The sequence below is a fragment of the Piliocolobus tephrosceles genome, chromosome 13 (assembly GCF_002776525.5).
Source record: "Piliocolobus tephrosceles isolate RC106 chromosome 13, ASM277652v3, whole genome shotgun sequence".
Lineage (NCBI taxonomy): Eukaryota > Metazoa > Chordata > Mammalia > Primates > Cercopithecidae > Piliocolobus > Piliocolobus tephrosceles.
The window spans coordinates 61,744,160-62,229,398 of record NC_045446.1 but is presented as its reverse complement, the minus strand read 5'-3'; the positions used below and the strand labels follow the sequence as shown (position 1 = coordinate 62,229,398).

General features: G+C 45.9%; 16 protein-coding genes, 1 long non-coding RNA gene, 3 other non-coding genes and 2 pseudogenes across 62 annotated transcripts; 10 read left to right on the top strand and 12 right to left on the bottom strand.

Annotated features, from left to right (window-relative positions):
• Nucleotides 1–5,913: 5,913 nt before the first annotated feature.
• On the bottom strand, nucleotides 5,914–28,343 carry LOC111540897 (folate receptor gamma). Of its 3 annotated transcripts, none has more exons than XM_023209541.2 (5): nucleotides 28,144–28,343; nucleotides 9,696–9,869; nucleotides 6,652–6,840; nucleotides 6,319–6,454; nucleotides 5,914–6,213 (listed from the first exon to the last, which is right to left on the bottom strand). In XM_023209541.2, exons 2-5 carry the CDS (start codon nucleotides 9,855–9,857, stop codon nucleotides 5,969–5,971), a joined length of 732 nt encoding a protein of 243 aa, XP_023065309.1. In that variant the 5' UTR covers nucleotides 9,858–9,869; nucleotides 28,144–28,343; the 3' UTR covers nucleotides 5,914–5,968. The 3 variants fall into 3 exon arrangements, with proteins under 3 accessions (XP_023065309.1, XP_023065307.1, XP_023065308.1); XM_023209539.2 differs by lacking the exon at nucleotides 28,144–28,343 and adding an exon at nucleotides 10,048–10,209; XM_023209540.1 differs by lacking the exon at nucleotides 28,144–28,343 and adding an exon at nucleotides 10,048–10,176 and having other exon boundaries at nucleotides 9,696–9,863.
• Nucleotides 28,344–40,303: 11,960 nt separating this feature from the next.
• Nucleotides 40,304–43,509, top strand: ANAPC15 (anaphase promoting complex subunit 15). 3 transcript variants are annotated; one of them, XM_023209562.2, is made up of 6 exons: nucleotides 40,304–40,433; nucleotides 41,588–41,642; nucleotides 41,798–41,927; nucleotides 42,483–42,542; nucleotides 42,861–42,998; nucleotides 43,158–43,509. In XM_023209562.2, the coding sequence occupies exons 3-6, from the start codon at nucleotides 41,808–41,810 to the stop codon at nucleotides 43,203–43,205; spliced, it is 366 nt and encodes a 121-aa protein (XP_023065330.1). In that variant the 5' UTR covers nucleotides 40,304–40,433; nucleotides 41,588–41,642; nucleotides 41,798–41,807; the 3' UTR covers nucleotides 43,206–43,509. The 3 variants fall into 3 exon arrangements, with proteins under 3 accessions (XP_023065330.1, XP_023065329.1, XP_023065331.1); XM_023209561.2 differs by having other exon boundaries at nucleotides 43,146–43,509; XM_023209563.2 differs by lacking the exon at nucleotides 41,588–41,642 and having other exon boundaries at nucleotides 40,316–40,433.
• A 667-nt stretch (nucleotides 43,510–44,176) lies between these two features.
• On the bottom strand, nucleotides 44,177–47,176 carry LOC111540905 (transmembrane O-methyltransferase). Its single transcript, XM_023209567.1, has 3 exons — nucleotides 46,903–47,176; nucleotides 44,992–45,188; nucleotides 44,177–44,497 (listed from the first exon to the last, which is right to left on the bottom strand). The coding sequence occupies exons 1-3, from the start codon at nucleotides 47,159–47,161 to the stop codon at nucleotides 44,177–44,179; spliced, it is 777 nt and encodes a 258-aa protein (XP_023065335.1). The 5' UTR covers nucleotides 47,162–47,176.
• A 1,760-nt stretch (nucleotides 47,177–48,936) lies between these two features.
• On the bottom strand, nucleotides 48,937–49,034 carry LOC111541021 (annotated as a pseudogene).
• A 692-nt stretch (nucleotides 49,035–49,726) lies between these two features.
• Nucleotides 49,727–68,220, top strand: LAMTOR1 (late endosomal/lysosomal adaptor, MAPK and MTOR activator 1). 3 transcript variants are annotated; one of them, XM_023209564.1, is made up of 5 exons: nucleotides 49,727–49,930; nucleotides 54,164–54,309; nucleotides 54,562–54,639; nucleotides 55,004–55,130; nucleotides 55,505–56,129. In XM_023209564.1, the coding sequence occupies exons 1-5, from the start codon at nucleotides 49,889–49,891 to the stop codon at nucleotides 55,595–55,597; spliced, it is 486 nt and encodes a 161-aa protein (XP_023065332.1). In that variant the 5' UTR covers nucleotides 49,727–49,888; the 3' UTR covers nucleotides 55,598–56,129. The 3 variants fall into 3 exon arrangements, with proteins under 3 accessions (XP_023065332.1, XP_023065333.1, XP_023065334.1); XM_023209565.1 differs by lacking the exon at nucleotides 55,505–56,129 and adding an exon at nucleotides 67,259–68,220 and having other exon boundaries at nucleotides 49,737–49,930; XM_023209566.1 differs by lacking the exon at nucleotides 55,505–56,129 and adding an exon at nucleotides 58,383–58,626 and having other exon boundaries at nucleotides 49,737–49,930.
• On the bottom strand, nucleotides 57,328–72,753 carry LOC111540901 (leucine-rich repeat-containing protein 51). 2 transcript variants are annotated; one of them, XM_023209559.3, is made up of 6 exons: nucleotides 72,636–72,753; nucleotides 64,831–65,019; nucleotides 64,057–64,194; nucleotides 59,143–59,348; nucleotides 58,064–58,212; nucleotides 57,328–57,781 (listed from the first exon to the last, which is right to left on the bottom strand). In XM_023209559.3, exons 3-6 carry the CDS (start codon nucleotides 64,136–64,138, stop codon nucleotides 57,640–57,642), a joined length of 579 nt encoding a protein of 192 aa, XP_023065327.1. In that variant the 5' UTR covers nucleotides 64,139–64,194; nucleotides 64,831–65,019; nucleotides 72,636–72,753; the 3' UTR covers nucleotides 57,328–57,639. The 2 variants fall into 2 exon arrangements, with proteins under 2 accessions (XP_023065327.1, XP_031792528.1); XM_031936668.1 differs by having other exon boundaries at nucleotides 64,057–65,019.
• Nucleotides 72,754–72,827: 74 nt separating this feature from the next.
• Nucleotides 72,828–154,423, top strand: NUMA1 (nuclear mitotic apparatus protein 1). 8 transcript variants are annotated; one of them, XM_023209543.2, is made up of 27 exons: nucleotides 72,828–73,076; nucleotides 84,356–84,419; nucleotides 119,525–119,598; nucleotides 127,380–127,465; nucleotides 132,593–132,672; nucleotides 133,798–133,880; nucleotides 134,524–134,604; nucleotides 135,950–136,037; nucleotides 137,621–137,744; nucleotides 138,257–138,414; nucleotides 138,714–138,831; nucleotides 138,931–139,048; nucleotides 139,404–139,544; nucleotides 141,188–141,310; nucleotides 141,458–144,823; nucleotides 145,277–145,318; nucleotides 146,849–146,917; nucleotides 148,317–148,436; nucleotides 148,519–148,737; nucleotides 148,857–149,014; nucleotides 150,303–150,549; nucleotides 151,072–151,300; nucleotides 151,959–152,095; nucleotides 152,501–152,677; nucleotides 152,965–153,081; nucleotides 153,184–153,405; nucleotides 153,750–154,423. In XM_023209543.2, exons 3-27 carry the CDS (start codon nucleotides 119,557–119,559, stop codon nucleotides 153,759–153,761), a joined length of 6,357 nt encoding a protein of 2,118 aa, XP_023065311.1. In that variant the 5' UTR covers nucleotides 72,828–73,076; nucleotides 84,356–84,419; nucleotides 119,525–119,556; the 3' UTR covers nucleotides 153,762–154,423. The 8 variants fall into 8 exon arrangements, with proteins under 8 accessions (XP_023065311.1, XP_023065317.1, XP_023065313.1 ...); XM_023209549.2 differs by lacking the exon at nucleotides 145,277–145,318 and adding an exon at nucleotides 91,490–91,587; XM_023209545.3 differs by having other exon boundaries at nucleotides 73,060–73,210.
• LOC111540990 lies at nucleotides 107,261–107,357 on the top strand (annotated as a pseudogene).
• On the bottom strand, nucleotides 136,578–141,575 carry LOC116418992. The gene is made up of 3 exons (XR_004229247.1): nucleotides 141,369–141,575; nucleotides 138,228–139,669; nucleotides 136,578–136,968 (listed from the first exon to the last, which is right to left on the bottom strand). It is a non-coding gene; the product is annotated as an uncharacterized LOC116418992 (long non-coding RNA).
• Nucleotides 149,526–159,340, bottom strand: IL18BP (interleukin 18 binding protein). Of its 5 annotated transcripts, none has more exons than XM_023209554.1 (7): nucleotides 158,272–159,340; nucleotides 157,641–157,686; nucleotides 157,306–157,390; nucleotides 156,718–156,924; nucleotides 155,950–156,073; nucleotides 155,725–155,872; nucleotides 154,726–155,493 (listed from the first exon to the last, which is right to left on the bottom strand). In XM_023209554.1, exons 3-7 carry the CDS (start codon nucleotides 157,331–157,333, stop codon nucleotides 155,368–155,370), a joined length of 633 nt encoding a protein of 210 aa, XP_023065322.1. In that variant the 5' UTR covers nucleotides 157,334–157,390; nucleotides 157,641–157,686; nucleotides 158,272–159,340; the 3' UTR covers nucleotides 154,726–155,367. The 5 variants fall into 5 exon arrangements, 4 of the variants coding, with proteins under 4 accessions (XP_023065322.1, XP_023065324.1, XP_023065321.1 ...); XM_023209556.1 differs by having other exon boundaries at nucleotides 156,718–156,866; XR_004229246.1 differs by adding an exon at nucleotides 149,526–150,681 and having other exon boundaries at nucleotides 154,861–155,493; nucleotides 157,306–159,340.
• A 344-nt stretch (nucleotides 159,341–159,684) lies between these two features.
• Nucleotides 159,685–225,962, bottom strand: RNF121 (ring finger protein 121). Of its 2 annotated transcripts, none has more exons than XM_023209551.2 (9): nucleotides 225,818–225,962; nucleotides 196,524–196,561; nucleotides 192,921–193,062; nucleotides 174,402–174,556; nucleotides 170,261–170,368; nucleotides 166,214–166,334; nucleotides 162,363–162,496; nucleotides 161,661–161,762; nucleotides 159,685–161,112 (listed from the first exon to the last, which is right to left on the bottom strand). In XM_023209551.2, exons 1-9 carry the CDS (start codon nucleotides 225,878–225,880, stop codon nucleotides 160,992–160,994), a joined length of 984 nt encoding a protein of 327 aa, XP_023065319.1. In that variant the 5' UTR covers nucleotides 225,881–225,962; the 3' UTR covers nucleotides 159,685–160,991. The 2 variants fall into 2 exon arrangements, with proteins under 2 accessions (XP_023065319.1, XP_023065320.1); XM_023209552.1 differs by lacking the exon at nucleotides 225,818–225,962 and adding an exon at nucleotides 199,675–199,695.
• A 327-nt stretch (nucleotides 225,963–226,289) lies between these two features.
• Nucleotides 226,290–255,063, top strand: LOC116418402 (short transient receptor potential channel 2). 7 transcript variants are annotated; one of them, XM_031933856.1, is made up of 11 exons: nucleotides 226,290–226,578; nucleotides 228,849–229,024; nucleotides 231,236–231,401; nucleotides 235,427–235,568; nucleotides 236,667–236,822; nucleotides 238,189–238,367; nucleotides 247,405–247,487; nucleotides 247,731–247,903; nucleotides 248,698–248,770; nucleotides 252,408–252,523; nucleotides 253,088–255,063. In XM_031933856.1, the coding sequence occupies exons 3-11, from the start codon at nucleotides 231,357–231,359 to the stop codon at nucleotides 253,318–253,320; spliced, it is 1,200 nt and encodes a 399-aa protein (XP_031789716.1). In that variant the 5' UTR covers nucleotides 226,290–226,578; nucleotides 228,849–229,024; nucleotides 231,236–231,356; the 3' UTR covers nucleotides 253,321–255,063. The 7 variants fall into 7 exon arrangements, with proteins under 7 accessions (XP_031789716.1, XP_031789717.1, XP_031789720.1 ...); XM_031933857.1 differs by lacking the exon at nucleotides 228,849–229,024 and having other exon boundaries at nucleotides 226,290–226,495; XM_031933860.1 differs by lacking the exon at nucleotides 228,849–229,024 and having other exon boundaries at nucleotides 238,189–238,292.
• On the top strand, nucleotides 253,514–275,999 carry LOC111540906 (short transient receptor potential channel 2-like). Its single transcript, XM_031933827.1, is given in 15 exon segments — nucleotides 253,514–253,615; nucleotides 255,190–255,930; nucleotides 258,712–258,924; nucleotides 259,864–260,028; nucleotides 261,512–261,686; nucleotides 265,261–265,424; nucleotides 265,426–265,462; nucleotides 265,860–266,022; nucleotides 267,888–267,980; nucleotides 272,451–272,515; nucleotides 272,518–272,635; nucleotides 273,182–273,310; nucleotides 273,407–273,485; nucleotides 274,253–274,382; nucleotides 275,608–275,999. Coding segments are annotated over 15 exon segments (2,766 nt in total).
• A 943-nt stretch (nucleotides 276,000–276,942) lies between these two features.
• ART5 (ADP-ribosyltransferase 5) lies at nucleotides 276,943–280,680 on the bottom strand. Of its 3 annotated transcripts, XM_023209141.1 has the most exons (5): nucleotides 280,553–280,680; nucleotides 280,183–280,241; nucleotides 278,018–278,747; nucleotides 277,394–277,426; nucleotides 276,943–277,186 (listed from the first exon to the last, which is right to left on the bottom strand). In XM_023209141.1, the coding sequence occupies exons 2-5, from the start codon at nucleotides 280,237–280,239 to the stop codon at nucleotides 277,131–277,133; spliced, it is 876 nt and encodes a 291-aa protein (XP_023064909.1). In that variant the 5' UTR covers nucleotides 280,240–280,241; nucleotides 280,553–280,680; the 3' UTR covers nucleotides 276,943–277,130. The 3 variants fall into 3 exon arrangements, with proteins under 3 accessions (XP_023064909.1, XP_023064908.1, XP_023064910.1); XM_023209140.2 differs by lacking the exon at nucleotides 280,553–280,680 and having other exon boundaries at nucleotides 280,183–280,351; XM_023209142.1 differs by lacking the exons at nucleotides 276,943–277,186; nucleotides 280,553–280,680 and adding an exon at nucleotides 277,209–277,302 and having other exon boundaries at nucleotides 277,390–277,426; nucleotides 278,222–278,747; nucleotides 280,183–280,262.
• An 8,400-nt stretch (nucleotides 280,681–289,080) lies between these two features.
• ART1 (ADP-ribosyltransferase 1) lies at nucleotides 289,081–294,275 on the top strand. Its single transcript, XM_023209157.1, has 4 exons — nucleotides 289,081–289,195; nucleotides 289,494–290,274; nucleotides 291,270–291,311; nucleotides 293,955–294,275. The coding sequence occupies exons 1-4, from the start codon at nucleotides 289,133–289,135 to the stop codon at nucleotides 294,050–294,052; spliced, it is 984 nt and encodes a 327-aa protein (XP_023064925.1). The 5' UTR covers nucleotides 289,081–289,132; the 3' UTR covers nucleotides 294,053–294,275.
• Nucleotides 294,276–295,456: 1,181 nt separating this feature from the next.
• Nucleotides 295,457–303,079, bottom strand: CHRNA10 (cholinergic receptor nicotinic alpha 10 subunit). Of its 2 annotated transcripts, none has more exons than XM_023209571.1 (5): nucleotides 301,111–303,079; nucleotides 299,611–299,818; nucleotides 299,087–299,241; nucleotides 297,101–297,633; nucleotides 295,457–296,432 (listed from the first exon to the last, which is right to left on the bottom strand). In XM_023209571.1, exons 4-5 carry the CDS (start codon nucleotides 297,375–297,377, stop codon nucleotides 295,975–295,977), a joined length of 735 nt encoding a protein of 244 aa, XP_023065339.1. In that variant the 5' UTR covers nucleotides 297,378–297,633; nucleotides 299,087–299,241; nucleotides 299,611–299,818; nucleotides 301,111–303,079; the 3' UTR covers nucleotides 295,457–295,974. The 2 variants fall into 2 exon arrangements, with proteins under 2 accessions (XP_023065339.1, XP_023065337.1); XM_023209569.1 differs by having other exon boundaries at nucleotides 299,673–299,818.
• Nucleotides 303,080–311,128: 8,049 nt separating this feature from the next.
• On the bottom strand, nucleotides 311,129–435,462 carry NUP98 (nucleoporin 98 and 96 precursor). Of its 8 annotated transcripts, none has more exons than XM_023209572.2 (33): nucleotides 435,053–435,462; nucleotides 417,616–417,719; nucleotides 415,354–415,455; nucleotides 415,071–415,247; nucleotides 412,091–412,230; nucleotides 409,843–409,950; nucleotides 407,978–408,158; nucleotides 404,494–404,657; nucleotides 402,848–402,985; nucleotides 400,493–400,631; nucleotides 393,829–393,921; nucleotides 384,395–384,535; nucleotides 376,809–376,942; nucleotides 373,024–373,211; nucleotides 365,199–365,315; nucleotides 361,999–362,297; nucleotides 358,824–358,937; nucleotides 357,542–357,680; nucleotides 353,988–354,165; nucleotides 352,677–352,841; nucleotides 346,077–346,259; nucleotides 344,847–345,003; nucleotides 341,473–341,902; nucleotides 339,030–339,259; nucleotides 337,500–337,766; nucleotides 333,891–334,048; nucleotides 331,723–331,866; nucleotides 329,689–329,831; nucleotides 323,271–323,492; nucleotides 320,219–320,460; nucleotides 315,976–316,130; nucleotides 312,621–312,732; nucleotides 311,129–312,493 (listed from the first exon to the last, which is right to left on the bottom strand). In XM_023209572.2, exons 2-33 carry the CDS (start codon nucleotides 417,689–417,691, stop codon nucleotides 312,276–312,278), a joined length of 5,454 nt encoding a protein of 1,817 aa, XP_023065340.1. In that variant the 5' UTR covers nucleotides 417,692–417,719; nucleotides 435,053–435,462; the 3' UTR covers nucleotides 311,129–312,275. The 8 variants fall into 8 exon arrangements, with proteins under 8 accessions (XP_023065340.1, XP_023065341.1, XP_023065343.1 ...); XM_023209573.3 differs by having other exon boundaries at nucleotides 435,017–435,218; XM_023209575.1 differs by having other exon boundaries at nucleotides 434,627–435,053.
• LOC111541019 lies at nucleotides 330,390–330,492 on the top strand. The gene has a single exon (XR_002731150.1). It is a non-coding gene; the product is annotated as a small nucleolar RNA U13 (small nucleolar RNA).
• Nucleotides 355,245–355,347, bottom strand: LOC111540994. Its single transcript, XR_002731128.1, has one exon. It is a non-coding gene; the product is annotated as a U6 spliceosomal RNA (small nuclear RNA).
• LOC111540997 lies at nucleotides 416,988–417,046 on the top strand. Its single transcript, XR_002731131.1, has one exon. It is a non-coding gene; the product is annotated as a U7 small nuclear RNA (small nuclear RNA).
• On the top strand, nucleotides 435,397–463,074 carry PGAP2 (post-GPI attachment to proteins 2). 8 transcript variants are annotated; one of them, XM_023209585.1, is made up of 8 exons: nucleotides 435,397–435,662; nucleotides 444,185–444,203; nucleotides 447,147–447,321; nucleotides 453,008–453,190; nucleotides 460,601–460,853; nucleotides 460,988–461,094; nucleotides 461,736–461,844; nucleotides 462,044–463,074. In XM_023209585.1, the coding sequence occupies exons 1-8, from the start codon at nucleotides 435,521–435,523 to the stop codon at nucleotides 462,172–462,174; spliced, it is 1,119 nt and encodes a 372-aa protein (XP_023065353.1). In that variant the 5' UTR covers nucleotides 435,397–435,520; the 3' UTR covers nucleotides 462,175–463,074. The 8 variants fall into 8 exon arrangements, with proteins under 8 accessions (XP_023065353.1, XP_023065354.1, XP_023065355.1 ...); XM_023209586.1 differs by lacking the exon at nucleotides 453,008–453,190; XM_023209587.2 differs by lacking the exon at nucleotides 453,008–453,190 and having other exon boundaries at nucleotides 460,988–461,082; nucleotides 462,044–463,062.
• Nucleotides 463,075–463,686: 612 nt separating this feature from the next.
• RHOG (ras homolog family member G) lies at nucleotides 463,687–477,658 on the bottom strand. Its single transcript, XM_023209588.1, has 2 exons — nucleotides 477,511–477,658; nucleotides 463,687–464,914 (listed from the first exon to the last, which is right to left on the bottom strand). The coding sequence occupies exon 2, from the start codon at nucleotides 464,844–464,846 to the stop codon at nucleotides 464,271–464,273; it is 576 nt and encodes a 191-aa protein (XP_023065356.1). The 5' UTR covers nucleotides 464,847–464,914; nucleotides 477,511–477,658; the 3' UTR covers nucleotides 463,687–464,270.
• Between the last annotated feature and the right edge of the window lie 7,581 nt (nucleotides 477,659–485,239).

Below are 485,239 nucleotides of genomic sequence, written 5' to 3'. Positions count from 1 at the left end.
ATTTTTTTTTTTTTTTTTTTTTTTTTTTTTTTTTTTTTTGTGAGATGGAGTCTCACTCTGTCACCCAGGCTGGAGTGCAGTGGTGTGATCTCGGTTCACTGCAATCTCTGCCTAGCGGGTTCTCCTGCCTCAGCCTCCCAAGTAGCTGGGATTACAGGTGCCTGCCACCACACCCAGCTAATTTTTTGTATTTTTCAGTAGAAATGGGGCCATGTTGGCCAGGCTGGTCACAAACTCCTGACCTCAGGTGACCCACCTGCTTCGGCCTCCCAGAGTGTTGAGATTACAGGTGTGAGCCGCCCGCCCAGCCTTCAACAGCATCTTGAAAGGAATTTCTGTTTGGTAGAAAGCCAACTAAACAGATCATTGATAGGATCAGTAGTTTTATTTCTTGTAATCATTTAACTTGTTTGGAAATTCTTTCTATATGAGTTTCTGTTCTTCTTTTTGTTTTTGTTTTGCTTTGTTTTTGAGACAGAGTCTTGCTCTATCAGTTTGGAATGCAATTGCATGATCTAGGCTAACTGCAACTTATGCCTCCCAGGCCCAAGTGATCCTCTCGCCTCGGCTTCCCAAATAGCTGGGATTACAGGCATGTGCCACCATGCCTCGTTAATTTTTGTAGTTTTTGTAGAGATAGGGTTTCACCTTGTTGCTCAGGTGGGCCTGAGCTCAAGCGATCCTCTGGCCCCAGCCTCCCAAAGTGCTGGGATTACAGGTATGAGCCACTGTGCCCAGCCCTATATGAGTTTCTACTTCACCTGAAGTGTCAATGTAAGTGCAATAGGTGTTATGGGCCACTGCACAGACTTTTCCTTGTTTGACTAAAAGAAAATCTGAAGCAATTAAATACTTGAGCCAGGTAATTCAATTTGTTGGGCTGTAATTCTTTGTGCAGTGTCTCCAGCTACCTGTCCAATAGTGGCAGATAGGTTTGAATATGCTGGTCAGGTTTTGAATTAGACTCCTTCAGTTTTGAATTATTAAGGTTATCTGAGACGCCTGACTGTGTTTAGAGCTCTCATAATACCACTTAAAAATGGTCTCCCATGGGAGGATTCCTTGACTCCAGGAATTTGAGACCAGCTTGGGGAACATGGTGAACCCCATCTCTATAAAAAATTAAAAAATAAAAATAAAGAAATTAGCAGGGTGTGGTGGTACATGCCTATAGTCCCAGTTACTTGAGAGGCAGAGGTGGGAGGATGGTTGAGCCCAGGAGGTCGAGGCTGCAGTGAGCCATGATCATGCCACTCCACTCCACTCCCCATGACAAAGTGAGACTCTGTCTCAAAAAAAAAAAACCCCTCCCATTGCTTCTGAGAGGTCCTGAACCCTACTGTGAACCCTACTGTGCATGCAAATAAACTAATTTAGGCATGTCAAATGTTCTGTCAAAAGTTCTCCATTTTAGCGTATAAATCTTTATATTGTTCCAAGTTAGCTTTTTTCCAGGATCCAAAATATCCACAAGACTTTTTCTTATAATTCCGAAATATGTATGTTCCTGATGGTAGCTGGTACTGTCTCCTTAGAATGTAGGTTCCCCAGAAGAGCATAAGACATTCCTTTGTGTGCCACTAGAGGGCAAGCATCCTCACCAAATCTGATAGGCCAGATGAGTCAGGCTGAACTGCCCCCAACCTCCCCAACTAGAAACCTGGGGCCAAAAAAGATGGCTCTTGCAGGGTCTGGATGGAGGGAATCAGGGTGAAAAAATGAAGTCCTCGAGATCTCAATTCAAAAGTGGGAGATCTTAGATCAGGGAGAGCTTACCCACCTTCCTCCCAAAGCTGACAGGGAAACAACGGAGCTGTCAATGGCTCAGCCTGGCACCAGTGCATTCACTCACGCTGGGGGGAACCTGGGCTGCTCCATGGATCCTACTCTTGTCTTCAGTTATGCTGGCTTACAATCACAAGATCTGTACATTTGGAAGGGAGAGCTTTATTTCTTTGGTTGGGTTGCAACCTACAAGCTAGGAATTGAAGTGAGGGTAGGACAGGGGTTTTACACTAAATGAGTTCGCTAAACATACATATTTAATAAGTTTTAAGATGATTTATGAATATTCATGAGAGTTGCACACATGTGTACCAAAAAACATGTTAAATATGTCCCATATTCTCTTCCGGGTGGAGACATTAAAATGCAGTCGAATTAGGCTCTATATGTCAAAAGGTGAAACACAGGACCCGAAGAACTTTGTGTGCTGCCTCTGTAAACCAGCCAGAACTGGTCCATGGTGGAGAGTCATTGATCAGCCAGGAATGTTTTGTAAGTTGATCAGCTGTCATGTCAAAATCGGGAAAGGGAAAGGAGTCTGGCAGTTGGTTGAAGTTGAAATCAGTGAAGGAGTCTCCTGTTCTTGGTTTTCCAGGGCTGGTTTCTATTTAGGTCTTGGGAAAGAAGCCTGGTAACGGTTCATGAGGAAACAGGTATACTGAGGTGTGAGTGACTTATCATCACGGCCAGAAAACTTAGATTTTAAAGTTTTTCCGGGGTCTCTTTGGCCAAGAGGTGTCCATTCAGTTGTTTGGAGGGCTGAGGATTGTATTTGTATTTCTCAGAGGGTTGGGTCCTCTGAAGACCCCAGCAGGTAGAGGCCTCTGGAACCCTCAGGCCTCTTTCCTTCTTTATACCCAGTGCTGATTGGAGAAGGGCAGGCAGGTGTCTAGGAACACCTGAACATGGGAGCTCCTCTAGATGGAGCTCCTGCCCTCTCATCCTGTGCCCCTGGCCTGGGGGCTGATCATGAACTGAACTTCATGCCCCCTCCACTGCAGGAGTGAGGCCTGCTCCCTGAGCCAGGCCCCCGGGCCATGAAGGCTTCAGAATAATACCAGCGAATGGAAGGTTGGGTTGGAGGTCAAGTTCAGTTCCTCTGGTAAGTCCTTACCATTTGTGGAGTCTCAGAGCCCTGCTCCAAAGGATGAAGTGATGTTCCTATCTGGAGTCTGGGTGCTAGGGCCAGCAGGGAGGGACAGTCAGGCAGTCAGCTTGGACCAGTCCAGACAGTATCTGCCTCAGCTGGATGTTTAATACCACAAGGTTAACCATTGGCATTCCTTCTAACCCCAACCCAAAGGTTGCCCTAGGACCAGGCAGATAACAGGAAGGTGTTTGACTCACAGAGGTGGAGACTCTGGGCTTCAGGAAGCAGGAGAGGGGCCTCAGACTGGGGAGGAGAGAACCCTGAGTTCTTTCTTGAGTGCCAGCCTATCACACATGCAAGCTCACATCACTCATCTTCCCAGCTGCAGAAACTACTGATCTCAGTCTGATTCTAAGTCTGACTTCTTGCACCTAGCAGTTGCAGGAGAGAAGCTTTGTGAGGGGCCCACAGGGCACCGTCCTAAGGAATGCAGATCCAGTGTTTCTTCTTTGGCCTTAACTGCTGCCCACTCCCCTCATAACTTCTATCTCAGCCACCCTGGAATTCTGCTTGCACTTCTATTACCTCTAAGCCTTTGCACTTGCTGAGACCTGTTCATGGAATGCCATTCCCCGTGCTGTTTTGTGCTTGGCAAACATTATTCCTTTGGAAGCCTTCCCTGACCTCTTTGGGCTTCAGCAGAACAACACCACACTCTGTGCTTCCCTCTGTGAAAGCCTCATCTCCTTGTTCTAAGAGTCACTGGTACTCAGAACTGTCTGTCCCCGCCAGACCTTGCAAGGAGCTCAGTTCCCTTCCTGTCAGCTGAGACCAGCATGGGCCAGTGACAGGATGCTCAGAAGGACTTGTTGACTGACAGAATGGATGCAGCAATTCCTTAACTTACTGAGCACATTCTCAGTGCCAGGCACTGACCCAGACCCTGGGGATGTAGCTTAAAATGACATAGACAAAACCCTGCTTTCAGGAGAGTATGTTTTGTTAGGGAAAAGGCAGACAACAAACACAGTAGACAAAAATCTGCACGAGGACACAGAATAATGTGATGAGAAATCAGCTGAGTGGGTTTGTTAGGTTGAGTGGTAAGAAGTCATTTTCGGGGGGAATTGTAGGTTGTGATCTAAGTGGCCACAAAGTGCTAGGCTGCAGAGGATTAAAGAACGTTTCAGGCATGCAGAGAAAGAGTTGCTGGAGTAAAGACCCCCAACATGAGAAGTGTGACTGGAGCTCATTTGTGGGGGTAGTGTGGGAGAGATTTGGCTTGAGGGCTCAGAGGAGGAGCACGGTCTTCTGTGCTATTTTGAAGAAGTTTGGTTTTTACAGTTGATATCACTGAAAAGTATTGAAGGGTTGGTGAAAGGGCTGTAACATAGTAAGACATGTTTAGCTTTTGTTTTACCTTTTTAAAAAAAGGTCCATCAGGTACATGTCGGTGGAAGTGTGCTGATGAATAGAGTATCTCTAGTTCTCCAGTCTCTCCTTACAACATATTTACTAGTTACAAAGGGGAAAGTGTAGTGGAGAAATGTGGCAGACACAATCTCAACCAAAAGATCAAAGTTAATGTCACCAGGAATAGGCAAACCCCTCACCACGTGCCTCCCGTTATGATGCACGGGATAACCATGTAGGGTATTCGTGCCCAAAATGCATAACCTCAATGAATCATGAGGAAACAGACAAACCCAAATGGAGGAGTATTCTACCAAATAACTGGCCTGTGGCTTTCAGCAATGTCAAGATCATAAAAGAACCCCATTCCTTCCAATGCCTGTCAGTAGGAGACTGAAATCAGTGTGATGTACACACAGAATGGATTATTACCCAGTAATTTAACATCTCAGTAGGTCAACAAGGAAAGATCTCAGAACAATGGCAGATGAAAACTGCACTGAGCTGCCCTTTCCCCACCTGTAAGATGAGTAGAAAATCAGTTTGATGGCATAGTGGGTTGACAGGGTTGTAGAGAAACAGGCAGTCTCTCTCTCTCTCTCTCTTTTTTTTTTTTTTTTTTTTTGAAACAGGTTCTTGCCCTGTCGTCTGGGCTGGAGTGCAGTGGCATGATCATAGCTTACTGTAACCTCAACCTGCTGAGGCTCAAGCGATTCTCTCACCTCAGCCTCCCTAGTAGTTGGGACTACAGGTGTACACCACCATGCGCAGCTGATTTTTTTTAGCTTTTTTGTGGAACTGGCGTTTCACCATGTTGCCCAGGCTGATCTTGAACTCCTGGGTTCAAGATTCTCCTGCCTCAGCATCTCAAAGTGCTGAGATCACAGGCATGAGCCCTCACACCCAGTGGAGAAAGAGGCACTCTCATACTTTGCTGGTGGGGGAGCCACATTGATACAACCTCCATAAAGTTGTAACTCTCAAAATTATATGTACTCTTGACCCAATAATCTTTTCTGGAATTTAAATGTAACATTCCACTAAGTAAAAGATTGTTAATTGCAACATTAGTAGTCATTGTTTTTTAAAAAAGCAGGTCAGGCACAGTGACTCATGCCTGTAATCCCAGCACTCTGAAAGGCCAAGGAGGGAGTATTGTCTGGGCCCAGGAGTTCAAGACCAGCCTAGGCAACACAGCAAGATTCCTGTCTCAAATAAGTAAAGAAATAAACAGATAGAAACAAGGCAAATGTTCATCACTGAGATCCTCCTCCCCACCAATATCTCCATCCAGCCTGTATCTAGTGAGAGAAGGGAAAAGAAACTCTCTTCCCAACTTGAATCCCAATAACTCATCAGCTAACTCTGACCTTCTTCCCTCCATCTGTGTCTTTCTCCATGTGTAGTGCAGGTGGGATGAGCTTGGCGTGAGGGGGAAGCCAGTGCAGGGATAAGAGACCCAGACTAAGGGATCAGATAACTGGATTCTAGCTCAACCTCCACACCCTGCTTCCCAGTGAACATCAGGCTAGTTCCAGCCCGATTTGGGGCCTGTCAGTGGAAAAGATGAAGCAATGTGTCCCTCCAACCCTCTCGTCCCCAGATTACAAGACACAAGACGCATGTGGATTTGTCTAGTAGAATAGATTGTCGGAAGAACCCCAGAGGACCCTTCTCGGATCAGGAACCAATAATCCCATGGGACGGGGCCCCAGCATTCATGGTCGCAGCATAGAACTTGGCCACCTCCTCATTGGCGTTGCCCTGGGCTGAGTCAAACCACATCTGGATGCAGCGGCCGCTCCCTCCACTGTAGTTACTGACCTTGAAGGAGTGACTCCAGAGGCCTTCACAAAGGGCGGCTGGAGTGGGGAAGTAGGACTCAAAGGTGCGGCAGAGGGCCCCGGCCGGACACTCATTAATCCCTGAGGGAGGAGAACATAAGACCCTGAGCTTCTGGGCCAGACTGCACCCCTCCCAACCCTAAAGCCCCACTCCCACTCCTCATCTCATCTCCTCCCGGCCCTCACCTGAGGTCCAATTCCAGCCTTTGTGCCAGTTGCTTTTGCAGGTGTAGGAGGTGCGACAGTCCTCCCACCAGTGCTCACAGTCCTCTTTGCACAGGGGCACATTCAGGATGCGCTCTTTGCGCCAGCTCTGGTTGACCTGAGTGGGGAGGAGACGGAACGCTCCTGTCAGCCACGTATCTCAGCAGCTTTATCCTCAAAGGGGACCAGAGCTGTGGGAGGGAGCAGTGCATCCACCACCCTCAGACCCGAATTCCTGGACCAAGCCCTCCCTGCAAGTGGCTGGCAGGCTCTGCTCTCTGCTGAGGTTCATATTTGTGGGAATGGCATGCATACCTGCCAGATCCAGGGCCCCAGGTTGGGTGAGCACTCATAGAGACAGGCATCCTGGATAAAGTGGCGCTTGCAGGCGGGCTGCATCTTGCCGCAGTGGTCCCAGTTAAAGTTGTACAGGCGGGAGATGTCCTTGTGCAGCTCCTGGCTGGTGTTGGCTGTGCAGCAGGCATTCTTCTTCCAGGGACTGCACTGGGTGGGGAAGACACAGGACTAAATCTCTCCCCACCACAGCCGTCTCCTCCATATTCTGGCTCCTCTGCCCCAGGTAAGTCATCCAGAGGAACACTTCCTGGGGAGGGCCCTTGAAGAGGGCCCTTGAGGAGCTCCCACCTGGGGACAGAGGCAGTTACAGTATTGGTGCTTTTCCCTCTATTTATTCATTTATTTATTTATTCGAGACAGGATCTTGCTCTGTTGACCAGGCTGGAGTGCAGTGGTGTGATCATAGCTCACTGCAGCCTCAACATCCTGGGCTCAAATAATCCTCCCACCTCAGCCTCCCGATGAGCTGGGATTCAGGCACATGCTACTATGTCTGGCTAATATAAAATATTTTTGTAGAGGTGGGGTGTCACCATGTTGCCTAGGCTGGTCTCAAACTCCTTGGCTCATGTCAGCTTCCAAAAATACTAAGAGTATAGGCGTGAGCCACCATGCCTACTTAATTTTGGCTTTTAAGAGAGGGTAATACAGGGGATATAGGAGATGAGGTGGAGCCACTGTCTGGAAGAGTAATTATTAGTAGTACAGCTCTTAATGGTTTAAAAAGTTATTTCATGTTATTAAAGTAACTTTTTTTGAGACAGAGTTTCGCTCTTGTTGCCCAGGCTGGAATGCAGTGGCATGATCTTGGCTCATTGCAACTTCCACCTCCCGGGTCAAGCAATTTTCCTGCCTCAGCCTCCCAAGTAGCTGGGATTACAGGCACGCACCACCATGCCCAGCTAATTTTGTATTTTTAGTAGAGATGGGGTCTCACCATGTTTGCCAGGTTGGTCTCGAACTCCTGATCTCAGGTGATCCACCCGCTTTGGCCTCCCAAAGTGCTGGGATTACAGGCATGAGCCACTGCATCAGGTCTATTTCATGTTATTCAGCTTATTTATATTATTCATTTTGCATCCAGCCAATATTAACTGAGTGCTTATTATACATCAGGCACTGAACTAGGTCCTAGGAACACCACAGTGAAGAAAACCAGTAACATCTCTACCCTCAGGGAGGGTTTGGTTTTAGTGGGTGGGTGGGCTGTATATAGAAGGGAGACAAAGAACACTCAGGCATAGAACACCGTAGATGCAAAGTCCCCAAGGCTTTTGCGCTTTTTCCTCTCAACAACCCAGTATGAATCCTTACCCCCATTTTTACAGAGTTTAAGTAAGTTACACCCACGGTAAATAGTGAAGTTAAGATTTAAGGAGGCGGGCAGATCACCTGAGGTTAGGAGTTTGAGACCAGCCTGACCAACATAGAGAAGCCCTGTCTCTACTAAAAATACCCAAAAAATTAGCTGGGCACAGTAGCAGTCACCTGTAATTCCAGCTACTCAGGAGGCAGAGGCAGGAAAATCACTTGAACCCAGGAGGCAGAGGTTGCAGTGAGCCGAGATCATGCCATTGCACTCCAGCCTGGGCAACAAAAGTGAAACTCCATCTCAAAAAAAAAAAAAAAATGTTTTTTAACTGAGGACAGGGAGGAGAAGAACCTGGCCCAGGTTGTGTGGTGGATGGAGGTCAAGGGGCTGGTCTGACTCTCCCAGGGTCTGGAGGTCCAGGTGGGGAGACTCTAGAGAGATCCTGAGAGTGGTGGGGAATGAAGGAGCTATAGCCTGCACGTGGGTCTGAACGTAGATTTGACTAAATGTGGAAAAGGCAATCCTAGAAAGGTAAACACAAGGCAGGTTAAGATAAGCAGAAATGGTGGAGGTTTCTCTTTGGAAATCACTCTAGGTCAGGACTCAGAAAACCTGAGAAATCATGAATCAATTGCTTAAATTTTCTGGGATGAACCCTCGCACCTAAGGTCAAGTGATGGCAGAGGCGTGACAGGTCTAAGCACCCAGGAGAAACAGTAAGGAAATTCTTGGGAGTCGAGCCAGATCTACCCATCTCCCACACCCTGGCCCACGCCCAGTGCCAGCTGACACAGAACATGCTTTCCCGCCGGCCTGACTTCACACTTGCTTTTCCTTGGATGTCCCAACTCCTGGTCTTCCTGCAAGACCCTTGCACATCGTGGGTCTTGGAGTCTGGCAGAGATGGGTCTTCCTTGTCAGGGTCAAGGGTTGCTGCCTCCAAAAGAGTTACTGAGTGCAATGAGAAGAACTCCCTTGCTATAGTAGGGGCTCAACAAATATCATCACTCTCATATAGCTCATGGTCCTGAGAATGATAGTCATCTGTCTCTCTCAAAGGTCTACATCCACACCATTTCCTGGCAAGGAGGATGTGCTCTAGAATGTTCTGAAAAGCAAATGAAGTGGTGGGCACAGAGTTTCTGTTTCAGTTTTGGTGGATGAAAGAGGTCAGGAGATGGATGGTGGTGACGGTTGCCCAACCACATGAGCATACTTAATACCACTGAACCATACAGTTAAAAATGGCTCAAATGGAAAATGTATGTTATGTATTTGGCTTTTTTTTTTAACCCCAATTTAAAAATAAGCAAATGGAATGTTGGGAATGACTCGGATGTCATGGGGCTTCCAGACTGTCCTCTCTTCGCTTTAACCCACAGATTGTGTCCCTGCCACAGTCTCTCCCTGCGCACATTCCCAGCCCTCTGGGAATGTGAACCCTTGTAGGGAGCAGGCCAGGAGACCAGAATAATGAAATATAGGCACTCTCCCAAGCCTGGAGTTCAAATTGGAGCTCATATTCCCCGAGCTGCCTCAGTAGCCTCACCTGTGGCATGGGGGCCCCGGCCGCCCCTCCCCTTCCTTGTCGGCAGCGGCACCCTGGGTTCTGACGACACTGGACCTGCCATTGCTCACGCTGTCACCCTCTGACCTGTGTGCATGCTGTCCTCCACCAGGCTGCCCTCACCTGGCCATACAGTTCATCCTCGGGACTGGGCTGTGCCTTGTGGTGCTTGGCGTTCATGCAGACATTGAGCAGGTCCGTCCTGGCCCGCGCACTCCTGGGCTGGGCACTCCCCGCAGCGGTCACCAAAGCCAGAAGCAGCAGCTGCATCATCTGCCAGGCCATGTCCGTCTATTCCTGCCAGAGAGCCACAGTCAGAGGTGGACAAGGCCTGAGGGAGGGGTAGCAGCCACGAGAGTGTGTACTGTCCCCTTCCCAGGCCCAGATCTCTGCCCTCCCCACCCTGCATCCCCCACAGGGCAGCTGAGCCACGACATGCAGGATGTGTAGAGGTGAGAGGGAGCCCTTCCCTGACCTGGAGGCAGGACCCTCCTCCTGCTTCCCACCAACAGCACTCTAGGTCCAGGCTCTGGCACCAGCTTGCTCTGTGATCATTTAGGGAGCCACCGCCCTTATGGACTTCCCCTCTTGGATTTCTCCAGTGTTTTATGCAATTCCTCTCAAATTTGCACAAGGAGGAACCACAGGTGGTGGCCTGCTGATGCAGGAGTGAGACTCTAGACAGCCTCAGGCTTCTGCTTCCTCAGCCCGTCCTCTTACCCCAGGGCAGCTGAGGTTTAGATGCCCAGGGAAGCTGAGATGGGGACAGCAAAGGCCATGGAGCTGTCAGCTATCGTTCATGGTCCCAGAGCAGATGCTGTGGGAGGCAAGGGGATGGGGGCAATCGCACCTCACCACTCACCCCTCCTGGGTCTTGGGAAATTACCCAGGCAGAAGCAGGCTCAGAGGTTGGGGGAGGCCAACAGGTCAGTGGCAAATGGAGGAGGGGGCTGAGCAAGAACAGATAGTGGTTGGTCAGTGGAGGCAAAGACAGCAGAGAGCCCAGCCTCCCAGGAGATGGGGAGGTGCTATCTCGCCTCCCATCTCTCATCCCCACTTTTCCCTCTGTCCTGCTGCAGGGCCTTACCTCTGTTCTCAGCCCACCTGGGAAGGTGGAGTCTCTCCCACCTCCCCACCTACTTTATAACCCCATCCTGCCTGCTTGGTTAGACCCTCTGTTAAGGAAGGTGCACAAGGCTTTGTCTAGGAGACAGCTCAATTGTCTTTCCATAAGGACCCAGTTAAATTATGGTACATCTACCCCGTGGAATTTAATGTGGTAACAAAGAAAGAGGAAGCTCCTGAAGTACAAATATGGAAAAATCTCCAAGCGCATTGTTAAGTGGAAAAAGAAAGGTGCAGAAAAATGCTATGCAAAAAAAAAAAAAAAAAAAAAAAAAAAAATTCTGTGTAAAAAAGCAGTAAGAATGTCTGTGTTGACCGGGTATGGTGGCTCACGCCTGTAATCCCGGCACTTTGGGGGCCCGAGGCAGGTGGATCTTTTTTTTTTTTTGAGACAGAGTCTCACTCTGTTGCCCAGGCTGGAGTGCAGTGGTGTGATCTCCGCTCACTGCAAGGAGCAGGTGGATCATTTGAGGTCAGGAGTTCGACATCAGCCTGGTCAATATGGTAAAACCCCATCTCTACTAAAAATACAAAAATTAGCTGAGTGTGGTGTCACACGCCTCTAATTCCAGCTACTCCAGAGGCTGAGACAGGAGAATCACTTGAACCTGGGAGGAGTTTGCAGTGAGCCAAGATCACGCCACTGCACTCCAGCCTGGATAACAGAACATGACTCTGTCATTAAAAAAAAAGAATATCTGTGTTTGCAGGTGAAAATTCTGTGGCAAGGTGTGAAAAGAAATTAATAACGTGGTCACCTGGCAGAAGAGAACAGGACTAGGCATGAGACTTTTCTCTGTAAACCTTTCCACATTGTTTTGATTTTTGGACCATGTGAATATAAATCTTATTTAAATATATATAGGTATGTGTGTATACATACATAAATATACCAAATATGAAGTGAAAATACTAAGACACAGAATGACTTCTCTGACTTGATAATTTTTATGTAAATTTTGATAACACTAGAATGTGTACAACGGTACATTTAAGTTAAGGATGCTATTCATGTGCTTGCAAAAGTATGAACATGAAGCCAGCAAGGGTACTGGTCCCTGGACATACGTCCAGTAAATTCGATGCAGTTACACCACATGTATCCCATTTCTGTGCACAAATGGTAGCATACTGTTCTGTACTTTGCTTTTTTGGGTAGTTTCACTACAAATTTATTCTTTTGACAAAAAAACAAAAACTTCATGAACTCAAGGTATCCACAGTTGCACACTTGAGTATTACTGTACATCTGATAACATAACTAAAGTTACTTCTTTATGCCTCATAGGGTCCCAACTTAAAACTCTTTCATTAGGCAATATAAAAAATGTTAGCTGGCTGGGTGTGGTGGCTTATGCCTGTAATTCCAGTTTTTGGGAAGGCCGAGGTGGATGGATTGCTTGATCCCAGGAGTTTGAGACCACCTGGGCAACATAGGGAGACCTCATCTGCACACAAAAATACAAAAATTAGCCAGGTGTGGTGGTGCAAACCTGTAGTTTCAGCCATTTGGGAGGGTGAGCTGGGAGGATTGCTTGAGCCCTGGAGGTCGAGGCTGCAGTGAGCTGTGATGGCACCACTGCACTCCAGTCTGGATATCAGAGTGAGAAACTGTCTCAAACAAACAAAACAAAAAAAAAGAAGAGAGAGAGAGAGAGAGAGAAAGAAAGAAAGAAAGAAAGAAAGAAAGAAAGAAAGAAAGAAAGAAAGAAAGAAAGAAAGAAAGAGAGAAGGGAGGGAGGAAGGAAGGAAGGAAGGAAGGAAGGAAGGAAGGAAGGAAGGAAGGAAGGAAGGAAGGAAGGAAAGAAAAGAGAACTTCATGTTTTCAAGATAAAAGTGCCTAATCTTTGGTTTGTATTTATCCAACACTCTTGCAGGCAGTGGAATTGCTACTAACCTGGGAAGATGACCGGCACTGCTCCTGTGTTTTGCTTATGTAGTGTGAAGTGATGTTTTCCCATTATGATGTTGGGAACATCTCCAATACTGTCATCATTTACTCAGCTAGTAGAAAGCCTCTTCTGAGGCAGAGCCTGTGTTTTCAGTCTGGCCTCAGTATCTATTCCTGCTACAGGTGAGTCTGAGGTGACAAGACCAGTGTCTAGTTATGAAGCCCCTGCCTCCCCAGGGCTCCATCATGGATGAGTCCTGCACCATAATCAGCAGCCCTCTGCCCTCCCTCCATTGCACCCACCTGTGACTTTTCTCTTCTTTGCAATGCCCTCCCCCAACAACCTCTGCCGGTGACTTTGAATGTGTTGTGGGGGTCTTTGCAGAAGAATTGCCCGACTGAGTTTTGCCCAAATTCCTGACTCACAACATCTTGGAATACAATAAAATAGTTATTGTTTCAAGCAACTATGTGTATTTGATTTTTTAAACTTCTTGTTTTGAAATAATTTTAGACTTGCAGAAAAACTGCAAAAAATCATCAAAAGATTTCCCGTATGTTTTCATGCAACTTCCCCAAATGTTGACATCTTATGTAACCAAAGCCCAGTTACTTAAAAAATTAGGAAATTAATATTGAGGCAATACTGTTAACTAATCTACAAGCTTTATGCCCTTTACACCAGTTTCCCCACCAATGTCCTTTCTCTGACCCAGGATTCAGTCCATGATTCCAGGTTGCATTTAGTTGTCATGTCCCCTCAGTCTCCTCCAATTTGTGGCAGTTCCTCAATGTCTGTCTTTGTCTTTTATGACCTTGACACTTTTAGAGAATTACTGGTCAGTTATTTTGCAGAATGTCCCTCAATTTGGGTTTGTCTGCATTTTCTTGTAATTAGCTTGAGATTATGTATTTTGGCAAGAAAATTAGAGAGGAGAGGTGCTTTTGTCAGTGCATCATATCAAGGGGTACATGATGAGGGCTGCTACATCTTATTGCTGGTAATTATTGAGTTAAAGAGATTTCCATATAATTATTAGTTTCCCTTTGTTAGTAATCCTACCTTGTAGGGAGACACCCTGAGACTATGTGAATATCCTTTTCATATTTTCATCCACTTAGTTTAACGTTTCCTGCAGCAATACACCACAAAATTATGGAATGATTTGTTATGCAGCAACAGACAACTAGTAAACCCATGAGAGTTAGTAGTGTGTTTCTTAAACTCTGAGGAAACAATTTGGCTTGTAACCTTAGTTTAGCCACACAGCAGTTACTCTTACTACAACAAAACTGCCAGGAAAAACAGAGTACTAATCACATTAATCTTTAAATGAAATCAATTATAAAAGTGAGTAGTTATAATAGTTAAACCTACTTTACCCTCTGTGAACATTCTACATGATGGACTTGAGACAGTGGACTGAATAACTGCTCAGGAAATCAGCACTACCTCAGTTACTTTCTGATGGGTCCTTATAATACAGTAAACAGAAGATTTCATAGACAGAAACACTGGCTCTTCAAGGCTTCTTCAATCATGAGAATGTTTCTGAGAAGCTTCTGAGCAAATACTTCTATGGAAGCTGATCACAGATCTGAGGTCTTTGCACTTCATAATTATTCTGTCAACCACAGTCATATTAATCCCCATTCTGCACACCTATCAGTAGCATTAGGACCTAACCCACTACGCCCGCAGGGTCCAAAAAGAAAGAGGTATGTCCTCAACCAATGAATTTCTGATACTATAGACTTCATAAAATTCATGCCTTCCAATCCCAGACTCCACTATCATGCACAAGGCCAGATCTGGTTGACTTGCCAATGGTGCTAAAGACTCTACTAAAGATTCTGGTGAATGCCAAGGCCAACCTTCATCCAAGTGACCCGAATACCTTTAATGAATGCCTGGTTTTCAGTAGCCTCTACATAAAAGGCACACTGATTTGCTACACCTACAACTATAGCTGTTGGCTTTTTCCTTGTTTTGACCTGAAACGTAATCACGGGCATGGCCTCTCTTTAAGGCTTTCTATCTCAGGTACCAAAGATGATAGCAAGAACAAAGTGCCTGTTCACTACATCAAAGATCAGATGGTTATCTAAGTCCAGCATCTAGGTGCATGGAGCCCCCAGGGAGTCCAGGCAACTGTTGAGGGTAGATGGGCCAATCTTTATTTTACCTTATTTTTTATTTTTTGGAGACAGGGTCTCACTCTTTCACCCCAGCTGGAGTGCATTGGCACTATCATGGCTCACTGCAGCCTCAACCTCCCTGAGTATCTGGGACTACAGGCAAGCACCACCACACCCAGCTAGTTTTTGTATTTTTGTAGAGAGGAGGTTTTGCTGTGTTGCCTGGGCTGGTCTCCAACTCTTGGGCTCAAACAATCCTCCAACCTAGGCCTCCCAAAATACTGGGACTATAGGAGTGAGCCACCATGCCTGGCCAAGATGGGCCAATCTTGAGTCTTGCCCAAATTCCTGACTCACAAAATCTTGAAGTATAATTAAATAAGTATTGTGTTTTTGTTTTGTTTTATTTTGTTTTGTTTGGTTTGGTTTTGAGACAGAGTCTTGCTTTGTCCCCCAGGTTGGAGTGCAGTGGCACGATCTCACTCACTGCAGCCTCCGCCTTCCGGGTTCCAGTGATTCTTTTGCCTCAGCCTCCCAGGTAGCTGGGATTACAGGCACGTGCCACCATGCCTGGCTAATTTCTGTATTTTTAGTAGAGACGGGGATTCACCATGTTGGCCAGGCTGGTCTCGAACTCCCAACCTCAGGTTATCTGCCCGCTTCGGCCTCCCAAATTGCTAGGATTACAGGCATGAGCCACTGCATCCAGCCTAATTGGTATTGTTTTAAGCCACCAAGTTTATTTGATTGTTTTAGCTTAGTGTTTGGAAATAATTTTAGACTTAACAGAAAAATTGCAAAAGTAGTAAAGAGGTTTCCCATGTTTTCATCCAGTTTCCCCAGATGTTGGCATCTGACATAACCAAAGCCCAATCACTTAAAAAATCAGGAAACTAACATTGAGGGAATACTTTTAACTAATCTACAAACTTTATTCTTTTTCATCAGTATCCCCACCAATGTTCTTTCTCTGGATGCCATGGCACCAGTCCTCAGGAAGAAGAATACCCCCTAATTCCCTTGCACTTTGATTTCTTTTGTTTTTTCTTTTTCTTTTTGACAGGGTCTCTCTCTGTCACCCAGGCTGGAGTGCAGTGGCATAATCATAGGTCATAGCAGCCTTGACGTCTTGGGCTCAAGTGATCCTCCCACTTTAGCTTCCCAAAGTGCTAGAATTACAGGCATGAGCCACTGTGCCCAGCTCACTTTGCTTGCTTTACTTAACAGAATGTACTATATAGATGGTCCCTTATCTGTGTACATAGATCTATATGATTCTATTTCATTATTCTATTGAATTTAAGTGGCTTCTTGTATTTCACTGTTATAGTCAATGCTGCAGGGAATGTCCTTGTATAATCGTCCACCTTTGTATATAAGAACATATCTAGTGGAGGAGGAATGTAAAATAGTCCAGATGCTGTGAAAAAAAATTAAATATAGAATTACCATATGATCCAGCAATTCCTCTTGTGGGCATACACCCAAAAGAATTGAAAGCAGGGATGCAAACAGCTATCTGTGCAGTCATATTCACAGCAGCATTATTCATGATAGCCAAAAGTTGAAAGCAACCCAAGTGTCCACCGATGGATAAATGGATAAACAAAATGTTGTTTCTACAACTGGACACAGTGAAAGAGTTTTAAGCAGGGGAATGTCACAGTTCAACTGGCAATCTTGGTGTGTTCAGTTGGGATTATGTATAGGCTGGAATTGGGCAAGGTAGACTAGCAGAAAGCTGTTTCACAAGTCCAGGCCTGAGATGATGGTGCCTTCGACCAGGAAGGTAGAAGTGGGGATTCATTAAAAAAATAAGCTCAGAATTAGTTATTGGGCACGTACCACGTGCTAGGCTGTTCTGGGTTCTAGAGCTACAGAAGTGACCAAGAAAAAGCCCCTACTGTCAGGGAGCTGACATTCTAGTTTGGGGGTGGGAGATTGTTAGGGAGAGACAACAGAAAACAAATGTATAAAAAGGGTGTGCTCTGAAGAAAACTGAAGCAAGCTAAGTGGACAGAGAGTGAGGAAGGAGGGGCTATCTTCTACAGGAAAGATCTAGGAAGTGATGCTTGGGCTGATACCATAATGAGGTAAGGAGGGAGTCATGTGAACCTGGAGGAAGGAGTGCTCCAGACAGAGGGACCAGTAGGTCCAAAGGCCCTGAGGCAAAAATGTACTCAGTGCATTTCAGGAGCAAACAGCAAAGAGGAGGCCAGTGTGGCCAGCAGTGAGCTGGGAGAGGCAGGTGTGGGGTCCAGGCCAGATCTGCAGGGCCCCAAGGTTCAGACTCAGCAAAGACTGGGGATTTTACTCTGAATAAAATGGAAACTTTATTTACTTTTTCCAGTTCCGCGTCTGATCTGACTCTAGGGATAAGGGAAAGCAGACAATTGACACAGATGTCTATGTGAATGGCCCAGCCTCAAGGCAACCATGACTTGAATCAGGGCTAAGTGGCGGCAGTGGACGTGGTGAAAAGGGAGGAATAATCTCACGTCTTTTGAAGCATGCTTTGATGGGATTTGCTGATGGACTGGATGGGGGACATGAGAGAAAGGGAGGAATTAGGATGACTCCAGAGTGTGTTGGTCTGAGCAATTAGAGGGGAGTGCTTGGCTATTTACTGAGATGAGGAAGGCTGAGAGTGGAATAGGGATGGAGTGAGAAGGGGAAAGAATTGTGGAATTAAGGGAAAGAGTGGATTCATGAGACACTTAGTAACTCACATCTCCAGGGCTTAGAGACTTCTTGGATGTGGTGGGAGAGATAGGGAACAGAAATAAGTGGATTTCTGGCTTGTGAACTGGGGAGATGTTGGTGTCATTTTCTGAGATGGAGAAGCCGTGGGGCTAGTGCTGCTGCAGGAGTCTGGGACATCAGAAATCTGGGTGGCAGATGCTGAGATTGTAGCCCCAAATCTTCATTCCCTTTTCCACTTGGCTCCCTCCCTCGCTTCTTTAGGAATTTCTTCAGAGGTCTTTTTATTACCGAGGCTTTTTCTGACCACCTTCTCTTGAATATTGGGTCTACCTCGCCCCTGCTTGCTCCCCTTCTCTTCCCTGGTTTTATTCTTCTCACCTCATTTATGAACAACCGATATTACTACCTATTTATGTGACTGTCTCCCTGTCTCCCCCAACTACATTGTCAATGTCATGAAAGCAGGGATTTGTGTCCATTTTGTTCATGGCTTTATCCTAAGCACTTAGAACAGTGCCCTGGCACATAGCGGCAGTCAGTAAATATTTGTTGTCTGAGTAGGAAAACGCCAAGTGAAGGGTGAGGTGGTGGTAGGGGCTAGGATGATCTCTGGAGGCCACCCCTGATTTTTATTTCTTTGAGGCTGCTCCAGTCTGGACTCAGTGAATCTTGGTGAAACTGACTTGGCCCTAGAAGCTGAAAGCAGATGGGACAATGGTAGAGGGGAACAGGGAACTGGAATGAAGAAGAAACATAGGAGACTCCATTTCCTCACCTGAAGTGTAAAATGACGTATGACTTCCCTAAAAGGCTGCAAGTGATGGATTGGATGTGGAGGGTGGGAGGAAGAGGAATCAATGTTTCTAGAGTACAAGGTAGGAGTGGCGGAAGTAGAGATAGGGTAAGACAGTAAATGTTTGCAGTTTAGTAATAAAGGGTGTTTTCTGTGAAAAGCTGGTAGTCAAGAAAGGAGGAGAGGAGGCCAGACTGCCTGGTAGTGATAGTGACAGGAGGCAGCCAGATGCCTAGGTGGGTACCTGGTGAAACCGTAACTCCAAGCTAAAGCCAATTTAAAGCCTGAAAGCCAAGCTACAAGTTAAATCCTCAGACCAGATGGAAAAGTTGTCTTCCCATTTGGTGTGCTTTCCTCTGATTGATCCCCACCCTTCATCTATTTTTCATATACCTACCCTTCCCTAATTGGTTTTGTACACTGTTGTGCCCACCTTTGAGTGATGTCTTCACTTTAACCTATTTTGCATATTCACAAACCAATGAGCACACACTCCCCATCCTGTGCCTGTAAAGACCCCAGACTCAGTCAGTAAAGGGGAAGACAGCCATACTTTGAGGAGATGAGTAGACTTTGGGGAAGAGACTGTCAGATTGTGGAAGAGATGGCCTGACTTTGGGGGAAGATGACTGGCCCTTTCCATCCCCTCTCCAGCTCCCCTCTCCTCTGAGAGCCATTTTCATCCGTTAATAAAATTCCCTGCCTTCGCCATCCTTCAATTGTCCACGTGACCTCATTCTTTTTGGATGCCAGGCAAGGGCTCTGGATCCACCAAGTGCGGGTCCCCAGAAAAGCTGTTATACTGGCCCTTTGCCCTTGCTGGCAGAGGGCAACCACTCCACGCAATGAGGCAAGGGTCCAACTGAGCTGCTAATGCACCACCATTTATGGACACTGGAACTAAGAAATCACTGTAAAACTCACTCTGGGGCTTTGGGGTCACAGGCACCCTCACCTGGGTGCCGCCGCCAGGGACCAACTGAGCTGCTAATATACCACTGTCCTTGGATGATGGAACTAGTGTCATGGGATCTTTGGGGTATTGCTTTTCTGGCTGGAAACCTCTGTGGCCAGTGGTGCCTTTACTCAAGTTCTTGTCCTGCATCCACGAGGAATGAGGTATGCAGACAAGTGAAGGGTAAGCAAAATAAAAAGGAGCTTTATCGAGTGTTAGAACAGCTCAGAGGCACCGGGTGCTGTGGCTCATGCCTGTAATCCCAGCACTTTGGGAGGCCGAGGCGGGTGGATCATGAGGAAAGGAGATCGACACCGTCCTGGCTAACACAGTGAAACCCCGTCTCTACTAAAAAAATACAAAAAAATTAGCCAGGCATGGTAGCGGGCACCTGTGGTCCCAGCTATTTGGGAGGCTGAGGCAGGAGAATGGCGTGATCCCAGGAGGTGGAGCTTGCAGTGAGCCGAGATCACGCCACTGCACTCCAGCCTCAGCAACAGAGCAAGCAAGACTCCGTCTCAAAAAGAAAAAAAAAAAAAAAGAACAGCTCAGAGGAGACCCCAATGGGTAGCTCCTCTCTAGGCCAATCATTCCTTCCAGTGTTTAGCTCTTAGCAGAGAGGATAGTTCCTCTCTGCTGCTGCTCATCCCATCATCTTCCCAGCTCTCAGCAGAGAGGGTAGCTCCTCTCTGCAGCTGGTCATCCCATGATCTCTCCAACCTCTGCTCTGCTTTGGCTAAACTCAGGGCTTTTATGGGCCTCAGAGGAGAGGAAGTGAGTGCTGATTTGTCCATGGGCAGGCCTGGAAAAGGCACCACAAGTTCCCGCTGACTCCAGTCCTTGGGACTGGCAGCCCAGCCCCAGGCTTCAGGTCCTCCCTGGCCTGAAGGTAGAGCTTCAATGGGCACCAGTCCTTTCCTGCCCAGGAGCCTGTCTGCCTCTTACCACCACTCATGGCACCCAGGCCACTCGTGCCAAGGGTGACCACAGGCCAGCAGCGAGCTGTCCCCAGCCTCATTTCAGCCTCCTTCCCACACTTGTTGGCACCCAAAGTCCGGAGGGGGAGGGCTGAGGCAGCAGGGGGCTGGTGCATCAGTGATGCCCTGAGCCTGTGCACACCCAGCCAGACTGCAATAGGCTCAGCCCCAACCCTGCTCTGAGATCAGAGTGGGCATCGGGAGCGGGAAGAGGCCAGGCAGTGGAGGCAGACACCCCTGAGCCTGCCATGACTGGGTCTGGGGACCCTCCTGGACCCCCAAGAGTTAACAGGAGGTCTAGGCCCACAGCCAAGACTTGGGTGGCTGCAACTGTCCCTGGGGAACTCCTGTCCTGCCAACTCAGGAGAGGCATGGCTTCCACCTGTCCCCAGCTCTGCAGAATGCACATCCCTGGTCATGCCCCTTCTCTGTGTCCCCCCACAGTGGTGGCAGGTAAGGAGCAGGTGGCATGGTGGCCACAGCCAACTCTGCACAAATGAACCTGATGCTCCTAGGACTGGTCCTGTGAGTCCCAGCCGCACCTTTGGCTGGATGCTCATTGGCTCCCAGGACACAGCAGGGAGCGAGGTTGAAGCTGCAGCAGAGGCTCCGGGCCTGGGCACAGGTCTGGCCTGGCTGGGTCGGGGGGCAGCACAGTCGGCTGCCATAGGGACATGGGACATAGGGGACCCACCACCACTACTGCTGCTCCCATAGCCACTCCTGCTGCCTCCTTGCAGTCTGGGGCATGGGGGTGCTGCAGGCCCTTACCCAGCCCAGGCCAGCATCCAGGGTAGGGGTGACATTGGTCCAAGTTCTCTGGGGCTCTGGGGCAGCCCAGGACTCCCCCTCACCTGGCTTGAGACCCTGCCAGGGGTGCACCTCTGGGAGCAGATTGCAGGCCCTGGACCTGGTCACCGGGTGCCACAGGCTTGGCAGTCACCTTGACACTGGGTGGATCCTGGGGATGCAGCCTTGGGCCGCCCCACGCTGGGTCTCCCACTGAGGCACGGGAACCTGGCACAGGAATCTGGTGCCGTTTGCAGGGTGGGCATGATGGCCACATCACTGTCTGGGTCTGGGAGGCAGGCAACATTCCCACTTCCTGCCCCAGGCCTCTGAAGCCCGACTACGACGCTGCATTTGGGGCCCAACTCCTGTGCTCGGTGCGCAAGCACACCACCACTTTCGGCTCAGCTCTGCGTCAGGGCCCCTCTGTACCCAACTGTGCCATTCCCCCACTGGCAGGTGGTTCAATCTGCCACAGTGGCTCCACTGCAGTAGCTCCCTGGGGCAGGATCCCAGGGCAGCAGGCCCTGGGGACCATTTGCCTTGGCATCCACACCCAAAGACCCACAGCCCACACCCACACCCCACCACAGCCGGTGCCATGGCAACTGCCGCTTTGGAAGGCCCACCACTGCCATCACTAGGAGAGCACTGTAACACCCACTTTTGTGTCTCCCACCTGGGCACTGCTGTGGGCCCTGCACAGAGCTTGCTCCTTCTGGCACCTGTAGCTGCCAGCCAGATCCCGCACTTTCTCACTCACATGCTCCTTCCCACAAGGGGTTCAGCGCAGCAGAGCAAATAAACAGGGCACCCCTGTCACGAGTCTGGTGAAGGGGTGAAGAAAAAAATTCCGCATCATCAAGGGCTCATCTGGAATTTGTCAGAAGGGTGAGTAGAAGCAGATCTGACTCATCACTTCTTTTCCAAGACTTTGAAAAAGTCTTTTCCAAGTCCTCAGACTTTCCTCTGAAGGCAGATGAAGCACCCAGCCTCGGGGTGGTCAGTTGAGAATGCATGGTACAGTTACAGAGGGCCGGATGTGACTCTGCCATCCTTCTCTCTCTTTTAGGTGAAAGGAATGTTGGCCTGTTTCCCTTCACAGAGGACTAGCTGCCGCGTAGGACTGGAATAAGATCCTGGGGCAACTGAAGTCATCTGGCTGAGGGCACTCCCTGGCGTTGCCATAAGGCCCCTAGACTTGGCTTGGTCCCCAACCCCCTGTTAGAGCATCGGCCAAGACCCATAGACTTTTCTATGTAAGTCTTCCTTCCTTCTTTCACGTTTTGAAATGGCTTCTATCTCTTCTTTTATAATGTTAAGGGTGTTGCTGCAAACTGCAGAGGTATTACTAGGTAGAACGAGCATCTGGCCCAGCCATCAGATACGCAATTTGGAAAAATGTGATTTCTGTCTGTTCTTAGAAGCAAGGAAGGTACAGTGATTAACAGTCTTTTCCCAGTTGAAGGGACCCATGTGCACAAAGCAGGAGGCTTTTTTACCGCCAGGCACCTCCCCACACCATGATACTTAGGCTGTTTTCACCCCCCACTCTTTTCTCCACCATGTCAGGAGTTCACATAGCCCTGCAAGTATAGGGAGCTTTTCTACGTGAGAAGTTTTTTTTCCCCTACCTTAGTAGTCTGCTTATGATAGGGAAGCAACGGGGGAGTGACCCACCAGCTTCTGGCTGCAAATTTGGCGAGGGTCATCTGGGACTTAATTTACATGAATCCATGCACCCTCGAGACACTTTTTTGTCCCAAACTCAATTCCAAGCTTCAGTATGAAGCCTTAGAAAGAAAAACTGGATCTGAGGGATCCAGAGGCAGACAACAATGGAAGTTAAAGGGTACAGTGCAGGTGAGCATGATTAATTCCTGCTGAGTAAGCCAAGCCCCTATTTCATGGATAGAGGTCATGCCAGTACTCATGGCATAAATGAGGTCTGGGGAATTCAAAGGTTATGACAACAGGGGGACAAGCAGCACGTGGGTGAGTGTGGATAATTCCCACCCCCTAGGCCATCTGTCAACATGGGCAAAAGCCACATTCACACCCATGGGTGGCACCCTGCCAAGGTCACCTGGACTTGGGGATATAAGGATGGAAGAAAGAAGGGGTGGCCAGGCGTGGTGGCTTACACCTGTAATCCCAGCACTTTGGGAGGCTGAGGCAAGTGGATCACTTGAGGTGAGGAGTTCAAGACCAGCCTCGCCAACATGGCTAAATCCTGTCTCTATTAAAAATACAAAAATTAGCCAGGTATGGTGGCATGTACCTGTAATCTCAGCTAACGGGAAAGCTGAGGCTGGGGAATCACTCAAACTCAGGAGGTGGAGGTTGCAGTGAGCCAAGATCATGACATTGTGCTCCAGCCTGGGCAACAGAGTGAGACTGTGTCCCCCCACCCCCCTCAAAAAAAAACTAACAAGAGGGACACCTCTTCTTTGTCTTCCTAATGTACCCCGGGTATTTGCTGGGAAGAGAAAGGAACTAAAAGCTGCCTTGTTCCCCTCTTTCCAGCTGGGTAACCAATCATCTTCAGTCTGTACTTCTCTCAAATGCCTCCTGAATCACTGGGTCTCCTTTGAGAAAAAAAAAAAATGCCTTCGTTTTCCTTTTTTCTCCTCTGTCCTTTCTTTGCAGACAGGTAATCATGTTCCCATGACACAGGACACTCCCCTCGGATGCATCCCCCAGACTGGGAAAAGTTAATTTCTCAAACCTTAAACTGCTTGACTGAAAACTGAGCTTGGAGCAGGGGGCGCTGAGTACGGTGGCTCACGCCTGTAATCCCAGTACTTTGGGAGGCCAATAAGGGCAGATTACCTGAGGTTAGAAGTTTGAGACCAGCCTGGCCAATGTGGTGAAACCCCGTCTCTACTAAAAATACAAAAATTAGGCCGGGTGCGGTGGCTCAGACACCTGTAATCCCAGCACTTTGGGAGGCCGAGGCGGGTGGATCACCTGAGGTTGGGAGTTTGAGACCAGCCTGACCAACATGGATAAACCCCATCTCTACTAAAAATACAAAATTAGCTACATGTGATGGTGCATGCCTGTAATCTCAGCTACTTAGGAGACTGAGGCAGGAGAACCACTTGAACCCGGGAGGTGGAGGTGGTGGTGAGCTGGGATTGTACCATTGCGCTCCAGCCTGGGCAACAAGAGCGAAACTCTGTCTCAAAAAAAAAAAAAAAAAAAAAAATTTGTCGGGCATGGTGGCATGTGCCTGTAATCCCAGCTACTCGGGAAGCTGAGGCAGGAGAATTGCTTGAACCTGGGAGACAAGGTTGCAGTGAGCTGAGATCATGCCATTGCACTCTAGCCTGGGTGGCAAGAGTGAAACTCCCGTCTCAAAAACAAACAAACAAATAAAAAAACTGAGCTTGGGGGAAGGGAACCCAGAGGCCTGACATGCGGACAGAAGGGTAAAAGTTTTCTGCCAGTGAGATCTCTGGCCTCTCTCTCCCTGTGCAAAATGTTAAAAGAAATGGTAAAGTTCAAAAGCCAGAAATATTGGTGGCTTGGCATGGCTAAAGTTGGGTACTAAGGGATTTAAAAGGGTTATCTTAAAGAGTGTTCAGCTTAATTAAAAGTGGATATCCAAGCTATAGGTATATTTAAAAGACCTTTGTGTTTTTCTCTTCGTGGATCTTGTTTTTCTGAAAAACAATTTTTTCTCAGTCAACTGAATTATTTTTCTCCCATTTGTCTTGTCACTCTTAATGCATGCGTGAGAGGCCTTAAGATAACTTCTGAGAGCATGAGACTCCTTGGGAAAAACAGAGAAGTTGCCACAGATCCCATTTTGGAAAAAAAGAAAAAACAACTCTGTTTTCCTTACAGAACCCCACGAATTAAAAGCAGATAGATCCTTTTCAAACTCTGTTTTTGTCTTCCAGCTATGCTTATTAGGCCCTGGAAACTGTATGCTTTCCTAGCCCTGCTTCTTGAAGTACTCCATCCTGAGGCCAATAATCCAATTAGGAGATTGGCAAATTAAAAATCTTACAACTACTGAAACTTCTGTCTGTCTGTGTAATCACATATGTGTTATTTATGTGTGATGTTTATATAAAAAAAGAGTTCTAATTCGCTTAAAGAAAATAAGTGCTTAGATCAAACATATTTTGAAGGAAAAACAAAAGCTGTATTGCCTTTTAGTTCATGTGACCTTAATCTTTGAGAAAGAAAAACAATTTTGAAGATAATTGGTAAAATACAAATGTCATCAAAATGAAAATATGCGGTCTAACATATGTGGGTCAGATACTAGGTTTGCTAAATGTTATAAGGTTATAAACTGCTTCTTTGGCTTTTGAGAATTGTTTGACCTGCCTGCTTTACAATTTGGTAAGGTCTGGGGACATATGGAATTCACCACACCCTTAACTATGCTGGAAAGAGTCACACTTTATCTGTACCTAGTACATAATTAAAATAACTTACCAGGTTTTACATTAAAATTAAAAATTGCTAAGAGTTACCATTACAACATGTAATTGAGACTACTGAAAATAGATTTACATGCAAGGGTGAAATTTGACTTTCTCTCTTGAAGATTTTTTCTCTCTTGAAGATTTTCATGTAATAGTAAAGGATAATGAAAGGTTTTTGCCTTGTTTTAAAATTTTTGAGTCATCATTTTGGCTAAAATAAATAACATGGTAATCTGGAGTTCTATTTCAAAATATTAAGTGTTTTAAATCTTTAATATGTTTGACAGACTTCCCAAAATCAAACTTCAGGTTCAAGGTTGTCTTTTCTAACCCCTAACTTTTGGATGCTACTGAAGGCCCTGGAGCATCCAAAAGAGAGGTAAACAGGATTATTTAACACATTTAGTTACATGAGATTGCCAAAATAAAAATAATGTATGACCTTCTTCAGTGTATATTTTAGTGAATAATATTAATATATGTTCCAAAATTGTATGGGATTTATTTATTTATTTATTTATTTGAGACGGAGTCTCAGTCTGTCACCAGGTTAGAGTGCAGTAGCATGATCTTGGCTCACTGCAATCTCCACCTCCAGCGTTCAAGTGATTCTCCTCCCTCAGCCTCCTGAGTAGCTAGGACTACAGGCATGTGCTACCATGCCCAGCTAATTTTTGTATTTTTAGTAGAAACAAGGTTTCACCATGTTGGCCAGTATGATCTAGATCTCTTGGCCTCACGATCCACCTGCCTTGGCCTCCCACAGTGCTGGAATTACAGGCATGAGCCATGGTGCCCGGCCTAATTGTTTGGGACTTCTAAAACTCAAATGTCTGAGTATATGCTATCAGTCATAATTAAGGTTATTGTGTTAAGTTATTATAAACCACAGAGAAAAACCAAATTTCTTTGTCAATCATGTTTTTGAGTGCGACTACCCAAGGATATTTTGTTATTCACAGATAATTGTTATTTTGCTTTGACCCTTTTCAAAAGATGATTTGTGGTCAGCTATTGGACTTTGAAAGGTGCCCTCAAATGCAGGTTTCTGATGACTTTGGAGATTGTGACATTGGAACAGAGGAAAAGCATACAGGAGTCATAAAGAGATGAAATGCCCACGAATATCAAGCAGGACAAGAGTTAACTGAATAAACTGAACTAATAGAAAACTGAAGTAATCCTTTTTAACTTTTAGCTTAAAAATTGCTGATCCTTGTTTTGTTTTTTCCAGAATCAAAGAAACTTCTTTTGAGCTATCTACAGCTTTTAACAATTGAGTAAGGTATACTCCTGTGAACAAAATTTGGAGCATATTTCTCTCTGCCTGGTTTATCTAGAATTTGGAAACTATTTGTGAATATTCTTAACTTACAGAATACAGTTATTTGCATCAGTGCAATAAGAATCCATTTTCTTTTGCAGCAGGATGCAACTGGAGAAACTGGTTATTTTACCAAGGATTTGACTGGAATGGTGTGCTTTCCTTTAGGGAATCAAGCTTGACTTGCAGAGCCAATAAAATCCTCTTGGGAAAATTGGCTTCATACCTTGTCTACACAGTCCCTGGACAGGATTCCTAACCTGTGGTGAGTAAAGAATGTCATTTTCTAAAGGGCCAGGAGTCCTATGTTATCTGGGGACCTCAAGAAAAGAAGAATTTACCCAACTCATAGGTATTTGAGGGTACAAACCCATGGCTGAGCTCAGCTTTAAAAGGTCCTACTTGAGATTCCTTGTGAAACAGAGTTCCTTCAAAGCCAATTTTAAAAGCCTATGTGAAAATAATTATTCTTGCTGCACTTTATGCAAATGACTAGGCCAAGTATAAGACCAAAGTTCATTTTGCAAACAACTCAGTCCTATCATGATTTATTTTTAATAGAAATGATGACTGGAGAGAGAAAAAATATTATGTTTCAAAATTTATCATACACTTGTCATTAAATTCTAGTATCAGTTGTTTCTAAGCTTTTGCCTACATTTTAGACTAATCCTCCTTATTCCTGTGAACCAACTAGTGATCTCTGATTGTGGCTCAGAAGAAACAGAAGGGATGGGTAATGTAAAAATATGAATAAATATTCTAGTTCTGGGCAATTATCCTGCAAATCCTGCCAGGTGATAGGAGTAAATAGGATGTGGTGCCCATAATCTGGAGGTTTTTTTGGGAAAATGAAACCAAGGGAGCAAACCAAAGCCAAGCCCCATGCACCTAAATCTTAGCAGGTATAACTATAGCCACCAGTTATCTGGGCATGTCAGCAGCCTTGGGATTTTTGAGCTGTCCTTACCCCCTTGTTGTTCCATTTTGATACATGTCATCTAATAACCCAAATTGTTTCTTCTCACTTAGAGGCCATCAAACTCTGAACAGTCAAGTAACCAGAGCCTTGAATGATGGCTCCCTTTAACCTGGGACCCTTACATAGGCCCCTGAGGGAGCTCTGATTGCTGTTTGCCCAAAATAGCACCCTCTGTCAGCAGGAAGCAGTTGATTGTCTTTGTCTCTATTCTAACGACAGGTAGTTGTACCTCTTCAGAGGGGGAAATGAGAGGGGCAGGAGGCAGCCAAATGCCTAAGCAAATAGGGACTGGTCCCTGGTGAAATCCCACCTTCAAGCCAAAGCCAGTTTAAAGCCTGAAAGCCAAGCTACAAGATAAATCCTCAGACCAGATTGAAAACTTGTCTTCCCATTTGTTGTCCTTTCCTCTGATTGATCCCCACCCTTCAGCTATTTTACATATACTTACCTTTTCCTAATTGGTTTTCTACACTGTCGTGCCCATCTTTGAGTGGTGTCTTCACTTTAACCTGTTTTGCATACCCACAAACCAATCAGCATGCACTCTCCATCCTGTGCATATAAAGGCCCCAGACTCAGTCAGTAGAGGGGAAGATGGCCAGACTTTGAGAAGACTTCGAGGAGACAACTGGACTTCATGGAAGAGATGGCTGGACTACAGAAGAGATGGCCTGACTTCCGGGGAAGATAAAAGATAACTGGCCCTTCCTGTTTCCTCTCCAGTTCCCCTTTCCGCTAAGAGATGTTTTTTTTTTTTTTTTTTTGACGGAGTCTCGCTCTGTCGCCCGGGCTGGAGTGCAGTGGCCGGATCTCAGCTCACTGCAAGCTCTGCCTCCTGGGTTTACGCCATTCTCCTGCCTCAGCCTCCCGAGTAGCTGGGACTACAGGCACCCGCCACCTCGCCTGGCTAGTTTTTTGTATTTTTTAGTAGAGATGGGGTGTCACTGTGTTAGCCAGGATGGTCTCGATCTCCTGACCTCGTGATCCGCCCGCCTCGGCCTCCCAAAGTGCTGGGATTACAGGCTTGAGCCACCGCGCCCGACGAGATGTTTTGATCGCTTAATAAAAGTCTCCACCTTCATCAACCTTCAATTGTCTGCACAACCTCATTCTTCTTGGACACTGGCCAAGGGCTCTGGACCCACCAAGTGTGGGTACCCCGAAAGGCTATCACACTGGCTCTTTGCCCTTGCTAGCAGAGGGCAACCACCCCATGCAATGAGGCGAGGGGCCAACTGAGCTGCGAACACACCACTGTCCATGGACAGCAGAACTAGGAGAGCACTGTAATACCCTCCCTGGGGTTTCAGGGTCGTGGGCATCCCCACCTGGGCACTGCTACAGGCCCCATATGGAGATTTCTCCTGCCAGTGCCCAGAGCAGCCAGCTGGATCCTGCCCTTGCTCACTCGCACCTGGACTGGCTGAGGGCCCTGCATGGAGCTTGCTGCTGTCAGCACCTGGAACAGCCAACCAGATCCTGCACTCACTCACTCATGTGCCCCCTCCTGCAAGGGATTGAGCATGGCAGACCGAATAAACAGGGCACCCCTCTTGTGAGTCCGGCAAAGCGTCCCAGAAAAAGTCCTGCATCAGAAGCACCCAGGAAATGGAAGGGAATGGTGGAGTACTGGAACACAGGTTGGGGGACAGCCAGGCCCTGGGGCTATAACTGCTGGTGACAAGATTGTGAGAATTTGGGTGCTAGAGTAGTCAGGCAGGTAGGACCCAACCCTCTGGCCTCCACCCAATATTCCTGCCTCAGGGACAACTCCACAGAGCAAGGATGACAGGGAGGACAGGGCATGACCAATGCTCTTTACTTTCCTAAAGTGCAAACTGAGGCCCACATGGGAGAGAGATGGTACCTGTGTCCATGTCCTAATATCTGGAATGTCCAAATGTTACTTTATACGGCAAAAGGGACTTTACAAACGTGATTAAGAAATGGGTCTTGAGATGGGGAGATGATCCTGGATTTTCTGAATGGGCTTGATGTAATCCTTATGCGAGGGAGGCAGCAGCTCAGAGAGAGTAGTAGGACACATAAAGGTGGAAGCAAGAGGTTAGAGGGATGCAAGGAAGGGGGGCCACCAGGCATGCAGGAAGCTTCTGGAAGCTGGAAAAGGCAAGGAAACTGATTGTTCTTGGAAGCTTCCACAAGGAATGTAGTCCTGCTGACACTTTGATTTATGGCTTCTGACCTCCAGAATTGAAAGAGAACAAATCTGTGTGGTTTAACCCAACAAGTTTGTAGTAATTTGTTACAGCAGCTATAGGAAATGAATACACAGCCAAGGTCCTCAGAGGATGGGTAATAGACCTTGGGCTGGATTCAAATCCAGTCAGTCAGCTCCCCTAGTTGGAGCCTCCTCTCTCGGTACTTAGATCCCTTAGATCTAGAGCCTCCTCTCTCGGTACTTGCCCCTCGGTACTTAGATCAAGGCCTCTAGCTTAGGTCACTGAGCAGTTCCTTGGGTCAGAAGCTGAACCCCATCACATGTATTGTTTCATTTGACCCTGACAAGAACCCTGTGGGGCTGACAGTGCCCCTACATTACACATGGGGAAACTGAGGTTTGAAGGTATAAAAGGAAAATAAATCTTAGGGCCCCAAAATTACTAAGGGCAAGTCAATTACTATGAGAAAAGTCAATTACTAAGACCAAGTCAATTACTAAGGGAATAGTCAAGCTGGGAACTGCTTAGGGCAAACCTGCCTCACATTCTATTCCAAGAAAAGATAGCTACTAAGATTAAAAAGAAGAAAAACTACATACCTTCCTCATAATTTGTGGACACAGAACAGACAGAACTCAAAGTCATCCCTCTGCTCACTGAGATAAAAGCATATCATATCTGATTGCTTCCTTTGGAAAAGCTAATCAGAAACTCAACAGAATGCAAATGGTTGTCTCTTAACTACCTATGACTAGGAAGACCCCCACCCCACTTCAAGTTGTTCCACTTTTCCAGACTGAACCAATGTACACCTTACATATATCGATTGAATATATGAATTTCTGAATGGGCTTGATGTAATCCTTATGCGAGGGAGGCAGCATGTCTCATGTCTCTTTAAAATATATAAAACCAAGCTGTGCCTCAACCACCTTAGGCATATGTTGTCAGGACCCCCTGAGGATGTGTCATGGGTGCATGCTTAGCCCTGGCAAAACAAACTTCCTAAATTGATTGAGACTTGCCTCAGATACTCTTTGGTTTACAAAGGTGAAGGGCCTTGATCAAGGTCAGAGCATGCAATGAGGAATCAATGAGCTGGGCCCCAGATTCAACTCTTCTGCTCTTCCCTGCATACTACAGACACCATATATGTACAGTAGATACATTTTGGTGTCTCATTCATTCATTCAACAGATACTTGATGAATATCTACTGATGCCCAGTTACTGTGCTGGGTGCTGAGGATATGCTGGTGAACACTTGTGACACCCAGAGGTGAGGAAGACAGGCACAACTTAAACGAATAAGCACACAATTAGATGTATAGTTAAAATAGGTGGTATTTGTTCAACCATTTTTATAGCAGTACTATTTGCAATAACCAAAAAGTGGAAACAATCCAAATGTCTATCAAAAGATGAATGGATATGCAACATGTGATATGTACAAATGACTATTACTCAGCCTTAAAAAGGAAGAAAATTCTGACACATGCAACAACAGCTTCATAGATGAACCTTGAAGACATTATGCTAAGTGAAATAAGCCAATTACAGAAAGAAAAATACTGTATGATTCCGTTTACATAAGGTACCTGGAGCAGTCAACATTCATAGAGACTAAGTAGAATGGTGGGTGCCAGGGGCTTGGGGAGGCTGGGTGGGGAGCTACTGTTTAATTACGGAGTTTCAGCTGGAAAAGATGAGAGTTCTGAGGAATGGATGTAGTGATAGTTACACACAATGAGAATGTATTTAATGCCACTGAATTGTACATTTAAAAATGGCTAAAATTGGCCAGGCACGGTGGCTCACACCTGTAATCCCAGCACTTTGGGAGGCTGAGGTGGGCAGATCACCAGAGGTCAGAAGTTTGAGACAAGCCCAAACAACATGGGGAAACCCCATCTCTACTAAAAATACAAAATTAGCCAGGCCATGGTGGCACATGACTGTAGTAATCCCAGCTACTTGGGAAGCTGAGGTGGGAGAATCACTTGAACCCAGGAGGCAGAGGTTGTAGTGAGCCAAGATCGCGCCATTGCACTCCAGCCTGGGCAACAAGAGCAAAACTCAGTGTCCAAAGAAAAAAAGGCGAAAATTGTAAATTTTTTGTTATATATATTTTACCACACATTATATATATATATACACACATACATATATATAATATAAAATACATGTATTTTATATATACACACACACACATATAAATGTGTGTGTGAGTGTATGTATTAGGTGAGGTGCTATGAGAAAAAGAGAAGATGCTGTGGAAGAGTGCTCCTTGCACCAGAGCTAATCTGGTTTGGGGCTGCCGGAGGGACCTCTCTGAGACCAAAATGGAGGGAGCTGACCCAGTAAAGAAGGAGGACTGCGTCCCAGGCAACAGAAGCATTGTGCAAAGGCCCTGAGGCAGAACATGTTTTAGTGGGTCTGAAGATCTGCAAAACTTTTGGGGTATGGTTGGGGTGCAGAAAGCAAGAAGGAGGTTGGCTGTAGATGAGGGTAGACAGGCAGGCAGGGCCAGATCTTGCCTGGCAAGGACTTCAACTCACAGGCTAAAAGCAGTGGGAAACCAGGGAAAGGTTTTAGGCAGCCATGTATGGTTCGAAGTGTAGTGTGGTGGGAAGTTAGCCAGTTATTGCAGTAGCCCAGGCAATAGATGGCTCTGGACTGGAGTGGGGCATGGAGATTGGGATATGTGGCACTGGGCTGGGAGTGATGGCGAGGTGTCAGAGAACCAGTTACCAAGTTTCCAGCTGCACTGTAGTATGGGGAGGTTGACTGGAGGCTCCCCTCAACCCATTCTCCAAAATGGTGCCTCATCTACAAGTTTTTTTTTTTTTAATTGTGGCAACATACATACAATAAAAATCATTTTAACAATTTTTACATGTCCAGTTCAGTACACTCACATTAAGTACATTCACATTGTTGTGAATCCATCCAGAAATCTTTTTTCTTTTTTTTTGTAAAGACAGGTTCTTGCTCTATCACCCAGGCTGGAGTGCAATGGTACCATTTTGTCTCACTGCAACTTCTACTCTACCTCCTGGGCTCAAACAATCCTCTCACCTCAGCCTCCCAAGTAGCTGGGACCACAGACACACACCACTATACCTGGCTAATTTTTGTATTTTTGGTAGAGATGGGGTTTTGCCATGTTGCCCAGGCTGGTCTCAAACTCCTGCGCTCGAGTAATCCTCCCACCTCGGCCTCCCAAAATGGTGGGATTACAGGTGTGAGCCACCACGACCAGGCTCACCCCGAATGCTTTTCATCTTCCCCAGCTGAAAATGTATCCATTAAATACAATCCTCCCTCAACAGATGTAGGGGATTGGTTTCAGGAGCCCCCCCATACCCAAATCCACACATACTGACGTCCCACCCTTCACATATGTGGGTTTCGCATCCTCTGAAGACTGTATTTTTTATCTGTGATTGATTGAAAAAAATCCACACATTAGCAGACCCATGCAGTTCAAACCTGTGTTGTTCATGGGTCAACAGTAATAACTCTTTAAGCAGAACCAGGATACCCATAAAAACAAACAAACAAACAAAACCCAAAACAGTAATAACTCCCTACTCCCCAAGCCCCTGGCAACCACCATCCTACTTTCTGTCTCTGAATTTGACTTCTCCAGGAACCTCAGACAAGTGAAATCCTACAGTATTTGTCCTTTCGTGACTGGCTTATTTCATTTAGTATAGTCTTTGAGGTTCATACATGTATTCGCAACAGTGTTTAGGACAAAATGTTGTAAAGGTTGCTAAAAGTATGATGTAAAGACTGAGAGGAAGCAGAGCAAAGTTAAGCCTGATAAATGTGGTCAAAGTTTCTCCACACCAGCCAAGGAGCAGGCCTTACCACCCCACCCTGCAGCACACACCTGAAGCTTCATTTCTCCCCAGCCCCCAATTAGGGCCAGCTGATGTTCCTGGGTCTCCCTGCCTGTGTCTGCCTGAGCGTGTATGACTGTGGTTCATTGTCCATCGGGGTGGGAGGATATATGTGTGTGCATTTGTTTTCTGTTGGTGCCATAACAACTACCACAAACTAAGTGGCTTAAAACAACACAAATTAATTAATTAATTAATTGATTTTTGAGACAAGGTCTCGCTCTGTTGCCCAGGTTGGTCCCAAACTCCTCGGCTCAAGCGATCCTCCTGAAGCAGGGGAAGAGGAAAAATATAGCAGGAAAATAGTAAAGGGAATTAAAAGTTGGATCAAGGGCAGAATGAGTAAAAGCAGGGAGCAGAAGCAAGCTGAAGGGGCAGGTGAGCAAGAAGCGAGATAAGAAGCAGAACAGCCAAAACAAAAGTGAGAAAGAAGCCCCCATGTGGGCTAAATCTGGACCAAACCTGTTAGGGGCAGCTCCTTAGAGATGGGCATGTACATTAAAGAGAAAAAGTATCCTTAAAATGACCCTGTATGGTAATTAGCTCATTGAAGCTCGTGCATATAGACTGCAAATCATGCATGTACTTAAAATTATGGGATGCAGGTGACACACAAGGGCCAAAGTAACTAAGCAACATATCTATCAATAAAAAAGGCAGACACTGGCTAGAGATTAGGCAGCTTTGGGAAGAGAAGAAACACACACACACATACACACAGACACACAAAAAGACCCAGAGTACACCAAACTAATGTTGATCTCATCTGCCAGAGGTCAGTCCACTCTCTCCCTCCGAGAGTGTAATACTGTGCTTAATAAGCTTTTGCTGCTTTGCTTTGCTATCTCTGTGTGTCTAGTCCAGTTCTTTGTTCAGAACACCAAGAGCCTGAAACTACTGGGCACTATCCAGTAACACGCCTACCACAGCCTCCCAAGTAGCTGGGACTACAGGAATGTGCTACTTTGCACAGCAAAAAACACAGGCTTATTAACTTACAGTTCTGTAGGTTACAAGTATAACATGGGTCTCAATTTAGGGTATCAGGGGCCAGGTGTAGTGGCTCACACCTGTAATCCCAGCACTTTGGGAGGCGAAGGCAGGCGGATCACCTGAGACCAGCCTGACCAACATGGCGAAACCCCATCTCTACTAAAAATACAAAAATTAGCCAGGCGTGGTGGTGGGCGCCTGTAATCCCAATTACACAGGAGGCTGAGGCCGGAGAATCGCTTGAACCTGGGAGGCAGAGGTTGCAGTGAGCCGAGATGCCACCATTGCACTCCAGCCTGGGGGATAGAGCAAGACTCTGTCTCAAAAAAATTTAAAAAAATTTTTTTTTAATTAAGATGTCAGCAGGTCTTTGTTCCTTTCTGGAGGCTCTAGGGAAGAATCCATTTCCTTGCCCTTTTCAGCTTCTAGAGGCTGCCTGTGTTCCTTGGCTCATGGACCCTTCCTCTATCTTCAAAGTCAGCAATGTAGTATCTCTCTGACGCTTCTTCCTTGTCTAGTCGATCTGATTTTAAGGATTCATGTAAATAGATTGGGCCCACCTGGATAATCACCCCATGTGAAAGTCCTTAACCTTAACCACATCTGCAAAGTCCCTTTTGCCAGGTAAGATAGACACCATAGGATTAGGACACGGGGATCTCCGGGGAGCCTTCATTCTGCATAAAAGTGAGGGTGTGTGTGTGTGTGTGTGTAGGTCTGTGTCTCCTCAGCCTTTGCCTCCAATGCAGAGGGCCCCTCTTCAAACTTTGTGTCTATTTTGCTATAGTCAGAATGGGGAAACCTTAGCCCATTAAACCTTAGTGAGGAAACCTTACCATATATTTGTGGTAAGAAAATACATGCTAAACCACCATGCAAATAGGGACCTGGCTGGAGCACCTCTCCTGGGGCTGGCTTTCTAGGGAACTGGAAGATAATTCACAGAGATCCCTTCCAACGCATCTATCCATCCCAAGCTCAGAATCAGGTCCAGAGAGGCCACAATGATGGGAAATAAATGAGGTGTTGAGTGACCACGAGGCAGAACAAGCCTTATGCCCCATGCTAAGGGCTAAAGTGCACTCCCTCAGCTAGCCCACCCAGTGGAGCTCTCCAGCCCCTCCCACCCCACCAACCTGCCCTCCACACACCATGCTCTCCTGCCTGGGCATTCTCCTCATTCCCTCCCACCACAGCCCCTGCCTAAGGAGGCCCCTCCCACCTGGGAGGCTTCCCCTTTCCTCCTCTCTGACTCGAACTCTGAAGCATCCTTCAAGACCCAGCTGAAGTCTCCCCTGCTCAAGGAAGCCTTTCTCAACATGTCCCTGTCCTCCTCCAAGGGTGTACTTCGTCCTTTGAGCACAGGGTACTGTCTCCTGGTCCTGTTTCTTTCGTAGTGCCCATCACCAAGATGGCCACACAACAGGCACGTGGTGAATGTCATGTCCTGGGCACACTACACCCTTTCAGGCCTCTGCACTTCTGCACATACTGTCCGCTCTTGACTAGAATATTCTTTCCTAACTCCTCTTGCAAGGTCTCATCTCCTGAGGAGCCTTCTCCACCTCCCCTCCCACACTGCTCTTCTCTTTTGAACATTACCACTTTTCTCTTTTTAGAACCTATCCCTGTTATACCATTCTTCATGTGAATTATAATTCCATTAGACCCAAGGAAACAAATCCATCTTATATAAACATTTGTTGAGTGACTACTTTGCTAGACACTGTGCAAGGTGCCGGGGAAATACACATGAATCACACAGAGATCTGGCCTAAAGGGCCAAATGACTTGCGTTAGTCTGGTACCCACACCATACCGGGTAGTTGAAGAGGACTAGGACTCAAATCGGATTCCTCTGTGAGTCCCCATTGGCAAGCACATACTAGCCCATAAGGAAGATTTGTGGAACAATGCAAGATCTTGACATTCTTGAGTTGTAGCTTCACCTCAGACAAGCTGCTTTACTTTCCTGAGCCTCAGGTTCCTCATCTGCTAAATGAAGGCAGAATTCCCAGGGCTGGGCTAAGGATAAGTGGAGACTATGAGTGGGAAAACCCTCTGGAGACCAACCATCCCTCCATATGTATGAAAGGTAGTGACTGTGACTGTGACATTCTCCTCTGTCCCCTACCAGGGCCAGCCATGCTCCTCAAGGCTTATGAAAGGAATGAGTAAGCAGCTCTTACTAGCACTGAATTCACACCACTCAAATCTGGCCCTTCCTGGATCCTCGAGAATTATCTGTATAGAGTCATGGTTTCCATCTTCAGCCTCTGGGCTCTGGATTTATTGATTTCTGTTGAGAAATCTCCATCCTGCCCCTGCTTTCCATTCCTAGGCCCTGGTTTGTATAAATCACAAATAAAGCAAATGTAAAAATCTAAGAATGGGAAGGGTTAAGCTAGGGGAATTCCTTCCAAGGACTCACATCAGAGCTGGCGACGTGGTTAGGCTATTACGTTAGAGAACATGGAAGCTTGTGAATGGGGAGACATTTACCTGGGGTCCCCAGGAAGTCAGCAATAAGACAAAGGTGAAACCCAAGATGCCCAGATCCCATCCCATCCATTCCATATAGGGCCACCAAAGACCTTCCCTATCTGGGTCCCCTATCATTCTTTCTCATCTCTCTCCACCCCACACATCTAGTTCTGCCCAGATTCTCAATGTTCTCCAAACATGCCCTTGAATGAAAGATGCCTCTTTGTGCACCCTCTTTTCCCACTTATCTACCAGTGGGCTTAACTCCTACTCATCCCTCAAGGCCCACTCAAATGTTTTCTTTTCTGGAACAAAAGCCTAAATTTAGTTTGTCCAGAACCCATTCATCTCCCCTCCTCTGTGTTCTCATGTATTCTCTACATACATTGATTTTAACAATTATTACCCTCCTCTATAATTGTCTATAATTGTCTTAGTACTCACTATACTCTATTTTTCTCTAGGGCAGGAATTATTTCTGCTTCTCCTCTGTCCCCAGGGCCTAGAAAGGTGTCTGGCACTCAGTTGGTACTCAGTAAATGTCACCAGCTAACCAGTCATCATGACTTACTGAGCCTGGCTGATGACCTTCAAAATAAACTCTGTTACTAGGTAATTTCCAGCAGGTGGAGTTATCGGGAAGGACAAGGCAAACGGTACCTGACGTAGGAATCCTGTAAGAAAAAGATGCTGGAGGAGAAACTGATGGAGACACAGGTCACAGGAGGAAGATGAGGAATCCAGGAGAAGGTCATGCTGGGCCCTGGGGACATAGTTACCATTCAGTCCCTGCCCTCAAGGAGCTCATGGTCTGCTGGGGAAATAAACAGAAGCACAATTTTGTACAGAATGAGGCTGTAGTAGACCATTTTCTCCTCCTAATACCCTTTCTTTGCATGGCTTCCAAGATACCATCAACTCATCCAGCTTTCTACTTATCTTTTTGGTCTTCCTTCTCCATCTGGTTTGTTGCTTTTCCTAGTTTCCTCAAATTCGGAATATTGGAGGACACTATTTTCCATTTACACTCACTCCCTTGGTGATCTCATCCAGTCTCATGACTTTAAACACCATCTATGTGCCAATGACTCCCAAATCCAGCCCAGATCTCTGCCCTGACCTGCAGATTTATATGCCTCCCTGCCACCTCAACATCTCTACTCTAATGGTCATCTCAGACTCAACACACTCAAACCTGAGCTCCCCGTCAAAAAAAAAAGAAATCCCTCCCTCATCACCTCCCCAGTCTTTCCCATCTCAAAACAGTGGCAACGCCAATCTTCTAGTTATTCAGCCCAAAAATCGTGGCTCTTTTCTTATTCTGGCATTCTACATCTGTTAGCAAACCTTGTAGTCTCTACCATTTAAATTTAGAATTCAACCACTTCTCATCCACTACCTCTGGATTTCATAATAGGCTCCCAACTGGTCTCCCTGCTTCTGCCATTGTTTCCCCTACGCCCAGTCTATTCTTTATAGAACAGCCAGAGTAACTCAGTTAAAATGTAAATCAGATTGTGTGGACCCTGTGCTCACAACCCTCCACTGACTCCCTAACTCCTCATGTCCTACCTATTACTTGCCCTAGAGGACACTATGCCCAAGCCATTCTAGGCCCTCTGCACTTCCATTCTCTCTCACTGAAATGCTCTTCCACAAATATCAGAAGGCTCTCTGTTCCTTCAGACTTTTACTCAAAAGTCACCTTCCCAGTGACTTTGGCCCCCCAATCAAAAATAAAACACCTCCCCTGCAAATATTTTATTCCCACTTCTCAGATTTTTCTCCTCAGTATTTACTGCAATCTTAAAACTACATATTTTATTTATCTATCTTCTTCATTGTTTACCTCTCTCAGAATGAAGGCTCTATGAAAAGAGGGACTTTTTTGGTCTGTTTTGTTTACTACTGTATACCCACTACTAAGAATAGTGACGGACATATACTAAGGCACTCAATAGGTATTTGTTGAACGAATGAAAAAGGTAGTCATTTCCAAGAGGCAAAGGGTACTCTTTAATGAAAAACTATAACAAACGGTGCTATTTGGCAATATAATCACATTCAATATGCACAGTACATGACCTCTTGAACAATTCTTATCCAATCTTCACATCAGCCCAGGATAGAAGGAAGGCTGGGCAGAGATTATGATTCTGGTTGACAAAGAAGCTGAGTTCAGAGAGCAAACGGACTTGCCAAAACTCACACATCTGGCCAGGACAGTACTGGAAATGTGGACGACTGCTGTCCCTGGAAGAGGCTGGTAAGTGATGGAGCTTAATAGGAATTGGGTTTGAAGGACCTCTGTTGCCAGAAAGCATGAGTATCTCTAAAGGGGAAGCTGAGTCAGAGATTACTGGAACTGAGGCATCAGCAAAGGAATGGGAGAGGTTACAAGGTTGACCTCTAAGGGGACTTGGCCCAGGTCTGAGGAGGGCAGCAGATTCCCCAAGCAACAGAATGCTGTGCCTGAGGCTGACTAGTCATTCAAGTCTGTACATAATCTCCAATGTGAAAATTCAACAGACAACCTTAAGAGAGATCACTGAGTCTACTGCATGTCTGCAGGGTTTGGCTTCCCTGGACTGTGAGGTCTTCCAGGGAAGCGACCATTTTTGTAGATGTATCTCCAGTTTCTAGCAAGGCCTGGAATATAGTAATATAGGAACTCAAATATTTTCGTTCAGAGCAAAAATAAAAAAGAATGAATGTGCTCAAACGGGAAACTGAAGCTGAGAGAGCACAGACAGGAGGGACATAACATTAACCAGCAATTCTGGAGTAGTAACAGATTAGTTTTCTGGATGCAGTAGGACAGACGGCCCTCTCACTAAGAGGTTGCTGTCAACTATTCTTCAGAAGGGGTTAACAAGCAAATGGTGCCTGGGAACAAAGGAGCAGGGGTTAAATGTAGCCATAGTAGTGGGGCCAGGATGGAGAGGCCGACTGGCTGAGACTCGAGGCGGGTCAGATAAGCAGGCACTGCACACTTTCTTCCGTTAACAATGTGACTAAGGTATGCAACGTCACATCCGGTTTAGCGGGCGGGAGCAGGGAACAAAAGGAGACGAAGGACGCATGCGTTTGGTGAGTCCCGGATTCTGGTGGGTTCTTCCGCTCAGGCTGAGTGAAGCGCTTCCGGGTCGCCGCCGGCTGCAGCCTCCCGGCGCGGTAAGTACAGAGACAAGGCTGCCGCCGTCTCCTTGCCCCTTAATTCCTTCTTCTCCCACAGAAATCCATTTCCTTTGACCCGACTCCCCAGGAGCTCCATATTGAGAGTCCTTAACCCTTAAAGAGCTCCAGTTCATTGGCCGCTTCCTCGAGACTAAGCCCCACCCCGTCACACAAGGTCCGTCATTCATTGGTGTCTCTTCCTGTCACCCAGCATTTCTTTCAGTTAATTGGCCCTAGCCAGGGCCCGCTTTTTTCGCGTTTAGCAACCCTATAAGGCCAAATTTCTGTCTTGAGTCCCGCCCTACTTTCTTTCTGTTGGTCAACTGCGTGGTCATTACTGTAATGAGTAAGGAATGGGCGGTGGCTTTGCGACAGTGGGTTGGGCTTTCCGAGCCGAGATCTCTGGCCTGTCAGAACTTCTTGGACATGAGGGTGTTTTCCTTCGTGCCTAATTACGCGGGTTGGAAATCTGAGATACAGGGAAGGGCAGCGGCTGGCCCTGGGTCGGTTAGATAAATTAGGACAGAAGCAGGACCAGGCATCAATTCTTTTCTCCTGCTCATCCCTTTCACGGAGGAGTTCTAAGCCCCGACTCACTGTATGACCTAAAGCCAGTCTCTGCCTGTCGCTGGGCCTCAGTTTGCCTGTCCTCAGTTTAATAAAGGTTATCTGGCACTCCTGGTCGGCTCCCTCAGCCGCTCAAAGCTGATTGTACCCTTATAATGTTAGTTCATCCATTCAATCTTACATCTACTTATTTATCCACTTATTCATGCCTCCTAGAATGTCTTACTAAGCCCTGCTTGCATATGCTACAATCCCCCCACCCCAACATTTGGCTGTGATTCTTGAGCGGTCGTTAGTGTCCTAAATTTCTGACACTGGGTGGGTGTGGTATGGGCCATCATAAAGGTGCAAAAAGCAGGTTTTAGTGTGTGGAGGAGGTAGGGATAATTTCAGTAGAACCCTGCTACCTCTAATTTTGTATAATTTCATAATGCCAGTCTGCATTCTGGATTCCTATTCCTACACTTGACTCCCATTCCCTTCCCTCCTTGAACACCCTGCAAACAGCTTTATTTATCCATTATTTACTTAATTATCAGAATAACTTTGACGGTGGTATAATTGTTATTATCCCCATTTTACAGATGAAGACACTGAGGCCCAGAGAGGTTAAGTGACTCAGCCAAGGTCAAACAGCTAGTAAGTGTTGGAGCCAGGACTCATAGCCAGGTCTATCTGATTCCTAGGGGGAGGGGCTGCTTTCCTGCTGTCTTCCACCCTATCCCTAAATCAGATTACAACCAAATTAAAAACGAAAACTAAGCAAAACACATTCACTTGACCCTTTCCCTCAGTCTAGGAGCCATGTCCACTTTGTTCCCCTCACTCTTCCCTCGTGTGACTGAGACACTGTGGTTTAATCTGGATCGACCCTGTGTGGAAGAGACAGAGCTGCAGCAGCAGGAACAGCAGCATCAGGCCTGGGTGAGTGAGCAGCTAGCACAGCACAGACAGAGACCCCAGCATAGACAGAGACCCCAGCACAGACAGAGACCCCCTTCAGTGGGCCATGACCCAGCCTTACTCCGGAAATATTTGCCCTCAGCTGGGAATAATCAGGCTGGGAGCCAGGGAGCCAAGGTTCTCATCTTGTCATACCCTAATTTACAGGGGTACCATGTGACTTCTGGGCCAGATTAGAGCCCAGGCTGCTGACACTCAGCCCAAGCTCTTTTTCCTAAAGCACAGGAAATAATTTTGACTATTGAGGATCTAGCAGATGACGCTTTCTAGGCTGGTAAGTCTCTCACTTCATCCTCACCATAATTATACGAAAAAACCAAGGCTCAGAGAGTTTAAGTATTTAGATCAAGTTCATAAATGGCAGATGACAAGAAAGGGATTGAATCTCCCTGAGAACTGGGAGGAAGCTTCTCCCCCACACGTGTGGCTCGTCTTCTGGGCAGAATGGGCCAGTCCCATGCCCCTGACCTGCCCTACTTGGGCTCTGGCCTTGTTCCTCTGTGCCTTTGCCCACAGCTCCAAAGCATCGCAGAGAAAGACAACAACCTGGTTCCTATTGGCAAGCCAGCCTCAGAGGTGAGTGGCTTTAGCAGGTGGGGCCTGTGTGGGGGCCACAGTGGACCGAGGCTCTGCTCTAATTCTGAATGTCCTGCCTCTGACCCAGAGCAGTTGTGGTTCTCAGATCTGGGTGAAGGGCAAAAACGGGAGATAGAAGGGGTGGGCATTGGGCCTAGCATTAAGGTCCTGCAGAACATGCACCAGCCTGCTAGACTCAAGGAGGGAGGGTTGGGGTGCGGCGTCATTCATTGGCCCTAGAGAGAGGTTCAAGTGGGTCAGTTCTTGAACTGGTCCATGCAGGCCTGTAGGGCTTACAGGCTCTGTCCTGCTCACCAGCACTATGATGACGAGGAAGAAGAGGATGATGAAGACGATGAGGATAGTGAAGAGGACTCAGAGGATGATGAGGACATGCAGGACATGGACGAGATGAATGACTACAATGAGTCGCCTGATGACGGAGAGGTCAATGAGGTAGGCAAGGGGTATGGGGGAGGGCCTCTCTTCCTGGGCCCCTGCCCCTGACCCAGTTGATGGCCAAAGGGTACAGAAACCCTGGATCCAGCCAGGGGCAGGATCTGGGGCTGAGGCTGGCTGAGGCCTCTCCCCACCCACACCCAGCCTCCTCTCCAGGTGGACATGGAAGGCAACGAACAGGATCAGGACCAGTGGATGATCTAGGTAGACAAGGCAGGGTGGCCTCAGAGAGATTCCAAGCCAGCCCAAACTACCCTGCATCCCAACCCCCAACCCCTGCCCACAGAACCAGCTGATGGCCCCCGTGCCTGAAAGTGCCCTTGGGCACCTCCTCAGCTGCTGCCAGGATCTGGTCTCCTTGGCCCCTCCCAGGCCATCGGTCTGCACTTGAAATCCCCAGGGCCTGAGCCCCACTCCACCTTCCTGGCCAGTACCTCACCCCTTGATTGCCAGGTCTGGTCTCTTTCTAAGTTTCTTTAATAAAGACAAAGGAATGATTTTCCCCCCATGTCTATTCCCTATTTGTTGGTGGGGCCCAGAGGAGTCCAGCGTCTTCCTTTGGGCTTTGGGGAGAGGGCACTCAAGGGACATCAGCCACACCTAATTGGCTAAGTGGGCCAGGGTTAGGGAAGGCCAGGGCATGCCTGGCCCTGGGTCCAGGGTTCTGTGCCATTTTCTCTGGCCCAGCTTGCATCCAGCTATTCCTGCAGGGCCTCTAACTCACTGTCTGCCACTTCCTCTGATTCCACCCAGAATGGCATGGGCTGAGGATGGGAGGCTTTCTGAGGCCGAGAACTGGGAGGTCCCTGGAGCTCTCCCATCCAGCTTCCTTCATGTTAAGAGAGAAGATTAAATCTCAGAGCAAGGCGGGGATTCCCTTGGAGTCACTCAGCAAATCAGTGACAGAGATGGGTCGGGAGCTCAGAAAGAATGCTGTCAGTCCATGGTTCTCCCTGGAAAGAGGGGGCCTAGTGAAACCAAGCAGCCTGATAGAACTTGACACTTGAGGTCAGTGTAGAGGCTGAAAGGGGTCAGAGGTGGGAAGAGAGACTCCCTAGCCCTGAGCCCAGCATGTGTCAAGGCCCCAAACAGGAAAGGGAGCAGATTCTGAGGTCCCTGCTTGGGTGGGGGTGGGGGTGGGTGTGGGCATCAGTAAGTACCCCTGGGCCTGGACCTCAGCCTGGTCCAGCATAGGTGAGCTGAGCTATGCCATCCTTGATAGCAGGGAAGTCTGGAAGGCCAGTGTGGTGGAGGCGGCAACGGTAGCGGCCACAGCTCTTAGCATACTGCAAGAAGCGGGGTGCACCAGGGAAGAGCACATGGTCAGCCAGCACAGTGGCACCTGCTGGCAGTAGGGCATGGGCCTCCAGCAGCTGCAGGTCCCTCAGGTAACATCGTGGCCGGTGTATCAGGAGCACCAGGTCTGCCCGACTCAGCTGATACTGGGTGCGTAGGCACGGGATCACCTTCTCTGAGCTACCCACGATGAGCTCCACCTGTGAGGATAGGGGAAGCTGGAGGTGAGGGTGGGGGGAATTGTTCTCCCAGTGAATACCCCACCAGGATCTGGCTTACTTCATGCCAGGTCCTGGCTTAGCTCCCCATGAGTGTTCTCACATTTCCTCTGACCTCAGAACCTAAGAAGTCAGGATCAGTATTGTGATTTCCATTCTGCCTGTAAAGAAGCTGAGGTTCAGAGGATGCATGCTTTGCTAAAGGTCACATAGCTAACAAGAGGCAGAGTAAGAGCTGGACCCAAATTTGCTGGGTTCCACAGGCCTTCCTCTTAGCTGTTTCTTTTGTCATCCGGCAGAAAATAATGTGCAGATGACTTGGGACAGGAGGGCAGGAGCTCACACACCATCCAGCATCACAGTCCCCAGAGTGGAGGTGCTTCCTTCTCCTTAGATGGGAGTCCCTCACAAGGGATGTCTGGCTAGGGCAAGGCCTGGGGTGACAGAAATCTGGGGTGGGGAGATGGGAGACTGACCATGTGCTCATCAAAGCCGGCCAGGCGGATGAGTTTTTCAGCCACTGTTGCTGTGCGTGGGTCTCGCTCCACAGTAAGAAGGCGACCCCCAGGGGGCAGGGCTTGGGCAATAAGCAGGGTAGAGTATCCACAGTAGGTTCCCAATTCCAGCACACAGGCAGGGGCCTTCTCCTCCACCAGCCGCATCAGGATCTGACCTATGTGGGGAGATGGCTGTTGCAGAAGACATGGGAGACGAATGCAGGGCCCCTGATAGAAAGATATCTCAAATGCTCACCTGCCTCACTGCAGCTCCCAACCAGCTGGGGTCTCATCTGTCTCTTGTACCATAGCCCCAACTGCCCTCCTGGTCCCCGTCTCCTACAGTGTAGTCTTCACACCAGCCCTGGAATCTTTCCAACCAATCTGACCTTATTACTCCTTGGCTCCCGTGAGCTGAAGGCCTTTGGGATTGAACTTGGGATCCTCAGCCTGGCATTCAGGACCTTGGACCTGATCCTATTCTACTTCCCAGGTTCATCTCTCAGTACTTCCGACCTGTGGCCTGTATCACAGCCATCCCAAAGAACTGTACCCAGCATCCATCATGCTGTCTCATTCCTACATGCCACATGTGTATATGTGGCTGGCTTTGCCCTTCCCACCCCCATCTCCATCTGCCTGGCCAACTCAAAACTTCCAGATTCAGTTCAAATGTTGCTCTTTCTCTATGAGGTCCCAGACAGAAACAACCACCCTATCTTTGAGATTTATGAACGGTCTCTGTTAGAATTTGTAGTTTCATTCCCCTTTTACTGCTCATTGAATAGATTTCTGATCTTGGAATTGGACGAACTTCTATTTATTTATTTATTTATGAGACCGGGTCTTGCTGTGTTGCCCAGGCTGGAGTGCAGTAGCGTAATCATGGCTCACTGCAACCTTGACCACCCAGGCTCAGGCAATCCTCCCACCTCAGCTTGCCTAGTAGCTGGGACCACAGTTACTCACCACCACACCCGGCTAATTTTTAAATTTTTTGTAGAAACAGGGGTCTCGCTTTGTTGCCCATGCTAGTCTCGAACTCCTGGGCTCAAGTGATCCTCCTGCCTCGGTCTCCCAAAGTGCTGGGATTACAGGCACGAGACACCATGCCCAGCCAGTGAATTTCTGAATTTCTTTTCTTTTTTTTTTTTTTTTGAGACAAGGTCTTGCTCTGTCACCCATGCTGGAGAGTGCAGTGGCACAATCATGGCTCACTGCAGCCTCAGCTTCCTGGGCTCAAGCAGTCCTCCCACCTCAGCCTCCAAAGTAGCTGGGACCACAGGTGTGTGCCACCATGCCCAGGTAATTTTTGCATTTTTTGTAGAGATGGGTTTTTGCCATGTTGCCCAAGCCAGTCTCAAACTCCTGAGCTCAGGCAATCTGCCCACCTCGGCCTCTCAAAGTGCTGGGATTACAGGCGCGAACCACCACACAGCCGAATTTCTTAAATAAGACCCTAAAAGCACTTATGCTGGGATTGAGATAAATCCAGGCAGACAGCTACCCTAAATGGTATGTGGAAGCCTCATGGTGGAGAAGAAAAATGTAGAGACAGATAATTACAAAGCTATGGGTTATCTGCTGAGATGGTTATTCCACTGTGTATTATGCTTCCTTTGAGGCCAGCATTTATGGCTCGTTCATCTCTGTGGCCTCTACCCCCCTCCCTGTTACCTAGCACATTCCTAATACAAAAGAGGTGACAATAAGTGTTTGCTGAATAAATGACTTAGTCCAAGCTCCTCATTTCCAGATGAGAAAAAAAAAGAGGCCCTAAAAGAGGATCAAGAACCTGCCCTATTCACCCAGTAAAGCAGCAACAGATCCCAAATATTCCTTCACTGCCTTGGGGGTACCTCTTGGAGCAGAAGGCTAGGGAACACTGACCTTTGACAGGCCCCATATGGCTCAAGTACTCGTAGTGGCTGCTCCAGTGGTCCAGGGTGGTGAGGATGTGACCGGGGTCACCAGGCAGGGCATGGGTGAGCACGTAGCTGAAGGCCCGCTCCTCGATCCGCAGCCCTGACAGGCAGTCTCGGAGGCTTCGCAGCAAGACCGTGCCCACCAGCAATCGGAAGTAGTGCCGGTACCGCACCAGCAATGTTACCACCAGTGGCAGGAAGGCCAGTGCAATGGCAGGGGACATGGTCCCTACCTGGGTCCTGGGGTGGAGGGAGGGAAACCCACACCCACAATTTGCCTATTTGTGTAGCCTTTGCCAGTAGCAATTATCCTTAGGTTTTACAAACCATGGCTCAGAAAGGCTAAGTCTTTTGTCCAGAGTCACACAGCAGAACTGGGATTTGAATCCAGGTTAGTATGATTTCAAGCCTGTGTACTTTCAAGGACTCCATACTGTCTACTTTCAGCACCCAGCCCCAAATCACCTCTTCCCAGTCCCAACCCCTGGTTCCATCTTAACATCGTTTTCCTGACTTGTTTCTCTTTATCCCTGACATCACCCCTTCTTCAGGACCCCTTTCACTAGTTCCCCTCTGGGGTATCTTCCCCCACCCCTACCCTCTGCCTGCCTAGACTCCTGTGACCACTGCTGTGTAGCAAAAGAGCATAGGTTTGCAGTCAAAAACACCTTCACCATCACTGCCCTGCCTCAGTAAAAGGCAATCAAAATACTCCATAGGGTGTTAGGGTGAGATGTCCTCTTTCCCACCCCAGGACTCTCCCTCCGCCTGCTCTTCCCTGCGGATAGGAGGAGTCTTTGATTCTGTAATAATTCTCCAGCCCTATCTCCTCTCCGCTGTATTCCCCTCTTCTCCTGTGCTGTCTCAGAATTCTCTTCACAAATGTGTACATACACACAACACACAGCACACATTTTCCCTCTACTCAGCTCTTCTCTCCAGAGGCCTATGGGGAATGGGCCTCTCCTCCCATGTCCTGGGCCATTCTCTTCCTCACCCAGATCTGACCTCCTTGCAGGCCTTCTTGCAAGGCCCCTGGTGGTGGCGGGGAGTAAAAATGAAAGAGTGTATGGATGGGTGTGAATAGGTGAGTGATGCTGTGGGCTTGAACTGGTGTACTTGGGAACCCACAATCCAGGGCCCTGCTTACCTGGGCTGGAGGCTCCTGCTTAGGCAAGACCAGAGCACAGGACAGGTTGAGGGAGTCCAGGGCCTGCTGTGGGGTATAACTCTGAGGCAGGAAGCTGGACTGGCTTTCAATTATTCATGCTGAGGTGGCTGCTGTCACCTGAGACCTGCAGTTCAAGTTACCAGCCCCAGGGATGAGCTTAAGCTGCCTCCTACACTTCAGGAACCTCAAAAGATTTACAGAACCTCAGGGTCTTGATTTGAGGGGTTATAAGAGGTACGAGATCTGGCGACTTCTCTGATTCCTTGGATCAGAAGATGGGGCATGGGGTGAGCCAAGGTGATGGGGTGACTGTAATGTACTCATTGATATGCAAGTTTTCTGTAAGCAAGGCCATGCCTTGGGCCACAGGTAAGAGTCAGAACCTGTCATTGTGCTCCAGGAACTCCCAAGTTTGGTAGGTGAGACTGACCCAGGAACATAGAATATAGTGTGATCACTATTGGATGTTCCACGACTACAGGGACTTTGGCTGTTTTGTGAACTGATGCATATCCAGATATAACAGTGTGTGGCACATAGTAGACGCTCAGCAAATATTTGTTAATAAATGCATGAATTAACACTGGATGAGGATTACTGGACATGTCCAGAGAATGGGGTCAGAGAAGGTAATCAGGAGGACATTGTACTGAGTCTCGAAGACAGTAGGCAGACCAGGCTGCATGTGCAAAGTCCAGTTGATCAATCAGGAAACATCATTTCTCTACGTCCAGTGAAACACATTGCTCACCCCTCCACCCACCCCCCCACCCCTCACCTCAGAACATGCAGTTGGAGAGAGGTGTCAGGCTCTGCATGACTTTGATATGTCAGATGGGTAATGTGCCAAAACAAGATTTGAGGGTGGGCGCATTTCACACATGCGGGTGAACACCCAATCACACGCGCATGAACAACAAATGGATCACTATACAATTTTGGACGGACTTGGACCTGTGTTCAGGGCCCAAGGGAAGACATGGGGGAGGGGGGACGTTTAGGAAAAGAGAACTGATGGTCAGCTTTGTGCGTTAGATTTACTATGGGTGCTGTAAAAAAAAAGGCAGAATTAAAGATAAAAGCCTGAAGGCAGAGAGGTCAGTGAGGTGACTTCTATCTCCTCCACCAGCATTTATCTCCGCTCCGCGTCAGCATGTGAAGGTAGTATAAGGTCCCTTCTTCTTGTAAGTCGCAGATCCCCAGCCCAGGTGCAGAATACACCCTCTGTGTATTCACCCCCAGCCCAGCTGGGCGATACACCCTCTGTTCCCCGACTGGGTACCGGTCATCTGGATCCTGTGTGTGTGCACCCAGGCTGTACGATCTAGGAGCGTCAGGCCTGGATCCCACTCGCCCCTCGCATGGCATTTAGAAGAGTGAATCACGAGGGCATACAAGGGCATTTGGTACGAGTTCGCTCAATGGTCCAGAAAAGTGGCCTAGTGGCCACGGGAACGCATAACACAATTCATGACGGACACTACTGCCAGTTTAGAGACTGGAAAGATGAAGTCATGTGATCCGCCCCTCCCTTTCCTCGCTTCACTTGCCTGCGTGTCCGGTTACGCCTTCCCATTGGTTGACAACGATCACGCGCTAGCGGGCGGGACCGGAAGCCGGGGTATTGATGAGACCGCCCAGCGGCTCCGGGAGAAGGGATGGGGGGGGTGGGGGCGGGTGGTTGCCTGCGGGAGGCAGTTGCAGGTCATGTGACCGGAAGGGCTCCTGACGGACGCCGTCCCTCCTCGGCGCGGCCTGAGCGCCCGGCCTGACCCCGGCCATGGGGTGCTGCTACAGCAGCGAGAACGAGGACTCGGACCAGGTGCGGCCGCGGCAGGCGGGGCTCGGGAATGAGGGCTAAGACCCTGGGGCATGGGGCCCAGAAAGAAATCTGCGGAGAACGGGCAGCCGGACTGCAGGGCTCACTGAATAAGGAGGCCTGGAGGGGACAGATTACACAGGAGACGCCAAGTCGGACTCCTACCCCTGTTAAAGCCCCAGCTTTCTACACGGTCCCCGCCTCGGGGTGTGCAGGCAGCCGCCTGTCCGGCTCGCTCCCACCACTTCCGTTTGCTCCTACCTTCAAAACTTTCCAGATTCAAGGATCCTCAGTCTAGGTCCCCGGGAAACACTCCCTTCCCAGCTTCCTGTGTCTTCTCTGTATTAGTGGGCTTTGCGAATCCATTGTAGGAGTGGGTAAGCTGAGGCCCTGAGTTAGGCTGTCCTGAGATGAATCAGGAATTCGTGTATCGTCTTATTCCCTGGGGTTGCAGAAGGAAGGTCGCTGCTAGTCTAGGGCCAGAGGACGATTCTGGAAGTTGGTGGCCTTTGAGTTGGCCAATGAAGTATTTAATGGATACAGTGAGGACATCGGGACATGTGGGAAATTGGGAAGCAACAAAGAGGGTTTAGCTTTGACTAGATTGTGGGAAACGAGAAATGGAGCGGGAAGTTCATTTGGTTCTGAGTTTGGCTTGCCTCAGTGCAGTCTGCCTGGGGCCTGAGGGTTCCTTTAGCTGGAGACATGCCTGTTCTGAGAATTTGGCTGTAGATCTGATCCCTCTGTCGAAAGGCTTAGGCTGGGGAGACCTCTACAGTTTTAAATTCTCCCTCTTCCTCTTAGTGCATTCTCACTTCTCTCCATATTCTAATCCCTGCCCTGCCTGGCCTGACATTCAAGGATGAAGTCTCAAGTTGCTGTCCACTCTCCTTTTTTGATCGTCTCTAACCCTGGATTCTACATTTGAACATACAGTAGACCTGAGAAAGTAGAAAGGTTTCAAGCAGCTCACAGTCTAATAGGGGAGATGGTCACAAAAATAGATTGTATCACTGGTACTTGGGAAGTAGTTATTTCTTCAGTGAATGTATTTTGGATTAAGGGCTTAAGCCTAGAAAAATGTCATTTGTATGGGAAGCAAGGGTGGCTTCTGGTTCTCAATTCTCCATACACCCAATGAACACATATTTCCTTTGCTCGGTGTTAGGCATGTGTCATGCCTAATACCTCTCACTTCACCTCCACCTTTTTGAGAAAGAGACAATAACCCTGCCTACTGGGAGAGCTGTGGCCTAGTGGGAAATTGTCCCTTAAAGCATAATGTGGACTCTTGCAGGGAATGAGTCAAGAAGGATTAATGCCTTATGAGAAAGGATACCAGCTTCTACTTGGAAGGGAGAGCTGGGCCTGCTGCTCTCTTGAATCTCTACCTTCTCCTTGGTGGGCTCTCCTTTCTGTTCCTAACACCCAGAGATGGTGTTTAATCACTGCTGGGTGATTTGAGGCCTTATGTAGCAAGAGCCATAACCATCCACCTCCCACAGTCCCTTTCAGTTCTTGGGCAGGCTTCTCTCCCACTCTCATCTCTGTCTGTTTATCACAATAAAAAATGTACAACACATTACAGTTTACAAAGGGCCTTGATAGTTATCTAATTTGACCCTTGCCAGACATCTGTCATGTTCGTGTGGGTTATGTCTATTTAAAGGTGAGGAAGAAGTTCAGAGAAGCTAAGTGATTTGACCAAGCTGAGAAGTGCTAATGCCCAGGTGTTCTGATGCCAAGCCATGTACTTTATCCATGGGGCCGGGGCCAGGCAGTCTCATCTATGCCCCTAGACCAGGTGGCCAGTCATGGGCAGGCTGCTATGTCTATGCTAAGGTAGACAGTGAAACCCTGCTTCTTGGGTTACACTGACGCAGAGACAAACCTTGATGTGACAAACCTAACCCATGCTCCACTCGCACTTCGGGAGTGGGGTGATATTTGTCTACTCTGAAGGGGGTAGGTAGCATGGCCTCTTCTTTAAGTCTAGGTTTCAAGAAAACAACCTTGTTCCTCCCTTGATCTTAGCTGAAGGCTGAGAAGTGATCAGCCAACCTTCTTCTTGAAGAACCCCTGATAGGGAAGAGACTACCCTATCCTGCAGGAAGATCTGTCTGAAGTGGAGCTGGGAGAAGGACAGACACATAGGAAGCTAACTTGGGCCTCATTATGGAGCCAGCTTTCCTTAGAAATACATAGTTTTATCTTTGGCAAACATTTTGTCTTTTTAGCTCTTTTTTTTTTTTTTTTTTGAGACGGAGTCTTGCTCTGTCGCCCAGGCTGGAGTGCAGTGGCCAGATCTCAGCTCACTGCAAGCCCCGCCTCCCGGGTTCACACCATTCTCCTGCCTCAGCCTCCCGAGCAGCTGGGACCACAAGCGCCCGCCACCTCGCCCGGCTAGTTTTTTTTTTTAGTAGAGGCGGAGTTTCACCGTGTTAGCCAGGATGGTCTCGATCTCCTGACCTCGTGATCCGCCCGTCTCGGCCTCCCAAAGTGCTGGGATTACAGGCTTGAGCCACCGCGCCCGGCCCTTTTTAGCTCTTTAATACTGAGCCTGTGTTTTAGGGAGGAAGGGTGTCTGGGAGTTTATAGAGGTGATGGGGCAAAGCCCACAGCTTCTGTCTCTTGCTGCTGGGAACTAGATCAAATTGCCTGAGGACACTTGGACAACCTAGGCTTGAGAAAGAAGAGTAAGGTGAAAAGGCTGGGCCTCCCTAAGCAGGGCAGGAGGAAGTAGCCCTCTACAAGGAGAGTTGTGGAGTTGTGGGCAGGGGAGCTGGAGCCTGCAGCAGGAAAGACTGAGGAACTGAGACAGGCCTGGAGGGGAGCATTGAGGGGTCTGGCACTGAAGGTTGGTGAGTCAACATTAGCCAGGATGTCACCCTGGGTCCATCCTTGGCTTTGTCCAGGGCACTTTTGCTCTTTATGGGTTGGATAGATACCCAGCAGGTCTGTTTTTCCAATTTACCACTGATACAGCAATCAAGGATTTGCAGCTGATGGACTCAAGGCAGGGTCAAATCCAGAAATATTACAGTAGATAGAACAGGGGACTGAAACAGGACAAGTAGTAAGACCAAACCAGTGAGGAAGCTTGGTTTGGTCTTACGTTAGTTCAGGGGTTGTGATTATCAGCATAGGCCAGCAGTAACAGGGCTGCTGAAAATTTACACGGGCTACTCAGATGGTTTAGCAAGGGCGGGAATAGCTCCATTGTTGTTTGTTTTGAGATGGGGTCTTGCTTTCTTGCCCAGGCTGGAGTTCAGTGGCACAATCCTAGCTCACTGCAGCGTCAAACCCTGGGTTCATACAGTCCTCGCACTTCAGCCTCCCAAGTAGCTGGGACTGCAGGGCTCACACTACCAAGTCCAGCTAGTTTTTTTTTTGTAGAGACAAGGTCTTGCTTTGTTGCCCAGGCTGTTCTCAAACTCGTGGACTCAAGCAGTCCTCCTGCTTTGGGCTCCCAAGGTGTTGGGATTCCCAGTGTGAATCACCACACACGGGTACAGCTCTACTGCTCAGATCAGGATACACCTTTTACACTCAGTTTGATTCTGGGAGTCACATAGAAAAAGAGCACCAGAGCACAGGAGGGTGAACACCTTCCTAGGGACCTGCCTTCAAGAAGGGAACACACTTGTACTGTGTGACCCAGAGCTGGGCTGGGATTCCTGCCCTGACATAATTTGAGAAATGGCCATGGAGAGGTTGGGCTTGCTTTCCCTTGGGGCCTAGGGCTTTGTCTGGACTTGCCAGGGCTTCCATCTTGGAAGGAAACAGCTTTGCTGGGGAGGGCCTGGTCCTGGGGGATGAGGAGGGCTGTTCTTGGGCTCCTGACTTGCACTGGTTTCCCCTTTAGCTCCCATTGCTTTGCTATGTCTCAGCTCCTCTGTCTTCCAGCCTCTAGTATCCTTTCTCTGCCAGGTCCTAGAATGTTTTTCAAGCTCCAGGGCTGTTGCTGACTATCTGCTTTGTTTCTCTGTCCATTTTTTCAGGGCCTCTAGGACTGCCTGGCTCCACTCTCGTTTATCCTAGAACACCAACTCAGCTGAGCTCCCAAGGATAGGCAGGAACTGAGTCTTATCTGGCATTCCATAAAGCTGGGCACTTTGGATATTCCTTATAGAAATATTTTTGGTGTTTAAGGTCAGAGCTGGGCTGAGGGTAGCACCCATGAAAGGCAGGATCTAAGGGTCCTGGGGCTGACTTCTCTCCCATGACCACTTCTAGGACCGAGAGGAGCGGAAGCTGCTGCTGGACCCTAGCAGCCCCCCTACCAAAGCTCTCAATGGAGCCGAGCCCAACTACCACAGCCTGCCTTCCGCTCGCACTGATGAGCAGGCCCTACTCTCTTCCATCCTTGCCAAGACAGCCAGGTAAATGTCAGAGGACCAGGCCTGGGTCAGAGCTCCTCTATCCATATTAAAGGCTAGGATAGAAGGAGCAAGGCTCAGGACATGGGGGATGGGACAAGGTCACTGGAGAGAGGTGCCTCCATGTCCAGCCCTGCTCCAGTAGGCAGGAGGGAAACTGGTGTCAGATAGCCCTGGAGTTGGTACCTGGCACTGAGTCCTGTTTGTCCTCCTCAAAAGCACCTGTCATGTCATCTCTGTCTCTTCTCCCCAAAGCAACATCATTGATGTATCTGCTGCAGACTCACAGGGCATGGAGCAGCATGAGTACATGGACCGTGCCAGGCAGTACAGGTGAGCAACTGGCCAGTGTGGGTCCCTCCGGCTACTTGGGCTCCTACCCTCCATCATTGTTCCAGCTTCGGAGCCTGGCCCCTAGTCCAAGCTTCTCATTTGGTGCAGCCCTGGAGACTGACCACAGATCACTTGGGTGCTTCAGTAAATATTCATGTCAGCCCTGTTTGCCCTGTGACACTCTCGAGGGCGTTGAGGCCAAGGGAGGTGGGCCTAGAGTGAGTCTGTGATGAGCTGAGACCTTCCCTCCCAGATACCCGCCTCGGCACCCTGCTTCTCTGGCCTGAGGGGATGAGGCTTACTTGGGCTGGGCAGGGCAGACTGTGGCTTAACTGCCTACCCCCACCCCCTCTCTCTTGGTCAGCACCCGCTTGGCTGTGCTGAGCAGCAGCCTGACCCATTGGAAGAAGCTGCCACCGCTGCCGTCTCTTACCAGCCAGCCTCACCAAGTGCTGGCCAGTGAGCCCATCCCATTCTCTGATTTGCAGCAGGTGAGACACCCCTTGCCTGCCCCTGCCCACCCTTCCCACACTGCCCAGGGTATGGCAGAGGGTTCACCCACTCTGCCTCAGAGGAGGTAGGGAAGATGGAGTTAGGGAGCCTGGTAGCCTTGTGGGCCCCAGTTCCCTCTCACCTCGTTCTTTTAACTTATGTCTTTCCTATCTCCTTCCCGCAACCTTTATTGTTTCACTCCCCTTTGTTCTTTTCCTTCTGTCTCTCCCATCCCTGTCTTTCTCTCTGCCTTCCTGTTCCCCATCATTCTGTCCTTCTCCTTCATCACCATCTTATCTCCCCTCCCTCTTTTTCCTGATCGGCCTCCTCACCTGTCTCTGTTCCGCTCCTCCCCGGCCCCTCTCTGTCTTAGGTCTCCAGGATAGCTGCATATGCCTACAGTGCACTTTCTCAGATCCGTGTGGACGCAAAAGAGGAGCTGGTTGTACAGTTTGGGATCCCATGAAGAGAGGGGTCCTTGGACAGCTCTTCTCCTCTCTTCATCCCATCTCTACCCCACCCCCTTGGCCCCCAGCCTCACTGCGGCTTATACAGTACCCTAACCTGCTACTAATCACAGAGAAAAATGTGAAGAAGGAGGAAAAGAGGAAGGCTAGAAGCCTGAGCAAGTGAGGGTAGAACCTTTTGGGACTGGCCTTTGAAGCTCTGGCCAGGGATGGGGTGGGGGCCAAAAGGACAGAGCCTGGTATGTCGTCATAGTCATTGAGAATGTGGAGATACCAGTTTGGGTGGGGGGTGATCACCAGGGCACCTAGGGAGATCCCCTTCCCACCCTCTCTCTTGGCCTCAAAGTCACTCCTGCCCCCTCTCCCTGACTTGGTGCTCACAGGCACCTCACAAGGGTTTGTGACCAGGGTCTGGATGAGCTTGAATTTGAATGAATTCAGTTTGTATTTCTAGAACCCTGGGTTTTTACATGTTTAGTCTTTTTTTTTGTTTTGGTTTGTCACCCTCGATAAAGGAAGTATATTCATCCATGTGCTGGTTCTGGCCCCTCTGTCCTATCCATTCTACTTTTGACGACTCAGGTCTATGAGAGTAAGATGGGGGGAAGGGGACATCTTCCAGAGGCACTGAAGATGAATCCAAGAGATAAGGGTTTAGGGTGTCAGCTCTTAGCTGAGACCTGGCTTGGGCTAACCTCAGATTGGATGAGACTGTTCTTGTCCCTTGTCCAGTGATGATGGGAACACTGTCAAAGCTGAACAGACCTGAATCTGAGGCAGCTTTGATTCTTGGGGGCCCTGCCTCAGACTCAGTGGAATTACCAACAGCCCCTGGGGGTGAAGGGAGACACCGCGGGTCGGGGGGTGGAGAGTGAAAGCAGACCAGACTCTTCTGGGAATATCTAATACGGAGTCAGCAAGCAAATGTTTTTAAGCAGAAGATTCTTTTTATCAAATGAAATCCTAAGCAGAATCCCAGCATATAAAACATAGAATGGAATTACTTTGATCTGATTGAAGTGGAGGCTGGTTTCAGAGATCATAGCCCATCTTCTTGGCCTGTCATGGAGGCCTGTGAGGCATCTCTACAGACCCTGGTACTCTGAAGAGTTTGGAAATTACTGATCTACTTTAACCCCCAAATCTCTAAGCTGAAAAGTACAAAGGGGCCCAGAAAGTTAGATAAATTTCCCAAGGCTATGTGGTAAACCCAGGTCTCCAGTCCCAGACCAGCAGGCCTTTCCCTCAACTGCCTCCCTTTTTCAGCAAAATAAGACTAGAGCTGGCCAGGTATAGTGGCTTATACCTGTAATTGTAGCACTTTGGGAAGCTGAGGTGGGCGGATCACCTGAAGTCAGGAGTTTGAGACCAGCCTGGCCAATATGGCAAAACACCATCTCTACTAAAAATATTAAAAAAGGCCGGGGTGGTGGCTTACACTTGTAATCCCAGCACTTTGAGAGGCTGAAGTGGGTGGATCACCTGAGGTCAGGAGTTCGAGACAAGCCTGGCCAACATGGTGAAATCTTGTCTCCACCAAAATATAAAAAATTAGCTGGGTGTGGTAGCAGGCGCCTGTAATCCCAGCTACTCAGGAGGCTGAGGTGGGAGAATTGCTTGAACCTGGGAGGCGGAGGTTGCAGCGAGCTGAGATCGCACCACTGCACTCCAGCCTGGGCGACAAGAGTGAAACTGTTTCAAAAAATAAAAAATTAAAAAATTAAAAAAATTAGCCGGTCATGGTGGTGTGCACCAATAATCACAGCTACTGGAGAGGCTGAGGCAGGAGAATCTCTTGAACCTGGGAGGCAGAGGTTCCTGTGAGCCAAGATCGTGCCACTGCACTCCAGCCTGTGCAACAGTGTGAGACTGTCTCAAAAAAAAAAAAAAGAAAAGGCTAGAGCTACTTGCAGTTGCATGAGTTAGAGAACATCTCTACAAGGTGTAAGTGACTTCTCATCTGCTCAACAGCTCAAATCATTTATTGTCAAACCATGCTGTCTATTCTCAGGCCTTTAGGACTACTAGGGTCGTGGGAGCCTCAAAGTGTATTCTGCTTGATCCGGGCCTTCTTGGGCTTGATGTTCATGCGTTTCCAGACTTCAGCTGTGGTGCGGTCTGCTTTGGTGACCCCACTGAAGTCGAACGTGGTGATATGGGGCAGGGTGCACAGCACATATTGCCTGTGGGGAGACTCAGGCTGGGGGCCAGACCCCCCACCAAAATCCCCTTCCCCCTCCACCAGTTGCTGTTGTCTTTCCAGACTGCAAGGAATGGAGGGACTTGAGCTTAGTTTGGGGAAGGTTAAGTTTATCCTGACTGAGAGCAAGGAATGCTTAGAGGTCGGCTACCCACTTCCCAGGTCTAAGCATGGCAGAAGAATGGTCTTAGATTTCTTGTTTCTCCTCCTCCTTTCCCTTAGGGGAGCCCAGCTAGACCCTACCTCCAAGGGGCAGGGCACTTACCTATACCCTTTCTCTTCCTCCATGGGGTTCCCATGCAGTGTCAGGCTCCGGAGCCGAGGAAGGACAGCCAGCTTATTCACCTCCCCCAGGTGCTGGATGCTGTTGCCATGAAGATAGAGGACACTCAGGTTGAAGAAAGTTGTTAGGACCTGTTGGGGAAGGAAACCAAAAGCCAGGCTAGACAGGACAGGACCCTTAATCTCTGCTTAGGGCTGATTCGTGGGCAGAGAAGAAAGAATGTGGGGAACAACCTGCCCTCCACTCCAACCCTCCACAGCCATACTGTATGACTCTAACCTACTTTTATTTACCTTTTAAGACATACAGGGCATCACACTGAAAAGGAGCTGTGATCTGAGGGTCAGGAGTATGGGCCTGGGTACCAGCACTGCCAGTGACTTGCCTCTCCTGCCTGTCTCTCAGCCTTAGTTGCCCCTTCACTGAAGACCTTTCCAGCTTTGGTGATCTACGATTCTATCACAGCAAGCAACGGGAAGACAGAGTATCGTGCTAGGCACATAAGAAGCTTTTAAAATACTGATTAAATTGAGATCACCACACCAGGGGAATAGTTTCCAAGTCATGCTCCAGCTCCTTTCCCCTCTTAGGGATCTTGGACCAGAAAAGGCCAAACTTTATTTCTTAAAACTTGAATCTGAGTTCACAGAAAGTAAGTGCTGTACTTTTATTGACTACCTCTTCCACAGGAGAACCCAGCACAGGACACAGTGGGTGCCCAGTGACAGTTACAATTTTACCTCAGCCTCTGATGTACCAGTTGTTTGTTGGTTTTCATGTACTTTCGTTCAATCCTCATAAAACCTTTATGATACTGGCATATTATCCTCATTTTTCAGACAAGGAGGCTGCAGTTTTGAGAGGTTAGATAGCTTGCTCAACGTCAGTAAGAGGCAAACCCAGGATTTGAACCTACATCTGTCTGTCCCCCTAGCCTTGTGCTTTGGACTGCACCATGCTGCCTCACTACTTCCTTGATAACACGTAGGAGTGGAGAGGTTGGGGGCTGAACAAAGTGGCTTCAGGCTCCCCCGACTGGATTCCTAGTGTTAGGAACTCACAGGGTCAATGGAAGTCAGGTCATTAAACGACAAGTCGATCCAGGCCAGGTTCTCTGGGTGCTCCAACAGCTGTGAAGCCACCTGGTTGAAGTCTCTCAGATCATTGAGAACATTGTTATTCAGCCACAGGGACTGGGTCAGTGACTTCCCTGACTTTGAACGCTTCAGTGGTCGTAGTCCTGTCCTTGGCTCCTCATTTACCAGGTCTGTGGGGACAAAGTGAGACTTGGGTATCATCTTTGCTTTTCTGGCTTGAGGGGGTGAGAAGGGACAGAGCTGGAAAGATTAGCCATCCAAGCTGTAGCTGAGTCTAGTGCAACCCTGTCCCATAGCTTCCAGCAATCAGTAAGTTTAGATTAAGGGCCAGAGACTTCTATCTCAAACTCTTGGCTTTTCAGGTTACATGGACTTCTCATGTCCACTGTACCACTGGGTCTTTTGTATACTAAACCAGTGTCAGGTTGAGGAATACTAAGAACGAGAATTGTTGGGCTTGAGCCGAGTAGATGATAACACAAAATCCTGAATTAACCACTAGTAAAGCCTATAGAATTCACTTCAGTGGAATACACTCTGATATCCTCCCTCTTTCCATTAATGTTGAGTACCTGCAGTATGCCAGGTACTGGATATACAGTGATAAACAAAATGAGAGACAGTCTGTTGCAGACTTTGTATGAATAATAGGGCAGAGAGCAGACATTTGTGCTTATACGGGCAAGATGGGAGCAAACTGGCAATATGATGTGATAAGTGCTATATAATAGTCGTTTCGTAGCAGCACAGAAGAGAGGCTATTGACCCAGTATGGGAGCTCAGGGAAGTTTCCCAGGGCAGGTAAAGCCTGAGCTGAATCTCAGTGGATTGGGAGATGTTTTTCAGGCAAAGAAGGGTAAAAAGGCAGGGAACAGCATGAAGAAAGGTATAGAGGTACAGGACAGCCGGGGAGTCTGGGGCAGGTTTGTGTGCCTGCACAAGTGCTCGCACGCACTGCACAAGGGGGACAAAGAGGAAAAGAAGAGGCAGGAATCTAGTCAAAAGTCTCGAATGCCAGGCTAAGGATCTTGGGCTTTACCCTGTAGGTAATGGGAAGGCACCAGAGTGTTTTTTTTTTTTTTTTTTTTTTTTTTTGAGACGGAGTCTTGCTCTGTCGCCCGGGCTGGAGTGCAGTGGCCGGATCTCAGCTCACTGCAAGCTCCGCCTCCCGGGTTTTTACGCCATTCTCCTGCCTCAGCCTCCGGAGTAGCTGGGACTACAGGCGCCCGCCACCTCGCCCGGCTAGTTTTTTTTTTGTATTTTTAGTAGAGATGGGGTTTCACCGTGTTAGCCAGGATGGTCTCGATCTCCTGACCTCGTGATCCGCCCATCTCGGCCTCCCAAAGTGCTGGGATTACAGGCTTGAGCCACCGCGCCCGGCCGGCACCAGAGTGTTTAAAGCAAATGATTCAAATCTTTTATTTCAGAAAGATCACTCTGAAGTGTCAGTGTGGAATATGGATTTTAGGGAGTGAGTTGGACCGAATGACCAATTTGGCTGTTTGAGTCATCCAAGCAAGACATGAGAGGGACAGACCTACAATCAACATAATTTGGTTGACTGGATGTAAAGGTAGAAGAATATTAAAGGGTGGTGGCCGGTTGTATTAACTAGTAAGGAATTACAGGAAGAAGAAACAGCATTGGGAAGGTGAAGAGTTCAGGCTTAGCTTTGGTGTGTTCGAGGTTCCTGTACAAAAAGGTGGAGAAGCCAAGTAGGTAGTTGGAGATGAAGGTCGGAAGCTCAGGAGACACAGACTTGAGAATCGTTAGCAAAGAAGGCATACAAGTTAGGGAAAGACATGAGATTCCTCATGGAGAGTGAGGGTAGGGAGGAAGGTCAGAGAGGAAGAAGAATCCATTAGAGAAGTTAAATAATCAGAGAAAACCAGGAGAGGACACTTTAAAGATGTTCAGGGAGTAAATAGTTTATAGTAGTAAGTTCCAGGGAGGTAAGGACTAAAAAGTAGTTTTGGCAACTTAGAAGTCCCTGGTAACCTTGGCTGCTTCAGTGGAATGGCAAGGGTCTGGGGGCAGAAGCCAGATTGAAGTGAGTGAGTTCAAGAGTGAATGGAGGCTGGGTTCATGCCTGTAATCCCAGCACTTTGGGAGGCCAAGGGAGGAGGTTTGCTTGAGCCTAGACGTTTGAGACCAGCCTGGGCAACATCACGAAACCCCGTCTCTACCAAAAAAAAAGTGAATGGATATGAGCAGTTAGCATAAACAACATCCTCAGAAAGTTTGGCTGAGGAGGAGAGAGAATAGGGAATAGGATTATGTTAAAACTCAGGTGTATGGAACACCCCAAACCCTCACTCCCACTTTTTCAAAATGAGGTCCAGAAAGAGGATGGGCCTTGCCCAAGTTCAAAGTCATAGAGTCAGAACCAGATGCCAGGTCTGGCTGAGGTAACTGTATTTTTCCCATTGCTGCTAAGCCTTTGGTTCCCTAGTTCACCTCTGGGGAAGGAAGTATTTAGTATTTGCCGAAGCTAGCCAGTTTTCTTCACTCTCTTTTCTGCTCTCTACTGGAAGGACACCCTTTGCCCTTCCACGCCCACCTCGCCGCCTCCTCAGCTGCAGGTCAGGCAGCATCCACCAGATGGCTCTCTGCCTTAGTCCTAGAGTGAGCAGGACCCGCAGTTGGGGCCTGAGGTTGCAGGAGGGTACTAGACCGGTGTACCCCAGCTCATGAATTCCTAATCCTGCCTCCCTCCCCACACCTCCTGAAAACCCTGAAACAGAATGACACAGATAAATCAAAATTAAGGTCAAAATAACCCCACATGAACTAGTGCCCCATGTGATAAGGTAGCAGCTTGGGGAATGCCACCAAGCATGGGCTGGAGGCCAAGCTCAGAGGGAATCACTAGTGGGACTTTAGGAGTTGCCTAAAACTTGATGCTGGCTGGAGCTGCTCTTATCAGGGATGGAGTGGTATATCCAGGCTGCCACAGGTTGCTGCTCCTCTCAGATTCCACCAACGCCCTATACTGCCTAAGAATCTATAAAGTTCCTTGTTCAGAGTAGGCCAAAGCAGGTCTGGAAGCTGGACCACAAATATCAGTGCTTTGAGAACTGGGGCGCATTTAGCTCCAGGAAGATCTAGGAAACTATGTTCCTGTTTTCCTTTCCCTGAAAGGCTGCCATGTAGCTGTTTCCATCTGTCAGAATACAAATTAGTTTGATAGAACTTCTCTGTGTCATCCCTCAACTACAAACTGGAAGGGGTTGGTAGGTGTATATATGGTGGGAGACTTCCTTAACACTCTAGGTTTCTGAAAAGTTAGAGGATCTGGGTTGGTGGGAGCACAGATTAGATGCCTTCCAAAGGCACTACCATTTCATATTCTGTAATATATATTCATTCAGCAAATAGTGTGCCAAGTACCCCCAGACTCTATTGTATCCCTTAACCCCAGCTGTAAATAAGTTTTTCAGAAGCTCTGGGGAATCTGAAGGGACTCTGACCTTTTGGGCCTTTGATGTGCCTCTCACACATCTAGCAAGGAGCACAATACCTGGCATATACATATGACACACACACACACACACATATATAAATGTTTAATAGTAAGTGCTCAGTAAATACTGAATGGTCGAAAGAAGGATGGGGCATCTGTACCAATTACGTTTTGTGATGTAGAGTTACCCTTGGTACTGCTTGTCTCTCTCTCAATTCTGGGGACTCCATAGAGGGCAGAGCTACACCTCCTCCATCAGAGTTAGAAATTCCCATGATAGGTAGAAGGTATACTTCCCTCCCACCTCTGTCATTTCACCCGTCTTAGAGATAGTTACTATTGCAGCTAAAACCGCTTGTGAAACATGGACTACATCAGAAGTGATGCAGTGCACAATAAAGATCACAGTAGGTGGCTGTGTGCTCGTGAGAGAACAAATATGAGTTACCACTGTGGCTGATGATAACGCAAGTAGACCCTAAACCCAAGCTAAGACTGGTGCTATTTGCCAGCTTCCCGAGCTTAAAGGTGGTGGCTACCAATTGCCTGACAGAAGACTAAAGCCAAATAATAGTTCTAAGACAGTGGATGTTAACATATATTCTGTGAGGACAGATGGACTGATGCTTTAATGAAAGAGCGATAACAAAAGCCAGGGATGGCGGAACTTCCCTAGGAAGATCGGATAACTCATTGGGAATATGACATGGCTGAGAGCCTCCCTGTGTTCCCTCCTGAAGGGACTAGCTACCCATTTACAAAGACATTGAATGGCAAAATGGTAGCGAGTGTGGGCAGTGTTGGAATCTGCAGTAAGTGTAGATGATGATGGAATAAACTTGGATATGGCTGGAATGAGTATAAGAAATTTGTCAGTAAGTATTTAAACTGGAAATATGCCAGTTTGTTGATAAGACCCCTCATGTTTGGCCAGTCAGAATAGGCTTGTGTCTGCAGACAGAGGAGAAGGGTTTTGCCTACTTGCTGGGACTCCATAGGAGCCTGTGTTTTCCTCCTCTCTTCAGGTAAAAACAGGAGAATAAAACTATTGGCCGGTAGACTGGCTTCCCAGTTTTCTTCCACTTGACTTTCCTGCTGTAGCCTGGCTTCTTTTAAAGATGATCAACTACTGTGATAGCCCCGTTTCCTTTCAGATTTGCTCCTTAAAAAAAACAAACAGGGGCACATGTTCTTAGGATCTCCTGGGGCTGTGTCAGGGGCAAAAACAAAACAAACAAAAAGACAAAAAAAAAACCTCTCACTCTCCCCTACCCTCCAAAAGACAGTAGCAACACATCTGCAAGCATATAGGAAGACTCTCTTTAGGCTTTTAAGTAGAAGAGTATGGTTTCTCCCTAGGGACCACACTGGGCCTGCTGCCTTAGTGAGTGGAGTGCTGTGCTCTGCGGGCTGACCTTGAATGACGTGGATGCTTCTGAAGGAGTAGTCAAGAGGGGGCTCCTGTACCGAAGTGTTCATATAGTCCCGTTTGTTCATAGTTCAGGCCATCATTCATCAGGTGAAAGCAGGTGCCCTGGGAGTCCGGGTTCAGCCTGGGGAGGACAGAGAAAGGCGTTTCAAGTACACTGGCCTTCAGGTTTCCCCCTAGTCTTCCATCCCTGCTTTATGTCCTCTACTACTCTAGGCCTGCCTGGCTGTATTTCCATTTTAAGATATGAATCACTATTCCTTGCATGTATAGAGCACTTTCTACTTCTCAGAGCACCTTCACATCTCTTAGAACTCATTTGAGAGTTGTAACACCCATTTCTTTGTCTGGAAAATGCCAGATGAAGAAATTGAAACCCAAGGGGTAAAAGGACTTGCCTGGAGTTAAGCCAATGAGTCAGTTGTAGACTGCAGTCATAATCTCCTGAGTCTGAGACCCTTTCTGTTACTCTACAGTAGCTACCATGGAGACTGTCTTGATACCCACCCTCTGGTGACATCAACTGGGCTATTCTATTGCTTAACAAATCCCTGAGGGCCTGCACCACATCTGATTGGTGTCTGACTGCCCCTCTCAGTCTGGCCCAGCTGGGGATTTGCCACCTTCTCCGCTTGGCTTTGGTGTCAGCTCCATTACCTTTCCATCCAAAGACCCTACTTTCAGCCCTGTCCTGAATGTAGGCATACACATCATACACATATAAACATACACACACACAAAACCAGAGTCTACCTCTCACCTGTCACTGATGCCTGAAACTCCACTGTTAGGGATTCATTCCTGTGGGTTCAGGGATTGTTTCTGGTTAAAATGGAAATACTCCCTGAGCGGGATGAACACTATGTTCTTATCAGTCACTTGCAATGTGGTGTGAATTGTCTTATCAGATGGTTTCCAATTTGTTAGCTAAAGTAAAGCTGAGGTTTTTCTGGAGACAAGAGAGAACCATGAGAATACTACTCACCTGGGATAAAGAGAGCTGACAACATACTTTAACAAGGGGTTTGTGTGTGAATCACACAAGCAAAAGACAAATTGACAAGATAAGGACAAGAACTTGTCCCAGTCGACCTCCCCTTTCTCATTCCATCCACTGCTGCTACCTTTGTATTATTATTTGTATTACTTCATCTGCTTTCCAAAAGGATTTCAGGTTTACAATAATACAGTCATAAAACAGATGATTTGCAGAATAGTGCTGTCCACTAGAAATATAATGTCACAAATGCAAGCCACATATATAATTTAAAATTTTCTAGTAACCAAAATAAGTAAAATGAAGTAAAATTAATTTTAATAACTTTATTTTACCCAGTATATCAAAAAATCATTCAATATGTAATCAATATTAAAACCTTCTGAGATATTTTACACTTACAGCACATCCCAATTTGGACCAGCCTACCTGTCAAATGTACATGACTAGTGGCTACTATACTGGACAGTGCAGATTAGAAAGTTAAAAATGGAAGAGAAAGATCAGAAACTAGATGACAGGAAGAGAGAGATGTGCCAGGCACTTTAAGAATCTAAGCCTACATTTAGCTCTGAAATTCCTGGCAGCCAAAGCAAAAAGAGAAACCTTGGGATTGCAGTTCTCATCATTGGATTCAAAGGATAAAATAGTTTGCAGAGACAATGAAATTGGCAAACAACCTTAAAATGGAATTTCTTACTCGGGAGGCTGAGGCAGTTGGATTGCTTGAGCCTAGGAGTTGGAGGTTGCAGTGAGCTACAATTGTGCCACTGCACTCCAGCCTAGGTGACAGAGCAAGACCCTGTCTCAGAAAAAAAAAAAAAAAAGAAGAAGAAGAAAAGAAAAAAAAGAAAGAATTTCTGTTAAAAACCAAGAACCTGATATCTTATAATTCAGCTGAAGCTTAATACAGTTCAAGTAAATTCTTTTTTTGGCAATTTAACATATACATGGATAGAGTTCAGTAGGTTTAGAGGAAAATGAATGTCTTGTTCTGAAAAAATAGCAGTCCCAACTGAGCTTTGGGGAAGTGCCAGCTTGAGTCACTTCACAGCTTCTGTTATGAACTGGTCCCATGGGCATGGATTGTCAATTAGGGAGACTTGAATCTTTTAGATATTAAATCTACAGGCAGACAACAAAGAACACATTATTCTTTTGTAAAAATGGAGGAACCTGCTGTGTACTATAGAACTAGAGGAACCTAGCTTATACAGAAGCCCATCCCACTTCAGCACCTACAACAGATTTGATACCTTTGAACAAGATTGGATACTTTTCTCAAAGTAAATACTGGGTTGGCACCCCAGAGTTATGCACCACTGAACATGGATTTTAACTTAAAATACTTAAGGGCAGATTTTTACTGTTAGTTTTCTTGACTATCAGAGAACCCCAGTGCAGTTCCTAAAGACTTCTGATTTTGTGTAGCACCAGCTCCTGTTGCATTTTCTGAATTAGTATTACAAATGGAGCCCCAAGAAGCTGGTTAAATTTTTAGCCTTCTGCATTTAAGCTGTAGCCCAGGCTGTGAGTTAGTATCGCGTCTTATTCATTATCCAACATAGAACCAGGTTTACAACAGGCACTCAGAAAATGTTTGTGGGATGAATGAATGAGAAACTGCCAATTCTGAGGATTTCTGTTTCAGAAGAGTTGATGCTAAGCTGTTCTAACAATTGGCTCCCAGGTTCAGCTGTTTCAGTCCACACCTTGTTCACAGTAAGATATTCAGTTCAATTCAGCAAACATTTGTTGAGTGCTTGCTGCTCTGTGCCTGACCAGAAGAAATGAAGCCAAGATACAAATAATAGAACTCTGTCATGAGCACAGAAAGACCTGCTGAGTTTCTATTGATTGTGGCAAACCAGCTTGCATCCAGTTCCAAGTAACAGCTGCCCACTTAGTGAATACTCTCTCATGTTTCAACACTCAGTTCTAGTGTACCCTCTTCTATAAAGCCTTTCTTTTCCAGATAAAATTGATTAATGTGTCCTGTGTTAGGCTGATTGTTTTGATGATCCCTATTCATGGTCTCCCCTGTATCCATCCCTTTTTGCCTATAACATTATAGTCCCATCTCACTCTGATGCTGGGCCCAGACATGTGACTTGTTTTAGCCAGTGGGATGTCGATAAACATGAAACAAACCGAAGCTTTAAAGGAGGCCTGCCTTCTTGGTCTCTGCCAGTGCCATGAGAACATGACTGATCTGCTGAAGGGTTATGAGATGTGTAGGTGAGAGACATGCGAAGGAGCCAGTGATTCCAGCTGAAGCCATCCTAGACTAACCCACAGTCAGCCTACTCCCAGTCAAGATCAGGAGAGTCACCCAACCCACGGATGACTGCCAACACATGAGTAAGCCCAGCCAAACCAGAAGAACCATCCAGCTGACTCTAAGACTTAGAAGCAATAATAAATGTTTATTATCTTAAGCCACTGTGTTTTGGGATGGTTTGTTACACAGCAATAGCTAACTTCTGCATGCCCCCACTGTACTTTGAACAAAATTTTATTTCAGCCTGTTTACTCATCTGTGAAATGGAGACAAACCCTACTTTTAGAACTATTGTACATCTGGCATCAGGTGCTCAATAAATGGAAGCAGTTGTATTCTTTGTTAATTTCATTATAACCAACTTTGTTTACTCCCTATAAGCTTGAGGACAGGGACAAGACTCAGACTTCTTTCTCCCTTCTCATCATTACCCCACATTGAGCCTGGCAAAAAAAAAAAAAAATGCATATTCACTAAAGGTTTGATGGACAAATGAAAATGGATGGACCATGGAAAAATGAAAGAAGAAATGAAGGAATTAATGGAATCTTCAAGGTATCACATAGAGAGCTTGACTGCTGGAGAGAACTGACAAAGCCTTGATGCTGCCATGCTTAATCCTGTGGCTGTGTTTTTGGAGTCAGTCTTTCCCATCTGCTATTCTGACTTATGACCAGGAGATAATCAGATGCCAGCACCTTCATCTGTCCAGACTGACTGACTTGAGGAATGACACGGTTAGGGGAATACCTGCCTTGTTTCGGAACTGGAATTTCTCATTTCCAAATTGACAGTATCTTTAACTGTTTTGTTTTTTAATTGTAAAAGCTAATATGATAGATGAATAAAGTGAAATGACATGGAGAAGAACATCAAATAGGAACTCAAAGTTTGAATCTCCATTAACAGTTTGGGAATATAACCTCCTAGAATGTATAGCTAATAAGGTTTTCTACATACACGCATGTGCATGGTTTTCTTTTTTCTTTCTTTCTTTCTTTTTTTTTTTTTTTTTTTTTTTTTTTGAGACAAGGTCTCACTCTGTTGCGCAGGCTGGAGTGCAGTGGTGCCACTTCAGCTCACTGCAACCTCTGCCTCCTGGGCTGAGGCAATCCCACCACCTCAGCCTCCTGAGTAGCTGGGACTACAGGCACACATCACCACACCCTGCTAATTTTTGTATTTTTTTTTGTAGAGACACGGTTTTGCCATATTGCTTAGGCTGGTCTCAAACTCCTGGGCTCAAGCTATTTACTTACCTTGGCCTCCTGAAGTGCTGGGATTACAGGTGTGAGCCACTGTGCCCGGCCTAGATTATGTATGTTTTTAAATAAACAATATTCTTTTATAAACCTATTTTTAAATTTTCAAATTGTTGCAGATTATTAGCCTTTTTAATAGTTGCAAAGTATTTTATATTATGTATCGTACTTTAATGTTATTCACTTAATTTAACTTTATTTAACCAATCCCAAGTTGACAGAAAACTGTTTTCAGTTTTGGGAAATTACTAAAGTTTGTAATTTGATTGTTGCTAGCCTATTCCTGACCTCTCTCAGGCAAGTTGCAACATAACACAGGAAGCTTTGAGGAATAATCACATAAATCTGATAGGAGATTCAACAGCCTGGCCTGAGAGTTTCTGATGATGGACTGATGGTAGAAAAAAAATCAAAGACTGCTATGAAAAATCTGCCACGTATTTAGCCAGTCATGGCAGCTCACACCTGTAGTCCCAGCTACTTGGGAGGCTCAGGTAGGAGTATGGCTCAAGCCCAGGAGTTCGAGGCTGCAGTGAGCTATGACTGTGCCACTGCACTCCAGTCTGGGCAACAGAGCAAGACTCTGTCAAAAGAAAAAAGAAAAGAAAAAAAAAAAATCTGCCACATAATCTAATGTATTCTGGGAGGTTAAATTCCCAGGTGCCAAAAGGAGGCCCAAGATTCAACCTGGCTTCTGTTTACCCGCCTCTACTACCATTTCAACTCCAATTCTGCAGTCCAGCCAAATGTAGTTACATGTAGTTACTCACCGTAAGTACCTCAGAGCTGCCGCTGGGCCTCTAAGTGGAACAGTGTCTCCTTCCAGCTCTGTCTGCTTGGAATATAGTTTTTCTTTCCTCCTTTTGCTTTGCTAATTCTTACTTCAGGGCTCAGATCAGGTTTCAACTTTTCTGAGAAGTCTACCTTTATCCTAAAATCTGTAATTACAGTGCTATGATTGCCATGGTAGCACTCATAACACTATAATTATCTGCTTACTATCTGTATGTCCATAAACACCACCAGGGCAGAAACCATATTTTTCTTACAGTTGTATCTCATAGTGCTGGCAAGTAGTAGGTGCTTAACAAACACATTAAAAATTGCAACTAAATAACACTACAAAGGAGAGGGACATGAGGTTGCTGTAATTGAGGGATCTGACCTGGTCTGAACAGTCTGCAGGAAGACATTCCTGAAGAAGTGACTGAGAGAAATCCAAAGGATAAGTACAAATTAACTTATGGGGTAGGGGGTGCTGTGGAATGAGCATTCCAGGCAGATGTGACTGCTATATGCAAAGGTTCTATGGTGGAAGGGTACTTGGAAATTTTGAAGACCTTAAAGGTTATATAACTGAAGGGGAGAGGAGGAGGAATATGTATGGTTAGACTGGAGGCTGGAGAGAGGGGAGCAATAGGAAACCACAAAGTATTAATATTAAATGGGGGTTGGCTGGGCGTGGTGGCTCACGCCTGTAATCTCAGCACTTTGGGAGGCCAAGGTGGGCAGATGACCTGAGGTTGGGAGTTCGAGACCAGCCTGACCAACATGAAGAAACCCCATCTCTACTAAAAACACAAAATTAGTCGGATGTGGTGGCGCATGCCTGTAATCCCAGCTACTTGGGAGGCTGAGACAAGAGAATCACTTGAAACCGGGAGGTGGAGGTTGCTGTGAGCCAAGATTGCGCCATTGCACTCCAGCCTGGGCAACAAGAGTGAAACTCTGCCTTGAAAAAACAAAAAAGAAAATTGGGGGTGGGGTGGAGAGTGAACAATTATCAGCTTTGCATTTTGAAGGATTACTCTGGTTGCAGTATGCAAATATGGCAGGACCTATATAAAAGATATTCAGGAAGTAAAGCTGATAAGACTTAATGATAGATGGGAAATGGAAGAGGTATTAAGTAAATGGAAGAGGTATTAACTCTTGGGTTTTGGGCTTGTGTATATTGTGGATAAAGGTAGGAGCACTGGAAGAGATCCAGACTTGGAGGAAAGGGTTGGGATACACAGAGATTGGTTTCAATTTCAGAAATGTAGAGTTTGGGTTGCCTTTGAGGTATCCTAAAGGAGATGTTGAAGAGGCAATTGGCTACATAGATCTGGAGCTTAGAGATGAGGGCTGGACTAGAGATACACACTTGTGTACATTTGCATACAGGTGGAAAATGAAGTTGTGGGTGTGGAGGGGTACCCAAGAAGAGAATATAGAGTGCAGTAGCAAGAGGCAGAGGCCCAAACCTGGGAGAACTTTAAGGTAGTAAGTAGACCAATCGGGGCTAGCTAGCCACCAGCTAGAAACCAGCTAATCATGGTGGTCACTTCAGACATGGGTGCTGTGTTAGCCCTTCTGTTTCCTGTTTAGTTAAAAATGTTCAAGTCTCATTGTCTTAGTCTCTCTAGTTCCTTTTCCCCATTAAAACTTTCAGGGGAGGATCTGAAATTCATTCCAGCGGAAGTGTAAATAATCCAAAGTAGGTCATACAGGTTCCTTTTCCCTGGGGCAGTTTAACTTGTTCCTTGGGACAAGTCCTTCAGCTATAGAGGCAGTAGGCTGAAGCTAAAGAGACTTAGCTGGAAGTTGGAGAACTGGAGTCTAGTTCTAGCTCTGTCACTAATTTGGTGTGTGGCCTTGGGCAAGTCCCTTTTCTCTAGGTTTCAGTTTTCCAATCTGTGAAATGAAGATAAATATCTTTGATTCACAGAGCTGTTAGGAGTATCAAAAGACAGGGCCGGGCGCGGTGGCTCAAGCCTGTAATCCCAGCACTTTGGGAGGCCGAGACGGGCGGATCACGAGGTCAGGAGATCGAGACCATCCTGGCTAACACGGTGAAACCCCGTCTCTACTTAAAAAATACAAAAAACTAGCCGGGCGAAGTGGCAGGCGCCTGTAGTCCCAGCTACTCGGGAGGCTGAGGCAGGAGAATGGCGTAAACCTGGGAGGCGGAGCTTGCAGTGAGCTGAGATCTGGCCACTGCACTCCAGCCTGGGCGACAGAGCAAGACTCCGTCTCAAAAAAAAAAAAAAAAAAAAAAGAGTATCAAAAGACAGACTGTGAAAGCATTGGGTAGGTTACTAAATGTAATAGATCTGTCGTGAGGACTAAAAAGAATGAAGTTCTAACTGTAGAGCTTTGAATAGCGGACCATGGAGAAGGTGTGGGGAGAAAAGGGAATATGGGGACAGGTTGAGAAGGGGTTTTACTGCTTGGAAGAGGAAGGAAAGAAGCACTTCACGCCCCAGGAAGTTTCCTACATCTCCAGAATTAGGGTAGGGACTGCGATTTACTCTATCTAATGCTAACCACATGTCTTGGAAGGAGGTCTCAGTTCCTCAGAGGAAAACCTCATTTCTGAGGGCGTTTCTAATCTCCCACGTTATGCCTGGAACTTGAAGCATCCGATTTTGGGAGCCTTATGTTTGCGTTGGGGGCGGGGTTCGTTGTTTTCTTTTGTTTCGTTTTGTTTTGTTTCGTTTTGTTTTGAGATGGGGATATCGCTCTGTAGCCCACGCTGGAGTGTAGTTGCATGATCACTGCAACTCACTGCAGCTTCAATCTCTGGGCTCAAGCGATCCTCCCACCTCAGCCCCCTAGTAAGTGGGGCCACTGGAGCGCGCCACCAAGCCCGGCTAATTTTTTTGTATTTTTGGTAGAGACAGGGTTCGCCATGTTTCTCAGGCTGGTCTCGAACTCCTGGCCTTAAGCCATCCGCCTGCCTTTGTCTCCCAAAGTGTTGATTACAAGCGTGAGCCACCGCTCCTGGCCCTGGGGGAGGTTCTTAAGCATCCCCAAATCTGTATGGATATATATCTCAACGCCTTTCCGTCCGTCTGTTCCCCTTGCCCAGTTTGTCCCATGTGAGTGTTGTGTCTTGTTCACTGTGAAAGGTGATGAGGGTCGGTTGGGGAAATCTCAGATACCCGAGCAGGGAGGTTCTTAGTCATTCTGTGAGTGCCCCTCCCTTCTCCATAGATCTCTTGTCCCCTAGACCAGGTTTCCTGTTTTCCCGCCCGACTCACCCGCAGTCGCTTCCTCGCCAGTCTTGGCGTGCCACTGCCTCACGGTTACTCAGGGCAACTCCATGGCAACTGCTTTCGTCACCACGACCCGGCAGGCGCCATAAAAACTGACGCGGTGCTTACCGGGACCTGTAGTTTGTCATGGGCGGGGCTCTAAGGCCGCGGGTGACGCTGGGATTTGTGGTTCTCTTTGCCTTCAAGTCCAGGCCGGGGTCCGGAAGCGGTGATACCCCTTCTCTTTCCCAGTGGCCCTCAAACTTCCTTTTCCCGGGTCCTTAAGCGTGCCCCGCGTAAGTCAACGGCCGACAGAGGCCAATCAGAGGGCCGCGCGAGGGGGCGGGGCCATAGTTTAAACTAATTGTGCGTTCACAACGCTGGCGCTAGCCCACGACTAGGTACGATTCGGGTGAGTAGCGAGGCAGAGCGCGAGCGCGCAGCCAGGTAACCGGCGTGGGCCCGCGTTTGGCGTGCGGCCTGGGCACCCGCAGGGGTGCCAGGCCTAAAAGGGGTGCTGGAGAGGCCGGTGCGAGCATAAGGCCTCCTCAACCGAGTCCGAAAGGGCAGAATCTAGCGGGGTAAGGTTTGTGAGGAGAGGCGCCTGAGGGGGAGGAGCCGGGGGTGCCTTAAAGGGGAGGGTCTGTTTGGGGGCGTGTCTGTGGAATTAAGTCTGAAGGTGACGGGAGTCGGGAGTAGGGCAAGTTCCTGAAAGGCTTGTAAGCGAAGGGTCGGGTCTTGGAAAGCCTTCGTCTTTTATCGGTAACAATGGCAGTAATTATGGTAGTGCAGTAGTCAGCATTTTCTGAGCTACACCGTCCACAATGACCTGCCAAATGTTTATCTTTTTAATCTTCTAACCACCTGTTATACTTTAAAGATGGGGAGCCTGAGGTTTGTAATGTTTAGCTTGGCCTGGTTTACGTAGGCAGTGCGAGGTTGGCTCTACTTGGGGTTTTGCGGGTTGGGCATAAATGGGGACGGGGAAGGTGCTGTGTGGGGGCGTGCGTTGTCTTAGACTGGTCAGTGTATTTTGAGCCTCACTTTTCATATATGTAAACGGTGACCTTACCTGCCTTACCTACTTCCTGGGGTGGTTGTCCTGGTCAAAACAGGTATGTCTTTTTTTTTTTTTTTTAATAATTTTTTTGTTTGTTTTTGTTTGTTTTTTCATCCACAGACTCTCACAGATAACATGTTTCATACACGCACCTTGGAGAGTACAAATTTATGACTATAAGTGGGGTGACTGTGTGAAGATTGTGGGTGGGCGGGAGCCCACTGGGTTAATGCTGCCGCCCATGGGTACTCTCTTTTGCTTACCTCTGAGTTAGCGCTGGTCATCTGTTAGTTTTTTTTGTTTTGTTTTGTTTTGTTTTTTGAGACGGAGTCTCACCCTGTCGCCCAGGCTGGAGTGCAGTGGCACGATCTCGGCTCACTGCAAGCTGTGCCTCCCGGGTTCAAGCAATTCCCTGCCTTAGCCTCCCAAGTAGCTGGGATTACAGGCGCCCGCCACCACGCCCGACCAATTTTTGTATTGTTAGTAGAGACGGGATTTCACCGTCTTGGCCAGGCTGGTCTTGAATTCCTGACGTTGTGGTCCGCCCGCCTCGGCCTCCCAAAGTGCTTGAATTACAGGCGTGAGCCACCACGCCCGGCCTGTCATCTGGTATTTTAAGAGTCTATGCGAGTTTGTCTGCCTTTCTAGATAATGAGAGACTTTTTCGTCACTGCATCCTAATGGCCAGGCAGGATTTGCTACATGTAATGGGAATAAATGTATGCTTTGGAATAATTTCTTGGGCTGAAAGGGCACTGGAACTTCGCTTTCCCGTTTTCATTTAGTGGCATTTGAACCTCAGTATTAAGCTGTCTTCTCTGGAATGGCACTCCTTCTTGAAAACGTGATGATAGTTTCTTGCTTTAATACATAGTTCCCTCTCTCTAGTATCTGTTGCCTGGTTCTGTGTTTCCAAACTTCTGGGTTGTCTGGTCTTTAAAGCTTTAATGGTGAGGGAGTTGGGCCTCTCTTTACTGCTGTGAATAGATGGGAATCTGGGGCGAACATGAGGATCATGTAAGGTGCTTTCTGTCAGCACAGATGGGTGTGTGTTTCTTCTCTCCCTCTTTCTGTGTGATATTTTCTTCTTTAGAGGAAGAACCACATACTTCTTTGTGAAAGCTTCAAAAGTACTATTTTCTTAGCCTAAGTTCAAGCAAGGGATGACTAATTGTAATGTCTAAGCTTTTAGTTCAAAGCGAAAAGCTGTACATTCCAAAAGCTTAAAGATCTTACCTGAAAGCTAATTAAGAAACATAGAATTCTTTTTTACATGTGGAATATGGAAGTGGGAAGAATGCCTTGAAATAAAACTGAATTCTAGAACTGTTAGGATGAGGGCATAGCGCTGCTCGGGTGGCTGAACAGAGCTGATCAGCGGCTGTTTGGACAGCTGTGTTTAATTGATAAAACTATGATCAGAAGATATTAGGTTGGTGCAAAAGTAATTGCAGTTGTTTGCTGTTGAAAGTAATGGCAAAAACCGCAGTTACTTTTGCATTAACCTAATATATGGTGTGGTCATTTAATTCAGCCTCTTACCCAGTGTACACTAAACATACCAAAAGGTGTTGTCCAGACTCAAAGTGAGTACTTTCTAGAATGAGGTCATTCCCAAAGTCAATCCATCTCTATGTTGAACAATTTTAATTAATAATTATTATTTTGTAGCTGGGCATGGTAGCTTGCCCTGTCATCCCAACTACTCTGGAGGCTGAGGCAGGAGGATTGCTTGAGCCTAGGAGTTCTTAGCTAGCCTGGGCAACAGAATGAGACCCCAACTCAATTAAAATATGTATATTGTTTTGTATTGTTAGTGATTATTTTGTTTTACCCATGTATGTCTGCTGTTGGCTTTTTCACCGTTCTTCCCTGCATTTTATTCCTTCCTTTTTTATTGCATAGATATATACATCCCCCAGATGTTTGCTTCAGTGGGAATTTGTTAGTGGTAAACACTGTCTTCATTTAAAAAAATCTTTATTTCACTTTCAGTCTTTTTTTGAGACGGAGTCTTGCTCTGTCGCCCAGGCTGGAGTGCAGTGGCCGAATCTCAGCTCACTGCAAGCTCCGCCTCCTGGGTTCACGCCATTCTCCGGCCCAGCTCACTTTCAGTCTTGATTGGTAGTTTAGCTGGGTACTAGGCTTCCAATTATTGCCTCTTAGCACTTTGAAAGTGTTTTTTTCAGCTGGGCGCGGTGGCTCACGCCGGTAATCCCAGCATTTTGGGAGGCCAGGGGGGCGGATCACAGGTCAGGAAATCGAGACCATCCTGGCTAACATGGTGAAACCCCGTCTCTACTAAAAATACAAAAAAATTAGCCGGGCGTGGTGGCGATCGCCTGTAGTCCCAACTACTTGGGAGGCTGAGGCAGGAGAATGACATGAACCTGGGAGGCGGAGCTTGCAGTGAGCTGAGATCACGCCACTGCACTCCAGCCTGGTCGACAGAGCGCCACTGCACTCCAGCCTGAGCGACAGAGCGAGAATCCGTCTCAAAAAAAAAACAAAAAAAAAAAACCGAAACTGTTTTTTCATTGAAATTCTGGCTTTTTGTTGTTACTCCTGAGAACTATGCTTACAGATTAACTTATTTAATTGTAGGTAACCTTTCTTTCTTTCTGTTTGTTTTTAAGATCCCCTTTGCTGTCATTTGTGTTCTGTACTTCCATTACATGGCGTGAATTTAAGTTTCTTTTCTTTTCTTTTTTTTTTTGAGACGAAGTCTCGCTGTGTTGCCCAGGCTGGAGTGCAGTGGCCGGATCTCAGCTCACTGCAAGTGCAAGCTCCGCCTCCCGGGTTTACGCCATTCTTCTGCGTCAGCCTCCCGAGTAGCTGGGATACAGGCGCCTGCCACTTCGCCCGGCTAGTTTTTTGTATTTTTTAGTTGAGACGGGGTTTCACCGTGTTAGCCAGATGGTCTTGATCTCCTGACCTCGTAATCCGCCCGTCTCGGTCTCCCAAAGTGCTGGGATTACAGGCTTGAGCCACCGCGCCCGGCCATTTTCTTAAATCACTATATACTGGGGGCATATAGTAATTCCTTAATCTGAAATTTCATATATTTTCACTAATTGTGTAAAAATTCCCAATCATTATCTCTTTACCTCTCTCAGATCTCATGCTTAACTTATGTTGAACTTCCTCATTCTGTCATCCACATCTTATTCCTTCTTTCATAATTTCCATTTCTATTTTTCTGTGTTAACTTGTGGATAATTTCCTTATATCTATCTTCTAGTTTACTAGTTTACTCTTCAGCTAGGTTTGATTTGTTTTTTGAATTCTTATTTTTATTAGCTAACTTTTTCATTTATTGGAAGTGCTCTTTGATTCATTTTCAAATCTGCTTGTTTTTCGTGATCTTGTTTTTGTCTCATGTTTTCAATTTTGTGTCTGTAATAATTTTAAAGAAAGTTGAGTTTTGGCAGATGTCTACACCTGTAAACAGCAGCCATAATTGAGATACAGAGGATTTCTCTCACCTCCAAAAGATTTCTCATGCTTTTTTTTTTTTTTTTTTTTAAAGATGGAGTTTTGCTCTTGTTCCCCAGGCTGGAGTGCAGTGGTGCAATCTCAGCTCTGTGCAACCTCTGCTTCCCAGGTTCAAACGATTCTCCTGCTTCAGTCTCCTCAGTAGCTGGGATTACAGGCATGTGCCACCATGCCCATCTAATTCTGTATTTTTAGTAGATACGCGATTTCACCATGTTGGTCATGCTGGTCTTGAACTCCCAACCTCAGGTAATCAGCCCTCCTCGGCCTCCCAAAGTGCTGGGATTACAGGCGTGAGCCACTGCGCCTGTCTCTCATACTTCTTTACAGTCCATTTTTCCTTTCACTCTGATACCAGGAACCACTGATTGTTTGTTTGTTTGTTTGTTTTTCACTACAGATTAATTTCTGCTTTCTAGAATTTTATTTTATTTTATTTTTTGAGATAGGATCTATCTGGCTTTGTTGCTCAGGCTGGAGTGCAGTTGCAGGATCTTGGTTCACTGCAACCTCTGCCTCCTGGGCTCAAGCAATCCGCCCACCTCAGCCTACCAAGTAGCTGGGACTACAGGTGCACACCACCATACCCAGCAAATTTTTATATTTTTTGTAGAGCCAGGGTTTTGCCATGTTGCCCAGGCTGGTCTCGAACTCCTGGGCTCGAGCAATCAACCCACCTCAGCCTCCCAATGTGCTGGGATTACTGGCATGAACTACTTCACCCAGCCTGTTTTGAATTCCTAGAAGGTTTTTCCCTCCTATCTCACTAAGTGAGCAAGGCAAGCTTTTTTATTTCTCTCTGGACAGATTTTTTTTTTTCTAGTTTATTATCTTAGTATAAATTTAAGAGACTCGCCTCTGCACAGGGATCTCAGTGCCTTTTGTGGACTCAAGATCTGTCTTCTGAACCTATGAGGGTGTTATAAATTCCATACACTGCTAGGACAGCTATGTCATCAGCTCACTGAATCCTCCTCACTAATTCTTTGTTTTTGGTTCCTGGGGATTTTTCTTACTTTCTTGAGAGCTCAGTTTATCTATATGTCAGTTCAGATCCAATCAGCAAAACAGAAACCACACAATAGAGTGAAATCCATAAAGGAGATTGCTTTAAAGCCTTGGTGGAGGGCTGAAAAAGCAAAAAGGGAATATTAAAGTAACTTCGATATAATAACTGCATAAAGAAGTTTTCTCATCCAGGACTGAAAAACAGGGAGGAAGGTTGGGGTTACCAGAACCTAGAAGTCTAGAGGGATCTGGAGGAGCTGCACCCAGGTTCTCTGGAGAGAGGGTGTTGCCTGGTGCTGCTGGTTTCTCAGGCCCTCATAGGAGGAACCTGGAGGAGCTGGCTTCTATTGAGCCTTACTTAGCTGGTGCCTTTGAGTGGCAGGAGGCTGGTTTGGGGAGGTTAGAAAGCAACTGGGAAGAACCAACTTCTGTTGTCAAGAAACATCAGGCTACAGGAAGGAGGAAGTCTCTTGTAGCCTTCTCTTGTCTTCTGTTTTCCCTTTATCACCCCCTGTTGACAGGGAGTCAGCTGGCAAATGGGAAATGGGGTTTAGTGGAGTCCAGGCCCCAGCATCACAAAGCGGAGCATAATGGTAGATTTGGAGCTGAGAGACAATACCTTAATAGCTGGCACAGTCTAAAAGGATGTTTATTATATTTTTCTGAGCACTTCCAGGCATATTTAATAGGAAGGTGTTCAGGTTATCTGGTCTGTTTTTTGTATTGTTTATTATTTTTATTTTATTTATTTGTTTATTTATTTATTTTGAGATGGAGTCTCACTCTTGTCACCCAGGCTGGAGTGCAGTGGTGCAGTCTTGGCTCATTACAACCTCTGCCTCCCGGGCTTAAGCGATTCTCCTGCCTCAGCCTCCCGAGTAGCTGGGATTAAAGGCACGTGCCACCACAACTGGCTAATTTTTGTATTTTTAGTTGAGACAGGGTTTGACCATGTTGCCCACGCTGGTCTCGAACTCCTGACTTCAGGTGATCCACCCACCTCGGCCTCCCAAAGTGCTGGGATTACCAGTGTGAGCCACCGCACCCAGCCTGCTTGTTATTTTTAGACAGGGTCTTGCTCTGTCACTGGCTGGAGTGCAGTGGCGTCGTCATAGCTCACTGCAGCCTCAATCTCCTGGACTCAAGCTATCCTCCCACCTCAGCCTCCTGAGTAGCTGAAACTACAGGTGCACGCCACTGTGCCTGGCAACTCTTTATTTTTAGTAGAGACGAGGTCTTGCTATGTTGCCCAGGCTGGTCTCAAATTTTTGAGCTCAAGCAATTCTGTCAAAGTGCTGGGATTACAAGCATGAACCACCACACCCAGCCTGGTCTGTTCTATCAACAGTTAGTAATAGCAATAGGTGACTTTTGTTTTCCAGTATATGCTGTGAACTAGGCACTGTTCTAAGTACTTTACAGAAACTACTACTTTTTATTTTTTTTGAGATGGACCCTCGCTCTATTGCCCAGACTAGAGTACAGTGGTGCAATCTCTGCTCACTGCAACTTCTGCCTCCCGGGTTCAAGTGATTTTCCTGCCTCAGCCTCCTGAGTAGCTGGGATTACAGGCACACACCACTACTGCCTGGTTAATTTCTGGGGATTTTTTTGTGTTTTGAGACGGAGTTTCACTCCTGGTGCCCAGGCTGGAGTGCAATGGCGCAATCTCGGCTCACCGCAACCTCTGCCTCCGAGGTTCAAGTGATTCTTCTGCCTCATCCTCCTGAGTAGCTGTGATTACAGGCATGTGCCACCAAGCCCAGCTATTTTTTTTTTTTTTTTTTTTTTTTTTGTATTTTTAGTACAGATGGTGGTTCTCCATGTTGGTCAGGCTGATCTCGAACTCCCAACCTCAGGTGATCCGCCTGCCTTGGCTTCCCAAAGTGCTGGGATTACAGGCATGAGCCACTGCGTCTGGCCTAATTTTTGTATTTTTAGTAGAGACAGGGTTTCACCATGTTGGCCAGTCTGGTCTTGAACTCCTGACCTCAGGTGATCCACCCGCCTCAGCCTCCCAAAGTGCTGGAATTACAGGTGTGAGCCACTGCGTCTGGCCAAAGGCAGCCTTTTTATAGCAGTTTGAACTTCTGTACCAGTCTCTACTATTCTATGATTGTTGGTTTGGTTTTCTTATTCTAAATACAGGACTTTATACTTAATTCTGTTACATTATTTCTTATTTTTGGGTAACATCAGACCTATTGAGATCTTCTTGCCTGGTTAAATCTAAAAACGTTGTATTGTCTATGATTCACAGTTTAATTCCAAAGCTTGACAAGTAGGCCTTCTAGGTTTTCATTCTAAGTCTTTGGTAAAAAGGCTAAACCTGATAGGTTTGAGAAGCAAATTCCATGTCACAGCACTATACATTTTACTCCAGTTAACAGAGGTTTTAGGGGAATGGCTTTGACTATTCCTCTGGAAAATTGGGGGAGAAGCTGTCTGGAAAGGCCAGTATCTTGGGTCTCATTGAGGGGAGGAGAGAACCAAGGTAAAGGGTTGACCATCAGATAATCAGTCGCCCTAATAAGGGGCCATTTGGCAAAAGTAAAAATGATGTATCTGATGGCTGTAGAAGGGAGAGAAGGCATCATTGCATAGCATGATCCTGGGTTGAGGCCTCTTTTGGCAGCTGTGTCGCCTGCTCTTTCTGTCCTATTGAAGGGCCAGTTTCTTTGAAGTCTGCATAGGAAATGCCAGTGATTCAGCCTTGCAGATTTCTTCTGCTTTATTGCAGCTGAGAACTGGTTTATCTGGTGAGAAGGAAAGACTGCATGTATTTCAGGCATGTTTATTTGATACTTGAGTGCCTTCCTGTGACTGGCCAGAGACACTTGTTTTGCATGTTGTCAAATTTTTGGTACCTGGTGGCAAGGTGGATGCAATGTTACCTCAACACTTGGTCCTCTGAGGTCACATTGTATCCACCTTACCACTGGGTACCAACGTGTGGGCAGCAACTGTATTCAGCCCTGTGATGGCCTCAATGAGGAGTGAGGTAATTGCCTGCTTTTCTAGATTTCCTGTGGTGAGACATTGTGAGTTTTTGTTTTTGTTTGTTTTTTGAGACAGAGTCTCGCTCTGTCGCCCAGGCTGGAGTGCAGTGGCCGGATCTCAGCTCACTGCAAGCTCCGCCTCCTGGGTTCACACCATTCTCCTGCCTCAGCCTCCTGAGAAACTGGGACTACAGGCGCCCGCCACCTCGTCCTGCTAGTTTTTTGTTTGTTTGTTTGTTTTTTTTAGTAGAGACGGGGTTTCACCGTGTTAGCCAGGATAGTCTCGATCTCCTGACCTCGTGATCCACCCGTCTCAGCCTCCCAAAGTGCTGGGATTACAGGCTTGAGCCACCGCTCCCGGCCAACAATGTGAGTTTTGGAGAAACCTCTTATTCCCTAAGAATTTCCTTCTGTACCCCTCATGAGCTGCAGCAAAGTGGACTCTGTCTGATTGCTGACCTCCAAATGCCCAGTTTTCTTAGGTAGTGAGCAGATACCTAATGTAATGAGTGCCTATTATATCTGTCACAGATCTGAGTATATAAAAAAGTATGTAGTACAGGATTTCGCTCCTTACTACATTTTTTTATTTTGAAAATTTTCAAACCTATAGATATTTTGCAAAATAATATAACAAATACTTATATACTTTTCTTTTTCTTTTTTTTTTTTTTTTTGAGGTGGAGTCTCGCTCTGTCGCCCAGGCTGGAGTGCAGTGGCCAGATCTCGGCTCACTGCAAACTCCGCCTCCCGGGTTCACGCCATTCTCCTGCCTCAGCCTCCCGAGTAGCTGGGACTACAGGCGCCCGCCACCTCGTCCGGCTAGTTTTTTTGTATTTTTTAGTAGAGACGGGGTTTCACTATGTTAGCCAGGATGGTTTCGATCTCCTGACCTCGTGATCCGCCCGTCTCGGCCTCCCAAAGTGCTGGGATTACAGGCTTGAGCCACCGCGCCCGGCCTATATACTTTTCATTTAGCTTCCCTGTTAACATTTTGCCAAATTTGCTCTCTATTTATCCTTTTCTGAATCTTTTTGACTGTTAGATATAAATATCATATTATTTAATCCTTATTTCAGCAAGTATTTCATAAGAAAAAAGTATCTTCCTGTATAACTACAGTACTCTTAACACTCAGGAAACTTAACATTGATTCAATGCATCCAGTGTATAGTACTTGTTCAGATTTCTTGCATTTTCCCAATGATGTCTTTTATTGAGTTTTTTATAATTCAGGATTCACTGAATTACGCATGTATTTATGCACTTGTCATGACTGTCATGTCTTTAGTCTGCTTTAACTTTGAACAGTTCTTTTTTAATCTGAATGCCTTTTTGTCTTTCATAGCATTTGTCTGATTGTTTCTTCTGGATTAGATTCAGGTTAGGCGTTTTTGGTGGTAGAACTATATAGATTAATACAATAGTTTGATTGATGAGGCTGACACTAAAATACATAGAAGCAGTATCTGATTTTGTAAGACAGTATATAATTTAGCACTTATTTGTGCTATCTAATCTATAAACCCTGTAGGAATTTACAGAAGAAGGAATTCAGTAGGACTTGGAATAACTAGGAATGAAATATTTTGGGAGAAAGATGGGGTTTGGAAGATGGACAGAATTGGAGGCAGTTGGGATATGGTTAGATAAGCTGTGATTTGGGCTTCCCATCCTACTATTAAGGTTGTGTATCATGAAAAGTGACTTTGAGGGTTCTGTATCTTCCATGGTGTTTGTACTGCTAGAAGCCTCTTGCTTTGGCATCAGACAGGTCTAGAGACTGTGCCCAGCATTTTGCCAGTTACCTAACCTTGGGGAAGTTTCTTCATTTGCAAGATAGAGTATTAGTAACTATTTAAAAGGTTACTGTGGCCAGGTGCGGTGGCTCAAGCCTGTAATCTCAGCACTTTGGGAGGCTGAGATGGGCAGATCACAAGGTCAGGAGATCGAGACCATCCTGGCTAACACGGTGAAACCCCGTCTCTACTAAAAAATACAAAAAAACTAGCCGGGCGAGGTGGTGGGCGCCCGTAGTCCCAGCTACTGGGGAGGCTGAGGCAGGAGAATGGCGTAAACCTGGGAGGCGGAGCTTGCAGTGAGCTGAGATCCGGCCACTGCACTGCAGCCTGGGCGACAGAGCGAGACTCTGTCTCAAAAAAAAAAGGTTACTGTGATGCTCACAATGAGATACTACATAAATATTTGAATTAAAATATTTGAATGCCTTTACGGGAGTGCATCGTTTCCTAGATCTGCCATGTGCCCCGCTAGATCGTTTTGTTTTGTTTTGTTTTGTTTGGATACAGGGTTTCGCTCCTTTGCCCAGGCTGGAGTCCAGTGGTGTGGTCTCAGCTCACTGCAACCTCCCAAGTAGGTAGAACCCAGGCACAATCCACCACACCCGGCTAATTTTTTGTATTTTTGTAGAGACAGAGTTTTTCTATGTTGCCCAGGCTGGTCCCGAACTCCTGAGCTTAAGTGAGCCGCCCACCTTAGCCTCCCAAAGTGCTGGGATTACCGCTGTCAGCCACTGCGCCTTGCCTGGATCGTTTGTTTCTGTTACTTGCCTGACCCCTGACGACGTTTGAATTTACCGTAACTCCTGGATAATTGAAGGCAGGGAAATAAGAAAAGGCTTGGCTCACGCAGAGAGAAGTGGGAAGATTGGCTTGATCAATTCAGAGTGTATTCTGTAGAATAGTGGGAAATAAGGTTGAATAAATGACTCGAGGCCATATAATGGAGGATTTGGAAAGTTAAGCCAAAGAATTTAGATATGATGCTTTAGGGAGAAGAAAACTGTGGACGATTTTTGAGCAGGAGGAGAGACACTTGAAAATGAGAGTGGTGTGGAGCCTCCTGAGGAAGCAGCTTTCTGGCTTAGAAACTGAAATCCTAACAGGGCAGGGCCTTCACAGTGCTGACCAAGTGTGGGTGTGGCTTGGCAGTCTTGCCACGGAAGGCCAGAATTTCTGCCCCAGTGACTCTTCCTGCTCTGCCACTGACTCACCCCATTGACCTGGCCTGCATGGCTTCCCTTCTGCTTGCTGTCCGATCCACAGAATGCTGGGGTTGCCCAGGATAACATGAGGCTGAGCTGACCAAGAGTGGGTGGGTTAGGGGAATTAATAATCATTCCTGTCCCTTTGCCCCTTCCCTAGGTGGAAACTAAGCCAGACTGCCGGGGATCACCCTGTTCTAGTGCGTGAAGGCTTCCATCAGGAGGTAAGTCAAAATGGTTCCTGCCCTCTACTTTTTCATAGGTCAGATTTGTCCTGAGCAGGAGCTCTACTATTTACTTTTTCCCTGACTCAGGTTCTTCAGAATGACTGTCTTTCAATTATTTGAAGCAAACAGGTTACTATAGGAGGAGAGCAGAGAGGTTTAATAAAGATATTTTTCTAACTGTGGTAGGGTGGTGTCCAGAGGTTTTCATTGGACCTTGCTCTGAAGTAGATTGCCTCGAACTCTTGTGAGCCAGACACTAAACATTGGCCACTGAGGCCACTGCAGAGAAGTCCTGGTCTTTAAGCCATTATTTCTCCACTACTGGGTTTCAGAACCATTCTTGGTGTGCTTTAGTGTCCCAAGTTATTTATGTCCCTTTTGATCAGGGGAATGAAGGAAGTGAGAAGCAGGGGAGGAGGAGCTGTATGCATAAGTATGTGTGGGTGCATTATGCTGGGAGTTCGGGTGTCTGGGTTTCTCGTCCTGACTGTCACTAACCAGATGTGTGACCAGGGACAAATTGCCTAACGTCAATGGACTGAACTTTTCTCATATGTATAAAGGGACAGTTGGGATTATATGATCTTGAAGATTTCTTCCAGGGCCAAAATTTATCATTATATAATATGTAATTATAAAGTAACGTAATAGCTGAACAAATGTGACAGATATTGTACATGTCTTGCCCCCTTGATTGTAATTATGGGGTAATTACAATGTTTATAAGTTTGACCCCTTCAAAGTAATTGTGTTCTCAGCCTTTAGATTTCCTTTGGTGATGGTGTCATTGCCTCAGATTACCTCTGAGCCAATCTTTGAGTATGCTCAGAGGTAGCAAATCTTTACTCTTAGCGTGGTGGATTCCGTTTTTAGAAACAGCCAGAAGATGCCATGAGCCAAAAAATCATGCAAGGCCATACCTTTTTTGGTGAAGAATGAGGTGTGACTATAAAACAGTAACACCAAATTTTTCTGTTTGTCTCACATGGAGTAGACTTCAAAAGCAGCTCCCAAAGAAGTGTTTTGTTAGAATAAGTAAATAACTTCCTAAGGAGAGTATTTTGATTGCAGTTTTCATTTGATTTAATAAGATTAGAAATGTCTGCTGGAAAACAAGTCACTTTCCTTTATAGTAACTGTGCATATGCTTGCTTATACATTGGGGTGACGAGTTAGTGGAGAAAACTGGCCTTTTTTTTTTTTTGTAGACAGGGTCTCTGTCACCCAGGCTGGAGTGCAATGGCAGGATCTCGGCTCACTGCAACCTCTACCTCTCGGGTTCAAGCGGTTCTCCTGCTTCAGCCTCCCTAGTAGCTGTGATTACAGGCATGTGCCACCATGCCCAGCTAATTTTTTGTATTTTTAGTAGAGACAGGGTTTCACCATGTTGGCCAGGCTGGTCTTGAACTCCTGACCTCAAGTGATCCACCCGACTTGGCCTCCCAAAGTGCTAGGATTACAGGCGTGAGCCACCGTGCCCTGCCAAAAACTGGTCTTTCTTCTGGTACTCCTCCCAAATCACAAGAGTGTTGAGGGCTGAAAAGAGTTGAAACATGTTGCTCTATAGGAAACTGCAGCTGAGGAACCATTGCAGTCCCATCTCCAGAAGACCCACAGAAAGAGTTAGAAGAGTTCTTCAGGCTATGGCAGCCACTGCCCACCAGCACACCCAAATCAATCAAGATGAGTCCCACGTGATGAGGCTGAAGCAGATGGTTTAGCAGCTCCAGTCTGTTTTAGGGAGAAATGATGTATTAAATCACTACATTGATTTGTTTTTTGTTGTTAGCAGTTGTGGGTTTGAAAAAAGGTAGGCAGGAAGATGGTGAAGGGGTCAAGCATAGGGGCTGTTACCTTGAATATATGCAAATTAAGCTTATTATATTATAGTGCCCTGTAGTCTGTTCCTGGACATGGTGGTCTTGAAAACTGATCAGTAAAATGAGGTATTAGACAGCCTGTTCAAAAGATTCTGTCACTAAGTTACTGTATAATCATTTGCAGTTCTCTTTCTTACTTTAAACATTGTTTTCCTCATTTTTATGTTGGAAAAGTTAAGAGATGCTAAAAGTTCTAGATCTGAAAATTGGATAAGCCTAAGGAGGTCTGAGGTAGGGAAATGTCTATTCTAAGCTGTTTGACTACTGGACTTGGGGTAGGAGTGGAATTTCCTTTTTACTTCCTAAATTATAGTTACTTTACTCTGTACTTAGAGTCACAGCTGGATGATCTAATATTAGCAGTTGTGGGTTTGAAAATTTTTTTTTTTGAGACGGAGTCTTGCTCTGTCGCCCGAGCTGGAGTGCAGTGGCCAGATCTCAGCTCACTGCAAGCTCCGCCTCCCGGGTTTACGCCATTCTCCTGCCTCAGCCTCCGGAGTAGCTGGGACTACAGGCGCCCGCCACCTCGCCCGGCTAGTTTTTTGTATTTTTAGTAGAGACGGGGTTTCACCGTGTTAGCCAGGATGGTCTCGATCTCCTGACCTCGTGATCCGCCCGTCTCGGCCTCCCAAAGTGCTGGGATTACAGGCTTGAGCCACCGCGCCCGGCCTGGATGATCTAATATTAAGTAGCTATTTAATGAGAAGCAGGCACTGGAAGCCTGCTCCTGAAAAACAATCGCAGGACGTGTTAGTCCCAAGAGAAGTCATTCCTTGGTAGGACTTAATTGTTTGAAGGAGGTGGGGGTGAATTTCATCAAAATGGACAGTGTAGATATTGTGATTCAGAGAATTGAGAGACTTTGTTTCCTGCTGTTACTAATTTCAAGCCTTTCTTTAAAGGGATTCTCCTCATGATTGGTACAGTGGGATTCATTTAGAGAAAAAGCCTTGCGTACCAGAATTAGAATTTAATGCCCAAGAGCAGGGCCAGTTGCTGAAGGACAAAGTGGCGTAATCAGTTGCTTTTCAATACTTAGATCCTACAGGTGACCCCAAAGATAAAATAGGCTACTTTGTAGCCCAGATCTTCCAGCCTAGTGCCTAGCAAGCTCACTAAGGAGAGGGGGTGACCTGTAGAATCCACACCTCTTAATCTCCCTGTTTCTCTTCTTTTCCCTCAGTGCCCTTTAGTTTTAATTAGGATTGTGTAAACGTAGTCATGTTGCATTTTCTGCTGGTCACTCATGGTACATATATAACTTGCAATTAGAGGGACTAGCTTCTTTGACAATTTGCCATCCATGGCTGTACCACTGAAAGAATTCAGATTAGGGCCAATTGGCTGTCATTTATTTAGTACCTACTGTGTGCAAGCAGTGTGCTGGAGTAGAAATGATTTTAAAATGGTTTCTGCCCTCCAGGAGTTTAGTAAAATGAAACAAGTATTACAGCTAGCATCCACCCAGGGAGGATTGTAATTAAGTTTGCAGAGGAACAAGCAATATGGGAGCATGTAGAGGAAAGAACAATTGTTCCTGATTGTGGGAGCGATAAGGAGAGTTTCTGAAGGGAGAAGGCATTTTAGCCAGGTTGTAAAGGAATAATAGGAGTTCAGTAGGTTTAGGAGACAGGGCATTTGATGGAGGTCACACCATGGGCAAAGGCACAGAGCTTGGAAAATGCCTGGCATATATGGGGAAAATGTGCCTGAGATAGAGGATATTTTAGGGAATGAACTGAAGATGAGGCTGGGAAGGAAATTTTGAGGGTTGGATCTTAGAGAACCTTAAGTGTCAGGCTAAGAGATTTGGATTTTATTCTTCATGGAATTAGCTATTAAGTGTTTTTGATTTACAGACTAACATGACCCAACCTATGTTATTTAAATCTTGTCTGTTCTTCAGTGTAAAGTCTTAGAGGTTAGGTTGAGAGAAGGTGGTGGTCCTGGTTCTTATAATACAGTATAAAGTTTGTCAGGCATCTCATATTTGGGATCTTGATTCCTCAGTTATATTTACTAAAACAACTCCAAAAGCAAGAAGGCAGGAAGTGGTCAGAGCTGTGTCCCTTTAAACTGAGCTCACTACCCACCAAAGATGATTTTCTTAGGCATATACATTATGAACAGTCTTATTGCTAGTGGATTGCTTACTACTGATAATTCTTTGTGGATAAAATTTCTCACAAGGAGCGGGCTTTTCATTATAGGGCAGAAACCAAAAACATTTTTTGAGCCTGATTGGAAAATAGTATATACTCATTCTAGGACATGTGAAAAACACAGAGAAGTTTAAGGAAGAAAACTAAAATCACCCATAATCCCACTATCTGGAGAAAACTACTGTTCTTATTTTAGCATATTTTCTTTTAGTATTTTGTGCTTGCATATTTCTGGTTTTGCAATTTCCAGATCATATATTACCTAAAATTTTATATTCTGCTTTTTTCCCCATTTACCATTTTTTCATTATATAAATTTATATATACTCTTCATAAATATTTGTAATGGCTGCATAATAGTCTATCATATAGGATTTTTATATGCTTTCAGGTTTTTTTAAATAATAATGGAATTTTTTTCAAATCATTTTTGTAATAGATATAACAAATAAGTCCCCCAAAAGTCTTTGCCCTAGTTCTGCCCTGCAGAAGTAACCATTATATATTAATAGTTTTTTGTGTATCTTTACATGAACATTATTATGCATAAGTTTTTGTCTATGTTTTTGGTTTTTTTATGATACATAGCTACAAATAGATTAATAGATTAAACAATATGAAACTAATTTTTTCCTAATTGTATATGATGGTACTATTTAGAAAACATGAAAAATAATGTGTTAAGGGAGAAAGTAAAAGGCACCCATAATTCCACAACTCAGAAATAAACATTATTTGGTATACTTCCTTACAAGTATACATACACATATACAAATTCACAAGTATGTGGGGAGAGGGATAGATATGTATATGATATATCTATATGTCTATAAATATTTGTATATATAGTTTTAAAAATGGGGCCATACCATAATAGTTTTATCCTACCTTTTTTTTTTTTTTTTTTTTTTTTTTTTGAGACAGGGTCTCACTCTCTCACCCAGGCTTGAGTGCAGTGGTACAATCACAGCTCGCTGCAGCCTCAACCTCCTGGGCTCAAGTGATCCTCCTACCTCAGCCTCCCAAATATCTGAGACTACAGGTGCATGCCACTGTACCCGGCTAATTTTTGTATTTTTTGTAGAGATAGGGTTTCACCATGTTCCCCAGGCTGGTCTTGAACGCCTGAGCCCAAGTGATTCACCTGCCTTGGCCTCCCAAAGGGCTGGGATTACAGGCATGTGCCACTGCACCCAGCCTATATCCTGCTTTTAAAATTCAGCATTTCCTGAGTATTTCCCCATGTCATTAAAATTATTTAAAACTTTTTTTTTTTTCAGGGACGGGGCCTTGCTTTGTCACTCAGGCTGGAGTGCAGTGGTACAGTTGCAGTCCTAGCTCACTGCAGCCTTGAGCTCCTGGGCTCAAGTGATCTTCCTGCTTTAGCTTCCCAAGTAGCTGGGACTACAGGCGCATGCCATCATGCCCAGCTAATTTTTTATTTTTTTATTTTTTGTAGAAGAGGAGTCCACTGTGTTGCCCAGACTGGTCTTGAGCTCCTGGGCTTAAGCATTCCTCCCACCTCAGCCTTCCAAAGTGCTGGGATTATAGGCGTGAGCCACTGTACCCAGCCAAACTTATTTAAAACATTTTAAGTGACTGCTTAAGATTTCATCATATGTATATTCATGCCATAATTTAAGTTACTGTTAGATATTTAGTTTTTCTTCAGTTTTTCAGAATGATAAATAATTCTGTTAATGTCCATGTATCTTTGTATTTCAGATTGTTTCCTAAACTTTTATTTCTGTGATTGGAATTGTTTGATAAAAGAACATGAGCTTCTTTTTTTTTTGACCACAAGATCTCACTCTATTACCCAGGCTAGAGTGCAGTAGTATGATCACAGCTTATTGCAGTTTCAGCCTCCCAAGCTCAGACTCAAGTGATCCTCCCACCTTAGCCTCCGAGTAGCTGGGACTACAGGTGTGCACCACCACACCTGGCTAATTTTTAAATTTTTTGTAGAGACATGGTCTCACTGTGTTGCCCAGGCTGGTCTTGAACTCCTGGGCTCAAGCAATCCTCCTAACTTGGCCTTCCAAAGTGCTGGGGTGATAAGCTTCAACCACTGTACCCAGCCAGCTTTTTTTTTTTTTTTTGAGTTTTGGTAAAATGTATGTAACAAAATTTACTAGTTTAGGCTGGGTGCAGTGGCTCACGCCTGTCATCCTATCACCAGCACTTTGGGAGGCTGAGGCAAGAAGATTGCTGATCTCAAACTCCTGGCCTCAAGAGATCCTCCTGGTGCAGGTGTGAGCCACCATACCCAGCCAAATATGAACATTTTTGTTTCTTTGTTTCTTTGTTTTGAGACAGGGTCTCACTCTGTCACCCAGGCTGGAGTGCAGTGGTGTGATCACAGCTCGCTGCAGTCTCAACCTTCTGGGGTTCAAGTGATCCTCTCACGTCAGCCTCCCGAGTAACTGGGACCACAGGTGTGCACCACCATAGCTGGCTAATTTTTAATTTTTTTGCAGAGATGAGGTCTCACTATGTTGCCTAGGCTGGTCTTGAACTCCTGGGCTCAAGCAGTCCTTCCACCTCAGTCTCCCAAAGTGCTGGGATTTTGGGCATGTGCCACCACCACACCTGGCCCAAATATCAAGGTTTTGTTTTTTGTTTTTTGTTTTTTTTTGAGATGGAGTTTCGCTCTTGTTGCCCAGGCTGGAGTGCAATGGCGCGATCTCAGCTCACTGCAACCTCCACCTTCCAGGTTCAAGCGATTCTCCTGCCTCAGCCTCCCGAGTGGTTGGGATTACATGCATGCGCTGCCATGCCTGGCTAATTTTGTATTTTTTTAAGACAGTTTTCTCCATGTTGGTCAGGCTGGTCTTAAGCTCCTTACCTTAGGTGATCCACCCGCCTCAGCCTCCCAAAGTGCTAGGATTACAGGCATTAAGGTTGATATGTATTGCCAAGTTCCTATCCAGAGAACCACTTAATACCTGTTTATTTGTGTAAGAAAATGCACTGTTCTTTGTTTGTTTGTTTTTTGAGACGAAGTCTCGCTCTTGTCCCTCAGTCTGGAGTGCAATGGCGCGATCTCAGCTCACTGCAACCTCCGCCTCCCGGGTTCAAGCGATTCTCCTGCCTCAGCCTCCCAAGTAGCTGGGGTTACAGGTGCGTACCACCACACCCAGCTAATTTTCTGTATTTTAAGTAGAGACAGGGTTTCACCATGTTGGCCAGGCTGGTCTCGAACTCCTGACCTCAGGTGATCCACCTGCCTTGGCCTTCTAAAGTGCTAGGATTACAGGCGTGAGCCACCACACCTGGCCTAAAATGCACTGTTCTTTGATTATTAATTTCTCATTCAAAATTCTATATTAAGTTAAATTTCCTGGAGAGTATGATAGCTTTTTTTTTTTTAACCATTATTTTGTAAAACCAAAATTTGGGAGAGAATGTGAGGAGAAATTGAAAAGATCACTGATATTACCTAAATGACCCTGTTACTTAAAGTGACCTTTTGAAGTAAGAGGAAATGAAACAAGTTACACTGAGTTCCTCCACTGATGAAATGGGGAGGATGACACCTTCCCTGCCTGCCGTACAGGAATTGAATGGCTTAAAATTCTCTGTAGAAATAACTTCTTTCATGGCCAGGATCTTCAGAAGGGTACAATCTAGAGGGGAGAATTGGCCTTCCTTTCCCACAATGGTCAGGGGCCCTAGCTCTTAGCAGTTGGTTTGACATGCTGGAAATGTTCAGCTGCTTCCTAGCGAATCTGCTAGCAAAAGGGAAGGAGACACCTGTGTTGGGTTGTGTGGTGCGGTGTGGGGTGGGGTGGTATGGTGTGTATGTGTGTTTGTTGGGGGTGTTTAGCAGTAGACATAGTGGAGCTTGCTTTGGTTTTATATTATTGTAGTGTGTGGGTAGGAACTACATTGTCAAAATCACTGAAGGACAGTAGGAACCAGATTTGTTTGTTTCCCGTTAGACAAAATTAAATAAGGGGCCAGGCATGGTGGCTCATGCCTATAATCCCAGCACTTTGGGATGCAGAGGCAGAAGGATTGCTTGAGCCCAGGAGTTCCAGATGAGCCTAGGCAACATGGCAAGGCCCTGTCTCTACAAAAAATACAAAAATTTGCCAGGTGTGGTGGCTCCCACCTGTGGTCCCGGCTACTCAGGAGTCTGAGGAAGGAGGATCACTTGAGCCTGGGAGGTTGAGGCTGTGGTAAGCTGTGATTATACCACTGCACTCCAGCCTGGGCAACAGAATGAGGCTCTGTCTCCAAAAGAAAAAAAAAAGAAAGAAAGAAAGAAAGAAACAAGGAAGGTGAAGAGTAGTGCATAGGAAATCTTTTGGTGTTGCAACACCAAACACTTCATTTGAGTGTTTTGGGCTCTTTCCTTTGGAATTATACACCAGACCTATACTGCATATAAATTTATTAGAAAATGAGCCACACACTGTAACATATTCATGCTCTGGCTGTGGCCAATTAGACCATCACTAATCCCCACTGAGAAGCTTTTCTTTTTTTGTTTTGGGACAGGGTCTTGCTCTATCACCCAGATTCTGGAGTGCAGTGGTGCGATCATAGCTCACTGCAACCTGGAACTCCTTGGTTCAAGGGGTGCTCCTGCCTCAGCCTCCCAAGTAGCTGGAACTACAGGCACACACCCCTGTGCCTGGCTAATTTTTAATTTTTTAATTTTTTTAGACAGAGTCTTGCTGTGTCGCCAGGCTGGAGGGCAGTGGCATGATCTCGGCTCACTGCAGCCTCCAACTCCCTGGTTCCAGTGATTCTCCTGCCTCAGCCTCCTGAATAGCTGGGTTTACAGGTACATGCCACCACGGCCAGCTAATTTTTGTAATTTTAGTAGAGATGGGGTTTCACCATGTTGGCCAGGATAGTCTCGATTCTCCTAACCTCGTGATCCGCCCACCTCGGCCTCCCAAAATACTGGGATTACAGGTGTGGGCTACCGTGCCTGGCCTAATTTTTTTTATTTTTTGTAGAGATGGGGACTCGCTTGGCTTCCCAAAGTACTGGGATTGCAGGCCTGAGCCACTGTGCCCAGACTTGAACTTTTCTTTAGTTTTCTTGTTTTTGTGTGTGTGTGTTTTGTTTTTTTGACATGAAGTCTCACTGTCTCCCAGGCTGGAATGTGGTGGTGCAATGACGGGTCACCACAGCCTTGGCCTCCCAGGCTCAAGCAGTCCTCCCACCTCAGCCTCCCAAGTATCTGGGACTATAGGTGTGTGCCACCCCAGCTGGCTATTTTTGTGATTTTTGTAGAGATGGAATCTTGCCATGTTGCCTAGGCTGGTCTCAAACTCCTTGGCTCAAGCAGTCCACCTACTTCAGCCTCCCAAGGTACTGGGATTACAGGTGTGAGTCGCTGTGCCCAGCCAAGTTATTGTTTCTGTTTAGACCCCAGTAGTAAATATTTTAGGCTTTGCAGACCATATGGTTGTAACTACTCACCTCTGCCATTGGAGAACAAAAGCAGCCGTACACAATACTTAAATGAATGGGCGTGGCTATGTTTTAGTAAAACCTGAATTACAAAATATGGGCTACTAACTTACAGGCTATAGTTTGCTGGCTGCTGGTAGGGGGAAGTACACTTGACAAAAAGAGGCCTAGTTTTGATGGGAAATTGTTAAAAAAAAAAAAAAGCTTTGATGTCTGTCTGCTACTTACTGGTTGTGTCATTCTAGCATCTCTGAACCCTCATGTTTAAAATCAAAATGGTAATACCTTTCATAAGAAATAAGAATGAACAGTTGCACATGTGAGGAGATGTTTAACTTTTCTGGAAATAAGATATAAATTAAAACAATAATATGTTCTATCTTATATATTGATAAAATATGTTGGTAGAAGGGTGTAGATGGGAATTTTTATCCTCTGTTGGTGAGACTATAAACTAGTACACAATTTTAGATGGTAATTTGGGAATGTCTTTTAACATTTAAAATACACAAGCTTTTCAACCCATCAATTCTAATTATTGGTATATATTTTAGAGAAATATTAGCTTGTGTGTAAAATTAGAGATGTGCTGCCAGTGTTATCAATGCAGCATTCTTTGACATGGCAAAACACTGTGAACAACTTAAATGTCCAGATGTAGCAAAATGGGAAAAAAAAGTTGTGGCACATTCTTACCATAGGATCTTTTTAAGCTTTTAAAAGTGTAAGGAATTGCCAGCCACGATGACTCACACCTGTAATCCCAGCACTTTTGGGAGGGCAAGGTGGGTGGATTGTTTGAGCCTAGGAGTTTGAGAACAGTTTGGACAACATGGTGAAACCCCATCTCTACAAAAAAATTAGCTGGGTATGGTGGTGCACACTCTAGTCCCAGCTACCGGGAGGCTGAGGTGGGAGGATCACCTGAGCCCAGGTGGTCAAGGTTGCAGTGAGCCATGATGGCACCACTGCACTCCAGCCTGGGTGACAGAGTGAGACTGTGTCTCAAAAAAAATTATTTAAAAATGTGAGGAATCTATTATGTGCTGGTATGGAAACATGTCAAAGAAATTTTTACGTGAAAAGGGCAAGTTGCAGAACATATGGTATGATTACAGGTATGTGGACCAAACATACGTACCTGTATGTGAATATATACCTGTATGTGTACATGCTTAGGAAAAATCGGAAAGATTGTACAACAGACTTCTAACAGTGGTAACTTGTTAGCTGGGGAGTGCCACTGGCAAATGTGGATTGAGGCTTAACGAAGAGAGAGTTTTACATTTTACTCTAGATACCTCTGTATTATATTATTTCACAGTGATAATGTAATTTTTGTCCTTCCCAATTGTTTGGAGAGCTCCTGGGCCTGTCTGCACTTGCCAGCGTTAGGAATATGACAAAATAGGCAACTCTTTTCACATCAGTTGAGTTGGAAGCAGCTGCTGGGACCAGAACAGGGAGCACATGTAAGGAGGGGAGGGGGATAGCATGTGCAAGTGACTGGGAGAGGCAGCCAAGACAGGCCATTTTCAGTTTACCAACAGTCACTATCACATGTCTTATCTTGACATTCTCCAAATTACTTCGCTCTCTGTCATCACACTGGACCCTGAGGATGATTCTCTGAGCAAGGGAGGTAGGGATGATGATAAGACCGGGAGTAATCAAAACATGGGACAACAAGGAAAGTATGTGTGTAGAAATAGTTTTTTTTCTTTCACTTGAAATATATCAAGGATACTCAGTACAGCATTGTTTGAAATGGTAACATTGAAAATAGCCATTCCCTCAATAGAAAAATATGTGAACACATTATGGATATTCCTTATATGGACTTCTATGTAGCTTTTTAAAAGTATGAGTTAGAATTTTAGTTATTGACGCTTGGGGGGAGATGTTGATAAATTATTAGATAAATTGCAGAGCAATGTGTAAAGTTTAAACCTAGTTTTCTAAAAACAGAGAGCAACAAAACCCTTTCCAATATATTTGTATTTATGTTTTTTGGGGGCACAAAAATATGTTACCATTTCTCATCTTGTAGGAGGCCTTGGAGAGGAATGGAAAGGGGCTGGGAGATTACCAATTTTGTCTTTTATCTAACTTTGTATTGCTTCACTGGTTTTGAAGAACAAGGAGAGCAAACTTGTGTAAGCAAGAAATGAAGTTTCCTAAACATCGTTTCATCTTAATTAATTAATTAATTAATTTTTTTTTTTTTGAGACGGAGTTTTGCTCTTGTTGCCCAGGCTGGAATGCAGTGGCACAATCTTGGCTCACTGCAACCTCCGCCTCCCAGGTTCAAGTGATTCTTCTGCCTCAGCCTCCCTAGTAGCTGGGATTACAGGCACCTGCCACCACGCCCAGCTTTTTTAAATTTTTTTATTTTTGTATTTTTAATAGAGACGGGATTTCACTGTGTTAGCCAGGCTGGTCTCGAACTGCTGACCTCAGGCGATCCACCTGTCTCAGCCTCCCAAAGTGTGGGGATTACAGGCGTGAGCCACCGCGCCCAGCTCAATTTTTTTTTTTTTTTTTTTTTTTGAAACTGAGTCTCGCTCTGTTCCCCAGGCTGGAGTGCAGTGTTGCGATCTTGGCTCACTGCAACCTCCACCTCCCGGGTTCAAGCAATTCTCATGCCTCAGCCTCCCAAGTAGCTGGGAATACAGGCACCTGCCACCGTGCCCGACTGATTTTTGTATTTTTAGTAGAGATGGGGTTTCACCATGTTGGCCAGGCTGGTCTGGAACTCCTGACCTCAAGTGGTCCACCTGCCTCAGCCTCCCAAAGTGGTGGGATTATAGATAATGAGCCACCACGCCCAAAAATCAATTAAATGATTTTTAAAGGTTAACTTTTATTATTTTTTAGTGAGTTAATGAAGTAAAGAAATATAAAAGTTAAAATAGAGTTTTAATATGGAATTAATATGTAAATCTTCTTTTGGATTTAAAGGAGGCATCTGGGTAGTGGCAAGAGAACGAGCATTCAAGGAACCAGCTTTCTAGTTGTAGTTACCAACTTTCTGATGTGTGAGTTTTAATTTAGTAAGGTTATTTAATAACTTGAAGGCTTTAGTGTCCTTATCTCTAAAACAAAGAGCTTGTACAAGGAGATGTGCTTCACAAATCTGTTATCCCACAATTGAGCTACCTTTTGAGATTAGAATATTGTATTTCCTTTGTTTTAAAATGCTTTCTTTTTTTGTTTTTTTGCTTTTTTAATATTTTAACACTGAAATTGGGATGTATTTTACAATTGGTAGTATCTTTCAATTGTCACTGGCCATTTTTTTTCATATTTTTGTTATCTCTGAAATTGAGATATCTCATCATTGATGATGCAGGATAGTTCCATTTTCAATGCCATTTTTGTTTTCATAACAAAAATCTTCGCCCTTTCCTGGGCTTCTGTTACTTCCAATCCTGTCAGATTCATTCACATCGCTAAGACATTCTGGACTGGGAATATTGTTTGAGTGTGCAGGAATTTTGTACATCTTTTTATAACTGATGGATGTCCTATATGTAGCTACTGTTTGAGAAATCGAGTAACAAATGTGACACATCCAACTTAGTGTTCCTGAGTTTTGATTTTGTTTTGCTTGCTTTTTTTTTTTTTTTTTTAAAGAGATGGGATCTTGCCTGGGCGCAGTGGCTCATGCCAGTAATCCCAGTACTTGGGGAGGCTGAGGCAGGCAGATCACGAGGTCAGGAGTTCAAGACCAGCCTGGCCAACATGGTGAAACCCTGTCTCTACTAAAAATGCAAAAATTAGCTGGGTGTGGTGGTGGACACCTGGAATCCCAGCTACTCGGCAGGCTGAGGCAGGAGAATCACTTGAAACTGGAAGGCGGAGGTTGCAGTGAGCCAAGATCACGCCACTGCACTCCAGCCTGGGCAACAAGAGTAAAACTCCATCTCAAAAGAAAAAAAAAAAAGAGATGGGATCTTGTTGTGTCACCCAGGCTGGGGGCTGGGGTACAGTGGCACAGTCGTAGCTCACTGAAGCCTCAAACTCCTGAGCTCAAGTGATCCTCCTGTGTTAGCCTCCTGAGTAGCTGAGACTTCAGGCATGCCACCATACCTAATTTTTTTTTTATTTGTTGTTATTTTTCTTGAGACAGAGTCTCGCTGTGTCACCCAGGCTGGAGTGAAGTGGTATGATCTCAGTTCACTGTAGCCTCCACCTTCCAGGTTCAAGCGATTCTTGTGCCTCAGCCTCCTGAGTTGCTGGGATTATAGGCGTGCACCGCCACACCTGGCTAATTGTGTGTGTGTGTGTGTGTGTGTGTGTGTGTGTTTTTAGTAGTGACGAGGTTTTACCGTGTTGACCAGGCTGGTCTTGAACTCCTGGCCCCAGGTGATCTGTCTGCCTTGGCCTCTCAAAGTGCTAAGATTACAGGCGTAAGCCACCGTGCCCAACCAATTTTTTTCTTTTTTTTCCTTTCCTTTTTTTTTTTTTTTTTTTTTTTTGAGAGATGGGGTCTCGCTTTGTCACCCAAGCTGGTCTTGAACTCCTGGCTCAAGTGATCCTCCCATCTCAGCCTCCTGAGTCGTTGGGATTACAAGTGCAAGCCTCTGCACCTGGCTTGCCTGGCATGTAATAATTACAGTATGACACATATACAGAAAAGTACATAAAGTTTACAGCTCAAGGACTTTCCACAAGGTGAATACCTGTGTTACTAGCACCTACATCAAGAAACAGAACACTACCAGCATATTATTCGCCCCTTCCCAGTCATTATCCTCCTACTGTTTTATTTTTAAATGCAGTGAAAGTATACATAGGGATGATGACTCTTGGTTCATAAATGAGTGGCTCATGTTATCTCAGGTGAGTCTTCTGGAAAGAGCCCCAGATTAGGAGCCAGAAGACCATGGTTACATCGTGGCCTGGTTACTTTTTAACTGTATGACCTTAGGCAAGGTAAACTTAACTTTTCTGGACTTCATTCCTCTTTGGTAAAGTGAAAATAATAATGCCCTCACCTTAAAGAGCTGTTGTGAGGTTCATGTGACATTATTGGTAAACAGGAAATACCTTGTAAACGGGAAACACTTTGTTAGTTGTAAAGAGCCATACACGGCCGGGCGCGGTGGCTCAAGCCTGTAATCCCAGCACTTTGGGAGGCCAAGACGGGCAGATCACGAGGTCAGGAGATCGAGACCATCCTGGCTAACACGGTGAAACCCCATCTCTACTAAAAAATACAAAAAAAACTAGCCGGGCGAGGTGGCGGGCGCCTGTGGTCCCAGCTACTCAGGAGGCTGAGGCAGGAGAATGGCGTAAACCTGGGAGGCGGAGCTTGCAGTGCGCTGAGATCTGGCCACTGCACTCCAGCCCGGGTGACAGAGCAAGACTCTGTCTCAAAAAAAAAAAAAAAAAAAAAAAGCCATACACAAGTAATAGTCATTTTTGTTGAGAGCGGTGGAATCTCAAGCAGGAGAGAAAATGATGATCCCCAAATCTATTCTCTTTATCACCTTTGCTGTCTCATTTTTTTTTTTGACGTTTGTGTCACTGGCTTTCTGTTAAATTCTCCCAAAATAAAAATAATATAAAGGTCCTAACAGGAATCCCCAGAGATCTAGAATTTCTCCTAAAGTTTTTTTTACTTCCTCTCTTAATGCTGATGCCCACCAGATCTGTGCAAGGCAGAGACCTTGGTAAATCAACAAACTTCAATCGCAAATGAGTACATCACCCATTTACAGGCCTTATAAGCAAGCATGATCCTCTGATAGACACTCTTCTGAATTTATTCACTGTTCCAAATGGAGCCCAAATCCATATCTCTAACCCCAAATCATATTTTTCATTAGTTACTGATTATTTCTAACTGTTCATCCAGTAGATCTCACATCTAAGACCTAACCCTCAAACTGCTTGCCAATATAGCAAGACTGTTTAGATTTTGGACTTGGAGTGGGACAGACTTGGGTTTGAATCTTAATTCTGCTACTTATTAGCCTCATGATCTTTTTTAATAAAGATCATGACAGGTTGCTTAACATTGTGAAAGATTTATTCTATAAGTCGAGGGTATTAATAGTATTTGCTTGATAGGGGTGATACTATGCTCAGATGAATGGAGATTGTTATTGTTACTTTTACTTTTTGTTGTTGTTCTTGTTGTTGAGATGGAGTTTTGCTCTTGTTTCCCAGGCTGTATTGCAATCGTGTGATCTCAGTTAACTGCAACCTCTGCCTCCTGGGTTTGAGCGATTCTCCTGCCTCAGCCTCTCAAGTAGCTGGGATTGCAGGTGCCTGCCACCATACCCGGCTAATTTTTTTGTATTTTTAGTGGAGATGGGGTTTCACCATGTTGGCCAGACTGGTCTCGAACTCCTGGCCTCAAGTGATCCACCTGCCTCGACCTCCCAAAGTGCTGGGATTTCAAACGTGAGCCACCGTGCCCAGCCACTCTTACATTCTTATCTTGCTTTTTGGCACACATGTTCATTTATTTGTTCACTCAAGCTATGAAATTTAGAGGTGCTTCAAGAATTTTCCTTTTCTCATTCTTCATTTATACAGTTGTCCCTCAGTATCTGTGGAGTATTGGTTCCAGGACTTCCCACAGATGCCAAAATCCTTGGATGCTCAGGTCTCTTACATAAAATGGTATAATATTTACATGTAACCTACACACATCCTTCGTATAGTTTAAATCATCTTTGGGTTACTTATATAATGCAATGTAAATAATATGTAAATAGTTGTTACATTGTATTGTTTGAAATAATGACAAGAAAAAAAGTTTATACATCTTCAGTACAGATGCGTTTTTCTTCTCCAAAATGCTTTTGATCTCAGGTTGGTTAAATCCACAGATGGGGAACCCATGTATACAGAGGGCCTACTGTAATTGGTTGTCAGGGCCTATCATAAACAGTTTTCAAAGCTACTGTTGCATCTTTATTGTCATTGCCTTACTTCAGACATACATTACTTGTTTGTAACAAACAATGGTTTTTGCACTGCATTCTGTAAAGCTTTACGGAACTATAGAACTGACTCAAGAACCAGGGAAAAGAGGGAACAAGTCTCCAAATATCCCTTACTTCAAACTGTTGTCTTCTATGTGTCCTGTGGTTCGATATAAAGGTTACATTTTAAATAGAGTTAATTTAAAATATATGGTTTGGAATCTTTCATTTATTCGAGAAGTACTTATCAAGACACTCATGCTGTGGCAGCCATTGTACTGATTTCTAAGAATTCAGTGGTGAGCACACAGTTTGTGATTTCATGGAACTTAAGGCAGTGAGAAAAAGATAAATTAATAAAATACAAAAAGGTGTAATTAGAAACTATGGGCTGGGCACAGTGGCTCATACCTGTTATCCCAGTGCTCTGGGAGGCCAAGGTGGGAGCTTCACTTTAGTTTAGGAGTTCGAGATCAGGTTGGACAACATAGCAAGATCCTGTCTCTACAAAAATAAAAGAAAAATATCCAGGCGTGGTAGCATGTGCCTGATAAAGTACTGTTATTATTCCCATTTTACAGCTGGGGAAAATGAGGGCAAAGAGAGAGTAAATAACTTGCCCAAGGTTGCAGAGCTATTAAGCTATAAACCCAGAATTTGTATTAGGTTGTCTTTAAGTTCAGACCTCATAATCTTAGCCATTATGCTCTATTGCTTTCCTCTTGTGTCTTCCCATTCCAGTCTGTACTTCATACAGTTTCCCTTCTGAAACATAGCCCTGATCATGCTGTTCCCCTTTACATTCTTCCTTTAGAAACCTTGATTGTCTTCTCATCACCTACAATTTCTTAGCATGAGGCAAGTGCCTCACAATTTAGTATTACTTACCGTTCTTTTTTTTGGGACAGAGTCTTGCTGTGTCACCAGGCTGGAGTGCAGTGGCATGATCTCGGCTCACTGCAGTCTCCACCTCCTAGGTTCAAATGATTCTCCTGCCTCAGCCTCCTGAGTAGCTGGGATTACAGGCGCGCAACCACACCCAGCTAATTTTTGTATTTTTAGTAGAGACAGGGTTTCACCATGTTGGCCAGGATGGTCTCAATCTCCTGACCTCATGATCCACCTGCCTTGGCTGGTCTCAATCTCCTGACCTCATGATCCACCTGCCTTGGCCTCCCAAAGTGCTGGGATTACAGGCGTGAGCCACTGCACCTGGCCTTACTTATTACCCTTCTTATCATCTGATGCATCTCCCTAAAACTGCATGCCATTGCTCAACTGTAATATGCTCTGTCTTTGCACGTGCTGTTTTCTCTGCCTAGAATACTCCTTTTTTACTTTTTGGTGAAACTCTACTTATCCTGCTCATATTTTAAGTATCTAGCTTAAGTGTCACTTCCTATGTAAAGCATTCCCCATCATTGCATCCCATCCTGAGTTAGTCCCTCACAGCTCCTTTAAACCAGTACCTTCTCTTATTTTCCCATTCTAAAGTCTTTGCATGAAAACAAGAATCTTAGTGTTCTCTTTAGCTCCCCACCTTTCCCACACCCCTATATTCTAAGAGCATTGTCTCTACCTCTGTAATGCCTTTCAGATCCACCTGTTTTAGTTCCTACTGCCCCTGCCCTGGCAGTGCAGTTTTCTGTCTGCCTCTACAGCTGCCACCTAAGTCCATTTTCTGCCTCTGGCCTCACTGTTGCAGTAGAGTCATCTTTTCAAAAAGCACAAGTAGTATACCATTCTCCTGCCCAGGACTCTTCAGCATCTTCCAGTTCTCTTCAGTAAGTCACCCTGGGTTGTTGGCCCCCACTAGCCTTGCTTGTGTTACCTTACCTTCCTTTCAGCACACCCCAAGCCCATGTTCTTTGGCTTTATATTATGGTTACAGATGTGTCTCTTCCTCTACAAGATTATAAACTCAAGTTTAAAGATTTGCCCTTGGGCCAGGCACAGTGGCTCACACCTATAATCTCAGCACTTTGGGAGGCCAAGGTGGGCTGATTGCTTGAGCTCTAGAGATTGAGACCAGCTTGGGCAACATGGCAAAACCCCATCTCTACAAAAAGTACAAAAGTAGCTGGGCGTGGTCCCGCATGCCTGTAGCCCCAGCGACTTGGGAGGCTGAGGTCAGGAGGATCACTTGAGCCTGAGAGGCGGAGGTTGCAGTGAGCTGAGATTGCACCACTCTACACCAGCCTGGGCAACAGAGTGAGACCCTGTCTCAAAAAAAAAAAAAAAACCTTTGAATTCCTAGCACAGTATGAAGGATGTTTGTATCATGTTTATAGTCGAATATTCCTGATTAAATTTCATTAATTCTAAGTAAAGAGTAATATATCTTACGTATTTTGGAGAATATGTTTTGATATAAAGAAAGAACTTTGCCTTAAAAGGGATAAATTTCAGTTAGTAGGAAAATTGCTTGTGTGAAATTTTGTACTTCTCAGTGATTCCAGATACATAGGATTTATTTTCTGTCATGGTGATCAGGTTATTTACTAGCACCTTTAAAAGTGTGGATAGGCCAGCACGGTGGCCTTTTAATTCCAACACTTTGGGAAGTCAGTGCAGGTGGATCCCTTGAGCCCAGGTGTTCGCAGCTTAGGCAACATAGTGAGACTTCATTCCTACTAAAAATTAAAAATAGCCAGGCGTGGTGGTGCATGCCTGTTGTAGCAGCAGCTACTTGTAAGGCTGAGGCGGGAGGATCACTTGAGCCCAGAAGTTTGAGGTTGCAGCGAGCTGTGATTGTGCCACTGCACTCCAGCCTGGGTGACAGAGCAAGACGCTGTCTCAAAAAAAAAAAAAAAAAAAAAAAAAGGTGGATATAGATCTGGTGCCATTTAGATACCTGCATTGCCCTTTTCATGAGCCGTGGCAGAAGCAGTATAAACAATGAATGCAGAAATGCTTTGTATACATAAAGACCTATACTGATGAGAAAGATAGAGGATGTAGCGGAGATGTGCTGGAGAGAGCACTGGATTTAGAAGACATCTCTTTAAGTTCTTGCTCTGCAGCCTTACCAGTCGACCTTGAGGCAGGTATTTTCTTCTTTTTTTTTTTTTTTTTTTTTTTTTTTTTGTTGAGACGGAGTCTCGTTCTGTGACCCAGGCTGGTGTGCAGTGGCCAGATCTCAGCTCACTGCAAGCTCCGCCTCCTGGGTTTACGCCATTCTCCTGCCTCAGCCTCCCGGGTAGCTGGGACTACAGGCGCCCGCCACCACGCCCGGCTAGTTTTTTTGTATTTTTTTAGTAGAGACGGGGTTTCACTGTGTTAGCCAGGATGGTCTCAATCTCCTGACCTCGTGATCCGCCCATCTTGGCCTCCCAAAGTGCTGGGATTACAGGCTTGAGCCACCGTGCCCGGCCGGTATTTTCTTCTTACTGAGCCTTAGGTTCCTAATTTATAAAATTGGAATAAACCTTGCCTCTTAGGGTTCTTTTGGGAAGATTAATTGAGATGTGAGACACAACCTTCCCTAAAAATCCTGAAGTTTGTTCACATCCCTAGCACAATATGTATTTTAGGATTTTATTTTATCTGCCCATGTTAGGCACCATTCCCACTTATTTCACTTATTAGTAACATATTGACAAGTTTGGTTCTTGAGGCAATCTATCTTCCTGTTTAGAACTCATATTTAGACCGGGCGCGGTGGCTCAAGCCTGTAATCCCAGTACTTTGGGAGGCCGAGACGGGCGGATCACGAGGTCAGGAGATCGAGACCATCCTGGCTAACACGGTGAAACCCCGTCTCTACTAAAAATACAAAAAAAACTAGCCGGGCGAGGTGGCGGGCGCCTGTAGTCCCAGCTACTCAGGAGGCTGAGGCGGGAGAATGGCGTGAACCCGGGAGGCGGAGCTTGCAGTGAGCTGAGATCTGGCCACTGCACTCCAGCCTGGGCGACAGAGCGAGACTCCGTCTCAAAAAAAAAAAAAAAAAAAAAAGAACTCATATTTGTGTTTGTTCATTTCTATCAGTGATTAAAGGCATTCTGGTGTGGAAAAAGGAAAAGTGGACCTGGACAGAAAGACAGGGGTCTCAGTACTGTGTAGGACAGGGATGATAAAGTAGAGCTGTGGGGAGGAGAAGGGGTGAAGACCTAGGTATAGAAAGCTACTTTTCTTTAGGCTCTTTAGACAGATGTAGTTATAAATTGCATTTTGTGGCTTTTATTTATGAAAAGCTGCCTTGTAGTTCCTCAAGTGTGGCTCCAGTCACCTTTCATTGTATGCCATGCTAAGTTGGTACTACCAGTTTCCAAGGACCTCCTTCTTTCAACAGAGTATTAATGAAGCACCTATATGTGCCTCGCTTTGGGGATGGGTCCTAATAGGGTAACACACAGTGTGCCTGTTTCTAGGAGATTTGCTATTTTTTGGAAAGAACACCCTAACTAGTGATGTTTTGACCAGATTCTGAGGAGACGAGTTCTACTGCAAGATTTGTTGTTGAGAATGGTATCCTGTGGAAAGAATCATGGGAATTTTTGGAAGTAGAAAGGTACTTTATTTATTTATTTATTTTAGAGACAGGGTCTCACTCTGTTGCCCAGGCTAGAGTGCAGTGGTATGATCATAGCTCACTGTAACCTCAGACTCCTGGGCTCAAGTGATCCTCCCACCTTAACCTCCCAAGTTGCCAGTACTACAGACACGCACCTCCATGCCCAGCCAATTTTCATTTTTTGATATATATTTACTTATCTGTGTATCTATAGATAGATGGATAGGCAAATATATATATACACACACACACATATATATTTACACACACACACACAAATATATATATATATATATATTTATATATATATATATATATTTTTTTTTTTTTTTTTTTTTTTGAGAGAGAGTCTCACTATGTTGCCCACACTGGTCTCAAATTCCTTGGCTCAAGTGATCTTCCCATCTTGGCCTCCAAAAGTGCTGGGATTACAAGCATGAGCAACTGCCTGGCCCTGAAAAGGTACTTTAGAGCTGATCTGACCCTAGCTTGGGTCTCAGTAATTTGTCTCTGTGACTTGCATTAAGCCACATCGCGAGTGAGTGACCCATCCCCCCTCCAGGGGTTTTCAGCACCAGATCTGGTATGTTTTCTACCATCATGGAGGCTGTCTGCAGTAAGAGTATTCCCCCTCCATTTCAGGTTCTTTCGCATTTCTTATAATTAATTCTGTGTGTGTGGGCAGACGTGCTAGATATGTTCTTATGTTGGCTGTAGGGACAGAGCCGTTTTACTCCTCTGTGACAGTGAAACAGGGTGGAGAGGTTCTTAGCTGTTTTGTAGAAAGGCCTTCTTGAGAGAGAACTGAGTGGGCCTGTTGGATGTTATAATGAATCCTCTCTGGGTTTTGATTTGCCCTCTGCTTTTCTCCCCAGGAAGCCTCAGGCTTACCAACACTGCCTCATTAATCAGCCACTATCCTCTGGAGAGGGAGAATGAGGCCACGGTAAATAAGCTCAAGGTCAGGCTCCTGAAACAGCAGTCCTTCCCTTTAGCACCAGCGTTTCCTTACAGCCTCCCCCTCTCACCCTTGAGATATTGCCAACATCCCTTCTAGTAAAAGACTTTTCTTGGTGTTTGCTGTTTTCAGAGCAGTTTTGGTCCTTTAAGGTTTGTAAAGCTCTCAGATTCTCATAAAAAAACTCTTTAGTGATTAGTTTTGAAATTGGAGGTGTTTGATTATTTTGATTAAGAAGCTGATTTTCGGCCTGGTGCGGTGCCTTCCTCCTGTAATTCCAGCACTTTGGGAGGCCCAGGCAGGTGGATCACCTGAGGTTAGGAGTTCAAGCCCAGCATGGTGAAACCCCATCTCTACTAAAAATACAAAAAATTAGCCCAGTTTGTTGGCGGGTGCCTGTAATCCCAGCTACTTGGGAGGCTGAGGCAGAAGAATTGCTTGAACCCGGGAGGTGGAAGTTGCAGTGAGCTGAGATCGTGCCATTGCACTCTAGCGTGGGGACAAGAGCAAAACTCTGTCTCAAAAAATAAAAAAAGTTGATTTTCACGAGGAAAAGCGCACGACTTCTTCGATTCGCTGAGAATGTGCTAGCTTTTATTCATTCACTCAATGATTGTCTATTTAACAGCTGTAGAGAATAATATAGGCTAACTGGGTACAGTGGTTCATGCCTATTATCCCAACTACTCGGGAGGCTAAGGTACAAAAATCACATGAATCTGGGAGGCAGAGGTTGCAGTGAGCTGAGATCGCACCACTGCACCCCAACCTGGCTGACAGAGCGAGACTCCATCTCAAAAAAAAAAAAAAAAAAAAGGATAACATAGGGACAAGGTAGACAACTTACTATTTACATGACTAAAATCATGTAAATCACCTAATTCCTGAGCTTCAGAGCCTCAGATTTCCTCATCTTTAAAACTACCCAGTGCTCCCTTCGGCAGCATGTGTACTAAAATTGGAACAAAATAAAATAGGAACCATACAGAGATTAGCATGGCCCCTGTGCAAGGATGACATGCAAATTTGTGAAGAGTTGCATATGTTTTTTTAATTTTATTTAAAAAATAAAGTAAAATAAAACTGCCCAATACAATGCCTTCTAGTCTTTTCTCTGTCACTTATGTCCTGGCATCATAAAGTCTATCATTATCGTTGCTGTTACTGTTGTTATTCGTAGCTAATCCAGAGCCTGTCCCCTGCGGTCATCTTGTCTAATCCTCAGAACAATCTGTAACTTTTTTTTTTTTTTTTGAGACAGAGTCTCGCTCTGCCGCCCAGGCTGGAGTGCAGTGGTTCAATCTTGGCTCACTGCAACCTCTGCCTCCCGGGTTCACGCCATTCTCCTGCCTCAGCCTCCTGAGTAACTGGGACTACAGGTGTCTGCCATCACACCTATTTTTAGTAGAGACAGGTTTTCACCGTGTTAGCCAGGATGGTCTCCATCTCCTGACCTCGAGTGATCCACTCGCCTCAGCCTCCCAAAGTGCTGGGATTACAGGCGTGAGCCACCGCGCCCGGCTGACAAATCTGTAACTTTATAGACCTGCCTGGCAGAGTGGAGGGTTTGGGTAAGGGAATAACGACTCTAGAAGCTAGAACTCTAGAAGTTGCAGGTCATGGAGGGCCTTGAGTGCCAGGCTAATTATTTATGTTACAATCATCCTATGGGGATGATTGGGGACTTGAACTCTCCTAGTATTTATTTGTTTTTGTTTTTTGAGACATATCTTGCTCTATTGCCCAGGCTAGAGTGCAGTGGCATGATCATAGCTCACTATAACCTCAAACTCCTGGACTCAAGCAATCCTCCCACCTCAGCCTCCTGAGTAGCTAGGACTACAGGCGCACAGCACCACGTCCGGCTAATTCTTTTATTTTTTGTAGAGACGGGGATCTCGCTATGTTACCCAGGCTGGTCTTGAACTCCTGAGGAATTTGAACTCCTGAGCTTAAATTATCCTCCCACCTTGGCCTCCCAAAGTTCTGGGATTACAGGCATGAGCCACCACACCCAGCTCCAGTCTTTTTTTGTTTAAACTTTCAAAAATGATAATATAAATCCTGGTGCGATGGCATATGCCTGTAGTCCCAGCTACTCAGGAGACTGAGGCAGGAGCATAACCTGACCTTTTGAAATAACCTTTGTGCTCCTAACCAGTCACCACCCTCCTCCAACCTCTATCTGAACTCTACTGAAATTTATTTATTTATTTTAATTTAAAATTATTTATTTTTTCTTTTTTTGTGACAGAGTCCCACTCTGTCACCCAGACTGAAGTGAAGTGGCACAGTCTCAGCTCACTGCAACCTCCTCCTCCCGGATTCAAGTGATTCTTGCCTCAGCCTCCCAAATAGCTGAGATTACAGGCTCCTGCCACCACACTCAGCTAATTTTTGTATTTTTAGTAGACATGGGATTTTGCCCCATTGGAAAGTCTGGTCTTGAACTCTTGAGCTCAAGCGATCTGCCCGCCTCAACCTCCCAAAGTTCTGGGATTAAGGCGTGAGCCACTGTGCCCAGCCCTCCCTACCAAATTTAAAGTAATTTCTTTCCTTCCTTCCTTCCCTTCTCTTTTCCTTCCTTCGTTCCTTTCTCTCTCTCTCTCTCTTTTCCTCTCCCTCTCCCTCCCCCACCCCCATGCCTTTCTTTTCTTTTTTTCTTTCTTTTTTTGAGACGGAGTTTCACCCTTGTTGCCCAGGGTAGAGTGCAATGGCACGATCTTGGCTCACCACAACCTCTGCCTCCCGGGTTCAAGCAATTCTCCTGCCTCAGCCTCCTGAGTAGCTGGAATTACAGGTATGCACCACCACACCCAGCTAATTTTGTAATTTTAGTAGAGATGGGGTTTCTCCATGTTGGTCAGGCTGGTCTCGAATTCCCAACCTCAGGTGATCCGCCTGCCTCGGCCTCCCAGATTGCTGGGATTACAGGCGTAAGCCACCATGCCCGGCCCTTCTTCTCTTTTTCTAGAAAGGTTTTACCACTCCTTCCCCACTCTTTTGGGGACAGTAAGAATCAGGCAGGAGCCATGTGGCTGCCTGCTGCCTGTCTAGGCTGTGAGAGGAGCTGTCGAAATTCTGCTGCTGCCACAGGCGGGAGGAAGAGGAGGGAAACGCTGGAGAAACTGGCCAGGCTCCTTGGGCTGCCCTGAAGAGCTGGCCCAGAAACTTGGCAGCTTTGCAGAGGGGTTCCAGGGGAAGGTTCAGCCTCTCAGAAGCTGCACAGCTGGAAGCTGTTGCCTTAAGTTTAGAGCAAGGGGCCAGGCTGGGGAGACTTTTTGAGACAGTGTCAGTTCTATCTGAGCTAGGAAGCTTCAGGGCTGACCCATTGCCATATGTGGCCAGGGCAGTTTTAGCAGGCCTCCCTCCTATTTTCGCCTTATACATTTTCTGGAGCATTGATAATGTCAGTCTTTAAATTTAAGTTTGGCCAGGCCTGTGATGGCTTATGCCTATAATCCTAGCACTTTGGGAGGCTGAAGCAGGCAGATCACTTGAGCCCAGGAGTTTGAGACCAGCCTGGGCAACATGATGAAACTTTGTCTCTACAAAAAAAAATACAAAAATTAGTCAGGCGTGGTAGCACGCACCTGTAGTCCCACTACTCCAGAGGCCGAGGTGGGAGGATTGTTTGAGCCCAGGAGGCTGAGGCTGCAGTGAGCCATGATTGTGCCACTTGCACTCAAGCCAGGGTGACAGAGTGAGACTCTATCTCAAGAAAACAAAAAACAAAACCCCAAACAATTATGTTTGCCACTTTGCTTTTCTATAAAAGTTTTGGTATCTGCTTTGCTTTTGCTTTCATGGTGCTCCTTTGAATAAGAACTTCTCTTCCTGCTAATAGTGATTGCTAACTACAGACTACAAATCATACAGTGAGAATAGCCTACAGGGCTTGGAAGAAGCAGCAGGGTGATGGGGAGCCTTACAGCAATGATCCTTGGTCTGACCCCCACCCCCCACCTCATCCCAACCACCCACCACAGTCATTCTCTGGTGGCCAGAAAGTTGAATTTGTAAACCTGACATCCAGATGTAGTTTGGAGAAGCAGATTTAAGGAGTGCTAGTGTGCTAGGTGTTATGGGGGATCACAGAGAGAGAGCGGTAGAACTGGTTATGCCCTTGAGGAATTTCCATTCTAGATGTGAAGACAAGACTTTCATGCATATACACATAAGTGCCAAGAGTAGGAGGTAGTTACATTTTTCTTATCACCAGTGTAATATAAGATTATTAAAAATAAATGCAAGGCTGGGCATGGTGGCTCACACCTGTAATCCAGCACTTTGGGAACCTGAGGTAGGTAGATCACAAGGTCAGGAGTTCGAGACCAGCCTGGCCAACATGGTCAAACCCTGTCTCTACTGAAAATACAAAAATCAGCTGGGCATGGGGGCAGGTGCCTATAATCCCAGCTACTTGGTAGGCTGTGGCAGGAGAATTGTTTGAACCCAGGAGACGGAGGTTGCATTGAGCCAAGATCATGCCATTGTACTCCAGCCTGGGTGACAGGGCAAGACTCCATCTCAAAAAAAAAAAAAAAACATACAGCATAGAAAGTCCCCAAGTGAATGTTCCCTACAATCTAACTCCTCCCGCAAGGTAACCCCTGTTAACTGTTAAATATTTGAGGAGTTAGGAATATTAAATCAAATATATTAAATATTTGAGCTGGACCCTAAAGTAAAACCTAGAGAGGCAGACTGATGGGAAGAAGGCAGAGAGACAGAGGATCCAGCCTCCTGCTCCAGGCAGAATACCCTCTCTGGCTTCCCAAACAATTGGTGAGCCAACTTCTGTTTGGACACCTTGGTGACAAGCGACCAAAATGCCAAACAGGAATTAGTCTGCAGGAAGCACCCATCCATGCCTTACATGCTAGCCAGTGTGTTGGACACCTTATAGGTATTATTGAATTAATTTTCATTAATTTTCATCACTCTTTTATAACGGGTGTCTTTATTCTTATTTTACAAATAGGGGTACTAAAGCTCAGAAGTTTCTTGCCAACATCAAATAGCAGCATGTGGTAGAGACTTCTACCATTTACTTGCTGTGTGATCTTGGCAAATTATTTCATCTCATAGCTCAATTTCCTCCTCTATAAGGTTGGGTGATAATGGTACCTACTTCATAAGGGAGTTGTTAAGATTAATGAGTTCGTACATGTTAGGTCAGTAGAATAGTGTCAGGTACATAGTATGCACTCAGTAAGCATTAGCTACTATATGTCTTTCTGTCTATCTATCTGTCCATTTATTTATGTATTTATTGAGACAGAGTCTTACTCTGGCACCCAGGCTGGAGTGCAGTGGCATGATCTCTGCTCATTCCGCATTCAAGCAATTCTCCCACCTTAGCCTCCTGAGTAGCTGGGACTTTGACACTAAAAAAGACACTAATTTGTTTGTAAATCATGACGTTTTACTGGTTGTCTTATGTGTAAAACATTTTAGCCTATATGTTATAAACTGTAGCCAATGATTGTGACCTCTATAGTATACCTCCTAGTAGAAAAAGACAAAGACAACTCTGGGCCAGGTGTGGTGGTTCATGCCTGTAATCCCAGGGCTTTGGGAGAAGCATAGAATTTTTAGAGAAGAATTTATAATAATGCTGTGCCTAGGCAACATAGTGAGACCCTGTCTCTACAGAAAAAAAAAAAAAATTAGCCAGGCATGGTGGCACACACCTGTACTCCCACTACTTGGGACGCTGAGGCAGGTGGATCACTTGATCCCAGAAGTTTGAGGTTACAGTGAGCTATGATCTTGCCACTGCACTCCAGCCTGGGTGACAGAGTGAGACCTTGCCTCTTAAAAAAAAAAAAAAAAAGAACTCCACTTGGCTAATTTTTTGTTTTTGTGTGGTAGAAACAGGGTTTCGCCATGTTGCCCAGGCTGGCCTCTCAAAGTGCTGTCATTACAGCCATGAGCCACTGTGACCCACCAGCTACTACTTATTATACTCTGTTTTCTCTCTTCTTCTGACATCATGTCATCTCCTCAGTTTAATTCTTCATATCATCCCTCATACTTTTCTCCCCTGTACAGTTCCTCTCTCTGCCTCCTGTCCGTTCTTTACCCTGTCTCCACAATGTCTCTCACTGTAGCTTCCACCTGGGTTCAAGTGATCCTCCCACCTCAGCCTCCTGAGTAGCTGGAACTATAGGTGCGGGCCACCATACCTGGCTAATTTTTTATTCATGAAATTTTTTGTAGAGATGGGATCTCCCTATGTTGCCCGCGCTGGTCTCAAACTCTTGGGCTCCAGTGATCCACCCAAAGTGCTGGGATTACAGGTGTGAGCCACCGTGCCAAGCCCCCTTTCCATTCTTTCTTACCTTACCCTCTTGTGTGTCCTCATTATCTGTCTCCTGACTGTGCAGCCTCCTGACTCACCTCATTGCTGCTAGTCTCATTCAGGTATATATCAGAATAAACTTGGGGCACCGTTTGTGTCATACCACAGCTCTGTGTTAATAACAAACAAACTTACAAATCTTTGATTCCTTGGTTTGAGGTTCAAGATCCTCCTAGCTCTCTGACCCTACCTCACTCTTCAAGCCTTTTCTCCTACTGCCTCCATGCCTCCTCTCTGCTTTTTCTTCCTCCCCACACCTCTCTGTTTCCATCTGGGGAAATGCTACCTGTATGTTTCAAGGTCCAAATTAAAATGGCACTTCATTTTTGTAATCCTTCCCTACTCTAAACTGGTTAGAATTTTTCTTTACAGCTTTTATGGAAAGTAGCACACCAGTTTGAAATTAATCTTCAAGTCACATTTCATATCTCCTGTGGAATGACAACCTACCTCAGTGCAGATGCTGGGGCTTAATTAATTCATCTTTGTATACTTCCTACAGTTTCCTATAGGAGTGCCTTACACATAGTAGGTGCTCAGTAAGTGTTTGTGGCATAAGATTAGGCGGTGTCTGTTGACCATCTGGTGGGCTTCCCTTTCAACCTTGGTGACAGTCGCTATGTAGTGGGGGAAAATGCTGTGGTTTTGTCTTCTCAGAGTCAGACATCTTTTGTTTTCAGCCATGTAGGAGAAGCAGAGCCTACAAGTCCCGGTGCCTTCGTCTGTTAAGGGCTGCAGCCAGTGCCTAGCGTACTCGGTCTCGTGCCTTGGCCCCTCAGCCCCTCCCCACAAATGCTCAGCGGAACAGGGGATTAGGTTCTGGCAGCACAGCTGGGATTTTGGCGGCCATTCCACAGCCGACAATAGCACGCAGCACAGGACAGCGCAGGCCTGTACTCCAGGGCCAGAATCTGCCTGGGCTTCTTGTTTGGGTGGCGGAGGGGGAGGAGCGGGCACAGCACGGCATCCTGGCCTTGCCACGCAGAAGGTATGGGCTGGAGAGATTCCCTCGGGGAATGGACTTGGGGGTGGCCGTGTCCCAGAGCAGGGCAGGCGGTGCCCATGGAAGGTGGCAGGGTGCTTTGTGTGTGAGCGGCATGGTTGTGCTTAAAGACACAGCCTGCCCTGGGGCCGGTAGGAAGCTGCCCCCCGATCAAAGGGCCTGCATGTTGCTTGTTCTTCAAAGCCTCTGTTCCCGGGTCTTCCTGCCTGCCCTGCGGTCCGCCAGGCAGGGGCTGATCTAATTATCAGGACAGCCCTTGTGCTGCCCTTCCATTGCTGTCCAGAGAGATGGACAGATTATTACTGCTGCCTTAAACTCTGGGTGGAAAACAGAGTGAAGGGGGAGTGTCCGGTTGATCCCAGGTTTGTCAGGCAGGCCACTGTGAGATGTGTTTTGTGTGTTTATGCCACAGTTTGCCTTGGCTCTTGCTGCTGTTGGAGTTCTGTAATTTTGCCTGCCTGCTTGTGCCTTCACCCGCAGTCCGCCACCCCCATTCGTCCTGCTTTTCTTGTTCGTTGACCAAGCCTCCAGCCTTCCCCTTTGCAGCCCCTCCTCTCCAGTGCACCCCCTCCCTCTGGGCCCCACCCCCACTGAGAGTCCCCTGCTTGCTGTCGCTCCCAGATCAGGGAAGCTTGCTGTGCCTTTAAAGAAAGCAGACTCCTGGCTGTGACGCACTTCTGGCTGTCAGCCAGGAAGATCGCTCCTGCCAGGCAGACTGAGAAGAAAACCAACAACTTTTCTTTTGTGTGTGGGGTTACTTTCCACTGGCCCCCCCTTCCTCCTCTCCTTTCAAGATTTAAATGCTAATGGCGGATTAAAACCTGTAGATACGTTTGGCTTTAGGAGTCTGGTAAGGCCCCCCTGCACCGAGACTTTTTCTCTCTCACTCTTTCTCTGGGTTTTTGTTCAAACATGGAAGAGGGAGTGGGGTGGATTCTCCCCCCTCACCTCCCTTTCCTGCGCCATCCTTAAAGGGGAGGGAGAGAAGAGGGAGAGCAAGTAAACATACTCAGAAACAGGCGCTGTGGAGTAGAGCTCGCCAACATCCGGGAGTTGGCGCCTTTCAGAGCAAAGGGTTGCTTTCTTTCCCCCCTTGCGTAGATGTCAGCATGTTTTTGTTCAGAGAAGGAAAGCGTGTGCGCCTGCACGTTGAGCTGTAGGGGTAGCTCATGAGAAGGCTTCACCATTTCTGCGTGAGGCCCTGGGTGTGTGAGGCCCTGGGTGTGTGCGCGGTGGTAGGCAGTAAAAAAAAGGGTTCATTTTGTCAGCTAGTAGGGACCAGGGTGTGTGAATATAGTGGTGGGGGCCCAGGTGAGTGTATGTGTGTAAGTGTGTATGTACGCGCTTCTGTACAATACATGGCTGCGGGCCTGGTTGCGGGTCTGGTTCCTGATTGCAGCTCTTTTGCCATCATCCTGATCTGGACCTTCCAGAGCGTGAGGAGAAGGGGCAGACATCAGTAAGGCACTTTTGAAGAAACTAGAGAATCTTGGTTTCCCCTGCAATCCCTCTGTTGTTCCTCTCCAGGGCCTTGGGGTTCTGTGCCAAACTCTAGGCTACAAAGATGGGGTGGTCTGTGTTAAGAGGAGGAGGCCTGAGCCCAAGCTAGTCCCTTTAGAAGGACCAAACTGGTTTGCCCCTGACCTCAGGAAACTCTTTGGACTTGGACCAGACGGTCTGTCCAGTACTCCCCAGGAATTGAAAAAGATTGTTTTTCTCTGTATGACGTCTCTTGGAGCCACTGGTCCTTTTGCCTTTTATCTTCTCAGAGGCAGGGGATGTACTAGCGACGTATTTCCTATGCTGTTTTTATAGCTTGTTAGCCTAGGGCAAGGTGGCTTGGCCCCTCTGGGGTAACCTGCCAGGTGAGGTCTGGGTGTTTGCTTGCATGTGCCTCCTGAGCTATCCATCCCAGAGTTGGAGGAGGAGGAGGAGCTGCAAGATCAGGATTTTCACTCTTTGGATGTGAGTGTCTCTCAGATGGGGAGTATCTTTCTAAGAAAGGGGTACAGAGCATGGAATTCTTAGGCTACAGGCAGGCAGGGTCTCAGGGTAAGTGGTAGTAAATTTTGCAAGTGAGCACTGGCGCACAGATGGGGCAGCCATTTCCTTTGTGAGCCGTGAGGCTGTAGTCCTTTGGAACTATCAGGTGGAGAAGGGGGTGGGATTCTGGGAAGGACCCTTTGAGGTGGGAGCTTGTGTGGGCTTTGGGCCCTGAAATTCTGGGAGTGGGAGTTAGCACTAAGAGAATGAGGGTTCAGCAGAAGCAGGGGCCCATGAGCTGAGAGATACGTGTGGTTTAACAACTCTCTGGGACCAAAGGTCACTTTGGTGTTATCTTGAGGTAGGGCTGGTGTTCCCTTGATGGGCAATAAGTGGCTAAGAGGCAGTCTCAGAGGAGGTGGCACCCAGGCCAGGGGTGGGGTAAGGAGAGCAGTACTGCTGCAGCTCAGACCCTCTGGCCTTTGGCCTATCACTTGTTCTGTACTTAAAACTGAAGCTTTTTCAGAATAGACTCCAGAGCTCAGCAATTTGACCCTCTGGTCCCACTTCTTGCATCTGAGCAGGTGGTTTATATTAGCTTCAGCCCTGGTAGGAAATAATGGCTAGACTTTAACTCTTTAAGGTCCAGAGAGGGTACAAGCAAAGTGGCTGCATGTCTCTTTAGTGTCACTCTTCTTATCTTGATACTTATTTTCTGGAAACAGAGGAGTTACTATAAATGTGAGAATTGGTCCTGGTGCCGGGGAGCTGCATTGTCTCAGTTTGGGAAATGTAAAAAGGATGCAGGGCCTTAAGTTTGTAACGTAACTGCTTCTGTGTCCTTGGTTACTTCTTGAGAACAGGGAAAAGGGAGGGTGCCTTACCAGCTCAGTGAGGCCTCTGTTTTAGATTCTGGGGGAATTTCTTTCTCAGAGAATCAGGTAGATGGGAACTCCAAAGGTGCCCTCAGAGGGCCTGGCCTTTTGTTTCTTTGTTTATTGAGTGAGGGTTGCGGGGGTGCCTGATCCAGCTGGGGTGGATCTCAGCAGATCCTTCTGTGAAATGGTTCCAGGCTACCATCACAAGGATCTGTTTTTCCATCAGCATCACCCAGTGTACTGGGTGGGGCCTGCCTCAGATTTCAGAGGGAGGGTGGGGAGGATGGTACTCTGACTGGGAGCCCTTGGGTTCCCAGCCAAAGTCTGCTTAAAGCTATAGTCCCAATGTAAAAGACTTAGCTGTGCTCCTGGCTTCAGTCATTCCTTACCCAGAGAAAAGGGAATGGCTGGGCTCTCCTGAAGCCTCTCACACTGATGTTCTATCTCTAAGAAAGTACCTCTTTACAGGCTTAGACCTGAAGAGCAGACAAGATCCTTCAGGAGTTCCTAGTGGTGAATATTGGGTTCCTCGTATTTCTGTGCCTGGGGAACACAGAAAAGAATATTTAGCCTTGACACTCATTTTCTTGAGCAGTGGAACTAGTTTTAGACAGGCTCTCCTGGGAGGACCTCAGGGTTGTATGTTTTGCCTCTGAGATGAAGAGGTTGGTTAAACCTCAGGACATTTTTAGTAGCACAGCTGTGAATCTTTCAAAGGGGGCAAGATCTGCCTACAGTTGCAAATAAAATTTCTGACTGAAGTGTTGGGCCTCATCAAAAAGACTGCAAGTCTAGCAGCATTGAGGATGGGGGAGAGGTGATCTCAGCCTCATTCCTTGTGATTTAATAGCTCAGAGGCCTTTTTTTAAAGAAGCCCCAGTTGAGTGTCTGGCTGTTGCCACCCCACCACAGAGCCAAGTGTGGTCCCTTGAGCTTTAGTCTTGTCAACCACAGAAAAGCCTTATTGCAGTGCAGTACTTGGGGCTATCTGTATCCATCCATGCCTGTCCTCAAGGGCTATACAGTCTTGCCCATGGATAGGGCATACTTGATGATAATCATCCAAGACTGAGGAACATAAGCCCCTTAGCTTCTTTGCCCTCCTGAGAGCTCTCTTAACCATTTCATTTGCCCTTGCCAAAGCCCAGGTGAATTGGCTCATTTCCAAGACTGATGCTGGCATGACATGTGGAAACATGTTGGATTTTGCAGGGTCAGGAAGCACTTAATTGTAATTAGCATTTAGTTATATTTTAGCATTTAATTATTTTCTTCTATTAGTGCTTCATGTATGTTTAATTATACTCCCTCCCCTGCTATAAGCCCCTCAAAGGCAAGGACCATGTCATTGTCTCCCATTTCCCATGTAGCTTCTAGCACAGGATGATCACACATACATATATATATATATATATATATATATATATATATATATATATATATATTTTGTTGTTGTTTTGAGATGGAGTCTCGCTCTGTCACCCAGGCTGGAGTGCAGTGGCGCAATCTCAGTTCACTGCAAGCTCCGCCTCCCGGGTTCATGCCATTCTCCTGCCTCAGCCTCCCGAGTAGCTGGGACTACAGGCACCCGCCACCACGCCTGACTAATTTTTTTGTATTTTTAGTAGAGACGGGGTTTCACCGTTTTAGCCAGGATTGTCTCGATCTGCTGACCTCGTGATCCACCCGCCTTGGCCTCTCAAAGTGCTGGGATTACAGGTGTGAGCCACCGCTCCTGGCGAGGATGATCATATTTAGGAACTAAGAAAATACCTTTCGGTTGGCTGATAAACAGAGTATACTTGGATAGGAAGGACCAAGAGATAATGGGGAATGAATTTTCAGATTTTTGTATCTCTTTCCCTTACTAGACAGTGAGCACCTTGTGGGCAAGAATGGTGTCTTTCTTGATCCCCAACTTGCATACAGTAGACTGGTTCTGCAGAGCCCACATTCTGGAGATGCTAATATATGGGGAGACTTATAGGCGATGTGGCTCTTACCACTCTTGTTCCTCCTTCTAGAGTAGTTACAGACTGAGCACATGTGGCAGGAGATGTGGGACAGGGCTCATTATGCCCGTGGAGATTAGTGAAAATTGTAAGGGCTGCTAGGAGGTGTTGGTGAATATTTAGTTATCTGGCCTGTGGTCTCTTGGGTAGGTTGGCAGGCAGGTGGCAGAATCTCAATCCTCAATTGGGGATGAGAACACCAGGACAGGTACCTAATTTTCATGTAATATCCCATGGGATCTCCTCCAGAATTGGGGTTGACCTCATCCAGAGACCTACGTTTGGATATACTCAATCCCCCATTTGAACCATGTTTGTGAAACATTTCTGTGGAAGATATAAAAATCTAGAAACTAGAACAGTTTCCCCAAGGACTTGGGTATTGTTAGGTAGAATTTGGGTACCTGTAGAAAGAGCTGGAAATCAACATTTCTGCTTAAGAACAGTAATTATTTATTGACAACCTACCATGTGCCAGGCACCGTACTATTTGCTTTATCTTTAAGCATCACAATAACCCAGAGAGGTGTATGTGGATCCCATTTTGCAGATAAAGAAAAAGACTAAAAGAGGTTATGTTGCTTGTCTAAGGGCCTATGACCCTGGTCACATTAAATCAGCATCCAGACCCAGGTCTGCCTGAAAACCATGTTTGTTCCGTATTTAAGGGCATCATGTCCCAAAGAGTAGGGTTGAAGACCAACTTTGAATGTTGTATTTTCTGTGAAACTGAAAAATTACGTGGGGTAGACATTGAGTTAAATGCACAGTTCTTTCCTGTCGTCTCTGATATAAGCTCTATAGTAATTTTCATGTATACTCAGCTTTCTAAAAATTTCCATGGTGTCTTGGTGGATTCAGTGAAGAGTGATTTCAGTGTTGAGAGTTGGCAGATGGAACCATTTCGCCTTTATTTCTTGATCATGGATATCTGATATGATTAACTGCTTTTCTTCCTCTCTTGGGTTCCAGGCGCATTGGAGTGACTGTCGGGTATCACCAAGATGACACTCCACGCCACCCGGGGGGCCGCACTCCTCTCTTGGGTGAGTAGTCTTCCTCTCTTTTGTTGGCTATACTTCTCCAGGAAGCTTCAGAGGGTTAGGAGAGGAGTTTTGTAGGAGCCAGGGCTATGTAAAGTCTTCTCATTTCTAGACTAAATAGTTTTCCTTTAGACTGCATGGAAATGCATTTTCATCTGCTCAGTGTGTATTTTTCTGAATAAAAGGTTAAATGTGGGCTGGGCATGGTGGCTTATGCCTATAATCCCAGCACTTTGGGAGTCCAAGGCAGGTGGATCACCTCAGGTCAGGAGTTCGAGACCAGCCTGGCCAACCTGGTGAAAGCCCCCGTCTCTACTAAAAATACAAAAATTAACTGGGTGTGGTGGTGGGCACCTGTATTCCTAGCTACTCGGGTGGCTGAGGCAGGATAATCACTTGAACTCGTGAGGCGGAGGTTGCAGTGAGCCAAGATCACACCATTGCACTCCAGCCTGGCAACAGAGCGAGACTCTGTCTGAAAAATTTAAAAAAAAAAAAAAAAGAAAAGAAAAGGGTAAATGCTGACGTTAGTGACCAACATATGCAGGGACTTTGGTCTTCAGCGGTCTTTAATCTTAGGACAAGATTCTCGTCACTCTCTCACCCCCTTTCTGTCTGTTGCCATTGTCCATCAGCAAGTGTTGCCTTGCTGATTACTCCATCAAAATTCTTTTGCTAGATCATTCATATATTTTCTGCCACAGACAATGGCAAATGAAAAAATAATAGAGTGCATTGGATATTTAAAGCTAGAGAGGCTGGATGTGGTGGCTCACACCTGTAATCCCAGCACTTTGGGAGGCTGAGGCAGGAGGATCGCTTGAGCCCTAGAGTTCAAGACCAGCCTGGGCAACATGGCAAAACCCTATCTCTACAGAAAATTAAAAAATCAGCTGGGCATGGTGTCGTGCAACTGTAGTCTCAGCTACTTGGGAGGCTAAGGTGAGAGGATCCCTTGAGCCATGAAGGTTGAGGCTGCACTGAGCCATGATTGCACCACTGCACTCCAGCCTGGATGACAGAGTGAGACCATGTTTCAAAAATATATATAAAAATAAAAAATAAATAAAGCTAAAGAAACAGAGGAGACCATGGGGTGTGGTGATAAATATGGGCCTCAGAGTCAGATGCCCAGTATGGAATCACAGCGCTGGTCCCTCTGACCCAGGGCAAGTTGGCCTCTCAGTATCTTTTGTTTTTTTTCTTTTTCTGAGATGGAGTCTTGCTCTGTCACCAGGCTGGGGTGCAGTGGCGCAGTCTCGGCTCACTGCAACCTCTGCCTCCTGGGTTTAAGCAGTTCTCCTGCCTCAGCCTCCCAACTCGCTGGGACTACGGGCGCACACCATCACACCCAGCTAATTTTTTTGTATTTTTAGTAGAGACGTGTTTCACCATGTTGGCTAGGATGGTCTTGATCTCCTGACTTCGTGGTCTGCCCTCCTTGGCCTCCCAGAGTGCTGGGATTACAGGTGTGAGCCACCGTGCCTGGCCAGTATCTTTTTTTTTTAATGTGGATGATTTTTAAATTAAAATACCTCATAGAGTTCTACTTTTTCTTGGCACCGTGAAAAAAAATAAAATACCTCATGGGGTTATTATAAGGATAATGAGATACATTTAGTGTGCACAAGTACCGACACACATGCAGTCATTTAGCATAATATCTCAATAAATCATAGTTCTTCATATTTAAAATATTTCCTGGGCATGCTTGTTGATACAGGATTTTTTAGTATTCACCCTGAGTACTGATTAATCAGGGCCAATTGGAGAGCCAACCATTTTTCTTTTTTTAAAAAACAGACATAGAGTCTTATTCTGTTGCCTAGATGGAGTACAGTCATGTAATCATAGTTCATTGTAAACTCAAACTTTGGGGCTCAAGCAGTGCTTCCACCTCAGCCTCCCAAGTAGCTATGACCCCATGACCACAGGGGTACATGCCATGCTAATTTTTAAAAACTTTTTGCTAAGTTGCCCAGGCTGTTCTCAAACTTCTGACCTCAAGCAAACTTCCCACCCTGGTCTCCCAAAGTGTTGGGATGGCAGACGTAAGCCACTGCACCTGGCTGCCAACTTTTTTTTAAATTAGAGAATATTTAAAAGGGAATGAATTTTTAATTTCCAGTTAGGGTTGAGTTAATAAGGCAGGTTGTTTTAGTCATGATCAAATCTTGAGTGAGGAAATATATATTTAATGAACAAAATATTCATTCTTAGTCTTCAGTTTCTGAAATGGATGTAATTTTCTTTTGTGTAGCTTAAAATGGGTATTTTTATATTTATATATTTTATAATTATATTGCATGCCAGTGTTTTATTCTCTATTAGGAACATTGTCTCTTCCTTCTCCTACTCTCCTCGCATTTCCCCCCAAAAAGGCTGGTTGGGTTTTAGGGGAACCTGAGCAGCATCTCTAGTTCAGTGCGAGTAACTGAATGTTGGGGGCTCCTTTAGCCACATTATTTTATGTTGATTGGTTTCTTTATTTAGGTTCTAGGCTTGTTTTTACAGTGACTACTACTGTTACAGAGAATAAACACAAGACTAATTTTATGTATTTATTTATTTAGAGACAGTGTCGCTCTGTCACCCAGGCTTGAATGCGGTGGTGTGATCACAGCTAACTGCAGCCTCGACCTCCTGGGCTCAAGCAGTCCTCCCACCTCAGCCTCTCTAGTAGCTGGGACCACAGTCATGCACCACCATGCCTGGCTAATTTTTTGTATTTTTAGTAAAGACTGGGTTTTGCCATTTTTTCCCAGGCTGGTCTTGATTTCCTGAGCTCAAGCGATCCACCCGCCTTGACCTCCCAAAGTGTTAGGCATGAACCATTGCACCTGGCCTAAGACTAGTTTTATTTACAGCAGCTACTTATATCCTTTTCTCAAAAGTCACAGTAAATATGCATGAGGCCAGCTCACACCTGTAATCCCAGCACTTTGGGAGGCTGAGGTGGAGGATCACTTGAGCTCAGAAGTTTGCAACCACCCTGGGCAACATGGCGAAACCCTGTCTCTTCAAAAAATACAAAAATTAGCTGGGCATGGTGGTGTGCTCCTGTGCTTCCAGCTACTCAGGAGGCTGAGGTGGGAGGATCACCTGAGGCTGTGGAGGTTGAAGCTGCAGTGAGCTGTGATCGTGCCACTACACTCCAACCTGGACAATAGAGTGAGAGCCTGTCTAAAAAAAAAAAAACAAAGAACATGCATGAAATTGTTAAAGTATAGTTATATATGCTAGGTTCAGTAGTGCACACCTATAGTCCCAGCTACTTGGGAAGCTGAGATGGGAGAATTGCTTGAGCCCAGGAGTTTGAGGTTGCAGTTAGCCATGATTGCATTTGTAAATAGCTGCTGCACTCCAACCTATAACAGCAAGAGCCTGTCTCTTAAAAATGTATGTAAATATAGTTATAGAGAATTTTTTCAATTTAAACAAAAGTTATGGAGCTAAAGCAAATTTTATGAAACTGTAGTAGCATGAAATAATGCAACTGTTATGTTAGTGAGAAGAGTGGCATAGAACATATACATACACACACATGATAATTCCAACTACAGTTTAAAAAAAATTACCGGCCGGGAGCAGTGGCTCAAGCCTGTAATCCCAGCACTTTGGGAGGCCGAGATGGGTGGATCACGAGGTCAGGAGATCGAGACCATCTTGGCTAACACAGTGAAACCCCGTCTCTACTAAAAAAATACAAAAAACTAGCCGGGCGAGGTGGCGGGTGCTTGTAATACCAGCTACTCGGGATGCTGAGGCAGGAGAATAGCATAAACCCGGGAGGCGGAGCTTGCAGTGAGCTGAGATCCAGCCACTGCACTCCAACCTGGGCGACAGAGCGAGACTCCATCTCAAAAATAATAATAATAATAAATAAATAAAATTACGTAGGAAAAAACGAAATAAATACATCAAAATGGAAAAAGTACCTGTATTAAAATACTAGAATTATTGGGAGTTCTGTTTTTTGTCTTCTGAATTTTCAGTAATTTATAACATAAAAATAAATTAGTGGTTTATTTTATTAATACTTAAATTATAGCTTGAAACTATTCTGTAAACAGCAGTTAATAATGAATAAACTGTTACAGGACATTTTAAGATTTGACAACCTTAAGCAACCCTGCAATCCTAAAGGGCAACTCTTGAGTTACATGGTGAGCCTGGTCCTCACTCTCATGTTTTATGTCCTGACTAGAGATGAAGGAACTTCTCTACTTCCTTAACTTTTAAATGATTTCTCACTTGAGAGCAAAATAATTCACAGGAAGAAAAGTCTTTTTATATCCATGAAAGGAACTGTGGCTGGATTATTACCTAATTGGTATATGTGATGAATCCAGATTCCTTAGGAGACTTTACATCAGCTAATTGGTATGATTTTTTAGTCTTGTTAGTGAACAAGCATCCATAGCCCTTGAATGTTTTACCTAGATTGCAGGTATTGATAGGAGATGGTTTAGCCTTGGCAGTCTCTCCATTTTCTGCAGGTAAAATGGAATCTTGGCCTGAAGTTTTCAGAATCTTCTTAGAAAACTTACAATGACCTGTCCTGACCAATTAGATTGAGCTTTTTTCAAAAGACAGTATAAATGTATTATAAATATATTAGCAAACTCTTTAAGATGTCAGTCAATAAGTCACATTTTATTTCACATTAAAAAACTTTTAATCTGTTGTAATTTGGATTCATACAAAAGATTCCTCTTTTTGAGATAGGGTCTTGCTCTGTGACCCAGGCTGGAATGCAGTTGCATTCATGGCAGCCTGGAACTCCTGCTCTCAAGCAATCCTCTGCCTCCCACCTTAGCCTCCTGAGCAGCTAGGACCACAGACATCACAGACATGCACCACCATGCTGGGCTATTTTTTTGTTGTTGTTATTTTGTTTTGTTTTGTTTTAATTTTTTGGGGACAGGGTCTTGCTGTGTGGCCTAGGCTGATCTCAAACTCCTGGCCTCAATCGATCCTCCCTCCTCATCGTCCCAAAGCACTGGGATTACAGGCATGAGCCAGTACACCTGGCCTAAAAGTTTTATTTATTTATTGTATTTATTTATTTATTTTTTTTTGAGACAGGGTCTCAGTCACTCTAGTTGCCCAGGCTAGAGTGCAGTGGTGTGATCATAGCTCACTGTAGCCTTGACCTCCTGGGCTCAAGCGATCTTCCCACATCAGCCTCCCAAGTAGCAGGAACTACAGGAGCATACAGGTGCAAGCCACCTCACCCAGCTAATAATTTTTTTTTAATTATTATTTTGTAGAGACAGGGTCTTCTTATGTTGCCCAGGCTGGTCTTGAACTCCTGGCCTCAAGCAGTGCTTCTGCCTCAGCCTCCCCAAGTGCTGGGATTACAAGCATGGGCCACTGCACCTGGCCTTAAAGTTGTTTCTAAATGTGAAAGTATTTAACTGAAATAAATACTATCATGTCTGTAGAGAAATCGTTGATTTTTTTTTTTTTTTTTTTCACCATTCTCCCACCTCAGCCTCCGGAGTAGCTGGGACTACAGGTGCCCGCCACCTCGCCCGGCTAGTTTTTTGTATTTTTTAGTAGAAACGGGGTTTCACCGTGTTGGCCAGGATGGTCTCGATCTCCTGACCTTGTGATCCGCCCGTCTCGGCCTCCCAAAGTACTGGGATTACAGGCTTGAGCCACCGCGCCCGGCCGAGAAATCATTGATTTTTAAAAATCCTCTTAATTCTATAGTGCATGCAGCTAACTTAACTGTTAAGAAATACAAATGTTATATCTACTTCATTATTTTAATTTTATTAGCCATAATAGTGCCTTATATTTATTACTCTTTCTTTCTTTTTTTTTTTTTTTTTTTGAGATGTCTCATTCTGTTTCCCAGGCCACAGTGCAGGGACACTATCATAGCTCATTGTAACTTCTCCAGCTCCTGGGCTCAAATGATCCACCCACCTCAGCCTCTTATGTAGCTAGGACTTATAGGCACCATGTCCAGCTTGCTTATTTGCTTGCTTGCTTATTTATTTGGTAGAGACAAGGTACTGTTATGTTGCCCAAGGTGGTCCTAAACTCCCAGCCTCAAGCAGTCCCCCTACCTCAGCCTCCCAAAGTGCTGGGATTATAGGTGTGAGCCACTGCGCCTGTCCTACTTTGTATTTTTTTAAATGTGTTCTTGCATCCAATAATCCATTTGAGCTCACACTGGTCCTTTGAAGTAGATAAGGTAGGGGTTCCATCCATTTGGCACGAGAGAAAACTAGTGCACAGAGAAATAAAGTTTATAACAAATATTGCTGGCAAGTTTCTGGAGGAGCTGGGCCCAAAATGTATATGTACTGGCTCCCAGCCCAAATATAGAGAATACATTTATAAGCAATAGAATCTAGTTGTCTGCACATAACCACTTTGCTGTGAAGTTCTTTAAAATACCTTGTTTCTTAAAGCAGGCTCAGTCTCTCTCCCCTCTTAGTGTTGAATATGTGAATAATTAACTTAGCAAACCATTTCTTCTTGTAGTAATAAAAAAGTAAACTTTCAGCCCAGACTACTTCTGAACTTTACTGCCTATGGAATTCATGAGGTTTTCCTGTAGAAGTCGACCGTGTATACTTATTGAATAATCTGTGTACCTGATGCATGTGACCCCTGGTGAATTTTCTAGTGGTAAAAACTGATTTAGATGTATGCCTATCTGAAGCCAAAGAATGGGAACAGGCAACTAAATCAGAATAACAAGTTTTTCTTTGAGATTCCCAGCCCAGCTCGTCTTCTTCTTTCATTCCCACTCCGTTTTTTTTTCCTTTCCTTTTCTTTCTTTTTTTTTTCCTTTGGAGATAGGGTCTTGCTCTGTCACCCAGGCTAGAGTACAGTGATGCAATCTCAGCTCACTGCAGCCTCGACCTCCCTAGGCTAAGGTGATCCTCCCACCTCAGCCTTCTAAGTAGCTGGGACTGCAGGTGTGTGCCACCACACCTGGCTAATTTTTTGTATTTTTTGTAGCACAGGGTTTCACCATGTTGCCCAGGCCCGTCTTGAACTCCTGAGCTCAAGTGATCTTCCCGCCTCAGCCTCCCAAAGTGCTAGGATTGCAGGCGTGAGCCACCGCGCCTGGATCCCTCCACCCCCTTTTTAAAAAATCATCTTGTTCCCCTATTGTTTTTCCCTTCTACCCTCAGCCAAAGTTTTATGTGTGGAAAGAATAAAAATGCATTAATAAGATTTTATATCTTTGTGGGAGTGTAGAGCATATATGTAATATTTGTGTTTTGAATAGATACTTGAAAACTCAAGAGCTACAAAGGGCTATAATATAAAAATCCAAGAGATACAGAAACTTATAATGTAAATATTCAAGAAATACAAAGGGCTATAGTACATTTAAGAGCTACAGAGAGTTATAATGTAAGAGCCTTTCTTTTCCCGCCTCAGACTCCCTGCTGTCAAATTCCTCTGTTTAGAAGCAATGTTAGTACCAATTTATTGGTGTATCCTTCCAAAACCATTTTATGCCTAAAAGTGTACTCCCAGTGCTGGAACATCTTAGGAGAGTTTAAGCTTTTATTTAGTTGAAGCCAAAGGAAGGACTGTCTGATGGTTGCATTTCAGGTGGCTGTAACTGGATGAGTGAGTGCAGCAGCTTTTAATTTCCTTCCTGAAATTAAAAACCTGAGAATCATCAGTTCTTTTATTCCTATAGCCTACAACTGTAAGCACTCACATTGAGCCTCTGGGAAAAGGAGCAAACCACATTGCTTTTGGCATTTGTAACGTCTCACTAGGCTGTTCCCCTTGATTCACAGGTGAACAGTCTGCATGTGGCTGACCCTGTGGAGGCTGTACTGCAGCTCCAGGACTGCAGCATCTTCATCAAGATCATTGACAGACTGTGAGTACGCACCATACCTCTCTCTAGCCTCTAAGGCAAAGCTGATTGCTGGGGTGGGGGCTGTATTTGTTCTCTTTACTTGGTGATGGCTATGACCAGAAATCAGGGGCAGGATTGGGACATCATAAGCCAGGGTGGGGCCTAAAGGCAAGAATACATTGACTTCATCTTCCAGTCGCTGTGCCACTCCATGGGAGAGGTTTCACGCTTGTCCCATCCTGGGGCTTCTGCACTCTTGCACAGGAGAGCCTCCAAGGCTCCATGCCCTCACATTCTTACAAGTGCTCACTCTTGGGCTCCGCATTCTCTTGTCTCACCAGAAGCCTTCTGCAACCCTCTTTTCTTGACTCATCCCTACCCTATGCCACAAGCCCTCTTTGCAACCTTCTGAGGGAAGAAAGAGAAAGCTCTCACATCTGAAGGAAAGAAGAAACACTTAGAAATCTCATCTGTAACTTGTTAGCACAGTACAGATATGCCTCTTTCTAAGCCATTATAAAATAAATACACTTCTGGGATTTTTACTGCCTCAATTAACTTGTTTTCTGAGGTCCATGAGCATTTAAAAAGCTTGTTGTTACCATGCAGCAAGGATTGTAGTTTGGCCTTTTGGTCTGTGTCTTTAGCACATTTCCTTTGAACATCACAGTTATCTGGGAAATGAATAGAGTAGGGCTTCCTCCCAGTATCCTACCTTTTTGGGACCGAGCATAGATCAGTCGTTGTCTTTTTCTTTTCAAGAAAGCACATTAGATTGTTTACCCCAGGCCAAGAATAGGCTGAAGTGTTGAAGGTGTTTATGTGCCATGCGTGGCAGTTAGGAACTGGTATTAGGGACTCACATCTCTGTGAAGCAAGCACTTGACCCATTCATAGGTAACAGCTCATTGATAGGGAAAGAAGGTAGAGTTAAGCTTATCAAAGGCCAGAACTGTGTCTGATTCATCTTGGGGTCTTCCCTACCTAACTTAGGACACTACATTGGTTAGGTTTTAATGTTTGTTGAGTGAAGAGATGAGTTGATATTCTCCATCAGCAAGGTCTAGTGGGGCTGAGTAGCCCAGGACAGATGGGTCTGCCAAAGTGGTTCTTTATTTGAAATTTTGTGTTGGTCGTGGGTTGTCTTATAGGATTTTTTAAAATTCCATATGCTCTAACCAGGACCTGCCGTAGTACCTCTAAAAGAAGTCACTGTTCTTATTTTGGTCCAGACACTACCATTTTCTCTTCCAGTTACCCAGGCAGGACATTTCAACATCATCTTGACTTCTCTCTCTCCTTGGCGCTGATCTCTAATTGGTCATCATCCTCTCTGCTCACAACCAATGTCCCTCCCTCTGCCTCATTCTAGTTCTTCTAGCCTAGTTCTTCTCTAATCTGCCCGTATTGCAGTTCATTCCTATACATGAGTTCTCAATAATCTTTCTCAAATCTTGTTTTCTTTGTGATACTTCAGTGACTCTTCATCAAACCTCAGTGAGTATTCATTTTTAATAGGTAGAAATCTAAAATCTTCAGCCTGGTGTTTAAGATCTTTCATCAGGGAATCATTTCCTCTCACCAGTTTTGTTTCCTGCTTTTTTTTCTCCTCACTCGACACCACCTCATTTTTTTTTAATCTTACAGAAATTCTTAAATCCTGGATTCTGTTAATTGCATTATTATGATTCGGCTTAACTTGTTCCACTGTTCCCCTTGTTGCCTATATACTGATAATTAGATCTAAGTTTGATTCACTTTTTTTTTTTTTTTTTTTTTTTGGCAAAGACACTTCATAGTTGGGGTTGTGTACCACCTGTAAGTCAGCATTTTGGAACTTCTATTGAAAATCATTATTTTGCAAACCCTAAGGAAGTGATAGATCCAGGCACCTAACATTAATGGCTGGTAAAACCATTAGGCTGGCAATACCTAACTCTGTGTTTAATTTTAACCTCACTAAAAGTGAAGCAGCCAGGTATAATATGCCTTGTATTGTAACACAAAATATGGGGCAGCATGCTTTTATGACCTCAGAATAGATCAAGGAACTTTTGCTTTTGAAGAGAGAAATTTCCTTGGCCTGGTGACAAGAGCAGTAGATGTACCCAAGAGTAAGGATGTGTGTTGTCCTTGGGTTAGCCACTGTAGGTTTATAACCTGGTAGGAAATTTTCATAGGAAGCATCAAAAATTCAGGATACTCATTTTCAAGTTGTCTTCTAGGGTGTTGCCTGAACCTAGGCTGCAGTAGGAGGGGGAGTTGGAGGTAGGCGATATTAAAATCCCAGGTTGGCTGGGCGCGGTGGCTCAAGCCTGTAATCCCAGCACTTTGGGAGGCCGAGACGGGCGGATCACGAGGTCAGGAGATCGAGATCATCCTGGCTAACACGGTGAAACCCCGTCTCTACTAAAAATACAAAAAACTAGCCGGGCGAGGTGGCGGGCGCCTGTAGTCCCAGCTACTCCGGAGGCTGAGGCAGGAGAATGGCGTAAACCCGGGAGGCGGAGCTTGCAGTGAGCTGAGATCCGGCCACTGCACTCCAGCCCGGGCGACAGAGCAAGACTCCGTCTCAAAAAAAAAAAAAAAAAAAAAAAATCCCAGGTTAACGCTAATCTCCATCTCAGATCCAGCACATTGCAGACCAGCTTCCTTTTGTGAAATGGAGGTTCTTGGTTAATATGTTCTGGCTCTTACATTTCTGGTACTGCTACTAGTGCCAACCTAAATCAGCAGCCTAGTTCTCAGCAGAGGGCAGCAGAGGATGGCAAGGTTGGAGGGTAGATAGAAGCTATGGGAGTTGGGTGACTCCTGTCTGCACACTGGACAAGGGGCGCCCTGAGAAAAACAATTCTTTAAAAAATAATTCTTAAAAAAAAAAAAAGAAGCTGTGGGAATTGAGGAGGGTTTAATTGCTTGGCCACTTGGCCTTCTCTATGGGAAAATTAACTGGGATCAACCCCTCTGACAAGTTTCCCTTTCTGTTCTTCTGTGCGTGAATAGCTAAAGCAAAAAAGGCTGTCCCATCTCTTTGATAGCTGTGAGGCTTGAACAACAAAGTATAGTGGAGACATTTTGCTAGAAAACTTACAGTTCTGACGTTTATCTTGCTGACATTTATTTCTCAGTAAAAAGCATCCCTCAGTTGTCAGTCAGCCCATATGTATTGAGCACCTACTTTATTCCTGGCTTTCAGCTAGTGCAGTTGGAGTGGGCAGTTGTAAATGGTGCAGTTGCATTCATGAGTGCTGGAGGACAGTGGAGGCATGACTGGCAGGAGTTGTGGATGGCTTCCTGACAGAGATGAGACTTCAGCACTGTCTTAAAGGATGGGCTGGATTTCTCTAGGACTACTGTTGTCCAAAGCATGCTCCATGCAGCTTTACTTACACCAGGCTTTGTGTGGGGTAGGGGGAAGGGTTTTGTGATCAAATAGGTTTAGGAAATAATGCGTGTTGTATCTTTTATAAAAATGTTCAGTTTAGTTTAACCCAGCATTTCTCAAACATTTCACCTGAGAACCTCTTTTTATTTTTAGTTAATGGAATACTCTGAGGTAAATACTGCTCCACACTGAGCCAAGAAGTCACAACATTCCAGATTGTGGGTGGGTAGGGGAAATGGCTCATTTGGGAGTCTGTAAGAGATTAGCATCTCCTTAAGACTTTGTAGGAGTCTCTGATCTCAGACCAACTATCCAGACAGAGCGCCTCTAGTGGGGGATTCACTTGGAAGAAGCCTTTGTAATCACATGGGGTATGGGGGGAGGTACAGTCATAGTCTTGGCTTGGATGACGCTTGTGCTTTCATGATGTCTCTGGCATTGGAAGTTTCTGGACCTGCCCTGCCCTCCAGAAAGTTGGCTGAGAACTAGGGGTTTAGATTCTGAGAAACAAGGGGCCCACTAATCAGGATCTCCCACTGTAGCCTAGAGAATTTAGCTTTCTAACTGAAGTGGTATTTCACTTGCTGCTTCTGAAAATGGAACCACAGTTAGCTAGGGGATCCAGCAAAGTTCCCCCACTAGGCTGAAGGCTGAGATGGCAAAAGCCTCCCAGAGGAGGATCCCAGGGACTAGTATTCTTTTTTTTTTTTTGAGACAGAATCTCCCTCTGTCACCCAGGCTGGAGTGCAGTGGTGGCACCGTCTCTGCTCACTGTAATCTCTGTCTCTTGGGTTGAAGCAATTCTGCCGCAGCCTCCTGGGCTGTGTGAGAGCTCCCCCTGCTGTCTCCCTCTCCTCATGCTCTCTTCACACTGCCTGCTCTTCCAGTAAAGCAAGTACAGACAAGAACCACTAATCGAGAATACTAGTCCTGGCTGGGCACGGTGGCTCTAGCCTGTAATCCCAGCACTTTGAGAGGCTGAGGTGGGTGGAGGTCAGGAGTTTGAGACCAGCCTGGCCAACATGGCGAAACCCCATCTCTACTAAAAATACAAAACTTAGCCAGGTGTGGTGGTCCATGCCTGTAATCCCAGCTACTTGGGAGGCTGAGGCAGGAGGATTGCTTAAACGCAGGAGACAAGAGGTTACAGTGAGCCGAGATCGTGCCACTGCATTCCAGCCTGGGCGACAGAGCGAGATTCTGTCTCAAAAAAACAAACAAAAAACTAGTCCCTGGGATCTTCCTCTGGGAGGCTTTTTGTCATCTCAGCCTTCAGCCTAGTGGGGGAATTTCACCCTGTCACTTCAGAGCCTTGTTTCCTCCTGTTCTTTCAGTTCTTGGATGTGTTTTTCCTTCCCCATGGTCTTCTCTCACTCTTACCCTAGGTGTGTTCTCTAGGCTTCCTGACAGCTTAGAGTTGAGACATTCCAGATGGTGTAATCCAGCTTCCCATTCATCTGGGCTACCTCCATCTCCTCTCAGCCCCTTTCCACAGAGCTTTTTTATATATGCAAAGAGGATGATAGAATGCCATCTTTTCCAGAAGAACCCCATGCCTCAAGTCTCCACTTCCCACCCTCCAGACAGTTCCTTCTGGATAAATGGTATCCTGGTATCTGTCACCTGTCTCCCGATCTGATCTGGATCTCTTCCAGATCCAGCAGAGATCAAGACTGGAAGGAATGGGGAGGTAGTATGAAATGCAGCAGCAAAGAGGCAAAGATTGCTGAATACTCTGGTCCTAATACTTGCTCTTTTTCTAGCCATGGCACTGAAGAGGGACAGCAAATCTTGCAGCAGCCGGTGCCAGAGAGACTGGACTTTGTTTGCAGTTTTCTGCAGAGTAAGCACCTTTCTTACCCAGCTATGAAGAAGCTGCTTCCTCAGCTCGTGGGATTGGAGAGTCCAGAGGAACTAGTTCATGAGTGTCTAGAGGAGAAAAATTTCAAGACTCCCCACTCTTTAACACAAAGATTAAAACAGCTGGTTCAGATCCCCTGGGTCTTGTGATGCCTCCATCAGTTGGTGTAAGAAGAGTGTCCCTTCAGTCCCAGAGCCCTTCTCAGAGATCTAGGTGTAGCCAGAAGGTTACTTTTTGGGACCTATCACCTTGAACTCTTTGAGCACCTGAAGTTTCTGTTCCCCCCAGCTTCAAGGAGATAGAAGCAAGAGTCTTTCCCTTGCAAGAAAAACTATTTTTCCCAGATAACTTTGAATTCGTTGCTTAGGTGATAGGTGTAGGGGCAGAGGCAGATTAAGGTTGATCTTGACCTCCCTCACTGCTTGTGTGACCTTTCTGGACATAGGTTCTCTATGTATAATATGGAGATGATAACTGTTCTTCAAGTGGATGGGTGGATTAAATAAGAACATATGCAAAGCTTCTAGTACAGTGCTTTTCAGTTCCCCTCCCCTTGTCCAGCCTTAGACCACACAGTCCTCGTCTTTGACATGGGGAGCTAGCCGCCATCTCCACCCCTAGAGAATTACAGGAAAAGTGAGGCTATATTTAGATAAAGCAAGGTGTTAATAATTGAGCCCAGACCCTTGGGCAGCATAAGAGTCAGGTATCCCCAGTTGTCCTCCTCTGACCCAGCTGCAGGTTTCCTCTGTGATCTCAGTTGGAACAGGATTCTAAGTGACCTGGCATCTCTGGGCTCTTCCTCTGTGGTGCTGAGAGAGAGTTGGTGTGTGGGTGGGAGAGTGCAATGTCATGACCCAGAGTTGCTGTGAATTCCCAGGCTGCTTTCTTCTTCCATTATCCCTGTAGCCCTTGGATTGACCCAGGATAGAACTGACTTCAGATGGAAAATTGTAAGGCAGGGGAAAGAGGGCATAGGAGTAAGGAGCCCTACATCTCATAGCTCCACCAGAGATAGCCATTCTGCTCCCCAGATTTAAGTGTTCTGGGATCTCAGGTATGGTTCCCAGGAAGTTCACTCTGTTTTCTACATTGTTGTCATTGCAGAAAATCAAAAACATCCCTCTTCTCCAGAATGCCTGGTGTCTGCACAGAAGGTGCTAGAGGGATCAGAGCTGGAACTGGCCAAGGTACTTATGGAATACCCGACTGGGGAGACGGAGCAGGGTTGGAGTGATGGTACCTGAGGGACCCTGCAGGGCCTTCTCTTAACCCAAGGGAAGATGATGGGTGCTTTATTTCTGGGGCTCTAGTACGTTGGAGGTAGAACCAGGCAGCCACCTGTCTGAGTCACAGGCTGATTTAGCCCAAGGATTCTAGGAGCCCATGATCTTATGACAGAGATTATGAAATAAACAATAGTTTACTAGACCATTACTGTGGGCCTTGGTGGAGACCTGGCAGAAATCAGGTCTCACTCGACTATCACCATATTTTTATTATAGCTCAGTCTGCTTCATTCCCTCCGTTCTTTTTGGGTGCTGACCTATAGAGGGTACCTAAAGCTTCACACCCAGGATTCCATGAGTCCAGGAATTGAGCCATGCAGGAATCTTGGTGCTCAGTTTTTTGTATAGTGTACGCTGTGTCCTCAATTGAAAAAAAAACCAAAATGTTTCCTGGAGCTGTTAAGGATGGTGGCCTGGGGTTGCTGGATTCTAGGACTTTTAGAAGAATCACCAGAATAGCTCAGAGTCCCCAGAACTGCCCAGAATGGGGCCACTAAGACAAGAGACAGCCCCACGCAGTGACTGCCTCCTGTTTGGCTTCTAGATGACCATGCTGCTCTTATACCACTCTACCATGAGCTCCAAAAGTCCCAGGGACTGGGAACAGTTTGAATATAAAATTCAGGTAAGCCCTTGTGCCTCCATGCCACCTAGCGGGCCTAGCCCATGCTTCACCTCACCTGACTTGTTTTTCAACAGCAGATACTGGTCTTTTTAAAAATACAGTTATAACAGTTATTGCCATTCATCATAGAAAATCTGGGAAATGTTGAAAAGCATGCAGAAGGAAATAACAGTTGCCGATAAACTCATTCCCAGAGGTTGCTCACATTTTAAAGGATGTACTTTCAAGTCCTTTTTTATGTGCATATATTTAACTGTAATGTGTTTTAGGATAATACATAGAAATTATTCTCTGTTCCTATATGTGTTTCTGTGTGTGTGTGTGTGTGTGTGTGTGTTTCCACAGAACTTGCACTTCATTTATCTCATCCTTTCCTCTGGTAGGGTCATCTGGAAGATGCCAACATAGTTATATATAAAAGCTTCCTGGCTGGGTGTGGTGGCTCACGCCTATAATCCCAGCACTTTGGGAGGCTGAGACAGGAGGATTGCTTGAGGCCAGGAGCTCAAGATCAGCCTGGGTAACATAGCGAGACCCTGTCTCAACAAAAAGGATTTTTTTAAAAAAATGAACTGGCCAGGCATGGTGGCTCAAGCCTGTAATCCCAGCACTTTGGGAGGCCGAGGCGGGCGGATCACAAGGTCAGGAGATCTAGACCATCCTGGTGGCTAACACGGTGAAACCCCGTCTCTACTAAAAAATACGGAAAACTAGCTGGGCAAGCTGGCGGGCGCCTGTAGTCCCAGCTACTCGGGAGGCTGAGGCAGGAGAATGGCATAAACCCGGGAGGCGGAGCTTGCAGTGAGCTGAGATCCGGCCACTGCACTCCAACCTGGGTGACAGAGCGAGACTCCATCTCAAAAAAAAAAAAAAATGAACTGGGTGTGGCAGTGTGTGTGTGTAGTTCTACCTACTTGGGAAGCTGAGGAGGAGGAGTTGACTCCTCCAGGAGTTGGAGGTTATAGTGAGCTATGATTGTGCTGCTGTATTCCAGCCTGGGTGACATAGCAAGACCTTGTTCCTTAACAACAATAACAATAAAAGCAACTTTCTGATTGTGTTACTTTCCTTAACAGTCACTTCACTTGTGGTCAGGAGTGAAGTCAGTCAGGAACTCTGACTTGGGTACACCTTGAGGGGAGGTGGGAGGGAAGGGAGCAAGTGGGGTGAACATATCTCTAGTTGAATGTTGTTGGCTGGGTCATAGGACCTCAGCTCTGAGAGGGAGAATGGGATCCAGCAGGCTTCTAGTGCAGGGACTGGCACTGCCAGGGTGGAGCTCCTGGTAGCCATCCCTTCAGAGGCCTAACACCTCAGTGATGCTCTTTTTCTCTCTGTGGCCCAGGCTGAGTTGGCTGTCATTCTTAAATTTGTGCTGGACCATGAGGATGGGCTAAACCTTAATGAGGACCTAGAGAACTTCCTACAGAAAGGTGAGTAGGTATATACTCCTGAGAATCCCCTCATCTCTGAAATGGGGAATACTAGGATCCTGAGTTGTCAAGAAGTGTGGTGGGGGTTTGTTTCTGTCCCCAACACAAGGCAGAGTTGGTGGTCAGGATAAGTGTGTGTAATGGAGTAGGTCGATTTCTGGGTCATGTATCATCTCAGTTCCTATGGAGCTCCTCCTTGCTGCCTGGCAGCAGTGATGTAGGATATTTACAAGTGATCATACCTACTTTTGTTTTTTATTTTTCAACCAATCATTACTCTAGGCTTAGAAGCTGATAATGCACAGTCTTTTTTTTTTTTTTTTTTTTTTTTTTTTTGAGATGGAGTCTCTCTCTGTCACCCAGGCTGGAGTGCAGTGGCCGGATCTCAGCTCACTGCAACCTCCGCTTCCCAAGTTCAAGCAATTCTCCTGCTTCAGCCTCCTGAGTAGCTGGAATTACAGGTGCACGCCACTACACCTGGCTAATTTTTGTATTTTTTGTAGAGATGGCGTTAAACCATGTTGATTAGGCTGGTCTCAAACTCCTGACATCAGGTGATCTACCTGTCTCAGCCTCCCAAAGTGTTAGGATTACAGGCATGAGCCACTGCACCCAGCCCACAGTCTTTTAAAAAACGTTTTTCCCATCATGTAGCACATGTTCTAGGTGGAAAGGCAGATACGTAAACCAGGAAATATGATAAGGAATCTAAGTACGGAATATATCAACGGTCTCGGCTGGTGCTACAGTAGAAAGAGTGATCGTTCTGCTGGTCTTCTGATGAAGAGGTCAGCTGGTGGATGATAGGAGTGTAAGAAGGAGGTCCAGGCGAGTTCTAGCCATTGAGTTTGATGTTCCTTGTATTCAGGTTCCTCATGAGACCTTCAGGTGGAGATGTTGGAAATGTGAGTCCAGAATTCAGGAGCTGGCTCTGAACCAGAAGATAGGTTTGCAAGTCAGCATTGGATGGCCACTGAAGCCGTGGGCACTATGGGCAGAGCCAGGAGGCCCCATCAGATCTCTGGGAGCTTAGAGGGTGGGTAGAGGAGGGAGGAGCAGATGAGGAGACTAAGAATGGGTGATTAGAGGTAGGAAAGTCCTACAAAAGTGGTCACAGAAACCAAGGAAAGAGAAGGGTTTTGAGGAGGAGGGCATTTTGGAGGTACAAGACTTTGGGGGAAAGAATTCCAAATGGCAGCCAGTGGCTCTGATAGGAAGGGTTTTTTGGGGGCTGCGAGGAGATCCTGCTCAGGGCTCCCCAAGCCGTCTCTGCAGTATGAACTTGAGGAAAAAGCTGAGCACTTGGTGCAGTTTCGGAGCCAGAGAACACCCTCACTCCACTGTGCTCTGAGTAGTGATGCTCTGTAGAAATGGAAGCCCTGCACTTTCTTTTGGTTAGAGACACGGAACTGTGGATAACCCAGACACCAGGTTCTGCCCAGTGCCTTCCTTAGTAGTTTACATAATAAGTATCCACGGATTCACTCCCACTAAGGCCAAGTTCTCAGATTGCATAAAGATGCAAATCTTTTCACCTTCTTACTAATCTTTGTTGATTTATTTTGTCTATTTCTTACCCCCAGCTCCTGTCCCTTCTACCTGTTCTAGCACATTCCCTGAAGAGCTCTCCCCACCTAGCCACCAGGCCAAGAGGGAGATTCGCTTCCTAGAGCTACAGAAGGTTGCCTCCTCTTCCAGTGGGAACAAGTATGTTCTGGGCCTTTCCTCCTGGGATAGGGCCTCAGCATCCATCTATTCCTCACATTCCTACCTTCTAGAGTTAAGCTGTTGACCAGCCTCTGGGAGTGCTTGGAGAATCCTGTAGATCTGGGATCTCCTCACCTCCCCAGTATTAATGGGGGGAATTGGTTGGGATTTGTCGTGCGCAGAAGGTCTCCCTCAAAAGCTGTTCCCTGTTTATGGAATACCCTTCTTCCTCGGAGACTACAATGAAGTCCCTTCTCTTAGCACATCTCTGCAGAGCCAAGGATAATGTATCACTTTTTTTTTCTGACAAAGAAATTAAGGCAGTGAGAAGAAAAATTTTCCCAAGATCATGTCATGAGGCTTGAGGTAGCGCTGCAAATAGAACCCAGGTGCACAGGCCTCCCAGCTGCTAGTGGACACTTCCACAGACCCCACTCCCTTCCTGCTGCCTGTTGCTGATTGCTTCAGATCTTAGGCTCTTACCAATGCAACTGGGCCTTCTCCCTCCTCAGCTTTCTCTCAGGTTCTCCAGCTTCTCCCATGGGCGATATCCTGCAGACCCCACAGTTCCAGATGAGACGGCTGAAGAAGCAGCTTGCCGATGAGAGAAGTAATAGGGATGAGCTGGAGCTGGAGCTGGCTGAGAACCGCAAGCTCCTCACCGAGAAGGGTAGGTGGCTGGCATGCTGGCAGATGTGTGAATAGACTTGCCAGAAGGATGTCCCCTTGGCCTCCCATGTTGTCCCCTCTGCTGGCCCCTGGAGCTTAGAGCTCAGCCCTGGGCCTGTGGTCAAGCTGACCTCCTGGAAGTTGGGTTCTGTCTTTGTCCCCATCTTCTCTTTCCCTTAGATTGGATACCATATTCCTCCTCCTCCGTATGCCTCCTCCTCCCTATGCCACCTCCTCCCTTCCCCTCCTGCACATAGTTCTGTGCTGATTCTCCTCTCCTCCTCCCTCCACTCTGGGCAGATGCACAGATAGCCATGATGCAGCAGCGCATTGACCGCCTAGCCCTGCTGAATGAGAAGCAGGCAGCCAGCCCACTGGAGCCCAGGGAGCTTGAGGAGCTACGTGACAAGAATGAGAGGTACAGCTCTCCCTGCATTCCTTCCCAGGCTCCAGCCCCTGCGTGCACCCAGCCAGGGGCCCATCCATACCCTCTTCTCGCTGCTTCCCTCCCTCGCAGCCTTACCATGCGGCTGCATGAAACCCTGAAGCAGTGCCAGGACCTGAAGACAGAGAAGAGCCAGATGGATCGCAAGATCAGCCAGCTTTTGGAGGAGAATGGAGACCTTTCCTTTAAGGTGGGTGTTAAGGTGGTGTGTGCATGGAGGCCCCTCAGGGCTGAGGCGGTCTGGAAGGCTCCCCAAGAGAGGGTTGAGAAGAATGTCCCAGCACCTGTCTTACGCTCCAGTCTCTCCAGAGACCTGCATATTTTGCCCCTTTCCTTGTCCCATAATTGGCTGCTTCCCAGGTACTGAGTTGTGATCCTAAAGTTTGATTTGTGGTCCTGAATTAGAGGTGTGATGGCTGTGATTGGTTTGTGGAGGGTTGGCAGGATAATTGGAGGCATCCAGCCCCTGGGGTTCAGGGAGCAGACAGCAGTGGTAGGGTCAGCGTTGACCCTGGGTGATGGGGATTCTCACTCGCCCATCTCAGCTGCGGGAGTTTGCCAGTCACCTGCAGCAGCTACAGGATGCCCTCAATGAGCTGACAGAGGAGCACAGCAGGGCCACTCAGGAGTGGCTGGAGAAGCAGGCCCAGCTGGAGAAGGAGCTCAGCACAGCCCTGCAGGATAAGGTAACCCTCTGCTGGGGTCACAGCCACAGTCTTGACCACACATGCAAAGCTGAGTCCAGTTTACCACTGTGCTCTTCTGGGCCTTTGGGTAGTAAGCTGCTTTCTCTTCAAGGTTTGATAGTGTGCTGTAATTGAAAGGTTGAAAGATTGTGGGCTTCAGTCTAGTACACCTTTCTTTTTTTTTAATTTATTTTTATTTTTTTCCCCAGTCAGTGCCCTCACTTTACAGTATACCTTTCAATCCTATCTCTGCTGTTTATAAGATGTGGATCTTGGACAAGTTAATCAGCCTGTTTTTCTAAGCATTATTTCCCTAAAATGGGAGTAATAACGAGTAGCAGCCTCATCACCTATTATGAGAAAATGTATGTAAAGCACTTCACACATCACATAGTGTAAAGTAGGCTCTCGGTGAACCAGTTGTTACGGTTGCTATTGGTAAGAACCCAACTTGGCCACTTAGTAATAATAACCATGTATGGCCGGGCGCGGTGGCTCAAGCCTGTAATCCCAGCACTTTGGGAGGCCGAGACGGGCGGATCACGAGGTCAGGAGATCGAGACCATCCTGGCTAATACGGCGAAACCCCGTCTCTACTAAAAATACAAAAAACTAGCCAGGCGAGGTGGCGGGCGCCTGTAGTCCCAGCTACTCCGGAGGCTGAGGCAGGACAATGGCGTAAACCCGGGAGGCGGAGCTTGCAGTGAGCTGAGATCCGGCCACTGCACTCCAGCCCGGGCGACAGAGCAAGACTCCATCTCAAAAAAAAAAAAAAAAAAAAAATAACCATGTAGCCCTTGATCAAGGCACTTAGCATCTGCTTCAGGTTCTTGCTCTGTAAGAGAAATAGTAATAGCTGCCTCTCACATTTGTAGGTGAATTAGAAATTCAGGAATGCACCCAGGCCGGGCACGGTGGCTCACACCTGTAATCCCGGTACTTTGGGAGGCCAAGGCGGGTGGATCACCTGATGTCAGGAGTTCGAGACCAGCCTGGCCAGCATGGTGAAACCCTGTCTCTACTAAAAATACAAAAAGAAAAATTAGCTGGGTGTGGTGATGCATGCCTGTAGTCCCAGCTACTTGGGAAGCTGAGACAGAAGAAGCTCTTGAACCTGGGAGGCGAAAGTTGCAGTAAGCCAGGATCTCGCCACTGCACTCCAGCTTAGGCGACAGGGCAGACTGCGTCTCAAAAAAAAAAAAAAAATAGGGATGCATCCAGCACAGCCTCTTATAGGTGCTTAGTGAACAGTGGTGAAGAAGTGGGTTTGGGACTGGGGGATGTTGCAGCTGCTGCCAGTGCTGCCCAGAGGATGGTGGGCAGCTGGTGGTGATTTGGATAATCTAGGACTCAAGACTTATCTGAGGAAGGGTATACAGTAAGGAAATTTGAAGTAAACTCAGCAGCCTTGGGGAAGTAGTAAGAAGGTCACATTATGATTTGATTCTGCCTTAGAACTAGGTCTGGAGAGTCAGGTCCCTCATGCTCCCAGTTCCATGGTTTCTGCTTTTTTCTAGGTCATGGCAAAGGGATATCTTGGTAACAAGATGATGGGCCCCATGTTTGTTGATGTTTATGAGGCTTGTGTGGTAATCTGGTGCCTGTTCCACCTCTCTGTTCACATGGGTCTCATTTACTCCCAGAAATGCCTTGAAGAGAAGAACGAAATCCTTCAGGGAAAACTTTCACAGTTGGAAGAACACTTGGCCCTGCTGCGGGAGAACCCACCCCAGGAGAAGGGCGAGGTGCTGGGTGATGTCTTGCAGGTAGGAATGCACAGGACGACCTGTGTGCTGGGAGTTGGTGTGCACTCATATTCAGTACCTTTGGGTTCCTGGTGTTCTTCCATTTCCAGAGGAGGCTTGGTGACTGAGGAGTCATGCTGATCCCAGTTTATCTCTTTATACCACCAGCTGGAAACCCTGAAACAAGAGGCAGCCACTCTTGCTGCAAACAACACACAGCTCCAAGCCAGGGTGGAGACGCTGGAGACTGAGCAGGGCCAGCAGGAAGCCAAGCTGCTTGCTGAGCGGGACCACTTTGAAGAAGAAAAGCAGCAGCTATCTAGCCTGATTGCCAACCTGCAGAGCTCCATCTCCAACCTCAGCCAGGCCAAGGAAGAGCTGGAGCAGGCCTCCCAGGCTCATGGGGCCCGGTTGACTGCCCAGGTGGCCTCTCTGACCTCTGAGCTCACCACACTCAATGCCACCATCCAGCAACAGGATCAAGAACTGGCTGACCTGAAGCAGCAGGCCAAAGAGGAGCAGGCCCAGCTAGCACAGACCCTCCAACAGCAAGAACAGGCCTCCCAGGGCCTCCGCCACCAGGTGGAGCAGCTGAGCAGTAGCCTGAAGCAGAAGGAGCAGCAGTTGAAGGAGGTAGCAGAGAAGCAGGAGGTAACTAGGCGGGACCACGCCCAGCAACTGGCCACTGCTGCAGAGGAGCGAGAGGCCTCCTTAAGAGAGCGGGATGCGGCTCTCCAGCAGCTGGAGGCACTGGAGAAGGAGAAGGCTGCGAAGCTGGAGATTCTGCAGCAGCAACTTCAGGTGGCTAATGAAACCCGGGACAGTGCTCAGACCTCAGTGACACAGGCCCAGCGGGAGAAGGCAGAGCTGAGCCAGGAGGTGGAGGAACTCCGCGCCCGTGTTGAGACAGCCCGCCGGGAACAGCATGAGGCCCAGGCCCAGGTAGCAGAGCTAGAGTTCCAGCTGCAGTCTGAGCAGCAAAAAGCAACTGAGAAAGAGAGGGTGGCCCAGGAGAAGGATCAGCTCCAGGAGCAGCTCCAGGCCCTCAAAGAGTCCTTGAAGGTCACCAAGGGCAGCCTTGAAGAGGAGAAGCGCAGGGCTGCAGATGCCCTGGAAGAGCAGCAGCGTTGTATCTCTGAGCTGAAGGCAGAGACCCGAAGCCTGGTGGAGCAGCATAAGCAGGAACAAAAGGAGCTGGAAGAAGAGAAGGCTGGGCGCAAGGGGCTGGAGGCTCGATTACAGCAGCTTGGAGAGGCCCATCAGGCCGAGACTGAAGCCCTGCGGCAGGAGCTGGCAGAGGCCGTAGCTGCCCAGCGCACAGCTGAGAGTGAGTGTGAGCAGCTCGTCAAAGAAGTAGCTGCCTGGCGTGAACGGTATGAGGATAGCCAGCAAGAGGAGGCGCAGTATGGCGCCATGTTCCAGGAACAGCTGATGACTTTGAAGGAAGAATGTGAGAAGGCCCGCCAGGAGCTACAGGAGGCAAAGGAGAAGGTGGCAGGCATAGAATCCCACAGCGAGCTCCAGATAAGCCGGCAGCAGAATGAGCTAGCTGAGCTCCACGCCAACCTGGCCAGAGCACTCCAGCAGGTCCAAGAGAAGGAAGTCAGGGCCCAGAAGCTTGCAGACGACCTCTCCGCTCTGCAGGAAAAGATGGCTGCCACTAGCAAAGAGGTGGCCCGCTTGGAGACTTTGGTGCGCAAGGCAGGTGAGCAGCAGGAAACAGCCTCCCGGGAGTTAGTCAAGGAGCCTGCGAGGGCAGGGGACAGAGAGCCCGAGTGGCTGGAAGAGCAACAGGGACGCCAGTTCTGCAGCACACAGGCAGCGCTGCAGGCTATGGAACGGGAGGCAGAGCAGATGGGCAATGAGCTGGAGCGGCTGCGGGCCGCACTGATGGAGAGCCAGGGGCAGCAGCAGGAGGAACGTGGGCAGCAGGAAAGAGAGGTGGCACGGCTGACCCAGGAGCGGGGTCGGGCCCAAGCTGATCTTGCCCTGGAGAAGGCAGCCAAAGCAGAGCTTGAGATGCGGCTGCAGAATGCCCTCAATGAGCAGCGTGTGGAGTTTGCTACCCTGCAAGAGGCACTAGCTCATGCCTTGACGGAAAAGGAAGGCAAAGACCAGGAGTTGGTCAAGCTTCGTGGCCTGGAGGCAGCCCAGATAAAAGAGCTGGAGGAACTTAGGCAAACCATGAAGCAACTGAAGGAACAGCTGGCTAAGAAAGAAAAGGAGCACGCATCTGGCTCAGGAGCCCAATCTGAGGCTGCTGGCAGGACAGAGCCAACAGGCCCCAAGCTGGAGGCGCTGCGGGCAGAGGTGAGCAAGCTGGAGCAGCAATGCCAGCAGCAGCAGGAGCAGGCCGACAGTCTGGAACGCAGCCTCAAGGCTGAACGGGCCTCCCGGGCTGAGCGGGACAGTGCTCTGGAGACTCTGCAGGGCCAGTTAGAGGAGAAGGCCCAGGAGCTCGGGCACAGTCAGAGTGCCTTAGCCTCAGCCCAAAGGGAGTTGGCTGCCCTCCGCACCAAGGTACAAGACCACAGCAAGGCTGAAGATGAGTGGAAGGCCCAGGTGGCCCGGGGCCAGCAAGAGGCTGAGAGGAAAAACAGCCTCATCAGCAGCTTGGAGGAGGAGGTGTCCATCCTGAATCGCCAGGTCCTGGAGAAGGAGGGGGAGAGCAAGGAGTTGAAGCGGCTGGTGATGGCTGAGTCAGAGAAGAGCCAGAAGCTGGAAGAGAGGCTGCGCCTGCTCCAGGCAGAGACAGCCAGCATCAGTGCCAGAGCTGCAGAACGCAGCTCTGCTTTGCGGGAGGAGGTGCAGAGTCTCCGGGAGGAGGCCGAGAAACAGCGGGTGGCTTCAGAGAACCTGCGGCAGGAGCTGACCTCACAGGCTGAGCGTGCAGAGGAGCTGGGCCAAGAATTGAAGGCATGGCAGGAGAAGTTCTTTCAGAAAGAGCAGGCCCTCTCCACCCTGCAGCTTGAGCACACCAGCACACAGGCCCTGGTGAGTGAGCTGCTGCCAGCTAAGCACCTCTGCCAGCAGCTGCAGGCCGAGCAGGCCGTTGCCGAGAAACGCCACCGTGAGGAGCTGGAGCAGAGCAAGCAGGCAGCTGGGGGGCTGCGGGCAGAGCTGCTGAGGGCCCAGCGGGAGCTTGGGGAGCTGATTCCTCTGCGGCAGAAGGTGGCAGAGCAGGAGCGAACAGCTCAGCAGCTGCGGGCAGAGAAGGCCAGCTATGCAGAGCAGCTGAGCATGCTGAAGAAGGCGCATGGCCTGCTGGCAGAGGAGAACCGGGGGCTGGGTGAGCGGGCTAACCTTGGCCGGCAGTTTCTGGAAGTGGAATTGGACCAGGCCCGGGAGAAGTATGTCCAAGAGTTGGCAGCTGTACGTGCTGATGCTGAGGCTCGTCTGGCTGAGGTGCAGCGGGAAGCACAGAGCACTGCCCGGGAGCTGGAGGTGATGACTGCCAAGTATGAGGGTGCCAAGGTCAAGGTCCTGGAGGAGAGGCAGCGGTTCCAGGAAGAGAAGCAGAAACTCACTGACCAGGTAAGGTACTCAGCCCAACCACCCTCCCAAAGATCAGGAGCTGAAAGCGTGGGGACATCGATCCGCTGTGTTCCAGGGCCTCTGGCTCCTACACTGGAGTGTCTTGCTTTTCCTCATTCACTGGGTGGCAGAAAAGGAGAGGTGGCTGATGGAGTTCAAGTCTGTTGCCCCTGTCATCCTAAAGAAAATGTCAGTGGCCTCCCCTCTCCTGAAGGCTCTGTCACTAGAGAGTCAAGCTGTGATGACCACCAGCCCATTCAGAGGTGCACCTGCACTGGATGCCTCAGGAGCCACTGGGGACTAGAATCAGTTTAACTGGCATTTTTAAACTTATTGTCAATCTAGCGCCTTAGTGGAAAGTCTCAGAGCCTCAGTGAGGTCAGCCTGGCAGCAGGGCTGGTGCCTCTTTGGCCTCATCTCACTCTGTCTCCATTGCCCCTCCCCCATGTACAGGTGGAGCAGCTAGAGGTATTTCAGAGAGAGCAAACTAAACAGGTAATGCCTGGGGTCCTCGCTAAATGCTGGCTGCTTAAACGGTGACCAGTCTCGGTGCATGAGCCCGGCTGCAGCTTGCCTCCGCCAGCTCCTGTTGTGAACTGTTTGTGAAGGGGGCAGGGTCAAGCCATGGAATCCAGGCCCAGGCTCCCCAGGAATGCGGTGTGCTAGGCTCTCTCGGGCTTCATCCCACCCGTCCCAGGTCGGCCTCTCCACCCTTCTGCACCTTCTCTCATCTGCCTATCAGGGACAAGGGTAGCACTGGCTTCATCTTTCCCACACCTGAACCAATGACAGACACAATCTTTGGGATTCTAAAACTTCCCAAGTACTGTGTCTAGTTAAGGATACCCAACTAAGAGGAACGGCAGAATTACCTGGGGGCCTCGTTTAACATTGTGTCCCTTTTTACCAGAGTACAGCTTTATGGAAGCCTTGAAGGTGATTATGCGAGGCAGCCCCCACAGGTTAGGGAGAATTGTGGGCTCAGGACACTTGCCCATCACTTTCTGGGGCTCTGACCCCGAGCACAGCATAGAGATGTCTGTAGCAGGAAGGCTGAGGGTGAAGTAGCAGGAGGGGTCTGTACCAGATGGGGGCAGGGGAGTGGGGGTCACATGGTCTGGCTGCCTCTTTCTCATGGGAATCTCTGTGTTGCCTGAACACCGAGGCTATAGAGCTAGTGTTAGAGCACCCTTTCCCCATCACTCTCCTACGCAGCTGCCCCAGGACTGCTGAAAAATTGGGCCCGCCTCTTCCTCTAAGGAGCCTGTGATAATGGGGGAGAATCAAAGTGAATAGCAAACAGTTAGCAATGGAGCCCAAGCAATGGTCAAGGAGACCAAGCTGCCTGGTCATGCTTGAACTCCCGGAATACTTGAAGCAGCCAGGGGTGCATGGGGCTGTTATGTTCTTTCTTTTCCCCTACTCCCTGTGCTCCTCTTTGTGGGAGTTGGGTGGGCTTTGGAGTACATGTGCTGCACCTGCTCTTGTCTTCCAGCAATCTGTTCCCCCAGTGCTAACCACAGCAGCCATGCTGCTAGCACCAGCCCTAACAGCCTGTGGATGTTGGGAAGAGGTCTGAGCATCTTTGGGCTTGCGCTTTGGCAGTTTCTGGGAGGGAGGCATGGCAATTCATTGAGTATGTCGGCTAGAATTACAGACTAGGTCCTGGGAAGGTTGCGGCTGCAGAGTGGTGGCAGCAGCAGGGTGGTGGTGGTGAGTCAGCTCTCCAATTCTGATTCTGGGGGTGACAGGGGTTGGGCAGACCTCTGTCTCTGCAGGCTCAGGGTAGAGGCAAGTATGGACAGGTGGCCCTGGCAACATCTATGTGTTAGATTGCTTCATTCAGGCCCTGCCACGCAGCCTGGGCAGCAGGCTGTTCCCTAATGGGAGGCCAGAGAAAGGGCCTCAGTTTATTCTAGGAACACGGGGGATCCTGGTCTGGGCCACCCCATGATGGGTGGACATCTGGGATGAACATCCAGGGGAAGTCCTCCTGAGTCTTCTGTCCCCCCCTTCCCTCCCCAGGTGGAAGAACTGAGGAAGAAACTGGCTGACTCTGACCAAGCCAGCAAAGTGCAGCAGCAGAAGCTGAAGGTGGGGCAGCTGGGGGAACGGGTCTGGCCTCTGGACAGGGGAGGAAAGCTGTTCTCTAAGCTCTCGTGCCGTGGGGGTGTCAGGGCAGAGGAGGGGCACCCTGTGTTCCAGGCAGCCCTCCTAGGAAGCCTGTGGCTTAGAAGCCCCTGCATGTGTCTTCTGGGAGCTCTCAAGAGACAACCAGGGTGGTTCCCATCTCTCAACTGTCACTGTCCACTACAGCAGCTACTAGTCATGTGTGGTTATTGAAATTTATTAAAGTAAATCCAGTTCTTCAATCACACTAGCTACATTGTGTCCCTGCTCAGTAGCTACATGTGGTTTGTGGCTGCTGTATTGGACAGCGCAGATACAGAACTTTCCACCGTTGCATAAAGTTCTGTTGAACCATGTAAGTCCAGATAGTCTGGGCAGGGAAAGAACGAGTGTCACCAGTGTTGAATATTACAGTGCAGTTTAATAACATTCTTAATGCTTCCAACTGTGTCACCTTCTTTGGTTTAATACTTGCTTTCTGCAGTTCTAGGCTTCACAGCCTTTAGTCAGGGGCAAAGGAATTGGGCATCAGTGGTATTGGGACTCAATAAAGCCCTGGTGGGTCCTAGGAGTTGGTGGGAGCTCAGAGCTTCATTTCGCCTGCTCACCTTCATACCATGGTGCCACAGCATGTCTTGATTGCAATAACAAATGTTTATTCTGCTCCTTGTGGGGCCTGTCCTGTGTTAGGAGAGGCAAGGGTGGGCTGCTTCTATACAGTATCTACAGCAAAGTACTTGCTGGCCTTGCAGATGGACAGAGAATCAGGCCCTGCTCTTAAGGAGTTATGATCTGGACAGGAGGCAGTGTGGGCATCATAAATAAGCCCCCATGGGCTTTTGGAGTTAGGTGGACCAAATCTTACTCTGCCATTTAGTCATTGTTGCTATGGTCAATTTGCTTAAATCTCTGAACTCAGTTTCCTCCTGAAAAGGGGATGAAGTGACTTCTCAAAGTGGCTTTGAGGAGAAACAAGTTCCTCTGTCCTCAGAGAGCTCACGTGCCAAGTGCCTCACTCCAGGCTCCGCACCTGGGTGTTCCTCGAGGATCGGTTCCCTTCCTCCCAGGGGAGATTGTGTGTGCATGCAAAGAGGGTGAGACAGTTTGTGTCTGATCTCAAAGAAGGCAAAGATAGGGCAGGAGCTGGTCAGGGAAAGGCCACTACGGATGTGGACTGAAGGGCGTGTGGGACTTCAGGTTCAGTAGGCTGTAGTCGGGTGGAGTGTATCTGGGGTGGTGTGGTTTTCTTCCTCTTCCTAAGTGCAGGAGTCTGAAGCACCTGTGGAGCCCCAGTGGCTGATGCAGATGAGTGAACTTGGGTAGAGGGGGCAGACAAGCTTTCCTGAGTGGACTTTCTTCTCAGGCTGTCCAGGCTCAGGGAGGTGAGAGCCAGCAGGAGGCCCAGCGCCTCCAGGCCCGGCTGAATGAACTGCAAGCCCAGTTGAGCCAGAAGGAGCAGGCAGCTGAGCACTATAAGCTGCAGGTAGGGAGCCCAGCCCCAGCCCATGCCACCTTCCTCCTGCCCCCCAGCCTCTGCCCCACCCACCCATCCTCTCTGCCCACAGATGGAGAAAGCCAAAACTCATTATGATGCCAAGAAGCAGCAGAACCAAGAGCTGCAGGAGCAGCTGCAGAGCCTGGAGCACCTGCAAAAGGAAAACAAAGAGCTGCGAGCTGAAGCCGAACGGCTGGGCCATGAGCTACAGCAGGCTGGGCTGAAGACCAAGGAGGCTGAACAGACATGCCGCCACCTTACTGCCCAGGTGCGCAGCCTGGAGGCACAGGTAAGAATTTGGCTGGCAGACTCACCTCACCCCTATTCCACTGGACCCTGTGCCCTCTCCTCCAGGCCACTGCTGCCTTAGGTTTTTCTTCACTCTCCCCCTGGCCCTCTCCTTCTCAGGTTGCCCACGCAGACCAGCAGCTTCGAGACCTGGGCAAATTCCAGGTGGCAACTGATGCTTTAAAGAGCCGTGAGCCCCAGGCTAAGCCCCCGCTGGACTTGAGTATTGACAGCCTGGATCTGAGCTGCGAGGAGGGGACCCCACTCAGTATCACCAGGTCAGAAGGCACCCTTCCTCCCTCTATCTGTTGTTTATGGAGTACCCGCTGTTTATCAGGCTGTATCCTGGTGAGATAAGATGTGATCTAAATTTATTCTTAGAGAAGAATAAAGAAAAACAGGTATTATACCAGATGTCTATTTAGGGCACAGTTGGAATAAAAAGCAAGTGGTCAAGAAAGGCTTCATGGAAGCTATCGCTCCTGCTGAATCTTGAAAGCATCCATAGGTGTGTGTGCCAGGTTGACAGAGAACAGCAGTGTGAACAGAGGCTGTGAAAGAGCCTGACTAGGCTGAGATGCAAGGCCAGGAAGGCCCAAGATCCTAGAGGGCCGTCTGGACTCCCCGTTGGAGACCGGCTATTAAGACTGGATCCTAAAGGCATTGAGGAAACCTTGGTGGCTGTAATTGAAAGGTTTAAGGGGAAAAAAAAAGGAACCTTGGAAGAATTTGAAACTGACGAGTACATGGTTAATTTCCATCTTAAAAAGATTATTCTAATAGCCAGTATAGAAGTTAAGACTGGAAATATATATTGTTTTTATTAAACACTTACATTGTACTTATTTTGTGCTAGACGTAAAGCACTCATAACAATTATACCTGATTCATCCCCCAACAACCCTCTGAGGTAGGTTTATTCTGTCTCCTTTAACAGATGAATCTGGGGCATAGAGGGGCAGTCACTTGCCCAAGGTCCCCCAGTGGTAGAGCTGGGGTTTGACCCTGTGCAGCCTGGCCTGAGTCCTTGCTTGTCACCACTCATCTGCCTCTGTCAGTGCCATGATGAGTCTAGGTGAGAGGAGATAAGACAAACCAGGGAAAGGACATGAGCATGGAGAGGGTGTGGTTAGGAGAGCTGTTCAGGAAGCTTAGTGATTGGGCTTCCCAAGCAGGACAACATAGGATTATGCCCATGTTCATGGTTTGGGGGCCTGAGTGGCGGGTGCTTGTATTCACTGAAATGGGAGATGAAGGAGGAAGAACAGCGAAGTGGGCTTAGATTGGGACGTGTTTGCTGTGGAGCAGCCATGGGCATCTGGTGAGGATGGGACATCTGGGTCTGGGCATTGCCACTATGAGGAGGTATTAGGAGAAGCCAGGGGAGTGGACTGAAAGGAAGGCCCAGGTCAAGGGTTTTCCTTGGTACCTCTGAAAAATCAGAGAGATGGGCTGCTTGACCTCATCTGCTTGTAGTAAGTATGGGAAATGGTCACTTAGGAAAAGGGCTGGACAAAATGCCTTCTAGTCCAAAGGACTGTACCTCAGCAGGTTTCCTTTCCATAGCAAGCTGCCTCGTACCCAGCCAGACGGCACCAGCGTCCCTGGAGAACCAGCCTCACCTATCTCCCAGCGCCTGCCCCCCAAGGTAGAATCCCTGGAGAGTCTCTACTTCACTCCCATCCCTGCTCGGAGTCAGGCCCCCCTGGAGAGCAGCCTGGACTCCCTAGGAGATGTCTTCCTGGACTCAGGTCGTAAGACCCGCTCTGCTCGTCGGCGCACCACACAGATCATCAACATCACCATGACCAAGGTCAGGCTGCCGGGACAGGGGCTGCAGGGCAGCAATTCCCACTTCCTCTCAAGGGCGTCTTTGCATTGGGCACTCAGTCAGGAGCACGCAGGGATGAGCAGCCAGTCCGTGTTACAGTGGGAAAGCTGAGGTCTTAAAAAGGGCAGTGACTTGGTTAGGGGCACTTCTGCAGCCCCAGCTCTGATACTTCCTAGCAGTGTGATTTGGGGCTAGTCACTTCATTTCTTTGCACTTCACCTCTAAAATGGGCCGATAAACACTCCGTATTCCCTCCCTCAAAGCATTATGAATAGACTCCATGAAAAAAATGCATAGAAAAGAGACTTGACAACCTCAGCACCACCTTGTGAGGGCTTCTGTCAACAAGGCCCGTTTCTTGCAGACACACACGTTAAGGGCCTTTGCAAAGCTGTTGGGAATGCATGGATGTGCCGTGGGATCTGAGGGCTTCGGGAGGGAATGGGAGGCTTCTGTACAGTGCCAGGGCCCACCCCATTGCAACAGATTCACTCTCTCTTCCAGAAGCTAGATGTGGAAGAGCCAGACAGCGCCAACTCATCCTTCTATAGCACGCGGTCTGCTCCGGCTTCCCAGGCTAGCCTGCGAGCCACATCCTCTACTCAGTCTCTAGCTCGCCTGAGTTCTCCCGATTATGGCAACTCAGCCCTGCTCAGCTTGCCTGGCTACCGCCCCACCACTCGCAGTTCTGCTCGTCGCTCCCAGGCCAGGGTGTCCAGTGGGGCCCCTCCAGGTGAGGGGACTACAGGGACTTACTATACCCCAAAATTAGAATGGAAGGTGGATCGTGGCACAGGGAAAAGAGGAAAGCTTTTTAAAAATCCAAGGCTGGCCTCCTTGCTACCGTCCACCTCCACCTGCCCCTTCTTCCTGCAGCCTCAGGGCCTTTCTTAACTGCCCATCTAGGGGCTGGCTGTGTTGGGGGCACTCTTAGCCAGAGTTAAGGGCCTGGGATTCCCAGCACAATTGACACTTAGCTGTGGGGAGTCCTCCATGCCCTTAGGTGGTGATGGGCTGCTGGAAAGGCCAGGCTGGCCAGACTCTTCTTGGAAGCGCTTGTCCTTTGGGCACCAGAGAGCCCCTGGGACTCAATTCCTGGTCCTTAATTCATTCCTCTGGGTGTTGGGCACCAAGCCTTGGCGGGTGAATAAGATGTAGTAGCAGCCTCTGTGTGTGACCTCTTCTGCCCTCTCCAAGGAGAAGGCGGTGAGCAAGCCCCTAGGATAGCAAGTCTGTGTGCCATACTCCTGCACCTGTGGCACTGAATCAGATTGGTGTGCTGGGCTTCAAGTTTATGGGGTAGGTGGCAGCAAAGGCTGGCAAGATGCCAGGGCCAGCAGGCCACCTGCTGACTCCGGGCTCATTTGTTCCCACCTCCCTGCCATCCACAGGAAGGAACAGCTTCTACATGGGCACTTGCCAGGATGAGCCTGAGCAGCTGGATGACTGGAACCGCATTGCAGAGCTGCAGCAGCGCAATCGAGTGTGCCCCCCACACCTGAAGACCTGCTATCCCCTGGAATCCAGGGTGAGCCCTGGGGTCACTGTGCAGGGCCTCCCATCCCTGTCCTCCCTTAGAATCCCACCTGCTGATCTAGCCTGAGCACTAGAGCCCTGGATCGCTGACTGGCCAAGGATGGGGAAGGTGACTTTCTCATGCTTCCAGGCAGAACAGACAGCAGGGAAGGTGCTTAGGAGTGAAGTCCCTGGGGATGAGCAGGAGCTCAGAGAGGAATCTGGTCGGGACTGCACTGCTTGTGGCCATTTGCCCAGGGTGTAGGTAGAAAGCAGAACAGGAAGGGAGGCCTCATGAGAGGTAGGAAGGGTCCGCCTACCCTAAATGGCGGGCAAGTGCAGAGTTCTGGGACAGCCCCAGGTCCTGCTCCATCTCCACACAGCTACAGTCCACTGACCGCCTCTTCCACCCATGCAGCCTTCCCTGAGCCTGGGCACCATCACAGATGAGGAGATGAAAACTGGAGATCCCCAGGAGACCCTGCGCCGAGCCAGCATGCAGCCAATCCAGATAGCCGAGGGCACTGGCATCACCACCCGGCAGCAGCGCAAACGGGTCTCCTTAGAGCCCCACCAGGGCCCTGGAACTCCTGAGGTAGGCTTCTGGGTGTTGCTCCAGCATTGGAGCATTGCCCAGGTCAGACCCAGCTCACCAAGGACTAAAGGGAGCCTTCCCTCTCTCCCCTTTTCCTTCCCTCTCTCCAAGGGCCTGACCCATGGATGGGAACTGTTGGGAAGGGAAGACTCTGGCCCAGAGTCGGGGAGGGAAGCAGGTTGCACAAGTTGACTTACAAGGTCCACTCAGCTCTAAGAGGACAAGACACCAGGCTTCAGATGTGACTCCTCTTGCTACCGTCTGCCTAACTGTCCTCTTCCCCATAGTCTAAGAAGGCCACCAGCTGTTTCCCACGCCCCATGACTCCCCGAGACCGACATGAAGGGCGCAAACGGAGCACTACTGAGGCCCAGAAGAAAGCGGCTCCAGCTTCAACTAAACAGGTGAGGCTGGGGCTGGCAGGACCTTGCTGGCAGAGTGTGACACAGCAGGCTGGCCTGGGAAGGCAGCATTGGGTCTCCCAGTCTGACAGCCCTTCCTTGCAGGCTGACCGGCGGCAGTCAATGGCCTTCAGCATCCTCAACACACCCAAGAAGCTAGGGAACAGCCTTCTGCGGCGGGGAGCCTCAAAGAAGGCCCTGTCCAAGGCTTCCCCCAACACTCGCAGTGGAACCCGCCGTTCTCCGCGCATCGCCACCACTACAGCCAGCGCCGCCACTGCTGCTGCCATTGCTGCCACCACTGCCACCCCTCGAGCCAAGGGCAAGGTAGAGGCCACTGGCAGGATGGGGGAGGGAAACCCGATGGGAGCATGGGCACCCCCTAGACCGCCCCACGGAGTAGCATCCAAGACAGGACCACACCAGGCTGCTGGAGGGTGCGGGGTAAGAGGTGTCGCTGTCCTGGTAGCTACTCGTTACCAAGGAGAGAAGACAGATGGCCCCATTCTCATGGAGAGCACCCAGAGCTGCTCAGGCACAGCCTCATAACCCCGGGGCTCACGAGGGGGGGGATCCAGATGGGGGCGTGGGAGCAGGAAGAGGTCTTCCGAACCCGTGGGTGCAGGCTGGCATCCCAAGTTCTCATCTGGCCTTGTGACTGTCTCTTTCAGGCAAAGCATTAAAGGGCCAGTACCAGTGAGTGGCCCCACCTGTGTCCCTGATGCTGACCTCACCTGGTCCTCCTTCTACTGTCCCTCTCAGTGCCTTCTCTCAGCTCCCAGGCCAACAGTAGCCAAACCCCTAGAGACAGTGATGCCTGCCCGCACCCTGACCTGGTCCCCGGACCTTCACTGGCAACTTCTCAGAGCTGGCCCAGGAGGCCTGGAGCATGGACAGTGTGGGCGCTCTCCCTACTTTGCCTCCTTTTTTCTTAAAGCAAAGTCACTTCTCCATCACAACCAGATTTGAGGCTGGTTTTGATGGCTGGGTCCTTGGGCCTGGCCAGTCTTCCTCTTAGCCTCTGGATCTAGAAGGGACCATAAGAGGAGTAGGCCCTGGTTCCTGCTCTCCTGGAGGCTGGGCCTAGCAGGGGCCCTCACTCTTGAAGTTCAGGACTGGGTCTGACCTGGTGGGAGCACCTGCCAGAGGATGCTCTTTCCCAGGACGATGGGCCTGTGTCTCAGGAGTGGGGTTGGGGGGACAGCCTTCAGCGGCAGCTCACACCCTACCTTCCCCAGACTTGCACTGGGGTGGGATTTGGAGTGATGGGAAGGTTTTTAAGGGCCGGGGATGGATCTTTTCTAAATGTTATTACTTGTAAATAAAGTCTATTTTTCTCCCGTGAGTACTGAGTTGCCTTGATCTATGTGGGAAAAGGAGGGGAAATCTAGGCTCTTTGGAGCCTACCTTGTCCCCACTGAGTCTTCCAGACCACCTCCTTTCTCTCATCCCTTTTCCTGGGGGTGCACCTTTCCAGGGTCTTCCCAGTCTCCATTACTGGCCTCTGCTCCTGGGGAGCATTACGGGCTATTCTCTCTTCTTTTTCAAGAGCCTGTGTTCCCCTGAAGCAGGTTTTGTCTTTAGCTTCTGTGTGGCAGTCCCTCTCTCCCATACTCCCTCCTGGGACAGGCACAGATGTCAGGATGCCTCTATTGAATAATCCTTTATGAGGCCCCATGTGGGGATGACACAGATACAGTGTGGAGCCGAAGCAGCCACTGCCCCCATCCCTTCCCTGGATCAGCCCATTAGAGTGAAGGAAACCAACAAAAAACAACATACAGCAAGAAGACATGAAGTCTGCAGAATGTGGCCAGAGCTGAACAAGGGCGACTTCATTGAAGAGGTGGCGTTTCAACCAGGCTTCAGAGTTCCCCTGCTGGGACGGTGAGGAAGACGGGACTAAATGAGCAGAGACACGGGAGTGGGAGCTGTCTGGGGAAAGCAAGAATAGTTGGAGGCGTCCGGAAAGTCAATGTGGGAAATGTAGGTAGGGCCCTGGAGTGCAAGGCTAAGGCATCAACAGTCGTGGTGGTTTCTGAGCAGTAGAGCAGTGTGAGGAGCAGGACGTTAGGAGAGCCAATGGGTCGGTAGAGAGAAAATGCCAGGGGGAGGAGGAGGCATTATTATAAGGAGGCTGCGATTTTCTAGGTAGGTGGGAATGGAGTTTGAATTTGGTGAGAGAAGGGACCCAAAGCAGAGGAGGAGGGAGTGCGCTGCTCGCCCACACAGCCTGTAGGCAGTCGGGGACTGTTCACTTCAGGTAGACGGGTAGGACCCAGGCTCTGGTCAAGGTCGTGCTGCTGCTGGCCCTGTGCTGAGTCTTAACCCCGCTGCTGTGGGCTGCTGTGGCCCTGTGCTGTGGCTGGAGGGCAGGGCTTCTTGGGTGGGGGGCAAGGTTGTCCTCAGCCCAGCCTAGGGAAGTGAAGGCAGACAAGGATCAGGCCAAGGAAACGAGGGATATCTCATCACTTTGCCCCAGGCCACGCCTCCCCTGCCCAAGACCCAAGTTCCTTTTTGTCTGGCTGACCTTCAGGAATGCTGGGCATTAGTTTAGAGGCTGCTCTGGCAGAGCCCACCCTTTCCTCCCCACATATGGAAGAAGAGCTCCTCCTGTTGCTGGAGGCCTCTCCTTGGGCTCCTCACCCAGAGCTGGGCCAGGATGACGTGACGCTGGACAACCTGTTCGGGGTCCATGAGCACACAGGAGAAGTTGGTGCTGTGCAGCGCAGGGGTCAGCTGCTCCAGCACCAAGGCCTTGGACAGCTGCGTACCTGTGCTCCCATGTTCCCGGCTGGAACGGAGGGGAAGGAAAGGTCATGAGAGGGCCGCAGAAGGCCTTCCCACCCACCTGGCTGCTGCGACCCTCACCTGGTGCTCCCCTCCCACAGCTGGCCTGGGAGGTGCTCAATGAAGGAACCATTGCCCAGCCAGTAGAGCATGCTGAAGTTGGGGAAGCGGCTGCAGGCCGTACAGGATAAGGTGAGCGTTCCATCTAGGGACACAGGCAGCGGTTAGCCCTTCCGAAGAGCAGGCCCTTCCCCTGCCCTGCTCTGCTGTGCCCTCCGTGCCAGCTCCCCTCAGTCCCCATGAATCTGGAACCTAGAGAACTGCTCTGCACACCACCCAGGTGGGAATGTCCGTTAAAGGGGAAGTGCAGTTGTCTCTGAGAGGCCCTAGCCCTAAACATGGGGAATGTGAGGAAGGGTCCTTGGTTCACGTGATGACTCCTCTACTGAACCTGTCTCCTCAGGATGACCTTTTCTAGTGCCCAGCCTCGGTGACTTGGGAACCCAGGTGACAGAGGCAGTGCTGGATGGCTGCTGCTCCTCTGAGATGGCCAGAGGCCAGCAGGCTCTGGGTGGTGGGGCTGGCCTTGGAGTCCACTGCAACCAAGGCTCTGGGAGGTCTGTGACCATTACTTATGTCTTGAGTTCTCTATCCTACCTCGTAGGGAGCATCTTGGGAGCTGTGCCAAGCCTACACCCATGATAGTGGGTTGGGGAAGGAGAATGGTGCATGCTCAGTCCAGCTGGCCCGGCTGGTAGTGCATGGCAGAAGGGGGCTGGTGCTCAGGAGTCAACCCGACCCTGGGAACCTCTGTGCCCATAGCCCACCCTTGACCGCTGTGCTTCTTACTCAGTGGCACTTCCACCTCTGGCCAGGTCACTTCCAATGCTGGACACTGCTTAGCTGCTGGGAACACTGGGGGCTGGGAGGGGCAAGGGTCCTTTGTGCTTCTAGATGAGGCAGTGGCAGCTGTGGTGGTCTGCGAGACAGGTGTGGCTCTGACCAGAAAAGTGATGATGTGAGCACATAGAAGCAGGACCCGCAAGAAGCTGAGGTCTGAGGAAAGGAGAGTCACAGGTCAGCGGCTGGGCTGCTGGGAGCGCTCAGCATCCTGGCTCATATCTGGACTGGAGACAGAGTGGGCTGCCCGGGTAAGGATGTAACTCCAGCCCAGACATGTCTGGGCTCCAGCCAGGGAATCCGAGTGGGAAGAGGGGCACCTCAGCACCCACCCCTTTAGCCCCTTATTGAATAGAGTACAGAGGAGCTTTAGAATGGAGCCAGAGCCACAGCATCCGCCCAGGTTCTTAAAGCAGCAGCACCAGGTCTGTTGGGTGGCGTTTGCCTTGGGGTGAAGGCTCCTGGTTAGCCCATTGCTCCATTCTGTTCACAGACCTCACCCTACCCCTCCTGCCCATGCGTAGCCCCAAGGCCTACCTGGTGTCCAGTTGTGTCTCATGGTCATGATGCATGTGTCAGGAGCTGGTGAGCTGGCTCTTTATCTGTGACAATGTCCTCTTCTCTGGTGAAAGGTGGGGGAGGAGAATGGTAAACCACTCCCGCTTTTTCTCAGTAGCTGGCTTTTCCTCCCGTAGCATAGCCTGGAGCTCTTCCAGCACTCAGAAACAGAGCTGGGGGGTCATCCAGTGACAATCCTTCCCCACCCCAGCTCTCATGACCACAAATGGTTATAAGATGCTTACCTAGTCCAATCTTACCCCTTCATTAGGGAAAGCAAAACTGAGACCCAAAAAGAGAGAATATGGACTCACCCAGTCACACAGGGAGGCAGTGCTCTCTCCAGCACCAGAGCTGCTTCTGGGAAGGGCAGGATGCCGAGCAATCCTTCTGGGAAAGCACTGCCCCCATCCTCTATTTCACTTTCACTTTTTAACCAGGGAATCCTGAGCAGCTGTTACACCTCTGCTTTAGCCAAAGTTCAGTGGCCAGAAACCTTCAGCTCTTGGGACCCCTACTCTCCAGATGATACCAGACTGGGATCTCTACCCCCACGCCACCCCCAGGGTCACCTAGGTGTGAACTAGATAAGAGTCTCTCACAGATCAATTCTGTCCCATCCAAGTGTCAGGACTTTGGTGTTCACCTCCCCCCTTCACAGCCAGGTCTTTGTTTCCATATGAACAGGCATCTCCTTCCTCCTTCACCTTCACACTAATATTCAAGGGGACAACTTTCCTAGGCACTGGGGACCCCAAGTTGGACCATTTCAGGCTCAATGCCATACCAGCCCATCCACATCCTGGCCTTTCCCAGGCTCCCCCAGCCACCAGCCCCAAGGTCGGCTGCATCTCCCAGCACCCACCATCACACCCTCCGTCTCTCATCCTAGCCCCTCTGGCCAGAGCTACAAGTCTAGGTTCACTAGTAGTTCCAGACTCCTACCTGGCTTCCAAGAGGTCCTGAAGAGCCTTCCTTTCCAGAAGCTCCCCTCTAGGAGCTCCAAGACTCAAGTTAGCTGTGTCTAGCTGCATGTGAACCCACCACAGGAAATACACCGAGAGCACTTCCCCCTTGTCTGTAGAACTCTCACGGCCAACCCAGGAACTGGCACACAAGCTCGAGAGCCAACCCTAACAGGAGGGAAGGGCGGGTACTTCCCGGGGAAGAGGCTCCGGTTCAGCACTGGCTCCGGCAACAGAGGCTACACCAGAATATGAATCTGGTCACTGATGGGACAAATGGTGCTGGGGCTGCAGGAGCGCCAGGTTTCAGGGTGAGGCATGTGAGGAACCTAGGATGCTAAATCTAAGGAGGTTTGCGCTCTCAGGGTCATGCAGTTATCCATGGAAGCAGAAAGACCAGGGCTGGGTGATCCAATGTGCATGCATATATTAAGTGTGGACAGGAGCTGCACGTCTGAGGTTTGTGACTCCTGTGATCAGGAGGGTGCAAGGGCTGGTGACAGAGCCAGGGAGGCCCACAGATGGAACTGGGTTTGGTGGATGCATCAGGGACACAGTCAGCTGTGATCTCAAGTTTCTTGTAGAAAAACCAGATTCATATTCCTAATTTAGAAATAGGAGACTACAAGTCACATCCTTCTTCTCTAGGTATCGAGTTCGCGTTTTTCCTCCTCTCAATTCCTCCCCCTACCTCTTGCCCCAGGGACTTCTAGCACATAAGATGCAGGGGAAATTCCTCCCAGGAACACCAGTATCTCCAGGAATTAGGTCAGGAGGCAAGGCTGCCTGGGATTTCTGAGAGACACAGTCCAGTGGGAGATGGTAGGAAGAGACAAGAGGACTCTGCCTTAGTGGAACCAAGGCCAGAGTTAGGCCAAGGGGAGGTCAAGGGACTCAGGGCTGTTACACATGAAAAGAGCTTTGGACAGCCTGGTCTTGGTTTCTCACCTGAGCCTGACATGCGGGTGGGGGGGGAAAGTGAAAAGGTGATCCCTGGGTCCTTTGACCAGCCCCATTGCCCTCTCTGAGGAGGTGAACAGCCTGGCATAAACAGCAGGGTACCATGGGAAGCCATCGCTGGGAAAGAGAAGCTGAAGTTGAGTATGGCCCTAAGGCAGGCAGGTGGTGGCAGGACACTGGCCTCAGGCAGTGAGAACATAGAGCAACTTCAGTCTGAAAGCAGGCCCAGTGATGCCCCAGGCCCCCTTAGGCCACAGGACAGGAGCCTGGCATTCCACCACTCCTAGGGATGTCGGCAGGGGAACAGCCAGGAACAGCAGAAAGGCAGGCCTAACCATCCCCAGACCCTCAGGTCTCAGATGGGGGTTAGCAAAGGCAAGACACCCCTGGAGACTCCAGGGAAAGAGGTGGGAAGAAGAAAGCAAGATAAATGTTCAGCTTTCCAACCCAGCTCATGGAGCTTTATTCAGACGGGAGTGACAACATCCTGCTTGGTTCTTGCTGCCCTTGAAGGAGCAGGCCCTACTGGGTCATATTCCCTAGAAACCCAATGCCAAAGGCTCATGTTTGACCTCCCACTTTATTCAAGTCGCCTAGTACTAGGGCTGGGGCCTTCCTAGAAGCCCCCTCTGAGAACCTGTACTCACTTGGGCCTTATCCCTCTACCCACCCACCACTTTTGTTGGCAGGCCCAGGGAGGACCCATGAATGACAAAAATCATGTAGGGATATTCCCTGGACTGGGAATCCCCTGCCAGCTTCAAGGGCGTATCATTTGACACAGGGAGAAGTTGACATCTGTCATATTCTTCTGCCTCACGTGCACACACACATACAGACACACACACATGCATACACACTCTTAGGCTTTCAAGAAAGAAGTGATGTGGCAGAGTGACCACTGGCACGTGTCACCACTCCACTGAAGGATCCACTGAAGAATGAGCTTGCACAAGGGGCCGTCAGTCATGGCTGCCAACAATTGCCCCATGGCCCAACTATATGACCTCTATTCTTGGCTGACCACAGCCCTGCCCACGGGCAAGTATCCATGGTGCTGATTCTTCCAGTTGTCCCAAAACAAATCTTCAATGAATTCTGAGGCCCCAAGGCTTCCCTTGTTGGACAAGTCACTGATAAGGTTCCACTTGCCTCAACCGGCCTATAGCTCCTGGACGGGGGGAGACAGAGTCAGACACAACACTTGTCCTGTTGTCCCAGACAGTGGGGGAGGGAGGACACTTGGTGCTCACCCGTGGCACCAGCCTGAGTACATTAGCTCTTCTATACTAAGTGCACCAGGCTTGAGCCCCACACAGGGAAAGGGAAGGGAGTGGGTGGGCTGAGGTCTTCAGCTACCTGGGAGCCCAGCAGTGTTCTTGGCCAGAGATGAGAAGGCTCCTTTAAACCAAAAATGTCAAGGCTCTGCCCCCACCCTGCTTAGGCAGGGAGGGTGAAGCCTGGAGGGGGGAAATTCCTATGCTCCAAAAAAAAAAAAAAAAAAGGTTTTTAAAATATATTCATCAAAATAGTTTTCCTTTAAAAAGCCCCCCACTGCTGACAGCCCCACTGGCTGGGTCTCTATCATATCCCTCCCCAGTCCGACACAACCGGAGGGGTCCTGAGTGGCCCAAGCGCCCCTTTGAGTCTTTCCCACCCAGAAGGTCTTTGTGGGCAGGCAGGAGAGTGCCCTGAGCTCCACGGCGTGTGGGGTGGGTTCTCCACTGATGCTCTTCGTCACTATTCCAGGCCTAGAATGTAGTTGATGCCTTGGACTAGGCCAATGATGACAGGCTGCCAGGCTACCAAGTATCGAAGCCAGTCCAGCAGTTGCCCATACATGACGTGAGGCCTCTCCCAGCTGTCAGTGTGTTAAAGAAAAGAGGCTCTGTGCAAGAGCTGCCAGGAGTGATCTAGCATGGGTGGTGGGGCTCCCTGGGTCTGCCCCACTTTCCAGCTGCTCCACAGCCTAGAGGAATGGAGGCTTTCTGGAAGGGCCCAGCCTTACTTCCTACTCAGCCTACTCCCAACTTTGCCCTCGCCCTCCTCTTCCTCCTCACAGCCTGTCCGTTGGAGTAGAGCTGAACGCAGAGAATGCAGGAGGCAAACAGAGGGGACTGGTATGGGAGGCAGGGCAGCCCTGAGAGAGGTAGAGAGAGAAATCCTAGTTCCCCACGACTAACATGCAGGGATGGCCTCCTGTAACACATTCTCTAAGAAGGAACTGCCAGTGTAAGAAAATATAGCCTAAGGCTGACACAAATCTATCTGTCCGTGACAATAGCTGCAAGGAGGCTAAGAATAGGTTGAAGGCAGAAGTGAGGGCCACGGGAGGACCCAAAGCAGGGCACACTGGCCAGTACTTTCTTCCCACAGCCCACTCCCAACAAGGACCCCAATAAAGGATACGGATTGCTGAACATCCTCTTGAGGTCTACCTTCTCTTTGCAGTAGGGACACGTCTGCTTCTTTCCCACGATGCACCAGCCGCGGATGCAGAACTCGTGGAAGCTGAGCACCGCTGGTCAAGGGAAATGGTGAGAGCCAGGGCGGCACTCCAGCCCCAGGCCAGTCTTTAAAAGATTCAAATCCTGCCTTCATGCTTTATCAGCTCTGTAATGTTGGGCAAGTCCCTCTGTCTGAACCTGTTTCCTCACATGTAAAGTAAGGATAATGATCCCTGTCTCACAAGATTGTTATGGGGCAAAATGGAGACAACACATGGCTCTCTCAACATAGGCACAGAATGGGAGCTGGGTAAATACATGATAAATATTAGAAGTGTTATTCAGAATAAGGGATTTGATGCTAAACTGAGGGATCCCATTAGAGGGTCCTCTTCCCCTGTGACTGGTCAGATCTCAGGTAAGCTAGCATGGCCTCACTAGCTGCAGCCTCAGGTTCCTCTCAGACCCAGCCAGGTTGTAACCGCTGTTTACCTAAGAGTGACTCTGATCTGTGGGAAAGCGTGGGGAAGGCAGCCCTCTCGTGGCTCTCCTACACTCAAGGGTCTGGACAGCACACCTAGGGTCATGACCACCCCCTTTCTCTCCCTCACTGGAGTGTGCAGGTTGCAGGAGAGATGTGGCCCAGGAGCTCCAGGGAGGATACACATGATTGCAGGACAGCCTATACGTGTTCTCAATGATCCCCTCTTCACTGACGTCCACAAAGATCTGCTGCCCACACACAGCACACACGCTGTCTGAAAGATGTTTGGTAGGCATGCCCGACTCGCTGTAGAACTGAAGGAGAATAGCAGGAAGGAAAGATAGGAAAAGCGGTGAGAAGCAGCCAAAGTAGGAAGCTCCACAGAAGCCTCAGGACTTCTAGAGAGGAGGCACAGTGGCAGGGGGAGGCCCACAGTTAGAGGACTTTTTTTTTTTTTTTTTTTTTAACTGTTTAGAAAAGGTCATCTTTTACGAGTCAAAATGACATCATCTTTGCTGGGCAGATGGGGAGAAGTGACCGGACTAGAGACAGTTGGGAAGTCAGATGTAACAGGACCTGTAGACTGGGCTAGATCAGCACCAAAGGATAAGGGAAAGAGGAGGGAGAAGGACTGGGGGCTGGTGATCAGGAGCTTTGTCAGGCAAGCCATTCTGTCGCTAGACTATGGTTCCATCAGAAATGGACAGCAATATTCTCCAACATTTAAAACAGTGAAATATTAAGTGCCATGTTGGTTTGGTGACAAGGGCATTCTCAGACATCTATGGCAGCGGCAAAAGGGGTTCAAGCCTTTCGGATAGCATTTAGCATGGTGTCTCAAACTGTTGCATCTTTTGACCCATTAATCTCACTTCAAGGAATTTAAAGAAATTAGAGGAAGTGTCAAAAAAGTTTCATGAATACAGATATCACTTAAGCATTATCATAACTAAGAAAGTAAAGAGTTTGACATGTCCTCAAAAAGTTAAACATAGATTTACCAAATGACCGAGCAATTCCATTCTCGGTAAAAACCCAAAAGATATGAAACTAGGGACTAAACACACTTAAACACCAGTGCTCAAGCATTACTCACAGTAGCCAAAAAGTGGAAACAACCCAAGTGCCTATCGACAGATAAATGAATAAACCGAATGCAGTGTCACACACAATGGAATACTATTCAGCCATAAAAAGGAATGATACATTCTATACACGGATGAACTCTGAAAACACTACGCTAAGTGAAAGAAGCCAGAGACAAAGGCACAAATCTTGTATGATTCCATTTACAAGAAATATCTACAATAGGCATGTTCACAGAGATGGAAAGTATATTAGAGGTAAACCAGGGGCTGTGGGGAGGGGTAATGAGGAGTTACTGCTTAATGGGCAGAGTTTGTTTGAGATGATGAAAAATTTTGGAATTAGACAGTGACAATGTTGCAGAATTCTGCAAATGTAATTAAGGCACTGAACTGTATACTTCAAAATGGTCAAAATGGCGACATGGTCTAGAAATCTCTTCTGGGGAGTGAACTGGTTAAAGGAAGATCCAATGTCTACACAAATAGGTAAGAGGGAAATGAAGGTAAAATACAAGACAGTTGTTCAAAAAGGAACCTAATAAACTGTTTTTAAGTGATCCAATGTACAGTTTTCAATTTGATCCAGTAGAGAAAAAAATTAGAATATTCCCATGATACCGAGAGAAAAAGTCCCTGGCCTTAAACGGTACTAAAGTTACCCAAGGTGATGGAAATACTCCTTCTTGGGGTGGGGTCTTGGGGGATGATACTCAGACAGAGAGCACTTCTGTGTTGCTTAAATAATTACAAAGAGAACATATTTCTTTTATAAACAGCAAAACAACAAAGATATATTTCCATTCTGAAAAAAAAAATCAGAAATATTTACTTGCATTTCTCAAACTGGTTGTTAATTTACCCATATTTCAGCATCTCTTCGTGAGGTCCACCTGCTCCTCTTGCAGCATTTCCTATCCCAGTGAAAGGTACTACCATCCAAGCAGTTGCCAAATCAGAAATCTCAGCTTAGAGAGCTACATTTCTTTCATATTTTCCCCTTCAGTCTTCAGAACCAAACTATATCTAAGTCCTGTTAACTTACCTCCAAAATACTTCTCAAATACAGTATGTCCTCTCTTAACTTCATTGATAGTTTCTTGGAAACTGTGACTTTAAGTGAAATGACATATAACAAAACCAATTATACCACTGGCTAATTGATGAGTTCATTTCCTGTGTCATATTTCTGTCACAAAGACATCACCAAACCTCTATTTAAGAGACACCAAATTGTCCCTTAAATAAAGACTCAAAACACTTTTAATATTAAATGTTGAAATGAAATGTGTAGCTTTACACATACAGTTAAAGATTAATAAAGCAAGTATGAAAACTTCCCCAATTTTTGGTAAAGCAGTGGGTGACAGTGGCTGTTGTTGTAGCTGTTGTGAGTTAAGTCAAGGAATAAAAGTTCACAAAGTAAAAATTGTAAGGAGCAACTCCTACCACTGTGCAGTTCAAAAACAATAACCAAATATGGACTAGGCACTTTTGTGCCCCATCATTTATTGTTGTGCCCTTACATGATTATTGTACACTTTGTGAATTTTTACTTATTTAGAGACAACATCTTGCTCTGTTGCCCAGGCTGTAGTTTGGTGGCATAAACAAGGTCACAGCAGCCTTGAAACTTCTAGGCTCAAGTGACCTCCCACCTTGGTCTCCGAAGTAACTGGGACTACAGGCATGTGCCACCATGCCCGGCTAGTTTTTTTTTTTTTTCTCATTTTTTTGTAGAGATGGGGTCTCACTATGTTGCTCAGGCTGGTCTTGAACTCCTGGGCTCAAGCGATCTGCCTGCCTCGGCCTCCAAAGGGAGCCACTGTGCCCGGCCCCTCCCAGGATTTTTAGTATAAAAATCAAAATCTTTAATTTGGCCTACAGGCTTTTTTCTAGTCTAGTCACTACTTCTCCAGACACTTCTTGGCCATACAACCGCACTGGTCTTAGTTCCTCAAAAACACCCACACTATCTCCCATGATAGGACTCTTACGAATGCTCTTTTCCGCTGCCTGGTTCTCACTTCATCCACTTAACTCCTACTCATTGTTCAAGTCAGCTCCACAGTCACTTTTTCAAGGAAGCCATCTTTGAGCCCCGAGACTAGGTCAAATGACATTACTACATGTGTTCACAGCATCATGAACCTTTCCTACATAACGCTTATTAAAGTTGTAATGTTATTTTTATCTGTGTTTGTTACTATAATAGCCATATCTCCCACCCAGTTTATCTGGGCAAAAACAATATTTATTTTTGTACACTTTTGTAATTCGGGCACATAGCTATGTGTCTAGACACACAGCAGGCATTACAAACTATTTACTGAATGAATGTTAACTTCCTGCTGGATAAAGTGGCTCCTTCCTATAATGGCCCTAAAGAGAAAAATTATAGTTACATCTGAGATTTGGCTAATTTTTTTTTTAAATAATTTCAACTTTTATTTTAGATTCAGAGGGTACATGTGCAGGTTTGTTTCATGGGTATACTGCGTGATACTGGGGTCTGGGGTACGAATGATCCTGTTGCCCATGTACTGAGCACAGCACCCAACAGATAGTTTTTCAACCACTGTCCCCACTCCCTCCTCCTCTAGTAGCCCCCAGTGTCTATTGCTGCCATATTTATGTCCATGAATAACCAACGTTTAGTTCCCACTTATAAGAAAGAACATGCAGTATTTAGTTTTCTGTTCCTTTACACTAAAGGCCTCCAGCTAGCATGTTGCTGCAACGGACATGGTTTTATCCTTTTTTATGGCTGTATTGCTTTCCAAACTTTAAGGAAGGAATGTCCATGCATACACACATCTTGAAGAATTTTATTTGGCTTATCTCACCTCTTAGTGCCTTTCTCGTCCATTAAACAAGTGACGTCAACTTGAACAATTTGGAGGTGTCAAGAGTCTATTAAGTATTTAAGAACCCGGATGAACTCACCCCTATGGTAGATGCCATGTAGTCTGCACACATTTCTGCAAAGTCCCGTTCAAGAACTCCATAGTAGAGGCCATAGAAGAGAAGGGAGATGCCAAAGTCCATGGCATCTTCTGGTTTGATCCTGCAAGGGAAGTATTAGAGCTAGAAAGACCCACCCTGAGACATATCTTCTTTGGATTACTACTCTGGGACACACAAAGCAGGGCCCAAAGCGAGAAGGCCCAAAGGCTACAGCAAGTGTGGGCAAACTATGACCAAATCCAGTCTGCTGCCTATTTTTACATGGCCCATGAATACCTCTGGGGGAGGCTAGCACTGTAGGCTGCAAAGACCAAGCTACAGTATCCCCTCCTACCCCTTTTCCTCACTCTGCTCTTAGTCCTTGCCTCCCCTAACTGGTGGCAATGACTTGCAGCTGCCCAGGACCTGGGCTCCTTGGGACCTACATGTTGGGGACTCCACTGTTGGTAAGTGCCAGACATTAAGTGAGCTGCCTTGCTGGGCTGTCTCTCCTCCAGCTAGCCACTCAAGTTGAAGCAGCTGAGCTATCCATAAGGAGAAAAGGGCATGCCAGAATCTGGGTGTCACTGGAGCAGAGAGTGAAAATTATCCCAGTGGCCACATGCCCCTCCTTCTGAGATTGTCTCAACTTATGACAACTGAGCACAAAGCATGCTCACTACCTGAGACCTGGCCCCCTCCCCAGGCAAACAGGGTGGGACAGGGTAGGAGTTTTCCCTCTTGTACCAGGCTAGAGTGCAGTGGCTCACTGCAACCTCCACTTCCCGAGTAGCGGGTTCAAATGAACCCTGCCTCAGCCTCCTGAATAGCTGGGACTACAGGCGTGTGCCACCACACCCGGTTAATTTTTGTACTTTTAGTAAAGATGAGGTTTCACCATGTTGGCCAGGCTGGTTTTGAACTGACCTCAGGTGATCCACCTGCCTTGGCCTATAGTCCTATTGTCCCATAAGACCTGAAATATTTACTATTTGGACCTTTACAGAAACAGCTTGTCAAACACAGGTTTAGAAAAAAAAAAAAAGATAAACTTAGTAAATATTTATTAATATACAGTAGTTACTATAAAATTATAAACTACATATATAAATAATCTGTATCATGTCATCAAAGTTAAATTTTGGTCCAAATCTATTTAACAAGAAGGATAAAGATCTTGCCTATAACATTAGAAGGTTCAATAATTCCAAGGACCAATAATTTGCAACCTTGAATCTATAAATCTTTGTTATAGAAAATTATCTTTGTTGCCGGGCACGGTGGCTCAAGCCTGTAATTCCGGCACTTTGGGAGGCCGAGACGGGCGGATCACGAGGTCAGGAGATCGAGACCATCCTGGCTAACATGGTGAAACCCCGTCTCTACTAAAAATACAAAAAACTAGCCGGGCAAGGTGGCGGGCGCCTGTAGTCCCAGCTACTCCGGAGGCTGAGGCAGGAGAATGGCGTGGACCCGGGAGGCGGAGCTTGCAGTGAGCTGAGATCCGGCCACTGCACTCCAGCCCGGGCAACAGAGCAAGACTCTGTCTCAAAAAAAAAAAAAAAAAGAAAATTATCTTTGTTAAAATATTTGTACAAAGAACCGTATGTATTTGCTTAGTTACAAATTATATTTACATACAAAGTTGCATTTGCTTATGAACCTTGAATATTTAACTCACTAGAAATCATTGATCTTACGCCAATTAATTTGATCAGTAGCACAAAAATGATCAAGATTCTCAATTCTGTTTTCCTCATTGTAGAGTTTAGGCAAGTAAAAAGAAACTAATTACAGAAGAATTATATTTAAAACATAATGCAGAGGCCAGGCGTGGTGGCTCACGCCTGTAATCCCAACATTTGTGGGAGGCCAAGGCAGGTGGATCACCTGAAGTCAGTTCAAAACCAGCCTGGCCAACATGGTGAAACCCCATCCTTACTAAAAATACACAAATTAGCCAGGTGTGGTGGCACACGCCTGTAGTCCCAGCTATTCAGGAGGCTGAGACAGGAGAATCATTTGAACCCGCTACTCGGGAGGTGGAGGTTGCAGTGAGCCACTGCACTCTAGCCTGGGTGATAAAGCATGACTCCATCTCAAAAAAAAAAGAAAAAAAAATCCATAATACAGAATATTGATTTTTTTTTTTTTAACCATACAGGTTAGAAAGTTTCCAGGAGATATCTGTTTTCTTCGACAAGATGTGTTTGACTCTACAGTGATGAATTCATCTAAACCCTTCAGGAGCCTGTTTATTCTTTCAGCCTGTACTACCCCCGGAAGAAAGAATTTCATGAGTGTGCTCTCACTATATAAAATAGGATTTATTTTATTTATATTTTTTTTGAGATGGGGGTCTCCCTTTGTCACCTGGGCTGGAATGCAGTGGCACAATCATAGCTCACTGCAGCCTTGAACTTCTGGGCTCAAGCAATCCTCCCACCTCAGCCTCCTGAGTAGCTGGGGATACAGGTGCACACCACTACATCCAGCTAATTTTCTTTTTTTCTTTTTTCTAGAGTTGAGGGTCTCAATATGTTGTCCAGCTTGGTCTTGAACTCCTGGCCTCAAGCAGTCCTCCTGCCTCAGCCTCCCAAATAGCTGGGATTACAAGTGAGAGCCACCATACCTGGCCAGGATTTATTTTTACTTGTCCTAAAATAAACTCCTTTCAGAGACTCCTACTCCTGCCTAGGCTCAGGGAAGAGGCCAGTGATCATTCCATTCATTATCTTAAATTTGAATCCTAAATCTCTAGCTTCAGTGCACTGTCCTAGGCTTAGGGCTCCTCGTGATCCACTGTCCACAGCCACCAGTATTTCATCCAAGAAATCATATTTCCACCCTCATCTGTCTCACTGACTCACTGTACGCTCCAGTCTTTGAGCTCAGGATTTCTTGGCACCTGATTCAATTCGGGGTAGGAAGACCTGTAAGCTAATAGAGATCTTCTGGAAGGCTTATAACAACTGAGGCAATAGCCAAAATTCCATTCCTAGGAATGCACCCTTAGGAAGCAACAGAGCAGCGTTATCTATGACGGTACTAAATTGAAACAACCTAAGTGCCCAACAATGAAGCAGGACTTAACATCCATGGCTTAACTTTCTACAGCTGTTTCCTGAGAAATCTCGTCGAATGTCAGCTATATTACAGGAAACACTAATTATGACCTGTGATTAGTACAACGCATCTGGACTGGGACATTCTTGAAACTGGATGTGTTCCTGGGGGAATGGGGCTCCTAGGCCAGGGTGGCTTCCACACCGGTCTGTGTCATCTCATTCCCTCATACCAAAGCTCTGAGTCTACTGTGAAGACTGCAGACACTGCTCTGCTCTATCTTTTTGTTTTGTATCCTTCTAAGTCAAATCTGTTGCTAGCTGTAGCCAACCATGGTCATGTAGGTTGATGGTCTAGCCCAAGAGTCAGCGAACTTTTCCTATAAAGGGCCAGATGGTAAATATTTTAGGTTTTGTAGCCCATATGATCTTTATCACGACTATTCAACTCTGCTGTTTTAGTGGAAAAACAGCCACAGGCAATATATAAATGAATGAGCATGACTATGTTCCAGTAAAACTTCATTTCATAATAACAGGTTGTGGGCTATTTGGCACAGAGGGCACAGTTTGCCAACCCCTGGCCTAGTTGAACATAAGGCCATTCATGCAGAGTGGATGTTGCAAACAAACAGTACACACCGATGAGAAAAACAGCTCTGTTAAAGTGATAGAATAATGGATAGCAGGTTATAATAACTATTATGCTTACTTTGGTTACTAGACTTTTCCACTAAAATATAAAGCCTTGGAAAATATTAAATGATTTAGGACTTTGACACTGTATATATTCAGACATTCCTTGCTTTCCGCCAGCACAAATCACGGAGAGCCTGTCTTCTCCCATTCCTCCACAGCACCCAAGTCTCCTATCCTGGATATTATGTCCCTCCTGTTAATAACCATGACTTGCAGCAAGAGGTACATCTCAAGAGCCACTCGTCCCCAAACTCCAGCAAAAACAAAAACAAAGGGTACTCACTTGAATAATAAGTTAAGACCAAAGAGGGTAAACATGACAGCCATGTAGCCAACGATGCCAGTGGCATAGCTGATTTTATAGATTAGCAGGAACCACTTATAAACCAACCTGGGGAAAGGAGAGAAAGTTAGTGCAGCTGACACAGAGATTCTGGCCTCAGTGGTCACTGGATCACAAGACTCCTTTATTCTCACATCAATGGGGTCTTTGCTCAGGACTTACTGAGCAACTTCGGTTACTATTCAAAGCTGCTCACTCCCTTAACTGCAGAAATGCCTCCATATACTCGAGAAGTAGTGCTTTGTATTTTCTTTTTTTTTTTTTTGGAGATGGAGTCTTGCTCTGTTACCCAGGCTGGAGTGCAGTGGCGCGACCTTGGCTCACTGCAACCTCTGCCTCCCGAGTTCGAGCGATTCTTCTGCCTCAGCCTCCTGAGTAGCTGGGACTACAGGTGCTCACCACCACACCTGGCTAATTTTTATATTTTTTTAGCAGAGATGGGGTTTCACCACATTGGCCAGGCTGGTCTCAAATTCCTGACCTCATGATTCGCCTGCCTCAGCCTCCCAAAGTGCTGGGAATACAGGCGTGAGCCACCACGCCCGGCTGTGCTTTGTATTTTCACGGTCTCAGACCAAGGAAAAGATTCCTAAAAAGGCAGTTTCTGCCTCACAGAAGGAGCACAGCTGACCTTAGACAGCTATGACACCTCAAATGAGGAAGTAAAAAGTAGTAAACACAACTATGCTCAGAAGATTAACAGGCAGGAAGGCTAGTTGTTCAGAAACAGAAATCAAGAGACAAATCCGAGGTAGAATGAGCTACGGGTTTTTTGTACCTGGGCCTGGTTAGTCTGAATACAGCTTTGTTCCTATCCACAAGCCAAAAATGAAATGATGTATAATGAATTTGCTTCTGAAATGAATTTTCTTCTGAGGGAGAAGGGAAAGGAGAGAGGCACTTAAGAAGTACCTTTTGAGTTGGATACAAGTGTGTGGTGGTGGTGAAGTAGAATGGGGTTGTTCATGTTCCTGAAGGAGCAGTAGTATGCCCCAGCAGCCAATAAAGAACAGTGTACATGATGGATCCCAGTTACTAGACTCAGCAAGAAAGACGGTTTCCTGAATGAACCAGGGCCTTTTTTTTTTTTTTTTTTTTTGGCTAGAGACAGGGTCTTGCAATGTTGCCCAGGCTGGCCTCCAACTCCTAGGCTCAAGGGATCCTCCCACCTCAGCCTCCCAAAGTGCTGGGATTACAAGCATAAACCGCTGTTGCTTGGCCAAACCAGAGCCTTTTAAAGGCTACAAGAGTGGGTTCCCATCATCAGGAGCCACTACTCTATCTCTGATGGGAGCTAATGAACAAGTTAGCAATCTGCCTGAATAAGCAGCACAAGTCTGTGTGGATCCTGAGAGCTGACTAGGTTACTACCAACCCTGCTGAGCCCTAGGGAGGAAAGTCAAGGTCCTTCTCTGCCCGTGCCTCCTTGCTGTGGCCAGGCAAGCAGTGATGGTTTCTCAGGCTAGAGAAAGGACCCAAACATCTTCCTTCTAGTGCTGTCTTAAAGAATACACACAGTTCCATTCTCCAGGGTTTGCACTGATCATAACGGAGAGAGACATAGTGAAAGGGACATGAAATTTTAGGTCAAAAAACTCAATATGGATTAAGTGATGTTTTAGTAGCTGGGTAACCTCAGATAAGTCAAATCACCTCTTTGAGACAAGAGAGGTATACGGAGCCCATTTCCTGGTATATAATACATGTTCATGAAATGCTGCATGTATAGTACAAATAAGGATGTTTATGAAAGTGCTCCAAGGCAGGTATAATGGCTCACACCTGGAATCCCAACACTTTGGGAGGCTGAGGTGGGAGGATTGTTTGAGTTCAGGAGTTCGAGACCAGCCTAGGAAACTCAGTGAGACCTTGTCTCTACTAAAAATAAAAATAAAAAAATAGCCAGGCAAGGTGGAGCATGCCTGTAGTCCCAGCTACTCCAGAGACTGAGATGGGAAAACTGGTTGAGCCGAGGAGGATGAGGCTGCAGTGAGTTGTGATCATGGCACTGCACTCTATCCTGGGCGACAGAGTGCGACCTCATCTCTGTTTTTAAAAAGTGCTTTGAAATTGTAAAGCACTATCAAATGTTAGTTACAGGGCCGGGCATGGTGGCTCACACCTGTAATCCCAGCACTTTGGGAGCCCCAGGCAGGCAGATCACTTGAGGTCAGGAGTTTAAGACCAGCCTGGCCAACGTGGTCTCTACCAAAAATACAAAAAAAAAAAAATTAGCTGGGTGTGGTGGCACACACCTGTAATCCCAGCTACTTGGGAGGCTGAGCCAGGAGAATTGCCTGAGCCCGGGAGGCAGAGGTTGCAGTGAACTGCATTCCAGCCTGGGCGACAGAGTAAGACACTGTCTCTAAATAAATAAATAAATAAATAAATAAATAGCAAGGAGTTACTGGCTGGGCACGATGGCTCACAACTGTAATCCCAGCACTTTGGGAGGTCGAGGCGGGCAGATCATGAGGTCAGGAGATCAAGACATCCTGGCTAACATGATGAAAACCCGCCTCTACTAAAAAACTACAAAAAATTAGCCAGGCATGGTGGTGGGCGCCTGTAGTCCCAGCAACTCGGGAGGCTGAGGCAGGAGAATGGTGTGAACCCAGGAGGCAGAGCTTGCAGTGAGCTGAGATTGCACCACTGCACTCTAGCCTGGGCGACAGAGCGAGACTCCGTCTCAAAAAAAAAAAAAAAAAAAGGTAGTAGTTACTATTATAAAAATCCTCCATATTAGAGACATATTTTCAATCATTTTAGCCAAAAGTTTGCACTGTTTATAGTGTTCATGGTGACTCTTACATTGTTCTATTACACTTTTTCTTCATATCACCTTATCTCCCTATGTGAGGTAGCAATTACTGTCCCATTTTTAGGGATGAAGAATTCAAGGCTCAGAAAGGTAAGGTCATACAGTTGAACAAGTGGCAGGGCTAGAGGTCCCAATCCACATTCATCCGGCTCCACATCCTGTATCTTCCACAATGGCCCTTAAAGTAAATTACCAAAGCCAGAGAGAAACTTCTGGATCACCTATTTCACCTTAAACAATGAAACTCCAGAAGGCCAGAGAAAGGCTTGCAGGAAAGTAGAACATAAGAATAGAAAGAAGAGCAGTCTACAATTGAAAGACTTTGGATCAGGTGGTCACAACTTTGAGGCTGGCCAGTCAAGCCCTCTTGGACCTACACAAACCTCTGTCATAGCACTTAACAACTGCACTGCAACAGGAGCTTTCTCGTCCATCTCCTCCATTAAACAGAGTACTCCTTGAGACAGGGACCATGTCTTATCCAGCTCTGTATCCCCAGCGCTCAGCACAGGGCCTGGCACATAGTAAGTGCTTATTTGAATGAATGAGAAAATCTCTTTTTCTGTTGAGTACAGATATTAAATTACCTCACAAGCTGGTTGGGAGGATCAAATGAGAAACGAATTTGAATAAAATAAAAAGAATTATACAGGCACTGGCTGCTTTGTGACTCAAGAAGGAAGTATTGTTTATTGGAAAATTATAAATTTGCTAAGATTCATTCATTCAACAAAAATTCACAGAGTAAGCTACTATGTGCCAGGCCCCATGGCAGGGCTTGAATATACAGTGACAAACAAAATGGATGTGGTTCCTGATCTCAGAGGTAAAAGTTTAGTGAGGGAGACAGATACTCAAAACAGTATTTAGTTATAAATTGTGGTAAGTTATATGAAGGAACACTACTGTGCAATATGAGAGAATATACTGGAAAATCTAATTCAGAGATCAGAGAAGGGTTCACAGAAGAAAACATTTAAAATGAGACCACAATGATCACCATGATTTGCTTATTTTTGTTTGCCTTTAATATAAAAAGACCTTGAAACCATGAAGTAAGCTATACAGAAATATCTGGGGTTTTTAATCGATGAATAGGGGAGGGAGTCTCCCAATCAGCTCGTTTTAGAGGTGCCCCATGCCAAGTAATTTTGGCAGACAAAACCAGGAATTTTTTCAGTCTAAACCTATGCTCCTCCCATGCATTCCAACCCATTAGCTTCGGAAAACCTGGGCTCTTCCCACTATTTAAACTCTCACCTTGGGGTTGTCTGTACTAGAGGTTTTCGGGTGGCTCGGAAGGTGACAAAGGCTGTGACAGCAGAGAACAAGATCCAGATCACTAGGAACCTCCACCAGTGCAGCTTCACTGTGAAATAGAGGGGAACAACCCACATCTGAAAGAGGGTCACCATCTGAAACACAAACACAAGCACTTCAGCTCTAGCCAGCTCCCTCTGCAGCTCTGTCCACAGTCCCAAATGCAGCTTGTTTTCTATTTTAGCTTGATCCTCTCCTGTACTTCCAACTTTGGACAAAGGTAACTCCACTAGTGATACAAGTCAGAAACTTAGGACCATATTTGACTCCTCCTCCCTTTCATCCCTCACTCAACTATCTCTCGGATATATTCTTTCCTTTCCATTTGAGCTCTTGCTACCACTTGGCTGGCTGACTGCAATGAGCTCTTTGTTAATCTCCCTGCATTCAGTGTCTATCCTTTTGAGGAGTGAAAGAATGGTACCCCGAACACGAAATCTTGACCATGTCATTTCTCTGCTTGAACAGTCCCCCTGCATAAAGGACAGGATCCAACATTCCTTTTATTTATTTTGAGATGGAGTCTTGCTCAGGTTGCCCAGGTTGGAGTATAATGGCTTGATCTCGGCTCACTTGTAGCCTCTGCCTCCCAGGTTTAAGCGATTCTCCTGTCTCGGCCTCCCGAGTAGCTGGGATTACAGGCACATGCCACCATGCCTGGCTAATTTTTGTATTTTTAGTAGAGAGGATCCGACATTCTTAGCGAGGCTGTCAAATCCCCCATAATATGGCCCCAACCTACTATTTCAAGGGCCATCTACCACTCCCCAGGCCTTTAAGTCAGGTTGTCCCCATCAGGTTGTCCTTCCCACCTGCCTTTCTGCCTGACAATATCACATCCAAGACACACAAGGCCTTCAGTCTCCTTTCCAGGCAGAAAGTGCTTTCCAGTGCTCCAAACACATTTTCTTTTCTAACATCATTATAGTGCTTATCTAGAGTATGAGGCTGGGCTTGAATTCATTCTCCACCTGTATATAAGCTCCTTGTGGGCAGTGACTAGGCCGTATTCCCATTTCCTCTACACTAGAAAACTGCTGGCACATGATATGTCCTCAATAAATTCCAATAAATAAAAGGAAAGTAAAACGAGAGTAGGACTCCCTCAGAGAGAGGTACATTTCTATTTTAAAGAGTGCCTGTTTTACTCTCCCTCCTTCAGAGCCTTCCCTCAGACTTGTTAGCTGAAGTTCTTTAAAGGCATAAAATAATTCTAACTCCAAGACAGAAGTCTGAAGTCACCGCCAGTCTTCTCTCCCATGCCTCCTAACTCCCTTCCCAACCACCCTTCTGTCACTAGATGTCACCCTTCTCCAGTGAGTAGCAGGTATAAAAAAAGATAGCACATAATACGTAATGGAGGTTTTCTTCCTGATGCCATCAACAAAATGAAAGAATATTTTTTAAAAAACAACAACAAAAAAGAGAGATACAGAGAGGAAAAGAGTGGCTAGTTTCCTGGCGTTCTATAGTAAACTAAGAAAGCATTTACTTGGCCGGGCGTGGTGGCTCACACCTGTAATCCCAGCACTTTGGGAGTAAACTAAGAAAGTATTTACTTGGCCGGGCGTGGTGGCTCACACCTGTAATCCCAGCACTTTGGGAGGCTGAGGTGGGTGGATCACGAGGTCAGGAGATTGAGACCATCCTGGCTAACACAGTGAAACCTCGTCTCTAATAAAAATACAAAAAAAAAAAAAAATTAGCTGGGCGTGGTGGCAGGCGCCTGTAGTCCCAGCTACTCACTCGGGGAGGCTGAGGCAGGAGAATGGTGTGAACCCAGGAGGCGGGGCTTGCAGTGAGCCGAGATCGCGCCACTGCACTGCAGCCAAGGTGACAGAGCAAGACTCTGTCTCAAATAAAAAAAAGATTAGGGATTTCTAGACCAGTGTTATCCAAACAAAATATCATGCAAGTCACGAACATAGTTTAAAATCTTCTAGTTACATTTTTTAAAAGGTAAGAAGAAACAGGTTTTCATTTCAATAATATATTCTATTTATCCCAATATATACAAAATATCTCAATATGTATTCAAGATTAAAATTATTTATGAAATGGCTTACTTTTTTTGGTACTAAGGCTTTGAAATCAAATATGTATTTTACATTTACAACAGACTAGCTACATTTCAAGTGGTCAGCAGCCACATGGGACTGATGGCTGCCATAATAGGTAGTGCAGCTTAGAGCTTCATTTTAGTGTTTGTCTGTAGCTACCATTCTCTTATAGACTTCTCTGTGACAAGAAAAAGCCTCAGATGGTCAGGCATGGTGGCTCACACCTGTAATCCCAGCATTTTGTGAGGCCAAGGCAGGTGGATCACCTTAGGTCAGCAGTTTAAGACCAGCCTGGCCAACATGGTGAAACCCCGTCTCTACTAAAAATATAAAAATTAGCCAGGCCTGGTGGCAGGCACCTGTAATTTCAGCTACTTGGGAGGCTGAGGCAGGAGAATCGCTTGAAACTGGGAGGTGGAGGTTGCAGCGAGCTGAGATCGCGCCATCACACTCCAGCCCAGGTGACAGAGTGTGAGACTCCATCTTAAAACAAAAAACAAAACACACACACACACACACACAAAAGCGTCATTTTACAGGAAAAAAGAAACAGAACAGAACAGAGAAAATGGTAAGCAGAACCACTTTGCTTTAGAGGTTCCCATTTTGTGTACCTGAGGGTACTGGCTGCTGGTCCATGAGCCATGAAGCCTCAATAACAATTCACTGCACAGGAACCCACAACTGACTCTCTGAATGAAGCATTCTAAAACAGTCTGACCTTACATAAAAAGTGTGGAAGCACCAGGATGTACTAACAAACGGCTACCCAAATAATGCCCCAGGTGCCATTTTCTAGGAGACACTAGGAGCACCAGGAAAAGACATCACAACTAGGGGAAAAGGCAACCCAACTTATGAAACTAAAAGGGTGGCATATGGCAAGAAGGGGTGGAGGGTTTTTGGTCTTCACGCTATTTGCTTTAACAGGCTCATGGGGCTGTTTACAAAACAGTAGGCCCAGAGAAGAATTAAATCACATAGTCTGGTCACATTTGCTCTCTCTGAGAAAAAAACAGAAATTCCTGTTCTCCTGCCAGTTTTTCAAAAACTTGGCTGTTGCATTAAAACAACCAGCCTGCTCTAAGATGCTCTTTCCCACTCCCCACCAATCACCAATAGCATGTTCTGAGGAGAAATGTGAATCAAGGTAAGTTTCTCTACATGAGCTGCAGCTCTGCACATTTTGGGTGAGGAGAGAAGCAGAGATCCTGGATTCTATTCTGAGTTGAACAAAGACACAATGAGGATTAAGTCTGGGCATCAGGAAAGAAAAATCTTGTTTTGTTTTGTAGTTTTCGGGCTTGAAATTTTAGGATGAAAAAACTACATCTAGAGATATACATCAAGTATGTAAAGCTACATCAAGTCACATCAAGAGAAAGAGAGAGAGAGACTGTGTGTGAGAGAAGAGACAAAGAACAAGAGGCGAGAGAGAAAGAGAAAAAAGGGGAGAGAGAAAGGAATTTAGAGATAGGATTAGGCTTTCTGAAACCAGATGGTGGAGTAGAAGCCCAGCAGACCGGGTTTCTAGTACCATTCTGCCTCCAACTCACTGGGTCACCCTAAGGAGGTCCTTCCTCCTTCCTTGGAGGAAGGGATTGGCTTGATTTTTCAAACCCCTTCAAGTTCTAACAGGCTAAGTTTCTATCAACTAGTTCTGTATCCCAGACTTCCTAGGAGAGTAGAGACAGTGTTCACCCACTTACTCATTCAACTCATTAAGTATTACTTTTGCATTTAATGGGAAAAGGAGTACAGAAATAAACATGACCTCTAGTCCTCTAGGAGCTACCAGGTTAGCTGCAAGAAAAAGATCTAAATCAAACTCTAATTTTAATGATTCTGTTAGCCTTCAGACCATTTCTAGAAGTCCAAATAGAAATGATTAAAGAATGAACAAAATGAAATGATACACTGAAATGATCAGAAATTTTAGAATTAAAGCTATCTAAATATGAATCCCAATACAGCTAATTACTGTGTTAACGTAGGCAGATCACTTAACTCTGATAAGCTTCGGTTCTCTAAACTATGGTAAAATGGGGTTAACGGTATCTATTCTCATAAGGTTGTATGGATTAAATGAGTTAAGGCATGGAAACACTTAGAACAGTGCCTAATAATGTCAGCACTCATTATGAGTAGTGTAGTAAATATAAGCATTTGATATAATAGTTCTTATATTTAAATGGAAGTAATATATATAAAACAAGTGTGGTGCATAATTCATAATAAGCGCTCAGTAAATGAGAGCTCTTATTACAGCTTTGCATGATTAAAAATGTATAAAGTCACACATACAAAGGAGCAAAGACCAGAATGAGGAAACCAAAATAACTGACATATGAAAAGTGATGAGGTTATAAGCAATTTCTTATTAATGTTTAATTGTCCTTTCTAGGAAAAATAAATTATCAGAAAACACAAACCAAGGATTTGAGGCCATTTTCAGGTCCCCAGGCTGTCTCCATTAGGGAGTGAAAGACAGCTTATGCTTGGGGCCTAGAAAGCAGCTGCTGGTGGAAGGGCCCAGTTCCTGGGGAGGGGCAAGGCAGAGGAGCTGAGTGAACAGAACATTCTACCATGCGATAAAAGGGGAAGTTACCTGGTTTCTTTATTTGGTTTAAAATTTCTACTGTAGGCTGGGCATGGTGGCTCACTCCTATAATTCCAGCACTTTGTGGGGCTGAGGCAGACGGATCGCTTGAGCCCAGGAGCTTGAGACCAGCCTGGGCAACATGGCGCAACCCTGCCTCTTAAAAAAAAAAAAAAAAAAAACAAATTTTCAGTTTCTACTTTAGTATTTATTGGCATTTTGCTTGGTAAATAAGTTTAAACTTCATTAAGGAAGGCATATAAATGGCAATAAACAGCTAAAAGTTATGCAGAACAATTGCAGGGCCTCTGGTGCCATCTCATGGCAACACTTACAGAGACACATTTGGTTCACTAATTTGCTCAAACACTTGTGCCTGATGCTATAGAAAGCATGAAAGCCTTGGCCCTCCAGGACTTGGCTGATGGCATATAAACACATGAATTAGGTGGCCAGTACAAAGCATCAAGTACTGACATGGGAATTTAGAGGAAAGATGAGGCAGGAGCTGTCAGGAAAACATCCTGGAAGAGGCAGAGTTCTGAATGATTCTAAAGGAGGCTTGGGTCTGGCCAGGTGGAAGGAGTAACACAAAAGTCATTCATCCTTCTTTCCCTGAATGTGTAAATACAAAGCTGAAGACTAGCCTGAAACTAACTCATTGATTTACTGAGGGACAAGAATAGCAATATCCTGCTTATTCCTCCACAAGGCTAAAATAGTTGAGATGGTGATGTCAGATGTTAACAGTAAGAGCTATTCCACATTTAAATGGATTGCCTCTTAACTGAGATCTGGAACCATGAGTAGAAGGTGTATTGGTAGAGATGGAATCAACACTACCTGACAATTATTTCTAATAAAAAAACCTGCAGATCCCTTTCATCTCAGAGAAATCAGAATTCATGAAAACAGATCATATCTTTCCCTGTGCATCAGGTGCCTTTCCAGTCTGCAGATGCTTGGCACTTTTGACTTTCAGGATTCTCATCTTATCACCTCTGCATCGCCTCATGTTGTAAGCTAGAGATCATCTCCACATGTTGTAAGCTAGAGATAAGTTTTCCAGGCATAAACTTATCTCTTCCCCTAACATCCCTGAGGGAGCTAAAGAGTAAAGTTAGACTCTGACTAGATGATGAAAACTGAGCTATGCAGAAGCCAAAAGTCTGGTTTGGGCTAGGTTTCCAATCCAGATCTTCTGTCTCTTAAGTTGCCTACCAATCATCATTCACTGAGTTTGTGGGGAAATCTGGAGAGGCTAGGTAGGCAAGATGATGAAGAGACTTAAGAGGAGGTTGAGAAAGTACCTGAGATCCAAGGAAAGGACTTATGCAACAGGCGTTAAATAAGGAAACTCAAGAGGGTTAAAAACTTCTGACTATGGCAGAAATTGACAAAAATTTCCTGAAGCCTTTAAGAGGAACCTACAGAAAGAGTACTTAACCAAGAATTGGATTTTGGTTTTAGGTCCAACTTTCCAATTTAATGGTCCTGTGTTCCCAGTAATCACTTCAGGATTCTGTACCTTGGTTTACTAATCTGAAAACTGGAGATAAATACCTACCCTGACTACCTTGCAGAGCTGTTATGAGGTTCCAAGAGAGAGCAAATGAGAAGAATTCAAGTCTGCTGAGGAGAAAGAACCAACCACAATTCAGTATAAGTGCTATAACAGAGTAGGTGGAGTATTTTTTAAATCATCAACAAATCTGAACTATAAGCAATCTAAAGTATTAGTATTGCTAAAATTGAAAAGAACAGTATCTAAAATTTAGATACAGTATGATTTCTTACTCCAAACAACAGGGCTTTATTTTTTTGTATTTTTACAAATTTTTTGTTTTAAATTTTACATTTGTTCTTCTTTTAACCTTATTTATTTGGCCTCTTCTTTGTAAGCAGGGCTTTTGTTTTTTGGGGTTTTTTTTTTGGTTTGCTTTTTGTTTTCTGAGACGGAGTTTCACTCTTGCCGCCCAGGCTGGAGTGCAGTGGCATGATCTTGGCTCACTGCAACCTCTGCCACCCGGTTTTAGGCAATTCTCCTGCCTCAGCCTCCCCAGTAGCTGGGATTACAGGCACCTGCCACCACGCCTGGCTAAGTTTTGTATTATTAGTAGAGACAGGGTTTTACCATGTTGGCCAGGCTGGTCTCAAACTCCTGACCTGAGGTGATCTGCCCGCCTCAGCCTCCCAAAGTGTTAGGATTACAGGCGCAAGCCACTGCACCCAGACTGTTTTTTGTTTTTGAGACAGGGTCTCACTCTGTTGCCCAGGACGGAGTGCAGAGGCACAATCACAGCCCACTGCAGCCTCAACCTCCCAAGCTCAAGTGATCCTCCCATCTCAGCCTCTGAAGTAGCTAGGACTACAGGCCTAGGCTACCACACCCAGCTAATTTTTTTTTTTTTAAAGATTAGGTCTTACTACGTTGCCCACGCTGGTGTCAAACTCCTAGGATCAACCTATCCTTCCACTCTAGTCTCCCAAAATGCTGGAATGGAATTACAGGCATGAGCCACTATGCCCAGCCTATATTTCTTTTTTTTTTTTTTTTTTTTTGAGACAGAGTTTCGCTCTTGTTGCCCAGGCTGGCATGCAAAGGCGCGGCGGTCTCGGCTCACCGCAACTTCCGCCTTCTGGGTTCAAGTGATTCTCCTGCCTCAGCCTCCTGAGTAGCTGGGATTACAGGCATGCACCACCACACCCGGCTAATATTGTATTTTTAGTAGAGACAGGGTTTCTCCATGTTGGTCAGGCTGGTCTCCAACTCCCGACCTCACGTGATCTGCCCATTCGGCCTCCCAAAGTGCTGGGATTATAGGCATGAGCTACCACACCCAGCCACCCAGCCTACATTTCTCTTAATGTGAAGGTTGGACTTGAGCTTCTAAGTTATGGACAGAACTTAATACTTCTCAGTGGGCTGGCATACCTGCTCATCATCAGTCTCATAGCTGGCAATATCCATATCGCTCTAGGTTCTAGAGCCTATGACAGTGTTTCTCATCAGGGGTGATTTTGTTTCCCAGGGGACATGTGGCAATGTCTGGAGACATCTGGTTGTTACAAGTGGACAAGGGTGTCAGCAGCATCTAGTGAATAGAGGGTAGGGATGCTATTAAACATTCCATAATATACAGGACAGCCCCCGAGAAAACAAAGAGTTATCTGGCCCAAAATGCCAATAGTTCCTCTGTTGAGAAACCTTGGTCTAGGAGAACAGAGCTAGTGCTTTTCCATTCAGTGGTCATGGAGGCCCACTAACAGGCTGCACCACCAACCTGCACTAGTGAAGAACAAAAAGTTTCATTCAGTTTGAAAGAAACAGAGCCCTATCAATTAATTCCATCATTTCTTGGCATGCCATAAGAGGCATTTTTTTTGAAAGCTCTAATGGCTAATTTCAAACAGTTCATGTTTCTACTACTCAACAACAATCCCAGTGCCTCTCCTTTACACAACATTCTCTGGGGAGTCTTCCTGATTCTTTCATTACTATTCCTCACCCCATAGACATTCTAATGTGCTTCACATGTGTATTTTTATTTGTACCTGTTCATACAAACTGTTTATTGCTTTCTCTGCTTATATTTTTATTAACTGGCATTGTGTTATACATCTTTCTGTTTCTTACTTTTTCCTCTCAGTACTATGCTTTTAAGGTCCTCCCAAATTCCTACAGGTACTTAATGTATTGCTTTTAACTGTAAAACAATTTCACGATATGCATCCATCACATTTTACCTATTTACTCCCTCAGAGATAGATATCCACATTGCCTCCAACTCCCCAATGTTCAGCCATAAGTAACACTTCAGGGAACACCCTCTTCCATGTCCCCTTAGGATGTGTCACAGGGTATGTGTATATTCACTCTGACTCAGCAATGCCATGCTGCTATCCACAATGCCTGCACCAGTCTTCATACCCACAAAAAAGTACAAAAAAGCTCCTATAGCCTCTGATCCTTGCCAACACTTGGCACTATTCAGCTTTCTAGTTTTTGCCAACCTAAAAATAGATGAAAAGCGATATCTCATATTTTTATGTGCATTTCTCTAATTACTAATGACTCTGAACATCTCTTTTCATGCTTGATGGCCTTTTGGGTTTCCTCTCCTGTAAATATGTTCACATCCCTGGCCTGTTTTTCTGTTGGAGCTGCTGTCTTTTGTTGATTTGTAGGAGTTTCTCTGGATAGATATTAATCTACTGTCAGTTTTAATCATTATTCATCTCTTCTCCATTCAGTTATCAGTTAACTCTGTCTGTCATATCTTTAACAGAACAGAAATCCTTAATTTATAAAATCAAATTTATCAAATCTTTACTTGTTTATATTTTTATTTTTAAAAAACTTCATTTATTTATTTATTTATTTTGAGACAGGGTTTCATCTGTTACCCACACTGTAGTGAACTGCCATGATCTCAGTTCACTGCAACCTCAAACTCTTGGGCTCAAGTGATCCTTCCACCTCAGCCTCCTGAGTAGCTGGGACTACAGGCATGCACCACCACACCTGGCTACGTTTTGTATTTTTTGTAGAGATAGGGTTTGGCCATGTTGCCCAAGCTGGTCTTGAACCTCTGGGCTCAAGTGTTCTGCCCACCTCAGCCTCCCAAAGTGCTGGGATTACAGGCATGAGTTACCCCACCCAGTCTGCTTACATTTTAAAAATTAGTTTCATAACTTTACCTTTCATAATTAGGTCTCTATGTTGAGTCCCCTTTGTATTCAGTATTATGCACAAATCCAGTTTTAATTTTTCTCCTTGTGGTGAGCCAGTTTTCTCAACTAATCTACTTAACAATGAATACCTTCTTACTGATTGGTGGTTACATCTTTATTGTACATTAAATTCCCATCTATCTCTGAGATCTGCATTTTGTCCCACTGGTCTGTTTGTCTATTCTTATAGTGTATCTTAAGGTAAGGTAAGTCCCTGTCTTGGTAGTTGCTTTCTTTCTTGCTTTATTTTTGAACTTTAGGTAGAGAAAAAAATAAATTATTCAAATTCTTTGGTTAATAAACATTCTCATCATTAGACCATGCATGGACCACTTTTAATTTTTTAAAGTTATTATTATTTTGTCTTTTTTTAAATGACAGAGTCTCACTCTGTCACCCACACTGGAGTACAGTGATGTGATCATAGTTTACTAAAGCCTTAAACTCCTGGGCTCAAGCAATCTTCCCGCCTCAGCCTCCCAAGTAGCTGGCATTACAGGTGCACACCACCACACTCAGCTAATTTTTTAATTTTTAGAAGAAACGGGGTCTCCCTGCATTGCCCAGGCTGGTCTGGAACTCCTGGGATCAAGTGATCCTTCTACCTTAGTCTCCCAAAGCGCTGGGATTAGAGGTGTAAGCCACTGTGTCAACCAAAACTACTTTTGTGGTTTCAAAAACCAAAAAATTTTCCATTTTATCCATCTTTGAGTATACAGTTCAATAATGGTATGTATTACTGTCTGTTACTATTCTGTAACAGATCTCCAGAACTTTTTTGTCTTGCAAAATGGAAACTCTATAGCCCCTAATTCCCCCCACCCCCTAGCCATCATTCTACTTTGTTTCTATGAATTTGACTACTTTAGATATCTCATATAAGTGGAATCATATTGGTCTCTTTGTGACTGGCTTATTTCACTTAGTATGTCTTTAAGGTTCATCCATCCTGTACCACATGACATAATTTCTTTACTTTTTACATTAATTATTTAATAACATGATAAATACTGAACCCACAAATGAACCTAAGATGTGAAACATCTAAAATTACTTATATCTAGCTATGTGCTCTTCTCTATCCTATCCTGCAATCTCTCTTCTATACAAGGTTACCATTATCTGGAATCTTGATTGTATTCCCTTGCTTTTTAAAATACGGTTTTGTCTTGGCACGGTGGCTCATGCCAGTAATCCCAATACTTTTGAGAGATCAAGGTGGGAGGATTGCTGGAGCCCAGGAGTTGGAGACCAGTCTTGTCAACAGAGGAAGACCTCCATCTCCAGAAAAAAAATTTTTTTAATTAGCCAGGTATGGGTGGTGCACACCTGTGGTCTCAATTACTTGGGAGGCTAAGGTGGGAGGATCAACAGAGCCCAGAAGGTTGAGGCTGCAATGAGCTGTGATCATGCCGCCACACTCCAGACTGGGTGACAGAGAAAGATCCTGTCTCAAAATAAAGTAAAATATGGTTTTATCACACAGATACATAATTTTAAAACATACTGTTTATGCATAACACAAACTTAGCCAAAAAAAAGAAAACATACCACTGAAGTTTCCATTATTTTTACCTTTCTATAAAAAATGTCAACTTATGGCCGGGCGCGGTGGCTCAAGCCTGTAATCCCAGCACTTTGGGAGGCCGAGACGGGTGGATCACGAGGTCAGGAGATCGAGACCATCCTGGCTAACACGGTGAAACCCCGTCTCTACTAAAAATACAAAAAACTAGCCGGGCGTGGTGGCGGGCGCCTGTGGTCCCAGCTACTCTGGAGGCTGAGGCAGGAGAATGGCGTAAACCCGGGAGGCGGAGCTTGCAGTGAGCTGAGATCAGGCCACTGCACTCCAGCACGGGCGACAGAGCAAGACTCCGTCTCAAAAAAAAAAAAAAAAAAAAAAAAAAAAAAATGTCAACTTATAAGTGGTCTTCTAGGGCTTATCTTTTGTACTCAATATTATACCACTAAGCTTCATCCTTACCATTATTTGTAGCTATAGTTATTTATATTTTGGTTTTTATAAGTATGTCATATGTATTATTTTATATTTCATTATGTGACTATATCACAACTAACTTACCCATTCACCTTTACGTATTGTCATTTTCAAATTTTTGCTACTGTAAATAGTGTTGCTATGAGAAATCGCAAGAGGGGCCGAGCACGGTGGCTCACATCTGTAATCCCAGCACTTTGGGAGGCTGAGGCAGGTGGATCACCTGAGGTCAGGAGTTTGAGACCAACCTGACCAACATGGTGAAACCCTGTTTCTACTAAAAAATACAAAAAGTAGCTGGGCATAGTGGCGGGCACCTGTAATCCCAGCTACTCGGGAGGCTGAGGGAGGAGAATCGCTTGAACCCAGTAGGTAGAGGTTGCAGTGAGCTGAGATCATGCCACTGCACTCCAGCCTGGGCAACAGAACAAGAGTCTGACTCAAAAAAAGGAAGAAAGAAAAAAGAAAAATCCTAGGAGGGTGTACCAAAATCTTCTCCTGCCATATATCTAGGAATTAAACTCCCCCAGATCATAGGGAGTTTAATTTAAAAACAGTTTGAAACTTTTTTTCAAAGTGGTTTCTCCACAAAGGAAACAATTTAACTGAGCACAGCTCCAGCGTGGGAATAGAAAGGATCAACGAATATCCACTGACTGAACAAATAAATAGACAGTACACAATAAATACTAGCGTTAATTATGTCTACGTAATTACATAGGTGGTAATGTCCCAACTATACTTATGCTCTGCTTCTCCTCCCTAGAACTGACCTTTAACCTACTGCAGATTTGAGAATGAGAGGTCCACAAGAATTGTGAAATTGGTGGCTATGGCTATTACCTAAAATATGCCTAGGCAGGCAGAAGAACTTTGTAAGAACCAAGATAGAAAATCAGGAATAGCAGGCCAGGCGCGGTGGCTCAAGCCTGTAATCCCAGCACTTTGGGAGGCCGAGAGGGGCGGATCACGAGATCAGGAGATCAAGACCATCCTGGCTAATACGGTGAAACCCCGTCTCTACTAAAAAATACAAAAAGCTAGCCGGGCGAGGTGGCGGGCGCCTATAGTCCCAGCTACTCGGGAGGCTGAGGCAAGAGAATGGCGTAAACCCGGGAGGCGGAGCTTGCAGTGAGCTGAGATCCGGCCACTGCACTCCAGCCTGGGCGACAGAGCGAGACTCCGTCTCAAAAAAAAAAAAAGAAAAGAAAATCAGGAATAGCAAGATGGGCCATCCAAACAGAATAGCAAAAGATAGAGTACTTAGCCAACAAGATTGTTCATAAATTGGGCCAGGGGTGGTGGCTCACACCTGTAATCCCAGCACTTTGCAAGGCCGAGGCAAGTGGATCACTTGGGTGGATCACTTGAAGTCCAGAGTTCGAGATCAGCCTGGCCAACATGGTGAAACCCCTTCTCTACTAAAATACAAAGAGTTAGCTGGGCATGGTGACAGGAGCCTGTAATCCCAGCTACTTGGGAGGCTGAGGCAGGATAACTGTTCAAACCCGAGAGGCGGAGACTGCAGTGAGTGGAGAGCACGCCACTGCACTCCAGCCTGGGCGACAGAAAAGGACTTCGTCTTAAAGAAAAAAAAAAAAAAACAGATCATTCATAAATCTAGTCTATAAAAATTCTCTACCAATTCTACAAATCAAATCAAATGACTAACTGGGGAAAGATATCCGTAGCAAATATGTCAAAAGGCTTATTCCTGACATACAAAGAGCTCTTACAAATCAGTAAGAAACATTCCAAAAGAAACCTAAGCAAAGGAAAGAAAATATACCAAATATACCACATGGCTCAAGCTGTGAATAATACAGCTTATGAATAATACTTACGTATAGTACTTAATAATGTAAACAATGAATATTTATTTAAAAATTGGGAGGAGGAAATGTTTGTAGTATGTGAGGGGTATAGGTATAGCAGTATAAGATAATTATTACCGCCAGGCGCGGTGGCTCATGCCTGTAATCCCAGCACTTTGGGAGGCCGAAGTGGGCAGATCACAAGGTCAGGAGATGGAGACCATCCTGCCCAACATGGTGAAACTCTGTCTCTACTAAAAATGCAAAAAGTAGCTGGGTGTGGTGGCACGAGCCTATAGTCCCAGCTACTCAGGAGGCTGAGGCAGAAGAATCGCTTGAACCCAGAAGGCAGAGATTGCAGGGAGCCGAGACCATGCCATTGCACTCCAGCCTGGGTGACACAGCAAGACTTTGTCTCCAAAAAAAAAAAAACAACAACAACAACAAAAAACATATAATTATTACCTTCCAAAGTAGGAAGTCAATATATAATATTTAAAAGTAGAAAATTATACATCAGTATAAACATGTTATTTAAAAAACACAAATATTATATTTAAATAATATAAAGTAGAAATTTATACATCAGTAAAAACATGCTATTTAAAAAACACAAGGCCAACTGGGGTGGCTCATGCTATAATCCCCACACTTTGGGAATCTAAGGCAACAGGATCACTTGAGGCCAGGAATTCAAGACCTGCCTGGGCAATATAGCGGGACCTAACTCTACAAAAAATTTAATCATTTGAACCCAGGAGGCAGACGTTGCAGTGAGCCAAGATCACACCACTGTACTCCAGCCTGGGCAACAGAGACGCTGTCTCAAAAGAAAAAAACAAAATTACTATGCAGTCATTAGTTTAAGAGGATGATATACACACCAATATGGATAGATATTTGAGATAGTATTAGGTGGAAAACGCTGCAGAACCTAATGGATGTCAAAAACATCTAAAAATTTATAAACATATACTTGCAGATTTTTCCTATCTATAACAAATTGATTAACAGTGGTTCCCTCTGGACACTTTTGATTTCTATGTCACATACTGTTATATTGTTCAAATTTTTGATAACAAATATACATAACTTTTGCAGAATGAAAACCTCATCCTGTCTCTAGGCAGGTCTGCTTCATCCTCTAACACGAAGACAGGCCTTCACCTCTTATGGGTAATTCAATTTGATACAGATTTCAGAGCTAACTGCGAGGACTTCAACACATCCAGTAAACCATTCCATAAAAAAATCACAAACATCCCCTCCACAACATTCCTGACAGGAGGTTGCTAACTCCTACTAAAACACAGCTTGTAATAGGAAGACCAGGCACGGTGGCTCATGCCTGTAATCCCAACACTTTGGGAGGCCAAGGCAGATGGATTGCTTGAGTTCAGGAGAGTGAGACCAGCCTGGGCAACCTGGCAAAACCCTCTCTCCACCAAAAATACAAAAAATTAGACTGCTGGTATGGCACGCACCTGTAGCCCCAGTTACTTGGAAAGCTGAGGTGGGAGGATCACCTGAGCCTGAGGAAGTCGAGCCTGCAGTGAGCCAAAATCGCCAAACTGCACCACTGCATTCCAGGATGGGCAATCAGAATAAGACCTTGTCTCAGGGGAAAAAAAGGTATCCGACTGGAAAGGAAGAAGTGAAACTATCTCTACTTTCAGATGACCAATTTTACATATAAAAAATCCTTAAAAAATACTTTAAAAACTATTAGAGCTAATAAATTCAGCAAAGTTGGAAGATTAACAGAAAACAATCTGTTGAAGTTCTACATATTAGCAATGAATAATTCGAAAAGGAATTTTTTTAAAATTCCACTAACAATGGCATCAAAAAGAATAAAATACTTAGGAATAAGTTTAACAAAGGAGGTGCAAGACTTGTACACTGAAAATTACAAAACATTGATGAAAGAGATTAAAGACCCAAATAAATGAAAAGATACCCTGTGTTTATATACTGGAAGATTAATATTGTTAAGATGGAAACATTTCCCCAAACAATCTAGAGAAATCAATCCAATCCTTATCAAAATTCCAACTTCTTTTGTTTGTAAAATGGAAACGTTGATATTAAAATTAATAAGGAATTGCAAAGGACTCAGAATAGCTGAAATAATCTTGAAAAAGAAGAACAAAGTTGAGGAACATACTTTCCAATTTCAGAACTTACTACAATGCTACAGTAATCATAACAATGTGGTACCTGCAAAAGAACAGACATACAGATCAACGGAATAAAACTGAGAGTACAAAAATAAACCAACGTATCTTTGATCAGTTGATTTTTGACAAGACTGCCATGACCATCCAATGGAAAAAGAAGTCTCTTCAATAAATGATGCTGGGACAACTGGCTATCCACATGCAAAAGAACGAACTTAGATCCTTATCTCACACCATTTACAAAAACTCAAAATGGACCAAAAATCCAAACGTAAGAGCTAAGACTATAAAACTCTTTTTTTTTTTTTTTTTTTTTGCAGTTGGGGAGGTGAAGGAGTCTTGCTCTGTCATCAGGCTGGAGTGCAGTAGTGTGATCTTGGCTCACTGCAACCTCCGACTCCCTGGTTCAAGCCTCAGCCTTCCGAGTAGCTGGGATTACAGGCATGTGCCACCACGCCCAGCTATTTTTGTATTTTTATTAAAGACAGGGTTTCACCATGTTGGCCAGGCTGGTCTCAAATTCCTGACCTTGTGATCCACCCACCTCGGCATCCCAAAGTGCTGGAATTACAGGCGTGAGCCACCGCACCTGGCCAAGACTATAAAACTCTTCAAAGAAAACATAGGGGTAAATCTCTATGACCTTGGATTTGGTAATGGATTCTCAGATATGACACTAAAAGCACAAGCAATAAAAGAAAAAATAGATATACTGGACTTCATCAAAATTTAAAACTGTTTATGCGTCAAAGGACACTATCAGTAAAGTGACAAGACAAGACAACCGATAAAATGTGAGGAAATATTTGAAATCATATATCTGATAATGGTCTATTATCCAGATTATATAAAATACTCTAACAACCCAACAAAAAGACAAAAATTTCAACCAAAAATTGGGCAAAGACTTAAACGAACATTTCTCTAAGGAAAATATACAAATGACCAATAAGCACATGAAAAGATGCCCAACATCATTAGTCATTAGGGAAATACAAATCAACAACACAATGACATCCACATCCACTAAAGTAGCTATAATAAATAAAATTTTTTTTAAAAAATGGAGTGAAAGAAGTCTTGATGAGAATGTGGAGGAATGAAAAACCCAATCCACTTTAGGTTAGAATGGAAAATTGTGCAGCTTCTGTGGAAAACAGTTCAGCAGTTCCTCAAAACATTAAACACAGAGTTATCACATGACTCAGCAATTCCACTCCTAGGTAGATTTCTTTTCTTATTTTCTAAAGATATGAGTTGAAGTTTCTCAGTGTAAGATGTGCTATCATGTTAGCATATCCTCTCACCAATAAAATTTAGCATTATGTTTACAGGATGTGGCAGTAATGAGAAAACTGCACATTCCCAGTACAAAAGGGCTCATTAAGTCACAGACACGTTTCCTGTTAAGAATTAACTAGTGGCCAGGCACGGTGGCTCAAGCCTATAATCCCAGCACTTTGGGAGGCCAAGACGGGCGGATCACGAGGTCAGGAGATCGAGACCATCCTGGCGAACACGGTGAAACCCCGTCTCTACTAAAAAAATACAAAAAACTAGCCGGGCGAGGTGGCGGGCGTCTGTAGTCCCAGCTATTGGGGAGGCTGAGGCAGGAGAATGGCATAAACCCGGGAAGCGGAGCTTGCAGTGAGCCGAGATCGCGCCACTGCACTCCAGCCTAGGCGACAGAGCGAGACTCTGTCTCAAAAAAAAAAAAAAAAAAAAAAAAGAATTAACTAGTGAATAACACATCAGTGGTTTTCTAACAGTGCTATGATGAGTCCTAGAGATTTCAGAGGGGGAAGCAGGGGTGTTAGGGTTACCCAACCCTCATATCAAGCAGAACAGCCTCTTAACTGTTTTCCAGATTGAGTTTTTCCTTAAGATAATGTTTAAAGAAAGGATTCCACACTTAAGGAAAAAGTTCTTATTGAAAATTACTGCAGTGCATATATGCATACTCACTTTCTTCAGAATAGGTTGTAAAAATATTTGCAGATTAGCCAAAATTATATAATTTAAAATATTTCTACATATAAGCCCAGAAATGCCAAGGGGGCTTTCACTCATTTATGAGTTTACTGCACCCCCTGGCTCAAGCAATTCTCCCACCTCAGCCTCCCCAATAGGTGGGATTACACGTGTGTGCCACCACTCCTGGCTTGTGTCTTTCCACCTAAAGTGAATTTACTATAGACAGCATAACAATAAATGAGGGGATTTTTAAAACCAATCTGCCAATCTCTGTCTTCTAATGGAAGAATTTAATCCATTTATATTTAAAGTGATTACTGATAAGGAAGAATTAACTTCTGTCATTTTGCTATTTGTTTTCTGTATGTCATTCCCCCCACCCCCATTTCATCCATTACTGTTTTTCCTTTTTTTTTTTTTTTTTTTTTTGAGACAGGGTCTTGCTCTGTCTCCCAGGCTGAAGTGCAATGGCACGATCACAACTCACTGCAGCCTTGACCTCCCAGGCTCAAGGAATCTTCCCACCTCTCAGCTTCCCCAGTAGCTGAGACTACAGGCGCAGGCCACCATGCTCGGCTAATTTCTGTATTTTTTGTAGATAAAGGGTTTTGCCATGTTGCCCAGGCTAGTCTTGAACTCCTGAGCTGAAGCCATCTGCTCAACCTCAGTCTCCTAAAGTACTAGGATTACAAACATGAGCCATCACACCCGGCCCGTTTTTAAAAAAATTTAGATTAGTGTAATCTAGATCCTGTAAGATTCATGAGAGGCTTAGTTTTCCCAGTCAAGTGATCTTTGCTCTCTCCAATTGAATAGTTTCTGATGATTATCTCCTTCATGAATCTGTCCCACAATGTTTCGAAGGGAAGACCTACCTTTTCTGCCTACGAACGTAGTCTTATGTTCTATCCTTTTCACCCTCTGAATCACCTGACCCTTAGACACACACACTCCCAAATACACTATTCATCATTCATACATAAAGTTCATTGTTATTGTCTTTCTCTACCTCCATGTGGCCTGGGTTAGGCTGGGCCCTAGAATACTTAGAAAGGGTCTCTTGATGACTGACAAAGAAGAAAGAAGCAAAGTGGCTTACATTGTAGGAGCGTGGGTGCCTCTGTTTCCACTGCACCAGGAGCAGCTGGGCCACCACCAAGGTAGCGATGAGGATGAGGACCATTTCAGCATGCATAGCTTCGTGGCCACGGTGCTTGGCATGCATGCGTGCATGCTCGACCCTGAAAGCCAAACACATGGGGTGAATCAAGTCAGGGATGCTGTAGTGATAAAGGGACAGTGCTTTCCAGGGACATCCCACCAGTACAAAGCTCGGAACACATTCCCTGCTTCATAGCTGCAGGGTACCACACAAATTAGGGGCTAGGACACACACCCTAACAGACAGGCATGTGGAGATAAAATATAGGCTCTACAGACCCCAGCAACCAAGCCTAGATATTGGAATTAGAGCTAAGTGGTCTGCTGCCTGCCCCCATGGCAGAAACTACTGACACCTTTCCTGTAACATGAAGGAGGTCCCAAGAGAAACCCGCATCATTGCCCATTTCAAGCCTATTTCAACCTGACGCTGGAACGAGAAAGTAACCCAAAGAGGTTATAGCCATAAAGTCTCATACTCTCAGTCACCAATATTTATGACAGCAGTAAAGGAGTAACACTGCAAAGGTATGCTGATTCCAGGATTAAAGTCTTACCTTTATTCATTCTATCCTCTCTGCCAGGGTCAGAAATCCTTAAGACTAGTTAAAGCCTAAAAACTCTGGACTGCTTCACCTTTATATTAATCCAACAGTGACTTTACCCTCAGTATCCACAGGTAAACAGCCTCCTCAAAGGCTCAAGGAAGTTTAGTAATTAGAGAGTACAGCTGGAAACATTTTATTAATCTAAAGCTGGCATTGTCTGTTCTTAATGACTGGCAGCAAGTGATTCCCTCGGCCAACACTGGCTAAAAACTTGCTCTAAGAACAGTCACTACTACCACTCTGGGTCACAGTCATCCAAAGGAGAGGGATGAGGAAGGAATTAGAGGCCGGGTGCAGTGGCTCACACCTGTAATCCCAGCACTTTGAGAGGCTGAGGCCGGAGGATCACTTGAGGTCAGGAGTTCGTGATGAGCCTGGCCAACATGGCAAAACCCCGTCTCCACCAAAAATACAAAAATTAGCTGGGTGTGGTGGTGCATGCCTGTGATCCCAGCTACTCAGGAGGTTGAGGCAAGAGAATCACTTGAACCTGGGAGGTGGCAGTTGCAGTCAGCCGAGACTACAACACTGCACTCCACCCTAGGCGACAGAATGAGACTCCGTCTCAAAAAAAAAAAAAAAGAAATAGAAGAGAAGAATTAGAGAGAAAATCAAATACATCAGAAAGTGTGGAAAAGGGAAAATTTAAATAAATAATAAAATCAAATACAAATGTAACTTGAGTCATAAGCTTTTATACAATTCCCATTACACCAGGATATTTAGGACGAAGGAAAATGACAACATAAATGGTATCTTCAAGGAAGTTCCATGGGCAGTGAAACATTAACAGCAAAAATAACCTGGAAGGATGAATTATAGATAAACAATAAAGCAAATATAACAAAAAGTTAAGTGTAGAACCCAGGTAGTTAAGTATAAAGGTGTTCACTGTACAATTCTTTCAACTTTTCTACGTATTTAAAGTTTTTCTTAACAAAATGTAAGGGGGGAATACTTGGTGGGCAGAGTGGGGAAAAAAAAAGGCCAGTCGGTAAGCCTCAGCATCTAAGGGTTCATCTGATACAAAACTTTACCCTGGGTGGAGAATCTGACAGAAAGATAATAGGATTGGGAGTTCGAAACTTAGATTCATGCCCACCTATATGGCCCTGGCCAATTAACCTCACATCTGTACATCATAATTTCTTCATCTGTCAAAAGGAGTCCATATTTTTTCTGCCTGCCTCAAGAGTTGTTGTGAGAATAGGCTAAGAGGGTAGAGCACACTTAAAAACACCTAAGGGCTATGAGGAGTTATAAAGATAGCAAGAGATAAGTTTCTTGTTCTCAGACAACATATACGTGAAAGGATACGGACAAAATGAAGTCAAAGAATGATCTAGAAAAGACCAGAGAAGTCATCCAGTTCAAGTTCCCACCCAATGCAAAAATCATTTTTGCAATCTTTGCTTGAATACTTCCACTGGCTGAGAACACATGCCTTTTAAGGTAATCTATTTTAGAACCAGCAGTGTCTGGCACATTGTAGGTACATATATATATTCTTTCTTTTAGAGAGAGAGTCTCGCTCTGTCATCCAGGCTGGATAAACTGCAGCCTCGAACTGCTGGGTTCAAGGGATCCTGCTACCTTGGCCTCCCAAAGTGCTGGGATTACAGGTGGGAGCTATCACACCTGGGAAGGTACTAATATTTGCTTATAAATGAATAAAATCCCAATGCTTTAGGGACAGAAAGCTCATTACCTCTCAATATACCTTGACTATTAAAGACATTTCTGACAATGAGACAAAAAAAATCTATCTTCTTATAGCTGCAGTCCATTAGACCTAATCCCATACTCCATAACAACAAAGGACATATGGGCTCTTCTTTCCCAGTGCTACCCCTTCAAAGATTTATCATGATGTTATTCAAACAAAACAAAACTATCCTGATCCTACCACTATTTTCCTGTGCCCTTTGAAGCTAACAGTTCTAGATCTTTTAATCACTATTCATATCACATGATATGAAGACTATTAATCCGGGTTGTCTTCTACACATGATCCAGTTAAAGATCTTTTTAATAATACGCCATGCTTAGAACAAAATATTTTTTACCTCAGCAGAGCAGACCACAGTGGCACTGTCACCTCTCTTACAGCAGATAGCATATTTCTTCAAACATCTAAATTATTCAGAATATTTTGGTAGCTGAGGTACACAAATGGTGCATAATGAGCTTAAAATCACCTAAAATCACACTGGGTTTGTCATGTGAACAGATATTTTTGCCATTCTAGGTTAAATCTAAATAAAATCAATAGGTTTTTTCTATTACATTCTATGGTTGATATCACCTCACTGGTTAGTCACCTTGTGAAGTTCACGGGGCAGGCACTCTGAAACCCTTTTACTGATGAGAAATCATTATAAGATATATGTTGACTCATTCTATTTACAAAACAAGTTAGTTGCAGAGTTGAGAACAGAAGATACATCTCCCATTTTAAATTAACCAGAGCTCCCCATCCTGTATCATGGATAATGATGATGATGTTAATGATAATCATCTTCGAAGCAGTTAACACTTACTGGAAGCTTACCACATGCCAGGCACTCTTCTAAGAATTTCACATATATTAATCCTCACAACTCTATGAGGTATAGATATTGCTATGATCCTTATTTTACAAATGGGGCAAAGTAAGGTTGTGAGAAGCAAAATAACTTGCTCAAAAATCACACAGCTAGTAAATTGTAGAAATGGTATTGAAACTCAGATAGATGATTTGGTCCAATCATCTACTTACACAATCAAGACTAAGAGAGCAACCCAGGTACTTAGAGAGATCCCAAAAGTCCAGTCCTACTGGTCATGAGCCACTGCCTCCTACTGACAGGAAAGCAAAATGGGTAGACGTATCACTCAATTAGCTGGGTTAACCTGAACTTCCTAGACTGCAAGGCCCGAACCGCCACACTTACCTCCATTGCTCCTCTGGAGAGAGGTCTGACATATCAACCTGTAGAAAGACACCACCAGAAAAATCCGTTACTGTCTTAAAACTGTGCCTGCCAATATAAGGTGCTCACACATTTATCAGTATCTTCAAGGAATTAGAGAAGCTTCAAGTCTTAGTATCTCTATGAAGCCTTACCAACCATTCTATTTCACACTGATCTCTCCCTTCTTTAACCACCTAGTTTGGCTCATGTCTATGACTGAATGTGTTGCACGTCTGTGCTAGGCAATAAGGGCAGAAGAGGACAAGAATCCTTAACTCCAAAGATGCTCACAGCCTAGTGAGAAAGACAGACATAAACAGAAAATTTATCTATTACATAATAAAGACTAGCTATAGAATAAAGAGGTACCTTGCCTTTTAACCTTTTAACCCAAACTGGGGTGTTTTAGACTAGGGAAGGCTTTATGGAGGAGATGTGGATTATCCAGAAGAAATAAGAGAAATATGTTCTAGGCAAAAGGACTAACATAGACAGGAAGGAATAAAATTGCATAGTACACAAGCAATTGAGTGTGGCTAGAGCAAAAAGTATCAATCAGAATTAGTGGGAGACAGAGTTAAATATAACACCATATGACTCTAAATGGCCCTATGGTAGCCATTAGGCTACACTGGACCCGGGCAAACTGAACTTAGTTCTTGCCCTGCTGCTATTAACTAACAATAACACTAGTCATCCAACCTCAAAGTTCTGGTTCTATTTGGTAGTCTTATCTTTTCAGAGCTTGTTTTTCAACGGTGGCACTACTGATATTTTGGGGTGGTTCATTCTCTGTTGAGGAAGGTGTCCTGTACATCGCCATAGCATCCCCCTAGTTGAAAACTACTGCTCGCCGGGCACGGTGGCTCAAGCCTGTAATCCCAGCACTCTGGGAGGCCGAGATGGGCGGATCACGAGGTCAGGAGATCGAGACCATCCTGGCTAACACGGTGAAACCCCGTCTCTACTAAAAAGTACAAAAAAAAAACTAGCCGGGCGAAGTGGCGGGCGCCTATAGTCCCAGCTACTCTGGAGGCTGAGGCAGGAGAATGGCGTGAACCCGGGAGGCGGAGCTTGCAGTGAGCCGAGATCGCGCCACTGCACTCCAGCCTGGGTGACAGAGCGAGACTCCATCTAAAAAGAAAAAGAAAAAAGAAAACCACTGCTCTAGAGTAATACTATATTCTTTGAGTTTAGGGCTCAAGTCTTCTACCTCTTTGCAGTCATACACAAGCATACCCAAGTACTCAGTACATAAGTCACTCAATGCATTCTTATACTGAATTGAGCTGAAAATGTTCTTTAATCTGATCTACAGAAGAGAGACAAGGCCTTAGAAATACTCAAATCAATCAACAACCATTCCTTTAGTACTTAAGATGTTCAAGGTCCTCTTACCCACTGTTCTGATAACTTCAGGAAAGTACCATAAGTTGAACATTTGAAATAATAACACAGGCAGAACTCCATTCTACTACTGAGTCAAATAAGCATGTATTTACCAGGCATCCTTTATGTATGTGTACTGGAAATGTCCATCACTATTGAAGGCAGGCTTTCCAGCTTCTACATCTCCCAGCTAAGTCAAAAAATAAATTTACCAGGACTTTGCCTAACCAATCTGGGTAATGAAGTCAACATCCCTCCTTCCTTTTCCTACCCACACTGCCTCACAGAATTTATTCAGGTGCCCTGACTCAGGTCTTCATCTCCCAGAAGAATAGAGGTCAGATACTATGAGAGGACACATAGGAGATACCTGAGCAGGCAATTATGAATCACCTTCTAAATAACAATCCATGCACAGGTTTCAAGCTACATGTCAAAACTCTTTTCTTCTTCTTCTCCAACTTGGACCTGCATCTTACCAAGCCTGTCTATTCATTGTCCCAAGACATGTGGGAACCATTTCTGTCTCTGGGCCTTTGCATACCCTTCCCACTGCTTACAATGCCCTTCCCTATTTTTCATTGTTGTTGTTGTTTGTTATCCACATCCTAGTTATCCTTTAAGAACTCAGCTCCAACTGCAACTTTCCTGATTCCCTAGCCTAGGGAATTTGGTCCTCCGCCTTTCTCCAGCATGGATATTTCTCTTTTTTACTCAAAGTGTGGCTCATGGACTGGCAGTACCAGCATCATCTGGGTGCTTGATAGAAACATAACATCTCAGGTACCACTCCAGACCCACTGAGTCACAATCTGCCTTTTAATAAGAACTCCAGATGATCAATATGTACATTAAATTTGAGAAGTACTGTTCTATGTTAGTCAGTCAGTCTCATGTTATCTTAGACATGCTTTCTAAATGGTCTAACTGCTTGTCTCTAGCACCAGGATAGGGCAAGCAAGAGACCTGGGGCTCAAAATTTAAGGAAGCACGCACTCTCAGGTACCCATCCTGCACTTGCATGACCTTAAGAGTGAATGGCTTTCTAAAGTTTATACCCCAGCACCTTGTTTCCCTCACCCTCGTCCTGGCCCTGTATATGTTTATTTGCTTCCATTCCATGAACCTATTAGTTCCCTCAGACCCAAGACACACTTTATACTGATTTATGTCTTTCAAGGAGAATAGCACAGAGCTGAGCATATATTAAGCACTCAACGAGTACTTGTGGCATTGAAGAAAATTCTCTTTATTAAGGGAAGCAAGTATGCTGACAAACCAGCACCTCACCTGCAGATGCTTAAATTGTATAGAGTAAACAAACACTTGAAAAATAACTAACAGGCCGGGTGCGGTGGCTCAAGCCTGTAATCCCAGCACTTTGGGAGGCTGAGACGGGCGGATCACGAGGTCAGGAGATCGAGACCATCCTGGCTAACACGGTGAAACCCCGTCTCTACTAAAAACTACAAAAAACTAGCCGGGTAAGGTGGTGGCACCTGTAGTCCCAGCTACTGGGAGGCTGAGCCAGGAGAATGGCGTGAACCCGGGAGGCGGAGCTTGCAGTGAGCTAAGATCCGGCCACAGCACTCCAGCCTGGGCGACAGAGCGAGACTCCTTCTCAGGGAAAAAAAAAAAAAAAAAAAAAAAGAAAAATAACTAACAAGCATCTGGGAAAGGAGTATTCATCTGACACCAGGGAAATCATCTTAAAAACTATGTAACAAAACAAAGCAACTACCTGTTCAAGGAAGCAAATCCAATGAGGGGGAAACTAGGAGAATCTGGAATACTGGGCCAGGCATGAAGGTGCCTCTCTTTGACATAATGGACCAAGCATGCTACTGTCTATGGCTTAGTTTCTCCATCTAGAAAATAGAGAAATAAGACTTCTGACTTCATTATAAAGCTGTGAATAAAGTATAATCAAGGTGATCAAGTGATTTCACTGCCTTTCCTCCTGGGAAAGTGGACACATTTTAAAACTACTAGAAGAGGATAGAGATAATTGAATGTTGGTGAAGCAGAGGACAGCAATGCTGTCAGAGCCTCAGGGAAAGCAGCTCAGAAGGGCAAGCACTAAGGCTGAGACTAGACTTGAGGCTTAGAGGATCATTAGCACTTCATGGAGTACTACAAATGTTAAGAGTAAGACACGATCTGGCTTTAATATTTGCCTCCTGACCAAAAAAGGTTATTTAAGTTACATCCAAACCAGTCTTCTGGCTCCAGTAAAAAAAATAAGGGAAGGTATAAACTATGGCTATAATTAACCTGTACCATCTGGAAAGACATCTTTATTTGCTCCCTCATTAAGGAGTTTATTCATTTGGGGCCAAGCACTAACCCAGTCTGAAGGCACCTTGTCCAAAGCTCAGGTGGCCAATTAGGTAAGGCTCTCAAGGTAAGGGTACTTACTGATTCATGAGCCCTTACCCAACTCCTAAGACCTACAGCTTCTTAATGCTAGCCAGTCGCTCCCAACTAGGATCGCACAAGGCCCCCAGTCATGCCCAGATTTGAAAGATGTTAAACCAAAAATAAATGCTAGGCAGAGAGCAAGAGAAAATTTTGCAAAGATGGAAAATGATGAGAAGTTGACTGCTACATTTTTTTAGGTGCAAAAGACTCAGTGATTCACTAATGTATGCCTACAAACAGGTCTCCTGTCCCCCCAAAATATCATAAACTCTATGATCTCTGCATCTGTAGGCAGGCTGCTCATTTTGTTCCTTAAGGCCCTTTCTTTAACCAAACCACATTCTGCCTTACTGCAAAACTCTGGCCAAATCTTTCTGGTTTCTAGAAGGCTCTTTAGACAGACCCCATTTATTGAAGAAACATCTTCTACTGCCTTGCTAAGTGTGGTCTACAGCCTAGCACCAAGAGTACCCTGAGAGCTTGTTAAGAAATAGAAAATCGCAGACTCCACCCCAGACCTCCTGAGTCAGAATCTGAATTTTAATAAAATACTGAAGTAATTCATATGTACATTAAAGTTTGAGAAGCACTGCTACTACATCCCAGCACTCACATTCAAAATTTGCATCTACAGCCATGTGCATCTGTACACCTGACTCTTTATTGAACAACTTTACAGAGATCTAACTCACATACCATAAAATTCACCCATTTAAAGTATGCTACTCTGAGGCTGGGCATGGTGGCTCATGCCTGTAATCCCAGCACTTTGGGAATCTGAGGCAGAGGATCTCTTGAGGCCAGGAATTTGAGACCAGCCCGGGCAACACAGCGAGAACCCATCTCCACAAAAAATAAATAAATAAATTAGCTAGGCGTGGTGGCATGCACCTGTAGTCCCAGCTACTTGGGAGGCTAAGGCAGGAGGATTGCTTAAGCCCAGGAGTTTGAGGTTGCAGTGAGCCCTGATCACAGCAATGCACTACAGTCTGGGTGACAGCGCAAGACCCTATCTCTAAAAAAATAAATAAAATGTACTATTCTGTACAAAATCTCAGACAAGAGGAATATTTTTGTCTTTGAGTTCTATTGTACAGCATGGGTAATACTGTTCATAACAGAATATTATACATTTCAACATTGCTGAGAGTGAATTTTTAAATGTAGTCACCACAAAAAATGTTAAGTATTTGAGGTGATCAATATGTTACTAGCTTGATTTAATTATTCCACATTGTATTTATAATTTTTTATTTTATGTTTTTTTTTTTTTTTGAGACAGAGTCTCGCTCTATTGCCCCAGCTAGAGTGCAGCGGCGCGATCTCAGCTCACTGCAACCTCTGCCTTCCAGGCTCAAGTGATTCTCTCGCCTCAGCCTCCTGAATAGCTGGGATTACAGGTATATGCCACCACACGCAGCTAATTTTTGTATTTTTAGTAGAGACAGGGTTTCACCATGTTGGCCAGGCTGGTCTTAAACTTCTGACCTCAAGTGATCTGCCCGCCTCAGCCTCCCAAAGTGCTAGGATTACAGGCGTGAGCCACTGAGCCTGGCCATGTATTTATAAATTATAACATCACTCTGTATTCCACAAACTTACACAAATATATAAACTGTCAATTTAAAATTTTTAAAAATTAAGTATACTATTCAGAGATTTTTAGTATATTCACAAAGTTGTGCCACTATCACCACTATCTAAGTTGAGAATATTTTTGTCACCTCAAAATAAAATCATGAGCCAGTTAGCAGTCACTCTCCCTTCTCCCTGCAGCCCAAGGCAACCACTAATTTACTTTCTGTCTCTATCTATAGATTTGCCTATTCCAGACAATTCATATAAATGGGATCATAAATATATGGTGTTTTGTGACTGGCTTCTTTTCACTTTGCATAATTCTTTCAAGGTTCATCCACTTTGTAGCATGTACTGTAGTTCATTCCTTTGTATTGCCAAAGAATATTCCATTGTATAAACATCACATTATTTATCCATTCATCAGCTGAAGAATGTTGGCATCGTTTCTACTTTTTTGCTATTATAAATAATGCTACTATGAACATCCATCTTTAAATTTCTGTGTGAATATATGTTTGCATTTCTCTTGAGTGTATACCTAGAAGTAGAATTGCTGGATCATATGGTAAGTCTGCTTAACCTTTTGAGCAACTAGCAAACTGTTTTCTCACAGCAGCTGTACCATTTTATAGTCCCACCAGCAGTGTGTGAGGGTTCCAATTTCTCCATATCCTTCCCAGTACTTATAAGCTCTTTCTGATTAAAGCATCCAGTGAGTATGAAATGGTATCCCAATGTGGTTTTCATTTTCCATTTCCCTGATAGCTAAATGATGTTGAACTTCTTTTCATGTGCTCTTTGGCCATTTGTGTATCTTCTTTGGAGAAAAGTCTATTCATAGCCTTTATCTATGTTTTTTTTGTGTGTGTGTCTTTTTTTAAAGAGACAGGGTCTTACTATGGTGCCCAGCCTGGAGTAAAGTGGCTTTTCACAGGCATGATCATTGTACATTAGAGCCTCAGATCCCTGGGCTCAAGCAATTCTCCCACCCCAGCCTCCGATGTAGCTGGGACTACAGAGGACTACCATCTGCAGGGGCCTGGGTTGTATCTCACTCCCACTTTTCACCCTAAAAAATTGGTTCAGGGCAACAAACTACCCTTCTCAGTGAAGAAAAAAACGATGTACATCCTAATCTGGCACAGGTCTTTACTTGCTGTATGTCAATGGATAGGGTACCTCTCTCTACACCTCAGTTTCCTCATTTATAAAATGTGAGAGTTGGCTTAGATGACTTTCATTATTGCATTTTTTTTTTTTTTTTGAGACCGAGTTTTGCTCTTGTGCAATGACACAATCTCTGCTCACTGCAACCTCCGCCTCCCGGGTTCAAGCGATTCTCCTGCCTCAGCCTCCCCAGTAGCTGGGATTACAGGTACAAGCCATCACGCCTGGCTAATTTTTGTATTTTTAGTAGAGACAGGGTTTCAACTTATTGGCCAGGCCAGTCTCAAACTCCTGACATAAGTGATCCACCAACCTCGGCCTCCCAAAGTGCTGGGATTACAGGCGTGAGCCACCATGCCCAGCTATATCAATAAAAATCTACCAAGTGACTACCATATGCATACACCAAAAATGTCCATCACTCAGAGGATGACCTCCCACCCTGGCTTCAAGCATCTGCTAACTGTAAAGGGCCCTAAACTCTGAAACCCAATCCTCTACCTCTTTGGCTGAGCAACCTAGCATTTCACACAACTCACCTGATCCTTCTATATTGAAGACTGCTCAACTAAACAAAAGAGAATTCTTTTTTTATGGTTTTTGGGTTTTTTGATCTGTGTTGTGTGTGTGTGTGTGTGTGTGTGTGTGTGTGTGTTGCTGTTTTGTTTTTGAGATGGAGTCTTGCTCTGTCACCCAGGATGGAGTGCACTGATGCAATCTTGGCTCACTGCAACCTCTGCCTCCCAGGTTTAAGCAATTCTCTGCCTCAGCCTTCAGAATAGTTGGGATTACAGGCACGTGCCACCACGCCCGGATAACTTTTTGTATTTTTTTTCAGTAGAGATGGGGTTTCACCATCTTGGCCAGGCTGGTCTTGAACTCCTGACCTCGTGATCCACCCACCTCGGCCTCCCAAAGTGCTGGGATTACAGGTGTGAGCCACCACGCCCGGCCGTGTATGTGTGTTTTAAGATGAAGTCTTACTCTGTCGCCCAGGCTGGAGTACAGTGGCACGATCTTGGCCTCCTGGGTTCAAGCGATTCTCCTGCCTTAGCCTCCCAAGTAGCTGGGATTATAGACACGCACCACCAAACTCAGCTAATTTTTGTAGTTTTAGTAGAGATGGGGTTTTCACCATTTTCGCCAGGCTGGTCTTGAACTCCTGACCTCAAGCAATCTGCCTGCCTGGGCCTCCCAAAGTGTTGGGATTACAAGCATTAGCCACCATACCTGGCCTGTTTTTGTTTTTTTGAGATAGGGTCTCACTCTGTCGCCCAAGCTGGAGTGCGGTAGTGCAATCATGGATCACTGCAGTGTCGACTTTCCAGGCCCAAGCAATCCTCCCGCCTCAGTTTCCTGAGCAGCTGGGACTATAGGCATGCACCATGACACCCAGCTAATTCTTAAATTTTTTGCAGATAAGGGGTCTCCACATGTTGTCCAGGCTGCTCTTGAACTCCTGGGCTCAAGTGACCCGCTCACCCCAGCCTCCCAAAAGTGCTAGGATTACAGGCGTGAACCACCATGCCCAGCTGAGACTTCATTCTTTCACAAAACATTAGAGAGGAATAAGCCCAACCTTTGCCCTTGATGTATTCACAGTCTAAGAAGTAGGGAGAGACAGACTATTAAACAAAATATAGTATGATAAGGATAACCTTTGACATATACACAAAATGCTGTGTAAGCCCCAGAGAAAAAGATTAGCTAGCTCATGAACCTGGTAGGTTCAGCACAACCAGGCTGACTGTCTCTCTCTGGTGGGGTTCAGATACTGTGGTCTTCTGTGTGATTAAGATAACAAGTGAAATCCAAAGGTTCACAGGCTACCACATTTGTAGCTCCCCATTCTCCTCTCATTCACATTCTTCCCCAACTCCTTAGCTTTGCCAAGAATTCAAGGCTAATAAGTTGAAGTGGAAACCTCATCTTTCAGGCCACCAAAGTCATAAATCAGCTGGAGATCATGCAGACACTGGATACGCTTAGCCTGACAAGGGTGGCACACTTTGGGCAGTGAAGTGAAAGTAGATGTTGGCTGTAACAGCAGATGTGGCTGCTGCAGCTGCTGCCTGCCCTTCACCCCCACCCCTCCTACCATCATCAGAAAGCACATCCTCCAGGCCAGTTGAGTTGGTAAGTTTTTGTTTTTGTTTTTTGAGACAGTTTCACTCTGTTGCCCAGGCTGGAGTGCAGTGGCGCAATCTTGGGTTACTGCAACCTCCACCTTCCAGGTTCAAGCAGTTCTCGTGCCTCAGCCTCCCAAGTAGCTGGGGCTACAAGTGCACGCCACCACACCAGGCTAATTTTTGTATTTTTAGTAAAGATGGGGTTTCACCATGTTGACAAGGCTGGTCTCAAACTTCTGACCTCAAGTGATCCAACTGCTTCAGCCTCTCAAAGTGCTGGCATTACAGGCGTGAGCCACTGCACCTAGCCAAAAAGCTTTTTAAATTAAACTTTTCAAATTTGGGAGCACCTAAGTTTGCTTCTTTGGTTCTTCAATTGCTATCCCATCAAATTCCTATTTTTCAGTCTGGCTTCTTCCTTACCTGGTCCTCCTCTCTCTCTCTTTCCTATATGCACTGCAGTTTTCCATATACCCAAACATTTTACCCATCTTTAAAGATCTAATCCAGGTGTCACTTCCTCCAGAATCCTTCAGAACAGAACTATCCTATAAACTCCTAAGGCCTTTACAGCCTGGACGGTTCATGTGCTGATCATATCTAAATATCTATAAAATCTCCCTTGAGTTTTTCATTGCCATAGTGCCTGAGTTCAGATTTTATCTCTTGCTCTTTCTCTAACAATTGCAGTGGCCTCCAAAATGATCTCCTCAACTCTAACCTTGCCAGCACAGATTCATGACACAGGAGCAGACACAGTGATCTTTATTAGACACACACCTGACTGCATCATCCTACTACTTTGACAAACTTTAATGACTTTCTATTGCCTTGGGGTTAAAGTTCAAACTCCTTAGTAGGACACACAAGGGACTTCATAATATGGCCCACCCAGCTATCTTATTTCACCACTCTCCACCAAATGGCTTATATTCCAGCCACACTGAACCATCTATCTCTTTCATCCCTCAGTGCTTTCTTTGGCTACTGCTGTCTTTTCTCTCTAGAATTCTCCCCTCACTTTCACCCTTTCACTGCCTTTTTTTTTTTTTTTTGAGACAGGTCTTACTTTTACTTTGTCACTCAGGTTGTAGCACAGTGGCTTGATCATAGCTCACTGCAGTCTCAACCTCCTGGGCTCAAGGGATCCTCCTGCCTCAGCCTCCTGAGTAGCTAGGACTATAGGCACATGCCACCATGCCTGGGTAATTTTTCCATTTTCTGTAGAGATGGGCTCTCAATATGTTTGCCCAGACTGGTCTAAAACTTCTGGGTTCAAGTGATCCTCCAGCGCCAGACTCCCAAAGTGACTGGATTACAGGTGCGAGCCACCATGCTTAGCCATATCATCCATTTTAAGTGAGAAATTCAATTATTGTTAGTATATTTAAAATAAGATGCAACCAGCCAGGCACGGTGGCTCACATCTGTAATCCTAACACTTTGGGAGGCCAGGCAGGCAGGTCACCTGAGGTCAGGAGGTTGAGAACACCCTGGGCAACATGGTGAAACCCTGTCTCTACTAAAAATACAAAAGTTAGCCAGGTGTGGTGGCGCATGCCTGTAATCCCTAGAGTTGCTTGAACCCGGGAAGCGGAGGTTGCAGCAAGCCGAGATTACACAATTGCACTCCAGCCTAGGTGACAGAGCGAGACTGTCTCAAAAAAAAAAAAAAAGAGCTAGACGTGGTGGCGAGTACCTGTAATCCCAGCTCCTCCGGAGGCTGAAGCAGGAGAACCACTTGTACCCAAGGAGGCAGAGGCTGCAGTGAGCTGAGACGGCACCACTGCACTCTAGCCTGGGTAACAGAGAGAGACTCTCTCCAAAAACATAATGATAATAAATAAAATAAAATAAGATGCAACCATCTTATTTTAAATGACTTCCATCACAAAACAAACAAACAAACAAAAAAACACAGAACAACAAAAAAAAACCTCATGCTCATTTACTAACTCCTCATTCCCACCCCCAAACCCTGGTAACCATTAATTTCTTTTATACTGCTATATATTTGCCTTTTTTGGACCTTTCATACAAATGAATTCATTCAGCAGCTGAGTGTGATAGCATATGCCTGTAAACCCAGCTACTCTGTGGAGGGTGAGGGGGAAAATCGTGTGAGTCAGGAGTTACAGACCAGCCTGAACACAGCAAGACCTTATCTCAGAAATAAATAAATTCATTTATTGAGTATGTGATCTTTTGTGACTGTCTTCCATCACTTATCAAAATGTTTTCGGCCAGGCACGGTGGCTCATGCCTGTAATCCCAGCACTTTGGGAGGCCAAGGCGGGCGGATCATGAGGTCAGGAGATTGAGACCATCCTGGCTAACACGGAGAAACCCCGTCTCTACTAAAAATACAAATAATTAGCTGGACATGGTGACGGGCGCCTGTAGTCCCAGCTACTCGGGAGGCTGAGGCAGGAGAATGGCGTGAACCTGGGAGGCAGAACTTGCAGTGAGCCGAGATCGCGCCACTGCACTCCAACCTGAGCAAGAGAGGAAGACTCCGTATCAAAAAAAAAAAAAAAGTTTTCAAGGATCACCCATCACCCATGTTATAGCACTTATCAGGAGTTCACTCCTTTTCTTACTAAATAATATTCCATTGTATAGCCAGACACATTTTATTTATCCTTTCATCAGTTGATGGACATTTAGGTTGTTTCTACTTTGGGGCTATTACAAGTAACGTTCCTATCAACTCTTGCGTATAAGTTTCTGTGTCAATTTTTCTTTCTTTCTTTTTTTTCTTTTTTTAAAGACAGAGTCTTACTCCCAGGCTGGAGGGCAGTGGCACAAACATAGCTCACTGTAGCCTCGACCTCCTGGGCTCAAGTGATACTCCCACCTCAGCCTCCCAAGTAGCAGGGACTACAGAAACGCGCCACCGTGTCTGGCTATTTTTTATTTTCAGGGGAGACGGGGTCTCCCTGTGTTGCCCAAGCTGGTCTTGAACTCCCAGGTTCAAGCGATCCACCCTCCACAGCCTCCCAAAGTGCTGGAATTACAGGTTTAAGTCACTGGACCTGGCCTTTTGCACATTTTTTCCAATTTTTTTTTTTAGTTGTAAAAGCTCTTTATATGTTCTATACACAAATACCTTATTAATATATGATTTGCAAACAGTTTTTCCCATTTAGCCATCCTAGTGGATCTGAAATTGTTCAAGGATCTTTTGAGTCTCATTCTTTGTATTTCAGAGAACTAGCTCATAATCTGGTATACGGTATGTGTTCAATAAATGACAGACAGATGTTAAATAATATTAACTGCTTTGGAAACAAGGATAAATGGCTTACTTGTTCAGCATCCCCTTCACACTTCACACCTAGTACTAGACACAAAGCAAATGCTTGGAAAATACTCAGACACTGAGTAACTCTCTCTTAATTCTCTCTTGAACAAACAGTAGGGATGATATTGCAGAAGAATCCAGAGGAACTGGGAAAACCATCTGAAACAGCCAATGACTGCTAAGTTTAAAAGTGACTCCTTTTAGGCCGGGCACGGTGGCTCAAGCCTGTAATCCCAGCACTTTGGGAGGCCGAGACGGGCGGATCACAAGGTCAGAAGATCGAGACCATCCTGGCTAACACGGTGAAACCCCGTCTCTACTAAAAAATACAAAAAACTAGCCGGGCGAGGTGGCGGGCGCCTGTAGTCCCAGCTACTCGGGAGGCTGAGGCAGGAGAATGGCGTAAACCCGGGAGGCGGAGCTTGCAGTGAGCTGAGATCCGGCCACTGCACTCCAGCTTGGGCGACAGAGCAAGACTCCATCTCAAAAAAAAAAAAAAGTGACTCCTTTTGACACAGTGGCCATATGAAAAAAATTAAAAATCTTAAAAATAAATTTTAAAAAGTGAATCTTGGCCAGGCATGGTGGCTCATGCCTGTAATCTCAACACTTTGGGAGGCCAAGGCAGGAGGATCACTTGAGGCCAGGAGTTGGGAGATCTGCCTGGGTAATATCGCAGGACTCCATCTCTACAAAAAATTTAAAAATTATCCAGGTGTAGTGGCACACATCTGTAGTCCCAGCTACTCAGGAGGCTGAGGCAGGAGGATCACTTGAGCCCAGGAGGTTCAGACTGCAGTGAGCCATGATCACACCACTGAACTCCAGCCTGGGTGACAGAACAAGACTCTGTCAAAAAAAAAAAAAAAGTGACTCTTCCTTATAAGAGAAATACTAACATAATCCTACTTGATCTTTAATAGCCAGCAGTAAATACTTCCAAACTTAACATAGCATACAGCTAGGACTGAAGGAAGCTTTAGGGAGAAGGGAAAACCAAAGTTCACGGCTGGTAGTACCAGAAGGCCTAGGTCAGTGGGATAAGAGATATATCTACTATCTTTTCCTTCCTTCCTATTACTCAATCTACAAACTTAATTCAGGTCCTTCAACCTCATATACTTCATGAGTCACTGTGTCACCCAAGTTCAAATCTTCTGGTGTCCTAATGCTGTCTGTGAAAGTAAGAACTCCTTAGTAGACTACACAATGCCCTTCACAGGAGCACTGAGAGTGAGCTCTCAGGACCACACAGGGCCATGACCTGACCCCTAGCTGTCTTTCCAGTTTTACCCTTCCTCTGCTCCCAGCTCCTTTGGGACTTAACATATGTTCTTCTGCAGTATATATAATACATCAGAAATCATGTGCATTTTAGAATGAGATAAACCTGGAAGCCCTACTTGCTGGGATTAAGGCAAATTTTTCCTGTCCCTCAATCCTTCCTCCATTTCTGCCCCAAGAATGATCTTTCTATAATGCACATCTGACCCATGTCATTCACCTAAGTTCCTTTTTTTTTTGAGACGGAGTCTCGCTCTTTTGCCCAGGCAGGAGTGCAGTGGCACAATCTCAGCTCACTGCAACCTCCACCTCCCAGCTTCAAGTCATTCTCCTGCCTCAGTCTCCCAGGTGGCTGGAATTACAGGTGCACAGCACTACGTCTGGTTAATTTTTTGTATTTTTAGTAGAGACGGGGTTTCATCATGTTGCCCAAGCTGGTCTGGAACTCCTGACCTCCCACCTCAGCCTCCCAAAGTGCTGGGATTACAGACATGAGCTACTGCGCCTGGCCAACCTAAGTTCTTAAAGCTCTTCTATAGCTAATCATCAGCTACAGATAAAAAATCCAAACTCCTCAGCACAGTATATAAGGCCTTATGTGTCATCACATCTGCCTCCCTTTCCAGTCTCCCTACTTTATCATTACTCCCCACCTTCTACTCTGAGGTTCCAGTAATACTAAACTGCATACAGTTCCCTGAAGGTGCCATTCCCTTTCTCACCTCCCACCTTGCACATGCTGCTCCTCCTGCCTAGAGGGCTCTCCTATTCTTTCTTTAGCTGGTTAATTTCTAGTCACTTTCACACTCAGCTATGGTATCACTTCTAGGGATACCTATTCTGATCCCTTGCCTGCCATTTCTGGTGCTCCCTGAAATCTCTGCTTCTTCGTATTATAGCAATTATTACATCTGTTTACTTTACCAACTTTTGTACTACACCATGAGAGCCTGAGAGCAAGGCCTGTGTCTTTGTTATCTTTCACATCTAATGCAGTATCTTGGTAAATTCGCAGTGTGACCAATCAATAAACAAGTGAACAGGATACTCCCAACACACACATGAGGCTGGCAGAACAAATGACCTTATTATTTTTTTAAAGCTGACAGCATTACCTATTGACATGTCACAGATAACAGCTGCATGGCAGAGCTAAGATAAAAAGCCAGATCTCTGAAGATCAGAGATCCAGAACAACTTCCAAATGTCCTAATTAACATTAAATGGTACCTAATTAACATTAAATGGTACCATGGTGATGCCATTTATTCAAGTCAAAGCAAAAAATTCCAAAAAATATAAAAGTCAAGCTTGATTATTTTCTTTCCCTTACATCACATATCCAATCCACCAGCAAGTCCTGTAGGCTCTATTTCAAAACATATTCTAAATTTATCCACTTTTCTCCATCGTCTCTGTTATCCCTGCTATGGTTTGAATGTGTGTGTTCCCCAAAATTCATATGTTGAAATCTAATCTCCAATGCAATAGTATTCAGAGGTGGTGGGAACCTTTAGGAGGTGATTAGGTCATGAAGGTGGAGACCTCATGAATGGGATTAGTGCGCTTACAAAAGTGGCTTTAGGGAGGCTGTGTGTCCCTTCTGCCACATGAGGCCATAGCAACAAGGAGCCCCCTTTGAAGCACAGAGCCCTTGCCAGACATCAAATCTGCTAGAACTTTGACTTTAGACTTCCCAGCCTCCAGAACTGTGATATATTTTTCTGTGTGTGTGTACATATATACACACACACACATATATATAGTGTTTTTTTTTTTTTTTCCCAGACAGAGTCTTGCTGGAGTGCAGTGGCACGATCTTGGCTCACTGCAACCTCCACCTCCCAGGTTCAAGTGATTCTCTTGCCTCAGCCTCCCGAGTAGCAGGGATTACCAGTGCCTGCCACCATGCCCAGCTAATTTTTTTGTATTTTTAATAGAAACAGAGTTTCAACATGTTGGCCGGGCTAGTCTCAAACTTCTGGTCTCAAGTAATCCGCCCGCCTCAGCCTCCCAAAGTGCTGGGATTACAGGAGTGAGCCACTGTGCCCGGCCAAATTTCTGCTGTTTATAAATTACCCAGTCTAAAGTATTTTACTATAGCAGCCCAAAAGGACTAACACACACCCTCAACTCCGAAACACTATCATCTCCCATCTGGACTATTACAATAACCTCCTAACCCTCTCATTGAGTCACCTCCTACAATCCATTCTTCTCAAAGCAGCCAGAAAGATCTTTTTAAAAATGTAAATCAGCTCACATCACTCCCATTTTGAAACCCAATCAAAGTCTTCTCATTGTGCTCTCAATAAAATTCAACATGTACCGCAGCAGCTACAAGGCCTTACAAATCTGACCTTGCCAGACTCCCTGACCTCATACAACACCATTTTTCCTTTGCTAACTATGATCCGTCGCACTGGCATTCTTTTTGGTCCCAGGACATACCTTGCTCATTCCCATTAATTTGTACTTGCTTCTCCCTCCACCTGAAACATATGTGCTTTCAAATCTGGAAATTGCTAGGTCTTCACCATTTAGGTCTTGGTTCAAATAGCATTTCCTCCGAGGCTTTCCATAACCACCCTATTTAAAGTAGCCCTTCTCTTCCAGTCATCTTTATCACATTATGTTACTTTTCTCAAAGCACTTGTCACCATCTGGAGTTATCCTGTTTATTTGTTATCTGCTTTACCACGTTAGAAACTAAACCTAATATGAGCAAGGACCTCGGTTGTCTTGTTCACTGCTGAATTACTGGGACCTAGAAAAATGTTTGACACTGAAGTCACAAGTATTTGAAGAAGGAAATAATGAATAATTAATACAGACCACAAACTTAATAAATGTTTACTGAATACGTGAGTGAATGAATTAGGGAGATAAATAAAGGGCAAAACACAAATAAGTGAAAGCACTGCTATTTAACACTTTTATAGCTGCTCACTTTTCTCCACCCTATTGTCTTTGCTCAAGCTCAGGTCCCCATCATCTCGCTCCTCAACTACTGCAATATCTCCTAACTAATTTATTCTCCTTTTTCCAACCTGATCCCTCCAAAAGTAACTTCCAAACGTCAACTAGACTTGGTCATTCTGAGACATATATCTAACATGTTACTCCTCTGCTCAACACTCTTCAGTGGCTCTCTACAGCCCAGGCCTTTTAGCAGAGTCACTCACTGCTATCCCCTTATGTTTAACCTAAATTCCAGTTATACAGAACTTCATACAGTTCCCAGAATATTCCATGCTGTTTAACGTCTCCAAGCTTTGCATATCTTTTCATTTTGCTGGACCACTCACTCTTCCTTACCTCCCTGATTTTGACTATCTATTGAACTCAAACTTCATCCTCAAGAACAAACTCAAACATTACTCCATTAAGTCTTTAAGGATTCCTGAAGCAGAGTTAATCACTCCCTCTTCTGTGTCATCACAGTACTTAACACATGCTGACACTATACTACAACCATCTGTTCCCATGTCTGGTTTACCTCATGAGACTATTAATCTCCTGAGAGAGTTTTCATCTTTGTGTCCCCAGCACAGTATCTAGCATATATCAGCACTCATTAATTGGTGACTGAAGGAATGAATAAATATATCCAAACTCCTCAGTCTGGCATTCAAAAATCAACCTCATGTTGGCCCCAACCTACCTTTTCTAATTTAGCTCTTACTCTTCTCTTACTTGCTAATCACAAATACATTCTCATTTCTCAACATTTACCTTGAGCGTTCATTCCTAATGCTCTAATGAAATTCAAATCATCCAGGAAGGCCGAACTCCACGAAGTCTTCCCTGGCCATACCAATGAGAGGGACTTACTTCCCCTACAATACTTTGTTTTTTTCTACTGGAAAAAAAATTTAGTACTTCTTATTTTAAAATTATGGCCACTATCTTTCCAACTGGACTACAAGTATTTTTCTAACTAGACTGTAAATTCCCTAAATACAAGAAACATGGTTTTCTCTCAACCCAAATCCCTAACATAGTGACTTGCACAAAGCATGCAGTTATCAGTAAATATGTCATTAGTGAGGAATCATATACTTAAGGATTAGAGATTTCATGCCTTTATTCCTTTATACATGTGCTTTTACCTTGGCCTAAAGTGGCCTCCTATCCACACGGTAAACTTTTAAGAATCAGCCTAAATGCCATACCCTATCGGAAGTCTTCTTTAATGCTCCCAAATAGACTTAAGCACTCCTTCTTCTGCACACCTGTGGCATCTTGTACATAATTTATAACTCCACTCATCATACTATATTGTCATTATCACTTGATGGGTTCCTCTCCCAACTAGACCATAACCTCTTTAAAGCAGAGATAGTCTCTTTATCCATTTATTAATTCCCAAGACTAAAAAGAGTACCTGGCATAATTAAGTGCACAATAAATACATAGTGACTTTTGAAAATAATGAATCCATGTCATAGTGTATACCAGCAATAGTGTACACTATAACATGAAGACATGAGGTTGTATCACCAGGTTCAAATACCACCTCCACTTACAAGCTATGTGACCCTGAATAAATTACTTTACTGTGTCTCAGTTTTTCTCATCTGGAAAGTTAAGATCATAACAGTATTAAAACAGAATTAGCTCTTCCTCTTCCAGTAAGCAGCCTAAGATTATCTGTGAAAATGGTTGCCTATTAATTCGACCCAGAACATCCCACAAAATCATGCAAATCAAGACATGAAAATCTTCATATAAGGAGACACAAGAAACTGCCCAGGCCATGGGGGTGGAGGGAGGTTGGAGGGGGGGGCGATGCAAATCCAAAAAGCCACAAAGTATCTGAAAGATGTCACTTTATAGAAGCAATGTAAGCCATTCCACTGTTACAAATGTGGCATCAGTAAGTGTGCCTAAGTCAAACAGTGAGGCTGGGCACAGGGTTCATGGCCCAAAAAGAGTGAATTTTTGCTGCACACACTTAAAAATGCAGAGTAATGCTGAACTTAACAGTTTAGATGAGCTAGGTACAGTGGCTCACACCTGTAATCCCAGCACTTTGGGAGGCCAAGGTGGGCAGATCGCCTGAGGTCAGGAGTTCAAGATCAGCCTGGCCAACATGGTGAAACTCCATCCTACAGAAATACAAAAATTAGCCAGGCATGGTGGCGGGTGCCTGTAATCCCAGCTACTGGGGAGGCTGAGGTGGAAGAATCATTTGAACTTGGGAGGCAAAGGTTGCAGTGAGCTGAGATCGCACCATTGCACTCCAGCCTGGGCGACAGAGCGAGACTCCATCTCAAAGGTTAAAATAAAGAGTTAAGAGGTATTAATAGAATATCTGGTCATCGAACATATCCAGGTACATGAAGCACCCAAGATGCACTGCCATATTTACAGAGCTCAAGACCAAATTAATCTATACATGAGCTCCCCTGCCACACTGAGATGATCCTACCAAAAAGGAGAAAATCGTTCCTTAACCAGAAGAGGTGGTGGCACAGAAGAAAAAGATCCCAGAAGAAATGGATCAAAAAAAAGTACGGTAAGAGAATAAATTCAGGATAAAATAAATTCAAATAAAAGGTTTTTTAAAAGAATTAAGGCCGGAAGCAGTAGCTCATGCCTGTAATCCCAGTACTTTGGGAAGCCAAAGCGGGCGGATCACCTGAGGTCGGGAGTTCCAGACCAGTCTGACCAACATGGAGAAACTCCGTCTCTACTAAAAACACAAAATCAGCTGGGCATGGGGACACATGTCTGTAATCCCAGCTACTCAGGAGGCTGAGGCAGAAGAATCGCTTGAACCCAGGAGGCGGAGGTTGTGGTGAGCAGAGATCCACCACTGCACTCCAGCCTGGGTAACAAGAGCAAAACTCTGTCTCAAAAGAAAAAAAAAGAATTAAGAGATTACACTTGTAAAATGCTTACTTTACTGCCTGGCACATAGTATGCACTAAAAAAGTTAGCTATTCCTGTTATCATTAAAATAGGAGAAAAGACTTTTTGCAGGGCACTAAATGACAAGCTCAGAGGTAGTTAGGCTCAATCCTATGGGCAACAGGGAGTAAAATGTCACATGAGGCTTCTAAGTAACAGAATGCATTGAGTTACTGATAATACCCTGTGAAAAAGGAGGACAAAATGAACAGAAACCTTGGCAGGGGTTGTGCTCTCTGCCTCCCCTTTCCCCAGTCTCTCCCTAGCTGCCTGGGGCCAAAAACCCCATGCCATGATCCAGCATCCTCTTGGGAAAGTTGCACTTTAGAGGGAACTAATGAGTTTATGTTTACCTACAAATTTTTCTCTGAGGAATAAAGGTAACAAATGACTTCAAGGGAAAACACAAATAACATAGAGATGAAAAATGACACAAGATGGATTATATTGGGTTGCCTTCCACGGAGTAAGATTTCAGACCAAATAAAGTCAGGAGTACTGGGCCTACATCCCCCAGAGGCATTCTCTGGCAGTGTTTGTGCCATGGCAAGTCAGAGATGCAAAGAAGCAGAATCTGGGAAAAGGTATGATGAGGACTAAAAAGTTGAAGCAATACAGAAATAAGAATCTAATCCAATCTGAGGGACACTCCGACAGAGGCATTCAAAGAAGCAATAGTCTGACCATGGAATGATTAGCTCGCTATCATTAGACGGGTTCACATACACACTGGTGTCCATTTTCTGGGGATGTTCAACATGGGTGGATGGACTAGATTTAAGATTCATTTTCAAACACAAAAATTAGCTGGGCGTGGTGGCAGTGTCTGTAATCCCAGCTACTCTAGAAGCTGAGGCAGGAATCACTTGAACCCAGGAGGCGGAGGTTGCAGTGAGCCAAGATCGCACTCCAGCCTGGGCAAACAGGGCGAGACTCTGTCTCAAAAAAATAAAAAATAAAAATTCAAGTTCAATAAATATTTGAATAACTACTCCATGCTAGCCACTGAGCAAGATTAGGTGCTGAAAATACAGAGATGAAAAAAATGATAAGGTGCAGTCCCCTCAAGGAGTTCCCTGCCTAATGGAAGAGACAATACGATATGGTAAGTGCTGACGGAAATCTGTACAGGGAGCTATGGGAGCAGAAAGCAGTGCCGATGACTCACTGGTAAGGACCAATTTGGCATTAATTTAAATGAACCCAATGAAAATATTTCATAGGCAGTTTAAAAACAAATACTGATACGGTCAAATAGTACGCATGCCAGTCACACTTTGCGATTTAGTCAACATTCCCTTTATCCTTGACAGAATCCACACCTACAAGCATTCTTATTTACTCAATAAATATATTGATATGGACTATGTGCCAAGCTCTGAGCAAGGCACTGAGGAACGCACAAAGATGAGAAAAATAGTCCTTGCACTCAAAGAATTAAAACATTCCTCTTCAACTTCATCTTTCCTTCCCCTCTCTCCTTACCCCCTTACTGATCGATTGACATATTAAATTCCTTCTGGAAGTAGATGTGTTATTAAGCCATAATAAAAAAGTGACCTGAAACAGGCCGGGCCCAGTGGCTCACGCCTGTAATCCCAGCACTTTGGGAGGCCGAGGCAGTGGATCACGAGGTCAGCAGATCGAGACCATCCTGGCTAACACAGTGAAACCCCGTTTCTACTAAAAATACAAAAAAAATTAGCCGGGCGTGGTGGCGGGCGCCTGTAGTCCCAGCTACTCGGGAGGCTGAGGCAAGAGAATGGTGTGAACCCAGGCGGCAGAGCTTGCAGTGAGCCAAGATCGCACGACTGCATTCCAGCATGGGCGACAGAGCAAGACTCGGGCTCTTTAAAAAAAAAAAAAAAAAAAAAAAAAGGTCGGGCATGGTGGCTCAAGCCTGTAATCCCAGCACTTTGGGAGGCGGAGATGGGCGGATCACGAGGTCGGGCGATCAAGACCATCCTGGCTAACATGGAGAAACCCCGTCTCTACTAAAAAATACAAAAATCTAGCCGGGCGAGGTGGTGGGCGCCTGTAGTCCCAGCTACTCGGGAGGCTGAGGCAGGAGAATGGCGTAAACCTGGGAGGCGGAGCTTGCAGTGAGCTGAGATCCAGCCACTGCACTCCAGCCTGAGCGACAGAGCAAGACTCTGCCTCAAAAAAAAAAAAAAAAAGTGACCTGAAAAAAAAGCAAGGGTGAGCTGCCAGTGGCAGGTACTGGAATGGGAATTCAAATGGGAATCTGCCAGGGTATCTGCCACAGCATGAGGTTTTGACTGAATTCCAAAGTCAAAGGTGATGGAATAAGAGGCTATATGTAAGCCTTTTTGTCTACTCCTTCCCCATCACCATTTTAAATTCTGTCATCCCAATGTTAATTATGAGCACAGATTATTAAGAATAATTATAGGCCAGGCGTGGTGGCTTACGCCTACAATCTCACACCTATAATCCCAGCACTTGGCCGGGCGCGGTGGCTCAAGCCTGTAATCCCAGCACTTTGGGAGGCCGAGACGGGCGGATCACGAGGTCAGGAGTTCGAGACCATCCTGGTCTACACAGTGAAACCCCGTCTCTACTAAAAAAAAATACAAAAAGCTAGCCGGGCGAGGTGGCCAGCGCCTGTAGTCCCAGCTACTCGGGAGGCTGAGGCAGGAGAATGGCGTGAACCCGGGAGGCGGAGCTTGCAGTGAGCTGAGATCTGGCCACTGCACTCCAGCCCGGGCGACAGAGCGAGACTCTGTCTCAAAAAAAAAAAAAAAAAGAAAAAGAAAAAAAAAAAATCCCAGCACTTTGGGAGGCCAAGGCGGGCGGATCACGAGGTCAGGAGATGGAGACCGTCCTAGCTAACATGGTGAAACCCTGTCTGTACTAAAAATACAAAAAAATAGCCAGGCGTGGTGGCACGCACCTGTAGTCCCAGCTACTCAGGAGGCTGAGGAAGGAGAATCACTTGAACCCAGGAGGCAGAGGTTGCAGTGAGCCAAGGTTGCACCACCGCACTCCAGCCTGGACAACAGAGAGACTCCGTCTCAAAAAAAAAAAAAAAGGAGAAGAATTATATCTTCATTCACTCATTTATTCAGTCATTCACTAGTATTTACTGAGTACCTGATGAGAGTTATAAGACACATGGCCAAAATAAAACTCTGGGATCCAAGTCTTTCAAAGCTGCAAAAGATCTCAAAAGTCACCTAGTCCAAACCCATCATTTCACAGACAAAAAACTGAGGTACAGAGAGACTGGAATCTTTCCTGAGTTCACATATTTATACATTTACTGAGTCATACTCTATGCCAGGCACAAAGGGTAAAGGAATGAAAAGGCCTTCCTATCAAGGAGAACATAGTCTGGTGGGAAAGACAAATACCATGACTCCAGTTAAATCACCTCCGGAAAGGAAGACCCAAATGTACAAAATGGAAATGTCTAGCGTAGAACAGGATGGGCAGTATAGAGTACTCATATTGCCCGCTGTGGTTAACAGCACAAGCACTGAAGTAGTCTTGGATTTGAACCCCAGTTCTGTCACTTACCTGGCTGTGTAACATTGGGCAAGTTACTTAAATTCTCTATGCCTCAGCTTCCACATCTATAGAATGAGATAGTAATAAGAGTACATATCTTATAAGGTTATGGTATTAAATTAGATCATGAATCCAAGGGCTGGGCGCAGTGGCTCATGCCTGTAATCCCAACACTTTGGGAGGCCGAGGCAGGCAGATTGCTTGAGTACAGGAGTTCGAGACCAGTCTGAGCAACATGGTGAAACTCTGTCTCTACAAAAAGTTAGCCAGGCATGGTAGTGCACACCTGTGGTCCCAGCTACTTGGCAGGCTGAGGTGGGAGAATCACTTGAGCCTGGGAAGCCGAGGTTGCGGTGAGCAAAGATCACTCCACTGCACTCCAGCCTGAGTGACAGAGTGAGACTGTCTATAAAAAAAAGAATGCATTTAAAACACTTGGCACAGGACTAGGCACAGAATAAGTAATCTGTATTATTTCACCCTCAGCACTCTTTTCTGCTAAGCCCTGGCTTCAGAACCCTTCTCAATACAGGCTTCTAAGTATCTATGATCAGGTGGCTGTCTCTGAGATAAAATAAATCTGCTATTCCTAGTCTAGAATATGAGTCCACTGTTTACTACTTTATGGCTTTTTCCCCACTACACTTGCCACCACTCAGTTTACATGCCTAAAAAAAACCCAGAGGTAGTCAGATATCCAGACTAAACTTCAGTCACATAGGCCTTGATCCCTCAGTAAGATACTGGCTCAGACCAAAAATCTCTAGAGAAGAAAATCCCTGGCAACAAGGTACATTTACTAAATGTCTATAAGGAGAGAACCACAGGGGAAAAAGAACAAACAAAAACCCAGCAATTACTGCTTGAAGAAGCAAGGGATGGGAACTTCCACAGTCTGCCCGCTGGGGGTTTACCAACCTATCTGGGAAAAGGAGACGTAACACTCACTGCCACTTCCTCCTTGATGTACCCACCGCACCCCCCTCACTATCACAGTATCTGTGACATATTTTGCATGTACTTATCACTCTTTCTCTACTCATACCAGTCTGTGAACTCTCTGAGGGCAATTATCACACTTTATCCATCTTGGTATTATCAGGCACACCAAAGTGCCGGGCACACAAATGTTTCAGAAGTTTGAGGACTAAGTTGAGAAATGAGGGAACAAACTTAAACAGAGAAAACCATAAAAGGCAAGGGGAAAAGGTATCAGTGTAGATCAGAACAGTCCAAGAAGCCAAGGGAGCTAGAACTTTAAGGGGCAGGTGGAATTTCAAAAGGCAATAAAGGAAAAGAAAGGTATTCTAGGCAGACTGGACAGCACCAACAAAGCCTGGCAGTAATTAGAAACAGTACATAGAGTGCTAGAGCCAGAAAGAGCTGGAGACGATTTCATCTAATAATTCAATTCTCATAGGGATGTCATAAACATTTAATAAAAAAGCATATACCATTAGGCAGAAGAGCTGGCATATCACAAACATCCACTAATGGTAGCTATCATACTACTAATCAAAAATAATGATTATCAAATACTTATTGGGTGCCTACTGTATGCCAGAAACATGCTGAGTGAAGAGAAAACAATGGTGAGCAAGATACACTTGGACTCTGCTCTCTCACGAAGCTTACAGTCTAGTGGGGAAGGCAGACAATTTTATAATGCTTGGTGGGGCTGCCCTAGGCAAAGTACAAGTGGGCTGAGGGAACACAAAGTGGGGTCACCCAGGCTGGGCGTGGGGGCTCACACCTGTAATTTCAGCACTTTGGGAGGCCGAGACGGGCGGATCACGAGGTCAGGAGATCAAGGCCATCCTGGCTAACACGGTGAAACCCCGTCTCTACTAAAAATACAAAAAATTAGCTGGGCGTGGTGGCGGGCACCTGTAGTCCCAGCTGCTAGGAAGGCTGAGGCAGGAGAATGGCGTAAACCCAGGAGGCGGAGCTTGCAGTGAGCCGAGATCGCGCCACCGCACTCCAGCCTTGGCGACAGAGCGAGACTCCATCTCAAAAAAATCAAAAAAAATTTTTTTTAATTTAAAGAGTGGGCTGACCCAATCAGTGGACTATAACAGAAAAATCCTTGGTTTTCAAAGGGTGGCTTCAAGCACCTTAGGGGTTCTGTTGAATCCATTCAAGGACCACAAGGCTTCAGAGTGAGATTTTGTTTGAATAAAAGGATTCATGACTAAATAAAGGTTTAAAAACCACCAATCTAGTCCAATCTCCTCTTTTAACAAGAGTAAAACAGGGCCAAAGAGAGGTAAATTATTCACCTGAGGCAATAATATTAATACCTCAAGTTAGCTGCAGGCTGGGATACCTGCTTTGAACTCTGGCTTGAGCTGGAAACTCCTCACTGAATCTGCATGATTTCACATCATTCTGGCAGATAAATAGGACTTGGGAGTGGACACATCCAGATTCACAGTCACTAGCCAGGCAATGCCCTGGCTGGCCCTATTGGGTATTGAAGTGCTTTTCTACCTTAATTCCCAAGTTAGCTTTCTGTGCCCAAAGGGTGCATCTATTTCCTCTCAGAGGTTGGTTAGCCTCCCCTTTGAGGAGGAAATCACTAGCTCCAGGAGTAGATTGGCCTTTGGGCCACCTAACTGGTACCCACATCTTATCCTACTAGCATCTCAAGCATGCTGTACTTTGCCAGGCTGAGAGACTGAGAGACAGAACTGAGCTTAAGCAGTCATCATGGCCAGTTTAACACCTGACCTAAGCTGGCTAGGCCCATTTCTCTTATCCCTAACTACCAATAGGCTAATCATTCCTCCTGAACAGGGGTTCAGCAGAATCCAGTTATCAGTGAGTTAAAGGATCTGTATAGAAAAATCAATATTCTTTTGGTTAACCCTCATTTTGATCCCCTCAGGGATGAAATGCTGCTTTATGCTTTGAAAATGGAACTTTTATACAAAGAAAAGAGTTTGGGTCTTTAGAATGAAGGGAAACAAACACTCTGGAATCTGGAAACGTGGGTTTAAATCTTTGTGACACCACTTGGTAGTCTCAAGACCTTTGGCATATCTCAAATCCTCTGAACTTCAGCTTCCTCAATCACAAATAGGGAATACTAATAAAACTTTCCTCACAAATGTGAAATTCAAAATGCTCTTTTGAATCACAGCCACTTATCAAATATATGGTATCCATTTTTACACATGAGATGATTAAGACTATACAATTTTAAAGTACCCACCCCCTAGAGCACAAACGGAACCCAGGTGCTCAGCATAGAATGGGCTAAGCTCCATATAGCATAGGCAGGCCTGGATCATAAGCTGTACTTCCCTACTCACAAACTGTGGAATCCTAGGAAAGTTCCTTAGCCTCTCTAGCCTCAGTCTCATTTATAAAATGGGGTTAACTCCATCTAATTCACAGGCCTACTGTTAGTAATAAATGAGATGATGCAGGTAAACAGAGGCTGGTGTATGGTAAGAGCTGAAGAAACAGTAGCCTTTTCTACTGGTAGCTCTTTTCCTAAACCTTCTTTTCTATTTCTCTCTCCAAAAGAAGAAACCATTAGGAAAGCCTAAATTACGTCTCAATTTCTAGAGAAAATATTAATGAAACCAGACAAAAAAAGAGAAAAGGAATATGAATGAATGCTATTACAGACCATGTATCATGCTAATGGCATCTAAAATTGGAAAACATAGGTATAACATCCTGAATGTACACAGTGTGTACATTCTTTCCCAAGAAATAAAAAAGTACAACAGCTCCATCTTAGCCAGGCTACCCATTACCCAATTATAATCTCAGCTCCACATTAGAGTCTATCAATCAAACAGAAAGTGCTACAGAGGGGGCAACATTAACGCCACATGTAAACCACTGCTCTTTTGTAAACCCAACCTTTTTCAGCTCAAACCCATCTCTGTCGTAAAGACTCCCCCAGTCGACTCAAGCGCTTGATCTCTTGTGCCCCACTGCATTTGCTACATGCCTCCATTACAGCAATTATCTAATATTATAATATGCTATTTGCATGTCTCTTCACTCAACTGTAAATTGGTAAAGCTCCTGTCTTACTCATCTTTGAATTCTCAGCGCAAGACACATGGTAGACCCCATAATTACATATTAAAGACGGATTTCACCTTCTCTTTCACAAGCCAAGGCTGCAAAGAAACAGCTGGGGAGACATTAGTAGAAACTTGAATACAAACTAAGGTCTGCCAGACCAGACCTCTGTTATTTTTGGAGCTTGAAGGGATGACAGTTCCTGCTTCTCAGAGCTTACTTTCTCAAACACACAACAACAAAAAAGATAGAACCAGTCCACACGGAATTTCCGGACAACAGATTATACTTTTTCTCAGGAAATGAAATAAGTAACAAGGTTTCTGGGATGAATGCTAGTGGTTTCATATAAAGTTAACTTCTATGCATGACACTTTGTAAAGTCTATTATACTACTAGAAGCTCTTAAGTCCTTAAAACAATAAAGAAAAGCTAAGAAACAAAAATCAAAAATGTCTTAATGAAAATGTTATTTGCTTAGCTGGGCACAGTGGCTCACACCTGTAATCCCAGCACATCTGGGAGGCCGAGGCGGGCGGATCACCTGAGGTCGGGAGTTCAAGGCCAGCCTGACCAACATGGAAAAACCCTGTCTCTAATAAAAATACAAAAAATTAGCCGGGCATGGTGGTGCATGCCTGTAATTCCAGCTACTCAGGAGGCTGAGGCAGGAGAATTGTTTGAACCCAGAAGGCAGAGGTTGTGGTGAGCCAAGATTGCACCACTGCACTCCAGCCTGGGCAACAAGAGCAAAACTCCATCTCAAAAAAAAAAAAAGGAAGGAAGGAAGGAAAGAAAATGGTATTTTCTCCTCTGCCAAAACTTCTGCTCTTTATCTCAATGAACCCTGACATACATAACTAAAGCTTTGAGATATATATAATTGTCTCAAGGGAGAGCCCATGACTAACAAACCATAAATAAGAACTTCAATGCAGTATCTACTCTTTCCAAAGTGTCTTCAAATATATCTCATTGAACCACAGCCAACTGTAATCACAGAAATGTAAAAGCCAGAAGGGGTCTTACAGGTCATTTCCACAACCACTTCACCTAACCAACCAACCAGTATCCAAACACCTATAGTCTCTAGTGATTGGGAGGTAGAAGACTACAACACTTCTTTAAAAACTCCCCTGCTGTGATCACCTGCCAATTTCTCAGTCCCTTCCTCCCATCTTAATGATCTCAATCAGGTAACCCAACTCCTCCAACTCATCCCACGACCAGGCAAGTCTTAGTGCTTCCCAAGTCCACTTCTTCCTTTCTCTGAATCTCATCTTCAATCATCCCCAATCCTCCCCACTCTTCCCACACCCAACACACAGCAAGGGGCCTCTAAGATTCTGACCCCTCAGAGATCTCCCTGGTTTTATCTCTGACAACCAATCCCCTTCCTCCTACTCCTGTGATGTCTCTGTCCATATGCTGGCATGTGCAGGATCACAAACACCACTAGATCTCAATGCCTCTGGCTTCAGAATCTTTTCATTTTCCTTTTTCACCTCTCTCTCTGCTTCTCTGCCCTGTCCCTTCACTCCTTTCACACTCAACATCTCCTTTCTCCTAGTGATTCCTTCAAGGACCACTGGTAATTTAATATCCCAGTCTTTAAAAGCCTATTAGATAGGTAAAGGGAACATACAATCTCAAGGAGCTCACCTTCAAGGAACTCATAAGTCTAGAAGGAGAGAGAGAGACACTTATTTATTGTTTAAAACTCAGCAACTCCGGGAAGCCTTCCCTATCCGCAGCTGAACTGTTACACACTTCTCAGTGCCACCATTATATCTTTAATGCAATGACTATTCTTGTCTGTCTCCCACCACTAGATTGTGGGCTCTTCAACGGAGGGGCCCCTTGTCTCCCTAGCACCTGGCCCAGGATCCAGAGCAAAAGTCATAATGTTTATTAAGTGAATAAATGCATGAATTCCGGCATACAATCATTTATTCATCCACTTGTTCCTTCATTCGTTGACGAAAACTTTACTGAGCGTACACTAGATACAAAATCTTAGAATGTAAGGATAAACAAAACATTTCTAACTTTAAGATAACTCAAAGTTATACTACTAGTGGATTAGCACTCTTTCCAGGTCTGTGTCCCCAACCCCCATCCTAGGCTTAGACAGGGTCCTCGCCCACAGAGGAAGCCCCTGAAGAAATTCACGCCCCTCCAACTCAAACTACCTCTTAGCCCTTCGGTCCTACCCTAAGACCCCCAGCTAGTATTTACAAAATCTTAACACCCTCACCCCTCCGACCTCTCCCTCTGTCCTCCATCTCCAACCTTGAAGCTAATGCAAGTCTTCTACTCCCAAGGCCGCCTCGGAGTCCGCAAGTCAGTAGTGCCTCTGACTTCCCTCTCCACGCACCCGCCCCCTAGTCAGCTCCTTCCCTCTCAGGATCTTTCCCGTCTCTCCTAAGACCCCCACCTTCCGATACCTCACTGCCCCTCCCCTCAGTCTCAGGCTGAGTCTCTCCTCGTCTCTCAACTCCGCTTACCTCATCCAGCTCCCGTTCCCCAGCAGCACCACCTCCAACCTCCACCTCCACCACTGCCGCCATCTTCACGGCTCGCCCCCTCACCGCAGTCCCCGCGCGAGCCAGCTGCTTCCGCCGTTCAAGTGCTTCTAGCCAATCGGCGGCTCGGACTCCAGCAGAGGGGGCGGGGCATCAAAAACAGGCGGAGACTGTCAGGGATCAGGAGGTTATCTACCTGCTGCACGTTTCAGGATCAAGGAGAGAGGAGTCCCGAGCCCTTGCAAGCTTCAGCAAGGGAGCGTTCGTGGAAAATGAGAAATTTGAATCGCATTATTTTCAGTGGAACTATTTAACCAATTCTTCCCTTTAGAGAGCCAAATAGGAGAGTTCCTAAACGGGCAACTTTCGCGACGCTCCCTCAGTCTGGCCTCCAAGGAGCGAGACGTGGGTACTAGGAACTACGTTTCCCAAACTGCACTGAGGCTGACACGGAAGTTTGAATTCCGCTCCCTCCACGAGAAAGAGTTGTAGTGAGTGAAAATAAACATTAAAACACACGCAAATGTATTTTCCTGGCTGCAGCACCTGCCGTCTTGCCTCGGTAGGAGTCATTTTCAAAAACAGCAGCTTCTTGAGGCCCAGAACGCATTCCTGTGCTACGAAAGGCGGAAGAGTAGCTCTCGGGGTCAGAAGGCGAAGGTTAGAGGGCCGAATTGGCGGGAGAATAGGTTGGTGGTCCACGATCTGAGGCAACGGTGGCTCCGCGAGGTCCACGGTCCCGGGTGAGGGGCTTTGGGATTTGTTGATGGGGAGGGGAGTGGCCGAGAGGGAGGAGGGGTGGCCATCAAGGAAATGAACAGAGCAGCCTGTTCCCGATGAACAGTGAAAGCAGAGGTAGGTTGAGCTCCAGAAACTGAGAGCTGAAGAGCCTTGCGGGACCTCCACGGCCCCCACATTCCGCGTCTTAGTTAGGCTGTCATGCCAATTCATACATCTCTGCACACTTTTCTAACCCAGTTCCTGCGGCCCCCGCTCCTGCCATACCCTCCTTTTTGTACACCATACTGCCCCACCCCTACGTATGCCTTCGTAACTGATTTTTCAGCAGCATGTGAACTCGATACCTTGCAAACCTGTAGCCCCAGTTCACACGCCTCTGGGCGTCCGCCTGGATCTGTCTGGTGAACGGAACTAGGATGGCCTGTGAGTCCACAGAACGTCTAGAAAAGTCAGCTTTATATTGGGACCAACAGAAAATTAGAGGGAATTATTTACATCATCTACAGACATCTCATGTACTTAAAATAAAAATAATTATTTTTATTTTGTGAAACTTAATACGGAGAATGTTATAAACACTGTACACCCATCACCCTAAATTGACTATTGGCCTTATGATTTATTTGCTTACTCATTTCTTAAAAGCTAGGTAATACAATAAAAGTTAAACTTACCTGTTTTTTCTACTCTCAAGCCCATTACCCTCTCATCTTCTCCAGAAGCAACTATTATGGATTAGAATTAGCTTGTGTTCTCCCAATCCATTTTTAAAACTTATGTGTAGCTGTGACTATACAGTATTGTATTGTGTTTCATTTTGTTTTTTAATCCAAGTGCTTTTTTTTTTTCTTTGAGACGGTGTCTTGCTCTGTTACCAAGGCTGGAATGCAGTGGTTCAATCTGGGCTCCCTGCAGCCTCCGCCTCCTAGGTTCAGACGATTCTGTGTCTCAGTCTCCTGAGTAACTGGGACTATGGACGCGCCACCACACCCGGATAATTTTTGTATTTTTAGTAGAGACGGGGTTTCGCCATATTGGCCATGGTCTCAAACTCCTGACCTCAAGTGATCCACCTGCCTCGGCCTCCCAAAGTGCTGGGATTACAGGTGTGAACCACTGTGCCCAACCTGAGTGATACAGGGTCTGGCTCTGTCACCCAGGTGGACTGCAGTGGCGTGATAACTGCTCACTGTAGTCTCCATCTCCCAGGCTCAAGCAATTCTCCCACCTCAGCCTTCTGAGTACCTGGGACTATAGGCATGTGCCACCACACCTGGCTGATATTTTAAAATATTTTGTAGAGATCAGGTCCCACTATGTTGCTGGTCTTCAACTCCTGGGTTCAAGCAATCCTCCTGAGCCTCTGCCTCCCAAAGTGATGAGATTACAGGTGTGAGCCACTGTACCCAGCCTTTTAGGTATAATTATTTGTCTTTATTTTATTTTGTTTTATTTTATTTCATTTTTTGAGACAGAATCTCACTTTGTTACCCACGCTGGAGTGCAGAGGGGTGATCTTGGCTCACTGCAACCTTTGCCTCCCAGGTTCAAGCAATTCTCCTGCTTCCGCCTCCCTAGTAGCTGGGATTACAGGCATGTGCCACCACAACCAGCTAATTTTTGTATTTGGCGTAGAAATAGGGTTTCACCGTGTTGGCCAGGCTGGTGTCAAACTCCTGACCTCAAGTGATCCACCCACCTCGACCTCCCAAAATGCTGGGATTACAGGTATGAGCCACCATGCCCAGCCTAGGTATAATTTTTTAAATATGTCGTGAGGTAGGGATCTACTTTTATTTTTCTTCTCATTGTCAACCAATTTCCTGAACATCATTTATTACTTTATTGCTTCTGACAGAATCATGATGCTGCTCTGAAGTGTAGAAGATCATGAACATGACAAAAATCCACATCCTCAAAGAGCTTACTACTTAGTGAGGAGGCACACAGGGTAAACAAGTAATTACCAAAAAATGGCAGCAACAGTTTTTGTAAGGGAAGGAGTTCTCAAAGAACTTAATCTTGTGAGAACTACAAGCAGTTTGATTGTCGGAATTGCCAAACCAAGAGTGTTTATTTATTTGTGTATTTATTTATTTTTGAGAGAGGGTTTCACTGTCTCCTAGGCTGGAGTGTGATGGTGCGATCTCAGCTCACTGCAACCTCTGCCTCCCAAGCTCAAGCAATCCTCCTGCCTCAGCCTCCTGAGTAGCTTGGGCTCCAGGCACACGCCACCACATCTGGCTAATTTTTTTTTTTTTTTTTTTTGTAGAGATGGGATTTCGCCATGTTGTCCAGGCTGATCTTGAACTCCTGGGCTTAAGATATCCACCGTCCTCAGCTTCCCAATGTGCTGGGATTACAGGCGTGAGCCACCATGCCTGGCCTGAGTGTTCGTTGATGCTAAGAGATGGTGGAGTTTTTCGCATCAAATCACAAAAATATACTGTGAGGTTCTTCAAAACAGAGGCTATGTCTTACTTATTTTTATTATTTTTATATCTCCGAAATCTAGCAGAAAGAAGGAAAGATATTTGTGTGCCCAGTGAGTTCCCGTAATGGGAATAGTGAGCTTTAATTAATCTGAGCCCTAGAGAGGAGACTCAGGACTCATTCTTCATTTTTCTGTCTTTGAAGCCTTAGCCCCATATTGGCTGTGGCCTGTGAGGAGTGCTTGATGTTTAGATGGCATTCACTAAGAGTTTGTTAGTGCTATTGCTACAATCTACCCCACTTTGAATGCTTTGTGACCGTGAGCCCTTTGGAGCACAATTTTTATGGTCATTCGTTCAACAGACATTTGCAAATCAGGAACTATATTCTCCCTTTTACATTGGGTACACAGAAATGAATCAGACATGAAACCTGTCCCCCAGAAGCTTACAATTTGTCAAGGGACAAAGAAGACATACCCATATAATTGTAATATGATGCACTCTGTTAAAGGCTAAGTGAGGATTGACAGGATGCAGCTGTCACCTTAAGCTGTTTCAGCAGAGGAGAGGTGACATCTGAGCACCAAAGATGCATTAGATTTGGTAAATGGGAAAGAGAAAGAACATTCCAAGCATAGGCAATGGCATGAGCAAAATCTTGGAGAAAAGGGAAAAAAACTTTTGGTGGGGAGGGTAAACAAAAGACCATTATGGCCAGGAGTATATCAAGAGTCATGGACTCGTATTTTCAGGAGCCAGATGGGTAACAAACATGAATAAAATAGGGATAAATATTTGAAGATATTCCACCTAAAGACATTCAGACAACTTTAAAACTCCTCTCAGCAAGGAATTGTTGAAGCAAGATGATGGATGTATGAGTTCATTATACTAATATGTGTGTTTTTGCATATATTTAAAAATTTACCTAAAATGTTTAGCAAAACACGAAGTGCAAATACCCATGTGAACTTTTTTTTTTTTTTTTTTTTGAGGCGGAGTCTTGCTCTGTCACCCAGGCTGGAATGCAGTGGCGCGATCTCGGCTCACTGCAAGCTCCGCCTCCCGGGTTCGGTTTTTTTATGCCATTCTCCTGCCTCAGCCTGCCGAGTAGCTGGGACTACAGGTGCCTGCCACTTCGCCCGGCTAGTTTTTTTTGTATTTTTTAGTAGAGACGGGGTTTCACCATGTTAGCCAGGATGGTCTCGATCTCCTGACCTCGTGATCCGCCCGTCTCAGCCTCCCAAAGTGCTGGGATTACAGGCTTGAGCCACCGCGCCCGGCCTTTGTGAACTTTTTTTTTTAGAGTTAGGGTCTCACTCTGTCACCCAGGCTGGAATACAGTGGCACCATCATGGCTCACTGCAGCCTCCAACTCCTGGGCCCTAGTGATCTTCCTGCCTCAGTCTCCTGAGTAGTTAGGACTATAAGCACATGCCACCACACCCAGCTTACCAAGGGTTTTGCATAAATCAGCACGTCATTGAAGATGTCTAGTAGAGGAATAACTTCATGAAAAGCTAAATGTAGGAAGATTCATTTTAGGAGAAGAAGAAAAAAAGAGTTGTGTCATATATTTTGTTGAACATTTGTTGCCTATCCTTACCATGTACTAGGCTCTAGTGATATAAAGGTGTACAATTTAAGGCACAATTCATGCCCTTGAGAGCTCATGTATATACAAATCCAACATTAACATCTTAATATATTATTTTGCACTTGCTGCTGTGTTGCCTTCTGGTTGCATTCGAGTTATTTTGTGTTTTTTGGAGCCTCATCAGCTGATCCGAACCTACTCCCTGCCACCACTCCCACCAGGCCCATGTTGGTCATGGACTAACTCGGCCGGGTGCAGTGGCTCACACCTGTGATCTCAACACTTTGGGAGGCTGAGGCTGGTGGATCACGAGGTCAGGAAATCGAGACCATCCTGGCTAACACAGTGAAACTCCGTCTCTACTTAAAATATAAAAAAGTAGCCGGGCGTGGTGGCATGTGCCTGTAATCCTGGCTACTTGAGAGGCTGAGGCAGGAGAATGGCATAAACCTGGGAGGCAAAGCTTGCAGTGAGCCAGGATCGCACGACTGCACTCCAGCCTGGGTGACAGAGCAAGACTCTGTCCCAGAAAAAAAAAAAAAAGAGAGAGAAATGAACTGACTGCTACAAATAACTTCTGTTATCACAGGCACGGCTAGTTTGTTTTTCTTCTGTTCTCTTTTTCAGGAGTGATATGAGGATTCTTGCTTTTCTGGAAGCTAGCACATAGTCAGTGCCAAAGTAGTGACAGAAGAAATCTTGGGAGGAAGCATTTTTGCCTTGTACTTGAAACAGCTGCTCGGCCACCATGGCTCCTGTGAAGATCAGCCATGTGGTATCATTTTCTTCTCAGGTATATTAATCAGCAGGCATGATTTGTTTTCTTGATAACCGAAAGGAATGAAAAAACAGGAGTCTTGGCTCCACTTTCAGGAAACTCCCAATCTAACAGAAGAGACATTGTGAGTTCAGAGTCTAAGAGAAGAAACAGCTCTTGCCCTCAGGTTGTTCCCACAGAAGTGCAGGAAACGCAAAGGAAGTGTTCTCAGAAGTTGAAAGTACACAAAACAGCACCCTCAGGATTCCACCCAGTTTGAAGGGCACTGGCAAAGCTGTAAGACCAGAAACTGCACCAGGATCCTCAGAACGGGAGTTTGATCATTCTATCATTGAGAACAGGGCAGAGCACGTGAGGTAATCCCAGACTTGTGAGGATATCACCACCACCATCAAGTGTGATCTCAGCCTCCTTCCTGAAAGTTCTACAGTATCACAATTAGAGCTAGATTCTAGGCCCTGAGACCAGGCCTCATCTGATGTGGTGATTCTTAGGGACTTCCCACCCTTTCCTTTCCTGTCACTGCTCTATTTACTCCTACTTCCCCTCTTCCTCTTCTGTTATCCTGGTCTTTCTCAAGGGGTGCCATTGACATTTGGGGCCATAAGTCTGTATTTTGTAGCAATATCATTTGCATGATGAGATATTTAGCATCCCTGGCCCCCAGGCGTCTTAGTCATTGTGACAGTCAAAAACATCCCCACACATTTCAGGGAGATCCTTAGACCAGGCATGGGACTCATGCCTGTAATTCCAGCACTTTGGGAGCCTAAGGCAGGAGGATCTCTTGAGCCCAAGACTTCCAGACCAGCCTGAACAACACAGGGAGATCCCGTTTCCACAAAAAATTAAAAATTAGCCCTGTGTGAGAGCATGTGCCTATGGACCCGGCTACTCAGGAAGCCATGGTGGGAGAATTACTTGAGCCCAGGAGGTTGAGGCTAACAGTGAGCCATGATTGTGCCACTGCACTCCTGCCTGGGTGACAGAGCAAGACCTTGTATCAAAAAAAAGAAAAAAGATCCTTAGAGGATCTTTAGGAACTAATATATTAACCCCTATTCTAAGAAAAATAGTATTACACTTACCCTTACCTGCATGGTCAGGCTAAACAATTTGCTTCATAGACTTTTTATTTTTTTTAGACGGAATCTCGCTCTGTTGCCCAGGCTGGAGTGCAGTGGTGTGATCTTGGCTCTCCACAACCTCCGCCTCCTGAGTTCAATTGATTCTCCTGCCTCAGTCTCCTGAGTAGCCGGGACTATAGGCACATGCCACCATGCCCAGCTAATTTCTGTATTTTTAGTAGAGATAGGGTTTCACTACATTGGCCAGGCTGGTCTCAAACTCCTGACCTCATGATCTTCCTGCCTTGGCCTCCCAGAGTGCTGAGATTACAGGCGTGAGCCACCACGCCCGACTGCTTCATAGACTTTTAGCCTTATAAAATGCTAGAGAACATTAGCTAGTTTCAAACTTCGTGTTTCCAGCTGTACTCTGTAGAGAGACCCACTTCTGGAAGTTGAAAGGGAGAGGGGGACAAGTATGTCTCTAGTCCTCCCTACCTGTGCTCTAACCAGAGCTCTCCTTTTATTTATCCAAAAAACATGCACATGTGCGCGTGCACACACACACACACACACACACCAGTGTAAGATTTCAGTTAAAAGGGTTTTATTGCTAAAACAGAAAAGGTTGAAAACCATGAGTCTGGTCTTTCTCTTTCACTTATGGATGAAGACATTTAGATTACAGGGCTCATACCTGTAATCCCAACACTTTGGGAGGTTGAGGTGGAAGGATAGCTTGAGGCCGGGGTTGGAGACCAACCTGAGCAATGTAACAAGATCCCATCTCTACAAAAAATTTTAAATAGCCAGGTGCGGTGGCTCACAGCTATAATCCCAGCACTTTGGGAGGCTGAGGCGAGCAGATTGCTTGAGCCCAGGAGTTCAAGACCAGCCTGGGAAATATGGTGAAGCCCTATCTCTACAAAAAATACAAAAGTTAGTCGGGTGTGGTGGCATGCACCTGTAGTCCCACCTCCTCAGGAGACTGAGGTGGGAGGTTCCTGAGCCTGGGAAGTTAAGGCTACAGTGAGCTGCGATTGTGCCACTGCACTGTACCCTGGGCAATGAGCACGACCCTGTCTCAATTAAAAATACAAATTAACTAGGTGCAGTGGCATACACCTGTAGTCCCAGCTACTCACTCAGGAGGCAGAGGAAGGGGGATCACTCAAGTGATCCTCGCAGGGATTTGAGGCTGCAGCGAGCCATGATTGTATTACTGCACTCCATCCAGGGCAAGACCCTGTCTCTGAAAAAAAAAAAAGAAGAAGAAGAAGAAGAAATTTGTTTGTTTGTTTGTTTGTTTGTTTGAGATAGGGTCTCACTCTGTCGCCCAGGCTGGAGTACAGTGGCCCAGTCTCGGCTGACTGCAACTTCCGCCTCCCAGGCTCAAGCGATTCTCCTGCCTTGGCCCCCAAGTAGCTAGGATTACAGAAGGAAAGAAATTTAGACCCAGAGAGAAAGTAGTTTACTCAAGATCTGTCAACCAAAAAATATCTGACTTTAGGTTAGAACTCATAATTTATATCTCAGTATCATTATTATTGATTTTGATTAATCACTTTAAGCATCAGTTATAAACTTAGAATAAAAATCTTTGACTTTCTTATCCCACAGAATAACTATAAAGATAAATAAATGTCCTTGAAAACATCTTGGCTGGGCTCGGTGGCTCACGCCTGTAATCCCAGCACTTTGGGAGGCCCAGGTGGGCAGATCACCTGAGGTCGGGAGTTCGAGACCAGCCTGACCAACATGGAGAAACCCCATCTCTACTAAAAATACAAAATTAGCCAGGTGTGGTGGTACATGCCTGTAATCGTAGCTACTCGGGAGGCTGAAGCAGGAGAATTACTTGAACCCGGGAGGCGGAGGTTGCAGTGAGTGGAGATCACGCCATTGCACTCCAGCCTAGGCAACAAGAGCGAGACTCCAGCTCAAAAAAAAAAAAAATCTTATAAATGAAATAGCATATCATGGTGGTTAAGAGCTCTGCTTTTGGGCCAGGCACAGTGTCTCACGCCCGTAATCCCAGCACTTTGGGAGGCCGAGGCAGGCAGATCACAAGGTCAGGAGATTGAGACCATCCTGGCTAACATGTGAAACCCCATCTCTACTAAAAGTACCAAAAAAATTAGCCAGGTGTGGTGGTGGGCGCCTGTAGTCCCAGCTACTGGGGAGACTGAGGCAGGAGAATGGCATGAACCTGGGAGGTGGAGCTTGCAGTGAGCTGAGATCACGCCGCTGCACTCCAGCCTGGGCAACAGAGTGAGACTGTCTCAAAAAAAAAAAAAAAGCTCTGCTTTTGGCAGGGCGTGGTGGCTCACGCCTATAATCCCAGCACTTTGGGAGGCTGAGGCGAGCAGATTGCTTGAGCCCAGGAGTTCAAGAACAGCCTGGCCAAAATGGTGAAACCCCATCTCTACGAAAAATACAAAAAAATTAGCCGGTCATGGTGGTGAGCACCTGTAATCCCAGCTACTCAGGAGGCTGAGGCAGAGAATTGCTTAAATTCGGGAGGCGGAGGTTGCATTGAGTCGAGATTGTGTCACTGCACTCCAGCCTGGGTGACAGAGTGAGACTCTTGTCTTGAAAAAAAAAAAAAAAGAGCTCTGCTTTCAGAAACCTGGGAATTCTGCTTTGCTTGGTTATTGAGCCTATGGCCTTCAGTAAGTTTCTGAACCTCTCAGCTTCAGTACTGATCTGTTAATTTGGAAGTAATAATAGTAACCACCTAAGAATTGTTATGAAGATTAAAGGAGGTCATCTGGTAAATGAGATAGAGAAAAATGATATCTGCAAACCACTTGGCACATGATAATAGAATTCCTATGGCCTCCCATCTAGTGCCTTTTCTATCATGTTAGGATGACTGGGACGGTTTGGAGTTTTAGGGACCCCTCATTTGTGGGCATCCTTTTTCCCTTGGGCTCAGTGAGATTCCTGATTTTCTCCTCCTCTCTTACTTAGGATCCCAGGTATCCTGTACAGAACTTGCTAAACCCAGATAATCCAAGGAGACCTTGGCTCAGCTGCCCTCAGGACAAGAGTGGGCAACTGAAAGTAGAATTACAGCTGGAGAGGGCAGTGCCCATTGGCTACATTGATGTGGGTGAGTTCTCTGTGGCCTAGGAACCTCTGAGGAAGAACACAGGAATGATAGTCCCCTCTAACTACTCCACTAGCGTGTCTCAGTTCATTCATTCAGTCTTTATGGAATAAGTTTTACCTGGGTGTCAAAGGGAAATGTGGCCCTTGCCCTTGGAGCAGATCTGTGTGGAGAACTCCAAGGGCTCTATTCACGTAGAATACAATGTGAATGGTGCTCCTCAAATTATGCAACATAACTACCATGCTTTGATCTTAGTGGTTTGGGTAAAACCTTAGGACACTGAGGTAATTATAAATCCCAGCCAGGCACAATGGCTCATGCCTGTAATCGCAACACTTTGGGAGGCCAAGGCAGGAGGATCCCTTGAACCCAGGAGTTTGAGATCAGCCTGGGCAACATGGCAAAATCCCGTCTCTACCAAAAGTTCAAAAATTAGCCAGGTGTGATCGTGCACACCTGTAGTCCCAGTTACATGAGAAGCTGAGGTGGGAGGATCACCTGAGCCCAGGAGGTTGAGGCTGCAGTGAGCTGTGATAATGCCACTGCACTCCAGCCTGGGCAACAATGAGACCCTGTCTCACAAAAAATAAAAATAAATCCCAACAAATAGAACCTGCATACACCTGTAAATATCAGTGTCAGGAGGATGCTGGAGAGATTAACTGTGCAAGGATAATCCAAGAAGGCTGAATAGGAGTTTATGGATTGAGAAGATTGACCTTAGAATTCTCTGGAATCTGGAACTGTCAAGTCCACTGGTCTGTTTCGTCAGGACAGAGAGATGTCAGGCTCCCTAGCAAGGAATTAAAAGAGAATTTAGCGCTCTCCACCAGGGCCAGAGGACAGAGAAGCAACAAGTCTCTTTAATCAGGGGAAGGGTTCTGGCTGGAAGGAACATGGTGAATGTGTGACATTGGTATTTAGTGGACTGGAGTCTCATTCCACTCCAGTTACTGGCTCCCTATGGGACTCCACATATCGATAAACCTTTCTGGCTTTCAACTAGCTGTGAAGTAGAGGAGTGTCCTCCTTCCACCCTATTCCTTTGTCTTCAGTTGTCTCATCCCTCTTAACCTTCTCTCAACCTTTTGTCCCCAGGTAACTGTGGCTGTGCATTCCTGCAAATTGATGTGGGCCGTTCTTCCTGGCCCCCGGACAGAGCTTTCGTCACCCTGCTCCCTGCAACCATACTAATGTCTCTAACTGATTCAAAGCAGGGGAAGAACCACTCCAGGGTCCGCATGTTTAAAGATGGTAAAGAGGGCAAAAGCAGAAAAGATGGGGGTGGTCTTTATGAGAAACAGAGTTGCAGTACTAAAGAGGGCTGTGAGTGCTATTAGGTGTAGACTGTGAGAGGGAGCCTGTGCAGGGGCTTAGTTATATCTGTTGGGGGCAAAGGGTGGTTAAGGAATGGTGTGCTTGTGTGTGAGATCTGTGTGCTGAGGATGCATGCTAGCTGGAGAGATGGAGATTTATGAACTATTTATATTTATACATAACTTGTGGTTCGGTAGGGCCCAATGTATAGAACACACACACTTGTTGATTATTTTTGTGGCCGGACGCGGTGGCTCACGCCTGTAATCCCAGCACTTTGGGAGATCAGGGTGGGTGGATCATCTGAGGTCAGGAGGTCAAGACCAGCCTGGCCAACATGGTGAATTCCCATCTCTACTAAAAATACAAAAATTAGCCAGGCATGGTGGTAAGCGCCTGTAATCCCAGCTATTGAGGAGGCTGAGGCAGAAGAATTGCTTGAACCTGGGAGGCAAAGGTTGCAGTGAGCCGAGATTGTGCCATTGCACTCCAGCCTGGGCGACAAGAATGAAACTCTGTCTCAAAAAATAATAACAATAATAAGTTTGTGTGGGTATAAGTGTGGATGTAGGATAGATGTTTATGTAAGTGATGGAAGGCTACATAGTGGTTATAGTTATATAGTGCATAATGTTTACTGAATTCTGTTTATACAAATCTCTGTTCACTAGGCACTACAGAAAAAACATAAGATCTGATTCCTAGCCTCTAGGAATGTACAGTCTCATAAGGATTTGTCTGTTTTTAAGTTGGAAGTATTTGTAATGTTGTAAAGGAAGACTGACATTGGAGGGGCATATGATCTGGAGGAAGTGAGGTACTGACTAGACAGTGTTAGGAACTAAAGATGTGGAGGGTTTGTGATATCGGAATGTGATACTGTGAGCATGTAGAGCACGTGGTGATGTGAGGGAGGTTGAAGTCTTATGATCCAGGAAGGGTTGATATATATCTCAGGTAATCCACTGGGCCCTCACTCTGCAGGTAACTTCTTAAAATGAGATATTGATGAGGTCCCTGGAGAAGGAATAGAATTCATGCTGAGAATGGTGCGGAACTGTGACAGAGGATTGATGACGAGAAGGCAAGGGACTGGATATGAGAATGCCCTGACTGGCCTGCTTGGCATTACCATACCCTGAGCACCCAAGCCTAAGGGGACATTTACTGAAGACCTCCTTCTTCCTTTTGTTGGAGGTTACTCTCTGTAGCTCCTTTCCTTAGTATTGACCTTTTCATCCTCTTTGTCTCCCATTTATGCATTTTCATTCCCCCCTTATTTTCTTTCTCTTTTTCTCTTGAGTTGATTTCCTGGCTCCAGCCTCAGGAGAGTTATGGGATCGACTTCGCCTGACCTGCTCCCAACCCTTCATGCGTCATCAGTCCTTTGGCCTGGCCTTTCTACGGGTGCGTTCTTCTCTGGACTCCTTAGATGACTCTGTGGTGGTTCCCTCAGCCCTTGTGAGCTCTGTGCTGAACAAGGTATATATGATGGTGGAGTGAGGATTTAATGTTTGCCTTCCTTTGCAGGTTTCTGGTTAAGAAGCTGGTGCTTATTTGAGGCATAGACACACACACACATACACACACACACACAAATACAAGTATCAGTGGGCTTGATACCCTTTCTTACAGGTAAGAGTAAACTCCTCTCTCTCACACGAGGAATAAGCAAATGAGTGAGCCTTGGATACAGTATACACAAAACTTTTGGACCATTTGCTCTTTAGCCATAAATACATTATTCTTGGATCCAAACTTAACTTCGTACTTTATTTCTAAGTTACTGGGTGACTGTAGCTTTTATCAGACTTTTCCTCTGAGCACTGTAAGTCCCAAAGCTCCCATGTAGTTTCTCTGTCATTATTCCCTTAAACAAAGTTATATCTTTACATGTGTGTTCTGCAGTTTCATTTGTTCCCCTGCTTTTCTCCCTGTACAACACAATATAGGCATACCTTGGAGATGTTCCAGATTTGGTTCCAGATCATGACAATAAAGCAAGTCACACACATTTTTTGGTTTTTCAGTGTATATAAGCCAACAATTATCTGAACCTTCAGCAAGTCTCGCACTGTTGCCCAGGCTGGAGTGCAGTGGCGCGATCTTGGCTCACTGCAAGCTCCGCCTCCTGGGTTCACATTATTCTCCTGCCTCAGCCTCCCGAATGGCTGGGACTACAGGTGCCTGCCACCACGCCCGGCTAATTTTTTGCATTTTTAATAGAGACAAGGTATCACCGTGTTAGCCAGGATGGTTTCGATCTCCTGACCTCGTGATCCGCCTGCCTCGGCCTCCCAAAGTGCTGGGATTATACGCTTGAGCCACCGCGCCTGGCCAGCAAGTCATAATCTTTTTGCTAGTGGAGAATCTTGCCTCAGTGTTGATAGCTGCTGACAGATCAGGGTGGTTATTGCTGAAGGTTGGGCTGGCCATGGCAATTTTGTAAAATAAGACCGTTAAGTTTGCCACATCAATCTACTCTTCCTTTCATGAAAGAGTTCTCTGTAGCATGTGATGCTGTTTGATAGCATTTTAACCACAGTACAGTTTCTTTCAAAATTTGAATCAATTCTCCTGAATCCAGCCACTGCTTTATCAACTAAGTTTATGTCATAGTCTAAATCTTTTTTTATCATTTCAATAATGTTCACAGCATCTTCACCAGGAGTAGATTTCATCTCAAGAAACCACTTTGCTCATCTATAAGAAGCAACTCCTCATCTGTTCAGGTTTTATCTTGAGATTGCAGTAATTCTGTCGCATCCTCATGTTCCATTTCTATTTCTAGTTCTCTTACTATTTCTTTTTTTTTTTTTTTTTTTCCGAGACAAAGTCTCGCTGTGTCACCCAGGGCTGGAGTGCGATGGCATGATCTCGGCTCACTGCAACCTCTGCCTCCCGGATTCAAGCAATTCTCCCACCTCAGCCTCCAGAGTAGCTGGGATTACAGACACACAGCACCACGCCTGGCTAATTGTTTGTATTTTAGTAGAGATGGGTTTCACCATGTTGACCAGGCTAGTCTCAAACTCCTGGCCTCAAGTGATCCACCCGCCTCAGCCACCCAAAGTTCTGGGATTACAGGTGTGAGCCACCGTGCCCGGCCTGCTTCTCATACTATTTTGTGTCACATTTGAAGTTACTTCCTCCCTTGAAGTCTTGAAAGCCCACAAGAGAGCTGGAATCAACTTCTCCCAAGCTCATGTTAATGTTGATATTTTGACCTCCTCCCATGAATCACCAGTATTCTTAATGGCATCCAAGATGGTAAATTATTTCCAGGAGGTTTTCATTTGCTTTCCTAGATCCATCAGAGGAATCACTATCTATATGACAGCTATAGCCTTACAGAATATATTTCTTAAATAGCAATGCTTGAAAGTTGAATTACTCCTTGATCTGTGGGCTGCAAAATGGATGTTATGTTAGTAGGCATGAAAACAACATTAAGCTCCTTGTTCATCTCCATCAGAGCTCTTGGCTTAGATGCAGTACCAGTGAGCAGAAATGTTTTGAAAAGGAATCTTTCGTTCTGAGTACTAGGTTTCAACTGTGGTTTTAAAATATTCAGGAAACCATGCTGTAAACCGATGTGCTGTCATCCAGGCTTTGTTTTTCCATTTACAGTGCACAGGCAGAGTAGATTCAGCATAATTCTTAAGAGCCCTAGGATTTTTAGAATGGTAAATGAGCATTGGCTTCAACTTAAAGTCACCAGCTGCATTAGCCCTAAAGAGAGAGTTAGCCTGTCCTTTGAAGCCAGGCATTGACTTCTCTTCTCTGGCTATGAAAGTCCTCGGTGGCATCTTTTTTTTTTTTTTTTTTCTTTTGAGACTGAGTCTTGCTCTGTGGCCCAGGCTGGAGTACAGTGGCGCAATCTTGGCTCACCACAACCTCCACCTCCCAGGTTCAAGCAATTCTCCTGCCTCAGCCTCACGAGTAGCTGGGACTACAGGCACACACTACCACACCCGGCTAATTTTTGTATTAGTAGTAGAGATGCAGTTTCACCATATTGGCCAGGCTGGTCTCGAACTCCTGACCTTGTAATCCACCCGCCTCAGCCTTCCAAAGTGCTGGGATTACAGGCATGAGCCACCACGCCTGCCCGGCATCTTCTTTCAATAGAAGGCAGTTTCATCTACATTGAAAATCTGCTGTGTAGTGTAGCCACCTTCATCAATGATCTTAGCTAGATCTTCTGGGTAACTTGCTATAGCTTCTCCATCAGCACTTGCTGCTTCATCTTGCACTTTAATGTTAAGGAGATGGATTTTCTTCCTTAAACTTCATGAACCAATCTCTGCTAGCTTCAGACTTCTCTTCTGCAGCTTCTTCACCTCCTTCAGCCTTCATAGAATTGAAGAGGGTTAGGGCCTTGCTCTGGATTAGGCTTTGGATAAGTGTGTATCATGGCTGATTTGATCTATCCATACTGTTAAAACTTTATCCATGTCAGCAATAAGGCTGTTTTGCTTTCTTATCATACATGTTTTCACTAGAGTAGCACTTTTAATTTTCTTCAAGAATTTTTTCAGCTGGATGTGGTGGCTCACGCCTGTAATCCTAGCACTGTGTAAGACAGATCCCTTGAGCTCAGGAGTTCAAGACCAGCCTGGGCAACATGGCAAAACCCCGTCTCTACATAAAATACAAAAATTGGCTGGGCCCAGTGGCTCATGCCTATAATCCTTGCACTTTGGGAGGCCGAGGCAGGCGGATTGCCTGAGCTCTGGAGTTCAAGACCAGTCTGGGCAATACGGTGAAATCCCGTCTCTACTAAAATACAAAAAATTAGCCGAGTGTGGCAGCATGCACCTGTTGTCCCGGCTACTTGGGAGGCTGAGGCAGGAGAATTGCTTGAACCCGGGAGGTGGAGGTTGCAGTGAGCCAAGATTGTGCTGCTGCACTCCAGCTTGGGCGACAGAGCGAGACTCCATCTCAAAAAAAAAAAAAAAAAAAAGGATAATATAGGGACAAGGTAGACAACTTACTATTTACATGACTAAAATCATGTAAGTCACCTAATTCCTGAGCCTCAGAGCCTCAGATTTCCTCATCTTTAAAAAAAAAAAAAAAAAAGAAACAGGCATGGTGGTACACATCTGTAGTCCCAGCTACTTGGGACTGAGGCAGGAAGATCACCTGAGGCCAGGAGTTCGAGGCTGCAGTGAGCTATGATTAGTGCAGCTGCATTCCTGCCTGGGTGACAGAGCGATTCCCTGTCTCAAAACCAAAAAAAAGTTTACCATCTTATGTGAGCACAATTCGTGGCACCCCCAAAACAGTTACAATAGTAACATTAAAGATCACTGATCACAGATCACTGTAACAGATGTAGTAATAATGAGAAGGTTTGAAATGTGAGAATTACTGAAATGTGAGAATTACCAAAATGTGACTCAGCAACAGGAAGTGAGCACATACTGTTGGCAAAACGGTGCTGATAGACTTGCAGCGTTGTCACAAATCTTCCTTTTTTTTTAAGCACACAGTATCTATGAAGCACAATAAAATGAAGTACGCCTGTACTCCTTAGATAAGATATATGGATTTCTAGCCCTGAGGTTATATCAATTTACTTCGATTTGCTCAACCAGGCTTCTAGTTTTTTTCTTAAGCCTATTCTGACTCCTCTTGCTTTGTTGTTACACTTGTTTATCTTTCTAAGCCAGTACCCTCCATCATATTTCATTCATAAAAAAATGAGTGTTTTATCATACAAAGCTAGAGTCATGGAATTTTAGAGATCATCCAGCCCCCACCATCTCATTTTCCATCTCAGATAGGAAAACTTTTATATGTTCAGAGTCCTACCGTGAGTCAGAACAGCATAAGGACTAGGTCTCCTGTTCCTACACTCTGCCTACACTACACACTCTGCCTCTTGTGTACACAAGAAACTTTCTTAGAAGTTTCAAACCTTTCACAACCAAAAGAATCCCAGTTCACACGAGCGAACTTCACAAGAGTCAATCCTTTTGAGGTTCCTGAGAAAACGAAGAGGCAGCACGGGGAACAGAAAATGAAGTTAGAGCAGAAAGAACAAGAGTAGATCCTTTTGTCGTGCAGTTTTAGGAGAGATCCAGAGAGATAAGACAAAGTCAAGTTTGATCTGAGACTACTCTTCCACTGTGGAAAGGGCTAAAAAATGTAAAAGGACCGACGGTGGCAGTTCGGTGTGCCCTACCAGGTTCCACTGCTGCAGTGCTAAGAGCTGACATGAGTGGAGCTCGATCTCTGTGATCCTGCCTAGCCAATAAAATGAAGCTCCATGAGATTAGGAACCTGTCTGTCTCGTTCTGTAATGCATTCCTGGCACCTAGAACATTGCCCAGAGCAAAGTAGCCTTTTAGTTTAAATGTTCATTATATAAGTGACCTTTTAAAGGGGAGTTGTAGATAGAGTCACCATAAAACTTATCATCCAAACCAGGACACTTTAAGGGCAAAGGAGAATGCTATTAATAATTACACTAAGTCCAGGCACAGTGGCTCATGCCTTTAATTCTAGCACTTGTGGAGACCAAAGTGGGAGGATCATTTGAGCCCAGAAATTCAGGACCAGCCTGGGCAACATAGCGAGATGCTGTCTCCACAAAAAATTTATTTATTTATTCTTTTTTTTTTTTTTTTTTTTTTTTTTGAGACAGAGTCTCACTCTGTCACCCAGGCTGGAGTGCAGTGGTGCGATCGATCTTGGCTCACTGCAAGCTTCTTCTCCCAGATTCATGCCATTCTCCTGCCTCACCCTCCCCAGCAGCTGGGACTACAGGTGCACGCCACCACGCCCAGATAATCTTTTGTACTTTTAGTAGAGATGGGGTTTCACCGTGTTAGCCAAGATGGTCTCCATCTCCTGACCTTGTGATCTGCCCACTTTGGCCTCCCAAAGTGCTGGGATTACAGGTGTGAGCTACCATGCCCGGCCAAAAAATTTATTATTTATTATTTATTTATTTATGAGACAGGGGCTTGCTCTGTCATCCAGGCTGGAGTGCAGTGGCGTGATCACTCACTACGACCTCCACCTCCTGGGTTCAAACGATCCTCCCGCCTCAAACTCCCAGTAGCTGGAACTACAAGTGCATACTACCAGGCCCAAATAATTTTTTTTTTTTTTTTTTTAAAGACAAAGTTGGGGCGGGCGCGGTGGCTCAAGCCTGTAATCCCAGCACTTTGGGAGGCCGAGACGGGCGGATCACGAGGTCAGGAGATCCGAGACCATTCTGGCTAACATGGTGAAACCCCGTCTCTACTAAAAAAAAAATACAAAAAACTAGCCGGGCGAGGTGGCGGGAGCCTGTAGTCCCAGCTACTCGGGAGGGTGAGGCAGGAGAATGGCGTAAGCCTGGGAGGCGGAGCTTGCAGTGAGCTGAGATCCGGCCACTGCAGTCCAGCCCGGGCGACAGAGCGAGACTCCGTCTCAAAAAAAAAAAAAAAAAAAGACAAAGTCTCACTCTGTTGCCCGGGCTGGAGCACAGTGGCATGATCTCGGCTCACTGCAACCTCCCACCTCTATTTTTTACAGAGACCAAGGTCTCACTATGTTGCCAAGGCTGGTCTCAAACTCCTGGGCTCAAGCAGTCCTCTTGTCTCAGCCTCCCACTGTGCTGGGATTACTGGCGTGTGCCACCACACCCAGCCTCTACAAAAAATTTAAAACTTAGGTGCAGTGACTCGTGCCTGTAATCCCAGCACTTTGGGAGGCCAAGGCGAATGGATCGCTTGAGCCCCGGAGTTTGAGACCAGACTGTGCAACATAGCAAAACCCCATCTCTACAAAAAATAACAAATTAGGCATAGTGGTGTACGCCTGTAGTCCCAGCTACTCAGGAGGCTGAGGTGGTAGGATCGCTTGAGCCTGGGAGTTCAAGGCTTCAGTGAGCTGTGATTGTGACATTGCACTCCAGCCTAGGCAACAGAGCTAGACCTTGTCTGAAGAAAAAAATAAATAAAAATTAGCCAGGCATGGTGGCCCGTGCCTGTCGTCCTAGATACTTAGGAGGCTGAGGTAGGAGGATCACTTGAGCCCAGGAGATCGAGGTTGCAGTGAGCCATAATCATACCACTACATTCCAGCCTGAGTGACAGAGTGAGGCCCTGTCTCAAAACATAATAATAATAATTATTATTATTTTTATACGGAGACAACAGATACAAAGTAGGACTGTTCCAGGCAAACCAGTACCTATGTTCACCCCAGTTTTAGGATAAACAAAAGTTTCTCAGGGTTCTTTTCCATTTTGGCCATCTACATTACCCTGCACTTCTAGGATCGTGGTGGGATGGAGGTCAAAGGGAGTCAACAACTGCAGAGCCTTGTCAGAAGGGTATTGAACATCAGCAGCAGGGTGAAACATACATGCAGGTACTTCGTGAAACTGTAGTGAAGGAAATGACCTGAAACATTTCAGCAAGAGACAGATGGTACATGTAAGCTGGGATTACAGATTGATGGCACTCAGTTTTATAATTTAGGATGCCTAAAACGTCATAGACTTTTTTTCTAATGAATCATTTTAATTGGTATGTTACAGTGAAAGCAAAACATAGGGCTTTTAACTCTGTGAAATGGGGTTATTATGATCACCAGTTTTCTCGTAAGAAAAGCACAGAGAAATTTAGTGGCGTGCCCCAGGTCACACTGCCAAATAAGTCTTGGAGTGGATTTGAACCCGGGCCACTTGATTCCAACTAATCTTTGCTCAGAAGCTAATAATTAATCATTTTGTAATAATTAATTTCCTGATAATCTCACTTAGAGTTAAGGTTAAAATAAACTATCTCTACACACCTATCTAGTTACCCTTTCTAGTAGCATTCACTATAACATTCATGAGACAAGGTAAAGAAAAAATGAAAAAACTGGAAAATTAAAGAAAAAATGTCAGGATTGTTGCTAGGTCCAAGAAAAGATTGTAATGGTAATTAGAAAATATTAAAGAGTTAATGAGAATGAAAGTACTACTCAAGCTTGTAGAATGAAGCCAAAGTCATGCTTTACAAGAAAGACATTTACCTTTAAAATAACCTGTGATAGAAGAATCAGAGTTGAAAATTAAAGACAAAAATTTTTTAAGGTAAGGGAAAAAGGAAATTTCAATAAATTAAAAAGGAAAAAGGAATTAGGAGGCCGGGAGCAGTGGCTCACGCCTGTAATCCCAGCACTTTTGGAGGCCGAGGCAGGCAGATGACTTGAGGCCAGGAGTTCAAGATCATCCTGGCCAACATGGCAAAACCCTGTTTCTACTAAAAATACAAAAATTAGCTGGCTGTGGTGGTGCACGCCTGTAATCCTAGCTACTCAGGAGGCTGAGGCACAAGAATCGCTTGAACCTGAGAGGCGGAGGTTATAGTGAGCTGAGATCATGCCATTGCACGCCATCCTAGATGGCAGAGTGGGACTGTGTCTCAAAAAAGAAAAAATAATTAGGGACCAGGTGCAATGGCACATGCCTGTAATCTCAGTGGTTTGGGAGGCCGAGGAGGGATGATCGCTTGAGCCCAAGAGTTTGAGACCAGCCTGTGCAACATAATGAGACCTTGTCTCTACAAAAAATTTTTTTTAATTAGCTGGGCATGGTGGCATGAGCCTGTGGTCCCAGCTGCTCGAGAGGCTGAGGTGAGAGGATTGCTTAAGCCCCAGAGTTCAAGGCTACAGTGAGCCGTGATCCTGCCACTGCATCCCAGCCTGGGTAGAGCAAGACCCAATTTTTTTTTCTTCTTTTTATTTGAGACAGGGTCTCACTCTTGTCACCTTGCTGGAGTGCAGTGGTGCAGTCACAGCTCACTGCAGCCTTGGCTTCTGAAGCCCAAGCAGTCCTCCCACCTCAGCACCTCAGCCTCCCAAGTAGCTAGGACCACAGACATGTACCACCATGCCTGGCTAATTTTTTTATTTTTTTGTGGACAGGGTCTCACTATGTTGCTCAGGCTGGTCTGAAACTCCTGGGGTCTAGCAGTCCTCCCACCTTGGCCTCCTAAAGTGCTGAGATTACAGCCATGAATCGATGTACCCAGGCTGAGATCCCATCTCTTTTTTAAAAAGTAGGGGTATAATCACAGATAAATTGAATTTTGACAAAGAATTAAGAAACCAGCATACTACGGTATAAATAAAATCTCTATGCAGAAATTATTTGGGAGATTATTGCACATAGACATTTCTGGAGCAAGGAGGTTATAAAATGCTGGTGATAGGTATGGTGGCTAATGCTAGAGACATGATATCTATATGCATACATACACACACATCTCTTTATAGATGGCTAGAAATTGTGGCTAAAATTGGTAGGTTTTTAGTTGCAAGTTAACAAAATTGTTCACAAAATAAATCATACTAAAAATGAAACAATATTATTTGATAATATTTAGAAGGAAATAATGAAATTAATGTCCCCAAAAAGTTCAGTCATTTGAGTAGTTTGACAGTTTGAGTAGGCCCTGGCACTAGGTAGCAGTGTCCCCTGGTGGTGAATCTTGGTATTTCATATTTCTCAATTTTTTTTCCTCAGGGTTCTGATGCTCAGGAGTCTGGTCCTAGCCCCTGGCTAGCTAATCCTTCCATCCGGACGACGTTCTTCCCACATCCCCATACGTATGTACTTGACAGAGTGGAAGTCTCCCAGCCACCTCTCAGATCTTTCTCCTGGAAAAGAAATGCTATCAAGTCACTGACAAGCACACAAGACCAGCCTGGGTTCACCAAATTAATCACATACTCTAGGCCTAACCCTATCTGTATATTAAACTAGCTTTCTTGCTTAAATGCCATTGACATGAGTGAGCAGAGTAAGACCTATATTTCAAGTGGAACCAAGTACTCTCTGTTTCCCTGCAGGGATACCAAGGAAATTTCAGAGCTCAGGAAGATCCTAACACAGATGCAGCCAGGGACTCTGGGGCGTTCAGCCCACATGGTGCTTTCTGCTGCCCGCAGGGTGCCTCCAGTCAGTGTGGCAAGCCCAAAGAACAACCATGCAGAACCAGGTTCCAGTCCTCCAGAAAGGGCAGGTGAGTCCACATGACCTGTTCCTTCCTGTCCCTAGCAATGTCCTTCCTCCCTGAATCTACCATTGCTCTACAGGGATGGCTCACTAGTGGGACTTCATGTGATAGAAAAGATAATTGTTGGTGTCTTGTTACCAGAAGACAAATCAAATATTGTATACTAATTGAAAGAGCACTGGCCTAAGAATCAGCAATCCTTATCTCTTTGGGTCTCAGCTGTCTACCACAGAAGGAAAGATGTAGTTTATTATTTTAAGAGAAAGAGACTAGAAAGGAACTCATAATTTTTGGGCATCTGCTATAGGCTGGGTCCTGAAGCTATGAAAGCACTTTAAAATATATTAAATGCTATACAAAGTGTTTCATAAATTCAGGATAACCAGACGAATGGAGGTTGATAGTTTTTATTGTCACTCATTTGACAGATATTTATTAAGCATCGTTTGTGCCAGGCTCTGTGCTAGGCATCAGGGATACCACAGTAAATAAAATAGCAATGCTCCTTCCCTAGTGGAGAAACACATGTCAGTGTCACACAAATAAATTTAAATCTTCAAACTGTGATGAGTACTGTCAAGGAAAAGCATAATTGGATGGCTGGATTCAGATTAGAGAATCCAGAAAAAGTGCTGCATAGGAATTAGCATTTCATCTAAGACTTGGAAGAGTGAGAAAGGCACATTCTTTGCCTCCAGGCAAAGAGGGTAGAAAGAATATTCTTAGAAGTAACATCATATGTGAAGACTGTATTGTTTAAGAGTTAAGACTGTTTTGTTTAATGAGCATTTCTAATACAGAGCCCAGAGCAGAGGAGCAAAACTCTGAGAATGATGTGGGCAGAATGAAAAGAAGGAAAGTGCAGCACCAAAGGTAAGTAGATCAACATGAAAGACCCAAATCACCTCCCCAAACCTTATTGCCCTTTTGCAGCTATCCTTTCCCCCTAGTCTTGTTTCATTAAGATCAGAGAGTATCCTTGTGTCTGGGTTTAACCTGTGGGTCTAGACCTAAGGGCACTGAAGAAAAGATATCCTTGTCCACATGTCAGGTTTGGAACTAGGCAAAGAGGCAATCCTGTAGTGAACCAGAATCTGAAGATGAGTATGCTGTATTTCATGGGCTTCATCAAAATCTAAATCTTTGGCTGGGCGCGGTGGCTCATGCCTGTAATCCCAATACTTTGGGAGGCCAAAGTGGGTGGATCACCTGAGGTCAGGAGTTCAAGACCAGCCTGGCCAACGCGGCGAAACCCTGTTTCTACTAAAAATACAAAAATTAGTCGAGTGTGGTGGTACATTCCTGTAATCCCAGCTACTCGGGAGGCTGAGGCAGGAGAATCGCTTGAACCCAGGAGGCGGAGGTTGCAGTGAGCTGAGATCACGCCATTGCACTCCAGCCTGGGCAACAAGAGTAAAACTCTTGTCTCAAAAAAAAAAAAAAAAAATCTGAATCTTTTCTGCTTCAAAGGACACTGTCAAGAAAGTAAAAGACAACCCATAGAATATGGAGGAAAGTATTTGCATATCACATATTCAGTAAGGCTCTTTTTTTTTTTTTTTTTTTTTTGAGACGGAGTCTCGCTCTGTTGCCCAGGCTGGAGTACAGTGGCCAGATCTCAGCTCACTGCAAGCTCCGCCTCCCGGGTTTACGCCATTCTCCTGCCTTAGCCTCCTGAGTAGCTGGGACTACAAGCGACTGCCACCTCGCCCGGCTAGTTTTTTGTATTTTTTTTTTTTTTTAGTAGAGACAGGGTTTCACCAGGTTAGCCAGGATGGTCTCAATCTCCTGACCTTGTGATCCGCCCGTCTCGGCCTCCCAAAGTGCTGGGATTACAGGCTTGAGCCACTGCGCCCAGCCCAGTAAGGCTCTTTTATCTAAAATATATAAAGATCCTTTACAAGTCAACAATAGAAAGATACCCTAATTTTTAGAATGGATAAGGAATCTGAATAGAATTTTCTCCAAAGAAGATGTATAAATGGCTATTAAGCACATAGAAGATGCTCAACATCATTAGCCATCAGAGAAATGCCAATCAAAACCCCACAATGATGATTTCACACCTGCGAGGATGGATGTAATAAAAAAGATGGACAATAACAAGTGTTGGCAAAGATATGGAGAAATTGAAACTCTCATACATATTGCCAGTGGGAATGTAAATTAGTGCAGCTGATTGGAAAACAGTTTGGCAGTTTTTCAAAATGTTTATATGGAGTTACCATATGACCTAGCAGTTCAGCTCCTAGGTGTATACTTCCAAAGAATTGATAACAGGTGTTCACACAGAAACTTACAGGCAAATGTTCAGAGCAACATTATTAATAATAGCCCAGAACGCGGTGGCTCAAGCCTGTAATCCCAGCACTTTGGGAGGCCAAGACGGGCAGATCATGAGGTCAGGAGATCGAGACCATCCAGGCTAACACGGTGAAACCCCGTCTCTACTAAAAAATACAAAAAATTAGCCGGGCATGGTGGCAGGCGCCTGTAGTCCCAGCTACTCAGGAGGCTGAGGCAGGAGAGTGACGTAAACCCGGGAGGCAGAGCTTGCAGTGAGCTGAGATGCGGCCACTGCACTCCAGCCTAGGCAACAGAGCGAGACTCTGTCTCAAAAAAAAAATAATAATAATAGCCCAGAAATTGAAACAACCCAAGTGTCTATCAGCTGATAAATAAAATGTGGTATATCTATGCTGTGGAATATTACTCTGCCATAAAAAAGGAATATAGTACTGATACCTGCTCTAACATGGATGAACCTTGAAACCATACTAAGTGTAAGAAGTCAGTCACAAAAAACCATATAGTATATGATTTCATGTCCAGAATAGGCAATTCCAAACCACTAAAGTAGATTAGCAGTTGCCAGAGTCTGGTTCAGGCTTTCTTTTCTTTTCTTTCCTTTTTTTTTTTTTTTTTTGAGACAAAGTGTTGTTCTGGCACCCAGGCTGGAGTGCAGTGGCACAATCTCAGCTCACTGCAACCTCCACCTCCTAGTTCAAGCCATTCTCCTGCCTCAGCCACCCAAGAAGCAGGGACTACAGGCGTACACCACCACGCCCAGGTAATTTTTGTGTTTTCAGTAGAGATGGGGTTTTGCCATGTTGGCCAGGGTGGTCTTGAACTCCTGACCTCAGGTGATCCATCTGCCTCGGCCTCCCAAAATTCTGGGATTACAGGCATGAGCCACTGCGCCCAGCCTGGGTTCTGGGTTTCTTTTGGGGATAGTGAAAATGTTCTGGAATTACATGGTTGTGGTTACAGAACTCTGTCAATACAGGGTTTTGAACTGAATGTATATATATATAAACAATTGAAAATTGACGGACTTGTGCTTTCTCACCCAGTCTGGAGTGCAATGGCATGATCTTGGCTCACTGCAACCTCAGCCTCCCAGGTTCAAGCTGTTCTCCTGCCGCAGCCTCCCAAGCTGGGTCTACAGGTGCATGTCACCACACCCAGCTAATTTTTGTTTTTTGTTTGTTTGTTTGTTTGTTTGAGATGGAATTTTGCTCTTGTTACCCAGACTGGAGTGCAATGGGGCAATCTCAGCTCACCTCATCCTCTGCCTCCCGGGTTCAAGCGATTCTCCTACCTCAGCCTCTTGAGTAGCTGGGATTACAGGCGCCCGCCACCACGCCCAGCTAATTTTTGTATTTTTAGTAGAGACAGGGTTTCTCCGTGTTGGTCAGGCTGGTCTCAAATTCCCAACCTCAGGTGATCCCCCCACCTCGGCCTCCCAAAATGGCGGGATTACAGGCGTAAGCCACTGCGTCCGGCCTAATTTTTGTATTTTTAGTAGAGACAGGCAAATGTTGGCCAGGCTGGTCTCAAACTCCTGACCTCAGGTGATCCGCCTGCCTTCACCTCCCAGAGTGCTGGGATTACAGGCGTGAGCCACCACACCTGGCCTTGAATTTATATTTTTTTTTTTTTTTTTTTTTTGAGACGGAGTCTAGCTCCGTCGCCCAGGTTGGAGTGCAGTGGCCAGATCTCAGCTCACTGCAAGCTCCGCCTCCTGGGTTTACGCCATTCTCCTGCCTCAGCCTCCCAAGTAGCTGGGACTACAGACGCCCACCACCTCGCCCGGCTAGTTTTTTGTATTTTTTAGTAGAGACGGGGTTTCACCGTGTTAACCAGGATGGTCTCGATCTCCTGACCTCGTGATCCGCCCGTCTCGGCCTCCCAAAGTGCTGGGATTACAGGCTTGAGCCACCGCGCCCAGCCGAATTTATACTTTTAAAGAGTGAGTTTTATGGTATGTGTACTATATTTCAATTAAAAAATAATAACCCAAGGGCAATAATGGAATCTCTGTTCTCAGATGTTCAAAGGTTAAATGTCTTCCCTCACATCTGGTACATCAGGTGGGAAAACCAGGACCCCAACCCAGAGTTTCTAGGTCTACATTAACTCTTCTGCATTATTTTTGCTCTGACTCCAGGCTCCTTCAGCCCTTATGGCCTCTTACTAATAGCTGGTCTTTAACTGTTCTTTCTCACAGGCCTTTATCCAACTCTAATTCTCGGCCAAACAGGAGGGAGACAGCAAGAGCAAGGCAAAAAAAACAGGCCCAAAGGAGTGGTGACCAGGATAGTGGACTGTGCCCAATTTGTGCAGGTAAGATGCTTGTGCACAGGAAGTTGTTGTATGACAACTAGGCATTCCTTGAGGGAGGAATAGGAGATCTGAGAGTACTGCCAAGAAACATTTGAATTTGGAGTGCTGGCTTCTGTCATCTCTGCAGCTCTCAGGTGTGGAACTGTATTTTTAGTCAAGTGTAATTCAAGACAAGTGTGTACTGAGCACCTGTTCACACTGTGCCGGCTAAGCTGAGGAAGGGACATGGGCCCTGCCCTCTGGAGAAGCATGAAACCAAACAATGTAAAACACAATCAGAGAGGGCATAGAATTTCCTTCGTAACTTTTTCCTATATGTCCAAATGCTGGTCGCTGTTTCAGTCTCTGTTCAAATGGTTCTTCTTTGCCAAGTGTTCTCTTATCTGCCCAGATCATCTTTCCCAACTAAGCTTCTGCAGGATTCTCTGATTCCCTTGGACTTAGCACTTCTCACTGTCTGCTGTGTATCAATGTTATTTGTCTTCATAGCTTATCCAGACTTCTTGGGGTGACATCCTGCCCGGGAGCAGGCCATTTTGTTTACCTCCTTCTCTCCCTAAATAGGCTCCTTCAGGATTGAGATTCTTCCCCAGCATGCTGCCGCTTGTGGAGAGACCTCCCCACCTCACCCGGCTTCTCCCTCCTCATCATCTTCGTCCCAGTCTGTACTGTGGGTGTCCTCCCCCGAAAGTTTACCCCCTGTCTCCTGGGTTCAGTGCCCTATCTGCCAGTTGCAGTTCTCAGCAAGAGAAATAGAAGAGCATGCCAGTATATGTGGGGACTTCCCTCAGGCATGAGCCATGAGGTCCTGTGGTTTTTGCCCCACCCTCTATGACTGAGATGGGGTCTGAATCGCTTGAGAGCTGAGAAAGGCTGATGAGGCCGAAGCTCCCTCTCTCCTCCTCTCCACTCATTCCCTCAGGACTCTGCCTGAGGGCACCTCTATGCCTAGCCTGATCCCCATTCCCAGTTGTCAAAGCTTCTGTGACCATGGCATCTGATTCTCCTAAGGCCAGCTCTGTTCTTTTCCCCCTTGGAAGTCTCCTTGGAACTTTTGGGCCTTGGGACACCATCCAGAATGTCTTTCCCTCTGTGAGTGGTGCACATTCTCATGCCCATTTTCCTGAAAGGAAAACCGAGGCCCAGTGAAGAGCAAATGCTGCCTGACAGATAAAAATCCTGTGGTGTGCTGGGAATGTGCGTATGGGTTTTGAGCACGAGGCTGACATCCAGCATCCCATGAACTGAGCTCTCAGTCTCCTTTGTGGGCTCCTGTCCTGGGTATAATCAGGTAATGGTGATGCTTTGTGACACTAAGCAAGTTATTTATTTTAGCATCCAGAATTAACTGAGAGAAAAAAATCTCCCAACCTCCCGCTCACAGAACTGTGATAGGGACCAGATTGGTTAATGAGTAAGGAGTAGTTCTAGGCTTGGCTGTGGAACCTTGGGCAGATCCCATTCCTCATCTACACAAGGAGGTGGTTGGACCAGAGGATGTCAAAGGTTCCCTCAAGCTGTGATATTCCAAATTCTGTTCCCACCTCCTTTGAGCAAATATGTCTTCTCTCCCCTTTCCCAGAAGATTTCACTCTGTGGTACTAACACCGGTTCCCCTGGTCCCCAGGGTATAGAGCAGAGGGGGAGCAGCTGGTCCTGCAAAGAGAGGGCCCAGGGCGGGATTTTGAACAGATAGGAAAGAGGATGCTAGGCACAGTCAGGGAAAAGACTTGAGCAGGAGTTCAGTCCTTCGGTCCCTGCCAGCACAGGTGCCTGCATAGGTGGGCACAACCACAGACCCCATCACGGTAAGAAGCCTGCTCCCCTACCTTCTCCCATTCTGCTCCCATTTCTATCCATGAATAAAACAAAAGATTGGCCCAGAGGCACTGCAGGGGCATCCTAGCTGCCAAGCAGGTGGCAGACATCACTATGTAGGTGGGAGAAGAGCCCCTGGAACCCTGAGCTTGGACCCAGAAGAGAAGAGCAGTGAGGATGGGGCCAGGCCTAGTAGAAGAGAGGGACAAGGCAGTGCCAAGGGGGAGAAAGGTCCCCCAAAGCAGGGGAGGGCAAAGCGGGAGGATTGGTGAAGAAAGAGGATATTGGGACTCTGCTGGGGCCCTGGTCAGAACTGAGGGGCTTGACAAAAACCCAGTTCAAAACTCACACAAAACCCTCCTGTGTGGACATGTCCGGGCCTGCCCTTGGGAGAGGCTCTGGGACTTTGAGAGGGAAGAGCATCTGGGAAATGAAGTCAGCAAGAGGGGAGCTGGGTCTGAATAGATCTTGTGCACCTGTATGTGGGGTTAGGCTGCCACCCTGCTTTAATCTACCCTTGCTCAAGGTACCCATAGGTAGCCCTGCTGTTGGGGGGCTCCTGTGAGGGTGGAAGTCAAGCTGAGCAAGGGGCCCCCAGTCAAACTCAGCTGAGGAAGGGGCCCCCATTCTCTCCCCAGTGGGGGAAGAAAAGAAAGCCCCCACTGTACAGTCTTGATTTTCCTAACCTGAGAATCTACACAATAAAATGACGAATAAGACAATATTTGCCATTTTGTGTTTGGGACAAGGAAGAATATAATGGTGGCTGGATATAGAGGGTTAAGTGCTAGAACATGGAAGGGTGAAAGAGGCCCCATCACAAAGGGGGTTGAAACTCAGGGTCCTAGCCTCTCCACTCCTTCATCCACCAACAGCCTAACTGGACTGAGATCATGAACAGGAAGCTCAGGTTCCCACCTCCACTCCTGGCTGCCATCCAGGAGGGCCAGCTGGGCCTTGTGCAGCAGCTACTGGAGTCAGAGGTTAAGGCCACAAGCAGTGGGCCAGGTAGGCCCCTGCACAATGTGGAAGAGGCCGAGGAGCGCTCCTGGAAGGAAGCACTCAACCTGGACATCCACCTGGGCCGTGAGGCCATCACCGATGTGCTGTTGGCCAGTGTCAAGTTTGATTTCCACCAGATCCATGAGGCCCTGCTAGTGGCAGTGGACACAAACCAGCCAGCAGTGGTGTATTGCCTGCTGGCCCACCTGGAACAGGAGAAGGGTCACAAAGTAGACACCAGGCCTTTCTCACTGGCTTTCTTTGACTCATTAATTCATGGCTCCTGCTTTGCACCTGGTGTGACTCCCCTCACCCTGGCCTGCCAGAAGGACCCGTACGAGATAGCACAGCTGCTCATGGACCAGGGCCACACCATTGCCTGGCCCCACCTGGTCTCCTGTGCCTGCCTCGAGTGCAGCAACCCCCGCCGCTATGACCTGCTTAAATTCTCTCTGTCCCGCATCAACACCTACCATGGCATTGCCAGCAAGGCCCACCTCTCACTGGCCAGTGAGGATGCCATGCTGGCCGCCTTCCGGCTTAGCCGTGAGCTCAGGCGCCTTGCACACAAGGAGCCTGAATTTAAGGTTGGTTTCTCATACTTCCCTCTTCCCCTGGTGCCCCATGTCTGTTCTTCCACCGGAGCATGGTTGGGCCTGTGGTGGGTGTTCTGGGAAGCTTGGAAGTCACAAAAAGAGGACGAGGTCTGGCCTCTGTTCTCAGGAAACCTCTAGTTTGATGGGGAGTCAAGAATTCCCCCAAGAGAATTTCATTCTAATGGCAGAGAACAGCCACTCCAGAGGGGCCTAGTCTTATGGGGGAGGCACAACCCCACTCCAGGGGAGCCCTGGGTCTGTCTGAGGGAGGAGAGAGAACAGAAACAACTAGAAAAACAGCTGGACAGACTTGGAGATGACGTTCAGTAGAATACATCACGTTTGAATACCTGCTAGGTGTTCCCACCCGGAGCATGGTGTGTTGCGGCTCTCAAGCATATGATCACAGCAGGGAAAAGTCAGAGACAGGGGACAAGGTGCTCCCAGTACGCTTGTCTTCATTCAGTGCCGCTGTGAATGGTGCTAACAGGGCTTCCAAAGCCCAGAAAACAGGTCAGGAAAGCCACAGCTGTTGTGTTCAGGGAGGACTCCTTGGAAGAAGTAACATTAAGCTGAGCTACGCAAGTGGGTGGTTACATACAAGTGAAGAGGAGCAGGGAGGGTATTTGAGATAGGGCTGCAGTCCACGCAAAGGCTCTCAGGTAGAGAAAATATACATGGTGATGAGTGAAGGGGAGACACTGCAGGAAGGACTGAGAATGCATGAAGAGGAGCCTGGAGACAGGGACTAGTAAGGGTCCTGGAATGCCGCCAGTCTAGTATGTCCATCCCTCATCCCCTGACGGCTCCTGTGTGTCAAGCTAGACTATCCCCATCCCCAAGATGACTATTAGGTGGGGAAACCAACACGAATGTTAAAATACAGGGCTAAGGAGGTTGTGACCCAGGGTGGTGGAAGGATAGGAGAATGAAAAGCCCCCACTGCACAGCTAGCAGGAAAGGGCAGTCCTTTCCAAAGGACTTTCCCTCCATTCTCATAGCAGCCTAAGAGACAGGCATAGCAGGAAGTATCATCCCCACTTTATAGCAGAGAAGCTGAGGCCTGGGAAGGGGAAGTACCTTGCCCAAATGTGATACCACCTGGGACAGTGCTGGGACTCAGACCTCACCTCCTGAAAGCCATCCCTGGATGCTCTCTAGGGTGAGGGCCTCAAGTAAAACCCAGGATATAATGGATAAATTGGAGCCAAGGACCGCCTTAGGCCGGGCACGGTGACTCACGCCTCTAACCCCAGCACTTTGGGAGGCTGAGACAGGAGGACGAGGAGGACAGGAGTTCGAGACCAGCCTGGGCAACATAGCAAGATCTCATCTCTATTTTTTTTTTTTTTTTTTCTGGAGACAGTTTCACTCTTGTCGCCCAGGCTGGAGCGCAGTGGCGCGATCTCAGCTCACTGCAACCTCTACCTCCGGGGTTCAAACGATTCTCCTGTCTCAGCCTCCCGAGTAGCTGGGATTATGTGCCCGCCACCACGCCCAGCTAATTTTTGTGTTATTAGTAGAGATGAGGTTTCACCATGTTGGCCAGGCTGGTCTTGAACTCCTGACCTCAGGTGATCTGTCCGCCTCAGCCTCCCAAAGTGTCGGGATTATAGGTGTGAGCCACCACGCCCACCTATTTTTTAAAAATAATAACTGGCCAGGCGTGGTGGCTCACGCCTATGATCTCAGCACTTTGGGAGGCCAAGGCAGGTGGATCACCTGAGGTCAGGAGTTCGAGACTAGCCTGGCCAACATGGTGAAACCCCATCTCTACTAATAACACAAAAAAATCAGCTGAGTAGGCCGGGCACGGTGGCTCACGCCTGTAATCCCAGCACTTTGGGAGGCCGAGGGGGGTGGATCATGAGGTCAGAAGACGGAGACTATCCTGGCTAACACGGTGAAACCCCATCTCTACTAAAAATACAAAAAATTAGCTGGGCATGGTGGTGGGCACCTGTAGTCCCAGCTACTCGGGAGGCTGAGGCAGGAGAATGGCATGAACCTAGGAGGCGCAGAGCTTGCAGTGAGCTGAGATCGCACCACTGCACTCCAGCCTGGGCAATAGAGCGAGACTCTGTCTCAAAGGAAAAAAAAAAATCAGCGTGGTGGCGCATGCCTGTAGTCTCAACTACTCGGGAGGCTGAGGCAGGAGAATCACTTGAACCTGGGAGGCAGAGATTACAGTGAGCCGAGATCATGCCATTGCACTCAAGATCGTGCCATTGCACTCCAGCCTGGGTGACAAGAGTGAAACTCTGTCTCAAAAATAATAATAATAATAATAATAATAATAATAATAATAATTAATAAATAAGAACTGCCTTATTCATTTCTGCATCTCCTAAAATTGCCAACACGAGTTCTCTTATAAGGTAAGTGTTCCAGTAAATTAAATGAGCATATGAAGGGTGTAAGGAGTAGGTGTAAAAATGGGACAAGAAACAGATTAGAAGAGGAAGGAAAAGAGACAGAAAAAATGACAGAGGGGTTTGGGTTGAAGTGACTTAGTGATGAGGTAGCAATAGCACACTAGATAAGCAAAGTGACCCAGGCGGTACCTCATTAGAGCAAGAAGGATGGGTGAGGTGGCAAAGAAGAAAGAAATCAATGCCCTAGTGACACCAGACGTAGGAAATGATGGTGCAAGGGCAGGACAGAGGTGGCCCAGGCCCACTATTGGTGGGCGTGGGGGGTAGGGAGGAGTGGGCTGATTTAATGGGGTTGGGTCCACAGGGTGGTAGGCACACACGGACCTGCTTCCCTAAGCCTGAGTACATTGCCCTGGAGTCACTGAGCCAGGACTATGGCTTTGAGCTGCTGGGCATGTGCCGGAACCAGAGCGAGGTCACTGCAGTGTTCAACGACCTGGCCGAGGACAGCGAGACTGAGCCCGAGGCTGAGGGCCTGGGCCTAGCCTTTGAGGAAGGCATCCCCAACCTGGCGAGGCTGCAACTGGCCATCAACTACAACCAGAAGCGGGTCAGCTGGGCCATAGCTATATCCCCTCCCTGTCCTTTTCTCTTGCCCTGCCACCTCTAGGTCTCCCTGACCCAGCCCTAAGCAACTCCTTTTCCTGCCCTCAAGACCCTCCCAGGCCTTGGTCCTGAGCACCCTTCTGTCTAGACCCTTGGCCCTGTGGGTCCCCTCCCTTCTTACCTTCAATCTAAGCCTGTAACCTCTCCCCAGCCCTTGAAAGACCCATTACCCACCAAGACCTCACCTTCAGACCAGGACATCTGGTCTTAGACAGCTTTATCTCTGACCTGCTGAGTTACTTGAATCCAGTCTTTCTGTTCAATTCCAGTACATCACTCCATAAAGCAAGATAAGACTAGGTCTCTCAGGCCTTAAATATCCCCCAAAAGATTCCATTAGTTCCTGTCTCCTCAGACATCCTCCCCTCTAAGCTAAAGACAGGCTCCTTGTTTAGCCTCCCCCAACCCCTTGCTCCTCACTCTCATCCACCCTCAACATCCACCAGGAACTTAACCAAAAACCTTCCTTCATAATGGCTCCCCTGGCCCTGTCTCCCAATACAGCAAACCCTGGTTTCCCTCTTCTGCCTTCCTCAAGACCATCTAGGCTAATGTCCCATATCTCTAAGAAGGCCAGGGACCCTGGGGATTCTGGGTCTTGGGTCCCCAGTTCTACCCACCACTGTCTAACTTAGACTCAAGAATGTAGGGTCCAGAGAGTTCAGGAAAATCTTTGAGTTCAGTTTCCCCTCCATAAACCAAGGCCTAGAGGGTGATGGGTCTGCCCATGGTCACATGACAGGCAAGTTGGCTGATGTGGGGAGAAAAGAAGGATTGTTCGATCTCTGTGGCAAGGAAGGAAGGGCTGTGTACCCAACTGGCTCCCCCATCCTCCTCCTTGCCTGGTGGCCTCCCCGTCTGCTTATGCCCCATCTCTGCTTAGTTTGTAGCACACCCCATCTGCCAGCAAGTCCTGCCCTCCCTCTGGTGTGGGAACCTGGCTGGCTGGCGTGGAAGCACCACCATCTGGAAGCTCCTTGTTTCCTTCCTCATCTTCCTCACCATGCCCTTCCTGTGCCTTGGCTGCTGGCTGGCACCAAAGTCCCGGGTACTAAGAATAAGATTAATGCTAACTGTCACTTATTGAGCACTTGTTTTATGAGGCCCTGGGCTAGACACTTGGTGAATATAACTTTGTGTGAATGTTTCCATTAAGTAGCTGGAAGTGCAGCCCCGAGGAAGGCAGACATTCTGCTTCAGTGGTATAGGGAGGCAACCTGAGGCACAGGGAAGGGCAATGCTCTTTTTGTCAAAAGTACACAGGAAATAGTGGAGTCAGGATTTAAACCGAAGTCTCTCTGCCTCCAAAACCTTAATCCTATTAACAGCCCTATACTCTCCTAAAGAGAGGCCTACCCCAACTACAGATTCCATGGGAGCCCTTCATCCAACCAATATGTCCTTGAGACCCAACTGTGAGCCAAGCATGGTGCCTGGCACTGGGGTTATGAAGAAAAGCCCTGTTCCTGCTGAGCAGGCGAGGAATAGGGAGAGGGATGTTCCAGGAAGCAGGAGCAGTATGTGTGAAGGCCTGGGAGAGGGAGAACCCAAAGTGTTAGAGAAACTGAAAGGAGTTAGATCAAGAGTGGTGGAGAAGCACGCAGGGGCCAGATCTCACAGAGCCTTATAAGCCACAGAGGATAGGAGCCATTGTAGGATTAATGAGGCGAGTCCCCCATCAGTCTTGTGTTTCAGAAAGTGCCTTCTACTAGGGGTGTGAAAGGTGGGCTGGGGGTGCAGGGCAGGAGTTAGAGAGACTGGTGTGAGAGGACAAGCACATAGAGATGTCTCATATTCCCGGCCTGGGTGACCGGGTCATTTTATGAGGTGGGGACATAGAAGAAGATGGAAGAGCAAGATAGGATAGAAGATAATGAATTTCTTTATTTTTTATTTATTTATTTATTTATTTATTTATTTATTTATTTTTGAGATGGAGTCTTGCATTGTCGCCCAGGCTGGAGTGCAGTGGCAGGATCTCCGCTCACTGCAACCTCTGCCTCCCGGGTTCAAGCAATTCTCCTGCGTCAGCCTCCCGAGTAGCTGAGATTACAGGTGCCTACCACCACGCCCAGCTAATTTTTTGTATTTTTGGTAGAGATGGGGTTTCACTATGTTGGTCAGGCTGGTCTTGAACTCCTGACCTCGTGATCCGCCCACCTCGGCCTCCCCAAGTGCTGGGATTACAGGCATAAGCCACCGCGCCCAGCCCATGAATTTATTTTTTAACATGGTTGAGTTTGAAGAGCCTGTGGGGCCTCCCAGGGAAAGTTACTTTACCTCTGTGATCTTCAGTTCTTGGGGGAAAAAAAAAAAAACCGGGAATATTAATGTCTACCTCATGTGGTTGGAAAGGAGATGACAGATATGAGTCTACGGCCTGATATGTAACACATTCTCAACGTATGTCTGAATAGTGCGTGACTGAATCTGAGAAAGGGGAGTCACATGGGTGGTGCAGTCTAGAAGGGCTTGCAGGAGCGAGAGACACCCAGGACTGAGAACCCTATTCCCCCTCCTTCCCTTGGAAGCTGGGCCGCCTGCTAAAGATCCCAGTACTGAAGTTCCTGCTGCGCTCCGCCTCCTGTCTGTGGTTCCTCATCTTCCTGCTGGGAGAGTCCCTGGTCGTGGAGACACAGCTGAGCACCTTCTGTGGCCGCAGCCAGAGTGTCTGGGAGACTTCACTACACATGATTTGGGTCACAGGTATACGTGTAGGACCCTTTATTTGTGGCAGTGTCCCTTAGGGGCCCCCCTTCCTGTCCTTCACAATAAGCACCCCAACAGGGGGATCCTGCTTTGTAGATGACCCCTGAACATATAACCAGACCCCTCTGGGCTGTAACACAGTACAGGGCCCTTTCCCTCACACCTAGTCGGGGACCTAGCCCTGTGGTAGACTCCCTGAGCAAGGACCCTTTCTTCCCCTTCCCTGGCATCAGTCACTACCTACCCTGGAGGTTTCTGTCCTCTCACAAATAAGACCCTGGTCCACAGTGCGAGGTGGGAACATACCTTGGTGTCATGGCAGCCCCCAGGTACTGCAAGACAGGCTCTCCTGGAGGTCATGGAGCAGAAAGTCTCACAGACCAAATGAAAGGATTCAAATCATACAGCAAGTTAAATCCGTAAGTGGTGTAATTACGATGGTGTTGTAATGAGGATCAGAGTTGAGGTTTGAGTGGCTGGGGTTAGGGGGGTGGTGCAATGGACAGAAGGTACCTGGAGCCAGGCATGGTGGCTCATGCCTGTAATCTCAGCTGCTCAAGAGGTTGTGGTGGGAGGATTGCTTGAGGCCAGAAATTCAAGACCAGCCTGGGCAACATAGAGAGACTCTATCCCTTAAAACTAAAAGAAGATCGGCCAGGTGCAGTGGCTCACGCCTGTAATCCTAGCAGTTTGGAAGGCCGAGGCGATCAGATTGCCTGACCTCAGGAGTTCGAGACCAGCCCAGGGAATATGGTGAAACCCCGTCTGTACTAAAATACAAAAAATTAGCCGGGCATGGCAGCGTGCATCTGTAATCCCAGCTACTCAGGAGGTTGAGGCAGGAGAACTGCTTGAACCCGGGAGGCGGAGATTGCAGTGAGCCGAGATTGCGCCACTGCACTCCAACCTGGGTGACAGAGCGAGACTCTGTCTCCAAACTAAAATAAAATAAAATAAAAAATAATAGTAATAAAAGAAGGTATCTTGGCCCAAGACTTGATCTATGGGAGAAACACAGTGACAGGTATGTTTGGCCACAGCTGTAGCTTGCCAATTATCCTGATGAGCTGCTATTACTTTTATATGCATTATTTGGGCAGAGGACATGTGGAAAGAGAACGGCTGGTGCTAGTGGGTAGCTGATTTAAGATCTCATGAATACTGAGGGCCTCATATGCTTCAAGCATATTCAGTGTATCATGAATATTTAGAGTCTGTCCATCTCTTTCTATGTATGTTCACACACACATACTCTACTAACTTTATTTGTTCAACATGTCACCAAAGTAACTAGCCTATACTTAACACATAAGTTTCATCCATTCCATTGGTTTTCTTTTCTTCTATAGCAGAACTGAGTATTCACAAACAATTTAGCAAATGCAGTTTACCAGAATCCCCAGAGCTTCAGCCAGCCTCTGGCCCGTCAGCTCAGCAGGCCAAATTGGTGGCACCTTCCTCGGCTGTCCTCCTCTCATTTAGCTCTGGCTTGGTTAGTGAACTCCAGAGCCACCAGTATACCAAGTCCACTGCTCCACCCTGTACCAGGCCAGTCAGTGATGCCAGAAAGGAAATCTGGTGCAGAAACTTTAGGGAAAGAAAATAAGAGCAGCCCAAGAGGGAAAGTTTCTCAGCCTATTTACTAAACATGGATTGACCTGTGCTGAGTGGAGAGGAAACCAATAGAATTCCTACCCATAGGAGAAGAAAAGTCTTAGAAACATATGAAACAAACCCATTTATTCAAGTAATAAATGTTTCTTGATGCCCTATCATGAGTGAAACCCTAAGAGACAAGTTCAACATGGCCCCATCCATCCAATACATATTCACTGAGCGTGCACCCCACCCTCACAGGGCATTCCTGCTCTGCAGAACTGATTTCAGTTCCCGATCACATGATATTCACATTTGTCTAGGCCTTTGCTCATTCACTTTTTCTAGAGCACTCGCCCCTTCCTGCACTGCCCCTTCACCTGGCTGGCTCCCACTCCTCCTTCAGGTCTCAGCTTAAATGCCACTTTTGGAGAAGGTTTCCCTGGCCCCTAAATCAGGGTGAGGGTCCATTCCTAAACACCTATAACAGTCCCTCTGTCCCCCTGCTCCTTAGTCTTAGCATTTACCACACTGTATGAGACCCACTTGGGTTACCCACTGTGTTCCTCACTGACTGTAAGCCCTGGGAGGGCAGGGACTGTCTTATTCACCAGAGGTTCCCACTGGCACATGGTAGGAGCTTACTAAATGTTTGTTTAGGCCGGGCGCAGTGGCTCACGCCTGTAATCCCAAGACGTGGGGAGGCCGAGGCGGGTGTATCTCCTGAGGTCAGGAGTTCGAGACCAACCTGGCCAACATGGTGAAACCCTGTCTCTACTAAAAAATACAAAAATTAGTCAGGTGTGGTGGCATGTGCCTGTAATCCCAGCTACTCGGGAGGCTGAGGCAGGAGAATTGCTTGAACCCAGGAGGTGGAGGTTGCAGTGAGCCAAGATCACGCCACTGCACTCCAGCCTGGGGGACAGAGAGCAAGACTCTGTCAAAAAAATATATATATATATATATATTTTTGACGTATTTGTTTAATTTGTTCTGGGCACCAGGGACAGAGATGAGTGGACATAGTCCCTGCCCTTGAGGGGCTCCAAGTTCAGGGGGAGGCAGGGTAGAGACAGACCTGTGGAGAGAGATCCTGCAGTGCCCCGTAGTGATGGGATCACAGAGATACGAGCTGTGAGAACACAAAACCCCCGAGAAATTCACTCCACCTGCTTAGGGAAGGCTACTTGGAGAAGATAACATGTGACCTAGGCCACGAAGGTGAGTTGGGCTTCCAGAGGATGTGGAAGGACATTCTAGGCAGAGGGAACAAACAGTGAGTGGAAAAGCACGTGATTGTATCCAGGGAATGAGAAGGGTGCCACGTGGGCAGGGCTGCCTAGCTAATGGGGTCCAGCTCCCAAGACCCCCAGCCCCAGGTCTGGTACTGGGCCTCACTGGAAGACAGGTACCCTGAGCAACCTGAGAATTTGGAGCCCCTTCAAGTTGATACTCTGTATTTTTTTTTTTTTTTTTAACTTTTTAAAAATAGTTTAATAGAGATGGGGTTTCACCATGTTGCCCAGGCTGGTCTCAAACTCCTGGCCTCAAGCAATCCTCCTGCCTCGGCCTTCCAAAGTGCTGGGATTACAGGCGTGAGCCACCGCACCCAGCCTCAAATCAATATTCTTCAATTATTTGTCCAGTATTTACTTGGTGGAGGGCACGGAGAAACAAATTTCAGTCATTCCCTCCTAATAAACAGCCTGTCCCAGGTGATACTTTCTGAGTGTCTACTGACTGAGATCATTGGTGCAGTCACGCCAGCAGTGTCTGCATCAGCAAGGAGTCTTTTTTATGTTCACATAAGATCACTTGTTCCTGAGTAGATTACATGTTTACATGTCATTGACCACTCCATAATGTTTTAGCACCCCACTGCCATTCATATGCTCCCCTGCCTCGTAATCTAGCTCTGACATAGAAGGAGACGTTTGGTTCGATCCTGTCCTGGCTCCCTGCCACCCCGCTTCAGGCTTCCTGAGGTTTGAGTGCAAGGAAGTGTGGATTGAGGGCCTGCGCAGTTACCTCCTGGACTGGTGAAACTTCCTGGATATGGTCATCCTGTCCCTGTACCTGGCAGCCTTCGCACTGTGCCTCCTCCTAGCTGGGCTTGCCCACATGCACTGCCAGGACTGCCTCCCAAGCAACTGCCTGCTACCATTTCACCACGGCTGGTGAGTGTCCCTTCAACTCAGCCCTGAATCCCCCAGTTCTTCTTTTTTTTTTTTTTTTTTTTGAGACGGAGTCTTGCTCTGCCGCCCAGGCTGGAGTGCAGTGGCCGGATCTCAGTTCACTGCAAGCTCCGCCTCCCGGGTTCACGCCATTCTCCTGTCTCAGCCTCCCGAGTAGCTGGGACTACAGGCGCCCGCCTCGTCGCCCGGCTAGTTTTTTGTATTTTCTATTAGAGACGGGGTTTCACCGTATTAGCCAGGGTGGTCTCGATCTCCTGACCTCGTGATCCGCCTGTCTCGGCCTCCCAAAGTGCTGGGATTACAGGCTTGAGCCACCACGCCCGGCCCTTCTTTCTTGGCTCTTGGCTTCCAGCCACAGCCCCCATTCCACCCGGCACAGAACGAAGCAAGTGGCACACTGAGGATCCCCAGTTCTTGGCTGAGGTGCTCTTCACTGTCACCAGCATGCTCAGCTTCACCCACCTGGCCTACATTCTGCCGGCCCATGAGTCGCTGGGCACTCTGCAGATTTCCATCGGCAGGATGATCGATGACATGATCCGGTGCGTACCGGCCCTGCTCTGTGCTCTGCTCTGTAGACTCCACTTGACTTCCTTCCAAACCTCCCCAGCTCTTGGGTAACAAAGAATCCTTGACCTGCGTTCCTCCAGAGGCATGCGCTCCAAAGACCCCTGAAACTACAGGCAAAATTTGGAGGGTAAATGTATATTTTTCTGCAGAGAGGGTCTACAACTTACATCTAATTCTCAAAGAGGCCCATGACCCCAAAAAGATTACGAACCATACATAGCAGAAAGAGCCCTTGGTTGGGAGTTCCAGTCCCAGTTCTGTCAGTCTCCATGACCCCTCTGTGGGCCTCAGTTTTCCCATCATTAAGGAAAAAGCGATGGCACTGGACTTAGGGATCCCTTTGGGTCCTTTCCACTCGGCAGCTGCTCTTTGAACCCCTGACCTTATCTGGCCTTCTTGGTCCTTATCACCTAGTCATGTCCAGCAAAACCTGGCCTCTCACCTAATCAGAGCCTATAGTTAATGCCTGCCTCCCTGGGAATCCCCAGCCTGAAGTAGGACTACAGTGAGTGTCCTTGGTGGGAAAAACCTTAGCTGCATCTATTAATATTAACAACTTTAGCTCAGCTTAGCTTGGGGTAGAACCTCCCACCCCACCCAGGATTCTTCTGGTCTCCCCGTGGCAGGCCAACTCATTCTCACATGTGGCTCTGACTCTTCTGATGATAACTCCTGTTCAGTGGGATTCTGACTCCCAGCTGTCCCTGTGTCATTCCTTTAGAATCTCAGCATCTCATTCCCTCCCTGAGAGACCGCTCCATCCTCAGCTTTGACTACTTGGACTTAGTACCCTTTATTCTTTTTTTTCTTTTTTTTTTTTTTCCTGAGACGGATTCTTACTCTGTCACCCAGGCTGGAGTGCAGTGGCATAATCTCAGCTCACTGCAAGCTCCGCCTTCCCGGGTTCACACCATTCTCCTGCCTGAACCTCCCGAGTAGCTGGGACTACAGGCCCCAGCCACCATGCCCGGCTAACTTTTTGTATTTTTAGTAGAAATGGGGTTTCACCATGTTAGCTAGGATGGTCTCGATCTCCTAACCTCATGATCCGCCCGCCTCAGCCTCTCAAAGTGAGCCACTACACCCAGCCTCTATTGTTAATAATAACCAAATTTGGCCAGGCACAATGGCTCACACCTGTAATCCTAGCACTTTGGGAGGCTGAGGTGGGCGTATCACTTGAGGTCAGGAGTTCGAGACAAGCCCGGCCAACATGGTGAAACCCAGTCTCTACTAAAAGTACAAAAATTAGCTGGGTGTAGTGGCACATGCGTGTAGTACCAGCTACTTGGGAGGCTGAGGCAGGAGAATCGCTTGAACCCAAGATTGAGAGGTTGCAGTGAGCCAAGATGGCACCACTGCACTACAGCCTGGGTGACAGAGCGAGACTCCGTCTCAAAAATAAATAAATAAATAAATAACCTGGTGGACGCAGTGCCTGACGCCTGTAATCCCAGCACTTTGAGAGGCCAAGGCAGACAGATTACCTGAGGTTAGGAGTTCAAGACCAGCCTGGCCAACACGGTGAGACCTTGTCTCTACTAAAAATATAAAAAAATTAGCCGGGCATGGTGGCACACACCTGTAATCCCAGATATTCAGGAGGCTAAGGCAGGAGAATTGCTTGAGCCCGGGAGTCAGAGGTTGCAGTGAGCTGAAATCATGCCACTGCACTGCAGCCTGGCCGACAGAGCAAGACTCTGTCTCAATAAATAAATAACCAAATTGAATACTTGTTGAGCAAAGAGCTGGGGAGGACTTCATCCCTCTTCCTGGAGCCTGACTCCTCTCAAGGCAGAGACCTGCTCTGACCCTCCCGTGTCCCACCCTCTGCCAGGTTTATGTTCATCCTCATGATCATCCTGACCGCCTTCCTCTGTGGCCTCAACAACATCTATATGCCCTACCAGGAGACGGAGCAGCTGGGCAAGTATGCAGGGGCAGAAGCAGGATGGGAGGTGGAGAGCCTGGGACCTTGCAGCTTGGAGCCCTAGTGATCTCTCCTTTTTCCCTCCCTCCCTCATTTATTCACTCAACTAATTCTCTTGTTTGCTCACTCCCTCTTTGATTCTGTCACTCATTCTTTTGTTCATTTATACATTCATTAATTTACTCATTTTCTCCTCAAACTTTTTATTTTGAAAAATGTCAATCCTGTGAAAACTACAGTAGATACCCCTAAACCTTTCACCCAGCTTCACTAAGAGTGTTAATGTTTTACCACACTTGCTTGATCTGTTGCTCCCTTTATTCTTTTTTTTTCCTGAAACACTTGAAAGGAAACTGTAAATACAATGACACTTCATCCCTAAACAGTTCAGGATGTGTTTTAAGAACATAACCACAAAAGCATTATCACACTCAAAAAAATTAACATCCATACCATTATATATGTATATATTTATATTTATATATATTAAATATATAAATATGTATATTTTTTGAGACAGAGTCTCACTCTATTGCCCAGCTGGAGTGCAGTGGCTCAATCTCAGCTCACTGCAACCTCTGCCTCCCAGGTTCAAGTGATTCTCCTGCCTCACCCTCTTGAGTAGCCGGGATTACAGGCACGCACCACCATGCCTGGCTAACTTTTGTATTTTTAGTAGAGACGGAGTTTCACCATGTTGACCAGGCTAGTCTTGAACTCCTGACTTCATGATCCATACGCCTCGGCCTCCCAAAGTGCTAGGATTATAGGCATGAGCCACCGCGCCCGGCTTCATGCCCTAATATTATTTACTATACAGTCCTTATTGATATTTCCCCAGTTGCCTGGAAAAAAGTCTCTCTAGTTTTAAAAATCTGATCTCCAATCTAAGATCACACGTTACATTTTGTTATGATATCCTTTTAGCCTCCTTTAATCTCGAACACATCTCAACCTTCTCTTTGTCTTGCATGAAGAGTGTAGACCAAATTGGATTTATCTGTTAATTATTGATCATGGCCGGGCGTGGTAGCTCAAGCCTGTAATCCCAGCACTTTGGGAGGCCGAGGCGGGCGGATCAGGAGGTCAGGAGATCAAGGCCATCCTGGCTAACACGGTGAAACCCTGTCTCTACTAAAAATACAAAAAAATTAGCCGGGCGTGGTGGCGGGCGCCTGTAGTCCCAGCTACTCGGGAGGTTGAGGCAGGAGAATGCCGTGAACCCGGGAGGCGGAGCTTGCAGTGAGCCGAGATTGTGCCACTGCACTCCAGCCTGGGCCACAGAGCGAGACTCCGTCTCAAAAAAAAAAAAAAAAAATTATTGATCATAATTAGATTCAAGTTAAGCAGTTTTGGCAAGAATGTGACCTAGCTGATTGTGTGTACTTTCCACTGCATCACAGCGGAAGGTGCATGATGTCAGTGTGGCCCATTGCTCTAGCAAAGTCTTCATTGTAATGGTACCAGGGAAGCCCTTTTAGTAACAGGAAGCTATGTTGAGACGGTGTGACAACACTGCTCCCTCAAAAGCTTTCACCCAGTGGATTTAGCATCCATAGATGCTTTTTACCTGAACTGGCTATTATAACAGTGGTTTCAAGATCGTGATTCTCGGCCGGGCGCGGTGGCTCAAGCCTGTAATCCCAGCACTTTGGGAGGCCGAGACGGGCGGATCACGAGGTCAGGAGATCGAGACCATCCTGGCGAACATGGTGAAACCCCGTCTCTACTAAAAAATACAAAAAACTAGCTGGGCGAGGTGGCGGGTGCTTGTAGTCCCAGCTACTTGGGAGGCTGAGGCAGGAGAATGGCATAAACCCGGGAGGCGGAGCTTGCAGTGAGCTGAGATCCGGCCACTGCACTCCAGCCTGGGCGACAGAGCGACACTCCATCTCAAAAAAAAAAAAAAAATCGTGATTTTCTGCCTCTGTCATTTCTTCTACATTTATTTACTGGCATTCTTCTGTAAGGAAGTGCTTTCACCTACTTTCTTTTTTTTTTTTTTTTTTTTTTGAGTCAGAGTCTCACTCTATCACCCTGGCTAGAATGCAGTGTTGTGATCTTGGTTCACTGCAACCTCCACCTCCTGCCAGGTTCAAGCAATTCTCCTGCCTCAACCTCTTGAGTAGCTGGGATTACAGGCCTGTGCTGCCATGCCCGGCTAATTTTTGTATTTTTAGTGGAGACGGGGTTTCACCATGTTGGCCAGGATGGTCTTGAACTACTGACCTCAGGTGATCTGCCCGCCTTGGCCTCCCAAAGTGCTGGGATTACAGGCATGAGCCACTGTGTCCAGCCTTTCCTCTTTTTTTGAATATCACTATGGACTCAATATGATAATCCATTACAGTCATTATTCTTTTGGGTGTTCAATTCTTCCTAAATATGGCTAATAATTAATTGACATATTTGTGTATTCACTCATTTATTGTTCATTCACTCCCTTTATTTATTTATTTATTTATTTGAGATGGGGTCTTGCTCTGTTGCCTAGGCTAGAGTGCAGCGGCACGATCTCGGTTCATTGTAGTCTCTGCCTCCCAGGTTCAAGCAATTCTCCCACCTCAGCCTCCTGAGTAGCTGGGATTACAGGCACACCACCACACCTGGCTAATTTTTGTATTTTTAGTAGAGACAGTGTTTCACCATGTTGGCCTGGCTGGTCCTGAACTCCTGACCTCAGGTCATCCACCCTCCTCGGCCTCCCAAAGTGCTGGGATTATAGGCATGAGCCACCGTGCCCTGCCCACTCATTCACTTTAAAAAAAATTTTTTTCTTTTTTTTAGAGACAAGGTCTTGCTCTGTCACCCAGGCCAGAGTGCAATGGTGTGATCATGGCTCATTGAAAGCCTCGACTTCCTAGCCTCAAGCTATCCTCCCACCTCAGCCTTCCTATTAGCTAGGACTACAGGCATGCACCACCACACTCAGCTAATTTTTTATCTTTTTGTTGAGATAGGGTCTTGCCATGTTGCCCAGGCTGTTCTCGAACTCCAGGCCTTAAGCGATCCTCTGGCCTCAACCTCCCAAAATGCTGAGATGACAGCATTTCACGATGTCATTGTGAGCCACCACACCCAGTCTCACTCACTTTTAAAATTCATTCACTTTCTTAGTCATTCAGTTGTGGTAGGTTTTGTGCTGTCGCTGAGTTCATACCTATTTACTGACACTTTCTTTTAGTAGGTTCTGTCTCCTGGTACTGGAAGCACAGGCAGGAGAAATAAACCAGACCCTTTGTCATAGAGAAGATAGCCATGTGCACAAATGAGCTCGATTTGCGACAACAAATGCTGTGAGAAAGGAGAGTGTATACTGAGGGTGCCCGGTGGAGGAAGCACCTTCCCCTGTCTTAGATGACCAGGGAAGGCAGGAAGAGAGAATGTGGACTTCATCTAGAAAGGTTACGGACTTCAGAGAAGACATAGGGCGTTCTGAGCAGAGAGGGGGCATGGGCCAAAGCAGGGAGGTACGTTTGGAGAATAGCAAGATGCCTCCCATGGTTGGCACATGGAGAGAATTTTGTGAAAGGAAGTGACAGAGGGTAGCTGGGCCCACATCAGAAGCTCAGGGAGGTCTTGGTGAGAAGCTTGGGCTTTCTCCAGGAGGCCAGGGAGCTCTAGGTGGCCTCCTAAGCAGCTGCCTAATCATAAATTCTTTGTGAGTGCAACTGCCTGATAGTTTTACTGATGATGCTAAAGGACCCACACTTGGTCAAGGCTCTCTCATGGTTCCAGTGTATATGGAAGCTGCATTCAGACCTATGCTCTTACAAAGAATTCTTGTCCATAGCCTGGCTTCAGGCTGTTAGCTTAAAGGAACTGAGCTTACTGTGACTCTTAGTGCCAGGGACAGGAACTACTCATACCAGCCTGCTTTGTGGCTCCTGGTGACGTCGCTTCACAGTGGCAAGGGAAGGCGAAGCCCTCCTGGGCTATTCATTCATGAGTGACTGCTACATAAGTCAGAAGTTTTTGGTGGTGTTTTTTGAGACAGGGTCACACTGTGCCACCCAGGCCAGAGTGCAGTGGCACAGTCACAATTCACTGCAGCCTTGAGCTCCTGGGCTCATGCTCTCCTTCCACCTCGGCCTCCCAAAGTGCTAGGATTATAGGCGTGAGCCACCACACCCAGCCACAAATTTAAATTGTTGGTATACGTAATATCCATCTTACCCCCCGCACCCCAGAACATAAGGCCATGAAGACAGGAACGTGTTTGTCTTGTCCACTGATGTATCCTCAGCACCTGTGACACTACCGTGTGCTCAGTAAATACTGGTTGACTGAAAGAATAAGATTTGGAGCTCAGAAACAGCAAGTGTCTGTACTGGCCAAGGTGGTCCAAAGGGCTGCATGGAAGTAGGCAGTCTTGGCCGCATCCTGGGGGTGGGAAGGAGTATGTGTGGGTGAGCTCAGGCTCTTCTCCCACCCCTCATTTTTTGTTCCTTACTTGGCCTGGCATGCCAGTTTCAGTGAGACGCTCCAGTTTCCGCTCTGGACCATGTTCGGCATGGAAGAGCACAGCGTGGTGGACGGTTTCTGGTGCCTGAGTTTGTGGGCCGGGCCCTCTATGGCATCTTTACCATCGTCATGGTCATTGTGCTGCTCAACATGCTCATTGCTATGATCATCAACTCCTTCCAGAAGACTGAGGTGTGTAAACGGAGGCCAGTTTAGGCCAGGGAGCAGAAGGGAAAAAGGAATGGAGAGGAATAGGGTGCAAAGAGGCAAGACATGTGGCGTTGTGCTCCGCCTCTACTGTTGTCTTGCTTGTGGCTTTGGACAAGTTTTCCTCTGTAAAATGAGGGTCTTAGTGATGCTATTAGTATCTCCAGACACCAAGTCTAGTGCTGATTCCCCTTTAGGGTTGGGCAGAGGAGTGTGTTGTAGAGAAGAAAACGGGAACATGAGAGGGAGAGGGAAGGAAACGGATGTGTTAGGGTCTGCAGGCTGGAGAATAGGCTGGGCAGGAACTGGATGTCAGAAAGATGAAAGACAATGGTGGGGAGAGAGGAAATGGGGGACAGGCAGGAGAAATGCAGGGGACAGGGGAGGTCAGAGATAAGTATGGGAAGAAGAAAGAGGCTGGGCACACTGGAGAATCAAAGATGTGAGGAGTGGGGAAAAGAAAGTCTGAGTGGGCAGGAGGGCCATGTGCTAACATGGTCCTTGCACCACCCCCTGCTGCCTGGCTCCCGGGATGATGCTGACGTGGAGTAGAAGTTTGCTCGCTCCAAGATCTATCTGTCCTACTTCCGAGAGGGCCTGACACTGCCTGTGCCCTTCAACATCCTGCCCTCCCCGAAGGCTGTCTTCTACCTTCTCGGGTGATGACCTCAGAGCTCCCACTCCCCAAATCCCCAGCCCCTGCCCCCATTTCCCTGTCCTCTAACCGACTTCTTCCCACCATTGAAATCTCTCAGGAGAATCTGCCAGTTCATTTGCTGTTGCTGTTCCTGCTGCAAAACCAAGAAGCCAGACTATCCCCTCATCCCTACTTTTGTGAGAACCTCCTCAGCTTGTTGCTGGTCACCCTGGTGTCAGGCCTTCACCTGTATTGTCTATACCATCCATTTGTCTGCATACCCCGGGCTTATCTATCTTTCCAGGTATGTTCCCCAGAAAGCCTGTCTCAATTTCTACTCTCTCATGTGGCTTCCCTTTCCCTCTTCCTGGCTCCAGCCATTTCCTGAATTTCCAACCCTGTGTCATGCAGCCTAAACAGAAGTCCTTGCCACCGTCCTCCCAAGCTAGAAATGCTCACTAAGCTCCAGACAGACCTTATTGTCTTAAACTGGTCCGAGACATAGTTGAACATTTTTTTTAAAAACGTGTTAAGAAGTCAAAGAAATGTCCCACAAACAGGGCAGTTAGATGGCTGACAGTGGCCTGAGAGAGGAGGCCAAGAGACCAGCTATCCAAGGAGCTCCCCAGCCCCGTCTGGCCTGGCATGAAGGTGCCTTCCTAATTCAGGTACTGCCAGGTCTGTAGGGTGCTCTCCCCTCCTCACCACCAGCCTCCCAGCCCTCACCCACCCCTTCCTGGTCCTCTCACCGTCGGCCCTTCCCCAGCTTCTGGCCCCTGTCCTTCTACCTTCCAGGTCCACGCTGTGGGGTGGAGGCCAGGGGCTAAGTGGGTCAGGGACAGAAAAGTCTACACAGACTTTGCTTGGGCCTTTTTTGCCTGGGGGTGCGGGGACATGGGCAGTGACCAGAGGAAGGTTGGTGGGGGTAGAGAATCTCCCCCACCCTCTTGTCTTCCCATTCCAGGCCAATCCTGGGGCAGGGGCTGTGCCTGGGAAGGAACAGCATGGATCCTACTGCCTTCGCATCATCAAGGCCCTGGTACAGCGCTACATAGAGACCGCCCAGCATGAATTCGAGGAGACCCAGCAGAAAGGTTCGTCGCCCACCTCCAAGCCCTCCCCATTCCTGTTCCTTGCTCAGCTGGGATAAAGGCCCCATACCCAGAGTCACGTCTTCATTCCTGCATAATATGTGGCCCCATCCTGCCCTGCCCTTGGAAGAGCAACCTGCACAGCATGGCCCCTTGCACTGCATCACCCTCTGATCCATCCGGGCATTTATCCCACTCATTTCATGTAACTGCTCATTCCTGCCTTCAGGTGCATTCAGTTATTCTCCCATTTACTCCCTTACCCAGTCACTCATTCACCTCTTTCATTCACTCACTCACTGACTCATTCCACCAACATTCATCACTATGGCCTCTTTCGTTTCAGGCCCTGTCTTGGAGGGAGGGACGGGGCAGGGACACATGGGAAGCTTTCAGTCTGGTGAGGAAGAGAAACCATCACACTGGGCATTAAGTGCAGCTAAGAGAGACGCAGGCCGGGCGCGGTGGCTCAAGCCTGTAATCCCAGCACTTTGGGAGGCCGAGACGGGCGGATCACGAGGTCAGGAGATCGAGACCATCCTGGCTAACACGGTGAAACCCCGTCTCTACTAAAATAAAATACAAAAAACTAGCTGGGCGAAGTGGCGGGCGCCTGTAGTCCCAGCTACTCGGGAGGCTGAGGCAGGAGAATGGCGTAAACCCGGGAGGCGGAGCTTGCAGTGACCTGAGATCCGGCCACTGCACTCCAGACTGGGCGACAGAGTGAGACTCTGTCTCAAAAAAAAAAAAAAAAAAAGAGAGAGACGCAAATTGCTATCGGTGCCTGAAGGGAGAAGGAGCCCGTCATTTTCAGAGGCTCATAAGAAGGCAGAAGGATAGGGTAGCAGAATGGACAAAGCGGGGAGGGATCTGAACTGGGCCGTGAAGGATGGGGTGAGCTGGCTGGCCATAGACCGGGGAGAGGGCAGGCGGGTGGATGCATGAATGTCTACCCAGTAACAGCTGTCCCCATGGCTTGTCATCCTTCTCTGACCCCCAGACTTCCCTTCTTTCCAGCTCCTCAGCTCCTCCCTCCCCACCCGATCGGATTCACCTGTCCCAGTTTCACCCACCCACCTGACCCCTAACCCACATACCCGTTCCTCACTTCTTCCAGTTCTCCCTCAGGAACTCCGGATAGGGCAACCCCTGGGATTCTGTAAAGGGTAAAAGGAGTACAGGGCAGGCTCATCCTCTGAAAGGCCCCTCGGTACTCCACTTCCTCCAGACCTGGGCAACAGACTCACAGAGCTGACCAAGACCGTATCTCGACTGCAAAGCGAAGTAGCCTGTGTGCAGTGAACTCTGGCGGAGGGAGGCACACCCCGGCCTCCTGACAGTGCCAGCATCCTCAGTCACTGCATCACCTGAGTGCACAACAGCTTCCAGAACCTGGGGCCTCCCATCGCTGAGACCCTAGAGCTGACAAGGCCTGGGATTGTGGGGACCCAGGAATCATCAGGAACCGGGCTTCAGGACAGTGGAGGGGTGAGGACTCTGGCTTCTGGAGAGTCGGGCCCCCGCTCCCCAGCTCATGTGCTAGTGCATAGGGAGCAGGAAGCAGAGAGGGCTGGGGACCTGCCCCAGGGGGAGGATTCGGGGACTGAGGGGAGGTCCTGATACAGTGGAAGGCTCCCTTCTTCTGCTGCTGAGGGTGGTAGCCTAGGAGGGTAAGCGTGGGGGGCCCCTTGGGAGGAGCCTGCGCTGCTTTTCTTGCTTCAATAAAGTTTCTGTTCTGGATGTGAGAGGCCTCTGGGCTGTGTGAGAATCTCTGTCTCCTGATGTTTTGAGGTCCTCGCCCTTCTTTCCCCTGAAATGGACCCTTGTGGGAGCAGGACAGAGAGAAATGACTTGCTCTGTGGTCCCAAGTGTCTTGGGCTTAGGATCCTACTTTGAGTTTCCTCAGATCTTTCATGGACAGAGTTCTGGACCAGGAGGCAGGAGGCTGGGGAGATGGGAGGTCGGGGTTCAATGGGAACCCTCTGACCAGTTGCTTCCTCCCTTGTCTTTGCACTTCTCACCTCACAAGTGGGGCTGAGGAATCACCTGCCTGCTTTCCTGCCTTCATGGTTGTCGTGAGGACCCTCTAGCTGTTCTAGCTTCTGGATTTGCAAGTTAGAGTGTGACACGGGTCTGCACAGGAGGCTGTATCTAGGAGTGACCAAGAAGTTACTATTATTATTATTTTTGAGACGGAGTCTCGCTCTGTCACCCAGGCTGGAGTGCAGTGGTGTGATCTTGGCTCGCTGCAAGCTCCGTCTCATGGGTTCACTCCATTCTCCTGCCTCAGCCTCCGGAGTAGCTGGGACTACAGGTGTCCGCCACCACACCCAGCTAACTTTTTTGTATTTTTAGTAGAGACACGGTTTCACTGTGTTAGCCAGACTGGTCTCAATCTCCTGACCTCCTGATCCGCCCACCTGGGCCTCCCAAAGTGCTGGGATTACAAGTGTGAGCCACCGCGCCCGGCCCCAGGAAGTTATTTTTTAGTCCCTCAGTCAGTCCCTCAGCCTAGCAAGGCCAGAGTGGGGCAGATGGTCTAGTCTCATGGAATAAACCAATCATAAAATTCCATGTCTCCACACTGCAGCACCGTTCAATCAAGTGGCTGCCTCAGTACTTCCCTTGCTTGTCCCGGGAAGTCCCCACCACATAGCAGAGTTCCCTCAGCCCTGCCATGGCCTCCCCAGCCCCACATCCTGGTCGGGGAGAAGGCTGCTAGAGCTGGGTCTGGAACCACGTTCTTGCTTCTCAAGGCTGTTGGAGGCGCCTCTTCTTCATGTGAAGGTCACGCGTTCCCAGGGCTCCTAAGTGGCAGATGTTGGACTTTCAGGGCCCAATTCCTGAGAGCTGGAACTCCCCAGGGGCCAAGAGCAGGGTCTTCCAGGGGGGCAGAGAGGAGGACCCCTCAGATTGTGACTGGCTGCACCCCTGCTGGAGGGAGAAGAAAAGGAAGGGGTCAGCAGGGTGAGTGGGAGTCAAAGCAGCTGAGGGAGGATGGAAGAGCAACTCACCTGGTGCAGACACACAGCCCCGCCTCTTCTCCCCTGCAACAGACAGCAGAGTGAGGCCTCCATGTGGACAGACTCACACCCAAACTGCCTGGCCCATCAGGCCCTGGCAGGGCCATTTCCCCTCTCAATCTATCTTTCCCTTCACCTAAAGGGAAACTTCTGACTTCCCTTCCTTCTCTGTTCTTCAGGAAGTTTTTCCAGATTGCGTTTCCATCCCTCTTCCCACCCAAGACCCAGTCACTCTTCCATCTGTCCCTGCCTCAGCACTTGGGAGCGGCACATACATGCCCTATCAGCTTCATCAAGCCCAGGGCCCTCTGAGACCTGAAGCGGTCCTCCTGGCTCTTTCTGCTCCTTAACCAGGTTATTTTGGTCTGTTAGACTGTGTAACAGATGGACCCTTTTGAGGACATATAGAATCATCTGAGAATGTTCACAAATCTGGAAAACACTTATAGGACCCCAAAAAACCCGAGTCACAGATGACATTAACTCCAGCTGACTTCCAGCACTCAATTCGCCTTTAACCAAGTAGGTCTCCCGAAGGCCCCGGGGATTAGTGTAGGGACATTCTGGCTTATTTCACCCACACTGCCAGTCCTGCTTCCTCCATGCACAGCTCACCACCCAGATAGGCGCAGTTAAAGTGGCTGCAGGTCTGATTATAGCTCCAGAGAGTCACCAGGCTCTGGGCTCCATCCTGAGAGAATCTGGTGACCAAGAAGACTTCATGGGGGGGAATCAGCACCTCGTGCTCCTTGGGAAAGACAGAGAAGGCCTGGATAGGGGCCCCAAAGCAAGTCGTTAGAGAGAAGAGAGTGGCATTACCAAATCTGCGGGCCACTGCCTTCTCCAGGGAGCTGGAGGCAAACTGGCCTAAGCGGACAGAGTCCCACAGCCTTTTGGGTTCAAAGCGAAGGCTGCCCACACCTCGGAACACCACCTCCCCAGGCCCCGTGCTGCAGCCCCCACTGCCTCGCAGCAGCTGCAGGGCCCGGATCAGGTAGAAATGCAGGGCCTTGAAGGGAAAGTGCCTCATGTAGAGCTCCCGGGAGCCTCCGCCTGTCCGCACAGCCTGATTCAACTCCCAGTACAAGGTGTTAGATGAGTTGGTGTAGACCATAACGGCTATTCCATTCTGGGCTTTGAAGCCGGGGGGTAAGGTGAGCCCTCGATGCCTGTCCTCCCAGGCCTCCTGGGCTGCCTCCCAGGATTCCTGCAGCAGGGCATGGTGGGCCATTTCCGCCTTTAGCAGGGGGGCTGCCTTCTCCTCCATCTCCTCTGCACAACCCACATAGGCATCGTCAAAGGTGTCTGGAGCCAGGCCCAAGGGCAGGATGGGAACAGCCTGGGCCTGTGGAGGAAGGAAGAGAGGTGCCACACCGAAAAGAGCATAAGTTCAGAGCACTGGACACGGGTCCTGGGGACAAACCCATCCAGAAACACAGAATCTCATTTCTATCCCCAAAGATCAGGTATATGCAATTTGGCAAGGACCCAATAAGAGGCTTAAATAGCACAGGCACTGGAGTTAGACAGACATGGGCTGAAATCTTTTTTTTTTTTTTTTTTGAGACAGAGTCTTGCTCTGTCGCCCAGGCTGGAGTTCAGTGGTGAGATCTCGGCTCACTGCAAGCTCCGCCTCCCAGGTTGGAGTGATTCTCCCACCTCAGCCTCCCAAGTAACTGGGATTACCTGTGCATGCCACCATGGTTGGCTAATTTGTTTTTGTTTTTGTTTTTTTGAGACGAAGTCTCACTCTGTTGCCTAGGCTGGAGTACAATGGCACGATCTTGGCTCACTGTAACCCTGCTTCCTGGGTTCAAGCAATTCTCCTGTCTCAGCCTCCTGAGTAGCTAGGATTACAGGTGTGCAATACCACACCCAGCTAATTTTTTGTATTTTTGGTAGAGACGGGGTTTCACCATGTAGGTCAGGCTGGTCTCGAACTCCTGACCTCAAGTAATCCACCAGCCTCAGCCTCCCAAAGTGCTGGGATTACAGGCGTGAGCCACCGCGCCCAGCCTGAAATCTTGACTTTACCACCTATTAGCTGTGAGATCTTGGGCAAGTGTCATAACTTTTCTGGACTTGAGGATACTTCCAACCTCACAGTTATTATGAAGACAGCATAAAGAGCATTACTTCTGTACAACCTAAAAGGGGTCATCCTGTCATTAGAAAGGTTCCTGCGGTCGGTGGGAGGTGGGACTAGATGACCACCAAGCACTTTTCTGGCTGTAAGATCTAGCAAGCAGGTGATGTGCAAATACTACACACAGCAAGTGTCCAGCTACCTGACCCCCAACCCCACTCTCCTCAGGCTCTCTTTCCCTCTCATCTAGCAGGAAGCCCTTGCAGGTAGGTGCTCAGCCACCACACCAAATCACTGTCAGCTCTGAGACGCCTGTGTCCTCCCCTGCTCTGCACCCACATTTGGGGTAGGGGTGGTGGGGAGGCCAAGCCTTGGTTGGGAGAGGCTGCCAGGACTGCAGCACACAGGTAACCCAAGGAGGCTTTGCCGGACTGTGCCTGCGCTGGGAGATGAGAGGTGGGGAGGAGAATGTCGGAGGCATCCAGAGAGGAATGGAGGTGGGGGTTCTAGGAGACAGAATGGGAACCTGGGGCTCCCTGCAGAGATGGAGGTTCCTGAGAGGAAGAGAGTTAAGAGTGGAATCCTAGGGAAGAGTCCCTGGGAGAGGACTGTGAGGAGTCAGCCCCCAGTCCACTTCCTCAGGGTCTGCCCCCCAATGCCCCCCTTGGGGATAGGAGATGGTTCCTGGAGTTACCTGCCAGGTGTGGAGGCCGAGGCAGCCGAGGGCCATCATCAATGACGCCAGTGCCATCCCTGGAGGAGACGTGAGGGCGGGACCAGTGGCCCTGGAGTCCTGGTTTCGAGGGGCTCGAGGGAGATCTGGACCCTGTCTCCAGGCGCGCGGGATCCGGAGTCCAGGATTAGGGCCCTGGCGGGGCGTGGGCGGGGCCGGGGGCGTGGGAGGGGCCTGGAGTTTATTGTCCGCCCCCCGCTCCGAGTCTACGCTCCAGACTCCCGACGCCCCTTCCTCAGAGTCTCCAGTCCGGGGACTTTTCTGCGACAGGAAAAGCGGGGCCGCAGTTTGGCTCCGCCAGAGAGGAGAGGGCCGGGGGCGGAGGACCCACCTGAAGGTTGCGAAGGCCGCGAGCGGGAGGTAGCGCCGAGGGCTCGGGCGGGGGCTGCGCTGTCCCCAGAGTCCGGCTGAAAGGAAGGTTCCCGAGGCTAGCAAGAGCCCCCGCGCTGGTGACCCGACACCCCTTTCCCAGCGCCGCACGCGGGGCCGGGAGCGGCCGCGGCGGGGCAGGGGCGGAGAGGCAACTCCCCTTCTCCAGGACTGCGGGGTCTTTCTGCGGAACCCTCTTTGGCTGTGAGGGGGAAGAAGCCTGTGAGACTTGGCCTCTCCCTCAGGCGGGCCCTGACCCGGTCGGCCCCTGGCCCCCAGACGACCAGGCCAGGGGGCCCCGCGGAGGTCCCGCCAGCCAAAAGGTCGCCCCTGGAGCACTCTGAATTGCAGAGTTTGCATTTGGCCCACACCTTGGGCCACGTGCTCCAGCATCTGAGCAGCGCCCACTCCCTCCCTGCTCTGGACCCTCTCCCCATACCCCTTCAGTGGGGTTGGGCCAGAGACAGAGCCCTTGGTCGCAAATCCACAGGATCCAGGCTCGCCCCTCCCCCAGACCGCTTTCGGGGCCGCTCAAACCCAGGTGACCCATGTTTGTAGACACTGGCCTTTCCCCACCTCCTCTGGGCTTATCTATAAATAACCTGGCTCTGAGTTTTGGATGCCGCGTCAGAGGCCATGGGGGAAGGGGCCAGCGGAGGAATTCGTAGCTCAGGGAAGAGCTCCCCAGCAGCCTGAGCCAGGAGGAGGGGGGATGTCACCCCTCCTTCCCCCAGCGGCCGGAGGGTCGCTGAAAGCTAGGATTTCTGAGGGTTCTGAAAGCTAGGATTTGGAAATGCTGCCTGCTGGAGCTGAGATAGGCACGAAAGGTTAGAGCTACCCAAAGGACTCCATCATAGTCTGGCTCATTAATTTCCCCCATCCCTGTCCCCTCATCCCCTCAGACTGTCAAATAAAAAGTTTCCTCCACCTGGAATCCTGCTGTCTCCCAGAATCCTTTCTGTAGACCGAACGGGAAGACATACTGTGGGTCCAGTCTTGGAGGAGGGTGGGGAGGGAGGTGCTTCTAAGTGCTTGTTAGAAAAACAGCTCCAGGGCAGGGCGTGGTTACTCACTCCTGTAATCCTAGCACTTTGGGAGGCTGAGGCGGGAGGATCACGAGGTTAGGAGTTCGAGACCAGCCTGGCCAACATGGTGAAACCCCGTCTCTACTAAAAATACAAAAATTAGCCAGGCATGGTGGCGGGTACCTGTAATCCCAGCTACTCGGGAGGCTGAGTCAGGAGAATCGCTTAAAACCAGAAGGTGGAGATGGCAGTGAGCTGAGACGGAGCCACTGCACTCCAGCCTGGGCGAAATGCCCAAAAGGAAGAGAGAGATAGAGAGAAAGAGAGAGAAAGAAGTTGCCTGGGCTAAAGGCGAAACAAGAAAGAGAGAGAGAGAAAGAGAAAGAAAGAGAAGTTGCCTACATATCCTGCCTGCCCCGCTCTCTGGAGGAAGCTGGGTGTTTGCAGTTGCTTGAAGAGAAGATGCTACCTAGGGACAGCTTGGCCTGCTGGGACAGCCCCTGAGACCAGATCTACTGGGATCACTGCTTTGTCCCTCTCCACTCTCTGGCTTTGGGGGATTGCTTCTCCCATCCCAGGACCTAGAACCCAAAATAAGGCCCCAAGAGATGGACTCAAATCTAGTCACTGGTGGCCAGGCACGGTGGCTCACACCTGTAATCCCAGCATTTTGGGAGGCTGAGGCGGGCAGATCCCGAGGTCAAGAGATTGAGACCACCCTGGCCAACATGGTGAAACCCCATCTCTATTAAAAATAAAAAAATTAGCCTGGCATGGTGGCGGGCGCCTGTAGTCCCAGCTACTCGGGAGGCTGAGGCAGGAGAATTGCTTGAACCCGGGAGGCAGTGGTTGCAGTGAGCCGAGATCGCGCCACTGCACTCCAGCCTGGCGACAGAGCGAGACTCCATCTCAAAAAATAAAAAACAAAAAAAAAAAAACAACAACAACAACAAAAATCCAGTCATTGGCAGGGAGCCTAAGTGTAGCAGAAAGAAGTCCTCCAAGATCACCTGGCCAGTCAGAGCTGGAACTGGGACCCAGAATCCAGCCTCCTTAGTTTGAATCTCTCCTGGCACCTTAGCTAAGTCTCAGTGTTCACGTGAAAGGTACAAAACCTAAGGAGATGCTCTCTGAAGCTGAGGTGCTGAAGCTTCCTCCTCTCTTCCTCCTCCTTGACTGACCAGAGTACAGGACCATAGCCAGTGCGGAGGCAGTTGTCTCAACCTGGATCCCTAGTGCTTCAGTCCACCTCCTATCTGGCTTCAGGGATTCTCTTTTTTGTAGGATGAACACTGGGCAGGTCAGACTGAGCAGAGGCTGGTGTTCCTGAGCCCTGAGGAGACATCCAGAAATAGATGGGGGAGTGTCGTGTTTCTGAGCAGCTGTGTGGGGGAGGTGCAAGGGGTGGGGATTGACAATATCAAAAAGAAACTTGTCCTCCCCTCTCCTGGTGGCCATGGTGGAGACCAGCAGCAGCTTCCCCACCCAGGACAAGGCCTAGGTAAGGAGTGCACCACTCTTTTCCCGGGTGCTGGGCAGGAAAAGTGGTTTTGAGGTGAAGTTTGGGAGATGAATGGTGGAATTTTGGGAGTCATGAGAACAAGTTTCCAGGAAACTTTGATGAAGTTTGGGATACCTAGGAAGGTTGGGGGCCATGGGAAGTTTGAGATTCCTGTGGGGAGATGTGGGGTCACATTCCCAGGAGGGTATGTTCAGCAAGGGCCTGGATGAGGAACTGATGAAAGAATGGCCCCAAGAGGGATGAGAGGGAGGACAGAACGGCAACTCCCTTGGGCTAGAAAAGGAATTACTCAGCATCCCCAGCTCTTTGGGCCCATGCCCACCCCATCCCTCCGGCTCCCACTACATCTCCCCTGACACTGGTCACCAAGGCCAGCCACCCACCTGCTCTGCCGTGGTCTACGCTGTTAGCTGAGCTGAGAAAGTTCCTCAGACTCTCAGCAAACATGCTGAGGCCTACCCAGTGCTTGGTCTTGGCGTACATGCTCCCTTAAGGAATTCACTGGCCAAGAGAGGAGCCAGGCACATATAAGGGCAGCACAGTGTGATAAGGACAGTGACAGAGGACAGCACAGGGTGATATGGGAGCCCAAAGGAGTCAGAGGGCTTCCTGGAGGAGGTGACCCCCTGGGTTAAGCCTTGAAGAGTGGGTAGCCAGGAGAAAGGTGTCCCAAGGAGAGGGGACAATGTGTGCAGAACCACAGGGAGGGTAACCATGGAGTCCCACCTGCGACTTTGTTCTGCCCTACAGAAGCCAAGCAGGAGTGGCAGGTGCGCGCTGCAGAGGACGTAGAGGGCCAGGGTAAGGATGTTGGCCTCTGTTTTGAGGGTATGGAGGGATGTTTTGTTTGTTTGTCTGTCTGTTTGCTTTTTTTTCCTAGATGTGTTCTTATCTCTTCCCTCATAATTTTTGTCTCTGCATTTTTCCTCTATATTTTGAGATATTTCTTCCAGTCAGTTTTGGCACAGAGGGCTTTTAAGCACATAAGGAACATGAGCAGTTTAGAAACATCGCTCTCCCCGGGCAGGCACGTTAGTGGGGCTGACTGTGGAGGGGAGATCAGCGAGGAGGCACCGGCAAGCCTGAGCCAAGGCAGGGAGTGCGGATGTTGAAGGGAAGGAGAATCTAGGATGGACCCCTCTCTCACCCAGTGTTAGTTTGCAACTATGTGAATGTTTGATGAATGATTGACTGAATGGACACCCAGGGGACCATCATGGATGACTGGGTGAATAATGGGGATGGTTTATCCTGTGAGACTTGCCATGGCAAATTAACAGGAGCCACCCTGAGCTAGATTAAGCCTAAAGAGGATTTTATCACAAGGATCCCATGGTATCTCATGGAACCCAAGGACCAGATGCAAAGAGACTCTAGAAAGCCAAGGAGGAGTGCGGCTCCACCTGACCTCTGGCTTCAACCATCAAGCAGCTCGCCCTCTGCCTTTCAGCCTTACTCTTTCCCTTGCTCTGGGGATCTCATCTCTTCCCTGATTTCAATCACCTGTGATTCTCATGTCTCCTTGATTGTCCATTCTGCTACCTCTTGGACATCTGCTTCAGGGAGTTCACATTTCCCAAAGTGAACTCACCATTTCCCCTCCAAACCTGATCATTAATTCAATACATTTTTATTGAGCATCTGCTTTGTAATGGGACTACAATAATGAGCAAAATGAGCTTTTCAAGTCTCTTCTGGTATAACATTGTGCCTACAGTAACAATAAGGCATTGTGAACTTAAACATGTGTGAAGAGGGTACATCTCACATTAAATGTTCTTGCTACATGAAAACCAAAACCAAAACAAAAGTAAATAAAACTAAAAACAGACCAGGCGCTGTGGCTCATGCCTGTAATCCCAGCACTTTGGGAGGCTGAGGTGGGTGGATCACCTGAGGCTGGGCGTTCAAGACCAGCCTGACCAACATGGAGAAACCCCATTTCTACTAAAAATGTAAAATTAGCCAGGCTTGATGGCGCGTGCCTGTAATCGCAACTACTTGGGAGACTGAGACAGGAGAATTGCTTGAACCCGGGAGGCAAAGTTTGCAGGGAGCCGAAGTGGGTTTTCATAGCTTACTGCAGCCTTAACCTCCTGGACTCAAGCAATCCTCCTGCCTTCAGCCTGCCAAGTTGTTGGGACTACAGATATGCACCACCACACCTGTAGCCTGGCGTGCGTATGTATGTATGTATGTATGTATTTTAATTTTTGAGACGGAGTCTCACTCTGTCGCCCAGGCTGGAGTGCAATGGCATGATCTTGGCTCACTGCAACCTTTGCCTCCTGGGTTCAAGCTATTCTCCTGCCTCAGCCTCCCGAGTAGCTGGGATTACAGGCACCTGCCATCATGCCCAGTTAATTTTTGTATTTTTGTAGAGATGGGCTTTCACCACGTTGGCCAGGCTGGTCTTGAACTCCTGACCTCAGGTGATACGCCCACCTTGGCCTCCTAAAGTTGCCCAGACGTATTTTTTTATTTTTAGTAGCGATGGTGTCTCACTATGTTGCCCAGGCTGGTTTCAAACTCCTGGGCTCAAGTAATCCTCCAGCCTCAGTCTCCCAAAGTGCTGGGATTACAGGCTGGAGCCACCATGCTTGGCTGTTGTTCATAATTTTATCCTTAGTACCTGACGTGCTACAGATGCTAGACAAAAAAAAAAAAAAAAAAAAATTTGTTGAATAAATGAATAAGCAGCTTTTGAGGGGGAGAAGATAATGAGCCCCATTTTGGACATGTGGAATTTGGTAAAAACTACTGCTAACTCCATTGCCCAGAGAAGCTCATACTTCACATTTAAATTGTGTATTGGCAATTACAGGATCTTAGATTTGAAGATTATAGACACATAGAATCCCAGTGTCTTAGAGTCACTGAACTATCCAAACTTAGGTCTCCCCAGAGCCAGAGATGATAAAGCAGCAACGCTTAACCTAAATGAGATTGGGGGCAGAAGCATAACCACCCTGATATTTATGTAACATTTGTTTGAAGGTGCATATATTCATTTTCTTTTTTTTTTTTTTTTTTTTTTTTTTTTTGAGACGGAGTCTCGCTCTGTAGCCCGGGCTGAAGTGCAGTGGCCGGATCTCAGCTCACTGCAAGCTCCGCCTCCCGGGTTTACACCATTCTCCCGCCTCAGCCTCCCGAGTAACTGGGACTACAGGCACCCGCCACATCGCCCGGCTAGTTTTTTTGTGTTTTTTTAGTAGAGATGGGGTTTCACCGTTTTAGCCAGGATGGTCTTGATCTCCTGACCTCGTGATCCACCCGTCTCGGCCTCCCAAAGTGCTGGGATTACAGGCTTGAGCCACCGCGCCCGGCCGCATATATTCATTTTCTAAAGGGAGGTTTCAGCTTTTATCAGATTCCAAAAGATAAAGGCCCATTGACTATATTACCATTTGTGTACAGAAAGAAAACAGAGGCTGGAAGCTTTGACTCATGCCTGTAATCCCAGCATGCTGGGAGGCCAAGGTGGGTGGATCACTTGAGCCCAGAAATTCGAGATCAGCCTGGGCAACATGGCAAAACCCCATCTCTACAAAAAATATAAAAATAAGCCAGGCATCGTGTTGTGTGCCTGTAGACCCAGCTACTCGGGAGGCTGAGGCAGGAGGATCGATTGAGCTCAGAAGGTCAAGGCTGAAGTGAGCTATGATCATGCCACTGCACTCCAGCCTGGGCAACAGAGCAAGACCCTGCATCAAACAAACAAAAAAAGTAGATACCATTTTGCCTACCAGTTAAATGGAAATTAAAAAGAGATCAATCATATTCAGCACTGGCAAAGATGTGGAATAAAGGGCACTCTCATCCATTGTTGGTGGGGTGGCAGTTTCTATCAAAATAAAAAATATTCATATTCTTTAAATCTCATTTTACTTCTCAAAATCTTTCCTATAAAAACATGCACACAGGCTGGGCATGGTGGCTCAAGCCTGTAATCCCAGCACTTTGGGAGGCCGAGACAGGCGGATCACGAGGTCAGGAGATCGAGACCATCCTGGCTAATATGGTGAAACCCCGTCTCTACTAAAAAATACAAAAAACTAGCCGGGCGAGGTGGCGGGCGCCTGTAGTCCCAGCTACTTGGGAGGCTGAGGCAGGAGAATGGCGTGAACCCGGGGGGCGGAGCTTGCAGTGAGCTGAGATCCGGCCACTGCACTCCAGCCTGGGCGACAGAGAAAGACCCCGCCCATTTAAAAAAAAAAAAAAAAAAAAACATGCACACAAGTAGACAAGGATTTATATACCTAAATATTCACTGTAGTATTATGTATAATTTTTTAAATTAGGGAAAAAAACCTAAGTGTTCATAAGTATGAAATGGTTAATTATGGTTTATACCATGAGATAAACCAAGCTGCCATTATGTGAGCAAGGGAGATATGTATGTACTGACATGGAAGGAAGTTCATGATATTTTTTTCCTGAGGAAAAAAGGTAATAAAGTGTGTATGTGTAAGCATGTTTCCTTTTAGTTCTTTTTTTTTTTTTTTTTTTTTTTTTTGTTGAGACGGAGTCTCGCTCTATCACCCAAGCTGGAGTGCAGTGGCCGGATCTCAGCTCACTGCAAGCTCCGCCTCCCGGGTTCCCGCCATTCTCCTGCCTCAGCCTCCTGAGTAGCTGGGACTACAGGCGCCCGCCACCTCGCCCGGCTAGATTTTTGTATTTTTTTTTAGTAGAGACGGGGTTTCACCATGTTAGCCAGGATGGTCTCGATCTCCTGACCTCGTGATCCGCCCGTCTCGGCCTCCCAAAGTGCTGGGATTACAGGCTTGAGCCACCGCACCCGGCCTCCTTTTAGTTCTTAAAAAAATGACAATAGGGCCAGCGCAGTGGCTCATGCCTGTGATCCCAACACTTTGGGAGGCCAAGGTGGGCGGATCACCTGAGGTCAGGAGTTCGAGACCATCCTGGCCAGCATGGTGAAACCCTGTCTCTACTAAGAATACCAAAATTAGCTGGGCGTGGAGGCAGGCACCTGTAGTCCCAGCTACTCCAGAGGCTGAGGCAAAAGAATCACTTGGACTCGGGAGGTGGAGGTTGCAGTGAGCCAACATCACGCCACTGCACTCCAGCCTGGGCAACAGAGTGAGACTTGGTCTCAGAAAAAAAGAAAAAAGAAAAGAAAAGAAAAAAAAGGGAAACTGCCAGTTTCAATCCAGACCCAATGCCTGGACACCCTCTTCTTGGAGCCACTTCAGGCACCCCACCTGTCCCCCAACAGGGAGGGTGTGGAAGGCTTGTGGTTCATGCTGCTTGCTTTGGGGAAACCATTATCCTCTGTCCTCTCCTGCTTTTCTGATCCCCTCTTTCCCCAGCACCCGGGGTTTATATCTGTCCCTCCCTGGAAGCATGGAAGGCTCATTCCACAAGAGGACTGCAGGGAGTGGGGGCAACCAGTGGACCAAGCCCTGCTCTAAGTCTGTCCCTGGAGTTCTGCTAAGGCCCCACCAGCTGAACAGTCCTGGATCTGCCCCTGTCCCAACCCCACAACCCCTGTGAGGTGAAGCCCAGCTCTCTCACCATGGCTATCAAGTCCCTTCATGACTGGCCCATCTTCCCAACGTTCCTACCCTGCGAGCTCTGCCAGCCTGGATGACATGTCTTTCCCTCTTTACATCCTCAGTTCCCACCCTAATACATTTGCTTTTTCCATTCCTGCTGCACAAAAGTCCTTTCCCACCCCAAACACCAGTCTTTTATCTCCTAGTCTCCACTAGCTGACATTTTAGTCTCTTGTTCATCCTGCAAGACCCTGTTCACGTCACTCCTCCAGGAAGTCACGCATGTTCCTTCCAGCAAGAAAGGTCCTCTCTCTTCTAAGCCTCCATGTCTGTCTTGTGACTCTCAGTGCCAAGCACTAGGAATGGCACAGACTAAGTGTCGATTCATGTTTATTAAACTATACAGATTAACACTGCAATTTTCCATATGAAGAAACTGAGACTCAAAGAGAAACAGCAGCTGGCCCAGGGTCACCAGCATGCAGATGCCTGCTATGATGTCTCTGCTTCTTGTGTCTGTGGGCCTCATGGAAGCACTTCAGGTATGGGCATCCCCCACTGTTCCCACCCCAGCAGGGAACTGAGCCATCAGCTTCTTCTGAACCCTGGAAGGAGAGAGGAAAGAATGCCTGACGCTTCCCTTGGGGATCACTCAGCCCAAGGGGACAGCCCCAGATGCTAGTCTTGGGGAAATTACAGCCAGAGGTTCCCAATCCCTTTCCCCACCAGGTGTGTTTGGGGCCCTTCCTGCCTTTCTCAGTGGAGGGGAGAGCTGGATGGCAGGGGACTCATTCTCCCAGGGGCCTATCCTCTCAGTCCCTGCTGCTCCTGCCCCCTCAGGCCCAGAGCCACCCCATCACACGACGAGACCTCTTCTCTCAAGAGATGCCGCTGGACATGGCCCTGGCTTCCTTTGATGACCAGTACGCTGGCTGTGCTGCTGCCATGACAGCTGCTCTTCCAGATCTCAACCACACGGAGTTCCAGGCCAACAAGGTGTATGCAGACGGCTGGACACTGGCAAGCAGCCAATGGCAGGAGCGCCAGGCCTGGGGGCCGGAGTGGAGTCTCAGCCCTACCCGTCCACCTCCGCCACCCCTGGGCTTCCGCGATGAGCATGGGGTGGCCCTCCTGGCCTACACAGCCAACAGCCCCCTGCACAAGGAGTTCAATGCAGCCGTGCGTGAGGCAGGTCGCTCCCGGGCCCACTACCTCTATCACTTCTCCTTCAAGACACTCCATTTCCTGCTGACCGAGGCCCTGCAGCTCCTGGGCAGGGGCCAGCGTCCACCCCGGTGCCACCAGGTGTTCCGAGGTGTGCATGGCCTGCACTTCCGGCCAGCAGGGCCTGGGGCCACTGTGAGGCTGGGGGGCTTTGCTTCCGCCTCCCTGAAGAACGTTGCAGCCCAGCAGTTTGGTGAGGACACCTTCTTTGGCATCTGGACCTGCCTCGGGGCCCCTATCAAGGGCTACTCCTTCTTCCCTGGAGAGGAAGAGGTGCTGATCCCCCCCTTCGAGACCTTCCAAGTGATCAATGCCAGCAGACCGGCCCAGGGCCCTGCCCGCATCTACCTCCAGGCCCTGGGCAAGCGCAGCACCTACAACTGCGAGTACATCAAAGGTAGGAGGGCAAGCGCCAGTCAGCACCTGTGCAGAAGGTGGGCCTTCCACATCCACCAGGGACTTTGGCAAACCCAAGCCCCTATCTCCTGTGTCCCAGGGATACATAAATACAACCAGGCATATCCACCAGCTCCCAACCCCTTCCATCTAAGGGGAGACATAACCTTTTGAGGGGTGCACTTACTGCCCTTGAAGGGATCTAAGCCATAGTTGGCCACTTGCCTGCTGGGTGGCTGGAAAGGTTTCCTGGCCAAGGGAAGGGTCTCTGGCCATTTGGGCAGGCAAGCAGGCCTGGTTGGGCTTTTCTCCTGGTCAGAGGCTGGAAGGGAATTATTTTCCAGCCAGATTATTGACACCTAGATAGCTGTTGCCAGAAATGAGTAGGAGCCCCAACCTCAGTTTCTGAGAAGAGTGCATTTATGAGCTGGAAGAGGAATTCTGTGCTGGGTGGGTGGTGGGGGCAGGGAGACAGCAGCTGGGTGCTGTGCCCCTAAGGTTACGCTCATGCTGTGGTCGGGAAGTGGTGGACGCTCCTCCTGTCCATGTCCCCAGCACAGGCCAGAAGAAGAACTACGGGGATGGGCCCAGGTTCTTAATTTCTGAAGGGCTAAGGACTTCACTTCCTATCTTGGACAGCAACAGGAGCATGCATGAGTTGACAAGGTGAGGAGGGCATGCAAAGAACACAAACCAGCCTGGGGCGAGGCATGGAAGAGGGAGAGGTGAGTGTGGCAGGAAGGCAAAGTTACAGGCCCAGGGAGCAGGAGTGCCCCAGAGTAGACCCTGGCTTTGATGGCCCACTCCCTTCTGGCCCTGTTTCTCATGGGTCGAGACAAACCTAGTCAAGGATGTTCTACCATGAAAGAGCAGAATTAGGGGGAAATGTACCAACTTCTCCTAGAACAAGTCAGGGATGGACCACCAGGGCTCTGAGGTCCCTTTCCATCCTGAGAGCTCCTGAGCCTTTCATTCTTTACTGTTTCTTTTCTATAGACAAGAAGTGCAAGTCTGGGCCTTGCCATCTGGATAATTCAGGTAAGGGCTGCAGGCACTTGTGGGACTCAGTTCATCCCTGGCCCCATCACCTGGATCTTTTTTTTTTTTTTTTTTTGAGACGGAGTTTTCACTCTTGTTGCCCAGGCTGGAGTGCAATGGCACAATCTCAGCTCACTGCAGCCTCCACTTAACAGGTTCAAGCCATTCTCCTGCCTCAGCCTCTTGATTACAGTTGGGATTACAGGCGCATGCCACCACGCCTGGCTAATTTTTTGTATTTTTAGTAGAGACCACAGCCTGAGCTGGACCTTAGGGGCACAGCACCCAACTGCTGTCTGTCTCCCTGCCCACCATGTTGGCCAGGCTGGCCTCGAACTCCTGACCTCAGGGGATCCATCCACCTTGGCCTCCCAAAGTACTGGGATTACAGACGTGAGCCACCGTGCCCGGCCCACCTGGATCTTTTATAAGGAAACAACCTCATTAATAATAATCATAAAAAAAGTGCACTCACTGAAGTGGCACCTTGGGGGTTGCCAGCCTTAGCCAGGAGATGAGTGTGTGGGAGAGCAGATGGTTGGGGGAGCAGAGACACCTGCTCTCCAGCCTGGGTCTGCCTGTGCTTTGCAGGAAAAGGCCACTGATCAGGCCCCCGAGAGATTCAGGCTGCAGTGAAGTGAGGGACGGAAGGGCTGCTCCCCACAAAGTCCTCCTTTGGTCCTTCTCTGCCTCCCAGTGCAGAACCCACTGTCTCTGTTACTGCCCTCAGGGCTCCCTCAAACCCATCTTTGAAGGCCATGAGGTCAAGCTTTGGGTGCTAGAGGCCTGGGCTCTAGTCCAGGCTCTGCTCTTTCTCTATGACCAACCCATTCTTTCTCTGTGCCTCAGTTTCTCGGTGTGTATAATAAGCAAATTGGACCAGATGATCTCCAGCTGTGACTCTTCTCTTCCCTCAGACACTTGGTGTGCCAAGGCCTACCCAGGCCACCATGTCTCTAGGTGGGAATGGGCCATTTCCAGGGAAGAAACAGCAGCTCCTCCCCAAGCCTTTAGAACTCCTCTGTCCTTCAGAACTCTGTGAGTGGGCAGGAAGGACCCCCCAGCTTCCTCTGATCCACTCCAGCACAAAATCATGCCATTCATTCTCACCACACCCCAATGGTACGGTCATCACCTCTGTTCTGCAGATGACAGTACCAAGGTACAAAGGCACAAAGAGAAGCCAGGCGCGGTGGCTCACGCCTGTAATCCCAGCACTTTGGGAGGCCAAGATGGGCGGATCACCTGCGGTCAGGAGTTCAAGACCAGCCTGACCAACATGGAGAAACCCCGTCTCTACTAAAAATACAAAATTAGTTGGGCATGGTGGTGCATGCCTGAAATCCCAGCTACTTGGGAGGCTGAGGCAGGAGAATCTCGTGAACCTAGGAGGCGGAGGTTGCTGTGAGCCAAGATTGTGCCATTGCACTCCAGCCTGGGCAACAAGAGTGAAACTCTGTCCCAAAACAAAACAAAACAAAACAAAAACAAAAACAAAAACATCAAAGGTGCAAAGAGGAGAAGCAACCAGCCCTGTGCCACCCAGCTACTAAGAAGTGGAGTCCAGAGAGGCTGGCTCTAGAGCCAAACTCTGAACCACCACACCAGGATGGTTTCCATCCCTCCCCAGACCCCACCCCATCCCACCCCACCCCACCCCATCCCATCCCATCCCATCCCATCCCATCCCATCCCATCCCATCCCATCCCATCCCATCCCATCTCATCTTTACTGCACAGTAATCTATGGGAAGGAGGCAGAACAGGAGGCATTACCCACTTTATATGGTCAAGTGAGACCCAGAGACAAATTATTTGCTCAAGGTGACAGTGAGTTCATGGCAGAGCCAGGACCAGAAGCCAAGTTTCCAGCCTCCCAGGTATCTTTGAGTTTTGATGATATAATTCCAGTAACTGGAAAAGTTTAGGATTTCTCCTCCTAGTCCACCCTGCACCTCTCCTACCAGGGTTTGGGCAAAGGAGCCAAGTTCAGCCACAGTAGATCCCACTCTGATCTTAAATCCATGTCACATCCCACTCTGAAGTACCTTATTTGTGGCAATAGAAAGCAATTAAGTTAGACACAATGACCTCTGGAAGAGACACTGGGACTCTAATTGGTCTCCTCGTCTCTGTCTACCTTCCTAAATTCTTTATTAAAAAAATTTTTTTTTCACTCTGTCACCCAGGTTGGAGTGCAGTGGCACCACTACGGCTCACTGTAGCCTCAAACTCTTGGGCTCAAGTGATCCCCCCACCTCAGTCTCCCAAGTAGCTTGGACTACAGATATATGCCACCACGCCTGGCTACTTTTTGTATTCTTTGTAGAGAAGGGGTCTCCCTATGTTGCCCAGGCTGCCTAAAATTTTTTAAAGCAGTCAAATTTAGCAGTGGAGGCATTGTACATCAACTTTAGTGACACTAGTGTTAGTAAGTTCTGATAACCCATTACCATTGGACCAGCTCCTCCCTAAACTTGATCTTTATCTCTGTTGCCTGCGGCAATTTTGTATATCAGTCTGTCCAGCTCACTCTGCCAGTCTCTCCATCTTGTATCTGTGTGTCCCCACTTTGCTCCTGTGCTCCTAAATACCTCTTTTTCTCTCTCTCTCCCAAAACCTCTCTGCCTGTTTTCCCTGCAGCCATGGGTGAGAGTCCCCTCTCTGCAGTTTGGTCTCTGCTGCTGCTGCTCTGGTTCCTCGCGGTGTGGGCCTTTCCAGACAGTCCAGGCCTCCTTTGATGCATGAGACACAGGACAGCCTCATCTGCTGCCTCTGCCCATCCTGAGGATGTTGGCAATGTGTGCTTTCAGTGTAACCAAGATTCCTGGCAACCCCATCTGCAGGGAACTCTGGGACCTTCTCTGGTAGCTGCCAGACCTGCTGGTGGAGAAACAGGAGACAATTTGGGGACTGAACCTTACCCAGGGCTCTAGGAGTGAGACTCTGAATAAAGAGTTGGGCCGGCGACGTGGGGGGTACTTCAAGACAGGCAGCAACTCACTTGGAGATAGAAAGACTTCAGCTGATTTGGGGGGTGACTGGAGAGCACTTCGCAGTGATACCTGTTGGTGTTACTCAGATGCCTCACATGTCCATCTGGAAAGCTCCTGTTCACTCCTCCAGGAAGCCTTCTGTGACCTCTCCCACCCAGCTGGGGTAGTGACCATGCCTCTATGCTTCCACAGAGCCCTGAATGCTTCCATATACCATATGTCCATGTCTGTCTGCCATGTGAGACGGTGAGCTTCCTGGGGGAAGGGACTGGGTCAGAGGCACAGAGGTAGTGCCAGGAAATGTGTGAAACTCAGAAAGGAACAAATACCTGTGAATGGCTGGTCCCTGCACTGCCCCTGCCTTGGCCACTGTCAAGCTCTCAGTGTCCGAGTGTGAGAATGGGGTGGACGGTGCCTAACTCCAGCACACAGAGAGAAGGAGAGATGGAAGAGAGAGCTCTAGTCCTCCCTCAGCACCTCAGTCAAATCCCATTCTTTTGTCAGCACAGATGTAACTTCTGCTCTAATCCATGAGTCCTGAGGCTCCTCTCATCATGGCTCACTGTAGCCTCAAACTCCTGGGCTCAAGAGATCCTCCCACCTCAGCCTCCCAAGTAGCTGGGACTACAGATATGTGCCACCACACCTGACTAATTTGTGTGTTTTTTGTAGCGACAGGGTCTCCCTAGGTTGCCTAAGTTCTTTTTTTTTTTTTTTAGCTCGTCATATTTAGCAGTGGGGGGTTATATACCAACTTTAGCGACAGTGACATTAATAAGTTCTGATAACCCACCACCATGGACACCAGCGATACATGGACAGCTGGGAAAGCATTATTTCTGGATGTGTCTGTGAGGGTTTTCAGCAGGAGACTGGCGTGTGAGTTGATGGACTGAGTGGCAAGTTCCACTCTCAATGTGGGAGGGCATGGAGAAGACAAAAAAGTAGGAGAAAGGCAAATTCATGCTCTTTCCTGGAGCTGGGACATCCTTCTTTTACCATTGGACATTAGAACTTCAGGTTCTCAGGCTTTGCACTTGGACTTGGACTTGCACCAGCGGCCATGAGACAGACCTGAAGTACAGACAGACCTGGACCCCCAGCTTCCACTACCACAGACCTCAAGGGTAATACAGGGCATCGAGGAGGTGCTAGGTACACGCTTACTTTATTGAGTCGGGGATTTGGGGCCAAATCTGTAGGGCCTCCTGCTCTGGAAACTCAACTGAGAATCCCCGATCCTTTTCCCTGAGCCCCTCGGCAGGGAAAGGTAAGAGCCAAGGCCCTGCAAAGAAGCCACCTAGGAAGGAAGACAGGAAACGCAGCAGTTCAGTTCAGTTTCTCATAATAACCTGCACACTCCCCACTGAAAGCTCTAGTACCCAGCATGAACAATTCTGTCCCTCCAAGACTGTACTCTGTGATCTTGGCCTTTGTAGAGTTCTTCTTTTTTTTGGAATTAGGGGAGTGGCAGGCTCTGGATTTCCGTTAGTTAGGGTATGTAGACAATGAGTGCTTCCTTGTGGATTGTGAAGTCAAGTGTCCCAGGGTCTTAGGAGCAGTGGGAAGAGACTGGCTGGCTTAAAGACCAGCAACCACTTGGCCATGGCTGTCCTTTTCTGGAGGAGCTGTGGCTGCAGCAGATCCCTGTGACTTAGTCCTACCCCTCACAGGGCCTGCACCAGCACCAGGAGGCTCATGACCAGGGCCATGGAGAAGAAGATGCCCAGGAAGAAGCGGTCCATCACACGGGCCAGGCGCTTCCAGTCCTCATGGCAGTGCTGTGCAGCTCGGTGGCTGCGGAAGGTATTGGCAATGGTGGCTACATGGTGCAGTATGGCTTCCTGGCGGCACAGACATCGTGGCTCGTGGCAAGGGCCCGCTGGGGGGCCAGCCCCTCCTTCGGGAGACTGGGGGCTAGGGGATAACTCAGGTGGCCTGGACTGCCCACAGGGCTCCCCTCTTTCCTGCACGCACAGGCTCTGTGCCAGGTGTCCCAGCAGGAGGGCCCTAGCCCAGGCTGGCACTGGGCGGGCACTGGGACCACAGTAATGCAGGTTCATGATAAGGATAGTGAGTGCTGTTGAGAATGTGACCATGGTCATAGTGGCCATGTAGTACTTCCCTGCAAGAGAGAGAGAAAGCCAATTGGGACTCAAAACAAAAAGCCTGTGGATCCTGAGCTTCCCAGTCACCTCTACACAAATGGAAATAAGCCCACCATGAGGCTCTCCAGACCCTCCAAGCCCCATGGATGGAAGCAGGAAGGAGGTAAGGGCCGAGTTCTCCCCATCCTTCATTCCTACACGTGGGTCATCAGAAGCTACTGCTCTCTAATTGCTCCCCTCACTGCTGGAAGCTGCACTCATACACAATCCAGGACAGTTCCACTCTCAAATAACGATGGGCATGAGCTGGGACAAGATACGAATCCTTTTTGTACAAATGGGATAACCAGAGGACCTACTTCCTAGGTTTGTGGTGATGTTTACCTGAGTTAATAAAGGTCAAGTGCTTAGGGGAGTGTCTGGCACACAGCGAGCAGTCGACAGATTTTGCCTATTATTAGGATCTGGGGATACTGATGTTCCACCATCAAGACCCAGTCGTGAGGGGTGTTCTCCCTGGAAGGAGCTAACCCTTTCCCCTCAGTCTCAAAATTAGAGGACGTTCCCAGGACGCCCCCGCCTCACTCTCTGAAGCGGGGCCGTTCGGCAGACCCAGGCCCTGTGGCGGCCCCGCCCTGGGGCGGCCCGGCGCATCATCAGGTCCCCCCGCACCTCCGCTGCTCACCGATGAGCGGCACGCTCTCGGCCGGCGGCATGCTCTCGGCCAGCAGCAGCTGGAAGACGGTGAGCGCCAGCAGCACGGTGATGCCCAACGACACCTTCTCGCCCGAGTCGGCGGGCAGGTGGAAGGCGAGCGGCGCAAGCAGCGAGATGAGCACGCAGGGCAGCAGCAGGTTGCACACATAGGCGGCGGCGCGGCGGTGCAGCAGCAGCGTGAAGGTGACGTCGGGGTAGGGCTCTGAGCAGCAGCCGTAGGTGAGCACGCGCCGCCGCGCCGGCATACCCAGCACGCGCCACTCCACGTTCTCCACGAAGTCCGCCAGGCTGGCGGCAGCGCCGCGCGGCCGCACATCCAGTTGGTGCCCGCCGTGAGTCCAGGAGCCGAACGTCAGGCCACAGCGCTGGGCGTCGAACGGGAAGGCCGCCACGTCCACGCGGCACGAGCTGCGCGTGATGGCCGGTGCGTCCCAGCGCACGGCGCCATTGTGGCGCAGGACCACGTTGGTGCTGGCCGAGCCTGGCGGCTGCGCGTCCGCCCTGCGGGCAGGCGGGGCGGGGCTTGGCTCACCCAGGCTGTCCAGCCGGAGAAGCAGCCCTGGAGGCCGGGAGCCCAGGGCAGACCCCCAGGGTCTGAAAGAAACCAAAACTTCTCCCCCAGAATATTGAGGTTCATTAAGTTCGAGACACTCACGACGCAGGGGAGCACCTGGCCCCAGCATCTGCTGGCCTGATGGTAGGACACCAGCCCTTCCTTGCTGGAGACAGCACTTGCTTATCCAAAGGGCACCAGTAGGTGCCAGAGGAATCTGGGAACAGATTTTACCCTCTTCCCACGTTTTCCCGCCTTTTAAAGGCTGGAACTGCTCTCCTTTGTCTTGCCACTATTTACAACTTGCTGGCTCTTTCTTGAATTTCTATTTAAGCAAGGCCTCTAAGCCACTGCCTTCAGAGAGAAAATACTTTTGAACTAAGGCCTCTCCCGTGATGGGTACAGCAGGTTAATAAACTTCTGTTTGTGGCCGGGCGCAGTGGCTCAGGCCTGTAATCCCAGCACTTTGGGAGGCCAAGGCGGGTGGATCACGAGGTCAGGAGATTGAGACCAACCTGGCTAACACGGTGAAACCCCATCTCTACTGAAAATACAAAAAAATTAGCCAGGCGTGGAGGTGGGCGCCTGTAGTCCCAGTTACTTGGGAGGCTGAGGCAGGAGAATGGCGTGAACCCGGAAGGCGGAGCTTATAGTGAGCGGAGATGGCCCCACTGCACTCCAGCCTGGGAGACTGCGTCTCAAATAAATACAAATAAATAAATAAATAAATAAATAAAATAAACTTCTGCTTGTTTTTCTTTCGTTAATTTGACTCTCGTTTTCAGAACAAAGCAACACAGAGGGTGGAGTGCACCTAGAGAGACCCGCTGCCTGGAAGGGGTGGCGCCTGAAGGGCCCAGAAGGACACAGACATAGCCAGAGGACATATAAACAGGCCTCTGCAGAACCCAGAGGCAACTCTGGGACACACAATGACTTCCCTTGGGGGACATCTGCAAAACTTGTAGAGGGGCCCCAGAGAAAATATGCAGAGCTATGTGTGGGCTGGGAGATACAGAAGTGGTCAAGGAGACATAAAGCAGTGTTCCAGAGGGCTATGTCTTGGAGGAAAGAGAACCTTAGACAGGCTCTTGGGGGAGCCCCGAGAGACTTAGAGCTAAAACTGTGCCCTAGAGAGGCCCTTGTGATCCAGGCATCTGCCCTGGACCACACAGTAGGTTCCCAGGAGACATTCAGCCTGGGCTGGCCTGGGATAGCCTTAAGTGGGGGTGCCATGGAAGGGCTGTGAATGCCTGGCAGCTTAGAAGGGTCCTGGGGAAAAGTTTCCAGGGCAGCATGGCAACCGGCTTATGTGGTAGGGAGAGGGGATCAGTGCACACCCATGGCTAAGGGCAAGTCTAGAGAAGGGTAGGAGAGGGGAAGAGCCCAGATAGGCAGTACTTGTTATAGAGTACGATGTCTGGCCGCCACACAAGACTGCTGGGGATGCGGATGGCATCCAGGCCGCCATAGGCATTGGGGTCCCATCGTAGGTAGGCATCTGTCCACTCCTGCCGTATCCACAGATACAGGGTCAGCACCTGGTTCCGTTCATCCTAGTGGGGGCAGGGGATGGCAGAGATGTGGACATGTATATGCATATCCTGCCCCGTCTGTGCACACTCCCCTGCAGGGCTCTGGTCAGCACCCACAAACCTGACTTGTCCATACTGTCCAGTTCCCACTCAGACCTGACCTTGCCACGTGACCTTAGTGGGCTCTTCTCTTTTCTGGGCCCATTTCCTCAGCAGTTATATGAGGTGAGAATCCCCGCTTAGCAGGGATTCAATAAGTTCAGGAGTGCAAAATGTTGGGCACAAGGTAGGCACCCAACAGTCAGTATCCAACAGTTGGTAACTGCTATCTTTGTTAATATTAACATTTACAGAAAAGGAATTCCATGGAGAAAAATCCCAGTCTCTCACCCCTTCATTTCTTGACACTGTGACAGGTAAGACTCCACAGCTGTACCACTACCACAACGCACCATGTCGATGATCTGGGACAGTGTCACTTCCAGGGTCACATTCAGAGTCTGGTCTGTGTCTGCCACAGGTCTCAGGGAACTTGTGTAGTTGGCGAAGAGGTCACGGAACAGCTTGAGAGCCAGCCGGCCCTCAGCTCCCAGGCACTCTGGAGGGTCAGTAAGGAGGATTGTCCATCCCAGGCCCTAGTCTCAGGGCCTTTGCTCATACCCTCCACTCCCAGGGCTGAGGCCCTGTCCTTATGAGTGTCCTCCTGTGTCTGCCCTTTCTTGCTCTAGCTGTGGCTCTAGTTCCTCCCTGGCCTGCCTGCAGGGACACATGAGATAAAGGCCATGGAGTGAAATGTTACTATCTTCTGGCACCAGGCTGACAAATTTCTCCTCCACCCTTCCCTTTTCAAGGACCTGGAGACTGCCTGCCTCTCCACAAATGATAGAGGGATCCAAATAAGCCACAAGAGTCCAGACTTTCACCTAAGGATTCTGAACCCCACTGCTCTGCCCCTTCCAGTCTCTCTCAAACCTGTTTCCACTTCTCCATCTCATGCTGGTTTCTTCAAAACTTCTGATGCGATGGAACATTCCTTCCTTCTGAAATCACACTCTTCCCCAGGCTTTCCTGACATACATTTTCCTCAATCTTTGACCTAAATATTGTTCCCATGAATACTGTCCTTGGCTCCCTTCTTTTTCTTCATCCCAGATTTTTCTCCTGAGCTCCAGACCCAAATAGAGTACAGTCCACTCCTGAGTTTCCCACAGGCACTTTCAACTGAACTCGCTTCCTCCCTCCATGCTTTGAAACCTACTTCCTATCCCATGTTTCCTATCTCAGCAAATAGCATGCCCTCAACTGCAATAGTGACCTCAGCTGGAAATCTGGGAATTATCCCTCCCTTCTCCGTCTCCTGCCTCCTCCTCTTGGAATCCAGTTAATCTCCAGATCCTGTCAGATCATTCAAATCCTCCAGATTTTGCTAAACATCATCTTGAGTCTGCCCTCTCCCCTCCAGGCCAGGCCCTTCCCTTCACTGTCACCCCCTCCCCCAAGGCTTACCTCCTACCCCTCCCATGCCCATAGACCATGCTTTTAAGCATGTACATCTGACCAGGTTAGTATGTTGCTGAAACCTTTCAGTGCTGCCCCCATCGTCTGCAGGAGAAAGATCTGGCCTGGCCGGCAGGCCCTTCAGCATCTGGCCCCTCTGATTTTCCCAACCCTGTCTCTGGAAGCTCCCCACTCATTGTTTCCACCTTAGCCAGGCAAGTCTCCTCTCACCCACTTCAGCACCCTCTTCTCCACACTCCACAAATAGAGAGCTTGTTCTCAAAACAGGTACTGAGGAGAAACACAAGAGTGACTACATGGAAAGGGATTTTGGGAGAACAGGAATAGCAGCACCACCAGGAGAGGCCAGGGCTGGTGTACTGAGCTTCATACCTGCAGGGAGTAGAAACAGAAGCAGAAGGCCCAGGCTGAGGTGGTGGCTCCGGATCCCCATGGTCCTGGCACTGCAAGAGGTGGGGCAGGTCTCTGGGTGTGACGCCTCCTTGCCAGATCTAGGGCAAAATTAGGCCCAGCTGGCAAGGATGGTATGGACAGTACCTAGAAGTCAGAAGTAAGACTGAGATCTCTGGCGGGTCCAACCACCCTCCAGCGGGCCCTGCAGCCCCTCCAGTCTTCTGACCCTCCAATTTGTGCCTGCCCCTGGAGTTTAGTACTTGGTCTTTCTTCTTAACTGCTGGTCCTTGCCTCTTCTGGCCTCTGCCTCTGCCTCTGCCCTTTCCTATGCTCCCCACCCACTTTGCCTTTCACTCTGTTTCTGCTTCCTTCTCTTTCCCTCTGTAACTTTCTTGGTCTCTCTGCCTCCCTGACTCTGATCGTCCCCTGCCCGCCTCTTTCCACTCTCTCCCTTTCTCCTACTTCTGTTTCATCCCTCATTCCTTCCTTCCTTCTTCCATTCCCCACACCTGGACTCTAGATGGGCCTGCTGCTCTCTCAGCAGAACAGGGACCAGGGATTCCCTTGATCAGCCCAGAGTCATCTGAGGCACAGGACAGCAGCCTTTCCCTCTTTGCCCTTTCATTAGCTTAATTATACCTGTGCATTACACAGGTGTTAAGACACCTGTCCCCATGACAACAGAGCAACGGAAACTGATACCTCAGGCCTCTGGGGCTTGAATTATTCAAACTCTGTAAAGCAGCACACAGACTCAGCGCAGGCCCATCCTCGGGGGTTGGAGAGTACACGTATGCTGGGTCAGGGTATGTGGAAGACCAGGGTTTAAGAGTGTGAGGCGCCAGGGTCAGTGGATGGCTAACTGTCCTCTCATCTTAGCCACCATTGCCTGAATTCTGGAGGTGGAGGTTCCCCTTAGATCTGCAGCTCTCCTTGCAGTGTGGGACTAGACACTCCAGGCTAGGCACTTTGGGTCAAGCAAGCCCTTCCCTCCTGGTGGGAGTGGTGCTGAGCCTCAGGCCACTCCAGATGACCCAGTGGACGTGGGTCCTCTCCTCAGACTCCCTGCAGTCATTCCCATCTGAGCCTCAGGTTTTTTTTCTTGCCCAAACACTGTGGGCAGTGTGGGAGAGCAGGGCAAGCATAGGCTTCCGAGTCACTTTCGGCCCTGTCTTATGAGCGCTCTCACCTGGGTAAGATATTGAAACTCTCTGGGTTTCTGTTTTCTCAATCTGGTAATAGGATTAATAGTACTTATCTTGAAAACTGCAAGGATTAAATGAGATAACCTGATAATGCAAGGCACTATCTAGCATGGCGCCTAAGGTACAGCAGGCCATCAACAATATTTACACTGTGGTCCTAGTGAGGTAGCCAGGCTATCCTCAGGAACACACATTTAGAGTCACAGGTATTTATCATGCACAGAGTTGTGACTATTTTTGTTCAAGGTGACCAGTTGCCGGACCAACAGCAGCACGTACTTCCCTGGCAATCACATCCATAGCCATGACTTCGGGCATCATGGATATGCCAGTGATTCCCTGCTCTTTCTCCACCCCAGTCCCCTCTCCTAGGTACTCTGCTTAACTCCAACATCCCCCTCTGGATGTCACACAGCATTTCACACCATTTCACACTGAAGCCTCAGAAATCCAACCTTCACTTACTCAAGCTAGTAGAGGGGAACTGTCCTTAACTTGTTAAAGAACAGCTACTAAAAAAACCCTACAGCTAGGGTATACTTAATGGTGAGAAACCAGAAGTTTTCTCCCTAAGATTAGAATAAGGTAAAGATGTCCCCCTCTCACCACTCCTATTCAACATCATATTGAAGCCCTAGCTAGTCCAATAAGACAAGACAAGGAAATAAAAGGTTGGGAAGGAAGAAATAAAACTATCTTTGTCAACTGTTTTCTTATATACCAGCAACGAACAATTATAATTCAACATTAAAAACACATTGCTGGCCAGGAGCAGTGGCTCACTTCTATAATCCCAACACTTTGGGAGGCTGAGGTGGGTGGATCACCTGAGGTCAGGAGTTCAAGACCAGCCTGGGCAACATGGTGAAACCCCGTCTCTACCAAAAATACGGAGTCTTGCTGTGTCACCAGGCTGGAGTGCAGTGGTGCGATCTCGGCTCATTGCAACCTTCGCCTCCCGGGTTCAAGTGATTCTCCTGCCTCAGCCTCCCGAGTAGCTGAGACTAGAGGCACACGCCACCACGCCCAGCTAATTTTTGTATTTTTAGTAGAGATGGGATTTCACCATGTTGGCCAGGATGGTCTCTATCTCTTGACCTCCTGATCCATCCGCCTCAGCCTCCCAAAGTGCTGGGATTACAGGCCTGAGCCACTGCGCCCGGCTGAAAGATAATTTTTAAAAACAGCTATGTGAGTAGAGAGATGCAATGTTCATGGGTAGGAAGACTCAATATTGTAAGATGCCAATTCTTTCCAACTAGATATATACATTCAATGCAATTTTTTTTTTTTTTTTGAGACAGAGTTTTGCTCTTACTGCCCAGGCTGGAGTGCAACGGCACGATCTTGGCTCACAGTAACCTCCGCCTCATGGGTTCAAGCGATTCTCCTGCCTCAGCTTCCGAAGTAGTTGGGATTATAGGCATGTGCTACCATGCCTAGCTAATTTTTTTTGCATTTTTAGTAGAGACGGGGTTTCTCCATGTTGGTCAGGCTGGTCTCCAACTCCTGACCTCAGGTGATCCGCCCACCTTGGCTTCCCAAAGTGCTGGGATTACAGGCATGAGCCACTGCACCCAGCCTCAATGCAATCTTAATCAAAATCACAGCAAATTATTTTGTGGTATCAACAAACTAATTCTAAAGTTTACAAGGAAAATGAAAAGACCTGGAATAGTAACACTGAAGAGGAGGAAAATTGGAGAACCGACACTACACTACCCAACTTCAAAATTACTACAAAGCTACAGTAATCAAGACAGTGTGGTATTGGCAAAAGAATTAACATACGGATCAATGGAACAGAATAGAGACCTTGGAAACAGATCTCAACTGATCTTTGACGAAGGACCAAAGGCAATTCAATGGAGAAAGGATGGTCTTTTTAACAAATGGTGTTGGACAACTAGATATCCACTAGATATCCATAGGTCAAAAAAAAAAAAAAAAAAAAAAAAGAAAGAAATTGGAACTAGACATAGATTTTACATTTTCACAAAAATTGACTCAAAATGAATCATAGATATAAACATAAAATGCAAAACTACAAAATTTCTAGAAGATGATATAGGAGAAAATCTACGTGACCTTGGCTTTGGCAATGACGTTTTAGATACAACAGTAAAAGTACAATCCATGAAATAAAAAATTGGTAAGTTGGACTTTATTAAAATTTAAAACTTCTGCTCTGCAAAAGACACTGTTAAGATGATGAAAAGACAAGTCACACATTGTAATAAAATATTTACACAACACATACGCAATAAAACATCTTGTATCCAAAATATTAAAGAACCCTTAAAATTCAACAATAAGCCAGATGCAGTGGTGTCCCCTTTAGTCCCAGCTACTCAAGAGGGTGAGGCAGGAGGATCGCTTGAGCCCAGGAGTTTGGGCAACATAGTGAGACCCTGTCTCTAAAAAAACAAAGCAAACCTCAACAATAAGAAATAATCCGACTAAAAATATGGAGAAAAGATACACAACAAAGAAGATAGCATCAGCTGATTAATGGATAAACAAAATGTAGATTACTGCTACAATGGAGTATTCTTTAGCCATAAAAAATCTATTAAAGTACTTTGACATGATACAACATGGATGAATCTTGAAAACATACTAAGTGAATAAGCCACATACAGAAGTCCACATACTGTGATTTCACTTATATGAAATGTCCAGAATAGGCAAATTCATAGAGAAAGCACAGAGGTTATTGGTTCCCAGGGAATGGGGGTGGAGGGGAATTGGGAATAATTGCCGATACAGAGTTTGGGTGGGAATGAAAATGTCTTTTTTTTTCTTTTCGAGACAGGATCTCACTCTGTCACCCAGGCTGGAGTGCAGTGGTGCAATCTCAGCTCACTGTAACTTCCGCCTCCCAAGCTCAAGCAATCTTCCTCCTCCTCAGCCTCCTGAGTAGCTGGTACTACAGGCACACACCACCATGCCCAGCTAATTTTTTTTTTTTATTATTTTATTTCATTTTTTGTAGGGACGGGGTTTCACCTAGGCAGCTCTCGAACTCCTGGGCTCAAGCAATCTACCTGCCTCAGCCTCCCAAAGTGTTGGGATTACAGGTGTAAGCCACCACACCTGGCCAAAAATCTCTTGAAATTACTGGTGTTGGTTGCACAATAATGAATATACTAAAAACCATGGTAGTGTAAGTACACTGTAAAACGGTGAACTTTATGTTATGTGAAATATCTTTTTTTTTTTTTTTGGATACAGAGCCCCACTGTGTCTCCCAGGCTGGAGTACAAAGGCATGGTCTCAGCTTACTGCAACCTCTGCCTTCCAGGTTCAAGTGAATCTCCTGCCTCAGCCTCCTGTGTAGCTGGGATTACAGGCATGTGCCACCACATCCGGCTAGTTTTTGTATTTTTAGTAGACACAGGGATTTACCTTGTTGGCCAGGCTGGTCTCGAACTCCTGACCTCAAGTGATCTGCCCACTTTGGCCTCCCAAAAGTGCTGGGATTACAAGCATGAGCCACCACACCCAGCCTGTATCTCCATTTTTAAAATGCTACAAATGTTTTAAAGTGATAAATAATTTGAATACGTGTTCCTCAAAAGAAGATATATAAGTAGCCAATGAGAACAAAAAGAGATGTTTAACATCATTCGCTGTCAGGTGTCTTAGTCCATTCTGTTGGCTATAACAAAATACTATTTTTTTGAAGGCTGAAAAGTCCAAGATCGACACCAGCAGATTCGGTTTCCAGTGAGAGCTGGTTTCCCGATTCATAGACGGCACCTTCTTGCTGTGTCCTCTCGTGGTGGGAGGGGCAAGGCAGCTCTCTGGAGTCTCTTTCATAAGGAAAAAATCTCATTCATGAAGTCCACCCTCATGACTAATCATCTCCCAAAGGTCCCACCTCCTAACACCATCACATTTGTAATTTGGTTTCAATATATGAATTTGGAGGCACGGTGTGGGGTACAAACATTCAGACCATAGCATCAGAGAAATGCAAATTAAAACAATTAGATACTTCTTCAGATCCACTAGGATGGCTGTAATCAAAATAGTACATAATAAGTGTCGGTGAAGATTTGGAGAAATCAGAATCCTCATACATTGATGGTGAGAATGTAATATTGTGCAACCACTTTGGAAAAGTTTTGCTTAGAGTTACCATATGTTCCAGCAGTTTCACTTCTAGGTGTATACCCCAGACAAATAAAAACATGTGTCTACACAAAAATTTGTATATGAATGTTCATACCAGCATTATTCATAGTAGACACGAAATGGAAACAATAAAAATGTCATTCAACTGATGAATGTATAAAAAAACATGTTAAGCCAGGTGCAGTGGTGTATACCTGTAGTCCCAGCTACTCAGGAGGCTGAGAGAGGAGCACTGCTTGAGCCCAAGAGTTTCAGGCTATAGTGCACTATGATCATGCCTGAGAAATAGCCACTGTACTCCATCCTGGGCAACATGGAAATATTCCATTTCTAAAAGAAAAAAAAGTCATAAGTTATATATCCATAAAATGGAATTTATGGCCATTTAAAGTAACACAGTACTGACACATGCTATGACATGAAAGAACCTTGAAATATTATGCTAAGTTAAAGCAGTCACAAGACCACATATTGTATGATTCCCTTTATATGAAATGTCCAGAATTGGCAAATCTATAGAAACAGGAAGTAGATTAGTGGTTATCTAGGGCTAGGGAGATTGACGGATGACAGCTAAAGCCTTCAGGGTTTTTCTGGGACAGTGATGAAAATGTTCTAAAAGCAACTGTGATTATTGCACAACTCTGAGAATATAGCAAAAATAATTGCATACATTAAATGGGTAAATGTATGATATGTGAATTATATCTCAATAAACCTGTTAACAAAAGTTCATAATCCATCATGAGTTAGAGTTGGCGGAAAAAAGAAAACAACTGCAGAAAAAAGAAAGAGATCACAGGCACTGGAATGTTAGATAATGATAATTTGAATAGTTAATTCATGATTTTCACAACACCCTTTAAGGAAGATATTATTATTATTATTATTATTTTGAGATGGAGTCTTGCTCTGTCACCTAGGCTGGAGTGCAGTTGGCACGATCTCAGCTCACTGCAAGCTCCACTTCCCGGGTTCACACCATTCTCCTGCCTCAGCCTCCTGAGGAGCTGGGACTACAGGTGCCCACCACCATGCCTGGGTAATTTTGTTTTTGCATTTTTAGTAGAGATTGGGTTTCACCGTGTTAGCCAGGATCATCTTGATCTCCTGACCTCATGATAAGCCCACCTCGGCCTCCCAAAGTGCTGGGATTACAGGCATTGAGCCACCGCACCTGGCCAAGGAAGATATTATTGTTTCTATTTTACAAATGAGGTAACTGAGACACATGAATAATTTACCTAAGATCCCATAGCATAGAACAGTGGACCTGGCATTTGAACATATAGTTGGGGTAAGGAGACCATTCCTTTCTAAACTACACTGCCTCTTTTAAAAACAAAATAGTGATCGTGAGACTGCACTGTAGCCTGGGTGACAGAGTGAGACCTTATCTCCAAAAAAAAAAAAAAAAAAAAAGTGTATGTGTAATATGATTTAATACTACCTTATTAAAATTAATAATATAAAAATTGGCCGGGTGCGGTGGCTCAAGCCTGTAATCCCAGCTCTTTGGGAGGCCGAGACGGGCAGATCACGAGGTCAGGAGATCGAGACCATCCTGGCTAACACGGTGAAACCCCGTCTCTACTAAAAATACAAAAAATTAGCCGGGGGAGGTGGCGGGCGCCTGCAGTCCCAGCTACTTGGGAGGCTGAGGCAGGAGAATGGCGCGAACCCGGGAGGTGGAGCTTGCAGTGAGCTGAGATCCAGCCACTGCACTCCAGCCTGGGCGACAGAGCGAGACTCCATCTCAGAAAAAAAAAAAAAAAAAAAAAAAAAAAAAAAAATATATATATATATAAATTAAAACACCAGATTAGACATAGCTGAAGAGAGATAACCAATGAATTCCAAGATAGATCTGAAGAAATTACCTAGAATATAACCCAAGGAGACAAAAATAAAGAAAGTAAGAGATTAGGAAACAGGCCAGGCGCAGTGGCTCAGATCTGTAATTCTAGTACTTTGGGAGGCTAAGGAGGGAGAATTGCTTGAGCCTAGGAGTTGGAGACCAGCCTGGGCAGGGCAACACAGAACATAAGGACACCTGTCTCTACAAAAACATAAAAAGTGAGCCAGGCATGGTGGTGTACATCTGTAGCTATTTGGTAGGCTGAGGCAGGTGGATCCCTTGAGCCCAGGAGTTTGAGGCTTCAGTGAGCTATGATCATCGTGCTATTACAGCCCATCTTAGGTGACAGAGCGAGACCCAGACTGCAAAGGCACTATTAACAGAATGAAAAGACAAGCTAGAGATTGGGAGAAAATATTTCAAAATCATATTCAACAAAGGACTCAAATACAGATCTATAAAGAATCCTCACAAAACTCAACTATAATAAACCATTGTTTAAACCCATTTGTGCCAGAGGTTGCAAATTTTTTGTGTGTGAAAAATCAGACCTTGGCAATGATCTTGAGTAGTAGGATATAGATAACTCCCACTTGCTTAGCATTCCAATAATGAAACACTAGGCATAGAGAGGTTAAAAAAAGACACGGTGTGGCTCTGTTGCCCAGGTTGGAGTGCAGTGATGCAATCACAGCTCACTGCAACCTCTGCCTGCAGAGCTAAAGCCATCCTCCCACCTCAGCCTCCTGAGTAGCTGGAACTAAAGGTGCACACCACCCAGGGAATTTTTGTTCATTTTTTAGGGGACGAGGTCTCCCTATGTTGCCCAGGCTGGTCTTAAACTCCTGGGCTCAAGGGATTCTCCCTCCTCATCCTCCCGAGGTGCTGGGATTACAGGCGTGAGCCATCGTGCCCAACCAACACAAGGTTTAAACAAATCCTTAGGAAAGTCTAAGAAATGAACATTTAAAGCAGAAATTAATAGATTACCATACAGAACTCCAGTAAAATTGATCAGTAAGTCTAAGGACTGGTTATTTGAATAAGAAAAAATCTGGAACAATTTTCTGGAATTACAAATTAACAAAACTGAGCTAAAGATGAAACATCTAAAAAGAGCAGATACTCTGCTCAACTATTCCAACATTTAATTCTCCAGACCTCTGTTAACTTTGATTTTGGAATTATTTCAGGGTTCTGTTGAGAAAATAAGTTATTTGAATGTTGTAGACTCCACAGATCTATCGAATGTTGAGGTAACTGGTTCATGTTTTATGTTTTTGAGAACCTTTTTTTGAAATTAAAATTTGTTTTTACTATTTCAACGGGATTTTGGGATGTAGAAGATTAAGATTGTTCAGGCCGGGTGCAGTGGCTCATGTCTGTAATCCCAGCACTTGGGGAGGCCGAGGTGGGCGGATCACGAGGTCAGGAGACTGAGATCATCCTGGCTAACATAGTGAAACCCCGTCTCTACTAAAAATACAAAAAAAAAAAAAAAAAAAAAAATTGCCGGGCCTGGTGGCTGGCGCCTGTGGTACTCGCTACTCGGGAGGCTGAGGCAGGAGAATGGCGTGAACCCGGGAGGTGGAGCTTGCAGTGAGCTGAGATTGCGCCACTGCACTCTAGCCTGGAGGACAGATCGAGACTCCGTCTCAAAAAAAAAAGAAGGAGATTGTTCATCACCCTTATCTTGAACTGGAAGTTGATATTCTCTTTTATGCAACATGGCTTCTGTGATAAACCTTTGATTTAGAACCTTTTTTTCTTGCTCTGTTGCCCAGGCTGGAGTGCACTGGCACAATCATGGCTCGCTGCAGCCTTCAACTCCTGGGCTCATGCAATCCTCTTGCCATAGCCTCTTGAGTAGCTGGGATTATGCACACACACCACCATGACCAATTATTTTAGAGAGAGTCTTGTCATGTTACCTGGTATGGTATGAACTCCTGGCCTCAAGCAATCCTCCCACCTTGGTCTCCCAAAGTGCTGGGATTACAGGTGTCAGCGAACACTCCTGGCCCACAATTCCTAACACTGCTAAGAGCTAACCATTTCTACAGCATACTCACTTTTTGAAACATTCCTCTGGTAAGGAAACCAGGTTGGGAAGTCCAACTAAGTTCTGTGACTCACTCAGGATCACATATAGAGTCAGTAGTGGAGGGGATTCCAGCTGAGTAACCCTTCTTCTGAAGTGTTCAAGTTAAATGGAAGTTCCAGCCACAGAGCTGACCCACTCTGCTTTCTCATCTCTGAATTCCTCAAAGTCTCAGAAGTCTTTGGTCTGATCTTAACGGGAATTTGCTCATATCTTCAGCTTGACAAATCAAAATAAGATCTGGAATAGTACTCATGCTACTTAATTGATTCCTCTTGAAAACAGCCCCTATGTGAAGTAACATCAGGGATCATTATCCCTTTTACAAAAGGGAATCTGACTTAGAAAGGTGAAGCGTCACTCAAGGTTTAAAAACAAAACCACTACAGTAGAAGAGCGAGGCGGCTTTGAATGGTATATTCTATTGGGCAATTTGAGACCTGGAAATCTGTGTGTATAAATATATGTATAGCAATCAGTATTAATCAATAATCAACTCCCTTTCCCCTAAATCTCCCCTTATAAATCTAGCCTTTGGGCTAATCTATCTCTCAGTTTAGCACCAAATTGTTCTCTCTTTAACCCATGGCCTGTCTCCATTTAGAAGGCAAATTCAAAAACAGGCTAAATCAAACAAGGCCACCATAAAGATCCTCAGGGCAAGAAGGCTCAAAAATACAAAGGGAAAGCCAATACCAGGAATGCTATAAACATTTTATTTATTTTTTAAGAAAGTAACTTCAGAAAAAGAGGAAAATATCTAGATCATTTATTTATACATATATATATTTTTTAATAAAAACCTTTACATAATCTTCATGCATAAAGACCCAGGTGTGGCCATATTGCCTGAGACAGCCCTAACACCAGCTATCTCATGCCATTACCTGGGGCTCCCTATAGCTGTCAGCAGTGTAGCAAAGGCCCTCTGCCTGCCCCTAACGCCCAACTCCATGCCTGCCTCAGTCATGGTTTGCTTCTGGAAGGGATGATGGAGGGTGGCAAATGCTTTAGAGCTAACATGGGATGAACAGGGAGGGTTACCCAACCTGCCATTTTTTATCCAAACTCTTCAGGCAAATCCAGACAGAGTCTCAGTAAGATGACTGAAAACCAGGGACCAAACCAAATTCTGGGAGCTTCCCATAGACATGTCACATATGACCAAGGGCTCCTGCACATAGTAGTAGCAAAGGTATGGTGTTCATGGAACACTAAAGGCAGGAACAAAATAAGCTCTGAAGATCAATCTCTCCATGGCAGGCATTCACTTCTGCCTTGTGTCAGAAAGATCCCATTCTGTTTCCTAACTCAGGCCAACCCTCCTTTGCCTCCAAAATTCAGTGTTAACTAACCAATTACTTAAGAGACGGATCCCTCTTCCTTCTGCGGATAGTTCACCTGTTAAGGATCCATTATCACCTGTCTCACTCCTCCTAAGGAGTCCTAGTATAAAAGGGCCAGGGTAGGAGTAGGGTAGCTGGTTGGCATAGAGGGTCACAAGATCCAGAATGGCTAGGGGTGAAAAAGGATTCCTTGGTTCTTTGGGGGATTCTGCCAAAGGAGCTTTATTGACCATTTATTAAAAGGAAAAACATTGGTCTTGAGGATGGTAAAAGGAGAATTGTCTCCTCTTCTGGGTTCCAGAAGCCCTTATGCTATGTTCAGTATTAAGAAAAGCCCTGAACAACTGGAGAATGCTGCTTGTGGCAGCAGGGAGGGAGGGTAGATGCCATAGCCAACCCAGAGAATGGCAAACAGTGCCAATCCAAACTAGGCAGGGAACCTCTGTGTGGTGAGTGTGAACGGGCATGTGAGTGTGATGCAAAGAGTCTGGGGCTCACAGGCTCCCAACAGCGAGTTCTCGCAGATAGGACTGGGTAAGGCTGCGCAGTTCGTCCATGGCATAGTCCTCAGGCATGGGGAGCCGGCCAATGTGGGGAGCCAAGAGGCGCAAAGGGACTCGCTGAGGGTCTGGTGTTGAGTCGGAGGTTCTATCAGGAGCATGATGCAGACTCAGCACCACCCGCAGCAGGTTGGCTACACGTTTGGCCATGTCTAGAGAGAAAAACTAGAGTTAAGCACTGAGCATGGGTCTAGAGAACGGTAGCAGGCACTGAGGGTGGGGTGCAAGATAAAAACAGGAAGCAAGAAGGCAGAAAAAGTGAGGAGATTAGAGGCTTACCTGACTGAGCTAGGCGATCTTTAGCACTGTAACACTGAATCTGCTCTATGCGACTACACAGTGAAGTCACTTTGATGTGTAACTGCTCCAGGTCATAACCTGAGCAATCCACCTACAAAGAAGCAAAGAAGTCAATTAATCCAAGGGGAGTTCCTATCACTCAATACCACCTATAGACTTTATACAAAACCTTTGAACAACAGTGAGGTGAGGGAGGGGAAAATCCAAGAAGATGACACAGGGTCAAGCCACCACCATCTAGTGGAGGATAATGCATTAATTATGCAGTAATAGACAAGAGGAAGGTAACACAGTGCACACAGCCTTGGACTAGGAAAGTCTTGAGATCCCGAACGATACAGCAAGCTTTAATAATACAGCACCAAAAGTCAAGATAAACTGGGTTCAGAGAGATGATATGACTTCTTAAGAGCACACAGGAAGTAAAAAATGCAGCCTGAACCAACATTTAATTTAGGTCCCCTGATTCCAAGTTTATAGCCTTTTCTAAAACACCAAAAAAGCTGGGTGCAGGGGGCAGGAGGATCAAGAGCAAGACAAGTTATTTGCTCTCATGAAACTGACAGAAAACAAACAAGAAAACATGAAACAGTAATACATCCTGAAAAATCACAAGCCATGTAGCTAATTTAAACAGGTGGATGATGCAGAGAGAACTGGAGAGCTACTTGAGACTGGAGGACCAAGAAAGGCTTCTTCAAGGAGGTCATATTTAAGTCGAGACCTGAATAACAAGGAGAGAGCTCAGCTTTCCAGGCAAAGAGAAGACAGCTAAAACTCCCAAAGGTGAGAATTCAAAGGAGATTTACACGGTGACATGTGGGGTAAGGGGGAAAAGCAGAACAATACAATACTAGAGAGGTTTTATGTAATACAGGTTTTGTTTTTTTTTTTTAAGGGGGGTCTCGCTATGTTGCTCAGGCTGGTCTCAAGCAACCCTCCTGCCTCAGCCTCCCAAAGTGCTAGGATTACAGTCACGCACCACCACATCCAGCTATGTGCTGGCACATTGATAGTACTCTTTGCTTAACCCCTATACTTATGAAGCTACAGTATCTGCTGCTTTGCTTGTATATGTCTCCCCCACGAAATCATTACTTTGGTAAGGGCAGAACACATACTGTTTACTTTTATATTTCCCAAACCCACTACAGTGCTTGGCACACAGTGAGTTCTCCATAATAGGTTGTGTGAATGAATTACTGAATATTCAATGAGAAAGTGGTTTCTTCAAGTCATTATTTAGAAATGACGCTCTGGATTCATACTAAAAGTACAGCAAACATTGAATTATGCCTATTATGTGCCAGGCGCTGTACTAGGAGTTGGAACTTTGATGAGGATAATAATAGATAACAATTATTAAGCATTTAGTAGAGGCTAAGGTCAGGAGTTCCAGACCAGACTGGCCAACATGGTGAAACCCTGTCTCTACTAAAAAAAAAAAAAAAAAAAAAAAAAAAACAAAGGCTGGGCATGGTGGCACACGCCTGCAGCCTGTAATCCCAGCTACTGGGGAGGCTGAGGCAGAATTGTTTGAAGCTGGGAGATGGACAATGCAGTGAGCTGACATTGTGCCACTGCCCTCCAGCCTGGGTGACAGAGCAAAACTCTGCCTCAAAAAAAAAAAAAAAGGCATTTAGTACATGAAAGGTACTATGTTAAACACATTATGTAGATTTTCTTTAATCTTTGTGAAAATCTGTCAGATATGAGCTGTAATTTGTACTGCTGTCTACCCCACTCACCTTTCTCTTTCAGATGAGAGACAAAGGAGGTAGTAACTTGTTCAAGATTACATAGCCAGTGAATTTGGAAGCCACAAATCGAATCTATGAGTCTGATTCCAGAACTTGAGCTGTTAACCTCTATACTCTATTGCCTGTAACCTTAAAAGACCTTCCCAAAAGGGGCTTATAGCAACCTGGAAATATGAGTAAGTAAAATACAACATGGTCTGACAGGTGCACTAGTAGAATAAGGTACTAAGTATCCTGGTAGTAAGAAAGTGCAATTAATTATCTCTGGGGGAAAAGGAGGGAGAAGTGAGGGTAACAGCAATCTAGATCTTAAAGGATGAGTTTCAGTGTGCTAGGTAAAGTGTGGAACATAATATGCTTTCTCAGAAACACCAGAAGTAATTTAGTGTGAGCACAGTAGGCCAGCAAGGCTGGAATGTGGAATAAGATGGGTAGGAGTAAGGCAAGAAAGGTAAAAGCCTCTAAAAGGACTTGAATCCTGTATTTATTATAATGAGTTTGGTTTCTGCACCATAAGCAAGCAGTGGAGACTCATTTTACAACTACAAAGACTGACCTTAAGGCTGGGTGCAGTAGCTCATGCCTGTAATCCCAGCACTTTGGGAGGCCTAGGCGGGCCGATCACTTGAGGCCAGGAATTTAAGACCGGCCTGGCCAATGTGGTGAAACACCATCTCTATTAAAAATATAAAAATTATCTGGGTGTGGTGACACACACCCTATAGTCCCAGCTATTTGGGAGGCTGAGGCATGAACATCACTTGAGACTGGGAGGCAGACGTTGCAGTGAGCCACGATCACACCACTGCACTCCAGCCTGGATGACAGAGCAAGACCCTGTTAAAAAAAAAAAAAAGATTGACCCAAGACATTTTAACGAAGACTTTAAAAACCATATTTGCAATTTTTTTTTTTTTTGAGACAGAGTCTCACTCTGTCGTCCAGGCTGGAGTGTAGTGGCCGGATCTCGGCTCACTGCAAGCTCCGCCTCCTGGGTTCACGCCATTCTCCTGCTTCAGCCTCCCGAGTAGCTGGGACTACAGGTGCCCATCACCTTGCCCGGCTAGCTTTTTTGTATTTTTTAGTAGAGACGGGGTTTCACTGTGTTAGCCAGGATGGTCTCGATCTCCTGACCTCGTGATCTGCCCGTCTTGGCCTCCCAAAGTGCTGGGATTACAGGCTTGAGCCACTGCGCCCGGCCCATGTTTGCAATTTTAAAACATGCCAAATGATGTGTGAAACAGCAATCCTCACCAAATCTCCATTCTTACTTTATCTTTCATCTTTGGGCTTCTCACTCAAACTAGAGCTGAACAAGGGGAAGGGACTGTCTATGGACTAGTCTCAGGAATGTCCATTGCACGTACTAGTTGGTAATCAACATAAAAAAGTGTTTTTAAGTTTTGAAACAGCTCTCAAATGGTTATATCAAATGAGCCTCAGCAAGATGCCTGCTTTGACAGTGCTATCTCTGTCAATGCGTTCTCAAGTGTATACTAAAGCCTTGTGAGGTCTCTAAAGATTTAAGGGCCTGAGAAAAGGAAAATCAGGCAGCAGTTTGAGGATCTCAGTACCTGCTGTATATGGTGGAGCATTTCAATTACTCTAATATAGTCCAGGTAAACAAGCCCAGATGTTTCCCAATCCTGAATTAGGCTGCTGCGCTCTGGAGGTGCCAGGTCTTCCAAGAACCCCTTCAGGTAGTCATAGTTCTCATTAATGATGGCATCTGAAGAAACAAAATATTAAGCACAACGTCTGCACAAGTGCATAGTTTCCAAAAGTACAGAAGACATGGCAGGAAGACAGAAAGGAAGGAGAAGTAATGTTGGCTGGACTTCAGAATTAAAAGCACATACAGGCATACCTCAGAGACACTGTGGGTTCCATTTCAGACCACCACAATAAAGCAAGTATCACAATAAAATCACAAATTTTTTGGTTTTCCAGTGCATGTAAAAGTTATGTTTACACTATACTATTGTCACTTACTAACTGTGCAACAGCATTATGTCTAAAAAACCAATATACATACCTTAATTTAAAAATACTTTATTGCTAAAAATGTTAATCACTTGAGCCTTCAGCAAGTCATCTTTCTGCTGGTGGAGGGTCTTTCCTTGATGCTGATGGCTGCTGACTGATCAGGGTGTTGGCTGCTGAAGGTTGGGATGGCTATGCTGATTTCTTAAAATAAGATAACTGAAGTCACTTCTCTCAAACGCAGCTGCTGCTTCATCAACTAAGCTTAAGTAATATTCCAAATCCTTTGCTGGCATTTCAACAATGTCCACAGCATCTTCACTAGGAGTAGGTTCCATCTCAAGAAACCACTTTGTTTGCTTGTCTACAAAGCAAACTCCTCATGAGTGACACCAGTTCAGTCACATCTTAATGCTCCATTTCTAATTCTAGTTATCTTGCTGTTTCCATCACATCTGCAGGTACTTCCCCCACTAAAGTCTTGAACCCTTCAAACTCATCCATGAGCACTGGATTCAATGTCTTCCACACTCCTGTTATTTAATGTTGATATTGTGACCTCCTTCCATGAATCAGAATCACAAATGTTTTTTAGTTAGGGTCTTGCTCTCTCACTCAGGCTGGAGTACTGTGGCGTGATCTTGGCTCACTGCAACCTCTGCCTCACAGGCTCAAGTGATCCTCCCTCCCACCTCAGCCTCCCAAATAGCTGGGACCACAGGTATGTGCCACCAGACCCGGCTGATTTTTTCTATTTTTGGTGCAGATGGGGTTTCACCATGTTGCCCAACCTGATCTTGAACTACTGAGCTCAAGAGATCTGCTCATCTTGACCCCGCAAAGTGCTGGAATTACAGGTGTGAGCCACCATACCTGGCCCCAAATGTTTTTTTTTTTTTTTTTTTTTCTTTTCTTTAAGACAGGATCTCCTTGTCACCCAGGCTGGAGTGAAGTGCTGTGATCATGACTCACTGCAGCCTCAACCTCCTGGGCTCAAGCAGTACTCCTGCCTCCGTAGCTGAAATTACAGGCATATAACACCATGCCTGGCCAATCAGAAATGTTCCTCTCCCACCATCCGCCCCAGACAGGGTCTCACGGTGTTGTCCAGGCAGGAGTGCACTGGTATGGTCATGGCTCACTGCAGCCTCAACCTCCCTAGGCTCAGGTGATCCTCCAATCTCAGCCTCCCAAACAGCTGGGAATATAGGCACACGCCACCATGCTCAGCTAATTTTTGTATTTTTTGTAGAGACTGGGTTTCACTACGTTGCCCAGGCTGGTCTCAAACTCCTGGAGCTCAAGCAATCTGCCTGCCTTTGCCTCCCAAAGTGCTGGGATTACAGGTATGAGCCACCGTGCCTGGCCCACAAATACATCTACAATGGTGAATCCTTTCCAGAAGGTTTTCCTTTACTTTCCCAGATCCATCAGAGGAATCACTATCTACATGGCAGCTATAGTCTTATGAAATGTATTTCTTAAATATAAGGCTTGAAAGTTGAATTACTCCTTGGCCCATGAGTTGCAGAGTAGATGTGTTAGCAGGCATGAAAACAACATTAATCCTCCTTATACATCTCCACCAGAGCTCTTGGCTGACTAGGTACATCATCAATGAGCAGTAATATTTTGAAAGAAATATTTTTCTCTTTCTGAGCAGGTTTCCACAATGGGCTTAAAGTATTCAGTAAACTGAGCTATAAATAGATGTGCTGGCCAGGCGCGGTGGCTCACACCTGTAATCCCAGCACTTCAGGAGGCTGAGGCGGGTGGATCATGAGGTTAGGAGATCGAGACCATCCTGGCTAGCATGGTGAAACCCCGTCTCTACTAAAAATACAAAAAAATTAGCCGGGCGTGGTGGTGGGTGCCTGTGGTCCCAGTTACTAGGGAGGCTGAGGCAGGAGAATGCCGTGAACCCAGGAGGTGGAGCTTGCAGGGAGCCAAGATTGTACTACTGCACTCCAGCCTGGGCGACTGAGCAAGACTCTGTCTCAAGAAAAAAAAAAACACACACACACACACACAAAAACAGATGTGCTGTCATCCAGGCTTTGTTTTTCCATTTATAGAGCACAGGCAGAGAAGATTCAGCATAATTCTTAAGGGCCCTAGGACTTTTAGAATGGTAAATGAGCATTGGCTTCTACTTAACATCACCAGCTGAATTAGCCCTAAAGAGAGAGTTAACTTGTCCTTTGAAGCTTTGAAGCCAGGCATTGACTTCTCTTCTCTAGCTATGAAAATCCTTGGTGGCATCTTCTTTCAATAGAAGGCAGTTTCATCTACACTGAAAATCTGTTGTTTGGTGTAGCCATCTTCATGAATGATCTTAGCTAGATCTTCTGGATAATTTGCTCTCCATCAGAACTTGCTGCTTCACCTTGCACTTTAATATGATGGAAAGACAGCTTCTTTCCTTAAATTCCATGAAGCAACTTCTGCTAGCTTCAAACTTTTCTTCTGCAGCTTCCTCACCTCTCTCAGCCTTCACAGAACTGAAGTGAGATTAGGCTTTTGCTTAAGGGAATGTTGGGGCTGGTTGCATCTATCCAGACCACAAAAACTTTCTCCACATCAGTCAGAAAGCTGTTTCACTTTCATATCATTTGTGTGTTCACTGGAGTAGCACTTTGAATTTCCTTTAAGAACTTTCCTTTAACACAACTTGGCTGTTTGGCAAAGAGGCTTATCTTTTGGCCTATCTTGGCTTTCAACACGCTTCTCACTTCAAGCTCTTGTTTAAAGTTAGAGTTGTGCCACCCTTCCTTTCACTTGAACATTTAGAGGCCATTGTAGGGTTATTAACTGGCCTAATTTCGCTATTGTTGGGTCTTAGGAAATAGGAAGGCCCGAAGAGAGGGAAAGAGATGGGGATGGCCAGTTGATGGAGCAGCCAGAAAATGCATCTTCATCAACTGACCATCTTAAATGGAAGCAGTTGGTGGCAACCCAAAACAAAACAGCAACATCAAAGACTGCTAATCACAGATCACCATAACAGATATAACAATGAAAAAGGGGCCTGGCGTGGTGGCTCACGCCTGTAATCCCAGCACTTTGGGAGGCCGAGGTGGGCGGATCACGAGGTCAGGAGATCGAGACCACCCTCGCTAACATGGTGAAACGCCGTCTCTACAAAAAATACAAAAAAATTAGCCGGATGTGGTGGCGGGTGCCTGTAATCCCAGCTACTTGGGAGGCTGGGGCAGGAGAATTGGTTGAACCCGGGAAGTGGAGGTTGCAATGAGCTGAGATTGCACCACTGCACTCCAGCCTGGGCGACAGAGCAAGACTCTGTCTCAAAAGAAAAAGTCTGAAATAATTTGAGAACCACCAAAATGTGAAACAGAGACAGACACGAAGCAAACATATGTTGGAAAAATGGTGCTAATATACTTGCTCTGTGCAGAGTTTTCCAAACCTTTAATTTGTAAAAAATGTAGTATCCGCAAAGTACAACAAAATGAGGTCGGCCTGTATTCTGAAATTCTCCAATGGAAAATGGGAAGAATTTCTAGTTTCAGGTCCTTAAGAAGATTATTTCTGGTGTTGTTGGAGAAAATTCCCATAAGTAAACAAAGAGCTTAATAATATTAGCACACATCAAGGGTATTTCTGGGAAATGATAACAATATTGCTATCTACCCCTGCTCCTCTAGCGCCTTATCCTGGCTAAGCCTCTTCTGCAGAGAGCTTTCGCAAAGTGTGATTTGACTCAAGACGGCCATGTCCTATGTTGAGTCTTATTTCCAGTCTTACCCCATTATGGAGGTTCAGAGGCTGGTAGAATTTGAGGTGATTCCAGGAGATGTGGGACCCAGCACTCACCAGAAGCTAAGTGTCGGATGATGAGCTTGTGGCAGCGGTTCCAGTGCCCAGCCTTAAATAAACAGAGGGCCTCTAAGTGCTTGTCAGATTCCATGTGTGCTCGCACAGCTTTGGCCTCGTGAATCCATTCGGCAGGTACACAGAGCTTCTGGGTAAGGAAAGTCTCTTTAGCCCAAGATTCAGGGGTCTCCAAAAGCTGGCAGTGCCGGGTAAGCAGCTCTCGAACAGCCTTCTCACGTATGCTATAGGGAGAGACAAGCTAGAATAAATCCCATCCTCATTCATGGAGAAGGCTGCCCCAGGCAGCTTAGAGTGGCCCTTGGGGCAGTCTCTTCAACTGCAGGTCTTTTTTTTTTTTTTTGATGGAGTTTCACTCTTGTTGCCTAGGCTGGAGTGCAACCTCTGATCTTGGCTCACCGCAAATTCCGCCTCCCAGGTTCAAGTGATTCTCCTGCCTCAGCCTCCCAAGTAGCTGGGATTACAGGCATGTGCCACCACACTCGGCTAGTTTTGTATTTTCAGTAGAGGCAGGGTTTCTCCATGTTGGTCAGGCTGATCTAGAACTCCCAACCTCAGGTGATCCACCTGCCTCAGCTTCCCAAAGTGCTAGGATTACAGGCGTGAGCCACCACACCTGGCCTAAACTATGGGTCTTGATCACTTTAAGCTTCACTAAAAAAATCAAAGGTGATCACACAAGTATTAATTTTTAAAAATAACAGCATTGGCCAGGCACGGTACCTCACGCCTGTAATCCCCGCACTTTGGGAGGTCGAGGTAGGTGGATCACATGAGGTCAGGAGTTCAAGACCAGCCTGGCCAACATGGTGAAATCCCATCTCTGATTAAAAAAAAAAAAAAAAAATTTAGCTAGGCATGATGGCGGGTGTCTATAATCCCAGCTACTCGGGAAGCTGAGGCAGGAGAATCGCTTGAACCCGGGAGGCAGAGGTTGCAGTGAGCCGAGATCCTGCCATTGCACTCCAGCCTGGATGACAAGAGCGAAACTTCGTCCCAAAAACAAACAAACAAACAAACAAAAAACATAGTACTAATTTTTAAAAATAAACTAAAGTATTTTCATGTTCAAAAAGTTGGGGCTCATGCCTGGGTGAGAAAAAAAATAAATAAAAAATAAAAAAATCCAAATCTAGGGGTGGCTTCCCACTCCCCAGAAAATGCTTCCCCCAGCTGGGATTTCTTCATTATTTCCCATCTAGTCACAACATTTCCTTGCCACCACCTAGAAGATCTAGACTAGGACTAGAATGGGAGAATTATGTTCCATCGAGCAATCCTCTTAAGTTAGTTCCCAAACTTCTCCCCTCCCTTTCTCCCACATGGTCAGTACAAGCATACAAAAGTAGCTTTAAAAGGTAATGTCTCTCCTAGGTCTTTGTTTCTTCTCTCAAGCCGTCAGCCTTCCTAATTCATTCTTTCTCTACCTCTACATCAAAGCCCCTTTAAGGAGAGTCCTTTTATATCTGGGCCAAATATCTAGTCATTTAATTTCAGATCAAAACTATTCTTCTCATTGTGGACTCTCTTCTGAATTCCTAGGCTTTTCAATGACTTCCACTGTCATCACAACTGCCTCCTTTTTTATATTCTTTTTCAGGAAACATGATCTGCTTCTTCATAGTCAACTCTGAAACATCAGTGATCCTATCAGCCAGTCTTTTACCATGTGAAATCCTTTATGACTGTGTTTAAATAAACTTAAAAAAATAGCCTGGGGTCATTTCACTGCCTGTTAAGGGGGAAGAAGAAAGAGAAATTGCTTAATGAGAAGACTATCCTAGATGCTTTATATTCTTACTCTTTTAATTTCACAATCACCTTTAAATAGAAACTAATGTTATGCTTCTACAGGCCAAAAAAAAAAGGCTTAGAGAGTTAGAGAGTATCTTTATCCCAAGTCAAAAGTCAGCTTTACCCTACGTCAAAGTAAGTATGTGGTAGATCTAGAATTTAGACCCAATTTCCCTCTACCCCACGCAACACAGTAGTGTAGCATAGTGATAAGAGTACAGACTCTGGAAGAAAGTTGGAAACCTCACTCTGCCATTTACTAGCTGTGTGACCTTGGACAAAAGTTAAGCTCTGTGTCTTGGGTTACTGATCTGTAAAACAGAAATAATAAGAGTGTCTATCTTACAGGTCATAATGAACATAAAACAGTTAATATAAATGGTATAGAATATAAACATGTGTAAAAGCACTTCAAGTACTACATAAATGTTCATTTTTTGTAATTACTATAATACCATACTGCTGTCATTAACAAAAATCTCCAGACTTATCTTGTTCAAACTGTAGTGAAGAGGCACTTCTCCAGTTCTCTTTAAGGACAGAGAACCAAAACATATATACCTAAGCACAAGGCTGTGTTAATAAACACAATACTATCAAGCTTAAGGGGTAGGCTGGTGACAAGGGATGACCAGAGAAAAAGCAAGCCAGTGGATGGAGAAAAAGCAGGGACCTTTTTGCTAACCCATTACATCACTGCCATGGAGTCACTGAGGCAGCTCAGCCAACACTATTTCTGTGTAATTCCTAAAAATGCCACATTCACCTGAATGTGGGATTCAGAAAAGAGTCCACAATGAGGAGAATAGTTCTGATCTGAAATTAAATGACTAGTTCTTTGGCCCAGGCATAATGCTATTGTCCCATCTGGGCATATCCTCTCATTTCCACTTCATTATTTCCTATTCCAATTTCACAGGTTCTTTGACTCTTAACTCTAGAAAGAATTTCTCTGATCAATGCAGTTCACAGAGATCTTTTTTTCTTAGTCTGCTGAGAGACTCTGTGATAAGTATTACAATTTGGCACTTAATCAAAGGAAGTCTCAGTTTTAACTGGTTTATATGAATACAGAAACAGTCTGGGCTAAGGGTTTAACTATCTTGAGGTTTATCACAATGCTGGATCTAACACATTCTACACAATTACTTACTAAACTGAACCGTAGAAGACTGTGATTCCTTTGGAATTGCCCTGTAGTGCTAGAAGTACCCAGTGGGTTCAATGGCTTCTCACTCACCATGAGTTGTCAATGTGCAGGAGGACAAAGATGGCCCACTCCCAGAGCCCCTCACTTTCCAGCTGGCCAGCATAACTGGCCTGTAGCACACCTTCACACTGCGCTGAGAGATGGGTGTAGTTAAGAGCCCTCAGCACTTCCCACAAGTGCCAGCTTAGGCGGTAGTCCAAAGGATCTGCTGTTATGCTTCGAGGCTCCAGCAGCTGGTTGAGATCATAATGTCTGCAAAAAATGTGTTGAGAGTCAAAATACACAGCCAGGAGATGGCCTGTATTGATATGTCAACTGTTCTGCTTATGTCTAAGACAATAAAAGAACCTGAGGGTAAAAAGCATTATAGGCCTTCTCTCCCTCCAAGCCTATGTTTTATCAATCTATCTCTGGGTTCACCCAGACTTTACATCCTACAAAGAAACAAGGCGCCTTCTCTTCTAAGGCTGTGTGATCTAACAGGTTTGCTGGTAATGGTTTGGCGTATGCATTTTACCATCCTGATATAGGGAGTCTTCACAGTTCTCACCCTTCCATTCCTTCTCATTACCTTTTTTTTTTTTTTGAGATGGAGTCTTGCTCTGTTGCCCAGGTTGGAGTGCAGGGGCAAGATCTCTGCTCACTGCAAGCTCCGCCTCCCGGGTTCACGCCATTCTCCTGCCTCAGCCTCCCGAGTAGCTGGGACTACAGGCACCTGCCACCATGCCCGGCTAATTTTTTTATATTTTTAGTAGAGACTGGGTTTCACCGTGTTAGCCAGAATGGTTTCTATCTTCTGACCTCGTGATCCATCTGCCTCGGCCTCCCAAAGTGCTGGGATTACAGGCGTTGAGACACCGCCGGCCTCTACTTTTCTTTTTTTTGAGTCGGAGCCTCGTTCTGTCGCGGCCCAGGCTGTCCGCCGGTGAGCCGGAGGGAACAGAGCCATATTTCTTCTCTTTTCTTATGCAAATAGGAGAAATATCGCTGAATTCTTTTTCTCAGCAAGGAATATCCCTGAGAAAGAGAATGCGCTCTGAGGGTAGGCCTATAAACGACCCCCTTGGAGGCGTGCCGCCTTTTACGGTTGAAGCCGAAGGGATGAAATAAGCCCCGGTCTCCTGTAGTGCTCCCAGGCTTATTAGGAGGAGGAAATTCCCACCTAATAAATTTTGGTCAGTCAGGTTGTTTGCTCTCAAACCCTGTTTCCTGATAAGATGTTATCAATGACAATGCATGCCCAAAATTTCATTAGCAATTTTAATTTTAATACCATCCTGTGATCTCATCCTGCCTCCACTTGCTTTGTGATATTTTATTACTCTGTGAAGTATGTAATCTCAGTGTCATGATGACAATGGTGGTTTTGTTGAAAAGGGGGAAATGTGGCGAAAAGAAAGAGAGATCAGCCTGTTACTTTGTCTATATAGAAGGAAGTAGACATAAGAGACTCCATTTGGTTCTGTATTTGAGATGTTGTTAATCTGTGACCCTACCCCCAACCTTGTCCTTGCAAGAGACATGTGCTGTGGTGACTCAAGGCTTAATGGATTTTGGGCTGTGCAGGATGTGCTTTTTAACAAAGCACTTAAACAAGTGCCTAAAGGCTGCTTGCTGGTTAAAGGTCATCATCATTCTCTCTTTTTTTTTTTTTTTTTTTTGAGACGGAGTCTAGCTCTGTCGCCCAGGCTGGAGTGCAGTGGCCAGATCTCAGCTCACTGCAAGCTCCGCCTCCCGGATTTACGCCATTCTCGTGCCTCAGCCTCCCGAGTAGCTGGGACTACAGACGCCCGCCACCTCGCCCGGCTAGTTTTTTTTTGTATTTTTTAGTAGAGACGGGGTTTCACCGTGTTAGCCAGGATGGTCTCAATCTCCTGACCTCGTGATCCGCCCCAAAGTGCTGGGATTACAGGCTTTCGTCTCGGCCTCCCAAAGTGCTGGGATTACAGGCTTGAGCCACCGCGCTCGGCTGGCCATTCTCTTAATCTCAAGTAAGAGAAAAGCATTTGTCTCCTGCCCCTCCCTGGGCAATGGAACATCTCCGTGTAAAGCCCTGAGCAAGGAGAAAACGCCTTTAGGAATAAGGTGGGACTTGCTGGAGCAATGTTGCTAAAAGGTTTATGGAGAGTTTGCATATGCATCTCAAGGCACAGCATTTTCCTTTAAACTTATTCATGTCACAGGGATTTTTGTTCATATGTTTTACTGCTGATTTCCTCCCTACAATGATCCTATTGTCCAGCCACTCCCTTATCTTTAAGTAGCTAGGACTACAAGTGCATGCCACCATGCCCACCTGATTTAAGAAATTTTTTTTCATAGAGATGGGGGTCTCATTATATTGCCCAGGCTGGTCTTGAACTCCTGGGCTCAAGTGATCATCCCACTTCAGCCTCACAAACTGCTGGGATAATACAGGCATGACACACCATACCTGGCCTTTCTTATTACTGAATTTTCACAGTTCTTGATGTATTCTTGGATACAAGTTTTCTGTCAGATCTACAAATTGTAAGTATTTTCTCCCAATCAATGGTTTACCTTTTCATTCTCTTAATAGTCTTTCTATAAGAAGTAGTTTTGAAATTTTGTTGAAGTCCAATTTACCAATTTTTTTCTCTTATGAATTGTGTATTTAGTGTCCACCTAAGAAATCTTCTGCCTAACCTACAGTTGCAAAAATTTTCTGCTTTGCTTTCTTCTAGAAGGTTTATAGTTAAGTTGAAATTTAGGTTTGTAATCCATTATGAGCTGGATAAACAATAGAGATAACCAATGAAGCCAGAAGGTGGTTCTTTGAAAAGGTAAGATTGCTAAACTCTAGGTAGACCAACCAAGAAAGAAAAAGGGCGCAATCATCGAATACAAATTACCAATATCAAAAGGAAAGAGATGTTGTTAAAGATCCTACAGATATTTAAAATGGTTAATAAGGAAATGTTATTAATAACTTGATGCTAATAAATTTTGTGACTTTAGGCCAGGTGCAGTGGCTCACGCCTGTAATCTCAAGCACTTTGGGAGGCCAAGGCGGGTGGCTCAGGAGGTCAGGAGATTGAGATCATCTTGGCTAACAAAATAAGGCTGGGTGCAGTGGCTCATGCTTGTAACAGACATTTTAACAAAGATGTACAGACGGTAAATAAGCACATGACAAACTGCTCAACATCATTAGACATTAGGGAAATGCAACTGAAACAATGAGAATTTCCAGCATGGGAAGATGAAAAAGTTCTGGAGAGAGTGGTGATGATTGTGTAACAACGTGAATGTACTTAATACCACTGAATGGTATGCTTAAAATAGTAAATTTTAGTTACATTTTACTACTAGATGATTAATATAGTTAAATACTGGCCAGGTGCAATGGCTCACACCTGTAATCCCAGCACTTTGGGAGGCTGAGGCGGGAGGATCACTTGAGGTCAGGAGTTCAAGACTAGCCTGGCCAACATGGCAAAACCCCGTTTCTACTAAAAATACAAAAATTAGCTGGGCTTTGTGGCGCATGCCTGTAATCCCAGCTACTTGGGAGGCTGAGGCAGGAGAATCGCTTGAACCTGGAAGGCAGAGGTTGCAGTGAGGCAAGATCGCGCCACTGCACTCTAGACTGGGCGACAGAGAGACTCTGTCTCAAAAAAAAAAAAAAAAAAAAAAGAATATATATACATTTAAATACCGTGTATTTAAAATAAATCACATTACAGATTTGAAATGAGATGAGCTATTTGTGTGACTAGAGAAAAAAACCCCCAAAACCTTAAGTATTTCTAAGGCAATGTAAGAAGACATCTCTGCTGCGTGCAGTGGCTGACACCTGTAATCCCAGTACTTTAGGAGGCCAGGGCAAGGGGATCTCTTGAGCCCAGGAGCTTGAGACCAGCCTGGGCGATGTGGCAAAATCTTGTCTCTACAAAAAATACAAGAATTAGCTGAGTATGGTGGTGCACTCCTGCAACCCCCAGCTACTCATGAGGCTGAGATGAGAGAATCACCTGAACCCGGGTGGTTAAGACTGCAGTGAGCCATGATTATTCCACTGCACACCAGCCTGGGTGACAGAGCAAAACCCTGTCTTAAAAACAAAACAAGGCTGGGTGCAGTGGCTCATGCCTGTAATCCCAGCACTTTGGGAGGCTGAGGCAGGCAGATCACGAGGTTAGGAGATCGAGACCATCTTGGCTAACATGGTGAAACCCTGTCTCTGCTAAAAATACAAAAAAATTAGCTAGGCATGGGGGCCAGTGCCTCTAGTCCCAGCTACTCGGGAGGCTAAGGAAGGAGAATGGCGTGAACCCGGGAGGCGGAGCTTGCAGTGAGCCGAGATCGCACCACTGCACTCCAGCCTGGGCAACTGAGCAAGAATCCATCTCAAAAAAACCCCAAAAAACAAAAAACAAAACACCAACTCTGAGATAGTTCTAATTACATGGTTAGAAATAATAATAGCATGTGTTAATATATTATTGTTGGACACATAAACCACCCTGCATTTCTTTCTTTTTTGGAGACAGGGTCTTACTCCTATTGCCCAGGCTGGAGTACAGTGATGCAGTCATGTCTCACTGCAGGTTTGACTTCCCATGCTCAGGTGATCCTCCCACCTCAGCCTCCTGAGTAGCTGGGACTACACACCACCACATGTGGCTAATTTTTATTTTTAGTAGAAACAGGGATTTGCCATATTGCCCAGGCTGGCCTAGAACTCCTGGGCTCAAATGACCTGCTGGCCTTGGCCTTCCAAAGTGTTGGGATTACAAGCATGAGCCACCATGCCTGGCCTGCAATTTTTTTTTTTTTTTTTTGAGACAGAGTCTTGTTTCATCACCCAGGCTGGACTGCAGCGGCGCGATCTTGGCTCACTGAAACCTCCAACTCCCAGGTTCAAGTGATTCTCCTGCCTCAGCCTCCTAGGTAGCTGAGATTACAGGTGCCTACCACAACACCCGGCTAATTTTCATATTTTTAGTAGAGACGGGGTTTCACCATGTTGGCCAGGTTGGTCTCAAACTCCCTGACATCAAGTGATCCACCCGCCTCAGCCTCCCAAAGTGCTGGGATTATAGGTGTGAGCCACCGCGCCCAGCTGCCTGCATTTTTTTTTTTTTGAGACGGGGTCTCGCTCTGTTGCCCAGGCTGGGGTGAAGTGGCCGGATCTCAGCTCACTGCAAGCTCCGCCTCCTGGGTTTAAGCCATTCTCCTGCCTCAGCCTCCCAAGTAGCTGGGACTACAGGCGCCCACCACCTCGCCCAGCTACTTTTTTGTATTTTTTAGTAGAGATGGGGTTTCACCGTGTTAGCCAGGATGGTCTCGATCTCCTGACCTCGTGATCCGCCCGTCTCGGCCTCCCAAAGTGCTGGGATTACAGGTTTGAGCCACTGCACCTGGCCTTTTTTTTTTTTTTTTTTTTGAGATGGAGTCTCGCTGTGTCGCCCAGGCTCGAGTGCAGTGGCGCGATCTCCACTCACTGCAAGCTCCGCCTCCCAGGTTCACGCCATTCTCCTGCCTTGGCCTCCAGAGTAGCTGGGACTACAGGTGCCTGCCACCACACCCAGCTAATTTTTTGGTATTTTTAGTAAAGACAGGGTTTCAGTGTGTCAGCCAGGATGGTCTCAATCTCCTGACCTCGTGACCCGCCCACCTCGGCCTCCAAAAGTGCTGGGATTACAGGCGTGAGCCTCTGCATCCACACAGATACACATATACACACACAAACCAAGATACTACATGTCCAATAAAATGGTAAAATTTAAACAACTAATAATACCAAATTTTAAAGAGGATTTGAAGGAACTAGAGATATTACACATTACTCGTGGGAATATAAAATGATACAATCACTTCTGGGTATGTTCATAGCAGATTTACCAATAATGGCCAAAAATAAGAAAACCTAACTGTCCATCAACAAATGAATCGATATATAAATCATGTATTCCCCACCAAAAACACCCCAAACTAACTTTTGATACATATAAACATGAAAAAAAATCTCAAAATTATTATGCAGAATCAAAAAAGCTAGGCATGAGAAACATACAGTATGATCTCCACATAAAATTCTAGACCAGCAAAACTAATTTATGGTAACAAAAAACTAGTCAATAAGTATCTGACGGAATGCAAAGGGGCACACGGTTGTTTTTCAATGGCAGTGGAAATATCAGTTTAGCTGTGATGCTACTTACAATGCAATAATCATTATAAAACTTATCACACTGCATACTTTACTATATGTAAACTATACTCATTAAAGTTGATTAAAATAATTTTTAGACTTCTAATTCTAGTTCCAATGCTGTTTCCATTCAACTACTATAAGTCATATTTGGTAGTTTATATGGACTTACAGTAATTTGGGGGCATATAAAAGGGAAAGGACACAGCAAAGGACTCCCTTGGGGCTCATGGAGCACTCAAGTGACAATAAAGTCTGGCTCTAGTTTACCTGTCACTGTAGAGTTTTAGAAGGTGAAAGCAGACATCTCGAAGTTGTGCCTGTGAGTTTTGCTCCTCCGCTATCACACAGCCAGAACCCTCCAGATATGAAGGAAGTGGGGAGCAGGCGTATCTGTCGCTGTCAGAGGTATTCTGAAGGAATAATTTGATAAAACAATACATTAGCTCCTAATCAGTTTTACTAGATGCCATCATGTTTCTTTTTTTTTTCTCTTTTTTCTTGAGATGGAGTCTCACTTTGTCACCCAGGCTGGAGTGCAGTGGGGCAATCTCGGCTCACTGCAACCTCCGCTTCCCAGGTTCAAGCAATTCTCCTGCCTCAGCCTCCCGAGTAGCTGGGATTACAGCTGCACACCACCACACCTGGCTAAGTTTTATATTTTTAGTAATGACAGTGTTTTGCCAAGTTGGCCAGGCTGGTCTGGAACTCCTGACCTCAGGTGATACGCCTGCCTTGGCCTCCCAAAGTGCTAGGATTAGAGGTGTGAATGACTGCACCTGCCCTAGATGCCATTATGTTTCAAATACTTAAGACACCTGTATTAAGCATGCAAAGACAGCCATATGCAGTGGCTTGAGCCTATAATCCCAGCACTTTGAAAGTGGAAGGACTGCTTGAGCCAAGTAGTTCAAGACCTGCCAGGGCAACATAGCAAGACCCCATCTCTACAAATAAAAAAATAAAATTGTATTTTTTTGTAGTTCATAAGCATGATTGGGTGTTCATGCATGCATGTGTGAGATGTGCCACCCTCAAACCTTGTGAGGACACTGGCATATTACCCATCTGACATAAAAAGATAACAAAAAAAAAATTTTTTTTTTAAAGTAGCCAGGTATGGTGGCATGCACCTGTAGTCCCAGCTACACAGAAGGCTGAGGCAGGAGGGTCACCTGAGTCCAGAATCCAGGAGGTCAAGGCTGCAGTGAGCTGTAACTGCCACACCGCACTTGACTCAAGTTTTGGGTGACAGAGTGAGATCCGATCTCGATTACAAAAAAAAAAAAAAAAAAAAGCTAGGCACAGTGGCTCACACCTGTAATGTGGCTCACACCAGCACTTCGGGAGGTCGAGGTGGGCAGATCACGAGGTCAGGAGATCAAGACCATCCTGGCTAACATGGTGAAACCCCACCTCTACTACAAATACAAAAAATTAGCCAGGCATAGTGGCACATGCCTGCAGTTCCAGTTACTCAGGAGGCTGAGGCAGGAGAATCGCTTGAACCCGGGAGGCAGAGATGGCAGCGAGCCGAGATCGTGCCATTGCACTGCAGCCTGGGCTACACAGGGAGACTACATCTCAAAAGAAAAGTGAATAGACAACCCAAAGGATCTATCAGGGATTTTAAACATTTTTTGGTCAATGATGAATTTCATTTGTCTTCGATGGACTGGTAAAGATTTCAAGTAGCTATCACTAACCCCCCATACTTATCTTGCCACATTTCTTAAGATACTCAAGTTTCTTTAGTGTTCTCTTACTCCTGACAAATAATACTGAGAGAACAATATGAAAGACAAGCATGAAATATGAACAGTAAGATAATTCAAGAACTGATGTTAAAAGTAACAATACTTTTAACCTCAAAACTCACAAGGAATATAAAATATTATATTTAGAGGCAAATTTCAGAACTAAGTTTGAAGATAAACCAAATCTGAGGTCAGGCTGTGTAACAGGGAATTCCCAAAGAAATAAGACAGCATCAGAAATGAAGAAGAACCCTCTGATTTAGAGGCAGGAAACCAGCAGTGAGAGAGTCAACTGTGGAATCTCATGATATTAAATCAAATAAAAACAGACACTTGGGGAAGTAGCCTTGTCCAGAGGAAGGAGTAAAGGACAGCTTCTCATCAGATTTCCTGGCTCCACTTCAATTTTACAATACTTTAAAAAAAGGCAGTTACATAAAAGTTTTATGGAATGTAATCTGATAGGGTTTTTTTTCTCTGCAGGATTTCCCTGGCAAAAACATAACACCCAACAAGATTTTTGCTTGGCTCCATTGGCCACATATACCTGAAATGCTTCTTCATACATGCTGAGCGCCCTAGAAATGGAGGCTGTTGGTGGAAGTAAATACCAAAGATGGATAGCCAGGGAGCGTTTCCAATCCAATTGGGAGCACACATTTATTTGCTTCTTTTCTGAGAGCTGCCACACCTGTGGGAAACAAAATCATCACCACGGCTATATTCTACCTTGTCATTACCTGTGTGTGCAATAACACTGAAGTGAATATTCACTTATTCAAGGAACATTTTAAATGATTCAGATATAAAATATACAAATATAATAAAATCTGAGGAAGTGAGAGGGAATACTGATTATTTACTTATTTTTATTGACCAACTGATCGATCGATTGATACACAGTTGCACTATGTGGCCCAGGCTGGCCTTGAATTCCTGGTTTCGAGCAATCCTCCTTCCTCAGCCTCCCAAAGCACTGTGATTACAGGAATCAGCCACCGTGCCTGGCCCCAGGATTTAAACAAATAATCAATCAGTACTCAAATAATTTGAGATGAGAGCCACTGAGACAGAGAGGAAATCTTCTCACTGTCTATGGTTGTCAATGTATAAAGCTTTAAAATGGGCATGAATTCTGACCAGTTACATTTTTATTTCTGAAAATTTAATTTATAATACTTTAAGATAATAATATAAGAGGTAGGCAGTGATAAGAGAAATGGCTTAAAATAATTACAACCCAATAGTCGTAAAATGGAACATAAGTGGCTATAAAAAAGAATAATGCCAGCCAGGCCCTGTGGCTCATGCCTGTAATCCCAGCACTTTGGGAGGCCAAGGTGGTTGGATTACCTGAGGTCAGGAGTTCCAGACCAGCCTGGTCAACACGGTGAAACCCCATTTCTATTAAAAATACAAAAAAAAAAAACAGCCGGGTGCAGGGGATCACACCTGTAATTCCAGCACTTTGGGAGGCCAAGGTGGGTGGATCACCTGAGGTCGGGAATTTGGGACTGGCCTGGCTGACATGGTGAAACCCCGTCTCTACTAAAAATACAAAAATTAGCCAGGCTTGGTGGTAGGCGCCTGTAATCCCAACTATTCAGGAGGCAGGAGAATCGCCTGATCCCAGGACACAAAGGTTGCAGTGAGCCACGATTGTGCCACTGCACTCTGGCCTGGCCAACAAAAGTGAAACTCCATCTGAAAAAAAAAAAAAAAAAACAAGAATAATGATTCATGACACGGGGCCGGGCGTGGTGGCTCATGCTTGTAATCCCAGCACTTTAGGAGGCTGAGGCGGGCAGATCACGGGATCAGGAGATTGAGACCATCCTGACTAAGACGATGAAGCCCCTCTCTACTTAAAATATAAAAAATTAGCCGGTTGTGGTGGCAGGTGCCTGTAGACCCAGCTACTCAGGAGACTGAGGCAGGAGAATGATGTGAACCTGGGAGGCGGAGCTTGCAGTGAGCTGAGATAGCGCCACTGCACTCCAACCTGGGCAACAGAGCAAGACTCTGTCTCAAAAGAAAGCTGCAGGGCTGGTGTAGTGGCTCATGCCTGTAATCTCAACACTTTGGGAGACCTAGGTGGCAGGATCCCTTTAGGCCAGGAGTTCAAGACGAGCCTAGGCAACATATTGAGACCCTATCGCTATAAATTCTTTTTTAAATGAAAAAAATAAAAATAATCACAGAACGCTTTGTATATTTCATCTGTATATACAAACATGTAAACAGGAACAACATATATGTGGATGTAGACTTAAAAATTAGCTGTATATGGTGGCATGTGCCTGTAGTCCCAGCTACTTGGGAAGCTCAGGTGAGAGATCACTTGGACTTAGGAGATGGAGGATGCAGTGAGCCAAGATCACCCCACAGTACTCCTGCCTAGGCAACAGAGCCAGACCTTGTCTCGAAAAAATTAATTAACTAAAATAGAGTATTTCTGGGAAGATAAATTATTTATGTTGTTTACTGCTATATGATATGGGATATGATACATTTTAACATTTTAATTTCTATACAACTAGAGTTTTAAAATAGTGTGCATGCCTGCCTTTATAATTTGAAAACAAATTGGCCAATGTGTAACACATTTTGTGTAACTGTGCATAATTTACAAAGATCACTCCTTGCCTCAACCTCAAACCAGCTTCAATTTATGAAAAAGCTGATGTGAGATATTATGGTAAAAGTAGAAGATACCGGTTTTCCAGCCAACAGAGCAAAGATGCGCAGTCTCTCATCCTGGATGAAGCAGTCAGCTTGGAGCTGATGCCAATCCACCAATTGCATGGTGAGCAGCTCCCGGACTGACTGGCTACCCACAAACTGAGATAAAAGAAGAGCCAGACGATGATCACCTATAAGAGAAATGGAAGTTTTTTGGTTATTACTAAGGGTTTATGGACTTGGTCAAACACTTGGGGGCATTATCTTTATTTCTTCCAGGCTTCAGAAGGGAGGACTTAAAATTGGTAACTGCTTTCTACAGTAGTGCCAAAATATTGATCAAAAACTTACCATTTTCTGCTTGGATAGAAAATTTGCAAAGTGGTTTAACCTAAATTACATACAGACTGAGCAACATATAGAAATCAACAACAGATCTATCACTACTTCTGTGATACTAGGCAAGACACCTCAGCTACAAAATGGAGGAAAAGAGCCCGACGTGGTGGCTCATGCTTGTAATCCCAGCACTTTGGAAGGCCAAGGTAGGTGGATTGCTTGAGGTCAGGAGTCTGAGACCAGCCTGACCAACATGGTGAGAGAATCGCTTGAACCCATGAGGTGGAGGTTGCAGTGAGCCAAAATTGCACCATTGCACTCCAACCTGGGCAACAAGAGCGAGACTCCATCTTAACCATAAAAAGGAAAAATGAAGGAAAACACTGGGCATGGTGGCTCACACCTGTAATCCCAGTGCTCTGGGAAGCCAAGGTGGGCAGATTACTTGGGGTCAGGAGTTCAAGACCAACCTGGCCAACATAGTGAAACCTTGTCTCTACTAAAAATACAAAAATTAGCCTGGTGTGGTGGCACGTGACTGGAGTCCCTGCTACTCAAGAGGCTGAGACATGAGAATCACTTGAACCCAAAAGGCAGAAGATGCAGTAAGCAGAGATTGCACCATTGCACTCCAGCCTGGGTGATACCAAGACTCTGTCTGGGGGCGGGGTGGGGTGGAAAGGAAAAAAAAAGGCTGGAAGCAGTGGTTCACGCCTGTAATCCCAGCACTTTGGGAGGCTGAGGCAGGCAGATCACCTGAGGTCAGGAGTTCGAGACCAGCCTGGCCAACATGACGAAATGGCATCTCTACTAAAAATACAAAAATTAGCCGGGTGTGGTGGCACATACCTGTTAATCCCAGCTACTCAGGAGGCTGAGGCAGGAGAATCGCTTGAACCCAGGAGGTGAAGGTTGTAGTGAGCTGAGATTATGCCACTACACTCCATCCTGGGGGACACAGCAAGACTCTGTCTTGCAAAACAAAACAAAACAAACAAACAAACAAAAAACCCAAAAAAACAGAGGGGGGAGTAGTAAAGCAAAAGCTTTAGTAACCTAAAAAGCAGTACCTTTACCAGAGGTTTAGCCTTTGCGTCAAAATAAAAAGGAAGAAAGTGGAGTTTATGAATGAATAGACCTAAGAATCTGACTTTTGGCATTTCCTTTCCTATTACATGTTGGTGTCCTGGTGAGCATAACCTTTTTTAAATGATTCATAATGATTATGAGTTCATAGAAGATCAATCCCAAAGATAAATTCTCACTGTACAAATGCAGAAAGACCATAAAAGTACCAGACTGAGGCTGGATGTGGTGGCTCATGCCTCTAATCCCAGCACTTTGGGAGGCTGAGGAAGGAGGCCAGGAGTTTGAGACCAGCCTGGTCAACAAATAGACCCCATCTCTATTTAAAAAATAAAAATAAAAGAAAAAAAAGAAAGATACGAGGTTAATGTGTAGTGATAGTGGAATGCAACAAGCCCTTTATATACCTTACTGATTCTGGCTTTTCCTGTGATTTGTTCTTTATAATCCCCAAACTGGCCAAACCCTTCAAAATAAATCCAGTCGATGGCTCCAATTAGTTGGCTTTGGATAAATGAGGTTCCAACAATCAAGGTTTGAATAAGGATCTAATCATATTAGATTAAGCTGAGTATGCCATCCTGTATTCTTATCAAGACTTATGGCCAGACACAGTGGCTCACACCTGTAATCCCAGCAGTCGGGAGGCCAAAGTGGATGGATCACTGGAAGTCAGGAATTTGAGACCAGCCTGGCCAACATGGTGAAACCGTGTCTCTACCAAAAAAGAAAAAAAAAAAAAAAAAAAAAAACTAGCCGGGCATAATGGCAGGCACCTGTAATCCCAGCAACTCAGGAGGCTGAGGCAGAAGAATTGCTTGAACCCAGGAGGTGGAGGTTGCAGTGAGCTGAGATCATTCCACTGCACTCCACTGCACTCCAGCAGCCCAGGTGACACAGAGACAAACTCTGTCTTAAAAAAAAAAAGAAAAAAAAAAAAAAAAGATTTATATCTAGGCAGTCATTAAACACCTGTTGAATTGCCTCATTAGTGAAACGGAACTTTAAAAAGTAAATATATGCATACAAATTCCTTTTAAACACCCAGTGAGTACCTCAATCCAGAAATTCAACTTCTATGTATTTATTTGAATGAAGTGAATTGATACAGAACGTATTTTAGAGCAATTCAGAGTACTGCTTATAGTTGATTTTTATTTATAGCTTATCTATGTTTTCCAGTTTTACTACAAATGTAACATAAAATTTAAATTTTATTTTATTTATTTATTTATTTATTTTTTGAGACAGTCTCTTGCTCTGTCACCCAGGCTGGAGTGCAGTGGCGCGACCTCAGCTCACTGCAAGCTCCGCCTCCCGGGTTCACGCCATTCTCCTGTCTCAGCCTCCTGAGTAGCTGGGACTACAGGCGCCCGCCACCACACCCAGCTCATTTTTTGTATTTTTAGTAGAGACGGGTTTCACCGTGGTCTCGATCTCCTGACCTTGTGATCCGCCCGCCTCAGCCTCCCAAAGTGCTGGGATTACAGGCGTGAGCCACCGCGCCCGGCCAAAATTTAAATTTTAATCAAGTAAACAATGTTTAAGGTCCTAAAAAAAATGAATTAGAAGACACAGTTCGGCTGGGCACAGTGGCTCACACCTGTAATTCCAGCCCTTTGGAAGGCAAACGTGGATCACCTGAGGTCAAGAGTTCGAGACCAGCCTGACCAACATGGTGAAACCCTGTCTCTACTAAAATACAAAAATTAGCCGGGCGTGATAGCAGGCACCTGTAATCTCAGTTACTTGGGAGGCTGAAGCAGGAGAATCACTTAAACCCGGGAGGAGGAGGTTGCAGTGAGCCGAGATGGCATCACTGTACTCTAGCCTGGGCAACAAGAAACTCTCTCAAAAGAAAAAAAAAAAAAAAACCCACAAAAAACCGTCATGGTTCCTATTCTACAGGAATAGGTAGGTGTGATCCACTCCACTTGGCCTCCCACAGTGCTGGAATTATAGGCATGAGCCACTGTGCCCAGCTGAAGTATGTCTTCTAATTCTCTGTTTAGGACCTTAAACATTGTTTACTTGATTAACATTTAAATTTTATGTTACATTACATATTCCACAGGAACCAGCAATCTTCCTGGGAAGTCCACAATTAACACTCATAGACTAGCAGTCAAAGGGAAATGCACAATCAGGGGGGACGGGAAGGAGGCAATGAGTAGGAAGGCGAAAGGGCCGCAGAGAAGGACCATAATCCTTCCCCACCTGACTGCTGGGCCAGAGAGCAGGCCTCACTGATCCTTTTGCCTGTAAGGTAGCTGAATACAGCCTCCACAGGGCTGCTTTTATGGGTTAGGGAGACTTCCTCTTCAATCTGAGGTGTGGCAGTACAGGATAGCCAGCGGGAGAAAGCTCTTCTTCGCTCTAGAATTTGAATGTATTCACAGGGTTCATTTAGCTGGCTGTCAAGCTCCTTCAGGTGGCCCCATAGGGCTTCACATAGTGTCCATGTCAGGCTCCAGTGCTTCACAACTGAGGCAGGAAGAGAAAAACAATGTTATGAGACAAAGCCTTACAACAACTTCGCAGAGGGCATCCTTCTAACTGTGATGTTAAAAATACATAAATTAACAAACATCTCAAACAACCACTCAAGTTGATTACCCTGAATCTGTCTCTACCTCACTCAGCTTCATCTTAAAATTTCCAGAAGTACATGGTATAAAAAAAAACATCATGTTTCTGTGATACTTACGTAACAAATGTAACCGTTAAATAGGTTCCCCAAGCCTAATTATGGCTAATGTCATCTCAGATTATGTCTACTTTGATCGAATTCTATCTATAAAAATCAATTTACAAAAGCACTGTTTATCATTTAAGCCACTTACAAGTATGCACTGGTAAAATAACTTACACATTTGAAAAGACAATGAGACGATTAAGTAAATACAAAGAACTGAAGGAATATAAACAAATCCCAAAATGTGTGGCACAGGACATTCTAAAACAGCCCATTTTCAATAAAGGTGATGTGCAAAACAAAACGATTTTTCTACGGTTTGAAATATTAACAGAATGATTTTTCTATTGTTTGAAATATTAACAAATTAGAGAACCCCTTTATCAAAGTATTGATTCAGAAAAACATGGTCATGATAGGGGAGAAAGGTAGTCATGAGAGAAGCCAAGAAGAGGAAATACAACAAAGTTGTTGAGAAGACCAACAGTACTCGAGCTGGACATGGAAGAATGGATAGGATTTAGAAAAGCAAGAAGGGGCCAGGCGCTCACGCCTGTAATCCCAGCACTTTGGGAGGCCAAGGCGGGCAGATCATGAGGTCAAGAGATGGAGACAATCCTGGCCAACATGGTGAAACCTCATCTCTACTAAGAAAACAAAAATCAGCTGGGCGTGGTGGCGCGTGCCTGTTGTCCCAGCTACAGTGACAGAGTGAGACTCTGTCTCAAACAAAAAAAGAAAAGAAAAGAAAAACAAGAAGGACTGTATCTCTCCCCCTATGTTCTCTGGATTGGGTAAGAAATGCAATTTTATAAATCCAAAGATTTGACTGGCTACAATTCCTTGTGGAAGAATTTGTACATTAATGAGTAAAAGAACAAAGTGACAAGAATATAGTGACAATTTCTTCTTGCTTGGGAATCTGCTTAAACTCAGCCTCAGAAAATGACAAGCACAGGCATTTGCCTACTAGACTGTTATCAAGAACTCCCGTGTACACTACCACCCCTATTACTGGGACATCAAAGATTAAAAACATAATGTATACTCACTTTGTGCTTCTGGTAAGTCTCCTGATGTTTCTTTAACCCAATCTGCATAGTCATGAATGACAGCAACTCCCAGATTGGGGACAATGAGAGGGCACAGTTCATCCACATGGACAGTGCTGTGTTTTAATTTGAGCTCTAGAGGTGTCTGATATAATTTCATGTCTTCATCTGGCTTCCTTTGTCTCAAACTGAGTTTTTCTAAGTGAACTTTGAATGCGGACTCAGTTAGGCTACAAGAGCAAATGAAGAATAGAATAGAAAATGAACCTAAGACAGAAGCTAAGATTTCACTTCAACCAAACCACTGTTTCTTTTTATGGTTACAAACAGAATGCAAACATTTCACTGTGGTTTTAAAGAAATTTTGTTCCTTAAACTATACTGAACTTATCTGCTATATACTGGCGGAAAAAAATCTGATTAATGCATTCAGAACACAAAGGCTTCTTAGGCCAGGTTATAACAAGCATGCAAATCCTAACAGATTTCCAACTGGGTAAAACTCAAGGGTCAAAAGTTATTGTGAGATACCTGTTTCTCAAATTATACTTGGGTATCAAAAGTCGTAAGGCTAAGCTTATAGATACTAAAGAACTGATTCTAAATTACAATGAGCATATATATAGCTAAGCTGGGCTTGTTCCATTTATTTATTCATTTTTTTTGAGATGGAGTCTCACACTGTCACTGAGGCTAGAATGAAGTGGCATGATCTCGGCTACTACAACCTCTGCCTCCTGGCTTCAAGCGATTCTCCTGCCTCAGCCTCCCAAGTAGCTGGGATTACAAATGTGCACCATCATGCCCGGCTGCTTTTTGTAATTTTAGTAGAGACGGGGTTTCACCATGTTGGCCAGGCTGGTCTCGAACTCCTGACCTCAAGTGATCCACCTTGGTCTACCCTGCCCTAACCTTGGTCTCCCAAAGTGCTGGGATGACAGGCGTGAGCCACTGTACCTGGTCTGTTGATGCAATTTTCAAGACTGATACTAATAACCTTCAAAATTCACAAGATAATGCTTAACCTAGAATAACTAAGTTTAGGATCAACATTCTTAATTATGAAGTTCAAGAGACATTGTTGTTTTTTATGTTTTCAAAGTCAACTTTAAAAATGAAGGATAGTCTGGGCAGGGTGGCTCATGCCTGTAATCTCAGCACTTTGGGAGGCCAAGGTAGGGCAATCACTTGAGCTCAGGAAACATGGTGAAACCCCATCCCTACAAAAAATACAAAAAATTAGTCAAGCATGTTGGTGTGCACCTGTAGTCCCAGTTACTTGGGGAGCCGAGGTGGGAAGATCACTTAAGCCCAGGAAGTGGAGACTTATGCACCTGCACTCCAGCCTGGGTGACAAGTGAGACACTGTCTCAAAAATACATAAATAAATATGAAGGATAATAGGTGATCACCTTAATTTAATCTGTTGTAAAGATGACATAATTTGTTATAATTATAAAAAGTAAATATGAAAATGTCACATATTTTACACAGGACACGGTATACATACTGCCTGACAGCTACCAGAAAAATTTATATATTATCTGTAAGGCATATATATTTATTATATATATAAAGTATAGGCAGAACTATACCCACATATATGCACTTGTTAATCGGGAAGGTAGAGAAACATATAACTATATATGAATAGACTATAACATACATATATATATATACAGAATGTCCAAATACTTATACATGGATTCTCCACGGTTCATACACCTACTTTATGAAAGACACAGGAAATGTGGTTAGTTGAGAATATCATTTGTATATGAAGAAATCACTAATTTTTAAGCAAAAACTCAGAAAAAAAAACGGCTAATTCAATAAAAAGGCTGAAAACCAAAGGAATATTGCAGTATTAGCTTTGGGTCTGTTACTTTTCCAACTAAAGTTTAGCCATTAGGTAAATATTATATACTCTTCATAATCTGATGGTACAAAACAGTCATCTTATTAATCATTTATGTATAATTACACAATTATCTTCTACTATTTAAAATTGGGCCAGGTGCAGTGGCTCTCACCTGTAATCCCAGCACTTTGGGAGGCTAAGGCGGGTGGATCACCTGAGGTCAGGAGTTCAAGGCCAGCCTGGCCAATATGGTGAAACTGCGTCTCTACTAAAAATACAAAAATTAGCTGGGTGTGGTGGCATGTACCTGTAATCCCAGCTTAACAGGAGGCTGAGGCAGGAGAAGAGCTTGAGATCGGAAGGCAGAGGTTGCAGCGAGCTGAGATTGTGCCACTGCGCTCCAGCCTGGGCAATAGAGCAAAACTCCGTCTCATAAAAAAAAAAAGAAAAAAAAAAATACACATACTCTCTAAGACTGTATCTAGAAAGATGACAAAGCAGGGCCCTAACCTCCTGATAATGAATAGTTTTTTTCACCTATCATGTTGTCTTTCTCAAAAAGCATCAAGAAATGTGACTCACGATTTAACAGCTACTGGATTGGGCAGGAATCCAAACTCCATAGAATCAGCAATCTGATGATTTTCTAGTTCATGAGAGCCATTCAGCTGTTCTCCACTATTAGCAAGAGTCCAGTTGGGACCCCAACCAACACGAAATGAGCGTCCCATGAATAGGGCCATGTCCATCAAGAGTTTTCCCTTGCCATAGGTGACAGACTTTTCACGAGGGACTAGGCCTAGTTGCCTACGTGTACCCACTGTTTTCAACGGAACCTCAGAGGCTGGGCTGGGTATTGTGAACACGGAAGTCAGGGGTGGAGGAACAGACCAACAGGATGTGGATGGGATATTCATTAAAGATGCTGTTCTGGGAGTACCACATTCTTGCACAGAGGCACTTGGTGAAAGAAAAGCTCCACTTGTAAATTTTGATTGTAGTAACCCACCAACTGAAATGAAGAGGGAATGAAGGGGAGAAAGACTATTACAAAACACAAGCTATTGTTTCCTGGACAATAACAAAAATCAGTGAGGTTGAAATCATTTGACGTTTTATCAAACTACTTATATCAGATGTGGATGACCAGAACCAGGCTAAGTCAGATTTTGCAAAAATTACTCTTTGAACTAGGAAATCAGGACAAGATTCTAATGATGATGATGATGACATCTACAACAATAATAAAAGCAACAACACTATTAATACTGTTTAAAAATATGCAGGCCGGGCGCGGTGGCTCAAGCCTGTAATCCCAGCACTTTGGGAGGCCGAGACGGGCGGATCACGAGGTCAGGAGATCAAGACCATCCTGGCTAACACGGTGAAACCCCGTCTCTACTAAAAAATACAAAAAACTAGACGGGCGAGGTGGCGGGCACCTGTAGTCCCAGCTACTCGGGAGGCTGAGTCAGGAGAATGGCGTAAACCCGGGAGGCGGAGCTTGCAGTGAGCTGAGATCCGGCCACTGCACTCCAGCCTGGGCCTCAGAGCGAGACTCCGTCTCAAAAAAATTAATAAATAAATAAAAATAAAAATAAAAATATGCAGCAGACTCTGTATAAGCCATTTGTGTATGTTATTTCATTTCACTCTTCAAAAACTTTTTTTCAGGAGACAGAATCTCACCCTGTAGCCCTGGCTGGAGTGCAGCGGCATGATCTCGGCTCATTGCAACCTCTGCCTCCTGGGTTCAAGCAATTCTCTGCCTCAGCCTCCTGAGGAGCTGGGATTACAGGCACCCGCCACCACACTTGGCTAATTTTTCTGTATTTTTAGTGGAGACTGAGTTTCACCATCTAGGCCAGGCTGGTCTTGAACTCCTGACCTCGTGATCCACCTGCCTCGGCCTCCCAGAGTGCTGGGATTACAGGGATGAGCCACTGCGCTTGGCCTCAAAAACTTTTAAATGATTAGCATTACTATCATTCCTATTGTATACATGAGAAAACTGAGCTCAGAGAAGTAACTTGTCCAAATCCACAAAGTGACAGGACTAGGAGATAAGCCAAGGTAAGTCTCGCACCACTGCTCACGCCCTTATCAGAATCCTAAAGGTAACAATTTCTTAGGACATATAAAAGTATGATCAAAACTCAAATTCCTATTCCACTCTTAGCTATAGTCAATGAAATAAGAACACACTAGGTATCTTACAATTGCACGTGTGACCTTCTGAAGGACAGTTCTTAAAAAATTTTTTTCTAACATTTAAATTTTTATCTAGCTAGCTAGCTATCATACAGATGGAGTCTTGCTATGTTGCCCAGGCTGCTCTCCAAATCCTAGCCACAAGTCATACTCCTTCCTCAGCCTCCTAAAGCGCTAGGATTATAGGCATGAGTCACTGTGCCCCGCTGAAGGACAGTTCTTATTACCAGTGCCTGTTTCCCAATTTTACATGGCTTTTGTCTAAAGCACGGAGTTAAGAGTTACTGAAGTATCAGATTTAGTATCCATTATGGAAAAGGTTATTAAGAATGTTTGATACTTTATTGGTTAAAATATTTTCTTTCTTTCCTCTATACCAAAGGGAAGTTAAAAATACTTTTAAAAAGCAAAGTTGATAATAAGGGAACTCAAAAGAATTGAAAAATATTTAGTTTTTAAGGCAATATAAACAAATGTTTTTCTTTTCTTTTCTTTTTTTTTTTTTTTTGAGACGGAGTCTCGCTCTGTCGCCCGGGCTGGAGTGCAGTGGCCGGATTTCAGCTCACTGTAAGCTCCACCTCCCGGGTTTACGCTATTCTCCTGCCTCAGCCTCCCGAGTAAGCTGGGACTACAGGTGCCCGCCACCTCGCCCGGCTAGTTTTTTGTATTTTTTAGTAGAGACGGGGTTTCACCGTGTTAGCCAGGATGATCTCGATCTCCTGACCTCGTGATCCGCCCGTCTTGGCCTCCCAAAGTGCTGGGATTACAGGCTTGAGCCACCGCACCCGGCCAAACAAATGTTTTTCTGCCAGTTCCTCTGGCTTTCCAAATATGTTGAAACTACATCTGCTTAAGTTTTTTGCTGATATTAAAACTTTATTTCCAATCCCACATAGTTACAAGGCCACTAGAAAAGAAAAAACTTTAAAATCAAATATGTAACCACTTCCCTGGGAATTTAAAAAGGTTTAGCAAAATGTAAAAATCTGATGTGCTCTGTGCATTATGAGAATAGGGACATATACTTGTCCCTATAAGACAGTAGGACAGTGCTGTTAGGACTGCACAAAAAGAGTACAGTGCAGGACAACTTGCTGAACTCTCTAAGTAACGTTATAAAAATTGGGAAGTCAGAACTTACTATCTAATTCACAATCATAAGCAAACAAAAACATGAACCTAAACAAAGCACAAATGCTTTTTTCCTCCATACACTTCTGCATCTGCACAAACAGAAGTAATTACAGTTCTTAAAAACCAGCCACTCCTGCCAGGTGCAATGACGCATACCTGTAATCTCAGCACTTTGGGAGGCTGAGGCAGGATGATCACTTGAGGCCAGAAGTTCAAGACCAGCCTGGGCAAGATAGCAAGATCCATCTCTACAAACATTTAAAAAAATAATTAGTTCAGTGGTGGTATATGCCTGTAGTCCTAGCTACTCAGGAGGCTGAGACAGGAAGACTGCTTGAGCCCAAGAGTTCAAGGCTGCAGTGAGCACGACTGCATAACTGCACTCTCAGTCTGTGCAACAGAGAGAGAGACCCTGTCTCTAAAAACAAAAAACCTGGCTACTCTTAATGAATACTTATGAGTACAATTTCTCTTAGCATCCTTATGTCACAGGTATAGCTGTCTGGCAGATATTTGCTAGAGAAGTCCACTTGGGTGAGAAGAAGAAAAGTGAAAAGCAGGATTTGATGACTGTATATCTTTCTTGTAAAATAGCATCTTTTATACTGTACCTAGTGAACGAGTTTTCGATGAGTGGGATGCTGAAATGGGGAGTCTGGGAGAACAGATTTCTTGAGAATTATCTGCTTTGGAAGGAAGGCGACTGAAGCGTTGATCCAGTGCCATATCTACATCTTCTTCATCAGTAAGCAATGATGCTTTCATGATCTAAAAAGGCAGTATCTATAGAATGAATGTGCTTCCCAGAATCAAAAGGCAATACCAAAAAAATGCAGTTTACAACAACCAAAAATATTGCTCCTCCTCAAGGCTGTGTACAGAGCTAGTATATTTGTGTGATGGATGGACCCCATTACATTGTATGTGCTTGAAAGGCAGAATTCATATAATACTTCTATCTATAGCGTCTCACCAGAGCCTGGCACACAGCAGCTGTTATGTTTGCTGATAAAATAATTTTAAAGTCAAACATAAGCTAAAGGTTAAACACACAATATGCCAAAAGACATTGGGATAAAGGGAAGTAAAGACATAGTTTAACAAACCTGTGCTACCAGGTATTAAAATTTTTAAATTTTGTAGAGCACATACAGAGTCTTAAAAGTACCCTGTGATGTAGACAAACATTTTACAGAGAAAAATCAGTACTCACACATGTTAAATGACTTGCCTAAAGTCACAAAGTAATAGTTACAAAATTGAGATTGGGGCGGGGCTCAGTGGCTCATGCCTGTAATCCTAGCACTCTGGAAGGCCAACGTGGTCAGATCACCTGAGGTCAGGAGTTTGAGACCAAACTGACCAACATGGTGAAACCCCATCTCTACTAAAAATACAAAAAAAAAAAAAAAAAATTAGTCAGATGTGGTGGTGGTACATGCCTGTAATCTCAGCTACTTGGGAGGCTGGGGCAGGGGAATCACTTGAACTCAGGAGGTGGAGGTTGCAGTAAAACGATATTGCACCACTCCACTCCAGCCTGGGTGACAGAGCGAAAAAACTGTCTCAAAAACAAAACACAACAAAATTGGGATTGGAACTAGGACTCTGGATTCTAATGCAGTTAAAACCAGAAGCCCTATCTACTAGTTCTCAATATAGCCTTCTCTCCTTGAATAAGAGAATGAGGCCCAGACATTGGCCATATTCTTGTATTTTTTTTCCCCATTACAGTGAGCACTCAATGGTCTTAATAACCAAGGAAGAGACCTGATCCTATGCAATGGAGATAAAATATTAGTTTGGCTTTCTGTCGTAAAAAAGGTGGGTTAGGACGTCACCTGTAAGACATGTGGATTAATTCCCAGTGAAGATGCAATATGTGTTGAGGCAGACACAGGTTCCTGATCCTCAGGCATGCTCTCTTCTAACATGGTATCCAAAATTGGCTCCTGGGTGATATCTACCATGTCACTGTCCAGTTCCACAACCCTCCCTAACTGCTCCACCTCTGGGCTCTGGCTCTGTAGACAGCAGAAAGATCAGGAAAGCAGCATTAAATTACACCAAACAGACAAAGAGATTCTAAATCAGATTTACTTTATTCAGAATATGATATAGCAATTATTAGATTTGGCCCATTCTATGGTGAGGTAAGGCAGCAGATTTGCTAGAGTGATTTAAAATCAATTACCCCAAAATAACCCTTATAAAAGTACTCTGATCCAAATAAGGATTCATGTAATCATCCCATTCTAATATTATGACCTGGTGTCTGGGACCTAAACCCGCACCCATAGTGAAACAAATGGTGGTCTTTAGAGACAAAGATTATGCTTTACTTGATCTAGCTAGCAACTATAATTTTCTGATTTACACAGGGTCACCTTTTCCTAACACTGCCTTGTAGCCAGAAGCCACTGGAAAAAGAGAACAAAAGGTACAAATATCAAAGTTGCCAGTAACTTTGCTTTTTCTTAAAAACATTTAGAAATAAATTTCTAGTCAACACAATCTTGGGTCTGGAACTTAACTTTTGGGTTACTGAATCCTAAGGTTAGCTGGGCTCTACTTATGCAGTACCACGTAAGACACGAGCACTATCTACTCTTCCAAAAAACAAAGTAATAATATTAGGAACAATTTTAATCTGGGAAGAATCTCTTTATGTTTAAAAATGTCAAGAGTTATATTTACATTTAGTAAGCAGTTTCAAAGACAACTATGACAGTCTATGATTTAAAAGGGTAAACACTCAAAGCTGAAACACACTGTAAATTAATTGGTACAATACAAATTCAACTACCTATATCCTAAAATGTTAGCAAATGACTAAGCCAATATTTGAAATATTTTCAAACCAAAAAAAATTCTAGACCGGGTGTGATGGCTCAAGCTTATAATCCCAGCACTCTGGGAGGCCAAGATGGGCAGATCACTGGAGGTCAGGAGTTCAAGACCAGTCTGGCCAACATGGTGGTGAAACCGTCTCTACTAAAAATACAAAAATTAGCCGATGTAGTGGTACATGCCTGTAATTCCAGCTACTCAGGAGGCAGCAGAGGTTGTAACGAGCAAAGATTGTGCCACTGCACTCCAGCCTGGGCAACAGAATGAGACTCTTGTCTCAAACAAACAAACAAACAAAAAAATCCCGAAGGAGGAAAAGCCCTGGTCGTTATAAAACCCAGGGCTCCCATTAAACTTTAAGAACAGTGGCTGGGCACGGTGGTTCACGCCTGTAATCCCAGCACTTTGGGAGGCTGAGGTGAGTGGATCGCCTGAGATCAGGAGTTCGAGACCAGCCTGGCCAACATGAAGAAACCCTGTCTCTACTAAAAATACAAAAATTAGCCATGTGTGGTGGCAGGTGCTTGCTTGTACTCCCACTTACTTAGGAGGCTGAGGCAGGAGAATTGCTTGAACCTGAGAGGTGGAGGCTGCAGTGAGCCGAGATTGTGCCATTGCACTTCAGCCTGGTTGAGAGTAAAACTTCATCTCAAAAAATAAATAAATAAATAAACAAAATAGGCTGGGTGCGGTGGCTCACGTCTGTAGTCCTAGCACTTTGGGAGGCCAGAGCGGGTAGATCAACTGAGGTCAGGAGTTCGAGACAAGCCTGGCCAACATGGTGAAACCCCGTCTCTACTCAAAATACAAAAATTAGCTGGGCATGGTGGTACATGCCTGTAATCCCCGCTACTCGGGAGGCTGAGGCAGGAAAACTGCTTGACGCCAGTAGGTGGAGGTTGCAGTGAGCCAAGATCATGCCACTGCACTCCAGCCTGGGCAACAAGGTGAGACTCTGTCTCAAAACATATATATATATATATATATATAAAATAAATAAATTTTAAGAACTGTGGGAAAACTCCTACTTCATAAGTACATATATATTTGGCTCAACAGATTGTGAAGGCTTGATAAAATGGTTTATGGCTTACTGTTTCCTGTGTCTAGCACATCACTAAGTTCAACACTTATTTACTTATTTCTACTACCTAATGCAGTGCTTGGCACATGGTAGAGAAAGCAGTAAACTATAAAAAGATAAGAAGAGGAGTGGGAGGAAAGAAAAAACGAGGAGGGGAAGAGTGGTTCCAATTTACTACACTATTCACCAAATACTGCTAATATCAAGAGATACTTACCGTGAACACTGTTTCAGATAAAATGAGAGGATTTCATTAAATAACTAGATTAGAGACCTAAGGGACTTATAGTATGTTTATGAAGAATGCTAAAGATCAAGTTTTTATTTACTCTATTCACACAAACAGACTTCAAAGCTACAAGATATCTAATAAGTGGACAAGGGGGAAGGGAATTACTATGAAACTATGGTTAAGTGCCTAGAATACCTTCTAGGTAAATTTTGTTAAAGTATATCTAAGTAATTGCAACAAACTCCCCAAAGCTGTCTATGTACTTATTTTCCTGGATATCTTGGCAGATCAGGTACCCTTTTTAGGCCAGTCCTGAAAAGAAAAGTGTACTAAAAAAAAAAAAAAAAAAAAGATGGCTCAGAGGTAACTGAGGAAAGGGAAGAGAAAGCCTACTGGGAGGTCTATGGAAAAGGAAGGCATACAGGAAGAAGCAGTCAACTAGGACACCATTTTAACCCTCCCTTTCCTACAGTTAATCTCTTGAAGGCAGCATCATATTTATTTCCAAATAATGGCATGGCCCATTACAAATACTAACTGCACAGATTATATATGTAAAATGATTCTCTAAATATATGGAGGGTAAGGTTTCAAAACTGAAACCTTTAATGACTTGAGATATCTCAAAAGACTGTTCCTCATTCAAACAAGGCTGCCAATACCTAAAGATACAGCATTGCTTAATTCAGTAGGAAAAGTAAGATATATCAAGACACCCTCATTCAACAGTGAATGACAAGTTCAAGGTCAAACAGGCATTTAAATATTTCATACTGTCCTCTCAGGTAAACAGTTTCATCCAATATAACTACTATTGTTGCCTGTCTCAAAAAGAACTAGTTTTCTAACTGTAAAGAATGTTTTCGGCTGGACGTGGTGGCTTATACTTGTAATCCCAGCACTTTGCAAGGCTGGGGCAGATCACTTGAGCCTAGAAGTTCAAGACCAGCACAGGCAACATACTGAGACACCCTCTCCACAAAATATAATCACTTTTTCCTTTAAAAAAGTTTAAAACTTATTTAGGCAGGGCACTGTGGCTCCGGGTCTATAATCCCATCATATTGGGAGGCCAAGGCAGGATACTCATTTGGTCAAGAATCCGAGAACAGCCTGGGCAACCTAGCAAGATCCTGTCTCTAAAAAAATAAATAAATAAATTAGCTGGCATGATGGCATGCACCTGCAGTCCTAGCTAGTTGGGAGGCTGAGGTGGGAAGGATTGCTTGATCCCCAAGAGTTCAACCAGCCTTAGGAACATAGGAAAACTTTGCCTCAGGGAAAAAAAAAGTTATTAACTTATTTGAATGGATTCACTTAGTTAACAATACTGTTCCTGAGCAAGCCAATTAGCCTGTCTTGATGTTACTGAACACAAGTCACTCTTCAGTTAGAAGGCTGAGCTAAAAACCTACCACGTAGTATCCGAGTGCCAAAGGCCTGAGGTCTTTCAACACAGTTTTGAAACCTGATTGCACATTTCAACCACCTGGGGAGAAGCACTACACTATAAATATGCCTGAGCCCCATGCCAAATCTGTGGTATCTAAGTCAAGCTTACCAAGGCATTGATGCAGCCAGGTGGAAATTGGATCCCAGACCATGATTTTGAAACTAATGTTCTAACCACAGAACAAAACACTCTGCAACTACCTTAATTCATCTGTGTGACTAAGGTTTATCTGCCAACCAACATTTTCACTAACCTAAAAGGTACAGGAGAGAAGATCACATGAAAATGTAGTTACCTTTATGTTTTCTGGTTGCTTAGACTTACTTGCTTTTTTTAAGAGCAAAAGTGAGGCTTAAGAACCAACTGGAAACAGGGACTGACGATATTATATAAAAGGTAATGGAATAAATGTGACCATTAAAGAAAAATACACATCTTCCTAAATACCTAAAGAAACAGGCCTTTCTCCCACATGAAAAAAATAAGATGAAGTTGTACAATCAACTTCTTTAAGGGGTGACAGTATGCAGTCATCTTGACATAGAGCTGAGAAGACTGCTGTTTCCAGTTTACTCAAATGGCACAAGTAGTTTCCCCATGCCAAGTAAAATGCAGGGTCTTTGGTGCTAATAACAAACCCACTGGCATTTCCCATCTGCCTCACTTGGGTCAGTGAGCAATAAATATGAAAGAATTCTCTAGAGTCCTACATTTCTGCCCCAACATACCAAGCTCAAGGCCTTCGAAAATAATACAAATAAACAAAACCTAAGTCTGGATATGTAAATACCTCTATCCATTTCTCTCATTTCTGCTCTTCCCAACCAAAAGGTTAAAGCCCATTTCCACTTCCTCAGTCCAAGCTACTTGCTCATTTCAGGCTAGGTGTGGTAATTCACGCCTATAATCCCAGCACTTTGGGAGGCCAAGGTGGGAGGATCACTTGAGGCCAGGAGTTCAAGACAACACGAGTTGAGGCCAACATGGCAAAATCCACTCTCTACTAAAAACACAAAAAATTAAATGAGCATGGTGGTGCGGCCCTGTAGTCCCAGATGCTTGGGAGGCTGAGGAATGAGACTGCTTGAACCTGGGAGGCAGAGGCCACAGTGAGCCGAGATTGCTTCAGTGCACTCCAGCCTGGGCGACAGAGTGAGACTCTTTCTGAAGGGAAAAAAAAAGTGAAGAAAAAAAAAAAAAGCTACTTGCCGATTTAAAATCCTTACTACCTCTTTTTGATAGAACCTTGATCTGATATTTTTGGGTGCTCAATTTTTCAAAGAGCTCTCACATACACAAGTGTCAATACAGGAGTTTATAGTTATTTTTCTACTATTTCTATTCTGGCAATTAAAGAACCTGGAAACTGGCCGGGCGCGGTGGCTCAAGCCTGTAATCCCAGCACTTTGGAAGGCCAAGACGGGAGGATCACAAGGTCAGGAGATCGAGACCATCCTGGCTAACACAGTGAAACCCCGTCTCTACTAAAAAATACAAAAAACTAGCCGGGTGAGGTGGTGGGCACCTGTAGTCCCAGCTACTTGGGAGGCTGAGGCAGGAGAATGGCGTAAACCCAGGAAGCAGAGCTTGCAGTGAGCTGAGATCTGGCCACTGCACTCCAGCCTGGGCGACAGAGCCAGACTCCATCTCAAAAAAAAAAAAAGAACTTGGAAACTACTGATTGCCAACATTACAAACATTTTCCTGTCTGTCCATAAATGAAGCTTTTCTTTTTCAGGTGGGCCAACTGTAAAGAGGTATCTTTAAGATCCTACATATTACTTTTACTACAGAAAATAAGGCCATCTGACTCTTTCCCTCAGAAATATACATATATATTTATAAGAAATATATATATGTAAGATTATAAAAAATTAGGAAAGAAGGAGATGATACAAAGCATATGAGACAAAATGAATATAGATAACTGGAAAACCAAGTCTACTTATAGCATTTCATTTGTCAATGGAGATTTCTTAGGGGCATTCTAAATGCTACAAAGATTATAATCATAGAGGTCAATATATTTCCAGTTTCCCACATTTATCATACCCTCCCCTCACCCTGTACGCGCAAACATGTACATACACACATTCTCCAAAAATGCCTCCCAAGAGATTGTTTAATAAATCATAAAAACCACACATTTCAGCAGCCATAAGAATTATAGCATGGAAAATCCCAAAGGTCTAGCTTTCAGCAGCTGAAAGGTAGAGGATGCTTTACAAAGAAATCCCGTATCAATGATATAGTAATTGTGATAAATAATGTAGGCCCTAATCTCCCCAAGCCAAATAATTCATTTACATTCCAAAACTATTTTTCATAAAGATTATGTACTATTAAAATACAAATAACAAGGTTACCCAAGTATATGCAAACAACTTGAAAAAAATGGAGATTAAAAACCCTTTCAGAAAGCTAATTTAACTTTTAAAAAACATGGAGGTAAAGAAAAAGATTAAACTGCACATCAGGTATTCCATAAAAGCAGAATTTACTGTGCATGAACCCACATGAGCAAATCTTAAGTTAATCACTGAGCACAGAATTCAGCAAATCCAAATGAGAGAATGAAGGGTTTAAAAATGACAGTGTGTAGAGGAATAATCCAAACAGCAAGATAATTCTTTAAATCTCTCAAGTAAAAAGACAGACGCCTGCATGACCTCACGCCCTCCCTTGTACTTGTTTCAACGTGATTGCCAATGTTTGTACTCTTCAAAGTTCCAAGGGTCATAAAACAGCTTTGTATTAGCTGAATGACTTGCTTTCAACTTCGGTATCCCGGATTCCATTCAAATTCACTGTCCTTTCTCTACCTGAGGTGGAGGTGCAGGTTTGCCATTAAGAGCCATCTGCAAGGGGGTAGTCTGGCCTGCAGGAGGCAAAGGAGCAGTCTTCAACTTCTTTGTACTAGTTTTAGATGGATGCTCCTCCTCCTCTTCATCAGAATCCTGAAGGCCGTATTTAGAAAAATGGGAGACCTAAGGAAGAGAGGAACCCCACAAAATCAGCTTAAACATTATGCTTTCACAATACCTGCCTTTGCAATCTCGCAGCATTACCTTAAGAAAAACGAAAGAAAAAGGAAGAAATATCAAAGTATTTGAAGCAAAATGTCACCTATCACACTTTTATGTAAGATTTAGAAGACGTTTGATGTATGTACTAGTTGCTCACACTAGTAAATTAATAAATATTACATAATATACATTAAAATGTCACTTAAACTGTAATCATTAATATAGGAAACTTAATCCAAAGACGATTTTCACAGACATATATTGCCTGTTACCTCTATCTACACAAGGGCCTTTAACAAGTTAAATTCAACCAGCCTAGAATGGGAGGAAATCATTGGACAGTCAACCTCTTCATATCCAAAAAGGTTGACAATCTAAGGTCAACCTCTTCATATCCAAAAAGGTTGACAATCTAAGGACAGTCAACCTCTTCATATCCAAAAATCTTTAAAAGTAAGAATGACAATTACATAGGAAGAGTTGATCCAACAGAAAACTGCCTGATGAATTACTGAAGTCCCTAATGATAACAAACATTACAAAAACTACACCTTAGAAATGTATTTATAAATCCTCATAGGAGGTGGGTAGAGGACTTCAATCATGAGTCCACAGAGTTTATAAAGAGCTCATTACTGCTGAATTTTAACTAGGTTTGTAGCTTGGAGCGAATCATAATGTATCTGTACATCTCTTTCCAAATTTAAAAAAATAAAGAGAATTTGGATGGGTGCAGTGGCTTACACCTGTAATCACAGTACTTCTGGGAGGCCAAGGAGGGAAGATTGCTTGATCCCAGGAGTTGGAGATCAGCCTTGTCAACACTGAGAAATCCCATCTTTACAAAAATTTTTAAAAAGTAGCCAGGCATGGTAGTTCATGCCTGTAGTCCCAGCTACTTGGGAGGCTGAGGCAGAAGGATTGCTTTAGCCCAGGAGTTTGAGGCTGCAGGGAGCTATGATCCTACCATTGTACTCCAGCCTGAGCAACAAAGTAAGACCCCCATCAATCAATCAATAGAATTTAGGAAAGGATCTCTTCCAACATAAATGTTTTATGACCCCAAATATAGTTTATAAAAGTCTGAACTGGGTTAAATGACTATACCTTAAACACCCAAGAACCAGTTTCAGGCCGGTATTCTTTGAATTGAGCTCCCTGTTTCCTTGAAACTGCTTCCAATCTTCCTTCATAGTTGATATCAGCAAGGCGATCTGGGCTCTTTATTAAACAACGAGATGTTTTATCTGTTGGCCAAACTCCATCCAATGTAACTTCAGCCTTCCTGTAAAACATAACCAATTAAAGTAACCAGTTAAAGTAAAAACGCTTCATATATAAGACCAGAAAGCCACCTGACACATAAATAGTGAATAATGGTAACTATGTTGCCTTGGAATTATTCTGCATGTGTCATAAAGTGAGTTTTGCCCCATAAGCCTAAGAGCAAGGAGTCATTCCTACACTAACTAACTCAGTATATGGTTCTAGAGTCAGATCACATTTATTTAAATTACCACAGTACATCAATTATTTCCAATCTAATTTTCACACTTAAGCTAGGAATCACTAACTTAAGTTACAGTCCAGTGGTACGAACCAAGCCTTATGTAGGTCTTAAAGGGTTACTGTACTATATAATAATAAAGAACAGCTACTACCTATTTACTAAAAACAAATGCTTGGAAAATGAAGTATCAGGAATATCGGTGTGAAGATGACTACAAGAGTGGTGCCGGGCGCTGTGGCTCAAGCCTGTAATCCCAGCACTTTGGGAGGCCGAGACGGGCGGATCACGAGGTCAGGAGATCGAGACCATCCTGGCTAACCCGGTGAAACCCCGTCTCTACTAAAAATACAAAAACTAGCCGGGCGAGGTGGCAGGCGCCTGTAGTCCCAGCTACTCTGGAGGCTGAGGCAGGAGAATGGCGTGAACCCGGGAGGCGGAGCTTGCAGTGAGCTGAGATCTGGCCACTGCACTCCAGCCTGGGCGACAGAGCAAGACTCTGTCTCCAAAAAAAAAAAAAAAAAAGAAAAAGAGTGGTAGTGTACCACTTCTAATATTAACACCAGAGTTCAAGTGCTGTATCTATTAATTTTGTATGCCTTACACCTAAACACAGTGATGAGGATGTGATAGGTAGATGCTGCTCTCCATTTCCTGCTTCCTGGATCCCCTGGCAAATACCACTCTACTTTGTTTCTATGAAGTTGACTTATCCCAGATACATTACGATATACTATTTGTCTTTTTGTGACTGGCTTACTTCACTTAGTGTGTCCTCAAGGTTCATCCATGTTGTAGCATATATCAGAATTTGCTTCTTGAGGCTGAATAATATATATTTTTTAATTTTTAAAATAAAAAATACGGAACACTTCATGAATTTGTGTGTTATCCTTGTGCGGGCCATGTTAATCTTCTCTGTAGGCTGAATAGTGTTTTATTGCATGTATATATCACATTGTTTACCCATTCACTTATCAATGAACATTTGGGCGACTTTTACCTACCGGCTGTTGTGAATAGTGTTGCTATGAACATGGATATACAAATGCTTGAGATCCTGCTTTCAATTTTGTATATATACCCAGAAGCGGAGCTGCTGGATCAGACAGTAATTCTCTTTTTAACTCTTACGGGAATCACCATACTGTCTTCCACAGTGGCTGCACTGTTATACATTCCTGCCAATGGCGCACAAAGGTTCCAATTTCTCCACATTGGCAGACACATGTTAATTTCTTATTAGACTGTGTCTCGCTCTGTCACCCAGGCTGGAGTGCAGTGGCACATTCTTAGCTCACTGCAACCTCTGCCTCCCAGGTTCAAGTGAGTCTCGTACCTCAGCCTCCCAAGTAGCTGAGACTACAGGCGCCCGCCACCACACCTGGCTAATTTTTGTACTTTTAGTAGAGACAGGGTTTTGCCATGTTGGCCAGACTGGGCTCAAGTGATCCACGTGCCTTGGCCTCCCAAAGTATTGGGATTATAGGCATGAGCCACCAAGTCTGGCCATCTTTTTTTCTAGTAACCATCCCAATGGGTATGGTACCTCACTGTGGTTTGATTTGCATTTCTCTAATGATTAGTGATGTTGGGCATCTTTTCATGTACTTCTTGGTCATTTGTATACCTTTGGAGAAATGTCAATTCTAGTCCTTTGCCAATATTTTCTTGTTTTTTGTTTTCAGAGACAGGGTCTCCCTCTCTTGCCCAGGGAGGAATGAAGTGGCATGATCACAGTTCGCTGTAACCTCTGTTTGAGACCAGCCTGGCCTCAAGCAATTCTCACTTATCTGCCTCCCAAAGTGCTGGGATTACAGGCATAAGCCACTGCACCCATTTTCTTTGCTCTTTTCTTAAATGGGTTATTATTTTGTCATTGCTGTTGAATTGCAGGATTCTTTATATTCTGGCTATTAACTTCTTATCAAATATGACTGGCATATATTTTCTCCTATTCTTATAGGTTGCCTTTTCACTTGTCCTTTGCTGTGCAGAAGGTTTCCAGTTTGATGGAGTATCATTTGTCTATTTTTGCTTTTGTTGCTTACACTCTTTTATGTTGTATCTGAGAAATCATTGCCAAAACCAATGTTACGAAGCTTTTCCTCTGTGTTTTCTTCTGAGAGTTGTACATTTTTGGATCTTACACTTAGGTATTTTATCCATTTTGGGTTAATCTTTGTATATGGTGTAACTTCACTCTTTTGTATGTGGATATCCAGTTTGCCAGCATCCTTTGTTGCAGAGATTGTCTTCTCCCGATCAAATACTTTTTCTTTTTTAGTTTTTTTATGTGTGCCCCACACCACCCTACCCCCAAGTAATTTTTATACCTTACTGAAAATCATTTAAGGCTGGGCAAGGTGGCTTACACCTATAATCCCAACAATTTGGGAGGCCAAGGCAGGCCAAAAACTTCAGCTCAGGAGTCTGAGACCGGCCTGGGCAGGCAACACGGCAAAAACTCATCTCTACAAAAAATATAAAAATTAGCCGGGCATGGTAGTGCATCCCTGTGGTCACAGCTAATCAGGAGGCGAACTGGGTGGATCACCTGAGGTCAGGAGTTCGAGACCAGCCTGGGCAACATGGCAAAACCCTGTTTCTACTAAAAATACAAATATTAGCTGCACATGGTGGCGGGCACCTATAATCCTAGCTACTCTGGAGGCTGAGGCAGGAAATCAACTTGAACCCAGGAGGCAGAGGTTGCAGTGAGCTAAGACTACACCACTGCACTCCAGCTTGGGCAAAAGAGTGAAACTGTCTTGAAAATTAGCCAGGCACGGTGGTGGGCACCTACAATCCCAGCTACTTGGGAGGCTGAGGTAGGAGAATCACTTGACCCCGGGAGTTGGAGGTTGCAGTAAACTGATGTTATTCTGCTATACTCCAGTCTGGGCAACAAGAGTGAAACTCCGTCTCAAAAAAAATAAATAAATAAAAAATAAAAAAATAAAACCAGGGAAAAGGAGTTCAAAATCATAGCACAGCATTTCTTCTTTGCCATTTATACTTTTAAGTCAGAGACAACAAATGCACTCTAGTAAGGAAAGCAAGCTACAGAAGCATACATCTAAATACATTTTTGTTGATAGAAAAAAAAAACTATGATTTAGCTGATAATTTTCTGATGTACATAAACTCTTACCTATTTAGCCCTTCACCCACAGGCGGTTTTTGGTTATCATCTAAGTAGACAATTACTTCTTTCCTTCGGATATGCACAATATCATCCAAGTTTAGATTTGTCAAATTCACATCTCCTTCAAAATAGATTGAACCATAACCTATAAATCAGAGCAAATAGTTAAAAATTCATTCTGTATAAAGGCAAATACCTACTTTACAACTATAGTGATTAAACAATCACAAGGAAAAGACAGTTTTAAATATTAGTATTTTAAATCATTCAGCAATTCCTAGACTGGTAAGAATGGGGACTTAGGGAGTAACTTCAACTATGTTGTTACCTGATTTAACATCTGTATTTCTCTTTTCTTTTTTTGGTAAGGTCTTGTTTTGTTGACCAGACTGGAGTGCAGTTGTCCTGGCTCACTGCAGCCTGAACCTCCTAAACTGAAGCAATCCTCCCACCTCAGCCTCCCAACTAGCTGAGACTACAAGCACTTATCACCATGCCTGGCTAATTTTCTTTACTTTTTGGTAAAGGTGAGGTCTCACTATGTTGCCCAGGCTGGTCTGGAACTCCTGAGCTCAAGTGATCCTCTCACCTCGGCCTCCCAAAGCGCTAGGATTACAGGCGTGAATCACTGCGACAGGCCTAACATCTGCATTTTTATAAAACTTCCATTAGCCTCAAAACAACCTTCTTAAATCTCTTCCCATCTATCTACAATGCTGTTACATAAACAAACCTTTGTACTTGGCCTGGCATATGGGTTGAAATGCCTGAGCTCTTTTTAATACAATATAGCACAGTGACATTCCCTACAAGAAAATTATCAGTAATAACTTAATAACATGAAGTTGATGCTAAGTGTTACACATCTCTTGCCTACTATTCAATTTTCTCAGTAGTTCTTGGTATTTCCAGTATTTTCTTTAATTACAGAAGATTAAAATGACCCAAATAGTTACTAGCACCAAACAGGTATACCTAAGCCCAAAGAATATTATATGGCTCTGTGCTTCTCAGGAGGCTGAGGCAGGAAAAACGCTTGAGCCCCTGAGTTGAGATCTGCCAGGAAATGTAGCAAGAACCCATCTCAACAGAAAAAAAAAAAAAAAAAATTTTTTTTACATGGTTCCAGTCTTTGTTGTTTTATTACTTATCAATCAAAGTATCTAAGATTCAGGCCAAGGTGGGCCCAAATGTAGGAAAACACAGATTCAGCTACCAAAAGCTTCCTAATTACAAAAATAAGGTGCAACTCTCTGGCTTAATCACTAAATGCTAAACTCACACTTACCTTTCCGACCAATAGTGAAGTCAGAGACAATGCACTCTCCTTTTTCATTGGTAATTTTAGCAAGGTCATCCATAGATGGAATAGTATAGTAACCAACCTTAGTGAGAACAATACCTGTGACAAAAAAATAATAATAACAGAAAAAATAAATAAATAACCTGAAATAATCAGCAACTAAATCATCATATAAAGAGAAAACATATCAGAATGCACAATTTTTCCAAACTATTTTTCTACCAAACATGATTCCTAGGAGAAGGGGTGGGTGTGGGTGTGTGTGTGTGTGTGTGGGTGTGTGTGTGTGAAAAAAGCTTCATGGTCAAATAGGTTTGAAGAACATACATATGATACAACAAAGAGTCTAAATCTTACAGTAAATAGCCTATTAAACTCTGCTTAGCCTCGTGTTTTTCCAGACTTAACCACAGAACATTCTCTTCAAAGAATATCCATTAACATCCCAGACTGTAAAAGGCATCCCATAAAACACTCTTGAGAAAGGCTTAATCAGCTTTTTCTTTTATTTGACACGCAAAGATACCAAAACCTACAGTGGAAAAAACTTGGTTGGCTTAAACTGTAATTTAACAGTAGAAGAAGATACAAAACTCCAAACCCAGTACACTTCTTGTTTCATTGCCTGTTTCCCATAAACTTCTTGTATCTTTCAAATTTACACTCCCAAATAGAGAGCTGAAAGAAAAATGAAAAATCCAGCCAGGCAAGGTGGCTCACACCTGTAATCCAAGGACTTTGGGAGGCTGGGGTGAGTAGATGACTTGAAGTCAGGAGTCCAAGACAAGCCTGGCCAACATGGAAAAAATCTATTATCTACCAAAAATACAAAAATTAGCTGGGTGTGGTGGCACATGCTTGTAGTCCCAGCTACTCAAGAGACTGAAGCACAAAATAATTGCTTAAACTCAGGAGGCAGAGGTTGCAGTGAACCGAGATAGTGCCACTGTACTACAAACTAGGTAACAGAGAAAGACTGTCTCAAAAAAGTAAGTGATGGCTGGGAGCAGTGGCTCCATGCCTGTAATCCCAACAGTTTGAAAGCCGGAGGTAGGTGGATTGCCTGAGGTCAGGAGCTCGAGACCAGCCTGGCCAACATAGTGAAACCCCATCTCTACTAAAAATACAGAAAATTAGCCGGGTGTGGTGGCAGTGGCCTGTAATCCCTGCTACTTGGGAGGCTGAGGCAGGAGAATCGCTTGAATCCGGGAGGCGGAGGATGCAGTGAGCCAAGATTGTGCCATTGCCCTCCAGCCTGGGAAACAAGAGTGAAACTCTGGTTGAAAAAAACAAACAAACAAAAAAAAGTAAGTGACATTTGATGGCCAAAGGAAAAGAACTATTATGCCAGGCACTGTGGCTCACGCCTGTAATCCCAACACTTTGGGAGGCCGAGGCTGGCGGATCACCTGAGGTCAGGAGTTCGAGACCTGCCTGGCCAACATGGTGAAACCCCGTCTCCACTAAAAATACAAAAATTAGCTGGGTGCGGTGGTGGGTGGTTGTAATCCCAGCTACTCGGGAGGTTGAGGAAGAAGAATCGCTTGAACCTGGGAGGCGAAGAATGCAGTGAGCTGAGGTCGCACCACTGCACTCCAGCCTGGGCAACAAAGAGCGAAACTTGGGAGGGAGGGAGAAAGGAAGAAAGGAAAAATTAAAACAGAAAAAAAAAAAAAAAAAGACCGAAATAAAAAAAAGCAGAGCACTGAAAAACTCAAGGAAAGTAGTGGAACACTGGCATGCTTGCTTGTTCTATTCACTCCTTGTCCTACTTGCAGTTAGATATAAGGCTAACTTGCTCTCTGAGAGAGAAGTATTTCAGGCCAACATCAGATCAAATTCCAGTCTCCAGCAACACCCACTTGTATGCTTGCTTCTTGGGAAGGGAACTTTAAATTGGGTGGCAGCAATGAGAAAACTAGAACTAATGTAAAACTTCATGTTAAAAAGATATATAGTAGCATAATAAATTCATGTAGATATACATAAACAAATACAGATTAAGCACCTGGAATTCTTTTTTTTTTTTTTTTTTTTTTTAGGAGACAGGATCTTGTTCTGTCACCCAGGCTGGAGTGCAGTGGCATAATCATAGCTCACTGCAACCTTGAATCCTGGATTCAAGCAATCCTCCCACCTCAGCTTCTGTAGTAGCTGTGACTACAGGTACGTGCCACCACACCTGGCTAATTACTTTTAAATTATTTGTAGAGATCAGGTCTTGCTATGTTGCCCAGACTGATTTCAAACTTCTGGGTTCAAACAATCCTCTCACCTAAGCCTGCCAAAGTCCTGAGCCACCACACCCAGATACCTGGGATTCTTAATGTCAAAGTACAAAGTTCTTTCCTTATGATACTAAGTGACTAAATATATATATAATGGCAATAAGAAAACTAAATATAAATTTTGCAGACACTTCAAGAATACCACAAAACACCCAAAATGGGCTGGGCATGGTGGATCGTGCCTGTAATCCTACCACTTTGGGAGGCCAAGATAAGAGGATCGCTTAAGCCCAGGAGTTTGAGACCAGCCTGGGCAACAAGGCAAAACAAAAGATGCAAAAATTAACAGGGTGTGGTATCATGTGCTTGTAGTGCCAGGTGATCGGGTGGCTGAGATGAGAAGTCCTGATCCCTGGAGGTTGAGGTTGCAGTGAGCCAAGACTGCGACACTGCACTCCAGCCTGGGTGACAGAGCGATACTCTGTCTCATGAAGAAACAAACAAAAAACAATAAGCAATCTACCCGAGTTTACAAAGCTAGGGGAAATATCAGGATAGTCACTTTGGCTAAAACATTTGGGTTCTTTAGGCTACACCAGGATAGCTGAAGATGTATCACAATAAGCAATCTACCTGAGTTTACAAAGCTAGGGAAAGTATCAGGATAGTCTCTTTGGCTATAAAATTTGGGTTCTTTGGCTACACCAGGATAACTGAAGATGTATCAATTTTAATACTCTAAGGTCCAAAGAGTATGTGAACTCGGAATCAACTGAAGCATAAAACTGTTTAAATATTTAAGCTCTCCTATGTGGGATCACATAAAATAATACTTAAAATGCCAAACAACTGACTTCCATATGTTGAATATCTGCAACAAGCAAGTCATGTGAAATGACTGGTAAGAGATTTAACACCAATCTGAACCTGACCTGCCGGATGCATATGGTAAGAATTGTTTTCTATTTCTTCTCGGTCATCTTGAAGTGACTCATCATGAAAAGAGGTTTCTTCACTGCTTCCTTCCAGCCCATTTCGCAAAGCAGCATGCATGTTTAATACAACAATGGTATCATCCACACTGTTGCTGTTGTTGTGTTTATTTCCAGCACTTTCTGGGGTTTGAGGAATAGGTTTGGCAATAGGATTAGTATAAAAACGTGACACAAGGGAATCTTCATCTCCATCCTGCTGGTGATTCTCATCGACAGGTTTGCTTAGGAAACTAAATCTGAAAAGGAAAAGATATAATACTTTAACCTCTTGTAGTAGTAATAACAATGATAATAGCTAACTAATACTGAGCCTTTACTAAGTGCCTGGTACTGTTTTGGATAGTTCCATGTATTAAAAATTCACTTAATACTTACTATAGCAGTACTGTGAAACAGATAATTACTGTCTCTATTGTATACTCTCCTTTGTGGAATCAAATAACTGGTTAATTTTAAGATTAAAAACAAAAAAAAGTTAGATTTTTAAGATTACAATCAACAAAATGTTAGAAAATGCTTTGTAAATAATAATTTTAAAAAACACACTAGAATTTTATCCAAAAGAAAAAAAATAGGAGTGCAAAGGTGTCTATACAACGAGTTTCTTGTTTTTTTTTTCTTTTTCGTGATACAGCCCTCGGGAGGCCCTGAGAACATGTGCCAGTATATAAGGATTTTTACTGAAGCACTGTTTTGAGTAGAGGAATACCAGATAATCTAAACGTCCACTAATAAGGAATTGGTCAAGTTATCTTACATTCACAATAATGACTTATGCAATCATTTAAAAAAGGAAAGACACATATATTCATACAGATAATGGAAAGGCATTTCTAATAAAATAAATGGAAATAAGCAGTTTACAGAATACATCTTCCTTGCATAATCTTTTCTTTTTTTTTTGAGACAGAGTTTTCACTCTTGTCATCCAGCCTGGGTGCAATGGTGCGATCTCGGCTCACCGCAACCTCCACCTCCCAGGTTCAAGTGATTCTCCTGCCTCAGCCTCCCGAATAGCTGGGATTACAGGCATGCGCCATCAGGCCTGGCTAATTTTGTATTTTCAGTAGAGACGGGGTTTCTCCATGTTGGTGAGGCTGGTCTCAAAGTCCCGACCTCAGGTGATCAGCCTGCCTCGGCCTCCCGAAGTGCTGAGATTACAGGTGTGAGCCACCGCGCCCGGACCATGCATAATCTTTACATTATAAAATATATTTATAAAGAAATAAATTTCGGCTGGGTGTGGTGGATCACGCTTGTAATCCCAGCACTTTGTGAGGCTGAGGTGGGTGGATCACCTGAGTCAAGAGTCCAAGAACAGCCTGACCAACATGACGAAACCCCATTTCTACTAAAAATAGAAAAAAAAAAATTAGCCGGGAGTGGAGGTGCAAGCCTGTAATCCCAGCTACTCAGCAGACTGAGGGAGAAGAATTGCTTGAACCTGGGAGGCAGAGGATGCAATGAGCGGAGATCGTGCCATTGCACTCCAGCCTGAGTAACAAGAGCAAAACTCTGCCTCAAAATAAATAAATAAAATAAATTTCTTCTTCTTTTTTTTTGAGACAGAGTCTCGCTCTGTCACCCAGGCTGGAGTACAGTGGCCGGATCTCAGCTCACTGCAAGCTCCGCCTCCCGCGTTTATGCCATTCTCCTGCCTCAGCCTCCTGCGCAGCTGGGACTACAGGCGCCCACCACCTCACCCGGCTAGTTTTTTGTGTTTTTTTAGTAGAGACAGGGTTTCACCGTGTTAGCCAGGATGGGTCTCGATCTCCTGACCTCGTGATCCGCCTGTCTCGGCCTCCCAAAGTGCTGGGATTAAAGGCTTGAGCCACCGCGCCCGGCCTATAAATAAATAAATTTCTAAAATGAAAGAATATATACCTAACTATTAAGAATCACCGTAGGCCGGGTGCGGTGGCTCAAGCCTGTAATCCCAGCACTTTGGGAGGCCGAGACGGGCGGATCACGAGGTCAGGAGATCGAGACCATCCTGGCTAACACGGTGAAACCCCGTCTCTACTAAAAAGTACCAAAAAAAAAACTAGCCGGGTGAGGTGGTGGGCATCTGTAGTCCCAGCTACTTGGGAGGCTGAGGCAGGAGAATGGCGTAAACCCGGGAGGGGGAGCTTGCAGTTAGCTGAGACAGCGCCACTGCACTCCAGCCTGGGCGACAGAGCAAGACTCCGTCTCAAAAAAAAAAAAAAAAAAGAATCACTGTATAAGACTGGGCACGGGCCGGGCGCGGTGGCTCAAGCCTGTAATCCCAGCACTTTGGGAGGCCAAGACGGGCGGATCACGAGGTCAGGAGATCGAGACCATCCTGGCTAACACAGTGAAACCCCGTCTCTACTAAAAAATACAAAAAACTAGCCGGGCGAGGTGGCGGGCGCCTGTAGTCCCAGCTACTCGGAGGCTGAGGCAGGAGAATGGCGTAAACCTGGGAGGCGGAGCTTGCAGTGAGCTGAGATCCAGCCACTGCACTACAGCCCAAGCGACAGAGCGAGACTCTGTCTCAAAAAAAAAAAAAAAAAGACTGGGCACAGTGGCTCACACATGTAATACCAACATTTTAGGAGGCCAAAGCAGACAGATCACTTGAGGTCGGGAGTTTGAGACCATCCTTGGCTAACATTGTGAGACCCTGTCTCTACTGAAAATACAAAAATTAATCAGGCATGGTGGCAGGTGCCTGTATTCCCAGCTACATGGGAGGCTGAGGCAGGAGAACTGCTTGAGCATGGGAGGCTATCTTGGCTCATGCCACTGCACTCCAGCCTAGGCGACAGAGTGAGACTCTGTCTCAAGAAAAAAAAAAAAAAAGAAAGAAAGAAAATCATCAGACAAAATATCCCTTATTTTAAAGGACTGAAGGGTGTCAAATGCATGCTAACCCTGTCCAAAACAAGATACACAAACACCAAAATAGTTCTGAAGCACTGAATCAGAACTCCAATAATTTTAAGGTTTAATGAATTCAAAACACAAAACTATGATTTGATTTATATGTGCTCATAAGCTGTAATACTTCTCTGCAATATTCACCAAACTTCAAAAATTTTCATAAACTCCTAAGAATGTCTTAAAAATGAGACTGACTCTCTACTAAGAACAACTCAAAACAGAATTGAGTGTACCTCTCTCCATTTTCTGGATATTCAGATGGTGAAGCTAGATGTTCTGAATCACGATTAACAGAAGAAAAGAGATTGCTATTATTAAGGTTCTTCAAAACCAACTTCTTAATGCTCTTCCTATAAACAAGAAACCAAAAGAAAAAGAAAAAAATTACTCAGGCATACAGATGTGTCCCAGACATTATCTTAAAAACTGGAGTCCAATGGTGCACTTTTGCTCAACTCTTGTACACCTAAGAATAACCTAACAAGTTTCATTTATAAACGCTTCCTAGGATTGTATAGCCAAAACACAAGGCATCAAATACATTGCACTATCGTGTTTAGAAGAATAAAGCTAAACACCTTCAAGTCACAGTGGAAAATCCCGTTGAAAACTGTCCTCCTCCCAGCCCCGAGCACCTTATCCAGACACTTCGCTCACTCATCACACTATGTTTGCATTTCAATCATCTGTATACTCTCTAAATGCTTTCTCTCTTTTGGCAGTGCAAATGTATGGCGGTCTCACCATAGAACTCATCACGCTGTCTTGAATGAAAAAGGTAAATGGATATTTGCTGACTAAAAAGTTTTTTCTTTTTACTTTCCTCGGTTTGCCCAAAGAGAGAGATTTTTTAAAAACATGACAAGAAAGTATTGATGTAAAAAAATCCTGGATATCAAATGATGTAAATGATCGATCACAAACACCTAAAAAGTTCAGGTTTCTTTCTTTTTTCTTTTAGACAGAGTCTCACTATGTTACCCAGGCTAGTGTGTAGTGGTACAATCACTGATCATGGCTCACTACAGCCTTGACTTACTTCCCAGACTCAGGCGATTCACCCACCTCAACTTCCAGAGTAGCTGGTGACTATAGGCGCCCACCACCATGCCTGGCCAATATTTTGTTGAAACAAGGTTTCGCCAGGTTGCCCAGGCTGGTCTAACTTAGCCTAATGTAAGAGCACTGTATTCGTTCACTACAGAGTACACATTCTTTTCAAGTACGCATGGAACATTTACAAACTAACAATATACTGGGCCATTAAAGGAACTCTCAAATTTCTAAGAATTGCTACTGCTATCATCCTTTTTTACTTTTCATCTAGAAATTAATAACAAAAACATAAAAAACCAGAGTTGAACTAAAAGAAAAATTTACATATTTAAATGCATACATTTGAAAGAAGGAAAGCTGAAAATCAAAGGGGAAAGGAGAAAGGAACAAGATAAAGATTAAATATTAATAAAATATAATAAATTAAAAAAAGATGAAACAGTAAACAATCACAGGCACAAGAACATCAATAATGTCATAAGTTAGTTATTTGAAATTACCAGTATTATTGGGAGATCCCTGGTCAAACAGAAAAAGAGAAGGCACAAAAAAAAAATCAATGTTAGGAATGAAAAAGTGAGTGTCCCTATAGATGCCACTGAGATAAACAAAAACAAACAAACAAAAAAACCAGACAAGGGTATTTTTAAACAACTTTATGCCAATAAATTTGAAATTTTAGTTATTGAAATATTATTTATAAATATATTTAATAAATATTTATATATATAAATATATATATATTATTTATAATATATTTATAAATATATTATAAAACTGTAACTTATCAAAAGTGACTCAAAATATAAAAGAAAAAGCTGAATACTACTCTAACTCTTAAATACTTTTTTCCCAAATAGTCTTATAAATACTACTTCAGACCCATGTATCATTACCAGTACCAAACATCTGATGTTACCATCAGATTATATTACCAACTTTTCTTTTTGAGACAGGCTGGAGCGCAGTGGTGGTATCATAGCTCACTGCAACCTTGAACTTCTGGGCTCCTGTGATGCTTCCACCTCAGCCTCCCAAATAGCTGGGACTATCGGCGTGTGCCATCATGTCTGGCTAATTTTTTTAAAAATTTGTTCTCAGAGACAGTCTCATTTTGTTGCCAAGGTTGGTCTCACTGGCCTCTAGTGATCCTCCCGCTCTGGTCTCTCAAAGTGCTGAGATTACAGATGTGAGCCATTGTACCCAGCTAGAAATTATTACCTTATACAAACATTTCTAGAAAATAGAAAGAGGAAATACTCTCCAGTTTGTTCATGAGGTCAGCATAATCTTTATACCAACACAGGAAGACCTCATCTCAAAAAAAAGCCCCAGTGGTGGGGGGGGGGGGGGGGGGGCGGCGCGGGCAGTATGTGGAATTTAATGAACACAGAGGGCAAAACTCTTGAACAAAATTTTACAAAGTTAATCCTACAAGCAAGAAAGTTGCCAAACACTACTGAGGCATGTGGAAAGGACTTAGGAGCCAATCTGAAAGGGCTCCTTAATGGCCAAATATGAGACAATTTGAACATCACAGAAAACAATAACTGCAATGCACTGAAACATAGCAACTGGGGTTGGGGGTAGGAAGAGAGAGTAAATAAACGTTTCAAATAAAGGTAGCATGGTGGATTGTGCTGTACTTTCAGCATTTCAGGAGGCCGAGGTGGGAGGATTGTGTGAGCCCAGGAGTTCAAGACAAGCCTGGGTAACATAGTGAAACACCATCTCTACTAAAAAGTAGGAACAGTACTCTACAAAAAATTGTTAAAAAATCAGCCAGGGACAATGGCATGCACTTATCGTCCCAGCTACTCAGGAAACTGAGGTGGGAGGATCACTTGAAGCTAGGAGTTTGAGACCAGCCTGGGCAACACAGCAAGACTCTGTCTCTAAAAAAATAAAAAAAATTAGCCAGGTATGGTGGCACACACCTGTAGTCCCAGCTACTCAGAAGACCAAGTCAGAAGAATTCCTTGAGCCCAGGAATTCAAGGGTGTAGTGAGCTATGACAGCACCACTGCACTCAGCCTGGGTGACAGAGTAAGACCCTGTCTCAAAAACAAAAAAATAAACCAAAAATAGGGTGGTCAGAGTAGTCTTCATTGATGTGACATGTGAGTAAAGAGTGACAGGGTTCTGGCCAGGCACGGTGGCTCATGCTTGTAATCCCAGTACTTTGGGAAGCTGAGACGGGCGGTTCACCAGGTCAGGAGATCGAGACCATCCTGGCTAACGTGGTGAAACCCCGTCTCTACTAAAAACACAAAAAATTAGCCAGGCGTGGTGGCGAGCATCTGTAGTTCCAGCTACTCAGGAGGCTGAGGCAGGAGAATGGCGTGAACCTGGGAGGCAGAGCTTGCAGTGAGCCGAGATTGCACCACTGCACTCCAGCCTGGACCACAGAGCGAGACTCCATCTCAAAAAAAAAAAGAGTGACAGGGTTAGCTAAATGGATATATGAGGAGAAGTGTTTCAAAGGGAACAATTGGGGCAAAGGCCCAAATAAATAGCATGCCTATCCTGTCCTAACAGGAGCAAGGAAGCACTAAGTTTAGAATGGAATAGGCAATGAAGAGAATGGTAGATGTGTTCAGAGCAGTAATGGGAAATCCTACCTTTGAGGACTTTATATGCCAATGTAAGCACTTTGGTCTGAGTAAAAAAACGTGAACCACTTTAGGGTTTTGAGCAGAAAAGGGAAATGATCTGACTTACGCTTCAAAATGACCACTGTCGTAGCAATGTTTAGAATCAGATGCAAAAAAGAGTAAAAACAGAAGAGTGGGGCTGGGCGCGGTGGCTCACACCTGTAATCCCAGCACTTTGGGAGGCCGAGGTGGGCAGATCTTGAGGTCAGGAGATCAAGACTATCTGGTTAACACAGTGAAACCTTGTCTCTACTGAAAAAAAAAAAAAAATTAGCTGGGCGTGGTGGTGGGCGCTTGAAGTCCCAGCTACTCGGGAGGCTGAGGCGAGGAGAATGGCATGAACCCAGGAGGCGGAGCTTGCAGTGAGCCGAGATCGGGCCACTGTGCTGCGCTCCAGCCTGGGCGAGAGAGAGACTCCGTCTCAAAAATAAATAAATAAATACATACATACATAAATAAAAATAAAAACAATAAAAACAGAAGAGTGTATTGCAGTAATCCAGGCAAGAGATAGTGGTGGCTTGCACTAGGGTAATAGCAATGAATGCGGTGAGAACTATACAGATTCTAAGTAATCTACAGGGTAGAACCAAGAGGATTTGCTGATAACTTAGATGAGGAATGTGTGACAAAGTCAAGGAAGACTCCAAAATTTCTGACCTGAGCAACTAGAATGACAGAAATGCAATCATCTGAGACAGGTTTTGGGTAGAACAGGTTTGAGAAAGAAGACATGGACATGTTAATTTTAAATAAATGCATTTTAGACATCAAAGTGAAGATGTAGAGTAGGGTAAGATATAAGAATCTTGAGTTTGGGAAAGAGGTCTGGGCTGGAGATAAAACTTTGGGAATCATCAGACTATAGATGATATTTAAAGTCATGAGAATAAATTGAAGCACTTTGGAAATAAGCATAGATAAAATGTGATCAACAACTGAGCCAAGGGCATTCTAATTTACAGATGGTGGAATGAACAGGAACCAGTAAAGGGGACTGAGAAGCAGCAACCAGTGAGGCAGGAAGAAAACTAGGAAATTGTGGGGTCCTAGAAGACAATTATGAAAGTGAATCAAGGAGGAGGGACAAGATCAACTGTGTAAAATGCTTCTGTTACATTAAGACCGTTGATAGGTAGCTGGGTGCAGTAGCTCATGCCTGTAATCCTAACACTTTGGGAGGCTGAGGCTTGAGCCCAGGAGTTGGAGATCACCCTGGGCAACAAAGACAGACCCCATATCTACAAAAAAAGAAAAAGAAAAAAAGAAAAAAATTAACTGGGCATGGTGGTGTGGGCCCGTGGTCTCAGCTATTTGGCAGCTGAGGTGGGAGGATCTCTTGAGCCCGGGGTCAAAGGTGCAGTGACGTATGATTGCACCACTGCACTCCAGGATGGGCAACGGTATGAGACTCTTGTCTCAAAAAAAAAAAAAAAGAAAAAAAAGATGACGTTTGACAGCAACACCCCAGAAGTGAAGCCAAGGAGGTCAGATGGTATTAACAGCAAAATATATGTCCTCCCAATCTAATCCTTTCTACTTGTGTGTCTGAAAATCCTAAGGCCTGGTGAAACTGATCTCGAGCTACTGACCTGATGATCAGACTACTGTAAACTTTTTTACCTACTCTGTGCAAAAACAGTGTATAAAATGCTAGGACAAGACCGGGCACAGTGGCTCACACCTGAAATCCCAGCACTTTGGGGGTCTGAGGCGGGTGAATTATCTGAGGTAAGGAGTTCAAGACCAGCCTGGCCAACATGGCGAAACCCCATCTCTACACAAAAATTAGCTGGGTGTGGTGGCATGCACCTGTAGTCCCAGCTACTTGGGAGGTTGAGGCAGGAGAATTGCTTGAACCCAGTGAGCCGAGATCGTGCCACTGCACTCCAGCCTGCGTGACAGAGCAAGACTATCTCAAAAATACATACATAAATACATAAATAAATAAATAAAATGCTAGGACAGATATAAATAATACACAGTCCCTGCCTTCAAAATAATTTACTGATATTCTAAGAAACACGTAAAATTAGACTTTCCACCTTTTGTGAAGCAGATTACCATATTTTCTTTTTTGTTTGGAGGCCGAGTCTCACCCTGTCACCCAGGCTGGAGTACGGGGCTGCAATCCCGGCTCAATGCAACCTTGCCTCCCCAGTTCAAGCGGTTCTCCTGCCTCAGCCTCCCAAGCAGCTGGGATTACAGGCACACGCAACTATGCCCAGCTAACTTTGTATATTCAGTAGAGACGGGGTTTCATCATGTTAGCCAGGCTGATCTTGAACTCCCCACCTCTGGTGATCTGCCCACCTCGGCCATCCAAAGTGCTGGGATTACAGGCGTGAGCCACTGCGCCCGGCTGGATTACCACCATGTTTTTAGGGAAAGAAAGTTGCATGTAATGTTTTTAACTTATTAACCTTCATAGACAAAGAATTGGGAGTGAAAAAAACTGTTCTCCAAAGCTTACAAAATGTTCCACCCAAAAAAACCCCCCTTTTTTTCTGACTAGAAAAGTACTTGTTAAAAAAGCCTGTGTGTGTGTGTGTGTGTATATATCTAGAAAAATAACCAAGAAATGACATTCTCTCTCCTGATGTTAAATAATGTTAATAGTCTGATTTTTAATTTTCCTCAGGTTTTTGTTCCATGCATGTATCAACACTTTGAGGTATATTTGTTCTAAAGCATCATTTAAGTGTAGTTTTCTGTGTTTACCAATGACTTTTCTACATACTTTTCTGTATTTTTTCTGTGTAATTATTTTATTTTTGGTTCTATATTTGTATAAAATTATAACGTATAAAAAAACAAACACACTGGGCATGGTGACTCACATCTAGCACTTTGGGAGGTCGAGGCGGGGGGATCACCTAAAGTCAGGAGTTCGAGACCAGTCTGACAAACATGGAGAAACCCTCTCTCTACTAAAAATACAAAAAAAAAAATCAGCCGGGCATGGTGGCGCATGCCTGTAATCTCAGCTACTCGGGAGGCTGATACAGGAGAATTACTTGAACCCGGAAGGGAGAGGTTGTGGCGAGCCAAGATCATGCCACTGCACTCAAACGTGGGCAATAACAGCAAAACTCTGTCTCAACAAACAAACAAACAAACAAAACCAGATTCTTCTTAATCTATTTGACCATTGTGAGTTGTAAGAAAAAAGGAAAAGTAGTCTTAGCACAGTGGCTCACACCTGTAATCCCAGCAATTTGGGAGGCCAAGGTGGGAGGACCGCTTGACACCAGTTTGAGACCAGCCTAGGCAACATACGCAAGACACCATCTCTACAAAAAAATTTTTTCAAGTAGCCAGGCCTGGTGGTGCATAGCTGTAGTCCTAGCTACTTGGGAGGCTCATGTGGGAGGACGGCTTGAGCCCAGGAGCTCAAGGTCACAGTAAACCATGATCATACCACTTTATTTTAGCCTGGGCAAAAAAGAGAGACCCTGTCTCTTAAAAAAAAAAAAAAAAAAGGAAAGAAAAATAAACACGGCCAGATGTGGTGGCTCACACCTTTAATTCCCAACACTTTTGGGAGGCTGAGACGGCTGATCACTTGAGCCCAGGAGTTCAACACCAGACTGAACAACATAGGAAGATCCTATCTCTACAAAAATAAAAAAATTAGCTAGGCATGGTGGCACAAGCCTATAGTTCCAGTTACTTGGGAGGCTGAGGTGGAAGGATCGCTTGAGCTGTGGAGGCTGAGGCTGCAGTCACTGCATTCCAGCCTGGGAGACCTGAACTTTTAAAAACAACAACAAAAAACCCTAATTATTCAAAACCAAAACAAAATCATGAATATGTAAAATAAGAGGCATATGTATCAAAATATTTTTATGCTAACTATGAGTTATCCCTGGGAATGATCAGGGGACTCTTACTCTTCTCTGTGATGTTCCGTATTTTTCAAATTATAAAAAAGTGGACTGGCTGGGCACAGTGGCTCGGCACTATAATCCCAGCACTTTGGGAGGCCAGTCGGTAGATCACATGAGGTCAGGGTTTCAAGACCAGCCTGGCCAACACGGTGAAACCCCGCTTCTACTAAAAATACAAAATTAGCCAGGCGTGATGGCACATGCCTGTAATCCCAGCTACTCAGGAGGCTGAGGCAGGAGAATCGTTTGAACCTAGGAGCCAAAGGTTGCAGTAAGCAAAGATCATGCCATTGCACTCCAGCCTGGGCGAGAGAGTAAGACTCTGTCTCAAAAAGAAAAACAAACAAAGTGGACTGTATTACATCTGTAATATATTTAAATAAATAATTGTATATTGTTTCATACTTAGTTTACATCAGTATTTCATACTTAATTTCTGTTAACAAAAATAAACTCACTTGGGCATGAATGCTCCATTGGCTAGGGATGGTTCATCGTCATCCAGCCCATCAAAAAGATGTGACTTCGCTGTGCCTGTTGTTTGTAAAGCCTTTGGCCGGACTCTAGTGGCAGGGCGGGGTGTCAATTTATAATGAGTAGGTGTAGTAAGAGCCTTCTGGGCTGCTGGATTTGTTGGTTTCAATCTCTGAAAAACAAAAGCATCAAGGAAATTTTTACTTTACTTTAAATGTATTTCACTGGCTTTAAAAATCACAAGACCAGATTTCAACCCTCATCTCTGCCATTCACTTGCTCCCATAAAACAAGGATGTTCACACCCAACTTTGTACATGTTGAGTATCCCTCATCCAAAATGCTTGGGACTGGAAGTATTTTGGATTTTTTTGTATTTTGAAATATTTGCATTACAGTTACCAGTTGAGTATCCCAAATGTGAAAATCCAAAATGTCCCAATGAGCATTTCCTTTGAATGTCACGTCAGTGCTCAAAGTTTTGGATTTTGGACCATTCTGGATTTGTGATGCACTATCTGTATGTATGTGTGAATACTAACAGAACTGTCTTTATTGTTCTAGAATTGATTTGTACTTATCTTTCCAGCCCCTAATTAAAATGATTTGTCTGACATTTTAAAAAATCTAATCAAGATAATAAATCTGTTAGCCAGACAGTGGTGGTGTGCACCTGTAATCTCAGCTACTGGGGAGGCTGAGGCATGGGAATCGCTTGAACTCAGGAGGTGGAGGTTGCATTAAGCTGAGATCACACCACTGCACTCCAGCCTAGGTGACAGAGCGAGATTCTTTCTCCAAAAAAAACCAAAGATAACGAATCTGAAAAAAGTTTTGTAAATTAAAATGTACAAACACAACATATTAATATTCTCTTCGTTCTATAATTTATCTTGCAATTATTCTGGTTTGAAAAACAGTATATATATGTTCATTTGATGAAAACATGATATCAAAAAAATCCTAAGCCATAGTCATTACTTTTCAATTAAACCAAAAATCTTATGCTTCAAGAAAAACTGAGACTCTGTCATGAATTAATATTCAACTTCTGTGAAATCCAAATCGCTCTGGGAAAAAAAGGACAGATACTAGCTTGTATTTATTCATCTTTTAGTAAACATTAATAATTAAACATTAAGTCAAACTCTGGGTACCAGAATTAAAAATAAAGTTACTTCCTCTGATTACTGACGAAAAAACAAGTTAGTGGAGGACACACAACTAAATTTCAGGGTGCTTCAAATGGCATCTCTACAGTATCATACAGCATCCTGAGGATGTTCTACATTTGTTTTCCTAACAGCATAAATGAGATTACGTAACCACTTCAATAACAACGTCTAGCGTATCTCGCCTGTCACAATTTATTCTTCTCTTCCCAGTGCAAGCTGTTTACACTTAACAATGAATCTTTGTTATTCCCAGATTGTTGTGATCTTTCACAATTCTGTCTTCGTTTGGAATGCTTGACCTAGACTTGCCAAGTCCTACATACCCATACAAAAAAGTTAAATGTTCCTCTTCTGAAAACAAAGCCTTATCAAATTCATCCAAGCATCTATGATCTTTTCATTATTATATTTTAAATTCTGTGTTAAGATAAAACTCACGTGACATAGAATTCACCATTTTAACACATCTACTTCAATAGTTTTTAGTATATTTACATGGTTGTGCAACCATCACCACTATCTGACTCCTGAAAACTTTGATGACTTCAAAAAGAAACTCAGTTCCTCTCAATTTCTTCCCTTTTTCTTTGCAACTATGAATCTGCTTTCTTTCCCTATGGATTTGCCTATTCTGGGTATAGCATATAAATCAAATCATGTGACTTTTTGTGTCTGGCTCCTTTCACTTAACATTTTCTTTCTTTTTGTTTTGAGATGGAGTTTCCCTCTTGTTGTCCAGGCTGGAGTGCAATGGTGCAATCTCGGCTCACTGCAATCTCCACCTCCCAGGTTCAAGTGATTCTCCTGCCTCAGCCTCACAAGTAGCTGGGATTATGGGCATGTGCCACCATGCCTCGCTAATGCTGTATTTTTCTTTTCAGTAGAGGTGGGGCTTCATCATGTTGGTCAGGCTGGTCTCGAACTCCTGACCTCAGGTGATCTGCCCACCTCAGCCTCCCAAAGTGCTGGGATTAAAGACATGAGCCACCATGCCCATCGTGCCCGGCCTTCACTTATGTTTTCAAGGTTCATTTATGTTATAGCATGTATCAGTACTTTACTCCTATTTATGGCTGAATATTCCATCATACAGATATAAAACATTTTGTTTATCCATTCGTCATTGACAGACACACTTCTATTATCACATATACTCTACTGAACCAGTGTAAATTTAAGTGCTTGTCTGTCTGATCTTTGTCATTGGTTAGCAACCTTAATAAATTCTTGTTTATTTTCATTTTGTATCCTCAGCACTTAACAACACAATGCCTTACACATATTCAGCCGCCTAAAATTAGGCTGCATAAATAATTTTCGTCTAATCATTTACACGTCACTTTAAAAGGTACTTTCATATTCTTATCTTGCTTCTCATATCTAGTTTACAGGATTAAATTTAAGAACATAGTAAGATCCCATTTCTTTTTTTTTTTTTTTTGAAACGAAGTTTTGCTCTTGTTGCCCAGGCTGGAGTGCAATGGCGCAATCTTGGCTCACTGCAACCTCTGCCTGCCAGGTTCAAGCAATTATCCCACCTCCCAAGTAGCTGTGATTACAGGTGCCCACCACCATGCCCAGATAATTTTTGCATATTTAGTAGAGACGGGGTTTCACCGTGTTGACCAGGCTGGTCTAGAACTTCTAAACTCAGGGGATCCACCTGCCTCAGACTCCCAAAGAGCTGGGATTACAGGCATGAGCCACAGTGCCGCGCAGATCCCATTTCTTAAAAAAAAAAAAACAAAAAACTAAAAACCAAAAAAACAAAACAAAAAAACCAGAAAAAACAGAAAATAAAAAGCTGAGGGATACATGTAATGACATAAGTGATTGAAAAATAGTTTCTGTATATTGAGCAATTTACTATGATCCTGGTGTGCATTATCTCATTTGGCCCTCAACATTGAACACTATTACTGTCCCCATTTTACAGAAGAAACAAATTTACGGAGGCAAAATGACTTTCTTATTTTCCAATGTCTCACAGATGATTAGTGGCAAAACAAGGATCAAACAGACCAAAGACTACATTTTTAACACCATGTGAGTAAAAGATCATGTTTTTACACTAGAGTTATAAAAGATTAAACACAAAGCTATGCAAAAATCAAGAGGTTAAGATTTTGGTTATGCCACTTAAGAGCATTATGATTTGAGGAAAGTCAGCCTCTCTAAGCCTTAGTTTGCTTAGTTATAAAATGACAATAGGGCTGGGCATGGTGTCTTATACCTGTAATCCCAGCATATTAGGAGACTGAGGCAGGAGGTTTGCTTCCAGGAGTTCAACACCAGCAAGACATCATCTCAAAAAGAAAAAAACTTAGAAAAAATTGTTTTAATTAAAAATGAGAATATTAATATCTGCCTTATTTCAGGGCTTGATCTTCAGTGTAGTGGTCATTTCACTGTTACAACACCGTCCAGATACAGCAAAAATAATTTACCCCCGGCTGAGTGAAATAATGTCTTAAAAAATTAATTATGCCTAGCTTTGCTTAATCCCTTAATATATACAGGCAAAAAATTACATTCTGCACATTCAGTTTCTCTTTCTTTGATACGATATTTTACAGAAGTATCCTTAAATTTACCTCTTCCTTCTTCTTAGGGTCTGACATGGGATTCCGGAAGAGAGGAGAGTCTCCAAAAGGTGAGTATGTTAGACTATTGATGTGCTGCTGAAGAACAGCCTGCTGAGCAGCAGAAGCATTTGGATCTGTCAAAGCTTTTTTAAAAAAAAGAAAACAAAATTATATATAAATGCAAGGATACGATGCACTTATAACACAGAGCTCAGTATTCTTTTTGAAGAAGTGGTCTTCAAAATGTTCAGATCAATGGTATCACTGGGGCAGAATGTGTGTAGAGCAAACTGTAAAGAAAATCAAGAATCAAATAAGCTAATAGGTCAAATTTAGGAAGAGGTATTTCATAAGATACAGTACTCACATAAATTCACTTACGGTGTTCACTGTCACTACTAATCAAATAAAAGAAAATTTAAACCCTGATGAAATATTTTATGCATACCTATCACTGAAATAGCTGCATAAAAAGCCACAGTCTTTGACTTCTAGAGACATATAGACGGGTTTGTCTAAAGGCAATAATATGACAGTATACAGGGCAAGTACTGTGTGTATGTGTGTGTGTGCGTGCGTGTATACAAGCATGTGTATGTGTAATTGTCTAAAGGAAATAATATGACAATATACAACAGGGAAAGTACTGTGCGCACGCGCGCACACACACACACCCAGGCTGGAGTGTAGCAGCACCATCTTGGCTTGCTGCAACCTCTGCCTCTGGGCTCAAGTGATCCTCTAACCTCAGACTCCCGAGTAGCTGGGACTACAGGGGTGAGTCACCAGGCCAACAACAGCTAATTTTCTCTCTCTGTGTGTGTGTGTGTGTGTGGGGAAAGGGGGTGGGGTTTTTTTTTTAAGAGATGAGGTTTTGCTTTATTGCCTTGGCTAGTCTTGAACTCCTGAACTTGAGCTATCTGCCCACCTTGGCCTCCCAAAATGCTGGGATTACAGGCGTCAGCCACCACACCTGGCCTCTATTTTTTAACCTCATACTTTTAATCATGAAAATTTAACTCAAGGACTTAATTAAACTAGAAAGAAAATAAAAAAAATTCCTAAGCATTCAGTGCATATTATATATAACAGTCAAGATATGGAAACAACCTATGTATCCAACATTAATAGTTGTAGGCTGGGTGCGGTGGCTCACGCTTGTAATCCCAGCACTTTGGGAGGCTGTGGCGAGCAGATCACTTGAGGTCAGGAGTTCGAGACCAACCTGGCCAATACAGGGAAACCCCACCTCTACTAAACACACAAAAAATTAGCTGGGCATGGGGGTGCACACCTATAATCCCAGCTGGAACCCAGGAAGTGGAGGTTGCAGTGAGCCGAGATCACGCCACTGCACTCCAGCCTGGGTGAAAGAGCAAGACTCTGTCTCAAACAAACAAAAAAAGTTGTAAACATCATGACACATCATCATAGGTTATGTAGTTATTAAAAATAATAATTTGTTTCATTGTGGAAGTATGAAATTACCTTTGATTTATTAAGTAAAATTTCCAGGATAAAAATATTATGTACATTAAGGCTACAGAGGAAGTCAGCATACAAACAGAAATGTGTTTTTCTCCCCCCCAATCCAGGTGTCCTCCTGAAGAAAACGGTTAGGTTATCCTTCTAAGTTTATTATTTACATTTATTTAACATTCAAATAATATAAACTGAAAGAAAAAAGAAATCACTAAGTCTAATTTTCTCTCGAAGTATAAGAACTTCTGTTATCAATTGCAGAGAATTTAGGGAACAGACATAAGTAACAATGAAGACTATTTACGATCTACCATTGTAACAAGTAAAACACTAAGAAAAAAAGCAAAACCACTAAAGTATACCCTGACTGAAGGCGAAATCTTTTTGCAAGATAAAAATCTCTTTCCAAAAATACTGATCAAAACTCAAATCATACTAAAGTCATTTTACAGGCAAAAATACTACCTTTTCCCCTTATAAACATTTACAAATAAAGTTACTGCCAAAAGATAATACAATAATCCACAGTAAAGAAGTGACATAAAACATTATGAAAAGTCTCACAACGTTGTAGGGACTGGGGAGAGGCAGTATGGAGAACAAAAGCAGTTAAAAAACAAAACAAAACAACAAAACAAAACAAAAAAAACCAGAATGGGCTGCTATAGCTAAATTAATGAAAACGAAGTAGATCCACCTTAGTCAAAGGTTTCTTAAAATTGATGTATTCAATAAATACTAAAATACCATACGTTCATGTTGATATTTAATAAGACAGGACAAGTTTGCTCAGGATTTCAAACCAAGAGATGTCAATTTTAAGAGCACAAAGTAAATCATCTATATTGAGAAAGTTCCTAAATCCAATTTAAGAGCAAAAAATAAAGAAAAGCATTTTTTTGGGGGTATATAGTACTACAGATTAACAACATACTGTTATTTTGGGGACTATGCAAGCAGACTCAAGAAACATTTTACAGAACTGCAAACCTCACTGGTCATTTTGTTACTGGACAGGCAATTACTCATTTAGGAAACCTTAGTTGATCTCATCATTTAACAAGTACAAATCACTCTACCTGGGTGTGCTCAAAAAAAAAAAAACCAAACCAAAAACTTCCTTTAACAAATCCAAACACAAGAAAGTGTATGAGTGTGTATTTGTATGAATAAATACAAATTTTGTGTTAACTGTAGTATTTAAAGACACCGATAAGCGAGTATCTTGATAGATTAGCAAAAACAAGAAAACAAGCACTACTTAAGCAACTACTGGTATTACATTCAAGCTTGGTCAAAATAATTTGAAAATTTTCCAAAGAACAAATTCTGAAGAAATTTCAAAAGAAAAGATTACAAAACACTAAATCATAACCAAATGATTAAAGGGATTGGGAAACGTATACAAACCAAGTCTTCTGATGAAACACAAGAATCTGATGATACTTTATCCAGAAGAATGTCAGTGGGTTACCACAAATAAATTATACTAGAGCGAGGCATGGTGGCTCACACCTGTAATCCCAGCACTTTGGGAAGTTGAGGTGAGTAGGTTACTTCAGGTCAGGAGTTCATGAATAGCCTGGCCAAATGGCATCTCCACTAAAAATACAAGAATTAGCCGGGCATGGTGACACGTACCTGTAGTCCCAGCTACTCAGGAGGCTGAGACAGGAGAATTGCCTGAACCCGGAGGTGGAGGCTGCAGTGAGCCAAGATCACGCCACTGCACTCCAGCCTGGGTGACAGAGTAAGACTCCTCTCAAAAAAAAAAAAAAAGAAAGAAAGAAAGAAAGAAAAGAAATTATACTAGACTGGTTTTGCTTAGCTTTACGAAATAAAAGTAGAACCACCGGGTGGAAACTCTATGGAGGCAGGATTTGGTTTCTAAACAACCAGAACAGAACAACACACTGTACCGCCTGTAAGGAAGCCACCATACCTGAGGTTTTCTTAAGACAAGCTAGACTCACATAGTTCTAAAGTACTTTCAACTAAGATTCCATGGTACAAAGATGTACATTCTAAAAGTAAATACAATTACCTTTAAATGGGCAGTAATGTTAAGACACACAACTTTAATACTAACTAAATTATTGTGTCAGGAACTTTGGAAAAAGAGACGGATTATTAAAAACTAGTCAAAAAGCTATATAAGTAAAAATGGCATTATTAACAATAATTTATACTACCTCCTTCTACTAAAACCAATGAAAAATGAGAAAAAAATAAAATTAAAACATAATAATTATTATTTTTTTGAGATGGAGTCTCACTGTATCGCCCAGGCTGGAGTGCAGTGGCGCAATCTCAGCTCACTGCAACCTCCGTCTCCCGGATAAGGCAATTCTCCTGCCTCGGCCTTGCAAGCAGCTGGGATTACAGGTGCCTGCCGCCACGCCAGGCTAATTTTTGTATTTTTAGTAAAGACGGGGTTTCACCATGTTGGCCAGGCTGGTCGAACTCCTGACCTCAGGTGATCCACCCGCCTTGGCCTCCCAAAGTGCTGGGATTACAGGCGTGAGGCACCGCGCCCAGCCTATTTTTAAAGATAAAGCTAAGTATAAAGTTTGCACAGAGATCAATGAAAACTCGAAGTCACCTCCTCTCTCTCCAAAGACCTTATTAAAATCTATGGCTAAAAAATATTAAAATGTATATATATAAACCCATAATGACAGACAATGGGAAGGTTGCAAATGAACACATGAGAAAATCTGACAAATTTCTAGAGGAAAGATGCGGACAGAGGCCTTATCAAGCAGGATACAGAAACCTATAGTTTAGAGTACACTCACTAGCAATCACAGCTGACCCTTGAACAACACAAGTTTGAACCGTGTTGATCCACTTATGTGTGGATTTCCTCCTCTGCCATCCCTGAGAGAGCAAGACCAACCCCTTCCTCCCCCTCATGATTTTCTTAATAATATATTCTTTCTTTAGCTTACTTTATAGTAAGAATATGGTACGTACTATATATAATATACATAATGTGTATTAACTGTTTATGCTGTCAGTAAAGCCTGGGAATCAAAGATTCTTTGCAAATTTTCAACTGTGTGGGGGTCAGCACCCCTAACCCTCATATTGTCCAAGGGTCTACCAGTATGATCAAATGACGCATATCTACCTTGGAGAATCCCAGATGTCTAGGGACTTGGGAATACCAGGTTTGATGAAGCAGAATTGAAACCAGGAAGAGGAAAGAATTAATGGAAAGTCTAAGCCAGACGCGGTGGCTCACACCTGTAATCCCAGCACTTTGGGAGGCTGAGGCGAGAGGATTGCTGGAGGTCAGGAGTTCAAGACCAGCGTAGACAAGATGGTGAAACCCAATCTCTACTGAAAATACAAAAAATAGCCGGGCGTGGTGACATGGGCCTGCAATCCCAGCTACTCAGGAGGCTGAGGAAACAGAATCAATTGAACCTGGGAGGCGAAGGTTACAGTGAGCCAAGATCGAGATCACACCACTACACTTCAGTCTGGGACAGAGAGCAAGACTCTGTCTCAAAAAAAAAAAAAAGATAAATGAAGTTTATATAGAAAACTACATATTTCCATCCTCCTAATCACTGGTGCTCAATACACAGGTCAAAGCAGGCCTCTCTCTAAGTAAACACATAAAAAGGAGAAGGGCAACTACTGTGGTTACTGGTATCATCCCAGAGCTAAGAATTTGACATTCTAACATTTAGACAACCCTCTGTCTGATCATAGTTGGTTTCTAGATTACTCACTCTAAAGTAAAACCTACTGGTAAGCCCTACTCACATACAAAAAGTTGCCAGTGACCTTTTAAATATAAATATAAATATAAATATATAAATATTTTTTTTTTTTTGTAGACAGAGCTTCACACTGTCGCCCAGGCTGGAGTGTAGTGGCATGATGTCAGCTTACTGCAACTTCCGCCTTCCAGGTTCAAGTGATTCTCCCGCCTCAGCCTCCAGAGCAGCTGAGATTACAGGCCTGTGCCACCATACCCAGCCAGTTTTTCTATTTGTGGTTGACATGGGGTTTTACCATGTTGGCCGGCTGGTCTCAAACACTTGACCTCAAGCAATCCGCCCACCTCAGCCTCCCAAAGTGCTGGGATTACAGCCATGAGCCACCGTGTCCAGCCTATTTTTAATCTTAAATAGGAATGAAAGGACTACCAAGCATTAAAGATTGGTGGCAGGCACCTGTAATCCCAGCTACTCAGGAAGCTGAGGCAGGAGAATTGCTTGAACCTGGGAAGCAGAGGTTGCAGTGAGCCGAGATTATACAATTGCACTCCAGCCTAGGGGACAGAGAAAGACTCTGTCTCCAAAAAAAAAAAAAAAAAAAGATGAGAAAACAAATAAGGGTAATAAAAGCACAGGGAAGGGTACTAATATCCTCATTTGACAAAGAAGACTCAAGAAATACCAGCACCTTGTTGACAGAATAAGAAAAATATGTAAGTATGTAGCTTAAATTTGCAAAGGTGTCTCAAAACGTGACACATGTATCATGATAGTATGGGAGATAATTTAGTGGTACAGAAACATCTATCCTATTTATCTCAGTTACTCTATTTATGCCAGATGACAACCAGTTTTTCACTTCCTGTGGAACATCATTTTCTTTTCCTTTTTCTTTTTGTCGAGATGGACTCCCACTCTATCACGCAGGCTGGAATGTAGTGGCGCGATCTCGGCTCACTGCAACCTCCACCTCCCGGGTTCAAGCGATTCTCCTGTCTCAGCCTCCTGAGTATCTGGGATTACAGGCAGGCACCACCATACCCGGTTAATTTTTGAATTTTTAGTAGATACGAGATTTCACCATGTTGGCCAGGCTGGTCTCAAACTCCTGACCTCGTGATCCACCCGCCTCGGCCTCCCAAAGTGTTGGGATTACAGGCGTGAGCCACCGTGTCCAGCCCATAATTTTCCTTAAAAAGCTATTTCAATTAAAAAGTAAGTTAATTTCAGCCAGGCGCAGTGGCTCATGCCTGTAATCCCAGCACTTTGGGAGGCCGAGGTGGGCGGATCACAAGGTCAGGAGATGGAGACCATCCTGGCTAACATGGTAAAATCCTGTCTCTATTAAAAATACAAAAAAATTAGCTAGGCATGGTGGCAGGCGCCTGTAGTCCCAGCTACTCAAGAGGCTGAGGCAGGAAAGTGGTGTGAATCCAGGAGGTGGAGCTTGCAGTGAGCCCAGATCGAGCCACTGCACTCCAGCCTGGGCGACAGAGCAAAAACTCCATCTCAAAAAAAAAAAAAAAAAAAAAAAAAAAAAAAAAAGTAAGTTAATCTCCTTAAATTCAAAATAAATAATAAAGTGGTAAGTGGACACTTCCAAAGTTCAGAAGGAGTATTCAAATGAATGAAGTATGAAAAACACCTCAGGCTGGGCGCGGTGGCTTACAACTGTAATCCTAGCACATTGGGATGCCAAGGTGGGTGGATCACGAGGTCAGGAATTCGAGACCAGCCTGGCCAACATGGTGAAACCCCATCTCTGCTCAATATACAAAAAAAAAATTAGCTGGGCGTGGTGGTGTGCACCTGTAATCCCAGCTACTTGGGAAGCTGAGGCAGAAGAATCGCTTGAACCCAGGAGGTGGAGGTTGCAGTGAGATGAGATCACGCCACTGCACTCCAGCTTGGGCAACAGTGCGAGATTCCTTTTCAAAAAAATAAAAGAAAAACACTTCAATAGATAAAATTAAATTTACGAAATATAGTAAATTTAGTAAACATAATTATATTAGAAAAAGTAAATAAAGTAGAGGTGATACATGAGCTAAATTCTCATTTACCATAACAGGTTAAATTTACTTAGATTTAATAAACCAAAACACAGCAATATAAGCACATTTAGAGATATTAATTAAATTATATATCAGATGAATTAAAAAGAGCTAACAAAGTGGTTTCTTTGAGAGAGGAGGCCTAGGAGCAGGGAAAGCAGAGTAGGCCAGGATCTATTAATAAGCCCTTCTTTATTACACAATTGTTTGATGACATGCATGTATGTAATGCCTTGCTAGGAATAGGACAGGGTAGGATGGAAAATCAGGTCAGCAAGTATTAGCAAAAAATTAAGAAAAGCCTTCTAAAGTGACTGACACTTACCTACTGGGGCCTGGGGGGCTCCAAAGCCCAAAGTGGCTGTTGTAGTATTAAATCCAGGGGCCCCAAAGGCTCCTGTACCAAGAGGCCCTCCAATCTTAGGTTGGTTGTTCCCAAACAAAGATGCCTGTCCAGCACCAAGAGCTACGGAGACAAGAGGAAAGAGAAAAGCACCACAGAAGATTCTTTCAGTGTTGTGGCAGAGGTCAGTTACTTAAAAATATAATACATTTGGAAACTTCATAATGACCACTCATTTCAACAAAGGGGGGAATATGGTAAGTGCTACTTCAGATCAAGCACTGGGACAGTACGTTATACACATCATAGGTAAAATACTTAAATCTCTCTGTGCTTGTTTCCTCAACTATAACATGAAGTAACATATGGCTTAGACATTTATCCTAAAATTAAAATGAATAAACATTCATAAAGCATTTAGAAGAGATCAGGTACATACTATATGCTCATCAAAATTAGCTGGTATGTCTGATGTAGAAACTATTATTCCCATTTAACAGAGGAGAAAACTCAGGGTTTAGTAATTAGCATGATGCCACAATGTTATAAATGGTAGAAATGGGGTTCAAACCTAGGTGTACCTGACAACCAGGCCTCTTAACTGCCTGCCACTCTATAGCAGAACAGATTTCCAAAGAATTTTTAAAAATTATTCTTAAAATTCAATACTTGCAAATCAAAATACTCAACACAATCATGTCATCTTTCTTACAGACTAAACTACAGAAAACTAAATCCAACATATTGTCTTTCACTAATACAACGTAACACTTTCAATTATACCATCTCATGAAAACGGCTTTATCTAGACAAACTTGTTTTACAAAAAGCTCAACATCTCCTGGTGAGGTTACTAAACAGACTCAAATTTCAGCACGAACCAGAGTGGTTGGACTAAGAACTAATTTTCACCAGAGGGAAACCCATTGCAGAAACTTGTATTGCTAAATTTTGCTTAGGGAATCCTTGTTGTCAGTGGTGATTTTAGAAGTGTAAAATAGGGGAGAATATGGTGAATACAAGTTACTGGCATTAAAAAAAAAAATCCACTCAATTTCCCAACATGTTTCCCCAAAATTATTGGCAATTTATAAGATTTAAAGTTCCTTTTAAAAAAAAGAGAGAAAGAGAGACAGGATCTCATTATGTCACCCAAGCTGAGTCCTGGGTGCCAGTAATCCTTCCACCTTAGCCTCCAGAGTAGCTGGGACTACAGGCATGCATCACTAGGCATGGCTTCTGAAGTTGTTTTTAACATACCAACTGCATCTTGAAACAAATATCATTTACCAGGAAAATCACTTTAAAGATATAATACTTGCAGGTCAAAAATGCTGTATGGGAACTGCTTTGAGATCACAATCAAAAAAGAACAGGAAGTTTATACCAAGACAATCCACACAATATAAATTAGTAAGGATGACTACTGAACAAATTACTCTGACCGTCCAACCTCATTAAAAATAAGACAACAGGGCCGGGCGCAGTGCCTCACACCTGTAATCCCACACTTTGGGAGGCTGAGGCGGGTGGATCACCTGAAGTCAGGAGTTCAAGACCAGCCTGACCAACATGGAGAAACCTCGTCTCTACTAAAAATACAAAAATTAGCTGGGTGTGGCAGCGTGTGCCTGTAATCCCAACTACTTGGGAGGCTGAGGCAGGAGAATCACTTGAACCCAGGAGGCGGAGGTTGTGGTGAGCCGAGATCACACCATTGCCCTCCAGCCTGGGCAACAAGAGTGAAACTCAGTCTCAAAAATAAAAAAAAAAGACAACATTGCAGCAATAACAATATTTTACCTTAAAAAGGACAGCTTTGGGACAAAGAATAAGACTTCTTTTAAAGTTCTAAACCATTAGTAATTCATGTAAGCTCCAAGAAATACTAAAACTGTATTACTTCATCAAAGGAAATAGTTTACAGCACCAATTACAGAATTTTTTATTTTCTGGTAGTCTAATACCTCCTTGCCTCCAAACAAAAACTTAGGTGAAACTCAAATATATAAAATAGATGAAAAATTCTACTCTAAATGTGTGCCCTCACCTTTACAGCATCCCTGGATGATGACCCATGAATCAGTCTAAAATCACTGTACTGTATTTCAATAATCCACAGAAGAATAAAAAAAGGCACTGTGGGCCAGGCGCGGTGGCTCACGCCTGTAATCCTAGCACTTTGGGAAGCCAAGGAGGGCAGATCACCTAAGGTCAGGAGTTCGAGACCAGCTTAACAAACATGGAGAAACCCTGTCTCTACTAAAAATACAAAATTAGCCGGGCGTGCGGCACATGCCTGTAATCCCAGCTACTCGGGAAGGCTGAAGCAGGAGAATCGCTTGAACCCAGGAGGCGGAGGTTGCAGTGAGCCGAGATCACGCCATTGCACTCCAGCCTGGGCAACAGGAGCAAAACTCCATCTCAAAAAAAAAAAAAAAAAAAAAAAAAAAAGGCACTGTGAGGTTTGGGTTGTCTGTAAAGGAATTATCATAAAATGACTACTGACTATTGCAATTTATCAATGGAAAAATAGGTATTTTTATCCAGATTTGCCTTCTTTTATGCACAAATGGCTTTTTGTTTAATGAAAGAACTAATGGTCCAGAATATGAGAGACATTCTGAGTGCGATGTTGTGTGATATAATAAAGTTTTGGTAATTTGTCAAGATAGGAAAAATGTGCTATATTTATGATTAGCTGTAGCAGTTATAAAGAAGCTATATGGGGGGCAAAATGGTAATAGCGGCCTTAGAAACTCCACAGAAAATCAAGAAAAAATTGAAAATGGTTATTTTCCTTTTGAGACATTCCAAAATTGTTAGAATTTATTAAATTGATCTAAGGCATCTATTAGCATCAGAAAGATTTTTCTATGTGTCTCTTAGTATTACAATCAACTTTACTATATGTAGCCATTACTTCAAGGAAAACCTGTAGAACGAAGGTTTATTATTATTAATAAGTAACCAAGGCAATGGTGTGCAATTGATAGTGCTAATGATAGTTAATATCACTATAAAACAAGAAATGATTATGTCCATGAGTTAATGGATGTTTCTTAGTCTGAACACATAGTGCAGGAGAAAAATCACATGCCAAGGGACAGTATAAAACGTTTTATACTAAGATTGGTTTCTTAAATCTAAGCATACAAAAAAATCTTATGTATCTGTACATTTAACATTTGTATATTAACTAATCATTAAGTACCCAAATGCTCATGTTACAGGAGGCTTGAGTTTGAATCTCCATCACTGAAAATAAGAAGCTGCAGAGAAACACCCATTTAGCTAATGCCTCCCAAAAATACAGCCGAAAGCTACAGCGCTAGTCTACCTGTTAAATAATGAAATGCAGAGTTCAGGAATGTGGGTGTTTATATGCAAGTCTCAGGAAATGTTCCTCTCAAAGCCAAGGGCCTGCTTCAGCAGATGTGATAATTAGGGAATTGCAACAGTGTGTGTGTCTGGTGACTCACAATTCTCATTTCCCTACATGATACACTGCTGCTAAGGTTGTGGGTGTAAAATTCTTAATTGATTGTATTCATCTTTTAGTTTATAGGAGAGGCATGTATAAGGCATATACAACAGCAACACAAATGCAGTTTGTTGTGAGAGAGAACTGTCGGAGGAAAACAGAGTATATTAAAATAAAATGTTAGGATATTACATTATTGTGGAATAAGAGACAAAAGCATCAGAAAAGGAGTTACAGAGTCTTGGAATATGGGGGAAGACATTGCTAATCAAAACCTACACGATTCAGGAATCAAAGATAAGTAATTCTGATCACATAAAAATAAAACTTGTGGCTGGGTGCAGTGGCTCATGACTGTAATCCCAGTACTTTGGGAGGCTGAAGCAGGGGTATCACGAGGTCAAGAGTTCCAGACCAGCATGGCCAAAATGGTGAAACTCCATTTCTACTAAAAATACAAAAATTAGGCTGAGGCAGAAGAATTGCTTGAACCCAGGAGGCAGAGGTTGCAGTGAGCCGAGATCACGCCACTGCACTACAGCCTAGGCAACAGACCAAGAGTCCATCTTGGAAAAAAATAAAATAAAACTTGCAGTGGGCAGGGGGGGAGGGATAGCATTAGGAGATACACCTAATGTAAATGATGAGTTAATGGGTGCAGCACACCAACATGGCACATGTATACATATATAAGAAACCTGCACATTGTGCACATGTAACCTAGAACATAAAGTATAATAATTAAAAAAAAAAAAAAAAAAAAATCACAAAACAACTTGTGGCCCAGTGCAGTGGCTCAAACCTCTAATGCCAGCACTCTGGGAGGCTGAGGCAGGCGGATCACCTGAGGTCAGTAGTTCAAGACTAGCCTGGCCAACATGGTGAAATTCCGTCTCTACTAAAATTACAAAAAATATTTAAAAAAAAGAAAAGTCTTCTTTAATTTGAATTTGAGCAAAAAAGAAAAGAAAAGAAAAGCCTTCCTTAATTTGCCCGTACCAAAGCTATTTTTTCCTACAGGGTTGGAAGAAAACATTTGATTTCAAATGATACATTCTGCATATGTTTAGGGATCACACAGCACAACGAAATGAGAGTTTTTAAGTTTTAATTTCTTGCAAAATTTATGTGGCAGAAGTTGGATAAGTTGAAAAGCTCAAATGAAATTCTTTCTGGGGTATAATGGGGAATTTTCTTTTTTTTTTTTTTGAGACGGAGTCTCGCTCTGTCACCCAGGCTGGAGTGCTGTGGCCGGATCTCAGCTCACTGCAAGCTCCGCCTCCCGGGTTCAGGCCATTCTCCTGCCTCAGCCTCCCGGGTAGCTGGGACTACAGGCGCCGCCACCTCGCCCGGCTGGTTTTTTGTAGTTTTTAGTAGAGACAGGGTTTCACCGTGTTAGCCAGGATGGTCTCGATCTCCTGACCTCGTGATCCGCCCGTCTCGGCCTCCCAAAGTGCTGGGATTACAGGCTTGAGCCACCGCGCCCGGCCGGGGAATTTTCATTAAAAAAAAAAAAACACCTATTATATAACCAAAAAGAGTTAATATCCATGATATGCAAAGCATCCTTAAAAATAAATTAAGAGGCCAGGCACGGTGGCTCACGCCTGTAATCCCAGCACTTTGGGAGGCTGAGGCTGGTGGATCACTTGAGGCCAGGAGTTCGAGACCAGCCTGACCAACATGGTGAAACCCCGTCTCTAACTAAAAAAAGGCAAAATGAGCCGGGTGCAGTGGCGCATGCCTATAATCCCAGCTACTTAGGAGGCTGAGGCAGGAGAATCACTTGAACCTGGGAGGTGGAGGTTGCTGTGAGCTGAGATCACACCACTGTACTCCAGCCTGGGCAATGAGAGAAACTCAGTTTCAAAATAAATAAATAAATAAACAAACAAACAAACAAATAAATAAAATGTAAATTAACAAGAATCTCAAGTTAGTAGTAGGTGCAGAAAAAAGAAACAGTAATCCAATACTTTGAACAGAGAACTGACTCAAATGGCAAATAAAAAAACAAAGATATTCACCTTTGCCAGTAATCAGTGAAGTACAAATTGGAATTCACCAATTTCTATTATCATGTATGCAAAGACAAAAAAGCCCAACAATATGGAAAATACAGAAAAATGGACATTTTATATAATGTGAGCAACACAAACTGGTATTATTTTTGAAAGGCAAATTAGCAAATCCAACCAAAATCTGAAATATGCATATCTTCCAACACTGCCATTCCAAGTTGATGTAGCAATCCTACAATAAACTAACACGTGGAAAATTATGTAACAAAAAATCTTCACTGAGGGCTTTGCCAACATTATCAAATAACTCAAATGTCCATCAACAGATGAAATGTTAAATAAGTAAAGGTATATGTATGATGTGTGTAAATTGTGTTTAATGGAATACTAAAAAATTTTGGGGGGAATGAGAAAAAAGTCTCATTCCCATCAACCTGTGTGGAGAGCAGTGGAATGATCACTGCTCACTGCAGTCTTGACTTCCAAAGCTCAGGTGATTCTCCCACCTCAGCCTCCCGAGTAGCTCGGACTACAGGCACGAGCCACTAAGCCCAGCTAACTTTTTGCATTTTTAGTACAGACAGGGTCTCCTTATGTTACCCAAGCAATCTGCCCACCTCAGCCTCCCAAAGACCTGGGATTACAAGCATGAGCCACCTCATCCAGCTCTAAATAGGGTTTTTAAAAATGAGATTGATCTGTATGTACTGACGAAAAGAAAAACTGATATTATGTGAAATGAAAATACAAGTCACAGAACACCATGTAAGACAGTGCTTTCAAACATTTTCGACTACAGCACATGCTATGAAAAACACTGAGATCCAAAACACATAAACATAAACACAATTGAAACAAAGTTTCATAAAAGAATATTAACCTTAATATTTCAAATGATTTTTTTTTTTTTTTAAAAACAGAGTCTCATTCTGTTACCCAGGCTGGAGTGCAGTGGTACGATCATAACCCACTGTAGCATCTACCTCCCAGGCTCGAGTGATCCTCCCACAGCACATCTCATTCAGCTGCTTGAGTAGCTAGGACTATAGGCATACGTCACCATGCACATCTATTTTATTTATTTATTTTTTTAATAGCATCTTACTATGTTGCTCAAGATGATGTTAAATTCCTGACCTCAAGCAATCCTGCCTAGGCCTCCCAAAGTGCTGGGATTACAAGCATAACCCATTAGGCCCAGCCTACTGATTTTTAATTCTACTTCATTTTCTTAAAATGCTGATTGCAGGCAACTATATTAATTACAACCAACTAATGCATCTCAGCCTTTGGCCTAAAAGTCACTCATGCAGGGTATAGTTTCCATTTAAAAATATAATTCTAGGCTGGGCGCGGTGGCTCACACCCGTAATCCCAACACTTTGGGAGGCCAAGGCAGGGGGATCACCTGAGGTCGGGAGTTTGAGACCAGCCTGACCAACGTGGAGAAACCCCGTCTCTACTAAAAATACAAAATTAGCTGGGCATGGAGGCACATGCCTATAATCCCAGCTACTCGGGAGGCTGAGGCAGGAGAATCGCTTGAACCCGGGAGGCGGAGGTTGTGGTGAGCCAAGATCGCACCACTGCACTCCAGCCTGGGGAACAAGAGCGAAACTCCGTCTCAAAAAACAAACAAGAATATAATCCTAACCCCTAAATATAAAAGACATGTATGTATAGACGTGTGTGTGTGTGTGTAAACATGTCCGAAAAATGCATAGAAAGGGGTCTGACAAGATACATGCCCAACAAACCTAATTACTTCACAGTTGAAAAAGACTGGGCTTTTCATGAAACTTCTGAATTGTTAAAAATTTTTTACCAGGCCGGGCGCGGTGGCTCAAGCCTGTAATCCCAGCAACTCTGGGAGGCCAAGGCGGGCGGATCACAAGGTCAGGAGATCAAGACCATCCTGGCTAACATGGTGAAACCCCATCTCTACTAAAAAAATACAAAAAAAAAACTAGCCGGGCAAGGTGGCGGGCGCCTGTAGTCCCAGCTACTCGGGAGGCTGAGGCAGGAGAATGGCGTGAACCCGGGAGGCAGAGCTTGCAGTGAGCTGAGATCCGGCCACTGCACTCCAGCCTGGGCCACAGAGCCAGACTCCGTCTCAAAAAAAAAAAAAACAAAAAACACTTTTTACCAGCACTTACATCTTTTATCTTAAGCAGGGAGCACTGACTCATGCCTGTATTTCCAGCACTTTAAGAGCTCAAGGCAGGAGGATGGCTTCAGCCCAGGGGTTCGGGACCAGACTGGGCAAAACAGGCCAATCTCATCTCTCCAAAATATTAAAAAATTAGCCGAGCATGGTGGCTTGCATCTGTTGTCCCAATTACTAGGGAGGCTGAGGTGGCAGGATGGTTTGAGCCCAGGAGGTAGAGGCTGCAGTGAGCTGTGATCATGCCAATGCACTCCAGCCCGGGCAACAGAGCAAGAACCTGTCTCAAAACAAAACACTTTTAATCTTAAAAAGAAAACTGAAGGCTGGGCGCAGTGGCTCATGCCTGTAATCCCAGCACTTAGGGAGGCTGAATCGGGAGGATCACGAACTCAGGAGTTCAAGACCAGCCTGGCCAACACAGTGAAACCCTGTCCCTACTAAAAATACAAAAATTTGCTGGGCGTGGTGGTGTGCGACTGTAGTCCCAGCTATTCGGGAGGTGGAGGTTGCAATGAGCCGAGATTACGCCACTGCACTCCAGCCTGGGGGACAGAGCAAGACTCCATCTGAAAAAATTAAAAAAGGAAAATTGAAAAAAATAAAAATAAAAACCACAAAAGCAGCTCATAGTACAAAATCAGGTTCCATTAAGAAGGAAATGACAGCCAGGTACAGTGGCTTGCACCTGTAATCCCAGCACTTTGGAGGCCGAGGAGGGAGGACCACCTGAGGTCAGGAGTTCAAGAGCAGCCTGACCAACATAGTGAAACCCTGTCTTTACTAAAAATACAATGATTAGCCAAGCATGGTGGTACACCTGTAATCCCAGCTACTAGGAAGGCAGAGGGAGGAGAATTGCTTCAACCTGGGAGGCGGAGGTTGCAGTGACCTGCAATTGCACCACTGCACTCCAGCCTGAACAAGAGAGCAAGACTCCGTCTCCAAAACAAAAAACAAAAAACAAAAAACAAAAAACAACAAAAAAAAAGAAGGAAATGACAGATGAATGCTCAGATGATACAAGGGAAAAAAACAGATTTACTGGACAGTGGAAGCAGAGACTATGGAAATGGTTTAACACTAACTGACCACACCTGCAGGCAAATGAACTGAAAAAGTAGGCTAAACTGTTTAATTAAACAACCTCATTTTACTGTACATGCGAAAACATTTATATATCTTATGACCATCATCACCCTCCAACTGTTTAAAAACAACTGGGCAGGTAGAAGGGTGGGTATCTTCAAAGGCACTGAAAAACAGCTGTTAACAGTAGGATCAGGGAAAAGGGGTGACACTGGTCTATATGACAATCGAACTAAATGAAATTCTCCTTGCAAAGGAGAATTACATCAGCATGTGCTCTTATTGCTCTCCCTTTCTATTAGGGCTTACTTTGATAAACAGTTTAAGGTCTCAAATCCCTGTTACAAAAGTAACATGGGGAAACTGAAAGTTAATGTCCTCATGACAATTGTCATATTAAATATTAAAAATCTCAAATAGACCAGGACTATCAGAGGACACTTTGTAGAAAAGGGAGCATACTGCTTCTAAGACAAATGTGCCAATATTTTAAAGCCTGGTAAAGCATAACTGCTGGGAATGTTTTATAAACCCAACTAGAAAAATGAAAAGGTAGACTTCTTAATTCCAGTAATATAATCAAATAGATCTCTCATGTTCCAGAAACCAGAAAGTCAAGTTGTGTCACTTCCTAGATCTCATGGTAGCAGTTTCTTACCTGTTCCAAATCCTGCACCAAGCCCAGTTCCAAGAGTCCCAGGTGCTGGTTTACTTCCAAAAATACTATTCCCACTGGTATTTGTGCCAAAACCTAGGAAAACAAAAGAATGAGTGGACTGTACTTTTAATATAACTCTCAATTTCCTCTATAAGGCAGTTTAACACAAAGCAGTCTGACTCTAAGTTGTGAACCTTTCAGTTAATATTTAGGACTCCTAACTTGTAGGATAACTTTAAAAAAAATTTTCACATATGCTAACAAGTCTTCATATTTACTTAATTACGTTTCAACCTTGAAATATCAATTCAGAGGCCAGGCATGGTGGCTCACGCCTATAATCCCACTACTTTGGGAGGCCGAGGCAGAAGGATCACCTGAAGTCAAGAGTTCAAGAGGAGCCTGGCCAACATGGTGAAACCCCGTCTCTACAAAAATACAAAAAAAATTGGCCAGGCATGATGGTGGGTGCCTGTAATCCCAGCTACTCAGGAGGCTGACGTGGGAAAATCGTTTGAACCCAGGAGAGAGAGGTTGCAGTGAGCCTAGATCGCGTCACTGCACTCCAGCCTGGGCGACAGAGCAGGACTCTGTCTCAAAAACAAATAAAAATAAGTAAATAAAATAAAGAAGTATCAATTCAATACAAGGTAATATCAATATTCAAGCAAAGTGAATGTGTTTGAGCTTTGGGAACATTGCCTTTGTGAGGCCCAAAGCTTTCAATGCATGATTCAAGTTTATTTAGAAGAAAAATTCACGCCTCTTAAGTTGTACTAAAAAAATAAAACAATTGGCCAGGCGTGCTGGCTCACAACTGTAACCCCAACACTTTGGGAGGCCAAGGTGGGCGGATCATGAGGTCAGGAGTTCGAGAACAGCCTGGAGAACATGGTGAAACCCCGTCTCTACAAAAAATACAAAATTAGCCAGGCATGGTGGCGCATGCCTATAATCCCAGCTACTTGGGAGGCTGAGGCAGGAGAATCACTTGAACCCGGGAGATGGCAGTTGCAGTGAGCCAAGATCGCGCCACTGCACTCCAGCTTGGATAGAGTGAGACTCTGTTTAAAAAAAAATGCAATACAATGAAATAAAAATAAAACAATCAACAAAGACACTTTCACTGAACCTAAAAGTCCTTGCTAAGAAAAAAATTACCTCCAAAACTCTCTATAGTAGCTTTTATTTTGAACAGATGAACCAGGCCTGGATAGTAAGGTGTAAATGATTACACATGAGAAGTCTCCTTCACTATGAGCCACCATTTAGACAAAATCCTATAATTCCCCTTTAAAATCCACAGGTATCAGCCAGACACAGTGGCTGGCAACTGTAATCCCAGCACTTTGGGAGTCCAAGGTGGGTGGGTCACTGGAGGTTACAAGTTCAAGACCAGTCTGGCCAACATGGAGAAACCCCATCTCTACTAAAAATACACAAATTAGCTGGCATGGTGGTGCACACCCAGAATCCTAACTACTTGGGAGGCTGAAGCAGGAGAATCACTTGAATCCAGGAGGCAGAGGTTGCAGTAAGTCGAGATCACAACATTGCACTCCAGCCTAGGTGACATAGCGAGACACTAGCTCAAAAAAAAAAATTTAAAAAATCCATAGGCATCAAACAAAGATCCTATTCTGTACTGCTGCCATTACTTTTCTTTTGTTCACCTATGTTCACAAAGTTTCATTATTCCTTTTGGAACTAAATATCAATGAAACAATTAATGAATATGTCATTAATTTCTCATAAGAGAAAAAAATAACTAGCCAGAAAACCCTGTTTGTAAAACATATGAAGTCATTTAAAAGTCATAAAGTACTGGGCACGATGGCTCACACCTGTAATCCCAACACGTTGGGAGGCAGAGGCAGGTAGATTACTTGAGATCAGGAGTTTAAGACTAGCCTAGCCAACATGTGAAACCTCTTCTTTACTACCACTAAAAAAAAAAAACACACAGCTGGCTGTGGTGGTGCACATTTGTAATTCCAGCGACTTGGGAGGCTGAGGCAGGAAGATCACTTGAACCAAGGAGACAGAGGGTTGCAGTGAGCTGAGATCACACCACTGCACTCCAGCCTGGGCAACGGAGCAAGACTCCGTCTCCAAAAGAAAAAAAAAATCATGGAGGGAAACCAGTCCAAAAAGATAACAAACACAGTAAAGAGACTATTTTGGAAGACGAAAAAGTATCACTAATATCGTATCGATCAAGTGATCGTATCACTGTGATCGCGGGTGGATCACAAGGTCAGGAGTTCAAGACCAGCCTGGCCAAGATGGTGAAATCCCGTATCTACCAAAAATACAAAAATTAGCAGGGCATGGTGGCGGGTGCCTATAATCCCAGTTACTCGGGAGACTAAGGCGGAGAATCGCTTGAACTCGGGAGGTGATGGTTGCAGTGAGCCAAAATCATGCCACTGCACTCCAGCCTGGGTGACAGAGCGAGAATCCATCTCAAAAAAAAAATAAATACATAAAATAAAATCCAAACAAGTAACCTGACTTAATTGCTATATATTTGACTCAGACATTCATTGAATCTCCTCTTGAATTGTTCTAATAGCTATACCACAAAAATGGAGTGCTGCCTACTCAAGCAATCAATTTTCCTTGATGAAAAAATAGAAAATGTACTTGGAGATTTTTCTTTTTGAATAAAAATTTAATCAAAAGGGATCTTACAGCCCCATAAGCAGCAGAAAACAAGATACTCGTGAACTACCTCAAACCCACAGGAGGGAAATAAATCCCAATTTACACTGTTTATACCACACATTTCCTCCGATTCTCATGGACAAGTTTATCAACTTATAAAATTCAATTTTAAAAATAACAATTAAAAAGACAATTCAAATTCAGCACACAAGTTAGTAAGGCAACTCAGATAAAGATGACACCTTTCATTGTCCTATCACTGAACATGACTGTAAATATATTCACACACCAAAAAAAAAAAACAAAACAAAACTCTAAGCAAATCAGAAATCTGCAACCATAGATTAACATCAAATATATCTTAAAAAAAATTTTATCGGCCGGGCAGTGGCTCATGCCTGTAATCCCAGCACTTTGTGAGGTCAAGGCAGGCGGATCACCTGAACTCAGGAGTTTGAGGCCAGCCTGGGTGACATGGTAAATCCTGCCTCTATAAAAATACAAATATTAGCCAGATGTGGTAGCACATGCCTGTAGTCCCAGCTACTCAGGAGGCTGAGGTGGGAGATCACTTGAGCCCAGGAGGCGGAGGTTGCAGTGAGCTGAGACCACCCCAGTACACTCTAGCCTGGGAGACAGTGAGAAAAGAGAGAAGAGAGAAGAGAGGAGAAAGAAGAGAAGGAAAGAAGAGAAAAGAAAGAAAAGAAAGAAAGAAAGAAAGGAAAGAAAGAAGGAAAAACAGACGAAGGGAGGAAGGGAGGGAGGGAGGAAGGAAGGAAGGAAGGGCCGAGCATGGTGGTGGTTCACACCTGTAATCCCAACACTTTGGTAGACTGAGGTGGGCAGATCACCTGAGGTCAGGAGTTCAAGACTAGACTGGCCAACATGGACCGTGTTTCTACTAAAAATACAAAAATTAGCTGGGTGTGGTGGTGCATGCCTGTAATCCCAGCTACTTGGGAGGTTGAGGCAGAAGAATCGCTTGAACCCAGGAGGCAGAGGTTGCAGTGAGCTGAGATCACGCCACTGCACTCCAGCCTGGGCAACAAGAGCAAAATTCCGTCTCAAAAAAAAAAAAGGAAGAAAGAAAAGAAAAAAGAAAAATAGCATTTAATCTTGAACATGAAGCATGTTACAAAAAAAAAAGAGCTTTTATTAAACACACACATTTTCAAAGGGAGTGGAAATTGGTTCTTGAGGGACTACAATATCACAGATTATGATAGTTTGTGGCCCTCCAAAGAGTCACACAACATAAACAGATACACAGTATATGTGTGGTATGAAAATCTCAGGGGAAGGGAGAAGATGATTAAGACAGGCCGAGCGCGGTGGCTCACACCTATAATCCCAGCACTTTAGGAGGCCAAGGCGGGTGGATCATGAGGTCAGGAGATCGAGACCATCCTGCCTAACATGGTGAAATCCCGTCTCTACTAAAAATACAAAATAAAAATTAGCCAGGCGTGGTGGTGGGCACCTGTAGTCCCAGTTACTCGGGAGGCTGAAGCAGAATGGCGTGAACCCAGGAGGTGGAGCTTGCCTTGAGCCCAGATCGGGCCACTGCACTCCAGCCTGGGCAACAGAGCGAGACTCTGTCTCAAAAATATAAATAAATAAATAAACGAAAGAAAAAACAGTTCCATTACAACAGGTAAAACTTAAAAACAAAAAAATAGTCTACAAAGGGTCCATGGGGAAGGGTAAATGATAACAGAAAAGGCTGAGAAACGCTAATTGACCCTTAACCATCTTTTCACTTTAATTTTATAGGTAAGAAATAAGTAGGGATGGGTGCAGTGGCTCACACCTGTAATCCCAGCACTTTGGGAGGCTGAGGAGGGCGGATCGCCTGAGGTTATGAGTTCCAGACCAGCCTCGCCAACGTGGTGAAACCCCATCTCTACTTTAAATACAAAAATTAGCTGGGTGTGGTGGCAGGCGCCTGTAATCCCAGCTACTCGGGAGGCTGAGACAGGAAAATCACTCAAACACAGGTGGTGGAGGTTGCAGTGAGCCAAGGTTGTGCCATTGTACTACAGCCTGGGAGGGAGGGAGGAAGGGAGGGAGGTGAGAGGGGGAGAGAGGGAAGGGGGAGTGGGGGAGAGAGCGGGAGAGAGGGAGGAGGATGGAGGGGAGGAGGGAGAGAGAGAGAGAGAGAGGAAGGGAGGGGGGAGAGAGAGGGAGGGAGGGGAGGGGGGAGAAAGAGGGAAGGAGGGAGGGAGAGATGGAGAGAGAGAGAGAGAGAAAGAGAGACAGAGACAGAGAGACAGACGCCAAGTATCTCATCTACGGTAACCAAGTCCACTGTCTCAAAACGGTTGTTTCAGAGTATGACCAAAAGGAATTATAGGAACTATAATCATTTCTGGCAGTGAATGAGCAAAACGACTAAAAGGGATTATAAAAATGAAACGAAACACATCAATTTAGGAATTGGTACCTATCAATGACCTATCTACCTTCCTCATGTAGTTGACAGTTAGATAAAACATATTAATCTTCCAACAGATGTTCAATATGATCTCTTCTCCAGTACAAGACCATTCAAAGGCCCATTAAAAAACTGAGTTAACTGCTGACCTACACCAAATAACCATGTCTTTGTACTCATCTCCCAAATAGAACCTATCAGTGCCTAGTGATGTCTCGGGCACACAAAATCCTCAAGAAATATTTGAACCACTATTTCCCTCGACAAACAGAATAAACTTCCTATATCTGATCTGACAGATGCTGAATTTTGAAAACATAATTAGGTCGTTATAAGACATATTGAAAATATTGACTGGACATGGTGGCTCACGCCTATAATCCCAGCACTTTGGGAAGCCAAGGCAGGTAGATCACTTGAATTCAGGAGTTCAGACCAGCCTGGCCAACATGGTGAAACCTTGTCTCTACTAAAAATACAAAAATTAGCCAGGCACAGTGGTGCGTGCCTGTAATCCCAGTGACTCGGGAGGCTGAGGCGGGAGAATCGCTTGAAACCGGGAGGCAGAGGTTGCAGTGAGCCGAGATCGAGATCATGCCACTGCACTCCAGCCTGGGCGACACAGTGACACTACACCTCAAAATAAAATAAAAAATAAAAAATAAAATAATAGTAAGAATATCATGTTCCATAAAACTGGTTTAAATTTTTCCAGCATATCTCCAAGACAGTAGGTTAAGGTTTTTAAAATTATTGTTCAATCTTTTCTGTATTTTCCAGATTTTTAACAACGAATATGTATACAATGAACATGCATTCAAAATTTTTGAAACAGTAAAAAATAAACTACTGAATAATTCCCCAAATCAGAAAGGTTTCAACTTTCTTATATTATTTTTCTTATTTTATTTTTTTAGAGACCTGCTTCCACTATGTTGCCTAGGCTGGAATGCAGTGGCAATTCACAAGTGTGATCACAGCACACTGCAGCCTTGAACTCCTAAGTGATATACCTGACTCAGCCTCCATAATGGCTGGGACTACAGGTGCTTACCACAATACCTGGCATATTTCGACTTTCACTAAGAATAACCAGGCCAGTTGCAGTGGCTCACACCTGTAATTGCAGCACTTTGGGAGGCTGAGGCGATATAAAGACCCTGTTATCCACCAAAAAAAACCCAAAAAACAGAACAAAAAACAAAAAGCAAAAACAAAACAACACAACAAACCAACAACAAAAATAAGAACAACCAAATATCTCCTGTATACCACCACAGGTTTGAAAGCTGGCCTCATACAATGTGTCACTTAACCAAATGTGTTTCCTTTATGGTTTCTCAGCTATTGCTGAGATAATCCAAAGTAAATGAAAAGCAATTTACATGCCTACTAATTATCTCAAGCCATACCCAGGACTTTAAACTTTTCCCTCTTGTACTTCACATCAAGCTATGGCTTACCTGAGAACTTTTAAATATTTCCAATCATACGAATCAGGAGAATAATGTGTGGTATAGTCAGTGTAACTTTAAGAGAGCCAAACCTGCTTTTTATATGTACCAAAATTAGAAGTGTTTGTATTGGTTCCTAAAGTCAGGGTTGGTTTGTTACCAAAGAGCCCGCCACTGGTTGTACCAAATGAAGGTGCACTGGTTGTGCTGCTTCCAAATGTAGTAAGCTTGTTATTGCCAAACAGGGTCTAAAAAGAATAGAATACAGGAAAATTTAAAATAATATTAAGACACACACCAAACTAAACACAGGTTACCTCAGGTATACTGGATTGGGTACGGGGTGGGGGAAAGATGTCCTAACATTTATAAAAAAGGTAGAAAAAAGATGAATAAAGGCTATCAAAAAATATAAACACAGAATGCTTCTGGCCTGAAAAGTTAATGGTGACCCCTAAGGATTACCACTGAAACACAATGAATCCATGAAACCAGATTTCAGTGGGGCAAAGAAAAAAAAAACAAGGCCATCAAATATCTTTTTACCTGTTAAGAGAAATGTAGCAAATGTTTACTATGCCAGAAGAAATCATTACAAGAAAAACTTTGAACATGCTGCAACATGGACGCACCTTGAAAACGCTATGCTAAGTAAAAGACACCAATCACAAAAGACCATATATTATGATTCCATTTACATGAAGTGTTCAAAATAGTCAAATCCATAGAGAGAAAGTAGGCTTAAGATGATTAGAGGAAAACAGGGAGTGACTGCCAATGACTATGGCATTTTTTTTTGGCATAATGAGTATGTTCTAAAACTACTGATAGTTGCACATTTTGTCGATGTACTAAAAACCACCTAGCTGTACACTGTAAAGAGACAAATTGTATGGCATGTGAACTATACATCAATAAATCTGTCACTAGAAAGTACTGGAAGCTGGGCACAGTAGCTCACGCCTGTAATCCCAGCACTTTGAAAGGCCAAGGTGGGAGGATCACTTGAGGCCATGAGTTACCAGCCTGGCCAACATGGCAAAATCCCATCTCTACTAAAAAATACAGAAATTAAGGCCAAGCGTGGTGGCTCACGCCTGTAATCCTAGCACTCTGGGAGGCCAAGGCGGGTGGGTCATGAGGTCAGGAGTTCAAGACCAGCCTGGCCACCATGGTGAAACCCCGTCTCTACTAAAAATACAAAAATTAGCTGGGCATGGTGGCGGATGCCTGTAACCCCAGCTACTCAGGAGGCTGAGGCAGAGAATTGCTTCAACCTGGGAGGCAGAGATTGCAGTGAGCTGAGATCGTGCGCCACTGTACTACAGCCTGGGCAACACAGCGAGACTCCGTCCCAACAAAAAAAGAAAAAAAAAAATTAGCCTGGCATGGTGTCACACGCCTGTAATCCCAGCTACTTGGGAGGCTGAGGCACGAGAATCACTTGAGCCTGGGAGGGAGAGGTTGCAGTGAGCCGAGATCATGCCGCTGTAGTACAGCCTGGACAACAGAATAAGACTCAGTTTCAAAAACAACCACAACCACAACAACAAAAATATCAGAATGTCTTGAAGCATTATCTAATTTTCTCAATTTCTCAACTCAATTATCTGTCCAAAGTTTAAAAAAAGAAAAGAGAAATTTCAACCTCCATGAAAACAGGACCATATGTTTTAGGGACTTTGTGTTCCTTTTTTATAAGATGGAGTTTTGCTCTTGTTGCCCAGGCTAGAGTGTAATGGGGAGATCTTGGGTCACTGCAACCTCCACTTCCTGGGTTCAAGTGATTCTCTTGCCTTAGCATCTCAAGCAGCTGGGATTACAGGCACCCACCACCACACCCGGCTAGTGTTTTTTCGTATTTTCAGGAGAGATGGGGTTTCACCATGTTGGCCAGGTTGGTCTCGAACTCCTGACCTCAGGTAATCCACTGGCCTCGGCCACCCAGAATGCTAGGATTACAGGCGTGAGCCACTGCACCTGGCCCTTTTTTCTTTTTTTAACTGACTCACAACAGCAAGTTCAAAGCTTCTTCCATGAGTCTCTCAACAATTCCAACAACTTGATCAACCCCAAAAACATTTCATTCCCAAATATCATACCAATTTATCACCTACAAAAGAGGGAAGAACTAGGAGTTAAAAATCATCTGATTCAAACAAAGCAAAAGAACTTGAATTTAGACTCAACAATTTAACCAATGCTATCAGAAGTACGATGCACATAAGCACTGAGGCAAAGAAATTTTAAAAAGAAAATAACTTATTAATTGAAAACAAACCTGAAGTTAGCCTGAAATTACATCTTATATCACATAGCCTTTTGTTCTCAAAATCAAATCATATTAGGCTGGTGCAATAATATACCCAATAAAAATACTTGCAAGAGAGTCAGATCCTTAGAAGAAAATTCCTTTAACAAATCTACACATATCTTCAAATTACAGTCAACTGTAGAAACCTACCGAACCAACAGCACCAAATCCAGTATTGGTCTGCCCAAAGAGACCTGTTCCTGTTCCAAATGCTGTCCCAGTGCTGGTGTTTGTAGCTGTCCCAAAAAGACCTCCAGGCTGTGAGGCTTGGGTTACTCCAAATAAACCCTGCAAAGAAGTTTATATAGATTAAAAGATACCCTACAATAGTTTCCACAAGGAATCTCAGATTAACAACAAAAAAAAGTTACCATTTTTTCAAACTTATATGACAGATACTAGGCTAAATAACTTAGATTTAGGTGAAAAGAACTAATCACTATCAAGCTGGGGAGTGGACTTAAAATCAAGTAACCAAAAATAATCAGCGAAAATAAATCAACATGGACTGAGGTAGGAGTGTTATGTTAAAGAGCCTTATTCCTTTTTTGATAATGGAGTTTCGTTCTGTTGCCCAGGCTGAAGTGCAGTGGCACAATCTCAGCTCACTGCAGCCTCCGCCTCCTAGGTTCAAGTGATTCTGTCGCCTCAGCCTCCCAAGTAGCTGGGACTACAAGGGCACACCACCACATCCAGCTAATTTTTGCATTTTTAGTAGAGATGGGGTTTCACAATGTGCCCAGGCTGGTCTCAAACTCCTGACCTCAGGTGATCCATCCGCCTTGGCCTCCCAAAACACTGGCGTAAGCCACTGCACCCAGCCAAAAGCCTTAATTCTAAATGAGACACTACACTCATTTCCAATGAGCAGTCTGCATCATCCTATGTTTAACAATGTATTTTACTTATGCATTAACAAAGGAAAAATATTGTGCTAACAGACTTGCTAAAGAGGGAATTCACTGTGCTATTCTTGTGCCTCAGCCTCCCAAGCAGTCAGGATTACAGGCACCAACCACTATGCCTGGCTAAGTTTTGTATTTTTAGCAGAGACGGGGTTTTACCATGTTGACCAGGCTGGTCTCGAACTCCTGATCTCAAGTGATCTGCCCACCTCGGCAGTGATGGGATTACAGGCATAAGCTACTGTGCCCAGCCCATACTTGTTTTTTAATCAGTAAAAGTATCTCTAATTTTAAGACGAGGTAAATTCCAAGTTCTGAACAATTACTCACATATCACTTCATTCTTTCATTTCATACTTCCCTAAAAAAGGTCCCTAGAAATAAACTAGTAATGACCATGAGGACCTTCTCTTTGGACACAGTATGGCTCTAAGTTGTAGGTCTCCCTTTAAAAAAAAAAAAAAATTTATTTGTACGATTCCCCCTAAGGGAAGTAGCTGAAAGCCCCCTTAGTTCCTGTTGTTGGCTATACTCCAAAATATAGTCAGTAATAAGTAAGTATTTTCTCCTATACCCTATAGAATGGCTGCAGTTAATCTTCCAAGGTATAGCTTCAAGAGGGCCAAGTCCAGCCCACTAAGTAGTTCCTACTTAGTGATGAGAAAAATACTTTCAGAAAGGATAAGTGACCGCCTCAATAGCATCTCAACAATTAAAGAGTAGAGCCCAGGCTAGAATCTAGGTCTTAATTATTCTAAGACTTTGTTCTCTTTCCTTCATTAAATACCCTCAACTCTTAAGATCTGCAGCAGAGGCAGAACTTGCTAGTTAGACATTATTACTTAACTCTACAAGTAAGACCTGGAGGTAAATAACGGTCTGTTTCCTTACCATGGTGTTGGTGCTTGGCTGTCCTAGAGTGCTGGTATTACCAAAGGAAAAGCCAGTGTTCTGGGTGGTTGTAGCCTGGCCAAATGGTTTGCTGAAGAGGCTGGTAGTCTGCTGATTCTGTTGGCCAAAGAGACCACCTGGATTTGTTCCAAATCCAGTTGTACCTTTTAGGAAAAAGAAAAGAAAAAAAATGTAAACACCCCAAAATACAAAACCTTCATTGTCCAGTTATTTGAAGTCCTTATGTTATCTACTACCCTTCATTCACTACTTGATAACCTTTTCATTTTCCATCCTTCACCTAACTCTAGATTTGTTTTTTTTTTTATTTTTATTTTTTTTTGAGACGGAGTCTTGCTCTGTCGCCCAGGCTGGAGTGCAGTGGCCGGATCTCAGCTCACTGCAAGCTCCGCCTCCCGGGTTTACGCCATTCTCCTGCCTCAGCCTCCCGAGTAGCTGGGACTACAGGCGCCTGCCACCTTGCCCGGCTAGTTTTTTGTATTTTTTAGTACAGACGGGGTTTCACCATGTTAGCCAGGATGGTCTCGATCTCCTGACCTCATGATCCGCCCATCTCAGCCTCCTAAAGTGCTGGGATTACAGGCTTGAGCCACCGCGCCCGGCTTCTAGATTTAAACTTTAACTTCTGTAATAACACCCTGACCCCAAGAAGTCTAACTAGGCTAAATGATCTTCCCTTGTAAGTCCACAGCTTCCTTCTATTTTACAAGATAATACACTAGAAGTCAGCATGTGTATTTTAAACTTGCTAGTCTAAGTTATTGAGAACAAAGGCTGCTTCTTTACATGAATATATCCAGCCCAGAGTCCGATATGTAATATTCAATAATGAATATGGGCCAGGCACAGTGGCTCACATCTGTAATAACATTTTGGGAGGCCAAGGCAGGAGGATCACTTGAGGACAGCAGTTCCTGAACAGCATACGCAACACAATGGGACCCCATCTCTATAAAAAAATTGTAAAAATTAGTCAGGCATTAATGACTTGTGCCTGTGGTTTTAGCTACTAGGGATACTGAGGTGGGAGTATGGCTTGAGCCTGGGAGTTTGAGGCTGTGGGGAGCTGTGATGGAGCCACTGCATGACAGCCTGGGTGACAGAGCTAGACAGTGTCCTCCAACTCCCACCAAAAAACAGAAAAAATTATGAAACATTAGCCAGGCAGACCGGTGGGAATATTACTTGGGCCCAAGAGTTCAAGGCTGCAGTGAGCTATGATTGCTCCACTGCACTCTAGCCCGGTCAACAAGGTGGGACTCTGTCTCAAAAACAAACAAACAAACAAATAAAACACATACTAAACTAAATCATGGAATATCAAGATTGAAAAGTACATTAGGATGGACATGGTGGTTCACACTGGTAATCTCAGTACTTTGGGAGGCTGAAGCAGACAGACTGCTTGAGGCCAGGAGTTCGAGATCAGCCTGGCCAACATTGCAAAACCCCATCTCTACTAAAAATACAAAAATTAGCCAATGCTGGCAGGCACGGTGGCTCACGCCTGTAATTCCAGCAAGCTGGGAGGCTGAGATGGGTGATCACCTGAGGTCAGGAGTTCAGATCAGCCTGGCCAAGATGGTAAAACCCCATCTGTACTAAAAATACAAAAAAATCAGCCAGGCATGGTGGTGGGCGTCTGTAATCCCAGCTACTTCAGAGGCCGAGGCAGAGAACTGCTTGAACTCGGGAGGTGGAGGATGCACTGAGCTGAGATCACACCACTGCACTCCAGCCTGGGCAACAGAGCGAAACTCCGTCTAAAAAATAAATTAGGACTTGGCACCATGGCTCACACCTATAATCCCAGCACTCTGGGAGGCTGAGGCTGGTTAATCGCCTGATGTCAGGGGTTTGAGACCAGCCTAGCCAACGTAGTGAAACCCCAACTCTATTAAAAATATAAAAAATTAGCCAGGCATAGTGGCGGGCGCCTATAACCCCAGCTCCTCAGGAGGCTGAGGCAGGAGAATCACTTGAACCTGGGAGTTGGAGGTTGCACTGCACTGCAGCTTGAGCAACAGTGAGACTCCATCTCAAAAAATAAATAAATAAATAAAATAAAATTAGCTGGGTGTGGTGGCACATGCCTATAGAGTGGCTGAGGTAGGAGAATCACCTGAGCCCAGGAAGTCGGGGCTGCAGTGAGCTGTGATCACACCACTGCACTCCAGCATGGGCAACAGGAGTAAGAACCTAAGACCCTGTCTCAAAAAGAGAAAAGAAAAAGTAGGTTAAGTATTACTTAAATATGTATTTTTGTGTGTGTATGTGTATGTACATCTCTTTAGAAGGCTATGAAAAGCTCTAATTTTTGCTTTTCTATACAGAGGCAAACTGGTGGCTGGGGAAAGTGTAGAAGCAAAGTATATAACCTCTGGTTATTTAGTTTTCTATATTTTGTGAACTTTGTATCATATATGTGCATTACTTTTGCAAAAGTAGTATTTTTGTAAAGTAAATTAGTCATCATCTTTAACTCCTCTTTCACATCCCACATTAAACCAATCCATCGGCAAATCCCATCAGTTCTAGAATCAAACTGGGTCCAGAACCTCATCTTTTTTCTTTTCCATCCTTATTATTTTGAGACAGAGTCTTGCTCTGTCACCCAGGCTGGAGTGCAATGGTGCGATCTCAGGATCACTGCAACCTCTGCCCCCCAGGTTCAAGCGATTCTCCTGCCTCAGCCTCCCAAGTAGTTGGGATTACAGGCACTTGCCACCATGTCCAACTAATTTTCATATTTTTAGTAGAGACAGGGTTTTACCATGTTGGCCAGGCTAGTCTTGAACTCCTGACCTCAGGCAACCCACCTGCCTTGGCCTCCCAAAGTGCTAGGATTGCAGGTATGAGCCACCCCACTTGGCCTCTTTTCCATCCTTGTCCAAGCCACTAACACCTCTCATGTTGGTAACAGCTTTCTAAGTAATTTGTTTCTACTCTTTCTTGCCACCTACTCTCAATATAGGAGACTTTAGAATCATCCTTAACTCACAATCACATGACTTCTCTGTCTAAACAACTCTCAGGATTTCCTAAATCAAGTAAAAATTCAAGTCTTGATATTAGTCTACAAAGTCATATAAAATATGGTCCCATATCCCCCAGTATTTTCCCTTGCCCTCTCTTCAAATGGCCAAAACTCAAGAGTTTTTAGACTCAGTTTCCACTAGCTGGAATGTTCTTCCCCCAGCAATCTGTACAACTTGCTCTTTCATCTTCTTCAGATACGTCACTGCTCAAACATCACCTTCTCATGTGAAGTATTTCTTAGTCATCTTCATCTTAAACTGTCTTTCTCCCTTTCCCCACATATATCCAGGCATTCCTCCCTATTCCTATGGTATCCCAGAATTATTATTTTTCTCCATAGCACTTAACCCAAAATGGCAATTATGTTTTAGTTTTAGTTATCTGTCTCTCCTCAATATAATCTAATATGATATCAAGTGCTTACTAGTTCCAAAGGCAGTTTTGTTCTGACCATATGCAAAGCCTGAATTAGTTGTGGAGGAACTGAAGAGTCCTGTTGCACTGGAAGTGGCTGGAGAAGACCCAAACAAGCCAGTTGTGGTACCTGCTCCCACCTGGTTCTGTGGGCCTTTCCTGTTAGCCTGATAATCCTCTAAACGAAGTTCCTGAAGGGATGGAAAACATATTTCTAATCTTAATATGTAGTAGCTAAAAATATTTAGGAGGCTAAATACTTGAATTTAGTATTCAAGCTCTACTTTCACATAGGAACCATGATTACAAGAGAGAAAACTAAGGAATGACATTATATCATTAAAGAAAAACATTTCCAACAGACACTAAAATTCATACCATAATTATCGTAAAACTACAAGACAAAGAGTAAATCATATCTTAATCTCAGTTTTCTTTTACAAACAATACACTCTTTCGGTAAAATGCCATAAAATAATCCTAACTCTCCCTAGCCCTAAAATATAAAAATAAAATAAAAATTACAGTGAATTAAAAGATGCAGATTCTGTGGGGCAAAAAGTTTAGAAAAAGAATAAAGTTTACCAATTTTGTCTCAAGTCAGTATGCTCCTGGCACAGCCCAATAAAGCAAGCATAGTTTGGTATGCAGAAAGAAGCAATCACTACAATCAGGAATGACTATCACAACGTACAACAACCTACTACATAAACAATAAGAATGAACAAACTAACTTCATGCAACAACACAGATGAATATCTCAATGTTGAAAGATAGCTATTAAAAAGTACATAATGTGGCTGGGCGCTGCAGCTCATGCCTGTAATCCCAGCATTTTGGGAGGCCGAGGCAGACGGATCACAAGGCCAGGGTTCAAGAACAGCCTGGCCAACACAGCAAAATCCCGTCTCTACAAAAAAATCAAAAATTAGCCGGGCATAGTGGCGTGCAGCTGCAATCCCAGCTACTCCGGAGACTGAGGTAGAAGACTGCTTAAATCCAGGAGGCAGCATTTATAGTGAGCTGAGATCACGCCACTGCACTCCAGCCTAGGCAATAGAGCAAGACTCCGTTTCAAAAAAAAAAAAAAAATTTCGCTGGGTGTGGTGGCCCACACCTGTAATCCAAGCTACTAGGGAGGCTGAGGTGCAAGAATTGCTTGAACCTGGGAGGCAGAGGTCATAGTGAGCCAAGATGCACCACTGCACTCCAGCCTGGGTGACGGAGTGAGACACTGGCTCAAAAAAAAAAAGAAGAAAAACTTTTATTAAGCTGTATGACTTTGCATAATTTTACTAAAAACAACTTCATATGCATACATACATATTGCCCAGTAACAGAAGCAACACCCAATCAGAACAGACGATTAGACCGGGCTCAGGGGCTCATGCCTGTTATCCCAGCACACTGGGAGGCCGAGGAAGAAAGATCACTTGAGCTCAGGAGTTTGAGACCGGCCTGAGCAACATAGTAAGACCTCATCTCTACAAAAAAATATTTAAACATTAGCTGGGCGTGGGGCACAAGCCAGCAGTCCCAGCTATTTGAGAGGCTAAGGACATGGAGCCTGGGAAGCTGAGACTGCAGTGAGCTGTGATTGTGTCACTGCATTCCAGCCTGGGCAAAAAAGCTCAAAAAAAAAAAAAAAAAAAAAAAAAAGACCATACCTTCACATATCCCTGAATATTATCCCTGCCTAAACAAGTAGATACCTAGAAATAATACTTGATTTTTAAAAATAATTTGGTTGTTAATTTTTTACATAAACCCAAACTGAACCCCTCTATCCTAAAGATAATCAAAACCATTTTTAAAAGCTGCATTCCAATAGAATCAAAAAGGTTAGACTGACATTCTGTATTGTATTTTACTGACCTCTAGTGACTTGCTTTCATATTCTTTCATAGCAGTAATACACTGGTGCTTGGTACTTATGTTAGTGCTAACTCCAGCTTTGACCATAGTATCTGTACCAGTTGGAGGCTGCAAAGAAATAAAGGCAAATTTGTAGGTCCAAGTTTTATATTCCTACTCTCTCAGACACAATTTCTCAACCACTGAACTCTAAAACTAGTCCTCCCAGGTCTTTTATACTGAGATGGTTTCAAGGGCACTTGATTAAATATACTGCATTTCTGATCTCTCCCCACATGAAGATTATCTGAATAAATCAATGTTAGTAACAAAGTAATCACAAACTCAAGGATTAATCCCATAACCTAAGCCATCCAATTACACGATAAAATACATGTAATATTATGCACAAGGAAAGTTTTACCCAATATATACATTTAAACCTCTATATCTAAGTTCTCCTTTCTATTCTGCCCTGTAATATTGCATTAAAAAAATACAGAGGGCCGGGCACGGTGGCTCACGCCTGTAATCCTAGCACTCAGGGAGGCCGAGGCGGGTGGATCACAGGGTCAGGAGTTTGAGACCAGCCTGGCAATATGGTGAAACCTCGTTTCTACTAAAAAATTAAAAAAAAAACAAACAATAAATTAGCCAGGCATGGTGGCACGCACCTGTAGTCCCAGCTACTCAGGAGGCTGAGGCAGGAGAATCGCTTGAATTCGGAAAGTGGAGGTTGCAGTGGGTCAAGACTGCGCCACTGCACTCTGGCCTGGGCAACAGAGTGAGACTCCATCTCAAAAAACAGCAACAACAACAACAAAAATACGGAAACCGACCGGGCGCAGTGGCTCATGCCTGCAGTCCCAGCACTTTGGGAGGCCGACGTGGGTGGATCACTTGAGGTTAGGAGTTCAAGACCAGCCTGGCCAACATGGTGAAACCCTGTCTCTACTAAAAATACAACAATTAGCTTGGGTGGGTGCCTGTAATCCCAGCTACTTGGGAGGCTGAGGCAGGAGAATCACTTGAACCCAAGAGGCGGAGGTTGCAGTGAGCCAAGATTGCACCGCTGCACTCCAGTCTGTCTTCAGAAAAAAAAAAAAAGAAATACGGAAACCTGTTTTTCCCTGATAAACTTACAAGGAAAAAGTATAGTTTACAATAAGCAAAACTAATGATTCCTGCTTGTACTGCCAGTTTTCTCAACTATTGTGCTTTATAAAAGGTATCACACAGTATTTTTCACTATTGTTTATATTTTAACTTTAAATTCGGGGTTGTAAATTTAGTACTATGAATTAACCAATTTACTGAGAAATTCTTCATTTTCTGGAGTATATTTTAACAAGTTTTATTTCTGCCAAAGATTTCCATTAGGCTAACTGCACTTTCAGCGTACCCTAAGAATCCCCCAAACATTTACATCAAGTGGTATTCCATATGTTTCTGTAAACAAAATCCTCCACTCTAGCCCTCCACTCAACCCCTCTCAAAAAAGGCACACACACACACAAACTTTATGGCCCCATTTAGCCACTTCATCAACAAAACCTGTATTTTTAATCTGGTACAGAATGTTGATGAGTTACTCTTATTTGCCCCCATTCTTTATTTCCACAAAGGATAGTTGACCAGGCTGGTAATGGTGGCTCACGCCTGTAATTCCAACACTTTGGGAGGCAGAGGTGGGCAGATCACCGAGGTCAGGAGTTCAAGACCAGCCTGGCCACCACGGTGAAACGCCATCTCTACTAAAACTACAAAAATATTAGCTGGGTATGGAGGTGGACTCCTGTAATCCCAGCTACTCGGGAGGCAGAGGCAGGAGAATCACTTGAACCCAGGAGGTGGAGGCTGCAGTGAGCTGAGATCACACCCCCGCCCTCCAGCCTGGGCAACAAGAATGAAACTCCGTCTTAAAACAAAACAAAACAAACCAAACTAAACCAAACCAAACCAATAGCTGACCATTCAGAAGCACATTTTTAACAAAGTAAATTCAAATTCTATCTTATACCAGCTTATTATAAAATTTTATGAATACACATTTGATTGGGATGAGCCTAATTCAAATATACATCATAATCTAGATTTGCATTTCACAAGTTTCCCTGTCTACTATACAACTATTTATAGATTTTGTTTTTAACACATTGTTCAGGAAGTGTCAAGCTAAGCTGGATGAGAAGCAATTTTACTATTCATCCTGCAAAGAAACATACATGCGGGAAAAAACATTCCACAAAGACTGGAAGAAAATACATACGTTAAATTTAATAGTAGTCCCAGTAGGAGCAGCCGTAAAACTACTTGGCCCAAAGAGGGAGCCAGATGTGCTGCCAAAAGGATTAGAGGTGGTATTTGTGGTTCCAAAGAGTCCTCCACTGCTAGTACTGGTTCCAAAATCTAAAAATAAGAAAAATGAGATGATAACAGTAAGAAATTTAAGAATCTATAAGATACTTTGGAATTGGGCTATGGCACTAGCGCCACAGTACTTTTTCACATTCTCAATTTTTTTTTTTTTTTTTGAGACGGAGTCTCGCTCTGTGGCCCAGGCTGGAGTGCAGTGGCCGGATCTCAGCTCACTACAAGCTCTGCCTCCCGGGTTCATGCCATTCTCCTGCCTCAGCCTCCCGAGTAGCTGGGACTACAGGTGCCCGCCACCTCGCCCGGCCAGTTTTTTGCATTTTTTTAGTAGAGACGAGGTTTCACCGTGTTAGCCAGGATGGTCTCGATCTCCTGACCTCGTGATCCGCCTGTCTCGGCCTCCCAAAGTGCTGGGATTACAGGCTTGCCCGCGTCCGGCCAATTTTTTTTTTTTTTTAAGACAGTGTCTTGCTCTGTCTCCTAGGATGGAGTGTAGTGGTGCAATCACAGCTCACTGCAGCCTTGACCTCACAGGCTCAAGCAATACTCCTGCCTCAGTTTCCCAAGTAGCCGGGACCACAGGCATGTGCCGCCACACTCAGCTAATTTTTTTTTTTTTATTTTTGTAGAGACTGCCTCTTGCCATGCTGCTCAGGCTGGTCTCAAATTGCTGGGCTCAAGCAATCCTCCCACCTCGGCCTCCTAAAGTGATGGGATTACAGGTGTGAGTCACTGCACCTGGTCTCACATCCTGAAATATTGTACCTTTCAAGTCTCCCAAGTAAATATATTCAAATAGAAATTTCTTTTTTCTTTCCTTTTTTTTTTTGAGACCGAGTCTCGCTGCGTAGCCCAGGCTGGAGTGCAGTGGCGCGATCTCAGCTCACTGCAACCTCCGCCTCCTGGGTTGACGCCATTCTCCTGCCTCAGCCTCCTGAGTAGCTGGGACTACTACTGGTTAGCCCGCCACCACGTCCAGCTAATTTTTTGTATTTTTTTTTTTTTTTCAGTAGAGACAAGGTTTCACTGTAGTTAGCCAGGATGGTCTCGATTTCCTGACCTCGTGATCCACCCATCTTTGCCTCCCAAAGTGCTGGGATTACAGGCATGAGCCACCGCGCCTGGCCCAAACAGAAATTTCATACAGAAAAATACATACTTCCAAGCTCACAACTTTCAAGTGAAACAAAGTCTGAATCCTTTGGTCAGGTAAGTGTCCATAAAGACCTAGGGTCACACTTGGAAGACAACTTAAAAGAAATACTTTGTTTCATCATAAATTTTATCTCATTTCTCCTTTTCTCGTTTAACTAGATGCTGAACGAACTTGTCTTTCTGAAAACATCTTGTCACAGACTTCAAGAGTGGTCACAGTACATTTTATTTACACACATTATGACATATACCTACACATAACCGAAAACTTTAAAATATACAAGTGGTCCTATTAGAGAAATCAAATATAGGTTAATGGAAAATTTCACCCCCCAAAATTTCAGAAAAATTAGCAGCCATTGTCAATTACTTCACAGAAACTAATAAAGAAATAGCAAATCCTTGGATTACTTTACGTTTCCAAAAAGCTGAGTTTAAAAAAAAATTACACATAAATGAATTTAATTGTTGCTAAGGAATATATTGCTGAAAGTATCAGAGACACTACTTCTAAAGAAGTTATGCCAGGTGCGGTGGCTCACACCTGTAATCCCAGCACTTTGGGAGGCCAAGGCGGATGGAACACGAGGGTCAGGAATTTGAGACCACCCTGGTTAATATGGTGAAACCCCATCTCTACTAAAAATACAAAAATTAGCTAGGCATGACAGCGGGCACCTGTAAGTCCCAACTACTCGGGAAGCTGAGGCAAGAGACTCACTTGAACCGGGGAGGCAGAGGTTGCAGTGGTGAGCAGAGATCATGCCACCGCACTCCAGTCTGGGTAAAAGATCGAGACTCCATCTCAAAAAAAAAAGAGGTTATACATATGGTGCCAGAAATGTCACTAAGCAATAGAAATGTATTGCCAATATTTAGAATTAGTAACATCCTAATTACCAGGTTAAAGAGTACTATGATTTCTCACTGGCAAACTGCTACTACTTCTTTCTAAAACATGTCTTAATATATAGTTTAAAGCAAATAGGCACATTTCTTTTGAATTACTACTTTAGACTGCATTACATATTGCTATGGTTAAATATTTCAATGTTATACAAACAACTTTCCCTCTGGAAAATACTGATGGCTGGCTAAATATTCATTCTTCTATACTCTTGTGCCAGGAATGGCATCATTTGATAAGGCATACCTGATGAACTAGCAGCGGTTGCCTCAAAGTATAGTGTTGTGTGGAGAAGTATCCCCAAGACATGTTTGGACTTAAAGTGAAAAAAGCCATCAAATAAAAACATCTGCCAGGGACAAAGAATGGAGGAGTAACCATGTCATGTCCAATATGTCATTCTTGCTCTAATCTCTTCATGCCAAATATAAAACAGAGACAAGAAGGTGCCTCTGCAGCACAATACGGCTGACTATAACATATTCCTCCTTGAAATTCTCCCATTTTAACATGAACTACACTACTCTGACCTGGCTTTTCATCCTTTCTCTGGCCATTCTACATCAGGAAGCTCTTCCTCTGTATATCCCTTAAGTAACAGTACTTCAAATTTCTATCCTTATAGAGATGTACATGCTGTCTTCCTTTTCAGCCTATTAACCTTTTCAGTACATATTGAAGTTTTCCTCTTCCCATATTTTTGCCAATTAGCGGGAAAAGAAGGTAGATGAACATATAAAAAAGGAGAAAAGACAACACATTCAATAAGCAAACCAAATTATTAGATGCAGAGCTCCAGCAATATCCTACTTACTCCCAAAGCCAGTTGGTTTATTTTGTGCAAAGGCATTGTTTTGGGATGAGAAAAGACTGGTCCCTGTGCTTGCAGTTCCAAACAAGGTATTTGCTGTTCCTGTTGATGTACCAAACCCAAAGCCAGTGCTTGTGGAGGTAGCTGGCTGGCTAAATGAACTGGTTCCAAATAATCCTCCTGAGGAGATGGAGAAGGAGGGAAAAAGTTAAGTAGATCAGAGCCGCTAAGTCAATGCCTATACCAGCTACAAACAAACCAGTTATATCACAAATGAAGACCTTACCTGGTTTAGTCTGTGAATTTCCAAACAGGCCTCCAGTATTGTTGCTAGAACCAAATGCAGATGTTCCAAATGCCCCTCCACTAGTAGTGCCAAAGCCAGTATCTGCAAAAGCAAAATTCAGATTAAATTAGAATTTAGAATAGAATCTACATAAGATGACCAAATGAAAAGGTGTTTTAATATTTCTTAAACTTCTGAATTTGAACTACTAGTCTAATTGAAAACATTTTTTCAAAATCCCATCAGAGTTTGAATTACAGAGTAAAAACCAAACCACAGACATTTTATTCACTGTCCCCAGGGTAAGTATGAAAATTTGAAGTCAAAAGAAGTGACTTTTCAATAAAAGTTACAGATGTTCATAGGTTAAAAAAATAAAAAAGAAAAGTGCTGGCCAGGCGCAGTGGTTCACACCTGTAATCCCAGCATTTTGGGAGGCCAAGGCGGACGAATCATTTGAGGTCAGGAGTTCAAGACCAGCCTGACCAACATGGTGAAATCCCGCCTCTACTAAAAATTCAAAAAAATTAGTGACACTCCATAGTCACTGAGATAAATGGTCTTTCATCAGGGGAACACATCAGAACAACTTGGGAAGCTTTTTCAAAATACACACGTCCAGGTTTCAACTCCAGAAATTCTAATTCTGTAATTTTTGATGAGATATGTATTTTGAATAAAACTTCCAAAGGTGACTGTGACGGGCACTTCTAGTTAAAAACCACAGACGTGGATCTAGAGTTCTCTAAAGAGGTCAGGAGCCACTTAAGAAAACTTCCTTGCCAGGTGCGGTGGCTCACACCTGTAACCTCAGTACTTTGGGAGGTCAACGTGAGCGGATCACGAGGTCAGGAGATCGAGACCATCCTGGTTAACACGGTGAAACCTCGTCTCTACTTAAAATACAAAAAAAAAAAAAAAAAAAAAAAAAAATTAGCCAGGCCTGGTGGTGGGCGCCTATAGTCCCAGCTACTCGGGAGGCTGAGGCAGGAGAATTGCTTGAACCCAGAAGGCAGAAGTTGCAGTGAGCTGAGATCGCGCCACTGCACTCCATCCTGGGTGACAGAGTGAGACTCCACCCCCAAAAAAAAAAAAAAAAAAAAAACAACAAAACAAACTTCCTCTATTATTAATTTTATTAAGTATGATAGAGGCTTGTTATGCTTCTTAAAGAATCCTTAGCCCAGTGCCGTGGCTTATGCTTGTAATCCCCTCGCTTTAGCAGGCTTAAGCAGGAGAACTGCTTGAACCCAGGAGGTGGAGGTTACAGCGAGCTGAGAAAAATGAGCCAGGCATGGTGGTGTGCAACTGTGGTCCCAGTTACTTAGGAGGCTGAGGTATGAGGATTGCTTGGGTCTGGGAGGTTGAGGCTGTAGAGAACCATGATACTGCCAATGCACACCAGCCTCGGTGACAGTGCAGGATCCTATCTCAAAAACTAAATAAATAAATTTCATCAAGTAGAGAAAGTTTCTGGGATTTAAAATATTCTGTTAAGATGCTCTCCTCCCCCTGGAAAGAAAGAGATAAAAACAAGACTGGGAAAATGCTGATTGTTAAAATTGGGATATAAGTACATGAGAGTTCATTATACCATTCTTTCCAGCCTTGGATGAGTATAAACATTTTTAACAAAGTGTCACAGTTCTTTTAGAATTTGTCTAGCAGGGTTTCCGGTTTTTACTGGAAAAAAAAAATTTTTTTTGGGGGGGGCTTTCTGGTAAAAAAACAACAACAACAAAACACCTCCAAAAAAAGTTTAAATGTAAATAAGGATTGCTATAGGCAATTAGTCATATACGATATGTATAAGACATCAGTCATATACAATACTGGGTAGGAAGGGAGTTAGATCTCAGGAGGGTTGATGGGGATTAGACACTTCCACATTTTAACACTTCTGTGACATCTGAATGTCACATCATGTTCACCGGGTCTGCATTTTAGACTTCAACATTAAAAGAATTATTTTCTGGTCTGAAAATCAGTAACAAATTATAACTTTCTGTCAACCAAAATAATGCAAATATTTTAGGTTATCTTCTACTGATGATCAGAGGAAGGCCATGAAAACTTAGAATTTATTTCTACTTTCTTAAAAACTGTTAAAGAGATCTTACCTTAGTTATTTTTTCAAGACGACTTTGCTGTAAATACAAAAGTATAAATAAAATTCCCACCTAAAGCTTATCAGAGTGGATTTGTTCTTAGTAAGAATAGAGTAATTAAGGTTTCCCCCTTTTATCCTTTTTAAAAACTTACTCTGTCCAAATGTTGAAGTTGTGCCAAAGCCACCTGTGCCACCCCCAAAGGGTGTTCCAAATGATTTGTTAAACATCTTCAAAATGAGTCTTTGTTTCAGAAAGCTGGGAAGAAGAAAACATTATCACTCTTTCTTAAAGAGCACAAAATGGAATGTAATTGTTTTAGAAAATCTATCATTCCACAAACTTAGGCCTATTCAAACTACCGTATATACTCTCATTCAATATCCTCAAACTGTATGATAAAATAAACCTTGTAAAATGATCTTTAATCTACAACGTTCCTGAGCCGAACAGTAAGGTTAAACTTCATAATTTGAGGTTAAACTTCAGATCCCAACATTAACCATCCATTTAAAATAATGTTTTCAACCTTTTTTTTTTTTTAACCTAAGTCCCCCTTTTAATCAGTAAGTATTTCAGGTCTACGAGGCAAGATGTTTATATGATCCACCTAGGAGGTTATGAATCATACCCATCAAAAAATTATAACCACAGTCTGCTACCCCAACCACCTAAAAAGCTAACATTTTTGTCAGGTTTTCTTTTTTTTTTTTGAAATGGAATGGTATGCAGTGGCTCACTGCAACCTCCTCCTCCTGGGTTCAAGTTATTCTCCAGCCTCAGTCTCAGAGTAACTGGGATTACAGGCATGTGTCTAATTATTTGTATTTTTAGTAGAGACAGGGTTTCACCATGCTGGCCAGGCTGGTCTTAAACTCCTCATCTCAAGTGGTCCACCCACCTGGGCCTCCCAAAGTCCTGGGATTACAGGCACGAGCTACCGCACCCAGACAAGACTTTATTTTCCATAGTTTGCATTACAAAGTTTATTTTTCCCCTATCTTCGAGGTATATAAAACATTATAATAGTAAATGTTTTCCAAATTATGCATGCCCTGCCTTCTATCTCTAAATTCTAGAGATTCTGGTGCCCTGACATTCTCTTGGAGATTACGTTTTAAGACTATTCTCTATGGTCCCCTACTTATCTATCTTCTACTTCTAAGATTACAGAAAACCTTTGATGAAAATTCCTCACCTCTGGCCAGGCACAGTGGCTCAAACTCTAATCCCGGCAGCTTGGGGGGCTGAAGCTGGCTGATTGCTTGAGCCCAGGAGTTCGAGACTAGCCTGGGCAACATGGTGAAGCCCTGGCTCTACAAAAAATCGAAGTTGGACTGGTGTGGTGACAGAGGATTGTAGTCCCAGTTACTCGGTTAGCTGAGGTGGGAGGACTGCTTGAGCCCAGGAGGTGGAGGTTGCCATGAGCCATGATCCTGCCACTTCCCTCCAGTAAAGGTGACAGGGTGAGACCCTGTCTCAAAAACAAACAAAAAAACCCTCACCTTGGCCAGGCGCAGTGGCTCACGCCTGTAATCCCAGCACTTTAGGAGGCCAAGGTGGGCGGATCACCTGAGCTCAGGAGTTCGAGACCAGCCTGGCTAACACAGTGAAAGCTGGTCTCTACTAATAGTACAAAAATTAAGCCGGGTGCAGTGGCTCAAGCCTGTAATCCCAGCACTTTGGGAGGCCGAGGCGGGCGGACCACGAGGTCAGGAGATCGAGACCATCCTGGCTAACACGGTGAAACCCCGTCTCTACTAAAAAATACAAAAAAAACTAGCCGGGTGAGGTGGTGGCGCCTGTAGTCCCAGCTACTCAGGAGGCTGAGGTAGGAGAATGGCGTGAACCTGGGAGACGGAGCTTGCAGTGAGCTGAGATCTGGCCACCACACTCCAGCCTGGGCGACAAAGCGAGACTCCATCTCCAAAAAAAAAAAAAAAAAAAATTAGCCAGGCGAGGTGGTGCATGCCTGTAATCCCAGTTACTTGGGAGGCTGAGGCAGGAGAACTGCTTGAACCTGGAAGGCAGAGGTTGCAGTAAGCTGAGATCACACCACTGTACTCCAGCATGGCTGACAAGAGTGAAACTCTGTCTCAAAAACAAAAACCCTCACCTCATATAAATTATTTCACTCCTGTATCCAAACTATGCACCTGGTTATTTAATGAACTGGACCAAACTGTTCCAAGAACGACTACAAAGAAAAGTTTGATTACCCCCATCTGAATAAAAATAGCTGTATGGTTTACTCAAGAGCTTCCCCCCTCCATAAATTTTCCTTAAATTTAGATGCCTGCTACCTCTTAGCTGCCAGTAGACAATAGGTTAATAAGTAAACTACTTTCAGTATAAAAACTCTGAAAACAGCCAATCATGCTTATCTGGATTTTGTGACAGGTATGATGATTTTTCTATTATAGCCACACAATGTGTGTAGTCTTTTCTTCTAAGAAACTCACGCCATGTTCATATAATAGAATTAAATACTACATTTTGAGGTCTTCCCCAAATTCTAGTGTCCCACTAACACTTCTAGTCGCTCTAATACCCCAACATTTTGTGCAACATTGAAAAAGATAAGGCTGTTCCTTAAATAAATGATGCTTTACAGAAATATTCTCTCTCCTAAAATTCCCTAGGAAAAAAAATTAAATAGTTATTTATCTCAGTATCCAAAAATTGAGTAACTCCTTTGATTAAACAAAGCTCACTAAAACCAGTGGTTCTAGAGGGCCACATCAGAATTAGGTGGCAAGCTTTTCAAAATACAAACTCTGGCCGGTTACAGTGGCTCACATCTGTAGATCCCAATGCTTTGGGAAGTTGAGGCAGGAAGATCTGCTTAAAGCCAGACCAGCTTGGACAACACAGCAAGACTCCATCTCTATTAAAAAAATAAAATAAAATACAAACGAGGCATGGTGGTGCATACCTGTATGCAGCACCAGCTACCAGTGAGGTTGAAGCTAGTGAATCACTTTAGCCCAGGAGTTCAGGCCTGCAGCAAGCTATGAATGGTGCCACCGCACTCCAGCAAGCAAGCAAACAAACAAAAATACAAATTGCCAGGCTCCATTCTAGAAATACTGAACCAAAATGTCTAGGGCTGGGGTATAGACATTTGCATTCAGAAAAAGTTCAAGTTACTCTAAAGCACACCCTTGGCCGGGTGCAGTGGCTCACGCCTGTAATTCCAACACTCTGAGAGGCAGAGGCAGGCAGATCACCTGAGGCCAGGAGTTTGAGACCAGCCTGGCCAACATGGTGAAACCCTGTCTCTACTAAAAATACAAAAACTAGTCGGGCATGTTGGTGGCACCTGTACTCCCAGCTACTCAGGAGGCTGAGACAGGAGAATTACTTGAACCCTGGAGGTAGAGCTTGCAATGAGCTGAGATCGTGCCACTGCACTCCAGCCTGGGCAACAGAGTGAGCCTCCGTCTCAAGAAATACAAATGAACAAAATAAAAAAATAAAATAAGGTTATGGCCAAAAAACGACGAGGGATTTTTGGCTTCTCGTGAAACACCTGATAATTAACCAAACTATGACTGTAATCACTTCATGGCAATGACAGGCTGGAGCTTAGTAGCAATTCCCTCTATTTACCTCTCTTCTGTGAGAGCATGCCACAATACCCACCCAATATCACTCATTTACATCAACTGCCTGGTTCCCATGGGTTTTCAGTTTGTGACTACTGACACAATCAGAGAAAGAACATGTAGCATTTTACTTCCTCTATTAACAATAAGGCTGGATGCAGTGGCTCACCGCCTGTAATTCCAGCACTTTGGGAGGCCAAGGTGGGCAGATCACTTGAGGCCAAGAGTTTGAGACCAGCTTCGCCAACATGGCAAAATCCCGTCTCTACTAAAAATACACAATTCAGCTGATAGCAGTGGTGCACACCTGTGATCCCAGCTACTTGGGTGGCTGACGCAGGAGAATCACTTGAACTCAGGAAGCGGAGGTTGCAGTTAGTTGAGATCATGCCACTGCAGTACAGTCTAGGCAACACAGTGAGACTCTGTCTCAACAAACAAATAACAGAACTAGATAATACAGATGTTTGCATTAACTATTTTCCACTCCATTTGGATTTTACTCCAAAAATGTAGTAAAATCCATTAAAAAAAAAAGTAATCCTAGAGACAGAAATAAACCCATTAAAGTTTAAAGGTATATCACACTTAAGCCTTTATTATTTCAAATATGTTAAACTGGCCCAAGCTGAAACCTCCCCCAGGAAGAAATACAAGATAACATTTGAGTTCTTACTATGTCCCAGGCACTGTTCTAAATGCTGTTTATGAAGTATCTCATGTAAACCTCCCAAGAATCCAATGATGTAAGTATTTTTATCTCTATTTTACAAGGATGAAATTAAGGCACAAGAATCTATTTGCCCAAGACAGAGCTATTGTTGACCTTAGCATGGCTGATGCTTCTAGAATCTAGAGCCTACAGCTCCTAGAGAAAGAACACTGCTAATTAAAGGGAAATGACCTTGCATTCACTATAAACGGGGAACCTACAAAACCAACATTTGGCACTACAGATCCAGCACTATCAGGGAAAGACACTTCTCTGGCAAATATGAGAGTTCTAGTCACCAGAAATAATCTCTTTCATGGAGTAAGGATAATGTATAAGGCATACCCATGGCAAAGATGAAATTTACAACAAAGATTAACCTTTCTCCTTTTTTTCTTTATGAATGGACTTATACCCGTTGCAAGTTTTTCTTTTTGGTATATTTAAAAAGAAAAAAGAAAAATGAAATTGTGTTATATAGAAAAGAGACCTTTAACTTTACCCTTAATTTTACTCTGTTCTCTATGTTCAAAAATCTCCTAATTAATAATTCAGATTCTCAGATACAAGAAGTATGCCTTATAATACACATCAGTAGACCAATCAATGGACAAATATTCTGACACCGTCCAAAGTGAAGTTCTATAAACTGATATACTGCTTTACACATCTAACTTTTATGATCTCTGTAACTCTGGGTACAATAACAAAATTCAGTTTTCTACCCAGAAAAGTGGTGGATATCCTGAAATGTTGTCAAAACAAAACAAACAACTCCACGCAACTGTCAACTTTAAGACTATCTGAAAGACGCATATATGCAAGCTTCCCAAGACATTTCCAATTTGCTGCTAACTCCAGACACAAATGGGAAGTAGTTTTTCCTCTCACTTCATTAAGCTCCTTTGTATCAAAGCCAGCAAAGAGCAAAAACAATAAATATTTGTTAGATGAATGGACTAGTATAGTACTTCCCACTTTACAAAGCATTTTTTGATACGTCCTCTCATCTAATCTTCACAAAAATACTAACAGGCAGGGATTATCACACAGTCAGACTGAATGAAAATTTTTGCCCTAGACAAGAGGGCTGGGAAAGGAGGCTGGGTGGAATTCCAGGAAGAAGAGACTAATTAGCCTAATGTAACCTAATAACATATCCCAACAAAACTATCTGGAACCTTCTGTTTTACGGTATCCTCCCTAGGATAGATCTTTGATCAAGCCATTCCCTTGGTTAGAACATCATATCCTCTATAAGGCTGGGCACGGTGGCTCACGTCTGTAATCCCAGCACTTTGGGAGGCCGAGGTGGGTGGATCACCTGAGGCCAGGGGTTCAAGACCTGCCTGGCCAATATGGAGAAACCCCGTCTCTACTAAAAATACAAAAATCAGCCAGAAGCAGTGGCGCATGCCTGTAATCCCAGCTACTCGGGAGACTGAGGCAAGAGTCGTTTGAACCCAGGAGGCGGAGGTTGCAGTGAGTCAAGATCACGCCACTGCATTCCAGCCTGGAAAACAGAGCAACACTCTGTCTCAAACAAAAACAGAACATCATACCCTCTCTAAAAATCATCTCTTCTTCCTAAAAATTGTTGCTCAAGCCTCACCTGCTTTCACAAGACTGCCGCACACCCTTAAACTCTTTATTACTATAAAAACACTTCAAAGGCCAGGCGCAGTGGCTCATGTCTGTAATCCTAGCACTCTGGCAGGCTCAGGAGGGCAGATCACGAGGTCAAGAGATTGAGACCATCCTGGCCAACATGGTGAAACCCTGTCTCTATTGAAAATACAAAAATTAGCTGGGCATGGCGGTGTGTGCCTCTAGTCCCAGCTACTTGGGAGGCTGAGGCAGGAGAATCACTTGAATCCAGGAGGCAGAGGTTGCAGTGAGCCGAGATTGGGCCACTGCACTTCAGCCTGGCAACAGAGTCAGACTCCATCTTAAAAAAAATAAAACACTTTACTTCCCCTCCTCCTTTCCAACACTGATTACGTAAACTACTATCACTCAGCTGCTTTTAGCTGTGCAATAATTTGTTATTATACCTGCCACCTGAGTGTTTTACCTGTTTGCTGCTCTGGGTAAAAAAAAGTCTTGACTTTGCTCACTGGGTGTAAATTAATTTTAAAGAGTCCATAGTATCTTACATAGCTCCTTCCTAACAGCACTGAACAGCATTTTTTCCATTCCCTTAACATAACCCTAATCATTTTAGAGTGAAGAGTATATTAGCTTTGGTGTGAGACATCTGTGTTTAAATCTCTGTCACTCGGCTAGGCGCGGTGGCTCACGCCTGTAATCCCAGCACTTTGGGAGGCCAAGGCTGGTGGATCACCTGAGCTCAGGAGTTCGAGACCAGCCTGGCCAACATGGTGAAACCCCGTTTCTACTAATACAAAAATTAGCCTGCACGCTACTCAGGAGGCTGAGGCAGAAGAATTACTTGAACCTGGGAGGCGGAGGTTGCTGTGAGCCCAGATGATGCAACTGCACTCCAGCCTGGGTGACAACAGTGAAACTCTGTTTCCAAAACCAAATAAATAAATTTATAAAATGAAAGAATATATATCTAACTATTAAGAATCACTGTATAAGGCTGGGCACAGTGGCTCATGCATGTAATCCCACCACTTTGGGAGGCCCAAAGTGGGCGGATCACCTGAGGTCAGGAGTTCAAGACCAGCCTGAGGAACATGGAGAAACCCCCATCTCTACTAGAAATACATAATTAGCCGGTTGTGGTGGCGCATGCCTTCATCCTAGCTACTTGGGAGGCTGAGGCAGGAGAATCGCTTGAACCCAGGAGACAGAGATTGCAGTGAGGTAACAAGAGCGAAACTCCATCTCAAAAAAACAACAAAAAAAACCCGGTCAGTTACTAATGTTGTAACTCTTAAAATCTAAAGTTAATTGAAATTAAAAACTTAAAAAAATAAAAAATTCCTCTGCCACTTGCTACTGTGTAACTCATAATATTCAATCTTTCAGACCTCAATTTCTACATCTGAACAATAGGGATTGTACAGCCTACACCAAAAGACTGGTAGGAGCACAAAGTTGCCTCATACTAGAGCTCCTGAAAAGCAGCATTTGGTTTCGTTTTTCAACTGGTATTTTACAGGTATTTATAATTTAAAAAGTGTAATAAATGTCCCCTCACTTTAAACTTTGGTTCATCAATGGCTAGCTAGAATGCCATAATTTCTTATTTCTCCATGCTTAAGTGTCATCCACTGATCACTTAGCACAAGTATAAAGCACCACTGTAAACAAAAACAAATCCCATCCCTGCATAAACACAATATATTGAGATTACTGATCACTCAATCTCTTCCATCAATCTCACATCTTTATTCTCAACTATCCATCTTTTTAATTTACAAATTTATTTACCTATATCTGTTTTCTTTTTGGTTTTTGTTTTGAGACGAGGTCTCACTCTGTTGCCCAGGCTGGAATGCAGTGGCATGACCATGGCTCACTGCAGCCTGGACCTCCTGGGTTTAAGTGATCCTCCCACTTTAGCCTCCCAAGTAGCTGAGACCACAGGTATGTGCCACTATTTTGCCCAGACTCGTCTCTAACTCCTGGACTCAAACCATCTTCCTGCTTTGGCCTCCTAAAGAGCAGGGATTATAGGTGAGCCCTGTGCCAGGCCCATTTACCTCTTTTTCTTTTTTTTTTTTTTTGAGACACAGTCTTGCTCTGTTGACAGGCTGGAGTGCAGTGGCGTGATCTCGGCTCACTGCAACCTCTGCCTCCTGGGTTCAAGCGATTTCCCTGCCTCAGCCTCACGATAAGATGGGACTACAAGCACCCACCACCACACCTGGTTAATTTTTTGTATTTTAGTAGAGATGGGGTTTCACCATATTGGCCAGGATGGTCTCGATCTCCTGATCTCGTCATCCGCCTGCCTCAGCCTCCCAAAGTGCTGGGATTACAGGCGTGAGCCATTGCACCCGGTCCCATTTACCTATCGAGAAGGTTAAGCATGTAAATACTAGTAAGCTCTGTGTCAAAGGAAGTAAAATTAAACAAAGATGTGAAGTGATGAGTGACTGTAACATTTATGGAGGATGAACTGGTCCCTTCGTGAACAGACCAGCCCTAAATCAGGTGCTCAATTCTTCTCCCCTTGACCAATGATTTTCAAGTATTTCTTAGCTATGAAACCCGACATATAAAACAGACATAAGCAGAAACTGCTCTGGCTGAAGTGAAGAGGGAGTAGGTAGGGTAGAACACCATCAGCTCTGCCCCATGAAGCAGCTTAGGGCTCTATGAACCAATGTGAAATAGTTTGAGATTAGTGGTTCTCAAAGTGTGATCCAAAGACGCCTAAAAGTCCCCAACACTTCTTCCGGGGTTCCATGAAATCAAAAACATTTTCGCAATAAAACTAAGACATTTTGCCTTTTTTCTTTACTGTTCTGACCTCTGTGATGAGGTGCAATATCAATGGTGTGTAAAAATGCTGGAAACTCAGCATCAATCAAAGAAACAACCCAAATGGTGCTGAACTAACATGGAATTCTTCACTGTTACCCATCTACTGTGGGCGGCAAGCCACCTATGTGCCGAGGCAAGAGATCGAGGGCACGAGCTGTTCCACTATAATAAAATATATAAAATAAGAATAGTTATACTAGATACAGGTAATAGATTATGATTATGTATGAATATCATTAATCATTAGTTTGTAGCAATTATTCTTTACTCCAATATTATAGTAGTCCTTGCTCTATAATTATAACTAAAGAAAAACCAGGCCATACAGAGGTAAGAGCTGAGGGGACATAGTGAGAAGTGACCAGAAGACAAGAGTGCGAGCCTTCTGTCAAGCCCAGACAGGGCCACCAGAGGGCTCCTTGGTCTAGCGGTAATGCCATCGTCTGGGAAGATGCCCGTTGCCAGGCGGACCGTGGTCTAGCAGTAGCGTCAGTGTCAAGGAAAAACATCCGCCACTTAGCAGACCAGGAAAGGGAATCTCCCTTTCCCCAGAGGAGTTCAGAGAAGACTCTACTCCTCCACCTCTTGTGGCGGGTCTGACATAAGTCAGGCCTGTCCGCAGTTATCCGGAGGCCTACCCGTCTCCCTGTGATGCTGTGCTTCAGTGGTCATGTTCCTAGTCCACCTTCATGTTCCATCCTGTACACCTGGCTCTGCCTTTTAGATAACAGTAGCGAATTAGTGAAAGTACTGAAAGTCTCTGACATGCAGAAATAATGGCGTAAGCCGTGTCTCTCTGTCTCTCCTCTCTGCCTCGGCTGCCAGGCAGGGAAGGACCCACCCCCCCATCCAGTGGACACGTGACCCACGTGACCCTACCTATCACTGGAGATGGTTCTCACTCCTTACCCTGCCCCTTTGTCTTGTATCCAATAAATATCAGCGCAGTCTGGCATTTGGAGCCACTACCAGTCTCTGCATCTTGGTGGTAGTGGTCCCCCAGGCCCAGCTGTTTTTTCTTTATCTTGTGTCTTTATTCCTACAATCTCTCGCCTCCACACGCAGGGAGAAAAACCCACCAACCCTGTGGGGCTGGACCCTACAATTTACAATACAAAAAATTCCACGTTCACTTAAGAGGGTCCTTAATGAAGCAGTAAAAATTATTAGTTGTATTATTTCTCAACACTACAGCACACTTCTTTTAATTCGGTATTGGAAAATACTCAAAAACTTCTGCATACTCAAATACAAAGGATATCAAGGGGCAAACCACCTGTGATTACTTCTGAAAGCTAAATGAAGTTGTTTTTCTCATGGAACACCATTTTAACCCCCCCCCTTTCTTTCTTTTTTTCTGAGACAGAGTCTTGCTCTGTCACCCAGGCTGGAGTGCAGGGGCGCAATCTCGGCTCAATGCAACCTCTGCCTCCTGGGTTCATGCCATTCTCCTGCCTCGACCTCCCAAGTAGCTGGGATTACAGGCACCCGCCACCACGCCCGGCTAACTTTTTGTTATTTTTAGTAGAGACGGGTTTTCACCGTGTTAGCCAGGATGGTCTTGATCTCCTGACCTTGTGATCCGCCCGCCTCTGCCTCCCAAAGTGCTGGGATTACAGGTGTGAGCCACTGCGCCCAGCCCACCATTTTAATTTCAAAGAATGACTGACAAACTATGGCTATTAAGATTTGGTACTGGCCGGGCATGGTGGCTCACACCTGTAATCCTAGCACTTTGGGAGGCCAAGGAGGGGTGGATCACTTGAGGTCAGGAGTTCAAAACCAGCCTGGCCAACATGATGAAACCTCGTCTCTACTAAAAATACAAAGAATTAGCCAGGCATGGTGGTGAACGCCTGTAATCCCAGCTACTTGGGAGGCGGAGACAGAAGAATCACGGGAACCCGGGAGGCGGAGGTTGCAGTGAGCTGAGATCCCACCATTGTACTCCAGGCTGGGGGAAAGAACAAGACTTCGTCTCAAAAAAAAAAAGAAGAAGACAGGCCGGGCACGGTGGCTCACGCCTATAATCCCAGCACTTTGGGAGGCCGAGGCGGGCAGATCACGAGGTCAGGAGTTCAAGACTAGCCTGACCGACACGATGAAACCCTGCCTCTACTAAAAATACAAAAATCAGCCACGTGTGGCGGCACCCGCCTGTAATCCCAGCTACTCAGGAGGCTGAGGCAGGAGAATTGCTTGAACCCAGGAGGCGAGGTTGCAGTGAGCTGAGATCATGTTACTGCACTCCAGCCTAGGTGAGAGAGTGAGACTCCATCTAAAAAAATAAAGAGTTGGCCGGGCACGGTGGCTCAAGCCTGTAATCCCAGCACTTTGGGAGGCCGAGACAGGCGGATCACGAGGTCAGGAGATCGAGACCATCCTGGCTAACACGGTGAAACCCCGTCTCTACTAAAAAAAAATACAAAAATCCCATCCTGGCTAACACGGTGAAACCCCGTCTCTACTAAAAACTACAAAAAACTAGCCGGGCGAGGTGGTGGCGCCTGTAGTCCCAGCTACCCGGGAGGCTGAGGCAGGAGAATGGCGTGAACCCGGGAGGCGGAGCTTGCAGTGAGCTGAGATCCGGCCACAGCACTCCAGCCCGGGTGACAGAGCGAGACTCCGTCTCAAAAAAAAAAAAAACAAAAAAACAAAAATCTAGCCGGGTGAGGTGGCAGGCGCCTGTAGTCCCAGCTACTCAGGAGGCTGAGACAGGAGAATGGCGGGAACCCGGGAGGCGGAGCTTGCAGTGAGCTGAGATCCAGCCACTGCACTCCAGCTTGGGTGATAGAGCGAGACTCCGTCTCAACAACAACAACAACAAAAATAAATAAAATAAAATAAAATAAAAATAAAAAGAGTTGATATAAAAATTAGAATTCTAAAAACAGGTATTCACCACTATCAGGTTGTAAGCTTCTCAATTCTTAAAAAGACTTATTTGATGAGATGGGTGGAAACAGAAACAATTGTATAATTAAATTTGTCAACATTTGGAAGATCTGGGCTGGGCCAATGGGGCTCATGCCTGTAATCCCAGCTCTTTAGGAGGCTGAGACGGGAAGATCACTTGAGGTCAGGAGTCCCAGACCAGCCATGGCCAACATGTTGAAACCTCGTCTCTACAAAAAATACAAAAATTAGCTGGGTGTGGTGGTGCACACCTGTAGTCCCAGCTACTCAGGAGGCTGAGGCATGAGAACTGCTTGAACGTGGAATGCAGAGGTTACAGTGAGCCAAGATTGTGCCACGACACTCCAGCTCAGGTGACAAAGTGAGACTCTGTCTCAAAAACAAAAAAATAAAAAATAATAAAAAAAGGAAGATCTGCGTAACTCAGTAAATCAGTATTTCCAAACAACGAATGCATCATGTTATAAAATCATAGAAGTGTAAAGATCCATTCAAAGTACAATACAGACCAATGGTTTTTAATACAACAGAGTACAAAAGTTCAATGACACAGTTTCAGATTCCATACTACAATGACCCTTCAAAAGGCTATGAGGCCAGGCGCAGTGGCTCACGTCTGAAATCCTAGCACTTTGGGAGGCCAAGGTGGGCAGATCACTTGAGGCCAGGAGTTCTAACCCAACGTGGCAAAACCTCGTCTCTACTAAAAATACAAAAAACTAGCCTGGCGTGGTGATGTGCACCTGTAGTCCCAGCTACTCAGGAGGCTGAGGCAGGAGAATCGCTTGAACCTGGGAGGCGGAGGTTGGAGTAGGCTGAGATAGTGCTACTGCACTCCAGCTTGGGCAACAGAGCAAGACTCCGTCCCAAAAAAACAAATAAAAAGGTTTGAGTGCAGTGTCAAAGAACAGTTAGAATTATTTGAAAAGGCTATCAAAATACTCCTCCCTTTTCCAATTATGCATCTGTATGAGGCTAGATTTTCTTCATATACTTCAACCAAAACAACATATCATGTGTCAGAATGCAGAGACTGTTACATCTAATAGCTTTTTTTTTTCTTTTTTTTGAGACGGAGTCTGGCTCTGTCACCCAGGCTGGAGTGCAGTGGCCAGATCTTAGCTCACTGCAAGCTCCGCCTCCCGGGTTCATGCCATTCTCCTGGCTCAGCCTCCCGAGTAGCTGGGACTATAGGCGCCCGCCACCTCGCCTGGCTAGTTTTTTGTATTTTTTTTAGTAGAGACGGGGTTTCACCGTGTTAGCCAGGATGGTCTCGATCTCCTGACCTCGTGATCCACCTGTCTCGGCCTCCCAAAGTGCTGGGATTATAGGCTTGAGCCACCATGCCCGGCGTCTTTTTTTTTTTTTTTTTTTTTTTTTTATGATATGGAGTCTTGCTCTGTCGCCTAGGATGGAGCACAGTGGTGTAATCTGGGCTCACTGCAACCTCTGCCTCCCAGGGTCAAGCGATTCTCTGCCTCAGCCTCCCAAGTAGCTGGGACTACAGGTGCGTGTCACTGTGCCCAACTAATTTTTTTATTTTTAGTAGAGATGGGGTTTCACCACGTTGGTGAGGCTGGTCTCAAACTCCTAACCTTGTGATCCACCTGCTTCAGCCTCCCAAAGTGCTGGGACTACAGGCGGTGAGACACCATGCCCGGCCAGCTATCACTGTATTTTTAAGAATTTTTCTTTCCTTACTAAAAAAAAAACTGCAAGTATTTACCATTACACTGAATTAAGTACAAACTCTTCAATGCGGTAATTATGGCTGGGCATGGTGGCTCACGCCTGTAATCCCAGCACTTTGGGAGGCCGAAGCGGGTGGATTGCTTGAGGTCAGGAGTTCCAGATCAGCCTGGCCAATATGGTGAAACCTTGTCTCTACTAAAAATACAAAATTAGCTGGGCGTGGTGGCACGCACCTGTCATCCAGCTACTTGGGAGGCTGAGGCAAAAGAATTGCTTGAACCCAGGACGCAGAGGTTGCAGTGAGCCAAGATCACGAAATTGTACCATTGTATTCCAGCATGGATGACAAAAGCGAAACTCCATCTCAAGAAAAAAAAAAAAAAAAGAAAGTTAAGGAGTTTTTCACGGAGTCAGCCGTGGTGGCTCACGCCTGTAATCCCAGCACTTTGGGAGGCCAAGGCGGGTTGACCACGAGGTCAGGAAATCAAGACCATCCTGGCTAACACGGTGAAAACCTGTCTCTACTAAAAATACAAAAAATTAGCCAGGCGTGGTGGCGGGCGCCTGTAGTCCCAGCTACCTAGAAGGCTGAGGCAGGAGACTGCCGTGAACCCGGGAGGCGGAGCTTGCAGTGAGCTGAGATTGTGCCACTGCACTCCAGCCTGGGCGACAGAGTAAGACTCTGTCTCAAAAAAAAAAAAAAAAAAAAAAGGTTTTCGCAGACATTTTAACAAAATGTAATGCAAACAAATGCCAAGCCACAGTGTTATTTTAATAATATATTTGAAAAGTTTTCACTAGAGTAGTAGTCTCAATCAAGGGCAACTGTGACAATTTCTTCAGACATTCCTGATTGTTAAAACCTGCACAGGACGTGTTATGGGTATCTAACGGACAGAGGTAGGAATGTCGCTAAATATCCTACAATATACAACAGAGGCCTCACGATAATTATCTGGCCCAAAGTCTCAAAAGTTCCAAAGCTGAGAAACCTTTCTCTAGAGCCATGCTGTGCCAAATACTTAGGGTCAATTTCAAACAAAAAGAATGCACCAAGTTCTCAGGAAATGTTTACCTACCTTGCCTCTAATACATACTGCTTTTTTTTTCTTTTCTTTTCTCTTGAGTCAGAGTCTCGCTGTCACCTAGGCTGGAGTGCAGTGGCGCATCTCAGCTCACTGCAACCGATGCTCACTGCAACCTCCGCCTCCCGAGTTCAAGCAATTCTCCTTCCTCAGCCTACTGAGTAGCTGGGATTACAGGCGCATGAGGCCACGCCCAGCGAATTTTTTGTATTTTTTTTTTTTAAGTAGAGATGGGGTTTCACCGTGTTGCCCAGGCTGGTCTCAAACTCCTGAGCTCAGGCGATCCACCCAACTCGGCCTCCCAAAGTGCTAGGATTACAGGTGTGAGCCACTGCACCGGGCCTTTGTTTTGTTTTGAGACAGGGCCTCACGCGGTTTCCCAGGTTGGAACTGCAATCACAGCACTGTAGCCTCAATCTCCAGGGCTCTGGCGATTCTCTGATTTCAGCCTACTGAGTAGTGGGAGTACAGGTGCAAGCCACCATACCTGGATAATTTTTGTATTTTTCATAGAGACAGGGTTTCCCCATGCTGCCCAGGCTAGTCTTCAACTTCTGGGCTCAAGCAATCCACCTACCTCGACCTTCAAGGTGCTGGGATTACAGGAGTGAGTCACCATGCTCGGCCAATACTTATCGTCAAATCTCTGAATTTCTTATTCCCCTAACCTTTCAACAAATTGCATAACTGCATATAGTCTCATTATTGGAAATTAAACATTAGTACCATCATTCTTTACTTTCCAGGTTAACTACCACCACATAAATCATATTACAAGAAAATAATAACTAATTTTTTCAAAGCTGTAAATTTTAGTTCCTTAAAAATTCTGCTTGCTCTTAGTTATCTAGAACCTAGTAGACATAAACAAAGTCAGGTACCAGCTAGACGCAGTGGCTCATGCCTGTAATCTCAGCACTTTGGGAGGCTGAGGTGGGGGGTGGCTTGAGCCCAGGATTCAATACCAGCCTGGGCAACATAGCAAAACTCCATCTCAACCAAAAAAATACAAAAAAAATTAGCTGGGTATGGTGGTGCACACCTGAGGTCCCAGCTACATGGGAGGCTAAGGTGGGAGGACTGCTTGAGCCCAGGAGGTTGAGGCTGCTGTGAACCGAGACTGCACCACTGCACTCCAGCCTGGGTGATAGAGTGAGACCCTATCTCATTAAATAAGTAAACACATAAATGTCAGGTACCAAAGTATCCTATAACACATAAACAGCAGAAACCATCTTATCTGGGCCCCATATTTCAGGAGCCTCTCTCTATTGACTACTGCTAGGTATAACTCCTCCATATTTGTCTATTCATTCAAGTAAACACACTTACTGCGGGCCTACTACATGGCATGCAACTGGACAACAAAGATAAGATGAAAATATTTTACCAGCCTAATAAAAAAACAGCTAAAATAAAAATATGTTCTATAAATGCAAGTATCAAATAAGTGTTATGGAAGCTTGCAGAGGACAGAATGCCAAGAACACCTTCCCAGAAAAGGGTGATGCTTGAACTGAGAAAATGTCACGGAAAACATAACCTGTTCACACTTTACTATTTAGACTACGGTTCTCTTCTGCACTACTAGTTTTGAGTTTATGCTCTGTCATCTAAACAAGAGCAAAGTAACAATCTTACTGATAAGAACAGAACCAAGTGTCAACGAATTCAATTTCATCAAATCTGAAGAGTCAAAAATAATAATTTTACCCAAGTATTTCCCAGTATCTTTATCCTGTCCAACCTCTAGTTTCGGTTTTTAAATACCCTAACTTCCTCCACCAGGTAAACATACTGTAACTCAGTTAACTCGAGTTTCTTCTTGAATTTAGTTTCTTCTTGAATTTATAAGACCGTCACAGGGAATGATCACGGCTCTTTTCTTTCTTTATTCCAGTTAGCTTCTTCCTACAAAACGGAGTTTTTTTCCCTCACCTTATTCTACTATAATACTTCACTTTGAATTCTGTACCTGAAAGGAGCCATGAATTCCAAGGTACAACTACTACAAACGGACTCCTGCCTGGCTTTCTAAGTCTTGTCAATGAAAATTTCCTGCTTTCTACTCCAGTACTGTTATAAATCCCTAACTGACTCCGAGTCCTCATCAGCTGACACAAGTCAAAAAATTCAGATTTAGAAAGGGAAATAATGGCTTGTAGTTTTATCGATTTGTTTCCAATACATAACAACAATGACATTCTTTAACCATCTTCTAAGTTTAGTTCTCCAGGTCCAGGTTAGGGTACCACTAACAAAGCTTCCACCTTACCCGTGAACAGAGCTGGTAGCAACTAAATGGAAAACGCTATGAAGACTACATCTACGTCTAGCTACCTAACGTCCATGCCGCACCTACCTCCCATAGGGAATTCTTAATAATGGGAGACTGAAACATTCAGGGAGGATGAGGTAGTAGAAAAATTTTTAGACTATCAAAGATCCGGCGTTGACTAATCCTGCCTGTTACTCCGGGCCTCGATTTCCCCTATCTACAAAACTGATGTAAGGTAGGGGGATTGACTTAAACAATTTCTAAAGTCCTTATGGCTATAGTAATCCAGAAACTCAATCTTTCTCATCTGGCTTTACACTGAACACGTGGGAAAATAAAAGAACCTTTTGCTCCACCGAACCGACTCCTATTCTCAGATACTATCTTAAAAATCTCACAAACTTCGGACTCACCCTAATCCTCGGGGTGCCCATTTTCCTTATGGAGAAGCCAAGGCAAAATAAAGCCCAGTCCCACATGACGCTCAAGGAAGTGCGGGCAGACAGTATTCAGGGTCTCAAAGCGCTGACTCCGGAAAGGCCAGCCCACCGTGGGGTCCTTACACCACCGAATGAATGAGTACAACCAGACAGACGCCCACGACAACCGGAAACCTCCAAGCCTAGACCCCACTGATGTTCATTCTCTCCCAGGGCCTCCAAAGCCGGACCTCCCGGCCTCTGGGTCCTGGGCCCCGCCCCTCTCTCAGGCCAGAAGGTGCGCGCCGCTGCGCGAGACTTCGACGCAGAGAGGCCCTGGGACGCCCCGCGCGTCCGCCCGCCCGGAAGAAAGTAGAAGCCTACCGGTCTCGGCCGCTGCAGCTCGGGCTCCCGACTTACCGCGGTTCAGTGGGGAAGGGGACGTGTCAGAAGTCCGGGCCCAGGCCCGTCTGCCACCCGCCACTCACAGAGCAGCGCGCGGCCCCCACGAAACCGTCGCCGCCACCGCTACCACCACTGCTACCGACCGCCGCTTCGGGCGCAGCGCGCAGAGGGCCCGACTGCGTCATACGCCGCCTGGCGTCAGAGGCTCGTTGCGGGAGCTCCGCCCTCGCCGTCCGCGCATTGGTGGTTGCTGCCGCCACTCTGGGTCGGCCCTGTTATTCATTGGGCAACGCGTCTTTTGAAACCGAACGTGGGGGCGGTCTTCGGGGGGGGAAGGGGCGAGAGGGAAGAGGAGGGGCACAAGGAGTTCGGGGAGGCACAGGGGTCTGGCGGTGAGAGGGCCGTGGAGTCCCGCCCCTCGCCGCCGCGGCTGGCGGGAGCGAGTCGTGACGTCACACAGGGCCTCTCGATGTGGGCTTGTGAATGGCTAGATTGGGAAGTACCGGCTGGGTGTCGGGAAGAGTGGTGACGCAACATAGAGACTCCGCCCCCTTCCTTGGAGTGCAGCGACTCGGGCTGAGGGACCTCGGGCCAATCAGAGGGACAGCCCCAGAATGGCATGGTAACTATTCGACCCTTTCCTTGCCCCGATCCGCGGGCGCTGCTGGGAAGGCTTCCTATTCTCTCTGCCCGCACTTCCTGCCCAGACCACGTGCGGAGCCTGAGGGCCCTCTTGGAAGGTCTGTCTGTCCAAAGAGTTTGCCTGAGGCTGCTTCAGGGCCCTAAATGCTGACCCTATTCTCTCCTGACCCATGCTTGCCCCAGCACATTCTTTCCCTCCCTGAATTTCTAGGATAGGCATTAGGAGCATTAGAGATGCCCTAAGGGCCTGGCCCACCAAAGGGCCTGGTACAAATGAGGTTTGTTGGAACGTCTTTCCCGGTTGCACTTAGAGAACCCCTACTTTTTTTTTTTTTTTTGAGACGGAGTCTCGCTCTGTCGCCCGGGCTGGAGTGCAGTGGCGCGATCTCGGCTCACTGCAAGCTCCGCCTCCCGGGTTCACGCCATTCTCCTGCCTCAGCCTCCCGATTAGCTGGGACTACAGGCGTCCGCCACGTCGTCCGGCTAGTTTTTTATATTTTTAGTAAGGACGGGGTTTCACCATGTTAGCCAGGATGGTCTCGATCTCCTGACCTCGTGATCCGCCCGTCTCGGCCTCCCAAAGTGCTGGGATTACAGGCTTGAGCCACCGCGCCTGGCCTTTTTTTTTTTTTTTTTTTTTTTTTTAATTTTAAGATGGAGTCTTGCTTTGTCGCCTAGGCTGGAGTCCGTTGGCGCAACCTTGGCTCACTGCAACCTCCGCCTCCCGGGTTCAAGCGGTTCTCCTGCCTTAGCCCCCCAAGTAGCTGGGTTAACAGGCACCCGCCACCAGGCCCAGCTAATTTTTGTATTTATAGTAGAGACGGGGGTTTCACCGTTTGGTCAGGCTGGTCTCGAACTCCGGACCTCAAGTGATACACCCGCCTCAGCCTCCCAAAGTGCTGGGATTACAGGCGTGAGCCACCTTCCCCGTGACCTCCTACTTTTTTTTTTTTTTTTTTTTTTGAGATGGAGTCTTGCCCTGCCCCCTCTGTCTCCCAGGCTGGAGTGCAGTGGCTCATCTCGGCTCTCTGCAATCTCCGGCTCCCGGGTACAAGAGATTCTCCTGCCTTAACCTCCCGAGTAGGTGGGATAACAGGCGCTCGCCGCGGCGCCCGGCTAATTTTTGTATTTTTAGTAGAGACTGAGTTTTGCCAGGTTGGCCAGGCTGGTCTCGAACTCCAGAACTCAGGTGATCCGCCCGCCTCGGCCTCCCACAGTGCTGGCCTTACAGGCGTGAGCCACCGCTCCCAGCCGAACCCCTGCTTATTGTTAAAGGACGGGTATTTTAAATGTTCCCATCTTCTCAGTGATACATTTGCCAAGCTTTCCCAGCGAGTTGAGCTAATGCTTGGGCAGGCCTCTGTTGAAGTGTTGTCACTTTGTATCCTATTATTTACCCTCGGTTTTCTGCGCCTTGGGCTCTTGGAAGTCCTCCTGGGGCCTAGCGCAGAGCAGAAGACTGATACTACAAAAGTGAAAGGTGGGCATTTTCTAGAAACTAGACATCTTTAGTAACTGAGTCTCACAGCAGGAGCTGTGCTCAGAAAGCAAAGCATATACTGGCCAGACTGGTGGCTCACGCCTGTAATCTGAGCACTTTGGGAGGCTGAGGCGGGCAGATCACTCGAGGCCGGGAGTTCGAGACCAGCCTGGCCAACATGATGAAACCCTGTTGCTACTAAAAATAGAAAAATTAGCTAGGCGTGGTGGTGGGCACCTATAATCCCAGCTGCTTCTTCGGGTTCCTGACGCATGAGAATCGCTTGAACCCGGGAGGCGGAGATTGCAGTGAGCAAGGATCCTGCCAGGCACTCCAGAGTGATCTCCAAAAAAAAGAAAAAAACAAAACAAAACAAAAAAACCTCCACCACTGCCGGGCGTGGTGGCTCAAGCCTGTAATCCCAGCACTTTGGGAGGTGGAGACGGGCGGATCACGATCCGGCCACTGCACTCCAGCCCGGGCGACAGAGCAAGATTCCGTCTCAAAAACAAAAAACAAAAAACCACCACCACCACCTCTTTGTGGGACATCAATGCAAAATTGAAATGGGCTTTACTTCAAATGTAAATGTGTTTAAATACATGTGGGTTTTTGGTGATGGCAAGGGATTAGAGATAATTGATTTATTTGTTTAAAAAATGGGAGGCTTCGGCCGGTCGCGGTGGCTCAAGCCTGTAATCCCAGCACTTTGGGAGGCCGAGACGGGCGGATCACAAGGTCAGGAGATCGAGACCATGCTGGCTAACACGGTGAAACCCTGTCTCTACTAAAAATACAAAAAACTAGCCGGGCGAGGTGGCGGGCGCCTGTAGTCCCAGCTACTCCAGAGACTGAGGCAGGAGAATGGCGTAAACCTGGGGGGCGGAGCTTGCAGTGAGCTGAGATCTGGCCACTGCACTCCAGCCTGGGCCACAGAGCGAGACTCCGTCTCAAAAAAAAAAAAAAAAAAATGGATGGGAGGCTGGGAGTGGGGGCTCACGCCTGTAATCCCAGCACTTGGGAGTTCAAGGCAGGAGGATCACTTGAACCCAGGAGTTCGAGACCAGCTCGGACAAAATAGTGAGTCCCCACCTCTACGAAACATTACCCAAGGCCAGGTGTGGTGGCACGCGCCTGTAGTCTCAGCTACTTGGGAGGCTGAAGTAGGAGGATCGTTTGAGCCCAAGAGGTTAAAGCTGCAGTGAGCTGTGATTATAGCCACGCCACTCCCACCTGGGCAACAGAGGGAGACTCCGTCTGGGAAAAAGAAAAAAAAAGTGCTGGGTCGTAAAGATGGAATAAGATAGTAGATGGAAGAAACATGGTAGATTGTAGGTGCTCAGTAGATACTTGAAGGAAGAAAATCAATGTACGGTTGGCCAAATAGTAAAGTTACTTTAAACATCTGACTGCAGCCATCTTCCCCCATCTCCTCCATCCAAAACACCCCTCCTTTACAACCACACTCCCTTGCCTTTGCTAGACTTTAGAAAGTCATTAACTCTCCCTAGATAGTTACAGTGGCTTCATAACTGCCCTCTAGAACCTTGAATTTCTTGCCCTTTAATCTCCAAGCCCAATTATTTTTAAGCCTCTCCTCTACTGACTTATTTTGGTATTCCCTAAGGCAAGGCACATAGTAGTTACACATTAGATAGTTGATGCAGGAATGAGTGAATTATTTTCTTCAGTTGGGGATTAGTAGTAGAAGTGTTGGACTTTGAGTCAGAGGACCTGGTTTAAATCTGGATGCAGATTTAATTTAATTCTGTTTAATTAATTTAATTTAATTAAGAAATTTGGGCCAGGCAGGATGGCTCATGCCTGTAATCCCAGCGTTTTGGGAGGCCAAGGCAGGCGAATCACGAGGTCAGGAGATTGAGACCAGCCTGGCTAACATGGTAAAACCCCGTCTCTACTAAAAATAGAAAAAATTAGCCAGGTGTGGTGGTGGACACCTGTAGTCCCAGCTACTAGGGAGGTTGAGGCAGGAGAATTGCTTGAATCTGGGAGGCGGAGGTTGCAGTGAACTGAGATCGAGCCACCGTACTCCATCGTGGGCCACAGAGCGAGACTCTGTCTCTAAAAAAAAAAAGAAATTTGGGCAAATTTCCTGCAGGGCACGGTGGCTCACGCCTGTAATCCCAGCACTTTTGGAGGCTGAAGCAGGTGGATCACGTGAGGTCAGGAGTTCGAAACCAGCCTGGTCAACATGGTGAAACCCTGTCTCTACTAAATTTACAAAAAATTAGCTGGGTGTGGTGGCGCATGCCTGTAATCCCAGCTACTTGGGAGGCTGAGGCAGGAGAATCGCTTGAACCGGGGAGGCAGACGCTGCAGTGAGCTGAGATCGCACCATTGCACTCTAGCCTGGGCAACAAGAGTGAAAGTCTGTCTCCAAAAAAAAAAAAGAAAGAAAAGAAAAGAGACGAAAGAAAAGCAAAAAACGTGGGCAAATTTCCTAATCCCTCTGAACCTCAATTTTCTTTTGTATAAAATGGGGATAACAACCATATTTGCCTTACAGGGTCATAGTGAGAATTAAACGAGAGAATACATTTAAAACACTTAGCATACTACCTGGCACACATACGGCCTCAATAAATGGTATTGTTTGCATTGTTTAAAAATGTTGCCGGCCAGGCGCAGTGGCTCAGGCCTGTAATCCCAGCACTTTGGGAGGCCAAGGTGGGTGGATCACAAGGTCAGGAGATCGAGACCATCCTGGCTAACACGGTGAAACCCTGTCTCTACTAATAAAAAATAAATTAGCTGGGCACGGTGGCAGGCGCCTAGAGTCCCAGCTACTCGGGAGGCTGAGGCAGGAGAATGGTGTGAACCCAGGAGGTGGAGCTTGCAGTGAGCCGAGGTTGCACCACTGCACTCCAGCCTGGGTGACAGAATGAGACTCCATCTCAAAAAAAAAAAAAAAAAGAATTGTGGAAGGATGAGACTTCCTTCCAGAGAAGCAGCAGAGTTGGAGTCAGAGCTAAGCTTAAGTTGTAGATCTGCTACTTTTTATATCTTGCCTAAGTTATTTAACTCTTCTCTGTCCCAATTCCTTGTCTATGACATGGGAGCAATACTTTGTATTTTTTTTTTTTGAGATGGAGTCTCACTGTGTCACCCAGACTGGAGTGCAGTGGTGCAACCTCGGCTCACTGCAACCTCCACCTCCCGGGTTCAAGCAATTCTCATTCCTCAGCCTCCCAAGTAGCTAGGATTACAGGCTTCTGCCACCACACCCGGCTAATTTTTGTATTTTTAGTAGAGATGGAGTTTCACCATGTTGGCCAGGCTGGTCTCAAGCTCCTGACATTAAATATTCCACCTGCCTTGGCCTCCCAAAGTGTTGGGATTACGGGCCTGAGCCACTGTGTCCAGCCAATACTTTGGCTTTTAACCATAGCATTTAGTCTAATGCATTTAATAAATTTACTGCTGTATTCATCTTTTTTTTTTTTTTTTTAGTCTCACTCTGTTGCCCAGGCTGGAGTACAGTGGCATGATCATGACTCACTGCAGCCTCCGCCTCCCAGATTCAAGTGATTCTCGTGTCTCAGCCTTCCTAGTAGCTGGGATTATAGGCGTGTGCCACCACACCTGGCTAATTTTTGCATTTTTAGTAGAAATAAGGTTTTATCATGTTGGCCAGGCTGGTCTCAAACTCCAGACCTCAGGTGACCCACCTGCCTCAGCCTCCCAAAGTGCTGGGATTACAGGCATGAGCCACTATGCCCGGCCCATTTTTCCCACTATACCAGTTTGAAAGTTAAATTCTCTTTTCCTATTAGTATTATTTTAGTGATCTCCCTAGAAATTACCACATGCATTCTTAACTTACCAAAGTGTCATGCTAATAAATACCTTTACAGGAAAGATAGAGTTCCCTAAGATGGAGGCAGGAAGAGAAAACATTCCAAGCTAAATGAACAGGGAAGCAAGCAGATGAATAGGGAAAGATTTAATTCTTTTTTGAGTCAGAGTGAGGCTAGAGCAAGATGAGTGAGCTGGGGGTGGGTGGTGTAAAGCCATCCAGGAAGGATGTCTTGGTCATGAAAAAGATCTTTGAGAAGAACAAGAATAACTCCTCCTCAACCCAGGAAGAACACTGATTTTCCTGAGGCTTCCCAGGAGGCAATGGCAGAGCTTGGTCTAAAGCTGGATGTCTTTAGCAGTCTGTCCCTGCCTCTATACCTACCCCAGCCATGCTTACTCTGTCCCCTTTCTCTTCCTCAATCTCTGCTTACCTGTATAAATACTGCCCATTCTTCAGAACCCAGTTCCGTTAAATCGATCCAACGGATATTTTTTCTTTTTCTTTTTGTATTTTTATTTTTTTTAATTTTTTTTATTTTTTATTTTTTTTTTTGAGACGGAGTCTTGCTCTGTCACCCAGGCTGGAGTGCAGTGGCCGGATCTCAGCTCACTGCAAGCTCCGCCTCCCGGGTTTACGCCATTCTCCTGCCTCAGCCTCCCGGGTAGCTGGGACTACAGGCGCCCAACACCTCGCCCGGCTAGTTTTTTTTTTTTGTATTTTTCTTTTTTAGTAGAGACAAGGTTTCACCGTGTTAGCCAGGATGGTCTCGATCTCCTGACCTCGTGATCCGCCCGTCTCGGCCTCCCAAAGTGCTGGGATTACAGGCTTGAGCCACCGCGCCCGGCCTTTATTTTTAATTTGAATTTCTTTATTTTTTTGAGGTGGAGTCTCGCTCTATCGCCCAGGCTGGAGTGCAGTGGCGCAATCTTGGCTCACTGCAATCTCTGCCTCCTGGGTTCAAGCGATTCTCCTGCCTTAGCCTCCCAAGTAGCTGGGATTACAGGCACCCGCCACCAGGCCTGGCTAATTTTTGTATTTTTAGTAGAGATGTGGTTTTGCCATGTTGACCAGGCTGGTCTCGAACTCCTGACCTCAGGTGATCTGCTCACCTCAGCCTCCCAAAGTGATGGGATTACAGGCATGAGCCACTGCATCTGGCCCAAGAACTCCTTTTATTTCTTTTATCTTCCCTTATGTAAATCAAGGTAGGCGAGGTCTTTCAAATTGACAGTGAAATAAAGAAATTCAGAGAGCGTCTGTGACAGCCAAGGTCAGACAACACAGAAAAAGCTCAGGACAAGTTCAGGCTGTAGCTGACATGTCTAATCATAATGACCATCATGTGTTGAGTACCTTCCACATGCCTAGCACACTGCTAAATTATCTCTAATACAACAACCCTATGATGTGGATATTCCTTTTTGTTTTTGTTTTTTTTTTTTGAGACAGGGTCTTGCTCTGTCACTCAGGCTGTTGTGGAGTGGTATGATCTCAGTTGACTGCAACCTCTGCCTCCAGAGTTCAAGCAATCCTCCCACCTCAGTTTCCTGAGTAGCTGGGAGTACAAGTATGTGCCACCACACGCGGCTAATTTTTTGTATCTTTTGGTAGAGACGGATTCACCGTGTTGCCGAGGCTGATCTTGAACTCCTGGACTCAAGTGATCCTCCTGCCTTGGTCTCCTAAATTGCTGGGATTATAGGTGTAAAACCACCACACCCAGCGTGGATATTCCTAAATCAGTTTTACAGGCTGGGCATGGTGGCTTACGCTTGTAATACCAACACTTTGGGAGGCCAAGGAAGGAGGATCGCTTGAGCCTATGAGTTCAAGAATAGCCTAGGCAAGACAGTGAAGACAGTGAGACCTTTTTTTTTTTTTTTGAGACACAGTCTTGCTCTGTCGCAGTGGCACAATCTCGGCTCACTGTAACCTCTGTCTCCGGGGTTCAGGTGATTCTCCTGCCTCAGCCTCCCGAGTAGCTGGGACTACAGGCACACACCACCAGGTCCAGCTAATTTTTATATTTTTAGTAGAGACAGGGTTTCATCATGTTGGCCAGGATGGACTCAATCTCTTGACCTTGTGATCCACCTGTAATCCCAGCTACTCGGGAGGCTGAGGCAGGAGAATCGCTTGAACCCGGGAGGCGGAGGATGCAGCGAGCCGTGATCGGATCTATTTTCACGGGTTTGTTTTTTGTTTTTTGTTTTTTTTTTAGACGGAGTTTCGCTCTTGTCGCCCAGGCTTGAGTACAGTAGCGCGATCTCGGCTCACTGCAACCTCCGCCTCCCGGGTTCAGGTTCAAGCGATTCTCCTGCCTCACCCTCCCAAGTAGCTGGGATTACAGGCGCCCGCCACCGCACCCAGCTAATTTTTGTATTTTTAGTAGAGACGGGGTTTCGCCATGTTGGCCAGGCTGGTGTCAAACTCCTGACCCTAGGTGATCCGCCCGCCTCGGCCTCCTAAAGTGCTGGGATTACAGGCATGAGCCACCGCACCCGGCCCTCACAGGGGTTTTATGAGGATTAAATAAATGAGATAACATAAAAAGTAAGAGTGCCTGGGACATACTGAGTGCTCAGAATGTGTTATTGCTAAGGATTTAAGTGGAAAAGTGCGATGTTAGCTGTGGCTGGCTAGCTTAGAGGTCCTCCACCCGCTGCAGATGCTCTGACTACCCCTGTGTGCTTGCAGGAGAGATGCTTGGTCTCTTCACCCTCCTTTCCCGTTGGGGTAGATGGTCTTTGCAAAGGGAGCCAGGGGTCCCCCTCAAGTTCTTTTATGGGTCAGTCATGGTCAGGGTAGGGAGGGAACTCTGGCAGCTGGTTTTTGGGGATCAATCCTCTCATTGTGGAGAGACCTAAGGGCTGGTGGCCAGAGATCCTCTTTCTGCGCTGTACACAGGACAGGGCGCCCTCTCCTGAACAAAATGCGGGAACAGCACTAGGCCAGTCTTTCTGGGATGTGCCTTACCGGGTCTCATTGCCTGCAAAGGTGCTCTGACCGTTGCTGAAATGTCCCCAACCACCCTGGCGAGCAAAGTTTGGGGGAGGGGCGCTAAGGCTGGGAGGAAACTGGCTTAATATTTCAGAAGGGCGAGGCTGGATTATTCTGTTAGAATGGAGGTGCGGGGCAGGAGAGACGGGCGGATGAGAAAGAAATCCGGCCCCTGTTGAATTAATTTTGTATTCTTTCAACAGGTGATGGAACGCAGCTGAGAGGTAAGGCGACAAGGTGGCTTATCTAACATGCTAAACTCAGGTATCCAGAGCTCTTACGGCTGCCCGCACGCAGCCGAAATTAGTGGGGGCAGTCCCGGGCTGTAAAGCATAGTTTGAGGATACACCAGATTGAGGGGCAGAGCCACGGGTCGGGGTCTCCAGAAGCAGGGAGGAGCCAGCAGAGGATCTGGGCACAGTTTCCTCTCTAAGTTCCGCCCAGAGAGCGCCGGCCCCGCCCCCGCCGTTCACGCTCTGACCAGCCAGCAGAGTCAGCCCCCGACCCCGGGCCGCCCGGGCCCCAGGGTTCCTCCGGCAATCTCGCCACCACCGCGTGGGTGAGTATGGGCATGGGTGTGGTGGGCTGCCGGGCAGCCCCACTCAGGGGAGCTTGGCCGCGCGGTCTGGCGTCTGCAGGGCCGAGCCCCACGCTCTGGGAGTCCTGGTGCCTGCCCTGCTATCGCACACACTCTGTTTCCCAGGAACTGTCTGGACTTGCCGAGCTGGCCCCCTTCTTCTCCCTCCCCAGCATGGGGCCGGGTGTGCAGGGGTTGAGCTCTCCCTTCTTTATTCCGCAGGGCCTCCTGGTCAGGAGCCCTAGGTGGGGAGGATGGGGCCCCAGGGTTGGAACCCCATAGACTAGTTTTGAATGGCAGCTCTGCCATTTATTAGCCTTGGCCTTAAGTGTTTTGAACCTCCCTGAGCCTCAATTTCCTCATCTGTAAAATGGAAATATACAGGCTGTAGCACCTACCTCATAGAATTATGGTGAGGATTAAAAGAGACAATGGGTATCAAGTACAGAGCAGGGGGCCTAGTATTCCGTAGGCACTCAGTAAATGTGGGTTCAGACTCGAGGCTGAGAACATCTCTAGGGACTTTGGAGCTGAGGTAGCTCCAAAGAAAGCGATTTTCAGCTAAGTAGTACCTGTGAGGACTGTAGAGCTGTCTGCAGACTGAACAATTGCCCTTCAGCTCCACCGTGAGGTGTGGAGTAGAATGACTAAGTTGGAAGGACCTTAGAGATAATCTAAACCCTTTGATTCCCATGTTGCCGAACTGTGGAAACAGACCTAGAGTGGGTAAGTGGCTTGCCAAAGGTCACACAGCTAAATGGGAGGCCAGGCATACCTCCAAGAATTGGAATGGACTGTCCCTTGAACCTCCTCATCAACTCCTGATTTGGGCAGTGCCTCTTCATTCCCTGAAGATCTAGTTTTCAGTTTGGGAATCCTAGTGGTTCCTCAGAGATCTAGAGCTGCAAGCTTCAGGGATGGATGCTGGGAGGGAAGACTAGTGCTACTGCAACTTCAGAGTCTAGGTTTGCGCTGAGTGAGGAAGATGTTCCCCATCTAGGGCCCTAAGGGACTCAGAGTTCATTTAGGGATGATCCAGGGAATTTTTTTTTTTTTTTTTCTGGGAGGGTCACCAGAGCCACTTCCAGCTCCCTGGGGAGATTCCTGATGCTCCTAAAAGGGAGAGAGGAACTTGAGCAATTGGAGCAGGCTTCCTGATCAGGCCTGGCAGCTGGGGGAAAATGGGTGAGAATGTGGAGGCGTAGCCACCTGGCTTGTTCTGGAATGCCAGGATGCCAACCTAACTGAGATCAAGGTTCTTTTTGAGGGTGGGACTAAAGGGAGAGTCTTGTGGGTGGGGCCAGGAAGAGTTGGGACTTGATTTGACAAGGGCTTTGAGCCCAGAAGGGTATATTCTTTATGTGTCTGGAGCCAGCCCTAGCTTGGCAACAACAAGCCAGCGTTCCAGGGATGGCTTTCCCTCCAACTCAGCATAGGGCTTTGTGGAAGAGCCTTTCTCTCTCTCTGAGTGTCTTGGTTTCTCTATCTTTACAATGGGAATAGGGCTAACTGCCTCATCTATGTAGAATTTGGTTTTTCCTTTTTTTCCTTCTGTGAACAGGTGCCTCTTCTGCCTCTCTCACTCCAGTCCTAACCTGACCTTTCTGTCTCAAGCTCAGACCCAGAGAGGAAGGGGTCAAGGAAGGCCAGAGTTGCAGTGTGTAACTGCAACTGTGGGTCCCACATGTATCTCTTTGTTATGTGATCCTGAGCAGATTCCTGCCCCAACTTTCCCTTCTGTACACTGTGGGGAGCTGAGCTGGGATTGTTGGTATACACTTACTTGTTATAGTTCCTGACCTTAGCTACCCTTATGCAAGGGGGAAATCACAGCCCCCAGGAACCCTCATCTGTTCACAGGAGGGTGGTGTGGACAGCCCCCTGAGCACTGGGGAGCCTCCAGAAGCTGACCAAGCAGCTCTCTCCAGCAAACAGCAAGCCCAGGCTAGCACCAGACCTGATTCTGCAAAGCCTTTCACTCTCGGGGCATGTGAGAGAGCAGGCTGGGACAAGCAGAGGGCTCGGGGTTCTGTCAGCTTCCATGGAATCCCTGCCGCTGTGGACTGTGGTGCAGGCACACAGAGCACACAGAGTCTGGGAAGGGACTGAAGGTGCGGGAGGGCCCTGGGCCAGTGGGGAGCAATGAGAGCTGATGAGAGGTCTTGAAGCCTGGAGACTGGGCCTGAGGCTCAAAGGCCTGGGGGAGGAGATGGGCCACTGCATCCACTGGTAGGTTTTAGGGTTGGTTCTTGAAATAAGTAGAGACACTTAAAGCAGCTTCTCTAGTCCTAGGCCTGTCAAGCTAGGCGGAGAGGAGTGAGGAGAAGCTCTCCCAATCCATTCAAGCTTTATCCTAGCACAGATTTGGTTCATTGTCTTCCCGCTGAAATTGAGGTAGAATGTTGTCTTTCGATTCTGAGTCAGTCTTCCTCATCCAGGGCGGGAGCTATCCAAGTTTAGGTGACTTCCTCCTCGTACTCCCCACCCCATGGCACACAGCTAATTTTAGGACTGAGCACAAGGGCTGACTTTATCACTGAGTCCCAGCCTTGCTGCCTGGGGCCCTGACAGCATGCCACTCCATCCCCAGGTCTGACAAGATGTACCAGGTCCCACTGCCACTGGATCGGGATGGGACCCTGGTACGGCTCCGCTTCACCGTGGTGGCCCTGGTCACAGTCTGCTGTCCACTTGTCGCCTTCCTCTTCTGCATCCTCTGGTCCCTGCTCTTCCACTTCAAGGAGACAACGGCCACACACTGTGGGGTAGGGCATGGGGACACTGATAGCCTCATATTCAGGCCGATCTGGATCTTCTTTAGATCTTGAATATCTTTTAACAAGATTAGCCAGCTCTCCACTGGGGCCCATCAAACATATGGGGCTGCTGGGGGGCTACCTGCAAATTGAAATCTCAAGGGTTAGTCTCCCTCCGCCTTCTGTGAGTTTCTGGAGGCTGGAGTCACTGAAGTGTAATATAGAGTCAGTAAATGAATTACAAGTATAACAGAGTTTGACACATGTCCCACCCCATTTACTTTGATATCCTAGAGAAAGTAGTCTTACATCTTTCTTCCTGCCCCACGCCCATATCCCCGTCCAGAGGGCAGACCTAGAGTCAAATCTGTACTTCATAGAAGAGCAGATTCTGGAACCCCAGGGTTTTCTGAGAAGTGGAGAGAGAACAGGATTGGGCTAGAGGGTGTTTTGGGCCTCTTAATGTACCACTATGGGCTCTGCCTGTCTGTAGAAATGTGATTCAGTATACGTGTGTGTGATTGTGAGGGTCATGACTGTTTGAGTGGGTCGTGTGTGAGAGAGACTATATCTGTGCCTGTCTGTATGGAAATCTGATTATGTAAATGTGTACATGTCTTGGGGTGAGTCCCATGGCCTCTAAGGTTCCATAGATGTCTGTGTACCCTCTGGACAGGGATATGGGGCGCGGGGCCAGGAAGAAAGATGTAAGACTACTTTCTCTAGGATATCAAAGTAAATGGGGTGGGACATGTGTCAAACTCTGTTATACTTGTAATTCATTTACTGACTCTTTATTACCTGAGACAGAGACCCATCCTCAGTTTCCTCATGTCTGAAATATAATGGATTAGCTGGGCATGGGGGTGTGCACCTGTAGTCCTAGCTCGTCGGGAGCCTAAGGTGGGAGGATTGCTTGAGCCTAGAAGTCTGAGGCTGCAGCGAGCTATGGTTGTCTGACTGTACTTCAGCCTGGTGACAGTGAGACTCCCATCTCTAAAAAATAAAATAGGGTTGATAATTCCTGTCCTGCTCCTTCCCAGGTCTAGTGTAGAGCTCTAGGTAAAGAAGGATGGGAAAGTAGTTTAGGGAAGATGATGAAGTGTGAGGAGCAGAAGGAGGAGGAGGAAGAGACTGTCAGGTTGGAAGGCAGGGCAGGAAATGAACTTAGCCTAGGGGCTGTAGGTGGAGAAGAGGCAGGTTCTGCATATGCATCTTTGGGGTCCCTCAGAGTTTTGAAGGCACTAGCCAGCTGGATCTCCCCTTCATGTAAAGAGCATCTGCTTCAGAGAAATGACTAGGATTAGCAGTGTGGTCTAGCTGCAAGTATGGGGTGGAGCCTCACTTCTTTTCTTCATGTGACTGGAGTTTCCGCTCCTCCTGATTTGTCAGTGGGTAGACATGGGCGTTGAGGTATGGACACCCAATCTGATGAGACCTGGGGCTGGGAGCTATTAGAACTGAAAGAAAAGGGTGAACAGGTGATCTGAAGGGAAGGATGACCTTTTCCTGACCTAGTGCTTATCTCAGATAATGCATCAGATGTTCCTGTTACGCTAGCCACTCCTGATCATCCCGCAAAACCCTGCCCAGCTAGCTCTAAAATGTCTTCCCTGTCCTCCTTGGGTCTAACTTAATCACTGTCTCCTCTGGATGCCCACAGTTCCCTGTGTTATCTATCACATAATATTTGTGTCTGTCTTCCCCACCAGATGGGAATCTCCTTGAGGGTCGGCACTGCATTTGAGTGAGAAAGTATTTGGGTTTTTTTTTGGTTTGTTTTAGAGGCAGGGTCTCATTCTGTCGCCCAGGCCAGAGTACAGTGGCATATCATAGCTCACTGCAGCCTCAAATTCCTGGGATCAAGCAGTCTTCCTAACCTCAGCCTCCTGAGTAGCTAGGACTACAGGTATGAGCCACCACACCCAGCTTAATTTAAAAAAAAATTGTGAGATGGGGTCTCGCCATGTTGCCTAGGCTGGAGTACAGTGGCATGATCATAGCTCACTGCAGCCTCAACCACCAGGGCACAAGTAATCCTCCTGCCTCAGCCTCCTGAGTAGCTAGGACAATAGGTATGCACAACCATGCCCAGCTAATTTTTGTGTATGTGTGTGGAGATGGGGTCTCACACTGTTGCCCAGGCTGGTCTTGAACTCCTGACCTCAAGCAATCCTCCCAAAGCACTGGGATTATAGGCGTGAGCCACTGTGCCTGGCCAGAAAGTGTTAGTTGAATAAATGATTAGGACTCCCTAGCCCAGTGCCCTGGGGAAAGGAAGGCATGGTATAAGTCAATCGTAGTCCAAGCAAAATTATAGTATTTGTATGGCATATGGAGTTAAACAGACTAGGCTGTTTGCTCTGCCCCTTGTGACTGACTCCAAGGGCTAATGGCATCAATAGCCTTGGTTTATTAGCTAGGTTACTGCATACCTTGCATGCCTATTACCTGTTCTTGGTATACCAGTAAGGGAATTAAGACATAGATAGTTGCTGGAGTACTTGGTCCCTCTGGAGCAGTACTAGGTCTGTGACCCTGAGGGTATGTTGTCCCCACTCCCTGAGACTACGGTGTTGGTTCCACCTTGGAATTTTTACATTTGCTCTGCATTTCCTACTCAGAGTATCCCAGAAATGGCCAGGCCAAGGAATAAAAGAAGCAAGCTAGTCCATCATATCTATAATTGATTACTTTGCCTCTGCTCACAGATCCCCAGTGATGGGGAGCTTCCTTCCTCCCCAGGTAGCCTGTTCTAAGGAAGCTTAATAACTAATAATTAGCCTTTTTCTTTTCTTTCTTTTCTTTTCTTTCTTTTTTTTTTTTATTGAGATAGAGTCTCATTCTGTTGCCCAGGCTTGAGTGCAGTGGCGTGATTTCGTCTCACCGCAGCCTACCCCTCTTGGGTTCAAGTGATTCTCCTGTCTCAGCCTCCCGAGTAGCTGGGATTACAGGCACCCACCACTACACCTGGTATTTTTGTTATTGATGGGGTTTCACCATGTTGGCCAGGCTGTTCTCAAACTCCTGACCTCAGGTGATCCACCTGCCTTGGCCTCCCAAAGTGCTAGGATTAAAGGCGCGAGCCACCATGCTCAGCCTCTTTTTTTCTTTTCTTTTCGTTCTTTCTTTTTTTTTTTTTAATAGAGATAGGGTCTCACTATGTTGCCTAGGCTGGTCTTGAACTCCTGAGCTCAAGTGATCCTCCTGCCTCAGCCTTCCAGAGTGCTAGGATGACAGGCTTGAGCCACTGTGCCTAGCCCAAACTTTTTCTTTCTTTCTTTCTTTTTTTTTTTTTGAGGCAGGGTCTTGCTGTGTTGCCCAGGCTGGAGTGCAGTGGCACGATCTCAGCTCACTGCAACCTCTGCCTCCTGAGTTCCAGCCATTCTTATGCCTCAGCGTCCAGAGTAGCTGAGATTACAGGTATGCGCCACCACACCCGGCTCATTTTTTGTATTTTTAGTAGAGACGGGGTTTCACTGTCTTGGCCAGGCTGAGGCTTTTACTTATAGTGAGTATGTACCTACTTTCCAGTGAGTCTCTGCCTTGGCCCTGGCTCTTCTTTGATAGCTGTAGAACTATTCTCTCCTCATGGCTTCAGGTCAGCCCTGCAGAGACAAGAAGACAGTAATGAGGGGCCTTGAGTCTATCTTCTTTTTTTTTTTTTCTCCAGATGGAGTCTTGCTCTGTCACCCAGGCTGGAGTGCAATGGCGCGATCTCGGCTCACTGCAACCTCCTCCTCCCAGGTTCAAGAGATTCTCTTGTTTCAGGCTCCCGAGTAGCTGGGATTACAGGTGCATGCCACCATGCCTGGCTAACTTTTTGTATTTTAGTAGAGACGGGGTTTCACTGTGTTACCCACGCTGGTCTTGAACTCCTGAGCTCAGGCAATCCAGTTCCTTTAGGCAACCTTCCCAGGACATGGTTTCTAGGCTCTTCCCTATCCTGAATGTACCCTTGAGCTTGACCCAGTTGGTCACTTTTCTCTGCTGGGCCTTGATTTGGGTGTAGGACTCTACGTGGCCTGGGCAGTACAGGCAAAAGTAGGACTATTCATTCTTATTCCTTTCTGTTAGTCCTCTGTTGATGCAGTCTGAGCTGCCATTAGCTGTTTCTGCACAGGTGCAGGCTGAACATTGCTATCTCATATTTAGGCTTGTTGAGATCTCTTTTGTATCCTGCTTCTATCATCATAGGATTTAGCCATTTCTCCAGTGAGGCCCAACAAGCCCTCTCAGTCCTGCTCTAACAAAAAAGGGCCAGATCCCTCTTTGCTTTCTCTCTTTACCTTATTGGAAACCTGCCTGCGTCCCTGGACACAACTCTTAGAAAGGTCCCTGCCCCCATCACTGGCAAAGAAGCTACTGCCAGCTGACCTCAGCCACTATCACATCTTACCTTTGCACAGTGTTCTAGGATTTATGACATATGCTTGTTGATCCTGAAGGATGTGTGCCTGGGCAGGCGTGGAGAATTGAGTACTGTGGGCGGGAGGGCAGGCCCTGAGGAGCAGGGGGTGGGACCCTCCAGTCTTAGAATAGTCCCAGTCTGGCTACAACCTTCAACCCAAGACCCAGATTCTTCAGCACCGAGTGTGAGTGTTGCTTCGTGAGGCCCCCACCCTGACCCCATTCCTGGGTCTCCTTAGTGGAGGGAAGTATGAGTCCCGAGGGGAGATAAGGTTCTAGGCCTTTTAATATTAAGCCATCTCCGTCTGCCCCAGCTTGATCCAGAGGAAGCCCAGCTTGGGTCAAGGTGGTTGGGCAGTGGGGTTGTGAGGGGGAGTTGTCTGCCAGGAGGGAGAAGGGATTGGAGGAAGCTCGGTTCCCTGGGTCTGGGTCTGATCTGGACAGAGGCCTCCTGGGTCTGGCCCAGGACTGCAGGCTGAAGCTCAGCAGAGAAGGTTCCCATGACCCTCAGATTCTCCCAAATCTTGGATTGGGTAACATTGTGTCTCCTCAGATAGGGAGGAGATGTAGGTCTGGGCCTCCACAGGGACCTGGTATTTTAGGTTCAGGGTACCACTGGCCTGAGGCTTGGATCATTCAGAGCCTGGGGGTGGGATGGCTGGCAGCCTGTGGCCCCATTGAGATAGGTTCTGGGGCACTCCCTCTGTTCCTAGTTGAACTTGGGTAAGGAGCAGGAATGTGGTCAGACAGGGTCAGTAGCCGGGCTTTGGCCTTTCTGAGCCAACGGTCCTTTGTTAGCTGGCCTGAAAGAAGTCTTGACTTAGAACCTGAAGCTGTCAGGTGGCAAGAGGCCTTAGTCCTGGTGTTTGATCCTGGCACAGTTCTGGGCCTCAGTCTCCCCTTCTGTGGAATGGGAATAATAACCTTTCTACCTCTGACCCTTCTCCTGAGTGGCTATGAGGGTTGTGAGAGTGAAGTGGGCCACCAGAGCTCCCTGTCCAAGCCACCGGGAGCCTCTCCTCTGTAGGCTCTTCAAGAGATGGACCTAGAGTATCAGTGTGCCAAGGGGATTCCTAAGCTCTGACCCTGCCTGTCTCTGCTGCTCCTGTCCCATCTCCCTTTGTTCCTTCTCCTCTGCACCGTCTTCCTTTTTCCCTTATGCCTTTTCTACCCTTTCTGCTCTGGCTTTTCCTTATACTCTAAGGAGCCATCTCTGGAAAAGGCCTCACTTTCCTAGGCCCAGGTATCCCAGCAGGCCCCAAGTTGTATCCCTTGCGCTGCTTAGGCCACGCCCTACAGGATGTTCTCTGCGGCCTCCCAGCCTTTGGACCCCGATGGGACCTTGTTCCGGCTTCGCTTCACGGCCATGGTCTGGTGGGTCATCACTTTTCCTGTGTTCGGCTTCTTCTTCTGCATCATCTGGTCCATGGTGTTCCACTTTGAGTACACGGTGGCCACTGACTGTGGGGTGAGTGCCAGCTCCCCAGCCCCTGGGTCAAGACCAGGTCAGGAGGTGGCAGTTAGGGTAGAATTAGATAGTGGAGAGCAAGTGGAGGGTCAGAGAGAGGGAGAAGGACAAGGGGATGGGGGAAGGGTAGGTAAGTCAGAGTCAGAGAATTCATGGGGGGAGACTCAGAGAGAATAGAATCACAGTCTTCCCTGAGTTGGAAGATGATGATAGAAATACAAGGGAGATGCCGGGTGCAGTGGCTCACACCTGTAATCTCAGCACCTTGGGAGGGCGAAGCCAGTGGATCGCTCGAGTTCAGTTCGAGACCAGCCTGGGCAACATGGTGAAACCCCATCTGTATTAAAAAAATGCAAAAAAATTAGCTGGGTGCCCTGGCATGCCCCTGTAGTCCCAGCTACTTGGGAGGCTAAGGCAGGAGAATTGCTTGAGGCTGGGAAGTGGGTGTTTCAGTGAGCTGAGATCACGCCATTACAGTCCAGCCTGGGTGACAGGAGTAAAACCCTGTCTCAAAAACAAAACAAAATAAAAAAAAAAAGCAGGCTCTACGCCGCGGCTCATGCCTATGATCCCAGCACTTTGGGAGGCCGAGACAGGAGGATCACCTGAGGTCAGGAGTTTGAGACCAGTGTGGCCAACATGGTGAAACCGTGTCTCTACTAAAAAAATACAAAAAAATTAGCTGCACATGGTGATGTGTGCCTGTAATCCCAGCTACTCAGGAGGCTTGAGGCAAGAGAATTGCTTGAACCCTGGAGGCAGAGGTTGCAGTGAGCAGAGATTGTGCCAAAAAAACAAAAACAAAAATAACAGTGCAAGGGAGTGGGGGGTTAGAGGGAGGTGATGGGGAAGGGAAGGGTTTGGAGTGGACAGGAGAGATCATGAGAGGAAGGAGACAGATTGGAAAGGAAGCCAGGACTGAGGAGGTAAAGTAAGGCCAGAAGATGGGAGATGTAACAAGTGGCTTTGGCCCAGACTCAGGGACTGACCTTGGAGGATCCATCCTCAGCTCTGATCTGGATCCTCAAGCTTTGTTTCTCTTACTGGCAGCCCCGGGCCCCACAACCTGTGTCCACACAGGGATCTGCCAGCCAGAAACCTGGATGGACTTCTGTCTCCCAGAATCAGTCCACTAGGCCTTTCCTGGGGGCCCAGGGATAAAGGTTCTGTGCTAGGGGCATGGAATTAGATATGTACTTGCCCTTAACATCTCACTGTTACGAGAGTCAGTCCTTAGACACAGACTGTCACAACACAGTGACCTAGGGTTCCTATTATGATAAAAAAGAGTACAGTGACTGTGGGGCTCAGAGGAGGCACTTCACCCAGCTTGGAAATTGGGGATCACTTTCTTCTTGGGAGGAGAGGACATTGTTGCTCTGTGGTAAAGAAGGCTTTTTGTGAATGCCAGGCTGACAACTTTTGATATTATCCAGAGGGCAATTTTTATCAAGAGCTTTGGAAAGATTTTAGGTAGGAAAGGGACATGATCAGATTTGTGCTTTATGTATTTAATTATTTAGAGACAGGATATCACTCTGTCTCCTAGGCTGGATTACAGTGACCTGATCTTGACTTATTGCAGCCTTGACCTCCTGGGCTCAGGTGATTCCTCACCTCAGCCTCAGCCTTGGGTAGCTGAGACTACAGGTGCATGCCACCATGCCTGGCTAATTTTTATATTTTTTGTAGAGATGCGGTTTTGCCATGTTGTGTAGGCTGGAGGTTTGTGCTTTAGAAGACCATTCTAGCTTCTGAGTGGAGAACAGCTTTAAGGGCAGGGGCAAGACTAGGGTATAAGGAGGCTAGTGCAGTAGCTCATGCTACTGGGGGAACCAGAGCTAAGATGCATACTGTGAGGATAGAGAGGAGGGATGGAGTCCAGAGAGCTGTAGAAAGTGGGATTGACAGCAATTGGAGTTTTTGTGCAGTTGGCATGGGGTGGGGGACAGTAGGGTAGCTAGAGAAGGCATCTATAATGTGAGGGGACTTTTACCTGAGGCCAAAGGAATGAATCTCATGGTGAAATCTGAGGTGCTGTGAAAGGGGATTTTGGGGAACCCTGTCTTTATACCATATGGGTTTCTGATCTGCTGTCCTATCAGAAAGGGCTTATCCTCCTGTCTCTCAGTACTCTTAGCTCTGGGCACATGGGGAAGTTTGGGGTGAGCTGTGTACCTGGTTTCTCATAGCTCCTGATGTTGCTTGTTGCTGGTGCAGTCGGTGAGTGGGGAACTTGTGTACTGGGAATGGGGCTGGGGGTAGGAGTACATGTACCTGATTATATGCATGTGTCTGTGTGTTATGTGTGCGTGTGTGTGTATGTGATGGAAGAGACAGTCCTGGCTCTTAGAATCCCACCCCCATCCCTAATCTGAGAGAAGCTCATGAAGACAGGACCAGCAGCCACAATGCCCTAACTCACATTTCCTCCTGAGGTCTTCCCCAAACCCTGTATTGTTTCTCCCCAGTACCCATTCCCAACAGTGGTCAGGGTTCAGGGCCCTTGAATCCTTTAGGCTCTCCCAGTCAAGCTTTAAATGGTGGTCCTGTTTTCCTTAAAGTAGTTGAGATTGGGGAATAGTTTTCAGAATGAATATTCTAGGAAGCAGAGGCAACACTCTGACTAACCCAACTCAGAGTAACTCAACGCAGAAAAATCTAGTAAGGAAACTGAGAGGCTCCTGCCTCTCACCCAGAAGCAGACCTTCCCATGCTCTGTGGCCATGTAGCTCACAGTGTTTTTGCATTCTTTACAGGAAATTTTGTCTTCTGAAAATCATCACTTACTGCACTTACTGCATGCCAGATACTGCAGATGTTTTATACATGTTATATTTAGAATTCCTATGGCTGGGCATGTTGGCTCACACCTGTAATCCCAGCACCTTGGCAGGCGAATCACTTCAAGTCAGGAGTTTAAGACCAGCCTAACCAACGTGGTGAAACCCCATCTTTACTAAAAATACAAAAATTAGAGGCCGGGCGCCTATAATCCCAGCTACTCGGGAGGCTGAGGCAGGAGAATTGCTTGAACCTGGGAGGTGGAGTTTGCAGTGAGTTGAGGCCACACCACTGCACTCCAGCCTGGGCAACAAGAGTGAAACTCTATCTCAAAATAAAAAATTAGCTGAGAGTGGTGGCACCTCTAGTCCCAGCTACTTGGCAGGCTGAGGCACAAGAATTGCTTGAACCTGAGAGGTGGAGGTTGCAATGAGCCGAGATTACGTCAGTGTACTCCAGCCTGGGCAACAGAGCGAGACCCTGTCTCAAGAAAATAAATAAATAAAGAGAATTCATAAACACCCTGCAAGGTAGGTGGTGTTATATCCATTTTACCAATGAGGAAATTGGAGCTCAGAGAGGTGAAGTGACTTGCTCAAGGTCACCCAGCTAATAAAGGCAGAGCTGGGGTGCAGACTCAGCTTTGTGCAGTTCCTGAGCCTCTACGCTGCCCCTTCACATTACTCAGAGTGCATGTCTGAGCCTGGTCTCAAGCTATGATATCTTAAGCTATGGCTTTGAGGCCAGCATCTTCTCTCCCAGAGCTCTGCATTTAGCTTCCTCTGACAGTGCAGAGGGGAATCCATCTCCTTTTTTGTGGAGGCTGTGAAGCCCCCTGTCTAGTCTTGCCCCAGGCCTACCTGTGGGTTACTCTGTGAGCTGCCTGCAGCATTGCTCACCTTCTCAGCAGTCTAGCATCTCATTGAAAGAAAGGAATGATGGTCCTTCAGAACTCCACTTCCAAAGACTGTCCCTCCATAGTTAGAGCAAGTTCATTCCCTTGCTGTGTTACTGGGCTCTGGCACTGTGCTGGCCCTCTTTGGAGGTCTGCAAAAGTGCACAGAAAGTGTGGGCAATGGACTAGATATTTCCACAGTTTGGGAATCTTTTAAAAATGCATATTCTTGCTGGGCATGGTAGCTCACGCCTGTAATCCCAGCACTTTGGGAGGCCGAGGCAGGCGGATCACCGGTCAGGAGTTCGAGACCAGCCTGCCCAACTTGGTGAAACCCCATCTCTATTAAAAACATGACATTACCTGGGCGTGGCAGCAGCTGCCTGTAATCCCAGCTACTTGGGAGGCTGAGGCAGGATAATTGCTTAACCGCAGGAGGCAGAGGTTGCAGTGAGCCAAGATCGTGCCACTGCACTCCAACCTGAGCAACAGAGCGAGACTCCATCTCAAAAAAAAAAAAAGCATATTCTGGCCTGGCATGTTGGCTTATGCCTGTAATCCCAGCACTTTGAGAGGCCGAGGGCGGTGGATTGTTTGAGTCCAGGAGTTCTAGACCAGCCTGGGCAACATGGCAAAACCCTGTTGCTACTAAAAAACAAAACAAAACAAAACAATCCAAAAAATTAGCCAGGCATGGTGGTGGCTACTTGGGAGGCTAAGGTGGGAGAATCACCTGAGCCCAGGAAGTAGAGGCTGCAGTGAGCTGAGATCATGCTATGGCACTCCAGCCTGGGCAACCAAAGTGAGACCCTGTGTCCAAAACAAAAATAAAAACAAAATGGCTGGGTACGGTGGCTCACGCCTGTAATCCCAGCACTTTGGGAGGCTGAGGAGGGCAGATCATGAGGTCAGGAGATCGAGACCATCCTGGCTAACACGGTGAAACCTCATCTCTACTAAAAATACAAAAAATTAGCCGGGCATGGTGGTGGGCGCCTGTAGTCCCAGCTACTCCGGAGGCTGAGGCAGGAGAATGGCATGAACCCTGGAGGCGGAGGTTGCAGTGAGCAGAGATCACGCCACTGCACTGCAGCCTGGGTGACAGCGCGAGACTCCGTCTCAAAAAAAAAAACAAAACAAAAAACAGATTCTGGCCAGGTGAGGTGGCTCATGCCTGTAGTCCCAGCACTTTGGGAGGCCAAGGCAGATGGATAGCTTAAACCCAGGAGTTTGAGACCATCATGGGACACATGAAGAAACCCTGTCTCTACAAAAATTAGCCTGCTACTCAGGAGGCTGAAGTGAGAGGATCACCTGAGCCCAGGAGGTCAAGGCTGCAGTGAGTCATGATCATGCTACTGCACTCCAGCCTGGGTGACAGAGTGAGACCCTGACTCAGAAAGGGGGAAAACAAAATGAAAAAATTTAAAAATGCTGATCCTCAGGTTCCAAGCCTTCTGCAATTTCAAACAATTCCCCCAGTGAGTTAGTTGTATGGGTAATTAAAATTTGTGAAGCACTGCTCTAGGCCCTGAAGTCTAAGAGAGCCTCTTCCCATCTTTGGCTTTCCTGTCCCTGTCTAAACCATTGTTCAGTCATCCTCCATCCTTTCACCTCTCAAACAAGGAAGACGCCAGTCCCTGCAGCTGTGTATTATCTCCTCCTTTTTTCTCAGCTTTAAGGACTGAGGCTTCAATAGGAGTTCCAGGCATTGAGAAAGATGGATGGTGGAGAACATGGTCATTTCCTTAGACTACCCCAGGTTAGGAGCACCCACTTTCTTTTTCTTTCTTTCTCTTTTTCTTTCTTTCTTTTTTTCTCTTTTTTTCTTCCTTTCTTCCTTTCTTTCCTTTTTTTTCTCTTTTTCTTTTCTTTTTTTTTTTTTTTTTTGAGACGGAGTCTCACTCTGTGGCCCAGGCTGGACTGCAGTGGCCAGATTTCAGCTCACTGCAAGCTCCAACTCCCGGGTTTATGCCATTCTCCTGCCTCAGCCTCCCGAGTAGCTGGGACTACAGGGGCCCGCCACCTCGCCCGGCTAGTTTTTTTGTATTTTTTAGTAGAGACGGGGTTTCACCAGGTTAGCCAGGATGCTCTCGATCTCCTGACCTCGTGATCCACCCGTCTCGACCACCCAAAGTGCTGGGATTACAGGCTTGAGCCACCGCACCCGGCCTCTCTTTTTCTTTCTTTCCTTCTTTTCTTTCCTTCTTTCCTTTCTTTCTTTTCTTTCATTCCTTTCTTTCTTTTCCTTCTTTCTTTCCTTTCCCTTTTCTTTCTTTCTTTTCTTTCCTTTCTTTCCTTCCTTTTCTTTTCTTTCCTTTCTTTTCTTTCTTTCCTTCCTTTCTTTTCTTTTCTTTCCTTTCCTTTCTTTCCTTCCTTTCCTTTCCTTCTTTTCCTTCCTTTCCTTTCTTTCTCTCTCTCTCTCTCTTTCCTTTCTTCCTTTTTTTTTTTTTTTTTTTTTTTAGACGGAGTCTCGCTCTGTCGCCCAAGCTGGAGTGCAGTGGCCGGATCTCAGCTCACTGCAAGCTCTGCCTCCCGGGTTCACGCCATTCTCCTGCCTCAGCCTCCGGAGTAGCTGGGACTACAGGCGCCCGCCACCTCGCCCGGCTAGTTTTTTTGTACTTTTTAGTAGTGATGGGGTTTCACCGTGTTAGCCAGGATGGTCTCGATCTCCTGACCTTGTGATTCGCCCGCCTCGGCCTCCCAAAGTGCTGGGATTACAGGCTTGAGCCACCGCGCCCGGCCTCCTTTCTTTCTTTTGAGACGGAGTCTCGCTTTGTCGCCCAGGCTGGAGTGCAGTGGCATGATCTCGGTTCACTGCAAGCTCCGGCTCCCGGGTTCACGCAATTCTCCTGCCTCAGTCTCCGAGTAGCTGGGACTACAGGCGCCCACCACCACGCCTGGCTAATTTTTTATATTTTTAGTAGAGACGGGGTTTCACCGGGTTAGCTAAGATGGTCTCGATCTCCTGACCTTGTGATCCGCCCGCCTCCCAAAGTGTTGGGATTACAGGCGTGAGCCACCGCACTCGGCCTGTTTTTTTTTTTTTTTTTTTTTTTTTTAGTAGGGATAGGGTGTCGCCGTGTTGGCCAGGCTGGTCTTTAACTCCTGACCTCAGGTGATCCACCCATCTTGGCCTCCTGAAGTGCTGGGATTACAGGTGTGAGCCATCATGCCCAGCCCACCCACTTTCTTAATCATGATCAGAGCAGGGCTGCCGTTCTACCACCTTGGCACACCTGCCTAGAGGAATGAATGGCGCTGGGAGCAGACTGAGCAACATCTTAGCTGACCAGTGAATCCAGCACTTTTCTAAGGAAGCTCAGATAGTCTGTGACTCATCCCTGTCCTCTAGAATGAATCTGAGGTCTTGGAACTCACCCAGGGTCTTAGTGGAGGCACAGCTCTGAGCTATGGGTGTAGAGCATCTGAACTCATCTACACACTGACCAAACACAGGCAGGTTCCAGTCTGCAGGGAAGATGGAGAAGGTCCCACCATGCTCCTGCACAAATCCCAGGATAGCTGGGGAATGAGAATCCAGCACTTTGGGCCTAGGACCTGGAAGGAGAGGTCCCTTGGGAGAGGTGTGGGGACATCTGAAGGAGAACTTCCTTCAAGGGGAGGGACTGGAGCAGAGAGGCCAGAGTGATTTTGTTAGATGGAGAGAAGGTTCTCCACATGGGCGGGGCTGGCAGAGGCAGATGCCCAGACAGGTCACAACTCTCTAGGTGCCTAATTACCTGCCCTCGGTGAGCTCGGCCATCGGCGGGGAGGTGCCCCAGCGCTACGTGTGGCGTTTCTGCATCGGCCTGCACTCCGCGCCTCGCTTCTTGGTGGCCTTCGCCTACTGGAACCACTACCTCAGCTGCGCCTCCCCGTGTTCCTGCTATCGCCCGCTGTGCCGCCTCAACTTCAGCCTCAATGTCGTGGAGAACCTTGCATTGCTAGTGCTCACTTACGTCTCCTCCTCCGAGGACTTCAGTGGGTGCCCGGATGAGGGAGGAGTGGGGAAGGGTTCCCTGAGGGGAGGGGCCTGCCCCTACCACATTCGGACCTTCCTACTTAGTGGTGTGGGCACTCCCTGCAATGTGGCTCCCAATCCTCTTTCCCTCTAGCCATCCACGAGAATGCTTTCATTGTGTTCATCGCCTCATCCCTCGGGCATATGCTCCTCACCTGTATTCTCTGGCGGTTGACCAAGAAGCACACAGTAAGTCAGGAGGTACGGTCTATCCCTAGCGGGGGCTCCAAGCAGCCCAGAAGAAAATCAAGGACATCTGTCCTCAGGATTCGGGTAATGGTGAGGTGGGAACTGAGTTCTAATGGGAACCCTGGCAGAGGGGTGCTGGGGTTGGGGCTGGGGCTTGGTGACAAACTGAGGGTGGTTGGTCAGAATCTAGGGCTATAGCACTGTGTTTGGGTAGTGTAGGTGACTGGAGAATAGAAGAGATGAAAGCTGCAAAAGGGGATAGAATGAGGAGTCGCATCTAGGCGGCAGTGAGTTAGGAACAGTGTCAGGGGACTGTGGTCTGTCATAATTTCAGCGCCCCACATGTGTATATGGGTTTCTTTCCCCCCACAGTATTTGGAGGTGGGGTTGGTGGGTGACTCCATGTAACTTTCATACTCCATCCCCCTGAAGTGGAAGGGGCAGGAATACCACTGCTTCTTGGCCCATCACTCCCCCAGAGGCAGGGACGTCAACACGTTCCTCATTCTTGCTGCCCCTGCCTGTGCTCCCTTCCATGACCACTAGTGGGAGCCAAGGGAGATAAGGCCCAGCCCTTAGGAGCTAGGGCTGAGAGGGGAGCCCTAGCTCTCATCCCGGCAAGCTGCAGAGTGATCAGACAGCCCATTCCCTAGGATCGGAAGTCCTACAGCTGGAAACAGCGGCTCTTCGTCATCAACTTCGTCTCCTTCTTCTCGGCGCTGGCTGTCTACTTTCGGCACAACATGTATTGTGAGGCTGGAGGTGAGGTCAGGATAGGATCCACAGGCAGTCATGAGTGGCTATGGGGCAGCAGTGATGTTTTTGATAATGGGCAATGGTCTTGGGGACTGACTGCCATTGTGCTCTCTGTAGCAGACTAATGGTGGTGTGATTTATCAAGAGGCCCCTGAGGCGGTAGCAGGAAGTTCATCATGCCCTGTTCCTTGTGTCCTCACAACAGTGTACACCATCTTTGCCATCCTGGAGTACACTGTTGTCCTAACCAACATGGCGTTCCACATGACGGCCTGGTGGGACTTCGGGAACAAGGAGCTGCTCATAACCTCTCAGCCTGAGGAAAAGCGATTCTGAACCCTTCAGTCCTGCTTGGAAGGAGGAAGCCCACTGCCCAGAAACAAGAAACAAGATACCATTCTGGCCTTCCCCACCCTACATCCTCTCTTGGCCTTACTGAAGATGGGGGAAGGGTAAGAAGGAAGGGCATAGGCCAAGGCTGCTGGCTTCTCCTCTCCACCCCTCATATGGGCATGGGGTCCTCAAGCAACATCACCTTTACCTGAGAGGCCCCAAGAAGCTGAGCTGGCAGAGAGCTCCACCATTTGGTGCTAAAAAAACATCCCGAGGTTCATGACCACCATCCACTTTCTGGCCTTTACATAGTCACCTTTCACTGAGGTCAGGAGCCCCTGAGCAGTTGCTGCTCCCTGACAACCACAGCCATTTCTCTCCACGGGGTCATTCACAGGACTAATGTATTTCATGATCTACTGTGCACATCCAGGCCTGTGGCCACAGTCCCCTGCTAAAGCTGCTCAGGTGTTCTAGTCCTGACTTCACCTTTTTGATGTGGTGTGTGCCCTATGGTATGTACCCTTCCCTATCTGAGCCTCAGTGTGTCCGTGTGTCTGATGGGGGATGGGTGGGCTGTATGATTTCCAAGGGCTCTACCAGTCAGTGGTTCCGATGTCATTGGGTGGAGGTGGTGTTCTGTACCTAAAGGATGACCTGCTCCAGAAACAGCACCAACACACCATGTATTTTCTTCTCTCTTCTGAAAATTCTGGCTTATAGACCCCTCCCTTCCTTTGCAAAGGTATGGGATACAGGGGTCAGATGCAGATTTCTACCGTAAAATGGGCTCTCTGGTATCTCCTGTCTTCCCTACTGCTCCAAACCCTAAATTTTGGTTGTACATTTTGTCTTAAAGGAAAATAAATTTTTTGGGGGGGGCCAACAGTCGCTTAGGCTTGCCAGTCTTGGGGCTCATCTTGTTTGATAGGAACTGGGAGAGAAACAGGCTCAAGAGTGGGGAGGGAGTAAGTCCATGGCAGAGTATGACTCCTAGCAGCATCCCCCAATCCCCCTTAGGTCTGGAGTCTCCTAAGGCTGGCCTAAGCCTCTGTTTTGGTGAGCAGGAGTGACTGAGCTATCTGTAATGATTCTGGGACTGCAAGCTAGGATACCTGGAAGTCTTCAGTTGAGGCTGGGTTTGAACCTGGGTTCAAACTCCAACTCTTGTTAAAGCGCTGTCCTCTTGGTGATGTGAGGTACAGCTCTCAGATGCATGACTGTGAGAGCATCTGCCTTTAGGCTAATGGCTCTCAACCTCTCCCTTTCTGAGTCCTAAGATCAGGAAGTCTTTCCTCAAGTTTTGTGTATGAGTCCACTATAGCATCTGTGACTGGGCCCCAGAGCAAGACTGCCCCCTCCAAGGGAGCCTAGGGCTTTGTTAGGGAAATTGGGGGGTGAGGGGACCACAATGAAGCCTATTGTCTACCAGAAGAAACAAAAGGCTCCCAGTCTCTGGGGAGCCCTAGCCCATGCCCACCCGCTAATGCCCAGCACACAGGGAGGAGCCAGGGCCACTGGAGACAGGAGGTTTTATTGATGCTGATGGGGGTAGGAAAGGCCCCCAGAAGCATGGGGGCTGAGTCAGTCAGCAAATGCATAAGGCCTGGGCACAGAGGAGCAGGTTAGGGCACTTTCACCTTCTCAGGATTCTGTGGCTCCCTCACTGGAGAAGGGAGAGAGCATCTTGGGGGTGCAATTCCAAGAACAGCGAGGGCAGAGGTTAGAGATGGCTGAGAGCCCCTAACCTGAGGAGGCACCACAATAGGCAGCAACAACTGTGTGGAAAGCTAGATGAACTGGTCAGTAGCGGAAAATGGGAGGGGGCACTGGGTTGGCCTCTTGGGGAGGGGTCCAACCTTGGCTGGGATGAGCTCATGAGAATACCCGGTGTTCCCAAGCAGAGCGGGGTAGAGCCCAAAGCCCCTTTCTCTGCAGGCCTCCTTAAGGAGAAAAAGGCACTCAGAGAAAAAGGCATTCAGGGAGCCCCCTGGAAAGGGGTGCCAGAATTAGTCCTTAAGGCACAGCTGGGGCAGACAAGGCACCAAGGCAAAACTGGTGGGGGAGGGCAGGGGCAGCCTCCAAGCCGAGTGCCAGGGTCACAAGAGGACGCAGGACCGCCCCCGCTTGATCGGAGTGGGGTTGAGCACAGCCCGGACAGCCTCAGCGAACACTTCCTTGACACCATCCTGTTGCAGGGCTGAACATTCGAGGTAGCGCACAGCGTGGATCTGCTTGGCCAGTGCCTGGCCCTGCTGCGGTGTGATGGGCGCCTGGCCCTGCTCCTTGAGGCGCCGTAGAGTGTCAGGCTGGGCTCTCAGGTCCTTCTTGGTGCCCACCAGCAGGATGGGCACATCAGGGCAGTGGTGGCACACCTCTGGATGCCACTTGTGTCGCACGTTCTCATAGGAAGGCGGACTGGCAATGGAGAAACAGATGACAAAGACGTTGGTCTGAGGGTAGGACAGTGTACGGAGGCGGTCATACTCCTCCTGGCCCGCAGTGTCCCACAGGTTCAGGTTCACTGTGCGCCCGTCAACTGCGCTCTGCGCGCTGTAATTGTCGAACACGGTGGGGATGTACTCTTTGGGGAAAGCATTAGTTGTGTAGCAGATGAGCAGGCATGTCTTGCCCACAGCCCCATCACCCACCACCACGCACTTGATGCTCTGCATCGTGGGTGCAGTTGCTGTAGTGGAGGCAGTGCCTCCTCTCTCTTCTGGACCCCTCTGGCTGCAGTGACCTGTGGACAGATGAAAGGGGACATTCTTGGTTAGGGAGGCCTCTGCCTACTGGGAAGAAAAGATAAGGGCACACAAAGGGAAACCGGCTCCTGTTCCCTTAACCTGACACTATCCCAAAATCCCATCAAGACAATCATCAGAAAGATACACAATGAAAGGCCCTGAGACTGAGCAAAGATGCAGTATAATGTGGTAGAAAGCACATAAGCTCTGGCGCCAGATAAACTAAGGTCAAATCTTGGTTTTGCTATTTCCTAGCTGTGTAACCCTGAACAAATTGCTTAACCTCTCTATGCCTAAGTTTTCTTACCAGTAAAATGAGGATAAAGTAATATCTACCTCATTGGGTCATTATAAGGATTATATAATACATGTAAAGCATTTAAAACAGTGCCTCATCCGTAAGTATTAGCTTTTCTTTTTCTTTTTTTTTTTAGACAGAGTCTCACTCTGTCACCCAGGCTGGTGTGCAGTGGTGCGATGTCTGCTCACTGCAACCTCCGCCACCTGGGTTCACGCCATTCTGCCTCAGCCTCTCGAGGAGCTGGGACTACACGCACCCACCACCACACCCAGCTAATTTTTTGTGTTTTTAGTAGAGACAGGGTTTTACTGAGTTAGCCAGGATGGTCTTGATCTCCTGACCTTGTGATCCGCCCACCTTGGTCTCCCAAAGTGCTGGGATTACAGGTGTGAGCCACCGTGCCTGGCCAGTATTAGCTATTTTCCAGGCTATACAGACACAAAAGGAGAGTGCACAAATTTAGGGATCCACTAGATCCTCTACTAAATATGGACGCTTTCCACCAGGAGACTGGAAAGGGTTCTGGCACAGGACAGCTGTTCCAGGTCACTCTGATGCAGCCATAGGTAGAACCTCTCTCAACTCAGGGCCCACCCTGCCCTCTCCAAACCTGGTATCTTGGCTACTGAGTACAAACCAAAAGGCACAGTAAGAAACCTGCTGAGTAAGGGGCTCAATTCTTCAGAGAGCTGCCCTATCCCAATCCAGGGTATTCTGGCAAGGGGGAAATCTTTTTTTTTTTTTTGAGATAAGAGTTTCACTCTGTCGCCCACGCTGGAGTGCAGTGGCGCGATCTCAGCTCGTTGCAACCTTCGCCTCCCAAGTTCAAGTGTCTCCTGCCTCAGCCTCCCGAGTGGCCGGGACTATAGGCACATGCCACTGCATCCGGCTAATTTTTATATTTTTAGTAGAGATAGAATTTCGCCATGTTAGCCATGCTGGTCTCAAGCTCCTGACTTCAGGTGATCCACCTGCCTCATCCTTCCAAAGTGGTGGGATTACAGGCGTGAGTCACCACACCTGGCCACCCCATCATTCTTAGAAGTACTGAAAACCCTATCTGGCCGTGCACACTCTGGTTGCCAATTCAGTACAGCCAATTCAATGCAGGGGATTACTGGAGATTCAGTTGAACCTGGGATTTGGACTGGGGTCTGGGTATGTTATGATGAATGAGGTAGAGGCTGAGGCTCCCAGACAGTATCTTCTCTCAAGGTCCTTGGTGGGGTGGAGCAAATCTTTTTTTTTGTTTTTGGAGATGGAGTCTCGCTCTGTTGCCCAGGCTGGAGTGCAGTGGCACAATCTTGGCTCACTGCAACCTCTGCCTCCCGGGTTCAAGTGATTCTCATGCCTCACCCTCCTGAGTGGCTGGGATTATAGGCACCTGCCACCATGCCTGGCTAATTTTTGTATTTTTAGTAGAGATGGGGTTTCACCATGTTGGTCAGGTTGGTCTTGAACTCCTGACCTTGTGATCCGCCCGCCTTGGCCTCCCAAAGTGCTGGGATTACAGGCATGAGCCACCGTGCCTGGCCTGGAGCAAATCTTTCAAGCCCAACTAGGAAGGATGAAGTCAAGAGTAAGACAAAAAAAACTTGACTTTCCCCTCAATCTTCTGTCCATTTCCTGAGACCCTGGCATGTGCCTCTGAAAGATTTTAGAGCCTTCCAGACTCTTGGGTAGAAAATACCATCATTAAGAACATAGATGCTAGATTAAGACTGGCAGGGATTCTAATCACAGTTCCACCAACTAGTTATATGTGATCTTGGCAATATATTTGTTCCCCAAGCCTCAATTTTCTCATCTGTAAAATGGGCATAATCTTGCCTATTGCATTACAATTGCTCAGAATATGAAATGAGGCCAGGCACAGTATAATCCTAGCACTTTGGGAGAACGAGGCAGGTAGGTCGATTGAGCCCAGGAGTTTGAGACTAGCCTGGGCAACATGGCAAAACCGTGACTCTACAAAAAATGAAAAAATTATCAGGGTGTGGTGGTACACGCCTGTAGTCCCAGCTACTTGGGAGGCTGAGGTGGGAGCATCACTTGATCGCAGGGTGGTCAAGCCTGCAGTGGGCTATGTTCATACCACTGCACTCCAGCCTGTGTGACAGAGCAAGACCCTGTCTCAAAAAAAAAAAAAAAAAAAAAAAAGAGTTAATAATGTATAGAAGGTGTCCAGCATGAGGTATGGCACATAGCAAGTGCCCAATAAATGGGCTGCTGTATTTATTAGTGGGGTAAGTATGAGGAGTCCCAGCTCCAGCCAACATCTGGTCACCTCTGCAGGTGCCTCGGGGTGAGGAACTGCTTTTCTGAGTTCTGAAGCAAAGCTTCCAGAAACCCTGCGATTATTTACACTGCTATGGCAAGGGTCCTTCTCTCATCAGCTACTTTTTGGCCATGGGGGACTCTTGGTGGTCAATATGTGACTCCCTTTCCCTGACTGTCTCCCACAACCAGGGCCTGCTCCCTGAGAGGGGGCAGCCCTGTTTTAAACACAACCAAATCCCTGAGTATTCCTTATCCCTGGCTCCACCCAAGCACCATCACCACTAGCCCATTTTCTCCATTTCACTTGCTATACTGCAAGGCTGCACCCTGGTCTGGGAACCCCTTACCCCGGCAGCCTGAGCTCTCACCACTGGTTCAGAAGCTTCAAAAATCAATGACAAGTGGAGAAGAAAATCCCCACTGGGAAGTGGAAAAGAAACTTTCGTGGTATGGGGGATGCAAAGGACCCAGGGCTTGGTCCCAGCTCCCTCCCAGGGTACAGTTTCCCTTGGACTCAGCTGGGAAAGAAATGATTTCACTTTATGAAGTTGTGTCTCTGGTTCACATTAAAAAATATTTCCATCCTATTTGCATGAATGAGTGTGCGTGTGTGCGTGTGCACATGTATGTGCATGCAACCTCAGGACATTCAGATGGAGACCCTCAGAGTGTGGGTCAGGCAAGGGCATAAGGACCTTCTAGGTCAGTGGAGAGTTGAATAGAGACTTCAGACTACAAGTTGAGAGACCTAAGTTCTAACCCCAGTTCTGCTGACTCACTACAACCAAGCATGAGGCATTTACGCTTGCTGGGCCTCAGTTTTCCTATCCAGGAATTGGAGATTACAATGGTTGTTACAAGAGCACTAGGTAGATGAACTGAGACTTAAAGCTCCTTGGAGGCAGGTGGCATTACTTGTGCCCCAATGGATTATGCGGGAAGCCCTGACATTCAAAGCAGAACTCCTGGGCCTGCAATCTTCAGTTCCACACGGAGCAGGGGAGTGGGTGTTGACAGTCTGACTGAAAAGCCCAGCGCTGGGCTGGCCCAGGCAGGAAGACAAGGAAGGAACTCTGGCTGGCTGTCACAAGGCCCAAGAAACTGGAAGTACAGCTCTCTAAGGAGGTGGTTATCAACTAGCAATCAGTAAATCAGCTCTCAAAGGAGAGGGGAAGGACAGGGTAGCTTCTGGGCTGGGAAGGGAACAGGGACTGACACTGGAAAAGGATGGTAAGTATGGTACTGTCCAGAAACAAGCAGAGCAAAGGCAGTGTGGTATAGGGCCAAGAGTACTGGATACCTGACTCTGATGTCTTGAGTTTATCTGCTGACCTTTACCCTTGATAAAAAAAAAAAAAAAGCCCTCATATGGTATAAGCCTTTATAGATTGCATGTTATTATGTCATTGACCTTTGTAACAACCTGTCAGTACTATTCCTATTTTACAGATGAGGAAACAAATTCAGAGCAGTAAAAGTAACTCTACATCACACAGCTAGTTAGTATGGCAGCCAGAACACAAACCCAGTTTTGTGACCCAAAGTCCTGTTTTCCACGGTGCATCTTACAGTCTTCAAGTTACCCCTTACCAGCTAACTGTGTGACATTGATCAGGTAAGTTACTGCCCTTCTTGGAGCCTCCGTTTCTTCATCTATACAGTAGAAGTAATAATAGTAGCCCTCCCAGCCTCACGGGCAGCATCAAGGAACCTGACCATGGGAATGAATACGCTTTGTAAACTGAAGTGTTGTGCACACAGGAGGTGACAGGAGCAAAGCCTTTCATCCCAGAAGGCAGGAAGCACTGAGTATGCCTGTGTCTGTGGTGGGGGATCAGCCCAGTCCTCCCTACTCAGGTCTAGTTCAGACCTTTATTCTCTCTCCCAAAACAACTCTTTCTGAAATCCTTTGGCCTGAACTGGGTTGAATTAAGTTCCCATAGCCCATTTCAGGAGAGCATATGCTAAAAGGTAGAGTCTAAACTGCGCCAAATAGGAAGAAGGGATGTCAGTGCGGCAGGTGGCCAAACCAGGAGTGTGACCTACCTGGAGCGGGGTTCAACGATGACTTATTCACTAAGTGGCTTTTTAAAAAAAAAAAACATTAAGCCCAGCTCAGTGGTGCACCTGCAGTCCCAGCTACTAGGGAGACTGAGCCCAGAAGTGAAGGGTTGTAGTGTGCTACACTAGTCAAGGTTATTGTCCCTGTGAGTAGCCACTGCACTCCAGCCTGAGCAACGCAGCAAGACCCCATGTCTCAAAAAAAAAAAAAAAAAAAAAAAGTTATTTAGTAAATCAGTGGTTGCCGATCTGTTTTGATTTGTTTTTTCTTTTGGAGACAAGGTCTTGTTCTGTTGCCCAGGCTGGAATACAGTGGTGCCATCACAGCTCACTTTAGTCTCAACCTCCCAGGCTCAAGGCATCCTACCTCAGCCTCCTGAGTAGCTGGGACTACAGGCAGGCACCACCACACCTGGCTAATTTTTGTATTTTTTATTTATTTTTTGTTTGTTTGTAGAGACAGGGTCTTGCTATGTTGCCCAGGCTGGTCTTGAACTCCTGATCTCAAGCGATCCTCCTGACTAGGCCTCCCAAAGTGCTGGGATTACAGGTGTGGGTCACCACGCCTGGCCAGATCTGTATGTTATTAGACAAATTACGATGACTTATTCTGGCTTTTTAGTCCCAATTCACATCATGCCTGGTCCCTCATATTGTCATTCAGAGTTCTTCACAGTTTGTTAAGGGGTATTAGAGTTATATAGACTTGGGTTTGAACCCTAGTTCTGCCTCTTACCAGCTCTGTGACCCGGAGCTTATGATGATTTGCCTCTTTAAGCTTCAATTTCCTTATCTTTCAAATGCAGCAGCAACGTAGGGTACCTACCACATAGCAGTGTTACAAGGACTAAGTGCATTAATGTATAATATGTACACAATCTAGGTACTTTGCAAGTGTGAGTTCCCAGTTCCCTGGTCCAGAGGGATTTTCAATGTCCTCTGCAAACAAGTCAGGATCATTCTTGCCTCTGAACTTTTACTCTTGTTTTTCCCTCTGCTACTATTCCCTCTCCCTTCTCTAATCTTTCTTATTCCTTAGGGCCTAACTTAAGTTTCACAGTTCCATAAGGTTACTGAATTCTTCTTTGGATATCCGTTGCATGGCCATCTGTCACCCAGGCTCGAGTGCAGTGCCGCGATCTCAGCTCACTGCAACCTCCACCTCCCAGGTTCAAGCGATTCTCCTGCCTCAGCCTCCTGAGTAACTGGGATTACATGCAGGTGCCATCATGCCCAGCTAATTTTTGTATTTTTAGTAGAGACAGGGTTTCATCATGTTGGCCAGGCTGGTCTCGAACACCTGGCCTCAAGTGATCCACCTGCCTAGGCCTCTGAAAGTGCTGGGATTACAGGAGTGAGCTACTGCACCCATGGCCCCCCTTTTAATCCCGCTTTGGCTCTGTGTGATTCTCCTTTTCCAACAGTCATACGTAAGTTTCCCAGCTGTGGATGCCCTTCAGTCTGAAGTCTTGGCTTCTCTGGACTAAATGACAAAAAAAAAAAAAACCTCTAAGTATAGGGCTAGGCACACAGGACTGTACAACCATTGCCTTTTGATCTGCTTGTGCCAGCACTCATTACTGAGATATGGAGACACCTCTCTGAAGCCCAGTACCGGACACTCCCTGCCTACCCCACAACAGACAAGACTCAATGCTGAATCTTATTGGACAGCAATGACAGGCAAAAGCTATGCCTGAAATAGGCAAAAACCTCTCTTCCCAGTACCAGCTTGACCTGGCTCTGGCAGGGAATATAGCCCATGGGGGTCTAACCCTGTCTGAGTGTGGTCCCTGGAGCCTGGCTTGCACCCGGTGGGGCCTGGCCTTGGGGTGTGGCCCAGGCAGGCCCAGAATGGGGGAGGTAAAGGAAGTAGCTTGATTGCCAGATCTCTGTGACTGTTACAGCAGGGGAAGTGTCCCAACTGGGAGTGGGGGAGGGGAGGAACGGGCTCTTAAGAGATAGGCGAGTATGGAGGTGATGGGAACTTACCTCAGCCTTCTATAACCTGCCTCCCTAACATGGGGCTCCCTTTCTGCAGCCCTCCCTGAACCTCATTATAACTATAATGACATTATAACTATAATCCATCTCTGGCCATTCCAATCCTGATCCTCTACAAAGGGGCCTCCATATTCTCTTCCCTAAAATACATCAAGTAGTAATATGGAACCATGCACCATTGCCGCCTCTTTGAGGAAAGCGTAAATTATCCAAGTCAGAAGTGACTTATCCTATCTGGTCCCTGTCTCTCTCACAGGCATGGAGAGGCTGATGTGAATCTTAATCTCTTGTTATTAGACTGGGAGTGTCTAGAGGGCAAGGTCCTGGTTGACTGGACCTTGCTGAGCACCCTAAGCTGAGCACAGCATGTAGCAGCTGTCAGTAAATAACTGAATGAACTCGATGCAATCATGTCTTTGCATATGGGAGTTCCTCTTCCTGGAATGCGACTCACCCCCCTTCAGATCCTTCCTGTCCTTCAGGCCCAGTACTGTTCCCCAGCTTCTCCAGGACATCACAGCAACCCCCTCTCCTGCCTTACCTTTCCCAACACTGACTGTACTCTTCATTGTGCTGAACTAACTGGATGCTTCAGGGGGAGGGTAGTCTGACCTTCTGTTTATTTCCAGAAGCCCAGGGAAGGGCTGAGCAAAAGCTATAGAATGACATACCCCTCCTCCCCCATCAATCCACAGACTCTGATGCTGGGAACAAGGAAGAACCTCTATGACCAGGAGACACAAGACAAAAGTAACCAACTTCTTTCTCACTCACCCTGAAGAGCTCCAAGTTGGGATAATAAACACATAAGTTATACCGTCTTGTCTTCAACTGGAAGGGTGAGAGGTGAAGCTGGCAGATCTAGCTCAGAGATGATGAGAAAGATGGGAAGGAAAAGTGGTCCTGACAGGCTACAGACTGGGAATATCTGAGGACCCTTGGTCAAAGACAAGGCAAGGGGCAGGGGCACTGGTGGAAAGACTTCTGAAGCTCTACAAGTTTGTTTGTTTGTTTTGAAGGGAGGAATAGAGGAGAGGTGATATAAAGAGACTCAAAGGGGCTGCAGCTGGCTGCAGCTGGGCTGGGAGGAGGAAGCTGGGGGAGACATGAGGTCAGTGTGGGGCTGGGACCAGGCCAAGGGCTGAGTCTCTTTCTTCCTTTTCTCCCTATCAGCAGGGAAGAACCCAAGATAGCCCAGTTCCTAGTCTTAAAAAAAAAAAAAAAAAAAAAATCCCCTGGGTGCTGTGGCTCACGCCTGTAATCCCAGCACTTTGGGAGTCAAGGCAGGCAGATCACTTGAGATCAGGAGTTCAAAACCAGCCTGCCCAACATGGTGAAACCCCATCTCTACTAAAAATACAAAAATTAGCTGGGTGTGGTGGTGGGTGACTGTAATCCCAGCTACTCGGAAGGCTGAGGGAGGAGAATCACTTGAACCCAGGAGGCAGAGGTTGCAGTGAGCAGAGATCATGCCACTGCATTCCAGCCTGGGCAACAGAGCAAGACTCCGTCTCAAAAAAAAAAAAAAAAAAAAAGAAGAAAAAAAAAATCCATGCTGGAGGACTCTCCACCTCTTGCCATTCATCCTTCAGCCCCTGGAGAGGATCCTACACTGCAGCAGGGAAGGAAAGAGTTGATGCTACCCACTAGGAAATGAGACAGTGGTAGCTGGGAAGGCTGAGGGGCAGTCCAGGACCCTTTCACTAAGTCCTAGTTCCCAACCTTCTTCATTCATTGTCCCAGCACCCCAAGTGTTCCATAAAAGGTGAGCCTCAGCTGGGCACGTGGCTCACGTCTGTAATCCCAGCACTTTGGGAGGCTGAGGCTGGCAGATCACTTGAGGTCAGGAATTTGAGACCAGCCTCGCCAGCATGGTGAAACCCCATCTCTACTAAAAATACAAAAAAAATTAGCCGGGCCTAGTGGCACATGCCTGCAGTCCCAGCTACCTGGGAGGCTGATACAGGAGAACAACTTGAACCTGGGAGGTGGAGGTTGCAGTGAGCCGAGATTGTGCCATTGCACTCCAGCCTGGGCGACAGAGCAAGACTCCATCTCAAAAAAAAAAAAAAAAAAAAAGTGAGCCTCAGGACCAGGATGGCTCTGGCTGGGGGAGCCAAGGAAGCTGCCCCCTCCCCCATGCAGCACAGAGGAAGGGTGCACACTGGCTTCCTCCTCCCCCGCCTAGCAGCAGCTCAGCAGTCCCTGGGCCCCACCAAAGGCCTGTGAACTGGCACTTCCTTTGCCTTTGCTAATTTCATATGAGGCTGTACAGAAGTGCCATCCTCCCAATCCTGGCACCCCCACCTGAAAATACCCACAGAGAGACCCAGGGCTACCCAGTCCCTTTAGCCCCGCCCAAGGCTTGAGGGGGTTTCCACAAGGGAAAATAACATCAGGGAGGAAACTCCGGCATCTATTTTCCACTGTCAGTGAGGCAGAGCTGGAGCAGGAGACAGGGTACTCCATCTTACTACCCCCTGGCAAAATCCCCAACATTCTCTGCCTTCTTATCTCTCAAGCTCTAATGATCCTTGTGCTTGGGGAAAGGGCCACAGTTCTATCCCTGGACAGATACATATGTAGAGACTACTCAGACCTGTCAAATTGAGGCTAAGACACGAGGGCCCAGAGTGAGGGGCACTGCTATGAGGAGTCTCTTGGGGGAGGAAGAGTCAGAGACAGGATGTTCACTGTCCCCTTTGGAGGTACTGATATGCAACTCCTTAATGCTGAAATGGAGCCAAGCGAAACCAAGTTGACCAGGATTATATACAGTTGGTAGCAAATCTAGGACAAGGGTCAGGTCTTCTCACCTCCATCCTTATGCTACTTCTACAAAGGAGAGAAGGTGAGGATTCTAACTCCGGCCTGAGAATGGACCAACCATCTCTTTAACCTCATTCAGGACAACCCCACCATAGTTTATTCCTTCAGAAAATGGACCAAAGGGTGGGTTGACTTACATCTGAGCCCTTTTTGCTTCCAAGTTCCCAGGCCCTCATGCCCACCCATCCTGGTGCATTCATGATTTAGAACTAACATTACTCAACAGTCAGCCACTCTGGCCCTGCCCTAGCTGAGAAGCTCCTCCTCTGGCCTCTCGCTCCTGGAGAGATGCCCTCCCCCCAATATGAAATGAGGACAAAAGAGGAAGCTGGACCCTGGACAGGAAAACCAGTCTGATCTGGGGAGGTGGCCCAGGCTTTGTCTTTGGTTTCCCTCCTCAGCTCTTCTCACGGACCCCTACTGACCTCACTGCTAATGGGTCTACAATATATAGGAGTCTTCAGTGTGGGCCTGAGCCCCCTTCTTCACGTCACAACCTTGACATGTTTAGCCAAGACTTCAGTGGCAGCCTCCTAGGTTGTAGCCACCACCTCCCTTCACCCCCCAATATTTTCCCATTAAAATCTCTCCCGCCCTGGTCACATTTTTTCCAACGCCTTTTTTGCAATTAGCTCAAACTTCCCATGGGACCAGATCTCAACTGGGAGAATCCCTGTCTTACCCATCTTGTCTTTACCATCAGAGCCCTGTGGGTTTGCTCAGTTACGCAGAATACTTAAGTAACTACTGGTTTGCCAGCCTAGAAATTGGGACTCCTGGGGTTTTTATTAAGCTGTGATGCTGGGAAAGTGCCTTGTATGCACATCCTTCTTTAAACTGGGCTTTTATGTAGGTCCCTGGGATTTCTTCCCGCAGCCACACTTCTGTACCTCCAAGAAATGCAAAGAGAGACAGGTGGGTGGAAGGGAAGGATGGGAAGAAGAACAATTCATGGGAGAGGGACGACTGTGACATGGGAAGATGACAGAATGGGGAACAGGGAGAGCCCTTAAATTTAGCTGTAGCACTTAACTCCCCTCTACTTCTCTTTTTTTTCTAGTGGAGAGAAATGAATACAGATGACTGGAGGAGGTAGATAGAAGCAAGATCCTCAGCATGCACCCCAAAAGCTTGAGGAAGGAGCTCTAGAATGGAAACAACAAGAGCTTCCACAGCCAGGATGGACTGAAGTTAAATTTGGGAGGAATTCCTGAGAAGGAATAGGGTTCTAGGTGAGATGGGGAATATTAAGGATGCCTGAAGGCAGAGGGGTCAGTAGAACTCCACAGGGCTTCCTGGTCACTAAGGCTCTGATGCAGACCAGGACATCTGGGTACCCGGCCTAGGCAGGCCCCAGAAGGCAGCAGGAAAGGAGCAGACACCTTTGCCTCAGCCGCTTCTTAATTCAAAACTAAAACAGTTAAGTTCGAAGTTAGACCAGCTGCAGTCTTTCCTCCAGAATCCTGCCTTTGCCTCCTCCCTTTATTTCCATCACACCCAAGTTGGTCCCATTCTTTCCACCAGGTGATGCTGGAACTAGTAGGTAATGGAGTCGGGGACCTTCAGGCTGTCTCCCGGCTTCCAGGCCTGGCCCCTTGGTCAAGCACCACAGGTTGGGGTGATTTTGATTTCCCAGGGCCTCTCTTACCAGTCTTATTCCTGTGTCACCCTACCCTGACTGCTACAGACTGCTTCCTCCTGCCTAACCACAACCTCACTCACTGCAGGTTCCCTTCATTTTGCTGGTTTCCCTTGGGCCCTCTCAAGGCTGAGGGCAGTTATTTTGTCTGTAAGAGATAAAGATGTAGACACATAGACACGCTTTCTCTCTTGCGCGCGCGCGCGCACACGCTTTCCAGCTCTTTAATCCATCTCTATCACCGGGAGGCTGCAGACTGCCTCTCCAAGCTAGGGAGGTTTGAAAAGACTCTCGAACTCACTAAGTCTTCAACAACAGATCCTGATTCCAAAGCTGGAGATAAGTGGGTGGGAGAGAAGCATATAGAGAGGGTGACAAGCTGAAGGTTCAAGAGGAATGAGGGGTGATGGAAAACGCAAGGAGGTATAAGTGTGTGGTGCCAGAGCTGGGAAGGGAAGGGATGGGGCAGGTTGCAGAGGACTGAGATGAACATGGGGCCAGGTAGGTGAAGAGAGGTCAAGGCCTAGGTATGACTGCATATTTGGGGGAAAAGAGACTGAAAGGGATGAGAAGAGAGTGATGGCGGATTTCTGGGTAGAAACTAAAGGCGTGGAGGGAGACGATAGGAGCATGTGTATAATTCAGGGACTAAGAATGAAGAGGAATACTAGGAGATGGTTCTCAATCGGCCCCAAAAGACACAACAAAAACTTCTCAGGGACTATCAGTACCTCTGAATGAGAGTCCTTCCACCTCCAGTCACAGGGCAAGACCAAGTTACTCCCAAAAGAGCAAGGCCAGGCTCTGGTCAGGTAGGAACAGCGTTCGCTCACTAAATACCTACTGCTTGGCTCCAGGTAAGGTTGGGACTCAGGAAAACAGATATATAGAGAACGACTGGGGTCGGCGGGGCTCCCCCAACCCTAACCCCGGTCCTCCTGAGTGCAGAGGGCCTTGGGGCTGCAGCCCGAGTGTGAGTCTGGATTAGCATCGATCTTCCAGGGAGAGAGCTTTCGGAGGCCCCAGACACCGCTCCTCTCACTCCGACAAGTGTCACAACTGCCAGAGCAGAGAGAGTGCCTTTTCCAGCTCAGAAGCCCTCTCCCCTCATGCACTTCTCAACACCCCCCGCAACTTCTGAGGACACCCCACCTGAGTCCTATCTCCCAGCTCTGAGCTTTTCCACTTTAGAGACACTTCTCTTGAAGTCCGGGACCCTCTGACCTCAGGGGTCCCTCTCGGCTGCCGAGAGGCGGTACAGCCACCGGGAAGCCACCCTCGCCGAGCCTCCGCCGGCTCGCAGTGGCCCCGTCCCCGCCCCGCCCGGCCGGCCGCGCCCGCCCTACTTGGACCGAGCCGAGAAGCTCCCGCCCGCGGCCCCGGCCAGCAAACGCATGGGCCGGCGCCCGCGCCGAGTCCTGGGCCGGCCGGGCTCCCGTACCCCGGACCCCTACCCACCAGCCCCGGCCGGGCCTCACCTGGTGCCCTCCCCGAGGCGGGGGAGCTGGGGGCGGCGGCAGCGGCTCCGGGCTCGAGAAGGAAGTGAGAGCGGGAGGCCGGAGGAAGTGGGGGGGGCGGACCGGCGGGGCGGGGCGGGGTGGGGCGGGGCCCGACCAGGAAGTCCGAGGGCCGGTCTCCCCCTCTTCAGCCCCAGCCCGCCCCCAGCCTCGCCCCCGGCCCAGTCCCGGGCTCGCCACTTTCCCCCTCCCATCCCGCTGCCCCTGCGGCCAGTAAGTCAGGCCTCCCAAGGTCTAGGTCTCTTTGCCTCCTCCTGGCCACCCCACCCCTGGAGGCCCTACTCTAGGCGGTAGGCGTTCGTCCTCTTCCCCTCATCCCGACCCCACCAGCCTCCGCGGGAAGATGCTGAGAAAGGTGCCCCTGGGCCTGGTGCCTTCAGCAGCCCCAGGGATAGAGTGGTGGCCGAGGCTGGGGCAGTCCCCACCCCTGCCCTGAGCCCTGGGGGAGTGCGGGGTGGTGGTGATTCAGCAGTGGGAAGGTCCCAGACCCCTGGGGAGGGTGGGGAGACTCGTAGGGGAAGAGGAGCTGTCGTCAGCACCCAAGGGAAAGACAAGATCAGCAGAGGCGCAGGCGGAGCCGCGGGGCCCGAAAACAGGATGTCGAGTCGTTCAGCACCGTGCAGCTCCGCGCGGCGTGGCTCTGGGGAGGGGGCGGGGCGAACGGAGGACTTGGGGTTTCCCTCGCCCCCTCGCCCCCTGTTCTGCTGGGGCGCACAGCTGCTTGGGGCCGAAGGGCCGCACCCAGGCCTGAGGTCCGGCTTGGGCCCTGGGGACCCGCGGGTGGGCGGGCTCATGGGCGCCCTCTGGTGATTCAACTCCCTGGCCTTGCGCCCGGAGCTTTGACTTGAGAATCCATATCCTTCGTTCAGCGCAAACTTTCTGAGCGCCTACCACGTGGACAGAGCTCCGTGCTAAGGTGCTGTGAAGAAACAACGTTTAAGATAGGATCCCTGTCTTCCAGAAGCTTTTCAAATAAGAGGATTGATTCCAGGAATAAATAGCTTAACCCGAGCCTCAAATCTGTCTTTGGTAAAATAGAATAATTATATTTCACCCCATAATTTTGAAGATAACATGAGAATGGGTGTAAAAGACCTGTTGTCAATGCACATCTCAAACACTAAACAAGTATCTTTTAAAAATATACTCTGAGAACCTGGCACGTGGCATCTGCCGGTAATCACAGAGATGGTGAAACCCTGTCTCTATAAACACCAACACACTTACTTTTTGACAGAGTCTCACGATGTCACCCAGGCTAGGGTGCAGTGGCATGATCTCGGCTCACTGCAAATGCTGCCTCCCAGGTTCAAGCGATTCTCCTGCCTCAGTCTTCCGAGTAGCTGGAATTACAGGCGCGCATCACCACACCCAGCTAATTTTCGTATTTTTAGTAGCTACGGGGTTTCACCTTATTGGCCAGGCTGGTCTCGAACTACTGATCTCAGTTGCTCAGCCTGCCTCGGCCTCCCAAAGCACTGGGATTACAGGTGTGAGTCACCATGCCCAGCCTACTTATATTTTTTAAAAAAGAAATTTAATAGGAACCACATAAGTAATTTAAAACTGTCTAGTAATGATATTTCAAAAAAAGTGAAAAGAAACAAATGAAACGAATTTTAACAATATTTGGCTTAGCTCAACATAGCCAAAATATTATCTTTTTTTTGGAGATGGAGTCTTGCTCTGTCACCAGGCTGGAGTGCAGTGGCGCGGTCTGGGCTCACTGCAACCTCCACCTCCTGGGTTCAAGCGATTCTCCTGCCTCAGCCTCCCAAGTAACCGGGATTACAGGCAGGCGCCACCATGCCCGGCTAATTTCTGTATTTTTAGTGGAGATGGGGTTTCACCATGTTGGCCAGGCTGGTCTTGAACTCCTGACCTCGTGGTCTGGCTGCCTCGGCCTCCCAAAGTGCCGGGATTACAGGCATGAGCCACCGCGCCTGGCCTCAAAATATTATCTTTTAGCATGGTAATCAACATAAAAAATTATTGGTTATAAAAATTGACTGGATATTTTACATTCTTTTCTTGTACCAAGTCTTTGAAATGTGGTGTGTATTTTATACTTACAATGTGTCTCAATTTGACTGGACACATTTCAAGTGGTCAATAGCATGTGTAGCTGGTGGCTACTGTATCACCTTTGAAAACAGAGGCTTTATCAGATTCAGGCTGGTGAATGACTGTGTGGATGCTTTCTTTCTCAAAGATCCTTCTCTAGAAGCCTCCCCTGACCTGCCAGGCAGTGTTTGGGTCTCTCCTCCTCTTTGGTCCGGTCCCTGTAGCCCTTCAGACAAATTTCTCTCTGTGGAGGACATGAGAGCAGGAGGGACAAGGGGAAAATCTCATTCCCATCCATACTCCATTGGGACCACTTGACATTGGGGTGCTTGGCATTTCATGAATAAAGAAAGGATTGTGAGCCCCATATATGACAGGATTCAGAGGAAGACCATACGCTAAAGCAGCTTCTATGACACCATTAAAAATTATGTCCCAGAACAAAAGTTTTTTTTGTTGTTGTTTATTGTTCTTTTTTTTTTTTTGATGGGAATCTCACTATGTTGCCTAGGCTGTCCTGGAACTCCTGGACTCGAGTCATCCTCCCACCTCAGCCTTTCAAGTAGCTAGGACTACAGGGACACACCACCACATCCAGCTCCAGAGCAAATGTTTTTGACATGTGTTCCTAGAATTCCCTTCCCAGGACTTAAGAGCAGGAAAAATAATGGAGCTATGGACTCTCACTTTTATCTGATTTATTTGCTGGTATTCTGCATAAAGAGTTTAATTTTGTTTTTAAGTTTCCTGCAAAAAATATTTGAAAATCAATTTAAGGGCTGGGCACGGTGGCTCAAGCCTGTAATCCCAGCACTTTGGGAGGCCGAGATGGGCGGATCACGAGGTCAGGAGATCGAGACCATCCTGGCTAACATGGTGAAACCCCGTCTCTACTAAAAAATACAAAAAACTAGCCGGGCGAGGTGGCGGGCGACTGTAGTCCCAGCTACTCGGGAGGCTGAGGCAGGAGAATGGCATAAACCCGGGAGGCAGAGCTTGCAGTGAGCTGAGATCTGGCCACTGCACTCCAGCCTGGGCAACAGAGCGAGACTCCGTCTCAAAAAGAAAATCAATTTAAGGACATATGGTAAGAGTAGGGAGCACATCAGGTGCAGCAGATTGAAAGACTGGATTGGCAGCCTGGGATCAGACTGCATTTCCTGAGCCTGTAAGTGTCTTGGGCTTGTCTAGTCCTAGTTTAGGAAGGAGAACCTGACCCAGCCTCAAAGATCTCATGGTCTGATGAAGTACAGGACTTTGCATATGAAGCTATCAGAGGAGGAGGAAAGAGCCCAAGGCTGGGCTTTAGAAAACTTTAAGTCCATCCTGGTGCAGTGGCTCATGCCTGTAATCCCAGCACTTTGGGAGGCTGATGCAGGCGGATCACGGGGTCAGGAGATCGAGACTATCCTGGCCAACATGGTGAAACCCCATCTCCACTAAAAATACAAAAATTAGCTGGGTGTGATGGTGCATGGCTGTAACCCCAGCTACTTGGGAGGCTGAGGCAGGAGAATCACTTGAACCCAGGAGGCAGAGGTTGCAGTGAGCCAAAATCATGTCACTGCACTTCAGCCTGGCAACAAAGCGAGACTCTGCCTCAAAAAAAAAAAAAAAAAAAAAAGAACTTTAAGTCTATCTTGGCTCAGACAGACAGGCTGAGATTTTAGGCTAGGCCCCACCCTTCTCTGTGTCTCAGACTCTTCCACTGGAAAACAGAGGTTGAACTAGATGATACCTTTGAGGTCTGATCTTCTATGATACACTCTTCACAATAATAATTAAGGTTTATGCATATAGCATGTTGTTCATAGTTCTTTAATACCATTTAGGTCATCATGCTTTGTGCTCTAGTAAATTGCATCTGTGCCCAATATCTGTCTTCCCCACTGACTATAAGTCCTTTGAGGTTGCGTCTGATTCATTTCTGTGTCGACCCACTGGGCCTGACAGAGGCAGGCCTGAGCACACATTTGCCTTCACTAAACATCCATAGAGTTAAATTGCTTTAATAAAGTACTAATATGTGTAGAACGATCAGACTCCGGGTAACTTGGAAACACTTTTGTGGCACAGGTATAGGAAGGGCCAGAGGAAAGGGAAGCAGACGGACAGGTGGAGCTGTCTGTAAAGGCTTCTTGAAGGACGAGAAATGCTGACTTGAAGAGGGTAGGAAGAGGGCACAATCCCAAATGGGCTGTTTCTTTTTTCTGCTCTCTCACTAGCTTTCCCTGAATAGGTGAGTTCTTGGTAGGTGGTGTGCATGTATGCTTACAAGCAGCTGAGGGACAAGGACATTGAACCTGGACATTTAGAAGTGAGATAACATGAAAGCACTTGGTGGGGTAGAATAGAGATCACAGACAGGTTTTGGAGACAGATTAGGATGGTTGTAACACAGTATGGCCTTTGATTAGTCACATGAGATCTCCCATATGCATAAATATTCAATGCATTTTTATTGAAAATCTTCTTGGTGCCAGACATAGTGTTACATGCCAATGATGAAGTAGAGAAAGCTGCCCTGATATAACTGGCAAGGGAGATAGACCTTAAACAGGTAATCATACAAAAGTACAGCATGCTGCTGGGCATGGTGGTGGTTGTCTCCAGTTCTAGTTACTCAGGAGGATAAGGCCAGAAGATTGCTTGAGCCCCAGAATTTCAGACCAGGCTGGGCAACATAGCAAGATCCTTTCTCCAGAAAAAAAAGTACAGAGTGCTGTAAGAGCATATAACAGAGCCAACTTCTCAGTCTTAGTTTCTTTTTTCTTTTTTTTTTGAGTCAGAGTCTTGCTCTGTCGCCCAGGCTGGAGTGCACTGACTGGATCTCGGCTCACTGCAAGCTCCGCTTCCCGGGTTTACACCATTCTCCTGCCTCAGCCTCCCCAGTAGCTGGGACTACAGGCACCCGCCACCATGCCCAGCTAGTTTTTTGTATTTTTTTTAGTAGAGACGGGGTTTCACCGTGTTAGCCAGGATGGTCTCGATCTCCTGACCTCGTGATCCGCCTGTCTCGGCCTCCCAAAGTGCTGGGATTACAGGCTTGAGCCACCGCGCCCGGCCTCTCAGTCTTAGTTTCATTTTAAAATGGGAATGCTTGGGTATGGTTGCTCATGCCTGTATTCCTAACACTTTGAGAGGCCAAGGTGGGACGATCACTTGATCCCAGGAATTTGTGACCAGCCTAGGCAATCATAGCAAACCTCATCTCCACACACACACAAAAATTTGCTGGGCATAGTGGTACATGCCTGTAGTCCCAGTTACTTGCTAGGCTGAGGTGGGAGGATCACTTGAGCCTAGGTGTTTGAGGTTGCAGAGAGCTATGATCGTGCCACTGTACTCCAGTCTGAGTGACAGAGTGAGATCCTGTCTCTAAAAACCAACAAATAAAAAACAATAAAATGGGACTGGCAAGTGCTGCGTGAGATTGTGAGGATTAAATGACATAATGCATGTGGAGCCCTCGTAAATTGCCCAAGGGTACAGCAAATAAACATTAGTTAATTTCTCTACACTCCCTTGATGTTTTCAGGTATCCCCCACCTTGGTTAATTCTTCCCTCTCAATGTCAAAGTGCTGAAGCTGACTAGTTTCCCTGAAAGAGAGAGGAGGGGACAGAGAGTGAGAGGAGAAAGGACCTGAACTGATCTCACCAGTGTCCTGAGGATTCCAAAGGGGTCTTCCCAGCCTATTCCTCACTGAACTCCAGCTCCTGGAGCTCACCAGTGATCCACAGGGGTCTTGGCTTAGCTCCAGTCCCAGCCCCTTTAGGTTACCCTTAAATCTGAATTCTCTTTTGCCTCTGCTGTGGCTCCAAGGCACTCAGGCTTCTTGGGGCTCCTCTTGTTCCTTTGGTCTTCCCTCTCTCAGCTGGCCTCAGGAGTAGAACACAGTTTCCTCTTCATTACTCCTTTTTTTTTTTTTTTTTTTTTGAGACAGAGTCACCCGGGCTGGAGTGCAGTGGCACGATCTCTGCTCACTGCAACCTCCGCCTCCTGGGTTCAAGCAATTCTCCTGCCTCAGCCTCCTGAGTAGCTGGAATTACAGGCATATACCACCATGCCCAACTAACTTTTTCTATTTTTAGTAGAGACGGGGTTTCACCATGTTGGCCAGGCCAGTTTCGAACTCCTGACCTCAGGTGATCCGCCCACCTGGGCCTCCCAAAGTGCTGGGATTACAGGCGTGAGCCACGGTGCGTGGCCCTTATTTTATTTTTTATTTTTTGAGATGGAGTTTTGGCCTGTAGCCCAGGTTGGAGTGCAATGGCACGATCTCAGCTCACTGCAGCCTCCGCCTCCTGGGTTCCAACGATCCTCCTACCTCAACCTCCTGAGAAGCTGAGATTACACTTGCCTGCCACTGCGCCTGGCTAATTTTTTGTTTTTAGTAGAGATGGGGTTTCACCATGTTGGCAAGGCTGGTCTTGAACTCCTAACCTCAAGTGATCCACCTGCTTCAGCCTCCCAAAGTGCTGGGATTACAGGCGTGAGCCCCCGCGACTGGCCTCCTTTTCATTACTCCTCTTTATTGCTGCCCCCCAAAACAAGTCCAATATCCCTTTTCGTGGGCTTTGATGGGCCAGAAAGGAGACAGCAGAAAGAACTAAAAAGAGGTTACAAATTAAACAAAGTTCTAGAGTCACAATCTCTGATCTTTTTTTCTTTTTTTTTTGTTTTGGAAATGGAGTCATGCTCTGTCACCCAGGCTGGAGTGCAGTGCAGTGGCACAATCTCGGCTCACTGAAACCTCCACCTCCCAGGTTCAAGCCATTCTCCTGCCTCAGCCTCCCAAGTAGCTGGGACTGCAGGCAAGCACCACCACGCCCGGCTAATTTTTGTATTTTTAGTAGAGACGGGGGTTTCACCATGTTCGCCAGGCTGGTCTCGAACTCCTGACCTCAAGTGATCTGCCTGCGTCAGCCTCCCAAAGTGCTGGGATTACAGGCATGAGCCACCACGCCTGGCCAAGCTTTTGTTCTTAACTCCCTCAAGGAACTAAATGGATGAAAGGAGTGGGGACAATGGCCATGCCCTATTTTCCAAGAGGGTCCCTTCTCCCTGGCAGGCAGGACAATAGTTATCCTGTTTGCCTCCAGGACAGCTTTGCATCTTTGAGGTTTTCCAAGCCAGGTGGTGGTACCCAATCATCTGGCATAATCCCCCCCCCCGGGAAAGTTCTCCATCCTCAGTCCTGGTATTCTAAGAGCAACCCAACTATATATGCCCAGTTGATTTGGGATTCCCTGTTGCCTCCCTTCTTTCTCCCCAATTCTCATCTTTGCCATTTACTTGCTGTGTGATCCTAGGGAAGTTGCTGAATAATAAGAAATAATCTTAAGAAAACAACTTAGATATGTTTTACATATGCTTTACATTTATTAACTCAATAAATATAACAAGTCTATAAGGCAAGTAATATTATTTCCATTTTATAGATAAGAATACTCACAGATAGGCTGGGTGAGGTGGCTCACACCTGTAATCCCAGCACTTTGGGAGGCCGAGGTGGGCGGATCACCTGAGGTCAGGAGTTCGAGACCAGCCTGACCAATATGGTGACATCTTGTATCTACTAAAAAAAAAAAAAAAAAAAAAAAAAAAAAAAAAAAAAAAACCGG

Excerpts from the sequence above, each read along its gene's own strand:
- ART1 (XM_023209157.1), top strand. The coding sequence starts at position 289,133 with ATGCAGATGCCTGCTATGATGTCTCTGCTTCTTGTGTCTGTGGGCCTC. Across the intron at positions 290,275-291,269 it reads CAACTGCGAGTACATCAAAG|ACAAGAAGTGCAAGTCTGGG; the intron begins GTAGGAGGGCAA and ends TCTTTTCTATAG. Across the intron at positions 291,312-293,954 it reads TTGCCATCTGGATAATTCAG|CCATGGGTGAGAGTCCCCTC; the intron begins GTAAGGGCTGCA and ends TTTTCCCTGCAG.
- LOC111540901 (XM_031936668.1), bottom strand. The coding sequence starts at position 64,138 with ATGAACAAACGGGACTATATGAACACTTCGGTACAGGAGCCCCCTCTT. Across the intron at positions 59,349-64,056 it reads AAGCATCCACGTCATTCAAG|ACCTGGTAAATGAGGAGCCA; the intron begins GTCAGCCCGCAG and ends TTGTCCCCACAG. Across the intron at positions 58,213-59,142 it reads ACCTGACTTCCATTGACCCT|GTCCTAACAACTTTCTTCAA; the intron begins GTGAGTTCCTAA and ends CTTCCCCAACAG.
- LOC111540905 (XM_023209567.1), bottom strand. The coding sequence starts at position 47,161 with ATGTCCCCTGCCATTGCACTGGCCTTCCTGCCACTGGTGGTAACATTG. Across the intron at positions 45,189-46,902 it reads CCATATGGGGCCTGTCAAAG|GTCAGATCCTGATGCGGCTG; the intron begins GTCAGTGTTCCC and ends CTCCCCACATAG. Across the intron at positions 44,498-44,991 it reads CCGGCTTTGATGAGCACATG|GTGGAGCTCATCGTGGGTAG; the intron begins GTCAGTCTCCCA and ends CTATCCTCACAG.
- RHOG (XM_023209588.1), bottom strand. The coding sequence starts at position 464,846 with ATGCAGAGCATCAAGTGCGTGGTGGTGGGTGATGGGGCTGTGGGCAAG.
- RNF121 (XM_023209551.2), bottom strand. The coding sequence starts at position 225,880 with ATGGCGGCAGTGGTGGAGGTGGAGGTTGGAGGTGGTGCTGCTGGGGAA. Across the intron at positions 166,335-170,260 it reads GGTCTTAACTTATTATTCAA|GATCAAACCAGAAGATGCCA; the intron begins GTGAGTACCCTT and ends CTTCCCTTGCAG. Across the intron at positions 161,763-162,362 it reads AGGCTGTCCTGCAATCATGT|CTTCCACGAGTTCTGCATCC; the intron begins GTATCCTCCCTG and ends AGCGGTGCTCAG.
- NUP98 (XM_023209572.2), bottom strand. The coding sequence starts at position 417,691 with ATGTTTAACAAATCATTTGGAACACCCTTTGGGGGTGGCACAGGTGGC. Across the intron at positions 415,456-417,615 it reads AACTTCAACATTTGGACAGA|ATACTGGCTTTGGCACTACT; the intron begins GTAAGTTTTTAA and ends TTGCTTTTGCAG. Across the intron at positions 331,867-333,890 it reads CTCTGTTGGCTGGAAAACCG|GTGTGGCAGCTCTCAGAAAA; the intron begins GTATCTTCTACT and ends TGTTTCCCACAG.
- IL18BP (XM_023209554.1), bottom strand. The coding sequence starts at position 157,333 with ATGACCATGAGACACAACTGGACACCAG. Across the intron at positions 156,074-156,717 it reads AGAGGTGGAAGTGCCACTGA|ATGGAACGCTCACCTTATCC; the intron begins GTAAGAAGCACA and ends CTGTGTCCCTAG. Across the intron at positions 155,873-155,949 it reads CTGTGGGAGGGGAGCACCAG|CCGGGAACATGGGAGCACAG; the intron begins GTGAGGGTCGCA and ends CCTCCGTTCCAG.
- ART5 (XM_023209141.1), bottom strand. The coding sequence starts at position 280,239 with ATGGCACTGGCGTCATTGATGATGGCCCTCGGCTGCCTCGGCCTCCAC. Across the intron at positions 277,427-278,017 it reads TAACTGCGCCTATCTGGGTG|GGGAGAAGAGGCGGGGCTGT; the intron begins GTGAGCTGTGCA and ends TGTCTGTTGCAG. Across the intron at positions 277,187-277,393 it reads GGGCTGTGTGTCTGCACCAG|GAGCCCTGGGAACGCGTGAC; the intron begins GTGAGTTGCTCT and ends TCTGCCACTTAG.
- LOC111540897 (XM_023209541.2), bottom strand. The coding sequence starts at position 9,857 with ATGGCCTGGCAGATGATGCAGCTGCTGCTTCTGGCTTTGGTGACCGCT. Across the intron at positions 6,841-9,695 it reads AGGATGAACTGTATGGCCAG|TGCAGTCCCTGGAAGAAGAA; the intron begins GTGAGGGCAGCC and ends TTCCCCACCCAG. Across the intron at positions 6,214-6,318 it reads AGGCTGGAATTGGACCTCAG|GGATTAATGAGTGTCCGGCC; the intron begins GTGAGGGCCGGG and ends CTCCTCCCTCAG.
- CHRNA10 (XM_023209569.1), bottom strand. The coding sequence starts at position 301,171 with ATGGGGATCCGGAGCCACCACCTCAGCCTGGGCCTTCTGCTTCTGTTT. Across the intron at positions 299,819-301,110 it reads TCTGTTTCTACTCCCTGCAG|AGTGCCTGGGAGCTGAGGGC; the intron begins GTATGAAGCTCA and ends CTGACCCTCCAG. Across the intron at positions 296,433-297,100 it reads CGAGAGCGTGCCGCTCATCG|GGAAGTACTACATGGCCACT; the intron begins GTGAGCAGCGGA and ends TCTCTCTTGCAG.
- LAMTOR1 (XM_023209564.1), top strand. The coding sequence starts at position 49,889 with ATGGGGTGCTGCTACAGCAGCGAGAACGAGGACTCGGACCAG. Across the intron at positions 49,931-54,163 it reads AGAACGAGGACTCGGACCAG|GACCGAGAGGAGCGGAAGCT; the intron begins GTGCGGCCGCGG and ends GACCACTTCTAG. Across the intron at positions 54,310-54,561 it reads ATCCTTGCCAAGACAGCCAG|CAACATCATTGATGTATCTG; the intron begins GTAAATGTCAGA and ends TTCTCCCCAAAG.
- ANAPC15 (XM_023209561.2), top strand. The coding sequence starts at position 41,808 with ATGTCCACTTTGTTCCCCTCACTCTTCCCTCGTGTGACTGAGACACTG. Across the intron at positions 41,928-42,482 it reads AACAGCAGCATCAGGCCTGG|CTCCAAAGCATCGCAGAGAA; the intron begins GTGAGTGAGCAG and ends CTTTGCCCACAG. Across the intron at positions 42,543-42,860 it reads TTGGCAAGCCAGCCTCAGAG|CACTATGATGACGAGGAAGA; the intron begins GTGAGTGGCTTT and ends CCTGCTCACCAG.
- NUMA1 (XM_023209543.2), top strand. The coding sequence starts at position 119,557 with ATGACACTCCACGCCACCCGGGGGGCCGCACTCCTCTCTTGG. Across the intron at positions 137,745-138,256 it reads TCCTCTTCCAGTGGGAACAA|CTTTCTCTCAGGTTCTCCAG; the intron begins GTATGTTCTGGG and ends CTCCCTCCTCAG. Across the intron at positions 149,015-150,302 it reads ACCCCACTCAGTATCACCAG|CAAGCTGCCTCGTACCCAGC; the intron begins GTCAGAAGGCAC and ends TCCTTTCCATAG.
- LOC116418402 (XM_031933857.1), top strand. The coding sequence starts at position 231,357 with ATGGCTCCTGTGAAGATCAGCCATGTGGTATCATTTTCTTCTCAG. Across the intron at positions 235,569-236,666 it reads CATTGGCTACATTGATGTGG|GTAACTGTGGCTGTGCATTC; the intron begins GTGAGTTCTCTG and ends TTTTGTCCCCAG. Across the intron at positions 247,904-248,697 it reads CAGTCCTCCAGAAAGGGCAG|AGCCCAGAGCAGAGGAGCAA; the intron begins GTGAGTCCACAT and ends TTTCTAATACAG.
- PGAP2 (XM_023209585.1), top strand. The coding sequence starts at position 435,521 with ATGGCTAGATTGGGAAGTACCGGCTGGGTGTCGGGAAGAGTGGTGACG. Across the intron at positions 453,191-460,600 it reads CGGTGGCCACTGACTGTGGG|GTGCCTAATTACCTGCCCTC; the intron begins GTGAGTGCCAGC and ends ACAACTCTCTAG. Across the intron at positions 460,854-460,987 it reads CTCCTCCTCCGAGGACTTCA|CCATCCACGAGAATGCTTTC; the intron begins GTGGGTGCCCGG and ends CTTTCCCTCTAG.